The sequence below is a fragment of the Urocampus carinirostris genome, chromosome 12 (genome assembly GCF_059441175.1).
Source record: "Urocampus carinirostris isolate Australia breed hairy pipefish chromosome 12, RoL_Ucar_1.0, whole genome shotgun sequence".
Classification (NCBI taxonomy): domain Eukaryota; kingdom Metazoa; phylum Chordata; class Actinopteri; order Syngnathiformes; family Syngnathidae; genus Urocampus; species Urocampus carinirostris.
In genome coordinates, this window is record NC_142360.1 from 6,231,937 (window position 1) to 6,802,629 (window position 570,693).

General features: G+C 39.5%; 12 protein-coding genes, 2 long non-coding RNA genes, 6 other non-coding genes and 3 pseudogenes across 35 annotated transcripts in view; 5 read left to right on the forward strand and 18 right to left on the reverse strand.

Moving 5' to 3' along the window:
* Positions 1 to 28,599: 28,599 nt before the first annotated feature.
* Positions 28,600 to 34,202, reverse strand: dmrta2 (DMRT-like family A2). Its single transcript, XM_088349247.1, has 2 exons — positions 33,633 to 34,202; positions 28,600 to 32,255 (listed from the first exon to the last, which is right to left on the reverse strand). Exons 1-2 carry the CDS (start codon positions 34,099 to 34,101, stop codon positions 31,357 to 31,359), a joined length of 1,368 nt encoding a protein of 455 aa, XP_088205373.1. The 5' UTR covers positions 34,102 to 34,202; the 3' UTR covers positions 28,600 to 31,356.
* A 27,798-nt stretch (positions 34,203 to 62,000) lies between these two features.
* faf1 (Fas (TNFRSF6) associated factor 1) lies at positions 62,001 to 180,052 on the reverse strand. 2 transcript variants are annotated; one of them, XM_088348810.1, is made up of 19 exons: positions 179,876 to 180,052; positions 175,990 to 176,058; positions 173,969 to 174,015; positions 168,007 to 168,272; positions 165,734 to 165,825; positions 165,561 to 165,652; positions 141,578 to 141,683; positions 130,523 to 130,609; positions 117,568 to 117,663; positions 117,277 to 117,400; positions 116,926 to 116,989; positions 114,277 to 114,358; positions 105,049 to 105,203; positions 96,969 to 97,105; positions 96,785 to 96,873; positions 91,195 to 91,275; positions 90,410 to 90,487; positions 83,049 to 83,264; positions 62,001 to 62,471 (listed from the first exon to the last, which is right to left on the reverse strand). In XM_088348810.1, exons 4-19 carry the CDS (start codon positions 168,239 to 168,241, stop codon positions 62,388 to 62,390), a joined length of 1,818 nt encoding a protein of 605 aa, XP_088204936.1. In that variant the 5' UTR covers positions 168,242 to 168,272; positions 173,969 to 174,015; positions 175,990 to 176,058; positions 179,876 to 180,052; the 3' UTR covers positions 62,001 to 62,387. The 2 variants fall into 2 exon arrangements, with proteins under 2 accessions (XP_088204936.1, XP_088204935.1); XM_088348809.1 differs by lacking the exon at positions 179,876 to 180,052 and adding an exon at positions 178,443 to 178,717.
* LOC148354749 (uncharacterized) lies at positions 179,435 to 184,569 on the forward strand. The gene is made up of 2 exons (XR_015852168.1): positions 179,435 to 179,707; positions 182,276 to 184,569. It is a non-coding gene; the product is annotated as an uncharacterized LOC148354749 (long non-coding RNA).
* On the reverse strand, positions 182,856 to 202,495 carry rnf11b (ring finger protein 11b). The gene is made up of 3 exons (XM_088348812.1): positions 201,950 to 202,495; positions 188,962 to 189,131; positions 182,856 to 186,186 (listed from the first exon to the last, which is right to left on the reverse strand). The coding sequence occupies exons 1-3, from the start codon at positions 202,070 to 202,072 to the stop codon at positions 186,015 to 186,017; spliced, it is 465 nt and encodes a 154-aa protein (XP_088204938.1). The 5' UTR covers positions 202,073 to 202,495; the 3' UTR covers positions 182,856 to 186,014.
* Positions 202,496 to 206,332: 3,837 nt separating this feature from the next.
* Positions 206,333 to 252,656, reverse strand: ttc39a (tetratricopeptide repeat domain 39A). The gene is made up of 22 exons (XM_088350179.1): positions 252,647 to 252,656; positions 248,233 to 248,470; positions 245,540 to 245,590; positions 245,399 to 245,449; positions 241,925 to 241,978; positions 230,728 to 230,832; positions 223,126 to 223,257; positions 221,811 to 221,851; positions 221,665 to 221,732; positions 221,524 to 221,588; positions 221,348 to 221,447; positions 220,977 to 221,042; positions 219,761 to 219,869; positions 218,779 to 218,846; positions 218,639 to 218,698; positions 218,418 to 218,579; positions 215,613 to 215,704; positions 213,895 to 214,015; positions 209,667 to 209,778; positions 209,443 to 209,557; positions 208,288 to 208,404; positions 206,333 to 207,242 (listed from the first exon to the last, which is right to left on the reverse strand). The coding sequence occupies exons 1-22, from the start codon at positions 252,654 to 252,656 to the stop codon at positions 207,128 to 207,130; spliced, it is 2,052 nt and encodes a 683-aa protein (XP_088206305.1). The 3' UTR covers positions 206,333 to 207,127.
* On the reverse strand, positions 251,900 to 283,517 carry eps15 (epidermal growth factor receptor pathway substrate 15). 4 transcript variants are annotated; one of them, XM_088349776.1, is made up of 25 exons: positions 283,377 to 283,517; positions 279,164 to 279,205; positions 277,784 to 277,873; positions 277,663 to 277,710; positions 277,422 to 277,517; positions 277,281 to 277,343; positions 277,066 to 277,191; positions 276,937 to 276,996; positions 274,817 to 275,047; positions 274,507 to 274,652; positions 271,087 to 271,243; positions 267,694 to 267,776; positions 267,191 to 267,263; positions 265,911 to 266,072; positions 265,227 to 265,424; positions 263,137 to 263,517; positions 262,984 to 263,076; positions 261,790 to 261,946; positions 261,650 to 261,694; positions 259,934 to 260,322; positions 259,809 to 259,878; positions 259,671 to 259,735; positions 258,056 to 258,191; positions 257,790 to 257,995; positions 251,900 to 255,234 (listed from the first exon to the last, which is right to left on the reverse strand). In XM_088349776.1, the coding sequence occupies exons 1-25, from the start codon at positions 283,401 to 283,403 to the stop codon at positions 255,094 to 255,096; spliced, it is 3,285 nt and encodes a 1,094-aa protein (XP_088205902.1). In that variant the 5' UTR covers positions 283,404 to 283,517; the 3' UTR covers positions 251,900 to 255,093. The 4 variants fall into 4 exon arrangements, with proteins under 4 accessions (XP_088205902.1, XP_088205901.1, XP_088205903.1 ...); XM_088349775.1 differs by having other exon boundaries at positions 265,866 to 266,072; positions 283,377 to 283,514; XM_088349777.1 differs by having other exon boundaries at positions 262,984 to 263,064; positions 283,377 to 283,510.
* A 4,486-nt stretch (positions 283,518 to 288,003) lies between these two features.
* Positions 288,004 to 304,599, reverse strand: LOC148354753 (calreticulin-like). The gene is made up of 9 exons (XM_088350526.1): positions 304,350 to 304,599; positions 300,869 to 300,970; positions 299,095 to 299,298; positions 298,935 to 299,029; positions 294,921 to 295,130; positions 294,737 to 294,850; positions 292,490 to 292,633; positions 290,976 to 291,068; positions 288,004 to 288,848 (listed from the first exon to the last, which is right to left on the reverse strand). The coding sequence occupies exons 1-9, from the start codon at positions 304,441 to 304,443 to the stop codon at positions 288,627 to 288,629; spliced, it is 1,278 nt and encodes a 425-aa protein (XP_088206652.1). The 5' UTR covers positions 304,444 to 304,599; the 3' UTR covers positions 288,004 to 288,626.
* A 181-nt stretch (positions 304,600 to 304,780) lies between these two features.
* tor3a (torsin family 3, member A) lies at positions 304,781 to 312,183 on the reverse strand. Its single transcript, XM_088350527.1, has 6 exons — positions 311,880 to 312,183; positions 311,698 to 311,820; positions 309,824 to 310,089; positions 308,800 to 308,975; positions 308,599 to 308,723; positions 304,781 to 307,743 (listed from the first exon to the last, which is right to left on the reverse strand). The coding sequence occupies exons 1-6, from the start codon at positions 312,055 to 312,057 to the stop codon at positions 307,496 to 307,498; spliced, it is 1,116 nt and encodes a 371-aa protein (XP_088206653.1). The 5' UTR covers positions 312,058 to 312,183; the 3' UTR covers positions 304,781 to 307,495.
* Positions 312,184 to 313,335: 1,152 nt separating this feature from the next.
* Positions 313,336 to 337,500, reverse strand: LOC148354755 (uncharacterized). 3 transcript variants are annotated; one of them, XR_015852286.1, is made up of 11 exons: positions 337,486 to 337,500; positions 316,500 to 316,611; positions 316,049 to 316,090; positions 315,843 to 315,883; positions 314,968 to 314,999; positions 314,691 to 314,789; positions 314,250 to 314,276; positions 314,049 to 314,096; positions 313,838 to 313,888; positions 313,653 to 313,673; positions 313,336 to 313,452 (listed from the first exon to the last, which is right to left on the reverse strand). It is a non-coding gene; the product is annotated as an uncharacterized LOC148354755 (long non-coding RNA). The 3 variants fall into 3 exon arrangements; XR_015852285.1 differs by having other exon boundaries at positions 313,838 to 313,891; XR_015852284.1 differs by having other exon boundaries at positions 313,653 to 313,891.
* Positions 313,536 to 313,610, reverse strand: LOC148354756 (small nucleolar RNA SNORD47). Its single transcript, XR_015852345.1, has one exon. It is a non-coding gene; the product is annotated as a small nucleolar RNA SNORD47 (small nucleolar RNA).
* On the reverse strand, positions 314,341 to 314,413 carry LOC148354757 (small nucleolar RNA snR60/Z15/Z230/Z193/J17). Its single transcript, XR_015852366.1, has one exon. It is a non-coding gene; the product is annotated as a small nucleolar RNA snR60/Z15/Z230/Z193/J17 (small nucleolar RNA).
* LOC148354758 (small nucleolar RNA SNORD79) lies at positions 314,852 to 314,929 on the reverse strand. The gene has a single exon (XR_015852322.1). It is a non-coding gene; the product is annotated as a small nucleolar RNA SNORD79 (small nucleolar RNA).
* Positions 316,187 to 316,267, reverse strand: LOC148354759 (small nucleolar RNA SNORD74). Its single transcript, XR_015852365.1, has one exon. It is a non-coding gene; the product is annotated as a small nucleolar RNA SNORD74 (small nucleolar RNA).
* A 1,473-nt stretch (positions 337,501 to 338,973) lies between the features above and the next one.
* On the reverse strand, positions 338,974 to 339,055 carry trnas-aga (transfer RNA serine (anticodon AGA)). Its single transcript has one exon. It is a non-coding gene; the product is annotated as a tRNA-Ser (tRNA).
* Positions 339,056 to 341,836: 2,781 nt separating this feature from the next.
* On the reverse strand, positions 341,837 to 396,853 carry osbpl9 (oxysterol binding protein-like 9). Of its 8 annotated transcripts, none has more exons than XM_088349091.1 (22): positions 396,733 to 396,853; positions 392,858 to 392,908; positions 382,740 to 382,818; positions 376,171 to 376,247; positions 364,871 to 364,966; positions 360,583 to 360,630; positions 360,466 to 360,492; positions 360,332 to 360,382; positions 359,128 to 359,166; positions 356,951 to 357,044; positions 354,298 to 354,396; positions 353,065 to 353,224; positions 352,877 to 352,998; positions 352,695 to 352,813; positions 352,486 to 352,571; positions 350,490 to 350,839; positions 350,214 to 350,324; positions 345,816 to 346,020; positions 345,656 to 345,734; positions 344,788 to 344,879; positions 343,605 to 343,740; positions 341,837 to 342,894 (listed from the first exon to the last, which is right to left on the reverse strand). In XM_088349091.1, the coding sequence occupies exons 1-22, from the start codon at positions 396,841 to 396,843 to the stop codon at positions 342,820 to 342,822; spliced, it is 2,307 nt and encodes a 768-aa protein (XP_088205217.1). In that variant the 5' UTR covers positions 396,844 to 396,853; the 3' UTR covers positions 341,837 to 342,819. The 8 variants fall into 8 exon arrangements, with proteins under 8 accessions (XP_088205217.1, XP_088205220.1, XP_088205216.1 ...); XM_088349094.1 differs by having other exon boundaries at positions 353,065 to 353,155; positions 360,466 to 360,495; XM_088349090.1 differs by having other exon boundaries at positions 360,466 to 360,495.
* On the reverse strand, positions 383,706 to 387,715 carry LOC148354762 (uncharacterized). Its single transcript, XM_088349871.1, has 2 exons — positions 387,025 to 387,715; positions 383,706 to 386,225 (listed from the first exon to the last, which is right to left on the reverse strand). The coding sequence occupies exons 1-2, from the start codon at positions 387,463 to 387,465 to the stop codon at positions 384,228 to 384,230; spliced, it is 2,439 nt and encodes an 812-aa protein (XP_088205997.1). The 5' UTR covers positions 387,466 to 387,715; the 3' UTR covers positions 383,706 to 384,227.
* A 10,379-nt stretch (positions 396,854 to 407,232) lies between the features above and the next one.
* On the reverse strand, positions 407,233 to 450,862 carry abl2 (ABL proto-oncogene 2, non-receptor tyrosine kinase). Of its 2 annotated transcripts, none has more exons than XM_088348986.1 (11): positions 450,209 to 450,862; positions 431,101 to 431,265; positions 419,139 to 419,434; positions 418,198 to 418,470; positions 416,843 to 416,927; positions 416,593 to 416,770; positions 414,163 to 414,347; positions 413,936 to 414,088; positions 413,765 to 413,854; positions 413,395 to 413,571; positions 407,233 to 409,058 (listed from the first exon to the last, which is right to left on the reverse strand). In XM_088348986.1, the coding sequence occupies exons 1-11, from the start codon at positions 450,408 to 450,410 to the stop codon at positions 407,431 to 407,433; spliced, it is 3,432 nt and encodes a 1,143-aa protein (XP_088205112.1). In that variant the 5' UTR covers positions 450,411 to 450,862; the 3' UTR covers positions 407,233 to 407,430. The 2 variants fall into 2 exon arrangements, with proteins under 2 accessions (XP_088205112.1, XP_088205113.1); XM_088348987.1 differs by lacking the exon at positions 450,209 to 450,862 and adding an exon at positions 431,377 to 431,517.
* Positions 417,046 to 417,219, forward strand: LOC148354764 (U2 spliceosomal RNA; annotated as a pseudogene).
* Positions 446,073 to 446,191, forward strand: LOC148354765 (U2 spliceosomal RNA; annotated as a pseudogene).
* A 4,401-nt stretch (positions 450,863 to 455,263) lies between the features above and the next one.
* On the reverse strand, positions 455,264 to 473,967 carry soat1 (sterol O-acyltransferase 1). Of its 2 annotated transcripts, XM_088349945.1 has the most exons (17): positions 473,878 to 473,967; positions 473,766 to 473,812; positions 473,301 to 473,470; positions 473,149 to 473,207; positions 471,728 to 471,852; positions 469,796 to 469,855; positions 469,607 to 469,714; positions 468,234 to 468,519; positions 468,089 to 468,167; positions 463,827 to 463,911; positions 463,712 to 463,757; positions 463,519 to 463,648; positions 463,348 to 463,445; positions 463,181 to 463,279; positions 460,697 to 460,832; positions 460,367 to 460,512; positions 455,264 to 456,265 (listed from the first exon to the last, which is right to left on the reverse strand). In XM_088349945.1, exons 3-17 carry the CDS (start codon positions 473,467 to 473,469, stop codon positions 456,200 to 456,202), a joined length of 1,692 nt encoding a protein of 563 aa, XP_088206071.1. In that variant the 5' UTR covers position 473,470; positions 473,766 to 473,812; positions 473,878 to 473,967; the 3' UTR covers positions 455,264 to 456,199. The 2 variants fall into 2 exon arrangements, with proteins under 2 accessions (XP_088206071.1, XP_088206070.1); XM_088349944.1 differs by having other exon boundaries at positions 473,766 to 473,907.
* Positions 473,968 to 474,086: 119 nt separating this feature from the next.
* LOC148354767 (U2 spliceosomal RNA) lies at positions 474,087 to 474,234 on the forward strand (annotated as a pseudogene).
* Positions 474,235 to 476,734: 2,500 nt separating this feature from the next.
* Positions 476,735 to 476,817, forward strand: trnal-uaa (transfer RNA leucine (anticodon UAA)). Its single transcript has one exon. It is a non-coding gene; the product is annotated as a tRNA-Leu (tRNA).
* A 64,380-nt stretch (positions 476,818 to 541,197) lies between these two features.
* Positions 541,198 to 570,693, reverse strand: part of cacna1ea (calcium voltage-gated channel subunit alpha1 Ea) — a 153,081-nt gene continuing 123,585 nt past the window's right edge. The window contains exons 27-48 of the mRNA XM_088348895.1: positions 568,091 to 568,197; positions 566,615 to 566,711; positions 566,272 to 566,432; positions 564,323 to 564,460; positions 562,744 to 562,945; positions 561,279 to 561,443; positions 559,872 to 559,982; positions 559,717 to 559,797; positions 558,166 to 558,351; positions 556,931 to 557,022; positions 556,280 to 556,445; positions 556,088 to 556,215; positions 552,159 to 552,255; positions 550,352 to 550,457; positions 549,237 to 549,344; positions 549,068 to 549,168; positions 547,688 to 547,794; positions 547,461 to 547,614; positions 546,869 to 546,997; positions 546,642 to 546,789; positions 544,153 to 544,325; positions 541,198 to 541,747 (exon numbers count right to left, since the gene is read on the reverse strand). Coding sequence (XP_088205021.1) covers positions 541,280 to 541,747; positions 544,153 to 544,325; positions 546,642 to 546,789; positions 546,869 to 546,997; positions 547,461 to 547,614; positions 547,688 to 547,794; positions 549,068 to 549,168; positions 549,237 to 549,344; positions 550,352 to 550,457; positions 552,159 to 552,255; positions 556,088 to 556,215; positions 556,280 to 556,445; positions 556,931 to 557,022; positions 558,166 to 558,351; positions 559,717 to 559,797; positions 559,872 to 559,982; positions 561,279 to 561,443; positions 562,744 to 562,945; positions 564,323 to 564,460; positions 566,272 to 566,432; positions 566,615 to 566,711; positions 568,091 to 568,197 — 3,225 coding nt within the window. The 3' untranslated portion in view covers positions 541,198 to 541,279. The remainder of the gene's footprint in view (positions 541,748 to 544,152; positions 544,326 to 546,641; positions 546,790 to 546,868; positions 546,998 to 547,460; positions 547,615 to 547,687; positions 547,795 to 549,067; positions 549,169 to 549,236; positions 549,345 to 550,351; positions 550,458 to 552,158; positions 552,256 to 556,087; positions 556,216 to 556,279; positions 556,446 to 556,930; positions 557,023 to 558,165; positions 558,352 to 559,716; positions 559,798 to 559,871; positions 559,983 to 561,278; positions 561,444 to 562,743; positions 562,946 to 564,322; positions 564,461 to 566,271; positions 566,433 to 566,614; positions 566,712 to 568,090; positions 568,198 to 570,693) is intronic.

Below are 570,693 nucleotides of genomic sequence, written 5' to 3' on the forward strand. Positions count from 1 at the left end.
TAAAAGTACGGAACCTTGTCTTTAAATCTGGTGACAAGGAGGCGCTGAGATCAGCGAGGACTAACCTGAACCGTGCTATCAGACTAGCAAAGCGAACGTATAGTCAAAAAATCCAGGAACGTTTCCTCAATAAAACCAACACCAGGGATATGTGGAAAGGCATTCAGGCCATTACCAAATACAAGCCAACCACCGCCCCAGTGCAGGACACTAGCATGGACTTTCTGAATGACCTCAACAAATTCTTTGGAAGGTTCGAGGCACAAAACGGCACCACTGCAGCGAAAGCGGTTCCAAATCAGGACGAAAGGGCACTCCACCTGGACTCAACCGACGTGAGAAAGACCCTGAGAGGGGTCAACACAAGGAAGGCTCCAGGCCCGGACAACATTCCGGGGCGGGTACTTAGGGAGTGCGCCGATCAGCTGGCTTGTGTACTAACAGACATTTTCAACACCTCGCTAGACCAAGCCAAAGTACCATCATGCTTCAAAATTGCCAACATCATCCCTGTGCCAAAGAAACCCCAGATCTTATCATTCAACGATTACCGGCCCGTTGCACTGACTCCTATCATAATGAAGTGCTTTGAGAGACTGGTTAAAGTGCACATCACCTCCAGTCTCCCCTCCTCATTCGACCCCTTTCAGTTTGCCTACCGGACAAACCGCTCCACCAGGGATGCCATCTCCTCTGCGCTTCACCTGAGCCTGACACACCTAGAGGAGAAGAACACCCATGTGCGGATGCTGTTCCTGGACTTCAGTTCAGCATTCAACACCATCATCCCACAACATCTGGTAGACAAAATGAGACTCCTGGGTTTCAACACCCCCCTGCGGAACTGGCTGCTGGACTTCCTCAGTGACAGACCCCAATCAGTGCGGATAGGTCAGAACATCTCAGATGTCATCTACCTCAGCACGGGCTCCCCCCAAGGCTGTGTCCTGAGCCCCTTGCTGTTCACCTTGATGACACACGACTGCGTCCCTAGGTCCGCCACAAACCACATCGTGAAGTATGCTGACGACACAACAGTGGTGGGCCTCATCAGGGACGACAACGACCTGGCCTACAGAGAGGAGGTGGAGCAGTTGGTGGCCTGGTGCAGGGACAACAGCCTGGTCCTGAATGTTGACAAAACTAAAGAGATCATTGTCGACTTTAGGAAAAACCAGCCCAACCATGCCCCACTTTGCATCAACAACAAGGCTGTGGAGGTTGTCAGCAGTATCAAGTTCCTAGGGGTGCACATTACAAACAAACTCACCTGGTCCGTGAACACTGCATCACTGGTTAAGAGGGCACAGCAGCGCCTGTACTTCCTGCGGAGGATGAGGAGAGCCCACCTGCCCCCACCCTCCCTCATCATATTCTACAGGGGCACCATAGAGAGTATCCTGACCAGCTGTATCTCTGTGTGGTGTGGAGGCTGCAGCGCTACCGACTGGGGTAGTGTGAGGAGGGTAACGAGGACAGCAGAGAAAATAATCGGGACTACACTTCCCTCCATTCAGGACATTGGCCAGAAGCGCTGCCTATCCCATGCTTAGAACATTATCGGGGACCCCTCTCACCCCCATCATGGACTGTTCACTCTGCTAGCCTCTGGGAAGAGGTACTGCAGTGTGCGGTGCAGGACCACCAGGTTCCGCAGTAGCCTAGTCCCCCTGGCCATTAGACTGTTAAATGGTCAATCTAACATATAGTTAGCCTAAATCTTAACGGCTGCTAATCTGACTTTTTGCACTACTGGCAGTTCTTTATAGCTTGCCACTCCTTGCACATTTGCTCTCTGCACTATTGTACTTACAGCGTTACTGTTACAGTGTTAATGTTACTGTTTACCTGACTTGTTAACCTGAATGCCCATTTTGCACATCTGGTTAGCTACTCCTCTTGCACTATCGGCACTATGGTATGGTAAAATACTATACGTAGCCATAATACAATACAATCTTTTACTTATATCTGTACATTCGAGGAAACTGTGCGGGTCAGATGTATCGACATTTCGTTCTGTATACACGTGTACTAGAATGACAATAAAGTAGATCTGAATCTGAATCTGAATCTTTATTTCATTGTCCTCTCTCTCTTGCTCTCCCTTCTCTCTTCCTGCCTTCTCTCTTTCTCTTTCTCTACTTTTCTTACTTCCTACCTCCTACTTCTCATTTTCTTTCTCTCTTTTTCTTCTCTCTTTCTTTTTCTGTCTTACTCTCTGTCTTTTTTCTTTCTTTCCTCTCTCTCTCTTATCTCTTTCTCTTGTTTCACAGTCTTTCTTTTCTCTACTTTTCTTACTTTCCTACTTCCTATTTTGCTCTCATTCTCTTTCTTTATTTTTGCTCTTTCTTTCTCTCATTTCCCTTCCATCTTTTTCTTCTCTCTTTGTCTTTCTGTCTTACTTTCTGTCTTTTTTTCTTTCTTTCTTTTGATATTTTAGATATGTATATGGTTGCATCTTCTCTCTACCTCTTTGCAACAAAAGCTCCTAGAGAGCTTGCCTACCAAGAGTTATTTAACAATGCTTATTAAAAAGATTCTGAGCATTTATGCTTCTCATTAGAACATATTTGGATTTTCTATGGAAATAGTAGCACCACTTGGTTGTGTTTCCTCTCTACCTCTTCCTAATGTGCGTGAGCCATCGGAGAGTAAGACTATCAATAGTCAGCCGTCACTACTTTTTAAAAAGATTCTAAGCATTTATGTTTCTCATTACAATATATTATGATTTTCTAGATAAGTAGTACCACAACATGGTTGTGTATCTTCTCTACCTCTCCTTAAGGTGTTCAGGGCCCCGGTGAACTCGTCCCAAATCAGTTGCATGTCTCAGGATGCATACAGTATGTTGATTGTACAGCATCTGAACTTAAGCTAGTACATTGGGTTTTATTTTGTATTTAGAATCTATGTGTTGACACTCCATTAATGCCAGTTGGAGTGAGATTGGCAGCTCATTTATTAAGATTGACAGCTGAATACTAAACTAAGGAATATGATGAAATTAATCATATATAAAATTAAGATGCAGGTTTATGTTCCCAGGCAAAATTTTGTCAGAGGTCAAATTGTGTTTAATTCAGATTTATTGATTTACTGACTTATAAGCAAACCTGATGAAGCAGCAATATAGCTATCATGCTAAATAAAAAATAAAGATTTCAAGATTTTTTTAAACTGAATTAAATTTGTTTATATTTTATGTGTCATAGAACAAAACTTTAAGGGTGGTGAGTGTAACTTCCAACTATTCTACTTGCTGATACCATCTTCTGGCATCATTTGCAGCCTCTGTCAAGCTGTTTCTGTGGCGCGTGCCCGTATGTGTCTATCTTAGATGCGCTCGGAAAAAGAATTGTTTTTTCATCTATTTGGGGGATTTGGGTTAGCATTAGGACTGTATTTGAAATTATCTTTTTCTTACTTTCCCTATTTTTATCTCGTATTGTATAAAATCACTCTCCTACTCCCCTTACCCTCGCCCCCCTTCCACCAGCATAATGCGCTGTGTGGCTGGAACACCGATGATAAAAGTAAGATAAAAGCAGATAGGCCAAGTGAAAAAATATATTTAAAGGCTTTTTTACTCAGTTGGGCATTTTTAACACTAGAGAAAACATTTAACTTTTAACACCTAAAGTGATGCACCATGGTTTTAACAAAATCAAAGCGGCAAAATTTCCTTCAATTTCCGTCAACAGGCTCACCAGCTCCCTCTCGTGGTGGCACCCCTCGACCTCATCATTCAAGGCCACTTTTCCAAAACAGCCGTCCCTCGAAATCCTCTCGCTTTGCCACCTCTGCCTCCACCCACGGCCCTCTCGGGCCCCTTCCATCCGTCACTGTCCCGCTGATCGATAATCAATCTGCAAGGGGCCGAGGCCAGGGGCCCGCCGCCATCCGTCTCCATCGTCCGGCGCGGGGGCGAGGGGCGTCTAAAGCGGCACAAAGAGATGGAGACAGAGTTTAATCCCTCCCCCATCCGCGGTCGAGTCCGTTCTGCTGGTATGGATCATCATTTGGAGAGGTGTAATTGCTGGTCAAAAGGTGTGAGGGGGGAAGGTCTGCGTCAATAATATTAATACAGGCCCCCACCCATACTCCTACCTGACCTACTTTTGGCCGCTTTCTTGCTCGTCATGTATCGGCTTTTCCTCATTCCATTGAAAGATTCGCTCTGCAAAAAAAATTGATTATTCCTGTAAAGTTGAGATGCTGCTTCGCCATTATTCTTTGTCCCAGCCCCCCATAGGAAGAAGAAAAGCTTTCGCGTCCCCCTCCACCAAATGAGTGTGCCCCTGTCCCCTAGTGTAGCGGAGGTGCCTCGGACAGGTGTTCTAGGACAGTTAAATAAAAAATGAAAAGACTTACAAAGCTTAAACTCGAGCCCTTGACAGAGCCTCACAACCCCCAGAGCCCCCACCCTTATATGAAACCTACTGAGTTAAGATCAGCTAAATCTCCTGAAGATTGTCTGTTTATTTTGTAGCATACAGTATTTTCTGGAATATAAAGTGTCAAGGTTAAAAGTTGAGATTGTAGTAGAAGGAAAATAAGAACACACTCTATGTCAGAAATTTAGGTTTCTGATAGCCCCTTCCATCGGAGTTGCGTGCTTCCAGGATCAGCGAGGAACATACTCCTCCTCTTTAAGAAGGCTCATTATTTGGAAAACACAAGAAAAAAACTAAACATCTAATTGGTTTATATGAACACAGGAAATGAAGTTGATTGGTTTAGAAAGGAATCACATATTTAAATGCAGTGTGTAATGTTGATCGCTAGATGGCGTGCGAGTATAATAAATGAGCAATAATGCGTCTCTGTAATTTCAGGGAGCTATGCTCTCGAGCAGACTTGGAATGTGGGAGGCAAGCTCTCCCAAAACCGAAACTTTGTAAACACAATGCGTCTCTGTAGAAAGAAAGTAATGTGGAAAGGCGCTTGTCTCTGGACACCAAGTGGAATCGTAAAACCAATGAACAATCAGGGCATTAGGGTTAGGCGAATAACCCTGGTAGCCTAATGGTTAAGAAACTACACTTTCGCAATGATCGCAGCAAGGCTTTAGGGCTAGGACCTTAGCTTGGCCTTTTGGCTGAGAGTAAGTGTCCCGGCTCCTAGGCTTTGTAGCGTTTTATGAACTGACCGATAACGGATAATGGATAATGAATAACGAAGATAGAACAATAACCCTTAAAAACCCCCAAACCCCACTTGAAAATACTAAAAAATTAAATACATAAGAGTACAAAAGTGTAAGAGTATAAGAGTATAAAAAAATACAAGAGTATAACAGGCACATTTAAACCGTAATTTCCCTTACATAAAGCGCACTTAATGGAATTAGCCAGAAATTGAAACGTACGCCTTATAATCCAGTGCACTTTATATTGTTATATATATATTATAACTATAATTCTAAAATTAGAAATACATATTTACAATGGAATGCTAACACATATGGTAACCATTTATGATTTGATTTATTTTAGTGGTGAAATTAGATTTCATAATGGTATCTCTATGTTTTATGTCAGGGGTCTGCAAATTGCAGCCTAAGGTCCAACTGCAGATCCTGAGAAGATAGTTTTATTTTCAAATCTTTTTTTCTTAGAATTTAAAAATAAAGTTTGAGAACGGTGTAATGGTTTCACCATGGATTGCCATGGATTTGTCCCCAGTTCCCCAGCTCTGGCGGTCACCTCGTAATTCGAGTCCCCTGTTCTCTGCAATACTTTTTTGGGCGTTTTCTGATGTTTTGGGGAAAGCAATACTACCTCTTAAATGATTTTCATTTTTATGTGCCTTACAGCAAGGTATGACTTTTTAAATTATAGTAATTTTGAAAAAAAAGTAAGGTAGTCTGAGAAATATAATATTATGTGCAACAAATTTGAAAAAAAAAGAAAACTTGGATTGATATTTAGAAAGATTGCAGTAATCTTGAACTGTTCCCTACTATACTAATCTATGCTTATTTTAGATGCAACTGGGCATGGTTTTAAAGTAAAAGTAAACCCTAAGGATATTATTTTGAGTTATGCTTAAGCATGCAGCAAAAACATGATAACCATAAAAACGAAGTTTGTGATAACAAACAAACACAGAGTAAGCATAACCATCTCTCCCCTCATGAAGCTCCATGGCTATGACGGATTAACGATTGGTTATATATGCAATTAAAGCAATGTCGTCTTCCAAGTAAATGTAAATGATCTGCATTTATATAGCGCTTTTCAAGTCATTGAAGACCTCCCAAAGCGCTTTACAATGTGCTTCACACTTTTCCCTTTTACTTACTAACTAACAGATAGCAGCCTCAGCCATGCAAGCCAACTACCTGCTTTGGGGGGCATTAGGGATTCTCTTAGACATATAACACGGAGAAGCCGGGAATCGAATCTGCGACCTAATGATCCCAAGATGAGCGCTTTACTGTCTGGGCTAATGCTCAGTGGCATGACAATCTTTAAGAGTTGTGATCAATTTTCGTTTGAATGCACTGCCCCCCCTGCATCCACCTGCTACTCCACTTGACCAGTCACATCACGCCAGAGCATAGCTTTTTTTCCTTGCTTGGACTGTCACGGTTGCCTTGGCACCCAATTGACCTCCTCCGTGTGGCGCCAGATTCTGTCACAGCTGCCATGGTGCCCAATTGGCCCCGCCTATGGCGGCCAGCTGTAGCTTGTTGACAGATTGGCTGCCTGTCACTTTTTAGACCCCCGTCTTCCTGTTACCGGTTGTCAGTCTGTCTGCAAACCTCAGCTCACACTAGGCAAGCCCTTTCGACCCTGACTTTCTCCTGTCCTGATTCCTGTTTGATTCCTGTTTTCTGAACTTGACGACGTTTTTGCTCCCCCATAACGGCCATCGATCTTTTTTTCCCCGCTCTCGACACTGCCTTCGCTCGCCAAGGAAATATCACTTCCACGTCTGAGTAACCTGCTCCCCATGATCTACGGATCATGTATACTACCTTTTCCCTTCTCCCCTAACGTTACGCGAGTGGGTCCTGTTTCCTGTTCTGGTCCTGACATGGATTTATTTCCCTTTCCTTGTACATTTATTTGTAATTCTTCTGATCATATGGACGTATATTACATATAAGCAATACTTACGACATACTTTTTGCTATTTCAACATTTTCTTGTCTGTGGTGCCGAGGGCGCTTTCTAAGAACTAAGAACACACACCAATCATGTGTGACAGGTGACAAGTAATATATGTCTCCACTCAGAGGCGAGCATCACGGATGCTTTGACCTACCCGAGGGACGAATGTTGTTCCCTTGTCCCTCATCCCGCTCAATCACACTGTGCTAACTATGCTGTTAACCTATCCGCATGCAACATCGTCCGTTAAAACGGCCTTTGGAACCGTGCAGCTAATTTTAGAAGCTGACTCATTCCGCACCATGTGTGCACACGCAGTCGCTTACAGTAACTTTACATCACACGCAAAAGACCAAAAAAATAAAAAGCTAATTATTTATGTTGTATAATATTGTATTGTACAATATATATTTGCTTATTTGTGCGATTTAAATAAATTAATTTGGGGGTATTTTATCATTGTTTTTGTTTATTTGGATATTTTATTTCATCTCATTAGCTGCACCGCTTATCCTCAGTAGGGTCACGGGGGTGCTGGAGCCCATCCCAGCAATCATCGGGCAGTGGGCAGGGGACACCCTGAACTGGTTGCCAGCCAATTGCAGGGCACACAGGGACAGACAACGCACTCGCTCAGTCACACCTAGGGACAATATGGGCCGGCCAATTCACCTGAAATGCATGTCTTTGGAATGTGGGAGGAAACCGGAGTCCCCAGAGGAAACCCACGCAATCACGGGGAGAACATACAAACTCCGCACAGTAAGGCCGGGAGTTGGATTTGAACCCACGCAGGAGGTTCCCACGACCAAAGAACTGTGCCGCACATGCGCTAACCACTGCGCCGCCGTGCTGCCGATATTTTATTCATATTAGGCTATTTTACATATTTGTCTATTCTGATTTTTGGGGGGGGCATTTTATATGTTTGTCAATTTATTTGTACCTTCTGAATATGTATTTTTTTATTATATATATATATATATATATATATATATATATATATATATATATATATATATACAGCAATGTTTTTTTTTATTCAAACAGCATATATATTTTGTATCCAATATACGTATATGTACATATATGTATATATATCTACATTTTACTCCTCCTGAGAGACAACTAAAAGTTGGGAAAGAAACCAAGCTTCACAAGGGAGAGTTATTACTTCCATACGTTTCTGGGAGTATCGGGATTGTCCACGGATCTCCTCGGGGTGGGACTTTCATCACACACGAGCCGCTTATTGGAGTTTTCATCTTTACGGTCAGTGGCGTGATGGAAGCTCATGTTTTTTATGTTGCCCATCAGGCTTGTATAAATGTTTTACATTTGCTTGCAAGCGGACCAAGTCCTGGAACCACTCCACACTTGGTAATTTTTACGGACACGCCCATAACGGGTCATTGAGACACTATATTAAAAAAAAAAAGGTTTTAAATTTGTTCCAGCCTTTCTTCACAGTACGAGATGTAACCGTGTCTGCATAGCGTTGTCACATTGGGAAAAAAAATGTTTCCCCCCTTTCACCTCCTGTCTGGAGCCTTCACTCTGAAAATGCTGGTCTACTCGTGATCCAAGAGCCAAGAAGAGATCCGCAGGTTGGAGAGCGTTCTCCATTCGGGCCCAGGTGCTGTGGAATGCTCTTCCCCCTAAGATTCGATCTGCAACCTCAGTGGAACTATTTAAATATAGGCTTAAAACACACTTCTATTCTATAGCTTATGAATGACTATCTGTTTATTATTTGTTATTGCAACATCCGTTGCAGCCTGGTCATCCTGGAAGGGGGATTACCTCATGTGCGGTCCCTTCTCAAGGTTTCTTCATTTTCCTCATGTTGAAGTTTTTGAGTTTTTCCTTGCCCTCATCTAGGTTTTAGATCAGGGGATGGTGTCATAATAGTCTATAGTCTGTACAGCCCTTTGGGACTCCTTGTGATTTAGGGTTATACAAATAAACATGACTTGACTTAAAGGAACTGCAAAATTGAGATGAAAAATCCGTCATATCTGTCTGCCATTCCATTTGGTGCTCATCAGTACGTGAAATGCTGAATCACCAGACTAACTGGTCAAAACATCCCGCTTCTGTAAGTACAGTAGATCCCCAGTATATGGCGACCCCACCTTACAAAGTTTTACTTTACGGAGTGGAAGATTTTTTTGAGTGGGGCACCTGTGTGGCATTTTTTTTCACATCAACAACAAATTATTGTGCGTGCCCAAAAACTTTGCACAATTGGTGTGCATATCAAATTTTGGTCTACTATTGTTTTGCCTCATGGCATTATGAAAACGCAGATATGCTATTTGCTGAACTACCTCCCACGGTGCATTTATCTTCATTCAGTTCAAAACAGTCTCTGCTTCATAAAGAGTAAGCTAGTCGTTGACACAATTTTATTAATTTTTACTGTTTTTGATTGGTACGGGTCCCAAGACTTGCAGTGATGCTAAAGGTAGAAGCAAAAACATGATAACCATGGAAACAGAGTTTGCGATTATTATGAAATCCTTCGAGGCAATTAAAGTAAGGAAAACTTCTAAGGAATTTCAATCGTCGCAAGTTGATGTTTTAAATTCAGTTTGAATTTTTATCCACTGCCCCCACTCTGCATCCACCTGTTACTCTGCTCACTCGCTCAAGTGACAACACACAAAAGCCAAATAACTTTTAATTATCCTATACAAGTATATTTATATGAAGTGATATTTAATCAAACACACACATACGCATATTACATATAATTAGTAATAATAAGTACTCTTTTTTTTATGGAACACTTTAGCTAATCGTTACCAGAGGTTTCTATCCCCCCTCTATATGGCAATCATTTGTGTATTTGAAAATACAGATCTGTTTCGTATCCAGGGGGATCTAATACAGTCGTGAGATCATGGTCGTCTATCAGGTGAGTTACTGTGGTACTATTATTTTATTAATATTTGCAAAGTATAATAATTTTAAACAATTCAAGCCACTAGCTAAGTCATATCATTGCATACATTAATGCACATGCCAGCCATGTTGTTACTATGTAACTGCTATGTCATTAGTTGAATTTGTTTGTAAGTTACTTCAGTGCTATATTTCGTATGTTTAAGGTTTGTATAAGTAATCTGTATTGTTTTGTACTAAAAAGTAAACATTTAATAAAATAATATGCTCTATAAACATAATTAAAATTGAGTTTAACTTACTTTTGGAAGATGAGCTTCAAGAGTTAGGCAACTTCCTCTTCCGTGGTAACAAGTAGCCGAAAAAAAGCAATCTAACCATTTTATCAACTGTATCAAGCTTTCGTATTCCACTTTCATTTCAAATCAAACTACTGCCTCTTCTTTACACTTTACACCAACCATATTGAATCGATGCACGAGATATTTAACAATACAAATGTCAAAGTTCTTAGCGCGCTGGAGATACAGTATACAATGTTTACACACAAACTAGTAAGAGAAAGCTGGATTCCTTCTTCAGGGTGGATGCTGGGTGAGCTCTCACAGCACCACACACCAGTAGCAGCTGAATAAATACATGTGTTTATTACAAAAACAGATTCCCATTCTACTCTTTTAATTAACTGCTTGGAAATCATTACCAATACTTGAATAGATTTCTTTGTGATTTTATTTAAATGTCCGATTGTGTTATCACTATGTCATTACTGTGTTATTACCAGGTTAATTATTAAAAATAAGTTTAAATAGACTCAGTAACCAATGAAAAAAATTATTTCACTAGAAGATCACCTAGCACTGGTGAAATATTTTCATAAGTCCTTAGGGCGCACCACGTTGGAGATCCCTGCATTTAACAATATGCATGTCAATTATGTTATTACGATGTTTTTAAATATTCTGCACAGTATAATAATAATAATAATTTCCTTTGTATTGTCATTCTTTTGTAAGAACGAAATGTCGATACACCTGACCCGTTGTAGCGAGCCGATGCAGCCGCAGCCAACAGAGGGTGCCGCCATTTTACCAATGTTATAAGTCTTAGGTATGACTCATAGAAGGTATAAGTAAATGTGCCACTAGCTAAATCATTCAATTGTATAAAACATAATGCGCTTGTCCATCATGATTCATTTTTTGCGAACAAATATAAAAAACGCAGCACCGGGGTTACCGTATGCTAATATAATGACACCCCCCCCCATCGCAAGCACAGGCGTGATATGCAAATGCATCCGACTCTCCGCCGTTCCTCGTCAATGCATTCTGCTGAAACGTGCTATTCGCAGTAATACGCGCTTAATGAGTTGTCGAAGGCCGAGTTCGAATCCCGTTGCACGCATCACGCCTTTCCTGAGGGAGTGCACTTGCGTGAGCGCGAGCCCGGGAGTGAAAGCCTCTTTAATCTTCATTTGACGACTCTCCGAGAGAGATGAGGAAAAATGGCGGCGGCGGCGGCGGGGGGTGAGAAAGGAGGAGAAGAGGCGGCGGGAAATGAACGGAGAAAAGCAACGTGGGAGGAGAGCGTGCCGCCGAGGTCAAAGTTGGAGGTGGAGGTCTGTGGCGGCGGCCGCGGCGCCCTCTGGTGGCGCTTTTGCACATTGCACGGTTCAAATACGTTTAAAGATCTCATTTTGACATTTGACTTATATTCTGTTTATAAGGCCGAGAACGACTTTGTTTGTGTTTAGTTTGTTTAGGATGGTATCGGTTTCGATACCAGCCTGAATTTAAAGGTTCAGTGCTCTCGACAGTACCCGTACAGCAGGGGTCTCCAACCTTCTTCCAACTGAAAGCTACTTTTTGATATTAAAGAGCGGTAAAAGCACAGAGTTTGATATGCATTTCTAAAATAACAACTTATGCTATTACTATGTTATTACCAAGTTAAATGGTGGGAAAAGTTTAGCCCAAGGGCCACATGCGGCCTGCCAGGCTTTTTAATATGGCCAGCCGTGCAAGATAATAAAAATATCGTGACAATATATATCACAGTAAATATAGTACTCAAATTTTGTTTGTTTTTTGGTGCCGGTTTTGTGCCCAATGTCGCTTTGTTGTATCTACTAGAAAAATACTACATAAGAAATACTACAAAATTAAATATCAAATGTAGGGCTTTAAACAGGGATATTGGCTCGGCTTTGGCTTGGCTTGACTTCCTTAACCACTAGGGCTGTCGGGGCACCATATCCTGTGGTGTGTCTTGGGCAAGTACAGCCTGATGGAGCCCATCCCTCTCCATCCCAACATATCATATTTTATTTGGCTTTAATTCCGAAAAGAAAAAATACTACATAAATGTTAAGAGACTATTATGTTAATGTTGAGAGACAGTATAACACAAAAATACTACTGCAGAAATACTACCACAGTAATATTACACAAATACGACTGCAGAAATACTACTGCAAAAATACTACCACAGCAATACTATACAAATACTACTGCAGAAATACCACCACAGTAACACTCCACAAATATTACTGGAGAAATATACCACAGTAATAGTACACAAATACTACTGCAGAAATTCTATCACAGCAATACTACACAAATACCACTGGAGAAATACCACCACAGTAATACTAGAAAAATACTCTGAAATATTTATTACAAAATACTACACAAATACTAATGCAGAAATGCTACCACAGCAATACTACAAAAATACTACTGCAGATATACTACCACAGTAATACTACACAAATACTACTGCAGAAATACTACCACAGTAATACTACACAAATACTACTGCAGAAATACCACCACAGTAAAACTAAAAAATACTCAAAAATATTTATTACAAAATACTACACAAATACTACTGCAAAAATACTACCACAGTAATACTACACAAATACTACTGCAAAAATACTACCACAGCAATACTACACAAAAACTACTAAGAGTACCACAGTAATAATACAAAAATACTGTAGAATAAATATTACAAAATACTACACAAATGCTACAACATTAATACTAAAGAAATACCACTACATTAATACTACAAAAAAATCTACTACAGAAATAGAAAAATAATAAAGAAATGCCAGAAAAATACTCCAAAATAGAACTACAGTTATACTGGAAAACTACTCCAAAATACAACCACAGTAATACTCGAAAAATACTACAGAAATACTACTAAGGAAATGATACAAAATACAAAAGTAATACTACAAATCTAATTATCAATAGGAGCGAATGAAACAGGGAGCAAAGAAATAATTCAAAACCAATTTGATGAAATTAATGTATTATAAAAACAAATATACAAAGAATAAAACATTCATGTATTCTTATTCTTAAATGCAAATGAGAGAAATTGGATGGGTTTCAAATGGAGCCCCCATTCCAAACGTTTGCCCACCCTTGGGTAATAGAGTTCAATAGACTCAATCAACAACGAATAAAAAAAGCATTTTACTAGAAAATCACAATGACCCAGTACTGGTGAGTTCACAGGCACCTCAGGTTTCCTTAGGGAGCACCCTGGTGCCCACGTACAGCACGTTGAAGACCCTGCCGTAAAGTGAGCTCTCGCCGTATCGCAGTTTACTTAGCGCAGTTTTGATACCTAGTGGATTTTCAATCGTGCATTGTTGTATGCAGTCTGATTGGCTAGAGAGTTGCTCCGCCCCTTTTCTGCCTGTGTCTGCCTTTCCATCAATAATGTTGTGGTCAAGGTTGTGCACAGACATGAAAATGTTTGTATTTAAGCATAATATATTATTGATTATTTTTTGGGTGAAGGACGATAAAGTTCTTAATAGATCGGTATCTAGTATTGGTGAATACTCAAGAGTTGAGTGCACTCTTGGCCTCACAGTAAGTTAAATTTGAGGTATTTTTCAACATATTTTTTCTATACATGGCACAAATGTCACGGTTGCCATGGCGCCCAATTGGTCCCCGCCGTGTGGCGCCAGGTTCGGTCACGGTTGCCCAATTGGCCCCGCCCATGAACACCAGCTGAAAAGCGTTGACAGATTGCTCCCTGGGAGTACTTAAACGCTGTCTTTTGAGTCGTTTGGTGTCAGAGCGTCTGCGAAACTCCTGCTAGACTCTGTGTGATATGCCAAGTCCTGTGAATCTCGGGTTTTGCCTGTTTTGATCCTGTTTTATTTTTGGCCCGATCTGTTTGATTTTGACCACTCCTTAGTTCTGATTTCAATCTACTTCCACAACCATCGATCTCCGGATCGAGTGTACGCTCATTCCTCCTCTCCCCAATAAACTGTGAGTAACGTTACGCGATTGGGTTCTCATTCCTGTTTCCTGTCCTGGTTCATGACAACAAATATTTACAGATACAGTCGTACCTCTTTAGACGAACACTTTCTACATACGAGAACTTCGATAAAGGAGTAGTTTTATTCTTTACAAAGTAAAATCCTGTTCACGAGCAGTCCCAGAGGTTACCACTAGAGATCGCTCACCCCTATTAGGTCGGTCCGATTTGCCATAAAAGACCTCATTTTGCGCCCTTGGTTGTACCTCCAGAGTACCTGTATTCCGCAGCAAGTTTGTTTTGATCGCATCTCTTTAATCACATTTTATAGCATCTCCATTTTGTGACCTTAACTATGAGTTCCGGAAGGGGAGACAGTAAAACAAAAGAGAATGATAGCGATTGAAACGAAGCAAAAAGAAATAGAAAGTGAAGAGTGACCAAGCTAAGAATTACAATCGATAAGCAGCGAGTGCCAATCACAAAGCCACGGAAGAATTTACGCAGTACTTCGGTGCTATAATTTCCAAAGAAGGTTGTACTCCTCTTGCAAAAAAACAGCAAAAAGAAGGACAAACCAGAGAAGGCATGTACGAAGGACATTAGACAGGTGCTGGTTAAGTGGAGGAAGTTGCTGCTTTCGTAAAAATAAAACCACCCAGAAGAAAATGGCAGCTGGTCAGGCATCAGCTCGCTTTTATGACACTTGCCTTACACATTTATGTAAAATTTGGAACAGGAGGCAGGGACAAATCTCCTCGGTTGCTTTTTATTTTTTTATTTTTTTTAACCTGCAGAAGGTGATAGTGTTGCTAAAGGTACCAAAAAACGTATTGAATAAAAACTGAAACAGGCAAAATTAAATCAAAATTTGTGCTGTAAAAAATGTTTGACCTTCAAATTCATTTGAAGTTACAGTAACTTTCATTTTTTTGTGTACATATCAACAAAAGACCCCCTTACTGCCATCCTCTGCAACACAATCCCTCCTTTGCTACAGTGACTCCCTCATAATAAACTCGCATGTTATATTTTTAGTATCGCTTTTAATGATTACTAGAAATGTTTCCCGAGCCTTTTGGTTGACCTTCCTCAACTTTTCATAAATGAACACAACTCGGCAATTGATAATTGATGACAAGAAGGCCGTATTAATATATGATGGCGAGCGGGGGGGGTCAATGATAGGTGGTGGTCAAAGAGAGTGGAGGTAGAAGCGCATGTAGTGAAGGGCGCTCGGGAATGATGAAGGGAGCCTTGAAAGGAGAGATGGGAGCGAGATTGGCCAATCGATAGGGGGTTGTCATTAACGGATAAAGCCAGGATCCCCCATTTAACATCCCCATCCACACACACTCACACACACCTGACGTCCTACGAAAATAGTGATGGGCTGTTTGCAAACAGAATGGCTCTATGAGCCGGCTCTTTGAGTGAACGACGAGAGCCAGTTCCCTGCTATTGTCCCTATTGTCTTTCTTTATCCGTCTCTTCTCTTTCTATCTGTCGCTGCCTTTTCTTGTTTTCTTTGTTTCGCTCTTTCTTGTTCTTTCTTTTTCTCTCTCTCTCTTTCCCGCTGTCTTCCTTTTTCTTGCTGTCTTTCACTCTTTCTCCCTCCCTCTCTTGGTCTTTCTCTCGCTCTCTCTCCCTCTCTTGCTCTCTTGCTTTCTCAGTTTCTTTATCTCCCTCCCTCTTTTGGTCTTTCTCTTTTTCTCCCTGTTTCTCAATTTATTTGTAACTCTTTATAAATTTATTTCTCCCTGTCTCGCTAGGTCTTGCTATCTCTTTCTTGCACTCTTTTTTCTTTGTTTCTTTGTTTGTTTGTTTCTTTCTTTCTTTCCTTCACACTCTCTCCCTTTCAGTTTTTCTCTCTCTTCTATCTATCTGTCTCTCTCTTTCTCACTATTTCAGTCTCTCTCTTTTCTAATTTTATTTGTCCTTGTCTCACCAGGACTCTCTTTCGCTCTTTCTTTTTATTTTCTTTCTTTCTTTCTTTCTTTCTTTTTTCTTTCTTTCTGTCTCTCTTTCTTTCTTTCTCACACACTTTTTTTCACTCTCTTTTCTCTTTCTATCTGTCTCTTTTATTGTTTTCTTTGTCACTCTCTTTCACTTTCTTTATTCCTTTCTCTCTCTCTTTCATGCTGTCTTTCTTTTTCTTGCTGTCTTTCCCTTTTTTTTCCCTCACTCTCTTGGTCTCTCTCTTTCTCTTCTCTCTCTTGCTTTCGCGCTTTCTAAGTTTCTCCCTCTACCTGCCTCTCTTGGTCTTTCTCTTTTTATCTTTCTCAATTTCTCAGTCACTCTCTTTTGAAATGTCTTTCTCCCTGTCTCACTAGGTCTATCTATATCTTTCTCTCGCTCTCTCTTTTATTTGTTTCTTTTTTCTTTCATTCTTTCTTTCTCACTATGTCAGTCCCTCTTTCTAAATGTTTTTGTCCCTGTCTCGCTAGGTCTTGCTAGGTCTTTCTAGCTCTTTCTCTCTTCTTGCTCACCTTTTTCTTTTTTCTTTCTCTTTTTTTCTTCCTCTCTCTCTCCCTTTCTCTACCTTTCTCTACCTCTTTCTCCCTTTCTCTTCCTACTTCCTCTGTCACCCTCTTTCTCTATATCTATTTCTTTCTTTATTTCTCGCTATGATTTTGTCTTTCTCTTTGTCCCTCTCCCTCACTCTTTCTCTCTCCTTCTCTTTAACTTTCTGTAAGCCTTTCTATCTCTTTCTCTCGCTTTCTCTGTCTTTGTATTTCTTATGATGTTCTATCGGTCTTCCTCTCTATTTCCCTCTCTTTCTAAATTTCTCTCTCTCCCCATCTCTCTCTCTCTTTCTCTCTAAGCACGCTGGTGACTCGTCAGCATGATTGGCATCATCTCGTGGTGTTTACTTAGTATTAACAATTTGAGGGTTTGAATTAGGTAAATGTTCACCGAGTATCGTAACAATGAAGGTTATTACAATGATTGGCTGGATCACTTAACCAAAAGTGTGTAGGGTCACCATTTCCTCTGATGTTTCTTGGGCAAATACAGCCGGTGCATAATGTTTCATTGTCATTGGTGATATATAATTGAAAACAAAATAAATATCTAAAGAGCCGTTTGAGAGCCAAAAAGCCTGCTCTTTTCAGTGAGCCGGTTCTCTAAAAAAGAGCCGGAAACCGCGTCACTGAGTAACAAATACGTGCATTTGGGGCCTTATGACATGACCTTTGAACTTCACAATTGAGCTCTTTCTTCATTGTCAGAAGAGTGCAACAATAATTGGGCCAAATTCATGAAGCTATGTCTATAATTATTCTTACTGTGGTGCAGAATATACCTTTATTACCCTTTATTTGATGTTTTTAGTAAACAGCCACACGTCTATTTGTCTCCCCACCAGTGAGGCCTCACTTGTGGCTCAATACTGACTCTTACAGGTATGTCTTGGTACTACACATGGTATGGAGGAGCAGACTCGCGACTGTGCTCACATAAAAATATTAATGTTATGACAAATTTGACATTTAGTGGTCAGGAGTGGAATCTAGTGATCTTTTCTTGACATTAATTTGTGAAAAAAGCATATGTCAAAACATGAGGGTGAATGTGAAATATTTAGTGAACAAAACAAAAGCGCGTGAAACAGGCGAGCCTTGGCCACGCCTACTTCTTTTACCGAAATTTGGAACGGGTTCGGGGTTAAAACGTCGAGCCCGATCGTTTTTGTTTTTCCTCCTTTGTGAGGGATCTGCACAGCATGCACTTTCCTCTACTTAAATAATTATTGAGATGCCGGTTTTTTTTCTACTTTAGTAAAATTTCTCTGAAGTTACAGTACTTTGACTTTGGTGCTGCACTTCACCACCAAAATTATATTACTTAGATACATTTATCATAAAGAACATGCTAACCAAACTATCAGTTTAATTTAAAATCATGAAACCCATAGAAATGTTCATCCTCGGTGTTGGGCTTAAAAGATGCGCCGCTTCCTCTTTCTACCTCTACGTCCCTTTATGACAGACGTCATTTCCGCTTGTTGTCAATAGCCTACAAGCTTTACGAATTTTCTTCCTGCTTTTCGGCCAAATATTTCACTATTTGCGGCTTGTAATCTGCAGTATTTGATTTTTTTTCCTGTGCCATTTCGTTCAGTTTTATTTCCCTGCACTTTGCTGAAATGCGCACTTCGGCGCCAACATACTCATTTTGGCGCGGTACTTCGACCCGAAGTAAACCCGAAGCTGTGTACTTCAGCCGAAAAACATACTTCGGTGCCGAAGTACAGCTTCGGGTTTACTTCGGGCCAAGTCCCTCATGTCAAGTTAATGATTAACTGTTAATCAGTCAAGCCGGGCAGGATTTTTTTAGCCCCTATCTTACCTCTCAATACAGGATTGTACAGGCTAATGCAGGCTGTGGACCGTAAAACATAAAGTCTGTAATTGTCCAAAAAAGATGTCCATCAAGAGTTCAAACACTGACGGCCAATAGAAAATCATTTTACTAGTCTGTATTTGTAAACAGGAATTATGAGGCTCCACACACAGCTAGCAACAAACAACGTCTATTGATGCAGAGATGCTTCTTGGTGGATTTTTTTCTTTTATTTGTCGGCATTATCGCATGTTTTAGAGTAAATATACACGGTTGGATTCACTAGACTAGAATTTCACAAATGTAAGAAAACCACGGTTACGTACTATCATCGAATTTCATGGCTGCAAGACAACGTCTATAGCGGATTTCTTTTTCGGGTGTATTGTATCAGACTAATCGGGATGTTTCTGTGATGAGATCATCATTTCTCGAAGTGTTTAAGCTTTCCAATGATACCAGCTCAGTAGCCTAGATGGTAAGGCGCCCGCTTTGAGACTGGGAGGTCGGTGGTTCGCGCCCCGGCCGAGTCATTCCTAAGACTTAAAAAGTGGTCGGCGGCGCCCTCTGTTGGCTGCGGCTGCATCGGCTCGCTACAACGGGTCAGGTGCAATCGACATTTCGTTCTGTGTACATTGTTACACAGAATGACAATACAAGGAAATTTTTATTATTATTATTATATGTGGTATGACATTTTTATGTGACTGGTGACATTATAAAGACTTGTATTTGTCACTCAGAAATCCAACATTAAGGGGTTAAAGCCAAAACAGGGTCTGTTGGTGTGACACCTAGACTGTAAGCTTGAGTTCCGATTGTGTTCTATATATACTGGACCGAACCTTTTCGGTGGTCAATATGGTCTCGGCTTCTCACGTGCGACAATTGGTTCTGCATGTATCAAAATATTGAATAATTGCCCCCCAAAACATATATACTTTATATATATTTGGTTTTATATATATATATATATATATATATATACAGTATATATATATATAAACTCCAGGTAGCGTTAAGGTTTAGAGTTAGAGGTAGGGTGAAAGGTAGGGTGAAAAGTACACTTTCAGCGGTTTATGGTTAGGATTTATGGATTGACTAATGGTTTTAGGGCTCGAGTTAATCTGTAGTAGTATTTAGTAACTACATACTCATGTCAGCACCTGTGCCCGCTCCTTTGGCGCCAACTGCCTCGGCCTCTGATTGGCTCTCTGTCCCTATTTAAAGCCATTCCTATCTGTCCCCTTTTGACAGTCCATCTACGAACCTCAGTTATCACTAGGCAAGCCTTTTTCGACCCTGACTCTCACCTGTTTTTTGCTCGTGTCTGTCCCCCAGCTTCGACCCGTTTTCGATCCTGACCACGGCTACTCTCCCATCCGGCTTTTGACCTCTTTTTGTCCCCGACCACATTTACTCTTCTTTAATGGCTTATGACTCGCTTCCAGCCCCGACCACGTTTTTTATCTCCTGTCCCGGCTACTGACTCGTTTTTCCGTTCCCGACACCGGCATCGCTCGCCACGGAAGATCCACTTCCGCGTTCAGAGCGACCTGCTTCCCGCGTCTAGCAACCATCAAGTCTTGGGCGCAACCTTTTCTCTTTCTTCCAATAAAACTTGTGAGAAACGCAACGCAAGGGGGTCCTGTCTCCGTTCTGGTCCTGACAACTCAGGGTAAGAATATTTTGAGAAAATGATATTAACGCTCTTTATTCTCAAATCTACAGCTGATTCATCATCACCAAAGCATCATTAATAAAATATTAGCCTAGCTATCATTGCGGTAGCAAATCGCCTTGTCGTAGTACCAAACCCAAGCTAAGGGGGGCAGCACAACGCAACTTGTTAAATAAACAAATAACCCAGTCACTCATTTGAGCAAATCTAGAGCTTATCATGATAAATCCGTGTTATTTTTCGCTAGGATTAGCGTCCATTTATCAGCATTTTCTCACAATAAGGGAGCAAGGGCGGAATTTAGCAAGTAAATGAAACTCATTTGTTAATTAGTCCGTTGGAGGTTTTCGGGTCCCGAAGTTGTCTTGTGACGAGTTTATTTCGAAGACTCTAAATTCACTTATTGTTTTTTGGAGCCACAATCTGTTTGCTATTCTGAGCGTCGTGCAAACTGAAAATGAAAATGGCTTTTATGTATGGAGTCATAATCCAAATTGATTTTTCTGGCTCAGGCTGCTCGTGGCTATTTATCAGAGAGGATTGAGAGAGTTGCACTCTTGTTTATTCTCTGTTTGTGTAGTCTCCATTGGCCAACAGTGGGCGCTCCTTGGCTCACTTTTGCAATGAAATTACAGAATTTGGAACTTTATTGGAGGTAGTGTTTTGGGGTTGGAGATAAGATTAAGGTTTAGGTATTGAGGTATAGTTAGAAATAGTTTTAGAGTTTTAAGGTTACCGGCAGGGTAAGATTTAGGGTTGGGTTGGGATTTTAGGTTCAGAGGTGCAGCTGGAGTTTTGAGGTTTGAGGTAGCGTTAGAGTTTTAAGGTTAGGGTGGGGTTGGGTTTTATTGTAAAGATTTAGGGGTTGAAGTATGGTTAGGGGTTTACAGTTACAGGTAAGATTAGACTTGAGGGTTAAAGGTAGGGCTAAGGCTTTAGGGTTAGATGTAGGGCTAGGGTTTTAGGCTCACTTAATTCTTCACACCCCAAAACATAGATTGCTGTCATTGTTACTTAAATTAAAGTCGCAAAATGGCTCTCAAACAGGCTCTCAAAATGGCGCATCTACTTGAAAATTTTCCCCTTTTTTGCCTTTAATGTAAGTGACATCATCCTAATTTTCATAAGACTTAAATTGATAACCAGTCCATTGGTTCCCTCTTTTAATAGGACACTTGTAGCTTATATAAAATTTGTGCCACAGTTATCGCTGGTGCACTGCTCAGCTTTAATTGAATTGTATGGATTGTCATTGATATTAACGTATTGTATATTGTGTTCTGTGGCAGACAACACACAGCAAATGCTATTACGGGCGCAGGTTGAGTGGGTGGGTGTTGGATGGGCCTGACAGTCTGGGTGCGCTGACCGTGATAGGCCAGTGCATGCTGTCAGTCAAACAGTGGGGCCACGAATACAAACTAAGACGTGGCGACAGCTAGCTTTTGGTGGCACGTTACATTGAAAATAAATTAATCAATTTAATCTGTTTCAGAGGAAATAGAGAAGAGCGCAAAGAAATGGTGATCGCCAGCAGGGGCTCCTTTGATTATTATCGGGTTAGGGAAGAGACTGAGGAGCATTGGGAGATAACGCAGTAGCAGCGGCGCAGGTCCGACCTACTTTGCTTAGGCTACTTAACAACTCTCACAAGCCACTCCTGCCTAGCATGTATCCCACCAACACTAGATCCATTACCCATCAAGCAGATGTCCTGGAGCTACAACTCGTGAGAAACTCCTACATTGAATGGTTGTATTTTGATCATCACAGAGACCTGGGTCAAACCAAGGATACCCGATGCTAGTGTGCAGCTTGACAGTCACTCTCTAAATTGCTCTCTTACACTTAAAGAAGAAACCATCTAATTTAGTTGTACATTTGTATAATGACCATAAAGACAACTTATTCAACTGCAATTATGTGTTCGGTGTTTTTCATTTGTAGATCTATAGTTGTTATTTCATGACAGTCATTTACTCTCAGTCGGTAAGGACATCAGCTTGAGCTAAGTTTTACCCTTGGGGGCTTTTGTGAAATGGTGTCGCTACTTTGTAGATTTTCAGGTTTCACTGGGGGTTCTGGTCCCAATCAACTGCGATAACTTAAGGATTCCTGCATTACTTTTACTGAGCTTACATGGCCAGAGATTGAACTCTGACCACTAGAATTCTGTGGCGGGCACTCTACCACTAGGCCAACGAATTGGTGATACGAACCATACGATTGAAACTATAGACAGGAGATTAAGACATTTCGATATAAATCTGGTATGGATGTAAACTTCCAGCTTCATCTTCTTGTGCTCTAATGAACATATCTTGTTAGAAATATAGCGCTTTTAATCATTCGTCAATATTTAGATAATGATGGTTATTTTTTAAATGAAGTCAATTTATATGACCTATGCTTGGCCAGTATACTGTATTTTTAAGGCTTTTACGAGATTGTAATACTTTGAAACAGTGACCAGATGTTCGGAAACTCAGGATTCCTAAATCTGCGTGTGATACTTCTTACATGGCTATTTTATTATTATTTTTATTATTAATACTTTTTAGAAGTAAACGGCTTTAACGCGTGAAAAAACCTCATGGCGTCACAAGCGTAAAGCAAGTTTATAATGGTTGCGGCTTTTTAGGCTTGTTATTTGTTGGCCAAGAGTGCCTTCTACTGGATCTTTTGTCAAAATGTCCTTTCCTTGATAATGAGGTAAATTCGTTTTAGTTTGACTTTTAACACATTAAGTATTTCCCAGACGTAAAACCAAACTTCTGTATTTTGTTTTGTACTCTTTGAAAACAAGTAAGGTTTAAAGGGTTAGTATGTAGTGATATGTAGCTATTGAACACAATCTTGGGGATAGGAACTTTTTTTCTTGAAAATAGAAGTAGGGTTAGGGTTGCATGGTAAGGATTAACAATCAGGGTTAGGATTAGATGTAGGGTGAAGGTTTTCAGGTTCAATGTATAGGTATGATTTAACAGTTTGAGATAAGGTAAATGGTTAGAAGCAGGGTTAGCGTTTAAGGTTTAAGGCACGGTTAGGGCTTGAGGTCTGGTATGTGGTCAGGGGTAGGGTTTTAGAGATAGGGTGAGGGTTTTAGAATTATAGTTTAAGATTGGGTCTAGGGTTAGAAGTAAGCCTTTTGGGTAAGGTTTTGGAGGTAGGGTATAAGGTTTTAGGTTTAGAGGTAGAGTTTGTTGTAGGGTTTAAGGCTGGTGGTGGGATTAAGGTTTAAGGTTAAAGGAAGAGTGAAGGTTTAGGGATAGATGTATGGTTTTAGAATTACAGTTGAAGATTGGGTCTATGGTTTTATGGCTAGGGTTGAGGTAGGGCTTATAATTAGAGGTACGGTTTTAGGGTTAGATGTAACATTTAGGATCAGGTGAAGTGTTGCAGGAAGGGCGTTAAGGTTAAAGGTAGAGTTAGGGTTTAAGGTTAGGAATAGGGTTTCAGAATTATAGTTTAAGATTACGTCTAGGATTAGAAGTAGGCTTTTAAGGTTATGATTTAAGTGTGGTTTAGGGTTAGATGTAAGGTTTAAGGTTAGAGATAGGGTTTTAGAACTATGGTTTGAGATGTGGTCTAGGGTTAGAAGTAAGGTTTAAGGTTTAGGGTATAGGGTTTTAGGTTTTGTCAGGGATTGACATTATTAAGACTATTTAGTGGTTATATTTGCACAGATAAAATACATGTATATAGTTTCATTCTACATGATGGTGGAAGACAAGAACTTACGTCCAATCTGGATGGAGTCCAAACCGAGAGAGGGAGTGTTTATTTTACGTCAGAGGAATCAGTACAGACAAGAACACGACTTTAAAATAAAAGAATACAAGATTGATAAACGTACAAGAGATATAATTACACTCATTGTTGAAACGTTACTTTATGTGTGTGTGTGTGTGTGTGTGTGTATGAGAAACATTGTTTTTATATTTAGTAATAGAAAAACAAGCTAATTACCTTGAGAAAGAAATTCAAGAGATTTACATTGAAAACCTGACATTTTAGAGGTAGAGTTAGTGGTAAGGTTTAAGGCTAGTGGTGGGATTAGGGTTTAAGGGTGAATGTAGAGTTAGGGTTTAGGGTTAGAGGTATGGTTTTGGAATTACAGTTTCAGATTGGGTCTAGGGTTTTATGGCTGGGGTTGAGGTAGGGCTTATGATTAGAAATAGGGTTTTAGGGTTAGATGAAAGATTTCGGATCAGTTGCAGTGTTGGAGGTAGTTTTAAGGTTAGAGGTAGGGTTATGGTTTAAGGTTATGAGTAGGGTTTTAGAATTACAGTTTAAGATTGGTCTCGGGTTAGAAGTAGGCTTTTAGGGTTAGGGTTTATGCTAGGGTTTAGGGTTAGATGTAAGGTTTACGGTTAGAGATGAGGTTTTAGAACTATGGTTTGAGATGGGGTCTAGGGTTAGAAGGGAGGTTTTAGGTTTAGAAGTAGTTTGTGGTAGGGTTTAAGGCTGGTGGTGGGATTAGGGTTTAAGGTTAAAGGAAGAGTTAGGGTTTAGGGTAAGAGGTATGGTTTTGGAATTACAGTTTAAGATGGGGTCTAGGGTTTTATGGCTAGGGTTGAGGTAGGGCTTATTATTAGAGGTTAGGGTTAGGGTTAGTGTTTAGGGTTAGTGTTAGGGTTGGGGCTAGGGTTAGGGTTAGGGTTAGGGTTAGGGTTAGGGTTAGGTTAGGAAGCAATCTTTCTTTCTCAAGGTCCCCCAAAATTTGAGGCCCTTGAGAAAGTAAGTCTTTGCACTGGCCATTCAGGAAACTGGAGCGTTTCTTGTCTTACCTGCGTTTGTTTAGTCCATCTGGAAAGAGAGTGTTGAGTTTTATTATCCAGTGTTTTTCTGCCTTGCCTCTTTCTTCTTGCGTCCAATTGCTGTTTGTTTGTAGGCCCCATATTTCTAGTGCCTGTAGTCCACGTTGTATGAAGTGGGCTACAAGGTGTGTGTTAGTTTCCCTGCTGTTTCTGATGTTGTAAATGTGTTGTGCTAATCTACAACTGATTGAATTTCCTGTCTCTCCTCTATATTTAATGTCACAGTGTTTACACTTTATGACATATATACAGTTTTCCGTAGTAGGTGTGAGTGTTTGTTTAATTATGTAGTTTGTGTTGGTGACGGTGTTCCTAACTGTGGTGGCTTGTTTGTAGAATGTGGGGCCCTGTGTTCGTGTTATGTTGATTTCCGGTAATTTACTTTTTACTAAGTAATCTTTGAGGTTTTTGTTTCTTTTAAAGGCTGAGATGATTTTGTAATCTTGGATTATGTCTGTGTTCTGTAGTGTTTGGTTTATATTTTGTCTAATTTTTCTATTAGCAGTTTGGCTAAATGCTGAGTAGGTGCTTATTAGGGGGATAATTTTCTGTGTGTCCCGTTGCCCTGTGGTTAAAAATGTTTTACGGACTTGCCTGAGGAAAGATCTAGAGTATCCTCTTGGTCTCAGTGCCTTGAAAAGGTTAGGGTTAGGGTTAGGGTTAGGGTTAGGGTTAGGGTTTTAGAATTATAGTTTAAGATTGGTCTCGGGTTAAAAGTAAGCTTTTAGGGTTAGGGTTTAAAGTAGGGATTAGGGTTAGATGTAAGGTTTACGGTTAGAGATAAGGTTTTAGAACTATGGTTTGAGATGGGGCCTAGGATTGGAAGTAAGGTTTTAGGTTTAGAGGTAGAATTTGTGGTAGGGTTTAAGGCTGGTGGGGGGATTAGGGTTTAAGGTTAAATGTAGAGTTAGGGTTTAGGGTAAGAGGTATGGTTTTGGAATTACGGTTTGAGATTGGGTCTAGGGTATTATGGCTAAGGTTGAGGTAGGGCTTATGAGTAGAGGTAGGGTTTTAGGGTTAGATGTAAGATTTAGAGTCAGTTGCAGTGTTGGAGGTAGCGTTTTAAGGTTAGAGATAGGGTTAGGGTTTGAGGTTAGTAGTGGGGTTTTAGAATTATGGTTTGAGTTGGGGTCAAGGGTTAGCTGTGGGGTATTGGAGGTAAGGTTAATGTTTGAGGTTATAATTAGTGTTTTTAGAATCATGGTTTAAGATGAGGTCTAGGGTTGGAGGCAGGGTTTTTGGTTGGGTTTATCTATCCATCTATCTATCTACCTTGGTCATATACCTCAAGAGGGGTGACCGACAGCAAGACACACACATACTATAGCAAAGAAAATAAGAGGGAAAAAAATAACAACAAAAAAACACACGGAATTTTTTGGACCATGGCCAACCCAATTGCCCAAACACCCAAACAAGTTAGGCACCTCGGCACCCAAGTTGGTCATGCTTTCGTCCCTCCAGATGAAACGGGACACCAGAATGCGGCCATGTCACTCGGGTCAGGATGACACAACACACTCTTTTGTTCAACAGCAGCGCCCAACAGCTTTCACTGGTTTACCCCTGCCGCATCATATGGGTGCCCATCCTTAAGAACGCGTCCACAATCCCGCCATCCTTTCACAACACCTCTCCACTCCTTTCTATCACAAACAAGAGCTCTAGCTTCCATTATATTTAGACCTCTTTCCTGCAGTGCACTCATAACACCTTCCATCAACGTCAATCGCGGCCTTCCGCTTGGTCTCCTTCCATTGTCTTCTGCTCTGTAGATAAAGTTGGAGTTAAATGTAGGTTTTTATGGTTCAGGTTTTAGAGTTATGATTTGAGGTAGGGGCTAAGGTTAGATGTAGGGTTTAGGTCTAAAGACTAGGTTAGAGCTTTAGGGAGGATTAGCGTTTTTGGTTTAGGGGCAAGTTGTCATGAACATGTAGTAATCCGGCATTGTAACTGTGTTGAATGTACATCCAGTTATCTTTAAATGTTTAAATCCAAAACAGATCGGGGTGGCATTAGCTAAGGAGGTAGAGCATTCGTCTTGGGATCAAGAGATCGCAGGTTTCGATACCCGGCTTCTCCATGATAAGTCGATGTGTCCTTGGGCAAGACACTGAATCCATAATGCCCCCCTAATGCAGATAAGGCGCCTTGCATGGCTGACTCCCTATTGGTGTGTGAGTGTGTGTGTGAATGGGTAAGTGTGAAGCACTTGAAAAGCGCTATATAAATGCAGACCATTTACCATCATCTCAAGTAAAAGTTGTTTGACTTTTGACATTATATTCATTTTCGTAAAAGAGTGTGACAGTGTTTTAATAAGCACTGTATAAAAACATTTATTCATGTACCCTGTGACGTTTTAACCCCTTTATTATGTCAAATAATGCCGTTACAAAAAAAACATGAGTTTGCGCTAGGTTAATATTGTCATTCAAAGGCTTTTATAAAGGAACTCAACTGCGCTGAAACAAAACCACCGGAAGATGGCGCCATTGTCCCTTGTAAAAGTCCACCTCGATTTGTGACCATTCTGAAGCGGTTAAACGGAAACCATTTGGTTGAACAATATTATAATTAGACTAGTTGATTCACGCTAAAATCTAATGTTTTTCGATTTTTACGTTTTTAGTCAACAGTATTTTTTTTATAAATGTTAGTTGTTATTTTCGTTTTCAGTTTGGGTCGAATTACCAAAGAGATATAGCTTAATTTAATTCAGTAAATACATTGTTGTTTCTAACGTCATATATAGTGATATTTTTATAGTTTTTTTTTACAGTTACACTTGATGTGACGTATTCAAACATTCGTTAAATATGTGATTTTAATAACATGTATTGCGTAATGAACATGTTACTACTGTATTTTTTGAATTATTTCAGGTTTATGTTTGCTTGTGTGACTACTTTGCGGGGATGAATAAAGTATCTATCCATCTATCTATCTATCTATCTATCTATCTATCTATCTATCTATCTATCTATCTATCTATCTATCTATCTATCTATCTATCTATCTATCTATCTATCTATCTATCTAATCTATCTATCTATCTATCTATCTATCTATCTATCTATCTATCTATCTATCTATCTATCTATCTCTCTCTCTCTCTCTCTCTCTCTCTCTCTCTTGCTTTCTCTCTCTCTCTCTATCTATCTATCTATCTCTATCTATCTCTCTATCTATCTATCTATCTATCTATCTATTATTATATATTTCATTGATGAGGCTTTGATTCGATTGTACTTTGTTGGTTCTCCAAACAAATCCTACTGTCTTTAAGACAAAATATGAAAATAGAAACGTCAATTCATGACAAGAGCCGTTCTTTGAAATAACATTTATTACATTTATTCCTTTACAGTGGTACGTCACGTACGAACGAGATATTTTTTCTCATTTTAATTTACACTTTCATGTCACAGGAAACGAAAACAAAAGCTAATTCTAAAATATAAAACAGGCAAGAAACAAAACGAAAATTCGATATAAAAAAGACGGTAAATTATTTTTGTTGTCATATTCTATCCATCCATTATCTGCACCGCTTATCTTCAGTAGGGCCGAGGGGGTACTGGAGCCCATCCCAGCTATCTTTGGGCAGTGGGCAGGGGGACACCCTTAACTGGTTGCCAGCCAGTCACAGGGCACACAGGGACAGAAAATCCGCTCACTCATTCACACTTTGGGACAATTCAGACCGGCCAATTCACCTGATATTCATGTTTTTGGAATGTGGGAGAAAACTGGGGTGCCCGGAGGAAACCCACGCAAGCACGGGGAGAACATGCAAACTCCACCCAGGAACGTTCCATCTCATGACCTCAGAACAGTGCGCTAACCACTGCACCGCCGTGCTGCAGTTGTGATATTAAATTGTTCAATTTATACAAGAGTTTAAATTGGTCAGTTTGGTCGTACTTAGAACAAGGCATTTTCCAAAACAATTATAGTATAAATTCCAGGGTTTATTTCGTATCCAGCAAAAATGTCACCAAAATTAGGGAACTAAAAAACACATTTCAGTCCCTTTTATAGCGAGTCAAACACAAAATGATCCAAAATTTTATGTCCATCTTTTGACTACAAGTTATATTTTTATTTAAAACACGACACTTTTTTCTTTTCTGTTTTTCCCCGACATTCAAACACTTGTGGCTACAAATACAAATGGATTGTGAGGACGTTTGAGCGTTTATTCCATTTCTTTGTTTTATTTTTTTATTCTAACGAGTAAATAATTGTTGCCTGTCGTCATTTTTTTTCAGGTGAGGTAATCGAAGTTATTTTCCGCAATCCAGATTATTGTATTGAGAGAGAAAAAATGAATGGATTAAGATTCGTTTTAAATGATTATTATTATTTTCCGCGTTAAATTTATGGCGAACCAGAAAATACAACAAATATAAAATTTCAAATTTGCTGAATTTATCGACAAAATATTGAACAGGAAAATAAATAAAAATAGAATAATATTATCCAATAAATGCTGAATTTGATCAGTAGTATGGAGAAGAAAAGTGAAAAAAAATACATTTTACAAGATGAATTACTATATTTGTCAATTGATCGAACAAACAATGTAGTTTTTAATCCAGATTGATTCATGAGTCATACAATAAATTGACTTAAAATGGGGATTCAAATAGATGCCCATTATTTTTACTTATTTTTCTCATGCTGTTTAACGTAATAATTTTTTAAACCCGGATTTATTTATTTAGTATGATATAAATCTACATAGAATATGTATTAAAAATAGATCTCGATTTTAATGATTTATATATATTTTTATATAACCTCAATTTATGAATTAATTAAGTGCTTCCGAACGAAATAAATATTTTAAATTATTAAAGTATGCCTATAAATCTGCAAAAATATGGATTTGAATCCACATGATTGACCAAGTAAAACTGAGTAAATTATTTTTCTTAGAATATAGGAAAAAAGCAAGTGTAGTTACAAAATAAAAGTATATCACGAATTTTAAGATATTTTACAATGTGATCATTCCATAAAGGTAAAAAATGACAACCGATTTGTAATTGTTACTCCTTTTTTGCCCCTATCAAATGTTTATATTTTAAACTATTAAACATGTTTATGTGTAAGTATTTATTATAGTAATGAATAAATACACATATATTGTCTTTATTTTGTGATAAATCAATAAAGGAGAAAACTACATTTTTTTCACTTTTTAATTATGTTTTCCCTTTATTGAATGTTTACATTATAAATAATTATATATGTATGATCTTTAGGTGTTAAAATTGCTAATTCTTATTACACAAAGACTTCTTATTCTATATAAATATTCATGAAGGCAAATCGGTGTGTACAAGGACTAAAACAATGGGGACACTTTAGATTTGCATCAATAACGTTTTTATAGGTGGCGGCGGGTCAAAATTATAATCAAAACGTTCGCATCGAATTATTAAAACCATGTCACTTTAATAAATCTTTATGAAGGCAAATAAAGAATACAAAAATGACCGAAAAAATGGAGGGACATACCTAAGAACATCTACGGCTTGTTAACGGCTTTCAATTTCATTTTGGTGGGTTGGCGCTTCAAGTTCGTTTTGAATTATTAAAACAGGGTCATTTTCAACGTTGTTCACATCTTTAAATTTGGATCAATGACATTTAAATTATTAATGGAACAATGTTGCTTTTAACTTTTTTTTATTTCTTACACACGGATTGTTTTTCGGTGGGGGCGTCAAAAATTTGAATAAAACGTTTGTATCTAAATTTTAAAACAGTGTCGCTTTTAACTTTGTTAACTCCCTATATTTGGATCAATAACGTTTCATGGGGCGGGGGGCGTCTAAATAATTACTAAAAACGTATTGTAGTCTTAAAACAAATTCGTTGTTAACCTTGTTTGCTTTTGATCAATAAAGTTTTTACGGTGGGGTCGTCGAAATAATAATTAAAAGGTTGTTATTAAATCATAAAACTGTGTCACTTTTCACGTTGCTAAGGTCTTTAAATTTGGATCAATATTTTTTTTTCGGCGGGTGTGATTATTAAAATATTGTATTCAACTATTTTTTTTTTTATAAAAAGTTATACTTTAAATTGCGCAATTTTCAAAAAACCCCGAAAGGAAGTGGAATAAACGCTCATTTGTCTTCTGCGTCCGGGTTTGATGACATCATGGTTTGTCCGGCGTGTTATTGAGGAGGGGTCCGTAGAGGCCCCCTGCGTAGGCCTGCTCCTTATGCAACACAGTCCTGTCCCGGATCAGGTCGCTGAAGGCGTAGTCCATAGGGGGCCGGAACCCCAATGCGGGGACCAGGCCGGCGGCCGGGTAGGGCCCCATGAATGCCAGGCCGCGGCTGTGCGCCGAGTAGGCCAGCCGAAGTGGGTTGAGGCCCAGGTGGGCCCCCATGTAGGCACCCGGTTCGGTTCCGAAGTGGGCCACGTTGGGCTGCAGCGGCGAGAAGGCCGAGCGGTTGCTCAGCGTCATGGGCAGAACCGGGCGGGTCGTGGCGGCAACCGGACCCGAAGAAGAGGACGAAGCTGAAGGGGGCGGAGCTTGCGAGTTCGGTAGTACCCGCTCGGCGCTCCACGTCTCCTCGTGCTGCTGGTTTTGGTTCTGGTTCGGGTTGTTGAGGATCTGCTCGATGGCCTGGACCACGTCCTTGCCGCATCCCTGCAGAACCAGCTCCAGCACGTTGCGCTTGTGGCTGGGGAAAACCCGACTCAGGATGTCGAGCGCGTGGGCGTGCCTGGAGGGAGCTGGGGAAGGATCACGCTCGTCCTTGTCGGTCTCCGAACCGGAGTCGGAACCGAGGGAGCTGACAGAGCGGCAGGGGGTCTCGCCGCCGTCTTTCGAGTTGGTCTTGGCGGTGGGGGAGGGGAGGAAGGCCTCGCTGTCTCCGTTTTCAGAACCGGAGGCCGCGCCCCCGCCGCGACGGTTGTCCGGCGATGACAAGGACGCACCCGGGCCAGAGTCGCTCCCAGCCGGTGTCTGCTTGCCGCCGTGCTGAGGTGTGGACGGGCCGGAACCGGGACCTCTGGGGAACAAGTCGAACTTCTGGACGCTTGAATCTACGGGGGGGAGAATTTTGAAAAATAAATGGCCATTTAATGGGGACACGTTTCATTATCATCAATCTAAACCCTTCCAATTTAATATATATTCACCATATAAATTATATCACTATTATTTCCAGTAATGACATTGATTATTTTCAATTGATTGTGCTTAGAAAATATTACATTTTGGAAATCAAGTATGATAAAGTATTAGAAATAATGGAAAATATTTGTTGACGTTAACTGGTCACAATAAATGTAAATTCAAATCACTTCTTTTTGCATCATCTTCATTTTTGGTGTGATATTCCTTTTTCTTTTTTAAGTGATCTAAGTGAACAAATAAAATTAGCGGGGGGGAGTAAATATAACATTATTCTTTTATTTTATACATTAAGAGAAAATATTGTTCGTATCAGCTTTTTTTATCAGCTTTTTTTCCTCTACTGTTTAAAAAGAATGAGCAAATATTTTTCCATACATTATAAAAAAAAAACAATTACCACTTTTTGGTTGTAATTAAATGTGACAATTTTCAATATTGTATAAATATTTGATACACGCGTATAAAGTATTACATATTGTAACTATTGTTGGATGACATTCAGGGAAATAATAAACAGTTTTATTAACAGAATAATGAACTAGTTATAATTCTGTTAAATTATTAAAATGTGTGTCCACTTTTCTTTTAAACATGTCCCAAAAATTGTCAGAAGAAAAGAATAATTTTAATTACAAGGAATCGCAAGTCAACTCAAAAGCTTTATATATCATAATCAGGAATATTAAGGCTAAAAAATAAAAACATTTAACGTATAATTGACCAGTTTAGTTATTTATTTTTAAAACTCTCTTTCGTGCTGCCTTAGTGGCCTTCCAAAATATTTGAAGACGCAAAAAGAGGCCGAACACAAAAATAAACATTCTTAAAGTTTTGTTTCAGAGACTGTAAGTCATGGAAAACTCCTGTATGAATCAATTGTTTATTTTAACTTATATGATTTTCATATGGCTCAACATCTTCAGTCGCTTATCCTTGTCATGATACAGAAATCAATATATATAGATATATATATATTTTATTTATTAGACTTTTTAATCAGCAGATCCAGAATAGTTTAAATGCACAGATATGAAGATTGATCCTGCGTGTTTTCATTTTTTTTTCCATTATATTCATTCATTTCACGCAGTGATATTCTTTGTGCACATATGTTAATACAACTTAAATCAAAACATAATGTCGGAAAGGGAGTGGGACAAAAACGTATTTAATCCCAGTCCCATTTTTTATAGAAGGCAATTGAGTTATTTCTAAAAGTTGATCCCGAGTTACCAGTAGTAAATGCATTTATAAAGCGAATAAACGGCCGCCAGCAGCCTTACCGGAGTTATTCGCGTCGCCTCCGCTGCCCACGAATACCTCATAGCCTTGCCGCGGCGGTATGATGCCGTTGGCGGCGGCCAGGGCGAGCCCCTCGGCGGTGCCGTAAAGCAGCTGCAACTCTCGCGCTTCGTTCTCCTCCTGCGCCTGCTGGCGCCGTAGCGCCACCTGCGCCGCCATGACGCGCTGGCGCTCGGCGATCAGGGTGCATTTGGCGCACATGCAGTCCTTCCAGCGGCAGTAGCGCTTGTGGCCCTTGAGGGCCGAAACCACGCCGTGGTTGCGGCAGCGGGCGCACTTGGGCGTGCGCGGGAACTTGTCTGCGGCGCGCAGGAGCAGCGGAGGACCCCGGAGGAGGCTGCTCGCCATGGACACCGGGATGGAGGCAACCGCCGCGGCCACCTGTGAGGCGGAAGCCGCCGAAGAAGAAGAAGAAGACGTAGCGGGGTTCATCTCTGCTCGGAGATCCATCGATGCTTCGAGCCGGAAAAGCGACTTCCTTCCTCGGGTACTTGTCTTTCCCCCTCCCAGACGACAAAGCTCCGCGAAGACACTCTAACTTCCTCCAGAGAGCCTCAGTGGCTACAAGAGAGTTCTACCCCCCGTGCTCGCTTATTTTCATTACAGCAATTTGACAACAATGTGGCGCCTGCCATTGGCCAAAAAGAGGAGGCGGCTTCCAATTGGCTATCGAGCTTTTTCAACTGTGTCCACCTGAGTTCTTCTTCGCTTTTTTTTAATCTCCTCCTACACAGACCCCCCCCCCACCCCCCAACCCCACCCCATGCAATCTTCGTAATAATAAGTGTAAGAATGCAAAGTTTGATGTGGTAACTTTCGAAAATAAATTACACATTAATATAACTATAAATCCTTTTTATCCATTTATTACAAAACGATTACGATATTTTGGTATTTATTATGTGTTTTTAAGACGTGACACGTTACATTATCGATGTTATATCCTTAATCAAAAATCGTATGTTTAAATACTGTTTTCATCGTAAAGCAATCATTACGTCATTAACAAAATATTTTTTCTCAAAATTATGTTTTGGGGGTGTTTTTCCCCCCTATTTAAATTAATCCTCGTAAACCATGTAATTAAATTGCAACTTCATTACGTTTTTAATTAAATATAACGTTCAGACACTACTGATTTAATTGGATTTATACTTGTTTACTTATTAATCATTTTGAATATATTAACCATAAATCCTCGTAAATCTCGAATTTAATATATTTCAAATGTATTTAATCATTATATAAACTTCAAAATGTTATTTGCAATATCATTTTTACATTTTACAAATTCAATCAACGCAAAAATAATTTCATAACTAGATAATATTTTTACAACAGATAATTGATGTTTGATGTAGATATTCGTTCTGAGAAAAAAAACATTTCAAAAATTGTTTTTATATTAGGTCACTGCTATTTAAAACGAACATATCTGAATTTAGATAAATAAGTACATAGCCTATTCCTATTTTTATAATAAATAATTGGTGTTCGAATTTATTATTCGTTATAAAAATCTTCAAAAACATTAATTTTAATATAATTTCTCTGTCATGTAAATAAAAAATTTGGATGTATATTTACATAGCCCATTAAAACATTTTTACAACAAATAACTTGTGTTTTAAGTAATTATTAGTTCTAAAAAAAAGTATATTATTTTATTTTTCGGCACTGCAATCTAAAAAATACATTTTTGCAAGTTTACTTTGCAATTAATAATATAATGCAAAGAAATAAGAAAAAATATAGAAATAAGTATGTATTATATATATATATATATATATATATATATATATATATATATATATATATATATATATATATATATATATATATATATATATATATATATATATATATATATATATATATATATATATATATATATATATATATATATATATATATATATATATATATTCATAGTTGTATGTTTTGTTTTAAGAAATGAACGTATATTAATAATTATTACCGGTTTCTTTTGCCAATGTCATGTAAAAAAACTGTGTATTTTTGTTATTGTTTAAGCTTTGCATATCCGGAATGTTTGTAATGTAAAACAAAGTAAATTATCATGACTCTTATGATTATATTTGATTATTATCTATTATTATTGACTAACACAATCAAGAAGCTTGTAGTTTATATTTATTTCCTTATTTAAAAAAATCGAAACAAAAACAGCTACCATCATTAAGTGTGTATTATTTGGCCACTAGATGTCGCTGTATTGTGTTGTGCAAACAAAATCTAATGTAAAAAGCACAAGGCAGAAAAAAAATTCCTGAGACTCAACCCGTGACCGAACTGCACCATTTTTTGTCAATATTTTTTGCAAAGTTTTAGGTACCTGTAGCAGCAAAATGATAATTTAATTTAATGTTTTTTAACCACTAAGATGTCCAAAATAATACTTGTCCCAGTGCAGGCCTAAAGCATAAGCGAACTAAGCAGCTGCTTAGGTCTCCACGACCACTAGGGGGGGGCGAGGAGCTGTTCACTCATGTTGATCCTTTGCACACAAGTGACCTAACCACGTGACAACACCATGACGGACGTCAGTAACCCGTAGTAAACAGTGGGTATAACCAGTTAAGAGTAGTATAAACGTCGCCGTCCTCCGTCTTCATAAAAAGGGACAAAATTCCAAATCGGGCTTAGAACCTTGCCCAAGGCACAGCAATAAATCACCATCGTAACAGGTGGTGGTTATTTTCTTCTGTCGTGGTTATTGATATTTTTTTCAACTCAAATCCTCTTTCAAGTGCTGACCGCTCGGGTGCCTCCGCCGTCCGTCATGGCTCTCATTCTGTAAGGGAAGGCAACGTGACGTCAAATGCAAAGGGGAAATGTAATTAATTATTTATATACTTTTTTGTGTGCGTGATTATTGATATAGACTATGTACATTTACATAATTATTAAAGTATTTATTTGAACCATTTAAAATTCATTTTATTTTTAACTCTGGTTTTGTACATTTGTTTTTGCAGTTTATTGAAAACAAAAAAAAACATGTGGTTAACCCTTTTCCATGTATTGCTGTGTAAATAGATATTTATTTAAGTATTTGAGTTTAAATTCAGTTTTTTTGCATTTGTTGTTGCAGTTATTTGAAAACAAAAACAAATTATGTCACCTTCCTATTACCTAAAACACAAATAATGGAGCAGATTGTTGTTTGCAGTAAATAATTGGTTTATTTTGTTACTTTTACATGACCTGGATGACTTTCTATTGTATCACTTACAATTTAGTGTAAATCAACCCCCAGGCCAAAATGATCAAGTAATAGCTCAGCCCCCAATTCTTATTTTACTTAGGGTCCCGTCCAGGCCGGCCCTGCCACTTTTAAACAAATTCAATTTCCAACATTACCAATTCAGAATCTCATGCCCGTGTCGACCCACGCGCATGTGCACACTGCAAAAGGGTATAGCACAGCAACACCTGCTCCCTCACCTGTTCCCTCAAGCACGTAAAAGAGCAGAAACTGACCTTAAGGAGTACAAGTGAACAACAGCGAGGAGGTGGAGAGGAAAAAATGGAAAATGGGGAGGAATAAGGCCCCCCCCTCCTACCTTACCTCCCCCCTCCATCCGTCTTTGTTTACTCTGTGAATGACAGTAAGCAAATGCCATCTGTTTCCTCGTCTGCAGCGTAATTAGCAGCCAACAGGCTAATGGAGACGATATTAAAACAACATCTTTTTTGACATTCAAACTTATTATGTGTTTCAAGGGAGGGGGGGGGGGGGGGGGGCGCAAATCCTTCCCAAAAGGAGAAGAGGCGAAAGATGACCGATGACGACGTTGCGGGGTGTAATTCATTAAAACAAAAGGCCCACAAGTCAGTTATCGTCCTCATCAACATCAATTCAACTAGAAAACGATTGCTTATTTGATTTACTCATTTATTTATCGTGTTATTGATCCATTATGACTTTCGCAGCTTCAAATTTACGATTTTATTTCTTAATAAGACTTCCTTTTAAAGTCTTTATTGTGCATTTAGCCTGGAGTGCCATGTATAATCTCGTTACATACCACGTTGATATCGATGACAATAAAAACAATGATTTTCTATGGATTTATTCGACATTTGACTGGCCTAAATTGCGCTAAATTGGTCACTTTAAGGCCCTTGAAAATCCCCAAAGCCCTTTTAGTAGAAGCATTATCGTTTTTCTTTGTTCAAAAAGCTCATGCTAAAATTATAACCACACATAAGTTTCCAATATTTGCAATAAATACATATGTATTTATGAGTAGATAACGCGTATTTTAAAAATCACAGAAGACGTCGGTTTAAGCTTTGGTCGTCGAAGATTTTCCGATACAATTTTCTGTTTGTTCTTCTTCCTGGTATTCTTTTTATCTCCATGAAAATAAAACTGAAACGGTCATAAATTCATAACTATACAATAAATATAGATAATGTATAATGTCCCCCTACGACCCTTGTGGTTAAGGGATTCAACCAACCAACTATAATATCCGACGACCCTTGTGTGGATAAGCAGTTCGTATGCACAATGAAGAAATGAATATGTGATTATTGTGATTATTTAAAAAAAATGATCGCCCTGCAACCCTACTGAGCATAAACGGTGCAGATAATAAATGAATGAATACGATGATTGTAAATATTTAATACATAAACATCAATTCGAATAATAGTAACCTTATGGTAAATGGTCTGCATTTATAATAGTGCTTTTCAAGTCAATGAAGACCTCCCAAAGCGCTTTACAATGTGCTTCACACTTACCCATCCACACACACACACCAATAGGGAGTCAGCCATGCAAGGCGCCTAGCTGCTTATTGGGGGCATTAGGGATTCTACATACAATATAATATAAGGTGGAAAATGGGCAGCACGGCGGAGCAGTGGTTAGCGCGTGTGCGGCACAGTTCTGAGGTCGTGGGAACCTCCTAAGTGGGTTCAAATCCAGCTCCCGGCCTTACTGTGCGGAGTTTGTATGTTCTGCCCGTGCTTGCGTGGGTTTTTTTCCGGGCACTCCAGTTTGCTCCCACATTCCAAAAACATGCATTTCAGGTGACTTAGCCGGTCCAAATTGTCCCTAGGTGTGACTAAGCGAGTGAGTTGTCTGTCTCCGTGTGCCCTGCGATTGGCTGGCAACCAGTCCAGGGTGTCCCCTGCCCACTGCCCGATGATTGCTGGGATGGGCTCCAGCATCCCCGCGACCCTACTGAGGATAAGCGGTGGAGCTGATGAGGTGAAGGTGGAAAATTCGTCACCAAAATTAGTTTTTGTTTTGTTGATTATCTAAATCGCCATTTTATTCCTTATTTGAGACATTTTATACATATTATATATATATATATATATATATATATATATATATATATATATATATATATATATATATATATATATATATATATATATATACAAATAATTATTTTTATCTCTATTAAAAAAAAATAAATATAATTATTATGAATATATATATATTAATACTGATAGCATAAAATATCATGATAAATGTATATAATACTACTACTAATAATAATAATAGATACTACTACTACTACTACTACTACTACTACTACTACTACTACTAATAATAATAATAATAATAATAATAATAATAATAATAATAATAATAATAATAATAATAATAATAATATGTAAGGGGAAAACCTTTTGTCTTGTTCAATGAAGTAAAATACATATTTTTTAAATATCCTAAATTCATTTTCAGGGGATGAGGGTTTGTTTCCATCCCCCTGAAACGAAATACAGTATTTTTCACATGACAAAAACGATATTTTTTTTTCTAAAACAGAAAACGATCATGTTGACCCCCTCTTGTTGGTCAAGTCATGTTTATTTGTTACACCCTTAATCGCAAAGAGTCTCAAAGGGCTGCACAGACCACAGATTATTGTAAACTACAAACTATTATTACACAATCCCCTGATCGAAAACCTACGCGAGGGCAAGGAAAAACTCAAAAACCACAACATGAGGAAAACCTTGAAACCTTGAGAAAGGACAGCACAGAATGACCAGACTGTAATGGAGGTTGCAATAACAAATAATACACAGATATTGTCGAGATAAAATGTAGGATATTCATAAACCATAGTATAGAAGTGTGTTTTAAGCCTAGATTCAAACAGTTCCACTGAGGTTGCAGATTTAATCTCAGGGGGAAGAGCCCTCTCGAACCTGCAGATCTCTTCTTGGTCGTGATATAAATTGGGGTGCGCCCCAAAACTTGAAGAAAAAACTCGGATCGTTTGGATTAATGTATTGCTTTGACTTAAAAACAGCAAAAATAAAAACAAATTCATTCCATCTCTGTCTCTGCCCTCACTCCTCAAACACGAACAGGACAACATTATGACTATAACACTGTTGTGACATTTTTTCTGTAAAATAAATTCTAAATATGCGATTAAGGTGCAGGTGTACCAAAGAAGTGACTTCGGAGTAAAAGTATATCAAGCAGGTGGGGGCTTTGGATGATAAGCCCCCTTTTAAAAACAGATTAGGCCATGTATTCTTCCAGGAGTCCAATTAAAAAAAGCCCCCACGCATTAAAAGCGTCTGCGCAGCCGCAATCATCTTTGAAGGGCTTCATTAGCCGCACTCTTCCTTTCAGTGGCATTGATGGAGTCGTTTTGGAGAGGGAGGGGGCACAAAAGCCGCATGCTTGAGCCCACATATATGTAGCAGCATGTTTCCGATGCGCCCCCTCCCTCACTAATGAGCGGCCGGCGGTTTCCTGCTAACACCAACGGAGCTAATAAAGAAAATGACTTTTATTTTTCTTGCCAAAGTGAGACTTATTTTAAAACATCGAAAAGTAATTTTTTAAAAGTGTTTGTGGACTTCCTGTATTTGGTCATGTAAGATGTGTGCGTCGAGCTTTTTTTGTTAATTAAACAATTTCCTTATTTGCCCCATGTCCCTGCTTCCCTGCATTTGGGTCCACTTCTTTGCAAACATGCGACAAATAGCTTTTATAAAAAAGCATTTTTACACATTCAATCACTCGAATTTTAATTGAAATGCATGGGTGTAACCAGACTGTTTTGGGGGGTGCTGAAGCACCCCCAAAATTCAACCCGAGCACCCCCTCAAAGTTATAGAATTTATAAAAGCATTTTCCTAAACAAAGGATTAGCTTAAATATGATGAAAAACGCAAGATGAAAATGTAAAAGAAGTAGAACAAAACAAAAATGTGAACAACGCAGGGTCGGATGTACCCCACTGCCTTGAAATGACTCAGTTCATTTGATTCCTAGCACCGCTCCTTTTTTCGCTCGGCCAGCGTCACTTGCAGCATAGCGGCAGAGTCTGTGGAGGCTCCAGTATATTATTGGGAAAGGCCTAGAGTGCCAAAATTCAATTTAAAACAGTAACAATCAATTAATAAAACGGCCTTAAAACAAACATTCAGTAAAATCAAATGGCCTTAATGCCCTAGCGTGAAATATTCGACCACTAGATGGAACTATTAACGCATTTTTCTGACACTGTTGTCTAATGTGAACGGAAAAAAATGATGGGCTGCTAGGTATGGAGTCCACTATTTGACCTATGATTTTTTTTAAATATCATCGGTATTATAATTTATGTATTGCTTCCTAGTATTTAATGTTTTTTTCAGTTTTATTTTACCGAATAAAAGTTTTTATACCAGTAGGAGGCACTAAATATTACACACTGTCCCTTCAAAACAAATTTTCAATTGATCAAAGCGCCATTTTAAGATAAAAAGCATTTGGGAAAAAATGATTAAAATGTTGTCTTAATTGAATTTCACATGTCATATCGTTTTAAGTCAACTGAAAAAAAGCTCTGAACCTAAAATGTCCCTGTATATGTTGGGTCGTGTCATTTAGCAGTTCATCTGTAATTGCATTTGTTCTTCCACATCAGGTTTGTTTCTGGTTTTGTTGTCAGTTTGTTACTTTGTTCCCCGTTTTTTTTTTCCATTTCCAATTTCGGTGTTTCCAGTTTGTACTTTGCCAGGTTAGGCTTTTGTTCTCGTTTTCTTGTTCGGACATCTTGTTCAGTTGCTATTTGTTCTTCTTGTTTCGTTATTAAATACATCCTTTGTTTTAAGCACCTCTGCTTGCAGTTCCTGCCTCGCCCCCTTCTCCCCCACATGGGTCCAGTTACTCCCAAAACTTAACATTACTGTGTTTAATTTTACAGTAAAGAGGGTCAAATTGTTTTACAAAGTATCTCAAAGTTATCCCGTAGCAAATATAATATTTTGAAATATAAAATGTTTTAAAATGTTTTCTTCCTAAAGACAAAAGGTAAAGAATGGCTTTGTAACACATTATTAAACACTCGTTTTTAATTTCACTCAAAACGGTAACATTGCTTTAAGCTAGCCAGTTGTAAACAATTTGCAAAGAAAAAAGTTTTTAAAACTCTTAAGCCTAAATACGATGAGTAGTTTTATCACACATAACTCTACAATCAATTACTCGTTTTTAAAATATATTTTATATGAATGATATATATAGTATGATAATAATGGCATATAATTAATCATATCAATCCATCCATTATCTGCACCGCTTATCCTCAGTAGGGTCGCGGGGGTGCTGGAGCCCATCCCAGCTACTTCTAGGCAATGGGCAGGCGACACCTTGAACTGGTTTCCAGCCAGTCGCAGTAATTAATATGTACATACATAATAAAACAACATATCATTGGTAACTTTTTATTTTTGTCTGTTAAAGTTCTTTGACATATTTTTTTGTATTCACTTTTAATCAATTCAATATTAAATATATTAAGTTTCTAGCTGGTTGTAAATAATTTGCCGATTATTATTATTATAATACCTATTTAAGTGTACTGGAATATGCCATATTTTCCCCAGAGATCTTTTTTTTACCCCTTTTTTTAGTTTTTGTTCGTTTTATTTTTGTGAGTAATATAATTCTACAATTACGTTTTAGTTTTGTCTGCAGGAAATGACGTCACTAAAATGAGCATGTCACATGACCGGGCCACTAGTGGTTTGGGACTTTTTGCATATTTTAAACTTGAACTTAGTCCCAAATTAAGTTTAAATGAATTATGATTAGTAAGAAATAGAAATCATAAATGTATATATTGTACCTTAATCAAAGATTTGAACAACTTAATACATCTCGCAATACATGTAATGTATAGCAAATGATTATCATCTTTTGACGAGTGTTTGCATAAAAGTCAGATAAAATAGAAACATTTGAAAACAGACTTTGAGAATATAATACTGAATAAAATGCAGAGCAAATCGATTTTTGGGTGCGTGTAATTAAATGGATAAAAATATATTTAAAAGTCCGTAGTATGTGCGCACGCGCACAAACAACCAATGGTGTTTTTGTGTCCTGGAGCGAAACTGGCAGGGATTATTTTTATTTAATGAATGGGCTACAAGTATTCATCAACACGGCCAGATTATTGGCCTTGCATAACTTCAATATGTGTGTGTGTGTCACCAATTAAAAAGACCCCCCTCTCGCACCCTGCGCCACATCTGCCTCCTTTTGCGCAGTGAATAGGCGCTCATTGAGATCACAGATGGAGGACGTCTTTGCTTTTTTTTTTGCGGGAAATTTGAGCAACAGAAATGTGGGGCCCCAAGGACCCCTTCGCCCCCATCCAAACTCGACATGGCGCCGCCTTTGTACGGCCTTCGCTTCAATCGGACTTGTTTTACAAACGTCGAGAGTTGCGCACAAAAGGCACGGCGTGCTAAACTTGCAAAGCACGTGCGCATGCGCGAGGGGAGTTTCGATGAATATCAAGCTGTAAATGACTCCCCCTGGTTTGAGACCCCCCCATAACCCGGTCAGTTTATTGCTTTGTTAATAAGACTTCTTCCGTATTGCCATTTAATGAACCACTCTAAAATATATGGGGAATTAATTATACACAAACTGCGTTTAAATTAGCAGTCCTCGTTATTGTTCTTGCGGGGATGTTGACATTTAAATCTCATATATCTGCGTTTTTAGCATCCCACTTGAGAAGACAGAGCTATGCCCTTGCACAATAGTATTGCCCTTTACACATTGGTTAACTGCTGTAAAAAGTGTCGATAAAAATTGTTCAAACCTCATATTGTTAGAATATGATATACTGTAATGAAATTGTGAATGTATTTAATTGCTGTTAAAAGTGTCAATAAAAACTCATATTGTTGGCATATAATATAATGAAATTGTGGGTTTAATTGCTGTTAAAAATGTCGGAAAAAATTGTTAAATCGTCATATTGTCAGATATAACGAAATTGTGAATATGCTTTTTTTGTTAATTTAACAATTAAGATTGTCGAGAAAAAATGTTCAAACCTCACATTGTTTATAGTGTCAATAAAATTGTTCAAACCAAAAAAAAAACATTTTTGAACAGGTGTAATAAATGTGCAATATAGATTGTATTTCGATAAAAGCCCCCAAAATAATACTCGCAATTTACGTAACTCGATAATCAAACTGCAAAAATGTATTTTTTATTACATTTAAATGATTGACCCAAAATTCTAACTTATTTGTTCATCGCGGTCAATGGGGACCAGAACACACGCAATATGCATGGACATATTGGATCGCGGTCTAAACAGTCTAGTCTATTTTAGACAAGCCATAATAGCACGCTTCAGCAACCCAGAACAAAAAAATGTGCTCTGCCGGACCCAGCTTTTAGCCATAGTGGCCAACGGATAATGGAATGCGCCACAACCGAGCGCTTCAAATTTAAGATGCGAGAGTGGCACGCCCCCAACAAAAGTGCCTTCTGCTCGTCTCCGTTCACAGTAGTATGGGATTGGGGACAATGGATTGGGGGTGCTCGAGTGCAGTTCATTTTTAGGCAAAGATAAAGTCGTCAGGTCGACCCCCACTCGCAGCGATAGTCGACCGAGGATAATGTGTCGCGGCTGCACGTTTGCTGTTCATTTTAAGCGGAAGGAATTTAAAAAAGCCTGGCACAAATTCCCTCTCACAGCCCCGTTTTCACCATTAGAAGAAGGGATAATGGATCACAGCCAAATCAGTGCAGATAAATTTGTGGCAGGCTTAGGCGGCCGAGAAGAAATTTTAAAAAGTGCCTTGCCATCCTCTGCTATCAAAAATAGTTGACCGGGATTTCATTTTAGGCGCACTAGGTCACCACGCCTCATGACAAAAGGGCCTTCTGCCGGTACCCACTTGCAGTCATATGTGATTGGGGATCATGTATTGCGGCCGTCCGAGTGCAGTTCCTTTTTAGAAGGAAATACACCAATAGCAAAAAAAAAAAAAAAAAAAAAGCCGCCCAGCCTGACAAAAGTGTGTTCTGCTGATCCCGGCTCACAATAAGCGATTAGGAATAAGGGTTTACAGAATACTTTTCAAGGCATGATGCACATGATGGGATTTTAGTATTTATTTTTCCTATTTTAATAAATCAACAAAATATAATAGATTCAATGTCCAATCTTTTTTTTTTTCAAGAGTTGAGCAGCTTTCAGTTGTGTATTTAACACCAAGACACAAATACTTTTTTCTTTAGGGTCCCACGTTTATAATAGTAAAAATGAATCCAACATTGAGAGACGAAATGAAGAAATCTACGGAGAACAATCCAGAAAGACCGTCCTGGGTCGCATTGTAACTCCAGACAACTTGCAGCAATTAATGAAAGCTTGTGCCAAAGTGAACTGGACTTTTTCAGCAATTGATTTTATCTGAATATTGTATGTATCATATGTATTGTGTATCTAAAAGTATAGTTTAACTAATTTTATACAAGGGGGAAAAAACAACCCTCCCGAAAAATTTCGAGTGCAAATTTAATTTCATTTTTTTACTTAAAGGGAAAAAAAACTATTTTCCAGACTATGAATCGCAGTTTTTTTTATAGCTTGGCCGGGGGGCCCGACTTTTACTCTAGTGAGACTTATATGTGAAATGTATTACATTTTACATGATATTTTTACACTACACCACAAGAAGGCGTCTACGCCTGTGTTGATAATTTCAACATTGGTGTGTCGTGCCGAAAAACGTCCCCCTCCTTGCGTGAAATGCCCCCACCCCCTCTAGCAAACGTTACTAAAATGACTTTATATTTCGATTTTTGGGGAAATGTAATAAGCATTTACGCACAGAAAATGAGCACCTTGTATAGAAATAACTTTTCTCACCAATCAGTACACGAATGTTCACGAAACGTTTGGCGTCATTTCGCCAAAGTAAATAATTTCAACTTGCTTTAAAGGGATTTTTCAATACAAGGTGCAAATGCTCTGGGCTTTGCTGTTCTAGTACATTTCCTAATGAGCAGGTAGGTGCCTTGCATGGCCGTCGCCGCCATTAGTTTGTTAGAGTGTGTGTCAATGGGTAAGTCTGAAGCACATTGTAAAGCGCTTTCGGAGGTCTTCAGTGAATTGAAAAGTGCTATATGTAACGGGTGTAATAATAACTTTTGTTTTATTGAAATTCCTGCTGAAATATGTTACATAATTTTTGGTAAGTGTCCTGCAATGATGAGTCCAACAGTACCACCTTCTGGTATGGGGTAAAGTTTGGTTTTGGCTTTTGACTTGTGACCGGAAGGCGGGGTTTGTTGGCAGTCTAACAGCGAGCTGTCAAGACGCGATCTTTTGGTGCTCCGAAAAAAAAAGTTAATTTTAAAAATTAAAACCACAGCTGACATATCTCTCAACATGCACAGTAATATGATTGATGTTGTCAAGCTGTTTGGATTTATTTTCGTTTTGTTTCTGTCGCCTTTTATGTAAGTTTTGCTGGACGTTGCATGTTGTGCTAAAATACTAATTCCCCTTACGGATCAAAGAGATCAAAGCCAGCAGAGAAGCCTAACCACGTGTTGTGACACATTAATTTGCAGGTAAATTGTACCCGTTTTTATACTCATTTTTATTATTTCTATTTTCTCATATATATAAAAAGGATGATGTTGGTTGAAATTCAGACCAAAGAAAAATATGTTGAATTCCTTGAAAACGTTAAAAAAAACACTATACGATCTCTTGTTAAAAGTATCTTGTTAAATTGGATGTAAAAATGTATTTTATGTAAACTGAAAAGAAAGCTCTTTGATGTTTTGAGTAGTCTAACAGCGAGCTGTCAACGATCAAAGAGATCAAAGCCAGCAGAGAAGGCTAACCAAGTGTTCATCATCCAGTCCAGCGTGAATGCGGATCTTTGGTGGGACAGGTACAGCGCGGTTACATATATATAAGCACAACATTTACTCCACAAACAATGAGTTACAAAGTCTTTTTGGTGACAATTGCACTAGTGACAAACGTGCGTTCTTTCCAGGGAGGACATTTCACCTGGGGGACATGCACATACACCGGTAATTTATAAAAAACAACAGAACAAAAATGGCACCGAAAAGAAAATCACTATCTGCAGGTTACAAGCTGCAAATCGTAAAAGGCAGTAAGTGGAGGTGACAATGAGTCTGACGTAGGCGACGTAAAAGCGGAAGTTGTCGGATTGGTTACCGTAACGGTGACACATACGATGAAAATTTAACTGGATTTAGTGATTTGTAGTGGAAATGATAGATTGGTAAACATGTTATTTATGCTTGAGTTATCTGAATAACTCTAAATAGGCTACGTCGTTACTGAAATTAACAGGCATGTCAAAAAAAGTACTAACTTATTCAGCCCGTTGCTCTCTTTCATTTTAAATTGCCTTTCAAGATGACATGTAGTATGGAAAATACGGAAATTCTCTGACAAAATCAATTCACCCACAAGAACTACAAACAAAATTGTTTCTAGATGAAAGTGTAATTAGCATTTGTCATTGAAAGCCATAAAGGAACAATCTAGAAAAGCCGCCTGGGGCCACTTTGTTACTCCAGACCCTGGACGACTTATAGTTACTATAAATATTTGGTGTCAAAAAGGGATCTGGACTTATGAGGTAATTGATTTTACTCCCCCCCCAAAAAAATCATTGAGTACTTTGTATCCTGTCAACGGTTCGAGTCCAGACATCAAGTTGCCGTAATCAGATTGGTTACAGCGCTACTCGTGTGTGCGTTAGCATGCATTGTGTCTTTAACAAACAGACGCAGACTGAGAGAGGGCTGACCTTTCTTTTGTGCCTCCCTCCCCAACAGTTTAAGCCTTGCAGATTCAGTTTCTTTGGCCTGAGAAAGTAAACTGAGGGACCGGCCCTCCCGGTTAGGGCCAGTCTGGGATTCAAAGTGGCGGGCGAGCCAACCGAAGGACCCGAGTCCTCCCGATTCTCACTTCAAAAGGAAGGGTGGGAAGCTGATTGCACCAGGGAACAGTCTTAACCCTTGCGGGGGGCAAGTTAAACATCAGCTTTCTTCGGAAGGAGACCAAGGCGCTGATGAAGACGTCAAACTTATATTTGACTTCTGTCAACCAGCCTCAGTACCCCATCTTGCACTACACAGATTTGTTTGGCATATTCCTTCCATTTACAGGGCCTAATGTGACCAATTTAGATGCAAATATGGCAAAATTTAAAGTATGTGCGAGTAAAAAAATTGTAAAATTATATATATATATATATATATATATATATATATATATATATATATGTAGGGGAATAAAATCAGTCCTTTGTCACTCAACCACAGACACTAAACACAAATTTCATGATTTTTCACAGTAGTTTGCATTAATGACCAACTTACCTGCATTTGCAGCCAAATTTATCATGCCTGTAGGTATTTTCTCAAATTACCTTTGTCACTCGGCTAAAGTTAAACACAGACTTCCATAAGACCATTTTCTGTGTCAGTTCTGTTGAACGATTCTCGAGACTGCGACTCAACTACCTGAAAATGTGGTCATATATTGACCCTTTGCACGTGACGTCACGTTGCCTTCCTAAGCAGAGTTAAGAGCCATGATCTGCAAATCAAACAAAGGGACTCACTGACAGCGCCCAAGTATTCCAGGATTTTCAGCAGTTTTTACAAGGTACGTCGGATGTATTTTCTAGCAATTTTATTTTAAGTAGGTACAAATCCTGTCAAAGACACTGAATATAATCGGCCAATATCAGAACAACAACAATAATACAGGTTAGCTCGTGCTAACTGGCTACATTAGTGTCTCACCGTTGCCATTTCTTCATTCAAAGGAGCAATCTTCAAGTCAAGTCAAGTCAAGTCATTTTTATTTGTATAGCCCTAAATCACGAAGAGTCTCAAAGGGCTTCACAGATTGTTACACTATATTACACAAACTATTTTCAACCGACAAGAGGAGTAGGTTATTCGTTTGCAATGGAGTAGAAGTGAGTTTTAAGTTTAGATTTAAACATTTCCACTGAGGTTGCAGATCGAATCACAGGGGGAAGAGCATTCCACAGCACCGGTGCCCGGATGGAGAACGCTCTCGAACCAGCAGAAGACTTCTTTGCTCTCGGGATCATCAGAAGACTAGCACTCTCAGATCGTAGGCTTCGGACCGGGACATAGTGGCAGATCAGATCTGAAAGATAAGAGGGAGCAAGTCCATGTATGATTTTGTACAATACTAAGAGAACTTTGAAGTCACATCTTTGGCTAACTGGGAGCCAATGCAGGTTAGCCATAATCGGTGTTATGTGATCGTACTTTTTTGTCCTAGTTAAAAGCCTCGCTGCGGCATTTTGTACTAGCTGAAGAGACTTGATTCTGGACTTCGGGAGACCAGAGAGTAGTGCATTGCAGTAATCGAGACGGGAGGTAACAAATGCATGAATTATTGTTTCCGCATCAGACTGAGACAGTATTGAACGGATTTTAGCAATGTTGCGAAGATGGAAGAAGGCAGTTCTAGTAATTTGCTTTACATGCATCTCAAAGGATAGATCAGGGTCAAATATGACACCTAAATTTTTAACTGAGTCACTCTGTGTGATGTGACATTTGTCAATGTTCACAGCAGTTTTTGCGAATAAGTCCCGGCATTTAGAAGGACCAATGACTAACATTTCGGTCTTTTCAGAGTTAAGACGCAAGAAATTGAGTGACATCCACTCTTTTATCTCAGTGAGACAGGCCTCCAAATTTCCACAGTTTAGTGTGGAAGATTCCTCCAACGGAAGATATAGTTGAGTGTCGTCTGCGTAGCAGTGGAAGCTGATATTGTACTTGCGAATAATATCACCTAATGGAAGCATGTAAATGTTGAAAAGTAGGGGGCCGAGCACTGAACCCTGCGGAACACCGCAGGTAACATTAAAGGGCTCAGATGTCGTTTCACCATATTTAACACAGTGCGTCCTATCTGAGAGGTAAGATTTGAACCACGAGAGGACGGCTCCTGAGAGACCAATCCATTTTTCCAACCGTTCTAGTAGGATATTGTGGCGCACTGTGTCAAAAGCAGCACTAAGATCCAGCAGCAGCAAAAGTGATGAAGCGCCAGAATCCATTGACATTAGGAGATCATTTGTTACCTTGATCAGAGCTGTCTCAGTAGAGTGGTTAGCCCTGAATCCTGATTGCATGGATTCAAAAAGGTTATTCTCCGATATGAACGCATTCAGCTGCTGTGCCACTACTCTTTCGAGTACTTTAGAGAGGAAAGGTAGGTTTGACACAGGTCTGTAATTACTTAATATTTCTGGATCAAGGTTGGGTCGTTTCAGTGTGGGTTTAATAACGGCGGACTTAAAAGCTGCTGGAACTACACCTGAGGAGAGTGATGTATTTATAATATTTAGAACTGAAGGCCCAAGGACGCTAAAAAGACTTTTAATAAGTGAACCTGGGAGAGGGTCGAACTGGCAAGTTGTAACTTCACCTTTGATATCAATTATTCACTTCCAGAAGAACTGGGCTTGTCAATGAGTCCGATTTAGACACATCTGTCTCCAAATTTGTGTTGCTCACGTCGTCGCGTCTACGAGATTGTTTCACATTCCTACTTTAGCAGAATTCTGGATTGAGACTTTTTATCTTGAAAAGTTTCGGGTAAGTATCTCGGACGATTGGCGCAAGGTAAGTGCCGCGCACAATTGTTTTTACAGTCGGAAGCTGCTGCCGATCGTTGTTGAAGGATATCCCCTCCCACGGCTGCTAGGACGCTTTTGGCATCCGACGCTTACAAGTAAGTATGTGTTGCTGTAAAGGTTGCTCCCGTGTCCGTAGGCAGGTTGCCCTTCTAGAGGGACGTGTCCGTGAGCTAGAGCAGTTTAAACGGAAAATGTTAGGTGCCTCGGACACCACTGCTAGCGTGGGTTGTAGCGAACCTGCTAGTCCGGTTAGCATTAGCCCTAAACGGCATGCTAATCGCGGTGAGCCAATTCAGATGCATAACAAGTTCAGCCCCCTAGCTAGTCCCACTCCACCCCGGTCTACTGGCTCCCGCACCCTAGTTATAGGTGACTCCATCACCCGTAACATAAAGCTTAGCACCCCAGCCACGGTTATGTGTATTTCTGGGGCCAGAGCACCCGACATTGAGGCTAATTTGAGGGAGCTGACGAGCAAACCTAGACACCAGGACAGGGCTAGCTACACCGATATAGTCATTCACGTCGGCTCCAATGATACTAGAATGAGACAATCTGAGATTACAAAGAAAAATATTGCTAGGACCTGTAATCTCGCCAGAAAGATGAGTCGGCATCGAGTAATTGTCTCTGGCCCCTTGCCTGCGAGAGGCAATGATGAGAGGTTTAGCAGACTAGTCTCGCTTAACCGATGGCTGGCAAGTTTTTGCAATCAGAAGGGATTTAGGTTTGTGGATAACTGGCCTGCTTTCTGGGGCCGACCTGACCTGCTGAGGAGAGACGGCCTTCACCCTAACTGGGAAGGTGCTCTCACTCTTTCTAAAAATATAGATTACTGTTTAAGCCTTCCATGACAGGATACACTAGTGCAGGCCAGGTCACAGGTGATTAGTGAACCTGTTACCATGGGTGTGGAGTCTGTAACGCTAAAGCTAACTAGCGCTATGCTAGATTCATGCAATTCACATAGTTTTTGTAGTTTAGAGTGTTCTACTGACTGCACCATACACCCTGACTTATACTATTCTATAGCATCTTCTTCTGTGCCTCTTACCTCTGTTTCTCCCTTGTTAGGTGAGGAGGGAGAAGAAATAACATTATTTTCTACCAATAGTCATCCTGCTACTCCACCGGTCAACAATATTCCTGTGGTATGGAATTCGGGCCGCATCTGCCGTCATGCAAGGCACAAGACCCGGGACCGGCAGTCGAATCCTGTGGTGGTTACCACTAAGGTGCAAAACTCGCGAAAGGTTTCAGCTCAGTCCACAGTGCTGAAGCTTGGCCTTCTTAATATTAGATCACTAGCCTCCAAAGCTTTACTTGTTAATGACCTTATTAATGAACACAATCTTAACCTTATTGGCCTTTGTGAGACCTGGTTGAAACCAAATGAGTTTGTAGTGTTAAATGAGGCTTCTCCCCCTAACTTTGTGAGTGCGCACTTGGCACGACCATGCAAAAAAGGTGGAGGTGTTGCTCTTATATCGGAAAATAGGTTGAAATTTACTTCTAATACCCCTACTAGTTTTAAAACGTTTGAAGCACTTGTTATGAGGTCCTTAATGTCAACACCAATTTATGTAGTTGTTGTGTATCGCCCACCTGGACCATACTCAAATTTTTTGGAAGAATTTTCTGATTTGTTAACAGACTTAGTTACGTATGCGGATAATGTTGTAATTATTGGTGATTTTAATGTTCACATAAACTCCCCATCAAATTCACTTGCAATTGCATTTAAGTCACTGATGGATACATTTGGTTTCAATCAAATAGTTGATGTGCCCACTCATAAAGATGGGAACACTCTAGATCTTGTCCTGACCCGTGGCGTAGTAGCCTCAAATGTTAGTGTTATCGTATCCTAATGCCATCTCTGATCACTATTTTGTTAAATGTGAGGTGTTGTTTAATGTTTACTGTGATAAGGAAAATATAGGCTTTAGCAGTCGCAATATCCGCCCTAAAACGGTGTTAGCCTTAAAAGAATTATTACCTACGGTAACTGCAGCCTTCCCTTCGTACACTGGGTCTGTTGACTCACTTACAAACAACTTCAATACTGCTTTGGTAAATGTTCTTGATTCTGTGGCGCCCCTAAAGTATAAATTCCGACCCAAGAAGAATACACCTTGGTTTACTGAAGAAACTAGGTTACTCAAACAAATATGCAGAAAAATTGAACGAAAATGGCGCACTACTAAGCTGGAGGTTTTTCGACTGGCCTGGTGTGACAGTTTGCTGAAATATAAAGTAGCTCTTGCCTCAGCTAAAGCTTCGTATTTCTCTAAGATTATTGTTGAACATAAGAATAATCCAAAATTTTTATTTGACACAGTGGCGAAACTTACCAGACAACAACTTAACCCAAATGGTTGCACTCATTCTGCTAATGACATTATGGAATTTTTTAATAAAAAGATGCAACTAATCAGGAATGAAATTTTAAAAGAACGCTCTGTTTCCTCCTCCTATATCAAAGATGTGGAGGTGCTAGGTATGGACTGTGTCAGCGGTTGTTTAGAAACATTCTCCAGTTTCAATGAATTGTCCCTTGATAATCTAACACAGATGGTCAGTAGGGCCAAACAAACTACGTGCCTGCTTGATCCGTTTCCAGCTTCACTGGTGAAGGATCTGTTTGAGATCTTAGGACCATCAGTTTTAAATATTATTAATATATCGCTATCCTCGGGTATTGTTCCTGTAGCCTTCAAGTCTGCCGTCATTAAACCCACGCTTAAGCGACCTAACCTTGACCCAAAAAGCCTAGGTAATTATAGGCCAGTGTCAAATCTGCCATTTCTTGCGAAATTACTTGAAAAGGTCGTTGCACAGCAGCTAAATGACTTCATGTCAGAAAATAACCTTTTTGAAACTGTCCAGTCAGCATTTAGAGCAAATCATTCTACTGAGACAGCCCTTGCAAAAGTAACCAATGATCTCCTTTTAACAATAGATTCTGGTGCCTCATCAATGTTACTGCTGCTGGATCTCAGCGCTGCTTTTGATACGGTCGACCACAACATATTATTGATTCGTCTAGAACGCATTGGTATCTCAGGAACTGTACTCTCGTGGTTTAGGTCCTACCTGTCAGACAGGATGCAATGTGTTAACTATGGCAATATGACCTCTAAACAATCTAATGTCTCTTGTGGTGTTCCTCAAGGCTCTGTACTTGGCCCCCTTCTTTTTAGTATTTATATGATCCCGCTTGGTGACATTATCCGCAAGTATAATATTAGTTTCCATTGCTATGCAGATGACACTCAACTGTATGTGCCACTGGAAAAAACTGGACATTTAAGTTTTAGAAATCTGGAGGATTGCCTTACTGAGATTCAAAGATGGATGTCAAATAATCTTTTACGCCTTAACCCAGAAAAAACTGAAATGTTGATTATTGGTCCAGCTCACTGTCGTCATTTGTTTTCAAACATTACCCTGAACCTAGACAGATGTAATATCACCCATAGTGACTCGGTCAAAAATCTAGGTGTTATATTTGATCCTAATCTGTCGTTTCAGTTACATGTGAAAAATATTACTAGAATAGCTTTCTACCACCTCCGTAATATTGCGAAGATTCGTTCAATGCTGTCCCAATCAGATGCAGAGATTTTAATTCATGCGTTTATTACTTCTCGGCTTGATTACTGTAATGTATTGCTTTCTGGTCTCCCGATGTCTAGCATTAAAAGTTTGCAGCTGGTTCAGAATGCGGCAGCTAGACTTTTGACTAAGACTAAAAAGTTTGAGCATATTACACCTGTATTGGCCAACTTGCACTGGCTCCCAGTCCACTTAAGATGTGACTTTAAGGTTCTCTTATTAACATATAAATGTTTGCATGGGCTTGCACCCTCTTATCTCTCTGATTTGATTTCCCCCTATGTTCCTGCACGGAGTCTGCGCTCGGAAAATGCCGGTCTACTTGTGATTCCGAGAGCCAAGAAGTCTGCGGGCTCGAGAGCGTTCTCCATCCGGGCCCCGGTGTTGTGGAATGCCCTGCCTCTGGAGATAAGATCTGCAACCTCAACGGAAGTTTTTAAATTGAGGCTTAAGACACACTTCTATTCCAAAGCATATGATTGATGCCCACCTCGTATTCTGTTTTGTCCTGTCTTTTTCTGAGGCCTGCCTGGCTGATACGAAGGAGAAGGATGATTTGGGATGGGTCAGCGGACCGGGGTCTGACCTGCAGCATGTCAACCCCTGCATTTACCAGCTGGCGTCGTCGTTGATGTCATGCTCTTTCCGGACATTTTCAACATCTTACCTAGTGTTTACTATTCTGTGTACAGTAATGCTAATTGTAATTCACCCTGTTCAATCCTGGAAGGGGGATTACCACATGTGAGGTCCTTTCTCAAGGTTTCTCTTTTCTCCTCACACTGAGGTTTTTGAGTTTTTCCTTGCCCGCATGCTGGTTTGCTAGTTTAAGATCAGGTAATTGTGTAATTTTGTAATTGTAATCCTGTGCAGTCCTTTGAGACATTTTTGTGATTAAGGGCTATATAAATAAATTTGACTTGACTTGACTTAAATTTAGGGCTCTTTCAAACAAAAATCAACTGAGTGACCAAACTACTTGCATCAAAACAGATTTCCACTCGACCTATTTGTTTCCCATGTCCGTTTGCATTAATCAGTCTTGAGACTGCGACCAACTTACCTGCAATTGTGGTCAAATTTACAGTGTCGGATAGTATAAAATTAAAAAAAAAACATTCCTTGATCATGAGCATCAAACTTTGACTTCAAGCTAGATTGATTTGATTTACCAATTTCTTGGCCTATTACACATCTAAAAATGTGACCAATTTACCTGCGAAGTTTAACATAAGTATTGGTAAAAAAAAATAATAAAATCTTTTTAGTTGATTACTGAATAAATCTGTTTGTATGAACACGTCTTGAAACTGCAACCAATTAATCTGCAAATGCGCCAAGATGTACAGTTAAAAAAAATATCAAAAATTCAAATAAAATCATTCGTCACTTGATCACTTCTGACTTACAAGTCAAGTCATGGTTATTCGTGACGCCCTTAATCACAAGGAGTCTCAAAGGACTGTACAGACTATAGACTATTATTAGACCATCCCCTGACCTAAAACCTACACGAGGGCAAGGAAAAACTCCAAAACCTCAACATGAGGAAAAAGAAGAAACCTTGAGAAGGGACCGCACATGAGGTAATCCCCCTTCCAGGATGACCAGGTTGCAATAAACGGTGTACTAACAATTAATACACAGATATCATCAACAGGAAATATAGATCACCCATAAGCTATAGAAGTGAGTTTTAAGCCTAGATTTAAACAGTTCCACAGCGGCTGCAGATTGAATCTCAGGGGAAAGAGCATTCCACAACTGCGGTTCTCTTCTTGGCTCATGGGATTACATTCACATCAATTTGATTAACCAAATCTTTTGCATTAACACATCACTGAACGGTGACCAATTTACACTCAATTGTGAACTGTTAAAATTAAATTAAAGAGAAATTCGGTCTTAATTACTTGACCACTTGCATCAACATCCAACTTCCACGGGGCGCGATATCCTAAAATGTTTTAGTGTTAAGGTTTAAAAGGGAAATTGAATGTTTTTGAGATGAAGTGTTTGAGGAGTATGTTAGGAGTGACAAGATTGGATAGATTGAGAAATGAAATTGTGAGAGACAGAACTGAAGTAACGTAACGTGGAACTGAGCAAGCGTGTTGATAAGAGAGTACTCGGTTGGTTTGGACACATGGAGAATGGATGAGGAGTGAATGTTGAAGAGGATCTACAGAGCAGAAGTCAATGGAAGGAGATCAAGAGGAAGGCCGCTATTGACGTGGATGGATGGTGTTATGAGTGCACTGCAGGAAAGAGGTCTAAATATAATGGAAGCTAGAGTTCTTGTTGGTGATAGGAAGAGAGGTGTTGTGAAAGGATAGTGGAATTGTGGATGCGTTCTTAAGGATGGGCTGGGCACCCGTATGATGCGGCAGGGGTAAACCAGTGAAAGCTGTCAAGCCCTGCTGTTGAGAAGAGTGTGTTGTGTCACCTTGACCCGAGTGACATGGCCGCTTTCTGGTGTCCCATTTCATCTGGGGGGACGAAAGCATGACCAACTTAGGTGCCGAGGTGCCTAACTTGTTTGGGTGTTTGGGGAATTGGGTTGGCCATGGTCCAAACATTTTTGTGTGTGTTTTTTGCAATTTTTTTTCTTTCCCTTTTATTTTCTTTGTGATTGTATGTGTTTTGTATTGCTGTCTGTCACCCATCTTGAGGGATATGACCAAGGTAGATGGATAGTTACGGTTTACCAATGCTATCTCGTTAAGTGTGAGGTGCTGTCTAATGTTTACTGTGATAAGGAGAATCCAGGTTTTAGTAGCCGCAACATTAAGCCCAGCAACAGCATCAGCAGGACAAGGAACGCAACCTCCACGTGGTGTCCTGTGGACGGCCACATGGCCGACAAATGCGTCTCCCACCCGCTACACGAACGCTTCGGTACAACTACCCAAAGCTGAACGCACAGACCTCATCCGCTTTCGGAGCGGCCACCATCAGCTGCTTCGACGCTGTCAATTCTTCCTCCGCAAGTCGGCCACCGACATCTGTCGACTTTGTGGGGAGAGCGAGGAATCGGCCGAACACCTATGGGTCGATTGCCCCGCCTTCATCGCGGACCGTCAACGATGGGCAGTTGGATCCGAATTCGCGGAACTCGTAACACAACCAAAGCGTTCCATGTCGTTCCTAAAGATCATCTTTAGACGACTTGAAGCGATCTAACAACAACAATAACAACAACAGCAACAGCATCAGCTTTAATAGGTCTATTGCCTGCAGGAACTGCGACCTTCCCTTGGTATATTGGGCCTGTTGACACACTTACAAACAACTTAAATACTGCTTTGGTTAATGTTCTTCACTCTGGGGCGCCCCACGGCATGAACTTCGACCAAAGAAGCATGTACCTTGGTTTACTGAAGAAACCAGGTCACTCAAAGAAAGATTGCAGGAAACTACAAAGATTGATAATTTCCAACTGCCTGGCTGTTGGTAATATAAGGGAGAAGGACGATTCGAGATGAGTAAGCGAAACAGCGTCTGGACCTGAAGAGTGTCAACATCTGCATCGACCAGGCGGCAGAGATGGGAAGCTGCGACTGGATGTTATGGACTTTTTGGACAGTTTAAAATGCTCGAAGTTTAGTTGCTGTCAGGGACATTTTTGGACTATTTTACAGGCTTGTTGTCATGTGCTTTCTGGACAAATTTTGACATATAACCTATGTTTTTTTTTGTTGATGTTCACTATGTCTTGTGTATTGTTACCCAATGCTAAATCTATTGCACCCTGGTCATCCTGGAAGGGGGATTACCACTTGTAGGCTGCTTCTCATGGTTTGTTATTTTCCTTGTGCTGAAGTTTTTTAGTTTTTCCTTGCCCGTATGTTGGTTTCAGATCAGGGGATGGTGTAATTGTAACTTGTGCAGTCTTTTAAGACATTTTGTGATTAAGAGCTATACAAACAAACGTGACTTAACAAGACAGAATTGGCTTGCCATATTTGTTTGGACAAACTGGACTTGTCACCGCGACTTATTCATACACATCTGATGCCAGTTTTACACTAGAAAATAATGCAGAAAAAGATTGACAGAAAATATCAGGAAGTTCCCGAGGCACTTCCGAGTGTGTCAACGGATGAACATGCCCAAGCAAATGTGTGATAGCAACTGTAATCTTACACTTGACGGGAGATGCACTATGCGCACGTTTCCCCCCGAGGAAGACTGCTAGCATGAGCACTTGTCTCGAGCTAGCGTAAAAATACTACACCTTTGCCCTGAGCGCCACACGTTCCAAGTTTTTGCTCCGTGAATTAACCATTTGCCCTGAAAAAGGGAATTGCTCCAGGTGAGGAAATACATTTCAAACTTGGTTGACTCTCAATGCCTAAATCTAAAAGCGGACGATTAACCCCTTAACATTCCGATGGTGGGTTGTCAGACTGTTGAGAAAATAAGTTGTGTCTTAACTATGTCACCAGTCACTGAAATACAGTATGTCACTAAAGTGAGTACACCCCTCACACTTCTGCAGAAATTTCATAAAAATGTTCAATAGAACGTCACTGAAGAAACATTGTTTTGACACAAAAAGAAGTATATAACAAAGGCCATGGATTACGGGAAAGGTACTCTATGGTCTGATGAGATAAAGATTGATATATTTGGCTTAGATGGTGTGAAGCACGTGTGGCAGCAACCGTGTGAGGAGTACATGTTTGTGTCGTGCCTAAAGTCAAGCATGGTGTTGGGAATGTCATGGTTTGGTGCTGCATGAGTGGAACTGGAGTTAAGTAGTTGCATTTCATTGAGGAAAACATGAACTCAAGCATGTACTGTGACAGACTGGAGCAAGTAATAATCCCTCCCCCCAGACACCGGGTCACAGGGCAATGTTCCAGCCTGACATTGACCCCAAATACATCTTTAATATCCCCCAGCTCAGTCATGTTGTCATGAAGGAGTGGCAATTTGTGAGGCTCTGTTAAATTCCATGGCCAGGGGGATTAAAGTGGTTCTGCAAAATTATAGTTGCCACACAAAATATTGAACATTAGGGAATTTTACTTAAGGGTGTCCTCACTTTTGTTACTCAGGTTTTAGCAGTTAATGGCTATATTTTGATTTTTTTGAGGGGAAAAATACATTTACACTGCTCTAAAAGCTTCACACAGACTACCTGTCATTGAACTCACTTTTGTAACATACCTTACACCATGCCACATATTATTAGCAAGCTTATACTCTTGGGATTAACGATATGATAACCATTTCAAAATATATATTTCATAGCTAATGAATGACCTATATTTGATGTTGACAATATCTGTGTATTGTTTGTTTTTGCAACATCCATTGCAGCCTGGTCATCCTGGAAGGGGGATTAATCTTCTCAAGGTTTCTTAATTTTCCTCATGTAGAGGTTTTTGAGTTTTTCCTTGCCCTCATTTAGGTTTTAGATCAGGGGATGGTGTAATAATAGTCTGTAGTCTGCAATAGTCTGTGGAGCCCTTTGAGCCTCCTTGTGATTAAGGGCGTCACAAATAAACATGACTTGAATATTTACTAACATTTGTGAGAAAAAAAGAAAAAACATCAAGAGAAAAGGAAAGAGGCAAAGAAAACTATAGTTTTTCAGTTTTTATAAATGCGATTAACGGAGTCAATGTGATCAATCACAATTATTTGCATTATGTGCCAGCAGAAAGGCAGAGTTTGACTTTTTATTGTAATATTTTGTTGTATGATCGTTGAGAAAATGTAAAAAAAACAAAAAGCAGTTTTCACGATCAGTCTTTGCTAAGTCTTGCGCTAACATGCCGCAAAGTGTTATACATATCTAACAAACGCATCATTCGTCAGTCTTGTATCGCTGATTTGGTCACGCATGCTTACTAAGACATGACAAATCAATCAGGATGTGCCTGCGGGCTCTTCCTGCCGCCTGGACGAGGAAACGTTAGCGTCACTCAGCCCACGCGTGACAAACTCTTGCGTGGAATAAAAAAAAAGATTGACCTCCAAAACGTTTCGGGTGCAATGGCGGCGCTTAGCGAGATTTATCCGATAATTGTCGATATGGCGCATCAGGATTAAGCGGAAGCCGCTCGGAATCACGTTTGAGACGCGACTAATTCGAAACAGATTCCAGGGAAGTAGGGAAGTAACTACTCACAAAATAAAGAAATGATAATAATAATCTGAAATAATTGATAAATGCTCTGCATTTATATAGAGCTTTTCAAGTCACTGAAGACCTCCCAAAGCCCTTTACAATGTGCTTCACACTAACCCATTCACACACACCGATAGGGGCGTCTGCCATGTAAGGCACCTACCTGCATAGCGTATGCTTATCTTATGATACAATTGTTGGGGGTATTTTATTGTAATAACCAGTTTATAGTTTAATAAAATAATCCAATGAAATCTTAAATATTTTTCTTTTTAAATCTATTTTTCTTACCTATATATCTTTGTCCATTTAAAACAACATTTTGCATGGGAAAGGATAGTAACATAAGAATATTTTACTTTTAAATATATTGTATAGTCATTGATTATTTATTATTTTTTATTTATTATAATGATTATATATTTTTCTATGGGCAGCACGGCGGCGGAGTGGTTAGCGCTTGTGCGGCACAGTTCATGTCATGGGAACCTGTCGTGGGTTCAAATCCAGCTCCAGACTTCCTGTGTGGAGTTTGTATGTTCTCCCCGTGCTTGCGTGGGTTTCCCCCGGGCACTCTGGTCTCCTCCCACTTGTAAAACATGCATTTCAGGTGAATTGGCCGGTCCAAATTGTCCCTAGGTTTGAATGAGCGAATGAGTTGTCTGTCCCTGTGTGCCCTGCGATTGGCTGGCAACCAGTTCAGGGTGTCCCCTGCCCACTGCCCGGAGATGGCTGGGATGGGCTCCAGCCCCCCCCCGCGACCCTAATGAGGATAAGCGGTGTAGCTGATGAGATGTATTTCTATTATTATTATCATATATTTATTATTTATTTATATAATTCTATTATATATCACAGTATTCCACATTTTATTACTATTTGCTTATTATTTCTATTTCTTAACAATTGTAATTAAAATAAACTTTTTGGTTTGTATTTTATTAAAGATAGGTGTACCGATACCTGGCGGCATCAATACTCAGGGCAGCATCAAATGACCTCTACTGGCCGAACAGTGGAAAAAAAAAAATAACTAATTGAAATGTGTTGCATGGAATTTCAAGATCAAATATTTTGTTGGGATTCAAAAATTGTTTGTAGGTAAGGCAGGATTGGCATCTGTATTCGGAATCGATTTTGACTGCTAAAGTTTTTGCATGAATACTGCTTTAAAAACATTTTGGAATATGTAATTTTTTAACAAATTTTATTATAATAATTAATATGTGTGCACTGTCTATGTGTCGTACTGTCTACATGTGTGTCTTAGTGTAGTGTGTCCTACCATTGTAGGCTGAGAGAAACGCAATCTCAATTCTCTGTTAATGCTGCAGTATTGACAATAAAGCTGAATTTGATTAAATATTATTATTCTTAATACAAATGAATTGGTTAATATCTTACATGATTCGAAGAGAGTGGAAGAGCAAATGAATGGCACATTAAATGAACATTTATGATAACTGTATACCATATTTACTAGTGTATAACGCACATGTTTTTCCATTATATACAAGGGTTGACAGTAACTATGCAATGATTGATTTGTTGTCAGTGGGCAATACAAGACGAGACATCTCTTCCTGCTGGCTTTTATTGAAACTTTCAAACGCAAAAAAACAAGTGGCAACAACGGAAAAGCGGCAATGATAGCTGTAGAACAAGGAAGTCCGGGAAATTGGGGGGAGTGGTTTGGATATAAACCTGTGTTTTTCCTCTGACATAGGTCAGTCTACTCATGGTGAAAGACGCATGGTGAAGTGTGTGACTGAACAAAAGACTGATTTAGTTTAATTCATTTTTTTTAGGGGAAGGGGTATTGTTGGCTGTGTGCTTGTGGTATCGTCTTGGCTCTGTGCACCGCCGATCGGGCCGAGGGCAAAAAAAAGCTTGTGTGTGTTGTGGAGAACCAGATGGTTTCAGCCCATGCTTGTCTTCAGCCAGTTCAGTCAGTCCGATTTGTCTACTCTTTGGCCTCCAGAAAGAGCGTCTCCTGTGGGAACAGCTTGGCATCTAGTAGAGTCGATACCGGATCCAACTGTGTGATCTAAGGACCAATCAGAGGAGGCGAGATGTTGTAAGGTGTTAGCAAAACAAGCAAAAAATGTCATATTTGTCGAGAACAGGAATGGACAAACTATGGTAAAACAATTTTTTTTAAAGTGGTCCCAAAAAATGTTGCTTTGGCACAGCTCTTGTCCCCAGTTTCCCCAATAGTGGCCCTCTCCTCTACGAAAATAGAATTTTGGGGGTTTTGTGGTGTTATTTATTAAACACACTGGTTGAAGGGGGACAATTTCCTGTTGAGTGTCTTGGGCAAGTAGAGCCTGGTGGTGCCTATTCCTGTCCTTGAGTATTATTGCTTTTGTGTCCCTTTCCTCCATATAAATCAATTCTTGATAAAAACAAGTTGTGTACTGCATTATATATATATATATATATATATATATATATATATATATATATTCATATTCAAATAATAATGTTGTTTTGGTCCGGCTCTTCTCCCCAGTTTCTCTATGTTACCCCCTCTTCTATAAATAAAAATTATGTAACGCATTTTATATATTCAAACAATGTCGTTTTGGTGCTGCTCTTGTCCCTTCTATCCCTTTGTGACCATCCCACCCCCTAAAAATATTATTCTCATGAAACATTATGTACTGCATAGTATATAACGAAATCATGTTGTTTTGGTTCCGCTCTTGTCCCCAGTTTCACTTATTAGGCCCCCTTTTCTATGAATAACTGACTAAATAAATAAAACATTATTTACCTCATATATCATATCAATTAATGTTGTATTGTGTTGCTTTCATGCTGTTCTTGTCCCTTCTATCCTTTTGTGGTCTTCCTGTCCCCTAAAATATATTTTTTTTCATGAAATATTATGTACTGCATTGTGTATACTAAAAATAGGTTGTCGTTTAGTTGCCGCTCTTGGCCCCAGTTGCATTTTGTGGCCCCCTCTTCCATAAAAATAGATATTTTATTAAAGATGATGTAATGCATTGGGTATATTCAAATAATGTAGTTGTTGATTTGGCGCCACTCTTGTGCCTAGTTTCCCTTTGTGGCCCCCTTGTTTCAATTCGTATGATAAAAATGTTCCACATTACAGGTTTTATGAGCACTCACTCAAGACAAAACTCAAACCTGGCTCACCTCCTTCCTTAGTAATAGACGCGTACCAATACCATGTATTTGTATCAGTGTCATCGAAATTTTTTTTTAGGTATCAGTAGAAATTCGTTTACCGGACAAAGAGGCCTTGAGCCTATAATCTGTCACAAATGTTGTTTTCAGGGTTCATATAGCTCAAGGCAAGTTAAACTTAAGACCTTTTAAAACCTTTTTAATGTCTTTTAAAATAAAATTTAGGACCAAGTCGACAAAAACACACAATTTAATCAAACAAAACATAAAAACACAAATATTTCTGGCCCCCAATTGACCCTTTGCACATGATGTCCTCCCCAGCAGAATGACATCCATGCTGGACGGCAGAAAAGCCCTATAGCGGTCAGCACTTGAATGAGCATTTGGGTAACAAATATCAATAACCATGACAGAAGCGTATAACACTTTTTACAATGGTGATAGAACTGTATCTCTTTTAATGAAGAACAGAAGACCAAAAAGACTCGAGTTGTGCTGAGGCGCAACACTGGCAGCCCTGAAAGTTTCCAGGATTTGCAGCGAACCTTTTTTTTTACAAATTATGTTTGATGCATTTCCGAGCAAATGTATGTTAAGTAGGTACGAGTCACGTCAAAGACACTTAAAATAATAAGTTAGCTAGTGCTAACTAGCCATGTCAGCGGCTTACTGTTGCCATTACTTAATACTTTTGTGATTAGCCAGGGATTCAAAACAGTAATCTTCCGAAAATCACATCTACTGAAAACTTGTGCTCTACCATGAAAATCAGTACGCCGAAATGAACTGCCAAATTATCAATGGATAAAATGATAGACGAACGTTCGGAAGAGAAACGGCGTTTCTCCAAAATAAATGTTTTGAACATGCTCAAAAGAGATTTCTATACAAGGTGCAAATGCCCCGTGCTTTACTCTTCTATTACATTCTCAAAAATGTAGATACAAAGTCATTTAAGAAACGTTGGCGCGAAGGGAACAACAAGGATGCATTTGTTGTCAAAACAAAGTACAGTAACGCGTACCAGCTACAAAGAACTGGTAAACATCCAGACTTTTATAAGCTTTTAGATCAGCACTGGTGTATAGAGATTCTCGATTTAGAATATAGTGTGTTACAGATAATGTGGACTGAAGTCAGGCAAAGTAGACAATTTGTTTAGATGAGTGAATATGTAAGGAGGACAGCATCGCTCGCTAGCTAACATTGCTAATGTTATCTTCCGTTTCACTAAATAGCACTTAAGCAATTTTCGACAGCTGCTCAATATTTGTTTGACTTGTCAATGGTGTTGATAAGTATAGCTTGTTGCTGTTGTGTAACGTTTACTACCCTCAGCCAAGGTTTGCTTCCACCTACTGCCGTCCAGCATGGTGTTGTCATGTGGTTAGGTCACGTGAGTGCAAAGGTCAATACATGTTGCTTCATACAGATTAATTGCCGCAGCTTATAGCCATGGCGAAAAACTTTTGTTGGACAGCCACTTCTCATTAAATTTACACTTCCCAATGGTGCAAAGTTAAAGTCTCTGTCTGAAGTTGATATATATATTGCAGGTAGACATGTGTCTGCTCTTAAAAGCCTGACTGAAACCAGATCACCTCTTAGATAGTTACTTACTTTGGGCACGCGATGATGCCATGCAAATCTTATTAATGTGTTCACATTTTTAAGACTTTCAAAAAGTGGATTTCAGGCATTTTAATTCTAATTAAGGCCTTATTCTTAGAATAATGAATTCAATGCCTGTTACGACTTTTCAAAGATCCACAGGAACCCTGTCTTTTCAACAAAATATGAAGGCCAAATGTGATGCAGTTCGTATTGTACAATGCGATACTCAAAATGTGTTTTATCCGAGTCAGATCACAAAGCTTTTCCTGCTACTGGTAACCATGGAAACCAGTAGTATCTGTTTTATGGGGAGAGTAAACTCCTATCCGACAAAACGGTTGGAGAGGGATGGACGATGCCAGGCTGTAGTTGCCCAAGACACACAACAAGAAGTGATGCTTCGACGACCCTGGTGGTTAAGGGAGCCGTGGACGTTAAGTGCTTAAGACTAACGAACAAAAGATAAACAAGTTTTTCTGGGTGCCACCCACCATGGAGCTGATCGAGTTAACGGCTGCAAAGGAGGGGATTGGACCTCAACTTTTTTTTCTCCTCTTTTTTTCTCAAAACAATCCTGCCTCTTGGCTTACGTGAGCTAATCGGTGTTGGGATTGTGTTACATGGGACCAATCTAACACCTGGACGACAACAAGACGTATTTGGGGGCTTATCTGGTGACGGCTTTGCCGGCCCCTCTGGTTAGGAACCCGATTGTAAGCGCATAATTAAGCGATTCCCTGTACATGCTCCGCTGGATTGAAGGTTAAGCCCAGCGTAGTAAAGGTCGACTCGAGGACAAAAAAAAAAAAAAAAAAAAAAAAAAAAAAAACTATTGTAGGGACTGAAACGTGAAATCTGACCGTCAGCTAGTTAAAAGAGAGTCAGTCGTCGAACTCACAGGTTTGCCAGAATACTGATACAAACTAGAGGGCCTATAACTAGAGTGTTTCGATAAGTCAAGTCAAGTCCCGTTTATTTGTATAGCCCTTTATCACAAGGCGTCTCAAAGGGCTGGACGGACCAGATTATTGCAAACTACAGACTATTAAGACATCATCCCCTGATGTAAAACCTACATGAAGGCAAAGAAAAACTCAAAATCCTCAGCATGAGGAAAATGAAGAAACCTTGAGAAGGGACCACACAAAAGGTTATCCCCCTTCCAGGATGACCAGTCTACAATGGATGTTGCATTAACAAACAAAAAAATAAAAATAATTAGATTTAAAACTAAATATATGTGTCACTAATTAATCACATTACTCATGAAGATTAAAAAAAAAATTCATTCATTTCTATATTTACGTATGCAATTATTTTTCTACTTTGTTTATTATTTCGATGATTGATTAGTTAGTTACCATAAGTCATGGTCCACAAACAGATTTTAACCTAAGTTTGCACATTCTTTAAAGGAAAAACATTTAAAACCATCCAAGACTGATTATTCATATTTTGTATGTAGCACATGAAGCTACGAATGTTGTAAAGAAATCAAAACTGAGATTAAACATATTTTCCAGTAATTAATCACGGATTAAAAAAAAAATGGAAGGGAAAAAAACACTAAACGTAAGGGGTCTGATAACTGATACAATCCCGCTTCTGGAGACTAATTCCTGAGGGCTTATTTTTTAACTGCATGCAATATTTAGGGGGGGGGGGGGGTGTATCTAATAATATACAAGTGCTCTAACAATGAACATTACACATGCCTTGCCCAAAAAAAATCTATATATGTAATGCTTATCAAATGGCATTATCTGAAATGTACACATTGGTAGCTAAAATAGACAAAAATCAACTAATTGTTATTTCGTGCATTAATAACATTGCAAAATACAGAAAAAAATATTTCAATGAAATACTATACAAGCTCTTTTAAGTACATATACATAATAAACCAAGAGGTTATAAACGTACAGGTGAAGAAGTTGAGAGACTGTTTAACCTACGAGAAGGCAGAACAAAATGCACTGTGCAAATCAGTGTTTCTGGCACTGTGAGTAAAAAAAAGTGGCATATTTGGATATACTGTAATGCCTATTTGTATGTCATCTGTACCACTGGTGGCCTAGTGCTAAAATGCTAACGCATTTATCGCAGCCATCTGGGTTCGATTGGCGTTAATCTGTGATATTTTTCGACGGATTAATCATAGCAGCATAATAAACTAAGTGTATATAGAAGCTAGCTCTCAATTTCATGCGCCTTAAAGTCCAGTGCGCCTTGTGTTAGAAAATTATATATGAACAATGACTATTTTTGGGGGGTGGGGCTTATAATCCTGTGCCCCTTATAGAAAGAAAAATACGGTACGGTTGATGTGTTGCGAGTGCCTGGGGGTTATCTTACATTCTACATCTAAAGAGGCTTAGGTGGATGTGGATCCATCCTTTTTTTAGACACAGGCTACAAAAAAATGAAGTCATTAAATGAGGTGAAGTTGGGGCGGCCGTATCAGCATGGAGGCAAACCTCCCCCCTGTTCCCAAAGGTGTTTGGAAATGTCACTGCGACGCGCTAGGCGCCGGTCTTGACCTCATTTCGCGCTGCCATTTAGACACTTGACTTCTCAGCGGGAGAGGGGACGGGCTGCCATATCACCTCCTTGGCAGGGGGGGCCAAGATGCGTGCAATCAGGCGGCGTCCCGAAGGCGCTCCTTTTCACCACCTTGGTAGCAAATGGCTGACATGCTAATAAGGGCGGCAGTATGTTGTGACAACACGACATCAGGTAGAAGTAAATGAGGCTTTGGGGGTAAATGAGGCTTTGGGGTGGGGCCAGGAAGTGTGCATCTGGCTCCCAACTTCGTAGGGTAATCCCTTGCCGTTTTGCGGTTGCACTGTCGCGTCCTCTATTACTGTAATCCCTCGCTACTTTGCAGTTTTTACTTCACGACCTCGATGCATCACAGGTTGAAAAATCCAAAATCCATCTAAAATGAACTTCACTGTAAGAACATTGAGTTATGTTTCATGCATGTCAGCTCTTTTATTCAGTAATTTCCGCCCTAAATGATCAGCACACGTGTGGCTGCGCTCCATTGTCCCAGGACAATTATTGCTGAGAGTGAGGGCCAGCACACCATACGTTAAAACTCGCAGATTTTTGCAGTCCCCACTAATTGCAATAAACAAGGGATTACAGTGATATGTTCCACTGCACTTTTAATATAAAGTGCACCTACAAATCAAAAACTTGCCAGGAATTCCAAAGTGCACTTCAAAATCTGATGCGCCTTCTACACCAGGAAATACAGTAAACAACATTGGAATTGCATAAATAGAAAGGAATGCTACTATATAAGGTAACCATTAGTGAATGAATCAGTTCATTTTAATATTAGAAAAAACGTGTTTCATAAAAGATAAAGTAAAGTTATTTTGGCTATTAAAGTACAGTGGGACCTAGCTACTTCGCGGTTCGACGTTCGCGGCTTCAGAGCTTTGCGGTCTATAATGGTAAAAAAAAAAAAAAAAAAAATTTTTTTTTTTTTTGAAGGGGCGTCGCTGCTTCGCAGATTTTCACTTTGTGCGGGTTTTTTCGGCGGAACGTCAGCGGACGCGGGATAAGGCAGCCGGCTGGATGGGACGGGGAGTCGGCGGAAGTCACTCCCAGGCCGCGCGACGGAGAGAGTTCGGCGGACACGCAGTCACCCTAATAAGGATAAGCGGTGCAGATAATGAGATGAGATGAGATTTTTTTTTTTTTTTTTTTTTTTGAAGGGGCGTCGCTACTTCGCAGATTTTCACTTTTAGCAGGTGGTTTTGGTCCCCATTAACCGGGTCTAAGAAATAATAAAATTAAAAAAAAATTAAAAGAAAAACTTTTTTTCCCCCCTTTCTTTTTGAAGGGTCGTCGCTACTTTGCAGATTTTCACTTTTTGCGGGTGGTTTTGCTCCCCATTAACCAGGTCTAAAAAATAATAATTAAAAAAAAATGTATATATATATATATATATATATATATATATATATATACATTTTTTTATTTTTTTTTTGAAGGTGCGCCGCTACTTCGCTGATTTTCACTTATCGCGGGTGGTTTTGGTCCCCATTAACCGCAATAACCGAGGTCTTACTGTAGTTTTAATTTCATCCACCTTATGGTCAGATCCAAATAAGTAAACCAATTAACTTATGCTATAGTGCAGGGGTCAACAACCTTTTGAAACTAAAAGCTACTTATTGTTATTGATTGACACGAAGGGCTACTAGTTTGATATGCATTTCTAAAATGAAAACTTACCATGTTATTAATATTTGATTATCAAGTAGTAATTATTAGAAAATGAGTTAAGAAGGCTTATTATATAAAACACAATGCTAGTTAGAAATAATATTTCCTGGAAAATTAAAAAGACCTATAACTATTAAGCTAATTTCAAAACCTGTCCGCGGTCTAGAGGTAAGATCTTGGGCCTGAATCCAAACCCAACCCAAATTTCAGGGCCGGCTTTCATGCATAAAATGTCAAAGTCAGGCCGGACCGGGCTTCTCTCTCTTTTAATTAATTAATTATCAACTCGTCATGTGTTTCTATATTTCTTTTCTTATATGGAGGTACTGTACAGTCTGCACTCTACCCTGACGACTTCGGAATGGTGATTTTTGCCGTCTCCGACAGGCTGTTCGTCGTTGGCAACGGCAAATATCCTGTTTTTGAGGTATTCAAGGTAGCGTGCATGCTGCGCATCTCTGCGCCAGGCTTTTTGTTGTCGGAGACGGCCAAAATCACCTTTCCTCGCCGCTAACAAAGTGTGAAAATTCAGGTTTTTGTCACGCTCGTGCTGGTTCGGGCTTTTATACTCACTAGCCGGGGTGGGCTGGATTTTGTAGGCCCCATCTTACCTCTACCGCGGCCCGCGCATGGGAACCATGTTGGAGATCCCTGCTAACAGTGTATATAGAATACGGTTCCTACTTTTCAAAAATAAATTTTATCAGTGTTTATGGCACAGATTCACTGCAAAAAAAAACAAAGGAATACAGTATTCGAGTGTTCGCAGAAGAATTTTGTGCTGGGGTACGACAACGGCGCGCAGCATCTGATTCGGAAAAAGAAAAAGTAGGGAAACAAGATGCCACACTGACACAGGAGACGGGCGCCATCGGTGATTGTTTACATTGTTATCCAATTAACAGACCATAAGCGTGGAGGCATCTGTCAACAAACAAAGCTGTCGTTTGTTTTGGTTCTCGCCTCCTGTGCCATCGCCACCGACGAGCTCCGGCTTGATGTTCGATTCTCATCCGTGTCAATAAAGTTTCGGGAGTCACGACTGAATCCGTGACCTGAACCGAATCGAGTCAAGGGTCGGGTTTGAAAATGTAAATTTCAGGGTTTTTAACACCTTTCTCCTTGCCAACCAAATTCAAGCCCCTTTAAACCACTTTCAAAGCTGATTTTACAATTTGTCCCAGTACCAGCATCTTAGTCTTTTCACCTGTTTTCATAGACCCGATGAGGCTTCACATGCCGACGCCATACTAACTAATGCCAGCTGCTGTTAGTCACAAGGGAAGAAATTCGATTGCCAAGCAAAGCCACCAGAGGAGGCGTGTCAGTCAATTTTAAGCATCTTGATTTATTTTTCTTTATTTATACTTAGTCTATCAAGTCAGACCGCTGGGAAACATTGCAACAATGTCAAGCATTTACAAGCACTTCGCTCAAAATCAAAGTTTTTTTAAAACCTTCGAAATACACTCTTAAAATTCCAGCATTTTAAGGGATTTCAAGCACCCGTACCCTAGTGGTGTAAAATACGTAATCAGTTTTTTTTTTTTTTCGTTTGATAAATACTTCTCCACAACCATTTTTATCTGAATTTGTATATGTACAACAATTGTAACTAGAGGTGGGATTAATTGAAAACTGATCAAAATAATAAGACTTCTACTGGACGCTGCTCATCGATTCAATTCTTTTAATTTCTATTCTTACTTCTACTTTCATTTTCACTTTCAAATGTCAATTTAAACAAGCCAGTTCACTGAATCGATCTAATTTTGATGAAATAATTTTTCTTATTCTTACTTCCACCTCCAAACACCAATTTCAACAAGCTATTTTGCTGCACCAATTCACTTTTTATTCAATTCATTTTTAGATTATTTCTCCCATTTCCAAATATTAATTCAAGTAGGACTGCACACTTAATAAGATTTCGACTGAATCTGTTCTTTTAATTCATACTTTTGCTCACAAATACCAATTTACATGAGCTCGTTCACGGAGTTGAATTAATTTAGATTTATACATTTTTTTGTTATTCTTGCTTCCACTTGCAAATACTAATTTAAGTGAGATGCGTCACTGAATTGATTCAATTTAAATTTGTTTTTTTTTCATTCTTACTTACCCTTCCTAATACCAATTTAAATGAGCTAGGTCACTGATTCAATTTTGATTTAATTTATGTGTTCAATTTTTACTCCCACTTCCGACTGGAACCGTCATTTCCACTTCCAAATACCAATTTGTTCACTGAATTGATTGAATTGTTATTTTTTATTTCTTACTTTGGGGTGGGAGTAGTTTAAGAGGTAGGGTGCTCGCAGGTTCGATTCTCGGCTCCTGTGGGTTAAATGTGGAATTGGCAAGACACTGAAACCCCAATGCCCTGGATAGGCAGGTAAGCGCCTTGCATGGCTGCTTCTGGCCATCTGTGTTTGATTGTGTGTGTGTGTGTGTGTGTGTGTGTGTGTGTGTGTGTGTGTGTGTGTGTGTGTGTGAATGGGTAATTTGATCTTCCACTTCCAATTACCACTTTAAAGATTACCTCTAATATCAATTACTATGAATATAATTGCAGAAAATTCTATTTTTAAAAATTCAATGATTAAAGTAAATTACTTAAAAAACATGTGAATCGGATAAAAGTGAAATGCACGGATATTTAGTTGCACAAAAAAATAGTAGTTTTATCAAGCTATTTATTTATTATTTATCAGTTTTATTTTATCGTTGGGTGTGTATCTGTGTATTAGGCAATATGACTGATTTAGGAAAATCCATTCAATATCAGCTAAAGGGACCCTTCGCTACTTCGCCCTTCACTTATCGCTGATTGTCTCCATCGTGGGTTTTGAATTAAATTTGTTTTGTTTTTGTTGTTATTGATACCAACCTGTTGTGTTCTGCAAACAGCAGTTACTGATCAGAGGGGGCGCACTTTTTGGGTCAGAGTGACTGCATGTGTCTACTGTGTCGACTGTGATAGGCTGGTGTATTGAGTCAATCAAACAGCAGGCGGGCAGTGCCTCTGTAAACATCCTAGGAAGCATAAAGTCTGCTATATTTTAGCAGCTCATTACATTTTGAATTAAAGGAAAGTCAAAAGAGCGCAAAGAAATGCCAGCGGGTGCTATGTGGATTGTTATCGCGTAAGGGAATCGACTGAGGCGGCGTCGGAAGGGAAAATATTAGCCCGGCTGCTGGTCCGGCCTACTGCTAACGGCTAGGCCAACAACTCTGCTAAGCCACCGCTGCGGACCATGTATCTTTCCAACGCCAGGTCTATTAGCCATGAAGCGAAAGTGGGAAACCGCTACATTCGGGATGGTTTTATTTTAAACATCGTGGGGATGTGACTCAATTAGAGGACACCTGATGCTAGCGCGCAGCTGGCCAGCTGCTTTCTAAATTGCTTGAAGACAACCTCCAAATTTCGTTCTACTTTTGTATAATGACGACTGCATTTGTGTGTTGTGTGTTATTATTTTTAGATCTATAGTTTTTATGTTTTTGGCCGAAAAAGATGAATGCGTATAGCATGTGGCTGACGGCATAGAGAAAGCATTTTTTTCTATTTTGTATTTGTAAATGTTGTATTCTCCTGGATTTACTACTCTCACGGATATAAGAGGACATTGCCTGCACATTATTATGAACACAACGACTTCGACATGGCGGCGCTCTTTTCCGAGGTGGTGGAGCCCGGGGGCTTCATTGGCGCGCCCATGGGAGGAGTCGGCGCGCCGTTGTTCCGGTAGATAATGGCCAATGAGAGGAAAAGCGGGAGGACTTCAGAGAAGGCTTGCCAGAGACTCGGACGACACTAGTTCGGCTAAGTCAGCCATATTCGATGGAGTTCACTTAGTTAAATTAATAATGAAATTAAATCTGCCCCCGTGTGAAAATATCGGCTTTTTTTGTTCATCTTTTCCGTCATGGCGGCGCCCCTGTTCGGCTGCGGCTGCATCGGCTCGCAACAGTTTTTTACACGTCGGCCATAAGACCCAGTCTTCGACTCAGTTTTGACGGCGCACAAAGTCGGCTCGAACTGCAGATTAAGATACGATCGCAGCTATGTCAACAAGACCCAGCGGCCTACAAAGCAGCGAAGCAGAGTGGCAAGACAGCGGCGTGACCGCCGGACGAGGAAGCGAGGTTGTCGGGCCGGGCTAACAGCTAGGCTAAAGGCTAAACGCCTCTCCCATCCATTCTCCAACGTTCGCTCTCTGGACAATAAACTGGACCATTTACAAACTGGAAGTGGCATCGAACCACGAGATGACGAACTGCTGCGCTAAAATTCTGACGAAGACATGGTTAATCTTATCTATCCCGGCTGACGTTCAAAGTAACTGTGAGGGTCAGATGTATCGACATTTCGTTCTGTATACACTTGAATACGAATGACAATAAAGTAAATCTGAATCTGAATCTGATTGTATTGTCACCGTTGTCAGATAATAAGTTATCTCGAGGTAGGTTAAATCCTTTGGGGGCTTTTATGAATGTGCAATGCCACTTGGCAAATTTTCACAGGTGGTTTTGTTCCCCATCAACTGCGAATACCGGTGGGCCGGGTCGGACTTTTGATAAACAAATGTGTCCGTACGATGTCACCAGTCACTAAAATATGTCACGCCTCATACCATTGGAAAGCTCTTGGGATTGGCGATATGATGAATATTTCAAAATATACTCATCAGAGAAACCTCACGATCAGTCTGAAACAACATACCCGAAAACTATAAACTATAACTCACAATTACGCCCCCTAGCCATCTTCAATTTGAATGTCCGCAAAAATGGCTTTGGTAATTCCAACGGTGTAAAATATTTACTCAAAAAAAAAAAAAAAACTATATTGCAGACAGATAAATGGAAACAGTTCTACTTTGAGGATGTTGCCTCTTGTAACCTGTTCATTTTGCCTCATTATTTCAGTTTACAAATAAAGAGACTTGTAGAATTATTCCCGATATGGTAGTTAGCCTTCCCCTTTCAATTGTCACCTTTTCCATGATGACGTTTTGTCCATGCTAGTTTGATTCATGTACAAAGCACAAAGTTATATTAAACTTGCGTCTTTCTCAACACACATATTCCACCTGGTTTTGAGTTTTTCCTTGCCCTCATGTAGGTTTTAGATCAGGGGGTGGTGTCATACTTATTGAAACATAAATATTTTGTTTGTTTGTTGTACATGATTCAATTGTTTGTTTGTTTGTACATGATTCAGATTGAATCGTTTCTTGTACATGATTCAATTGTTTGTTTGTTTGTACATGATTCAAATTGAATCGTTTCTCCGGCGCCGTCACGAATGGCAGCCACTCCAGCAGCTCCCGTGTTATTTTCGATTGTTCTCAGTTATTTTCGATTGTTCTCAGCTTAGGGATGCTGCTGGAAAAGTGAATTTCCCTTCGGGGATGAATAAAGTATCTATCTATCTATCTATCTATCTACTAGTCTGTAGTTTGCAATAGTCTGTGGTATGTGCAGCCCTTTGAGACTTTTTAGTGATTAAGGGCTACTCAAATTAACATGACTTGACCCGTCTCACTCTTACCCTGTCGCCATAAATTAGCCGCATCATTGCATAAGCTGCAGAGTTCAAAAACTCTGGTTCATAGTTTGACTTTTACGGTAAAGGTTGTCGAAATATTCAGAATCTTTAATAAAAAAATAAATAAAACCCTTGTCATAAATCTAAAGTTTCTGGACAAAAAAAAAAACGATTAAATGAAGATGAAAATATGTAACTTATGCAGTCAAGTAGAATTATTTTCCAAACCAAAAAACACAGATTTTGTAATTATTGCTAAAAGTTTTGGAAGTTGATTGTATTTTTTTCCCCGAGACTTCTACAACAGAATAAAATCACCTGAACCGAAGAGTTGCTAACCACTTAGCTATTAATGTAAAACACGGAGGTGGCATTCATCAACTCCTCAGCATGACACAAAAGAAAGCCAAAATAAATACGGAGGGATCGGGACATAATAAAACGTGCAGCTGAAATAACGCTTTCCTAAGAGGCCATTACAGGCCCTTGGAACGTTAATTAAAACCAAATAGCTGTTCCGCTTTGGAAAACCGGTGTTGTGTCGTGTTTATTTGGCCAATTACAAAAGCAGCGGGAGATCATTATCGGCTGCAAGGAGCAGTGATGAGCGCCGGCCAGGGCGGCGACGCAAAACGACAGGAGAGCGTCACGCAAAACAATCAAGCACAGAGGAGAAAACTGAGCAAAAAAAAAAAAAAAACAGTTTACATTAAAAAAAATAAAAAAATAAATAAAGGATTTAAAAACCCAGTGTGTATAATATAGCGACCCCCTAGTGGTGTAAAATAATTTGTTCATTTAAATAAAACATTAACTAAATACTATTAGGCAAACTCGCATGAACTGTCTAATAAACATAGCTTTTTAAAGAAATTTGTAATTATATTAGACAACTTGAGACAGCCTTTGGAGAAGCAGACATCTTTGGCTGCCATCTTATGACTACGGAAGCCCGAAAGACCATTTTACAAATCTTACAAAACTTATCCTAGTGGTGCTTTTAGCTATTAATGCCCACTGACCGCACACAGCTGAGCCCTGAGCATGCAATGGTTGCTGGGCCAGTCACTCAGGCATCTTGGACTTTTTACCACTGTTTCCTTCTCTAGCCACTCATGTTAGCCACTCATGTTGGCTGCAGGTTATGGTTTGCTTCTAGCTGCTATTGTTATTATTGGCTGCTGCTGCTTCGTCTTTTGGTGTCGCTTGCCTTCCACAGCTGCTCATGAAAGTGAAAGTCAGTGTCCAGTGATTCAAGCTTTGTGGATTTTTCTCACTGTTTCCTTCTCTAACCACTCATGTTAGCTCCCTAGCTGCATGCTATGGCTCACCACTAGCCACAATTGTTATAGTAAGCTCCCCGTGTTAGTCCATCACTATTCTGCGTTTCACAGCTGTTATTGCAAGCAAATGTTGCAGAGTACCGTCAGTCATCTTCCACTATTTTCTTTTCTAGCCATTCATGTTAGCCACCCGCTTGCAGGCTTTGGCTTGCCTAAATTAGCTATTTCTAATACTAGCTGCCCCTGCTTAGTCCAACCGTGTCTCTCGCCCTCAAAAACTGATTGTTCCGTGATTTAGCGTCCGATAGTTGACACATTCTGGTTTGCTCTTGCAATCTTTCACTGCCCTTTTTAATACAGTAAGACCTCGGTTATCGCAGTTAATGGGGAACAAAAACACCCGCGATAAGTGAAAATCGGCGAAGTAGCGGCGCACCTTCAAAAAAAATTAAATAAAAATGATAATATATATATTTTTTTAATTATTATTATTTTTTAGACCCGGTTAAGGGGAACAAAACCACCCGCAAAAAGTGAAAATCTGCAAAGTAGCGACAACCCTTCAAAAAGAAAAAAAATCTCATCTCATCTCATCATCTGCACCGCTTCACGATAGGGTTTTTATTTGCGCCGCACCGTGGGTGCCGTTCGGTCGCTCCCGCGAGCGAGCCCCTAACCCGCGGTGCGGGTACTTTCGGGTGCGATACGCACGACACCGCGACAAGCCAAGCGGGTCGGGCGCTTGGCGCGGAGGCCGCTGTTAGCGCGCTACACGGCCCTCGATGGCCCGTCTGTCGGCCGCGGGGGAAAGGGGTAGCTGGGGGGACCTGTGGGGTTAGGGGGGGTGTTATGCCGAGAATTGCATCCCCTGTCGCAGGAGCGCGCACACATCACTCCTGCTACTACAACCACTTCTCGGCAGGGATGCATTTCTCGCCATAACACCGTGCTCGGGTCGTCGGCCGAGGGGGATTCCCCAATTACGGGGGTGCCGCGCACGTCCGCCGCCTTTCACCCGCCGCGCGCGGACGGCCGCCTGTCGTCGCGCCACGCTACTGGGGTCGTCAGACGATCATGCCCGCCGCCTTTTCTCGCGTCGCGCCGTGTGACGCCACGTCCGCCGAACTCGCTCCGTCGCGCGGCCCAGGAGTGACCCCCGCCGCATTTTGTAGAATACAATCGCGCTTTATTGTTTAAGTAAACGCGTTATATAGACTACGATTGCTTAATTGTTTTAATTAGCTCGCTTTATTGTTTCAATATGCGTTTTACATAGAATACGATCGCTTTTGTTGGAAGAGCGAATTGTGGTGAATTGTAACACACTCTCACGTTAATGCACCGCTCAGATTTTGAAAGCAGAAGAGGAAGCAACTTTGAATTCACCTACTCTTAAAATAAACATATATATATATATATATACACCATAAATTCCGGACTATAAGCCGCTACTTTTTTCCCTAACTTTCAACCCTGGGGCTTATTCAGTGATGCGGCCAATTTATGTAATTTTTCTAACGGCCGCCAGTGGCGCTCGAGTACAAAAGGTAAGATTTAGACTGCAACTTCTTAGCTTGTGCACGAATTAATTTATCGTAGAAACATCCTCATCATGCAAATTGCAATAAGAAAGGCGCATGACGCAACTTTCAAGCTAAACGCAATCGAGCGGTCCGATAAAGAAGGAAACAGAGCTGCCGCACGTGAACATTACTTTGCGGTCGTGACGCCATCGTGTTTTTGAATAAGGGAACATGGGACGACGTCTATATGTTAAAGCCTCTTTCCCATACTGGAGCAAGACGACTTGGATGAGGTCAGTTATAAGGAGGAAGATGAGGATTGTTTACCGTGCTCATTACAAGTACGGTATGTTTCTTTAACCGAGCTGTTTACTGTGTTGCGAGCGTGTTTCTAGTAGCGTTTTGCTACCCTGTCACAGGCACGGTTTGGGATGAAAGTTATAATATTATTATTAAAGCTTTGAAAACTCTGTGTACCGTCTTTCTTTGTAAATATGTGTAACCATGTATAATATGTATTTGCAACTGTATATTTTTGTAATGTATTTATTTTAGAAACTTATTCTGATATGTTTTGTATGAGCAAATGAGAAAGAAGGGGCGGGGCAAACGCGGGCTGACGGTAAGTGGAGTCAAGGTGAGACGTGTTTGTGGACGCGGCCGACAATAGTGGATATATATTTTTCCCACCCTTACCTTTGGAAATATACACTTTTTCCTTGGATTACTTTCAACGGGCAACCAGACTGTGCAGGTCTGCATTAAATCTTAAGTACCGGTATCATTTTCCGCTCAATAAACCGGCTGTGTTTTCTGGACTGTATCGGGTATAGGTTAATTTCGTGTTAGTATTGCGTTTTTTCAATGTGGGCGCATGCGGCTATATACAGGTGTGGCTTGTGTATGTACAAAATCGGTTATCCTCCCGAAATGTGGTGGGTGCGGCTTATAATCAGGTGCGCTCTATAGTCCGGAATTTACGGTATACAGGGAGTGCGGAATTATTAGGCAAATGAGTATTTTGACCACATCATCCTCTTTATGCATGTTGTCTTACTCCAAGCTGTATAGGCTCGAAAGCCTACTACCAATTAAGCATATCAGGTGATGTGCATCTCTGTAATGAGAAGGGGTGTGGTCTAATGACATCAACACCCTATATCAGGTGTGCATAATTATTAGGCAACTTCCTTTCCTTTGGCAAAATGGGTCAGAAGAGGGACTTGACAGGCTCTGAAAAGTCAAAAATAGTGAGATATCTTGCAGAGGGATGCAGCACTCTTAAAATTGCCAAGCTTCTGAAGCGTGATCATCGAACAATCAAGCGTTACATTCAAAATGGTCAACAGGGTCGCAAGAAGCGTGTAGAAAAACCAAGGCGCAAAATAACTGCCCGTGAACTGAGAAAAGTCAAGCGTACAGCTGCCAAGATGCCACTTGCCACCAGTTTTGCCATATTTCAGAGCTGCAACATCACTGGAGTGCCCAAAAGCACAAGGTGTGCAATACTCAGAGACATGGCCAAGGTAAGAAAGGCTGAAAAACGACCACCACTGAACAAGACACACAAGCTGAAACGTCAAGACTGGGCCAAGAAAAATCTCAAGACGGATTTTTCTAAGGTTTTATGGACTGATGAAATGAGAGTGAGTCTTGATGGGCCAGATGGATGGGCCCGTGGCTGGATCGGTAAAGGGCAGAGAGCTCCAGTCCGCCTCAGACGCCAGCAAGGTGGAGGTGGGGTACTGGTATGGGCTGGTATCATCAAAGATGAGCTTGTGGGGCCTTTTCGGGTTGAGGATGGACTCAAGATCAACTCCCAGTCCTACTGCCAGTTTCTGGAAGACACCTTCTTCAAGCAGTGGTACAGGAAGAAGTCCGCATCCTTCAAGAAAAACATGATTTTCATGCAGGACAACGCTCCATCACACGCATCCAAGTACTCCACAGCGTGGCTGGCAAGAAAGGGTCTAAAAGAAGAAAAACTAATGACATGGCCTCCTTGTTCACCTGATCTGAACCCCATGGAGAACCTGTGGTCCCTCATCAAATGTGAGATTTACAAGGAGGGAAAACAGTACACCTCTCTGAACAGTGTCTGGGAGGCTGTGGTTGCTGCTGCACGCAATGTTGATCGTGAACAGATCAAAGCACTGACAGAATCCATGGATGGCAGGCTTTTGAGTGTCCTTGCAAAGAAAGGTGGCTATATTGGTCACTGATTTGTTTTTGTTTTTTTTTTGAATGTCAGAAATGTATATTTGTGAATGTTGAGCTGTTATATTGGTTTCCCTGATGAAAATAAATAATTGAAATGGGTATACATTTGTTTTTTGTTAAGTTGCCTAATAATTATGCACAGTAATAGTCACCTGCACACACAGATATCCTCCTAAAATAGCTAAAACTAAAAAAGCCCCACTCCAACTTCCAAAATATTCAGCTTTGATATTAATGAGACTTTTGGGTTCATTAAGAACATGGTTGTTGTTCAATAATAAAATTAATCCTCAAAAATACAACTTGCCTAATAGTTCTGCACTCCCTGTATATATATATATATATATATATATATATATATATATATATATAAAATATACTGCCGTGCAGGTTATACTGAATGTTCCGGCAACAGATGTAAAATTGATTCATACGGCTCTTTAGTGCCGTTGTTTATTGTATTAGAATCTCAAGTTTTGTCTGAGAATCCTACTGGAAGACTAAGCAGAGTGGTGGTGGGGGGACTGTACAGTGTCAAGAAAGAGGGAAAATAATATTCTGGTGTGACAGTTTGGCCGTGTGCGGAAGTGTATGGAGGAACGGTGACCTCGCTGGCCATAAGAAAAAGTGAAGAAAATTATCTATTGGAGAGAAGTGAAACATTGAATCCCTCCTTCTCTCAAAACAATCTTTTTCGAACTTGCAGACAGTCGTGGAAAGGGTTAGTTTCCTGAGCACGGCTAAGCCCCGTACAAATGGTGCCAGTGTAAGGCCTGCTGTAGCGCTGAGGAGATAAGCCACCGGGACGCCATCCTAACAAGGAGTCCAAAAATTGGATGGGCATGAATCGGTGCCGGTTTCCAGAGCCAGCGTGGGAGAAAAAAAAATCTAAAACAGCGGAATTGTATGGCGGACTGTTGTACTATTGCTAAGCAATCCTAATAAAAGTTTAGGTATATTTTTTACCCTATTTTTTCAAGTAAAAATACTCACGTTAATATATATTTTTTTTTTACCAAAAAAACATGGCCTACTGTTATATCAGATAATCACAAATATATATACTCATTATATCAGTTTGAATTTGTTTTTACACAAGGTATATTTTTTTAAAAAAAGCACAAACCTAATTTGGGAAAAATATACTACTGAAATTGAGCAATTTTTGGAGCCAATGGGGCTTTTTTTGCCTAATACATTCCAAAAATCTCGTCTCGTCGTCTTCTTTTAGTAGTATGCTGATTTTGGAGCACTTATTGAAGAAGTTTTATAACTAAGCACTTGCATTGTTTGATTTTTTTCCTCTATGTTTTCTTCGGACAACGGAAGATGTCAACATTCCAAATGCAATGGTTATCCATCCTCTGATCCTGGCAGAAAAAGAGCGAGAGCGTCTGCACGCTCTTTCTCATTTAATTACAACTCCGAGCTGCAGGATTAAACCGGGGCCTGTTTTCCCAGCCTTGTATTTTTTTTTCTACTCTCTAAAAATTCATCTGTGACGCAGACATCTTTTTATTTATCTCGGTCTATAACACGTTAGCTGTTGATAATAAATAGAAAACTGTGAATCCTGAATGTGGCTAAGTTGCAAGAAGCGCATGTGATTGCTTGAAAATATGCATGGATGTTAAGTGTGTGAGCTGACGTATGGTGTTTAGTCTCTGTAGACCACTTTTGCACTGCTTGGGCAAGCCTACGCACCGTGCGAGACACACACACACACACCTCAGTGCACTTTTAATTAATGAAAATCTCAGCAGCAACTTCGGCTAATTAAAGCAGCAGTTAAAACAGTGCTCGTTAGCTGGGTGAGCAAGCACTGTTAATAATTTGCTTGAGAGAGACACAGGAAACACAGACTAAAACACGAGGCGCTGACAACTGTATCCTAGGTCCCCGTGTTCACAGACGTCACGCTAAATAATATGCAGAGGATGGACAAATTGGCAGTCTGCTTTTGCTTTCAATATTACTGAAAGAAAGAAGTAAAACTTAAAAAATAGGGATACAAACCTTCTATGAATAACAACAAGTTGAGATATATATATATATATATATATATATATATATATATACAGTACATTATCTATTCGAAGGATTACTCTTGGCAGAATTTGAAAGCCTACTCGCACATTTTTGTACGTGAACAAAGCTGAATTTCAGCCAGCAACAGGACATTAAGGCTGCTGTTAATAATTGTGAGAAACCACAAAAGACCGAGCAAGCTGGACACAGCCAGAGTGTCTGAAAAGAGCCAATACCTGCAGTTGGTCAAGGCTGGTGTGTCTATAGCTTGCAGCCAAGTGGAAAGAAATCAAGGAAAGAAGGACACAGTGGAAAATAGTTGAAAATGCCTTAATCATAAGACTCTGCATTGTTGGCTTGCATTACTGTGAAAGGCCAGTGAAACTGAGCAACGAAGAAATAAACTTACACAGAGGAGCTAACTTTAGCAATCTCTGCAAGCTGTGAGTAATAGCCTGCAACTAAGTGCCTGACATAAGTAGCTAGAGCAGTGGGAAAAGAGTCAAAGAGTCATGGAACAGTGAAGGACAAAGCAGGAGAAGCTAACAACAAGAGTGGTTAGCGGAGAGCTATAGCCTGCATCTAAGAGATTAACTTGAGTGGCGAGGAAACAGAAAAGTGGAAAAAAAGTAAAATGCCTGAATCAATTGACCCTGTGAAACTGAAGGAGTGAATCTTTACTTACCCGGAGGATCTTACAATAACAATCCCAGTGAGGCAGAGCATGCATGAGTGGCTGGAGAAGGAAACATTAAAAAAAAATGCGAAAGATTCCTGAATGACGACTCTACCATGACCATCACATTTGGGGCTCATCTGTGTGGCAAGTGACTGTTAAATGCTGAAAAGCACAATCGCGACAAGCTATATTCGAAAGTGGTCATCGGGCCTTTCGTAGTAGTGAGATGGCTGCGACACGTGTCAGCAAAGGGGGTTTAGAGTAACATAATCACACTTTTTTACAGTAATCAATAGTCAAATGCACTACTTACATTTCTACGAGGGAAGGTGGTGAGGAGCTTGAACTCCTCGAAGGGGTATCCTTTGGAAGCCACAAAGTCGAAGAGGACCTGGAGCTTGCAGCCGCCTAGGAAGCGTCGTTCCAGAAACTCGCCGCTAGGCGTGCGGATCCGAAGTTTGCTGACCTGCTCTGCAGATTCCTCGCCGGGCTCTGGCGGGAGGGTCTGCTCCAGGGACAAACGGATGGCCTGGTCGAAAGCAAACCAGGAGGTCAGTACAGCACATTTGAAAAATTGAGTTCTTTGATCATAATAAATGAAAAAAACTGACATTGTTTGTCTACTGCAACAGCTGCATGTAAACTTCAAACATATTTTTCAAAGTATGCATGTGTGTTCCCATATATGCTACAATTGCATGTTGACTGAAGGCAAGGGCGCTTTACATACAGGTGCTAATGAAATGCAACTGTAAAGCAGCGCAGGTTAACCTGTGGTTTGCTTAAATGAAGCATTGATATTCATTTAAAATTAATGTAATTCATGCCATCTATTATGAGCCATGTCTTTAAATACTTGTGGCTAGATTTTCTCTGTTATCTGGGGTGAATAGTAAATGTTTAAACTAGCTTTAAATCAAAAGTAAAAGGGGGTTAAAGATTTATCTCCTTATCTCTAAATCAAGAGTTAAAATCAAGTTTAAAGATATATAATTGAAGGACTAAAGCAACCGAAATGCACTTACCGGTAGTCTGTAGTTAAAGCAGCTTTAATGCTGTAACACAGGTTAAATTTGCTAGAAAGCCCTAACACAAGAACTAAAAGCAATTTTAAAGATTAAAAACACAATATTAAAGCAGCTTAAAGATGTAACTCAAGATGTAAAGCAGGTTTATATAAACCTCAGGTAATAAAGCAGACTCAAAGAATTGACTCTCTAAGATTAATAAAACTTTAAAGCCTAACTTTAAAGCTGTAACTATAAAGTAAAAACCGCTCTATTGCTTCAACTCTTGATAAAAAGCTTTACCTGACAGCATTTTCGATAGCTCTTTATTGAAGGTGATAAGGCGCTTAATTTGTGACTTTTCTAGATAGTAGTGCCTGGGCCCAGCATTGTAATAGAGTAGCCTTACACCTTGTTGGTTCATATAACAGATATGGACACAGAGCAGAAAAGGCAAGAAACAACATTTGCTTCAGATATGAAGTAATATGTAAACATTTATTTCTTTTTTTGAATAGAAGGCTTTTGTCATTACGCAAAGTGTGAATGAAATTCTAAGTTTCCCAATGCAGTGCATAGTGACGTAGAATTAAAAAAGTAACATAGAATGTAAAAGTAGTGCAATTATCAATATTACTAGAAATAATTTGTGTGTGTGTGTGTATATATATATATATATATATATATATATATATATATATATATATATATATATATGTATTTTTACACAAAAAAGACGGAACACAATATAAAAACCCACTAGACCGCAATTGAGATAGCGGCTATCAATGAACGTGACAAACTATCTGGTTCAAGGGGTCTCAAGCTGCAGTTTGGACACCTACAAATTCTACCTTGACTTTTGTGTGCAAATGTGGCGTGATTGGGACAAAATGGACCCATTCACCTGTCAAGACTTCGCAAAGGAGCTAATCACCCCTCGTGTTTGGGAGAAAGCGTTTCAGCTGCCCCGAGAGACCCCCCCACGCTTGTTGTTCCTGTTTGGCCAGCCGGGGAGCATATGCTGTGACAACACGCCCCGGCTTTATTTACACACCATAATGCAATTATATTTCATAAGAGTGTACAACAGTAGCTCATTAGCAGCTTCTGGCGCTGGGTGGGCAGAGTGGCGCTCGTGCCGCGCTCCCTCAGGTGTAGGCTGATGATGCTGACTGAGTTCAAGGAGCCCCCCGGGGACAAACGAACACACACACAAATAACAGATTGAGGCTGTGCGTGATGCTGGAGTTAGAAATGGGGAAGCATCGCAAAACACACGCGCAGGTGAGAAGCAGCGTCCCTGAAGAAACCAAAAAGTGAGCCGGGCTTGGTGCTGCACCAGACAAATAACCTAGCATCTATTTATTTATTCGGTGATTCCCAAAAATGTAAATAAACAAGCGGCGGTAAACCTGACAAGACAAGAACGCCTATAAAGTGTGTAATAATTCACCACTGGAGGTTGTTGCAGCTTAGAATGGAGCTGAATGATTTGCATTAGAAGACACACACCGGAAACGAGAAGGATACCACTGTAAAAATTCAGAAACCTACTTCCAGCATTTCTATAATAATAGCCTGCAGGTAACATGAGCGACTAGAGAAGGAATCACTAAGGATAAAGTTCGATTGCATGACCAGCTGTGTGAGTGAAACTGAAGGACAATTCAGGAGCAGTTATCAATAACATGACCGACGTGACGCCAATTCATACATCTGACAGCGAGCGCTAAGCCACACCCATCAAGTTAAAGTATCCATGTATCACAAGCAGAGCAAATATGGCAGCCAAAACAACAACAGCGAGTGACTCTTTAGTCCATGATCCTAATAGTATAGCTGTAGAATTTCTTCCCGATTATGCAAACTTCTCAAAAGTCAGTAAAAAAGGGTTTCAATCATTATATGCAGATTTACATTATTGGCATCGTGGTGTCCAAAGACAATGACCTTGTAGGGGTGGATGCAAAATGTCGGCGATCCATTATTGGGGGCATTAGGGGTTCAGTGTCTTACCCAAGGACACTTCGACATGTAACACGGAGGAGCCGGGATTCGAACTGCGATCTCTTGATCCCAAGGCGAGCGCTCTACCTCCTGAGCCCCATAATTTACTTTTTCTAATTTTAGTTACGAAACGCCACCCTCAATGTATTTGTTTTTGCCACATGCTAATGAGGGAGCAGTTAAATTTAATAAAAAGGAAAACTAACTGTAGAACAAATAACTTTGTTCAGGTTCCCATCAATTCTCTGCACGTTGAGTTGATCGTGAGGCTGCCTGCATGCCTTTAGCCATCACAAACATTTCTCCAAATTAGTTTTTGGCTAAGGAAAAGGGAAAAACCTCACCCTGACAAATCGTTCTGGATATCTTTGATCTATATTACGAGTGCCTCAGACACATCGACCAACCTCGTGTTTTGATTGGCTGAAAACAACCACTGTCGGATGTATGAATTGGCTACATAAGTGGCTAGAGAAGGATAAAGTAGGGGGGAAACTGAAAGAAAACTATACAGACGCTGCCCGTTCTGGACCTTACGTTCTGGACGATCGTTAGTAAGTTGAATTTGTTTGTAAGTTGCATCAGTGCTATATTTTGTATATTTAAGGTTTATGTAAGTATGTTTAAGGCTTGTATAAGTAACTTGTATTGTTTTGTACTAAAAAATAAACATTTCATAAAATAATATGCTCCATAAAGATAAATAAAGTTAAGTGTAACTTACTCTTGGAAGATAAGCATCAAGAGTGTCTGAAATAAAAGCAATCCAACCATGTTCTCAACCCCATCAAGCTTTCTTATTCCACTTTCGTTTCAAAAGAAACAGCTCGCCTCTTTTTTACACTTTAGACCAACCATATTGAATGGATGTACAAGATATTAAACAATAAAAATGTCAAAGTTTCAGTATGGAATGTTTACACACAAACTATGAAAATGAAGCGGGATTTCTTCCTCCGGGTGGATGCTGGGTGAGCTCTCACAGCGCCACACACCGGTAGCGCCAGAAGAAGCACTAGAGTAATGTCCTGTATTCGGAAAAAGGTGCACACCATACAAAATCTAACATATTTTTCGACATCCTGAAAAAAATGTTCGTATCTACTGTATGGTCATAAGTAGGGGAGCGTCTGTATCATGGACTTGGTGACAGTCACATTCAGGGCTCAGCTATGAAAGGGAAGGTAAGTTGCTATAAGTTTAAAGAGGATTGTTTTTGTTTTGTTTTTTTATGTCGGTGTTTGTTTACTTTACTTTTTCTTACGAACAGTCAGGTAACCGTACATCATTACACGTCCTCAGACTGCCAAAATTTCAAACAAGTATATTCCCCCCTTGAAACTGTACTGTTTCCAACACTCTACTAAGCAGTCTTCCAGCCAGATTCTTAGACAAAACTTGAGAATCTGAAACAATAAACAACGGCACAAAAGGGGCCGTGTATGGTGCTTGAATCGATTTAACGTCAGTTGTCAAACACTACTAAAATATTCAGTATAACATCCAGAGCAGTATCATTTTCTGAGAAGGGCTGAATTTAAAAAAGTGGCTTCATCTGCTACTTCTGAAATTTGAGAGAATGTTTTAGGTGAGAGTATGCAATTAAAATGGCCTCTTTCGTAATAATTACATGAAAAAAATAAAATTTTAAGTATTTTCAATAAAGGATTTTCAGAGTTTCTCTTATTGACATGATTTATTTTGCAATTTCTTAGAATGTCCTTGACACCAAAGAAGAAAGATTTTCCACGCATATAATTGTAATAATCAAAATTGGTTCAATTTGAGTTAAATCAAATTTAAAAAAAATAATCAAATTGCTGAATGAATCAAATCAATTCAGGAAATTGGTTTCGGTACTAGGGATACATGATAATAATGGTAACGATAACGGCAAAATATGACGAAACAGTTATCAGCCTGATATTAAAAGAAAAAAAAATCCCCCCCCCAAAAAAATCAGATAATTAGTCACTTGTTGCCGCATATTCAGTCTGCCATCAGAACCTGTTGGAAAGACTATGGCTTACGCATCATGATATATTTTGATTTACTATAGAAGTACTACCACAACTTGGTCATGTCACCTTTGTACATCTCAGTTATGTGCGTGAGAGCTCGGCCATAATCAGTCACATGGCTCAGGATGTATTCAGGCTGTAATTATACAGTCTTCTAAATTTTAACAAGTACATTGAGTTTCGTTTTATTCATATATTTTTTTTTTTTTGCCACAATCCTGTGGGTGAAAGCCAGTTTGAAAAAGATGGAATTACAGTCATAATTGGCCAAACATTATCTGCCCAATGTAGTTTCCACTCAATGCATCAGCATTTGTATATTTTCATTTATTATAGCTACAAATAAGTAAAGTTAAACAATGCTACTTGATGACAATGAGTGATAAAAAAATTCCGCCAAGGCACGTGTGACATTCAGTATAGCAGTACAGTAATCCCTCGGATATCGCGGTTAATGGGGACCAAAACCACACGCGAAAAGTGAAAATCCAAGTGAAGTAGCGACGCCCTTCAAAAATGCTTAAAAGAAAAAAACTAGCATCTATTTATTTATATATATATATATATATATATATATATATATATATATAATTTTTTTTTTCTTTTTAATGATTTTATTTTATTATTATTTTTTAGACCTGCGAAGCTCTGAACCCGCCGAACGTGGAACCACGAAGTAGCGACGCTCCTTCAAAAATGCTTTAAGAAATTATATATATTCATATATATATATATATATATATATATATATATATATATATATATATATATATATTTTTTTTTTTTTTTTTTTAATTTTATTTTTTTATTATTATTATTATTTTATTATTATTTTTTAGACCTGCGAAACTCTGAACCCGCGAACGTGGAACCACGAAGTAGCGACGCCCCTTAAAAAATGCTTAAAAAAAAAATATATATATATATTTTTTTATTATTATTTTATTTTATTATGATTATTTTTTAGACCTGCAAAACTCTGAACCCGCAAACGTGGATCCACGAAGTAGCGACGTCCCTTCAAAAATGCTTAAAAAAAAAAAAATATTAAAATATATTTTTTAAATTCTTTTATTATTATTATTTTTTTAGACCTGCGAAACTCTGAACCCGCGAACGTGGAACCACGAAGTAGCGAAGCCCCTTCAAAAATGCAAAAAAAAAAAAAATAACGGAATAATAAATAATTGGAAAAAAACGTTTTTTTAAAAAAGTATTTTATTTTATTATTATTTTTTAGACCCGCGAAGCTCTGAACCCGCAAACGTGGAACCACAAAGTAGCGAGGTCCCACTGTACTTGTATGTTTACAAGTGACGTATTTTCACATAGTAAACAAGCCTATACTCATATCCATTTTCTGAAATATCTATATGGCAGTACAATGTTAGAATGCTTTCATAGTTATTACTGACAAAGTATTGTCATTAAGTCAAGCTGTAATCTCTTCTACAGTACTTTTGGTTTACCAAAGCTGTATAGTGTTATTGTAATTATAAAGAAAAATATAGGCACTCATAAAAATAGATTTTGGGTGTGTATTCATATTGATACAGTATGCGGTTAAAAACAAAACAATACAATTATCAATGAACATAATTGGTCTCCAGAAGCGGGATTTTAATCCATAACCATCCATCCATTATCTGCACCGCTTATCCTCAGTAGGGTCGCGGGGGTGCTGGAGCCCATCCCAGCTATCTTCGGGCAGTGGGCAGGGGACACAGGGACAGACAATTTGCTCGCTCATTCACACCTAGGGACAATTTGGACCAGCCAATTAACCTGAAATGCATGTTTTTGGAATGTGAGAGGAAACCGGAGTGCCCAGAGAAAACCCACGCAAGCACGGGGAGAACATGCAAACTCCACACAGGAGGTTCGATCTCATGACCCCAGAACTAAACTTGGCAACAACCTCCATCTGACACAAAAAAGTATTTCTCATTTTTAAGAAATAGAATCATACACTGATAAACGTTCAAGTGCAACTCGACTTCATTAGCAGAGGACAAGAACGTGCGATCTATTGTCACATCCGTGTGTACACACTCTCGTCTACACTGATATAATCAAGGTTGCCCTGCAGCGTTTCTTTTGTTGTTTTTTGTTTAACTTAAGTGAAAAATCACCCGAGCAAGCTGGGTCACCCAATACCGCTCGCCGCCCCGAGCGGAGCTGGGCCGCTGAGCAAACAGCAATCAGTCTCCATCGCGCGATGGCGCGGCGGCATCGTACTCGCGCCACGATTGTCTTCCCCATATGCGTGACAGTGTCTGCCTGTGTTATGTGTGTCTTAGCCCCCACTTGGCATACAATTATTGTTTTCAAGTGAATATATGTGTTTGCGCGCACGCCTGCGAGCCTTTTGTTAACTTTGGCTTCAATATAGGCCTTGTGTGTCGTACACGTGCAGAGCGGCTCAAGCGAACAATAACTGTGCAAAGTTGGGCCGTGCTGTAATTAAACGATGGTGGAGCGTTTGATCACCTCTACTGACAAAGAAAGCACAATTTAATTGAGTCAATGTTTAGAAATGACAAACATAAGAAAAAAAAACAAAAATACACAAGCGTGTCTCATCTTTGAAGACAGAAAAATTGACAATGAAGTTGTGTGGGTGTGATGAAAATAACCTCTTTCTCTTCCTCCTGCTCCTTCCTCATCTGTTCCAAGCGAACCTGCTCAGCCTCTTCTCGCTCTTGAACTTCCCTCTAGAATGGCAACATATAAAAAAAAAAAAAAGGAAAACTTGGTGAAGAAAAAATGTCACTCATTTTTATCAAGTGCCATTATCTCAGTTGTACAAATTAGGAGTGAAACTAAATTTTGAATTTGACCCGACCCAGGTTTCATTCCTGTTGCATCCAATGTTTTACCATTATGGTCAATGACTGATGAATCATTGCACAAATATGGTAATATACTACTGTAAAACCTCATGTGTAACACGCAACAAAAAATGTGCGTTATACATGATAAAAAGAGTAAAACCTTAGTCCTTTTTCAGTTGGGAATTATTCAAATTGTCAGAATTTCAAAAGTAATATTTGTGACAAATTTTATTAACATTTTTCTTAATGAGCGTAAATAAACACTACACTAAATTGAACTTTACAGGTCACAATTTTGGTAAATTTGCTAGTTTAAGGGCTCTTGTTGTAACATTTTTTAATGATTGATAGTTTCTGCCTGACCCTGAACTGCTTTTATTTTGGAAAAGAAATACCAACTTCTGTCCATTTTTAACACGTTCTGAGCCTTACAAGTAATTGAATACTCATGAATTGATGTCGCTTCCAAGTAATGCTCAATTACAGCACTCATTTCACAAATTAATCCAGATTTAATGAGGTAATTTGTTGCAACCATGTTGAATATTTTTATTATGGCATTCTGAAGTGTCAATCAATTTCATTACCTTCTTGCGGTCAGCCTCCAGAGACAGACGGTAGGCCTCATCCTGTTCTCTCTTCACCATCTCTCTTGCCTCGCGCTCGTCCTATACGGAGAAAACACAAAGCATCTGAGTCCGAGAAGAGGGTGTGGAAACAGACAGAACCCGGGCAGAAGAAAAGCCCGGGATGTCATTTGTGGTTATGTACAAACAGCAGGTATGAAAGAGTAGCAATAAGAGTGATTTCATTGTGACGGTTGTCATTTATGAGACTCTGAAGTGCTTTTATGTCCCCTGGGCCAACGTCCTTTACTCTTTTATTCCCTGTGATTCTCTTCCTGTTTGTACAGAAGGGAAGGGGATGGGCGGCCTTTTTCTTTGTACCTGCTGCGGCCGCAGAGTGCTTTGGAAAGACTGGGAATCAAAACGAGAGTCTATTGTGTTTGTAGCGCACGGCCATTACTTTTTCTCATTTTGGGGGACTCACGCTGTGTTGTAGAGGCGAGGAAGTTTATTATGACAATTGCTGCTTAGCAATGGGCGAGCAAAAGGACAGTGTGCATTGTTGCTTTTGAGTCCGCGTATGCAAAAGATACATTTGTGTTCTCATAATGGCGGAACAGTGAAAAGAAACTGTAAAAGAGTGCACTGGATGTGACTCATGAAAGCAAACCACACAACCATTCATTTTATTTGAAGAGATTCATGGAAAGTACACATTAGAAACGCCAGACTAGACACGTTTTCTATTCAAACAGGTTAGTTTAAAAAGCTTCTAATTGGTCCTTACTCCAGCTTGTACCTTAAAGAAAGAGTGTGTAATAATTTACCATTATAGGCCATTGTATCTTAGAAAACAGGAGAAGACAAACTACAGAAACATGAAGGATACCACTTGGCAAAATTCCAAAGCCTACTATCATATTTATTTTTATGAAAGCTCGTTGGAATCGCTACAATGGACAACAAAAGGCCAAGTGAGCTGAATCCACCCAGAGTGGCTGAAAAGCACCAATAGCTGGAGTTGGTCAAATTTGGTGTAAGAGGTTAAATTTAGCGACGAATGAGAGAAGCTCCTAAAATGCATGTCCAGCAGTGGAATGCACGTGACGCTGAAGGACAGAGCTAACTTTATTTACAAGCAGCAGCCTAAAATAACAAAAGTGGCGAGCAGTAAGCAGTCAACATCGGTGGTTAGAGAAGGAAACAGTGGGAAAACATTGGAAAACGCCTGAATCACAGAACTTAGTGAAGTTCGCTTGCATGACTAGCTGTGCGAGTGACACTGAAGGACGGCGCAGGATAAACTGACAATAACGGGCCAAAGCCTGCAGAAGAGTGGCTGACAAGACTGGACAGAGAATCAAAAAGAGTGGGGAAAAAGTATACAATGACAGGATCATGGGACTCAGCGACATTTGCTTAAATGACGAGGAAGAAGCAGGAGTAGATAAAAATAACAATTGCGGCTAGCAGTAAACCATCGCCTGCAGGCATGTTGCCAACATAATTGGCTAGAGAATGAAACTGTGGGAAAAGAGTGGAAAACGCCTGAATCACAGAACTTAATGAAGTTTGTTTGCATGACTAGCTAGGCGAGTGACACTGAAGGACAGAGCAGGATAGGCTAACAATAACGGGCCAAACCCTGCAGACAAGAGGCTAACAAAACTGGATAGAGAATGAAACAGCGGGGAAAAAGCATACAATAACAGGATCATGGGACTCAACAACATTTGCTTAAATGATGGGGAAGAAACAGGAGTTGGTAAAAATAACTGTGGCTAGCAGCACACCATCGCCTGCAGGCATTTTGCTAACATAAGTGGCTAGAGAATGAGTGCGGAAAAAATGGAAGATGCTCAAAATCATGGACCTCAGTGACCATCTCATGCAGGATGCTAAGTTGCTGTTAAGTGGTAAAAGTACCAGTAAGACTATCTATCTATCTATCTATCTACCTACCTACCTTGGTCATATCCCTCAAGAGGGGTGACCGACAGCAACACACACACATACAATAACAAAGAAAATAAAAGGGAAATAAATAGCAAACAAACACAAAAAAATTTGGACCATGGCCAACCCGATTTTCCAAACACCAAAACAGAAGTCAATGGAAGGAGACCGAGAGGGAGGCCGCGATTAACGTGGATGGATGGTGTTTTGAGTGCACTGCAGGAAAGAGGTCTAAATATAATGGAAGCTAGAGCTCTTGTTGGTGATAGAAAGGAGTGGAGAGGTGTTGTGAAAGGATAGTGGGATTGTGGACGCGTTCTTAAGGATGGGCACCCGTATGATGCGACAGGGGTATGTTGAACAAAAGAGTGTTGTGTCACCCTGACCCGAGTGACATGGCCGCTTTCTGGTGTCCCATTTCATCTGGAGGGACGAAAGCATGACCAACTTGGGTGCCGAGGTGCCTAACTTGTTTTAGTAAGACTAACTACCTGGGCAAAATGACCATTCGGGCTTCTGTAGTAGTAAGATGGTGGCAACACTTGTCAGCTTTTTTAGAGGACATCTTAAAATTATACAACATCGCTACAATTTCTAAGCCTTTAAAATAAAAAAGGTGTATGAGAAGGTGCATGTGTTTTAAGCTCATTAATCTAATCGGTAGTCTTATTTGAAAGAATGAAATATTTATACACAAGTTATACTACACATTGGGGCTTTAAAAGTCTTAATTATGTTTAAAACCTTTAATAATTGTGGTTTTGCATTGCACAAAAGACCGCAAAAAGTACTTTTGTTTAAAAATATCCCTAAAATTGGTCGGGATATTATATTTAACATTTTTTGAACAAAAGCGCAAGGATGCAACAACAAGGTTGACTTCCCTCGTTTGGTCCTTGAGGTGGAAATATGTCCTGTCAGTACTCAATTGATCTGGTTATTGGGCTTTAGTGGAGTGCACAGCTGCTTTAGCCTTTCAAAAATGCTTCCCATCCACGCTGCTTTAATTCGACAGTTTTAAAAGGTATTTCCTTCAGGCATGCTGCACCTGGCTTATTAGCCAACGTAAATACCTCCTCGGCAAGACTTAACTGTACATTTGTGAAAGCTTCATAATTGTCCTGTGGAATTCTTTAATAGGATTGTAATACTGTAAAGGGCAAATATGATATAAGATATAATATATAAGAACTGATAGCTTGTTCATGCTAATCAGTAACAAAAAAGGTTCAGTAACAAAAAAGGTAGCTCAATGCTTCAAAAAGATTGGTTACCTTGCTTTAGGAAATAGCTGAAATTAATTTTATGTCATCGTTCTTTAAAATTATTACTTAATGAAGTGATTATTAGATATATTTCTTTAATTAAGTACTGGTGGTATTGGAATTATGTATACAGACGCTGCCCTACTTACGAACGAGATATGTTCCGGACAAAGTTGAATTTTTTCGTAAGTAGCTTTAGTGCTATATTTTGTATGTTTAAGGTTTATATAAGTATGTTTAAGGCTTTTATAAGTAACCTGTATTGTTTTGACCTAAAAAAATAAACATTTAATAAAATAATGCTCTATAAAGATGAAGAAAGTTAAGTTTAACTGACTTTTGGAAGATGAGCTTCAAGAGTTAGGTGATTTACTCCTCTGTGGTAGAAAGTGGCCAAAAAAAGCGATCCAACCATTTTCTCAACCGCATCAAGCTTTCTTATTCCACTTTCGTTTCAAAAGAAACGGCTCGCCTCTTCTTTACACTTTACACCAACCATATTGACTGGATGCACGAGATGTTAAACAAAAATAATGTTAAAGTTCTTAGCACGCTGGAGATACAGTATAGTATGTTCACACACGAATTAGGAAGAGGAAGTCGGATTTCTTCTTCGGGTGGATGCTGGGTGAGCTCTCACAGCGCCACAAGCCGGTAGCGGCGGAAGAAGCACTACGGTACTGTCCTGTACTCAGAAAATGGTGCACAAAATACAAAATCTAACCTACAGCAATGTCCCGATATTTTTTGACATCCCGAAAAAAATGTTCATATCAACCGTTTTTCGTAACTCGAGTGTTCGTAATAGGGGAGCGTCTGTACTACTCCGGAGTTTAGTCCAGATACTGTATTTAGGCTGAATGAGTAAAATCTAGGGATGCACTGAGGTTTGGGCAAGAAAATTACTTCTTCTGTTTCGGGTGAAAGAAAAACAAACTGAAAATAAGGCTTTCGAGAGAACGATCTTGTGATAACATCTCAAGTGAGGTGAGCCGTGTGAAGCTGGTCTTCACTTGGGGCCAAGTTTTTGCACGATGTGGTTGCATATACAGGGACCCATGGCTACTCCACGTTTTAATTATCGCTGTTTGACTCCTTAGCATGGGAAAAACATGACATTAAAAAGATTAGGGAGAAAAAAAGAAAAGAAAGATGGGATTAAAAAAAAAAAACTTACTTATGTTTTGGTCCAAACCTTTTACTTGCAAATGGTAAAAATGAGTAAATGATACAAATTTACCAATCATAATATTTTCCAAAATGTTATTTTTATCATCATATTTACACACCTGACTGTTTAAATATCTATTTACTCCGAAAGGGAAAAAATGTCACTAGGGGTAAATCACTGACAAAAGGGAGATAAAACCTTCAGATAGAAAAGTTTCATTTCTTAAAATACAATAAAGAAACATTTGTTTTAATGACTTCTTGTCACCTTGTGTTAGTCAACAAACGATGCCAGTGCACTGTCGCAATAAGAATGCAAAAGTATCCGTCACTCGAGTCATTCATTGTGCACCATTAAGTCTTCCCCGTAACTGACACGCAACAGCATTTAAATAAATTGTTGCTCACTGACTAATTGTTTGACTCCTAACACTGAGCGACAACTGTCCTTTATAGATACAGTAGTCACAACAGAGGCAAACTAGCAAGTGTGGGAATTTGTTCCTAAATGTTCATTTAAACAGGAATGAGCTGAAACAATGTCTGTGTGTCATCAAGTAACAATGTCGTGGGCTCTGCTCAAGTGTGTTGCTATTCAGAAGGCAGGTAGATCAACATGCTTCAATAAAAAAAAGTTTGGAAAAAAAACGCACGCATTTGACAGATTGCTGCCATAAATTTGCTTCACATGCATCGCTTTGAGAGACTTACAGATGTAATTGCCCATCATTACATTTGCATGATGTTGTTTCCCTTTTCTGTATCAGTATTTGTATGTTTATATTTTCAGCAATTGATATGGGCAGTTAAGATAATGCCACTTGATAACGTGATATACACGACTTAGATCCTTGGAGCATTTGTATTATGTTAAGTGACTTATATCCAAATCAAGAACAACTCCATTATCATATGCATTTTCTGTGCTATATTTATGTTAGTATTATGGTTTTCATAACAATATATTGTTATTTTTGACAAACAATGGAGATATTGCTGATATTGACTCATCGACAAAGTCAAGCTCTAGTCTCTCCGACACTACTTTTTGGAGACACACTTACCAACGCTCTAGTGTTATTGTATTTCTCAACAAAAATAAAGACAAACATACAAATAATTCCATTGGGTGTGAGCTATTTTTTGCCACAAAAAAGTAATCTTATACCAGGGGTTTATAAGTAGGAAAAAACAGTTCTTTCTACAGCATGGGCTTTTACCTCATCTCTTATGTCCTCTTGTTGTTGTGCTGTGAAGATTTCCATTGCTCCCATTAACCTCACCATTAGTTCGTCCACTATCGTGTTACCTAAGAAAGAAGGAAGTTGGAAAAGAAAGCAATGCATTATTTTAGCATATATTGGATTAATACAAACATAATATAAATGTCTATATTTTAATCACCTTGAATAACATTTAAAACTTCATTGGAGGTGCGTTTCCCCATGACTATTAGGAGTAAAGGGAACTGATCTGTCTTGTATGTGCGTATAGTCTGGGTTACCACACTGCCAAAATGTCTTGTGCACATGGTGAGTAGCCTGAAAGACAAAAGTGGTAATAATGAATCATTTCCTCATCTGCAATCAACAAGTCATTTAAGAGAACAACTTGCCTGTATTACAAATTTGTGAGTTGGATCACATCTTTTTTTGTTTAGGATTAAGTCTTCTTAACTTTTCATTAACATAAAATATATCTAAATAAGCATAGAACAAAATATGCAACAGATTAAATAACAAAAAAATATATTTTGTGCAGATATATGCTACTACGTAGAATTGTGGCGACAGTGCAGAACCGTAATCTATGATATAGCGTGCACTTAAAATTATTTATTTACAAGAACAATTGAATGTTTTACGACATTTATGGTCTACAATCAGACTTTGTTCATATTTGCATACTGTAATCCTTTGTTCATCGCAGTTAATGTGGATATTCCCTAAAAGTCCCTAAACTGTATGCAAAATCCAAATTTGCCACGCTCCCCTTATTTCTAACATGCAATCTGCCGCCCCTGCTCGCAACAGTAGTTGACTGGGTATCGAAGACGCACGGGTATTGATCATTTTAGTCAGACAAAAAGGAAAAGAGAGCCAGCAATGCATGACACAAAACTGCGCTGTCCACCACCGCTTTAAGCAAAATTCAACATGGATAATGGATCGCGGGCATAAGAGTGCAATTCATTTTAGACGGGCCACATGGGTACACTTCAGAGGCCTGAACTGGGAAAAAAATGCACACTGCCGGCCACTGCTCTCAGCAATAATCAACTGGGGATAATGGATCATGGCCACAACAACCATGCATTTCATTTTAGGTAGGCCAGAACGCCGCTCCCCCAACAATAATGCGTTAAACCGGTCTCCGCCTGCTTCAATATAGGATTAGGGAAAATGGATTATCGTCGCATAAATGCAGTTCATCTTTAACAAAAATACAGTGACTGCAAAAAAAGAGCTGCATAGCCCAGCAAAAGTGTACTCTTCCCACTAGCAGCAATATGTGATCGGTGATAATAGATCATGGAATATTTTTCAGCCTGCAGAGTAAGTAGCAAGACATAGCGAAGGATTACAGCACTTTTATTTGTTAAACAAATGCTTGGACATGTTCCTTGATTTTAATGATTTGTAAAATATTTCATTGTATAATAATTGCAAATAATAATAGAAATCAAGGTTACTACTTCACAGATTTCAAGGATCACAGGGTATTTTTTGGAAGGTATTCCCTGTGAAAAATGGGGGATTACTGTATTCATAAGAATAGGTATAATAAATGTGTTAAATCAATAAGCGAAAAGAACAACATATTCACAGAAATAAATGTGAATGTGAGACAGACAGATTTAGAGAGTGATAATAACTAACGTTTTAGATAATGAGACTAACAAGAAAGATTTTTGGCACCAAGTCCTTTTCACATAACGGAGCCAATATTCTTTTTTGTTCTGACCTCACCCAACAAAACCGCACACAACTGGCGGCATTAAAGACTTTAAGAGCAATTCTGCTTTTTCTCATTCCATCAGAGTGACACGCTACCTCAATTGAGCGAATTAGTATGCCTCGCCAGGCTCTCGGAATTGATAGCGTATGAGAGGATTTGGTATTCCATTACAAACAGGGAAGTTTTTAAATTAACATTTCAAGCAGAGAAAAGGGTAGCAGGCAGGCCGAGCGCAGTGAGCTCCTTCTAAATGTCATAATATTAATGAATTGCTATAGACTGAATGCAAATATAGATTACTTTTTTTTCTTCCCCGCATCTGCCTTTTAATAAGATCTACTTTAATAACTGGCTGATAAAATAGAAGGATGTAATGGAATGAAGGAGAGACAATGGGTCAGATGAGGGTGAGGAAGTTGAAGGAAGCCGTTTGGGCGGGGGCTGCAAATCTTGAAAACATCTGAGTCAAAGAAGGATTCTCAAATAGTGCTACAAACCAAGCTAACTTACGATACAACTGTGTGAATACGCTTTTAGATCACTGAAAAATGCACAAAACTGGACTCAAAGAAGCACCTCTGAAACAAATAGGTGAAAGGGATCTAATTGCTGAACTCAAAGTGACCTGCATTGGGCAATGAAGCACTTGTTCACCCCAAATCCTGCTGATCACTTTGCCCTGACACTTATCCCCGTATAGAGCGCGACCCAGGTAGGTCCCGACAATAGCCCGGTGAAGAAACTCTAACCTGTAATGAAAGACCACTAAACAATGGACACTAACATGAAGGGTAACTGGATCTCAAATCTCCCATGGAATACGCAAAGCCGCTTTAGTCAGCCACCTCGAAGTCAAGGGAGAGAAATTTCAGGAGTTAAAGGGAGGGAGTAAAAATGCAGCATAATAGTTTGTCTTCTCCTTTGCAGCTGCAATTTCTCAACGGTCTCAGGGTGATATTGTTGAGGTATTTAAGATGGAGTTGAGGTCAACAAGCTCATGTTTTTCGGGCAAAGTGCATCCAATCAAGCTGTTGCACACTCAAGATAGCTGCAGGCGGAACAGAAAAGGGATATGGCAGACCACAATAACAAATGGGTTAAAAATAAACCAATTTGAATGGAGTGTACCAAGCTGGTTGGTTGGTTGCCTTAACCACTAGGGTTGTAGGGCCACCATTTTCGGTGATGTGTCTTACAGCCTAGTGGAGCCCATCCTGTCCAGGCCAACCAGGGAATTTTGCTTGATAGGGAAATGTGCTAACGCAGTTCTTGTTTTTTTTTTTAGCAATAACAACCTTGAAAATTGTGTTTTTAACTTGAAAAACATACTTAAAAACATACTTAAAAAATGCAGTTGGGCACCATTTCATTTCATTTCAACATTCTTTAAATTGACGATGTTTATTAATTTACCACCACAGGTAGTTGTAGCTTAGACTGTGGCTGAAGTGCGTGCAATCAAATAATACGCCTGAAGAATACGGCTTGGCAAAATTTGGAAGCCGACTTAGTATAGAATAGTCTTTATTGTTATTGATAACAACGTTGTGAAGATTGTATTGAGATTAGACATGGCACGCCATGATAATCAAGATGAACATGTAATAAAGACTAAAAAAAGAAACATTAGTCAGGATATATGGGCAAATATATCTTTAAGGTAGTGCTTGGGGACTGAAGTTGTAAGTGCAATTTTTTTTTTGTACAACTGTAATAGTGCAATGAAAAATGATGCATTGCAACTTAAGAGCAATGAAAAGCAATGCAATATTTAGCAGCAAACCCATTTTTTGGCAAGATATATATTTTTTAAGTGTTGCGCCCTAGTTTTGGGTGGTGATGGCCCTAGGGAAGAAAAAGTATCTTGTTGGTCTTTTTTTAGGGGCCTGTAGCTCCTACTACCTGTACTTCCATATTTTGTTGCGTGAGCAAGAATGAATTTCAGCCAGCAACAGGATATTAAGGTTATTTTAACCATCACCAGCCACAGCAAAAGACTGAGACATCTTGAATCACCTGGAGCATCTGAAACAAGCGAATGACTGGAGTTGGGTAAGAGCCGATGTAAGCTGCTTACTTTAGCGACTAGCGTTAGAAGCTACTAAAAACGGCCAGTAAAGATTGAATTTGTCAAGTGTCCGGGTCCTGAATCACGCAACTCGGCGGCCTTTATTTGCATGAGCACCTATGAAAGCAGAGTGACACCATGCTCTTCCTCCCGCTTGACTTCTAATCTGGATGTCCCTCTACCTGAAGGCGAAACTTGTCTAGACAGAAAATAAATGGTCCTCCCAATCTAAACATGTCCGTTTGCCTTCAGAAAAATTGCGCTGTCAGCGCAACCGGTTCCATCCAAGCAGCTGTCGGAAATATCTCCCCGCAGGTCTACCTACTACCGTATTAGTCCTCAAGTGCTCAGTGAAACACAAGGCCGGTCTGCTTGAGTCCTCAAGTTGATGGGGAGAAATGCGAGGTGACGTTGCAGGGAAACATTAACTATTTTAGTTGTCTGGATGTTCAGCAAAAGGCAGAAATGTGTGACAAATTGGAAGCTGACAATCATGTTTATCAGTCAAGTAAAATGGTTTGGAATTGCATTAGTTTAGAGCAGGTGTCTCCTGCCCTCAAGCTTTTGAACAGCCGATGTAGAGTTGACGCTACATTCTTTGCATTGTCATTGAGGCTCAATTGAACATGTTATAAATGGTTGGGGTAGAAGTTATATAGGGCCTAAAAAATGTCCTGCCCGAGCTTGAGGGACCTGAGCCTGAAGCAAACCAGAAATGTAATATTTTATTTGTTAGGAGGAGGTTGGGGGGACATACTGCAACCTGATAAAGAGGATGTAGGTGTTTTTCACATATCGTCACTGCCATTTTTAAAATATGTACCATAATTATTCGAGTATAACACACACTCGTTTATAACACACACCTCTAATTTTTTATTAATAACCAGAATAAAATTTTCTTTCAATTTTTCTGAACTTAAAATAAGCATTGAAGGTGACAACGTTGTTGATGCGAGCAGTAACGATTCAAATTGTTTATTGACAACGTAAACCATGAACACAGTACCGACATCAAATTTAAAAGGTTATTATAGTATAGCACAGTAAAACCTCAAGTGTAAAGAGCACCCAAAGTTATTTTTTAGGTTAAAAAAGACCGTTGTACACAAATAATTACAGTATATAATTTTTGGCCTTTTTTGGTTTGAGGCCATGCGTCATTAGAAGTGTCCTTAGAAAAGTCGAAAGTAGAATATTTTCTCTATATAATAAGTGTTAATGTCCAGCAGAATTAAAATAGCCATTATGTTTTAATTTCCACTGCTCCTATCTGCTTTATCTTACTTTGATCATGGCTGTTCGGGGTGGAAAACATTAGGTTTAAGGAATGGGGGCTGAGGGGAGTGCTAAAGAGTGACGTCATACTGGTCCCTGCATTTATTTTTTGTTACTTTATTTGTAAGCGTAGAAAATAAAGGTGGAAGCAATAAAAGCCCTTCAAGTACAGTGCAAATGCCAATCCAAACCTCAACAAAGATGAAATTAGTTTATTCAAGCGCGTCTAAGACAAGCACATACTTGCAGGCATAATGAATGAGCTCAGTAAGGATGCAAACATTATTTTAAGCCAGGAGATAGCAGGAAAATACATCCAAATTCCATGCAGTTTCTTTAACATTCCATTTGTGCAAACAATAATAAATGACAAAAACTAGAGATACAGTGCATCCGGAAAGTATTCACAGCGCTTCACTTTGCACACATTTTGTTATGATACAGCCTCATTCCAAATTGTCTTAATTTAATCTCTTATCTCAAAATTCTACACAAAATACTCCATTATGACAATGTGAAAAAGTTTTTTTTTTAAATTTATTAAAAATAGAACACTAAGAAATCACATTTACATAAGTATTCACAGCCTTTGCCATTAGGCTCAAAATTAAGCTCAGGTGCATCTTTTTTCCACTGATCATCCTTGAGATCTTTCTACAGCTTAATTGGAGTCCACCTGCAGTAAATTCAGTTGATTGGACATGATTTGGAAAGGCACACACCTGTCTATATAAGGTCCCACAGTTGAGTGTGCATGTCAGAGCACAAACGCCAAGCATGAAGTCAAAAGAACTGTCTGTAGACCTGCGAGACAGGACTGTCTTGAGGCACAAATCTGGGGAAGGATACAGAAAAATTTCTGCTGCTTTGAAGGTCCCAATGAGCACAGTGGCCTCCATTATTCGTAAATGGAAGACATTTGGAACCACCACGACTCTTCCTAGAGCTGGGCGGCCTTCTAAACTGAGCGATCGGGGAAGAAGGGCCTTAGTCAGGGAGGTGACCAAGAACCCAATGGTCACTCTGTCAGAACTCCAGCGTTCCTCTGTGGAGCGAGGAGAGCCTTCCAGAAGGACAACCAGGCCTGTATGGTAGAGTGGCCAGACGAAAGCCACTCCTTAGTAAAAGGAACATGGAAGCCCGTCTGGAATTTGCCAAAAAGCACCTAAATGACTCTCAGACCATGAGAAACAAAATTCTCTGGTCTGATGAGACAAAGATTGAACTCTTTGGTGTTAATGCCAGGCGCCATGTTTAGAGGAAACCAGGCACCGCTCATCACCAGGCCAATACCATCCCTACAGTGAAGCATGGTAGTGGCAGCATCATGCTTTCGGGATGTTTTTCAGCAACAGGAACTGGCAGACTAGTCAGGATAGAAGGAAAAATGAATGCAGCAATACATAAAGATATCCTGGATGAAAACCTGCTCCAGAGCGCTCTTGACCTCAGGCTGGGGCGAAAGTTCATTTTTCAGCAGGACAACGACCCAAAGCACACAGCCAAGATCTCAAAAGATTGGCTTCAGAACAACTCTGTGAATGTCCTGGAGTGGCCCAGCCAGAGTCCAGACTTGAATCCGATCGAACATCTCTGGAGAGATCTGAAAATGGCTGTGCACAAACGTCTCCCATCCAACCTGATTGAGCTTGAGACTTATTGCAAAGAAGAATGGGCAAAACTGCCTAAAGATAGGTGTGCTAAACTTGTGGGATCATATTCAAAAAGACTTGAGGCTGTGTTTGCTGCCAAAGGTGGATCAACAAAGTATTAAGCAAAGGCTGTGAATACTTATGTAAATGTGATTTCTTAGTTTTCTATTTTTAATAAATTCAAAAAAGTAAAAAAAAAAAACTTTTTCACATTGTCATAATGGAGTATTTTGTGTAGAATTTTGAGATAAGAGATTAAATTAATACAATTTGGAATGAGGCTGTAACATAACAAAATGTGGAAAAAGTGAAGCGCTGTGAATACTTTCCGGATGCACTATAAGTCTTTTTATAATAGCAGCGATAAATAAACATGCAGACATCTATATTCACATTATATATATATATATATATATATATCCATAAATAGACCATTTTATCAAATTGGTTTTGAAAAACTCATAATTAAAGCAAACAATTATATTTGTGTCCCCTTTTAAGCAAAATGGCTAGTTCAAAAGTGTATTTTTTTTCATTAAAGTTGATAAATAATTTGATAGATAGAAAATATCTTTCACCGCCTGATAAAACAAAAACCAAGTGAAGAAAAAGTTAGCCAGCAATTTGATTAATACGGACAATAGGGACAACAGATTCACTATTTCAAATCATTTTCATTATTAGTACTTTTTAAACTATTTTATACATACTATATTTATATTTTAACATTTGGTGGGCCTGATTAAAAAGACAGGTCGTAGTTTGCCCACCCCTGGACTACAGTATGTTAATACACTGATAATTGTCAATATTTGTTAACACTACAGCGCAAAATATCAGATTTACTCCCTCACGGGCGACAATTTGTACTGGCACTCGATCAACCAAACTGGCATGCAGTTGGCGAAACTGCACTGGTGTATAATTAATCCTATAACCAGGTGGCCGCATTCCAGCATCAGCAGGTTTGACACACACATAACACAAATGTCGCCGGACGCGTGATTGACGGCAATCAGCAGTCACTCCAGATCAAGCCGGGAGCGTGAGAATGCCTTGACGCAACGTACATTTGTGCATGCATGCGTTAGTGGCGAAGCTGTGACTAGCTGTGCGCCATGAAAAGCTCCTGATGTTGCCTGCCTTCAATGGGCAATAAAAAAGGCTCAGCTGGGGCAAAAAGCAAAGGGAGAGAAAAGAAGAGAGGAATGAAGGAAGGAGGGCATTCCCTTGAAAGAAATAATGGAGGGATGAGGTCAGGGTGAGAGTCTTTCTTAAACGGTTCCTACCAGAGGGCAGGCTTAACTCGGAGGGGTTCTCGCGAGTGGGAAAACACTCAGGGAGTGGGATAACACTCAGGGAGTGGGATATTCAAAATGAAAATTGGCAGAGAGAAAAAGTGAGGAATAGGGAAATTAAGCTTATGAAATCAGGCTTGTTTGTCTTCTATAATATGGTGGTCCCACCAATAAAAATATTTTAACATTGTAAAACAAAGCCATTACCCCACATGATCAGATTTTGTTACCTGGCTTTGTTGGCTTCTTTAGTAACGTCCCAGGCCCATGTGATAAAGTTCTGGCTCAGGTAGGTGACGATAGAGTCGGCACACATCATTTGGGAACAAAAGACGTTGCTGAGGACGCTGTCGTCGTTGTGGAGGTAGATGGCCAACAGCTTTCTCTGTAGAGGAAAATAATATTCAAGATTTAAGACAGCGATCACCCAACTTCATGAAGTGGAGAGCTTTTTTCTTTCTTACCAAATTGCGTAAAGGGCAAACAGTTTGTTGCGAATTACTAAAATAACTTCTCAATACTATGTTTTTATGATGCAATTACCAGGTTGTAATTATGAGTTTTCCACAAAGGAGAGGCTTTCCTTCTAAAAAGCCTCTGAGTGATTTACATACATTGCAGGGTAATTTAAAAAATAATTTTGGAAGAATTGCTAATGTACAGCGATAACTTGCCACTTCAACAATTCAGTGTTTTAACAAATCGGTATTTGACCAAAAATATAGCATTATTTTGCTTCAGTTTTCAAACCCCAAAAAAATCGGACTTGAATTTTTTTTAGACCCAAACAGACACTAGTGAAATGAGATCTAGGCTACTTTTGCCCAGATTTTAAGACGCTGACCACGTCATGGATTTCTCGTGCCAGTTAGAAATCAAATTTGCTAGAAAAACACCACAATTCATCACTGGTGAGCTACTGAGGTGTTCTCAGAGAGCTTCTTGGAAATCTTTACATATGATCAGTCCTAAAATCAGAGTTGAACAACCCCAAAAAATTGTCCCGCAGGTGAAAAGACGGCAAGACTCCCGAGGGCAAAGGCAAGGCCACCACAGGCAAATACGACACGCAATCAAGTGGGGGAAGTGATGTAAATAAAATAAATATGAGAAAAACAAAACAGGCACATGACTTTATTTATTTGACAGCAAATGCCAGCCTACTCAGGTTAGTAGCGGCAGGGGCAGACAATATTGACGAAGCTCCAAATCCAAAGATATTGACACCGTGCTATAAGCTCGCCGTTCTCCCCGCTGACTATCTAATTAAAAAACAAACACACCCAACAAGTAGAAAAGGTTCCAAAGGACAATGTTAGAAATAATGCTCTCAAAATTACATGTCACTTCATTGCCTAATAGAAAAAAAATCCTCCTTCTTTTTTGTTGACAGGGAGAGTCCAAATGTCCCTTTCTCAGGAGTAGTAATCTTGGCTGCGGATAACAAAAAGAAAAAAAAAATACACAGGGTGTTAAATGTGAGGGAGCTTGAAAGACCAAGTTGAGCTATACTGTGGCCTCTCTCAAATAGGAATGGGAGAGCACTGCTGTGTTTGCTCAACGATTAGAGCTTTAGAATAATCTCCGGGGCTCCTGGAGAGAAGGGGCCGGGGACTCATTCATGGGGCCGATTCAAACGCCTGAAAAGATTAAACACTCACGCTGAGAAGACAAGCAAATTCGCTCTTGAGTGAGGAATGAGTGAGATGGGAAGGGTGGACTTTTACAACATGGAGGGGAATTAAAAAAAAAAGAAAAAAAATGACAACAACCCGATACATGTTCAAATGTCTTCCTGTAACTCTGTCGCACAAACCGGTGACGTCATCGCATTCGCATGCTCAATTAGCACGAATGCAAAGCCGAATCAAAGTGCTCGTTTGGGCTGACTGAACTCCTTCATCTTGGTTAAACTGTCCATAGGGCCTTGTGTTCTCCCGCCGCTTTTAAGTTGGCTCTTTTGTGTTGCCTGTCGTAGCGCGGGGGGAGGGGAAAATAAATTACTGGTTCCGACCGGAGTTGGACAGTGACCCCCGTAGCCTTTCTTCACACCTGCTCACCTGAACCTGAGCTTGATGTGTGTGTTTGTCAGCAAAATTTCAAGTGTGTGTGGGTGTGTGTGAAAGAGATATTCAAAAGGAGCCTCAAAATAATGATGGATGGATAGACGCAGACACACAGACACACATGGAGGGATGGAGAAGTAGAAAAACAGGTAGAGAGATAAAGAGAGAGTGATAGAGGAAAAAAGAGGGGCATAGTGATGGAGTGACCAATAGTAAGGGAGATAGAAATGTAGAGAGATGAAGAGATATTGAGAGAGAGTGAGTGAGATAGCGATAGCTAATGCAATAAATGGAGGGATAGGGGAGAGATAGACATGTCAAGAGATAGAAATAAAGAAATAGAAAAATAGAACGATGGCTAGAGCAATAAATTGAGGGATAGGGAGAGATATAGAGGGATATCATGAGGAAGCGACCAATACTAGGGGGGATAGACAATAGAGATGGAGTGATAGAGAGGGAGAAAGAGAGGGATAGCAATATCTATCAATAAATGGAGGAATGGGGGAGAGATGGAGACATAGGGATAGAGAATTGTTGAGAGAGGGAGGTAGAGAACAAGAGATAGAGAGTGGAATAGAAAGCGAGAGAGAAATAGAGTAGGATATAGAGTGATAGAGAACCATAGCTAGAGCGAAAAATAAAGCTAGAGGGATAGGAACTATAAATATGCAAAGAGATAGAGGTCAAGTAAAATACATAGAGGGAAATAGACATAGATATAGAGATAAAGAAAGAGATAGAGAGCAAGACAAAGAGTAAAATAGAGAGCAGGAAAAATAAAAAGAGTGATAGCTATTATGATAAATACATCTATAGAGAGACAGATAGGTAAGAATATCTAGAGATAGACCGGCCACTAGAGCTATAAATAAATGGATAATAAGGGAGAGAGATAGAAAGACATAGGGAAAAGGTGATATTACTAGAGATGAAAAGATAAAGAGAAGTAAAAGAGAGAAAGACATAGGGAAAAGGAGACATTAATAGAGATGAAAAGACTAAGGGAGGTAGGGATAGATGCTTGAGTAATAAATAGACGGATAGAGAGATGGTTAAGGAGCGATAGAGACAAAGTAGGGAGATGTAGATGTATGGAGGCAGTGAGGGAGAAAAAGAGTGAGAGAAAACAAAGAAAAAGAGAGCGCGAGGCAAAGAGAAAAAAAATGAAATACATGAGCAGAAACATGGATCCATATGTTCAGTCGGCCCAATGAAAAAAATTGAACTTTTAAGTATATAGCCGTCAAATGACAGTAAATTAAATGAAAAATGATGTATTGTCTCGGAGCTTCGGACCACAAAGGCAGAAATAAAGTAAATATTTCAACAGTTAGGGAAAAAATATCCTGAAAAATAATACGCGGTGCAAAGATAACAGGTGGCCCGTTATATATCTAACAGCACAGGCTGGATCGGATTATCCTGGTGATACCGCTGACAATTGCCAGGCACTGAAATATCTCGAGAAATCAATCATACTTTTAAAAATGTGGGTGGTGTATAAACAGCAACAGATAAGAATCAGGTGTTTGGAAATTTGTCTTATGTTGGTTTAATAACTTCTGAATAAAATGCAAGGACACGGTGCCATGTTGTCTAATAAATAAAACGAAAATCCACGATGGAAAGCAGCAGGAATGACTCGGAAGAGCAGATAGTGACTGTGATTGTATTACAGATCGCGGCTCAGTCTGCAAAAGCAAACACTTAAAATTGAAGAGCTCGAATGACTGATCTAATGACCTTGCGGACGCTGTGGGAAAACACATTGCGATCAATGAGTTGCCACACAGGAGGCTGCCTCAAAACATCTTGCGTCCAACAAACGGAAACATCGTCAACTTTTAATCCTGGGGACTTTACTCCGCTTATTGGTTTGGATTTCATGAGTAAAATTCAAATAGAGAATCTTTAAGCTGGGCAAAAGGTCCCCAAAAAAATCTTGATTTTTTTTTTTTTGCAATAATTCTATAAGATAATTATTTAAATTGTGTGTTAATTAAAAAACAAACTAACAAATTAAAATAAAATCATGTAATTATTAGGGATGCACAGTACTCTTAAGGTCGATAGTTATAAGACCGATAACATCTGAATACGATGTCAGAGCTATCGGCCTAACATTATCATTTTCAACAGAAGTAGGAGCACAACTTTGGTCGTGTCCCCCCTGTTCCTCTTATTAATATGCGCAAGGCACAGGGAAGGTTTGCCATAATCAGTTGCGTGGCCATGGATGTGTAAAAACACATTTTTTTAAATGTAGAATGCTATTAAAAAAAATCAAATAAAATCAAAGTTAGTGTAGTACCCAGTTTGGTTGTGTACCCTCTCTACTTCTTCATTATGTGGCCAAGGCACAGAAGAACTAGACCATAATAGGCAATACTCAGTCGAGTGGCCCATAATGTGTACAGGGTTGTTTTCTTATTTTTATGTTCCATGCCATTAAAAAATAATAAAGAAAATGTATCTAAAAGTAGTGGCACAACTTGGTCATGAATTCTCTCTACCTCTTTATAATGTGGGCAAGACATAGAAGAACTAGGCCATTGTCACAGTGCCCGGGATGTGTACAGGCCTCTTTGTAAATATAGCATGCTTCTGAAAAATAAAATTAGAATTGGTCTCCAGAAGCAAGAAGTTATAGGCTATCAATAGGAAAACAGGAAGCAAATAATATAATAAAAAAGTTAAAAAAGCAAACCACATTGGGGAAAAAAATATTTTGATTAATTTTAAAGAAAGCAATAAACATAGCCAAACAAACTTAGATATTAAAGAAAGCATTTTGGGAACAAAAAAATCCTTCAGACCAAAGATGATTTCAAATAGATAACCAAAAATTAATTTTCAGACACTTTTGTCATGAGTTTCAGACACTGTATTGTGCAAAAAAACCCCGTTGTTGCAAAATATTAAGGAATGATAATCAGAATTTATAACAGAACAACACTTTAATTATAAATTCTGATTATCAATCCATAATATTTTGCAACAATAGGGTTTTTTTTTGCGATTAGTCATCTTATTGTGTCTACCAATTGTGAAAGGCCTATAATCAAAACCAAGTCTTCCATTCCTTCCTTCCTTCCTTCCTTTCACAATATGGCAAATTTTCCCTTTTTAAAAAGGTGAATCAATTGAAATAAATATATTTATTGCGAGGTCTTAAAAAAGTAAAATGAACAAATCGTATGATACTTTCTGTATTCTCCGGGCTATAGACACATAAAAAAAGGACCCCAAATTCAAAAGTGCGCTTCATAAAGGAAATGCATAATTACAATGAAACACTAGTTCATACGGTATCCATATATCAATCAATTCAATAGTGGTGAAACCAGATTTCAATTTGTTTATATTCTATGAAAGTCTTTCTCTTCTTTTAATGCAACCGTATCTTATAATTGAATGTTTACATTAAATTTAAAAAATATTTCACAAAAGACTACTTTTGGAATGTACGCCTTATGATCTGGTGTGCCTTACAGTGCGGGAAAAATAGTACTCATTATTCAGTGCTCTGTAATACACAGCTCCTCATCTCATCTTCATCAATATCCCAGATGTCATCTCGGTTATGCTCTTTCCACTCGACTAAGAAAAGGGCCCTTGCCGGATTCTAAAAGCGGATACTTGGCAGAAATAAATCCCTGAGTTCCCCACTCCAGCCAGCTATGAATTTTGATGTGTCTTTGTGTGTGGCGAGCAGCGAAGAGAGGGGTTAGAGTGATTAACCGCTGCGTTGATGTGGATTTAGGGTGGATCGTGGTTAGTGATGGGTGGCCCTCTCCCCGTGTTCGCTCTGGCTAACCGCTGATCCCCCCGAGAGGGCTCGGCTCAGCGGCCCAAAGCATTTTCATTAAGGGCGGATAGAGTGTGTCTCAACGACACTTTTATTAGTGACGATTTAGTCAATTTAGTCAAACCGATTCTTCTACCCGGTGCTGCGGCTCATGTTTCACCTACACAGGCTTTCGAAGCTTCGTAACTTACATTCAGCGTTTGTACACCTTTTTCATGGTCAAATTCAAGCACTTTTGAGGACTTTCAAAGCCAATTTTCCAATTTCTCCACTACTATCAAAAAACAAAACCTGGTGTGACTCGTGTATTTTGCAGATCCACAAATATATTTGCAATTTAAATATGGATGTATTGCTATTACATTTTGGAACTGGGAAACGCTACCTTAAAGTTCTGCACGGATCATAGTAAATGTCCAAAATTGATACATAATCCTTGCACTAATACACACTTCATAGTGCCTAGATAAGGTGTAGCATGCACCAGTCCTTTACTGCGTGATCAGCTATGTTCCCTCTAAGCTGCGCGCGTGCGCAATTGCGCACTGCCCGCACATTCTCAGCGCACAAGAAAATCCATCCAGCGCATAAACAACATCAACATAACGTATTCATTAATATCCAATATTAGACTTAATCTAATCTAATTAATTCGCCCAATAATATTGGGTTTTTTTTTGTTTCTCACTCAGTGAGTGACAGGTGTCTAGCCAATGATACGATACAGTTCACTTACGGTACAAAGCCAATCATGGCATTGACGGTGCTTGCGTCTGGGCCCCGCCTATATGCGCTGTGCAAGTTAGCTAGCAGGTTAATAGATGCTAATATAAACCCCGCTCCATGGCGAAACGAACAGGTAGCGACACATCCACTCACCAAGCCACAGTAAAAAAGAAATGCAGTTCTTTTAAGATGGAATGGTTGACGGAGTATGTGCAAATGGAAGAAAAAGCGGTAAAATTGGGTGAAATTTTTTTCTTTTTCAAGTGAGAAAGGTCTACTCTGCAAAACATTGTATTTCGGTTTTCAAATTTCCATAGCAGTATTACTGCAGTATTTTAGCAGTATTTCCATAGTAGTATTTTCGTAGGGGAATCGATGTGGTATTTTTATAGTTGTATTTTGGTCATAATATTGTAGTTGTATTTCTGTAGTGTCACAGTAGTGATTCCATAGAAGTATTTCTGTAGTATTTTTTTAAAGTATATTAGTAATTTTTCCGTCATATTTTTTTAGTATTACTTGTGTAGTATTCTTGTAGTATTATTTCTGTAGTGTTTGTGTAATGTTTCCATTGTAGTCTTCCTGTAGTATCTTTGGTAGTATTGCTTGCACAAATTATTGTGCAAAAAGTGAATGTTTTAATGTGAGCAAAATGTTATGTCTGAACGGTGAATGTCTCATATCTTCCAAAACAGGACCCTCGGCCAGGCCAAAGCAGGACTCTTCCCATGGCCAAAGCAGGACTCTCACATACTGTATAACATCTACACATCCCATTTTTCAGATTTTTGTCTTTTTTTAAGAGGACCAAATTACTTATTTAAAAATAAAGCGTGCATATCTGATGTTGCTCACAGTAGTCCTCAGTTTGCTCAGGAAGCTTGTGTGTTTGCTCAGATACATGAAAAATTAGAGGGAACATAGGTGATCAGTAAGGGGCGAAGACGCGCCATAGGACAAAGCTATACAAAATAATGCCAGCTACAGTTAATCAAAAGAGAAGAAGCAATGCAATAGCAAAGTAAATCCACCAGAGAGCAGTTTCAGCGTCATTTTTAAGGAGACTTGTTGAGAGAAATTAGCATTAGCTCAACTGTGCTCAATTGTTGGAAAAGTGTTGATAATCCAAAAATGATTGAATGAGCAAAATGTGTTTTTTAATCTTTCTTCATACTATAATGCTACACCAACAGTATTTGATAAATGATCATTTTTTATGAATTAATATTATTCTATTGCAGTTGTGTGTATATATATATATATATATATATATATGTATATATATATAACCAGCTCAGTAGCCTAGATGGTAAGGCGCCCGCTTTGAGACTGGGAGGTCGGTGGTTCGCGCCCCGGCCGAGTCATTCCTAAGACTTAAAAAGTGGTCGGCGGCGCCCTCTGTTGGCTGCGGCTGCATCGGCTCGCTACAACGGGTCAGGTGCAATCGACATTTCGTTCTGTGTACATTGTTACACAGAATGACAATACAAGGAAATTATTATTATTATTATTATATGACTATTTTCAAAAATAAAAGATTTTTCATTGTATAAATTCTTCTTTGTTGGTTCATTAAAGAGTTATTTAAAGAGTAATAGTTTTCTTGATGTGTCAATTTTAAATATTTGTTGTTTTCATGTCAAATTTAAACATAAATAAAAAATACATCTCCAAGAGAGAGAATAATTGTGTTTTTTTTATTCCCCTTAAAAAAATTATGGTTTTGTGTTTTTTTTATGTCTATGATAAGTATGGGATAGAGGGGTGAAGGTACACAAAATTTAAAAACATACATATTTAATAATAACTAGGGTACAACTGTCCAAATCAGATATAGTTAAATAAAATTAAAGATAGTATATTAATACGGAAATAATTAATAATATTCGATATGATTTACCACCAGTTCAGGGTGTCCCCTGTACGATAATAGCAAAGATGGGCTCCAGAACCGGAGTGACGCTAGTGAGGATAAGATGTAGACGATAGATGGATGGATGAATAATGTAATATACATTCTAACGAGATGGCTGCATGCACAGGTGCAGCGGCTAACAGCTCAACATTTATTTTTTATATGTCTTACCATTTTACGCAATATGGTCTTAATGTGAAAGGTTTCTTCCACAGGACTTTTCAATAAATGGCAAATACTTTGGACGGAAAAAGAAACCGGTGGTGAAAACGTTAAAATATGTAAGTGCCCGAAATGTGATTTGTGGCCTAATTTTCTCGGATGGTTTCGACAAGAGGACAAACAAAAAGCAGCTCAAAAAGCTTCTGTTTTCTCCCCAAATTCTGATCTTCTCCAAAGTCACTCTAACCAACTCACAGTTGGCAGACTAAATCATACTTCCCCTGGACTATAACAAAACAGACAAAAAAACAATGAAAATTATTTTCCCCCCATGTGGCGACGGGTGAAGGCGAACACCGGGGAGAAGGCGGCCATATTGCAGCAGATTAGAAGAAGGGATCAATTGAAAAGCAGATGAAACTAAGTTTTTTTCCTCAATCATCCACTGTGATAACATTTATCTCTCCCAACTCCTCAATCTCCGAGTTTCCTTTCCTGTCCACCCCAGAGCTCGCTCGCTATTTACCCGGTGATCTGAACTCCCCTAACATCTTGCTGTGTCCTCACAATCTAATGAGAGTGTAATCCACACAAGCTGTCAGTTGATACGTGCCTCATCAAAAGGACAAAAAGCTTTGAAAAAATAAGACAAGGACGTGGACATCTATGAATAAACGCCGGGGTGAAATCATAATTTGACAGAGCTTCGGCGCCTTGGATTAATTTTTTTGTAAATTTGACGAACAAAGCAAAAATTCTGTAAAAGAAAGTTACTTACTTCTCTGGCTCTGCCGTAGAAAGCCTCTTGGGACGCTGCCTCCAACGAGCCGATGAAAAACATTGGGTGGTTTTCTCCATATCTGCAGAAAACACACACTCAGACACTAAAAACACACACTTACACACAGAGTGTGTTTGTGTTATACAGTAGATACCCAGATTATGGCATCCCTATTTTACGATATTTTCAAGTTACAGTGCTTCATTAACCCCTTAATGTCCTGTGCAATTCACCTAAAATCTCAATCTAAGGCGTAACCAATTTAATGCTCTTCTTGAACCATATGGAGAATATGGACGGCTTTGGTCTCTTTTGAAAAGTAAGACTCTGAAGTTTAGTCCCAAACTGAAATAATCACTGCAAGTGCTCCTAAGATTGAGTAATCAGAGTTTGAACACGGAGAAATCAAAGGTTTTTAGTGTGGCATGGGCATCTTAGCTAGAAAACAGGTTGACCAACAGCTTAAAGCCTTACCTTGTACCTTGTAAAATTTGATCGCAATTTGAAAAAAATAAACATTGTATTTTACACATTTTCCTACTTTCCAAAAGTGGCCATTTGGAGAAGACCAGTTTTTACAACACGCAAACCTTTGCAACGGTGTAGTTTACTTTGGCCAATTTTTTCGACATTGTGAATCAATGATTGTGCACGCTCGCACATAATATCCATCCATCAATCCATTATCTGCACCGCTTATCCTCAGTAGGGTCGCGGGGGTGCTGGAGCCCATCTAAGCTATCTTCAGGCAGCGGGCAGGGGAGACTCTGAACTGGTTGCCAGCCAGTCACAGGGCACACAGGGACAGACAATTCGCTCGCTCATTCACACCTAGGGACAATTTGGACCGGCCAATTAACCTGACATACATGTTTTTGGAATGTGGGAGGAAAACGGAGTGCCCAGAGGAAACCCACGCAAGCACGGGGAGAACATGCTAATTCACACAGGAGGATTGATCTCATGACCTCAGAACTGTGCCACAGACGCGCTAACCACTGCGCCGCCAAGCTGCCCTTGCACGTCATAATGGTGGGTAAAAATTAAAAAATTTGGGCTCCTATTTGAATACACTAGGTAAAATGGCATAAGATTATGTTGGGAATTTCATTGGCTAAACAACATGTCAATCATCATTTGATTTGGTTGCTACTGGCTGAAGATATTCTGGACTACGGGAAGCTATCTGTTTTATCTTGTTTCAGACTAATCATGGAGTTTTTCTAAAAAGTAAATTTGGAAACGGTCATCCTATAATGAATCCCAGGAGTTCAGGCTTTCCAATGATACGCGGCATGACATTTCAGTGACTGTTGACATCGCACGGACATGTATTAGTTTATCAAGAATTCGGCAGCCCGCCGGCTGGCCACCGGATCGCTAAGGAGTTAATGCCTTTTTTCCGACCAAACAACATCTACAACAAGTGGCCAAAGCAAGCACAAGGAAGTACTCAGTTGTCCTTGTCATTACTTAAATTGATACAGTAGACCCCCCGAAACATGCTATTTCCGCATTATGACGTTTTCCCTTTACAATGTTGAATATCATATTTTTTGGGCCTCTAGTTGCGGCATTTTCCCTACATCTAAACAAATCATTTTGCATACCCAAAAACGTACAAAATTCAAACTTTGCAGTCTTTGTGCACATATCAAGTTACATCTCTAAAAAACCTGTCTGCTAATGGTCGACGTCATATAAGAGGATGGTTTGCTATTTGTTCAGGTCACAGCATCATGAAGATGCCGACACACTATTGGTGGAACTCCCTCCCACAATGCCTTTCTCTTTCCCTCCTTCAGTTTAAAATCTTGTGTAACAAACTTCAATTTGTTTAGCTAAGGGTCAATACTTGCAGTGATGCTAAATGGAGAAGCCAAAAGTTGATATTAATGGAAAAGAAGCTTGAGATGTTAAAGTTAGACAAAGAAGGCACTGGTGTCATTACCCATGCCAAGCTGTAACCGATCGTTAACGCTTAAGAATTTAAAATCAGTCTTAAATCAAACACACCTTCTCCATCCTCCTCTGCATCCACCCACTAACGCTGTCATCACATTAAAAGTAAATAAAATCTAGTTTTTTGTTTTTAATCATTTTATAAATTATATACAGTGAAGTATTGCGGTCAACTTAACAAGATGACTGTTCTGCATTGTTATTGGCTAAACGGTCATTCAGCTACATTAATGCTTGAAATTAATTTGACAGTACAGTGATTGTCTGTAAAAATAATTATACAGTACTCCTATTTGTTTAATAAATGAGCCTGAACCTTGAGAAAAAGGTTTTATCCTTTGGTTTTAAAGTGTGATATAGTATTTCATTGTATAAGAATTGCATTCTACCTATCATGGGTACTTTTTGAAAAAATAAAAAAAAATAAAAAATAAAAAAACCCACGTCAAACAAAGGTTCACTACACGTATATTACATATAAGTAGTACTTACTGTGTGCTTATTATATTGTTAGACGTGTTTAATGTGTATATACAATTGTTATGTTTTTACCTGGAGTAGGGGTTTTGGAACTAATTACCATAAGTTTCTAACCCCCGTCATACAATTTTGACTTAGGAACCCAACCTCAGAACGGATTCATGTCATCTCCCAGGGGTCTACTGTATTTGGTGCTCAACTTACCTTGAAGAAAATTCAGCAGTAAAGTGCAGTAAGGCATCACCTTCATTCTCACAATTCTCTGTCACTGCACGAAAACAAGATGAATTGCAGTCAGACTTTGGATTTGCAGATGTTTTTCAACCTTTTTGGAGCCATAGCACATTTCTTTCATTGAAAAAATCCCAAGGGACACCACCAGTCGGTGCCGTTACATCCCCAAGTAACGTAAATAGAAATAATACACAATTTAGATAATTTTCAACGGCACAATACGACAATTAATTATTGTGCCACAGGGAACTGGTGGCAGCACAGTGGTTGAAAAACACTGGTTTATAGTACACTACCTTTATTTTCAACAAAATTACTTACTCATTGGCGTTTTTCGACATCTGGACGAGCTCGTTCCGAACATCTCTGAATCGTCCACGCCGAACTCCGAAGCATCCTCGAAATCATCCCCCTCACTGTCGCTAACCATGTGGACATCTGCGCACTGTTGATAAAGTTTTCAACAAATATATATAACAGCCCGCGTCTTTTTTTTTTTTTTTTTTTTTTTTACCATGTTTTACCAGGTTGTATGTACACAAAGCAAAAAGGAGGAAAGTAATCAAGGCACAGCAAGTCCCGTCGATACATTTTGCATGGAATTTGAAATACCTCCTCTGTGGGCTCCGTGGCATTGGCCGGAGAGGATCTCCGACAAACAGTGAGGCGATGGCATGGATAGTTGATCCCGGAGGCAGCTAGCGTTATCTAAGACAGGGAAAATAAACAAAAAAAATACATAGACGAATACATTAATAAATAAATATAACAAATAAATAAAATACCTTAATGATTACATAAAGAAAAATCAATAAATTAGAAATAAGTAAGTGAATAAATAAATAAACATTTTTTAAAAGCAAAAAGGGACTTATGCCAATTGGTTTTACAATAGTTATCTTTGCTTATTGCGTACATGAGGGCAAATTCCGATTTGAGCTGACAATTACCCAAGAAGGACCTCACTGGCAGTGCAAAAACACTGTGGACTTGTTTTTTTTGTGGCTTTGATTAAACATAAATAAAATCTTAATAATGGCTTGTTTTTGACTACTTGTCTAGTTTCAAGACATTTTGACGTGTTCTTCAAGTAAAATAAGAACATTTATAACTAAAATCGGGCAGCACGGCGGCGCAGTGGTTAGCGCTTGTGCGGCACAGTTCATGTCATGGGAACCTGTCGTGGGTTTAAATCCAGCTCCAGACTTCCTGTGCGGAGTTTGTAAGTTTCTCCCCGTGCTTGCGTGGGTTTCCTCCGGGCACTCCGGTTTCCTCCCACGTTCCAAAAACATGCATTTCAGGTGAATTGGTCGGTCCAAATTGTCCATAGGTGTGAATGAGCGAATGAGTTGTCTGTCCGTGTGTGCCCTGCCATTGGCTGGCAACCAGTTCAGGGTGTCCCCTGCCCACTGCCCGGAGATGGCTGGGATGGGCTCCAGCCCCCCGCGACCCTAATGAGGATAAGCGGTACGGCTAATGAGATGAGATAACTAAAATCTGGTAGATGGAAAATTGTTTTGCTTATTTTGAGTTGTTTCCAATATAAGCATAATTTTTTAGAATGAGCAAAATAATCTAAAATAAATTGACTCATTTTAGGGATGTTTTCTTTTTTGAGAAACGAGATAAACATGGCTTGAAATAATGAAATGTACATTATAAAATGAGCAAAACTTTATGCCAACAGAGCCGAGTAAGCTAAATAAACCCGAAGCGGCTAAAAAGAGTGTATAGCTGGAGTTGGTCGGGGATGGTGTAGTGGCTAACGCAACGACTAGCAGAAAAAGCTACCAATGTGGCCAGTAAAAGATTTGACTTTTCAAGCGTCGGGACCCTGGATCATGCATTGCCTTGGCTAGCAGTAAACCAGCCTCCAAGTGAATAGCATGAGTGGCTAGAGAAGGAAACCGTAGGAAAGTTTTGAAGAAGCATCAGCAGCCTGGTTGACAGTTGTCAGCAATGTTTGCTTGCTTAACCAGATGTGCGAGGCAAGTGAGACTGATGGACGCATTTACACGAAGCCGCAAAAAATAAAAAGAGCGGGTGGCGAGGAGCCATAGGCTGCAACCACACAAACAAGAATGACTACTGAAGGAAACTGTGGAAAGAACGGTAGAAGGTGAAAGGCGCCAGATGCCTGAAATACAGCAGAGCTCTGCTGAAGAAGAAGCTGTTAAATGCTAAAAGGACCGACTGGACAGTCTACTTTTGCAAAACATTCATTCAGGATAGAGGACAAACATGGCAGCTTCTTAAAGGGTGTCTAGAGCTTTGCTATATTAAAAATATACCTACAAGTCTTGCTTATTCTTTAAATTAACTTTGGTTTATTTAAATAAATGAAGTATTGTTACACAGCTATGGGTCTCTATATCAAAGACCCTGTGGCTTTAAACATAAGCAAATATATTTTAAGTTGAAAAAAAAAACTGCTCTCTCTCGAAAAAAAGATTTTTTTTTTTCCGAAACGGAAGACACTGACAACAAGCGCTTTAATGAGGTGCTAAATTTAAAGTCAGGACTGAAAATGTCAGAATGCAACAGGGACTCATTACAAATGGTACCCGCAAGGTTGGGCCTGAGGGACAGTGACAATATAAGCTGCTCAAAGCAGAATGAAACCAAAGACACCTGCTTTTCAAAAAACGACTGATCAGAAAATAATTGCAGTCATTTAACAAAAATTGAGTCAATATTTGACTCAACAAGATAACATCTTAATGGCCGTCATTGACTGGAAGCATTATCTTGTCATCTCTTGCGACCTGAATGCCGCATTGTCCCACGATACACACACTGACGTGTGCTAATTGTGAAATTGAATACGGAAAACGCCAGATGCAAACTCTCTTTCTGGGAGAGTGAACTACTAAAAAAGAGGACTGTGTTGGGGCATGCAGGCCGGGCTGGAGAGGGGGAGAAGAGCTTGCTCGTCCCCTGCAGAGGTGCTGTGATCTGTCCGAACCATACAAAGAGCAGCTGGATGCGGTTGAAGCGGGACACGATTACATGCGACGCCAATTGAGTCTGAATAGGTTTGCACCGTGGGTCACCAACCCTTTTTGAAGCTGAGAGCTACTGTTTTGTTACTGATTAGCGTGAAGGGCTACCAGTTTGATACGCATGACATTAACAACCTATTTGTTAGTCCTACGTAGTTAAAATGTTATTACAAGGTTAAAATTATTAGCATTACAATTCAACTCATTCGGTGCCAGGCAATTTTGACATTTTGACTAATTTTCGAAGGCCCAAAAAAATGTAGCTCTGTAGCTATACAGACGTAGGACACATCAAAAGAAAGCTTGAAAAGTCTTTCATTAGGCAAAAAAAAGTATGCTAGCTTTTACCATTGTTTAAAACAACAGTGGGATATTGCTACAAGAAAACCTTTGAGAAAGAACTTTCACTATGGTGGCTTTTGTTTTATTTATATTTGTGATACCTCCAGTATCACAACAATGCTTCCCATTAACACAAGGGCACTCTGCTGGCAAAATAACATTTCATTGCAAGAACACTGAACTTATGCATGAACGATGGATGAACTTTACGAGAATATTTCAAACAAAAATAAATATGACACGTGGTGGTGCATTTTATAAAAGTAACCTCATTTATTTGATGTGATTACAGGATAAATCAATGAAATACTTGCTGATGATTGAAAAATAAATGACGGGTATATGTTCAAATCAACCTTGTAATGTTTTATACGTAGTCTACTTCAAAGAAAATGGCCCATTTTGAAGGCTGGATTTATTTCCCCAGTAGTGGATCATCTACCAATGACCAATTAGGGATTATTTTTGTCCTAAATGTTTATACAGTGTGTATTACCAATTTGTAGTAAGTGTAAGCGTTCGACAGTCACACCCTGGGAACACCAAAGAAGAACAGGATATAAATACAGTAGAAGCCATCTTATGAAGTTCCCGGAATTTTCCCCACCATACAATTATTATGCGGGCCAAAAAGTTTGTGACCCCAAAAATTAGCAACCAAATCTACGGTTTTTGTGCATTGGACTAGTTACGTCTTTAAATTAAGATGCCTGTCTGCTATTGGTTGACATCATATAAAATGCTAGTCTGCTTTTCTTTGCCTCAAAGAAGCTTGCCTTTCTCTTTTTTCATTTAAAATATTGTTTGCTTCTCAAAGACTTTGCAAGTCAGCAATACAGTACTGTATTTGCGGTACAGTACTGTATTCTTCTTTATGTGTCCCAGAGTTTGCAGTGATGCTAAAGAGGGAAGCAAATACATGATAACCATGGAAACAAAGCTAAGGATTATCAACAAATAAGAAGGCACCCAAATCGCTATCCTCGCTAATTTCCAAGGACATAAGCAATCACCTATCGGGACTATTACTAAACCATATTCCTCTCACCATTTGTATCCACCCGCTACTCTACTCAATTAGCTCAAGTCACAACACCCCAAAAGAAAATACAATTTCATTTTTCCTTTACATTCTTATCCATAAATAATGTTTTTTTCTAATCCTATTTATAATTGTAGTACTAATTATATACGATTTTGTTATTTGAATGTCTTCATATAGGGTACCTGGTGTTCGGATGCATTACCTAATTACTATAGGGTACTATGCCTCGCTATATGGCAGTTTCACTTTGCGATCCCACCTCATAACGGATTAAAAGGGGTCTACTGGAGAAGTTGAAATCTTAGAGAAGGGAAAAATTATTGGAAAAAAAAAACGTTTTAAAAGTCATTTCTACTTATTTTGTACACTCCTGAATCATAATCGAATCATGAGTTACCTCAATATTCACAACTCTATTCATAACCAGTCTATGAATGTTTAATAAACTAAACGAATAGAGTTCATCAGGAAATCTCAAGCCACAAGTCTGATTTGAGAGGTGAACCACAAGTGGGGCCAAGAGATGTCATAGGTGTTAAGACAGACCAACACAAAGAACCTGAGTCCTAATGATGTGAGGAGAAGGACCCGATTATTCCGCCGAGTTCCCCCATCGAGTGGCAATCAAACGTGAGAATCTTAACAGCGGCTGTGGAGAGGATCTCCGTAAACCCTTTCCTCACACCCCTCACAATGAGGGGCTTTGGTCCGAGGGCCCTTAGAAGTGTATAAATAAAGTTGATCACTTCCCCCCCAGTCAAAAACAGCCTGCGGGCTTTAAGGGTCGGCGATGGAAAGGAGAAAGGGGAAAAACACAGGGAGTGGAGAGCCTCTCAATCCCTTTCCTTGCTTTGACCCCGTGGCTTTTCCCGATGTTGAGGGACACAAGTGCGACTGGATGGCTCAGTGGTAAAATGTGGAAACAAGGCTGAAGCGCCGCAGGGCATGAGAGGATGGGGGGAAGCACGAGGTTAACTCCCCCGCAACACCCTGCCACCCTACAAATTGGCCTCTCCCACATCTCCTCACAAAAGGACCAGGCTCCTCTTTTTTGGATTCTTTTAATTAACACTTGCATTGAAGGTCCGAACATTCAGTGGCTGATACAGGAAAAGAATGTCCTACCACCCCCCGCACACCCCTGCCACTGGGCCCCGTCTGTTACCTCTCCAATCTTTTCCCTCTTATCTACCTCTCTTTTTCTCCCTTCATTCTTTGCATGTTTCTTTTTTTTTCTTGTGTACACACTGTTTGGATTGGCAGTTTTGTGATATAATGACTGCTGATGGAACCCCAAAGTTCCACCTTCATTCTTCTGTTTCTTTGATGTGACAAGTGAAGGACGAGGGGGAGTGTGTGTGAAATGCAATCGTTGAAGTGGATGAAACTGATAAGATGTGTTTCACGGCGTCCCTTCTTTTCCATAGTCTTTCAAACAAAGGTAAGATTGTGCCTTAAATATCCAGCATGACCCGACCAAGCCCCGCAGGTATATATAGCCCGAGCGAGACCAATTAATTTGATTTGCAGGAACAAATCCTTAGAAAACCTAAAATTTCATATATTACAAAGCAAATCAGCTACTGATAAGGATGAACATTACATGTACTCTGCAGAGGTTTTCTGCAATTAATTATTAATTTGTTATCACAATTTATATGAAATCTACATAATTCAGTGTGCCACAGCACAGCCTACTTTAGATATCTTACTAAAATAAAAGTTCTTCTTTTCAGACACTTTTCACAAAGGAAAAACATGCAAACTGCAACAGACGGAACCAAGAGCTGTATGTCACCTGTAGCTGACGATCGAACGAGCAAAGGGTCTCCAGAGTTTACAGCGTAGCAGTGTTGTCATGGAAACCAAAGCTCCCCATAGCACCCCAAACAATAAAAGTATGATTTCATAGGCTGCTGCCAGGTAGAGGAGGATTCCATTAATGCCAGTTGGGAAATGGAGAATAGGGGGCTGGCCTACAAAGCCAGGTATCTCTCGGGCTCTGCAGCATTAATACATTAGCAAACACCATGAAACACTACATAAATGTCAGCAATTACAGCCCTGCAGGAAGGGTGTGTTGTAGAAGGGGTTGAGGGGCTTGAGAGGATGAGGAGATGTAATAAAAGCATTCTGCCAATCACTCCTACAGGTATAGATGAAGCACTGCCAATCAAAACGGTTCTTGAAACCCTCATCGAAAGTCTCCAAAAGAAAACTAGAGCAGGAAACAGAAAAACACAATAACACAGCAAATAGTGTTAACTGCTGTCCAGTGATACATGAGCATTATCCATGCGTATCTGATTTCAAGGTCTTGTGAATAACTTGTAGAACAATAAACAATGAAACACACTGAGTGGACCGTACCAAGGTGACGCAACACTAACAGAGCTTAATTCCCTACAAAAGGTAGTTTTTTTTGTAGCGAATACATGACACCATTACCCTCAGATGGTGGGAAAATGGAATACAAGATCTTAATGAACCAAACAGGACAATTAAACAAAACCACATATTTTCATTCTTTACTCTCAATGGGAGAGAATATAGGTTTCCAACAAAGAACCCTCAAAGAAAGAGAAAAAAAGGAGAAAGACAAAGGAAGAGAAACTCAGAAAGGACAAGAAAAAAATGAAAAATAATTTAAAAAAGAAAAACAATAAGGAAAAATAAAGGAAGGAATAAGAAAACAATAGAAAAAACATGAATAATGAAAACATAAAAAGAAAGAAAAACAATAGCTGGAGAAAGAAACCAGGGAAGGAAAGAGAAAAAATAAGTAAGAAAAAAAGATGGATGGAAAAAAGAAAGAATGAAAAGAAGGGAAAAACGTCACAAAGAATAATAAGGATAATATAAATACGTAATTAAGGAACTAATAAAAAAAGAAAAAGGTTTAAAAAAAACAATGAATAAGACATAAAGATAACAAAAAAGAAAAATGAAATAGGTAAGAAAAAATAATTAAAGAAAAAAGAAATACTAGAATTTAAAAACGGAAGAAAATAAAGGGGAAAAAACAAATACCGGTAAGACAGAATTTTTTTTTTTAGAAAAATAAATACATTTTAAAAATTAAGAAAAAAAGGCTAACTAATGTGCTGAAAGTGATTTCCAGGATTTATTTTCATGTCTCATTTTAAAAGAGAAGACTTGCACAACCGGTGTCTGACTAAATACCCGACTGTATCCGTGCAGACAGATTGGAATTCGATTATCAACCCGAGACAAAGTGTGTAACACAAATAATTCCAAAGACAAACACACTCAAATGTAAATTCAAGCACAATGAAAGAGTGGAAGTGGGTTTAAGCGGTAATCGATTCCGACCAAGGCGTACCGGTGCACGGAGCGAAATGTAATCTCGGGCCTCCGGGCTGCCGTGTTTATTGGCCCAAACCCCGGGAGATGAGAGTGGGCTAATGAGCTAGACACTAACACAGGCTTCCTACCCCACCTGCTTGGTCCCAGGCTTTCTCTGTTAATACCTTTAGACGTTTCAATAAAGGGGGGCTGAGGATAAAGCAGAGGCCAATATTACACTTGGGTCTCTCTATTTTTTAATATCACTTCATCCAGGTAACCAACACGCCTCAGATGCTTTCTGAGGTTGCAATGACCATCCTATCCAAAACTACCAAAGGAGGGAGAAAGCAATTAAAATGGCTAATAAAAAACGGTGCTATGTTTATACAAGATATTTTTACAACATACAGTATTTCCTCGCCATTTTGCAGTTTGACTTTAATGTCCTCGTGTATCGTAGATTTTTTTTCTATTGATAGGTTCCACGGATTGCGGCGTCACTTCACAACAGACTTTAAGGTGCAAACTAATCGGAAAACTGCCGTCTGTTCCCTAAGCATGGATTGGAGCCATTTGAATTAATTGTCTTCATGATTAGTGACAAAATGAGGATCCCATTACCCTCCTATACATGCTGGTTGAGAGCTATCAAATCAAGGGGGCAAGCACGAGCAACGTCATGACGCAAATAGATTTCATATCCACAACAAACTTTTGACATGAAATAAAGGACGGTTTCATTTATGTCACACACTAAAATGAACAAAGTACGGTACCTATTTGCTCTTGCTCAAAAGTGTGCGCTATTGCTGCATTCTGTGTGTTTAGAAGCTTGTACATGGCTTGACAGAGAATCGGCTTACACTACATATGGATGGATAAGACTGTGGCATTTTGTAGTAGGGAAAAAAAAAATCAACTGTAAACGACCAAAGCAAATCAACCGATAAACCTGAGGCTTTTTAAAAGTAGGCTGGAGTTTGTGTGGTTCATTTCCCTGAAAGTATCATGAGTGAAAATAATGGTCTGATTGGACATTAATGTTAATGATGGCTATTGGAGCGATTTTGATTCACAAAATTTCCATTTAATTCTGTTCACTTCAAAACCGATACACACAAATATGACCTAAATCTCAAGGATATGATCAAAATTAATTTAATTTTGGAAATAAATAAATTAGTCGAATGACTTGACGTTTTTATTAGAGAGCAGTACATTTCAAGAAAAACTGGAAGTACAGTAAATTTGCCCATAATTTTACATTTCTTTAGAAATGTACTGGAACATGATCGGTTCATTCTTTTTTTAATATTGGACACCAGCAAATGATATTGCATAGGCTGCCAGTTCATCAATTTAACTATTATGGCGCACTGGTGTTCACTGTTGACTATGCTACACTGTTCACATAAGTGGTCTACAACCTTTTTGAAGCTGAGAGCTACCATTTGTTACTAATTACCGCACCCAGTTTGATATGCATTTCTAATTTAACACCACATTAGTACTATGCTTTTACCCGGTTAATTATTGAAAGTAGGGTTCAATAGACTCAGTGGACTGGTAAAAAAAAAAAAATAATACTAGAGAACCACAATGACCAGCTGTCCTTAGAGGGCACCCAGGCGATTATTGTTGATAATTGAATGAAACATTGAATAATGATGAGGATTTTACATTCAAATACGTTTACGATCATCTTAAACAATCTAAGACCATCCCCCGGGAGCTAGTGATTATGGTAAGACACCATTTTTAAGAACTCGCCAGCATTATATATCTTTATTTTAAGGAATAATGTGACCGTCCGTCACAGCCTTGAGCCCTGATTTCCATTTTTTTCAAACAAACAAATTTAAACCTAAACTTGTTGATTGTAAACCCAGCTCTAGGTATTAGAAAAAGAGATACCAACACCAATTCTCAAAGGAGATCTAAAAGAAAACGTTAGCTCGGGATGAACCTAAGAAAATGTGCCAAGCATCCCTCCCGATTAGCATGGGAACACAAACGCCGTAAAAGACTAGGTGCGACAATAGGGGTCAGAGGATCGCCAAGGTTGTACTTGTGATCAGCTTGACTGCATGGAGGATGAATGGCCAGGATGAGCGACCTCGCGAGGAGCGAGGTCAGCGGGACTCAATGATGTGAGCTACAATGTCCACACAAGCAGGGCAAGAGATGGGATTTGACGTCTTAATTACCTTCTGACAGATGGCTTTGGAACGGTACCGTTAGGATATGTTTCTCAAGTATTATGATGCAGTAGAACAGATTGTGGCGGAAGAACTTCAGAATCGGAAGCAAATACTAGGGAGCAATTTGCTTAAAATTTTGAATTGGGAAAACCGTTACTTAACTATTTCCCATAGAATGACCGCGCATAAAAGCCACCTCACAAATTATAAAAAAACGGGCTTTGAGCTTTTACATGCTAAGCTAATTGCACCTTAGACTTAATAAAAACATTATATTTGACAAATGTAGTTTCCCCTCCTTGCATCAGCATTTATATATTTATATTCATTTATTTTAGCTACTAATCTGTACAGCTAATATAATAATGCCACTTGAAAATAATGAGTGATCCATTTTTCTTTGCCAAGGCATGTGTGTCATTAATTTTCGGTATTGCTTCCTGTTCCCACCAGCTCGGTGGCCTTGGGGGTATGGCGCCCGCCCAGAGACTGGGAGGTTGTGGTTCAAGCCTGGGCCGAGTCATACCTAAGACTTAAACATTGGTACCCGTTGCCTCCCTGCTTAGCGTTCAGCATTAGGGTTTGGAATTGGGGGGTTTGGTCACCTAATGACTCCCAACACATCAGTTGGGTTGAGCGAGGGGGCTGGGAATCCCCTCCTCTGAATCAATCTCCCAAAACAAGTCAGAAATGACTCTAGCCACCTTCCACTAGGGGGATATGGCTGTGGTATATATATATATATATATATATATATATATATATATATATATATATATATATATATATATATATATATATATAGCAATATATATATATATAGCAATATATATATATATATATAGCAATATATATATATATAGCAATATATATATATATATATATATAGCAATATATATTATATATTGCTTCCTGTATCCAGCGATTTGAGTGTAGGCGGCCCATATGGCAAGTAGGCATAGTGAAACACTGTGGTGAGAAAAGTAAAGACATGGATAAGTAGTATGCGCTTCAACAAAGCTTTTTTTCTTTTTTTAAAAAGATGACTTAAGTCTCTTCATCATCATCAGGGCAGAGAGGCATGCCGTTTCGTGCTCATCCGCAGGAAAGCGATCCCCATGAAATTTTGTGATCATGTTTCGGTGAACATTGGGCGCTAAACATTTTTGGAAAAGTTCATGCGTAAGTTCAGTTTTCTTGCAATAAAATGTTATTTGAAAGCAAAGTGTCTTTATGTTTATGGGAAGAATTGTTTAGATATTGGAGGCATCACAAATGCAAAACAAAAGCACCAAAGTGAAAGCTGTTTTCAATCAGAAGTTTTGTTGGAAAACAGTCTTTTCAATAAATTTAGCAATGTTTAACTGCAGTTTACTTAAAAATAGTAGAAACATGATCACAAAATTTCAGTCACCATGGGGATCGCTTTCCTGCGGATGTGCACAAAACACCATGCCTCTCTGCCCTGATGATGACGAAGAGACTTAGTCACCTTTTTAAAAAAGAAAAAAAAGCTTTGTTGAAGCGCATACTACTTATCCATATCTTTAATTTTCTCACCACAGTGTTTCACTATGCCTATGAACATACTTTTTTTTAGTGAAAGATGAGGGTTTAAGCTTTTGTTATGCTACCATTTCTTTCTAAAGTACTTGAAAAAGTAATGGCACAGCAGCTGAATGATTTCATATCCGAGAACAATCTTTTTGAATCAATGCAATCAGGATTCAGGGCTAACCACTCTACTGAGACAGCTCTGATTAAGGTAACCAATGATCAATGATCTCCTACTGGCAATGGACTCTGGCGCTTCATCACTTTTGCTGCTGCTGGACCTTAGTGCTGCTTTTGACCCAGTGGACCATAATATCTTACTAGAACGGTTGGAAAAATGGATTGGTCTCTCAGGAACCGTCCTCTCATGGTTTAGATCCTACCTCTCAGATAAGATGCACTGTGTTAAATATGGCGAAATTACATCTGAGCGTGTTAGTGTTTCCTGTGGTGTTCCGCAGGGTTCAGTGCTTGGCCCCCTTCTTTTCAGCATTTACATGCTTTCATTAGGTGATATTATTCGCAAGTATAATATCAGTTTCCATTGCTACGCAGATGACACTCAACTATATCTTCCGTTGGAGGAATCTGCCACACTAAATTCTGGGAATTTGGAGGCCTGCCTCACTGAGATAAAAGAGTGGATGTCACTCAATTTCTTGCGTCTTACCTCTGAAAAGACCGAAATGTTAGTTATTGGTCCATCTAAATGCCATAACTTATTCTCAAAAACTGCTGTGAACATTGACAAATGTCACATCACACAGAGTGACTCAGTTAAAATTTTAGGTGTCATATTTGACCCCGACCTGTCCGTTCGAACACATGTGAAGAAAATGACGAGAACCGCTTTCTTCCATCTTCGCAACATTGCTAAAATTCGTCCTATACAATCTCACTCGGATTCACGCGTTTGTTACCTCCAGTCTCGATTACTGTAATGCACTACTCTCCGGTCTCCCGAAGTCCAGAATCAAGAGTCTTCAGCTAGTACAAAATACTGCAGCGAGGCTTTTAACTAGGACAAAAAGGTCCGATCACATCACGCAAATTTTGGCTAACCTGCATTGGCTCCCTGTTAGCCTAAGATGTGATTTCAAGGTTCTGTTAGTATTATACAAAAATCATACATGGACTTGCTCCCTCATATCTTTCAAATCTGATTTCCCCCTATGTTCCGGTCCGAAGCCTTCGCTCTGAGAGCGCTGGTCTTCTGGTGATCCCAAGAGCCAAGAAGTGTTCCGCTGGTTCGAGAGCGTTCTCTATCCGGGCACCGGTGCTGTGGAATGCAATTCCCCCCGAGATCCGATCTGCAACCTCAGTGGAAATGTTTAAATCTAAGCTTAAAACACACTTCTACTCTATAGTATATGAATAACCTATGCTTTTCGTGGGCAATATCTCTGTATTATTTGTGATTGCAACATCCTTTGCTGTCTGGTCATCCTGAAAGGGGGATGCCACATGTGTGGTCCCTTGTCAAAGTTTCTTCATTTTCCTCATGTTGAGGTTTTTGAGTTTTTCCTTGCCCTCATGTTGGTTCCTGATCAGGGGATGGTGTAATAATAGTCTGAAAAAATAGTCTGTGTAATAACCTGTGAAGCCCTTTGAGACTCTTTGTGATTAAGGGCTATACAAATAAAAATGACTTGACGTGGTGGTTGGTTGGATTCCTTAACCACTAAGTTGTAAGGGCACCATTTCCTGTGGTGTGTTTTGGGCAAGTACAGCCTGGTGGCGCCCAATCCTCTCCAGGTCTTAAACATGGGACATTTTGTCACGGAACTCAATTTGTAAGCCTTCAAAAATGGGTCACAATAACAAAGATTGTAAACCTTCAAAAATGGGTCACAATAACAAAGTTTGGCTTGCACCAACTCTTACCATTTAAGAGAAATGCATTATAATGCATTATGAATTACACTTCTTCTACATTTTATACAGCAATTTGAGTTGCATTTTGTTGTCTGAAAAATGCCTAAAAGTGAACCCCATCACAAATACTCAATCAAGAGTATCCAAATATGACGATGTAGAAAATAACCTATCAGAGGGGGTCACTAATCTGTAAAAAGAGAAATACAGCCGACAAAAGAAATTAAGTGGTGACTTACAGAGTCATCAGATGCTGATGCTGGCCATCCCTCCCACTGTTGATGCCGTACCGGGATGTTGGTTAGGTCTGACACATTCCTCTTCACCTGCAACAGAAGACAAAATAATTATAACAGAGATAGAATTTAGAGCATTTTTTTGTATTCGAAAAGTAACTAGAATTAATTCCTGCATAAACCCCTTCTATAAAATGTAGTCAAACCTAAAGGAGGCAGACAATGGAGGAGAAAAAAGGGAAAGCGCATTGTTTTGAGCATTCCTCAGATGCCATAGCTAATGCCCAGTATCAACAACCCCCCATTCTAAAATGAACAGTATTTATCTCCCCCCCATTCACGCGTGGCTGCTGTATCTGCATCAATTAATAACATTCCGTGCTTTTAAACAGTTAGCACGTTGTTGCTTTAAAGGCCTAACGCCAGCTTGATGTGCGTCGGCCGAGAGGTGATCAAAGCCTGCTGGTCGGCCGTGGATTCTGCAAAGTTTGTGTAGCAGGAGCCGGCACGCCGATGCTTTGAGAGCAGCCCACGGGTCAAATATTATCTTTGTAAAAAGTACTGAGGAGAGATGGATCCCCAAGTATACCAAAGTCTATTGCTCATGCAGGTGGAAATGTAAAGCAAGTTTTCTCAACCGGTGGGGAAAATGCATTATTTTTCTTATTTTACTTGAAAACCAATTTAAAATACCAAGCAGAACAGCCCGGTGTTGCAGGCTGTGGTTTGTTGAGACGTGTAAATAAAGAATGACATCAATCAAGGTGCTGGTTCTGGTAGATTATTGGATTCAGCTACATGGAGTGGTGGGTGGTCGGGAGCTGCACTGTTTAATTTGGCCACTTGAGAGCCCACATATATTGCGGGACTTAATTATATATTTACACAAAACCTAGCAAAAGACAATGGGGGAGAACTAAAGTACAACTGTGTAAATTTTTTAGTTCAGTCGTTTTGGAGCCTATAAGTCACGTTCAAACACACACCCGCACAAACAAACACACAGACACGCACAAATTGGGATTTATAAAGTAGTTCATTTATTTAATCTTATCATATCATATTGTATTAAATATAAAGATAGATTATACATTAAGATTAGATATTGTAAAAATAATAGGTTCCACTTCGCTATTTTGAAGTATATTTTTTTTCATATATTACATAAATATATATTTTTTTTACTTTTTAACAAGTCAAAATTAGATCTGTGATTTACTTTAAAAATATACATAGTTTAAAAACACATACAAGCTGAAAATTATATTGAATATAAATTAATATCAAAATTATCTGATATGGCAAATGGCCCAAAAAAATTCTGATGTACCACATTTGCCTATTTTGTTCTTAGTCTATTATTTACAATAATTATAATTATAAAAATAGATAATATACAGTGTAATTTTATACTAGACTATATATATTTAACGCATGTAATTAAAAAAAAATCCAAAGTCCAGTCATAAAATTGAGAGCAAAAATCATACTATTTGCTGTATTGCATAATTTAACTCATTTTAGCAATTAGAAATCTTATTTCCCTAAAAAATATATATATATATATATATATATATATTGTAAAATAACAACCAAAACAACAAAAGCCTTAATTTTGCCAACAGTGTACAATTAATTTAACATGTTATTTCCAAAACTTATTTTTAATATGATAGATGTCTGGAGGTATAGAATAGCTTAAAGACTTCAAAACTCAATGTTCCCTTTAAATGGGTTACATAGTTAATAAGAAGTAATAAAATAAAAAAGGTCATCTAGGTTTAAGTGCCAGAAAAAAATAATGAGCATTAAAAAACTGTTTTTACATACTTCTGATGTCAAACTTGGTTTATTTTGCAGGAACTATAAAAAGTATTAGAAAGTAAAACAAAAAATAAATAAATGAGTGAGTGACACAAGCCAACCTTTGTCTGGGGGTTCTAAAGCCCGCTCGAGCCGACCCTCATGATGAGAAGTCATTGCCTGGGATGGAAAGGCCCGGGTCAGAGCGGGTGGCCAGTGTTATTACAGAGTGTAATATCTATGTTTGACTAGCCGCACTACAGGGATTTGCCTGACCGCCTCGCCACTCGATGAGAGGAGCCGTAAAGGGAGGAAAAGGAGCGGCATTAACACTAGTAATGAAGAGGCTGCTGTCAGAGGTTAAAGCAGCCTGAGAGAAACAACAAACTAACGCCCACCGCAGAGAGAAGGGAGGTGAGAGGTGGGGACAGAAGAGACTGGAGACAGAAATTGAAAGTAGAGGACAAGCTGCTCCCTTTGTGGACTGGAGCACCTGCAAAAGCACTGCAGAGCAGAGCTCCGAGTATTTAAAGGTGTGTTGCAGTACCTAAAGGTGGGGTGTTTAGTTTCAGGTGTCCTTTAAGTTGAACGTTAAAGTTAAAAAAAATGTTTAAGTATGCATTAACAATGCCCAACTGAGTTCACGGAGCCCTTATGCTTTATTTTCTACTGCGCCTAGCTGCTCTTATTTTACTTTAATGAGAGCTCTGCGGAGCGGAACCCAATGGGCTTGAGGAATGAGGGATGGAGGGGGGCCAGGGGTACGGGAGGTTGCTGGCGAGTGATATCATGTTCGTCCCCGCAGGTTTTTGTTTGTATTTTTATCAATCCGTCTGGCATGAAAATGGTGAAAGTAAGAAAATGCCTGATTTTTATAGAGTCAAAATGCCAACCAAAACAAAAAAGGTGAAAAAAGAAGAGTTAAATTGAGGGCGTCTAAGGATTGCACATACTTTCACGTGCATCATTAATGAGCTGACCGCGTTTGCGATCACGACTTTAAGGCATAAAGGACCTTTATGTCTTCTCGTTTAGATAATTGTAGATACCTGCTCTCTGAACTCCCTAAAGAATGTCACGAGGCTGCCAAATAGAGCTGAAAGTATTTAAAGTTTTGCTGTAGTACCTCAACATTTCAGGACTTTTATCGCCACTTGTTTAGACTATTGAACAGTAATCTCTTGCTGTCCCGTGGTATACTTTTCACGGCTTTACTTGGGATTACAGTAAATTTTTGCGCTCCTGTCGAGAATATCGCAAGCCTGGACAGTAGAGCCCGACATATTTAAAAGGTTTGTAACTGTGCTTTAGAGACTTTTATTTTTTTCTTATTAGATTATTGTAATTCCCTGCTCTTTGGGCTCCCCAAAAAGATAATCACAAGCTTACAGCTGTTGCAAAGTTACTGCATAAGTCATTGATTTTATTAGTTTTAAAATGTGTTTAGCGGTCTTTCTGACCTGCTTTTATTACACCATCTATCACTGGCCTTGAGGTCCTCTGGCAGTGATTAACTGTTCCTATGATGAAGACCAAAATCTCCCTCGGTCCCTTCATTCACGTAATTAGTTAGTGCCCTGCTATATTAAATATAGGGGTAGTTTGATGGGCAGAAACGAAGCGATCTTTTTCTTATTGTATAATGAAAGTTTTCATACAGCACTTTAAGTTTCATTTGGCTGACTGAAAAGTGCTATATGAATACATTTTGATTTTATTTAGCAATGTGTCCTGCAAGGTGTAGTAAAAACATATCTTCAATTTTGTCCAACACTGCCCCCTGTCATTCATAGCATAAATAAAACCGATTGAAATGTAAAAGACGTTAAACATTCCCTGACACATTAGAGACAAAGTAAAAAAAAATCTAAATTCCAATAACATGAGCAGATGTAAAACGGCAATATTTCTAGATTAAATAAAAAAGCTCAACTAAGTTGACATTTTGCAGGTTTATCAAACCCCGACTGGGGTCTTTGAGAGAATCATCGCGAAGCCCGGCCTGGTCTGCTTTTGATGCTACGCTTCTCACAGCAAAAATTAATGATGGGATCATTGTAAATGCCAATTGCCTGTAATCCCCTTCCTGGAAGTGAATCAAAGAGTTTCTATTAAACAGTCACAAGCTTTTTCCCTTGTACTCCCTTTTCATCTCCCCGAGGGGCCAGATGTCTTTCCTTCTTTTTTTTCACCAACCCTTCCTTTTCCCACCTCAATGTTTTGGGGTCCTATGTGACTCCCAGCTGCAAAACACGGATGGGCCCCAGGCCTAACCCAGGTGGGGCAGCAGAGGAGGGAAATCCCCAGGACAACGGGTCTGGTCACGGACACCTCGGAGGCCGGCGGCCATCTCTATTCTACCAGCTACTTCCCTGGCAAACATTTGCTCTACAGCTTAGCCCGCATGCTAGCCAGCTACTTACCCCCACACTCTTGTCTAATAATGCCAATCAGAGTGTACCCAGCGCAGAGAAGAAAGAAGTTAGAGACGGGACACTGGGAGACACACGGAGAATGGAGGCTCAGAAAAGGAGGGGCAAGGCCAGATCCATAAGAGCCACAAGGCAAAGCCAGAGCCTTGTGCAAAGACAAACAACGAGACAGGCCTGTCCCTATTGATATGCACAAGCAGGACCATCAGCTAGTTTTCAGGGCGGACAAAAGAGCGCAGCGAGAGAAGGCTGCTGTGTAGTGGAGTCCATATGTCTGTGACTAGACACAGTATGAAGAGAAACGGGTGCCAGGCTGCTTGAATATGGTGTTACTTCTTTGTTGCACTCTAGTGGCGGCACAAATACGCTCAGAGTCCCGGATAGACGAGTGGTTCGCTCGCCTAACTTGTGTCCAAGCGGAAAGGGTTCCACTCGAACTCAATGGTGATTTAGTTCAAGAGATTTGATGGGTATTAAGGGTAGGTATGCACAATTATAATTATGTGAAAATAAGTCATTTACAAACAAGAGTGCTTTGATGCTGGCTCACATGCCCTGGCAATGAAAGAAAAATTATGCCGAAAAGCAAAACTACATTGAGCAGATTTGACGTCATAGTTGCTCATGTGAGGCAAATTATGGCAGTGATGAGTACAAAACATTAAAATATGTACACCACACTATGTGTGACTGGTTAAGAATAGTAACATGTTGAGTCGGGACACAACGACTTGGTCGGGAAGCTTTCAGTTTTAATAAGCCTCTAATTGTTATTAAAACGGCGTTCACACAGATACAAACTAAGAGATGCAACAAGAAAAATAACATCCTAAAAACAAGACGCAATTTAGTCGTTGAATTGGATGAGGGGGTGAGGGACAAACAGAGTTGGTGGATACAACCGAAATGTTTGATGTTTGATCTTACATTACACATAGTCCAGTGTTTTGCTCAGTCCACATATTGAATGGATTTGGGAGTGCAGTCCATAAACATGCCCGATTAAAGTCGCCGTCGACGATAAAGCTCCATTGGGGTGTGCAAGCTGCTGTTTATTGATAGCAGCGGGCCGTAGATTCAGCGCTATGCTAACGTTGGCATCCAGTGAAACGGTTAGCGGTGGAAAGTAAACAGCAAACACAAAGACCACAGTTAACTCTCCCGGTGCATAGAAGTGTCTGCACGATACTGCTGGAAACTCCATATCGAGTGAGCAGTGTGTGTCAATGGTTCGGCTGTTATTGTAGCGCGTAGTCTCCAATCCCTGTTTTTACCGGGGTTTTCGTCTCGTTCGAGCCGGTGATGTAATGCGGCGTCGGGAAGGCCAAGACTCCGTGATGACAAAAATACTCCAATTCCGAACGTTGTTGGTGGCGATCTGCAGCTCAAATTCACTCATTGTGGACGATGGATGTGGCGTTGGTTGAAAATGCTTGGGAGCGCTGGTCTGTGTGGTCGCCTTCTTAGCTCAGACTCGACTGGCAGTCTTTTCCTTTGCTCCGTCGTTGTCTGCAGGCAGATCATCCAGGGAGATCTGGTGGTCTCTGTATATCCCTCGGGATGTAGTGGATATTATTGTATATGCGAAAGGAGTCGAAGGGAAAATATGAGGGATCAGGGGACACTGAAAAACAAAAGACGAACTGGAGCCCGAGCCGCAGCGTTTGCATGCGCCGCCATCTTCACTTATTATGCCCGAGAGAAGAGGAGACATGTGCTACTACTTCTATAGTAAATACAGTGCATCCGGAAAGTATTCACAGCGCTTCACTTTTTCCACATTTTGTTATGTTACAGCCTCATTCCAAATTGTATTAATTTAATCTCTTATCTCAAAATTCTACACAAAATACTCCATTATGACAATGTGAAAAAGTTTTTTTTTTTTTTTTTTTTTTTTACTTTTTTTGAATTTATCAAAAATAGAAAACTAAGAAATCAGGCTGTAACATAACAAAATGTGGAAAAAGTGAAGCGCTGTGAATACTTTCCGGATGCACTGTAAATAAATATTCTGATGCAGAACACAAATGCTTAGAATATTTTTAATAAGTAGTGTTGGCTCATTGCATTTTATAGTGTGGTGTCAAGTGACTCATCGGTTCATTTTTTTCATATCGGGTTAATGACGCCGACGTCATATTTGTCCGTTATCAGTTCGATAACTGTCGATTCATTATCCTGCATCCCTAATTAAAATGGGAAATTCGGAGAAGATTAGATTTTGATCATTTTGCAATGTTTTTTAATAGAAACATATAAATAAGATTCAAATATAATCTTTCAAACTTGTTTTTTGTGTTCCTAACGGAGGAATGGGCAAACTCATGTTTTAAGACATACATTTCAAGATATGACAAAGCCAAGAGTATAAAAACAGGACAGCATTATCAACTTTGTTTTAGGAACAATAAACCACTGTCTGTAAAACCAAATAAAGAATTCATTTTCGAACCTAGGTACCAATTCTACTGTTACACAAAAAACAGAGCGGTACAAAATTGGAGAGAGTAGGAGGTAGTTCAGCCAATGGCAAACCTGTATTAGAGCGGTACAAAACTATCAATCAGGGCATTATTCATTATTTACATTTTATTTTTTATCAAAAAGGAAGGATTGGATTGTTATCAGAAATTGAATGAGGTAATATATCAGATCAACCTAGACAACACTCAGAGAAGCGCAAGAGAAAAACAAGCTGCAGGTTGAAATATGTCAACTTGATGTTGCCAAAGCCAGGTGCCTCTCACAAAGTCTGTCTTTCTGTCTGTCTGTCTGTCTGTCTGTCTGACATTCCCAAAACCTTGCTTGAATTTAGGCACGACACAAACATACTTGTCTCATCAGACCAGAAGATATATTTCCAGTAAGCCATGGCCTTTGTTTACTTACTTCTTTTCGTTGTGTCAAGGCGATATTTCTTCAGTAATATTCCATTAAACATTATAATGAAATATCTGCAGGAATGTGAGGGGTGTACTCACTTTTGAATCATACTGTAAATCACCGTAATTGTGCAATAATTGATCAGTCTAAAAATATTTGTGACCTCCTTCGCAAAACATCGGATGCTGTTGGAATCAAAAACAGGTTGCGGCAGTGAAAGCGCAGAATCCAAACCACTAGACCACGAGTGATAAAGATAACATATGAAAAGGCAATACATTTTTATCTCATTATCATATTATTTTTGGTCACGATAACACAGACAAATGTTAAAGAATAGAGAAAACAAAGCTGTCCTGAAAAATACAAGTAAAAGCAAAAAAGTATGACAAAGGAAACAACTCTGGTGTACCTTGTGATAAATCAGAATCTGAAAGACAAATAAATACATTGTAAATTTTATGTTGGTATTGTGTTCATAGTTTACATACTCAGTGAATGATTTTACTTATGGCTGCACGTAATCAACAATGTCACCTAAAATAATTAGTTTGAGTTGAGAAAAAGTGAAATACATCGTTATATTGATTTTTTAAGGTAGGGGTGCGCGTGATAGAAGAGTGGGCATTACACACTAATAAATGCGGTAAATAAGCTATGTTAAACACGGGGCAACCAAGATCCAAATTTATTCAGGTTAGAGTCCTGGGCCTCATTTCTCTCCAGGGGTTTACCCGAGATGCCTAAAGACAACCATGCGTGAGGAAAAGACCACAACATGAAGGCCCGTTAAAGCCCGCATTGTCCCTACCGCCTCTTATGGTACCCCTGCCATGCCGACAGTCCTTAGACTATCTGGAACTATGCTTTCCTCCCTCCCACACGGCAGGGAACCCTCCCCAGTGTTTGTAATCCCAGTAGAAACACTTAAGGTTCACAGCGGGTGCTCATCAAAACCATCTGCCTGAGAAGAAGAGAGGAAGATGACAGAGGCGGAGGAATAGGGACAGTGCAAATAAGCCAGGAAAAAGCAAGGGAGGCAAGCCGCCTCCTCGCCTCCTCTGATGGCAATTCGACTAATCTGCTCAATTAGCACCATTACAAACCAAGCTAGCAAGCCTCATTATTATCGGTATGATCTTCACACTCATGGAGGAGCCAGACTCTTTTGTGGCAACGGAAAACGAGGAGTAACTTCCCGTTGTGGTTGAAGAGTGAATAATTGGGTTTTGGGGTGAAAAAAAGACGGAAACTTAAGACCATACCAGACAGCGTAAGTAGACATCAGCAACGTCACAATATTGAATTTAGTGGTGAATAAAATCTCAATTGACAAGTACACACCGATTTTCATTTACATCAGGTAATGTCGAGATCAGGGGTCATCAACATTTCTCAAGCGGAGAGCTTCCTTTTGTTACTGATTGGTACAAAGGGCTATTTGTTTGATATGCTTTTCTTATTACGTTGTAACTATGTTGTTACCAAGTTATTGCAAGGTTGTAATTATTAAAAGTTGAGTTGGAAATCAAATTTCCTGGAAAATCACAATGATTCACCTACAGTTAACCTGTCCACGGGATACTCATGTGTTCTGTAGGAGACCTTTGGTCTGAAGAAATGTAAGCTTCTAGGACAGGTAATCGAAAGAAAGTTCTTTAAAGCTCAATAATGTATTTAATATAACAATGTCATAGAAAACCCTCATAGTTTTCTTTTCTTTTCAATATTTGATACAATAGGAAACAAAACATTTATTATTTTATCATTGAAGTAATATTATTCAGTGTTGGTTTTCAGTTTAATTTGGAAACTTTTTATTTGAGATATTCCAATATATTTGTGAGTTAATAATTATATAATTGATTTTGATCAGTTTCGATATGAAATAATAATAATTTTGAATAAATTGCATAGTCAATTACCTGCGATGTATGCGGATGGAGATTTTTAGTTTTCCGGAGTTCCGTTTAGCGGAGTGGATGACGTCACACGCTAAGCCGGGAATCGGAGAGGAGGTTAGCTCAGGTAGCTACCGGTTGCTCCACGTTAGCGTCCGAGATGCTAGACGTGAGCCACGTTTCCGTAAAACACACCAAACCGCACTCCCTGTACGCTTTGACGTTTTTCACCAGCACAGCCAGTTCGTCTGTCTTATTTGGTATAGAGTTAACATTTACCATGATTACGGACGGTACAGAAGACTTATAACGCCGCTAGCCGCTTAGCTACGGCACTGCATCCACAATAGGGCCCCCTCATCACGCCAGCGCGAGAATTCTTCAGGGCAAGGAGTTAGTTCCTCGGATAAACGCATTTTTGTGCGTTAAAACCCATAACGATATGATAGAAAGTAATACAAAGTGTACGGACGGCACCGAAGACTTATAAAAACAAAGAACATCGTTTTTGTGACCCAACCATAACACCGTAGTGGGTTCAAGAAAACTACTCATTACGGCAAAACTGTAGTACTTGGCAGGTATGCTCTAGCTTTAACCCTAGCCAAACCCTATTTCAGTACCCTTAATTCAAGTAGCCTGAATCTTAGTTTCTAACCCTAGCCCCAATCCTAATATGGAACAATAAAATAAGTTTAAAACTTGAAGCCACCACCATAGCTCCTAACCCTAGCACAAGACCTAAACTAAAATCATGTCAACAATTGCAATCATTTGCAAGCATTTTACCTAAAATTCAAGCACTTTTCCAACCTTGGAAACACAACATTAAAATTCTAGCATTTTCAAGAATTTCTAGCACTTGTACAAACCATGGGTTCCCCTCTTATACTCGGTGCCCCTTTGTGCTCCCCTTCTCCATAATTTTCTTTACATAAAACATCGTGTTCTTCATGGTGTAAATTGCAGTAATGTTAATGTCACATTAAATGTAATTTTTTTTAACATGCATTTTTCAGTATTTGCAGTTTTAATCATATATTTTTGAATGAAGATATTAAATGTCATGTAAAAGAAAACACCTTTGCATTTTGCTTTTTAAAATGAATCTTATCAAATTTAGTCCTTTAAAAAGGGGCATAATATGTTAATTTGATTTCATTCTGAGTGTTTTAAAACAAATTATCAAATAATAGTGGCCTTGGGGGCAGAGCGCCTGCCCCGAGACTGGGAGGTTGCTGGTTCAAGCCTCAGCTGGGTCATACCTAAGACAACATTGGTAGCTATTGCCTCCCTGCTTGGCGCTCGGCATTAGGGGTTGGAATTGGGGGGTTTGGTCACCTAATAACTCCCAACAAGATGTTGCAAAACATCAGTAGGGTTGAGCAAGGGGGCTGGGAATCCCCTCCTCTGTATCAATCTCCCAGATAGAGTCAAACATGTGAATGTGTTGAGTCTAGGTAACATGACTCTGGTATATATATTAATTATTAATAAAAAATATGAAATGAAATTTAGTATATTTTTTTCATTAATAAAAATCTGAAAAATAGACATCTTTCTTCCTCATGCATTCCTAAGTTATTGGATAAAGACTAAAATAATTAAAAATCAACAGTTTTTTCCGTATTAACCATTTTTTCTAACCAATTATCCTAATGTGGCCCGCAACTAAAAATTTGCCCACCGCTGTTAAAGGACTATGATTATGACAGTTTGGATTGTCGTTTGAAAAATGTCAAGCTTTAAATAGTGTTTCATCCTCCTCAACCAAGTGTTTAAGTCACTTAACTCAAAGAGTGGGGGATTACAAGGGGGCCGGCCCACAGCTGTGGAGTAATTATGTACTCGGAAATGTGATCATTTGTGATGAATAATGAATGGCTTCTGGAGCTAGACTAGTAATGTTCAGCACCGTAATGGGAAACCGGAGAGGCCCAATATTACGTATGCAAGAGTCCCTGCGTGCAACAGTACATATTTAAAAGGACGTCCTGATCCCGTGTGCAAGTGTGCCTCATTTCCATTTTGCTTACCTCTTGTATGGTTCTGGAGCCCGGGAAGTTGAGGCTGTAGTCTCTCTGGGCCTCACGGTGACTGATGACCAGCAGGAAGTTCTGGTTTAGCGAGTCTGGGATTGAGCTTTACAGGAAGAGACCAAAAAATTCAGAATTCGGCATTCAGCAACCCCCCCCAAAAAAACCCTCTTTCCGGTGTTTTATAAGACATCAACAAAAAAACGTACAAATTCAAACGTTGCGGTGTTAATGCATATGAGGAATTACTGTCAAATATGCCACTTTTTTCCCAGACTTTCAACCCTGCGGCTAATTCATGCATTGTTTTCAAACAGCCTCCAGGGGCACCCGAGCAGTAGCGGTAAGAGTGAGACAGGTGCAATCTACGTGTTGATGAAGACGCAAATTTAATGTAACTTCGCGCTTTGTGCATGAATAAAACTAGAAGGAACAGACCCTCCCCGAGACCCTACTGAGGATAAGCGGTGCAGCTAATGAGATGAGATGAGATGGGAACAGACCTTCATCCTGGAAAAGGTGTCATTCAAATGGGGAGGGCTAACGACCATAATGGAAATAATTTAACGAGACTGTGTATAAACGAAATTAATTTCAAGAAGCAACTTCTAACGAAGCAGACATGTTTAAGGAGGATTTTTATTTATCTGTCGGCATTATCCTGTGTTTTGGAATAAATATTTTACAGGTTGGAATCTAATGAAACCTTTTTCGCAGACATTCAAAGAAGTAGAAGACGGCTAGGGGACGTAATGGTGAGTTATGCCGGCTTTAGGGTTTTCAGTTATCCTGTTTCAGACTGAGAGTGATGTTTCTCTGATGCGCAGATTTTGAAATCATATCTTGATTCCCAAGAGTTTAAGCTTTCCAATAATATGTAGTATGACGTATTTCCATGACAGGTGACATCTCAGAGACATGTATTTGTTTATCAAAAAAATAGTACCACAAGGGACATCCATGAAGATAAATAAAACCAATAGACCAAGACGAAAGACTTTCTAAAAGATAACACAATGAGGGGGGAAAAAACTCTTCGGTGTATCTGATGATGAATCAGACTTTGAAGGACATTAAATATTGAAAAAAAATTGAGGGGATCGTGTTCATAATGTACATTGTCAATAAATTATTTTTTTGCATAGCTGCACATATTCAACACGTTTTTCATTGACAGTGCTTAGTTTGAGCTGAGAAAAACCGAGACAAAATGTTATACCGTATTACAAAAAATTTAGGGGCATGCGTTAACAACACAGTAATTCCAATTTTATTTCTCCATGACATGTATATTTATTTGTTATTTAATCACATGCAAGTATACTACACTTACAATAACTAGTACTCACTATATACTATTTTGGTATTAAAGTTTTTGTAATGGGTACTGGAACTAAATTAGGTTTCCCGCAATAGCAATTCCCCTATGCGATCCCAAAGGGTTCATGTCACATCCCGGTGGTCTACTAACCATGTATAATATATATATATATATATATATATATATATATATATATAAATTGAAGACGAAGGACATTCCGATCCGATGACTCGCCGCATGTCATTTGGAGTATTCGGACTTTGAACACATATATATATATATATATATATATATATATATATATATATATATATATATACTGGACTGTCTCAGAAAATTAGAATATTGTGATAAAGTTCTTTATTTTCTGTAATGCAATTAAAAAAACAAAAATGTCATACATTCTGGATTCATTACACATCAACTGAACTATTTCAAGCCTTTTATTATTTGAATATTGCTGATTTTGGCTTACAGCTGAAAAAAACTCAAAAATCCTATCTCAAAATATTAGAATACTTCCTCAGACCAAGTAAAAAAATAATTTTATAACAGCAAAACTAAATCAAACATTTGAAAATGTCCATTGATGCACTCAGTACTTGGTTGGGAATCCTTTTGCACGGATTACTGCATCAATCCGGCGTGGCATGGAGGCAATCAGCCTGTGGCATTGCTGAGGTGTTATTGATGCCCAGGATGCTTCGATAGCGGCCTTCAGCTCATTTGCATTTGTAGGTCTGGTGTCTTTCATCTTCTTCTTAACTATACCCCACAAATTCTCAATGGGGTTCAGGTCAGGGGAAATAGCAGGCCAATCAAGGACAGTGATGCCATGGTCAGTGCACCAGTTACTGGTGGTTTTGGCACTGTGGGCAGGTGCCAGATCATGCTGGAAAATGAAATCCTCATCTCCATAGAGCTTTTCAGCAGATGGAAGCATGTAGTGCTCTAAAATCTCTTGGTACACAGTTGCATTTACTCTGGACTTGATGAAACACAGTGGACCAACACCAGCAGCTGACATGGCTCCCCAAACCATTGCTGACTGTGGGAACTTCACACTGGATTTCAAGCAACTTGGATTTTGCTCCTCTCCAGCCTTTCTCCAGACTCTGGCGCCTTGACTTCCAAATGAAATGCAAAACTTCGTCTGAAAAGAGGACTTTGGACCACTCTGCAACTGTCCAGTGCTTCTTCTCCATAGCCCAAGTCAGACGCTTCTTCCGTTGTCTTGAGTTCAGAAGTGGCTTGACCATGGGAATACAGCTATTGTAGCCCATTTCCCGGACACGTCTGTGAACTGTGGCTTTTGATACCTGGACTCCAGCTTCAGCCCACTGTCTTTGAAGCTCCCCCAAATTCTGGAAGCGGCTCTTCTTCACAATTTTGTTAAGGCTGCGGTCATCTCTCTTGTTTGTGCAGCATTTCCGGCCACATTTTTCCCTTCCAACAGACTTTTTGTGGATATGCTTTGAAACTGCACTCTGTGAACAGCCTGCTCTTTGAGAAATTTCTTTTTGTGTCTTACCCTCCTGATGGAGGGTATCAATGATGGTCCTCTGGACAGCAGTCAGATCAGCAGTCTTCCCCATACTTGTGATTTAGTTTACTGAACCAAGCTGAGTGATTTTAAGGCTCAGGAAACCCTCGCAAGGTGTTTCGAGTTAATTAGATTATTCAGGTGATTAGTTGAATAGCCTACTTGTATACTTTTTCATGATATTCTAATATTTTGAGATAGGATTTTTGAGTTTTCTTAAGCTGTAAGCCAAATTCAGCAATATTCAAATAATAAAAGGCTTGAAATAGTTCAGTTGATGTGTAATGAATCCAGAATGTATGACATTTTCGTTTTTTTAATTGCATTACAGAAAATAAAGAACTTTATCACAATATTCTAATTTTCTGAGACAGTCCAGTATATATAGATATATATAGATATATGTATATGTTTATTGACAGAATGCAATATCACTGGTCAAATGAAGTGATCAGAAATTGAAAAGACTAAGCACAAGTAAAAACGCAAGCTGAAACATGTTCACAAGCAATCCGCTGCTTGTCCCGAGGGGAGGTGCGAACTACCTCGGGGGCCTCGTCACCCATTTCACAGGTTATGTCTAAACAAGCCTGGTCACAGCTTGCTCAGCACAGTGTGCTATTGCACTTACACAGTAACAGCGTGGGGTCCTTTAATCATCTGATTTGATAACCGTCCAGTTATAATGAAATGATCAGAGCAGAGCAGAGCAATTATCACACTCTAAACAGCGGGTGGAAAAGTTAACTTATGAGAGTTGACCATTAATGAACAGGGGCAACTCTTGTATCATGACTTGAGGTCACATTTCCCCTTGAACCTGCACGTAATTTAAAATATATTTAAGCATCTTGCTGCAATGGAACATATGGAAATGCTATTTATCACATCCAGCCGTAAAAGAAAAGCATTGCAACATCAGGGATGTGATTTGACCAAAGTGAAATCATCTGAAAATTAGGCGGGGGTCTGGGGGCCGCGGGCACCCAGCTAGGTCCAGGGCAGTGCCCTGGTGGGGGGACAAGTGGGGCGAAGCCCCCCGGAGCTCATGGGTTTTACGTTTTTTTAAGTACTTTCAATGCACTCAGATGACAAAGAAATAGACAAAACAACAGCATCAATTTTCAATGTATTTTGAACTATCCCATATAAAATTACAGTTTAAGTCAACTCAAAATGAGTCACATTAAAAAACATTGGACTGCCTTTGCTTTTAAAAACTATCACTGAGAATATCATCATATCTAACTCATGTGATTACTAAGTTAACACATAAATCATGTTGAAGAGTTCAAATTTCATGAAGAAATAATTGTATCATGACCAAATGAAAAGTAACTCATATTAGAACATACCACAAATGTCTTTGTTATAGCAGAAGATGCTATCTACAAATGAAAGTACAATAAGTATAGGCCCTACAGTAAAGTGTTGGTGTAATGTACACATGAAAATCTATTTTTGTAATTGTTAAATATTTATGGCCATTTTTATTACGTTATAATATTTTCGAAAAAAAGGGGAAAACTGTCAAATAAATTTGAAAAGTTTACCACCTACCTCAAAATTCACGACTCTATCAGCAACTAGTACAGGTTTTTGGGGTGGATCACGTCTCTCTATTACCGCTTCCGTTTGTGGTGTCAATAAGGGATGGAGGCCTTAAAGTTTTGGAGTTTTCGTTTGGGCACCGAAACTACCAGCGATGGAATAATTTGTTGTTCTTGACTGGAGTTCTTTCACGTGTTTTTTGCTCTTGGCGTGACTTTCAAGAGCTTTGAAACCTCTCCCACCATAGACAATGGTATCATGGCATCAAATGCCGGCACGATCGATCTTCCGAATAAAGTCACTGAACAAATTCGTCACAGTCTTCTTTCCAACATTTGTAGATAATTCCTTCTCCAACCAGTCCGATCGAAACTTGTTTTTTACGATCTTATCAATTTCTTTACCTCGCGGAGCATCTTTATGTTCGATCTCGGACATCTTTCTTTAAACACTCGGCAAAAACGTGTGAGAAATGAACAATGGCATACTCCTACGCCTTTATAACAAGCGCGTTTATTGGTCAACACGGAGACTTCAACCAATCGCAAGTACGTTTCATTTCAGTTACGGAAACACTAAAATGGAATGCTGTAGAGACGAAATCGTTTTTTTTACCAATTAAAAAATCGCAAATCTTAAAATTTTATTTTTGGAGATAAAAAAAAGCGGAATTCCGCGAATTAGCGGAAAAATCACATCCCTGCAACATGTTTCAAATATGTGTTTTGTTGAAACAAGAGCATGTGCACCCTTGGGGGGCACTCTGGGGGTACTAATTAGTAAACAATGTCATTCTTTCAGGAATATATCTCATCTCATCTCATTAGCCGTACCGCTTATCCTCATTAGGGTCGCGGGGGGGGCTGGAGCCCATTCCAGCCATCTCCGGGCAGTGGGCAGGGGACACCCTGAACTGGTTGCCAGTAATATATTATATATAGTTATGTAAATGATGCTACTCATTTTTAAGTATAGTTAAACATACATGTATACTTTAGAACAGATATTCTCTATATCCCATCTGAGATACTGGAGAGGGATGGGCGCCGCCAGGCTGTAATTGCCCAAGACACACCACAGGAAGTGGTGCCTCCCACAGCTCACGTGGTTAAGGGATCCGTGAATATTATTAATATGTGTATACATACAGGGTAAAACATCCTTTTTATTAATTTATTTTCATCATGTATCTGTTTGTTGTTTTTTTATTGTTTTTTTGTTGTTGTTTTTTCAGAAAAAGAATATACTTTAAAAAGGGAAAAGGAAAATTGTCTGATATGGCAGAAAGCAAAAAAAATACCAAATTAAGTATTTTTCCTTATTTTCAAGTCATAAATCTTAAAATAAATCCTAAATGCTATAATCAGACAGATAATATAAAATCATTAGATATTCATTATGTATTAAAGGTTTAAGTAGTATTATTTAGAATAGCAATGCATTATAAGTATATTAAATTTTATTTCAATATTTTTCCCCTCTTTTATCCCCCGAAAAATCATAAAATAAATTCAAAATGAGAAAAAACATGATTTAAAATTGGTAACGGTAGCTTTAAAAACAAATTTTCTACATTAACAAATGTTTCAAGTAAATCGTAAAACATACAAAATTGTTTTTTATTATTACGCATGATTAATTAATTTATTTTTATTAATTGTCCATTAAAATGTACTTGACTGAATCATCTAGTAGAGCACATTATTTTTCAATTTACTTGGAGAGATTATTATCTTGCGAATTTTAGTAATTAAAAGTGAGGAGGCTACCAACAACCACACGCTCTTTTAGAAAATGGTCCACCGAGGCAGAGCAGGCTCTGAGAGACTGCTTTGGACGTACGGACTGGGATGTCCTGCTAGGGTCCAGCAGTGGGGACATTGAGGAGATGGCAAACTGCACTACTGACTACATTAACCAAAAGAAGAGGGCCTTTAAAAATGGTGATCAGCAGGAGCTAAAACGAGTACAGAAGGAGCTCAAAGTCCCGCTCCGGAAAGGGAAGGAGCAGTACAGGAGGAAGTTGGAGAAAAAGCTGCAGAACAACAACATGAAGGAGGTGTGGGAAGGGATGAAAACAATTACTGGCTGCAGCACCAAGCAGGGTGTGGCTGTGGATGTAGATGTGGGGCGAGTCAACCAGTTGAACAACTTTTTCAACAGGTTTGACCACTCCGCCTCATCCTCACCCCTGAGTACTGCAGCTGTCCTTCCCCCTCCCCCTCTGGACACTAGCATGGAAGACATCCCCCCACTAAAAATAACTGCAGCCCAGGTGTGTGGAGAGCTGAGAAGGCTGCGAACCAGCAAGGCAGCTGGTCCAGATGGAGTATCCCCCCGACTGCTGAAAGCCTGTGCGTCTGAGCTGGGAGACCCTCTACATCGCATCTTCAACCTGAGCCTTGAACAGGGGAGGGTCCCTCAGCTGTGGAAAACATCCTGCATCATCCCAGTCCCAAAGAAATCAAGACCTGAGGAACTCAACGACTTCAGGCCGGTCGCCCTGACATCACATGTGATGAAAACCATGGAGCGGTTGCTGCTGCACCACCTGAGGCTACAGGTCCGTCACGCCATCGACCCACTGCAATTTGCTTACCAGGAGAAGGCGGGAGTGGAGGATGCTATAGTATACATGTTACACCGATCCCTCTCTCACCTGGATAGGGCTAAGGGGGCTGTGAGGATTACATTTTTGGACTTCTCCAGTGCCTTCAATACCATACAGCCTCTGCTACTGAGTAGGAAACTGACAGAGATGGGAGTTGGCCCACACCTTGTAGAATGGATTACTGACTACCTGAGAAGCAGACCCCATTATGTGAAACAGGGGGGCTGTACATCGGACACTATGGTTAGCAGCACAGGATCTCCGCAGGGGACCGTGCTCTCTCCGTTCCTATTCACTCTATATACATCGGACTTTAAGTACAACTCTGGAGTCCTGCCATGTGCAAAAGTTTGCCGACGACACTGCGATCGTGGGATGTATCAGAAATGGGCAGGAGGAGGAGTACAGGAAATTGATTCATGACTTTGTCCGATGGAGCGACGCAAACCACCTGCACCTGAACACCACCAAGACCAGGGAGATGGTGGTGGACTTCAGGAGAACCAGAACTTACCCGGTTCCTGTAACCATCAAAGGAGAATGTGTAGAATTTGTCCAGACCTACAAATACCTGGGTGTGCAGCTGGACAACAAACTGGACTGGACTGCCAACACAGAGGCTCTATGTAGGAAAGGGCAAAGCCGACTTTACTTTCTCAGAAGGCTGGCATCCTTCAAAATCTGCAAAAAGCTCCTGAAAATATTCTATGAGACAGTTGTGGCAAGCGCCCTCTTCTATGCGACAGCGAGTTGGGGAGGCAGCGTCAAGAAGAAGGATGCCTCTCGTCTCAATAAACTGGCTAGGAAAGCGAGCTCTGTTGTGGGCAAAGAGCTGGACAGCCTAACAACAGTAGTTGAGAGACGGGCACTGGAAAAGCTGCGGTCAATCATGGACAATCCATCGCATCCACTACACAGCATTATCTCCAGACAGAAGAGCAGTTTCAGCGACAGACTGCTGTCACTGTCTTGTACTACGGACAGACTGAAGAGATCTTTTCTTCCTCATGCCATGAGGCTCTTTAACTCTACCCGGCAGAGTAAAAGCCCACAGTAAACCACACCACCTACATTGCATATTACCGAATCTTATTGCAATATGTATTCTGTGTAGCACTATTTAGTTATTCTATATAACACGCTACAGTGGGCATTTGCACGTCACACTGGGTATTTGTATATTGTATTCTTTTTGCTTTATTATTGTATTGTTCTCAGCTCAGGGATGCTGCTGGAAATGTGAATTTCCCTTCGAGGATGAATAAAGTATCTATCTATCCATCTATCTATCTAATTATTTCCACTTTTCCCTCCACTATTGTATAGAATAACGACATGAAAACAAAGAGAATTAACTAGATAGATAGATAGATACTTTATTCATCTCCGCAGGGAAATTCACAACTAGCCAATTGAAAAAAATTTGAAAGTAAAAATACAAAGACTCGCTCAGCATTCAAGCCAAAATCCTTTTAAAAAATTCCCGAGCGATATCCACAAATGCTCATGCAGCAGCCACGATGCAAGAGCAGACACTGCACGCCACACGTGACAGAACAGCTAAGGAATCAACTTTTGGGAAGCTTCATTTACAATAAGCTGCAAGGTTAAGTAGCGTTTTGAGTAAACGCTCGAGTCTGCGCGACTGAATATCAATGGGAGGCTTAAGGGCCTCGGCAGACACTTAATCGAGGCTCAGAACTCAAGGAGAGAGGAAGACTCGGGAGAAAGAGAAGGACGGGGAATTAATATGTAGCATACACATTAATTATGCAATCACACTCTTAATCTGGACGAGCTTATGCTAACAGAAGCTCAAATTTACTGTAATGACAGCATATTTACATTGACTAAAACTACGGAATCAATATGTAAATGTAATGTTTGTTGTAGCTAACTGAAGGAAGATTGGAAATGTGTGAAGTGGCAAGGAGGGATTGCATATGTAATTGGCTGCTTGTGTGCCTAACAGCCGGAACCGCAAGGGGTAGGGACACATAAATAAGGATCCGGCTAATATCGTGATTATGTTTGGACACAATCCTGAGATACTGCTGGCAGGCAACTCCGCTTCTAAACAGACGAGCGATGGAGGGTAAACCGACAGGGAAGTGGTTACTCTGTCCTTCCATAAAAAACATCTTAGTAGGAAAACAAGGCAGACTGAGCAATTATTTCGGTGTCTTTTGCAGTTCTGTTTGGGGGTTCTATAGCACCAATTAAGTCATTAAAAAGTAGGGATGCACATGTTTTTGGGACCCTGCTTAAAAGAACCAGAATTGCATTTTTGTCTTGGCCATAAGAAAAAATAAAAGCAAAATAAGGCTTCGGAAAGAACAATGTTGTGATAACGTCACGTCCAAGGTATTAAGAGCCATCTGAAGCTGGCTTTCACTCGGGGGGTAAGTTGGTGCACGACTCCACAGGTATTTTTATTTTGCACTCGAGAAGAAATTATATAGAGAATGTACACCTTTTTCAAGCACTTTTTAAGAACGTTCAAAGCCAATTTTCCATTTTCCCCAGTACCATGAAAAGACAAAAATGTGTATAAATCTTATTTTGCGAAGCCACAAATATATCTGTGATTTACATATGTGATTTTTAATCTTGCGTGTGCATTCATTAAGGCATACGATTTTTAGATCTCAAGTAAATCGCGAATATATTCGTTTTAGAGACTAATTTCTCACCAAATAATTGTAGGGTAAAAATAAAGCTTACATTTTTCCCGTTACAATGTAACACTGGGAAACGCTACCCTAAATTTTTGCATAGCCAATAATGTACATAATTGATGCATAATCCTCGCACTGATACACATTTTATAGTCTTTCTAGTCGTAGCATATACTTGTCCTCTTGGGCGGGACCTATAGGGGGCGATGAGGCTTCATAGTACAGTGCGGTACAGACTAATGCAAGCTGCAATTAATAACGACGAAAAGAAGAATGCAATGGCAAAGCCAACCAATGAGCAGTATGTGTCATCTTCAATCAAAAGGCAAAAATTTCAAGCGTTTACACCAATTTCAACTTAAACTCAGGTACATTACAATCCTTGAATGACAACATAAAAAATTAAGAATTTTTAAAAATTCAAACCCTAAATGTTGTCAAAACAAGAGCTCTGAGAAGTTTTTACTGGCAAAACATTTAAGAGTGTGTCCCTCGGATTCAAAGTTTTTGTAAGCCATTAGCTGTTGAATGCTAACAAAGCAGAGCTAACCAACTGTTTGTCCCTGAAGTCAATCGGCTAACGCTGAGCTATGTACGGCAATAGTTAAAGTAACTACAGTATTATTATTTTACCTTGGCCAATAAGCGAGTGTGACTTGTTTGTTGCATTACACTGCACCAAATATGGCACCATGATCATCAATTTCCTCCTACTTCCGTTCTTTGTCACTCTTCATTCCCTGTCAATTGAACGCTAAATTGGCTCAAACATTCTAGTGTTTCTGATAAATCAACCGAATTTCTTTTTCATTTAATGGAATTATAAAAACATATGTTTTGCGAAAGTTAGGCAACATTCTGAAATAAAATTCTAAGGAATCAGTAGGTTTATTGTGTTTTGTTAAAACTGGCTGATGTATTTCAGTGCCAGGAAATTTAGCTGGTGGTATGGACTATGAAAGATTGATAGCAGGGAGTAGTAATCAGAAACCTCGAATTAGGGGAAAAAATACAAATGGACCAAGTACAGACGCTCCCCTACTTTCGACCATTCGACTTACGAAAAACGGTAGATACGGAAAAAAAATTCGGGATATTGAAAAATATCTGGACAATGCTGAAAGTTAGATTTTGTATTGTGCACCTTTTTCCGAGTACAGGAAATTACTTTAGTGCTTCTTTCCGCCGCTACTGGCGTATTGCGCTGTGAGAGCTCACCCTGCATCCACTCCGAAGCAGAAATCCGGCTTCCTCTTCTTAGTTCGTGTGTAAAAATACTATCCGGTATCTAGAACTTTTGACATTTTTATTGTTTAATATCTTGTGCATCCATTCAATATGGTTAGTGAAAAGTGTAAACAAGAGGTGAGCAGTTGCCCACTTTCAACCACGGTGGAGGAAGTAGTCCAACTCTTGAAGCCAATCTTCCGCAAGTAAGTTAAACTTCACTTTATTTATCTTTATAGAGCATATTACTTTATTAAATATTTATTTTTGGGTGCAAAACAATACAGGTTACTTTTATAAACCTTAAACATGGAAAATATAGCACTGAAGCAACTTTTGAACAAATTCAACTTCTGAACGATCGTCCAACACATCTCGATTGTTAGTAGGGTAGCGTCTACGTTTAATTGGAATTTAGGGATACAGAGGTCCCGCTTTTCAAATATAAGGTTTGAAAAATTGGTATTGGTACTTGTTAATGTTCAGGTAACTTCTGGAAAGTTGACTACTCCTAATGACATCGGTTATAAAGAAACTTTGAAATGATGCACACAATTACCCGTTTCTTTCAAAAGGCAGACTTTGATCGCGCCATAGAGATTTTCATCTCCCTTCGCACTGAATCAATACGCTCCAAACCCTCCTAGCCTGAATGTACTTAACGTGGCACAAGGCTGCTGGTAGAAAAAAAACAACATTTGACTATTCAAAAAATACTGGAAATTCCGGACTATAGAGCGCACCTGATTATAAGCCGCACCCACCACATCTCGGGAGGAAAACCAATTTTGTACATACACAAGCCGCACCTGTATATTAGCCGCATGCGCCCACATTGAAAAAAACGCAATTCAAACGTAATTAACCAATACCCGATAAAGTCTAAAAAACACAGCTGGCAATTTGGACGGAAAATGATACCGGTACTTAAAATTTAATGCAGACCTGCAGAGTCCAGGTGCCCGTTGAAAGTAATCCAAGGAAAAAAGTGTATATTTCCAAAAGTAAGGGTGGGAAAAATATATATCCACTATTGTCGGCCGCGTCCACAAACATGTCTCACCTTTACTCCACTTCCTGTCAGCCCGCGTTTGCCCTGCACCGTCCTCACCTTCCTCCTTATAGCCGATGTCATTAAAGCCGTCTTCCGTCAATATGGGAAAGAGACTTTGTCATATAGACATCTTCCCACGTTCCCTTGTTCTAAAACACACGAGCATCACGCTCGCAAAGTAAAGTCTACGTGTGTTGGTTCTTTTGCCTTCTATATCGGACTGCTCAATTGCGTTCAACTTAAAAGTTGCGTCATGTGCCTTTTTTTTGCAATTTGCATGATGAGGATATGTCTACGCCAATTTAATTTGTGCACAAACTAAGAAGTTGCAGTCTAAATATTACCTTTTTATACTCTAGCGCCGCATCAAAAATTACATAAATTGGCCGCATCACTGAATAAGCCGCAGGGTTGAAAGTTTGGGAAAAAAGTGGCGGCTTATAGTCCGGAATTTACGGTAATTAAAAAGAAGCAGTTTGCCGCGGGAGAACTAAACAGATTGGTTTCATTCTGAGGTAAGCCCGTCTCTAAAAGCTGTGAGTCCCGGCGGCACAGAGCAGACTCTAGACCTTATTAAACTTGTGCTGCCAAACACATGCATGCACACAATGTGGCGTGTGCATATAAAGTATAAATACTCATCCGCACAATGTGGCAAATGCATCCTCACCTCACGTGCAAAACAAAGGAAACATGTATGAGTTTTTTGTCAAAAGCAAACCCACTTGAAATACATTAGACCTCGGGTTATGGTGTTCCTATCTTACAATGTTTTCACATTAAGATGTGGTGTTGTTTTAGTCCCTTGTTAAAGCATTTTTCCCCCTACGATATGACATAAATAACAAATAATATACACAAGAATGTACATAATTCCAACTTTGCTGTGTTTGTGCGTATGATTATCAAGTCACGTGACTCATCTGCCTCTAAAACGCCTGTCTGTGATTGGTCGACATCATATTAGATGCTGGTCTGCTTTGGTTTGTATCATGGCCTCGTGAAGCTGCAGATTCGCTATTGGCTGAACAACCTCAATGCCTTTCCCTCTCATTGTTCAGTTCAGAATTCCTTGTAAAAAACTTGAAGTTTGTTTAGATATGAGTCCAAAGACACTACAGTGACGCTATAGGGGTAAGAAAAAACATGATCATGAAATACTAAGAAGACACATGCATCGTTACCTTCGCTAAGGAACAGGGCCGTAACTGATCTGACAATGAAGACAGTTATTAAGAATGAGGAGGCGGTTAAAACAACAATGTCTTTTTATTCTTGCGCGTAGAAGTTTTTAGAAATAATTTCGATCTTAATGCATTCTCCTAACCCCCTTTCTGCATCCACCCACTAACTCCACTGTACCAGCTCAAGTCTCGTCACAAACATTAACTACAAATTGATTGTTTTAACATATATATATATATATATATATATATATATATATATATAAATAGGTCATACAATGTACTATTTATACTAATACTTAATTTGTATATAAAATTTGAATGTTTTTACCTGGGGTACAGAACGCTTGGAATGCATTTGCCATTTCCACAGGCTTTTTTTCCCTAAAAGACAACAATTTCACACCGTGATCCCAAACTGAGAACGGATTAATGTTGTATCCCAGGGTTCTACTGTATAATCACTTGATTATACCGGAAGAGGTCAGAAAGAATACACGCACGGTCTTCTTACCGGCTCCAATTTTTGCATCCACAACAAAGAATCAAGTTGCGAACCCAGTCAGGCTCTGTTGTGTTCCGCTCTGCCATCCTGTCCCAAAAACGCATGTTCGCTTTTAAATCTGTTTCTTTATGGTTTTACCCCAGCCTGCTAACCGTAAACTGCCATACCGAGAGGACTGACGCTGCAATAGAACCCGGCCTTTCCTCATTAATCACTTTTGCATCTTCAAAATCTCTTTACTAGGTCAAATGAAAATAACCATTCTTTGGCAAACAGCCTCCATGTGAGTGAGCATGAGCTCAGAATATACAGAGAGGAAAGCAAAGAGGCTTCTTTGCAATATTTATCAGGCCTTCATCATTAATGCAGGAGAGGAGCTCCTCCTCAACACCCGCTCTTATTCACCCAACGGCCTCGAAACCTCGACACCGACAGCTTTTCAAATGGCTAACTAAATAATGAGCGGGGATGGATATGTGCTCACAGATTCTCGCAAAAGCGTTTAGATTTATTTCCAGATAAACAAAGAAAACTGAGAAGTTTATTCAGCAGAGTCGTAATTGACGACGTGGCGCTGTTTAATCAGCTTGTTTCGTTTAAGACATGTGTGATGACGTCAATGAGACCTTTAAAATTTTTAGTTGGCAAAAGACCAGAACAACAAAGGTACAATTTGTCTTGTAATAGAGGTCAATACTGATCATCATCTGAACATTATTTATCTAAGAAAAATTAGGTTATAGTTATTGATCCAATGACAAAATAAAAGCGGTAATTTTTGACCCTATTGGCAGAAAATCTATCTTATTCCATGCATTATTTTTCTCATTTACTATATTTTTATTCAGGAGTAAAATAAAATAAAAAATTGTATCGAAAATTAGGGGCAGCACGGCGGAACAGTGATTAGCGCGTGTGCGGCACAGTTCTGAGGTCGTGAGATCGAACCTCATGTGTGGAGTTTGCATGTTCTACCATTTATTTTATTTTGAATGACCTCAACAAATTCTTTGGAAGGTTCGAGGCACAAAACGGCACCACTGCAGCGAAAGCGGTTCCAAATCAGGACGAAAGGGCACTCCACCTGGACTCAACCGACGTGAGAAAGACCCTGAGAGGGGTCAACACAAGGAAGGCTCCAGGCCCGGACAACATTCCGGGGCGGGTACTTAGGGAGTGCGCCGATCAGCTGGCTTGTGTACTAACAGACATTTTCAACACCTCGCTAGACCAAGCCAAAGTACCATCATGCTTCAAAATTGCCAACATCATCCCTGTGCCAAAGAAACCCCAGATCTTATCATTCAACGATTACCGGCTTTGAGAGACTGGTTAAAGAGCACATCACCTCCAGTCTCCCCTCCTCATTCGACCCCTTTCAGTTTGCCTACCGGACAAACCGCTCCACCAGGGATGCCATCTCCTCTGCGCTTCACCTGAGCCTGACACACCTAGAGGAGAAGAACACCCATGTGCGGATGCTGTTCCTGGACTTCAGTTCAGCATTCAACACCATCATCCCACAACATCTGGTAGACAAAATGAGACTCCTGGGTTTCAACACCCCCCTGCGGAACTGGCTGCTGGACTTCCTCAGTGACAGACCCCAATCAGTGCGGATAGGTCAGAACATCTCAGATGTCATCTACCTCAGCACGGGCTCCCCCCAAGGCTGTGTCCTGAGCCCCTTGCTGTTCACCTTGATGACACACGACTGCGTCCCTAGGTCCGCCACAAACCACATCGTGAAGTATGCTGACGACACAACAGTGGTGGGCCTCATCAGGGACGACAACGACCTGGCCTACAGAGAGGAGGTGGAGCAGTTGGTGGCCTGGTGCAGGGACAACAGCCTGGTCCTGAATGTTGACAAAACTAAAGAGATAATTGTCGACTTTAGGAAAAACCAGCCCAACCATGCCCCACTTTGCATCAACAACAAGGCTGTGGAGGTTGTCAGCAGTATCAAGTTCCTAGGGGTGCACATTACAAACAAACTCACCTGGTCCGTGAACACTGCATCACTGGTTAAGAGGGCACAGCAGCGCCTGTATTTCCTGCGGAGGATAAGGAGAGCCCACCTGCCCCCACCCTCCCTCATCACATTCTACAGGGGCACCATAGAGAGTATCCTGACCAGCTGTATCTCTGTGTGGTGTGGAGGCTGCAGCGCTACCGACTGGGGTAGTGTGAGGAGGGTAACGAGGACAGCAGAGAAAATAATCGGGACTACACTTCCCTCCATTCAGGACATTGGCCAGAAGCGCTGCCTATCCCATGCTAAGAACATTATCGGGGACCCCTCTCACCCCCATCATGGACTGTTCACTCTGCTAGCCTCTGGGAAGAGGTACTGCAGTGTGCGGTGCAGGACCACCAGGTTCCGCAGTAGTCTAGTCCCCCTGGCCATTAGACTGTTAAATGGTCAATCTAACATATAGTTAACCTAAATCTTAACGGCTGCTAATCTGACTTTTTGCACTACTGGCAGTTCTTTATAGCTTGCCACTCCTTGCACATTTGCTCTCTGCACTATTGTACTTACAGCGTTACTGTTACAGTGTTAATGTTACTGTTTACCTGACTTGTTAACCTGAATGCCCATTTTGCACATCTGGTTAGCTACTCCTCTTGCACTATCGGCACTATGGTATGGTAAAATACTATACGTAGCCATAATACAATACAACTTTTACTTATATCTGTACATTCGAGGAAACTGTGCGGGTCAGATGTATCGACATTTCGTTCTGTATACACGTGTACTAGAATGACAATAAAGTAGATCTGAATCTGAATCTGAATTTTAGTTAAACTGGTGGTCTGTGCAGTTTGGGACAGTTTTTGGGTGATTAAAGGTTATACAAATAAATATCACTAGAATTGACTTGGACATATATTTTACAAATATAGTTACCGGCGAATGAGCAAAATAGTCTACCAATGCAAAAATCTCATCTTTCTCAAACTTTCTTTTCAACCAGGAAAAACTGGTCAAAAGATATTTTATTTTACATATATAAGTAAAAACATATAATTCAGTAAAACTACCTACTGTCTCAAACATTTTAGCCTAGTCTAACTTAGTTTTTTTTTGTTTTGTTTTTTACCAGAAAAAAACGAATGAAAGATTTTTTTTACACTATCTTATTCCACAAAAATGTTTTCAAAGATAATAAAACGTATAAAGTGGGACCTCGCTACTTCGCGGCTTCAGAGCTTCGCAGTCTGTAATGGTTAAAAAAAAAAAAAAAAAATTGCGGAGCAGATAATGAGATGAGATTATTATTATTATTTTTTTTTTGTAGGTGCGCCGCTACTTCGCGGATTTTCACTTATCGCGGGTGGTTTTGGTCACCATTAACCACGACAACCGAGGTCTTACTGTACATTCCTTAGAATGAAAACCCAGATTATCTACATACACATTTCAGCAAATTCCGACATTTTTTGACAGAAAAGACCAGAAAAAAAAATATATATTTTTTTTCATTACAAATATTAGTTTAAATTTAATTACATGAGCAAATGAGCTACCATCCATGTACTACGTGAGACAATTTTGCATTGGGAATTTCGTAACTTGAAAAAGTTGTTTAAAAGATGTATTTTTTTTATTATTTCACAACTGTTCTGTTTTTTTAACAGTTAAATGAGCAAAATAATCTACCATCTATGTACCATGTGAGATATTACTATCCTTTTAACTCGAAAAAGTAGTTAAAACTGTATATTTTTAAACTTTTGCATTACAAGTTTTGAAAATATAGTTAAAAAAGAAAAATGCTTACTTGTGTAATATTAGATCACTAGATGGCTGTCTGGTATGAGCAAGGGCCAGTGATGGACAAACATGGCTTTGATTTAAGTGGGGATTCCACGGTGAAGAAGAAATACAAATTTCTCCACCTAGAATTTTTTATAAAAAAAATTATATTTGGTATGGTAGTTCATGTATTTACACACTGTCCTTTTAATTTTATATTGAATTTAAATGGCGCCTTTCAGGCCACTCAACAGATCAAAGAAAACACACTACTGTACAGTAAAAACTGTAAAAACAACTTGTTTAGTCTAATTGTGTATTTTGAATCATCTGGTGTGATGAATTATATTTCTATATTTATTATTTAATTTGTTCATGATTATTTTTATTCTATCGAGTGATGACATTCATTACCTTGTTATAATAATTTGGTTACATGATTTGATTAAGGTGAAAAGTGTCAAGGGGATGGCTTTATTCCCTGTCGGTTTTGTCAATTGTTTATCAAAGTTGTTGATTTTGAATTCATTGTAACCCGTTAGTTGATGAACAGTTGAAACAAATAAAAATGTCAATGAATTTATACTAATAACAATAATAATTAAAATAATAATTACATGTATTTGGTCCCCTGAGGGAAATTCATTTTCACGGATTGTACCAGGTGGGTACACTAAGTGCTGTCGCATCAGAGCGTGCGCCAAATGACCATTACAGCTCCTGGTATTCCCAGGCAGTCTCCCATTTAAGTAGTAACCCTGCTTATCTTCCCGAGATTGGGCGTTCTCAGGGCGGTATGACTGTAAAACAATGTTTACATTCAAAAGATTAGGGCAACAATTATTTGCATCTGTATTTATTTGAAAAAGTTTACCCTCCTTCTTGAAATTGTGAAATGGAGCTATACCAAACTGCCAACTTTTGATAAAATTAGGATTCTTTCTCGCAAACTTGTGTGACTCGATTATTTTTATTGTTAGCAAACAGCTGGTCTAGTCCCACAGCAGGGTACGACCCCGCCTATCCACCCTCTATACGACAGAAGGGTCATTATCAGAGTACAAATTTATACACAAACGCGTGCGCTCGGGAGGGTGCCCCAACTGTCCTGCACCAAAATAGCTGGTGTCGGATAATGAGCTCCTGACACCTAAAATGATATCGATGACACGTGGAGAAAAAGGCATCGGTGCTGCTAAAAAGACTGTGTGGTTAGTGAAGGGGTGAGATGGCGACGAGAAGTAAAAGCGGGCGCTGATGGCCACTTAGCATGAAGTAGCAGTTGAGGGACAAACTGAGAAATAAGGCTCCAACTTTCTTTTGGTTCTTTAACAAAGATTTATGGTTGTTTTCAAAATTCTAAAAATGTAGGTTACAATTTTAATACAATAACATGGTAGTACAAAGTAACATTTTTTTTCAGTAAGAGCATTTGATGAAATACTTTTTAATAGGGCTGCAACTTAAGACTATTTTAATAGTGGACTAGTTACTGACTATTGGAAATAGTTGGATAATCGGATAATTGTTCTTTTTTTGTTTTTTTCCTAAACTAAAACTTGAAAAATTGAATCATGCTAATTAAAAAGCGGATTAAGTCAAAGTTACAGTGCATGAAGGTAAAAATACACTGGTTCCCCTGAGGCTGTGTCCTAAATGCGGTATTTTGAAGTCAGTGTCGAAGTAGAACGAAGTTGACTAAAGCCAGTAGAGTTTTTCGAGAACCAGCTTCTTCGGCTCGGCTCACTAAAAAAGAACCGGCTCTTTCGAGTTCCAAACGGCTCTTCGGGTTGTTTTTGCTTCTTTAATCCCTACACGACCAAATATTATGTAAAATTGTTCACAAAATGACTTAAAGGAAGGGGGAAATGGAACAACAAAGAAAAAAAAAATCTTCATGATTAACTAATTTGAAGATAGAGCCATTTGAATAACAGCCATACATCCACCTTTTCTGATAAAAAACCTGAGAAAATCATGTTTATAGTTTTCTCTGCTTTTTTTGTGTGATGTCATTCTAATGTTTCTACAGTTAAAGGGACAGGTTTAATTTTAACAAAGGCATTTGTACACATAAAAAAAGAATTAGACCATAATCAAAGACAGTTTTAGTACCCATTTATTTAAACACACATTAAAAGAGCTATAATCTCTCTAAATTGTAATCACTGTTTTGGTTAGTTTCCCTATTTGTGTCGATAATGAAATTGTATTCAAATGTCATAACTTTCAAAATAGCGAAAAATGCAAAAAAGATCATCATGATTTCCTGTTTTTTTTCTCCATTTTTGGCCTGTAGCTAAAAATAGAACGTTGTTACTTGCGACTCATTTCGGCAGAGCGGGTCACATATGATGTCCATTTTCTGAAGTACATCAGTGGTCAACCGTAAAGTCTGTAACATAAGTACTAAACGATTCTCAACAGTTTGAAATCAAACGGTTGTAACAACTGTCGTTTGTTGTTTTTGTACTAGATACAGTGAGGAAAATAAGTATTTGAACACCCTGCCATTTTGCTATTTTTTCCCATTTAGAAATAATGGATGGGTCTGAATTTTTCATCGTAGGTGTATGTTAACTGTGAGAAAGATAAACTAAAAAGAAAAATCCAGAGATCATAATGCATAATTTTTTTAATGATTTATTTGAAAAAAATAAATGTTAATATTTGGTACAGTTGCCTTTGTTACAGAGGTCGAACGTTTCCTCTAGTCTTTCACCAAGTTTGCACACACTGCAGGAGGAATCTTGACACACTCCTCCACACAGATCTTCTCTAGATCAGTCAGGTTTCTAAGCTGTCCCTGAGAAACACGGAGTTTGAACTCCCTCCAAAGATTTTTAATTGGGTTCAGGTCTGGATACTCGTCTGGATACTCGCTGGGCCATGATAGAACCTTGATATGCTTCTTACGGAGCCACTCCTTGGTTTTCCTGGCTGTGTGCTTCAGGTCGTTGGGGGGTTGGAAGACCCAGCCACGACCCATCTTCAATGCCCTGACTGAGGGAAGTAGGTTGTTCCCCAAAATCTCACAATACACGGCCCCAGTCATCCTTTCTTTAATGCAATGTACTCATCCTTTCCCAGGTGCAGAAAAACACCCTCAAAGCATGATACTACCACCCCCATGTTTCACAGTAGGGATGGTGTTCTTTGTATTGTACTTTTCATTCTTTTCCCTCCAAACACGCTTAGTGGAATTACGACCTAAAAGTTCTATTCTGGTCTCATCTGACCACAAAACTTTACTTTACTCGCTGGGCCATGATAGAACCTTGATATGCTTCTTACGGAGCCACTCCTTGGTTTTCCTGGCTGTATGCTTCGGGTCGTTGTGGTGTTGGAAGACCCAGCCACGACTCATCTTCCAATGCTCTGACTGAGGGAAGGAGGTTGTTCCCCAAAATCTCAAAATTCATGGCCCCAGTCATTCCCTCTTTAATGCAGCGCACTCGTCCTGTCCCATGTGCGGAATTACACCCCAAAGCACCCCTATGCTTCAGAGTAGGGATGGTGTTCTTCGGATTGTACTTTTCATTCTTCTTCGTCCAAACACGTTTTGTGGAATTATGACCAAAAGGTTCTATTTTGGTCTCATCTGACGACAAAACTTTCTCCCATGACTCCTATGCATCATCCAAATGGTAATATGCAAACTTAAGACCTTGACATGAGCTGGTTTAAGCAGGGGAACCTTTCGTGCCATGCATTATTTCAAATCATGACGTCTTAGTGTATCACCTACAGTAACCGTGGAAACTGTTGTCCCAGCTCTTTTCAGGTCATTGACCAACTCATCGTGTAGTTCCAGGCTTATTCCTCACCTTTCTTAGAATAAATTAGATCCCACAAGGTGATATTTTGCATTCCGATTGAGATTGACCGTCATGTTTGGCTTGTTCCAGTTTCTATTGATTGCTCCAACAGTGGACCTTTTTTCACCAAGATGCTTGGCAATTGCTCCGTAACCCTTTCCAGCCTTGTGGAGGTGTACAATTTTTGGTGTCTTTGGGCAGCTCTTTGGTCTTCGCCATGTTGCAAGTTAAAGTCTTATTGATTGTACGGAGTGGACAGGAGTCTTTATGCAGCTTACGACCTCAAACAAGTGCATCTGATTTAATAATAATAATAATAATTTCCTTTGTATTGTCATTCTTTGTAACAATGTACACAGAACGAAATGTCGATACACCTGACCCGTTGTAGCGAGCCGATTTAGGATGATATATGGAGTGCAGGTGGACTTCTAATGGGCGGACTAACAGGTCTTTCAGGGTCAGAATTCTAGATGATACACAGGTGTTCAAATACTTATCTGCAGCTGTATCACACAAATAAATGGTTAAAAAATCGTCCATTGTGATTTCTGGATATTTTTAGTTTATCTTTCTCACAGAGAACATGCACCTACGATGAAAGTTTCCGACCCCTCCATGATTTCTAAGTGGAAGAAATAGCAAAATAGCAGGTGTTCAAATACCCATTTTCTTCACTGTATACACTAAGTGTTGTGAAAATATTTGAATGCTTTGTACTCCTTTAGCAAATCATCGCTGCCCCCAATAAGCAGGAATGCGCCTTGCATGGCTGACTCCCTATTGGTGTGTGAGTGTGTGTGTGAATGGGTAAGTGTGAAGCACATTGTAAAGCGCTTTGGGAGGTCATTGACTTGAAAAGCGCTATATAAATGCAGACCATTTACCATAATCACGGTTACCAAGGCTGTATTACTATGATTGTCAACTAGGACAAAGAAATGCATACAAATAATTTTAATTTCTGAGTGTGTTATGCATTTTATGTATTGTGGCATGCAGTTAAAAAATGTTATCGGTCACTGGCAATGTTCCCTCTAATTTTCCACGGGTCTGAGCGTTCACACTAAGTCGGTGAGCAACGCTTGAAAACAACAGTAAGCAACCATAATCCCAAGTGTGGCAAGATAATTAATTATTATACATGTCCAAAACGTGACATTTTGCTGAATTTCCGGCAATGCAAAATTATTTTTCTCTTTTGAATGAATTGACTCATGTACTATTGCAAAGGTTGTACGGCCTACAAACGTCATTTGTTCTTACAATTCTTCCACAAGATATCCATTTCTTTTTTTTTCCTGATATATTTTGTCGCATAATATTAACATTTTTGGGGGCTTATTGAGTGGGTTGCAAGATACAGAACCGTACTTAATCAAATTTTTTAGTGGAAGTACAATGTTGGCAACAAGATTCACTTGATACAATTGGAAATTATTTGACTGCGACACAAACTTTTTCTTTCTTTTTTTTTTCCTACTTTTTTTCAATTCTTTTTTAAAAAGTCTCATTGTGTTTCATTTTTCCGAGCTGTTACTTTTTTCTTTTTGTTCTCTATTTACTTTTTTTCCTGCGTTTCTTTTCTTTTTTTCTGGCTTTTTTTCTAAATTTTTCCTTCTTTTTTTCTCTTCCTTTTGTTTCTTTTTTTCTCAGCTTTTCACTACTTTTTCATTTCGGTATTTTTTTTCTTTTTTCTTCTATTCCCCCCTTCTTTTAAGTCATTTTGTGCATAGTTTTACATAATATTTGGTCATGTTGGGATTAAAGAAGCGAAAACAACCTGAAGAGCCGTTTAGGACCCGAAAGTGAGCTGAGCCGAAGAAGCCGGTTCTCGACAAACTCTACTAACTTTACTCAACTTCGTTCTACTTCGACTCGACTTCAAAATACCGCATTCAGGACACAACGTCAGGGGAACCAGTGTATTTTTACCTTCATGCACTGTAACTTTGACTTAAGTCACTTCGTAATTAGTAATTTTGAGCCCTCATTTTTGTGCGCGGGCTAGATTTTTTTGTGCGCTGAGAATGTGCGAGCAGTGCGCAATAGCGCACGCGCGCAGCTTAAAGGGAACACTGGTCACTGGTATCAAAAACAGTTATCATGCAACCCTAATAACAATTATCAGCTTCACATAGTGAACTTAAAAAAACATTCAGCCTCTACCTAATTCTCCAATTAGTATGAAAAAAGGGTGATATTCCCCACTGCATGATGTTTACGTGACACTAGCGAAAGGACACTTCTGCATTCAGCTGCCGCGTGTGATTGTATTACTGCTTTGGCTTTACAGCAAGGTGTGTGACATTTCCGAAGGAAAGCTCGTCATTGCTGCCGTCCATTCAATGAAATAAACAATCCGATGGTGGATTAATAGAGCAACTAAAGAAAAATAAATATTCAACCTCCGACACACATCCACAGAAAACAGCCAGCAACAATGTCATGTGGGAGTATACAAAGGAAATTAAAATATTATTTACACAAGATATTGCAAATGTCTTCTGAAAATGTCACGAGCAACGAGCGAAAATGAAAGAACTGCTGGTCAAATGTCTTAAATAGGCTAGTTTTGTTTAGATTGGGTTGTTGAAGCCGTCTATGGGTAGTGCTAGACTGCCACCTGGTGGACATCGTCAACAACTACTTTTTAATATGTCATTCAAAATGAGCGCTACGGGGATAATTTAAGGATTTATGAGAAAACAATCAAATCAAATACCTGCTTTTACTGGTGCCAGCGACAGGGGCAATGTCGGGGGTCAAGACATACAGGCTGACGTTTCTTGGGAGGTGTAAACTCCGTAACACCGTCTGAAGCAAAGCATGTGATTCACCTTTTGTCTGATTTTGTTGTATTTTAATTTGAGGCAGGAAAACATGAGATAAACTTACACTGTCGGACACATCTCCACTCTTCCACCCTTTCAGTTGCATTTTGGACACAGGGACTCCAAGCTCGGTCTCAAGAATTTGTTTGATTTCACCTCGTGTTTCAGACCAAAAGAGAAGTATGATTATAAGCATGATTTCAACAAACTCAGGATGCAAGATAACTGCTATTTGCTGATAACCGACAAAATCTTGCTTCTGTAGAATACTAATCACAGTTACCTTTATATTTTTTTACAATTCCAACCACATTATGAGCTTGACTTTATCAATTGATAGATCAATGCATACTTTGTCAGCATTACAATAAGGCCTAAATATTGACATGACATAGATGTATTGCACAAAGTGCATAACAGGATGAGTGTGTTCATGATAAGAAAATATGTCACCTTAAACATACTGATGTTCCAATAATGAATGTCACACGTCTTATATAGATACTTGTTCTTAAAATTAAGGAAACATGATAACTGTTTTTTCCTAACGATGCATATAACCCAGGGATTGGGAAACTTTTTGACCCAAAGAGCCATAAAAGAAAAATATTTAGTATTTTTAGAGAGCTATACCATATATTTTAAGAAAAATGTCAGCAAAACCGCCAAACCTGCTCTCCACCCAAGATCTTATTTCACTTAGAGACAAAAGAAGATTTGATCAAATTTATGGAATAAGAATAATGCCAGACCCCATATCAACAAATACACCACTTTAAACGCATCTTCCTTTCGCAATTACTTAAAATCTTTGAGGCTCATTTTGACCTTCATTTTTTGTTAAATAATGGTTTCAAGACAAGATGCAAGCGGAGTTTTTTTTGCTAAAATGTAACAAAATATTGCAAACGAGGATACTGACGTATATACCTTGCAGACTGCGCTGGTCAGAGAGAAGTGCATTGAAGCTCCGCCCACCCGATCAAATTGCTTTGTGTGCTTTGCTGCCGTTTCTGGCTGCTTAGTTTTTCTGTGGGTTTTCATAATAAAGTGTCTCAACAGTGAACCTAAAATGAGCTTCCATATTAATGATTCCTTAGCGACGTACAGCCAAATTCAGATTTAATTTCCCCCTATGTACCGGTCCGGAGCTTTCGCTCTGAAAATGCTGGTCTACTAGTGATTCCAAGAGGCAGAAAGAGATCCGCAGGTTCGAGAGCGTTCTTCATTCAGGCCCAGGAGCTGTGGAATGCTCTTCCCCCTGAGATTCAATCTGCAACCTCAGTGGTACTATTTAAATCTAGGCTTAAAACACACTTCTATTCTATAGCATATGAATAACCAACAAATTATGTTGACAATATCTGTGTATTATTTAATATTGCAACATCCATTGCAGCCTAGTCATCCTGGAAGGGGGATTACATCATGTGCGGTCCCTTCTCAATGTTTCTTCATTTTCCTCATGTTAAGGTTTTTGAGTTTTTTCTTGCCCTCGTGTAGGTTTTAGATCAGGGGATGGTGTAATAATTGTCTGTGGTTTGCAATAATCTGTGGTCTGTGCAGCCCTTTGAGACTCCTTGTGAATAAGGGCTATACGAATACAAATAAACATGATTTGACGTTTAATATGTATACGTTCGAAAAATAAGTTGTACAGTATTTTTTTTTCCAGTTTCTGTCTTTCACTTTATTGACGCACAGGTGAGGAAGTGGAGACACTGGTTAACCTATCCGAATGCACTCCGTACATCCGTGTTTCTAGCACCGTGAGTAAATATTGTGTGATAATGCAATAAGCTCTAATGCCTATTCATCTGTCATTTGTGATATGTAAAACTAGAGGTCTAGTGTATAAGTGTTGGTGCCCTCACCATCACGACCCAGGTTCTAATACCGTTGCATACAATATATTCTGATTTTGGCCGGCGATGATTATTGATTGATCAATCAGGGAAGTATACGGAAGTATACCGTAAAATTTCATGTAGTACCAATACCAATACTACACACACCTATAATTGCTGTATGTTTTCCAATCTTATCCACCGTAATATGCAGTACGTAAGGCACACTGAGGTATAAGTTGCACATTCAAATTTCTGGCCAATTTGGGTTTTTTGGGTAATCATGAAAATACGGTAAATGCTTAGAGTATATCTAAGGAGTAGTGTCAGAAAATAGAATACACTATTATATTGTGGCATCAAAAACAAATTATCAGAATTCTTTTTCATATCGAGCCAACAAATGTGACTTCATATTTGTCCGTTATGGCTTTGAAACCCATCGGCCCAATAATTATCGTGCATCCCTACGACAAACTGTCTTGCTTACCGACTGTGCTGCCTTCCTCCAGCACCAGCTCAACAGTGCGTTGTCGGTATTCCACCGTAAAGTTGAGCATTCGAGGCAGGCGCTCAATGATTTGTCGGGAGGAAGGCGCGCTGGGGCAAAACGTGGAGGCCAAGGAAGACAACCGGGAAGGGGACGAAGACGAAGAGGACTGCGAAGGAAGCGCGCTGTCGGCTACCGCGTCAGCCGCTTCTGATTGGTTGTGAGGGCCGTACATGCTGGCCTGGTTGGCTTCGCTGGAAAAGTTACTGTAGTGAGAGTTAGAACAGTTAGTGAGCATTATAAGACAGTTATAACTAGATATTGTCCAGTACCGATACTGGTGCTGAGACTATTCTTTAAAACAGTGGTTCTCAACTGCTTTGACTTCAAGACCCACCATTCTGTTTGACACGCTGCAACCAATGTTCCCTCTAATTTTCCACGGGTCTGAGCGTTCACACAAAGTCGGCGAGCAACGCTTGAAACAACAGTGAGCAACAGCAATCCCAATTGTGGCAACTAAGTCATTATCAAACATGTCCAAAACATGACATCAAGTTACATTTTGTTGAGTTTCCGGCAATGCAAAATTATTTTTCACTTTTGAATGAATTGACTAATGTATTACTGCAAAGGTTGTACGGCCTACAAACGTCATTTGTTTTTACAACAATTCTTTCACAAGATTTCCATTTCTTTTTTTTTCCTGGTATCTTTTGTCGCTTAATACGAACATATTTGGGGGCTTATTTAGTCGGTAGCATGATACTGAACTGTATTTAATCACAATTTTTAGTGGAAGTACAATGTTGGCAACAAGATAGACTTGGTATAATTGGAAATTATTTGAAAGCAACACAAACGTTTTCTTCTTTTTCCCTGTTTTTTTCTTCTTTTTTTTTAAATTCCTTTAAAAACATATCATTGTGTTTATTTTTCCCAGCTGTTATTTTTTTCTTGCTTTCTTGTTCCCCATTTCCTTTTTCCTTTTATCTGTTTCTTTTTCTTTTTTTTCTGGCTTTTTTCAGATTTTTTTTTTTCTTTGTTGTTCCATTTCCCCCTTCCTTTAAGTCATTTTGTGAACAATTTTACATAATATTTGGTCGTGTAGGGATTAAAGAAGCAAAAACAACCCGAAGAGCCGTTTGGAACTCGAAAGAGCCGGTTCTTTTTTAGTGAGCCGAGCCGAAGAAGCTGGTTCTCGAAAAACTCTACTGGCTTTAGTCAACTTCGTTCTACTTCGACACTGACTTCAAAATACCGCATTTAGGACACAGCCTCAGGGGAACCAGTGTATTTTTACCTTCATGCACTGTAACTTTGACTTAATCCGCTTTTTAATTAGCAATTTCAAGCCCTGATTTTTGTGAGCTGGCTAGATTTTCTTGTGCACGGAAAAGCTCTGGGTAATGTGCACTTGCGCACACAGGAATTGTGCGCTGAGAATGTGCGAACAGTGGCTGCGACCATAATCAAAAAGAGAGAAATTTACCTATATTGTGCAGTTTAAAGCAGAGATAGTAAAATATATTCATCTTTTTTTCAAAAAACAAAATGACCAACAAAAGCATAACAACTTCAAGTCCCTTATATACTCCCCTATGAGCCTGCATCACATATAAACTGCTTTAAAATAGCCACATACTAAAGTAAGTTCATACCCAAAATATTAAAAAAACAGCGTACCCAAACAACCACAAGTAGATGATAACCATAATCATACTGGTGAAGAAGCCAGAAATATAACAGTCTGACACCATCTATTGTACCTTAAAGAAGTGCTTTAATGACAGACGCTTGTACAATATTTTCGTATTTTGCAATAATTTCCTTCTACTAGTTGATCGTTCTTGTCACTCTTTTCCACTTTTCCTTCCCTTAAGACCAACTTTCTTGGGACACGTTATTATGGGCATAAAAGGGAATAAAACAAAATCAAATGAGATGTGGTCCATTTCAAACACAATTGGAATGACATCGACTGACTGAACAGGAAGAAGAGATCAAGCAGGGCATTATCTCCATCTCATGTTTGATTTATTCTCGTTTTTTTCCTTCTTAGCATTATTTTGCGAGGGCAAAGGCCCCAGGCCACTGAAAACGGGCACGTGACCTACTTTTGGGTCCCGACCCAAAGGTTTCTTTAAATCAGGCATGTCCAAAGGTTTCTTTAAAGCAGGCATGTCCAAAGTCTGGCCCGGGGGGTCAGTCATGGCCAATGATCAGATTTTTACTGGCCCGCAGCTTCTTGTCATCCATCCATTTTCTGAACCGCTTATTCTCAGTAGGGTTGTGGGGGTGCCGGAGCCCATCCCAGCTATCTTCGGGCTGTGGGCAGGGGACAGCCTGAACTAGTTGCCAGCCAGAGACTGAGAACTCACTTGCTTATTCACACCTAGGGACAATTTGGACCAGCCCATTATCCTGACATGCATGTTTTTGGAATGTGGGAGGAAACCGGAGTGCCCGGAGGAAACCCACGCAAGCACGGGGAGAACATGCAAACTCCACATAGGATCCCATGACCCTCAGAACTGTGTCGCATACGCGCTAAGCGCTGCCGCGCTGCCCGGTTCTGTCATAAAATAATAATATGTGGCCCGCCAGTAATGTTAGTTTAATATAAATTTGTACCAAAAAAAATCACCATTTTAAGAGATTATGGCAGTAGCCCTTTTGCCATCGGCTTGCTGTAAGAATTTTAGCCTAGCCCATTTCCTAAATGGTGACTGTAAATGGAAAAAAAAGAAAGGTGAATGTGAGGGCCACCACTTCCAGGAGAAGTGAAAACTGGAGTATTTTTTCACCAAAATCCGAAACAATAGTGTCTGCCTAATTTGCCAATGGATTGAAGCTGTTTTGAAGGTATATAATACAAAGAGGCACTCCCAGACGAAACATGCTGACTAAAAAAATCTTACTGAAAATAAATGATGTGAAAAGGCAAAGCAACTGAAAGCTGTTTTAAAGGGACAGCAGCGCTTTTTCACAAGACCTTGCAAGTCAAATGAAAATGCTACAAAGGCAAGCTACAAAATTACGACGCATATCGCCAAGCACTACAAACCTTTCACGGAGGATGGATTCGTCAAAGATTGATCAGAGAAATCCAGGCTGAATAGACGGCCCTCACACATTTTCAGCTTACCTAATTTGCCCTGCGTTTAAGTATTAATACTTTACTCGTAAATCATAATCTTGACTAATATTTGTATCATCTGCCCTCTGATGACCATTTAACAAATAGGAATGGCCCTTAAAAGGAAAAATAGTTTTCCATTAATGTAATGCTAGATCAAGGAAAAAAATATGTTAGGGTTAAAAGGAATATCTTGAAAAAATATTTTTTTTTTGTCAGGAAAGGGAATTTGATAAACTAGTAGTATCTATAACCTGGTATACGTACTGACAACAGCAGGGTTGGTACACCTTTTCATAGGTTAGAGTTACTGGAATGCTGAATCCCAAGAATGTCAAAGAAATGGAATACCAAAGTAAAAGCGTGGTCTATGATGTCAGAAAGTTGGGAAACATGGTAACAGGGTTCCTAAAGCTTAAGGCAAGTAAAAATCAAGACTTTTTAAGACCTTTGAAATCAAATTTAAGACCAAGTAGACAAAAAAAAACAATTGACAAAAAACACACAAATATTTCTTGCACACAATATATTGTGCCTCGTACATATTACCTGGCACAGCTCATAGCCATGGCAAAAAAACAGATAGCTACTCCTCATTGAATTTAAATTTTCCAATGGTCCAAAATAAACGTCTCTGTCTGAAGTAGATATGTGTAAAATACAATATCAAAATTCAAGAATTTAAGGATTTCAAGCACCCGTACGACAACTGAAAATACGAAGAACTATTAGGATGCTTTTTATACCCTATTAACAGAAGCTACACAGGAAAAGAAGGGGAAAAATCTAGCGTGTGTAGCGTCCAACTGGCCTGACTTCAAGTTATTTCGGAGTTTGTGAACTGGCCAAACGGTTGCTAGCCGCTTAAAAGCAAATGTGCCCACTCTGCCAGTCGTCGTCCATTCACGGCAGTGAGTCCTTTACAAAGTCCGCCAATAATCTGATGGCCTGAGGGCCTGCAGCACATGAGTACACAGTAGAGCTGTGAACGCAACACAATGCGTCAAGGCTGAGTGGGTTCAGTTGAGCTTTGTGCATTCACGAGTGTCAGCTAACCGTACATGGCGTGTTAAAGGGGGACAAAAGGAGCTCTGTTCTGACACTGTGTACAACGCTGTTATAATTGACTCCCTCACGAGAGTGGGATTTATCTACCGTTACAAAATTTGATTATCGTACACAACGATGACAGGACAGTAGAACCCCGGGTTATGGCATACCTTGCTTACAATACTTTCACGTCACAATGTGGCATGTATTTTGGGCCTCTGGCTATGCCAATTTCCCAACCGTATGATATTCTCACCCAAATAGTTCAACATTACGGAGTTCGTATGAATGATTGTGCAAGTTACATCGCTAGAATGCCTGAATGCTATTGGTTAAAGACATACAAGATGCTAGTCTGATATTGGTTTGTGTCACGGCATCATGAAGATGCAAATATGCTATTGGCTGAACTCCTTCCCACAATGCCTTCATCTCTTTGTTTGGTTCAGAATCTTGTGTAACAAGCTTGAAATTGTTTAGCCTTTGGTCCAAGACATGCGGTTATGCTGAAAGGAGAAGCAAAAACAAGATCACGATGGAAATGAAGCTTCAAATAATAAAGAAATACGAAAAAGACACATTCATCGTTACACTCGCTGAGGAAAATGGCCGTAACCAATGGACGATTGCGCCAATTATTTATCAAGAGGTCAAAGGTTCGATTTCAGGCTCCTCCGTGTTACCTGTCGAAGTGCCCTTGGGCAAGACACTGAATCCCTAATGCCCCCCAATGAGCCTTGGATGGATGACTCCCTGTTGGTCTGTGAATGTGTGTGTGTGTGTGTGTGTGTGTGTGTGTGTGTGTGTGTGAATGGCTAAGTGTAAAGCACATTGTGCTTTGGGAGGTCTTCATTGACTTGTAAAGCGCTATATAAATGCAGACCATTTACATAGACAATAAAAAGTAAATAAAGCAAAAAAATATAAATAAATAACTGATAGCTAAGATAAGAGTATTCTACTAAAAAGCTAGAAAATACAGTGAAGATAAAAAAGTGCACTTCATTTCTTAGAGAAAACATTTTCAAAATTACAATTAAAAAAAGTTTTAAACTTCAATCCACTGTCTCAACCCCCCCCCACCTCTGCATCCACTGTGCTAACTCAAATCGCCTTACACCCGAGGTTAAAAAAAATGTCATTTTCATTCAAAATTATTTATAAACTAATGTAATCATATAGCCCTACATTACATACAAGTAGTACTAACAATAATCTTTTACTGATGTTTATCATGTACACACAATTTTAGTGTCTTTATCTGGGGTACTGGGTGTCTGGAACACAGTAGCCAAAAACCATATGTTTCTGATAACTTGATTCAATTTTTAATATTGAACAAATTCAAAGGAGATTTCATCGAATGCCAGTTATTCATTTTGACTTAAGTGTTGTAGGTTTTTTGGACTATTACATCATTTTTACTATTGGCCAACTATTTTGCAGTTTTTTGACTTTCACAACCTTTAGGGCTGATCTGTTTTTTGTAACCCTTAAGAGGGGGCTCCGATGAAGGCTTTAGGACGGGATGAAATTGTGTTATTTGAAAGCCCCTCTCTCCTGGTCCTCCTTGCAAGTTCGAAATGATGTCTTCTCGCCTTATTATGAGTGTCTACTAAAGTTTGAAACCAACAGTTTTTATCCCCCGCCAGACGTCAACGTGACCTCACGATCACCAACCAAATAGCTGATTAACGTTGCACCCCGGGGGCGATCTGTACAATTTATCCTTGATTATGATTATTTTGAAAGAAAAAAAAAACGACTTCTTACCTTTGCAAGATGCCATTCTCCTGCGGTATCACTCCGTTGATGGCTGCCTGGAATGAACATTAACAAGTTGTGAATTGAGCCACAGTTAAAGTTTGTTATCACAAACAGAACTGAATCATGTGCTACTTTCTATAATGTCTTGCTTAACTTACCATGCACGACTAATTCACATTTCATATTTAATAAAATCCGATTAAATTTACAAAGCTTTACAAACTCATGGTTCATCTCTAAACTCCATTGAGCCTGCAAGCCTCCCATTGTGAAGTGAGCCAGAACAGGTGTTTGGCAATGGCCTTCTAATAGACATGAAGGCACGTTTGTTTTGCGTATTTACGAAAAGTGCAAGTCATCACTTTCACAGGTGACACACTAGACTCAGTGTCACAATTTGAACCACCTTCGACTCTTGACAAAATTGGGATGAATATACAATAGTGCTATCAATAATTTTTTCCCAAATGATTCTCTTTATGGGCAGCGCGGCGGAGCAGTGGTTAGCGCGTGTGCGGCACAGTTCTAAGGTCTTGGGAACCTCTTGTGTGGGTTCAAATCCAGCTACCGGACTTCCTGTGCGGAGTTTGTATGTTCTCCCCGTGCTTGCGTGGGTTTCCCCCAGGCACTCCGGTTTCCTCCCACATTCCAAAGACATGCATTTCAGGTGGATTGGCCGGTCCAAATTATCCCTAGGTGTGAATGAGCGAGCGGGTTGTCTGTCCCTGTGTGCCCTGCGATTGGCTGGCAACCAGTTCAGGGTGTCCCCTGCCCACTGCCCGATGATTGCTGGGATGGGCTCCAGCACCCCCGCGACCCTACTGAGGATAAGCGGTGCAGCTAATGATGAGATTCCCTTTATGACCTCAACTAAGGAAACCCTGATTTGTGGCGATCTCACTTTCAGATACGCAACTTAAAATAGATTACCGTATTTTCACCTAAAAGCTGACCATGTGCCTTATATATGGATCAATATTGAGTTGCAAGGTCTCGCAACTAAGGCAAGTAGCCGCCGACTAGATTTTTTTCCCGTAGGCAAAGTCGTCCGCGGTGTATGCTGGGACATATATACCGGCATTTCATTTCCAAACCAATGTGTCAATCATCATTTGAATCGGTCACTTTTGGCTAAAGTTATTCGGAGGTAAAGGAGGCGATACCTTTTTAGCATTTTCAGGCTTGCATAAGCTAAAGCGGTGCAAAGCAAAGCCTGCAATTGGCCAAAAAAGATGAATGGGAATCAAAGTTAGGTTGCTCTGCAGCATGGAGAAAACATTTTTGACTCGTCTGTATTTGTAAACAAGAATTATGGGGCTCAACAAACAGCTAGCAACTAGCAACGTCCATCGATGCAGATGCTTCTCGGCAGATTTTTTTCTTTTATTTGTCGGGATTATTGCATGTTTTGGAGTGTGTAGATATTTTACACAGTTGGATTTACTACACTCACGGACCATGGTTGCGTATTATTATTGAAAGTGATGGCTGCAAGACGACTTCGGTGAGTTACCCCGGCTTTATATTTTCCCAGTATCTTGTTTCAGACTGATCTTCAGGTTTCTGTGATGAGTCTCTTTTTAAATTCAATTCAATGTGTTTGTCATATGCACAGTAAAGAACCACGTTTCCCTGCACAAAGAAATTCTTCCTTTGCTGTTCACACAGTTGCCAGTGAAAATGAAGATAGAAACATCGTGAGGAAACCGTATGTGTCTGAGACACGTATTTGCTTCTTTGTGAGCCGTCGGAATGTTAATGGGTTCATAAGTTAGACTGAACTATCTGACTGTTTTGTTGACGTTCCCACTGGAGCGCCTTATAGTCCGGTGCACCTTATGGATGAAAATATAGGACAAAAAAACTATTTTGGGGTGGTGCTGCTTATAACCCGGTGCGCCTTATAGTCGTAAAAATACGGTTAGAGTGAATCGCGGGGTCTTCTGTATGATAAAGTCACATAAAACTTTTTTGCAAATGTCTTTCACTGTGAAATGATTCAAAGAACCAAATGATAATGAACTTACCACTAAATCCCAGTTATTAAGCTCTAACAGGGTGATTGCCTCTGCTATGTTGTCGATTCCGGTGCAAGCCTAGAAGGGAAACAGGACATTAGTAAAACTTGGATTTGCCGAGGTGGTCATTGATAACAGCGTGGTGAACCTTTCCAGGTTAAGCATGTAATAAAGATTTTAAAGTAAAATAATATGGACAAAATTTAAAATTCAGTGTGTGTAGACTGGACTAATATCGTCGAATGCCATGTTCGGTTTGACCGTACCTCTGACAGTTAATGACAAGCAAAAAACAATGGAACTTCTGTTCAATTTTTTTTTCTCTATGTGCAGCCTGTTACCGTATGACCCAGGAAGTTAGAGACCCCTGATTTTGAGACAGTTGTGCTAAGGAAAAGACAGGATTGGAAACTAGAAAATTCAGCGATGAAAATGCTGAAGTTCTCCGGAGTCTGTAATAGTCTGGTTAAAACAGCCTTTTGAGATTTCTTATGATTAAGGGCTCTACAAATAAATATGACTTGAGATTTCTTATGATTAAGGGCTCTACAAATAAATATGACTTGACCTCGGATTGATCAGGTTCATGGGCTTAGATTTGGCTTGACCGGAGGAGGGTCTTATGTAAGCCACTATTATCAAGCAACCATTGTTTTGTCTCAAACAACATTATTTGATCAATTAAAAAAAAAGATTTCTTGATCAATGTCTTGTTCACCTCAACCCAATTTATAACCCTTAATGTTTATTATTGACCACAAGATGTCCGTACATGCCAACTTTTTGACATTAAAAAATGTTAGATGTTATTGCAGACTATGATTAGGCACAAAACACAATCAGTCTCCAGAATATTAAGAAAACATGTTCTTGTTTAAAACTGGAACTCAAATCCAATGTTGAAGCAGTATAATCACGCTCAAAGACAAAGTCTCGCTTTAAATTGAAGCAGCCGTAAAAGAAAATAAAAATACTCATCTCGAAACTAAAACAATTTGTTTAAATTTGAAAAAGCGTTTTTTTGTTTTTATCGGATGGCATTTTAAAGGATGAGATAAGCTGTACCGTAACGCATGAAACAGAAGTGTTGGTGAATATGGATGTGTGTTGTGCTACCAAAAACGAGTGCCTAAAACCACAAGGAATAAAACAAACTATAAGGGACTCAAAGTGACCACAACACCGTATTTTTCTTCCTGTTTTTGCCCAGTTTTTCGCAAGGTTTTTGGTTACCCAAAGCAGCAAGATGGAGTACAAATATGTCAGCTCGAGCTTGAGCTTTGTGTTATGTAAAAAAAATCCAAATTTATCGACCTATGAGTATTTTAAAAAGTATGTTTATATGACTTCATGCATTTTACATCCTTATGAGAGTTTTTCTTTCAACCGTTTTGTGTGTCTTGTTTATATAATGTTTCGAGAAGTTGTGTGGGAAAAAGGGGGGTATTTTATTATGTTATTGACTGCTGAATGGAAATTCATTGGCTGAAAAGTGTTTTACAAAACAGTTATGATTGGAGTTTTTTTATATAATCTATTTATGTGGCTTTTGTTTGAATCAAAACGTTTTAACCACTCACAGTTCACCACCTAGGTCGTAGGGGCCGAACGTCCTGTGGCATGTCTTGGGCAAGTACAAGCCTGGCGGCGCCCATCCTTCTCCAGTCCGTTTTTCGGTAAGAGTTTGCTCCCCCACACGAAACCGATAGTACTGGTTTAAAAAATCAACAGCAAAATGTCTGACTCAGATACAGCAACTTTATTATCTGGTTTCGGTCGTGTTTCGGTGTAAAGAGTCATTCCGTTCTCCAGAGATGAGCCGGAAGGTGATTCTAAATCACTGGTGAAAAACGCTTTTATTCTGAAAATTAGAGTAGACCTATTCTGTTCATATTTGCAACCAACAAGAGGTGCTGAATACTACACACTGTCCCTTTAAAAAAATCCTTGACTGTATTAAGTTCTACCACAGTTAATATATTATGGTTTGGTGCTCACCAATACCAAGCCCCAAACTACACCCTTGATCATATTGGAAAGGATTAGAAATTAAACAATCAAAAGGACAGTGCCACGTCTAATTTCGTTGTAAACAATGTACATTACGTTGTCATCAGTGGCAATAAAGACGACTTTATTCTACACTAAACATGTCATCAACTGAAGAGCAGCGGAGCTCCATTCTCCACCAAAGAAATTGAAAGCAAATCCACCAAATAAACATTCGAATGACACAATCCGAATTTTCAAGCGAGTACGTTTGCCTCGATTGTTGACAAAAAGCAGCGAGAGCTCCATGCTAACATCAACAAGCTAGCAAGCTGTCAGTTGGTTAGCTCTACGTGTTAGCCTCAGAAAGCAAACCCAACTGGTTCCAATAGAACCCTTCGCGAGCCCGAGTGGGCCACACCAAGGACTGACACCAGAACCCTCGAACGGACGTCGTTTTTGGACCTACAAACCTGAAAGTCTGCAAGAATCATCTCCCTATCCAGGTTGCCGTCGCCGCTGTCTGAGGCCATGGCGATGACTGGCTAAAAGCGACGCTTTTTCCACGGGTTCTCGTCGTTTCCCCCGCAGCGCAGGAGGATATTGAATGTGGGTGAATAACTCGGGGTGGGTGTGGGATACACCGTGGAAGCTTTCAGGGGGGAATTGTGACTTTAAACAGGACGGGGCAGCGTCAGGCAATCATTCTTCAAAGTACGGTTGTAATTCTACGATTTACGGTAGGTGACGTAAATCTGTAGCTAGTGTCGCAAACACAACAACGGACGTGAAGCTGTTTTTAGTAAAGACGATAAAATTGTATTTTAAACAGCAGTCTGAAGTTTACTATAAATTGTATCCCGATTTAAAAGAAGAATATAATGATGTTTGTGTCCCTGTTTACGTTAAAAAAAAATGTGCAGTAATTTTGTCATATTCTTGAAAATTGAGTTCATCTCCAAAACATAGGTGAATTGATACATGGATTAAATTATTATTAAATAGTAGAAATAATAAATATTTAAGTCTAGCACAACTAAACCTTAACGAAAGTACTGTACTACGTTTTTTAAAAGCCACTGCAAATTATGATATTTAATTTGTAAACCACTAGAAGGTGCTCATGTATCTCATTCTAATGACGTAAAAAAAGAAACTGTTAGAGCGCTTTTTTAGTATACTTAAATATATATTAAATAATTACTATTATAATAATTTAATTATTGTATCTGAAAGTACTGACAAATAGAGGTGATAATAAATGTAGTTATTATCATAATCATCAGTAATCATCGTTGTCTATAAAATGTCACTAATTTTATATGGAATAAATGTTATCCTTTTGTTTTTAAAGAGTTTTAGAAATGAACATTTTCTCTATAATGTATGTGTTAACAATGCTCAACTGAGTTTAAAGAGGCTTTTTTCCCACCTCGCCTATCTGTTTTACGTTTATCATCGGCTGTGAGGTCACCGAGCGCATTCGGCTTAAAGAAAAGGTGGCGGGGTTGGCAGGTGTCGAGTAGAGTGATTCGTCGATGTTTTGTTTATTCTAGGATGAAAATGGTGAAAGTAGGAAAAAGACTGTTTCAATTACAGTCCAAATGCCAACCCAAACCCCCCCAAAAGAAGAAAAGAAGTTTATTCGAGTGTCTAAAAGAGACACATAAGTGGACGCACCACAGAAGCAGGTTGACAGGCTGCAATGATCATTTCAGCCAGAGGATGGTGTCAGCAGGTAGAATACGTATGTATGTATTTTAAACTTACGGACACGACGTTTACGGACTCACAGGGCTAGAAATGTGTGATTATATTGAAGAAGCTGACATCTTTGGGTACTATATTACTATAACGGAAGCCTAAATAACCATTTTGCAAAGCTAGCTCTCCCCGGTCCACTTACATTTAACAGCTGAGCCCTGCAAGTCACAGAGTCATCCTTCACTTTTTCCTTCTCGAGACAGTCAACTTAGGCACCTTTTTGCAGGCTACACAATGTTGTTTTTGTCAGCTGCTCCTGCTTCATCCTTCAATATCAGTCGTCTTACACAGCTTAACTTTGCTGAGTTCCGTGATTTAGGGTCCCCACGTTTGCTATTGCAAGCTTTCACTGGCCTCTTAAGTAGGGTCTTCTGGTGGCTGCTAAAGTTAGCCATTTTCTACAAATCTGACAAATTCCAGCTATTAGCTCTTTTTTCAGACGCTTAAATTTATCTCTGAAATAATTTGAAATTAAGCTTCAGAAGTGGTACCTTTTGGGTTTCTGTAGTGTCATCTTTGAATGCACACGCGGCTAGCTCATTTCGAATATACGACCTCTAGGTGGACATGTTACTGAAAAAAAAAGTCATTAGTTACTCAAGGCTTCTTTCGAAAAGTCACTGAGTAAGTAACTGAAATACTCTATAGTAAAAGTAACTAGATACCTGGTAAAGTAACTGTTTCTGTTACTTTAAAAATAAGTTGTTGTCTGTTAAAGAATTTGAAATATTTGGAGCAATATACAAAACACGGATTTACTTGAAGGGATGGGAATTCAGACAATTTTTAGAGAACCGGCTTTTTGGCCTACTAAAAAGAACCCTGTTTTTTGGTTACTTAACGGCTCTTAAGGTTATTTTTGTTCATTTAATCCCATTCATCCATCCATCCATTATCTGTACCGCGTATCCTCAGTAGGGTCGCGGGGGTGCTGGAGCCCATCCCAGCTATGGGCAGGGGACACCCTGAACTGGTTGCCAGCTAATCGCAGGGCACACAGTGACAGACAACTCACTTGCTCATTCACACCTAGGGACAATCTGGACCAGCCAATTCACCTGAAATGCATGTTTTTGGAATGTGGGAGGAAACCGGAGTGCCCAGAGGAAACCCACGCAAGCACAGGGAGAACATACAAACTCCGCACAGGAAGTCCGGTAGCTGGATTTAAACCCATGACCTCAGAACTGTGCCGCATACGCGCCAACCACTGCGCCAACCACTGCGCCAACCACTGCGCCACCGTGCTGTCATTTAATCCCTACATTACCAAATACCGGTATTATGCACGGAACTACTTAAAACCGGGGAAATCAGAAAAAAAAAAATATCATGATTACTCATTACACTCACCTGTGCCCGCGTTTGGCACCAGCTGCTGCTGGTTACCTGAATGGTTCCCCCGCCTATGTAAGCTCAGTGCTTTAACTTGCCCTTGGTCAGTCTGTCAGCGAACCTGTTTTCACAAGGCAAGCATTTTTAACGCGGACTCCCGTCGGTCCCGGTTTGTCACCCGTTTTCCACTCTTCCGTTCCTGATTTTTCCGTTTGTCTCCTGCTATGACCTGTTTTTTGTCCACGACCTCGTTTTGATCTTCCTTCCTGGCTAACGACCCATTTTTTGACCCCGACCACGTTCTGATCTCCCGTTTCGGCTAACGACGTATTTTTCCGTCTAACTACGCTACTATCTCCCGCTCCGGAAGATCCACTTCCGTATTGAGAACGCTCTCATTCCGTAAGCGGCTTGCTTCCCGCGTCCAGCAAGCACCGGCTCGCTGCAGCCAAAGTAACACACCCCTTTTGACTCTCAGTAACGGTAGCAGCGTTGTAACAACAGAAAAAAATAATGAGTTGGATTAATCCGTTACTGAAAAAAATAACGCTGTGACGTAACAGCATTATTTATAACGGCGTTATTCCCAACACTGATCATTACACACTGTCACTTTAAATACTATCGCAAACTAGTGGTCAATTATTACAGTCACAGATTTTTTTGCATTGTCTATTTATTCACCTGCTGCAGCTCTCTGCATATTCACATATATGCTCACATACGAGGGAATATCTAACAAAGATCCTTGCACATACATTGAACACTCACAACCCAAACAGTTTTTTTTGTTTTTGTTCAAACAAAAATCCACTCACAACTGTGCCTTCTCAAATAAATATTCAGTGACAAAGGGACAAAAACAATTTGAGGCTTTTTTTTCTGTTTTTTTTCCCGGACCAGAAAAGTATCGAGCCATCTCATAATCCATAATATGTATGATAGTTCATAGATTAATTTGTCTTCTATTGATGAAGACAATAAAAAAGGGGTGGATATTTAATACCGTGATTCCACGAGCCAAGAAGAAACCTGCAGGCTCGAGACCTTTCTCTATCCGGGCTGTAGAATGCTCTGCCTCCGGAGATAAGATCTGCAACCTCAGTGGAAGTTTTACAAATGTAGACTTAAGAACCACTTCTATTCTATAGTTAATGATTGATGCCGACCTTATACTTTTCTTTTCCTGTTCTTTCCGTCTGCCAAGTTGGTGGGGAAATGAGCGAGATGGATGTATCAGGAATCAGGATGAGGTAGCGGACCAGCATCTGGACCTGAAGCATGTCATCATCTGGATCAGCCGGATTAGATGGGAAGTTGCGTCATTGCTGGACTTTTTCAACAATGTTATATGTTTTTTATTGATGTTGACTACGTTTTGTGTATTGTTACCCAATGCAGCATTTGGGAGGTTCGGGTTCGCGCCCCGGCCGAGTCATTCCTAAGACTTAAAAAGTGGTCGGCGGCGCCCTCTGTTGGCTGCGGCTGCATCGGCTCGCTACAACGGGTCAGGTGCAATCGACATTTCGTTCTGTGTACATTGTTACACAGAATGACAATACAAGGAAATTATTATTATTATTATTATTATTATTATTTATTGCAGCCTGGTCATCCTGGAATGGAGATTACCACTTGTTTGGCCCCTTCTCAAAGTTTTTTATTTTTCTCAGGTTTTGAGGTTTTCCTTGCCCGCATGTTGGTTTAAGATCAAGGGATGGTGTCATTGTAACTCTAAATGTGACTTGACTTGCCTGGAAGCTGAAATTCCAAGAATTTTAAGTATCTCAAAAGCAAAAAGTTTTATTGTTGTAATTGATTAGCTGTTGCACTTGAATTATAGCAAGTAATAAAAGCTTGTACAGTAGACCCGCGGGATATGGTGTCCGTGCGTAACAACATTTTCACTTAATGTTATGGAAAAAGATGCTTTAAGGCATTTTCCCCGCTATAAAACATCAACAAAAAATAATTCAATGTGCCCGAAAACTTTGTTGAGTTCCTGCGTAAGACTGTACAAGTCGTAAGCCTCATACATCTCTAAGATGTCTGTCTGCTACTGGTCAATGTTTGACTAATGGCTTCATGTAGATGCCAAAATGATATTAGTTGTTTTTGCTCCCACAATGTGACTTCCTTATTAAAAATAAGAAGGCAATTAAAGCATGACAATTCTTGCAAACATAAGTTAAAATCAGTTTTACTTTTTATCCACTGTCTCCTACCCCCTTTGCATCCACCTGCTACTCCAATATACCAACTGAAGTCACGTCACACCAAATGTATTTTTTCCTTTGCGTGTACAATTACATACACTGTCAATCAATGCTATTTTTCCAATCGCTCAAAAAGAGTGTGTAGCCTTTAACAAGGAAAAGATGTAATCATGTGGTGTCCAACTGTCACTGGGCGTTTTGACCCTGAACCACAGCACCCTCGAGTTGGCAGGCCAGCACTGATTGTCTATCTTCTCCTGGTCCCCAGCTAAGCTCCTCCCTCCTATTTTAGAGGCAGCAAGAGGCTCTCTCTGCGGCTTCCCCTACCCTACAAATAGCTGCCTTCCACTCCCTTTCACTTATTCCCAGAGCTGTCAATGTGTCCCATACAGACTGCGCTGGGAAGCCCCTGCACCAGACCTCAACTGGGAATAGCCTGGCCTGCCATCCCAGTCTCTCCACTGTTGAACCAGTTCATTATACCTGGTGGCTTTCCTTTCATGGGCTTTGCTGCATCCATCTTCTCGCGGTACAGTTCATCAGCAGGGTCTTTTGAGCCTCTTCTGACCAAATAACCATGTCTGGAGAAGAGTTCGGACTACCTGGGGAAAAGGTAATTTTCTTCTCAGGTCTACCCTCATTTGCCATGCTGGTGCTGTCTACAAGAGGCTCTTCTTAGAAAATGATGGTTTCTCCTGTCCCTGAAGAACTGGTTGGAATGCGTTGAACTAGGTTGAGGTTGGTGCTTCTTTCCAGTGCACTATTTATCATGTTATTTTATCATATACAAGAACATTACAAATAAAATGTACCGTATTTTCCCCACTATAAGGCGCACCTAAAAGTCTTAATTTTTTTCAAAAGCTGACCATGCGCCTTATAATACAGTGCGCCTTATATATGGATCAATATTAAGTCGCAAAGTCTTGCAAATAATGCAAGCAGCCACTGACTAGATTTCCCCCCGAACGCGAAGTAGTCCGCGGTGTATGCTGGGATTTATATACCGGCGTTTCATTGGCTAACCAATGTGTCAATCATCATTTGAATCGATCACTATTGGCTAAAGTTATTCGGAGGTAAAGGGGCGGATCCTTTTTATCATTTACAGACTCGCATAGGCTAAAGGGGCAAAACAAACCCTGCAATTGGCCAAAAAAGATGTGTCAATCATCAGTTAAATCGATCACTATTGGCTAAAGTTATTCGGAGGTAAAGGGGGCGGATCCTTTTTATCATTTACAGGCTCCCATAGGCTAAAGGGGCAAAACAAAGCCTGCAATTGGCCGAAAAAGATGTGTCAATCATCAGTTCAATCGATCACTATTGGCTTAAGTTATTCGGAGGTAAAGGGGGCGAATCCTTTTCATCATTTACAGGCTTGCATAGGCTAAAGGGACAAAACAAAGCCTGCAATTGGCCGAAAAAGATGAATGTGAATAGCATGTTGGGTAGAACTACGGCATAGAGGAAACATGTTTTAACATTCTGTATTTGTAAATATTTTACTCTCCTGGATTTACTACACTCACGGATATAAGAGGACCATGGTTGCACATAATTATTATATTTTCCCAGTATCTTGTTTCAGAGTGATATCGATGTCTCTGTGATGGGTCTTTTTTTTAAAAAAAAACTAAATTCCAAGTGTTTATTGTCATAAGCACAGTAAAGTTGCGAGCGAAAAAGAAAATAGAAACTAAGGAATAGTTGGCATTTCTTGAATCCCAAGACTTTAACCTCCCGAATGATATTTGGAACGATGCATTTGAGTGACATCGTACGGACACCGCATCCGCACGTGTCTACGACACGTATTTGCTTCTTTGCAAGCTTTCGGAATGTTAAGGGGGTAATAAGTTGGACTGAACTATCTGACTGTTTTGTCCACGTTCCCATTGTAGCGCCTTATAATCCGGTGCGCCTTACGTATGGAAGATATAGGACCAAAAGCTATTTTTTGGGGGTGCGCCCTATAACCCGGTGCGCCCTACTGTGCGGAAAATACGGTACCTGCTATATACTAAAGGGTTATTTTCACGTTTTTATCTGGGGTAGCGTATTAGCTAATTACCATACGTTTTTGTCCCACACTATACAGCAATTTCTCTTTGTGACCCCGGTTCATTCCTGGGGGTCTACTGTGTAACTTAATTTGAAGAGGTCAGAAGAGAAATTGCTGATCCTCCTCAGAATTGTCTCAACAGAGAGGAAAACGCACCTACGTTAATTCCTTTGACGTATTAACCTTGACTGACACGTAACATTTTCCTTTTTCCCTGTGGGAGAAACAAACAAAGCCAGTGACAAAACACCCATTGAGGTGACATTTCTCACCAGATCTGTCGTAAATTCTAATCCCCAATTTGGCGTCTGGCAGCTCAGACCCGGTGGCTTTAAGGGAGTTTTCAGTGATCGCTTTCCAACGTCCTTTTCGCAATCTAAGGAAAAACAGCTTGGTAGACAAATAAACACTACTCCCAAAAATTTTGGGATGGCAAACTAAAAATGCAATTCAGGTGAACCTTATTTGAGCTTCCCCTTTTTTTGTGAGTAGTGTAATAACACAAGCTTCTTAGTGACATTACTCTTTGCTTTCTCTGCTTCCTGGTTTACTCATTCAATATCCTGACCAGCAGGCCCACTCGGGAATTCTTCATCTTTATTAATCCTGGATGTGTCCTCCAGCTTGTGTTTGTGTGCAGGAAGGAATGTGAGAGCCAGTTTGTGTCAGTTGGTCTCGTAAGAGGAAAGCAAAGCGGCGTCCACCGGCTCCATGCAAGACGGGCAGGTGAAGGACCTCATGAGCCAGTCATCGATACAGTCCATGTGATAGATGTGCATGCAGGGCAGGAACCGGATAGGGTCCCCGTACACAAAGTCCATCATGCAGATGACGCACCTGAGGACACAAATGCAAACATTTCACAGTTGATTTGAATTGGGCAACAATTAAAAATAGCCTATAACATGCTTCAATCAGTTAAAGAAATATTTAAGTGACAGTGTAAAATAATTTGCCACTAGGTCTTTGTAGGTTACAGCAAAGCTGAAGCATTTGAAAAAGACACCCTACGGATAGCCCTTTGCAATACTGGGAAGACTACTTCCATATTTTTTGGGCATTAGCAAGGAGGAATTAAATCCAGCAGCAGGACATGTGAAACTGTACTAATCCCAGCAAGCTAAAATAAAAGACAGAACGAGCTCAATACACTCGGAACAGTGGAATTGAAAGAAAATCTGGAGTTGGTAAGAGACTGTATACGGCTCAATTTAGCAACTATCAGCAGATACTACTAAAAATATCAGGAATAGATTGAATTCGTCAAGCATCGGGACCGTAAATCACAGAACTCAGTGACGTTATCTTCCATGACCAGCTGTGGAAAGCAATTAACACTGAAGGACGAAGCAGGAGCAGCTAACAATAAAAATTGCAGCCACAACGAGCCACAGCCTGCAGGCAAGTGGCTAACCTATGTGGCTAGAGAAGGAAACTCTGGTTAAAAAAAGTAGAATATGCCTGAATCAAGGGACTTCGCGCCCATCACATACAAGGTATATTTACATAGACCAACTAAAAATAGCAATAGCAGGGAGCCATAGCCTGTGACTAAAGGCTAAAATGACTAGCAAGAGAACAAAACAGTGGGGAAAGTGCTGTTGGCTTGCATTGCGAGCTGTAAGAAGTGAGACTGAAAGAAAAATAAGGACCATCTAACAAGAACAATTGCCACTAGCTGTGAGCCAGACCCACGAGCCAAGCAGCTACCAGGAGAGGCTAGAGAAAGATACGGTGGGGAAAATAGTTAACGGTGGATAGGGCCGGATGTCTGACGAAGCAAGCTTTATTTACTGTATTTTCCGCACTATAAGGCGCACCGTGTTATAAGGCGCACCTTCAATGAATGATATATTTTAAAACTTTTTCCATACATAAGGCGCACCGCATTATAAGGCACTATAAGTGCATGCTGGTTTAAGATCAGGTAATTGTGCAATTTTGTAATTGTAATCCTGTGCAGTCCTTCGAGACATTTTCGTGATTAAGGGCCATATAAATAAATGTGACTTGGCTACAGTAGAGGATGTAGTTACGTTATGCAACCGTTAGATGGTGCCGCGCTAAAGGGAATGTCAACAAAACAGTCAGATAGGTCAGTCAAACTTTATTAATAGATAACAAACAAGCTTTCCACAACTCCATTCACTCCCAAAATGAATAAACAGCGGTTTTATTATTTTCTCTGAGGTAAAGCATTTTTGTGACACATCTTTAACCTCTTTGAACAACAGCAAGGCATGACATTTTACTTTTCCTCCATTTAGTCAACACGCAAAAAAACGTCTGATACTGTTATGGTAAATTAAACGTAAGTGCAATCGCAATATAGTGACACTCGTAATGTGCAAAAACAATAACAAGTGCAAAACAATAACAATAAAGCAATAACATAATAAATGTAAAATGTAAAATGTAAGCAGCTCATACTCATGCTTCTTCCACTTCCGCAACATTGATTCATTAATGTTAAACTCTCTTGCTGCTGCTCTATTTCCGTGTTCTACTGCGTGACTGATCGCCTTGAGTTTAAACTCTGCGTTGTAAGCGAGTCTCTTAATAGGAGCCATTTCAGGGTCTTTATACAAACACACAAATAAAAGAGAATCATTGTTTAATATTTCCCAGTATTCACAGCGCACTTTTTCTTCTACGCGAAAAATGGAGTCGGTGGCTGCTTCTCTTAGTTGCGAGACCTTGCAATTCAATATTGATTCATATATAAGGCGCACCGGATTATAGGGCGCATAGTCAGCTTTTTAAAAAAAAAATCAGATTTTATGTGCGCCTTATAGTGCGGAAAATACGGTAGACGGAGCAGCTAACAATAAGAACATTGGCTAAAGGACAGCCAAAGCCCCCAGCCAAGTATAGAAACAGTGAAAACAAGTGGAAGATGCCTGAAACAAGGGACTCCCCCAACCATCACATGCAAGCTTTATTTTCACAGAACATCTATTAATGGCGACGAGCCATAAACTGCAACTAAGTGGCTAACACGAGTGGCTAATGAAAGAAACTGTGTAAAAAAAAATTAACAGAAGAATCCTGAATTAGGGCTCTTAGTGACGCGTGCTATCACGACCAGTAGTGAAAGTTGAGTGACATTGAAGGACAAAGTAGGAGCAGCTAACAATGACAACAGCAGCGAGCCATAGCCGGCCGCCAAGTTGCTAACCTGAGTGGCTAGAGAGGGAAACAGTGGTAAAAAGTAAAAGCTGCCTTAATCGATTGTCAGGGCTCAGGTGTGTGCGACAAGTGGCCGTTGAGTGCTAAAAGCCCTATTGGGACAAGTTACTTTTCAAAATGGTCATTTGGGCTAACGTAGTAAAAAGATGGCGGCCAAACATGTCAGCTTCTTTTAGGTTGTGTAATATTATTAATAATTTCTTTAACCTTACCAAAAATATGTGAATGAGAATACGGGTGTTTTTGATTTTTTATTTGAATCAGTAGTGTTTTGTTTAAGTCTTTTTTACAAATAAAATAAAATACAGACTGAGGCTTGAAAAGGGCATGATAAAATATAATGGCTGGTTTAAAAAAAAAAAAATTCATTGCCAGTCTGGACCAGAAGTCGGAGACGCAAAATTTGCCTGTTTCACAACTTACTCTCGAATCTTCTTCTCTGAGCCGTCTTGGCCGGGGTCAAAAACGCCCCTTGGTAGGTGCTGGATGAGTCCGATACGCTGAGCGATGCGCACTTGCTCCTCTTCAGTCAACTGGGTGGCCAGTCGGGCCTGGCTGGGAGTCGGGTGATAGATGGGAATGTGGATCTGCTCCTGCAGGAAGAGAATGAGAAAATAATATTGCAGGGATGTGATTGAGGTGAGGAGAAAAAGTCTGAAACCTAGCCGGGGTTTCGGGGGCCCAGGGCAGAGCCCAGTGGGAGGGCACTGGGGGGCGATGCCCCCCCAAAGCTCCTGGGTTTTAAGCAATTTACTTGTCCAAAACCATGCTTGAATTAATAATTTAACATCTTTAGAAGATTTAAATAACAAAATAATTTGCCCACATACCTGATTTTTTTTGTAAATACTGCAAGGTCAGTTCAATGGGAGTTCAGACCCTGCAGCTTGTGCAACGATGTGGCCAATTTATGCAATTTTTCTAACGGCCACCAGGGTGCGCCAGAGCAATAAAGGAAAGAGTGAGACAGTCGGATTTGTTTGCTACGCAAGTGAAAAAGTCGGAATTCCGACTATAGTCGGAAAAATCACATCCCTGATATTGACATATTCCAGAAAAAGTATGTGATTTTAAGTGTGGGATAAGGACTGCTGTTCTTTTGCTTTTAGTTTTACTTATTTCAATTTAATTTGTCTGCATGTTTTTCAATCATATTGTTTAACATAGAATTGTAAATAGTTATTTTTTTGCAATTTTTTATGTATTCATAGCTCTGAAGAGTTAATATTTTTATTTTATTGTTTCCAGAGCCTTAATGAATTCCGGGCGGATCTCATCCACGCCCGGGGGCTTGCCACAGAGGAACTTTTGAACCACCTCATTGACTTTAACCCCAGAGATATGAGAGCCAACCTCAGGGTCACCAGGCTCTTCTTCAGTGTGAAAAGTGTTAGTGGGATTGAGGAGGTCATCGAAGTATTCTGCCCACCGCTTCACAATGTCCCAGGTTAAAGTCAGCGGCACCCTATCTACACTCTACACAGTGTTGATGGCACACCGCTTCCCCTCTGTAAGACTACGGATGGTGGACGAGAATGTCTTCGAAACCGTTCTGAAGTCGCCTTCCATGGCCTCGCCAAACTCCTCCTGTTCCCTCTCATGAGTTCTTGCCTCGGCGACTGCCAAAGCCGCATACTGATTGGCCAGCCGATAGCTGCCAGCTGCTTCCAGAGTCCCATAGGCCAGGAGGGCTTGACAAAACTCCTTCTTCACCTTGACGGCGCACCTTTCCGCCAGTGACCACCAACGGGTCTGAGGGTTGCCGCTACATGGTCCACTCAGACTCAATGTCCCGTGCTTACCTTGCGACTTGGGCAAAAATTTGTCGTAGGTTTAAATTGGAACTCTTTCTCCCAAGAGATTCTGCTAGAAGATTCGCAACAGACCCTTAAAACATGCTTAGGGCAACCAGGTGGGACTGGCATCTTCCCCTACCATCGGAACAAACATACCACCAGGTGGTGATCAGTTGACAGCTTTGCCCCTCTCTTCACCGAGTTCAAAAACATGCGGCCGAAGGTCTGGCAAAACGACTACAAAGTTGATCATCGGACTGCGGCCTATGAAATTACCAATTACTACATAATTTGGTGCATAATATTGTACTATTATTGATAATATAATTGCCCTGCAACTGGCTGGCAACCGGTTCAGGGTGTCCCCTGGCCACTGCCCGAAGATAGCTGGGATGGGCTCCGGCACCCCCGCGACCCTACTGAGGATCAGCGGTGATATTAAGCCCAATTTCGTTGTCACAGTATGTTAACCCATTTTGTAACAATGACAATAAATGTATATTCTATTCTATTCTATTCTAATATATTATTAAAACAACACAAAATCCGAGGAGCCGTTTGAGAACCGAAAGAGCCTGCTCTTTTCAGTGAGCTGAGCCAAAAGAGTCGGTATTCTAAATAAAGCTGTCCTCTCTGGTGCAAACAGTTGGGGGCGGTGATATTTCACATGACGACATAATGACAAGTCACCAGAGCTGGCGTGTGGGCGGATTTCAAGCACTTGTATGATGCTGCCAAAATGTGAATACATTTTCAGACACCTTATGTCTCTTCTAAGCATTCAGTGATATTACCCATCTTATCTTATCAAGTGGCAATCTACCATGTGCATTGCAGTAGTGAGTAAGCATAGCTGGCTGGCAGACCCAAAAAGAGACATTAAAAAAACCCTGGGAGGCAAATTGCTGTAATAGTTTGGAGCGTGCATGTGGTCAGCAGTCTCATTGTTATCCGAGGCCTCTCTCCCTTTCCTCAAATATGGTGCGTCAGCTTGGTCGTTACATAACTCAGGCTTGACAGGGAGCACAGATTGATCCCGTTTAGAAAATTGGAAGGAACGAAAGTGGTCGGCCGAATAAATGAATGACAATTTATTTTTGATCAATTAGTCACAAAATGGACAGACAGACACATATTTCTTTATAATCAATTCCAGGCTTCGTTTCCATGGTTTTCAAGTCTTCTCCCATTAGCAAGCCTGGGGACCCATATCAGATAAATGCAGTCCGAAAAAAAATTGTATTGCCGACTTGCTAATTCTTTACGAAGCACGAATATTGTAGAAGATAGTTTAACCAATAGCATATCAGCATTTTCAGGATGCTGTAGAGTGAAATGCAATGGCAGACAAGCATGTAATATGACGTTGACCATAAGCAGAACATACATTATAGAGATGTAATTCTACATATGCACAAAAAGCACAAAGTCTGAATTTGATACTTTTCCAGGCACGAAAAATAATTAGTTGATGATGTCATATAGTGGGGAAAATGTTGTAAAGAAGAGCCAAAAAAAAGCATCTTATTACACATCGTAAAGTGAAAAGGTAGCCATGTTTTTTGTAAAGGCTCTAAGCACAAGAAATCTCAAAGGCCCATAGAGTTTTGCAAACTACAGGCTATTATTACACTATCCCCTGATCTAAAACCTACATGAGGGCAAGGAAAAACTCAAAAACCTCGACATGAGGAATATGAAGAAACCTTGAGAAGGGACCGCAAATAAGGTAATCCCCCTTTCAGCATGACCAAGCTGCAACGGATGTTGCTATAACATATAATACACAGATATTGTCACCATAGAATTTAGGCTATTCACATGCTATAGAATAGAAGTGTGGTTTAAGCCTAGATTTAAACGGTTCCACTGAGGTTACAGATACAATCTCAGAGGGCAGACCATTCCATAGCACCAGGACCCGAATGGAGAACGTAGTAAGGCGGGGTTTCCACATCCCAGGTTTCTACTGTACTTACGAAATCCCCCCAAGCCCCACAAAAAAATCACAATCTAATTAAAGAGAGAGTTTGACTTTTTTCAAGCAGGAAGTTTGATACTAGGTAGAGATAACAGGACTCGCGATCGTTGCTCAATCCAGTTTGAGTTGCCTTCTAAGGACAATTAAAAATAAGGATCTGAAATTCAAGGAATGTTAAATTGCCAATTAATAAGGACCACATATTGTCAAACACACTGATACCATTACTACCTATAAATGATTTCGCATAGTAAGGATTGACCAATATGGGTTTTTCAGGGCCGATTTGTATTAATAGTGTTATGAGCAGGCCAATAACTAATGTTTGGAACGAATATTCATTTGCTGAAAAGCTTAAAAATTGGGGTATGACATTTTTGTAAAATACCAAAAGAAACTAAGAATATTTGTTATTAATTCAAATACAACTTTGATCGTACTCTTTAACCTTTTCCAGTAAATAAATTAGAATTTCAACACAACTTACATTACTTAACATTTACTTTCGCATGACTAATAAGTGTGATATTCCTCTGTAGTCTCCCAAAGCCACACATCACAATAGTCAAGTCATGTTTATTTGTGACGCCCTTAATCACAGGGAGTCTCAAAGGGCTGCACAGACCACACATTATGTTTTTGTTTTTTTGCACGGTCGATGGTCGCAAGGGACCCTTATCACTTGAGGTAACCGCTAAAGCCCGAGCCAAAAACAAAATTCGGGTCGGGCCCAGAATGTCAATCATTACGTTTGGGCTGGTTCTCTCTCACTGAGTATCAACTCGTGATTGTTCATTACATTGTTTGTTTGGTGGATTCAGTCCCACTCTCTCACAGCCCAGAGCTTTAGAGCCTGACAAAAAGAAAATGACAGATGGATAATTTTCAAAAAAAAGTCAGTGAGAGAGAAGCCCGTCCCTCACAAATAAAAATGAATATGTTTGTTTTCTTTGGGTTAAGTCCCTTAAATCAAGTTAATTTTGTCGGTCTCGGACTGGGTCGGGGTTTAATACGCGCAGGTTGGGTCAGGCTTGATTTTATTAGTCCCGATCTTACCTAAATTTCTAAGTGTGTCTTACTGTGCAAACAGTAGATAGTCAGATTTTAAATTCGATTCAAATATTTGTTTACGCGTGAAAATCCCATAAAACCACTGACTCATTCACAAAAGTGTTCTGGTTACAGCGATAAGTTAACAACTACGTACAATAAACACACATTACAATAAGGCTACTATAGTACGCTCCATAAAGCCTACCTGTGTACAACTAGTCGTGGTCAAGAATATTAAAGCGTTTAGCTACTGTGGGTTGCCTCTAGAGCTGGTGACGTTCGCATGAATGTCTGAATAAACTCGGTATTTAAACAACGATCGCTTTTTTGTTTTAATCACACAAATTCATATTTCTTAATAAACACATTTTACAGACTACGATCGTGACACTCGTTCTATCGGAAGTGCAGTGCTGAGACGCATAGGAGTTTGCGTTCACTTGAAGGGGAGTGAGACACGGGTGTTGTCTATTTTTGTGTGTGCGTTGCTGCATGTTGACAAAATTTCCTTGACAATTCAGTCAAGGGTGGTCACAAAAGGGGTGGAGAGAAATAAAGAGTAATTGCGAAAAATATTTGCGAATATCAAATATATTCGCGACAGCCTCAACTTTGCGGACAATGCGAAGTAGGGCCACTTGTGAGGCCCCTTTCCCATGGTTTCTATTTTCCTCATGCTGAGGTTTTGAGTTTTTCCTTTCCTGCATGTTGGTTTAAGATCAGGGTATGGCGTCATTGTAACCTGCAGTCCTTTGAGACATTTTGTGATTAAGGGCGTGTCATGATTCCTGATGCGACTCAGCTGTGCCCGCTCCTTTGGCACCAACTGCCGCGGGCTCTGATTGGCTCCCGATCAGTACTTGTACCCAGTCCTGTCTGTCCCCTTTTGTCAGTCCTTCTGCGAACTTCAGTTAATACTCGGCAAGTCTTTTACGACCCCGACTCCCACTTGTCCCAGGCTTCGACCAGTTTTTGATCCCTACCACGTCTACTCTCCCGTCCCGGCTTTCAACCTTTTTTGTCCCCTACCGCGTCTTCTGTCTGATTCTGGCTTACGACCCGCTTACGACCCCGACCAAGTTTTTGCTCTTCTGTCCCGGCCACTGACCCGTTTTTCCATCCCCGACACTGCCATCACTCGCCACGGAAATTCCATTTCCGCGTTTGGAATACGAGTGTCAGAGCGACCTGCTTCCCGCGTCCAGCAATCACCGGATTGTGGGCGCAACCCTTTCTCTTTCTCATCTCATCTCATTAGCCGTACCGCTTATCCTCATTAGGGTCGCAGGGGGGGCTGGAGCCCATCCCAGCCATCTCCGGGCAGTGGGCAGGGGACACCCTGAACTGGTTGCCAGCCAATCGCAGGGCACACGGGGACAGACTTCTCACTCGCTCGTTCACACCTAGGGACAATTTGGACCGGCCAATTCACCTGAAATGCATGTTTTTGGAATGTGGGAGGAAACCGGAGTGCCCGGAGGAATCCCACGCAAGCACGGGGAGAACATACAAACTCCGCACAGGAAGTCTGGAGCTGGATTTGAACCCACGCAGGAGGTTCCCATGACATGAACTGTGCCGCACAAGCGCTAACCACTGCGCCGCCGTGCTGCCCCCCTTTCTCTTTCTTCCAATAAAACTTGTGAGAAGCGCAACGCAAGTGGGTCCTGTCTCCGTTCTGGTCCTGACAGGGCGTCACAAATAAATGTGACTTCACTTGACTTGACAGTTTCCTGCTTCAGTGGCTCCGCCCCTGGTTGCTTATCCAATCAAAAGGTGCAGGGTGGGTAGTGAGACAGAAGGCAGAGGAGGAAGAGAAACACTCGACAGGTGCTCTGTGTTGTGCTTAGTATTCAGCGCGCCAAATAATTGAAAATGCCGATACCGTTATAACAGGAAATTCCGAAATATTGGTCCCAAAAACTTACCCCGTCTGATAATCGGTTAACCTCTAGTAAAAAGAGACTAAAAAACTTTGCATTCCACAGTGTAAAGTAAAAACCTCAAAAGGTGGGGTCGCCATATCCAAGGGGTGTACATTTTCAAATGATTATGTCAATTATCACATAAGTATCTGATTTGTTTTATTATTCCCAGCATTTCTGTGTAAACATCAAGTATTATCAAAACCAAGTATCCTTCTGATGATTTATAGATTAATTCTAGAAGCAACATTTCCAAAGAGGTTTGAGGATGAAGATGCATTCAATGTGAACCAACATTTGTTCTATTTTAAAAAAAAGTATGTTATGCTGAACTGAGCAAGAACGCCAAAAATGTGCAGCCTGTTCCCAGCTTGGGAAAGGCTGTTCTTACTGTGGTCTACTGAGGGGCATTGGGGGGAGTTGGATCAGGCTGCTATGAAAGAGTCCTTTATGAATGTAGCTTTCAACTAGTTAGTTAAGCTTCTTGAGAACAGGGTTCGTACAACCTTTTTGTGGCCAAATTCAAACATGTTTCAAGCACTTTCAAGGCCAATCATTCCCGTACCTTCAAAAGGAAGAATTCCAGTGCCGATCAAAAGAAAGTTTTATTGTTGTTGACTTTGATGATAAAGATAAAGTCGCTATCTTGCTGCTAGAACATACTTTGTGATATTTTGAGCTGTTCCTATCTATGATTTACAATCTATTCGTGTCAATGGGCTGCTATAAACTGACATGAATTCTGACATTTTGCTTCAACAATGCTCGTGCAGCTTGGCTACGTCACACTTGTTTACAAACACGGAAGGGGCTCTATACGTGTTGGGTAACAATTGAGTTCAGTACAGAAGCCAAAACAGAAAAGTAATGAATGAATAAAATCAGAAGAATGAGCCAAATATGGTCTCATTTTGATTATATTGATCGCTCTGAAGCAGAGTGCATTCAATGTTTTATTCATCGAGACTGATGATCGTTCGCTTTTGTTTTACTTATTTTAAATGTATACCTTATGCATGTTTTTCAGAGGATCCGTGCCGAAATTGATCAAAAAAATATAGTTAATTATTTTGCATTTCAACATTTATTTATAGCACTGAAGATGTAATACTTTATTCTTTTGCATTTTCAGGGATTTTGTGTTGTTGTTCAATGAGTAAAAAGCTAAAATTGTTTTCTATTTTACAAATTATTTTTGTAGATCTGTGAAAATTTGAATTATAGTCTATGTGTTTTGCAGGGATCCCCTGAAAAACATAAAAAAAAAAAAAATAATAATAATAATTACTAATTACTAACTAATTTGATGCATAATGTTTGATTATTATTGATAATATATCATTAAAAAGATTAAAAAATGAGTAGCTGTTTGGGACCGGAAACAGCCGGCTCTTTTCAGTAAGCCGAACCAAAAAAAAAATCGGTTTTCTAAAAAGAGCTATCCTCTTAGATGTGACCAGTAGGGGGCGGTGATGCTTCATATGACAACGCCATAATGACAAGCCCCAAAAATTTTTTTCATTTACTACTACTGTTCGTTATAACATTTCCCCCACTTTACGACTTGTTCGTAAACCCAATAACGTAAAAAATTCAAACATCGGTGTCTGTGCGTATGACTGTAGTAGTTACATGTAGGGCTACACAGTTAACCGAAAAGTAATCGATATTGTGAGGAGACGTAGTGCGATAGGATTGTTAGTTCCAGTTTGTTATTAGAGGTATGGAGTGTTAGGCCAACAAGAATTGTCATGTTTTGTGATTTAACAACGCCGGCCAATCAGAAGCAGGTTTCAATGGCACTAACCAATAAAGGCGAGGCAAAGTCTACACGACGTCTGTGCATGACTTTGATAGGCTGGTGTAAGCTGCCCATCGGCTAAATACAGCTTACACAAATGGCCACCGAAACAAACTCCACAGCTCGTAGCTTTAGAGGCTCATTACATTGAAACTAAATTCATTAATTAAATCGGACTCCCAGGAAAGTAGGAAAAGCGCAAGGAAAAGCTGATCACGAGCTGGTGCTCCCTGGATTTTTATCGAGTCCGGGAATTGACTGAGGCGGCGACGGAAGGGAAAACTAACAGCTAGGCTAACAACTCTTAAGCCACCACTGCCGAACGTCGCTAGTCACAAACGCCAGATCCATTACCAATTAAGTGGACGACTTGGAGCAACTACTCATGGAAAACCGCTACATGTTTGATTCTTGTATTTTCTATCCATCTATCTATCTACCTTGGTCAGGGGTGGCCAACCATTCAGCGACTTATTGCCAATTTTTCGTCTGTGTTACTACAAAGAGCCACATCATAGTTGTTGACGGGGGCGAGTTGATTATTTTTTTTCTTTGTTACTAAAAAGCCACATTATACACATAAACATCTTTTAATCATGTACGCACGCATACACAAATCTCTACTCGACTAGATCTGATGAAAATAACCACACCAACATGATAATATCAATAATTTTCAACAGTTAACATTGTGAGCACTGTTCCAGATCCATTATCAACTTGAGGTCTGAGAGCTTGGGATAGTCCTTGTCCTTCTCTTCCATGAACAGTTTCACTGGATCCAAAAGCTCAAAGAAGCGAGAGAGTACCTGGCTTTTTGACAGCCACCTCACAGTGCAGTGCAGCGGCAGGTCACCTAGAAGCCCTTGGTCCAGTTCAGCGATGATATTCCTGAATATCCTTCGGTTAAGCGCATGTGTGCAGATGAAGTTGACAATTTCCATCACAGGTTTCATGACGTTGTCAAATTTGAGTGATTTAGACACGAGTTGCTCCCTGTGGATGATGCAGTGGAAATCCCAAAAGTCTGGAAATGTTTGATCAGCTTTGTACAGCCCCACAAGCCCGTTCATTGATCCGATGATGGCTGGCGCTCCATCCGTAGCTCTTGCAGTTAGTTTGTTTGCAGGTCAGTGTGCAACTGTTATTCAACAGCTGCATTAATATCGGATATTCTTCGTTCCATACTGTGGCGATACAGTTGAACATCTGATTTGCTCTGTTTTAGTTTGTTGTCTACAGGAGCCAAGATTTCAAAGGCGTCAATGACGCATTTTTAATGAATTCCCTATCGTTGTATAGCTTTTTAGCCCGTGCTATGTTCCAAGCGTTACGGTCTCAGAGTGTTTCATAATTTTTTTGAAAGAAATGCAACTGTTTTTCTGCCTTGCTTTTCGTAGTCAACAACTTTTTCTTACTTAGTTCAGTCCCTTTTGGAAATTCCTGTTCGATGTTAGGGTGGAGTGAGCTGAATTGACGCTGAAGATTTGAAGCTTTGAAATGTGCTAATGCCGCGTTACGTATAAGGCAGATAAGCTTGCCATTACGTTCAATAAAATAATATAAACTCTCCCATTCTGGCAAAAACGTCCTGTGTTCTTCTTCATATTTTAGTTTGGCTGTGCCTTTTTACCTGCCATTTCAAGAGGTAATTTCACATAAATTGACTACAATACATTTTGTCAAACAAATATTTTCTCGTCGCTCGTTTTACGTCACTCAAACAGACATTCATTGTCGGAGTGCCATCTAGCTTATTATATTATTATTATTATTATTAGCTGTAGGGAAGGCAAATTACAGTGCCGGCTAAACATTCTTGATGCATGTCATGTTACAGCTTCGAAAGAGCCGCATTAAACCAGTTTATAACAGCTCCTAAAGAGCCGCATGAACCTAGTTCAAGAGCCGCATGCGGCTCGAGAGCCGCGGGTTGGCCATCCCGGACCTTGGTCATATCCCTCGAGAGTTACCTGAAGCTAGCGTGTAGGTAGCCAGCCTCTCTCTAAATTGTTTTGTTACACTAAAAAGAATAGCCCTCTAATTTTGTTGTACTGTTGTATAATGACAATAAAGACTATTTATTCAACTCCAGTTCTGTTGAATTTGTATAGTTATTTTGTTACAGTTGTATACTCTCCGTTTGTAAGGACATCATCACTATGTTATACCAGCTCAGTAGCCTAGATGGTAAGGCGCCCGCTTTGAGACTGGGAGGTCGGTGGTTCGCGCCCCGGCCGAGTCATTCCTAAGACTTAAAAAGTGGTCGGCGGCGCCCTCTGTTGGCTGCGGCTGCATCGGCTCGCTACAACGGGTCAGGTGCAATCGACATTTCGTTCTGTGTACATTGTTACACAGAATGACAATACAAGGAAATTATTATTATTATTATTAAGTTCTCCCCAAAAACAAAACAAACACAGAAATGCATTTTTCTTTTAAGATCGAAAACCACATCGAAATTGCAATTTAGGTCTGATAAATTCGCAATTAGGTATTTTTCCCAAATCGTGCAGCCCGATTCCTTTTTGCTATTGGTCGACATCATGAAAGATGCTGTTCTGCTATTGGTCCATCCCTCACCATTTCTCTTTGTTCAGTTCAAAATCTTGTGCGCTTCGTAAAGACTTGCAGAGCGGACTTGTGATGGGCCTAGCGTCTCTTTATGTGCTGTTAAAATGAATTGCTTTTGTCCAGCTGTGTTCCATTTTCCCTCATTATGTATTGCTGCAAGCGAGGATCCGAAGAAGACACTTTTCTCAGGAGGCGTACAAAATGAATCAGTCCTGTGGAGGGTTTTGCAAAGTGGCTGCGATCCATTATCCCTTGTTGACTCTTGTTGAAAGCAAGGGCTGGCAGAGCAAATTTGTGTCATGCTTGGTGGCTCTTTTTCACCATTCTTTCCGCCTAAAATGAACAGCACCTGTGCGAACGCAATCCAATACCCAATACATTGTATTGCTCCAATCAGCAGAATGGGCACTTTTTTCGGGAGGTGTGCAGTTATACCATGCTAGAATTAAACTGCACCGTTATGGCCGTGTTCCTTTATCCCGCATTCCTTTTTTCAGTTCAGGCTGCTGAAACGTGCCATTGTGGGGCACTGAAATTGAAATGCATGACTGTGGCCGCGATGCATTATCACCTGTCAGCGCCTGTACTTCCTGCGGAGGATGAGGAGAGCCCACCTGCCCCCACCCTCCCTCATCACATTCTACAGGGGCACCATAGAGAGTATCCTGACCAGCTGTATCTCTGTGTGGTGTGGAGGCTGCAGCGCTTCCGACTGGGGTAGTGTGAGGAGGGTGACGAGGACAGCAGAGAAAATCATCGGGACTTCTCTCCCCTCCATTCAGGACATTGGCCAGAAGCGCTGCCTATCCCAAGCTAAAAACATTATCAGGGACCCCTCTCATCCCCATCATGGACTGTTCATTCTGCTAGCCTCTGGGAAGAGGTACTGCAGTGTGCGGTGCAGGACCACCAGGTTCCACAATAGTCTTGTCCCCCTGGCCATTAGACTGTTAAATGGTCAATGAAACACATAGTAAATCTAAACTGCTGCTAATCTGTACATCTGTTGGTTTTGTTAGACTTTTTGCACTACTGGCAGTTCTTTATAGCTAGCCACTCCTTGCACATCTGTTTCTCTGCACTATTGTACTTACAGTGTTATTGTTACAGTGTTGTTGTTACTGTTTACCTGACTGCCCATTTTGCACATCTGGTTAGCTGCTCCTCTTGCACTATTTGCGCTACTGTAAAATACTATACATAGCCATAATTATTTAGTATATTATTAGTACTCAATACTCCAACTCAATACAACATTTTATTTATATCTGTACATTCAAGGAAACTGTGCAGGTCAGATGTATCGACATTTCGTTCTGTATACACGTGTACTAGAATGACAATAAAGTAGATCTGAATCTGAGTACTGGGCCGAGACAGCCAATTCGTCTTATGTGTGGCTCTATTATTCTACTTATATCGTCTAAAATGAACATAAAGCCGCGGTCCCTTATCCCCAATTCCATATTGCTGCAAGAGGGGACCGGTAGAAGGCCTTTTCGTCAAGAGGCGTGCTGTTCAGGCCTGCCAAAAAAGAGACTGCACTGTATTGGCATTGATCGCTTATCCCCGGTTGACTGTAGCTGAGAGCAGGGGTCAGCAGTGCACCTTTTTTTTCAGTTACAGTTGCAGCATGTCATTGTGGCCCACATAGATAAAAATTCATTATTCAATTCATTATCCCCAGTCGACTATTGCTGACAGCAGGGGACAGGACAGCAATTTTATGTCATGTGTGGTGGCTCTCTATTTCAATTCTTTCAGCTTAAAATGAACAGCGCCAAAGCAGCTGCAATCCATTATACTGGTTCGACTATTGCTGTAGCGGAACTGGGAGAGCATATGGTATGGTGCCCCACTTAGACATATCTACTTTCAAAATACTAGATAATAGACTGGAAGCTCCCAGGTAGCCCAGCAATAAATGTTTGGAAAATACCGATAATGTATATTGCGAGTGACAAAATGATGGGGTGATTTAACGGGTTGATTGTGACTAATGAGTGATGAGATGACTTTATTTGTTTGATTGGTACTGGATTGCTTTATTTTTGTGTGGAAATGTGTTGAAAACTCATATGAGTTTTTAAAAAAATGACGTGAAGGGGCTACCTCACGGACTTTAGCACATCGCAGGGGATTCTAGTCCTCATTAATCGCAAAAAAACGAGTGATTATATTAGTCATGAATGGCAGAGGATTGTCTATAACAGAGGATTAGAAACAAAGGGATGGGGGATATCGACGGAGTCTCCCTTTTTTGTTCTCTTTTGAAATTTACCTGATATGGAGGCGGCGGCTCCAGGTCCGGATCGGGTCCGTCACCGTAGCTGGCCCGGTCCGACTGGGATTCGTGGAGCAGCGACATATCGTCTGAAGTTGGCGACTTGAGGCAGTTGCCCATCTTTAGCCAACTCCTGCCCGATGTCGTTGGACGTCAAATCGCTTACGTAACTGGGGGAATATTTGAGCACTTGTGTTGTCTTTTCTTCGTTTTCTTCTCTTCTTTATTCCTGTTTTATTATGTTTTTTAAGCGATTAGCACACACGGATGACGTCTTTCCTCCTCTCCCAGACGACGGGAGGGCTTCCTCGGCTTAACAACACAACATCCCTCAAGCTAGCTGCTAGCTACAGAAAGAGCTAGCTTACGTCGACTCAATTTGCTTGTACATTCGCTTTTGAATCAAAAATGAAACGTTAAAAAAGATTTAATAATCCATGGAGAAGGGCGGTCAGACGAAATTAGGCCCAAAGTCGCCCCCGGAAATCCTGGTTCGACTGACGGGGACTTTCCAGTTAGCAGCCCCCGACAAAAGATTATTGCTTTAGCAACACTAAGCCCCGCCTTCTGTCATATTAGCCAATCGCCAAGAGAGAATGAACACGCAGCGTTTGTTCACAACCAATCAGATCGAGGGCTTTGTAAACAAAAACAAGAGATGGAATCGTTGGTTTATTTTTGCATAAGAATTGGAATTTAATTAGATTAACTCTAATTGTCATTCGATTACTACATAGTCTACATTGTTCACAAGGCAATTAGACGTGGTACCCCGGGATAACTACCCACAAACAGTTAGTTTATATTACTGCTTCTCACTTATCCTTGCAGAGAGACATCAATACAGGCCAGAAAATCATCCCTTGTTCTCTGCCCAACCTGGATAACATAGCCAGAACACACTACTGCAAAGTTTAAGAGCCTAAAAGAAGTAAAAGAAAAGACAGCAGGCTGGATTTTTTTTTCAAAACAAGATTCTTCTCCTATTTCTATTTTTAAGTTACGATAAAAAGATACAGTATGTACAGGAATTCCATTACGCCCAGTGGTAGTCTTGCCCGTTATCACAATGCCACAAAATTTGAAGATGTTCTGGGGGGAGCTCAAGAAAGAAATACAACATAATTCCATATGCATATTACAAAACAGAACACAAATTGTTCATGGAAGGTTAAGACAAGTGAGAGAAAAAAACATTTTTGTTTTTCACTTTTTAACCATTTGTTGCTGTAGCCCAGCCCATCAAATCATTCATATTTAAATGGTTTCTCTCCTTTTGTTTCACTTTGAAATGTAAAGTCGACCTTCAAGATACAAAATGAATCTGCTCTGGGGTGGGGATCGCAAAATGAAATTGCCTCATTATTGGGTATGGAAACCTATGGTAATGTGTAGCAAACACATTCCGAATCCCTGGTACTCCAAAATAACATATATAGTTAGTATTACTGATGTATAACATGCATACACACGAGTAAATGCCAAAAAAATTACCTTTAGTGTGATGTGACTTGAGCTGGTAGAGTGGAGTAGAGGGTGGATGCAGATGTGTGGAGGAAACAGGGGATTAAACTTAAAAGTGATTTTAAAGTTCCCCTTGCAAGGATTGTCATGCACTTAGAAGATTTCCTAGCTTTAAATTGTTTTTAATAATCATCCGGATTGTTGATTGGTTAAAGCCATCCAACTTAGCGAGTGTAGCGAGTATGTGCCTTTTTCATATTTCTTGACAATAGCAAGTTTCATTCCCATGGTTATCATATTATTGCTTCTCCTTTTAGCATCACTGTAGGCCTTGAGACCCGTAGCAAATAAATACTGTACCGTTTCAGTTTCTCACTTTTCAACTATCTGTTGGTGGAGCTTGGCCTATCAAACCATTGATATCGAAACGGTTTATCCACTTTTGATTCACCAAAATATGCTGTATTTTTCTCTAATACATATTGATTTAATATGCTTAGTACAACTATTTAAGCTCTAAAGCAGGGGTGTCAAACTCATTTGGCCTTGGGGCCACATGGTAAAAAAAAAACCTTACGAGGGCCGGACTAATAGTTAAAGAGAGAAAGAAAGAGAGAGTGAGTGGAAGAAAGATAAAGAGAGAAAAAAGTGAGAGAGAAAAGAGAAAGAGGGAAAGTGAGAGAATTGAGAGAGTAAGAAAGAGAGAAAACAGAGAATGAAAGAAAGACAGGGATAAAAGAGAAACAATAGAGAGTGAGTGAGTAGAGATATGTAGAAAGAGATACAGTGACATAAGGAAAAAGAAAAAAGTCAGAGAGAAAAGAGGTGGCCAGAGAATACAAAAAGAGAGTGAGGATGAAAAAAAAAGAGACACAGAAAGAAGATAAAAGAGGCAAAAAAAGAGAAGAGAGAGGGACAGAGAAAGCAAAAGAGAAAACAGAGAAAGGGTGAAAATGAAAGAAAGAAGGAGAGAGAGAGATATAGAGAAAGAGACAAAATGAGTGAGACAGCAAAAGAGAGAGAAAAAAAAGAATGAGTGAGAAAGTAATGTAGCTCCACCTGACTTTGTCAACATCAAGTGGACATATTTCAAACTGCAGCTCATTTTCTCTTGTGCTTCTCTGGGTGTTGTCTCACAGGCTGGGTTAAAACCTATAGCGGGCCTGAGTCAGCCCGCGGGATGCATTTTTGACACCGGTGCTCTAAAGGAAGAAGGCAGCAGGGTGCGACCCACACAGTACAGCTTGTCGTTTCTTGGCTAAAGATGCAACAGGCGGACCAACACGTGGCGCCTTCACTGCTCCTAGTAAATGGAGCGTTTGTTCGAGCTGGAGTGCTGCTAGAGTCTGTCCCACCGAGATGTAAAAGGAGGACAGACACACAGGGCTGTCCTTTTAAAACACAACAATTTGGGGAGAGACGGGTACAACATATGTTACTGATGTAAAATGTGCTATGGGCTTTAGAGCCAAGCAGGATAATCCAAAACAGAGGCCTCGCTATGTCATTTTTAAGGTCTCGCCATTTCTGTGATTTTCTGGGCATTGTGTTCTGCATTCTGATTGGCTAAATAGTCTTGCATTGATTACTAAAATTCAAATGTGACCTTACAATCGTTATTAGTTCAAAAATAAAATAAAAATACAGTACTTTTATTACTGTGTAAAAAGGTTTGTTCTTTGGTTTTAAGGTATGGGTATTTAATGAGACCCCAGGGATACTGTGACCCCACCTTACAGCATTTTAACTTTACTGTGTGGAAAAATATATTTTTTCAGTGCCTCTTAACAGTATTTCCCCCACCATACTTGTCAACAAGTTATTATTTTGCGTGCACAAAAACTGCAGTGTTGGTGCGTATGTAGACTTATGCCTCTAACATGCCTTTCTGCTAGTGGTCGACATCATATAAAATGCTGATCTGCCATTGGTTGCATCATGGCATCTTGAAAATGCAGCTAGGTCATTGGCTGAACGTCTTCCCACCATGCCTTTCTTTTCATTCAATTAAGAATCTTGAGTGAGTGCGATACAATACCGTATTTTTTCACTGTATTTCCTCGCTATGAGTCCCAACACTTGCAGTGATGCTTAAAGGAGAAGCAAATACATGAGGAACTTGAAAACAACGCCTGTGATTATCAAAAATTCTGAAGAAGGCAAACGCATCGCTACCTTTGCTACGTTGCATGGCAAAAACAAGCGACGATCGGGGTATCGAGGTTTGAAACGCATTACCATAGGTTTTCCTCCTATACTATATAGCAGGGGCTGGAAAACCTTTTGACCCCAAGAGCCATAAAAGCAAAAATATTTTGATTTTTTTTTTTAAGATAGAGCCACATCATATATTTCTAAGACAAGTTTTGATAAGACCGCCAAACCCGCTCACCCGAAAAACTGAAATTCTTCAGCACATTTTATTTTACTGTGTGATGTTTGCTGATTAGATAACATCTACCGAATAATAATAATAATGTCAGAGCTTGTGTCCCATATTACTATAAATATATAGTACCACTTTTTATTTGTTTCCCTCCCTTCAATAACTACTAAAGGGTTTTTAGGCTCATTTGACGTGTTTTTTTCCCCGTAAATAATAGTGTCAAAACAAGGTGCTAGCAAAGTTCTTTTCTAAAAATGGCACAAAATATTACAAATGAGGATACCAATATACTTACCTTCAGTGCAGCTGGGCGAGGAGGAGTGTGCGCGTCCTCCCTGTGTATAGCCCTGCCCATTCCTACCGCTCACCAAATCAAACTTTTTTTGTGTCTTTTCATTAAAAAGTGTCTCACTGATAAACATAAATTGCTTAGTGAGCTTCCATATACAGGATTCTTTTGCAATTTACATCATAAACAAGGTATGTTGGTGAGACACTTGACTATAAACTGTAGTTGAAATTGTGTCATGTGTATATATATATATATATATATATATATATATATACACCCATCAGTACTGTCTCAGCTTTGCATGTGCGACAATTGGCTCTGCATGTAGTAATAAAATATTAATAACACATTTTATCTTAGCAATTTCACTCTGCAATCCCCACTTCAGATCTGATTAATGTTGTATCCTGGGGTCTACTGTAATTGTAAAAAGAATAAAGGTTTCTTCTCAATGGATTTTACTTATTGCAGATTCTTTCGGGAATGTAACCATCACAATAAACAAGGGTTCACTGTATTTATGTATGTACGTTGGCTGAATACTAACTAAGCTGTCAATACATGACGCATTGTCTTAATAATAAAATTCAAAAGTAGGAGTAAAAAAAATGAAGGGCCAAGAAGACAATGTGGTGAGCGAACACCACACACTCAACCCTGCTAATTTAAAATTTTGTTTTATGGTAGCAGCAGCCAATCCTACAGTCACAATAAGAAGCTTTGCTACTTCAGTGCATCGTCATTTGAGATACACGCGTGCACCTGCTGTGGCTTCCCGTTGATAGAGGAACTAAAACATGAGCGCGTGCACGCTTCACATGCTTGATGATCGCCGTCAGTGCCGCATGGGCACGCCATTAGCGGAGGATAGAAAATAAACTAACACGGAAAGAAAAAGAAAATACCCATCGTTTGCCCCCAAACCTTCCTGAGGAAGAGACTGTTCCAGCCACCGCTATGGGGCTGAAGCCAAGTGGTGCATTGTGGGAGAATGCAGACGCTGGATCTGAGTTCTTGTGTGTCGTCCTCGCTCTCACGGGCTCAAAGGCAAGTGGACTCCATTTTCTCTGGCGCCCTTGGCTTTGTGCAAGGCAGCTTGAATACGGAATTGAGTCCGAGATTCCATGGAGTAGTTTTTGTAGTTGTTTCTGGAATACATAAAAAGTTAATGAAAAAGCCACAAGGGGGCAGCTGAGACCAGTACAACTTGAAATATAACGGTACTAAACCTTACCTATAAAAAACTTTATTTCAGTTTAATAATGTGTATTCTGTGTTTTTTTTCCTACATCGCGTGATCAAATTAAGTATCCAAACATGAATCAAATGAAGCTCCTCCTTTCTCATCTACATAGTTCCTTGCGGAGCCGAGTGACCACACATTATTAGTCTAGCTCAGTGGTCGGGAAGTTATGACTCGGAGATAAATTAGAACTTGCACAATTGCTTATTGTATTATTACTCACAGACGATTGTTGCATTGCCAAAACATTACTGATTTGGGGTTCGGTCCAGTATATATCGGACACAATTATATCAACAGTTTACAATAAAGGTGTCACACCACACACCCCGTTTTGGTTGTAAATCGCTAAATCATCCTTTATATGGAATCTATGATCACACCCAGAAGCTCTAGCAAAGTATTTAGAGCCCTTTCATTGGGTGAGCGGTAGGAACGGGCAGAGCTTTACACAGGGCGCCCGCACTCTTTCTCCTCGCCCAGCACCATCTGCGTGGAAGGTAAATACGTTGGCATACTCGTTTGCAAAATTTTGCGACATTTTTAGAAAAGAACTTTGCTCGCACCTTGTTTTGAAACCATTATTTAGGACAAAATGAAGCGCAACTCTTCAGTAACTGTGGGTGGGAGACAAGTTTTAAATGGTATATTTATATTCATATGGGAAACGGGCTATGGCATTTTTATCTCATAGATTTTTATCAAACCATCAAACATCACTAAGTGAAATAAAATGTAATGAAGAATTAGCTTTTGTCTAGAGAGCGGGTTTGGCGGTTTTGTCATAAAACAAATGGTGTGTCTCTCTTTAAAAAAAAAAATGTAAAATTAATATGTTTTGCTTTAATGGCTCTTTGGATCAAAAAGGTTCCCAACCCCTGCTCTAGCTCATTGGGGCCATACATAGCCTGTAGTCAAGAACTGAAATATATGAATCAATTGTGACTTACTTTGCTGCTTCAAGTAGTTTCACAGCTTCTTCATTCCGGCCTTGTTCCAGACATAACAAACTGTGCTCTAGCAAAGCGTTGGGAACAAGGTAGTGGTCATACTTGATCTGGGTTTCACTGTAGAAGGAATGGGTTGGTATAATTAATAACAGGGGAGAGAGGGAGAGGGAGAGAGGGAGAGGGAGAGGGAGAGGGAGAGGGAGAGGGAGAGGGAGAGAGAAAAACAACAATTGTGTAAGATGAGGAAAAAGTGGGTGAGAAAGGAAGAGAAGGGGGTAGAGAGAGAAAGAAAGAGGGAGAGGGAGTGGTATAAATAGCAGGAGAGGGAGACACAAAGAGAGAGAGATAAAGAGGGGGAGATAAATAGCAGAGGACAGAAAGAGAAGAGTAAGACAAAAAGTGGATGAGAAAAAAAAAATATCGTGGGGTTAGGAATTAGAGAGAAATAGTGAGAGAAAGAAAGTGAGAATGAGAAAGAGAGTGAGTGATAAGAATAGATAAAAGAGAATGGTAGAAAGTTGGAGAGAGAGGAAGGGAAAAGAGAAAAAACAAGTGATTGAGAGGGATAAACATTGGTAGAAAGAGTGAGTGAAAGACAGAGTGGGAGAGAGAAAGAAAAAGAGTGGGGGAACAAAAGAAAAAGAGGGGACGAGAGAGAGTTATACAGAAAGAGGGGGAGAGATAAAATGTGTGAGAGAGAAAGAGAGAAAAAAGTTAGAACGAGTGAGAGAGAAGGAGCGGGGGTGATAAAAATGGGGGGCATAGGGAGAGAGAAACAGGGGGAAATAAAGAGAGAGAAAGAGAGAGAGAGAGAGAGATAAACTGGAAAAGGGAGGAGACAGCAAAAGTCATTGAGAGAGAATGAGAGAGTCAAAGAAAGAAAAAGGGGGAAGACAGAAAGGGATAGAGTGAGAAAGAGGACCGAGAAGAGAGATAGAAAGAGCAAGAAGGTAAGAGTGAGACAGAGGGAGACAGAAAAGGGGACAAGGGAAACGAGAAGAAGAGATGAGAGAGAATGAGAGAGAAGGTTAAAGACAGGGAGAATGTCTGAGATAGAGAGCGGGAAAATGCGAGGGAGCGAGAGTGCAAGAGAGAGGGAAAAAAGAGAGAGAGAGAGAGAGAGAACTAGAGAGCAGTCCTATATCATCCACTTACTTGCAGAGAACAAGCGTGAAGTAGTGTTCAGCCTCAACGTGATGTCCGAGGTGCTTGAGACAAAGTCCCTTGAGCAAGCTTAGCAGACACTGGTCGTCGAAGGAGGACTCGAACCCTAGCAGAAAAGTAAATGATCACAAAACTGAGAAGGAACCTAGAAATACATCGTAAAGGAAACCCATGAGTACAACTGTTAAGTCTTATCGGTGGATTATTTTTCCTACTTTCCATGCTTTCCAGTTTCTCCTGAGCCTCCTCCAGCGTCTTCAGCATGTTTTCCGTCAGCTGCTTGTGTTTGCCGATGATGGTGTAGCCGTTCCAGATGTACATCATCTCCTGGATGGAATGAGGAGCACCTTTCAGTTGTTATTTCACTCCATGATTGCGTAACAACGTTCCAGAATTCATTGACATTTCTTGGTTTTGCTTCACAAACAGTGTTTTTGATATCAACCCACAAGTTCTCGATTGGATTGAGATCTGGGTATGGAGCCGGCCACACCAAAACATTAATTTTATTGGTTTGGAACCAAGACTTTGTTCGTCTACTGGTGTGTTTGGGGTCATTGTCTTGTTAAAACACCAATTTCAAGGGCACGTCCTCTTCAGCTTAAGGACACATAACATCTTCAAGTATTTTGACAAATAAGGACTGATCCACGATCCCTGGGATGCGATAAATGGACCAAACACCAGAGTAGGACCGACCATGATACTTGCACCACCATGCTTCACAGTCTTTGATGAGTACTGAGGGGTTTGAATTCAGAGTTTGGGGGGGTCGTCTCACACACGGTCTGTGGCCCCTGGACCCAAAAAGGACAATTCTACTTCCTCCATTTTTCTTTAGGCCAGTCGATGTGTTCTTGGGCAAATTGTAACCTCAGAGGGACTTTGCGTGGATTTCTTGAAAATAGATTTGCTTCACACAGAATATTTCTAACTGCACTTACAGGTAACTGCAGACTGTGTTTGATCGCCCTGGATCGAATCCTTGACTGAGTTTTTGCCATTCTGGTCCTTCTCTGATCCATTTTTATAGTTGTGTTCTGTTTTCTTCTATGTGTCTCTGTTTTTTTCTACACTTTTCAAAGCATTGGAGATCATTTTAGCTGAACATCAAACACTCTTTTGCACCTCTTTAAAGGTTCTTTCCTCTCCAATCAACTTTTTAATTACAGAACGCTATTTTTTTCCTCAAATGCATGTTCAACCTGTGCTGGCTTTATCATCCTTAACACTTCTGATTCACACATGTTTTTTGATTTTTTTTTCTTGCCCAAAATTGATGAACTCAGAGATTGGTTGCCACACTGCTATTATTTTGAACACAGCCCTTTTAACTACAGGACTGTCTCAGAAAATTAGAATATTGTGATAAAGTTCTTTATTTTCTGTAATGCAATTAAAAAAAACAAAAATGTCATACATTCTGGATTCATTACACATCGACTGAACTATTTCAAGCCTTTTATTATTTTAATATTGCTGAATTTGGCTTACAGCTTAAGAAAACTCAAAAATCCTATCTCAAAATATTAGAATATCATGAAAAAGTATACAAGTAGGCTATTCAACTAATCACCTGAATCATCTAATTAACTCGAAACACCTTGCGAGGGTTTCCTGAGCCTTAAAAACACTCAGCTTGGTTCAGTAAACTAAATCACAAGTATGGGGAAGACTGCTGTCCAGAGGACCATCATTGATACCCTCCATCAGGAGGGTAAGACACAAGAGGAAAATTCTCAAAGAGCAGGCTGTTCACAGAGTGCAGTTTCAAAGCATATCCACAAAAAGTCTGTTGGAAGGGAAAAATGTGGCCGGAAACGCTGCACAACCAAGAGAGATGACCGCAGACTTAACAAAATTGTGACGAAGAGCCGCTTCCAGAATTTGGGGGAGCTTCAAAGACAGTGGGCTGAAGCTGGAGTCCAGGTATCAAAAGCCACAGTTCACAGACGTGTCCGGGAAATGGGCTACAATAGCCGTATTCCCATGGTCAAGCCACTTCTGAACTCAAGACAATGGAAGAAGCGTCTGACTTGGGCTATGGAGAAGAAGCACTGGACAGTTGCAGAGTGGTCCAAAGTCCTCTTTTCAGACGAAAGCAAGTTTTGCATTTCATTTAGAAGTCAAGGCGCCAGAGTCTGGAGAAAGGCTGGAGAGGAGCAAAATCCAAGTTGCTTGAAATCCAGTGTGAAGTTCCCACAGTCAGCAATGGTTTGGGTAGCCATGTCAGCTGCTGGTGTTGGTCCACTGTGTTTCATCAAGTCCAGAGTAAATGCAACTGTGTACCAAGAGATTTTAGAGCACTACATGCTTCCATCTGCTGAAAAGCTCTATGGAGATGAGGATTTCATTTTCCAGCATGATCTGGCACCTGCCCACAGTGCCAAAACCACCAGTAACTGGTGCACTGACCATGGCATCACTGTCCTTGATTGGCCTGCTAATTCCCCTGACCTGAACCCAATCGAGAATTTGTGGGGTATAGTTAAGAAGAAGATGAAAGACACCAGACCTACAAATGCAAATGAGCTGAAGGCCGCTATCGAAGCATCCTGGGCATCAATAACACCTCAGCAATTCCACAGGCTGATTGCCTCCATGCCACGCCGGATTGATGCAGTAATCCGTGCAAAAGGATTCCCAACCAAGTACTGAGTGCATCAATGGACATTTTCAAATGTTTGATTTAGTTTTGCTGTTATAAAATTATTTTTTTACTTGGTCTGAGGAAGTATTCTAATATTTTGAGATAGGATTTTTGAGTTTTTTTCAGCTGTAAGCCAAAATCAGCAATATTCAAATAATAAAAGGCTTGAAATAGTTCAGTTGATGTGTAATGAATCCAGAATGTATGACATTTTTGTTTTTTTAATTGCATTACAGAAAATAAAGAACTTCATCACAATATTCTAATTTTCTGAGACAGTCCTGTATTTTCCCAATTTCACAGTCTTTGGAGGGTGCCTTTCATGATTCTTGGGTTTTTTTCTGAGAATCTACAGCACCTACTGGTAACTTGTTTGGCATGTAACAATAAAAAATACACTGGCATATTTTTAATAGAGATCAATTAGTGGACGGGACGATTATTGGCACCAATATTTGGGAACTTGACGGATTATTATGTTTCATGCAGCGAGACTCCCTTTCTTGCTCCTACACCTCCCCTCCCTTCCTCCTTCTCTCCTGCTACCCACCCCACACCTTCTGATTGGATAAGCGACAGGAGGTGGAACCATCGAAGCAGGCTGCCGCTCTAGCTGACTTCCCCCAAAATGCCTGTGTCCATGATAGAAAAATATGTTTGCGACCAAGAGATAACATAAAATTAAAGTTAACTTGTTTTAGAGAGATACGTTCAGGATGAGACTGATAAATTAGTTCTTATAATACCATTAGTTCGTCAATCAAGTAAGTTTGTTTGTGACTGAGAAAGAGCATAAAAAGCAAAGAAAAGTGGAAGTGATGAGCTCTCATCATAACATTAGTTTGTCAAACAGACTTTAACCAAAGTAGTGTCCACACTTTTCATTTTGTGAGCTCTGTTGAATTTTGCACCTTTTTTTTACCATAAACTGTCTCAATAATGAACATTGATCCTTTAATGAGCTTCCATATAAACCATTCCTTAGCAATGTAGATGCTTGTCTGGTATTGATTAACAACATATAAAATTCTGATCTGCTTTTGGTTGTATCTTGGCAACATAAAAATAGAAATACGCTTTTGGCTGAACTAGCTCTCACATTGCCTTTGCGACTTTTCATTCAGTTCAGAATCTTGTGCGTTTCATAAAGACTTTGCAAGCTGCACAATACTGATTTTTTGTTGTTCTGACTGGTAGTGATGCCAAAAGGTGAAGCAAGAATACAATAACCCTGGACATTAAGCTTGCAATTATAAATAAATTCGAAGAAGGAACATGCACCATTAACCTTGCTAAGGAATATGGCCATAACAAATCGACAATCAGGACAATTAATAAGAATAAGAAGGCGATTGAAGCAACCAAAATATCTTAAACGGGCACAAAAAGCGAGTGGAAGTTTTCATTTTTATTTATCAGTCTCCTACCTCTCTGCATCCACCTGCTACTCCACTGCACCAGCTGAAGTCATGTAACACCATATGTAGATACAATTTCATTTTTAGTTTACATGTACATGTATTCATAATATTTAATCTTATACACGTATATTACAAACAAGTAGTAATTACTATAAACTGTTCGCTTATTCTAATGTATTTTTTGGGGGGCACAGAGGATTCGGAAAGCTTAGCTAAATACCATCGGTTTTAATCCCCGCAACAGAGCACCATGCGATTACAACATAGATTCAAGTCGTATCCCAGGGGTCTACTGTATTTCAAATTAAAGTGAAAAGAACTCATTGATGTGCTGAAATGTTTTATGTTCACATGCATAGAAGCAGCACTGACCAGTGGGGGGACGGGAAGAGGAATGGGGTTTTCTGTGAGGTAGCGACGAGCTTTCCTGATGGCAAACTTTTCGGTGGGTAAAGACTTGCCGGCGATTTTCTGCTTCAGCCCCTGTACCTGTCTGGAATAGACAAGTCACATTCATATAAAACACAATTTTGAATCGTCTGAATGTATACTAAAGCATGGACATCAAGAGAACAATAATTGGATCTTTTTTAACTGTGATGTCCGATATCCAATATGTATCGACACGATAATTATCGTGCATCACTAGTCAGGTTTTGTACACCCTTTTCAAGGCCAAATTCAAGCACTTTCAAGGCCAATTTTTCAATCAGGCGCCAATCAAAAGAAGGTTTTTTTGTCGACTTTGATGAGTAATTTGACTAAAAAGTTGCTATCTTGCAGCTAACACATACTTCAAACTATTTTGAGCTGTTGCTATCTATGATCTTTTTGTGCAAATGGGATGCTATAACATGACATGAATTCTGTTATTCTGCTTCAACAATGCACGCGCAGCTTGGCTACATCACACTTGTTAACAAACACAGAAAAGGCTTTGTAGGTGTTGGGTAATAATGGAGTTCAATACGGAGGACAAAAAAGAAAGAAAGTACTATTGTATAAAAACAGAAACATGAGCAAAATTATACTCATTTTGATGATATTGATTAGTCCGAAGCAAAGTACATTAAATCTTTCAATATTAAATACTACTGATCTTTTGCTTTTTGTTTGACTTATTTCAAATGTATATTTTTTGTGTGTTTTTCAAAGGATCTGTGTCTAAATTGGTGAAAATAAAATTATTAATATTGTTTTTGCATGCATTTATAGCATTGAAGGGTTAATATTGTTAATTTTTATTTGGTTGTTTTGAATTTTCAGGGATTCTGTGTTGTGTTGTTCGAATTTAAATCTGTTTAAAGTGTAAAAAGCTAAAATTGTTTTGTATTTTACCATATTTTTTGTAGATCTGTGAATATTCTAAGATATATTTCATGTGTTTTTCTGGGAACCCTGTTTATCGATAATATATTATTTTAAAAAACAGAGGAGCCGTTTGGGAGCCAAAAGAGCCGGTTTTCTAAATAGAGCTGTTGACGCTTCACATTACAATGCCATCATGACAAACCGCTAGAGCAGGCATGTCGGCGTCATTTTCAAAAGTCAAGTCACATTTATTCATATAGCCCTTAATCACAAAAATGTCTCAAAGGACTGCACAGGATTACAATTACACAATTACCTGATCTTAAACCAACGTGCGGGCAAGGAACAACTCAAAACCTCAGCATGGGGAAAAAGAGAAACCTTGAGAAGGGGCCTCACAAGTGGTAATCCCCCTTCCAGGATGACCAGGGTGAAATAGATTTAGCATTACAGTACACAAACATAGTAAACACACACTTTTTAATTCATTTATTGCCTGGTCTATAGTCAGACTGTCAAGATAGATGGCAATGGAAACAATTTCAAGAATTTTCAAGCACTTCACCCCAAATTCAAGCATTTTCCCAACTTCGAAAACACAAATTTAAAATTCAAGAGTTCTCAAGGATTTAAAACGCCCGTACGAACCCTGCCTAGTCCAAGGTACAGGAATTGTTTCCTTAAAAAAAAAACATAATGATAGCTTAGTTTTTTAACAACCACGGTAAATGATCCTCATTCCCGTCATAAGAGATGAACGTGAAAAACACTTTGATAACCTGAAGAGAGTCAGCGCCGTCTCCCCGAAGGTAAGACAATCATCTTCTGTCAGCATGCTGAGGTAGGCGGCTTTCATATACGCGTAAGTCGCCTGAAGGAGGGAAAGAACGGTTACTGCTGCAATCTCAAATCAACAAAATGAAAGGGTAAAAAGAATGTACTCACTTCCTCGGCAAAGGTACGATTGTTTTTTAGTCATGCACAATAACGTTTTTCCTCAGGGTTCGTAAACCTTTTTTCACGGGCAAATTCAAGCACTGCCATTTTTCAAGTACTATTAAAAGAAGAAATCCAGTGCCAATCAAAAGGAACGGGGGCTTAAACCTTAGTGTCAAACCCTAACCCTAACCTAAGTTTGAAACCCTAAAATCAGTTTTGAAACCCTAACTTACAGCCCAAACCCGAGCCCTACTAGAGCTAACCCTTGCTGTAACCCTAACACTAGTTCAAAGTGTAACCCTTGCTCTCAATAAATTTTGGAACCCCATATTTAGTTTAGAACTGTAATTGTTAAAATTAACAACCAAATTAAACCCAAATCTGATAATTGCCTCAGTGTGACTCATTTAGGTAGATCAGGTCACATATATTGTGACGTGGTGGCTCTCTGGCTTGAGCTCTTACCCGGAGAAATCAGCTGCAATGCTAAACTACGGGTCTGCTCTCCTTGGCTTGTTTTTCTCTCTTTATTGCCCCGTGTTCGAAGAGCTGCGTGGCCCAAGCACCGCCCCTTTTAAAGGGGCTGCATCAGAAGCTGCTATTTTATTTTATTTTTATATAAATGCATGCTGCGTTTTATCTTTTTGATACCCACGTTATGCAAGTTCCATTTTCTTGTTGTTTTTCAAATCCTCAAAATAAAAATGACATTCAAAATTTGATTTCTTTATTGCATTACTTTATTTTTATCAAAGCAATAAAACACACTGTAATTCATTAATATGTTAATGAAGATAAACTCGAGGCAGTACACTACAACAGAGTAGTCGCATAGTACATAATTCTCCACAGCGCTGCACACAACTTATTAATTTAATTAGCAAATATATTGTAGATAATATAGATACATACAGGATGTATTGCATTCAATATAAAGCTTTTTTAAGGATTATATAAGATTTGTAATTTTTTTGCGGCTCCAGAACAACATTTTGAGTTGCCGACCTGTGGTTTAGGTGAGCATGTGTACAAAAAGTAGCGTTGGAGACAAGACCTTTACTTTAACTAGGAATCAGTTGGCCAATACTTGTTTTGTTTGTCAATATAACTAGAACGAGCGAGCTCTATATTGCCTCGCGCACATTACGGGGAGACAAAGAGGAGACACAAACACGATGTGCTACTACTTCCTTAGAAGATCAAAATATTTTCGAAAAAAAAAACCATAAATGCTTCAAATCTTTCTAAAAAGTAGTGTTGGGTCATTGACTATTATAGCATGGCGTCAAGTGACTACATTTTTTTTATATCGTGTCAATAACTGGGACTCATATTTGGCATTGATATTTCCTCTGAAAGACTAGAACTTGACTTTACCGATCATCGGCCAATACTTACTTTGTCAATAATAAATACAGGTATAATGAGCAAGCATTTTACAGGGAGGTAAAGAGGAGACACAACCAAATTGTGCTATTACTATATTTTCACGACCATAGAGCGCACCGTGTTAAAAGGCGCAGTCTCCATAGCTGGTTCCAATAACTGTATTTAACACATAAACAGGCGAGGGTGCCCTTTGCTTCTTATGTCTTACAACAACACAGACAAGCATACAAGTGTGTGTATTGAAAACTGCAGTGGGAGCAAAACTGAGTTTGGTTGTAGCTGGTTTAAGTATTAATAAACACGTAAAACAAGAGGGTAAAATCAACACACCAAGGGAGAAGAAAAAACATAAAGAGTTCAATGGTGGGAAATTGAGAGTTTGGATTTAATTTATATTTTGGGGGACAAATCTGTTCAGCTTCCGGGAGCTAGATAAGCTACTGCATTAGCATCCATGAGTACTTCCGCAAAAAATGGACACATTGCCTGTAAGGTCACGTTTCCTATACTGCTTAAGCGGGACACTTGACGCATTCACACAGGAGATGAATAGAAGTCATAGGATCACATACAAGTCACCTTTAGTGCGAAATGTGAACGATCTCAGAAAATATCACCAAAAGATAGGAGTCGAGCATTGCTCTGCAGTGTGAATCTAGCCTTATATGCACGCCCACACCCCACCCTTTAGCGGTGATGCCCACACGGCCTCATGTGGTTCTCAGCTACGTCTGCCACTTTATTACATCACACAGAGGGCGCACAATTTGAAGAAAATCCGAGACTTTTTTGTGCGCCATATGGTTGTGAAAATATGGTACTTTAATAGAAACTCAAAATATATTCTAATGACGAACAATAATGCTTAGAACACATCCTATACATCCCTGAGCCATTCGACTGATGACGGCCGAGCTCTCTGGTGCCTTGCGAACATCATGAAGAGGTAGAAAGGAGACACAACCAAATTGTGTTACTAACGCTATAAAATATCTTCTAATGAGGGACATAAATGCTTAGATGCTTACAATTTTTCTAACAAGTAGTGTCAACTGACTGTAGGTGGTCGAGCTCTCCGGTGTCCCACACACATCAAGAAGAGGTACAGAGGAGATACGAACAAGTAATGCTAACCCATTGCGTCAATTAACCAATTATCAGGTCGTTTTTTTCAATCAGTCCGATAATTATGCCACATCCTTAATTTTGTGGTGTGTTTTATATTTGATTTAATTCCCTGCACGCAGACCACCCACCTTGGACCACGAGTTCTCTTTGCTGAGAAGGTCGGCATAGAAGTAGGCCATCTTCCAGTGGCGCTGATACGTGAAGCACCACATGAGCTCCCAGTAGCACATATGATGGAACTGCTTCCACTGTTGCTGAGCCTCACAACACTCCTCAAAGCGCTTGATAGCCTGAAAGAGAGCAAGGTGCTGAAAAAACAGCAAGTTTGATGACAGATTGCAGTTCTTACAGCATCCAGGTTGCCTTTGATCTCCTCGATTCGGCCAGCGAAGAACAAGAAGATCGATCCCTGTGAGGTAAAAAAAAAAAAAAAACGTGAGACGTAACATAACACAACCGAAATCAAAACGGCACACACGGCAAAGGCACCTTAGGGTATTTTTTCAGATATGGCTGCAGCAGTTTTTCTGCATCTTCTACATCTCCTTCTCCAGTACCTGCAGGTCACAGGAGAGTGCAATGGCAAAAATATGGGAAAAAAAATATTTTCTGCTTCGTGTATTAGCATGCTTGTAAAGTAGACTCCCGGAATACGGTGTCCCTACCTTATGTGGGGTTTATTTCGGCCCTTATTTAAGGCATTTTCCCAACTACACGACATTAACAACAACTTATTATGCATGCCCCCAAAAAAATATTCTTGAGTATGACAAGTTACATATAATGGCCCGCTATTTGTTTGCGTGAGGGATCATGAAAATGCCAATGTGCTGTCGGCTGAAGTACTTCCCACAATGCCTTGCTCTGTCCTCATTCAGTTCAGAATCACGTGTGCTTGGTAAAGTGTTAGTGGGTGATAAAATACTGTGGTTATTTTGTATAATATTTGTTCGCTATGGGTCCCAAGGCTTCGGTGATGCTAAAGGAAGAAGCAAAAACATGAAGAAAATGGAAGCAAACCTTTAGATAATTAAGAAATACAAATCGCTACGATTGGCACTATAAACAAGGATGCGATTAAAACAAGGAATATTCTAAGGACAAGAAAATCCTTGGTAAAGTTTTAAAATGAATTTAATTCCAATTTTGCACTCTCCTCCTCCTTTAGCATCCACCAGCAACTCTAATCGATCAGCTCAAATCAAGTCACACTAAAAGTAAATTAAAATTTCATTTTCCTTATCAATTTATATTCATGTATAATATTTAATCATATGTACATATATTAAACACAAGTAGTACTATATACTATAATGTTTTAATCTGTCATACCCGGGGTTCAGAACACGAAGGCTTATTACCAGAGGTTTTATCCCTCGCTATACGCCAATATCACTTTGTGATCCCCACCACATATTCAATTGACGTCGTATTCCGGTGGTCTACTGTACTTTTGCGTGTGTTTACTTGCCTAGTATAAAGCTCATAAAGGTGTGATAACACAGCAGCAGCATGTTACATAAAAATGACCTGAATGTGCTTTCTGCACAGCCCTCTTGAAGCTGCTGGAGACCAAACTCCTGCATACAAATGACACACAATTACTCAGAACTATAATTATTTAAATACACGACATATTTCATTTAACCAGCAAACGAGTTCAGACTAACTCAACATGACCTCTGACGATTTCAGGCAAAATACTGTTGTCCCATTCATTTCATCCAATTCTCAGTGTGTTGTCTTTAAGGAAAAATATATCAAACACAACATACTGGGAGAAACTGTATGATATATGTCTTATTTAATAATATATATATATATTAAGTCATTCAGTGCCGAAACTTAAAAATGTTTTTTCTTTCATTTTGTTTTTTTTAAAAACTATTCTCAAGGCTTTGGTACTGCTTAACAGTAAGTATCAAGTCTCTGGGAATGATTCCAGTATGATAAATCACCACTAGATGTCAGGAATAGCTTTGATCAGATATTTCTCCACACATTGAGGAGCCCCCACTTCTTCGTGTTGCTCTTCTTCCTCTATCTCGCATTTTGAGTGTGTGGGCAGCCCCGAAGTGATCACATCACCGGAAACATCAAGTGCTGAAAAGTTCTTGTAAAGTTCATGGATCGTTCGTGCACAAATTCAGTGTTCTTGCAATAACATTTTATTTGTCCTTGTGTTCACGGAAAGCATTGTTTAGCTCTTCGAGGCAACACAAAAGCAAAGAAAACGCATCGTAATGAAACTTCTGCTTGAAATGCAAAGCCATTTTTCTCAAAAGCTTTCTTGTAAATGAGTATTTTCAAGAAACAGCAATGTTCTAATGTACTAAACAATGGTAAAAGCTAGAATTTTTTTTCCAATTTAAAATGAGGGTTTAAGCTTTCTTTTGATATGTCCTATACCTATATAGCTACAAAACAACATTTTCTGTAGGCCTTCAGAAATAAGTCAAGATGGTTAAAATCTTGTTTAAGAAAAACCTCTGGCAAAGAATGAGTTCAAAATTTAAATATACTTGTGGGTGAGTGAAAATATTTCTTTAAAAATTGTCCTTTTAGTTTGAAAAGTTGTTTTTATGGTATTCAAAAATATATTGGCCTTGGAAATTATATTCTCAGCCATTTACGATTTCATAAGTCAGACCCTAGTCCTTATCTTGACACGTGTGTATCGAACCCACCTTATCACCCGAGAAGCCAACAAACTCCAGCAGCTTGATCATCCGTGTGGGCAACATGGAAATCATCTGCAGCGGAAAGATAAGTCAAGTGGTCCAATGAAAAAAAAGAGGATGAAATGAAATTATCTGCATTTATATAGCGCTTTTCAAGTCGAGACTTCCCGAAGCGCTTTACAGTGTGCTTCACATTTCTCAATAGCGGCCGTGCAGCCATGTAAGGCGCTAACCTGCTTATTGGGGGCAATAGGGGTTCAGTGTCTTACTCAAGGACACTTTGACATGTAACACGGAGGAGCCAGGATTCGAACTGCAATCCCTTGATCCCAAGACGAGCGCTCTACCTCCTGAGCCACAAAATATAACCCTCTTACCAAGTTAAAGGCTCCGACTCCCAATTTGACTCCTCCTTCAAAATGACAATAATTGTTGCCATGACTACACGCCGTTGACTCGAGCACACCGTGAAGTTCTCTGTGGTGAATAAAAAATAGGGAAATAAAATGATAAAAATGACCTTTTAATTGAAAAGAATAGTTCTGATACTCACTTGTATGTCTGGTAGCTGTTCTTCACTTTGATACCACCTTTAATGAAACTAATCACATTTTCATCCTGAGATAGGTGAAAAATGACACAATAAATTTGCCATCAGTGAAGAGAGACAGTCAGAGGAGGCCTCTTAACTGACCTGAAGAAAGGTGAGCGCTGCCCTCTGCAGGAGGCATTCAGCATAGCAGACTTCAGCATGAATCTCGTCTGTAATGCAAATATCATTTTTGCGATAGTGAGTGGCCGCTTTCTCTGACTCACACATTCACTCACTCTCACATTCACCTTCTGTATATCCCTTAGAGAAGCTTGATTTCTTGCGGTGCCTGAAAAGTTGAGAAAAAAGTGCACAGTCAAGCAGTTACATGCTAAGCTACAGTAAGAAATATCTTACATTACTATATGTTTGACCCTATGCTAGCTACTCCACACTGCAAAAAGTTTAGTTAAAAATTAAGATAAGAATATGAAAAAATAACAATATTAAATACAGTAGCCCCCAGAGTCACAGTGCCCTTATCATACGATATTTTCACATAACAATGTGGAATACAATATTTTTCTGCCTCTCAGAACAGCATTTTGATAGGGACAAATATAAGTAATAAGGGGGGGGTAAATAAAGCAACACAGTCTTTTACGGCCATGATAATTCTTACAATTAAAAGTTGTGAAATCAGTTTTTATTTTAACCTGTCATGTCCTCCCTCTGCATCGACTCGCTACTCCACTGTACCAGCCCAAGTCACGTCACACCAAAAGAGATCAAAATATATGACCTTACACTATTTTGTTAATAATTTTTCACAATGTTGATGTCAATAGGAATAAAGATAACTAAATTCAATTCAATTCAATTTAAAGGAGCCGTACGGAATTGGGAACTTCTTTGCTAGCTGCTGCCATCTACGGGCTTATTTCCCCAATGCAGCCTCAGTCAGCTCGTTCATGATATGCCTGAGAGTACATGAATTTCTAAGACATGCTCAAATAACCTTTTTTTCACTTTCTTGGGGGTTAGGTTGACGTTTGGACTCTACTAGTAGCAGGAATTTTCTTACTTTTACCATTTCCATGATGCACCAAAAAATAAAAACAAACAAACATGACGTCACCCTCTCTCCCCATTCCTCCTATTTCATGTGTTACGCCCTGAACAGCTTAGCCAAAAGTAAGATTAAAATAAAATAAAGCATAAAGGCTCTTTGAACTCAGTTGGGCATTGTTAACACATTCTCAAAATAGAAAATATTTTATGGACACACGTACCCTGCCATTAATATGTCCATTGTATGCAATTGTTATTTTTTTCTCTGGTGTGCCAAGTTTGGAAGCCATTAGCAGCACTAATTACTACCATAGGATTCTATGCCCCACCAAGCGTCAATTTCACCTTACGATCACCCTCTCAGGACAGAATAATGCCGTATCCTGGGGTTTACTGAACTAAAAAATGAGGTTAAGAATAATAAATAAACCAAGCAACCACATCATTTTAAAGTTTCGCAAAACTGTGTAGGTAGAACTAATTCACAATAGCTCATTGGTGTCCTTAAACGCCCAAATTGGGCAACCTTTTCGTTCGAAGGCGACGCCTCACCGCTGGCAAATGGCCTGGGCCTGTTTCATGGTGTTCCCCGCCTCCAAAATGTGTTGAGGGTCAAAAGTCATCATAGCTTGCATTTCTAAGAAGGTGGCGTACGTCAGGGCATGATACATGCTATCCTTGATTCTGTGGGAATAGAATGAGGAAGAGATAAAGTTAGGGATGGAAGCTCGAGATTACTGCAAGGAAATATTAATGTCAATATCCTCGCGTGCGGTTAACACCAAAAGCACAGGAGGAAAAAAAAAAACCTTGCTGATCTATTTATATCTGGTACGTCAGAACTGGGAACTACCAAAATTGGCTGCTTGACATCTCCCTAGGTCTACCTGTTATTCCAGTTGTAAACCATTAGAGTGACTACAGTGAAAAGAATGTATGCAAACAAAAAAAGGCATTAAAGCAACCCAAGGACCATTTCCACAAAAATAATCTAAAGCCAAACACATTTAGTCATTAGCGGACATTTCTGCAGTTGATTACCCCAAATAACAATGTTTAGTTTGACATTTTGATAATCACTATATCAGGCATCCTTGATTCGAGAGAATGCTCCTCTACATTATCATGCAATACAGAGTTCATTTCACAAAGACTTGAAAATTGAACATAACATTTCTGAAAGTGACAGTGTGTGATAATTCACCACTAGGAGTCTTAGTAGTTTAGACTGGAGCTGAAGCTGAAGACACTACGAAAGCCCAAAGGACGCTACTTTGAAAAATTCGGGGCTACTTCCCTATATTCTTGTTTAAAGGGATTGAATTTTAGGTAACAATAGGACATGAATCCTAATTTTTTATTCTCCTACGGGAAAACAAAAGACTGAGTATGGCTGAGTCAATCATGGACAATTCATTACATCCACTTCACAGTCTTGTTCCACGGACAGACTGAGGAAATAATTTCTTCCTCATGCCATGAGGCTCTTTAACTCCCCCCGGGGGAGTAAAAGCCCACATTAAACACCCACCCCCACATTTGCATATTACCCTATTTTCATTACACTGTGTATTTTCCGTACCACTATTTAAATACTCTATATCAACACGTTATAGAACAGAACTCACCCGGTTCCTGTAACCATCAAGGGAGAATGTGTAGAATTTGTCCAGACCTACAAATACCTGGGTGTGCAGCTGGACAACAAACTGGACTGGACTGCCAACACAGAAGCTCAATGTAGGAAAGGGCAAAGCCGACTTTACTTCCTCAGAAGGCTGGCCTCCTTCAACATCTGCAAAAAGCTCCTGAAAATATTCTATGAGACAGTAGTGGCAAGCACCCTCTTCTATGCGGCAGCGTGTTGGGGAGGCAGCGTCAAGAAGAAGGATGCCTCTCGTCTCAATAAACTGGCTAGGAAAGCGAGCTCTGTTGTGGGCAAAGAGCTGGACAGCCTAACAACAGTAGCTGAGAGACGAGCACTGAAAAAGCTGAGGTCAATCATGGACAATCCATCGCATCCACTACACAGCATTATCTCCAGACAGAAGAGCAGTTTCAGCAACAGACTGCTGTCACTGTCTTGTACTACGGACAGACTGAAGAGATCTTTTCTTCCTCATGCCATGAGGCTCTTTAACTCCACCCGGCAGAGTAAAGGCCCACATTAAACCACACCACCTACATTGGATATTACCGAATCTTACTGCAATATGTATTCTGTGTAGCACTATTTAGTTACTCTATATAACACGCTACAGTGGGCATTTGCACGTCACACTGGGTATTTGTATATTGTATTCTTTTGGCTTTATTATTGTACTGTTCTCAGCTCAGGGATGCTGCTGGAAATGTGAATTTCCCTTCGGGGATGAATAAAGTATCTATCTATCTATCTATCTTGGGTATTTTTGTATTCTATATCTTTTATTTTATTATTTTATTTTTCAACACAAGGATACTGCTGGAAGTGTGAATTTCCCTGCGGGGATGAATAAAGTATCTATTTATCTAGCTATCTATCTATCAATATAAGTAAGCTGGACACACCAGGAGCATGTGAAAATAGCAAATAACTGGAGTTGGTTGGCGCTGATGTAAGCAGCTAACTTTAGCAGCTAGCTGGAGAAGACACCAAAAAGGTTCGCAAGGACAAATCAGAATTTGTCAAGTGTTACGACCCTGAATCATGGAACCCATGTAACATTCACTTGCTGTGGAAGGCGAGTGACACTGAAGAATGAAAAAGGAGCAGCTCACAATAACACAAGTGGCTAGCCGCGAGCCATAGCCTTCACCCAAGTGGCTAACATAAGTGGCTGGAGAAGGAGAGAGTGAACAAAAAGTCAAAGCAGCCTGAAACATGGGACCTACGCAAGGCCCGAGTTGCTTAAGATATCTGATCAGTAGAAACAAAAAACGGCAGACGGGAATACATGGAAATAAAAACCTCAGGTGCAATACAAAACAATAGAGTGAACGCGTGAGAAATGACAAACGCCAACTAAATATAAATCTTGAGTAGAATAGATAACAAATCATGACACACACATTTCTGAAATTGAAAGTATTTTTTTAGGAAGGGTAAGTGATAAAGCTTTTCAAACGGGGCTGTGAAACTAGTCGCACTTCTGCTGAGAAAGGGAGGAATTCTAAATATTTCACGGCCGGGCTAACTAACTTTTTTAAGGCTGCGTGACGCTTTACACTAGACGCTGCGATTGTGTCTGCCTCGTTATAATAACCACATCTCTGATATGTTGGACGACAAACCAGCTATACCTGAATAAAACATGAAAATCAGACAATGCAGAGTACTAATTCTGACCAAACAAAGCACTAAAGCAAGAGGATCCAGGTCACATACTCACATATGGAAAATAAAACGGCATACTATTCCAATAGCAACAAGCTCTAACAGAACAAAAACATGAAATAAAGAGGACGCATAAAACATTCCCGCACGTGAAGAGCAACTACGAGGGCCGATTAAACCGTTAAAAAAATGCAGGCACACTAACTAGCTGTAACTCGACAAAAACATTAAAGTAAGAGATGGAATACTAATAAGTTATAGCTGAACAAAACTGTAAATAAAGAAAACATGGGAAAATTAAGTCTAAACAGATGGAAAAACAACAATATTCTAACAGAACAAACACGAAAGACAGACAACACAAGAAACATTTGCTTACAAAAACATAAATATTAAGATGAGGGTCACAATAGTGACGACAAGGCCATTGCTTGTGATGCAGGCACATTAACTAGATTTAACTAAACAAAACACATGAAAGAATGAAGGGCAGGGTACGTTGGAACGCTAAGTAGCTCTAAGTGAACAAAACATGAAAGGATTATTACAATGCAAGACATATACTCACACGTTAACAGAGCAATAAGTACCATGGTAGCCCTTTACACAAAACTACAAAATCTTCCAAAACCAGCCAGTTCTAACCAAACAAAACATAAAAGACAGAAAACACTGGAAACATTTGCATACAAGAACATAAATAATCAGATGAGGGACATGATAGTGACAACAAGGCCAGTGCATGTGATGCAGGCTCATTAACTAGATTTAACTAAACAAAAGACATAAAACAATGAAGTGCAGGGTACGTTGGCGCACTATGTAGCTATAAGTGAACAAAACATGAATGTATTACAATGCAAGACATATACTCACATGTTAATAGAGCAATAAGTACCATGGTAGCCCTTTACACAAAACTACATAATGCTCCAAAACCAGCCAGTTCTAACTGAACAAAACATGAAATACCTCTAATTTGAGACATAAATGAGACATGATCCAAAATGATGACGAAATAGCAAGTTGATTGGAGGGAAAGAGTGAAAAAAAGGGGGAAAAAATGAATTACCAAAATAAAATAAAGCTGTGTCCAGTCCTTTCCAATGTTGGTTACCAGATCATAATTCATTAAATGGGATAAGTGGATATGCAGGGTAATCTGGACTGGGAAAAAAACCCAGAATCTAATACAAGAACTCTGCAGCTTCTGCCAAACCTAGAGGAATACTTTTACGTGGCACAATGATTTATTGGTGTAAAGATGGCTATGTTGCAAAATGGAAAAGTATAGAATTAGGGATGGCAAATGAAATTTAATAGCATATAATAAAATGTTCCAAAATGTAGGTAACCAGCTGGGAGAAATAACTAATAATACAATAGAAATATGGAATAAGATAGTTAGGAAGTACAATTTGGAAAGGGAGGCGAGATATCTAAGCTGGTTTGCCTTCGACGACAGGTTATTCCCGGACAGAATGATAAAGGGTTCCAACATTGGGCATGAAATGCAATATGTATTATGGTTGAAAATGGCAAGCTGCAGAGTTTTGCGGAAGTGAAAAAAGAATTTGGATTACGGGGAACTGCCTATTTCAGTTACCTTCAATGAAAAGACTACTATCACAAAGAGATAAAACTGGTCATAGCATCCTAAACATTTTTGAAAGAATCCAAAAAGGTAAAGCCTTTAAAGCGATTTCCAATATTTATTAATGTTTGATGGCATGTAGTGGGCATTTATCACTCTATATCAAAAGAAAATGGGAAAAGGAGATAGATTTACAAATAACAGTGGATGAGTGGTGGAAGACTTGTAAAAAAGTGCACATGCACTATCACGGGGAATCAGAGGGAATTCAACTTAAGGAATGTGGTCAGATTTTTTATTACGCCCCTCAAAATTAGGAGAGGTTTTTCCCAGGTTCAACCACCATGCTGGAGAACATGTGGAGAAGTAGGCGTTGACCACATGCATATATTTTGGCTTTGCCCAAGATTACTTGGAAAAATTATGGTTGGTTATAAGGAAAATATTGGGATATGGAATACATAAAACATTCAAGGTGCCAGCTAACAGAAGAAATATTACAGAAAAAGGATGACTACCTGGTTAAAAATTTACTGACAGCTAGTGAAAAATGAGTAACTATGGAACAAAGCAAGATCTCCCCACCATGGAGCAGTGGGTGTGCACTGTGGACGAAATATTTGTAATGGAGAGGACCAAATTTCAAATAAAAATATAGGAAACCCAATTTATGGACAAATGGGGAAAATGGATAGACTAAAGGGAATATAAGGACATCACTTATGAACAATGTAGACAGGACTTTAAAGAATGACTTGAACATGCAAAATATTCCCCATCACTGCAATGTTTTTTGTTTTTTTTCCTCCCCACCCGCCTTGGTTTGTGTGTTCAAAAAAAAGAGAAAAAACACGTTAAAAAAAAAAGAAAAAACATACATATACAATGAAGAAAATAAGTATTTGAACACCCTGCTATTTTGCTATTTCTCCCACTTAGAAATCATGGAGGGGTATAAAATTTTCATCGTAGGTCCGCTGTGAGAGAGATAAACTAAAAAAAAAAATCCAGAAATCACAATGCATGATTTTTATACGATTTATTTGTGTGATAAAGCTGCAAATAAGTATTTGAACACCTGTGTATCATTCTGACTCTGAAAGACCCGTTGGTCCACCCATTAGAAGTCCACCTGCACTCCATGTATCAACCTGACTAAGATGCACCTGTTTGAGGACGTTATCTGCATAAAGACACCTGTCCATTCCATATGATCAGTAAGACTTTAACTTGTAATATGGCAAACGCCAAAGAGCTGTCCAAAGACATCAGAGACAAAATTGTACAGCTCCACAAGGCTGCAAAGGGCTACAAAGCAATTGCAAAGCAGGTTGGCGAAAAAGGTCCACTGTTGGCGAAATTATTAGAAAATGGAAGAAGCTAAACATGATGGTCAATCTCAATAGGAGTGGGAGCCCCAGGCAATACATCACCTCGTGAGGTCTCAATAAATCTAAGAAGGGTGAGGAATCAGCCCGGAACCACTCAACAGAAGTTGGTCAATGACCTGAAAAGAGCTGGGACCACAGTTTCCAAGGTTACTGTAGGTAATACACTAAGACATCATGATTTGAAATAATGCATGGCACCAAAGCTTCCCCTGCTTAAACCAGCACATGTCAAGGCCCGTCTTAAGTTTGCATTTGACCATTTGGATGATATAGAGGAGTCATGGGAGAAGGTTTTGTGGTCAGATAAGACCAAAATAGAACTTTTAGGTCGTAATTCCACTAAGCGTGTTTGGAGGGAAAAGAATGAAAAGTACAATACGAAGAACACCATCCCTACTGTGAAACATGGGGGTGGTAGTATCATGCTTTGAGGGTGTTTTTCTGCACCTGGGAAAGGATGAGTACATTGCATTAAAGAAAGGATGACTGGGGCCGTGTATTGTGAGATTTTGGGGAACAACCTACTTCCCTCAGTCAGGGCATTGAAGATGGGTCGTGGCTGGGTCTTCCAACCCCCCAACGACCCGAAGCACACAGTCAGCAAAACCAAGGAGTGGCTCCGTAAGAAGCATATTAAGGTTCTAGCATGGCCCAGCCAGTCTCCAGACGTGAACCCAATCGAAAATCTTTGGAGGGAGCTCAAACTCTGCGTTTCTTAGGGACAGCATAGAAACCTGACTGATCTAGAGAAGATCTGTGTGGAGGAGTGAGCCAAGAACCCTCCTGCAGTGTGTGCAAACCTGGTGAAAAGACGACAGGCTACTGTACAAAATATTAACATTCATTTTCTCAGGTGTTAAAATACTTATTTGTATCAGCTGTACCACACAAATAAATTGTTAAACAATCATGCATTGTGATTTCTGGATTTTTCTTTTTAGTTCATCTCTCTTACAGTGGACATGCACCTACGATGAAAATTTCAGACCCTTCCATGATTTCTAAGTGGGAGAAATAGCAAAATAGCAGGGAGTTCAAATACTTATTTTCTTCACTGTCAATATGTGTTATGTTTTTGTGTTCATTATATTTTCCTTTGAATTATGATAAGATGTGATTCATTTTACATACAACACCTTAAGGGATTAGATAATTTGATTAATGTGAAAAGTGTTTGGACTGTCAAGGGGACGGGACTAAGATAAGCTCTGGCTTTTTCCTATCAGCCCTTTTCTTAATTATTCATTAAAGTTGTAGATTTGGAATTCATTGTAACACTGTATATTTGATTACCAAGGAAAAAATAAAAATGTAAATCAATCAGTTGAAGCAAGAAACAGTCCCACAGAAAAAAACAAGAGTGCCACAAGAGTGATGTGGAGACGCAGGTGAGCTGAATTCTGATTGCATAAAAACTCTGACCTAAAACTACTGGAAGGAATGAACCTAAATGGATAAAATATATCGTAAAAAGTACAAAATATAGAGAATACTAATAACCACTTTAGAAAAATATATTTAAAATACATTTACAATAATGAGAATGATGTCTGGTTAATGTTAGGCCAGCAGAGAAAGCCTTGCTCACCCCGAGGACCCTCCACTGCTTCCTACGCCAACCAGCTCCGACAAAACAAAACCTGACCATCACAAAGGACATTTTCATGTGTCTGAATGCAACATGGTACTGGTTGTGTATTTATTTCTGCAAGTGTGTAGCATGGACAATTAATTGAATTTCCCCAGGGAAAGATAAAGGATGCCTTCTTCCCCTCCGAGAAGAACACGTGTTCTGGACCTCGCGGCTGCTCACGGGTTCCGAAAGCTTCTGTTGCTGCATTGCGTGTTCCTACCTGGGTCTCAGGCGGGCCTGTGCCTCCTCAAAGTCATTTTGGAGGAACAAATCCAAGGCGGCCATGCAGTCCTCCAGAGCCAGCGACAGGTCCGAGGTGGAGCACCTGGAATGAAGAAAGAAACCACAAAAAGTCTTAGTTCAATCAGCTATCCTTGCCAACCCTCGGGATACAGCATCCCCTTATGATGCTTCCACTTTACAGTATGGAATATACTGTTTTTTGACCCCTTTTTACAGAATTTTCCCCACTATGCAACATCAACAACAAATTATTTTGCATACCCCAGAATTGATAAAAATCCAACATTGCAGTGCGTATGATAAGCTATGTTTGCTGGCTATTGGTCGAGGTCACAAAACAGTGGTCCCCAAACTAAGGCCCGCGAACCAGAAAGTGTTTTCCCATACCATATAAAGCAGGAGTCTCTAACATGGTGACAGTAGAGGAGCCGGCGGACACGTTCTGGAAATAGCTCACCAGTGCTGGGTCATTGCGATTTTCTAGTCTAAGGGGTTTTTGTGGTTGACTGAGTCAATTTAACCCCACTTTCTACTTCTCTCTTATTTTCTCTTTTTTTCCCCTTTCTTTTTCTCTTTCTTTCAATCTCATCATTACTCATTCACCCTCCCACTCTCATTCTCTCTCTCCCCCATTTCCCTCTGTCTCTCTCTCCTTCTCTCTCCCCGATTCTCCCTCTCTCCCCCATTTCGCTCTCTCAATCTTTCATTCATTCTCCCTCTTTCTCTCTCTCTCCTCTACTTTCATTCTCTCACATTCTCGCTTATTCTCGCTCATTCTCTCGCATTCTCAGGGAGTGTAACTGACCCTCTTTTTTTTTGTAAGGGCCGGGTTCGGGCTGGAGCGGCATTGGCTCAGGAGGTAGAGCGCTCGTCTCTGGGATCAAGAGGTCGCAGGTTCAATTCCCGGCTCCTCCGAGTCATATGTCGAAGTGTCCTTGGGCAAGACACCAAATCCCTAATGTCCCCGGTAGCAGGTAGTCGCCTTGCAAAGCCGACTCCCAATTGGTGTGTAAGTGTGTGTGTAAATGGGTAAGTGTGAAGAACATTGTAAAGCGCTTTGGGAGGTCTTCATTGACTTGAAAAACCCTATATAAATGCAGACCATAAAATGCAGACCACTTTGTTTTATTTACTTTTTCTGTCCATAATAATGGGTCCCAAGAAGATTAGCTCACACACACACACACACACACACACACACACACACACACACACTTACTTTTACAAAAAGTAATTATTTGGATGACTACTCTTGATTTCTACTAGGGTGATATTATTCTGAAGTAACTGAACTTTTACTTGAGTAACACACTTCGGCAGTGCAACTCAGCACCACGTGTACTTCGGCGCTGCATTTTAGAGCTGCGTTTACTTCATCTTTGGAAGTGCACACATCTAAACAAGAGTGCCCACAGCGCTTAAATTCAGCTTCGGGTTTACTTTGGGCCTGGTTAATCGTTCGGGTATGGGCAGTTATATCCGCCGGCAGAGTCGGTTTGGGCAGGATTTTTTTAGGCCACATCGTACCTCTAGGCCCCCTGTAAGACCCTTTTTCGACCATGTAGCCCCAGAGCTCAAATAAGTTTAACACCCCTGCCCTACAATATGGCAATTTTGCTTTGGAATCTCCAGTTGAGAACAATATATATCTTAGGGGCAACTATAACTGTTTTTTCTTTGCATTTCAAAGAAAATGGTTATTTATCATCTATGTTTGTTGGCATGTAATTACAATGCTGTGCTCCAGAGCCACAACACCCAGCCTTGTGTGCTTATTTTTCCCCCCACTGTACCAATCACATGTGTTGAATCAAACTCAAAAACAGTCCGGGTCAACTAATTTCAGTCGACATATCGGACTAATGGTGAAGAATAGGGAAGGCCGGACACTAATCTGTGGAATAGCGATGACTAATATACAGCATTCATTTTACATTCTTGCTTATTAACACACAGAGAAAGCCTCACACATGCTTAAGCACGCCCAGGAGAGCACACCACCAGCTAATGACATTCGGGTGACTGCTGTGCTCACCATATGACCGGCAGACTGTTGGACAGGCTCAAGGAAAAGAAAAGAAGATACAATAAAGGAGTCCTTTCTGAGAGATGACAATAGTGTGAAGGGTTTCCCGTAACCATTGCGACCCAGGTTTAAATTGATTCAATAAACGTTTTCGTGATAATAAGTAACTTTTGATTTATTTAGGTCAAAGAAAACGCGCGTTGCACAGGAAAAAAAAACGGTACTCTTTTGTTACTTATTAGTGCCAAGGGCCAGTAATTTGTCTTAAAAAAAAAAACGTCTTATCATGTTGTAACTATGTTATTAGTATGCTATTACCAGGTTGTAAATATGAAAAGTATTGTTGAAACAGGCTCACTAATCAATAAAATATCATGCAGGTTAGAAATATAATTTCCTATAAAATTACAACAGAACAAGCCGGTGGGCTACTCAGGTACTATTACGGGGCTACATAGTGCCCACAGTCACCACATTGGTAACCATGGCTGTAAAAAATAAATAAAAATAAAGCCATAAATTCAGAAGGAAATAATAGATGCCATCATAACATGAGTAGAACACAATCATATTTTAAAGAAACACACAATATTTTAAAAAAAGATCACCTTGGGTTTAAACAACTCAAATTTAGATTTAAAAAAATGGAATAACCCAATAATTGGGTGTATTTAACCTAAGGCCCTATGTTTTTTTACTGCCAAAATTGGTTAATTTTAAACTAAACACCCTCTCAAACAGGTTAAAATAGGCCCAATTTGAGTCAAAAATGAACAAGCCCAATATTTGAGTTAAATGCATCACTGCTGTAAAAAAAAAAGTTATAATTTTAGAATTATTACATTGTTTCATAATATTAGATAGATGTAGATAGATGTAGATAGATTCAATTCAATATACAAATGAATATATCACTCTAATACACAACGGTTAAAAAAAGCCAAAGTTTGAGTCAAACGGGAAATTCTTCGGTTGATTTGACCCAACGCCCTGTGCTGTTTTGCACTCCAAAATAGGTTAATTCTATACTAAAAAACACGGTTTGGGTTAAAAATAGACAAACCCAACTACCGTTTATTCCGGACTAATGCTGCAGTTTCTTTTTTCATAGTTCAGCCAGTGGTGCAACTTATGCTCCCTTGCAACTTATATATATTTTTTCTTCTTAATTATTCATTTTTCGGCTGATGTGACTCGTGATCCGGAGCGATTTACAGTCCAAAATATACAGTATTCTTGGGTTGTTTTATGTAAAACAACGCAGACAAGAGGTTGGATTAAACCAAGTATTGGCATGGTCTTATTTTGGACCCAGGTATTTGCAGAGAGCAATATCAAACAATGCTGTTTTCATTACATCAAACTTATCAAATGTTTATTTTCTTTTTGTGATTGAGCCCAAAATGAGGAAGCCAATATCTCGCTGCAAAAAATGTCCCCTTGTAATTTGTCACACATTCTACTGTCCGACCAAGCATATTTGCTTTGAGATCTGAACGCAAACACTCAATAAAAGAGTTCTGACAAGAAGTTTTAAATGCATCCTGTCAAGGCGGATGCGAAAAACACTGATAGAGACTTGATTCATCTTGGATAGAAAAATCAATATTTGCTGTTGCACCACAAACATGATGCTTTGATTACTCTCCAACTAAACAAAAACACAAATTATGCAGACGTTGGCTGCATTCCCCAAATCTAGGGAAATAAAATTCCACATAAATTTATGTTCTTATCTTCATTCTTCTACGATCAAACCAAAACATTATTCCCTTGATTTTGCAGTTATTCTGTTACAGAAACAAATGTAATTTCCCTAGTCACAGATATTTTGATGCCACAAAGCACTACGGGATTTGTAGTAGAGACAAATGACACACGCTAACTGATTTCTCAAGGGCATTTCCACTGCAAAAATGTTAACAGTTTTATCCATACATGTATAGTGGATGTCACAGTTGTATCAATCGCTATAGAATTTAAGTCCACACTCCAATAACACTTAACTAAAAAATGGGACTAATACAAAGTCTTCAAATTCGTAACAAGTATTAGGGCCACTCACTTGAAGGAGTTATGCTGCATCAGAAATCATGTTTTATTTGATAACAATAACATTTATTGAATATTTTCACATCATATAAGTATTTTACGCTAACACTGACGTTTACCACATTATACTTGTTAAATTTTATGACTAGGTAATGATGAGACTTGGGTAACTACTAGTAACATATCTAGAAAGGCTGGCACTGAATTAGATAAAGATGGAATAATAAGTCCATCCATCCACCCGATACCTGCACCGCTTATCCTCAGTAGGGTCGCGGGGGTGCTGGAGCCCATCCCAGCTATCTTCGGGCAGTGGGCAGGGGACACCTTGAATTGGTTGCATGCCAGTGGGAAGGCACACAGAGACAGACAACTCACTCGCTCATTCACACCTAGGGACAATTTTAGACAAGCCAATTAACCTAACATGCATGTTTTTGGAATGTGGGAGGAAACCGTAGCGCCCGGAGGGAACCCATGCAAGCACGGGGAATACATGCAAACTCTGCACAGGAAGGCTGGAAGCTGTATTTGAACCCGTAACCTCAGAACTGTGCCGCAGATGCACTAACCACTCACCTGCTGTGCTGCCTGGAAAATTAATTCATTTCTCATCAAAGAAAAAACATGAGAAATTTAAAATATTCAACGCCATCCTCCTACTATCCTGAGATAACAAGGACAATGCACTTACTTTCATTTCAACCCATCTCGTTAGATAGTACGGCAGTAAATCCTGATCTTTACTCATAACAACAAACAGTCATCATATCAGCCCAGAAAATCATGGGCTGCACTCAGCCCTGTCTGGATGAAATTGATGGCTCACTTTACTGCAGCAGAGCTGACAAAACTATTAAGGAGTCATCTCACACCAGATACCCCAACAATGTCTCAGACAGTATTTTTTTCCACAGGGGCATCACCACCCAAAACAAGAACACTACCTTGCAAATATTATCTATGAATCTCATCTTTTTTTAATCAATTTATTTACTTAGTCTTTTATTACATTTTAATTCTGAAGTGTCACGTCTAATCTTCTGGGTTCGTAACCCTTTTCCCAGCCAAATTCAAGCACTATTTAAAGACTGTCAAACACAATGTTCTTAATTATTCAGTACAATTAAAAGAGGAAATCTAGCGTAAAATGTATTTTGCAGAGCCGCAAATATATCTGCAACTTACATATGCCATATTAGATCTTGAATACATTGCAAATATATTTCTGAACAATACTTGTGTAAATATTTTTGTGTTTGTCTTGTGTTTAGTAAAATGCCGGTAATATGTAGCTTACATTTTCAGTTGCAGGAAGTTCTTCCCATTACAATTTACCACAGAAAACACTACTTTATATATTTGCATTACCCATAGTAAATGTGTAGCATGCACCTGTCCTATTGGGTGTGACTCGTAGGGGACGTGCCGCCTCATAGGACAATGCCATACAAACTAATGCCAGCAGCAATTGATCACGAGGGAAGAAAAAATGCAATGGCAAAGCGAAGCCACGAGAAAGCAGTGTCTGCGTTATTTTAAAGCAGGTTTGCTGAGAAACATGGTAACAAATTCAAGCACTTTTCAATATTTGAAAATAAAACATTAAAATTCAAGCTTTTTTAATGATTTCAAGCACCACTAAAAACCCTGTACCTAATTTACAACTTCTCTCATGACGGCCACCTCGATAAAAACTAAAAGGTTTCTGCCATGGGATTATCACCACCCTAAACAAGAACACTACCTTGTAAATATTTTTCCTTTTATTATTTTTTTTTTGTCATTGATTTTCATTAAAGTCTTTGATTCTGAAGTGCCACGTCTAGTCTAATTGTTCTAATGTTGACTGTAATGAATGACAATACAATTTTAATTCTAATTCTAAAAGTTTTAAAATCGATTCGCACATTAACAATGACATTCGATTATCTAGCCTACCCGGCCTCCGTCACAGCTGAGTTGACAAAGCGTTCCGTGCTACGCCACGAGTTGGCTTCGGAAAAAAAACAATCCCGGCAAGTTTTTCCGCATGCTTCAGTAAAACCAGAAAGCCGTCTGACGGACCCGCTATCTCGTCCCACCGCACAAAAGACATCTCTTACCCGTTTGTTATTGGCCGTTCTCCGGACATTTTTATGTGAAACTAGCGCCGGTAAGCTCCGGTATGAGAAGGGACACTGTCAGTTGGTGAGAGAGAAAGCAGTAGGAGGAGGAGGAAAAGGAGGAGCGATGGGAGAAGGAGGAAGCAATCGGTAGCTCCGGCAAGCCAATAAGATTGGGATGACTATCACACATCACAAGGGACACGAAAGCTATCTGAACAATCTCCAGCCAAACGCACACAAGTCGATTTGTACCAGAAGTCGAGAAAGAAGGCTCAAATGATAAAGAGTCAAACCAGAAATCTTTCTAACGTGTTCTTTTGATTTGGCTTATAATAAACCACGCAGTCTTGCTGATTGGTTAAATTAAAATTAATGATTGGGCTTGAATTATAAAAATTTTGAGGTTTAGAACCCCAACACTGTAACTCTAAACCCCTTTGCCTTCCCCTATAACCTCCTAACCATAATTCTCTACCTTAAAACACAAACCACAAACACTAGCCCAAAACCTTCCAAACCCTAACCCCCCCTAGCAAACCATTACTCCCAACTCCCCAATTATAAACCCTAACTAACCCTTAGCCCTACAATCCAAATACAAGATCCTAAACCTCCTGACCCTAACCCTTCAAATCCTAACTATATTAATAATTAAATCTATTAGGTCCCCATAGGGAAATTAAATTTTACCGTTTATACCAGGGGGGTAGTTGGTGCTGTCGCAGCAGAGCATGCGCCAAATGACTTATTTACAGCCCCTGGTATTCCCAGGTGACCTCCCATCAGAGTACTAACCACAATATTGTGCTAAAAGGTTGGGAAAAAAATGGTTTTGTCTCTCAGGAACCGTCCTCTTATGGTTCAGATCCTATTTCTCAGATAGGACACACTGTGTTAAATATGGTGAAATGTCATCTGAGCCCTTTTGTGTTAACTGTGGCGTTCTGCAGGGTTCAGTACTTGGCCCCCTTCTTTTCAGCATTTACATGCTTCCATTAGGTGATATTATTCGCAAGTATAATATCAGTTTCCATTACTAAGCAGATGACACTCTATATATATGACACTATATCTTCCGATGGAGGAATCTATCACACTAAGCTGTGGAAATTTGGAGGCCTGCCACACTGAGATAAAAGAATGGATGCCACTAAACTTCTTGCACCTTAACCTTAACTCTGAAATGTAAGTTATAGGTCCATCTAAATGCCGTGACTTGTTCTCAAAAACTGTTCTGAACACTGACAAATGTAATATCACCCGGAGTGACTCAGTCAAAAATGTAGGTGTCATATTTGACCCCGATCCGTCCCTTCAAACAAACGTGAAGAATATTACCAGAACAGCTTTCATTCCATCTTCGCAACATTGCTAAAATTCGTCCTATGCTGTCTCAGTCAGATGCGGAGATTATAATTCCAGGTATGTTACTTCCCGTCTCGATTACTGTAATGCACTACTCTCCGGTCTCCCGACGTCCAAAATCAAGAGCCTTTAGCTGGTACAAAATGCTGCAGCGAGGCTTTTAACTAAGACAAGAAAGTTTGATCACATTACCCTGATTTTAACTAAACCGCATTGGCTCCCTGTTAGCTTAAGATGTGATTTTAAGGTTCTGTTGGTATGATACAAAATCATGCATGGATTTGCTCCCTCATATCTTTCGGATTTAATTTCCCCCTATGTTCCGGTCCGGGGCCTTCGCTCTGAAAACGCTGGTCTACTTGTGATCCCAAGAGCAAAGAGGAGATCCGCAGGTTCGAGAGCGTTTTCCATACGGGCCCCATTGCTGTGGAATGCTCTTCCCCCTCAGATTTGATCCGCAACCTCAGTGGAACTGTTTAAATCTAGGCTTAAAACACACTTCTATTCTATAGCATATAAATAACCTATATTTCATGTTGACAATGTCTGTATTGAAACATCCATTGCAGCCTGGTCATCCTGGGAGGGGGATTACCTCATGTGCGGTCTCTTTTCAAGATTTCTTGATTTTCCTCATGTTAACGTTTTTGAGTTTTTCCTTGCCCTCATGTAGGGTTTAGATTAGGGGATGGTGTCATAATAGTCTGAGGTTTGCAATAATCTGTGATTTGTGCAGCCCTTTGAGACTCTTTGTGATTAAGGACTATACAAATAAACATGACTTGACTTGACTTGCCTTACCCTGCTTAGCTTCACAAGGTCGGGCGTTCTCAGGGCCACAAACAGGTCAACTAACTAACTCCCTAACCCTTAACCTTAGAGTCCTGAGTCCTTTTAATACACCTTCAGAGCGCATGAACAGGTGATACTATCTTACAGATTCAGGAGCATTGACTGCTATAGACATCAAGGTTTTTTTTAGAGATATTCAATACCACATCTTTATACAATACCTAAATTGTGATTTGATACCAACACTGATATCAAATGCCTATTACAATAGTCAAGTACATAAAATTTCCTCGCTCTGAAAAAAAACACTTTTGAGGAAATGCCTTTAAATTTCAACAAAATACTTTTCTTTACCATTGCCTTTCACGATGGGCGAGAAGTTATACCAAGTATCGGTATCGTTAGAATACCGGTCTTTTCTCACGGTATTTGTGCGTGCGGTGGTAGCTGATAAAATCTGCCTTCTAAGGGGCCATTCACCATTTAGGAACCTAAATTTAAAGGAATAGTGAAGTGCTTTTAAATTCTCATCTCGACACTCTTCTCATTAGCTGCACCGCTTATCCTCAGTAGGGTAGCGGAGGTGCTGGAGCCCATCCCAGCAAATGGGCAGGGGACACCCTGAACTGGTTTCCAGCCAATCGCAGGGCACACAGGGACAGACAACTCGCTCGCTCATTCACACCTAGGGACAATTTTGGACCGGCCAATCCACCTGAAATGCATGTCTTTGGAATGTGGGAGGAAAACCGAAGTGCCCAGAGGAAACCCACGCAAGCACGGGGAGAACATACAAACTCCGCACAGTAAGTCCGGCAGCTGGATTTGAACCCACACAGGAGGTTCCCAAGACCTTAGAACTGTGCTGCACACGCGCTAACCACTGCGCCGCCGTGCTGCCCCTGCTTTTAAATTATTTATGCAAAATTAAGAGAAAATATTTTGTTGGAATTTAAAGAAATTAAAAAACAACATATATCAGGATTTTTTTAGCATAGTGAAGGACATTCATTATAGGTGCTAATGGTATAGTTTTGGTATCAGTTTGACAAAATGTGGTACCTAACACCCTTATTTGTTTTTAATTATTGTTTTGATTCACAGGTCTTAATTATTAAATGGCCCCTAGAAGGCAAACAAAACTGGTATGAGCAATTATCTCAAGCACTGATACCAATAATAATCAAATTTCCTGCGAGAAAAACCCAAATTACACAACCCCAAAAACCATTCAAAAATCATTTGTTGTATTAGTTGGTGATTGGGTGACTGTTTTATATGTTACAAGTAAATGGGGTGTTAGCTAGCTTCAGTAACATGTTAGCTTTGTGAGCGTAGCATCGAGTCATTGCCTTGCATGGGCGGAACTAGCCCGTTTTTCAACCCAAGCACTCCCCAAAAATTATGGCATATTTTCCCTAAAAAGAATAGAATAGGCTTAAGTTATGATAAAAAATAAAAAAGTCAAACAAAACAAAACAAAAATGAGAAATACTCCGCTGCAATTCTTTTCTGTCAAAAATAAAACCCACCATGTTTAGGTGAGTCTTTTGCACACACACTCATGGAGAGGAAAAACATGAACAGTGGCCGAAGTTAAAAACATCCCGTCCAGAATAAAATTTTAACATGTATTCTGAGGTCACAGGATTCAGCTACCAGCCTTCCAACCCGGAGTTTGCATGTTCTCCCCGTCCTTGCGTAGGTTTCCTCCGGCCACTTCGGTTTCCTCCAACATTCCAAAAACATAAATTTTAGGTTAATTATCCGGTCTAAATTGTCCCTAGGTGTGAATGAGCGAGCGACTTGTCCGTCTCTGTGTGCCCTGCGACTGGCCCGCAACAAGTTCAGGGTGTCCCCTGCCCGAAAACAGCTGGGATGGGCTCCCGCACCCCCGCAACCCTACTGAGGATAAGCGGTGCAGAATGAATGTATTTTGATAACTATGTATTTTCTCATCGTTAGTTGACCACATTATCATTATATTTTAATGGATTATCAATAAACAATCGAAGTAAGAATTGATACTATTATTCCATCCATCCATTATCTGCACCACTTATCCTCAGTAGGGTCGCGGGGATGCTGGAGCCCATCTGAGCCGTCTTCGGGCAGTGGGCAGGGGACATCCTGAAATGGTTGCCAGCTAATTGCAGGGCACACAGGGACAGACAATTCGCTCGCTCATTCACACCTAGGGACAATTTGGACCGGTAAATTAACCTAGCATGCATGTTTTGGGAATGTGGGACAATACCGGAGTGCCCGGAGGAAACCCACGTAAGCACGGGGAGAACATGCAAACTCCAAACAGGAGGTTCGATCTCATGACCTCAGGACTGTGCCACACACGCGCTAACCACTGCGCCACCGTGCTGCCTGATACTATTATTATTATAATTAAGGTTTGATCCCATGACCTCAGAACTGTGCCGCGGACGCGCTAATGACTCAATCGCCGTGCCGCCCTTGACCGATTCATCGATTATTAAATTCATTGTTAGTTGCAGCCCTACTCTGAACCTAAAAACGCCCCTGTTGCCATGCAAAGCCTATGTACATGTCATAGATAAGAAAGAAGCGTGTTGTCATAGCGACCAAAACAATATTTGAGGGTGACTGGCTGAAACATAAAGGGACATTTAAGCTAACTAAATTCAAATAACCTGCAGTTTTTCTCTGCATGATGCCCTACTTTATTGACGCGACAATACCGATGACCTTCCCCATACATCAGTGCGTCACAAGTCACTTTAACTTAGCTCCCTGCCACATTGTTATTGAAAGCGTCGCCATGGTAACACGCTAAAAAGTCCATTGTGCGGCCTTACCCGTTGGAGGGATTTGCTTGTTCCGGGACATCTTTGTTGTCGTGTAACTGCAGCCTACAAAAACGAACAACAGCATAGAAGATCATCTCGAGGGGTGAAATCCATCCGAGCGACCGACAAGTGCACGAGGAATACGATCGCGGTTACTACGTTAAGGGTTGGATTTTGAACAGCTTTGTTTGTGTGCTTTTGAAAACAGTTTGTGAATTTTTTTTTCACTAAAGAGGATGATTAGAACATATGCCAGGAAAACAATTAAAGTGGCAGCAACAGTTTGTTTTTGAAGTAGTCTAACATCTGTTGAAAAACAATTTCTTTCAAGAAAGTGGGAGTTGCTTGTCATGCTAGGTACAAGCCCCTATAGCAAGAAAAAAAACAATCCAGTGAGTGACAGAAAGAGAATAGAATGTGTTGTTAGCAAAGATGCTGACAAAACCGAAGCAGGAACCGACCTGGCTGTTCCACTCATCTTAGAAAATAGAATTATCATCAATCAGCTGTGGTCCGTCCGTACTGAAGATTAAATTGGGTGATACACTGTTTCTATAGCAACGCCGAATGTTTTAGACCGGTTAACTCATTCAATGCCATAATGTATAAACACGTTTCAGAAGCATTGTCCCGCAGTACCATAATGTATTTTTTTTTGTTTGTTTCATTTTAAAAAACTAATGTAAAGGGTTTAGCGCAACGCATCAATAAGTATCAAGTTTCTGGGGATGCTTTTAGTATGGTAAATTATCATTTGGAGTGGCTTTGAGCAGGTCTTTGTCCACACATTAAGGAAGCCCCCACCTCTGAGTGTTGCTTCCTGTATCCAGCGTTTGAGAGTGTGTAGGCAGGTCAATATGGCGAGTAGGCGTGGTGAAGCAGTGTGGTGAGAAAAGGGAAGATATGGATACATAGCTAATACTTCACCAGAGTTTGTTTTCTTTCTAAAAATGATGAAGTCCCTTTGTCATCGTCGGGGCAAAGAGGGACGGCATTTCGTGCACCTTCGCAGGAAAGTGATCACCATGGTGACCGAAATTGTGTAATCACATCATCGGATACATTGAGCGCTGAAAACCTCTTCCTAAGTTTGTGCATCGTTCATAAGTTCAGTGTTCTTGCATTAAAATGTTAATTTTAAAACGGAGTCTCCTTTTTATGGAAAGTATTGTTTAGATATTGGAGGTAATGCAAAAAATAAAAAATAAAGTGCCAAAGTTATGTTGTGCTTGCAATGCACCCCTTCATAAAAAGTAGTTTTTCCGTTTTCTAAAGAAAGATGAGGGTTGAGGCTTTTCTTTTGATATTTCCTATGCCTATACAGTAACAAAACTATTTTTTTTAATTTTCAAAATGGCAAAAATTTGCTGGCACCGGCTCTTCCCATTTGAGGAACAATTATGGTGAAAACTAAACAAAAATAGATGGCGTTACAATCACATAGAGATAACCTTTAATGAGAACACAAAACCGACATGTACTGCACAACTCATAGTTAGGGAAAACAAGTGGGAGCTTTGAAGCTGGAGGCATCTGGCTCAAGCTATAATGTTTTTTTTATTTTAATGCACAGATCAGGACACTTAACACTGGGTGATCCTGCTACCTGTTTACTTTTGTGTCAATCGCAAACAAAAACATACAACTGTAAACATTAGGAGACAAACTGCGCATGCTCTGTAACAGGGGTCAGGAACCTTTTTGACTCAAAGAGCCATGAAAGCAAAATATATTAATTTTATTTTGGGAAAGAGCCACACCGTATATTATGAGACAAATTTACTATATTGCTAAACCCGCACCCCAGACAAAAGCTTAGTCTTCAGCACATTTATTTTTGATGATTTGATAAAAATTATGAAAAGAGAATAATGCCAGAGCCCGTGTCCCAAAATCAACAAACATACCACTTTAAACTTGTCTCTTTCTTGCAATAACTCAAGATCGGTTAAACTCATGTTGACCCTTTTTTTGCATACATATTGGTTTCAAAACGAGATGCAAGCAGTTATTTTGTAAAAACGTCACAACATTCTGCAAACAGGAAGCCTGATGTGCTTACCTTTGGCGCAGACGGCGTAGGGCGAGAGAGCTTGCACTTTTTGCATAGCTCCACCCATCCCTCCCACTCACCCAATCAAATAACTTTAAATTATCTTCCGGTGTTTTGGCGTATTTACAGTTTGTTCTGTGGATTTCATCATAAAGTATCTGAACACTGAACACAGATAAGTGAGCTTTTATATAAAGGATTCTTTAGCGTTGTACAGCCAAAACGAGTATTTTTGTTTTTTGGTGTGACACCTTGACTGTAAATTGTAGTGAAAAACGTGCCCTATATATTCTGCGAAGTACTGCATTATAATTCAGCTTTGGTCTGGCTTTGAGTGTATGTGAACAGGATTAATGGCTCAGATTTTGAACGAGATGGAGAAAATTTGCATGCAATCAAATTTGTCTCTGAGCCACAGGTACTCATAGAAAGAGCCATATATGGCTCGCGAGCCATAGGTTCCCAACCCCTGCTCTGTAACAATGTGGTATTATCTGTAACGTAGTTCTTAGATTATCAAGCACATAACATCACAGAGCAGGGGTGGCCAACTTGGTCCCCGAGAGCTGCATGTCCTGCATGTTTTGGGAGTTATTCTGCTCTGACCCAGGTGATTCCAATCACCCCCATCATCATCAAGCTCCCACACGGCCTGCTAACAAGCTGAAAATTTGCATCAGCGGAAGTTGGAGAGGAGAAACCTCCAAAACATGTGGGACATGCGGCTCTGGAGGACTAAGTTGGCCACCAGACATAGAGAGAGGGAGTGAATAGTCACTTTAGATTGATTTACTGTTTACTTTTGTCATGAACAAAATATTTAAAGTGCATATGCCTGTTTCTACTTGACCAGAGTCCCAGGTTGTGAGCGTTTGATTTATTTATTTTACACAGGAGTGTTAAACACACTTTATATTGTTGAACTGTTTAATTATTTTGTGTGAAAATTCTTGAAGTACAGTAGCATATGTCTACGTGACCAAATATCCTACTAGAGATTTGTTTCTAAATAGTGAAACTCATTGCATATTGTTTTACAGTTGACTTTTGTTGTGAACAAAGTACTTGAAGTACAGTTGGCTATGTCTACTTGAGCGGTTGTCTCAGGTTGTGAGAGTTAGATTTAATTTTCTAAACTAGCTTTATAAACAGCTGATTGTTGTTTTTTATATCGGAGTCTGTTTATTTCGTCGCACTTCAAGTGTAGGATAAATCTGTTGCTGGTGAGGTGCAATAAATATTACAATGTATGTCTGTTCTTCTCTGTTTAACAGACTCGAATGCTGCTGAGAACATTTCAAATTTTTGTTTTAAAGTAACTTTGCCTGGTAACGAGTTACTCTTACCGTAGAGTAATTCAGTTACTAATTGAGTTACTTTTTTGAAGAAACGAGTCGAACACTGGTGTCACCTAGCTTAAATTGACTCACTGGAAGTCAGCGATGATAGGATCCAACGCTGCAGTGTTTATGACTGATAATCTATTGGGAACAAAAAAAATTAATGTTATTAAAAGAGTCCATCTTTGTGTTTGAGTTGAAGCGTGCCCAGAGGGGTGAAAGGGCCGCTACCTGCTCGGGGAGTCCAGTTCATCAGGAAGGTGTTGCGCCTCCGTGACATTCCTACAAAGGGTTAAAGTTCGACTTTAAGCCAAGTCAAGTCATTTTTATTTGTGACGCCCTTATTCACAAAGAGTCTCAAAGGGCTGCACAGATCAGAGACTATTGAAAACTACAGACTATTATGACACCATCCCCTCATCTAAAACCTACATGAGGGCAAATAATACACATGTTATCAACATAAAATATAGATTATTCATATGCTATAGAGTAGAAGTGTGTTTTAACTTTACCCGACGGATCTTGTGACTTTCGGGAGAAGACGACAAAGGACCCAACTCGAGGATGAAACACGTTTTAAGCCATCGAAACAAATTGATTCGCAGATGGTGTTCATGCCAAGTGAGTTGACAGGAAGCGGCTGGGTATGACGTGCTTCCCGACGAATGGCCGTTTGAAGGCCGAATTTTTAATGCTTTGGAGCAGGGGTGTCAGTCATTTGGGCTCGGGGGCCACTTGCTAGGAAAAGAAACCCTCACTGGGGCCGGACTAGCAGATATGAGAGAGAAAAAGAACGTAAAAGACAGACAGAAAAAAGAAGAAAGAAAGAAAATAAAGTGAAAAGAGAGAAAGATAGAGAGGCAGTGACATACAAAAAGAGAAAAAGGACAGTGAGAAACCAAGAAAGAAAAAAAAGGAGTAAGAACGAGAGAAATGCAAGAGAGAGATAAAAAGAGAGAATATGAGAGAAAAAGAAAGAGAGAAAGAAACAGAGATAAGAGATAGGAGACATTTACATTTCATATCGCTAAACCGTAGCCAACGGTTCCCCTTATAAATGACTGCAATTCTCCTTATCAAGTGATAATGAACCTTACAAACAACAACACGGCACCTATTTACTCACAGCAAGACAGACTGCGTGGAATACCACAACAATTTTGGCAAACTACGATGACGTTGTTGTATGCTACCGATGATTAGAAAATGTGAAAAATGAGATTTCTCTTACAGAATTTTTTTTTTTAAATACAACAAAAAATCCAGTACGAAGTTAGTCATTTGCCATTTGCCCCTGTATGCATCCACCTAGTTACTCCGCTTTACCAACTAAAGTCAGTCACATCCCACAAAGGTTTCATACCTCTCAACCTTAGATAGATAGATAGATAAATACTTTATTCATCCCCGCAGGGAAATTCACATTTCCAGCAGCATCCCTGAGCTGAGAACAATACAATAATAAAGCAAAAAGAATACAATATACAAATACCCAGTGTGACGTGCAAATGCCCACTGTAGCGTGTTGTATAGAATATCTAAATAGTGCTACACAGAATACATATTGCAATAAAATTCGGTAATATGCGATGTAGGGGGTGTGGTTTAATGTGGGCTTTTACTCTGCCGGGTAGAGTTAAAGAGCCTCTCTTCCCCCTGAGATTCGATCTGCAACCTCAGTGGAAATGTTTAAATCTAAGCCTAAAACACACTTATATTCTATAGCATATGAATAACCTATATTTTATATTTATAATATGTGCATTATTTGCCCTCGTGTAGGTTTTAGATGATGGGATGGTGTCATAATAGTCTGTGGTTTGCAATAGTCTTTGATCTGTGCAGCTCTTTGAGACTCTTTGCGGAAGGGCCATGCAAATAAACATGACTTGACTTAGGCAACTTCTACCTTATAAATGATTGCAACTCCCCTTATCAAGCGATAATAAAACTTACAAATATAGTGTGGTGCCTATTTACTCACAGCAAGACAGACTATGTCAAATACCACCACATTAGAGCTGAAATGGGCAAAATAAAATCGGTCTAACAAAAAAAAAATAGATTTATGTGAAAAAGAAAAAAAATCCAGTAGAAAAATTGGTATTTTGGTACTCTGCCCCCATCTGCATCTACTTAGTAACTCCACTTTACCAACTCAAGTCAGTCACATCAGGAATATCATTTTTAATATATTGAGATTGGTCTGACAAAAAAATGTTTTTTTTTTAAGTTAAAAAAAAATCTAGTAAATAAAATGTTAATCGAAGTCTTTGCTTTGATCTGTGCAGCCCTTTGAGACTCTTTGTGATTAAGGGTTATACAAATAAACATGAATTGACACTATCTGAAATGATCAAAAACGTATAAAATACGAGGAAACCCAATTTGTTGACAGGTATATTAATAATATGAATCATTCATAAAGACACATTTTACAAACCAAAAAATATTATATATACATACACACACATATATATATATATATATATATATATAATTACTTTATTTTAATGTTTTTATCTGGTTAAGTGGGAGTTTGGAACGCATTAGCCAATTACCATAGGCTTATATGCCCTGTCATACGACAATTTCACCTTACGACCCCCACCTTAGAACAGATTCATGTCGCATCATTATCATTTTCTAACAATAACGAAAAAAACGAAAAATACTCAATAAATGGAGACAATAATATACGAGGTACGACAAAAAAAATTGCTAACAATCCTGCTTGACCACATCAGTCTGTAAAATGTCGTCAGACAGGCTGTCGACACACAAAACGAGTTCCCGGCGTCCTCAAACACGCCGCCATATCACGAAATAGACGTGTTAATTAGAATGACAAATCAAAAAATGAATTAAATAGAGAAAACTAACACGGGGACCTTGCGACAAGGCGACACGAGCGAACTCACTTGCTGCCGTCTTTTTTTTTGACACTCCGGCTCCACTTGAGGAAACTCATTTCTCCACGGCGGGGCAAGGAAGCTTCTTGACGGAGGGTCGACACTCGGGAAGCTCCCGCAGACCCGAGAAAGGACCAGCGAAAGCGGCTGAGTGGGAGGGGGAAAGTGGGGAAAAGAGGAGGGCCCACCCGGTTAACTATCTTCTCCCACGCCTCCGTAATGCCGGAAGGAAAATAAGGTGCGTTTGCTGGCGGCGAAGATAACCGTCGTCGATAGTTTCGATTTTGACATCGATATCGCTCGTCATGAGCGCTTTTTACTCTTTGTTACAAATATTCCTAGGAGGTGAATCAATAACAGAATAGAATAATAAAAATTGGTATGTTTATTAGACTAAGTTGAAATAAAACTAAAGGGAACAACATTTTCCTACTACTTATCTTTTTTTGGTATACTGTATTTGGCTATTAAGCATTAATGTTGAATCACAATTTTATTGAATAGCATACTTAACGGGGAAAGTAAGAAAAGGCCCTCTTCACCTCGACTTCTCTCTCCCTGTATCAGTCTGTCCATCCACCTGTCTTATCTCTCTCTCTCTCTCTCTGTGTATGTCTCTCTGCATCCATCCGTCTCTCTCTGTATCCGTCTTTCTGTATCTGTCCATCTCTGTCTCTGTCTGTCTCTCTCTGCATCTGTCCGTCTCTCTCTGTATATGTCCGTTTCTCTATGTAACCGTATCTCTGTATCTGTCTGTCTCGGTTTGTCTTTGTCCGTTTCTCTCTGTATCTGTCTCTTTGTATCCGTCTGTCTCCCTGGGTAACTGTTTCTCTGTATCCGTCTGTCTCTGTTTGTCTCTGTCCGTCTCTCTGTATCTGTCTCTCTGCATCTGTCCGTGCATCTCTGTATCTGTCTGTCTCTGTTTGTCTTTGTCTGTATCTCTGTATCTGTCTCTTTGTATCTGTCTGTCTGTCTCTCTTTCACTCTCTCTCTGTCTTTCTGTATCTGTTCGCCTCTCTCTTTCTGTATCTGTCTGTCTGTCCGGGAACAAATATTTCATACTAGTAAGCCTTTTTTTTTTGGTATACTGTATTTAGCTATTAAGCGTTTATACTAAATCGCAATTCTATTGTATAGCATACTACAAGTTAAGGTTAAGAAAAGGCTCTCCTCACCTTAACGTCTCTCTCTCTCCATCTCTCTGTATCTGTCTATCTGTCCGCATCTGTCTGCCTCTGTAACTGTATCTCTGTATCTGTCCTTCTGTTTTTCTTTGTCTATCTCTCTGAATCTGTCTCTCTCGGTCCATCTGTCTCTCTCTTTATCTGTCCTTGTCTATTTTTGTCTTTCTGTATTTGTTCATCTCTGTATCTGTCTGTCTCTCTGTCACTATCAATCTGTCTCTTTGTCTCCATCTGTCTGTCCCTGTATCTGTCTAGTGTCTCTCTATCTGCCTGTAAGTCAGTCTTTTTTTTTTGTCTCCCTGCCTTGCAAAAATAATAGTCAAAGGGAATTTTTCATGACCGGCACAAATTCTAAGTGCTACAAGCCCCTGGTGACCCGACAAAAAAACTTAGTTGAATTTTCTAAGTCCTGCAAGCCATTGGTGGCCCAACGAGTCCCCAAACACAAGCCCGATTTCCATTACTAGGGTAACCATGTGAGGAAAAACACACAAACTGACACAAACCGAAATGAGAAAATCAAACAACGATTAAGTATCAACATTTGGAGTATGACTTGCTATCACCAACCACAATAATATGTTTATTTTATTGTGCATTGATGTTGACTATTTTTTTTGGTATTGTTACCCAATTCAATTTCTATTGCAGCCTGGAAGGGGGTTTACTACTTGTGTGGCTCTTTCTCAAGGTTTCTTATTGTCCTCATGCTGGCAATGGACTCCGGCGCTTCATCACTCTTGCTTCTGCTGGACCTTAGTGCTGCCTTTGACACTGTGCACCATAATATCTTACTAGAACCGTTGGAAAAATGAATTGGTCTCTCAGGAACCGTCCTCTTATGGTTAAAATCCTACCTCTCAGATAGGACGCACTGTGTTAAATATGGTGCAATGACATCTGAGCCCTTTAGTGTTGCCTGTGGTGTTCTGCACAGTTCAGTACTTGCCCCCCTTCTTTTCAGAATTTACATGCAGAATTGATCAGTTTCTATTGCTATGCATCCATCCATCCATGGATGCATCCATCCATGGATGCATCCATCCATGGATCCATCCATCCATTCATGATCCATCCATCCATTCATCCATGGATGCATCCAGCAGTGGAGCCATCCATCATCATGTAGGTTTAAGATCAGGTAATTGTGTAATTGTAATTTTGTGCAGTCCTTTGAGACATTTTTGTGATTAAGGTCTATATAAATAAATGTGACTTGACTTGACAATAGCGATGGATCCATCCATCCATGGATCCATCCATCCATGGATCCATCCATCCATGGATCCATCCATCCATGGATCCATTCATCCATCCATTCAGTGATAGATCCATCCATCATCCATTCATCAATGGATCAATCAATCCATCCATCCATTTATCCATGGATCAATCCATCCATCCATCCATGCATCCATCCATTCAGTGATGGATCCATCCATCATCCATTCTTCAATCTATCTATCCATTAATCCATGGATACATTCGTCCATGGATCTATCCATCCATGGATCCATACATCCATCCATCTATTCAGCGATGGATCCATCCATCGCCAGCTCGGTAGCCTAGATGGTAGGGCGCCCGCTCCGAGACTGGGAGGTCTTTTGTTCAAGCCTCGGCCCAGTCATACCTAAGACTTACAACATTGGTACTCATTGCCTCCCTGCTTGGAGCTCGGCATTAAGGGTTGGAATTGGGGAGTTTGGTCACCTAATGACTCCCAACAGAGCAGTTGGGTCTAAAATGGCGGCGCCCTGTTTGGCTGCGGCTGCATCGGCTCGCTACAGTTTAACTGTACGGGTCAGGTGTATCGACATTTCGTTCTGTGTGCATGGTTACAAAGAACGACAATAAAAGTAAATTCTTCTTCCATCATCCATTCGTCAATGGATACATTCATCCATGGATCCATGGATCAATCAATCCATCCATGGATCCATTCATCCATCAATCCATTCAGCGATGGATCCATGCATCCATTAATCCATGGATACATTCATCCATCATCCATTCATCAATGGAACCATCTATCCATCCATCCAACCGATAGATGGATAGATGAAAAAATTCCCATCCATAATTTTTTTCCCCACTTCTGGCGTTCTGCAAAATATTTTAACCCAATGCGGACCACGACTCTAAAATGTTGCCTTAGCCCTGGTTCATATGTTCTCAGATTGAAAAGGATCCCCGATAATGTGCGAATAAATACTCTTTTATAGTACGTCCAAATTGATATACTCAAAGGCATATATTCGTTATCCTCTGCAAAGAACTCGTAAAAAGATTCAATTTGAAGTTGATCGTCTTGTTTAAACTGCCCACAATGAGAAGTACAATGTCTAATGAATTTAGGTAACTTTTTACACTACTGTATTTTTGTTGTATTTAAAAATATATATATTTTAATGTTTTTTTTTTTAAATTGAACAACATATATTTGGGGCTAAATTTTGGTTACTTCTTTAAATTAATAAAAAGCAAATGGATAATGTGGATTTGTTTGATGATGTATCAATTTATTTGTTCTTTTTAGCTGTACAAAGATAGGAATACAAGTTTCAAGTGGAGAGACGGGCTTCAGCCCAAAAACCTTTAAACCGCTGTCTTTAAAACAACAAAAAGATACATTTCAAGTTATTACAATATTTAAAAATATGCCAAAAAAGGATCATCTCTTAAACGTTACATTTATTGACATCGTGATTTTAATGCTTCTTATTGGATTTGGATGCAGTTTATTTCATGCTCTTCTCGGATAAAACATGCTTGGCTACGGAAGCCCAAGAGTGCCAAAATGTAATGAATTTAAGGGAAAATTTGGAAGATTTTTTTTGCTAAATAACAGGGGGCGTGGTAAATCATTTAAAAAAAATCACCCCCAGGATACAGCATCCCCGCCTTATGATGTTTTCACTTTACGGTGCAGAAAAAGATGCTTTTTCGGTCCTTTTTTACAACATACAATGTAAATCGTCTGCATTTATATAGCACTTTCAAGTCAATGAGACCTCCCGAAGAGCTTTACAATTTGCTTCACACTTTTCCCTTTTACGCACAAATTTTTTCTGGTTCCCAAAAACTTGCAAATGCAAACTTAGTTACATCCCTCGGATCCCTGTCTGCTATTGGTCGATGATGAATATATAAAATGCCGGTCTGCGACTGCCATCAAGGCGGTCTGCGATTGCCGTCAAGGCATCATAAAACTACAGATAAGCTGTTGACTAAACTACCTCCTATCATGCCCTTCTCTTCGATCAGCACAGAATCTCCTTTGCAAGTCAGGAATACAATACTGTATTTTCATTACTGTATTGGTGCAAGGCTTGCAGAGATGCTAAAGGAAAAAGCAAAATCGATTAACGACTGGGACTATTAAAAGTTAGAGAATAGATGAAGATATCCTTTAAGGTCATGAAAATCCTCGTAAGTTGAAGACTGAAAATCTGTTTTTATTTTAACCTGCCGGCTAAGCCCCTCCTCCCTGCATCCACCTGCTACTCCACCTGAACATCTTAAATCATGTCACAACAAAGGTACAGTAAATGTCATTTTTTTCCTTTACATGTACATTTATGTTATTTAATCACGTACAACCATATTACTCATTAGGACTATTTTAATGTTTGTATCCAAGGTTAGGCATGAATTAGCTACGCACAAACTTAGGTTTCTATCACATTATAGAGCCATTTCACATTGCAATCTCCACCTTAGAATGGATTAATGTTGTATCCCGAGGTCTACTGTAGGTTATTATCATAAAATATGTACACACTTATTTCAAAGTGCCATTTCACAGAATAACTTCTGCTGTCAATCAAAACAAAGAGGGTGGGGCTAAAGGAACGAAAAGGCTCACACATCTCATCTACGTTGATTTACAGGAATAAAAATTAAAGACATTAAGAAAAGTATGTACATATATTTAACTCATTCAGTTTCCCAAAGACGTATTTTCACGTCAGTCACATGTTCCTCACGCATTTTAAATTGATCAAATATACAAGAGTAAAATGTGCCTCTTTTAAGGTATGATTTAGATTAAATGAATCCATTAATTACAATTAACTGAAATTTAAATAAAAAAACTAAGTGTAATCGATTTTTTTTCACGCCATTTACCTTTTTTTGCATTGCATTGCCAATTAAAATATTACCCAGGGAAACTTTTTTTTTGTGTGTAATTATACAATATATTAACCTACGCAACATTTTTTGCTTATTATTTAAATCGAGTTTGATTATTTTTTTTTTAACCACTAAGAGGTGCCAAATAATACACACTGTGCCTTTAATAGGAGCAAAATGATGTACTATCGATTTAACAATTCATCACATCCACTACACAGCATCATCTCCAAACAGAAGAGCAGCTTCAGCGATAGACTGCTGTCACAGTCTTGTTCCACGGACAGACTGAGGAAATAATTTCTTCCTCATGCTATGAGGCTCTTTAACTCCACCTGGGGGAGTAAAAGCCCACATTAAACCCCCACATTTGCATATTACCCTATTTAAATACTCTATAGCAACACGTTATATTGGGTATTTTTGTATTCTATATCTTTTATTTTATTATTTTATTTTTCAACACAAGGATACTGCTGGAAGTGTGAATTTCCCTTTGGGGATGAATAAAGTATCTATCTATCTAGCAGAATACTGATGCTTGTTTTAAAGGTAATTTTTCTAATTTAGGGATATTTTGACTTTAATGTATACCTAAATTATACTTAAAAAAAGTAACTGTCTTTTGTAACCTATTGTAGATTTTTAATGCAATCTTTAGTATTCTTTTCCTTATTTTGGTCAAAATATTTCTCAAAATGAATGTATTTATAAACTTTTTTCAAGATAAAATCATGTTGCCTGTTTAAGTGTGATTCATTTTCTCAATTTACAATATTTGTATTTAATTTTAAACTAGATAATACTCTTGTCTCTTCTGGGGGAAATCAGAAATCATTTCCTAAGATAAGCAATTTAACATAATCTGATTAAAATTTTGATAACAGTATAAGATTAAATATTTAATAAGATTAAAATTATGAAATATTAGAAAAATATTTTCAATCCATTTTCAAGAAAATGAAGTACCGATTTAATCATAATGACAGCCCAAAAATGAATAGCATTACATCATTTCCCATTAATTAGCAAAACGTTTTTATTTTAAAAGTTCATTTTTATTTATTGCATTTTGTCACGCTTGGGCTTCTGTAGCAGGCCAGACGAGTCAGATCATTCTTTAGTGGCATGCTTTTCACATCTGCTGGTTTCTGTCTGGACCGTGCCGGCTGGGGAGTGGGAATAAAACCACATTCAGTCATGGTGGCTGCTACATTCCAGTTCACTTTGAAATTATTTTGTGACTCAAAGTATCCCTCACAAAGAACCAAGCAGACCTGGTCTAAAATGGACTGTAGTGGGTTAGTGGATAAAGCTCTAGACTCAAGTGTGAGTGCAGGTTTAGAATAAGTTACATTACAGATTACGTCCAAAAAAGAATCTTGAAATCACTGTTTTGTGTCCCTGTTCATCCTCACAAGGGGATGGAAGAGACAGTCCTGCAGGGTTCCCCCACCCCAAGTTTTGCAGCTTGAAGAGGCCACGGTGGGCTGAGGGTTTTATGTGTTTTGGGGGGAGATGATGGATACAAAAAGAAGACCCCCTCCCCTCAGGAGACTTCAGACTTGCTGAGAGCGATGGCCAACTCGAGGTCTTCTTGCTCCTGCTGGTTGAGGCGGGCCAGGCGTTCTTTCTCTTCGCGCTCGCTCTCGCGCTTTGCCCACTCGATCATGTCTTCTTCTGTTGGATACTTGTACAACAAAAAGACAGAAGAATTTAAAAAAAATTGGAGTGAAATATTGTAAAAAGTCAAGTCATGTGTTAAAAACATAACTACAAAAGCAGTAAAGTTGATGACAAATTTATACAGGTATTGATATACACGATCTAGCCATTGGGGGCAGTCTAATATAGCTAGGAAGACGATCGAACACTAATCACTACTGGCTGTGACTTGAATCACATCATAAAGATGCCGATATGGGTTTGGCTGAATTACTTCCAACAATGTCTTTCTATTTAATCAATTTAGAATATGACGGTAAATGGTTTGCATATGTATAGCGCTTTTCAAGTCACTGTAGACCTCCCAAAGCGTTTTACGTTTTCCCACTCAGACCTTCTCACTCACACAGATAGCCTGTGACACTTTTGAACCTGCAACCTCTCAGTCCTAAGACGAGCGCTCTACATCCTGCCTAATGTGCTTTGTAAAGATTTAGTGAAATGATCATACTTTTTCTTTTTTACTGTATTTATTCACCAGGTGTCTCAAGACAGTGATGCTAAAGTTTTAATTTGAATCTGGAGTCTACCCCCTGCATCCACCTGCTTCACCACTCAACCAGCTCATGTCACATCACACATAGATAAATACAATTTCATTTTTCGTATATATATATATATAAATATAAATATCTCATCTCATTAGCCCTACCGCTTATCCTCAGTAGGGTCGTGGGGGGCTGGAGCCCATCCCAGCCATCTCCAGGCAGTGTGCAGGGGACACCCTGAACTGGTTGCCAGCCAATCGCAGGGCACACGGGGACAGACAACTCACTCGCTCAGTCACACCTAGGGACAATTTGGACCGTCCAATTCACCTGTAATGCATGTCTTTGGAATGTGGTAGGAAACCGGAGTGCCCGGAGGAAACCCACGCAAGCACGGGGAGAACATACAAACTCCGCACAGGAAGTCTGGAGCTGGATTTGAACCCACGACAGGTTCCACAAGCGCTAACCACTGCGCTGCCGTGCTGCCCTATATATAATATACAATATACAGAAGTAGTACTCATTTCAAAGTTTTTATTTGGTGTACGAGGGTCTGGAACGCATTAGTTACGCAGTGGTTCCCAAAGTGGGGTCCACGGACTCTCAGGGGCTGAAAACGTCTTTTGAGGGGTTCTGCGACATGTTGTCTGAGACAGTAATAATTGAATATTTTCGGAAGAACAAAAAAATGTTTCCTTCTGTTTCACGACATCTCACATCCTATATATCCTATTTTGAGTCCAGCCCAGTTAAGTGATTCGGGCAGTGCCATGCCCCAGCCCGACAGTGTTGGTAGCTTAACACACACACAGAGACAGACAGAGAGAGAGAAACAGAGAGAGAGACAGAGACACACAGACTGAGAGAGGACGCATGGCACGAGAGGCAGGAGTGGACTTGACTCGGATTGTGGTTTGCGCTGCACGTATATAGTTTTGATGTGACAACTCAAACTTGATTGAAGAGGTCGCGCCAGAGGATTGCTAATCTCGCTGACGTGTTCGAATGATCAAATCAGCTCAATCTTTCTCGGTGAGGCCCAAGGGTCAACACTATCTGGGTGAAGGAGAAAGTTCCAGCTTTTCTGGAGAAGTTGGCTTTACACTCGTCTTGGGAGCATGGCCGCTATTGGTGTGTGTCTGTGTGTATGGATAAGTTTGAAGCACAATGTAAAGCACTTTGGGAGGTCTTCATTGAGTGGAAAAGCGCTATATAAATGCAGACCATTTACCATTTATGGAAGAAGCGAATCTGAGATAACTTTTAGCTATTAAGTGCTGGGAAATTGGCAAAGAAGAAAATCCAGCGGTCTTTGCAAACTTTGCGGCGAGGTTTGACCTCTATTTTAATTCTAATGAATTGTCTAGAAAAGAAGAATCATGGGTTCAAGATCCTTTTGGTTTCAATCTTGACATGATGCACGACGGCAAAGAACTCATATAACTCAATCATTCAGAAGCTATCTGTCAACCATTGGAGAACAAGTCAAACAGCACCTTTTGGTGTGAGGGGTTGGAACTGTTCCCAAAATTCGCCAAATCGGCCGTGGAATACTATGTTCCCTTCGTTACTACGTACAAGTGTGAGGCGCAGGTTTCAACTCTAGAAGATTCGAAGACCAAAAAAAGGAAATCGTCTGGAAGCTAATTATGATATGGGAGTCGCCCTTTCCAAATTTAGGATTTATTTGTACCGGATGGGCATAGCGGTGTCCAGCATTACATTATTGACGAAAGTTGAGGGTCCGAGAACTTTTTGGACAACTCACTGGGTGGAGTTCAAGCCCTGGGTGAGAGTTTGGGAACCACTGGTTTATATCCTCCTGCTATAAAAACGATTTCACGTTGTGATCCCACCACCATAAAGTCGTACCCCGGGGGTGAAGTGTATACAGACACTGCTTTTCTGTTTTATGGTCTATAGAATGCTCGTCTTGCGGGCCGAGAATAAAAAAACTGGCTTTGTTGTTCCTTCTTCAGTGGACGGAAGGATTGTGGTGAGGGAAAGGACAGGAAAGGGCGCATCTCACTTTTTCAAAGCTGGCAAATCGGTCTGATTCCGGCACGTGCTGGCGAGGAGGGGAAGAGGGTGCGAAGGGATCGGATGCTGGATCCTTGGCGGGAAGGGAGGAGGAAGAGGATGAGGAGGAGAACTCTCCGGAGGTCTGCGTGGGGAAGTGGCCGCGTCGGTGGAAGGAATCCGAGGATTCAGTTCTGGAGAGGGAGGATCTCTTACCTGTGGCGGCGTCAAAGCAGGTCATTGGCCGCTTTCAAAACGCATGGGCTCGGTACTGACCTGGAGGCGGGGGTGGCGGTCTCGTGGGGGTCCCCGTTTTGGGAGGGAGGGCCGGGGGGATGTCGGCATTGGCGGGCTGGCTGTCATCTTGGAACAAATTTTTATTGTTGACGGCGAATTGATCGGTGCCGTTTGACTGCAAGATGCAGAAAACGTATACATAAGGCAAAGTTAGATGCCCAGCATCAGACTGCCCCCTAGAGGCCAAGTCATGCACAGCGGAAAGGTTTTTTTTAAGCTATTATGTATACCAACAAAGTTTATCATCAAAATCAATCAACAAGTACAAGTCTTCAATAGCAATTAATGTAATATTTATACTGTGTTACTACAGTATTCATTTATTAAAAACAACGAATAACAATTGTGATTGCAATCTAAGAAAATAGTATTAATCATGTTTTAATCCCATTCTGGGGTCTGGGGATAAATTCAACAAATTAATAATATGTTATTTAAAAAAAAAAACTAAGAAATAAAGGGGTTGGTAGTTAGGTGCTCTTGATGAAACAATCATTATTATATACTTAATTGTGGCACCAATTAGCTGCAGACTATGGCTCGCCACTAGCCACTATTGTTATAGGTAACGTCTCCCTTGTGTGTCACTCGCCTTCCAGAGCTGAGTCCTCTGATTCCAGCATCTTACACTTCCCCTTTCCTTCTCTAGCCACTCATATTAGCCACATAGCTGCAGGCTATGGTTTGCAGGTAGCCACTAGTGTTATTGCTAGCAGCTTTGTGTAAATAAAGCTTGCTTTGTCCTTCTTTGTCACATGCCTTCACCAGCTGAATCCTGTAATTCAGGCATTTTCCAATTTCCTTGCACAATTTCCCCTCATGTTAGCCCCTTCGCTGAAGGCTATAGCTCGTTGCTTGCTACTATTGTCATTAAAAGCAGCTTCTGCTTTAACTAACCTTCAGTGTCACCCGCCTTTACACAGCTGGGTCCTCTGATTAAACGTAAACTTTTTTTCACTGCTTCCTACTCCAGCCTCCCAGGTTAACCAGTTTGCTGCTGACTATGCCTCACAGGAAGCTAGTGTTGTTATCGTTAGCTGCTCTGTGTAAATAGTTTGCTTCGTCTTTCATTGTCATCATCCACAGCAGAGTGATGTGATTAAGGCATATTTTACTCCCCTCTCCCACACTGTTTCCTTTTTCAGCCACTCATTTTAACCGCTTGGCTGCATAAATCTTTTTAACCTTTTCGTTAATACTGATTCAAAGTAATTCTTCATGTGATTAAGGGCCGTAGAAATAAACATGACTTGAATTAATTAATTCTTTTGAAAATTAAGTATTCCCAGCAGTCAAGTCATATTTATTTGTATAGTCCTTAATCACAAAATGTTTCAAAGGGCTGCACACACCACCATTTGAACATTATCATCATCTTATTTAGGCTAATCAGGTTCTTGCATATTACATATAAGTAGTACTTACTATATATTATTTTGTCATTTTATCAATCAATTATTCAGTAAATAAAATATGTTTACGAAAGTAGTAAACATTGTTTGAGCCTTCAGGCCTGTTCGAATTGGACGGTGGACAGAAAAGTGCCCTCAGGCTACAGTTGGAACAACTTAAGTTTCCTAAAAACTGTATTTACCTTTGTCAGGGCGCTGAAGTCAGCAAATCCGAATGATTCGTTCCCAAACACAGCAGCAAACGGATCTATGATCAAGCATCGTAGAAACATTTGAAATGTGTTAAGCGCCCCATAGAGCATCACAACAGAAAGTACTACCTGGGTCTGAGCTGGCGCTGACTATAGTGCCCCCGGGGGCGAAAGGGTCATTGGCTGCTGCGCTGTCCTTCTACGAATATAAAACGTTATGTAATGTTACCCTTCTGCCCTCGCAGAAGACTCACCAATGTCAGAGCGGCGCTGGGAGGCGAGGTGCTAAACGGATCCGCTCCTTTGTACCGAGAACCGAACGGGTCTTCCTCACCGGCCGCGTTCACCGAGGGAGGGAACGCTTCCGATTCGGCTGGGTTTTTCTGTGTCGAACTGAAGGGATCCGCCACCGGAGGTGCGGTCGGCCGGGTAGCAAAAGGATCGGATTCCGTCGGCGCCAACGGTGCGGGGTCCTTGCGCTTGGCGACAAACAAGTCCGGCTCGGTTGCGTCGGTGTTGCCGAACGGGTCGGCAGCCTCGGAAAAAGGGTCGCCTGAGGAGAAATGGCTGCTGGCGCTTTGCCCGAAGAAGTTTTCTGTGGCAAACGGGTCAGACCCTTTGAAAGGATCGCCGCCGAATGGATCTGATGGGACCAAAAAAGTGGACTGGGTAGCAGTTGGTCATGTGGTTACAATGGAACACGCAGAGACAATTCAATTATGTGTAGGTGTCCAAACGTTTCCCGTGAGGGCCAAATACAGAGAAATTGAAGCCACTATTGTTGTTTTACAATAAAGACATAAGCCTGGAGAGGGATGGGCGCCACCAGGCTCTTCTTCCCCAAGACACACAACAGGAAATTATGCCCCTATGACCCTAGTGGTTAAGGGATTCAAGTAACAGTTGCAAAAAAACTGGTACAAGGGTCAGCTGTGGAAAGTAAGTGGCTGCTAAGTGCTTAAATCACCACAGGGACAACTTGGCAAATGGCCATTTAGGCTTCTGTAGTAGTAAGACGGTGGTTTAAACATATCAGCTTGCTTATTTGTCTAATATAATTACACATGAGTAAAGCAAGAGTCATATTTACAAGAAAATACATGTGTGTTTGCTTATTTGAATCAATAGTGTTTTATTCTAATAAATGAAGTAATTTAACACCACTAGGGGTTGCAATACAATACAAAATGGGGCTTCAGGAAGCAAGCAAGCTTTAGAGCAGGGGTCTCCAACGTGGTGCTATATAGATGCACAACATTTACATTTAACATTAACATCACCAACATATTTATTAAACTCATTGGTTTGTTAATAAGTAGAGATCTAGATTGGATTGAATTTGTATAATTTAATGGTGACAGCACTATAATAACAATGACAATAAGAATAGTCATTGTTGATGACAATAATAACAGTAACAACAACAAAAATAATAGTCTCGATAATAGTTATTATTCTAACAAGATTAATTATTAGCTTGCCTCATCTATTGACTGTATAAGGCTGCTCACTAACATTATTTGGATACCAAAAATACTACTACCAATAATAATATTCACAATAATAGTCACATAAGTTATAATAATGATAATCACCACAATAGGTATAATAACAGATTAATTATTAGTTTAACCTATCTATTAACTTTTTAATGCATCTTATCCCTATTTAAGATTCAGACACCAGTAATAATGACAATAATAACAGTAGTGGTAAGAACAGTTAGCTAACTATCAAGCAACTTTTTTTGCTATTTAACAAACCATTTAGTTAAGTTGCCATTTTAGAAGTGCATTGCAAACCGGGTGGCCGTTGGGCAAACTAGAAACAAAAAGTAGATCAGCGTTGGAGACCCGTTTTAGAGAATACCGCAGATTGTTAAAAAAAATGGTACTTTGGACTTCACTAATATCAAAGAACCAGGTATATGGTTCATTTGAAGGTTTTGTTGTTTGCTTTCCTAAACTTACCAGCAGTGTCCACTTTTCCAAAAAGGTCGTCTTTAAAAGGATCGTCTAAAAAAAAAAAAGGAATGAAAAAAACATTTTACTTTTCTCAAATTTATGCGGCAACAAAAGATCACGGATGATGTCGATCGGATAGTGCTCACGTTCAACAAACGGGTCCGTGTGAAAGAAGTCGATCTCTGGTTGGCCAGAAGGGGCTGGCGGGCTGCGGGGAGGGGTTGCCTCTGCCGGTACTGAGAACAGGGTGCCTTCTGAGGGAGGGCCAGCTTCCAGTTTTACTTCAGGTTCTGGTGATGACTCCTGTTGGAAAATGGGAAAATTCACATTTACAAATTCACACAAACGTCTTATTTGAATGCTACCAAGGATGGAAAAATTAGGTCTTTCCAGTTCAGTGTAAATTAGATAATTTGAATTGAAATGTCTTGTCATTGTTGTTCTTAGCAAACGGCACAAAGCAAATGCTATCACAGGGGCAAAGTAGGGGAGGGGCATTAAGTGTAAGGTGGGCGTGACTGTCTGCGCAACTGTGATAGGCTGGTGTATGCTGTGAGTCAAACAGCAGGGCGGGCGGGCGCACTAGTCAATGTGTCCACCAAAACAAATTAAGAAGCATGACACGAGCTAGCTTTTTGTATGTACACGGAATAGGACTGCGGCGAAAACCACTACGAACCATTCAGTATGCAGCAATCGCAGCTTATTTCACTTGTTAACACTACCGGTTACATATTGAAAATAAAAACGGTGAAAATGTGATATTTGATGAGTGTTTGTGAAGCATTTTGGGAAACAACAGTTAAAAAAATGGTCTGTGTTCATTTTAATGAAAGTGAAAGAGCTACCTTCTGACAATAACAACATACTTTAGCTAGCGGCATTGAACGGCTTTTACAACAAATACACGAAAACACACACAATTAGCAGTGTTTAGGTAGTACAAACAACCGCTCGCTTTTGGTATAATAAAGTCAAACTTGAGATGAAATGTGACAAAAGAGAATATACTTACATCGGGTCGCCGAGTTCCCTCCTTGATAAACTGAGCGCCACATAAGAAGGGGGTGAGGTGGGAGGAGTTGAAGGAGGGGGGGGGGGGGGGGGAGCGAAACGGCAATGACTAAGCATTGTGTCAGGGCCTCCCCCTCCCCTTCACAATAAGAGTGTCCACACCGTGTCCTCAGTTGACATAAGCTCGCGCTCAATGTTGTCAAGTCAATAAATGCTTTTATTGAGAAGGTAAGCTATATTTTTTACACCCGCGAAGCTCTGAACCCGCAAAAGTGGAACCGCGAACTAGCGAGGTTCCACTGTGTTAACATTTGGTATGTCTTTACCTTGGGTGGGCATGTTTTGGGCGACCCGGCTGCATCGTCTTGTGCTTCCGCAGATATTTTGGGTGAAGTGTTATTTCGCACCTGGAGAAGACACTAAAAAATGTAGATTTGACTTTCAAATGAGAATGAAATTAAATTATCCAAGACATTTACAGTTTTCTCCTGAGGCTTGGCAAGCGTGGGGAGATTTGTGTACATCTCAGAAGAGGCCAAGCTGGTATAAAGGTCATCCAAAGGATCAGGTTTCACCTTCTCCTCTTCTGGAGTCTTGGGGCGCTCATCTGATTCCTCTTCTTCTTTCTCTTCCTTCGCTGCATTCTCTGTTTGTTCTGAGAGTTCTTTTTGAGTGGGAGATGCAGCTGCTGGTTCTTGCGGTTGCTCCTCTTGGAAAGGGTCCTCCACATGGAGCTCTGTTGCCGTCCCCGCTGATCCATTAACCATGACCGGAGAGTTGTCTTCCAAAGCTCTTTTCCAGCTCAACTGGGCTATCATCGACCTCTCTTCCACTTGAAGGTCGTTCAGTTTGTGCTGGACCTAAATGACAGATAGTGTTTTTTTTCTAAACATTCAATCCTGATGAACTTTTTATTTTTTTATCATTTGCCCGAGAAAATACTTGAAAATTAATTTCTGTGAAAAAACAATAAAGTGCTAAGAAATGGAGGAAAGTTGTTTTACTGTGTTTTAACTTGCTTTTCTAATATTTAAAAAAAAACAATAACAACATAAAATGAGCATTTTACTGAGAAACGGTTGAAAACACCAATGTTTTTTTCCATCCTTTATTTTTAATTTTGTTTAATATTTTTTCATCTGCCTAGAAAAATAATCCTTAAATTTATGGGGTTTTTAATATAAGATAATACATATTCCAAAATACAAAAAAAATAAAACTGATTGAAGACACCTAATACCAGAAAAAAAAATACAACTGGTCAAAAAGACATAATAATTTGCAATTTTTTAATTAAATGCCTAGCAAAATAAGAATAAGAAACAAGAAAAAATATATTTGAAACTATATTTTTGACTGAAAACTAAGCTTGAAAAATATACCTTAAAATAGCACAATTACTAGGTAAGCTTTTTAGATTTAAAAAAGAAAATGTTTTTTAGTTGATTTTATCTAGTGAAATAATTTCCTTATTTTCAACTTGTTTTTAAAATGAAATACATTATACAATATATTTTCACCTAAAATTTAAAAGTGTATTGCAGGATGTTTTAAGTGATGAATAACAAGAGTATGAAGTTTGGATGTTAAGACAGGACTGTATGAGAGTGTGATTGTGCCGACTGTGTTGTATAGTGCAGAGACTTGGAGCCTGAATGCAGATTTGAGAAGCAAGTTAAATGTTTTTGAGATAAAGCGTTTGAGGAGTATGTTAGGAGTGACAAGATTGGATAGATTGAGAAATTGTGAGAGACAGACCTGGAGCAGTCTTTGCTGTCATGCACTTTCCGGACAAATTTTTAACATGTTACCTAGTGTTTACTCGTACTATGTTTGTGTACTGTAATACTAAATCTATTTCACCTTGGTCATCCTGGAGGGGGGATTACCACTTGTGAGGCCCCTTCTCAAGGTTTCATTTTCTTCACATTGAGGTTTCGAGTTTTTCCTTGCCCGCATGTTGGTTTAAGATCAGGTAATTGTGTAATTGTAACACAATTACCTGTCCTTTGAGACATTTTTGTGATTAAGGGCTATATAAATAAATGTGACTTGACTTGACTTGGAACTAAGCAAGCGTGTGGTACTCAGTTGGTTTGGACACATGGAGAGGGTGGATGAGGAGCGAACGTTGAAGAGGATCTAAAGAGCAGAAGTAAATGGAAGGAGACCAAGAGGAAGGCCGCGATTGACGTGGATGGATAGTGTTATGAGTGCACTGCAGGAAAGGGGTCTAAATGTAGTGGAAGCTAGAGCCCTTGTTGGTGATAGCAATTAGTAGAGAGGTGTTGTGAAAGGAGGCGTTCTAAGGGATGGTCAGGGCACCTGTATAATACAGCAGGGGTAAATCAGTGAAAGCTGTCGGGCCCTGCTGTTGAACAGAAGACAGCAGACCAATTTGGGTGCCGAGATGCTTAACTTTTTCCTTTTCTTTGTTTTTGTGTATGTGTTGTCTTGCTGGTGGTCAACCCTCTCGAGGGATATGACCAGGGTAGATAGATAGATAGAAAGTTTTAGAGAAGTACCAACCTTAATTTTTGGTGCCAAAATTGAATATTTAATCCCTAACCTGTGCAACTTGCGTGAAGGAGTCCCGCACAGACTCCTGTAGAGGCGTGAGCTGCTCCTGTGCAGCCTGGACCTTCTCCTGCAGTTTCCTGCTCTCCTCCTGCAAAGCCAGAAGCTCCTCCCGAGCCTGGACCAGCTCCTCTTCATACTGACATATCCTCTGCTCCTGCTCCTTGTGCTCAGACTGCAGCGACGTGATCTGACAGCAAATATATCAACCAAATTTCAAATCGTTTCGGTCACTCACACAATCACCTCGGATCACATTTATTCAAATACAGTAGACACCCAGGGATACGGCATACGACTTTCCGCTTTACGGAGTGAAATAAGATGGTTTTTTTGGCGTCTGTTTATGGGATTTTCATGCGTAATACGAGTCACGTCTCCAAGATGCCTGCATGCTGTTTAATCATATACACATATATGACACAAATATATGCTAATTTTATGTTTTAATTCTTTTATCTGAGGTGCAAGGGTTTTAAGAAGGCATAAGCCATTTACCATAGGTTTCTATCCCCCGCCATTCGGCAATTTCAGTTTGCGATCCCCACCTCAGAACGGATTAAAGTCGTATCCTGAGGTCTACTGTACATGTATGCCTTTGATTGTTTGGCTGGGAATAATATTTTGTAACCTGCTGGTTTTGAGGGGGGTGACATAAGCCTTCTGCCAAACCCACCAGTTGGCTCTCTTGGCTGGTCTGCTGCCGTATGTGTGCAAGCTGCTCCTCCAGCGAGCTCTTCTGCTGGTCCAGCTCCTCCAAAGTATCCTGGACCTTCTGACGCTGAGACTGAAGCTGCTGCAGTGCTTCGCTCTCTCTTGCCACCTCCCCCTGCAGGTCCTGTCCACAATATGTTACTTTCAGACAACTTATGCCTAAGTGGGTACTCGAACATGGCCCGTCTATGTTCACTGGCATTACCAATATATATAGAATTGACCGACTTCCCAAAAAATAGAAAGGAATACTCGTGCAAATGTAACGTAATTGATTGTGAATACAAGAAATGCAATACAATAAACTAAAATTGACAAATAATTACACACGATGAAGTCAAGTTGGAAAATAGTGCGAAAACCTAAGGTTATAAATAAAATATACTTTTTCCACTTCAGATTTTTTTCGCTGAATATATTTTTATTTCACTAAATAAATTCCGACACTCATTTTGTTAAAAAAATGTCTGGCTCCCTAAATTAGGCACACTTTAAAAATGTTATTTTACTAAAAAAAAAGTATTTTTAATCAATCTTAAAATTGGGATTTTTCTTTAAAATAAGAACAATTTCAGAAAATCAACAATATTTTAAAGAAATTAGTAAAAATAAATAAACGAATATTATAATTTTCTTATTTTACCCAAAATATTTTTTGAATATTTAAAAAAAATAATAATTGTTACCTTAAATGAGCAACAACAAAAGATATTTGCCATCTACCTCATTTTGGTCATTATTCATATCATCGCATGGTGTTTTGGGGGAAAATAAATCTTAAAATAAGAAACAAAACATTTATCAAGACAATTATTTGTATACGTAATAGACGCACTTGAACTGAAGTAAATTTTTATTGAGGAAAAATAGCCATTTTAATAAACAAAACAATAATTTTTACATGCTTTAAATCCTTCTGTTAATGAACACTGGGGAAAAAGAACTCATGAATCTAACCGGGACTTCAACTTTTACAGTATATACAGCCAAACATCGTCTTATATTAGGGGATTTTTTTTTTATAAACACTTAACAAAGAAAATGTGGGTGAGGAGTTCAGCTCACCGCACTATTTTCCCTCGCCGAATGTAGCACCACTATAAAAGATATAATAATGACATAACAGTGATGTGGGTGTACGTGGAGGTATCAGGTCTGCAATAAAAAGTGCAGTGTAAAGGCGTTCAAGCCTTATTCTGCCGAGAAGACAATCCGACAATATTCAAAATATATTGGTCTCACTTGGACTTCGTTGCTGCGTTCGCTGATGGCCGCCTCCTTCTCCTTGATCTCTTCTTCCACTGAGCTTTTCTCCCTGGAGTTCCAACACAAAAGATAGGAACATTTAGCCACTGAGGACAAGGGAGGCAGAATTCTAAACCTGCAAGGCCATTGCCAGCCCTCTGCAAAAGTAGCCTCAGCTTTAACCCCCTGGACAAACATGATCCTCAATGTAATTGCGTGAAGCGGAGAAAGCGAGCTTTTTCTTGATCTGTCAAGTATGTGGGAGATGAGAGGTGAGAAGCAGATGGCTGAGGCGAGGGAGGAGGAGAGGAAAGGAAGGACCAACCTCAGTTCTCTCTTGCCGCCTCTAGCAGTGCTTCAATAATTAGACACCAAATATCCTCCAACAAATCCACACTATTGAATTCATTTATAAAGTACATTTGATATTATGATTTTAGATCGTTTATGTAGGATGGTCGCCTGATAAAATATCAAAAACATGACCGTTCATATCATACCTTTGTAGTTCGACAATTTCGTTACTAAGGGAGTCCAGCTCTTTGATGGCAGAGAAATCAGCTGCCAGGTTGGCCATGTTGTTCTGGAGCAAAAACAGAGGATGAAGAAAGATGACATAGATGGACATTAAAAAGTCATCAAAATATTATATACAGTGAAGAAAATAATTATTTGAATCTCCCTGCTGTTTTGCTATTTCTCCCACTTAGAAATCATGGAGGGGTCTGAAATTTTCATTGTAGGTGTATATCCACTGTGAGAGAGATAAAGTAAAAAGAAAATTCCAGAAATCACAATGCATGATTTATTTATTTATTTGTGTGATACAGATGCAAATAAGTATTTGAACACCTATGTGTCATCTAGAATTCTAACCCTGAAAGACCTGTTAGTCAGCCCACTAGAAGTCCACCTGCACTCCATGTATCATCCTGAATCAGATGCACCTGTTTGAGGTCGTTATCTGCATAAAGACAGCTGTCCATTCCATATGATCAGTAAGACTTTAACTTGTAATATGGCAAAGACCAAAGAGCTGTCCAAAGACATCAGAGACAAAATTGTACAGCTCCACAAGGCTACAAAGCAATTGCCAAGCAGCTTGGTGAAAAAGGGTCCACTGTTGGAGCAATCGTTAGAAAATGGAAGAAGCTAACCATGACGGTCAATCTCAATCGGAATGCAAGATATCACCTCGTTGGATCTCAATTATTCTAAGAAAGGTAATGAATCAGCCCCTAACTACACGACAGGAGTTGGTAAATGACCTGAAAAGAGTTGGGACCACAGTTTCCAAGGTTACTGTAGGTAATACACCAAGACAACATGATTTGAAATAATGCATGGCACGAAAGGTTCCCCTGCTTAAACCAGCACATGTCAAGGGCCGTCTTAAGTTTGCACATGACCATTTGGATGATATAGAGGAGTCATGGGAGAAGGTTTTGTGGTCAGATAAGACCAAAATAGAACTTTTAGGTCGTAATTCCTTTAAGCGTGTTTGGGGGGAAAAAGAATGAAAAGTACAATCCGAAGAACACCATCCCTACTGTGAAGCATTGGGGCGGTAGCATCACGCTTTAGGGGTGTTTTTCTACACATGGGGCACCAGGAGTGCACTGCATTAAATAGAGGATGACTGGGGCCGTGTATTGTGAGATTTTGGGGAACAACCTCCTTCCCTCAGTCAGAGCATTGAATTTGGCTCAGGGCTGGGTCTTCCAACACCACAATGACCCGAAGCACACAGCCAGGAAAACCAAGGAGTGGCTCCGTAAGAAGCATATCAAGATTCTAGCATGGCTCAGCCAGTCTCCAGACCTGAACCCAAATAAAAATAATTGAAGGGAGCTCAAACTGCATGTTTCTCAGCCACAACACAGTCACCTGACTGATCTAGAGAAGATCTGTGTGGGGGAGTGGGCCAAGATCCCCCTTGCAGTGAGTGCAAACCTGGTGAAAGACTACAGGAAACGTTTGACCTCTGTAATAGCAAACAAAGGCTACTGTACCAGATATTAACATTCATTTTCTCAGGTGTTCAAATACTTATTTGCAGCTGCATCACAAAAATAAATTGTTAAACAATCATGCAATGTGATTTCTTGATTTCTTTTTAGTTTATCTCTCTCTGCACCTAAAATGAAAATTTTAGACCCCTCCATAATTTCTAAGTGGGAGAAAAAGCAAAATAGCAGGGTGTTCAAATTAATTAAGGTGAGGGTGTATTATTTGGTAAACCATTATTGTGAAGGTTTTCACTCTTAAAAAATGAGGGGCGTGTAAGCTTAAATACGCCTGAATCAAAGAAGTCTTAATTAAATTAAAATAGTCTTATTACACCACAAGAAATACCTATGTAATACAATGAGACTAATGAGAGACAGGATGAGAAAAAAAATAGATAATCACATTGTCAAGTTTTCAATGTTTCCACTTTAAGTGCACAGAAAAATGAACAACAGCTACATGTTACTGATGAGCTCATTGACGCAAAAAGGGTACACAAGTACAAAACACAAAAGCAGTACTATCGGACAAACCTCCACACTTGAAGTAAATTTATTGACAGCCCAAACTCACTCAGGGGGGGGGGCGTTTCCATCCGTATCAGAAGGGGGCAGAATAAAAATGTGGAATGCCAGAAGAGAAGGGTAAAAAAAGATATATATTGCAATGACAGCAAATCAAAAAAGAGCAAATAGTGCAAGCAGAGCAAGATTCAGTATATCTATCCCCAAAACAGTGACCTGCCTTACTATGTTTTCACATTTTTCTGTGGAATATGTTTTTGTGGCCCATTGTTATGGCATCTTCTCCACCATAAAACAAATTCTTTTGCATGGTCAAAAACACACATAATTCAAACTTTGCAGAATCTGTGCATTTACGTAGCCAGTCTGCTATTGGTCGACATCATATAAAATGCAGGTCTGCTATTTGTGTCACAGCATTTTGAAAATAATATGCTATTGGCTAAATTACCTCCAACAATGCCTTTATCATCATTACAACCAGAATTTCGTGGTCTTTGTAAGGCGAGCTAGTGTGATAAAATACTATATTTTTTGCAGTCTACAGACGCTGCCCTACTTACAAACGAGATACGTTCCGGACGATCGTTCGCAAGTTGAATTTGTTTGCAAGTTGCTTCAGTGCTATATTTTGTATATTTAAGGTTTATATAAGTATGTGTAAGGCTTGTATAAGTAACCTATATTGTTTTGACCTAAAAAATTAACATTTAATAAAATAATGTGCTCTATAAAGATAAATGAAGTTAACTTCAACTTACTTTTGGAATACGAGATTCAAGAGTTAGGCAACTTCCTCCTCCGTGGTAGAAAGTGGACGAAAAAAAGCGATCGAACCATTTTCTCGACCGCATCAAGCTTTCTTATTTCACTTTCATTTAAAAAGAAACGGCTCACCTCTTCTTTACACTTTACAGCAACCATATTGAATGGATGCAAGAGATATTAAACAATAAAAATGTCAAAGTTCTTGGCGCGCTGGAGATACAGTGGAACTGTATACAGTATAGAACGTTTACACACAAACTAGGAAGAGGAAGCTGTGTTTCTTCTTCGAGGTGGATGCTGGGTGAGCTCTCACAGCGCCACATGCCGGTGGCTGCGGAAAGAAGCACTACAGTAATGTCCTGCACTCGGAAAAAGGTGCACACAATACAAAATCTAACTTACAGTAATGTCCGGATATTTTTCGAGATCTCGAAATAAAATGTTCGTATCTACCGTTTTTCGTAACTTGAATGTTCGTAGTAGGGGGTAGTCTGTATTATCTATGGTTCCCAAGACTAGCAGTGGTGCCAAAAGGAGAAGCAAAAACATTACGGCAATCCAATCGGAGAAAATACTTGATATAAATCTCACCTGTTTGATGTTGAGTCTGTCAGAGGGTGGGATCATTTCCGGGGAAAGACTCTGCGGAGGCTCCAGACCTCTAGTCAACTTTTGATTGATAAGATGGAGTGCCAGGGCAAACTGCTCACGGGTAAGTTTTCCAATGTCGCCAATGTCACAAAGCTCCCTGGAGGGGATGGCACGCCAGTTACACAACTGACTAACGATCAGCACCTCAGGGTACGGACAATGGCAATTATGTTTGCCGATTTTGACGGGAGGAAACAGAGCAGACTGACGCAGCAGACGTAAGCTAATTAGGGAAAATCGATAGTGTTATCTGCGAATTTCCGGCTCTCCACACACAATAGTGTCATGTTTCCATTTAGAGGTCCCTGTACACTGCCCAGTACTTTTTCTTCTTATGCATTCGGTCAGTTAATTCACTTGTTAATCCTATGAAAATTTTAATAACATAGAAAGGATTTATTTGACAGTAATCAGGGGTCATAAGGGCCAAAATATAATAATAATGATAAAATAATTTGTGCCTGAATGGATGCAGGGAAAAAAATGACCTTTACATGCAGAACTCAGCTGTGGAAAGTGATCTCCTATTTAATATTAAAAGCAACACCAAAACAAGCTATTATTAAACTGAATTCTTATTATTTTATTTTAATCTTTTTTCGTTATTATTTTTCTAGTTTTATTGAATGTTTTTATTATTGTTATTAAAATCACTCAAACATCTCAAAATAAATAGACAATAACAGCTAATGTCAAGAAAAAACAAGTGGCTAAAATGAGTGGCTAAAGAAGTAACCAGTGGAGAAAAAAGCGGAAGATGCCTGATTCACACGGAACTCTGTAACCATCAAATGAAAGACGGGTTGCCATTAAATGCTAAAAGACCACCAATATTCAGTTTTATGAGATAAGCAACACATGAATTTTTATTTGACCCAGTAGTGTTTTATTCAAAAAAGTATTTTCACACCACTAGGGGTCGCTAAATAAAACACCCACTAAAAATATATTGTTTAAAAAATGTATACGATTTTTAAAGAAAATAAAATGCAAGTACTTACTTTAGTTCTCCATGTTACACTCTTTTTTTTGGGATTGCGACTCTGCAATTGCTAATCACAACAAAATGGTAACAGATACATATCGTTAACTTCATGTTAATAGGCACTACAGAATTTTGAGATTTGTTTTTGTTCTATGCATGTGAGATAGGGAGACTGTTTCAGTTATTCATATTTAATCTTTGATATTGGAATTATTAAAGGTAGGGTATGTAGGTTAAAGATTTGCTGTCAAGCTGCTTCTGTTGCGCGTGCACGTACGTGTCTCTTTTCGATGCACTCGAAAAAACGTTCATTTTTTAGGGGGTTTGCGTGGGCATTTGGAGAGTGTTTGAAATAGTCCATTTCTTCTTTTCATCCTGCATAGAAGAAAACCTCAAGGACGTGCGAAGATTTACTCTACACCCCCCACCTCCTTTCCAATTGGTGCATGAGAACGCAGGTTTAATAACACCCAAAATATTATCTTCTATAACAATTGCTTTTATATATATTGTAAGATTTATTTTCATTGCACTATTGTAATTTGTTTTTGAATATCAGTAATTTTTGGGGGGACAAAAATCAGTAAATAGTTTTTTTTTGCCCATTTATCCTGCTAGTCTTTTTTTTCCTCTCCTCAAAGTTGTTATTACATGTTTACCCTGGAGTGCATACAATGTTTCACTATGTTGATATCAATGACAATAAAGACAATTCTGTGGAGCCCTTGTGATAAAGGGCTATTCAAATAAAATGGATGACTAAGGCCTAATGTACCCAGTGGCTGGAACACCAGTGGAAGGTAGAAGTAAGGGAGAGGACCCATCTGAGCATACCGGGTGAAGACTGAAGGATGCTGCTTGGGAGGGTGGGATGGAATCCCACTTGAGAAGACAGAGCTATGCCCTTGCACAATAGTATTGCCCTTTTACTTTACTTTACACTTTTAACTGAAAATTAACTAAAATTAACTAAAAATTGTTCAAGCCTCATAGCTTTCAACACAAATAAAGAAACGGGGATGGGCAGGGCATCTGAGAAAGTGGAAGGAGAAGAGGACGACGAGGTGAGCGGAGAAGATGAGGTAAAATTTTGGACTATTTGATAAAGTTTCAGGAGCGAGCAGCAGCAAGTCAACTCCAGGAGAGAGAGTGGGAAAGGTGAGATGGCACAACATTCATTTGGACAGGTAACTTAAAATTAGTTTTACCTGGTTATATCAGTATCAGAAATTATTTTCCCCCCATTTTATTAACACTCCACTTATTGAAACATAAATATTTTGTTCGTTTGTTTGTACATGATTCAATTGTTTGTTTGTTTGTACATGATTCAAATTGAATCGTTTCTTGTACATGATTCAATTGTTTGTTTGTTTGTACATGATTCAAATTGAATCGTTTCTCCGGCGCCGTCACGAATGGCAGCCACTCCAGCAGCTCCCGTGTTATTTTCGATTGTTCTCAGCTCAGGGATGCTGCTGGAAAAGTGAATTTCCCTTCGGGGATGAATAAAGTATCTATCTATCTATCTATCTATCTATTGTTAGCAACACATGGAACATAGCAACACATAGCAACATGGAATATGATATAATTAAATTGTGAATGTATTTAATTGCTGTTAAAAGTGTCGATAAAAACTCATATTGTTGGGATATGATATAATGAAATTGTGTGTTTAATTGCTGTTAAAAATGTCGGAAAAAATCGTTAAAACGTCATATTGTCAGATATAACGAAATTGTGAATATGCTTAATTGCTGTTAAAATTGTCAATAAAATTGTTCAAACCAATGATAAAAGTAGGATAAAAGAAAAAAGGCTTGGCGAAAAAAATAAATGAAGGCTCTTTGAACTCAGACTGACATTGTTAACACATACTTAAAAGAGAAAATATTTACTTTTAAACTTTTTTAAGGACACCTCAAACTACACACCCCACCTTTAATAATCAAATTGTCATAATTCAACTGTTGGCACGTGATAATGGCCGTAACCAATTACATACTGTACTAAGTTTGCGAGAATGGACGTACTGGCATACTGTAAGACCATTATCGCATACAATATCGTTTTGAAATCGAGTTTTTGTGTTAATGTTCCCTAGAAATTTATCAGATGTTGGTAAGGCCATCATTGCACGAGAAATCTGTAAACAGTAAGGCCACTATTTCACTGAAAAATGTGGAAATAATTATTCACTAATTAGTAATTGTTTGGACAAACTCGTGTGGTATCAATATTAATTAATTGGTGTCGATTTAAAAGAAATAAGACTAATTAGGTGCAACTACTGATTTCAAAAGTTTTGGCCATTTTTTCGAAAACTTATTATTTTCAGAGGTTAACGATACGCAAATTCAAAATTCTCTCACCAGATGCGCGCAAGCGTGGCAGAAGGCAGCCCCGTGGTGAGGAAGATATCTCGGACTTCGGGTCCCGATACCAAACCATCCATATCGGCGTCCGTCTTGGTGAAGAGCTCGTCATATTTGGCTTTGTCGGCCGGTAACACCGCCCACTGGTAGAGCAGATAAGAGTTAGATGACAGATATCAAACGCATCCTCAAACAACCCAATTTACCTCAACGCTCGTTTTGTTCTTTCGCTTTTGAAAAAGGCGTTGCGCTAACCAGTTTGAGATCATTGTTTTAAGTGCTTAAAACAAATCGGTAGTGTACTCACAGGGGCGGCTGCCAGAGTGGGGGCGGGAGCCGGGGCGGGTTTTGGGGGTAGGGGCATGGTCTTGGAGCCGGCGTGGGAGGCGCGATTGTCTTTGGCGGAGGGGGGCGAGGGTAACAGGGGCATCGCAGGAGGCACAGAGACTTTTTTTCTCTTGGAGGGTGGGACCAGGGGAGGAGGGAGGGACATGGGAACCGTTTCTCCTTCCAGGGCTCTGTAGACTAGATACATGGCCTGGTAGGGAAGTCGGAAAAAATATATTGTAGAAGTCATGACACCTCTCGTCAAACTGAATCAAAATAATAATACAAAAAACAAAAAAAAGGTGGAAGTCAACCTAGAGATGAATACAACTTTAACATTTTGTTTTATGATGATAAAAAAAATAATCAAAATTACGTGTTTGGAAAGCTTATTTTTAGAAAATCCCTCGGCTTGACATCCGCATAAAGTTCAAATAAGGCACCACCGCACTACATAGTCTAGTGTTATAAAAAACAACAACGTAATAATAATAAACAAAGAGACAATAATTTGGATATCCAGTCAATGAATGTACCGTATTTTCCGCACTATAAGGCGCACCTAAAAGCCTTTATTTTTTTCAAAAGCTGACCATGCGCCTTATAATACAGTGCGCCTTATTTATGGATCAATTTTAAAGTTGCAAAGTTTTCCAACTAACTTGCAGCCGCCGACTAGATTTTCCCCCGAACGCGGTGGATGCTGGGATTTATTTACCGGCGTTTCATTGGCTAACCAATGTGTCAATCATCATTTGAATCGATCACTATTGGCTAAAGTTATTCGGAGGTCAAGGGGCGGATCCTTTTTATCATTTACAGGCTGCCATTGGCTTAAACGGCAAACAAAGCCTGCAATTGGCCGAAAAAGATGAATGCGTATAGCATGTGGCTGACGGCATAGAGAAAGCATTTTTTCTATTCTGTATTTGTAAATATTGTATTCTCCTGGATTTACTACCCTCACGGATATAAGAGGACATTGCCTGCACATTATTATGAACACAACGACTTCGGTGAGCTATTCCGGGTTTTATATTGTCCCTGTATCTTGTTTCAGACTGAACTCGATGTTCTTGTGACAAGTGGTGCAGATAATGGATGGAATGGAGTGTCTATTTTTAAATTAAACTAAATTCCAAGTGTTTATTGTCATATGCACAGTAAAGTTGCGAGCGAAAAAGAAAATAGATACTAAGGAATGGTTATCATTTCTTGAATCCCAAGACTTTAACCTTCCGAATGATGGAACGATGCATTTGAGTGACATCTTACGGACACCGCATCCCCACGTGTTCTCGACACGTATTTGCGTCTTTGCAAGCTTTCGGAATGTTAAGGGGGTAATAAGTTGGACTGAACTATCTGACTGTTTTGTCCACGTTCCCATTGTAGCGCCTTATAATCCGGTGCGTCTTATGTATGTCAAAAATAGGACCAAAAACTATTTTTTCGGGGTGCGCCCTATAACCCGGTGCGCCTTATAGTGCGGAAAATACGGTATTGATATTTTTCCACAAAAGAGTGGTCTATAGATAAGAGAGAGAGAGAGCAAAAGAGGTGGGAGAGAGAAATAAAGAGGGGAAAATGAGAAACAGATCGAAAGAGTGGGGAGAGAGAAACAAAGAGGGTAGAGAGGGAGAGAGAGAGTGAGGGAGAGACACACGGAGAAAGTGAAAAGAAAAAAGAGGGAGAGTGACAGATAGGAAGAGAGAGAGACGAAGAGAAAGGAAGAGGGGCGAAACAATAGTGAGATAGTGAGAAAGAGGAGGGAGAGGGGAAAGAGGAGAGAGAGGGGAAAGACAGGAGAGGGGGGAGAGGGGGGAGAAGGGGAGGGGAGAGGGAGAAAGAGAGAGAAGAGAGAGGGCAGAGAAGAGAGGGAATAATACACAGACATAAAATGGAAAGAGAAGGAGCAGAGAGACAGAGGAAAGAGAGACAGAGAAAGCCAAAGAGAGAGAAGCAAAGAGAGATGGGACACACGGAGAGAAAGTGGAAGGGAAGGGCCGACAGAGAAAGACAGACAGACGAAAAGATATATAACGTAGTTTTTGCCACAGGGGGTCACAAATCTAAAGTTGACCGAGTCTAACTTCTTACCACAGAGAACTCCTCTTTGTCCAGCATGCCGTCTCGGTCAATGTCACTCAGCTCCCACACCTTTAACAAGAACAAACGACACCTCATTAGAAACTGAAACGAATGCAATTCTTACAACACATTTATTACCCGGCCCAAAATGTCCACAGGCAGTTTGGAGTTGAGCAGGACGGGCTTGACTTTGTCTCCTGTAAGCATCCCACCCGCTGGGCCCAGGCTGTCGAAGATGGAGTCAAACTTCAGCTTTTCTTCGGGCTGAGGAAAAAAATGGGATATCAAGGGTGAGCAAACTATGGCCCGCAGGCCACTGGCTTTGAATCTGAGTAAGCCCACAAATGAGTCACCTTTACAACCCAAGGAAGGTCAGTGGTAAATCCCCCTGCCAAAAGTGGGCTGCCTGTATCCCGCTAAAAATAAATACATCAAAACAGCTTCAACATTTTATGAGAGAAAAATCACTGTATACATTTGTGAACAATTCTTACAAATTTAGGGGGCGGAACAGTCACATAAAGGCTCTTGAGCGCCACCTCCACGCCATTCTGAGCACAGGCCACTAAGTGTAGTGCGATGAAAAATTGCTGTGGAGGCCCATCAATATACAATCAATTTAGAAGGAAAAAAAGTATTACATTTTATACCCATTTGTTGAGAGAAAAGCGAGAGACAGACAAAGCAAGAAAGAGAGGTAGACAGATTTTATTTATATCAATTTTTATTTCATACCTGTTTGTTGAGCAAACCTTTCCTTTCTGAGTCAGACAGATCCCATATCTGTGGAAGACATTTATCATTGAGCGTCATTACATTGTAGCTTTGTGTCATGTTTCTTTTTCACTCAACTAACTTTGCCTAGAATCACGTCACCCAGGCCCGACCGCTTCAGAAAGAGAGCTGCATCCGCTGCTGCTACCCTCCCGCTGCCTCTCGGATCCACCTGTCGAGAAAAAAAACAACAAATATCAATTAATCGATCGATTTTTACTTTGTTTGTCATAACTATAATGACGAGATATTGTTATAAGCATCAAAAGTTTATCCTAGCTTAAAAAAAACATAAGTGACGACTGCAATTCAATCACAACAGCCTTTAAATATCTCGCACCATGTGACTGCTCTCCGGTGCCTCGCGCACATTATGAAGAGGTACAGAGGAGACACCACATAGCTTTGCTACTACTTCTATATAAAATCAAAATGCATTCTAATAAGGAACATAAAGGCTTAGAATTCTCTAACAAATAGTGTTGGCTAGGCCGGCACAGCGCCTGGGTGGTAAGCGCGCAGCCCCACGATGCAGGGATTCGGGGTTCAAGTCTAGCTACCGTAACCGCCCCATGTGGAGTTTGCATGTTCTCCCCATGCCTGCGTGAGTTTTCTCTGGGCACTCCGGTTTCCTCCCACATTCGAAAAACATGCATGTTAGGCTAATTGACCGGTCCAAATTGTCCCTAGGTGTGAATGAGCCAGTGTGTTGTCCGTCTTTGTGTGCCCTGCGACTGACTGGCAACCAGTTCAGGGTGTCCCCTGGGCACTGCCCGGAGATAGGATGCGCTCTAGCACCCCGGCGACCCTACTAAGGATAAGCGGTGCAGATAATGGATGGATGGATAGTGTTGGCTAATTGAACATTATAGCATGGCATCAAGTGACTAATTATTGGGTCTTTTTTTTTTTTATCTGACCGTAGTTTTGGCTGTTACCATTCCAAAAGCATCAGCCCTATAATGATCATGAATCTCGGTTACAAATGGTATCAGTAATAAGACAGAAATCCTTATTTTCAATGGGAGAGTAGCAGCTAGTTCCCACATATTTGGCAGAGCACTGCATTAATAATTCATATCGGTCTTCCTGTACGAGAAACAGTAATGGGAGAGGTCACTGCAACATGATCATCCTCAACCCAGCTACTGTCTTCAGGGTAGATTAGCAACATGCTAACTGCAGTCACAACATTAGACACATTTGCAGAATTTCTACTACTACTACTGATTACATTAATGAGGTTAGACAGGTCAGTGTTTTGACCAGTACTTTATAAGCCTGGTGTCCCCTGCTCCCAAATTTTATTGGTTAAGAAATATATAATTATTGGAAATGTTTGGAAATTAATTGTAATTTAATTTAATCTCCATTCATTGAGATAACATCAAAAATCCCAATCCAGTTTGATTTGTCTTTTGGTATTATTCATAAAAGTGTTTTTTTCCCCCCCAAAGCATACCTGTCTGTAATATTTGTCGTAAATGTGATTTCCACCGGAGAGCTGTTGAGAAAGAACAAGACAATATTTATTATTAGGGCCACATTATGCAAATGTTCAAACACCTCGACTTAAAAATACTTCCAAAATGAGCAAATGTTCGCAATAACCGTTCTATGTGCTTGGGTTGCTTTTTAATCAAACAACCGTGCAACAGATCGATCATTGGCAGATATTCAAAACGAAATATAGCATGAGATGCTGTATTTTGCGACATTTTTCACCCCAGATGCACCTAAACGTTCCTTTTTCTGTATAACTGAGTGTTCACAGTGAGGCCAAAGAGGAGCACTTCCTTCTTTGTCAGCAGAGAACATCAACTATGTTCTCTTAAAACGAGCAGGTGCAGAAATGACCGACATAACAGCTTGCACAATGAACCCCTTGCACAACTTCACTCGGTTAAGGCAAAAATCTGCTAGATCCTCAGGAACGCTTAAAGTGACAGTGTGCAATAATGCACCGACAGAGGTCGTTGTAGCTGAGAATGGAACCTAAGCCTGTAGATTCAAAAAGTACACTACGGAAGCTTAAAGGATACAAATTCAAAAGCCTTTTATTTTCTCAAAGAAGCAAGGATGATTTGTAGCGACAATAATAGATATTTGTGTTAATCCTTGCCAGCGACAACAAAAGAACAAACAAGCTGGATACACCCGGAGTGGTTGAAAAGAGCTAGTAGCTGGAGTTGGTCTGAGCTGGTGTGAGAGGCTCACGTTAACGACTAGCGGGAGAAGCTCCTACAGGCAGTTAAAAGGTTGCAAGAGCAAATGTTGAGACGCTGAATCAGGGAACACAGTGACGTTCAGCTCTGGAAGGCGATTGACACTGGAGAACAAACATGGAGAAGCTAACCGTAATAGCAACAAGACATAACCTGCCACACGAGTGGCTAGAGAAGTAAACAGTAGAAAAAAAGCACCAGAAGCCCGAATCATGTGACATGAGCTTGCATGACCGCGAGGGGAGGGCGAGTGACACTGAAGGAAGAAGCAGGAAGTGCTCACAATAAGAATTGCAGCCAAGAGGCTAACATAAGTGGCTAGAGAAGGATACAAAACAACTAAATAGCAGGACTGTGTGACATTCGCTTGCATGACGACCACCAGTGGCAGGCGAGAGAAATTTGAGGACAAAGCTGGAGTAGCTAACACAATAGTGGCAATCCATTTCCTGCAGCCAAGTGGCGAAGGTATGTGCCTAGAGAAGAAAACAGTAGCAACAAAAGCACCAGATGCCTGAGTCACAGGACTCTGCGACCATCACATGCTAAGCCCAGCTGTGAGCAGTAAGTGGCCGTGAAGTGCCAAGATCACCACAAGGAAAAGCCACCTTCACAAAATGGTAATTCATTCTTCCGTGGTAGTAAGATGGCAGCCAAGCATGCCAGAGTCTTCAGAGTATCAAATTATGTCTTATCATTACAAATTCCTAATGAAAATCATGTTTTTGTAAATGCATTTTTTCTTTTCTAATCAGTAAGGTTTGGTTTAAATTAATTAATATTTTTACACCACTAGGCGTCCCTGTGTAATATATACTGGGCCTTTAAGATTTACTTTTGGCTGTCAATTGACAGTTGGATGAGAGTGCACACACACTTATCTCCTTTTTTCACACAATAGTGCCTGGAACTAATTGTGGCGGCAAACACAGTAAACATTGTGCTTGTGCGTCCACTTGATCTCAACTTGAGCCATCAATGATGTCCACATCTTCAAAATACTTCACAGTAAATAGGTCTCTTATGCTGGACCATTTTTAAAATGTACAATTTTTAACTTGATATTTTCTTATTTTTGAAAGACCTATTTTGTATGTTTTGTTTAAAGAACACATAAAACATATAACACAAAGAATAATGAAAGAATAATGAACCATGAATTAGTGACTTAAAGTTGGAACCAAAGAAAATGTATCAATACACACAAGTTGAATATAATCGAAACAACAATGCAGAAAAAATACAAAAAAAAATATCTGTAGTGTTGCATGTCGGCAATACTGTATTTTTTGTACTGTATTTGCTATGGGTCCCTAAACTTTCATTTACATTAGCAAAAACATGTTAACCATGAAAACAAAGCTTGTGATTATTAGAAGAGTACAAAGAAGGCACACAAATCACGGCACTCGCTAAGCAGGACGATTATTCAATATAACAAGTTCATCAAAGCAAGGACGTTTTCTAAGATTAGACAATCCTTACAAGTGGAAGTTTTATAATCAATTTCAATCCCACACCTTCTTACCTCGTGCATACACCAACTAATCCACTATACCACCTCAAGTCATATCACACCAAAGGTAAATACAATTTTACAAAAAATATATACTGTATGTAGATACACAATGTTATTAAATCATATGCATATAAATATATTCCTGATAAGTAGTACTTGCTATATATCACTTTCCTTTTATTATTAAAAGTATCTGCATTACTGGGGGTTCAAAATCCTCGCCATAAGGCAATTTCACCTTGTGAACCTAAAAAAAAATGAATGTCATATTCTGGGATTTAATACATACCTGTCACTTATTTGTTTCCCTTGTATTTTTATCATTGCGGATTGTGTATGTCATATAACAATTTGTGTACAATCACTTTAATTTCTAATATATTACTACTAATAGTAGGAAACACTAAATTCACTGCAAGTGTATAAAGAACTAAGAAAGATGCTGAAAAAATGTTTATGTCTATTTGGTAAATAAAAGAAACATGAATTACACCAATTAACTTTTTTATATTTAACAAGTCAAGTCATGTTTATTTGCAAAGCCCTTTGTCACAAGAAGGTTCAAAAAGCTTCACAGACCACAGTCTATTACAGACTGTTAAACTATCCCCTGATCTAAAACCATCATGAGGGAAAGGAAAAACTCAAAACCTCTGCATTAGTAAAATGAAGAAACCTAGAGAAGGGACTGCAAATGAGGTAATCCCCCATTCTAGGATGACCAGGCTGCAATAGATGTTGCAACACAGACATTGACAACATGAAATATAGGTTATTTTCAAGCTTAAAAATAAGTGTATTTTAAGCTTAGATTTAAACATTTCCACTGAGGTTGCAGATCGAATCTCAGGGGGAAGAAAATTCCACAGCACCGGGCCTGAATAGAGAACGCTCTCGAACCTGCGGATTTCTTTTTGGCTCTTGGGATTACTAGCAGACCATTTTCCGAGCAGGAACATACAGGGTCCGTCTTTCTCGAGTAAATAGGTGCCGCGTTGTGTTTGTACCATTATAATCGCTTTACAATGGGAATAGCAATCATTAAAAAGGGGAGCAATAGGCTGAGGTTGACAGTTGAGTTGATCAATAAAGTGCAAACTTAGATCAGTTGAAACTAGAATATACAGACAGCTGGATTCGTTTTCTTGAAGTCAATATCTTGATAAGAGCGCCCCTATTTAAGTGAATTTATTAATTCCACAGTCCATTTTACATATGTCTATGAGGGTGACTCCAAAGATTGTTTGTCCAACAAGATTGCAAAGATTCTACTCAGGTAGTCGTAGTGTTGTTAGGGGCAACGGACGCTCAAGTGACACCTAAAAGTGACACCTGGGACAAGACGTTTTGACAGATCACGCGCTCCAAGCTCACTTGAACATCAAAAAAACGCCAAGGAGGCGATGTTTAGGTTTTCATGCCAGTAAACGCAACATTTATCATCGAACAGCAACTACCAATCTCCATTGTGGTTTTTCGTCTTTGAATTTCGGTATCGTCGACAGAGACGTTTACGGTCCCAAATAAATGTCCGGACAGGGCAAATCCACTACAGCCACAGTTCACACTACTAAACGAGAGAAAGAAACACAAACCCAGGCAATAGTGCGTCACATTGGCACGTTTTTTTTAACACAACTACAAGTAAAAGTTATTAAAGCTTTTCTTTATACAGTAAATGTGACAAAACGAGCCCGCAAACTAGCTTGTTAGCAAGCATGCTAGCTAGCTACTACGCCCTTACGCAGTCCCCAAAGAGATTAAGCGCAAACTTTTCCCACTCTAAAGTAAACTCCCTTTCTACCGGGACACAAAAACACACAAAAATAACCAAAACGAGGCCGTGGTTTCATCTGCCGAAACCTTTGGCGACCCAGCGTACACGAAGCGCTTGTCTCCGGACAGAAGGAGAGTTGGGACGAGAGTGTTACCTGAGTCAGAGTCGGAGAAGCGGCCATGGTCTTTCCGCTGATTCCCACGCGCACGCACACTCAACACACGCGTTCGCGTGCGCGCGCGCGAACACTCTCGATTGCCCTTCTGAAAATATGGACATGGACTTTTACTAGACTGGATCGGAGTGCGACACGCAGTCAAACCTAATACAGAAGAACCCCGGAATACGAAATGAATCCGTTCCAGAGCTGCACCAAGGCCTAAGCGAGCTAACTGGCTGCTAAGGGCCCTGCAACCACTAGGGGGCCTCATTGTCACTTTCTGTGTCCACTCCAAAATATCATACCCGTCAACCTGTACGGTTTTGCCGTACACAGTACGTTTTTTATGCATTTTAAGACGAGTACGATGTACAAGGAAATCTGTACGGAAAAACGCAAATTTGTCAATGATGGGTACCATCTGGTATACACCGACTATCACGAAACGGCAAATCAATCAGGTCAAAGGATTTCGCCGCGGAAGCCTGGATCTCGGTATCGTTTTTTTTTCGTTACCGAGATCGACTACTTTGATGCTACTGTGCGTATGCGTCTGCCGCCTGGGGATTTCCCATCATGCATTATTCCGAAAAAAGAAATATGGTGTACGATTATTTTGTATTTTGTACGGGAAAATACGGCAGTTTGTACGGGCATGGAGCCGTGGAGGTTGACAGGTATGAAATACTTCTACAAAAATACTACACAATAACTACAAAACTAAATATCAAATATAGTGCTTAAAAACAGGGATCTCATATATTATTTGACTTTCTTTCTGAAAATAAAAAAATAGTATAGAATTACTATAAAAATACTACCACAGTAATACTTTATTACAAAATACAATACAGAATGATTTACTCCAAAAATACTACCAAAAGACAATTACAAAAATACGAAAGAAATATGACAAAAATACTACAATGGAAATACTACTACAAATCTACAAAACTGAAATACAAAAAAACCCACATGATACTATCATATAAAAAAAGTACTAGAGAAATATTACTACAAAAATACTATACTACTACAAGAGGTTTACAACAGACATACTGCAAATTACACCTACAATGATGCTACAAAAAAATCTCCTATGGAAATATCACAAAAATACTAGCAAAATAAAACGATAGTAACACTGTACTACAAACAATAATACAGATATACAACAGTCATTCTTATATGGAAATACTACAAAATACAACAGAGATGATACAAAAATACCAAAAAAGTAATACTACAGTAATACTACAAAAATACTACAATCATAAAACTACTGTAATAATACAAAAAAATACAGAAATACTACAGATACTTAACAAAACAATCTTTTGAAATATAAAAAACTACTTCAGAAACGCTAAAATAAATACTACTATGGAAATACTACAAAACAATACGTCAGAAATACTACAAGAATAGTAGAAACATGCAACTACAGTAACACTACAAAAAACTATGGAACTTCAATAAAAATCCGACTTCAGAAATACAAAAAAAAATCTATTTTTGCTTAGGGCCCCATGAAGGCTTGGCTCTGATCCCTTCAGAGGTGGGGATCGTTACATGAAATTGTCATGTAGTAGCGAGGTAAACCGATGGTAATTATTTAATGCATTTCGAAAAAATACACGTTTTAACATTACTAACAAAAAAGTATAGAGTAAGCTCAACTTATGTGTAATGTATGTGTATTTGATTACACAATAACATGAGAATATATTGGGAAATAAAAGATAAAAATGAAATAATGGTGTGATGTGACTTAAGTTGGTAGACTTAAGTATTGGGTGGATGCAAAGGTGGGATGAGTTTGCTGTAATTGCCTCCTTATTCTTAACAATTGTCCTGATTGTTGATTGGTCACAGCCATATTCCTTCGCGGGGTTAACGATGCATGTGTGTTCTTTGTATCTGTTTTCATGATTATCATGGTTTTGCTTCTTCCTTTAGCATCACTCAAAGTCCAACTATAGATATTAGATACTGTACAACCATCTTTAGAAAGCACACGACATTGCGAACTGAACTGAGAAGGGCATTGTAGGAAGGAGTTCAGCCAATATCATGGTATAATCATATCGTGACACAGAGCAACAGCAGACCAACATCTTGTTTGATGTAGCCCAATAGCTAGGCTTCTTCGAGACGTATGTGCACATAATTTTCACAGTGGCTGCAAAGTTTGACAAGTTTTGGGCAGGGGAAACAATTTTGCTGTTGCCATATGGTGAGGAAAATGCTGTAACGTAAAAATCTATGCTCACCTTGGCTAAATAATAGTCAATTAAACTCTCCCTGCATATAGGTTAGCTCATTATAGGACAGACAGACTTACTGTCACATATAAAGTACATCTTTACGAATTAATACAGCTTAACTGTTGTAAGTTAGCTTTGAGTAAACATTAAACAAAATCTGGCTAACAGCTAACAAAAATTTAGAATCGGGGACACACACATTTGAGAAAAAGCCTTGTTGCTAAAGACCTGGCTGATCTCCTTCCTTCTTCTTTGCAAAATATGCAGTTATATCATGCACAAACTCACCCCCAAGTAAAAGCCAGCATCATATGGCTCGCCTCACCTTCAATGTGTGATAAGTTTGTCTTTTAAAATTTGGATACTTGCAAAGGAGATTGCACTCGATACCAGTTCCATTGTTTTGACCATTATTGCGCACTATTGTTCTTTGACTATTATGAACTGTTTTACATCATTGCCACATTTGGCTAATAATGTTTAAGTCTTTTAATTTCCACTCCCGTTAGGGAGGATATGCTTTTGTAACCTAAGAGTTTTAATTGAAAAGTGCTTAGGGGAAGAACAGGTTGGGATTTCTTATCGGAGGTCCAGGCTCCTGAGTTTTCCATTTGTATACAACATCCATTGGTGTCTTCTCCCCTTGAGTGTCTACTAAATGTCATGATTACCAATTTGGATCACCTGTGCCCGCTCATTTGGCGCCAGCCGCTGCAGACTATCTGATTGGCTCCCTGTCCCTTATTAAACCCAGTCCTGTCACTCTCCTTTTGTCAGATCGTCTGCGAACCTCTGTTGATACAAGGCAAGCCTTTTTGACCCTGTCTCCCGCCTGTCCCGTTTTTGTACCCGCTTTCCCACCTGTCCATTCCTGATCTCCCTATTGGTCTCCGGCTACGACCCGTTTTGATCGCAACCACATTTGCTCTCCCGTCCCGGCTTATGACCCATTTTTGATCCCAACCACGTCTGCTCACCCATCCAGGCTTGCGATCCGTTTCTGACCCCGACCACATATTTTGCTTTCCTGTCCTGGCTATCAACCTGTTTTTCCGTCCCTGACACCGCCATCGCCCCCTATGGAAGATCCACTTCCTTATTCGGATCACAATCCGATTGCGAGAGCGACTTGCTTCCCGCGTCCAGCGAGGACCGGATCGTGGGCACAGCCCTTCCTCTTTCAATAAAACTGGTGGTTAACGTTACGCAATTGGGTCTTGATTCCGTTCTGGTCGTGACACTAAACTTTAAACTTATTAACATAACATTACAACTCCGTACTTTCAGAATACCTTTTTTCGGTGTCATTTCTTCTTTTGGCCGAAACAAAAACAAGCACTTTGTCAGTTTCGCCAGAAAAAAATGAATACACAACAAAATCATTGTTTTTCCGGTCCGGAGCCTTCGCTGTGAAAATGCTGGTGTACTAGTGATCCCAAGAGCCAAGAAGAAATCCGCAGGTTTGAGAGCGTTCTCCATTCGGGCCCCGGTGTCGTGGAATACTCTGCTCCCTGAGATTCGATCTGCAACCTTAGTGGAATTGTTTCAATCTAGGCTTAAAACACACATCTATAGCATATGAATAACCTATATTTCCTGTTGACGATATCTGTGTATTAATGGTTATTGCAATGTCACGTCCAGAACAAAGGGTAGACCCAATCGCATTACGTTTCTCACAAGTTTATTGAGATAGAGAGAGGAAGGGCAGCGCCTGCGATCCAGTGCTCACTAGACGCAGGAAACAAGTTGCTCTCGCAATCGGATCGTGATCCGTATACGGAAGTAGATCTTCCGTAGCGGGAGATGGCGGTGTCAGGGACGGGAAAAAACGGTCGATGGCCAGGACAAGAAAGCAAAAACGTAGTCAGGATCAAAAACTGGTCGTAGCCGGAGACAAAAGGGGAGATCAGGAACGGACAGGTGATGAAAACAGGAGCAAAAACGGGACAGACGAGAGTCAGGGTCAAAAAGGCTTGACTTGTATCAACAGAGGTTCGCAGACGGTCTGACAACAGGAGAGTGACAGGACAGGGTTTAAATACGGACAGGGAGCCAATCAGATAGATCGCAGCGGCTGGCGCCAAATGAGCGGGCACAGGTGAAATTAATGAGTAATCATGACATGCAACATCCGTTGCAGCCTGGTTATCTCTGAAGGGGGATTACCTCATATGCGGTCTCCTCTCAAGGTTTCTTCATTTTCCTCATGTTGAGGTTTTTGAGTTTTGCCTCGCCCTCCTGTAGGTTTTAGATCCGGGGATTGTGTAATAATAATCAGTGGTTTGCAATAGTCTGTGCAGCCCTTTGAGACTCCTTGTGATTAAGGCCTATGCAAATAAACATGACTGGACTTTTCCCGTGGTGGCTTTTATTGGACAGAACACATTTGTTGTCTTTTGCACTCAAAACGACAAATCCCTTATTTCAATTACCAGCAGTGTCAGTACAAAATATTGTCTTATTTTTACAAAAAGGATCAGCGCAAAGTAGACACTCGTAAGGTGGCGGTTGACTGTAAACATAAAAAAAAAAGTAATGAAAACAATACTAGAGTGCTTCGGACAACTATTCAGAAACTAGACACGTAGGTGGAACTTATTTGTACAGTGCAAACGTACGCAAGGGATTTTTATTTTTAAACACACTACTTGCGACCAGCCGAAAGGCTCTTGACGTAGGCCCTTGAAATTCAGGATTGACAAATCGAAAAGACAGCGTGACGAGACGAACAAACAAAAACACGAGGTAACACAAACCGTTTTTACAAAATGTTCAGACCTTTCCTACCAATTGCAAATGAAATATGTATAGTATAAAACAAAAATGTGGTTTCCTAGTAGACATTCACTCTTCGCTTCTGATCACATCATCACAGTTATCGTGGTTGGATGGCGAGAATTTAAACCCTCCGGTTTTTGTAAACAAACAAAACTCCTCCCACTGGCGAGTCTTCTGTGGTTTGGCAGTCTGACTTTTATAATTCATCCTTCGTGGGGGACTCTGTGTCCTCCTCCTCCTCCTCTTCTTCTTCTTCCTCCTCCTCCTCATCCTCTCCTTCCTCCTCCTCTCCTTCCTCCTCATCCTTTTCTTCCTCTTCGTCGTTCTCCTTCGCGTCGTCTTTCCTCTGCTTGTCTTCTTCCTCGCGAATTTTACGCTCCTCCTCGTCTTGGCTTTCCTTCATCTTCTTCTCAGCGTCCTGTTTGGGAAAATAAAAACAGAGGTTTAATATTGGAGAAGAAGACAATGGCTATCTTTACATGCAGGTCATGCTTATTATGATGCAAGGAGTCTCAAAGGGCTGCACAGACTACAGCTTATTGCAAACCACTGACTATTATTACACCATCCCCTGATCTAAAACCTACATGAGGGGAAGGAAAAACAAAAACCTCAGCATGAGGAAAATGAAGAAACCTTGAGAAGGGACCACACATGAGGTAATACCAACAGAACCATAAAATCACATCGAACAGGGAGCCAATGCAGGTTAGCTTAAATCGGGGAAATGTGACCCAACTTTCTAGTCTTAGTTAAAAGACTCGCTGCAGCATTTTGTACCAGCTGCTGGCAATAATCAGATAGGGGGCGATACTGGCAATATTCCGTTTCCAATCGGATTATTGCCTGCATGTAAATGTACCGAATGATTGGAGATAGATGTAGCGGACATTTTGGAAAGTACATTTAACAGTATTCTAAAATATAAACATGTTGTATTCCTTAAAACCACTTATTAAGAGCAGACATGAAATATCCTTTTATTTTGATGGCTATGCTTTGATTTTGAAGGCCTCTCGCTAAAAGCATCATCAAGTCTATTGACCATTTGCATATGACGTCACGTAGCCTTCTCTGGCAGAATGAGAGCCATAACGGACGTCAAGAAGCACAAGAGCGAGTGCATGGCAGGTGAGTTAAACAAATACCAATAACCACGAGAGACTAATATAACCACCACTTTTTACAATGGTGATTTATTACTGTGCGGTGGGCAGGCTTCTCCCCCCAATTAGGAAAATAATCCCTTTTGATGAAGACAGCAGTGTCTTTTGCAGTCAAACGGAGGGACTGGTGTTGTGCTGAGGCAGGATTTTCAGCGAACATTTTTTGCATTGTGCGTTTGATGTAATATTAAGTAGGTGGGAGTCACGTCAAAGACACTCAAAATAATTAGTTAGCTAGTGCCAGCTAGCTACGTTAGTAACTTAATGTTGCCATCTCTTACTATGTAAACGAGCTGTTTTTATTCCAATTACCCAGGGATTCAAAACAATAATTTTCTGAATATCACATGTATTGACTCTACTTATGTGCTCTACCATTATGCCGAAATGAACCATTATCAACAGATAAAATGGGAAACAAACGTTCAGAAGATAAAGCGTCATTTTGCCAAAGTAAATAATTTCAACATGCTCAAAAGTGATTTCCATACAAGATGCAAATGCCTCGTGTTTTACTGTTCTATCACATTCCCCAAATATTCACATCCAAAGTCGCTTTACTAACGTTTAGGCGAGGAGAACATTTCACTCAGTGGATTTGTCGTCAAAACCACGCACAGCGTACCGGCTACCAAGAACTGGTAAGCATTCAGACTTTTATAAGCTTTTAGATCAGCACAGATGTATGGGGATACTCCATTTACAGAATAGTGGAGCAGATGGTGTGGACTGAAGTCAGGGAGACTGGAGGGTTCAGTTAGATGGGTGAATATGTCCGGAGGAAGACTGTTTAGGTTGCTAATGCTATGCTCAGTTTCTCTAAAAAGCGCCCTTTGTGCTTTCCAACAAGGTGAGCCACCTCATCAGATAGTGGCACAATATTCGTTTGAGTAGTCATTGCCAGTGGGGTTAAATAGTATAGCTGCTTTTGTTGTTGTTGTTGTCGTCTACCGTTTACTGGCCTCGTCCACTGTTTACTAGGGTTTACTGCCACCCGTCATGGTGTGCAAAGGGTCAATAACAGCAGTTAGAAGGGTCCGTCAACCAGACAAACAAGGTTTAGCATACTTCACGTCGGGAAAAAGTAGCTCCGCTAATAAGGGACAAAAGAGTGTCATGAGATGAGAACCTGGCTGATAAGGGCACAAACTTTTACTGTAGGGTCCCTGGCTGAATGATGGTCCGGCCCTTTTATTGATGCCTCACAGTGTTTCATCCACACAAATGCTGACTGTGCAACACGCTACTGCTTTTACGTTGCTACATAGGGAATGTGACGGTAACACTTGTTTAAATAAAACACTGCGAGGTATTAGTTAAAAGGCTTGACCATCATTCAGCCGGGGACGCTACAAAAGACTTTATCCTCTCAAACGTACCTTGGTTTTGCCCCACATTTCATCGCCGACTTCCTCTGCGAGTTTCGGGTCATCGGTGATGAGGAAGTTGTCAAAAATGGTGCCTGATTTCACCTACGACACACAAACACAATGAGGATTACTATTTTTTGGTACAAAAAAAAGCTACCAGTTTGATATGTGTACGGATTTTTCTAACTTTAATTTGGAAAATAGTTAGAATTAGAAATATTCTTTCCTGCAATCAGTAAACGAATTTGCCTCTAGGTGTTGCTGGTGCGCTACCATAAATCTTTTTTTTTTGAAGGGTGCTAGAATTTCCTACACTGATACAATTAAATTATGTGATTACTGGAATTCTTTGATTTCTGAAATAAAAATGGACCAGGCCGATGGAAATAATACACACAATTTATCAACACAGAGAATTAAAGATAGGTAACAAAAGGAAGTGGGGGCTGGCGGGGAGAGATTATTGGAGTTTTCAACTGCTGAAAGTTACTAGTACAAAAATAAAGTTTCCCGCTATAATGCTCGTCAATTTGGGGAGATTCCCTTGTACAGAGAAAACGCTCATTCCCAAGAACCAGCAAACATGGTGTTAAATTTGAAACCGTCCTTTGGTCTCGTGTTCCTGTTAGTCACAACGTATGGCAGTAGTGCAGGACTGCACGGCCAAATCAAGCACCCGCCATTCGGGGCAGTGGACAAGAGAGCGAACTCTTGATCAGTTCCTCTATTTATATGGACCGGGGACGCTCGACCAGATCATGCCTCTATGGGCGTGGTCTTAGATATCTGATACATTGTTGGGTCATTGAAGTTTCTAAACTTGTGAGAAAGCCAAAGATGTGAGAAATTTGCGTAATGTTCTGTACTTGAGAATTTCCTTCCAATCGACATTATTACGTACGCTGGATTATTTTATCAATACATGGCCTTGGATATTTTATTTACATTCAAAACTTCATGTTATCAGATTTCATCATGGTAGGAGGTGAATTGGTATACCGGACAGGACAGGACAGACGGGATTGATACCGAAAACTGGGTACACAAGCAAGATACCGAACAGGATGGGACAATATATCGGATACTGGAGCAAGATACCGGACAGGACAGGACAGACGGGATCGATACCGGATACCAGAGCAAGATACCGGACAGGACGGGACAGATGGGATCAATACCAGATACACGCGCAACATACTGGACAGGACGGGATTGATACCGGATACTGGAGCAAGATACCGGCCAGGACGGGACAGACGGGATCAATACTGGATACTGGATACCGGACGGAGTCAAAATACAAGTCTTGCAAGTGCAGAGGTTCGTTGACGGACTGACAAGGAGTGAATGAGAGCACTGAGTTTAAATAGGAGGGAAACCTATCAGCCAACGGGCAGCAGCTGGCGCCAATTGAGCAGGCCCAAGTGAGGGCAATGGTCAACCGTGACATATTTATGGACGAATGGCTTGGCGCCATAGTCAGTTTTTCTTACTGGGTGAAATGTTTTATTTTACAACTTTACCTGCCACAAATCCAGGCCGATCACACCAATGCTGTCGTATTTGTAGATCTCGGAATCGGCGGCGTACTCCGGGTTGTCGATCTCAGGGTGGACCCATTTTCCTTTGTAGGCGGGGTTGCTGATCTCTTTGGGTTTCCACTCGCCCTGACGGACACAGGACACGAGGATCAATCTACCACTTCAAAATGCATTTATCTTTTTTGTTGACACCAGAGCATTTGAATTGATTACATGTTTGTTCTAGGGCTGCAACTGTTTTCATAATAGATGAATCGGATTTCTTAAAGACAAATTTCCTAATTTTTGTATTGAAGTTTGACGGATGGGGAAAAAAGGGCACAAAACAACATAACATTCTATACTATAAGACTATATAAAATCCAAGTATTTGTCCATTAACTTGACAAAAAAACACAAAATATATGCTATAAACCTGCAAATATGGAAGACTCTTCCTTCCACGTAGTGTAAAGATCATACTATATTAGACATATCATATAAACGGCAATACATTTAATTGTTGGTGTAATATGTAATATGGAAAATGTAAACCCACTTTTTCAACAATTTCTGGGGGTTTAAATGTTGAATATGATAGAAATTCCCAACATGAAAATTATATGAATCATGCTTAAGACTCTGGCCCTTTGTTTAGAGTTGAACATATCATCATTATTTCTCTTTTATTTACCCATGTTCTGATTGTTTTCTTGTACTCCGGCAGCACTTTCTGTTCCCTTGAAATTTGTAACTTTGTTTCATGATGAAAAATTTTAACACTACAAAGTTGAAACTTTCGTGACAATTTTGTTTGTAATGATACAAAAACAAAAAAGAAAAAGTACAAGCTAACCTTTTTTATAAATACGGTCTTGGCGTCCTCTGCCGGGACTAAAGTGTTACTACAACTATCTGCGTCACAACTGAATTGTGTGTACTTATTTGCATTGATTTAATGTACTGAGTGGCTCGTAAATCACGTGATATGGCGAATCAATAATCTATTTGATATCATAATTTGCGAATGATTGTATGTAATTTAATGTCATATAATTTTATTAAATCTAAAACTACTAGGATCGCAGGATACGTTTTTTCCTACTTTTAGCGATAAAATCCTGCTTCTGGAGGGAGATATTGATAACTCATTTTTAACTGTATCCTATATTTAGAAAAATAAACTAAACAGGCAAAATCATATTACTGGTATCCCTCATTTATCACTGTTAACGAGGACCAGAATACCTTGCGAAATGCGAAAATCTGCAAAGTAGCAGCTACCCATTTGCTCTACCTGCCCCCACTCGTAGCAATGAACGACAGTGGATAATAGATCACGGTTGCACAGGTGTTGTTTAGTTTAGGCGGAAAGAATGGGGAGAAAATAGCCGCCATCCATTAAACAAAATCCTGCTCTGACCTTGCTTTCAGCAATAGTCGACTAAGGATGATGGCTCACAGCTAAAACAGTGCAGTTTATTTTGAGCGGACCAAAATGAAACACATAAACGGCCTGAAATAACCCCAAGAAATTGTGCTTTTTCAGCCTCTTCTCTCAACAATAGTTGACCGTGATAATTAATTGCAGTCTCTCAGGTTCTGCTCAATTTAAGCTGAATGAATGAAAAAAAAAAAGAGTCGCCAAACATGAGAAGAATAAGCTTGCTAGGCCCCCCGATCTCAACAATAGTTGACTTTGAATAATAGTTCATGGGCGCACATGTGCTATTCAATTCAGACGGAAACAATGGGAATAGGCTGCAAACGTATGACACAAATTTGCACTTTTAGCAATAGTCGATTGGGTATAATGAATTGCAGCCAAAACAGTTCATTGTAGGCCAGCCCCCGCTCACAGTAATATGGGATAAGGGATAATGGATTGTGGCCATATGAATGTTGTTACATTTTTGGTGGACAGAACCGCCTAACGAAAATTTGCTCCATTGGCCCCCACTTGCAGCAATATGTGATTGGGGCTAATGGATCGCAGCTGCACGAGTGCAGTTCAGTTAACGTGGAACAAACGAAAAAGGCAATATTTGATTGGGAATAATAGATCGCAGCCAAAACAGTTCATTTTAAGCAGGGCGGACCTGCACGCCTCCCAATAAAAGTGCCTCGGAGATAACGTGTCGCAGCCGCACGAGTGCAGTTCATTTTAGGTGGAAATAATTCCAATCTAAGAGCTTTTGGTATAATAGTATTACCCATGATCCATTGTTTCCACCTTAATTCCCCTCCTACCTTGTATTCTGGGTTGGCGATCATAGGAGGCTCCCACTCCCCATCCATCTCATCGTCCCAGTCTTCTGGTTTCTTGGCATCGGGGTCGGGAATGTTCTCTGCCTTGTCCCAGTCCTGTCAAACAAACCATCCCGTTGACTAAAATTCTTCCCGGTGCTTGCTCGAGTACCAGTTCTTCGCTCACCTCCGGTTTGGTATCATCCGGGTCGGGAATCTTTTCCCGGTCGTCCCAGTCTTCCGGTTTCTTGGCTTCGGGGTCCTTGATCTTCTTGGGAGGCAGAAAATCCCAGTCGTCTTCCAGGTTGCCGGACTCCACCTTCTTGTTGTCAATTTTTACCTCGTACGTGTTGTCGGGGTTGACGATCAACGTGTACAAATGGGTAAATTCATCATCCTGTAAACAGAAACATGTCGTGATTAATGTAGTTTCATAAGTACGGATTTACTTTTCTCTTTTTTCATTTGCAACCACTAGGGGGCTTTCGAGTAGTGTACAGAAGACCCTTTAATAGCGCGGGTTAAGATTTTTTTTTTGCTCCCTCTTTAAGGTTTTTTCCTATTATTTGACATTGACGAAAGATGGAAACTTGTGCGGCAACATTGACATAGTCACCATGGTCAGAAAAGTCATGTAGCTAAGTACTTTGCATGAGAAAGTAAACCAAGATTGTCTCTGTATATTTTAACGTCTTAGTGATAAATAAAATATTTATTCTAAAAGTTATTTTTTAAGTATTATATCTATTAGTTTCATTTATTTAGTTAGTTAGTTATGAGCTGACCATAAGATTATCTAAGCATTTTGAAAGATTTTAGGGTGGTCAAAGAACCTTGTAAAACAGGGGTCTAAAATTCGGACAGTCTGAGGCCACTGCCTTAATTTGAAAGTTAAAGGGACATTGTATATTATTTTCCCAGTAGATATCGCTGTATTGTCGTACCACCAAAAACGAGTTCAACAAGCACAACAGAAGAAGACAAATTACAGAGACAAGTGACCAAAAGGAAGCAAGAGACCAAAAGAAGATAAATAGAAGACGAAAAAAGGACTAAAAAGAGAAAAATGGAAAAAAAGGAAAACCCAAGAAAAAAAAAGGAAAATAAAAATGAAAATAAGAAAAAAGATAAAATAAAAAAAAAGGCAGAAAGTTTTTCCAAAAAGTTTCTGTCTTTTTTCTCTTTGATTCCTCTTTGTTTTTCCTTTTTTTCCTTTCTCATTTTTCCTTGTTTTCTTTTCCCCTACTTTTCTTTTTATTCCATTTTCCTTTTTTGCCTCCTCAATTTCTTCTTCCTCATTTTTTTTATCCTCAAAAAAATCCCTTCTGTTTGTCTTTGTGATAGGCTGGGTAAAATATGAAATAAAAAGGGTGCTTTTTGCTCACTTTCCGTAGTTTGTAGTCTTCCTTTGACTCATTTTTGGTTGCACTACACATGGACGGATATAAAATACTGTCCCTTTAAAAAAAGAGTAATGTTCTTATCTGCGCTGTTTTGCTCATTTCTAACCTTTTGATTTGTTTTATTTGCACTAAAAAGATAATCCCTACAATTGTGTTATACTTGTATGATGCCAATAAAGGTCATTCATTCATTCATTCAATTTAAACATTGACAGAGTGCAGAAAGTTGACTAGATAGATACTTTATTCATCCCAGTAGGGAAATTCACACTTCCAGCAGTCTACCCCGTTGTGTATTAACAGATTAACATGATGCCCTAGGGGTGCTTGTAGCGGAGTGGATGACGTCACGCCAGTCCAAAATTTCGACATCCCTGCGGCAGATGGAAATCTTTTCTTTGTGAAAATCCAGGGATACACCACCTCGTGTTAGCAAGTCCGCCTCCTCTCCGATTCCCCCCGGCTTTCTTGTCTCTGTATAGCGGCGTTGAAGCCGGATAGCTCCGGGTGGCTACACGTTAGCGCCCGGAATGCAAAACGTGAGCCACGTTTCCGCAAAACACAGCAACTGCGCTCCCTGTGCTCTTCGATGTTTTCCACCAGCACTCGATGATCTTATTTGGTCGAGAGTTCGCATTAACCATGATTACGGATGGTACCGAAGACTTATAACGCTGCTAGCCGCTTCGCTAGGTCCGGCTCTTCTTCCACGATAGGCCCCTTCATCACGCCGGCACGAGAAATTCTTCAGGGCAAGGAGTTGAAATTCCTTGAATACACGCATTTTTGTGCGCTAAAACCCATGTCCCATAGGATAGAAGTAAGTTCCTTGTTATAAGCATGAACGAAATAGAGAGATATAGTATACATTTATAAATATGTTTACATTTTCTGTGTTTGAAAAAAGGCAATAAAAAGTCCATTAAACACTTGTTCAGCCTTCTGTGGGACGCTGAAAAGGGGTTTAATGGCCATAACAGGCTACTAAGCCATGGTTTGGACACCAGAGCACACAACATGTCAGGGGTCTCCAAACTTTTTCGATTATTTCTATTACTGATTAGTGCAAAGGGCACTCATTTTTGTAGGAATTTTTAAAATAGCCAATATGAGGTACATGGTATTTAAAAGCAATTAATTTACTATAACATTGTGTTTATTTTTTATGGGTATGTAAAAAAAAGTATTTTTCAATCAGTTAAGTGTATTATATAGTGACCTCTAGTGGTGTTTAAATACTTCACAGTAACTTAAAACTCATGTACCATCTTATAAACTTGATTTTTGGTTAGACCTTTTTGATTACATGCCACAATGTGAATTATCCGCTAATTTTTGGCAGGTTTGTGAAATAGCTAAAAGGGTAGCTTGATAGTTAGCTAAAGAGGTAAGCATAAAGGAGAGCTAGATAGCTATCTAAAAAGGTAAAAACTAAAATACAGCAAGATAGCTAGATAGAAAACCAAAACTTGATACGAAAAAAAAGATAAAATGTTAGCTAGACAGCGCTAAAACCTGCTAAATAGCTTAAGGAGTAGCCAAATACCTAGCTACAAAAGTAAACAGGTAAAAATGTCATGGTTGCCATGGCGCCCAATTGGCCGCGCCCGTGTGTGTCACGGTTGCCATGGTGCCCCATTGGCCCCGCCCGTGTGGAGCCAGCTGCGGCCTGTTGAGAGATTGGCTTTCTGTCTATATTAAGCTCAGCGCGCTCTTGCTTCCTTTGTCAGCCCGTCAAATGAACTTCTGCCCCACAAGATGTGAGTTCTGACTCGGTCTTGTTTTCCTGTTGATATTACCAGTCCGGTATTGTTCCCGGTTATTTTTGTCCTGTTTAATTTCGGGTTCCAGTTTTGTTTCCATCTGTTTTTGTCCTGTTGTTATTTTCTCCAGTTTTTTGTTCCCGTCTAGTTTTTCCTGTTTATATGCGATATCCTGATTCGTTATCTATCTCGTCTGTCTCGTCCTGTGCGGTATCAACCCCATCTGTCCGGTATCTACTCGGGCAATTGGAATCGATCTCGTCAGTCTCTGGCTTCCTGTCTTTCCACGCCAGACCGGCTGCCTAACGTGCATGACTCCCCATTTCCCGTAAAATAAAGGCTTGTGTGAGAACGTCACGCGATTGGGTCCTGATCCTGTTCTGGTTCTTGACAAAAAAAATTAAAAAGGGGCGAGATCGCTATCTAAAAAAGTAAAACGCCAAGTAAATAGCCATATCGAAAGCTAAACAAAAGCTAGCTAGCTTGAAATCCACAATATAGCTTGACAGCTAGCAAAAGGCTAAACTGTTAGCTATATAGCATGCAAAATAATTGAAAAGCTTGCTAGATAACTTGCTTCATAGTTAAAAAGGTAGCCAGATAGCTGGCTAGAATAAAACCTCATCTTTTTTGCACATTTACTTTATAAAACCCATAAATTAGAATTTAGTTGGTTGTGTTTCCTGTCAAATAAATCAATAAGAAGAGGAATAAATACATTTGTTTAATACATGAATAGATTCTCTTTCTCCTAATTGCTTAAATACAATCAATACTTGGATTGTTTTTGTCCATAAAGCACATGATCTGGAATTTATTTGGATTTCTAAAATAACAAGTTATTACTATGCTGTTACTATGTTATAACCACGTGAATTGGTAAACATATAGTTAAATAGACTCAGTTAACCAATAAAGTAAAATGATGCAGCACTGGCGAGCTGGTTTAGTCCGCAAGCACCTAAGTTGTCCGTAGGGGGCACCATGTTGGAGACCCCTGCAATAGGAAGTGTTTTCACTTGCTCAATGACTCACTTTGCACCTGATATCTTTGTTGACCAAATGGTTCTTGCCCTTGTAGTTGAAGATCACGTGCACTTTCTTGGTGCCAGGCCCGCAAATATCGGGTCCTGCGTGCAAAAACGGCAACTCTAAAGACTTCAATCGGGCTTGAAAGACCACCACGCCGCCTCACCAAACATGATGTTGTAGACCGAGTCCCCGTGCATGTCCTCCTGCTTGAGGTCGGAGGGGAACACTTTGACGTATCCGCCTCCGCAGTCGATGCTCTGCTCGTGCTTGACGGTGAACTGGACCACCAAACTTTTGCCTTTGTTGCTGAAGTCATCGAACCGAGAAGAAAGCGCGTAGAAGCGAGCGTCCTGGCTCGTCTGCAGACCTGTTTGTTGCCGAATTGTATACAAAGTGTCACAATTTCAGGTTTTTGTCAACGTGAATTTGATTCAATATTTTGGGGATGAATGTGAAAACATTTTATATTCTATATTTGTTTTATTTTACTTCTAATTACAATTATTTTATTCTATAACTGTTCATTTAGTGTTGTTTTACTTTTCCTGTATTGCAGTACAGTATTACAATACAGTTTTTTTATTTTATTTATTAGATATAAGATTTTTTACTTTATTAGTTTTAATGTTTTCAGTTATATTTTGTTATTTGCTAATATTCATTACTTTTATTCATAGATTATTTTTCCCATTATTCTTAATTTAATTTATTACATTATTACATCGTTTATACTTTATTATTTGATTATTTGTCTTTTTACTTTACTTCCATTTTTGTTATTTTATCAATGTACCTATTGTTCTATTTTCCATTATTTTTATAATTTCTGTTTTTATTTTTCTATTTTTGCGGTTTTCCCCTTTATTTTATGGTTTTATTATTATTGATTTCATCTTTTTCTTTTTTACTTTATTTTATCCCATTTTATTATTTGATCATTTATTATTTTACTGTTTGTCCCATTTGTTATTTTAATTGTAGTTATTTCATAATTTCTCTTATCTTCTCATTTATATTATTTTATCTTATTTATATTACCATTTGATTTTCAATTTTTAAATCCTTTACTTCCATTTTTGTCATTTCATTTATTTTTCTATTTGTTATTCGATTATGTTTTTATTTTATGACTTATTTGTAATTGTATTAACTTGTTTTTTCATTTTATTTACTTCATCCATTTTATTATTTGATTATTTCTAATTTAAATCAATTACTTTCATTTTTGGGGCAGTTCTGAGGTCGTGGGAACCTCCTGCGTGGGTTCAAATCCAGCTCCCGACCTTACTGTGCGGGGTTTGTATGTTCTCCCCGTGCTTGCGTGGGTTTCCTCCGGGCACTCCGGTTTCCTCCCACATTCCAAAGACATGCATTTTAGGTGAATTGGCCGGTCCAAATTGTCCCTAGGTGTGACTGAGCGAGTGAGTTGTCTGTCCCCGTGTGCCCTGCGATTGGCTGGCAACCAATTCAGGGTGTCCCCTTCCCGCTGCCCGATGATTGCTGGGCTCCAGCACCCCCGCGACCCTACTGAGGATAAGCGGTGCAGCTGATGAGATGAGACTTTCATTTTTGTCATTTTATCCATTTCCCTATCAATTTATTATTTTATATATTCATTTTAGAATTTCATTTTCTAGGGGTGAACTTGATTCATGTTACTTTTACTATTTTACTTTATTTTTAATTCAAGTTTTAGCATTATTGTTATTCATCATATTTATACCAGTTTGCAGTTGTTGTTTTTTCATTTTTATTATTACTAAATAAATTACCCCAAAATATATAGAAATTATGCTATTGTGGAGATGATAAAAAGTGAGCCTATTTTTCCTTTAAAACAAGCTTTACAGTAACTGCACCCTTGTTTTATTAAATCAATAAATAAATAAATTGTACATATTGTACTTAAAATAATAGAAAATATGCATTCCACTCACCTTTGTCTTTCTCTGCATCACCGTAAAACTTCCCTGCAGTCAGGACAAAATTGCCATAGTCGCTCTTATGCTTGGACTCCTCCCAACGATTTTTCCAGGCATCTACAAAAAATAATCTACATTTTAATACTCTATCCTGTAAGATCATTAAAATGTGTCGCTGAGTATGTTGTCAATACCACATGTGTTTTAAAGCTATATCGGTTTTATGATTTAATCATAACACATAATCACATTATTGATTTAGTTGCTATAAATGCACCTTATCCTTAACCACATGTGTGAATTAAGTATATACTTTCTGTATTCATTCGATGTTTCATGGTACTTTTTCCCAGTTATGGTCTTATCTTATCCAACCTTCAAAATCCATCTGTGTGCAGTTTTAAAAAAAGTCAAGTCATGTTGATTTGTATAGCCCTTAATCATTAAGGGTCTCAAAGGACTGCACAGACCACAGATTATTGCAAACCACAGATTATTATTACACCATCCCCTGATCTAAAACCTACATGAGGGCAAGGGAAAACTCAAAAACCTCAACATGAGGAAAATGAAGAAACCTTAAGAAGGGACCGCACATCTCTTGTTTATAGAGTTCCGTTCTTTGGCCTTGTCATCTATGTTCCCCTTAAGGCTAAGCACCGGTGCAACCAAATCCTTATCAATCGTGTCCAAAACCAGAGATCAAATCAAGTAGCGTTTTGCTGAGTTAATGCTAGTCAATTATTTGTTTTCACATATTAATGAATGTGCCATTGAAAAAGGTGCACGGCTCAGAAACATGTTGTTTTTACAACGATTTTTACACAAGGTTCTTTTTTTTAAAAGTATCTTTTGCTACATAATACGAACTAGTGCTGCAATAACGCATCGACAAAATCGATTTAAATCGATGATTAAATGCGTTGGCAACTCATGAGATCAGCGATTCGTTGTACCACGTGATTTAAATCAATTCAAATTAGAGTGCAGACGATTTTGCGATGCTGGGAATTGTAAATGGTCTGCATTTAAATAGCGCTTTTTAAGACCTCCCAAAGCGCTTTACAATGTGCTTCACACTTACCCATTCACACACCGATAGCAGCGCGGCCATGCAAGGCGAACACCTGCCTATCGGGGGCTTAGGGATTTAGTGCCTTGCCCAAGGACACTTCGAAATATAACATGAGAAGTTGGGAATCGAACCTGCCACCTCTTGATCCCAAGAGGACCAATTTACCTCCTGAGCTACTGCCGCCCCAATGTAGTACCGCTTTGGTCCGGGAGAGGGTGCTATGTTCATTTTTTTTTATATACAGACGCTCCCTGACTTAGGAACATTCGAGTTACGAAGAACGGTAGATGCGAACATTTTTTCAGGATGTCGAAAAATATCCCGATATTGCTTTAAATCAGAATTTGTATTGTGTGCAGGACAGTACTGTAGTGCGTCTTTCCGCCGCTACTGGCGTGTGGCACTGTGAGAGCTCACCCAGCATCCACCCCGAAGAAGAAATCCGGCTTCCTCTTCCTAGTTAGCGTGTAAACATTCTATACTGTATCTCCAGCGCGCCAAAAACTTTGACATTTTTATCGTTTAATATGTCGTGCATATATTCAGGATGGTTGGTGTAAAGTGTAAAAAGGAGGCGAGCCGATTCTTTTGAAATAAAAGTGGAATAAGAAAGATGATACGGTTGAATAATTCGTTGGATCGCTTTTTTTCAGCCACTTTCTACCACGGAGGAGGAAGTTGCCTAAATCTTGAAGCTCATCTTCCAAAAGTTAAACTTAACTTCATTTATCTTTTTGGAGCACATTATTTTATGAAATGTTTATTTTTTAGTACAAAACAATACAGGTTACTTAAACAAGCCTCAAACATACTTATATAAACCTTAAACAAACAATATGTAGAAAAAGAGTACATGTTTCATGTAAATGTTGTCAGAGTCCTGTGCCGTTTGACAATAAAACAAGGGAAACATTTTTCAGTTGTTGTACAACCAGGCAAAAAGAAACATGTTTAACACACTGCTCAAAGGCAGAAACTTACTAAAAGTTACGTACAAGGTGCATCCTCCATTACCTCCCGCCTCCAAACCCTGCCCTCCTCTCTCCTGCTCACGGCCCACTTTTGTTTACTCAGTCTCATGTTGCTATTGACTTCAAAATAGCGCGTTTCAAAAACACAACGGGAACCTGCATTGTTTTTACCTGCATGCACTCTAATTTTGGCTGAATATATTAGGGGATTCATTTAGCAATTTCGACGCCTGGTTTTTATGCCCTGGATAGATTTTCTTTTGCAATGAGAAGGTTGGGCAATACACAATAACGCACATGCGCAGCCTAGAGGGTGCGAGGCTTGTAATGGGAGTTCCCAGAAGTGCTTGTTAGAGTTTCATGTTCCATTTTGCAAATCCACGTCTTTTTTCCTATAAGGGTGGAACATTTTTTGATGCCTTTTGGAAGAACGCGCTCCTGAACAATTGGTCCGGAGAGCACTCTTTTTTTTGTAACTAATAAAAGACCTCAACTGAACTGCTCTCTCCAGCTATATTTTTTCTAGTCCCAGATGTTGAACATGCGACGTGACACGGAATGTCTACGCCAACATTTGGTGAGCATTGACAATCCTCATTTTGAATGTGGAAGTCACCTAGAACAATTTTATGATGTATTTCATTTATTTTTTTCTACTTTTAAGATTGAAAACAAATAACAACCAAAATTGAGTTTTTAGACTGGTACAATATTTGATAGTTCTGAAATCCCTTAAGTTGATTTTAACTCAAGTGATGTAACATTTAATTTATTCCTTTTTTTAGTAAGCATATTAAAATACATTTTATTACAACAATAATAACAAGCAGTGTAATTATGTTAACACGATAGTTTGATGATAAAAGAAATTTAAATTGCACAACAAAATCCACTTGTTTTACCCCATCTACGGGGGCAGCCATTTTGACTCGACTTAAATGACGTCACCATGTTTTGAAGTGGCAAAATGGCCGCCCACTACGAAATGTTAAAAAAAAACCCGGTGTGATTCCCCTTTTTAGTCATACTCCTTAAAAGCAATTTAATGCAATTTAAAATTAATGTAAAACTTTTTTTAACCACAAAAACAAGGAATTACCCTTACAAACTGCGGAAGCGCGGTTAAAACTGTACTGCGCATGCGCTACTTGAAACGAATTGGGTTTTACCGTACATGGGGGAGGGGGCTGTCAAATTTAGTGTACATAATATCTCAGTACAAAAAATGTAACGTGTTAAAAATAGTTTAAGAGGAATATAAATAAATACATGCATATTAATTTGGTCATAAGTTATTGGCCTTCACATTTCAATGAACCGATACAATACAACCAACAAGATGTGGTTAGCATGGAAAGAAGACTAAAAAAATATATTTATATGCATAGTAAATATTATAATCAGGAAAATTATAAATATGGTGGAAAATATTAGGGGAAAAAAAGCTCACCTCCGTCTTCAAATTGCTCTCGGAAATAGACAGTAGACTCGGCCCAGACACAAACGGCCGACACAACCAAAAACAGAAGCGACAATGCTGTCATTTTGAAGACAAAAACTTAGTCAAAACTATCCCTAAAAATAACAATATTAATTCTTTTAAATTTCTAATATTTCTAGACGCTGTGGAGCAGCCACCAAACGCCCCTCAGTCCCGAATCGTGGAGCCTTCGCCTTTCGGTTGGAAACAGATGTCTCGATGTGATTGGCTGTCAGTACCGGAAGTCGAGTAGGAAATCGGACTTCAATCGGCCAATCAAAAGAGGATATTTGTCGAGGAGCTGCAGTTTAGCCAATTATTGAGGACCACGCGTTAGCTAGATGCACGCCCAGAATGAGAGTGATGCGTTTGGGGCATTTGATGAAGCACCGTTAGTCAAGTCAGGAAGGAAACATTTATTTTATTTTTTAATTTCCCATTTTCTTAAAGACTTTATTTTGTTCTTCTATGCAAGAAAATCTCTTTGTCGTTGTACACCAATACAAGAGGCCAACACATAATATATTTAGTTGTGAGTTTATGACACATAATAAAAATACCACGTTTTCCATTCATTTGTAATTGAATGAATGAATAAATGAAACTTCTATTTCGAACATTACAAAAACAAAAAAATTGAGAAAAAAAAAACCACACACAATGTTAACGTACATGTCCGAAATAGAGTAGGAAGAAGCATATGCTTTGGGTTTTATCTGTGATTGTAAAATTTACTAAACAAAATCTTAAGAGTGACAGTGGAATAATTCCCAACTTTAGGTCGTTTTAGTTGGTGCACCCTGAGCAGCTGAAAAGAGCAAATTGCTGGGTTTAGTGGCAGCTAGCAGAAGGTACGAAAAGACCAGTCACAGATTAAATCAGAAGCCTGAATCATTGAACTCGGCTATGTTCAGCTGTGGAAGGCAAGTAGCAGAGGAAGATAACCATAACAATAGCAACAAGATAAAGCCCGAACCAAAGTGTCTATTCTGACTGGCTAGAGAAGGAAACTGTGGGGGGAAAAAGTGGAAGATGCCACAGGACCCAATGTCATTTGTTTGCATGACCAAGAGTGGAAGGTGAGTGACACTGAAGGGTAAAGGAGGAGCTAACAATAAAAGCGGGGAGCCATCGCCTGCACCCAAGTGTATCAAATGAGTGGCTAGAGAAGGAAACAGGGGGTGAAGACGAAAAAGTGTCAAAGATCACTAGACTCGGTGATTATCACATCTCAGGCTCAGCTGAGTGCAGTAAGTGGCCATAGCACCACAGCAACGAGCTACATTGGGGAAAAAGCTCATTTGGGCTTCCATAGTAGCAAGACAGTGGCCAAACATATCAGGTAATTCACGTTGTGGCATATAATTAAAAAGGTCTAACCAAAACTCAAGTTTATAAGATAGTACATGTGTTTTAACTTACTTTGATGTAGTTATACACCACTAGTGGTCACTATATAATACACACTGGTGCTTTAACTGATTGAAGAATATTTTTTACATACCCATAAAAAAATAAACACAATGTTACAGTAAATTAATTGCTCTTATATACCATGTACCTCATATAGACAATTAATTTCCCTTTACATTTAATAAAAACCCAAAAACCCAAAGTAAATGCAGTCAGGTCATGCGAGTTGAACACAATTTCACATTCCAAGATTAAAAAAGTGCAACATAAATATTGATGATGAATAACAATGCAACAGTGAGGAAATATATACATATAATAAAGTCTCGAATGGAGACATTTTGAACTATATTCAAAATGTCACAATGTGAAAAAGACCAATCAGAATACAGTGATTAAAATCATTAGAGTCCCTGCTGAATTTTGTAGGTTTGCGCTTTCACTTTTTAATTTAAATAGTAATTATTTTTATTCTTTATTAAATTGACTACTTTCAACTTTGTCATTACCTTTTATTATTTTTATTTCAACAATTATTTTCTATTATTTGTCTGTATTAGTTTTATTTATCGGTTTAATTTTTTCCTGCAAGTAGAGTAATAGGGGAACGAAATTGATTTACGATTTAAGTTCGACAGCTACCGTACTAACACACAATCACCAGTTGGTGTAACTGGGGAAGTAGATTTTATTATAATACATATTTATTCCATGAAAAAAACACGATTAAGAATGGATCTATTCATATAATTAATAAGGTATTTATATTTCTTATTAAAAATACACATTAAAAAGTGTACAGTAAAATTATACATTTAATATGTGAAAAAAAACATAAAATATGATTAAAGGCGTTTTGAAATAAAGAATATTAATATTACGATTATTATGACATCTATATAATAATGGTACTCTATATCCATTATTTAGTGAATACATCTGAATTTTTATATTATATTCATGATGCATTATTTTTAATACAAAAAATAAACTAACATAGAAAATGTTTAAAAAATCATCTAAAAAAGGTAAAGAAATTATTGAAACAAAAAATTAAATATCCAGAAATTGCCTGTTTTTGGTATTCATGAAATAATAACAAATAAAAAGTAATCAATTCTTATTTTGCCTGATTACATTTTCCAATTAATTTTAAATCACTTCAGTTTATATTAGGTTTCTATTTTTTAATACATGTAGGTCATACTAAACAAATAAATAAATAAAGAAAGATAAATAAGAGAATTAAAAATTGAAACATGTACAAAAAAAATAATAAAAAAACAACAATTGTATAATAATGGAACAAATGTGTGGAATATTTTTCTTCTTGAAAATATAAAAGCAGACAAAAATGAAAATATTAACAAACTACAATTATTTAAAAAAATGCTGAAAAATATATACAAACAGAGCAAAACACTTGAACTCATTGAATACAAAACCACAAGGAATGAAAAACAAACAGTTTTTGGGCTTTTTGGACTTAATTCTCGATTGAACCGTATTTATCTTGCACGGGCAAACCTCCATTGAATCCGTTTTCCAGTAACCTTCTGGTGTGGTTCCGGCTCACTCATTGCAACCGTTCTCGAATCTTTGTTGGCCTGGTGAGGGATGGGTGCCACCAGGCTGTACTTGCCCCAAGACACACCACAGGGAATGGTGCCCCTAGTGGTTAATGGATGCACCTGCTCACCCATCTAAGGGAGAAAGAAGTTAATCCTCTGCGGGATGGATTTGCAACCCTGTGCAGAGAAGAGTCTCTCCTCCTTGGGGATGTACAGCATGGCCTTGGCCACTTCTTCCAGGGTGGCCTGGTCCGTTTCCAGGCCTCGGGCGGCCAAAGCGTCCTGGGCGCAAAGCTTGACGTGACGATACTCGAGGGGGAGGAAAGGGACGAAGAAGTCAATCAGGTGGCCCGACATCAGCTCGCTCTTGGAGAAACCGCCTGGGGACAGAGAGGCAAGAATTGGAAAAAGTCAAGTCATGTTTATTTGTATAGCCCGGGGGTCTCAGACCCTTTTATAAGCTAACTTTTGCTACCACTTAGCGCAAAAGAAACCCACTTTAATATGCGTCTAAACTATGTAACTTAGCTCGATGGCTTGCTATATAGCTGAAAAGGAAGGTAGCTAGCTAAAAGAGCAAAAAGCCACCTAAATGGCAACATAGAAAGCTATAAAACTAGCTAACTAAAAAGAGGCCAACATGTAGCTTGATAACTACCAAAAAAGGTAAAGCTAGCTAGACACCTTGCTCAATAGCCAAAAAGCTAGGAAGATAGCTAACTACAAAGCTTAAAAGGCAAAAATGATATTAAAAGAAAGCTAACTAGCTCGCTAAAAGAGCAAAAAGCCGTCTAAATAGCAAGGTAGAAAGCTAAAAATCAGCTTGCTGGAAAAAAGGCCAAGGCTGTGACAAAGGAAACATTACAAAATTTAGACTTTTTATTGTAAAAGTTCCAGATATGGAAATAAAATATATATTTTTTTTAATCAGTTTTTGTTCAAAATGTAAGATTTTTTAAATCTAAACAATAGAAAAAAAGTTTGAATTGTAAAAACATTGTATTATATCATATTTGAGTGAAAATGATTATAAAATAGAGATTTATTTGCAAAATAAATTTAAATAGTTCCATTTTGCATCGTTTACTTCAGAAGACAGTGAGGATAAGTCTCATAAGACTAGGAATACTTTGGAAGAAAAAGCCTACTAGAACATCTCACATATCAAGGATAATTTAGTTTTCTGGCACCTCGAGGAGCCTAAAATGAGAACTCATGATCAGAAAAATCCATACCTTGAGCTTCCATCATTTCAGCCCGTAGTCTGTGTTCTAGATCCTCCATTCCGATGTCCTCTCGGTTCTGGCCCGAGTGCCAGAAGTCCAGGGCCACGTCGTTGATTGTCGTTCCTCCGATATTACTGCACGACAAGAGAAAACATGAACCCCGGGAGACAAATATTAACCGGATCCTGGTGAAAAGTGCAATCCCGGAACCTGAGGAAGAGGAAGATGGCCTTGCGGTAGCTGACCCCGTCCACGTTGTCGTAGTGGGCCATGAAGGGTTTGATGGCGTCGATGAGGCCCGGGTGGAGCTTCTCGGCTTCGTCGAAGATGAAAAGTGTTTGGGAGCATCGCAGGACTGTGTCGCGAATTCCTTCTCTCAGCTGAGCCTGGAGAGTTAAAACGGCATTTGTGTTTATCTTATTGACCCTTTGAATGTTGCCCTCCCTGGCGGAATGAGATCCATGACGGACGGTGAGAAGCCCCCTAGGAGACTGCACTTGAGTGAGCATTTGAGTTGAAACAAATACCAATAACCACTATAGAAGAATAGAACCACTACTCTTTACGATGATGATTTAATGCTGTGCCAACTTGCATGGTTCCTGGCTTGATTTGGAATTTTATTGTATCCGTTTTTATGAAAACAGAAGACGCCGATGTGTATCTGCAAATCACACCGTGCGACTCACAGCCCTCAAATTATTGCTGGATTTGCAAGAAGCATTTTTACAAGGTTTTAAACAAAACAAAAATGTGAACAACCCAGAGTTGGAAATACTCCACTGGCTTGGAATGGTTCAGTCAATTTGATTCCTAGCACCGCTCTTGCCGCCCTCCCAGCTACCTTTTTGCTAATGTCACTTGCAGCATAGCAGCAGAGTCTGTGGATGCTCCGGTGTATTACAGTGAGAGTATGTTATTATAGAAGCCCAACAGTGCTGATTCAATTGAAAAAAATGAGCATTCATAAGTTCTTGAATATAAGTGTGTTCTAAGCCTAGAATCAATCACTTCCATTGAGGTTCCAGTTCGAATCTCAGACGGCTAAGCATTCCACATCACGAATGGAGAACGCTCTAGAACCTGCTGATTTCTTCTTAGCTCTTGGGACCTATATTTCATGTTGATGATGTATGTGTATATCTTAAAAAGCCCTTTGAGGCTTCTGGTGATTAAGGGCAATACAAACAAACATGACTTAACTGGCGGGAAGCCTTTACCTCTGGCACCTCACCTTATACGTGTCGACCATCCTGGCGTGGTGAAAGTGGAAGGGGGCGATGAAGAGGCGGACGCACTCGCTTTTCACCCCGTCGCGATATAGATTGTCAGCCACCATCCGGGCTACAAAGTTCTTGCCAGTGCCCGACCAGCCGTGGAAGGAGAGCGTCAGCGGTTTGTTGGACTCAGAGTTTTCCACGAAACCCTGGATGGCTTTCAGGACCACCGACTGGGCCAGGTGCTGGCCGTGCAGCTTGTTTTGAAGATCGTGAGCCAAACCTACAAAACGTGTTAAAAACAGGTTATAGGAACTAGGAGTGTCCAGAATCCCCTTGAATAAAGTGTTCTAAATTGATTTAGCTTTAAAGGCTCGCTGCAATCTAAAAAGCGACCCCTATTGGTGTAAAAAAATATCATTCCATCTAGTTAACACCAAATACTCAAATAATAACAAAACACATTCACTAACTCATATTCATATTTTTTTGGTTTGGAAATGGGCTAATATGCAACTTGAAGAAGCTACCATGTTTGCCCACCATCTTACTACCACGTAAGACAGTATAACCGTTTGGCAAAGTTAGCCTCTCTAGCCTATAGCACTGAATGGCCACTTATCTTCCAGGGCTGAGCATTGTACGTGATGGTCTAAAATGAAATTATATGATCTGCATTTATATAGCGCTTTTCAAGTCAATGATGATTTCCCAAAGCACTTTACAATGTGCTTCACATTTACCCACTCACACACCAATAGCGGCCGTGCAGCTGAAGTCCTGTTATTGAGACATGCTTTAATTTTTTCCCCAATGTTTCCTTCTCTAGCAACTCATGTTGCCAATTGGCTTCAAGCTATGGTTTGCAGCTAGCTATTGTATGTTAGCCTCTCCCGCTTTGTTTTTCATTCAGTTTCAGACATTTTTTTCTACACAATTTATTTTTCTAGCCACTCATGATAGCCACTTGCTGCAAGCGATAGTTTACAGCTGTCATAATTAGAATCCCCGGCTTCATCCTTCGTTTGCTGAATTACAATATTTAGGCATATGGCGCTTGTCACAGATCACCTTTTTCCCACTGTTTCCATCTCTTGCCATTTTTGTTTGCCACTTGCCTGCAAGCTGTGGTTTGCAGATACTGTTTGTGAACAAAGACTAAGCAGGAAAAGTCAACACTGTGTTCCTTGATTCTGGCGGATGTCATATTGCACTGTTGGCTGCTACATGTAACTAAAGCTTGAGTTCTGTGATTCAAGTTCCTGCCGCTTAGCAATTTTGATCTTTTGCTGGCTAGATTTCCCAGCTAGCTTATTATGTTAGCCACTTATACCAACTCCTGATATTGGCTTTTTTCAGCTAACAAGGGAATATCCAACTCGCTCAGTCTTTTATGTCACTACTAGGGATTAAAACAAGGTTCCATATGTTTCCGCGCTGAAATTCTTTCTTGATAATGAAAGAATAAGAGAGTAGGCCTCAAAACAAATATTAAGGGGTCTGTATCTCATTGAGAGGCTTTCATAGTATGGATGCTCAGACTTCAGTGGCATTCTGAGCTACAACTAAGTGGTGAATTATAGCGTCACTTAAAGATGTTTACTAGTTGGTTTCATGTGATTTTTTTTGCCCTTTTAAATAGTAAATTTGACGATAGAATAGGAATGAGAAATATGGTATGGTTTTAGTAGCAGAATTATGAAAAAAAATTGAAATTGTGTACTGTCAGGGAGTAGTATAACTCTAAATATGGATTATAAAAAAGTAAATATTTGCGTCATGATCGAAAATTAAAAACCTACGGACGTATAAATGCATAGAAAAATTGCATTACATTTACTTAGCAAAGACATCATTTGAACATAAAAATGTAATATCATATTTCTCTAACCAGTGATGTTGTTAGTCACCCGGCAGTCTCCGGAATCGCAGCATTGACCCAAATTGCAGTACCAACCATACAGCAGGTTCGTTGAGTCTTGCAGGAAAGTGGCCCAAAGGTCCCGGGTCGGAACTGTTCGTGTAATTTGTCAATTATAAAAAAATTGATTCATTTATACTTTATGACTTTACCTTGCTGTGTGGCATCTTCGTGATGAGGCTGACACTCGCCCTCCCAAATGTGGCAGTAAACGTAATTGAAATAGTAAGAAGACGCGTTGGAGAGCGCGTCCAATTGGTAGTAGTGGGAGTAGACAGGGATGGCTAGCAGCGAAAGCGGCAAAAGCGTCAACAACAAACGGACAAACATGAGGGAGGCGGACGATCAAGCTACCGGTGCCCTCTGGTGGGATTGTATGAAGTTAGTTTCGAGCTAAGCTAACGTTAGTCGAACGGGGTGTGTGCCATGAAGAGAACGGAAGTTGACTGTCATGGAGCACCGCCCCGTTTATTCTTACGTCACTGCGACGTTCGCTTTAGATCAGTGCTTTTACGGCGGTCAACCGCTTTTAGGAATGGACTTGAACATAAACATGTCGTCCGTCAGGCACGTTTTCAGTTTATTAACTGATGTCCCAGGCAGTTAACGAAATTCTGAAATTGATGTTGAAAATGTCAGGGAAAAAAATGTTAAAACGTCATATTGTCAGATATAACAAAATTGTGAATATGCTTGATGGCTGTTGAGATTGTCGTGTTTGTTTTGCTGCTGTTGGTGTCGGTGGATTTGTTCTGACCAAAAACAATCGATTTTGGCTAGGACGAATCTATTGACACAAATATGTTATATAACGAAATTGTGAATATGCTTGCTATTTAAGATTTGAGAAGGGTTGTTCAAACCTCACATTGTTTGCTGTTAAACGCCATATTGGAATATCTCATCTCTCATCTCATTAGCTGCACCGCTTATCCTCAGTAGGGTCGCGGGGGTGCTGGAGCCCATCCCAGCAATCATCGGGCAGTGGGCATGGGACACCCTGAACTGGTTGCCGGCCAATCGCAGGGCATATTTGATCAAACCTGAGATCCCTTAATCAGAATTCAATTATGAGCCTCTGAAAAGACCCCAGCGCTCCGGATAAAACTTGTTTTTTGTGCCATTAGTTTACTTGTCTGGCCCCTGTGATAACAGTTTTGCTGGTGTTTGGCCCCAAAACTAAAATGAGGGCTTTAACCTCCGTCGATACATTGAGGTCTTTTGGTTTTTCCTTTCCCTCATGTGGGTTTTCGATCAGGGAATGGTGTATAATATTGTGAATATGCTTGTTTGCGGTTAAGACTGTTTGCCGTTTAGTGTCAATAAATTTGTTCAATCCCAAAAATTGAATTCATGATAGCAAAGGCGTATGATTCAAGGTAACATGTAATTTGACTCATTTATGGTTCCATCAAAAAGGGGTAAGTTAGTAGTCGCAATACATTTCTACCCTTGCTTTGAGGAAATGAGCCTGCTAGTGATCCAAATAACCAAAAAAATCCAGTTCCATAACATTTAGGCTTAAGCAAATGACCAAAGTCGGTATGACTGACCAGTCATGACTTATTTTTTTAAATGCAAAGACTTTTCATCAATACACTCAGAAAGGTATTTTCACAATTTTATTTAAGGTGCAGCTCAAGAATAACAAGTGTATAAACAGGTTGGAAAACGCATATTTAGATCATGGTATTGCCAACATCTCGAATCTGCGTCTTCCTTCACCTAAGGTGAAAAGAAAAGGAAAACAAGGACAAATTAGCATTGAATGCTAAACAGTAGTAGTCATCACGTCAGTTTGCTACCAGAAGATCAGAATATAAATGGAACGGTATATGGGTTATAATCAGAATTCATTTGGCAGAATATTTTCATCATGTGTGGTAGGCTCTTCTATTTAGTGACAAAACTATGAAGATACTTACCAAACTCAAGTGCCCACATGCCTGTGACAAGGAGGGAACAACAATTACCATTTGAATTACAACCAATTCTCAGTTTTAGTAATAGCAGAGTTGCTCAGCAACAAAGTCTCCACATTAGATTCAGGTCAGACATTTAAGACATCACTGAACTTTTAAGTTATGAAATTTACATGTTGTGTACCTACCTTCAGAAAAACTGAATCTAGTAGAATCAACACAGCAAATATTTAGCCAACCTGCTGGAAAACAAGCACTCAGTCAAAACACACTTTAGAATTCCCCCAATGACAAAAACAGGATGATTTCTCAGCCAGAGCTAATGACTCTCCAAGTTAAAGTCAGTCATGTTTTTATCATCACTGGTCAGGAAAAAGCTCAATTCCACCCAGTACTCACCTCATTACTCGAAGTAACTTCGTGTCTATTGGTCACTTCATTGGCAACCTGCGTGAAAACAATTAGTCTGTTACCATATTTTCTGTTTTTTTCCCTATTTTCAGCCATTGATGCAGGTCAGAAATGTGTTCAGTCTCCTCAACAATATCAGCGACCTGATTCACACTCATCACACCCAAGTGATGGACTCATTTAACGTACCGTTAGAAAGTGTTCTTTTCTTCCAGCCTGGATAAAGAAAACACAAACTAAAAATCCAATAGGTATACATCTCCATCACAAATACAAATGGATTTCGCATCAGATAGGAGCGAAAGATTCATCACTGATTATCTGCTGAACTATGAACTCATCACTTGTGAAATGCAGTAAGTACCATAAATTCGGGACTACAGAATAGTTGCAAAATCGTGTCTCCTCACAATCAAATCAGTAGCATGGCTCAGCTTGGATTTGGCAGTTATCAGACCCCCACCCCAAGCTAGACACCTGTGGCAATGTTTGAGCCCCACATAGTGTAATACCAATTTAATATTGAAGCCCTTAAAATAAGCCAAATTGCATCGCAAGAAAACTTAAAATAGGAACAACTTGTAGTCTGGAATTTATGGTAGAGCAATAAGGACAGGGGAAGGGACATACCATTTTGCCAGTTCTGCTTTAGAATGAGACCAAAACAACCATTAATAAAAGTGGCACTTTTCTGCCCCGCAGGCATCATTTGATGTGTCAGGATAATGCCTGCAATCAAATAAGATTTTAATGCACAACAAGACAATCCGGGAGAATGTAGCAAAGTAAAACACCATATCAGATACAAGTTTATCTTTCACTCTTTTTCAGAGAGATTCCCAATGTATTTTTTTTTTAATCATCATGTACTCATTTTTTAAAATCAAAATCACTTGACAGATTTTACCTGGTGGGTCAGGTAGGGGATTCAGGTGTCACCTGAAATTTATATATATAAACACAGTAAAATTAGTATTTAAAGTCTCAAAATTATCACTCCAAAGCAACTTTGCATTGCCTCAGATGTCAACTTGGTGGGTTGTTTTTCCTCGTCATTCAACTTGTCAAGAGTAGCAAATAAATGTCATCACGGCAAAGATGCAAGGCTTCTCTGTGGTGCATTGGAAGCTGGAGTGGACATGGTCTGACTAGGGGGACATTACAGTAGACAAGGATACATCGTCCCGCCTTCAGTTTAGTGTAGAATGACTTTATATGGGTCAAGGAAATTTGACTCGAGAAAACGCAAGATCATGGTTAAAAAATATCTTTATTCATCCAATTGTTGGGCCATTTACAAACTAATGTTCGATCTATTCATATTATAAACAGGCGGAAGAGAACAAAAGCAAGATGTCCATTTACACATTTTAATTTATTCTGGCTTACAGCATGTTGTTCTAGTTACATTGTGAAGCTTTGCTCAGAATTTACTAATGTATCCCTGGGATTTCCAGAATCAAGTTATAAAATGACCGATCTAGGCATTGCAGTGCCAATAGAACTGCAAGCAACCATATAATGTACTGCAAAAACCTTATATTTCAGTGCCCACAAAATTTGTTTTACCACCTTTAGATATAAATGACACGTTTGCAATGGAGGGGGCAGAACTTTAGGAATAAACATCTCTACTAAGTGTTAATGCTTATTGGTAGGGGCCCAAAGCAAGTTGGGACAGGTACGGAACAATAATTCTTCATAAATTACTCTTTACTAATGAGATTTACTCACAGAGTCCACACCTTAGAGAAGTTTAAACCCAGGGAAAAAAATACTAACCGGCTCACGTGGCACCAATATCAGACGCGGCAACAAAATACCTGCAAAGCAAACAGTAATTTAGAGGTGCAAGAAAATAAATTGTCACTCTCAGCTTTGATTAAGTCTCAGAGTTTTTAGTTAGTCAGAAATCACTTCTGTCCACTACTCTTACACTCAGATCGTCACTGACAGATCAAAAATGTGTGAAGATATAGTTAACTTACGGGTTGATTCTATGTAGGTCTGCATCGTCAGAGGTGTGCAAACTAAAAGAAATGAACGTAAATCTAATTCATTAGAAAGAATTGACCGACTGAAGAATTAGCTTTAGCATAGAAGCTAACTGCAGCACGTGCTTGCGCACATGCATATCAGAATAGTTGGCGTTTCATCACAGTCATTCAGATGTCCCTACCAACACTTTATATCATCATAATACAAATTATAACGAAAAAACACTTAAGTTAAATGGATAATTTATATATGTATTAACATATTTAATGAAAGACCATGGTGGGGCCTTACTAAGTGCGTCACATTTTACATTAATGTAAATATTCTAAACAGTTCAAAATCTTCAATTACGATTTATATAAAGAATGAGTGCACAGACTAAGACTAATTAAGTTAAGATTATTAAAAATATACTCGGATATATCATGAGTGGAAACTCACCGCAAAGAAGCGAGGAATGAGACTGACGAAACGGGCGAGGGGACCATTTATAGTCATATATTTTCCCAGGAACCCTTGCGGGAACGTGAAGGTTTCTGGGTAAAGTAGGAAACTACATACACAAATGCAAATTTAAGAGTAGAAAAATGTTCTTCCTTGCTTTACAATGAGAAGCGAAACATGATATGATATCCATAAAGCTTTCCCAGGACCAGAAGGTCATATGACAAATACTATTTGCAAAAAATGCCATTTTTATGTCACTTTCTGTTTCCCACGTGGCATGCTTCATTTTACTTTAAAAAAAAAAACAATAGTATTTTAAAATGTTTTCTTTATCGGATTTCAGTTCGTGTTTTTTTGTTTTTTTTTTTTGTTTTGAACAAATTTATTGACACTAAAAACAGAAAACAATCATGACAATCTCAACAGCAATTAAGCACATTCACAATATTATATTCCAATATTGCGTTTTTAACAGCAAACACAAAGTGAGGTTTGAACAAACCTTCTCGAAAATCAAACATATTCACAATTTCATTATATAACATCTTTGTTGGTGTCAATAGATCCGTCCAGGCCAAAGTCGATTGTTCTCGGCCTGAACAAATCCACTGACACCAACAGCAGCAAAACACAGCCATCAAGCATATTCACAATTTTTTTATATTTGACAATATGACGTGACGATATGACGTTTTAACATTTTTTCCTGACATTTTCAACATCAATTAAACAATTTCAGAGTTATTTTCTTTTAACAGTAGTTAACCAGCGTGTAAAAGGCAATACTATTGTGCAAGGGCATAGCTCTGCCATCCCACCCTCCCAAGCAGCATTCTTCCAGTCCTCTGTGTGGGTCCTTTCCATTCTGCGTGGGTCCTCTCCCTTCTGGGTTCCACAACCCAGGCCGTTGCTGCCGGGACTCCCACAGTGTAGCTCCGGCTCCCCCCTCCGGGTGGGTGCAGACGAGTCTTCTTTATGGCTGCGTCCTAGGCCCGCCGCTCGCAGATTGTATGGTATCTGCAGCCATTTGGAGCACAGCCACGGGGGGGATCTGCCTGCACCTCCATACCAGCAGGTTTCTGGAGGTCCAGATGGCGTCCTTGATGGCGGCGAGAGTGAGCCAGCCCCTGGCAAAGTCGTTCCGAGGCCTCCTCGACCGACTCACCCCGTAAAGCACGTACTGTGCATCAAGGACCTCTCCTGCTGGCAAGTCCGGGAACTTTCCTAGTTGTTCGGCCATTGTCCACAAGACCTGGGCAGCGCTGCACTCACAAAAAAGGTGCCTCACCGACTCCTGGGCGCCACAGCCAGGTCGAGGGCACGTCGAAGTCGCTGACATTCCTCGGTGGTGCATTACAGCTCTGACTGGGAGAACTTCATGAGCCACCATCCATGACAAGTCTCGTAGTCTGTTTGGGAGGGCAGGATGATTGACGTTGCTCCAAACCGTTGTGGATTTGCCAAACGCAAGCCCCCGCACAGGGCTTACTGTAGCTCGCTCTTGCACAATAGCAATAAGGGCCCTGTGGTTTTGTAAAGTGTGACATTCTTATGTTTCCAAATCAAACTTCTTCAAAAAATCCCGAATAAAGAGATGTGTTGGTGGCAAGTTAAACGAAACTGGAATCAAACGATTGTCTGGTACAAGCTTTAGCTTCCGCAAATATGAGCCCATCCAAAAACGGGTCATTGCTTGACTTTTCGGGTTGTTGGGTGGGCCCACAGCGTTTTGGAAGTGGAGAGAGACATATTTGCTTCCCAGGAAAAGCTGGAGGTCAGGCACTCCTTTCCCCCCTTTTTCCTTTTTCTTTTTCATTGTATCTCTTTTTATCCTTTCCCACTTTGAGCCCCAGACAAAGCGAAAGATGGCTCGGTCCAGTTGTAACAGCACGTTTCTTTTAGGCATAAAAATTAAACTGATTGACAAAAGCATTGGGAGGATGATCGCTTTGATGATTAGGACCTTCCCCTCTATTGTCAGTTTTCTTAGTGACCAAAAAACAAGTTTTTGCTTAACTTTCCTTGTCACGTCATCCCAGTTGGTCTCGCCTCCTCCGTCCGCATTGAATTTTATCCCTAGGATTTTCTGGTCTGTCTTTAACACCGTCAGCGGGAGTCCTGCCTTTTCTGTCTCTTTCCACATTCCATAAAACTTCACTTGTGATTTTTCTCTATTTAGCCTTGACCCAGACGCCCTCCCAAACAGGTCAGTCAAGTCAAGGGCTCTTTCAACAGATGCGCGGTCAGTACACAAAAGATTAAAATCATCCATGTACAAAACACACTTGGTAATTTGTCCCCCACTTCCTGGGATATTGATGCCTTCGACAAATCTATCTTTTCTTAACATTTGTGCCAAAGGTTCAATGCAAAGAACATAGAGAAGGGGAGACATAGGGCAACCTTGACGTACACCGCAGTTGATCTCGATTGCTTCCGATAAATTCCCGTTAATCATGAATTTGCTGTAGATGTCTCGGTATAGCAGTCCTACCCAATTGATGTATTTTTGGGGAAAACCACATTTTTGCAATACCCTGAAGAGGTATTGGTGCGAGACTCGATCAAAGGCTTTTTCAAATTCTAGGTTTAGGACCGCTAGTCGCATGTTTCTGTCTCTTGCATAACAAATGGTGTCACGGATCAGCATGAGACTGTCGCTGATCTTCCTTCCCACAATGGCACAGGTTTGGTCTGGATCAACCAAGTCTCCCAAGACAACAGACATTCGTGTTGCTAGAAGCTTGCTGAAAATTTTACAGTCCACGTTTAAAAGCGTTATGGGTCGCCAGTTTTTTAAGTCAATTTTGTCTCCTTTTTTGTGCAATAGAGTAACTATCCCGATTCTGAAACTGTCTGGCATATGGTCTCGACTGGAAAATTCGTTAAAAACAGTTAACAGATCTGGTGCTAAAATATCCCAAAAAGTCCGGTAAAATTCGAGGTTGAGTCCGTCCTCCCCGGGTGATTTGCCTTTTTTCATAGTCTTTATGCAATCATTCAGTTGGTCTTGGGTAAAGTCCGATGTTAAAAAGGGGTCTTGACGCACTGATCTTGAAATATGATCCAATGAAAATGGCGGCGCCCTCTATGGCGGCGGCTGGATCTGCTCCCGACAGTTTCTCACATTCTAGTCAAAAACCCCAATCTTCGACTCAGTTTATGAGGGCGAACAAAGACAACTCTAACTGTAGATTAATATACGATCGCAGTTTTTTGCTGGATATGCGAACATCCAGAAATCCAGCGCAAATTTCGACGATCACTCTGGAGTGTTTACTTAGCCTCGGAGTGCTACGTCAACAGAACGCAGCGGCCGACAAAGCAGCGAGTAAAAGTGGCAAGCGGAAGCGCTGTGACCGGGGAAGGAAACGAGGTTGTCGGGCCGGGCTAATGTTAGGTTCATGTCCCCAACATTTTTAATAAAACGCTCTGCAATATAGGACAAAGAGAATCGGTTCTTTATAATTAGTTACTTTATTAATCATCATATTGAGAGCCGCCGACATTCCGTTGTTAGACATCTTTTCGCTCGCTCTGCCCTGCTTGCTGCGCTCTGGCTCGGCTCGGCTCTGGCTCTGAGGATCTCCTCGAAAAACCTCCCTTCTAATATTCAGTTTTTGCCTTTGCTACGTAGAGTTGATTAGTCTTCTTTGGAAAGCTTGTCATCCGGCTGAAGATGGACGGTTTCCTGTTGTTTTGGGAGAGCCTCCTTTTCCTTCTTCTCACGCTTTTTGGTGAAAAACAATCTTGAGTTATGGCATGAAGAGGTCATTCCAGGTCAACATACATCCGTTGGTATGTGAGAACAAAACACAGTCTGTACATAACACAACTCATGGCCCTGGAGTTTAGTTTACGGGCTGAGAACTCTTCAAAAATGGCTGAGAACACATATAACATATTAAATGTCAACTGTAGGATAAATATAATTATACAATCCTAACATTTCCCTCCTCTTTATCCTACAGTTGATATAATACTTCATTCAACTGTCATTTCGCAATACGATTTTCAACAGAGAAATCATGAATACAACACAGTTGTTACACTTAGAGGTTGTCGTCATAATGACCAGGATCTGAGTAAATATAAGGAAAATGCAGAGACAGGAAATCATCATCAACATTTGTGTCATTACAATTTTCACCATCGTCATTTTTATGGTAATTGCCAGAGTCATCGTCAGCATCGGTGTCCGAGGGCAACAGAGCATACAAAGGTACCATCTTTGCCTGCATTGGGGCAAGAGCTGTTGTAATTAGTCTCATTAGCAATGTTATTATGCACGGAATACAACAACATCCACACAATGTGAGAATTGCCGCAAAAACGGCTATAGCCATATATTAATATTTTTTATATTTCCCAAACGTATCTCCAAAACCATCCCACATTGATGTGTCAACTCCTGAGTGGTCTTTCATCTTGTTGTTAAGTGACCTGAGGCCTTCCAGGGCCTTTGTCAGACTTCCGTCTGCTGCCGTGTTGTTCGGTATGAACGTGCAACATTGGTCACCAAAGATAGAACAGACCCCTCCCTTTTCAGCCAGTAGCATATCAACAGCAATCCGGTTCTGGAAAGCCATGAGGGAGGTAGCAGAGAGTTGCTCGTGTATGGCGGAGAAACCTTGTTCTGTTTTGTTTCCTAACTTCTGCACATTGAAATGGATATAGTTTATTCTGTCAACATTTTTATTAATTGTACACCAATAACAAATCAAAGATTCAAAACCCGCTGCTACTTGATCTGCTAATTTGTATTAATCTGGTACGCCTCTTGGAACACCGATACTGTCGATGTATGTAGGATCATTGTCACTCCAGGCATAGGTAGACCTTTACTTTTCCATGCATGTGATAACAAGCTCTTCACAGATGTTAGCAATTCAGGGATTGTGGTGGCGGTTATAGACACAGGTAAAATAAGAGACACAGATGCACACAATCCTGTGGTATTGTACGGTAGTCTATCATACAACTTGTCTTCTCCACACCACCACCAGATGTCACTCCGGGAGAGTGGTTTAAATGTTATATTGACTGTCAACATTCGGTGACATTGTATATCATTCAGACTACACACAACACAATCATTCATGACAGCATGTGCCGCCTGCTCAGCCATTAGCAACCAGTTGTTATCTATCCTTGAAATTCCTGTGGTAACTTTGAACCACCCATTAATGTCTTCGACTGACATGCTTACTGATGTGATATTTGTCGTTACAGAGTAGTTACTTAATTTTGGCTGATCAGTCGATTTCATACTGTCATTTACACACACTACGACCGGGAAAAAAGGGGTCCATGCCCGAGGACCAGGCCCATAACGTGAAACCCCAGCACGTGCTGTTAAAAAAAATCTGATCCCGGAGGTCGAATTGTCTGGTTTGTAACGGTTATAGTCAGTTGTAAATTGCTTCCTTGATGCTGCAATTTAACCCGATTTTTTGAAATACTGGGCCTCAGAGCTGTCCCCTGGGGTCCAGTACTCCCCTGCTTCCGTTATAACCAAATACTCCCACCCTTGGAACGCTCCGTGTCCAAACACGTACCACCAGTACTCCTCCCACCCTTGCCCAGTAATGTGTGTTGGCTGTCTCCCTAGACTGCCTCACTGGAACCCTTTTAAAGAGGTTATCGGTATGGACATCACAATGGTGGCATTTGGTGGCACAGTCACTGTCACAGAGTTGTTATAGGTCCACGATATTAACCAAGAGTGCATGTTGTGGCGTGTTTACTGGGAAGTCGGCACATTCCACTAACACCCCTGCTTTTATTAAATTTTCAATCACTGGTTGTATCCCAGCCATAGCATCTGGCTTGAGTGGATATTGTTTTATTCTGGGGCGATGCTCTGTTTTTGGTCTGACTACTACAGGGGATGCCCCTTTTACAAGGCCCACGTCAGTAGGCCCCTGAGACCATAATTTCTCGGGAATTCCTCGTCCTCTCCGGTTAAAAAGATTTGTCATTCTTGTTCTTCTATTAAGTGTACTTCTGACTGCACTGTCACCGACCAGAAAAGAGCCTTTCTCCTTTGTACACTAATTTTTCCAAGTCTTGCCATTTGATGCTCTTCTTTTTGCACAACGAGATATGCGGTACGCATCTATCCATAAGCCAGTTATGCTGTTTAAACAGTGACTTGAGTGGGTCAGGTAAGAATACTGCTGCTATGGCATACATTATTTTGTACACACAGTTACCATAAACACAAATCATTATTCAAGTAAGCACAATCAGTTTCATACTTATGAACAATTATTTTCCAAAGCAAAAACGCAACAGGATTTGCAATGAGCGTTCAAAAATTGGCATCTGAGCGTCCATTGAAGTTCCATGATTTTCATTTGTTTCCAAGAGGGCACTCGAAAACCACTCTATATTTTGCTCGAAAAAAGAACTGCTACCATATGCAATAATATTTTGTTTGTTTGTTTGTACATGATTCAAATTGAATCGTTTCTTCCGGCGCCGTCACGAATGGCAGCCACTCCAGCAGCTCCCGTGTTATTTTCGATTGTTCTCGATTGTTTGTTCTCAGCTCAGGGATGCTGCTGGAAATGTGAATTTCCCTTCGGGGATGAACAAAGTATCTATCTATCTATCTATCTATCTATCTATTTGACTTTGTCTGAATACTATCTTGGCCTAGTCACGCTGTTTGGTGTTGCTCAGCAGAGCTTTCTTCTTCACATTCAAAGGACATGTGACCTTTCGACCGCAGGCCCAACACTTTACGTCTCGCCGTGTGTGTTACCCCCACACTCCCGTGAGCTCGTTGTTTATGAGCGTAGCTGGGATGTGCTCCATATCACTCCCTTGGCCTCGCTGTTGATAAGCGGCGCAGACAATGGATGACTGATGTCTTTGGCTCTTTCAGCAAATTAGTCCATGGCCTCTTTTTGACAGATTTATATGTCCTTTGGAGACTTAGAAAGAGTCTTTTTGCGGAATTCACTGGCACTTGAGAGTCTCGTTAATTCCACTGTGCTTACGTAGTGGGATTTTTTTAGTAAATTGGCCGGATTACTCTATGTCTTAAATTTTTCTCTAAATTTAAGTACTACTAGACATTATCTTAGTTTAATCAATTTCTACCCATTTATTTCCCATGCAATTATTTTTAAATTAGCCCGATATGTCTCGAAATCAACTAATCCGTTACTTTTATTTCCTATGACTCTTCAAGATTGATCAGTTTCTTATTGTCTTCTACTGTAAAAATGCTCTTCCATAGAAACCGTTTCCTTTTAACTTAACCAAACCATAAGTCAGTATTTGTTACACATTTGTTTATCACTTGTCAATCGTAACACTCATTCTAAAAAAAAATTCAGTGTGTAATCAATTGTCCTCCCAATTGTCCTTTGGGCTAAACTTGTCAAAATTCCAAACCCACACACTATCTAAACATCAAAAATCTCAAAAGATCTAAAAAATCTCTAAAAATGCCAAATCGAACTTAATGTCATAACTTTTCTAATTGTATTTTCTTCTCTCTGTAATCATAATCAATCTTTTGTTATTGATTCAATATAGAGCAATACATACCCGTCACTCATGAACCATCTTGTTGAGTGTATTTATTTTGTTTATTCATATCTTTTATTCTGCGCAACAATCTTTGCTTCTACGCATTAGTCTATGTTCTATGCAGCCCTTCGAGATCCCTTGTGATCAAGGCTATACAGATCAACATGATCTGGTCCGACTATTAATACGTTTCTTTTTTCCTTTGTTTAAAGGAAACATTTTATTCATTGACTGAAATAGCTTCAGCTACGTTATTAATTATTTCTAGTCTCGAATTTTCTTTTCTGTAATACGAGAACAACTAAGGAAATAATCTTTTTACGTCTTACGCCTCTTTTGAATTTGTCCATTTACGAACAAGAAGATTGACACTAAAATTATGGACCATTTTTAGTCAGCTTCATTGCTTTAATCGTCCTTTCTTTATTAAGAGCAAAACTACACGTCTTAAAGTTATTACCCTTTGCTATTCGCATTTTCAACGAAAAATGATTAGTTGTTCACTCAAATATTCTTTCTTTTTATACTATTCTGTATAATTATCTTGTATTATACACTCAGTGTTTTCATTTTCCCGCTTACCTGTCCAAGACGCATCATTTATGCTGGGTACGCAACTTTTTTTTTTTTTTTTTTTTCCTTTAAATTTTCATTATCATTTAGTTTACTCTTTAACAAAGATTTAACGCATTTTTGAATTTGCTGTACGAGTTTTTATTTTCCTGCACGCCGATCTTAGCTAATGAGATCTCGTCGCTTCGAGATTACGTCATTGTTGTTGGTAATTCTTGTCGAGCGAAGGTCAGTCTTTTTATTAGACAAACGGCTTTTTTCCTTGTTCAATTCATCAAAGAGAGCTTGCTTTCAAACGGCTCATTTGCTTTGATGATTGATATCACGAATTATGTTGTACTAAGAAAAGTACAGTAAGTAGAAAAATGGAAAAAGACAAGCCTGTTATTCGCAATTACCATCAACAAATGCAGAAAATAAATTAATAATTCGATGATCAAAACTGAATGAATACGCAGATATTTACTATATTTGTCACCGATTTATAAGTTCGATCTTTGTATCACTAAATTTCAGGGGTTCTGCCAAGATCTATAAATCTTTTAGCAAGCTAGTACACGGAATTCAAAATTCCTATCATATTATCATTATTGATAGTTCAGTTAAAAAAAAAAATCATATATATCAGGGTGTCTCTTGCCCACTGCCTGATGATTGCTGGGATGGGCTCCAGCACCCCCGCGACCCTACTGAGGATAAGCGGTGCAGCTGCTGAGATGAGATGAGATATATATTATATATGTGTGTGCAGCACGGTGGCGCAGTGGCCAACACGTGTGCGGCATTACTAAGGACCTGGGAACAGGTGTGTGTGTTCCAAGCCAGCCTGCATGCTCTCATTGTTACGGTTTACTTTCCTCTTTCAAAAAACATGCATTTCAAGTGGACTGACTGGTCCAAATTGTCCCTATGTGTGAATGAGCTAGTGAATTGTCTATCTTTGTGTGCCCTGCAATTGGCTTGCAACCAGTTCAGGGTGTCCTCCAATCGCTGCTCGATGATCGCTGTGATGGATTCCAACAAGATGAGATCTACTTATCATAGTTATGGTTCATACCGGCCGAATATGAACACAAAACTTTTCTGGTTCTCACCTGTAACGCCTTTATTGTTGACATATTCCTTTAATATCATAAAAATCGGTGTTTCACTTACCATCGTTCATCCCATTCAAATATCTTCATCATCGTTAGTAATGCTACTTTTTTTCCTCACCGTTCCTCCATTTTCTCCTCAGCGGATTGTTGAGTCCAAATGAGACAAGAACCAAAATTCTGAAACTTAAAAACATCGTTAGAGCAACACTTTTGCTGTAAAATCAAACGTTTCCTTCCTTTGCAGTGTTTTCACGATAGTTCACTAATATATATATATATATTTTTTTAGTCTATAATATTTCTCATTATGGCAACAAAATAGTGTAGTTTTTGTATCACTACAGTATTTTTGTAGTCGAATTTATTATTGTAATACTTTGCAATTCTCTCATTTCTTGTTCTAAAGCAAAACAATATGTTATGTCTATGTTCATTTGCCTTCAAATAGATTTTCATCCTTTATATAATTTTCTTTTATTTTTATAGCTTATCTATAAAATTACTGTCACATGTTTTGACTATTTTTCACCAAATGCATATTACACAAATCTCAACTGTATGTAACATCTTACATGCAAATATTTCTGTGTAAATATTGTTTCACTATAACTATCTTCTCCTCAATTTAGTGTCCACTTAATTCCTGCGTCCTCATATTCACCTCTTTTTTTTTTTTTTTTTTTTTTTTTTTTTTTTTTTTTTTTTTTTTTTTATTCACAGCTTGCTCGGTGTCACGTGTGAATCCCCCTTCTAGATTTAAAACCATTATTCAACCCAGAAAAATAACTCCCTTTTTAATTAATCACTGCCAAGGCCGTGCTATGACCCATGATCTGACCTACTCAGGATTAGTCAGTTTCTCGTTATCTATATCTATGTTTTACTCTGTCAATAAGGGGGTCCACTTGGCCTTTTAGCCATTGAGAATCGGGCGGTAAAACCCTACCCTCTTCACGGCTTCTCCTCGGAAGTGGGTAAATGGCCTGGGGGGTGTTAGCGCATGTGAATGATTTGGCATATTGTGGGGGCGGCGTGGAGCGAGGCGTATTACTGTGTGCCTGCTCTTTTTCCCTCAGTAAAGAGGCAGCAGCCATTAATCGACGCGGTTCGCTATATGGCCCTGTATATTCGTTATCCTCCTTTTTAGGATACATTACGGTAGTTCCACAAAGGTAATGCCATAGATCGCAAATGGTTTGCATCTAAACAACGCATTTCAAGTCAATGAAGATCTTCAAAAGCACTCTATAATGTGCTCCACTCTACCCATTTACTTACTCTAGATTTAAAACAGTTCAATGTTGAAAAAGTAAGTTTTTTTTTTTTTTTTCCAATCTATTGTATTAAGGTTAGTCTCACTTAATTTTCACCAAATTATCTCTCTTAATATTTAATTAACTTTCCCCTTTATGTTTCTCTCTCCCTTTTTTTTTTTTTTTTTTTTTCTTTAAACCAATTAAACCTACTATTTTAGCTTCACCTATTTAATGTGAAAATGGCATCTATTTATTTATGAGTTATCTTACTCATTTGAATTTCACTCAATCCATTTTTTCCATTTTAATTGGAAGAGAAAAAAAAGTATTTATAAACAATTTTTTCAATATTTTTTGGTATAAAAATGCCCTTATCTCAAATTAGTGTATTTCAATTCACTCAATTAGATTTTTCCTATTCTTCCCAGTCCTTTTTTTACCAATTTTTTGAACTGAAAACAGGAATATTTTATCTTTTTCGGTATTATTCTGGCATTATTTTGATTTAACGCATCTAAATAGCTCATTTATATTTTGTCTCTCCTTACTCTGTCCTTTCCCCATTTTAAGTCTGCAATTTAGTCTTGGTGGGTGTTAATACATAGGGTATTCTAACACCGGGTTATTTTCAACAAGACAACGATTAATTACTCATGTGGTAAGGCTCGCTCCTACCTTTTCAAGTGGAGCTTTCTTGCCTACAAGCATCCACAGAAGCTCACTGTTGTTTTTGTCGGTGTTTTTTTTTTTTTTTTTATTAAATACAATTGCCTAGTGGCAACTTTATTTTCATTCGCTCTCTCTCAATCACACAGACGTCTTGTTTTTTATCGTGATCACGCTCTTACATCGCTTGTTCTTTTTCCACTTATTTTCAGTTGACAGAGGACTCCGCACATCCTTGTGAAATTTAACTAACTTTAAAGCGCTGGGTTAGGGGAGTCCACGCCTCCCGCGGAATTTTAACTGTCTGAAAACTATTTACCTGATAGAGTCTAGAATTGTCAGGGTTTTTCTGTTAAGAATCTGCCCCCCGTAATTTCTTTTTTCAACGGAGGATTCTTAAACTTTGTCTCTGTTAAGATTTTCCTTTTCTACAGAGAATTCTTAATCTTTTCGACGGGGGATCCTTAAACCTTAAGAATCTACCCCCCGCGCTCGCTCGCGAGTCAATTTCTTTTACCGGTTATCTACATGCACACAATGTTACGAATAAATTTTACTCACGATTCTCTAAGTCCTTGGCTTTCCGTCAACCGTCAGATCCCAGCCCGCGAGGGAAGGTCCAGTCCCGGAAAAAGGGTCTTTATGCTGTGGCCACAGTCTTTGCTGGATTTTCCTCTCGCGTCCTGGAATCATCTGGTATCTTGGAATCCGGTTTCGAAGGACCAATTAAATGTTAGGTTCATGTCCCCAACATTTTTAATAAAACGCTCTGCAATATAGGACAAAGAGAATCGGTTCTTTATAATTAGTTACTTTATTAATCATCATATTGAGAGCCGCCGACATTCCGTTGTTAGACATCTTTTCGCTCGCTCTGCCCTGCTTGCTGCGCTCTGGCTCGGCTCGGCTCTGGCTCTGAGGATCTCCTCGAAAAACCTCCCTTCTAATATTCAGTTTTTGCCTTTGCTACGTAGAGTTGATTAGTCTTCTTTGGAAAGCTTGTCATCCGGCTGAAGATGGACGGTTTCCTGTTGTTTTGGGAGAGCCTCCTTTTCCTTCTTCTCACGCTTTTTGGTGAAAAACAATCTTGAGTTATGGCATGAAGAGGTCATTCCAGGTCAACATACATCCGTTGGTATGTGAGAACAAAACACAGTCTGTACATAACACAACTCATGGCCCTGGAGTTTAGTTTACGGGCTGAGAACTCTTCAAAAATGGCTGAGAACACATATAACATATTAAATGTCAACTGTAGGATAAATATAATTATACAATCCTAACAGCTAACGGCTCGGATGAAGGCTAAACCCTTCAAAACGCCTCTACCATCCATTTTCCTATCCAACGTCCGCTCCCTGGACAACAAACTGGACCATTTACAAGTGGAATTTACATCGAACCGCGAATTGACGAACTGTTGTGCTTTAATTCTGACGGAGACATGGCTAAACTCATCTATCCCGAATGACGCTGTTAGCATTGTGGGGCTAACTGCTTTCCGCGCTGATAGAAGCGGCGAGCTCACCGGCAAAAGCGAGGGGGGCGGTCTATGCATTTATACCAACAACAACTGGTGTAAAAATGCGAAGATAATATCGAAACACTGCTCACGAGACATTGAACTTTTGACGGTGATCTGCAGACCCTTCTACCTACCGAGGGAGTTTAGCGCGACCATCATTACTGCCGTGTACGTGCCCCCCAGCGCTAATACGAAGGAGGCAATGGACGTTCTCTACCGAACTGTGAGTGAACTGCAGCATGCTTACTCCGAGTGCATTTTTATTGCGGCGGGGGACTTTAACCAGGCCAATATGAAAACAGTTCTCCCGCATTTCCATCAGCATGTAAACTTTGCTACAAGAGGGAGGAACACATTAGACCTGGCCTACACAAACATCAAAGGTGCATATAAAGCAGCCCCCCGCCCCCATCTTGGCTCATCAGATCACCTTTCTATTATGCTAATTCCAGCATACAAGCCCCTGCTGACCAGAGAAAAACCTACAGTGAAGCAGGTGAGGGTGTGGTCTGAGGGGGCAATGGAGGCACTACAGGACTGCTTTGATTGCACTGATTGGGACATGTTTAAATCGGCTGCCACTTACAACAACAAAATAAATATAGATGAGTACGCCATTTCTGTGTCAGCCTACATCAGTAAATGCGCAGAAGACGTCAGCAATAACAAAACTATATGCACCCGTGCCAATCAGAAGCCCTGGATGACTGCTGAAATACGAAAACAACTAAAAGTACGGAACCTTGCCTTTAGATCTGGTGACAAGGAGGCGCTGTTATCAGCGAGGGCTAACCTGAACCGGGCTATCAGACTAGCAAAGCGAACGCACAGTCAAAAAATCCAGGAACGTTTCCTCAGCACAACCAACACCAGGGATATGTGGAAAGGCATTCAGGCCATCACCAGTTACAAGCCAACCACCGCCCCAGTGCAGAACACTAGCATGGACTTTCTGAATGACCTCAACAAATTCTTTGGAAGGTTCGAGGCACAAAACGGCACCCCTGCAGCGAAAGCGGTTTCAAATCAGGACGAAAGAGCACTCCACCTGGACTCATCTGACGTGAGGAAGACCCTGAGAAGGGTCAACACAAGGAAGGCTCCAGGCCCGGACAACATTCCGGGGCGGGTACTTAGGGAGTGCGCCGATCAGCTGGCTTGTGTACTAACAGACATTTTCAACACCTCGCTAGACCAAGCCAAAGTACCATCATGCTTCAAATTTGCCAACATCATCCCAGTGCCAAAGAAACCCCAGATCTTATCACTCAACGATTACCGGCCCGTTGCACTGACTCCTATCATAATGAAGTGCTTTGAGAGACTGGTTAAAGAGCACATCACCTCCAGTCTCCCCTCCTCATTCGACCCCTTTCAGTTTGCCTACAGGACAAACCGCTCCACCAGGGATGCCATCTCCTCTGCGCTTCACCTGAGCCTGACACATCTAGAGGAGAAGAACACCCATGTGCGGATGCTGTTCCTGGACTTCAGTTCAGCATTCAACACCATCATCCCACAACATCTGGTGGACAAAATGAGACTCCTGGGTTTCAACACCCCCCTGCAGAACTGGCTGCTGGACTTCCTCTGTGACAGACCCCAATCAGTGCGGATAGGTCAGAACAGTTCAGATGTCATCTACCTCAGCACGGGCTCCCCCCAAGGCTGCGTCCTAAGCCCCTTGCTGTTCACCTTGATGACACACGACTGCGTCCCTAGGTCCGCCACAAACCACATCGTGAAGTATGCTGACGACACAACAGTGGTGGGCCTCATCAGGGATGACAACGACCTGGCCTACAGAGAGGAGGTGGAGCAGTTGGTGGGCTGGTGCAGGGACAACAGCCTGGTCCTGAATGTCGACAAAACTAAAGAGATCATTGTCGACTTTAGGAAAAACCAGCCCAACCATGCCCCACTTTGCATCAACAACAAGGCTGTGGAGGTTGTCAGCAGTATCAAGTTCCTAGGGGTGCACATTACAAACAAACTCACCTGGTCCGTAAACACTGCATCACTGGTTAAGAGGGCACAGCAGCGCCTGTACTTCCTGCGGAGGACGAGGAGAGCCCACCTGCCCCCACCCTCCCTCATTACATTCTACAGGGGCACCATAGAGAGTATCCTGACCAGCTGTATCTCTGTGTGGTGTGGAGGCTGCAGCGCTACCGACTGGGGTAGTGTGAGGAGGGTAACGAGGACAGCAGAGAAAATAATCGGGACTACACCTTCCTCCATTCAGGACATTGGCCAGAAGCACTGCCTATCCCATGCTAAAAACATTACCGGGGACCCCTCTCACCCCCATCATGGACTGTTCACTCTGCTAGCCTCTGGGAAGAGGTACTGCAGTGTGCGGTGCAGGACCACCAGGCTCCGCAATAGTCTAGTCCCCCTGGCCATTAGACTGTTAAATGGTCAATCTAACATATAGTTAACTTAAATCTAAACGGCTGCTAATCTGACTTTTGCACTACTGGCAGTTTTTTTTTATAGCTTGCCACTCCTTGCACATTGCTCTCTGCACTATTGTAATTACAGCGTTATTGTTACAGTGTTAATGTTACTGTGTACCTGACTTGTTAACCTGACTGCCCATTTTGCACATCTGGTTAGCTACTCTTCTTGCACTATCGGCACTATGGTAAAATACTATACGTAGCCAAAATACAATACAACATTATTTATATCTGTACATTCAAGGAAACTGTGGGGGTCAGATGCATCGACATTTCGTTCTGTATACACGTGTACTAGAATGACAATAAAGTAGATCTGAATCTGAATCTGAATCTGAATAATACATGCCCCATTTCATTCTCATATGTTTCTTTCTTTTCAAATAATTTTTTGTAGTAGTTTTCGACCAATCTGGTTATTTCACTACTTTCCTTTGTTATTTGCCCGTTTTCGTTTTGAAGTTTAAAAATCCTCTCATTTTTGCCCATAATTTTTTTTAAAAAGTAGCGTGTACATTTTTCCCCTTCTTCTATTTCTCTTTCTCTGCTTCTTATTATGATGCCTTTGCTCTTTATTTCCGCCAAAGCGTTTAGTTCTTGTTTGGTCTCTTTGATTTCATCATTAAAGTCCATCGAATTTTTTGTGGAAAGTGCAGAACAATTGGACATTCCTTTGAGGAATGTAGCAATAGCAGAAAATGCAATCTCTGTGGAGAAACGAATCACCTCTTTAGAAACTGCCCGAATTCGTTTGCTAACAAATTGAAAGCTAGGAAGGCAGTTAACAAAGACAACAAAGACAATGAAATGATGTCAGACAACATAGATAATGAAATGAATAAATGTCACAAAGACAATGAAGTGAATAAAGATAACAAAGACAATGAAATTAATAAAGTCATGGCAATACAAAATGAAAATGAACAAGAAATTAATGAAGTTATAGAAATACCCAATGAAGATGAACAGGAAATGAATAAAGTTATGGAAATACCCAATGAAATTGATCAAGAAATGCACAAAGAAATTGGACAAGACAAACAAATTGAAAAAACAGATGTACCTACCAAAACCCCTGGAGCAGAGACCAGAGAATCAAAATTGAAACAGGAAGAACCTGGAAATTCTAATTCGATTTCTCATAAAATACCTGAATTTGGACATGACAAACGAATAGAAAAAGCAACTGCCACTCCGAAAACACATATTAATCAGGAAGGGCCTGGAAGAGAGTTCAAATTAGCAAATTTGTTTGCTACTCCATTGCCGGGATTTGGAGAAGACAAACAAATCGAAAAGGCGAATGACTCTCCAAAAACCCATACGGGCACTGGAAAGAGGAGTAAAAGTAAGACAAAATTGGGAGTGGTGAAAAAAACAGAAACAAAGATAAGAGATTTAGAAGAAAGCCGATCGCCGGTGAATAAACCCACAAGGGAACTGTATGAAGTTGAGACGGAGGAAGTCGGGGAGGGAAAAAATCTGACCCTTAGTGGGCAAGGAAGTAAGAGACCCCTTGATAGGTCCTCTGGCTCACCCCCTAACCCAGAAAAAAGGGGAAGACCAGGAACCACAGACAGAGAGTCAGAGGGTCCCAGAGTTTTCCCCGGTGAGTCTCAAAATGAGGTACTACTCTTAAGTGATGTGTCTGACACAGGTGACACTCTCGATGATCTCGATGATCACCAAAGAATGGACTCAGATCCCCCGGTTTTGTCTAGCTAGTTTAAATACTTTAACAACAATTATGAACATTACATTCTCTACTATCAATGTGAGAAGTGTGAGATCAAAGGTTAAGGCTCACAGTGTTTTATTGTTCTTAAAAACTATCAGAACAGATGTGTTTTTACTACAGGAATGCTGCATCCCCTTTCTAAAAAATTATAAACAGTGGGAAGAGATTTGGCCATATCCGTCATTATGGAGTGGCTCGAATGAAAACCGTAACGATGGGGTAGCCATTTTAATAAACAACCCTCAACTCATCATAAAGGGGAGTACTGTGATGAGAGACGGACGCGCAATCTTAGCAAGACTTTCTTATATAGGGAATGATTTTAACCTCAATAACATATACGGCCATGCCGACAGACAACTCAGGTACGAACTTTTAGAGGACATCCAGTCGCATATGCTAGGCCATCAACCACTAATCGTGGGAGGAGATTTTAATTGCATCCTAAGTAGGAAGGATAGAAAGAGGAACGATGAGGAGTTTAAAGTAGATAAAACATCAACTTTATTACAAGACATGTGCCGGACATTTAAACTGGTGGACTGTTTCAAATCCATACATCCAGGAGAGGAGGGCTTCACCTGGTTCAGTAGTGACAATGCCAGAGCCTCTCGAATAGACTACATATTTACGAGGGGTTTAGCACAGAGTGATGCAAGATTAATTCCAGTTTTTTTTTCGGATCACTTGCTACTGTCCTGCTCTTTCTCATTTCCTTCAGGTATGACTGTTGGGAAGGGTTTGTGGAAGTTAAACTGCTCCCTGCTGGAGGATGAGGCTCTAGCCGCACAATACAGGGAGCTGTACAAAGACTGGCAGACCCTTCAAGACTCGTATGATTCACGAGCACAATGGTGGGAAATGACAAAGAAACGAACACAGACCTTTTTTAAAAATGCAGGGAAAAACAAGAAACTCAAAGAGATGAAACGCATGTCGGGACTACAAAGAAGACTCCAACGCTATTTTATCCTAACAGAAAAGGGGATGGACTTTAATGATGAAATCAAAGAGACCAAACAAGAACTAAACGCTTTGGCGGAAATAAAGAGCAAAGGCATCATAATAAGAAGCAGAGAAAGAGAAATAGAAGAAGGGGAAAAATGTACACGCTACTTTTTAAAAAAAATTATGGGCAAAAATGAGGGGATTTTTAAACTTCAAAACGAAAACGGGCAAATAACAAAGGAAAGTAGTGAAATAACCAGATTGGTCGAAAACTACTACAAAAAATTATTTGAAAAGAAAGAAACATATGAGAATGAAATGGGGCATGTATTAGATCATATTTCGAGATCAGTGCGTCAAGACCCCTTTTTAACATCGGACTTTACCCAAGACCAACTGAATGATTGCATAAAGACTATGAAAAAAGGCAAATCACCCGGGGAGGACGGACTCAACCTCGAATTTTACCGGACTTTTTGGGATATTTTAGCACCAGATCTGTTAACTGTTTTTAACGAATTTTCCAGTCGAGACCATATGCCAGACAGTTTCAGAATCGGGATAGTTACTCTATTGCACAAAAAAGGAGACAAAATTGACTTAAAAAACTGGCGACCCATAACGCTTTTAAACGTGGACTGTAAAATTTTCAGCAAGCTTCTAGCAACACGAATGTCTGTTGTCTTGGGAGACTTGGTTGATCCAGACCAAACCTGTGCCATTGTGGGAAGGAAGATCAGCGACAGTCTCATGCTGATCCGTGACACCATTTGTTATGCAAGAGACAGAAACATGCGACTAGCGGTCCTAAACCTAGACTTTGAAAAAGCCTTTGATCGAGTCTCGCACCAATACCTTTTCAGGGTATTGCAAAAATGTGGTTTTCCCCAAAAATACATTAATTGGGTAGGACTGCTATACCGAGACATCTACAGCAAATTCATGATTAACGGGAATTTATCGGAAGCAATCGAGATCAACTGCGGTGTACGTCAAGGTTGCCCTATGTCTCCCCTTCTCTATGTTCTTTGCATTGAACCTTTGGCACAAATGTTAAGAAAAGATAGATTTGTCGAAGGCATCAATATCCCAGGAAGTGGGGGACAAATTACCAAGTGTGTTTTGTACATGGATGATTTTAATATTTTGTGTACTGACCGCGCATCTGTTGAAAGAGCCCTTGACTTGACTGACCTGTTTGGGAGGGCGTCTGGGTCAAGGCTAAATAGAGAAAAATCACAAGTGAAGTTTTATGGAATGTGGAAAGAGACAGAAAAGGCAGGACTCCCGCTGACGGTGTTAAAGACAGACCAGAAAATCCTAGGGATAAAATTCAATGCGGATGGAGGAGGCGAGACCAACTGGGATGACGTGACAAGGAAAGTTAAGCAAAAACTTGTTTTTTGGTCACTAAGAAAACTGACAATAGAGGGGAAGGTCCTAATCATCAAAGCGATCATCCTCCCAATGCTTTTGTCAATCAGTTTAATTTTTATGCCTAAAAGAAACGTGCTGTTACAACTGGACCGAGCCATCTTTCGCTTTGTCTGGGGCTCAAAGTGGGAAAGGATAAAAAGAGATACAATGAAAAAGAAAAAGGAAAAAGGGGGGAAAGGAGTGCCTGACCTCCAGCTTTTCCTGGGAAGCAAATATGTCTCTCTCCACTTCCAAAACGCTGTGGGCCCACCCAACAACCCGAAAAGTCAAGCAATGACCCGTTTTTGGATGGGCTCATATTTGCGGAAGCTAAAGCTTGTACCAGACAATCGTTTGATTCCAGTTTCGTTTAACTTGCCACCAACACATCTCTTTATTCGGGATTTTTTGAAGAAGTTTGATTTGGAAACACAAGAATGTCACACTTTACAAAACCACAGGGCCCTTATTGCTATTGTGCAAGAGCGAGCTACAGTAAGCCCTGTGCGGGGGCTTGCGTTTGGCGAATCCACAACGGTTTGGAGCAACGTCAATCATCCTGCCCTCCCAAACAGACTACGAGACTTGTCATGGATGGTGGCTCATGAAGTTCTCCCAGTCAGAGCTGTAATGCACCACCGAGGAATGTCAGCGACTTCGACGTGCCCTCGACCTGGCTGTGGCGCCCAGGAGTCGGTGAGGCACCTTTTTTGTGAGTGCAGCGCTGCCAAGGTCTTGTGGACAATGGCCGAACAACTAGGAAAGTTCCCGGACTTGCCAGCAGGAGAGGTCCCTGATGCACAGTACGTGCTTTACGGGGTGAGTCGGTCGAGGAGGCCTCGGAACGACTTTGCCAGGGACTGGCTCACTCTCGCCGCCATCAAGGACGCCATCTGGACCTCCAGAAACCTGCTGGTATGGAGGTGCAGGCAGATCCCCCCCGTGGCTGTGCTCCAAATGGCTGCAGATACCATACAATCTGCGAGCGGCGGGCCTAGGACGCAGCCATAAAGAAGACTCGTCTGCACCCACCCGGAGGGGGGAGCCGGAGCTACACTGTGGGAGTCCCGGCAGCAACGGCCTGGGTTGTGGAACCCAGAAGGGAGAGGACCCACGCAGAAGGGAAAGGACCCACACAGAGGACTGGAAGAATGCTGCTTGGGAGGGTGGGATGGCAGAGCTATGCCCTTGCACAATAGTATTGCCTTTTACACGCTGGTTAACTACTGTTAAAAGAAAATAACTCTGAAATTGTTTAATTGATGTTGAAAATGTCAGGAAAAAATGTTAAAACGTCATATCGTCACGTCATATTGTCAAATATAAAAAAATTGTGAATATGCTTGATGGCTGTGTTTTGCTGCTGTTGGTGTCGGTGGATTTGTTCAGACCGAGGACAATCGACTTTGGCCTGGACGGATCTATTGACACTAACAAAGATGTTATATAATGAAATTGTGAATATGTTTGATTTTCGAGAAGGTTTGTTCAAACCTCACTTTGTGTTTGCTGTTAAAAACGTAATATTGGAATATAATATTGTGAATGTGCTTAATTGCTGTTGAGATTGTCATGATTGTTTTCTGTTTTTAGTGTCAATAAATTTGTTCAAACCAAAAAAACACTTTGAATGTACCGTTTACGCAACACTGTAGTATATGTTTGTATGGTCATGTTTCTGCGTTTGTTCAATAAAACATTAATGAAAAACAATAATAAATGAATAGAAAAAAATAAAATAAAAAGCAACAAACCTGAAATCAAGCTAATGGTTAAATTTTGTTTAGACAAAACAACAAAAAGAGGAATTCAACTAAGAGTTGGAAAAGGGTAGTGGAAAATGTATGTAAATAAAATGTCCCCGTGGAAAAAAATGTTTCGGGAAAAAAAGGTTCCACTCTTGAAGTTTGGGGTTATTACTGCCCTCATCTGGGGAAAAGAAGTCATTAAAATATCATCCGGAATGACTCAGTCAAAAATGTAGGTGTCATATTTGACCCCAATCTTTCCTTTCAAACACTGCTTTTTTTCCCATCTTCGCAACATTAAAATTCGCTCTATGCTCTCTCAGTTGGATGCGGGGTTTATAATTCATTCCTTCGTTACCTCCCATCTCGATTACTGTAATGCACTACTCTCCGGTCTCCCGAAGTCCAGAATCAAGAGCAAAATTCTGCAGCAAGGCTTTTAACTAAGACAAGAAAGTTTTATCACATGAACCTGATTTTAGCTAACCTGCATTGGCTCCCTGTTGGCTTAAAATGTGATTTTTAAGGTTAAGGTTCTGTTGATATTATACAAAATCATGCATGGGCTTGCTCCTTCATATCTTTCAGATCTAATTTCCCCCTATGTTCTAGTCCGGAGCCTTTGCTCTGAAAATTCTGGTCTACTACTGATCCCAAGAGCCAAGAAGAGATCTGCAGATTCTCCATTCGGGCCCCGGTGCTGTGGAATGCTCTTCCTCCTGAGATTGGATCTTTAACCCCAGTGGAACTGTTGAAATCTAGGCCTAAAACACAGTTATATTTTATAGCTTATGAATGACCTATATTTCACGTTGACAATATCTGTGTATTATTTGTTATTGCAAAATCCATTGCAGCCTGGTCATCCTGGAAACCTTATGTGCGGTCCCTTCTCAAGGTTTCTTCATGGTTCGCGCCCCGGCCGAGTCATTCCTAAGACTTAAAAAGTGGTCGGCGGCGCCCTCTGTTGGCTGCGGCTGCATCGGCTCGCTACAACGGGTCAGGTGCAATCGACATTTCGTTCTGTGTACATTGTTACACAGAATGACAATACAAGGAAATTATTATTATTATTATTATTATTTTCCTCATGTTGAGGTTTTTGAGTTTTTCCTTGCCCTCATGTAGGTTTTAGAACAGGGGATGGTGTAATAATAGTGTTGTTTGCAATAATCTGTGGTCTGTGCAGCCATTTGAGACTCTTTGTGATTAAGGGCTATACAAATAAACATGACTTGACTTAAAAAAAAAAGACTTGTACTGATTAAAATAATATCAAGGAGTGCAGCATGTATGTGTATTTTCGTCATTTGACATTTTAAAGGAACATATCTTGTTGGGGCTCCTGAGCTTTCGTAGTGAAAAACGAGACGTATACACTCTTATTGACATTTAATAATTCAAACCGTTAATTTTATGTAAAATGTAAAGAAAACGATGAACTGTTAAATATATGTTTGCTATTATCTTGAGACTTGACTCACCAAAAGGTATCGTTGTCGGCAGGATTCGAACCTGCGCGGGGAGACCCCAATGGATTTCTAGTCCATCGCCTTAACCACTCGGCCACGACAACCACATGTTAACCGCCATGAAAGCTAGGAAAAGACCCCAATTCAGGATGCATCAAATGAGCAAGTGCTGATATCGATAATGGAAACCTAGCACTTAAACTTAATCATCTTAAAATTCGAGAGGCACCTGGTTCCAGGCTGCACTGTCCCGGACCAAGCAGTAAACCGTAATTTTTATTAACAATACATGTAAATGCATCGGTTGATACGTTCTGCATCAATATAGCGTTACTAAACTCGTATAGAAGTCATAATTGATCCAAATGACCGAATGATGCAGTCAATTTGTGTATCTTTAGAACACAATAAGGATAAAGCTTATTTAGGTAAAGTTAACGTTCACGATGGTGGTTTGTAAGAATACCTTGCATTTCAGAGGAGGATTCACTGAATATTCTGTTGGTTGGTGCACTAGTTCTCTATATGTCGAAACTTCAAAATTTGAGTAAAGAGGAGGAACTTAAAAATGTCTTTAAGAAATACAATTCCTTAAGAAAATTATAATATTTGCGACTAGAATGGACTTAAGCAGAATTGAAGTGCACCTTGGTTGCAGGCTATGGCTCTGGAGTATAACTGCCTTAAATAATGAGTAAAGCTCCACTTAAAAAACATTCTGGAAGGGGGATTACCCCATGTGCAGTCCCTTCTCAAGGTAGGCTACGTCTACTTGACCAACTATGGAATAAGAGCTTGCTCTGTCCACTCCACGCATCGGCCCGGTATTGCAGTACCTCCGGGAACGGTGCATTTGCAATGATCGCAGCAAGGCTTTAGGGCTAGGACCTTAGCTTGGCCTTTTGGCTGAGAGTAAGTGTCCCGGCTCCTAGGCTTTGTAGCGTATTATGAACTGACCGATAACGGATAATGGATAATGAATAACGAAGATAGAACAATAACCCTTAAAAATCCCCCCCCCCCCCTTCTTCATGCTAAAGTTTTTGAGCTTCTCTCTTTAGCATCACTGCAAGGCTTGGGACACATGGTGAATGCAGTACAAAAACTCCAGTATGCATCGCCGACATGCAATCTTTACGAAGCACACAAGATTCTGAACTTCAAGGAGAGAAAAGCATTGTGGGAGGCAGTTCAGTCAATAACATATTGACATTTACATGATGATGTGATGCAAAAAAAAAAAGAAGACCAGCATCTCAGATGACGTCAACCAGTAGTATACAGGCATCTTGAGACGAAATTCGTTACACGCAAATACACCACACATTCCTAATTTTATACGCTTTTGACATGCAATGCCATTTTTCGTGCATGTCATATTGTAGGGAATATGCTGTAAAGAGGAGGCAAAAAAAAAACATTTTATTCCACAGTCAATTGAAAACATCTTAAAGCGGTGTCACCATCTACCACGGTATGCTGTATTGTTGAAATCTCAACTCATTAAAGACACAAACCTCATGTAATGTTGTATTGTGGGTAAATGCCTTAAATAGGGGCAGGAAAATATCTTACTCCTCACTGTGAAGGGAAAAGGTCTTAAGCGGGGTTGCCATATCCCAGGGGTGTACTGTATTATAAAAAATTCACATTGGTAAAGACACAATACTCAGATAATGGTGTAGTCTACATCCTATTATGGGTAAAGTACTGTAAGGAGGGGCCAGAAAATATCTTATTCTCCTCTTGAAGTGAAAACATCTTAAAGCGGGGTTGCCATATCCCAGGGGTGTACTCTATTATAAAAAATCACATTGGTAAAGACACAAATCTCGGATAATGGTGTAGTCTGTCGTATTGTAGGTAAAATACTCAAATGGGTGGGAGAAAAAACATCTCACAGTGTTAAGTGAAATCGTCTTAAAGCGGGGTGGCCGTAGTCGACAGTAGTGTTATAAACTTTCACATTGGTAAAGACGCAAACCTTGGATAATGGAGTCGTATATGTAGTATTGTGTGTAAAATACTCAAATGGGTTGGTGAAAAAACATCTTAGTGTTAAGTGAAATCGTCTTAAAGCGGGGTCTACGTATCCCAGGATCTCCTGTAGTATTATAAAAAATTAATGTTGGTGAAGACACAAACCTTGGATAATGGTGTCGCATAGTGGGTAAAATACTCAAATGTGTTGGTGAAAAAACATCTTAGAGTTAAGTGAAAACGTCTTAAAGCGGGGTTGCCGTATCCCGGGGTCTACTATACAGGGATCAGAATGGAGATTTTCATTTTCAGCTGAAATAGCCAGCGTCCAGGAATAAACCAGGGCGGAAAAAAACCTGGGTTTTAGGCAATTTACTTGTCCAAAACCATGCTTATATTTATCGTTTAAGTAACATTTTTAGAAGATTAAAATAATTTGCCCACATAACTGATTTTTTTGTAAATACTGCAAGATAAGTTCAAATGCAGTTCAGTCCCTGCAGCTTGTGCGACAATGCGGCCAATTTTTATAACGGCCGCCAGGGTGCGCCAGAGCAATAAAGGAAAGAGTGAGACAGTCGGATTTTGAATTTGTTTGCTACGCAAGAGAAAAAGTGAAAAAGTCGGAATGCCTTTGGGGTTCAAAAACAGCGGAAATCCGCGGATCCGCGGAAAATTCTGATCCCTGACTATAGTATTATAAAAATGTCACATTGGGAAAGACGCAAACCTTGGATAATGGTGTAGTATATGTCAAACTGTGGATAAAATCCTCAAATGGGTTGGTGAAAAAACATCTTAGTGTTAAGGGAAAACGTCTTAAAGCGGGGTTGACGTATCCCGGGGTCTCCTGTAGTATTATGAAACCTTGACATTAGTCTAGACACAAACCTCAGACGCTCACATGAGATGTTCTGCAGTTTTGGGTGGAATTTTTTTATTGTCGCTTCTCATCCATCGCATCCATTGCCACTTTGATGAAAGGAAAGTAAATACTGAGTTTTAAAGTTTTAAGTTGACAAATTGGGATTGAAATAATAAGACAAACCAATCATAGCAGCAAAATATTACCACTAGAAAAAAGGAAATAAACACAAGTATTTTTCACATAATCGCCCGGCAATGCAGTCAGAACAGATAGCCATTGTGTGTAGAAATCCAGAAAAACAAAAAAAAAAACTTTCATAATAAATGCTTTCATAGAAACAAACTTTGTACGCTTGTCCTCTATTCTTTCCACCGGGACAAGCATTTTTTCTTTACCTTGCATAAATGGATCGTTATCCGTGTCCTTGAGTTCTATGGCTTCCGTTAGTCCCAACCGTCCTAAAATGAATTTGAATAGCAGAACATCAAAGGTGATCACTGGATGCTTTCTTAAAAGTTTCATAATGCTCAGATAGTTTACACTATTGCCAGAAAGGAAATAAAAAAACAGACTATATGCATCATATGTAGATCTATATAGTATATATAGTATATATATAAACAGTTATGACTCATTGCAGGCAAGCAGAGAGTACGTCCTCTCCGCCAAGTTAAGGTTCGTCCGTTCCACCATCGTCGTCATAATAAGGCTGCCAGACTCTTGAAGGGGAGCTTTTCTTTCCTAGGTGGCCAGATTCCCTGAGATGTCGGGCTCCGCTCGCTGAAAAGTGATGATTTGTTGTGGCCCAGCTGAGAAACTGCTCTTCGTTTCGCCGATTTTCCTTCCTTTTCTATCGCTTCACGACGGGCCACTGGCGCTCGCCCGGTCGTTCGCTGCAAGGCTCGGACGAGTGTTTTAATTTTCTTCAACTAAAGAGTTCTTATGAAGACTCTGCAGTGTGCGTTCCATCTTAATGCATGTAGTGTGTGTTTGGGGGGAGGGGAGGACTTTCAAGGGGTCTCAGGGTCGAGAGGAGGCCAGTCTCTTTAGAAGCGGCTCGTCGTACACCCAGCACTCCCCGTCTTCGTGGAACAGCTGCGGGGACATGGAGAACCACAATGAGCATTTTTTTAAAAGCTTAAAAAAAATGCAATCTATTACTCAAGAAAAACAAAACAGTTATCAAGTCAGACTACTAGGAAACATGGCAACAATTTCAAACATTTACAACAGGGTCCCTACAGCTTAAGGCAAGTTAAATTCAAGACTTTGCATTTTGAAATCCAATTTAAGACCAAATCAACAAAACCAAACAAAGAATTGAAACTAAGCAAAAAACATCTCTGTCCGAAGTGGCTATGTGTATTGTGGGCCGACCCAAGACATGCACTTGCTCTTAAAGGTCCGACTGAAACCACATCACCGTTTTGATAGCTCTGTTATCTTGGTGACATAATGTTGCCACGAAAGTAAATAGGTAAATTATTAAAAGCAAAATTAAAAACAAAAATTCATTATTTTTAGTTCAAACAAAAAATTTAAATCCTATTATAGGGTTCATATTTTTAAGACTTCTGAAAATAGATTGAAACCATTTTATTGCCAATTAATGCCTTGTTTTTAGAATAATAAATTAAATGCCTTTTAAGACTTTAGGAATCTGCGGAAACCCTGCACAAGCCCTTTTCAAACCTTGAAAACACAACATTAACATTTCAAGCACACGTACGAACCCTGAAAAATAGTGACCTCTATAGCCCCCTGAGGTCTGTAGTCGTCAATGGTCGTGAATGAGTAAAACTCACCCTGGTCTCCCACTGCTGCTCATTCTCCTTCCTCTCCCTTGCTTCCAGTCTCTGCTTCTCCTCCAGACGGTGTTTGGCTTCCGTGGCGGCATCAATGTCCTTCAGCTTCAGGTTGAGGGTCACGTCTCTCCAAAGTCTTTCGAGGGCGAAGGGAGGAAGCGTATTTTTTCTTGCATCGACAGTCAAAAGCAGGGATCTTCAACCTTTTCTGAGCTAAGAACTACTTTTTGCTACTTATTAGCACAAATTGGGCCCAATTCTAAAATAACTTATCCTGTACTACTTACTATGTTATTACTGGGTAAATTATTTGAAGTAGAAAGAAGAAAAAGGGAAAATAGTCAGAAAGAAAGGAGAAAAAAGGAAAGGGAAAGCAAAATAAAAATAAAAAAAGATTAAAGGAGTAAGAAAGAAAAAGCAAAATAAAGAAAGAGAAAGAAATGGAAATAAAGACAAGGAAAGAAGATGAAGAAAGAAAAACAGAAAGAAAACGAGAAAGTAAGAAAAAATAAATAAAGAAAGAGGGAGGATGAGAACAAAAAAAGAGCAAGAAATAAAACAGGGGAAAATAGAAAGAAAAAGAGAAAGGAAGAATGAGAAGGATTGAAGAGAAAGTAGAAAAAGAACAAGAAAATAAGAAAAAAAGAAATAAAGAAATTGAAAATGAGAATAGAAAGAGAAAGAAAAAGAGAAAGGAAGAAAGAAAGAAAAAGAAAGAAATAGAAGGAAAGAAGATGAAGAAAGAGAAACAGAAAAAGAAAGTAAGAAAAGGGCAAGAAAAAGAAAGGGAGAATGAAAAAGAAAGAAAGAAAATATAAAGAGAAATAGAGAAGAAAGAAAAATAGGTAGAAAAAAAGAGCGAAAGATAAGAATAAAGAAAGAGATACACTAAAAGTTAAAGAGAAAGAGAAAGAGAAAGAGAGAGATAAAGAGAAAATGAGAACGAGAGAAAGGGAGAAGGAAAGAGAATGAGAGAGAATGAGAACCAAAGAGAGGGGAAAAAAGGGGAAGAAGAGAGATAAGTAGGGTTAATTTAACTTAGCCCCCAAAAAATCATTTTACTAGAAAATCACTATGACCCAGCCCTGGTGGGTATTTTCAGAACAGGTCCGCGGGCACCTCAGCTGCCCTCGGGGGCACCTGGTTGGAGACCCCTGGTCAAAAGCAATGGAAGATATCTCACCTTCGAGACTCGTACGTTATCTGGTCTTCCAGTTTCCTTACTTTTTTCTTAATGATGCCCATCCTTTTAGTGTCGATGAAGGAAGTGTTCTCCTTGAAAAACAATAAAGAACACTGCTATTTTTCAGGGTGTCATGATCTCAAGTTGTCTTTAATGTCAATTAAATAAAGAGAAAATGTATGTTCTTTTTATGCAATTCTGTCAATATATCCAATATTGGGACGTTTAAGTCGTTCATTTTGGTTGGTCGGATCCTTTAAAGCCCTAGAGTGTAATCATAGCGACCCCTAGTGGTGTAAAATACTTCATTCATTTAAATGAAACACTGTTGTTTAAATTACCAAGCCAACACACACGTGGTATCTCAAGGACATGATTTAATGTTTGGAAATTTTAAATTATGCCACAACTTGACACACCCCTTAAAATAAGCTGACATGTTTGGCGGCCAACTTAATATAATGGAAACCCAAATGATCATTTTTGCAACTTTAATTTGCCCCGGTGGCGCTTTAACCCCTTAACACTATACACAGCTGAGTCCCATGATTAAGGCATCTTCCAACTGTTTCCTTCTCTAGCCACACATGTCAGGCTCTAGGCGCTACTGTTGTATGTTAATTTTAGATACTATTTGAAGTGTTTTTAATACAATAAAATCTATTTTAAATGTATTTACTATTTTGGGGGGGAATAAATGGAATTTCTACAATGCAAAAAGTAATGGATATATTTAAACGAAAAAAGGGGGTGACAAAAAAGATGTGACAGTGCAAATTTCCTCCTGCATTGCTTTGGTTTAGTATTTGCATGGCCTCAAGCACACTTTGAATAATTTACAAACATAAGTGTGACATTTTTGACTCACTCCCGTGGCCCACTTCGCAAACATCACCCCGTTCCATTCCCCTTCAATGGAGCAGAAAGACTTTTTATCATTTGGTGCGCTGCAAAAGAATAAACAACAGACACAATCTCATCAAAATGTCTTGTAGGTCCTAAAAGAGAGTTTGGATGTTTCTCCTTACAAAATCTCAGCAGTGATCCTGTGCTTTTTGCCACCGTAGAAAGGTTTAGTGTGGAAGACGATGTTGGCACTGTAGCCCGTTTTAGAGCAAGAGATGTTGCACTCCCCGCCCAGCTCTACCCAAGGCACAGTCAAAATGGACCTGCCGTAGCCGTTGGGGAAGTTGAGGATGTAATGTTCGTCATGTTCCAGGCAGGACACGCAGCCTGCAAGGACAAAAGGGTGACAACACAGACATCAGCGTTGGATTCCGTGTTGGAATCGATTTAGTGCATACTGGACTGTCTCAGAAAATTAGAATATTGTGATAAAGTTCTTTATTTTCTGTAATGCAATTAAAAAAACAAAAATGTCATACATTCTGGATTCATTACACATCAACTGAACTATTTCAAGCCTTTTATTATTTTAATATTGCTGAATTTGGCTTACAGCTTAAGAAAACTCAAAAATCCTATCTCAAAATATTAGAATATCATGAAAAAGTATACAAGTAGGCTATTCAACTAATCACCTGAATCATCTAATTAACTCGAAACACCTTGCGAGGGTTTCCTGAGCCTTAAAAACACTCAGCTTGGTTCAGTAAACTAAATCACAATCTGATCTGACTGCTGTCCAGAGGACCATCATTGATACCCTCCATGAGGAGGGTAAGACACCAAAAGAAATTTCTCAAAGAGCAGGCTGTTCACAGAGTGCAGTTTCAAAGCATATCCACAAAAAGTCTGTTGGAAGGGAAAAATGTGGCCGGAAACGCTGCACAACCAAGAGAGATGACCGCAGCCTTAACAAAATTGTGAATAATGGCGGCGCCCTCTGTTGGCTGCGGCTGCATCGACTCGCTACAACGGGTCAGGTGTATCGACATTTCGTTCTGTGTACATTGTTACAAAGAATGACAATACAAAGGAAATTATTATTATTATTATTATTAAGAAGAGCCGCTTCCAGAATTTGAGGGAGCTTCAAAGACAGTGGGCTGAAGCTGGAGTCCAGGTATCAAAAGCCACAGTTCACAGACGTGTCCGGGAAATGGGCTACAATAGCCGTATTCCCATGGTCAGGCCACTTCTGAACTCAAGACAACGGAAGAAGCGTCTGACTTGGGCTATGGAGAAGAAGCACTGGACAGTTGCAGAGTGGTCCAAAGTCCTCTTTTCAGACGAAAGCAAGTTTTGCATTTCATTTGGAAGTCAAGGCGCCAGAGTCTGGAGAAAGGCTGGAGAAGAGCAAAATCCAAGTTGCTTGAAATCCAGTGTGAAGTTCCCACAGTCAGCAATGGTTTGGGGAGCCATGTCAGCTGCTGGTGTTGGTCCACTGTGTTTCATCAAGTCCAGAGTAAATGCAACTGTGTACCAAGAGATTTTAGAGCACTACATGCTTCCATCTGCTGAAAAGCTCTATGGAGATGAGGATTTCATTTTCCAGCATGATCTGGCACCTGCCCACAGTGCCAAAACCACCAGTAACTGGTGCACTGACCATGGCATCACTGTCCTTGATTGGCCTGCTAATTCCCCTGACCTGAACCCCATCGAGAATTTGTGGGGTATAGTTAAGAAGAAGATGAAAGACACCAGACCTACAAATGCAAATGAGCTGAAGGCCGCTATCGAAGCATCCTGGGCATCAATAACACCTCAGCAATGCCACAGGCTGATTGCCTCCATGCCACGCCGGATTGATGCAGTAATCCGTGCAAAAGGATTCCCAACCAAGTACTGAGTGCATCAATGGACATTTTCAAATGTTTGATTTAGTTTTGCTGTTATAAAATTATTTTTTTACTTGCTCTGAGGAAGTATTCTAATATTTTGAGATAGGATTTTTGAGTTTTTTTCAGCTGTAAGCCAAAATCAGCAATATTCAAATAATAAAAGGCTTGAAATAGTTCAGTTGATGTGTAATGAATCCAGAATGTATGACATTTTTGTTTTTTTAATTGCATTACAGAAAATAAAGAACTTTATCACAATATTCTAATTTTCTGAGACAGTCCAGTATTTTCGCTAACGTTGCCGCAAGCTACGATAGCGAATAACATCGCTTTGGTGGTTAGCTCTGCTTTAGCTGCTACCGTTACTTCGGCAGGTTATGCTAAAGAATTTAGCAGCTAGGTCCAGTTTCACAGAGCTGCACTACAAATGCTACAATCGTAGCTATTGTCTTTGCAATAGTGCGAAATGTTTCTGATTTTAAACTTTGAGGAAAAAAATGCAATACACAATTAAAACCCTATAGAGTGTAAAGTAAAGACATTTCCTGAAATGGTGAGGAGCTACGATTTAGCTGCTAGCACCATTTTGGCAATTAAAAGTGGGGTGCGTCGTTTGATGTGACTTTAAAAAGTTTAAAATTAAATAGAATCTCTCTTAAGTATGTGTTAACAATGACCAACTGAGTTCAAAGAGCCTAATGTCTTTACATTAATACTTAATGTTAAACCATGCAAAGTTTGATAAATAAATTCACGTACCGTAAAATTCGAACTATAAGCTGCCACTTTTTTCCCAAGCTTTCAACTCTGGCCTATGTAATGATGCGGCTAATCTATGCAATTTTTTCCAACGGCCGCCAGGGGGCGCACAAGCAGTAAAGGTAAGAGTAAGGCACGTGGAATGTGTGTGTAGAGAAAGACGCAAGTTTAATGTAACTTTGCACTTTGTGCATGAAAAAAACTAGTATGAACCAAACCTTATCATGGGAAATGGGAGGGCTAATTACCTTATTGGGAATAATTTTACGATTCTGTTTATTTGGAAACAGAAGGTGGTGAAATGAACGGATTACAAGGAGCAACATCTGACGAAACAGAAATGTTTAAGGCAGATTCCTATTGATCGGCATATTGGTGTGTTATGGAATAAATATTTTACACGTTGGATTCTATGGATTGTCCTTAATGGAACAAAATCATAGTCGCAGACATTCAAAGAGATGAGGACGGCTAGGGGACGTAATGGTGAGTTAGGTTGGCTTTATAGTTTTTGGGTATCTTTTTTCAGACTGATCCTGATGTTTTCATCGGATGAGTATATTTTTAAATCATACCTTGAATCCTAAGAGTTTAAGCTTTCCAAATATATGTGGCATGACATATTATACATTAAGGGGTTAAGATCTATCTATCTACCTTGGTCATATCTCTCTCGAGAGGTGACCGTCAGCAAGACAAACACATACACAAAAACAAAGAAAAGAAAAAAAAGGAAAAAGTAGCAAAAAACACAAAAAAATGTCCATGGCCAACCCAAATACGCAAACAAGTTAGGCACCTTGGCATCCAAGTTGGTCATGCTTTCGTCCCTCCAGATGAAACGGGACACAAGAAAGCGGCTATGTCACTCGAGTCAGGGTGACACAACACACTCTTTTGTTCAACAGCAGGGCCCAACAGCTTTCGCTGGTTTACCCCTGCCGAATCATACAGGTGCCCTACCCATCGCTTAGAGCGCGTACAAACATACCACTATCCTTTTACAACACCTCTCCACTTATTTCTATCACAAACAAGAGCTCTAGCTTCCACTACATTTAGACCTATTTTCCTCCAGTGCACTCATAAGACCATCCATTCACATCAATCGCGGCCTTCCTCTTGGTCTCCTTCCATTTACTTCTACTTAACCCCTTATAGGGTTAAGATAACGTATATTATAAAAACTCTTTCTGAGTACCGTCTTTCTTTGTAAATATCTCATGTTTCAAAGTAGGCACAAGAGGCTTGTAGTCAGGTGCGGCTTATGTATGTACAAAATGGCTTTAAAAAGTACTGGGTGCAGTTCATAATCAGGTGCATTTTATAGTCCAAATTTTAGGGTATGTAAATACAAACCTGTCTTAAAAGTAAAGACGTTACCTAAAGTCATGGCTAGCTTTACATTAGCCACTAGCATCAATTTAACAGTAAATGCTAAATAATTTAGCAGCTAATGCCTGTTAAACAGATATTAACTTCTAATGCTAATGCTAGAAAAGTAGCTAATGTCTTTTGCATCAATGTTAAATGTTCAACCATGTAGAGTTTGGATAGATAGTACTTGAATTTAAACCCTGTCCAGAAAATAAAGACATTTCCTAAAATTGTGGCAAGCTTTATTTATGTAGCATCACTTTAGCAGTTTATGCTAATGCCAATTTCAATGATCTTGACTACTAATACTCATGATAGCAATGTAACTTATGTTTTTGCATTAATTCCTAATGTTACACCACGCACAAAAATTCTGGTATTTACTGTAAATTAAAACCAGTCTAGAAAAACATTTATAAAAAAAAAAGATCAAAGTATGCTATTCATAAGCAAAAAAGGTTCTCAAAGATTTAAAATTCATGATTTTGTTTCAAAATCTTTTTTTGCCATACCACAAACACCTAATCAAAAATGGTTGCTTACCTTGCCCAATATTATAAACACCTATTGACATTCCAAGGAACTTGGACTTGGTCCAGATGTGAGCATTGAATTGGATCTTTTTGTTTAGACATTCCGCGTAGAATGCAGAAACTGCAGAAGAGGAGACACAGATGGTGAATTACTTGCCAACAAGACATCCCTCATAAAGCTTTAAAATAGTAATAAAATTCAACTTATTTAGAAAATTAATGACACTATTCCACTAATTTTCCCAAAGTCTTAAATCGAGATATTTTACTCGAGACGATGACTCACTAGGCGGGTGATGAGAAACCTGCTCCGCCACAAAAGACACACTGTTGGCTGAAGACCAGGGAACCGGACCGTCCGATAACGTGTCCTGGGCGGGTACAGAGGACTGAAAAAACAGAATATCGTACATGATATCGGACGGAGACTGGACTCGATGTGGAGGGAGGACTGAGCTCACCACTGAGGGCTCCTCGGCCTTACTGGGCAGATCCCAGTGACAGAGAAAGACCTCCCCCAGGATAGGGTTGTAAGGCTTCTTGGCCACGGAGCCTTTTCTGCCCGCGTGGAAGGCGGAGAGGTACCATTTGACCACCTGGACCATGCGTTCCCGTGGGTCAGACTGCTCTGCGATACTGGAAAGAAACCATTCATTGTTCCTTAGGAAGGTTGTTTTTGCTGATATAGTGGATACCTGGGATATTGAAAGCCCACCTTCACTTAGGTGCCCCCTCTATAGTGCATTTTCGCCACTACACGACATAGACAAATTATTTTGCATTGCCCAAAAACATATATACGATTCAAACTTTGTGGATGTATATTTACATCTCTAAGATGCCTATCAGTTATTGGTCGACGTCATACGAGATGCTGGTCTGCAATTGGTTTGTATCATTGCATCATGAAAACGCCGATATACTATTGGCTTAAGTCCTTTCTGTTATGCTCCTTTCTTTCTCTTAGTCCTATTCAGAATCGAGTGTTACAAACTTTAACTTGTTTAGCTACGGTTCCATAGACTTGCAGTTATGCTAAAGGGAGAAGCAAGAAGATGATAACTATGGAAACAAAGGTTGAGATTATCAATAAATATAAAGAAGGCATAGTTACCTTCACGAATGAAGTCATATTTCTTTGTAATGCACTAGGGAATATGGCCATAACCAATTGACAATCCGGAGAGTATTTATAATTAGGGAGGTCATAAAAGAAACAGTCTTCTAAAGGCAGGAGAATCCTCGGAAAGTAAATAAAACTTCCGCTTAAATGTATCATCGATTGTGTTATGAAATCATATGCACATATATTACGCATAAATAGTACCTATTATATACTGTTTTTATAATTTAAACCATCTAATATGGGGTACCGGGGGTTCTGAGCTAATTGCCTTTAGGGCTGCAACTAACAATTATTTTAATAATTGATGAATCGGCCGAGTATTTTTTTTAAATAATCAATAAATCATATTATTTAAAACACATTTTAAATTTCTCTTAAACTCTTTATTCAAATATTGAAGTTTTGGACGGATTGTAAAATAGCACATAAAAACAACAGAATATTATATAATATAAAACAGTGAACAATCCTATTGTTGTCAAATAGCTTAAATATACACAAAAAAAACATACAAATGTATGGTATACACACCTGCAAATATGTAAGATAATTTAGTTTTGAAGTGCAATAAAAAAGGGCAAGTACACCGGGAGAATGGACGTACTTTGTCGAATGTCATCTTATTGTACTTTGAACGTTTATATACAGCACTTCGAGTTTCCTTTCAATATCTGAAAAGTGCAATATAAATTTGGATTTGGCTCAAAATGACCTCGTGCATTGAATATGGTCTCAAGGCGCCTTCTGTAGGACCAATAGGGTACTACAAGCTTGCAATCTTATTTGCATTGAATTTATGTGCCGCAAGCCGCATAGATCATGTGACGCAGCAAATTGCTGATGCAATTTGTTGCAAACGCTTTTAATGATCAATTTTATTGATTCGTTGTTGCAGCCTCAATTGCCATAGGTGTCTATCCCCTGCCATATAGCAATTTAACTTTACGCCCCCCTTTTCAAGACGGATTAATGTTGGGGGTCAGCTGTACCCCTTTAAACTGTTACAATTATGAAAAAATAGTTTATTTCCAAAATTGGGTTTAATGGCTTCGGACACACCACACGATGGACACTGATTCCAAACAGTGCACAGAACTCAACTTGACTGCATTGCAATGTTTAGAAGAATCAGTACTTGTTAATACAAGGTAGTTACCTTACAAATAAGTCTGGATGTGCAAAGAAGTCAGCATACATTTCTAACAAAGATCTCCTTTCTAGGATGAAGGTAGGCAGCACCACCTGAGGATTAGGATGAAAACAAACAGTGACTCACAGGCAAACCTGGACGGCCCACTCATGTTAGTGACGAGTTAAATGAAGCTCAGGGCAACGGGTAGCACTGAAAGAACCTGGCGCTGTTACCTTGGTGAGATCCATTCCCAGGCGGACCTGCGAGAGCAGGTGCATGATGACGCTTTTGTGCTCCTCCACCGATTCGCCCTCACCGTCGTCGTCCCGGTCGTCGTGGCTGTCGAAGGGATCTGCCCGGGGGGAATTGATGTAAATGGAACTGTTGAATAGCAAAATGGAATGTTTGTTTTTACCCGGTTCCGTGGTTCCGTTTGACATGGTGGAGTTGATCGATTCTGTCGTGTCTGGTCTCTTCAACGCCGTTTCTTCATTATTGATAGGTGAGGAGGGTTGCGGTCCTGATGGACTGAGAGCGCTGGGACGGTAACATAGGATGAGTTCACCATTCGCTCGAGTACCTGGGTTGGGATCGGCCACCTACTTCAAGCAATGTTTGGGGGAGGTGGTGCTCTGGTAGAACTCGTCGGCGTCAAAGAACTCGTCCTCGCTGGAGGAATAGGAAAAGTCCGGCACTGCGTGTAAAGGGAGGGGAATGAGTGATGGGGAGGTGACGCCACTGTTGGGGCCTGACAGGCCGCTCCCTGTCACAATGGGGAGCTAAGTGTTAGCATTCAGGTTGCAAAGATTAATTTAATTCACAGGGTTTCATGGCCAAATTCAAGCACTTCTTATGGACTTTTCCAAATTTTTCACCACCATTAAAAGAAAAGATCTGGTGTGAATCATGTAATATGCAGAGCCACAAATATATCTGTGATTTACAGATGCAAATTTTAATCCTGCATGTGCGATCATCAAGACAAGTGATTCAAATCTTGAGTAAATCACAAATATATTTGTTTTGGGACAAATCTCTTCCCATTTAGGTGTTAAATTACCACAATTGATGGGTTATCCTTGCAATAATACAAATTTCATAGTGCCCTGTTTAGGTGCAACATTAATCTGTTCTCTTGGGCATGTTGAATGTAAATGGTCTGCATTTATATAGTGCTTTTCAAGTCAATGAAGACCTCCCAAAGCGCTTTACAATGTGCTTCACACATTCCTTTTACACACACTAACCAACCAACAACTTGCTTATCGGGGCATTAGGGATTCAGTGTCTTGCCCGAAGGGGCCGGGAATCGAATCTGCAACCTCTTGATCCCAAGGCGAGCGCTTTCCCTCCTGAGCTACATGGCAACAATTTCAAGCATTTACAAGCATTTCACCCAAAATTCAATAACTTTTAAATCCTTGAAAACACAACACTAAATTCAAGTATTTTCAACAATTTCAAGAATCCGTACATACTCTGAATACAATAATGACACGGGTGAGATTTACTGCAGAGAACTTTGACAACTGCTCCGTGCAGTACTAGTGTTGTACAGTCGACCTCGGGATACGGTGTTTTCACTCTACGATGTGTATTAAGATTTGTTCGCCACCTCTTTACAGCCTTTTTCTCAACAAAAAATAATTTTGTGTCCTTAAAAGCAATGAGGAGTTCATGCTTGTGACTGCGCAAGTTACTTCTCTAAGATGCCCGTCTGCTGTTGGTTGACGTCGTATAAAATGCTGGTCTGCGTCACAGCATCATGAAAATGATATGCAATTGGCTGAACTAACTCCCACAATGCCCTTTTTTGCAAGGTAATCGTTGTTTCACCTGTGCTATTGGGAGTCGGCGTCTGCAGACTGCCCATCACGACAGGACCGACAGGTAAGGTCGAAGGTCTGTGGTCTGATTTACACACCTGAGAAGTATCTTTAGAACAAAAAGTAGAAGTCAAGTCAGATTTATTTGTATGGCGTTAAAGAAACAAAAACATTTGATGACACTTTATATACGACAAAGGCATGGCAGTTCATTATGAAAATTAAATAAAAACAGAATCACAACATTTTAACAGCTAGCAATTAAAATGTATATTTAGCTGCAGGTTATGCAAGCTGATCACTAGAGGGCGTTTGTGTCACATCTGAAAAATGTTACTACAGTGGAACCTCTGTTTTCGGACGCCTCTTAGTTCGAACAAATCGGAGTCCGACCCAAAATTTTGAGAAATTCCTGCTTTGCTGTTCGGTCAAAAAATCGGAGTTCGAACGCCGGTAATGCGTGAGTGCATACGCTAGGGTGCGATGCTGAGGGGCGTACAGGTGTAGATCGCTCTTTTTGTGACCAACTGTTATCGCGTGCGGACGTGCTTCCTTTTGCTTTCGCTTTTAATATATGCCTCCGAAGAAAGTCAGCACAAGCAGCAAAGTTGCTACAGGTGAAAAAGAAAAAGTAGTGTGTACAACTATTGCATTTTAGAAAGAAATAATAGCAAAATATGAAGGAGGTGTGCGAGTGTCGGATCTTGCTAGAGAATACAGCATGGCTATATCTACGATCAGTATGACACTAAAGAATAAGGAGGCTGTGAAATCTAGTGATGTGGCTAAGGGAGTGAGTGCTATAAGCAAGCAACGGCCGCAAGTTTCAGTAGATCGGTATTTTAAGAAAAAAAGAACATCCTTCCAAACAATAATTTTCCTTCCTCCTCCATTCCTCTCCCCACCGTCCACCTGCGCCTTCTGCTGACCACCACAAAGGTAAGAAATCCTATTCATAATTATTTTCTTTATCCTTTTTTTTATTTTTACACGTTCATGTTAGCGTAATCTTTCGTACGGAAGATTACGATAACGCGAACGTACGATTAGCCTGGGTTAGTTTTATGTTTACGCTAAACATTCAAGGTAAACATTCGTGTGTTGGAACGGAGCCCAACATTCAGGGTGTTGGAACGAAGCCCCCTTTCCAATGAACCGCTCACCACTTGTTGTGGAAACCCGGGTGCTAAATGACTTGTAAACGACCTGATTTTTTTATTTTTACACGTTCATGTTAGCGTAATCTTTCGTACGGAAGATTACGATAACGCAAACGTACAATTAGCCTGGGTTAAGCTTTATGTTTACGTTAAACATTCAAGGTAAAAATTCAGGGTGTTGGAACGGATTAAAACGATTTACATTATTTTCAATGGGAAAAATGATTTTGGTGATCGAACAAATCGGTTTTCGAACATGGTTCTGGAACGGATTATGGTCGAGAACCGAGGTTCCACTGCACACTGAATTCAGAACTACTGTATAAAAAAATCTTTATGTGTTATTATATTTCTCTTGAAGGGTGTTACACTAGCCAATTGATGCTAGTATCACAAAAGAAATCTCAACAAAAATGACACAGCAATTGACGATAGGCAACAAAAAAGCCAACACGAAAACACAAAAAGCAGAAATGTATACTGGCCTATTACAGTCCCAAATGATTTTATACACATTCATTTTGTTTTTTATACTAAAGCATACCCTTGGATTTTTGTGGTTAATCCGGTCAATTACGTCCTGTATAAAGTTAGTTTCTCCAAGTAGAAACAATGTATTATACAAATATTACGGCTTAACAATTCCTCATTCAGGATATTTTGATGTTGCCAAGTACCATGGGACTTGTAGTAAAGAAACAAATGATCCATGCAAACTACAGAAATGAGTGATTTCCTTTGGACATTTCCATTATATTTTGCGCCCCCATGGTGAAATGCTTTTGTAACCATCCATATACAGTGGATGCCACTGTTGTATCCATCTACATGTAGTATAACTTCATGTTTTTGGCTAGCCACGTATAAGCACACATTGTTAATTGACTCGCTTAAAAATCCATATGTGTTTTGGTTGCTTTCTCCAGGTTATTTGTTTTTAACGGTCACGGCAAAAATGTTGTATCCATCCATATATAGTGTAAGGCTATGTTACTGGCAAGCCAGGTACGAGCATGTAAACAGATGAGATGCAACCATAGAGCCCACTTTTGAAGCGAGCATAAGTAGGCATGCTACTTAGTTGATTTTGATGAGTGAAATGAATTAATCCTTTATTTATGTCAAAAGTTAAATGCGAAAAAAATAAATAGTTTCAAAATGTTGTTTGTGCTTGACCCTTTCATCAGCTTGCTTGAAAATGTGTTGTCGGTGTATCACTAGTCATGTAAACAACTAATTTGTATTGCTCCAATCAGTGTCCAGAAAACAGTAAGCAGTTCTCTGATTGGTTTAATAGTACCGGTGCACTTAAAGTGCAGCCGGGATTCTGCGATGTACGCAAAGATCCGCAGAACTAGAAAAACAGATGTGCGATGCACAGAGGATGTGAAGGTCAAACCATGACCTGGCGAGGAAAAACAGTATCATATTTAAACATCTACTTTTATTGGCATGTTTGTTTTTTGCGTCATCTTTAAAAAATGAGGTCAGCATTTGAGATACCTGTGGGGAGAGTGGTCTGTGTTGGCATCGTGGTGTTGGTTACAGGAGTATCCAGAGGTGGCTGGTAGATCCCATCCACAGGGTTGATGGTGCTCTAAGGGAGACAACAGACATACCATCAATATCGTCAAGTATGGACATGTGCCTGAGCTCAACATTCACTAATGCTTCCCCTGTAACTCAAATGTTATTGAACACGGAGATACACATACAGGGTCGATACAACACATCTTTGTGTGCTCGTGACTGGTCAACAATATCTATAAGCAAATGTGCTCAGTGAAATGCTTACATTACCGACATCTGTTTCATTGCTAAACCAGAGTAGAGACAAAAAGCATGAAATTAAGGACTACTCAATTCCCAAGGTTGTAACTGTGACCATGTCAGACAGATAAAGGTAAATGCAACTGTACTCTTCTGGTTTGCAGTATTAAGTGACATTTTTACAAAAGGACTCTCCTCGCACCTTGTTTTGTAACCAATATTCACACGCATGAATTTAATTGCCTGTGTATTTTCTGTACAGCGCTTCAGGACTTCTAGTGATTGAGGGCTATACGAATAAACATGACTGGACTGAAACAATATAATACCCCTCGCCCCGCAGGGCGGATCGATTTCCTTTCGCTCCACTTCCCTAAATGATGAACATGAACAGATTTCATGAATGGGATCAATATGTTAAGAGCAGCCCAGACAAAAATTGATGGGACCTTTTGAACTCTGGACAACCTCCCTAACAAATACATTGAGTTGACTATTGAAAAAAAATAAAAAATAAAAAGTGCAGGACAAAAACATGGATCCAAGTGGAGGTGGGCAATATTACAATATTAGATCATGAATGACTTAAACGATGCTCTTAACTTAAAAAGATCATTTATATATAAAAAAAAAAAAAAAAAAAAGAGCCCGGCCCGAAACCTAAACTAATGATGGACATTACAGGCCTGACCTGACATTTGGGTTGGGATTCAGAGTTAAGATCTTACCTCTAATTTACAATAACCCCCACTGTAAAAGCATACAAATTTAGATCAGAAAATTGCTCTATTCAAATTCAATCCAGGCTAGAAAGTTGTTACAGCTACTAGCTTTGCTCTAGCCGTTCGCACCACCTTAGAAAGTAATGCTTTTGCTCATTTTTTTTAGAAATCATCTATAATGCTAACACTAGCATTATGGACAAAGCCGCTAGACGCTAATGCTAGTCCATCTGCATTAATGTTAAACCATGCAAATTTGTATAAAAATGTTCCATTTAAATTAAAGCCAGACCAGACAGTAGATATATTTTAAAGATCATGAATTTTTATTTTAAAAATAAAATCACAATATAGTTTTTACCGTATTGCCCACCACTAAAATAAATATAGCCATGTCAGAGGTATTTTTTACAGGTTTTGCTGGAAGTGAGGAATTTAAACAAACGACCCATTGTCCAACAATTTTTTTTTTATATTATTTAAAAAAAATAAAGCTTCATGCGGGCAGGTTAAAAATGGTAAATATATACTGTGTATATTTTATAACACCTTTCAGTAACACCCCACCATTTCTTTTGCACCATAGTCTGGTATAACATAAATCCCACCGACTTGAATGCAGGAGAGGAGGCCGTGTTCCAGGAATATCGCACACCAATAAAATATTTTTGACAGGGATAAAGGGAGTATTTTAAATCACACACATATCAGTTTTACTTCTCTCATAGAAAATTATAATTACATAATTCACCAAGTGTGGATGACACTAAGTGCACGAAGGACAGCCGCCTAGCTATTAACGCCAGTAGGGTGCATAAGCAGGCAGCGTGTGCCAGATAAATCGATAGTACATTTGTTTACTCTGTTGCAGGGCAGCATTTTCATCCTGGCTTGCCCAGACAACACATTATATGAACACAATGCACAGATTCAACACAAAATAGAGAATAGTTCCTGACCAGCAGATTAAATCTGAGTTGAAATGAGGAAACTACGTTCAAAAGACCATAAGACCAAAAGCAAATAGTGGCAGATGTGAAGTAGAAACAAATCTCCATAATTACTGCATGCACTTAAAGATTCCATTGCATCCCCTTTTCTACACCAGAGTGTTTGAAGTGGAAACAGGACAGTTAGCAGTTGATTTGCTTTTAACCCTTGCCGTGGACAGAAAACGTCAAAACTTACTATAAGTCCGTTTGCGTGTTGCTGTTCGTTACTTTGGTCCTTAAAATTTTAAGAAGACAATGTTAGACTATTGATGTAGTTGTCATGTCATTTACATATAGAAATACTTTCATCACATCGCATAACAATGAAAAGATAGAATAACTTAAAGTGACAGTGTGTAATAATTCACCACTGGAGGTAGTTTAGAATGGATCTGAAGCACGTCTTTTGGAAGAAAACGCACAATGAAATCAAAGGTTCCCACTTCGCAAAAACCAGAAGAGTACTTACATTTTTTTCTTGTGTAAGCAAAGATGAATTTCAGCCAATTACAGGATAAACAAATCAAAATACTTAGCGGGCTGGAAAAACCCAGAACGTCTGAAAAAATCCAATTGCTGGAGTTGGTCAGAGCTGATGTAAAATACTAACCTTAGCGGCTAGTGGGAGAAGCAACTAAAAAGCATGGCCGTCTGTGGAAAACGACCGACAACAAAGCTTTATTTACACCGAGCAGCTATCAATAGTGGCGAACCATAGCCTGCAATCCAGTAGCTGGAGAAGTGGTGCTCAAGAAGAAGGAGCAACTCAGTGACTTACGCTAGCATGACCAGCTGTGAAAGTCAAGTGACACTGAGTGACAAAGTAGAAGCAGCTAAAAATAAAAATCTAGCGTCAAACCATAGCCAGGTGTTTAATTTGAGCGGCTCGAGACGGAAACAATAGGAAATTGTCGAGGATGCCTGAATCACGAAACTCTGCGACCATCACATGTAGGGCTCTGCTCTGGAAGACATGTGGCCATTAAGTGCTATAGATGAAACAAGCTAAAATCACAAAATCGTCATTTGGGCTTCCGTAGTTGTGAGATGGTGGCCAAACATGTCAGCTTCTTTAAGTGGTGTAATCCCATTAGACATTTTTAAACCTTGCAGTCTTTGTGTATTTTATTTAGATCAATATTATTTTTTTACTTAAATGAATGAACCTTTTTTACACAACTAGCAGTCGATAGATAATACACACTGTGGCTTTAAGTTAGTTTGTCTTTTAGTATAAACAAGCAGATGTGATGAAATGATTCCTGGGTTACATCCTTACTGACTGTTGACTCGAGTAGCACCTTAAAAGGTGAGAACTACCCCAGAAACACACATAGACCGGGTCACATGATGATGACAAACCCTACACAAAACTCGACAAGAAGCAATCGCACACTTACCTTGGCAATTTGCAGCAGAACAATACAGTGCTTGATGGATTCTACCATACTCTGAAAGGCAGTAGGGCAGGGCGACGAAATGAGCGAGCAGGAAGTGAAACGCAGGAAGGAAAGTGTGTTAAATTCAAACTTACACAAGTAGTCTCCTTCAAATGTTCGATCTTCTGAAAGACAACAAGTGGAATGGTTGAAAAGGGAGGACTGCTTTCATTGATCTCCAGCAAAGCTTTGATCGTGCTGCTGGTACTCACCCTGCGAGATTCATCCTCTTTGCAGTCCTTGATCTTCTCATCAAAGAGCTGTCCCGATGATGGTAATCAGAATGAGATAAGGAAAAATAGTAACTGGTCTTATAGATTGTGTTAAAACTGCCTATTTATTAGAAAAACTAATGTGAAAAATAACGGCACTAAGAATGAGTAATGTCCCAAGGCATGTGTAAAATTTTGTATTGCATAATGTTTAGAAGTAACATATGTTCACATTATGAACACACCAGAACCCGGTTCTGACCCAAACCACTTCAATAATTTCCGTCCGATCTCAGATATACTGTTCATATCCAAAATCCTCGAAAAAGTAGTCTCCTCCTAACTTCATTCACATCTTACTACCAACAGTTTATTTGAACCCTTTCAGTCCAGTTTCCGTCCGCGTCACATCACAGAAACTGCATTTATCAAAATCACAAATGCCCGTGCTTGCGTGGGTTTCCTCCGGGCACTCCGGTTTCCTCCCACGTTCCAAAAACATGCATTTCAGGTGAATTGGCCGGTCCAAATTGTCCCTAGGTGTGAATGAGAGAATGAGTGGTCTGTCCCTGTGTGCCCTGCGATTGGCTGGCAACCAGTTCAGGGTGTCCCCTGCCCACTGCCCGGAGATGGCTGGGATTTTCTCTCCAAAGCTTCGCGAATGACACCCAACTCTACCTTTTCTGCAAACCAAACTCCACACTCCCACCACTCTACCTCTCCTCCTGCTTATCTGAAATAAAATGGTTCACTGTCAACTTTTTAAAACTAAACAGCAATAAAACTGAATTACTTCTTATTGGCACTAAATCCACCCTCTCAAAAGTTGACACCTTCTCTCTTTCCATTGAAAATTCCTCAGTTTTTACTTGCCTTCAAGTGTCATCCTCGACAGTACGCTCCTTCAACTCTCATATAAATAAAATCTCACCCGGTCTGCCTACTTTCACCTGCGCTCCATCAACTGGCTTCCCCCTCAATCACTCCAGACACCACCGCCATACTTGTCCATAGGCTTGTCACCTCACGCCTTGACCTCTGCAATTCTCTCCTCTATGGTCCACCTCAAAAGTCCCTCCATAAACTTCAACTGGTCCATTACTCTACAGCCTTTATTATCACTAAAACCCTCCGCCATAATATCACCCCTGTCCTTCAGCAACTCCACTGGCTCCCAATCAACCAAAGAATCATCTACAAAACCCTTCTGTACAGGCCATCCATAACCTTGCCCTTCCCTACCTCAAGTGAAAGGCCAATAGAAAACCCGATAACTAGTCACTTGACGTTACGTTATAATACTCAATCATATGGCATGACTTACATAAGGATTCTAAGCATTTATGTTTCCCGTGAGAATATATTTAGATTTTTTTTATAGAGGTAGAGTAGCAGCACTACTTGGTTGTGTATCCTCCTTACCTAACCATAATGCACGCGAGAAACCGGGGGGCTCGGCCATTATATCTATTTTTGACAAAGGGTTGGCCAATCGAGAAAGTCTAACTTTAGTCGCTCTAAGTCAAGTCAAGTCATTTTTATTTGTATAGCCCTTAATCACAAAGAGTCTCAAAGGGCTTCACAGGTTATTACACAGACTATTTTTTTCAGACTATTATTACACCATCCCCTGATCTGGAACCAACATGAGGGCAAGGAAAAACTTAAAAACCTCAACATGAGGAAAATGAAGAAACCTTGAGAAGGGACCGCACATGTGGCATCCCCCTTTCAGGATTACCAGACAGCAAAGGATGTTGCAATCACAAATAATACAGAGATATTGTCCACGAAAAGTATAGGTTATTCATATGCTATAGAGTAGAAGTGTGTTTTAAGCTTAGATTTAAACATTTCCACTGAGGTTGCAGATCGGATCTCAGGGGGAAGAGCATTCCACAGCACTAAGGCTCCTTTTTGGAGAACATTTTTTTAGAATAAAACAAATTGGATTTCAAGTGAGTTTTTATGTTATCTTCCAAATATAGCATGCAGTAAATAAGAAAAAAGTTTCCAGGAGCAGGATTTTATCGGCATCGGTAGGACAAACCAGTTACAGTGCATCCCTACTTATCATTTTAGACTTTGAAACCTGTAAAACATAAACAACCTTATCTCAATCAAGATTGTCTTGCAAAACCATGTCATCTACAACAGCAAGTGAGAACAAAATCATTACACCGTGTGAAACGGTGGACCTCAACAATCGGGAGTTTGACTGTATCATTTAAATTGGTGTTCAAACCAGACCATTTCTGGCTTGCTGCAGGAACTTGCCAATTTTTCTCATATTAGACGACAAATTAACATTTAACATCCGTAAAAAGCTCTTTGTTCACATTTCTCTATTTCAAAGACCTTTGCCTTTAACAGACATCACTACTTGCCCAAAAGACCCTATTGTTGAGCTCCATTATGCTAAATTAGCAACACGAGAGAGATGGCATCACTCAGACTCTTCGTATGACCTTTTTTCCTGTGCCTAATTGAATCTTTTTATTTTTTTTGTGTGACATATTTTTGTTGAGGGTAACCCTATGCGAAGACTCAATTTATGACTCTTACTGCTCAATTTAGTGATGTCATTGTATTGAAAGTGATGGTTTGTTTTGAGCTTCCTGGTGTACATTTAATTCAAAACATTATATATATATACAGGGAGTGCAGAATTATTAGGTAAGTTGTATTTTTGAGGATTAATTTTATTATTGAACAACAACCATGTTCTTAATGAACCCAAAAGTCTCATTAATATCAAAGCTGAATATTTTGGAAGTTGGAGTGGGGCTTTTTTAGTTTTAGCTATTTTAGGAGGATATCTGTGTGTGCAGGTGACTATTACTGTGCATAATTATTAGGCAACTTAACAAAAAACAAATGTATACCCATTTCAATTATTTATTTTCATCAGGGAAACCAATATAACAGCTCAACATTCACAAATATACATTTCTGACATTCAAAAACAAAACAAAAACAAATCAGTGACCAATATAGCCACCTTTCTTTGCAAGGACACTCAAAAGCCTGCCATCCATGGATTCTGTCAGTGCTTTGATCTGTTCACGATCAACATTGCGTGCAGCAGCAACCACAGCCTCCCAGACACTGTTCAGAGAGGTGTACTGTTTTCCCTCCTTGTAAATCTCACATTTGATGAGGGACCACAGGTTCTCTATCGGGTTCAGATCAGGTGAACAAGGAGGCCATGTCATTAGTTTTTCTTCTTTTAGACCCTTTCTTGCCAGCCACGCTGTGGAGTACTTGGATGCGTGTGATGGAGCGTTGTCCTGCATGAAAATCATGTTTTTCTTGAAGGATGCGGACTTCTTCCTGTACCACTGCTTGAAGAAGGTGTCTTCCAGAAACTGGCAGTAGGACTGGGAGTTGAGCTTGAGTCATCCTCAACCCGAAAAGGCCCCACAAGCCTTCTTTGATGATACCAGCCCATACCAGTACCCCACCTCCACCTTGCTGGCGTCTGAGGCGGACTGGAGCTCTCTGCCCTTTACCGATCCAGCCACGGGCCCATCCATCTGGCCCATCAAGACTCACTCTCATTTCATCAGTCCATAAAACCTTAGAAAAATCCGTCTTGAGATTTTTCTTGGCCCAGTCTTGACGTTTCAGCTTGTGAGTCTTGTTCAGTGGTGGTCGTTTTTCAGCCTTTCTTACCTTGGCCATGTCTCTGAGTATTGCACACCTTGTGCTTTTGGGCACTCCAGTGATGTTGCAGCTCTGAAATATGGCAAAACTGGTGGCAAGTGGCATCTTGGGAGCTGTACGCTTGACTTTTCTCAGTTCACGGGCAGTTATTTTGCGCTTTGTTTTTTCTACACGCTTCTTGCGACCCTGTTGACTATTTTGAATGTAACGCTTGATTGTTCGATGATCACGCTTCAGAAGCTTGGCAATTTTAAGAGTGCTGCATCCCTCTGCAAGATATCTCACTATTTTTGACTTTTCAGAGCCTGTCAAGTCCCTCTTCTGACCCATTTTGCCAAAGGAAAGGAAGTTGCCTAATAATTATGCACACCTGATAAAGGGTGTTGATGTCATTAGACCACACCCCTTCTCATTACAGAGATGCACATCACCTGATATGCTTAATTGGTAGTAGGCTTTCGAGCCTATACAGCTTGGAGTAAGACAACATGCATAAAGAGGATGATGTGGTCAAAATACTCATTTGCCTAATAATTCTGCACTCCCTATATATATATATATATATATATATATATATATATATATTTTATATATATATATATAAACAACTTTAATAATTTACCTTCAACTGGTCAATAAGGATCTGCAAATAGGCATCAGCTTCGGCGAGTTTTCTGTCAAACTCTTGGACACTCGGTACAAATCCTGCCTCTGCCTCCTGTTATTTGAAAAAGGAAACACAAATAGACCGTGACTATTTGCACTTGGTATATATTTGCTCAGGAAAATTAACATATTGTGTGTGAACTATGCATACAATGAATTTCATAACTGGCCATGTAGTCTTTCTGGATTCCCATCATGGGATAGAGAAACAATGTCTAAGAATTATCCACAAACACACCAAATTAGTCTTTAAATTAGCAATGCACGATAATTATCAGGTTAGTAGTCATCAAACCTATAACGGCCAAACATGATGTTACAGTTAAGCCCGGATAAAAAACAAACAAGAGACCTGATAATTGGTGCCTACAGCTTTATTTATATCTGTACACTGAAGGACACTGAGGGAAACTGTGGGAGTCAGATCCATCGACATTTCGTTCTGTATACACGTGTACTAGAATGACAATAAAGTAGATCTGAATCTGAATCTGAATCTGAATCTGAATCTTCAAGCGACGCTATAATGTTCAATCAGCAGACACTCCCTGTTAGAAAGATTCTAAACCTTAATGTTCTTCATTAGAAAATATTTGATTATCAATAGAAACAGTAGCACAAATTGTTTGTATCCTCTACCTCTTCATGATGTAAAACAGTTATCGTGCATCCTTACTTTAAACGAGAACTAACATTTACAGCCATCTACATACAAGCGAACAGGTCCATCTGTAATCGGTGCATGCAGGCTTCCATCAAAGCAACCAAGACAGGAGAGCTGCACATAATTGTCAAGTGATTAAAAACAGACTTAATCCAGGCAGAGAGCAATCCAGTTATACGGACGATTTAATTAAACAATGGACATTATAAGGTCATTACTGAGCTGGTGTCAGAGAGGATCTATTAGGGAATCTGTCTGGCCTTCCTCAAATTATTGTAGAGCATCTTAAATCCATCGAAAAATATGTTTTGAAAAAAAAAACAAAAAAAAACAAAACAAAAAAACGAAAATATTTTTGGGGATAAATATTACTCCAAATTATAAACTGCACTAGATTGTAAATAGTAGAGAATCGCAGAAACTACTTTGACCATTAAAGAACTTAAGGCAGAACAATTAACACCTTTTTTTTTAATTTCAAAATGGGAATAGTTGCAAAATTGTTGGAGGAAACATAAGCTACATTTTAGTTTCAGCTGAAAATGTCTTACAGAATCTATAATCCTGTGTTGCATTGTGGATATAATCCAATTCAGTCATGTTTTTGGGCTTGGTTTATCAGATTGACATAGCGGTGGACCCAACATGCTGACAGATATCCACACAATAGTTGCCATGACTACAACTGTTGTTCTACTTTCTTTTGGAAGTAGCCAAGTAGTTTTGGTGCATTACTGCCACCTTTAGGGTGATGCAAATACAGGTGACAACTGGAGGTAATCAAATTAAAAGGTACAGTATCTGTAAAGTACGTTTCACATAAAGAAATACAACACAAACTAATGTATATAAAATATCCATATACAAAAACAAAATGTTAGCAGCAGTGCTGCTGATTTTTCCAACAGCTGTGGGGTTTGCGATGTTTTTTGTGGGAGTCAAGAGAGCAGGCAATTACGATAAACGAAACGGGACTGTATACAGGGATCAGAATTTTCCGCGGATCCACGGATTTCCGCTGTTTTTGAACCCCAAAGGTCATTCCCGTAAATCGTCTAAATTCGATGAGAAAATATTTTGGGGGGTGAGGTATGATACGTGACTGTTTCATCACCCCAAGTTAGCAGTTAGAGATCGCGAGAAAAATCGGCAAAAAGAAGCGCAGCGCATTAGATCTATAACACACAACGTGGTTTAGCTAACAAATAGATCGACTCCTACCATTGGTCGATAGGTTCGCTGATAATCAATCAGCGGAGCTTTTGTTCAGAGCATTGGCTTTCTCAAACATGGCGCTCCTTCCGGTCTTTTCAAACGGTGAAATGAGTGTTTGAAAAAGTAAATATGAAAATACTAAGAAAAGAAGACGAGGCTTTTGTCTCCGAGGTTGATAAAGGAATCAAGAATAAATTTAAGTGGTCATGGCTGGAGAAGACTGTCACAGTAAAGGTTAAAATCGGCGCAAAGATCGAGGAAGTTACAGAAACTTTGAGCCAGTTCATCGCAAAGTGTGATGTTCCAGGGAAAGCAAAGTGTCTATACTGTGTCAATCTGATCAATTATGGTACGCGAGGTTGTGTGGCACTGATCGATCATGCTAAAATGAACAAGCACAAAGCAAAAATAGCTTGCCGGCGATCAAATTATGCACTCGGATCCGCATTTAAAATCGGCAGTGAAACTAACAGTAACACCACCGGTTCAACATTATTGGCCGTTCCAAATCCTTCCACTTCAAATACTAGCAGCAGTCAACCACTGGTTCCCCTGTGTGACAGAAAATCCCAATCTGAGGTATTTAAAAATCTATTTATTTATGAAATGATTTTATCTTTTGTGTTTATACAATATTTAGAACAGGATAAACAAAATTTATGACATGTATTTTCTTTAAGCATGTTCAGTTTGTGCATTCTATTTTCAAATTAATGATGAATGGTTATTAATGTATATATTTTCATATATATTGTTGATTAGTAGCTAAATACAAGGTCCATCTTCATCATCAAAACACAACAACAATGGTGATGGTTGTAACATTGTAATCCCCCAATTGTTTTAAACATCTTAAAACTGAAAAAAATACATGGTTTCTGTTTTGTTGGATTTAATTCATTCTAGTGCAATTTTCACATAGCAAATAAGATAAATGCTCGCCCTGGACCTGGCCGGGGCCTGCGGCCCCTGGACCCTGGCTATTTCAGCTAAAAAAGAAAATCTCCATTCTGATCCCTGTGTATAAAAGTATACATCAGCACCTTTAACTTGATTAACCAAAAAAATGACATAATGAACAAAGCATCCACGTGATTAGGCAATCGGGATTTTAAATGTCAGATAGATTTAATTGAATTATAGTCATGCTCATGTAAAAAAAAAAGTATATTTTTGTCTTTTTTCCACTTCTTTGAATGTTTACATCCCTCTTCTGGGGCTCGTACAAAAAATGCCCATTTTTTTGGCTAGTTTTAAATAAAGTAAACTGTTTTTTTTCCAACAAACAAAATTTACATTGCAAAAAAATCAAGTCTTCATATTCTAAATCTGCCATTCTTTTTTATCTAAGCTTTTCTGTATAATTTTTTAAATTATGTTAATACTGGCATGCCACATAAAATGTTTACATTACGTCGTAATGACAAAAAAAGAAATTTCTACAAAATCCAAATTCATCCGGGCAAAACATGAAACTTTACAAAAACATGGAGTTTTTTCACATCACAGCGACGTTATGCGAGTCATTACTGAATTACTTGTAAAACTACAAGCAATTATCATTAAAAAAATATAAAAAAAACGTTATATACACTGAAAAAAATGTCTCAATGAAAAATAAAAGGAAGGTAAATGTGATGACAATCATTAAGCTGGAGAAATTTAAAAAGTGCTTGTCTGCTCAGTATTAAACACCAAATACATGCACATTTCAAAAAGCTTATGCGCTTTTAATGCAATGTAGCTGAAAGAATAACTACTCACGTGAAAATAAGAAGCGTGCTAACAAAACGTTTCCCGCTCCATTATAGGAAGATTTTACAGACGAGTAGTTTTAAAATGACACTGAATATCTAAATAAAACGGGAGTGTGAATCTTCTATTTGGCGTGGTTAGTTATACTATACTGCAATTGATGAATATTATTAATAATGGCAGGTGAATAAGTCGTTCAAATACATGTTAGAGCGTGGAGGAAGGAGACAAACTACGGCCTGCGGGCCGCATGAGCCCCCCTCGGATTTTTAATCTGGCAAGCTAAACAAAAATCTTAAAAAGGATAATACATTTTAATAAAAAGGTACCAGTAGCTTAAAAAAATGTTTTGAGCAACTATTGTCCCCAGTGTCCCTTTGTGACCTGATTTCTCCGACCCCCCAATAATAATAAAAAAAGTTATATATTTTCCATTAAGCATTTAATGTGTCCTGCGATAAAAGCCACCGTTCAAATAACTGCCTACATTTTTCTGTGCTTGTTAAATAAAATAAATGTATGATAGACATAATAGCAGGATATCAGTCAACTTTCATGCAAGAAAAAAACATTGTGAACTACCCATATTGCATTTGTAGTTTTTCAATGGATATTATCAAATTTAGTGGTTAAAATAAGGGACCTTGTGCTTAGTTTTGCATTAATTAATAGTGTTTGAGTTAATTTAATGAAAATAATGAATAAAAGGATACTTTATGAAATACAGGACTGTCCATTTTTTTTGTTATTTTCAGAAAGTTACTTGTCTCTTATAATGCAATTAAAAAAAATGTCAGACATTCTGGATTATTAACAAATAAAATACAATTTTGCAAGCTGTTCATTATTTCCGTGTTATATGTCGGAGTGTCCTTGGGCAAGACACTGAATCCCTAATGCCCCCAATAAGCAGGTAGGCGCCTTGCATGGCCGCTATCGGTGTGTGAGTGTGTGTGTGAATGGGTAAGTGTGAAGCACATTGTAAAGTGCTTTGGGAGGTCTTCATCGACTTGAAAAGTGCTCTATAAATGCGGACCATTTACCATAATGGCTTGTATACTTTTTCACTGTACTCAAAATATTTAAAAATTGGATATTTGAATTATCACTATAAGTAAAATAAAATTAAACATTACAAGACTTGTGATATTTCAGTTGAACTGTAATGAACTCAGGGTGTATTTTTTTTTTAAATTGCATCACAGAAAATAAAAAACATTTTAATTTCAGGGACTGTTCTGTAAAACCTATATCTTATTATTGTACATTATTCATAAATACAAAAGAGAAATATTGAAAAAGTTTTACATTATTTTTTGTCCTTTTTATTCAATACCCATTTTTCTTTAACCCAACGCGACCCGCGAATCAAAATGTCTGCACACCCTTATGCAGCACCTCAGAAGTTCTATGAAGCCACAACAACTTAGCAAACACAAAACAGGAAACAAAATTGCACAGAAAGACCTCCCTAAAAACAATGCAAGACAGATACAACAAATTCATTGCCAGGCTAACCGTTGGGCAGGAAGAATAACACAGCAGCCCAGATGTAATTTGCATGGAATCCAATCATGTAATCAAACCTTGGCAGCCTGTGCTCCAATTTTGGTCCGTCGGGGATCTGCCGTGATTTGTCCTCTGACTAAAATGCAGCTCATGGGGACGTGAAGGAAAGCCATTAGCAGACAAAGGCCGCCCTGGAATCTATTTGTGTCAAATGTGCACACTTTATGGGGAACAAAGTCTGAGGTTGGCTAAGCTTTCTGTGGCTAACTGTCTAAACTTCCTCAAAGGGGCAAAGGTGCTTTCGCTGTCATGGCGGGAGAATGTAGGTGGCTGAGTAAGAGCCTGAGCAGAAATGAAAATAAATCGACAATGCTGGGAGTCAATTTAGATGACTTAATAAAATAGTTATATTTGTTCATTGCAAGGTCATTTTAACCAGCTATTAAAATATGCAAAGTGGTTCTATGAATGACACCAAAAGATTCATACGAAAATTTATATTACTGTAAATAACAAAGAAATACAAGCCACACCTTTTTGTGTTTTCAGGTTGCCTATATTGATTATTTACACACAGAAAAAAACTTCCTCTGCTGAAAACTGATATTTCACAATTCTACTCTAAAAATTTATATTGGGAAATTAATCAAATGAATGTGAATAATTCTGGTGATGTTTTATAGAGTTAGTGAAATATTTTGTTAATAGTTAATTGTGGCATTTAAGCAACTTTATCAAGGCCTAAAGGATTTCTTATATTTTTTTCTGCATTAGCCAATACCTAATTTAAAAGGAGTTCATGTCTTAATTTGGCGAAAAATTTGAACAGGGTGTTTATGTTTATCAATGTTAATGATGATTGAATTTGTTATATTTGAAAATCAAATTAATATCATCCATCATCCAAGTTGACAAAAAAAATATTATTATTATTTTTTTTTTAAAGCAAAATTTTATTTTTGGGCCAAATTGTCCATAACTAACGCTGTTCCATTTTGCAAGCTAACATCTTCCTCTATGAAGAAAAATATATATTTTTTTCTCCTGCAGGAAAAAGTAGTGTAGTGGTTTTTTCCATTAATGGGTTCCATCGATAAATATGTACACACCAAAAATCAATGAATTACTAAGTTTGTTTGTTCCATTGCTGTACCGTTTATTTACAAGTTGTACTCTTACGTAACTTCCCAGGAGCATGGACTTACACTACATATGGATGGATAAAACAGTGACATCCAACGTATATGGATGGATACAACTGTTGCATTTTTGTCATTTTTTAAATAAAACAAAATGTCCTATAGAAATAGACAAATACACTTAAAGCTTTTTAAGCAAGTAAGTCAATGTTTTTGTGGCTCATTCATCTCTGTACTACAATTGTTTTATGCTATAAAACGTAAAAATATTGTTTTTGCTTCGCATAGATGTACTTCATATGGTGGTTATGAAAGATTATAGGCAAAAATTGAGAGAATACAGTGATTCAGATGCCTTGTTTACAAAAACCAAAACAAAAACGATTAAGTTTAGATTTTTTTGCCCGCAACACTCCAGGGCGAATCAGTCCTGAAAATTACCGTAAATTCCAGACTATAAGCCGCTACTTTTTCCCCAAATGTTCAGCCCTGCGGCTTATTCAGAGAAGCGGACAATTTATGTAATTTTTCTAACGGCCACCAGCGGCGCTAGAGTATAAAAGGTAAGATTAAGACGAGTAGAATATGAGCGCCAAGAGAGACTGCATCCTTAGTTTACTTTCAAATTGTCTGAATGACAGAAGTTCTTTCCGATAACGAGGAAGACGCCTTTGATGGCGATAGTTATGTGGAGGAAGTTGAGGACGATCTACCGTTAATTTCACAAACAGGCACGCTCGATGCATTGCGAGCGTGATCCTACTAGCGCGTTGGTACCTTTCACAGACACGGTTTGAGATGAAAGTTATATTATTATTATTAAAGCTTTGAAAACTCTCTCAGTGTACCGTTTGTCTTAGTAAATATGTGTAACCATGTATAATATGTATTTGCAACTGTATATTTTTGTAATGTATTTATTTTAGAGACTTGTTCTGTTATGTGTTTTACGGGCCAATATTTTAGAGACTTGTTCTGTTATGTGTTTTACGGGCCAATCAAAAAGAAGGGGCGGAGCAAACGCGGGCTGATGGGAGGTGGGGTAAAGCCGAGTTACCGGTAGATCTGTTTGTTGTCGCAGCGGACAATAGTGGATATATATTTTTCCCACCCTTAACTTTGGAAATATACATTTTTTTTCCTTGGATTACTTTCAACGGGACCCGGACTTTACATGTCTGCATCATTGTTAATTACGGGTATCATTCACCATTCATGATGTCGACTGTGGTTTTAGGATTGTGTACAATCTACTTAGTTGCAATCGCAGAACCTACAGTCTGGTCTGCATTAAAACTGTGATTATGTCACATGTTTTGATGCGGGCACACGCGGCTTATATATGAGTGCGGCTTGTGTAAGTACAAAAGTGGCAATTCACCTAAAAAGTGGCAATTCACCTAAAAAGTGGCGGGTGCGGCTTATAATCAGGTGCGCTCTATAGTCCGGAATTTACGGTAGTTATTTTAGTTTGACCGTAAACTCAAACTGGGGAAGGTCTGTCGACTATGTTTCACAATTCAGCCTTAGGAATGTTCTTTTTTGCTGACTGCTGAACACAATTACAAAGCAATGGTAAACAATGTTTCCCGGACACATCACATGCACGCATCTTCATGGTTTTTTAAAATACCAGCTCCTACACTCCGACAGAAATACGTCACATCTCTAAGTGCCGGTTCCACTTAAACAGCAAGAACGTTTTCAAACAAGCTTAAGAAGCACACACACAGTCAAACCCTCCTGAAACTATATTTGAAAAACACCACCGAGGTCACCCTCTCCTTCTTTGGTGTTTGCTTTTCAGCCGTTTTTAGTTGTTGCCGTAATGCAATGGTGGGTTTGCGTGATTTACTTACAGGCCGCCACTCTCCTAAGGACATCCTGGACTAAACCATCTTGTCCATCAGGTGGTTTCAACTTGGATTAGGTTCTGTCAGGATGGTCATTTCCCCCTTCCGAAAGCAAACTGTGCCCCCGCTTGGCTGTGGTCGACATTGGTGTTCTTCCTCACTCTATCTTCCCCTTTCTTAAAGGAATACTACAGTTGCTATTCGCCAGCAATAATCACCACAGCAACCTTCAAAAGGACTAAAAAGGGCAGCCACTGCTGATCCTGTCTCGTCTTCTATCAGCAAAGCGTTTAGTGGGAGCCAGACAGGAGAGTTAATCCAAGACCCTCCCCTGGCAGGAAAGCCACACTTCCTCTCACGTAGGCGTCAGAGGAAACACACGGAGCAGTTGCAAACACGGGCATCATGAAGCCTCTGATCTCATTGGCAAAGGCAGCCTGGCCAGATGTTTGGTTGAGCCGGCAAGCGTCTCTCCGATTGGAAAAAAAGCAGGTCACGTGATTTGATGAGAGCGGCGTGCTAAAAATGTATACTGAGCAATGCACTTAGATCATTGGAAGGATTTGCCTTGAAGGGTGGATATGGGAGTCAGCAAATAAAGTTATATACAGGAAATGTCAATATTGTCAAAATATTTTGTTTGTGAAAGGAGAAAAAAAGCAGTTTTCTAACTGAATTTAAAACAAAGTCAAGAATATTTGAGACCCATGCCTTGTGTATTCCTTAATTTTGTTGTCCTCACTACCAACGGGAACATTTCCAGCCATTTTGAGCCCAAGTTTGAAATATTTTAAGATTCAGATGAGACACAAATGGCAACAAAATAATGGAAGAGGAGGTGGGTATTTCTTTTCTAAAGACAGTGGAATTTTTAACAGTCTTTTTTTTTCTTGCTGGCTAGAGAAAAAACTCAGTGAAAGGAGTGGTGCAAAATACAATATTAAACTGTGAAGAACCGAAAAAAGATTGTTATCCAACAAAATTGAAAGATCGTTTGATCGTCTCTGGGACCAATTATCTTGCGGCCGTCCTTGGGCTAGATTCAGCTCATACATTTCCTGAAAATCCAACCTGCGGATGTCCTACAGTGCCAAAGTGGAAAAATACTGCTAAACAGCATCTTTGGCAGGGTTCCTAGAGCTTAAGGCAGGTTAAATTCAAGACTTTTATCGACGTTTTAATGCCTTTTCAGATCAAATTTACCACCCAAAAAATACAAATCAAACAAAAACCACCAACAACAACAACAACAAATATTTCTTGCACACAACACATCACGCCTTGTAAATATTACCTGGCACAATTTTTAGCCATGGCGAAAAACGTTTGTCAGACAGCCCCTTCTCATTAAATTAACACTTAAACATGGTCCAAAGTGAACATTTTTGTCCAAAGTTGCTACGTGTGGATAGACCTAAGACATGTGTCTGCTCTGAAACACCGACTGTTTTGATATTGTCGTAACGCGATGTTGCCAAAAGAGTAAATTGGTAAATTATTAAAAAAGACAATAAATAAAAGTTACTTAATATTTTTAGTACACACAAATATAAATCTTATTAATGTATTCACATTTAAGACTTTTGAAAATTGTATTCAAGAAATTTCAATACCGATTAATGCCTAATTTTTATAATGAATTTAATGCCTTTTTAAGACTTTTCAAAGATCCCTGGGAACCCAGTGCGAGTCAAATGCTGAGGACATGGCTGCAGACAGGAGAACCTTACAGAGTGTCCTCAACACAGCGCTGTAAATCATTAGCTGCTCTCTGCCTAGTTGTGAAGATATTGTTGGCTTTTCACAACATTAAAAAGGACACCCAGGCCACCACCTCTGGCAGACACAACAGTTCCAATAAAAAAATAGTTAACCAGTTTCTTTCCCAGTGCTATCACCAAGTCAAGTTGAGTCATGTTTATTTGTACAGCCATTAATCACCAAGAGTCTCAAAGGACTGCACAGACCACAGATTATTGCAAACCACAGACCATTATTACACCATCCCCTGATCTAAAACCTACACGAGGGCAAGGAAAAACTCAAAAACCTCAACATGACGAAATGAAGAAAACTTGAGAAGGGACCACCCATGAGGTAATCCCCCTTCCAGGATGACCAGGACATATATTTTGCCTATGTATTTTAAAAAAGTATACTTGTATTTTATTTCTTACTTATATTTTTTGCAAAATGTTATGCCATTCCACTATTCTCATTGGACTATTGTTGAATGAATAAAAACTTTTATTTCAAACATTAAAATAAAAACAGTACAAAAACAATGAGTCAACAACAAAATAATGTCACATAACATGTTCGAAAAGGGGTAGTCAGAAGGAGATGCTTATTTTCCCTACCCCTTTATCTTCCCTATTAAATACATTTTACAAATCCTCCTTTCCTCCTATGTCTAATATAACAAAATCTCATGGATATACTTATTACATAGGTCAGATATCAATAATTATAATAATTACAAGCACACAACACAAGCAAAAGCTCTGGTCCAACATTTACAAAATAACTAGTGAAATTCTCCACAACTTGATTTAAATTATTATTGTTCTAATACAGTTACAACCTAGACATACGATAGGCACAAACTTGTAAATATTGCATAACCCATTATTCTTCATATCATTTTTATTTTAAGTTTTTTAAATCTATTACATATTTATCCTAGAGTGCCACATTTAAATCAGTACATTGTTATCAGTGACAATAAAGATAATTCTAATTCTAATAATGCGTTGTTTGTGTAATTTTTCTAAACTGATTTTTTACATTTTTTTTAATTTCCATGTATCGAATGAGTTAACAATTTTCTGCAGCTATGAAAACGGTTCATCATTTGATTCATGAGCTGTCAGAACAGAAATATTTCCTCATTTGTTAAATGGACGAGAAAAAAAACCTAAAAACATCAATCCTACTAATGATATCACGCCCATCCAGATTAGCCCAAGAACCCTATGGAACCTCTTAAACTGTCAAATGTCATGACAGTTTGCAAAGACGTTTTTGGCTGTGGATTAAAACAAAAACAAGCCCAGGAGCTAAAGTCGAAATGTTAAACACACATCCACGTTTACACAAAAATTCACGCACGGCTTCCTACCCGGAGTTGAAGGGTGTGCCGCAGGATGGTTCCCTCTAAGGCGTGGATCCACTTCTCTCGCTCGTCTGCATCTCTGGCTGAGAACGCAAGCACATAGACACGCCCTGTCAGCCATATTTCTTACACGGACGTACTGTATCAGCAGCCTCTACGCACTTAAAAAACGCAAGTGATGAGAAGACAATTTTTTTGAAAGTGTTTATATATCCTGCACGGAGACAATGATGTCATATGCTTGAAATGTTTACATAGGAGGAAAAAAAGAACAGGGCAAAGCACAGTGCGTGCACAAACGGTCAAACAGACATTGCACAGCGCAACATGCCAGTAACATGTTATCAGGGTTTTCTTCAGTGCTTTATAAGCCTGGCAGGTCACCAGACTTTTGTTGTGACTTCCCCAGATCTTCACGTTGACCAATCATTTTATGTTAAATTAGTTTAAAATGCTGTCCCATTGCTGACCCCCAGGCTTACCACATTTTCTGGGGGAAACCCAGTAAACAGTAGACACCCAGGTAACAGGGTCTCTACCTTGCGATGATTTCACAATATGGAGATGTTTTTGAATAAGGGGATAATGAAAGCAACAAAGTATTTTCAAAAGGGATGAAAATCCTCGCAGGTGGTTTAAAATCTGTTTTCATATTAATCCACCGTCTCCTCCCCTCTTCTGCATCCACCCACTAACTCCACTGTGCCAGCTCATCAAGCCACACCAAAGGTAAATGCAGTTTAACTTTTCCTTTACGAATATATTATATATATATATATATATATATATATATATATTTACAATGTTACGAAATCAAATATAATCTATTACATATAAGTAATTATATTTTGTTGTTTTATTTTTTTAAACCTGGAGTACCAGGAGGGTTGGAACGCATTGGCTAATTACCATTGATTTATACACCCCCACCATACAGCAATTTCACTTGCAAACCCCACTTCAGAATGGATTAATGTTGTATCCCGGGGGTGTACTGCATTACATACAATAGATGACGGATTTTAAGAAGACTTTAAAGAATGTCAAGCACTTTAACGTGGACTCTTTCAAATTAGTCCATTTGCAGTTACATTTTAGAACAGCAATGAGGAATTTCACACCTTTTAAACAAAGGTTTCTGCTGTCGCCGACTGGACCTCTGAGAATTAAAGGAGTACCGGACAACAAGGACATACTAAATGATATGTTTTCAACTAGAATTGGAAATTCATGGCAATTGTTTTGCATTTAAATCAAGAATGAAAGATGCTTTATTCTATTCATTACGATTTTGAGTCAAATGCAGTTGAGAATGAAAAGAGCAGAGAAGCAGAGGGATGGGTGGATGAATTTAGACAAGCAGAGGAAAGCTTTGGAACAAACGAAGCAGACAGCCCAGGCTCAAGCCGATCCACTCAGACGGCCCTTCGCTTTGCCCTCGGCCTAATAGACTCTCTGGAGAAGGTTACGGAGGGTAATGTTATTTCGCTCCATTCTTGATGGAGCCAGTCCTGCGGCCTTGACATGGATTTTGTCACAGGACAATACAAGCTTTGACTAACACTTTCATGGATTTATTTCTGCTACAAGGAAGAGCAGGTACTTTATAGGGCGGGAATAGTGTAGTCCTTGATAAATGTGCTCAGAAATGTTAAGTATTAAAAAACATACTGGTGTGAAAATGATTGACTTAAAAGGGACACTGTATAATAATTTAACCACTAGATGTCGCTGTATAGTAAAGTGCAACTAAAAACTAGTCCTAAGGAGCACAAGAAATACTACAAACTATGGTGACTCAAAGGGACCAAACTGGAACATTTTTCTCAGGTTTTTTTGCCCAGCCTCTCACAAGCTTTTTGGTTTAAGGCGGTACCTTTAGCAGTGAGCTGACGGACAATCATGTCAGCTCCCACTAGGTGAGCCTCATGTTATGTAAAATAAACGCAAATTTTAAAAATTAAACAAAACCACAAAGAGAAATCTAACTAAATGCAATCAATAAATACAAATTAAGCAGTGTGGTAAGATTAATTATATATATAAAATATTGTGTGTAATGTGTGTAAGAAATATTACTGCTACATTTAAAAAAAAAAAACCTTTTCTTTCCTATTTTTTCTTTACCATAAAGATACTATATTTGAATTTTAACTAATAATAGATTACAGTATAACTGTATTACAAACTTGTTTTTATTGATTAAAATAAAATTCTGAATAAAAGGCAACATTGTCCAACACTGCAGAATTAAAAACAATTATAATTTATAATAATAATTATTTTCCTAGTCGAGAAAATAAAACCTAAACATAATATAAACAGGGCAGCACGACGGGGCAGTGGTTAGCGCGTGTGTGGCACAGTTCTAAGGTCATGAGATCGAACCTCCTGTGTGGAGCTTGCATATTCTCCTCGTGCTTGCGTGGGTTTCCTCCGGGCACTCCGGTTTCCTCCCACATTCCAAAAACATGCATGATAGGTTGATTGGCTGGTCCGAATTGTCCCGAGGTGTGAATGAGCGAGCAATTTATCTGTCCCTTTGTGCCCTGCGACTGGCTGGCAAACAGTTCAGGGTGTCCCCTGCCCACTGCCCGAAGATAGCTGGGATGGGCTCCAGCACCCCGGCGACCCTACTGAGGATAAGAATGAATAATACAAAAAAAATTGAGTGGTATACATTTTGTCATTTTCAACTTCTCTTTATTGTAAATAAGATGAGAGCTAATTATTCTGGTTTTACATCATTATTTTTCTTAAGAAAGCACATGAATGGCTACACTCTCATACATTTCTATCCCACTCTATACAGCAATATCATTTTCCGACCCCCACCTCACTGCAGATTAACGTTGTACCCTAGGGGTCTACTGTATATGTGTATTATAAATTATTGAACCAAAACCCGGGTGAATCATATCAAGGCAAAAGCAACCCATCAGTCGGGATGAGGTGCTGAATGGTTTGAACAGGGAAGAAAGGAAGTATGGCGGCGATAGATAGGAGGTGAATGAGAGTGGAGGAAAAAGGGATGCTAAAAGGCTCTCAGGTAACTGAGACACCGCCAGTAGAGAGAGGCTGATTAATAATTGATGCTCTCCTAAATAAAAGCACAGTAGAGACGCAGACTCAATCGAAACTGGCACGGCTGCTAAATACCAACTGGATCGTCTAATAATCCCAGAAAAATCTAGCTTGCGCAACACACTTACATGACGAATTGCAAAAAAAGGATCAATGCAGTCACATTTTCTCACTAATCGGAGACTGACGATTCAGTATCCTCTGATCAGTTTACTGCAACAGAGGAATCCCCTTCACCACAAGATCCCATCTCTGAGCTAAAAGCCAATAATGTTGTGCACACATTTTGGGCTATTATTCTACTTACTACCCCGCCAGAACAGAAATGGTCTGTTTGGAAAGAAGTTTGTCATTCTTCAAACAAGAGGTACATACATTCTAGAAAAAAAGAATCACCATTACATCCTGCCTTTCACACTCAAATTAGCATTAGTTTTGCTTATCTGCCGAAAAAGTGATCAATTATAATGAGGCAACAATAAAATATATCTTAAAATAAATATCTTGTGATTTATTTGGTATTTTTTTCTGCTATACAGTCTTCATTTTACCTCTGAAAAGTGATGGGTCCCGGGGACTCGCATGCTCAAAAATCTATGGGTCCCAACGGAGATCTATAGGTCCCCAAAGTTTAGTGTGCTCCATGCCCTTACAAACTGTCGTATTTTCCCTTACAAAATACAAAAACATCTTTTTTTTTTTTTTCCAAACATGTTTATTTATGTAGTTAACATGTTATATTGTTAACTACATTATATCATATATATTGATAATGAACATTTTGTTGTGAGACACTGAGTTGCTCGACATGAATGAGGTTTATTATAAAAAAAGTTCAAAAATTAAGTAGCATGGACGTTCACTGTAGAAGGAAAAAAATACATGCAAATATAATTAAGTAGAATAATACATTTTCTTATTCAAATTATTAATTCATTTTCTGCATTAAATTATTGTTGGTAATATACTGATTAAAAGGGATCACCAAAAACCTGTCTTTTTTCATTTTCTCCTTTTATACTTCCTTTTTTTCTTAACTTCTTTATAAAACATAATCATTCGTAATATAATGCATCAAAGCAAGTGAGCCGTTTGAGAGCCGGCTCTTTAATGAGTTGAGCCGAAAAAGCCGGTTCTCTAAAAAGAGACGGACTACACAACTCGAACTCGAGATGGGCGTGCAGACTCGAACCGCGAGACCAAAACAACAATGGCGGATCTACCTGACGAAAAGTTTGGAGTGCGGTAAATCTTTGTTAAAAAATGATAATAATTTCGTGTCAAAAAAGTTGCGTCCCTGGGACGCACGATGATTTGACACAATGCATCCCCAGCAAAAATAATGCGTCTAGGATGCAGGGAGCGGGCAAACGAGAACACTGGCTATATGTTATTGCACTACTGTTACGATGCACTATTTTTCATTGCATTATTATTTTAACTTAGGCCAGTATCTAAGCACTACTTTGGAAATATTTTTTCCTATTTTTTAACATTATTTGGGATCCGCCATTCAAGACTGTTTTTTTTAAATAGAAAAAAGTCATTTTTACTGGTCAAACCACAGCCGCACTTGCCAGACTTAAACCCATCAGGAGGGACAAAAACCTAGCAGTTAAATCAAAGATAAGACTGATGCAAGCGCTGGTTACTTCCATCTTCCTATGCGCTTGCGAAACATGGACTCTCATAGCAAAACTGGAAAAGAAAATCCAGGCCATGGAGATGCAATGCTACAGCAAACTTCTAGGCATCAGCAACTTAGCCGATGTGACGAACAAAACGGTGCACAATACCATCAGAGGGCACCTACCAAGAACTGTTGTAACTGTCCGCGGACAGAAACTTCAGTGTTATGGTCACATCACAACATATCATCAGGAATGACCACGATAATTCTCCAGGGCACAGTCCAAGGGGGGCAAGAAGAGAAGAAGACCGAAAAAGAACTGGGCCGACAAGATTAAGGAATGGACTGGTGCCAACTATTTCTCAACCCAAGAACAGGCCAGGGACCGTCAACAGTGGATAAATCTGTCCAGAGTTGCGTCCTTATTGGTGCCTCGACGACCCATGCCGTTAAGGGATCTGTGAACCGTGAACTTTTTTACTAGACAAAACAACATTGATTAAGGGCTATACAAATAAATGTGACTTGACTTGTAATCCGCTTTCAGGTAATTTATTTTTGGATAAAATCTAGTACAAATGGGGTGAGGGTATATAAAAAAAATAAAAAAAAATAAAAAAAATAAAAATAATTCACTTTTGGATAGGTTAACACCTTCAAAATTTAGTTACCATTTGGCTCTATGTGTATTCTAATACGCCAAAATATTCAAATTGTGGGGCTCTATAGTATATGGAGCGGGGGTCTGCAATTTGATGCACCTTAAGACCACCTGAGTAGCCCGCGGACTGTTTCTGAAAACATAGCATGGGTCATTGTGATATTCTAGGAAATTTGATTCCCAACTGCCATGGTGTTTTGTGATTAAACTTTAATATCGACAACCTAGTAATAACATAGAAATAGTGTAGCAACAACATAGTTATTTTGGAATACAAATCAAACCAGTAGCCATTCCTGCTAATGACTAAAAAATGTTTTTGCTTTTTTTGGCTCTTTGGGTCAAAAAGGTTCCCGACCCCTAGCATAGAGACACAACGGTTGCCTTTTTCTCCATCCACCTGACTAAACAAATATACCTTGCATAAAAGAAGTAAAAACAGCCTTGAACTGCGACGACAAAACCATGACACGGCGTTTCCCCACCCCCGCAAACTGTTTTTTAAGTCATCACTCGGTCTTTGGCCTGGGACAGACATGCGCTTTTCTTCTTACCCTTTCGCTTGTAAAACCACAGCATACAGCTTCGGAACACAGACATGGAAGTGGGCATGGAGGAGGTGAGGGGGGCGGGAAGCCCATGGACGGTCGGAAATGAAAGGTGAGGGCGGAAAAAAGAACAGACACCGGTGGAGGGATGGAATGGATGCTAGTTTAAAACCTGGTGACGTGAGCTAAAGCGGCGAGGTTGAGAGTGAGGAAAGAGGGGAAGTGTTCCCGTTGCCGGGAGGCGATTTCGTCCCTACGGTCGGACCGGCTGGTTGTCAGGGTGCCGGCGGAGTCTAGGAAAAGGAGAGACTGAAGCCAACAGGGACCTGAGCTCAGCAGTATTCCATTATTTTATTTCCCACGGGTGCAGCTGCGACACAGAGGCGGCAGTCTTTGCCGAGAAAAAACAAATTCCTTTCGAAATGCAATAGTCGGCCAACTTGGTGAGGTTGCTAGAAAAGCCACAAACGGCTCACGGCGCACTTGGGCTGTGTATTTACTGGCAATAGACAAGACGCACCCCAGACTTTAATAAAGCTGGGTGGGAGGAGCGAAAGAGATGGGTCAAGAGAGTGAACGATGGGAGAAAGACAGCTAAGGATGGAAAAAAAAAAAAACCTCGTGAGCAAGATGAGTGAGTGAAAGGGCTCACCTTGGAAATGGAAAGTCTTCTGGTCCACTGTGATGGTGAATGTGCTGTCGTCCTCGTCGTCGATGCCGATTACAGCGCCCTGGCCGGGAGGAGAAAAAAAAAAAGGCTGAGCAAGAGAGCGACGTCACACTCCACTTTCCTTCCCTCTCCGTTCAGAAATCACCTTGACTCTAATCCCGGCGCGTTCGGAAAAAGCGTCATCTTCTCACGCACGCACACAGAGCTTAAGTATGAAGGGGAGGGGGCGTGATTTGGGAGGAGAAAGGCGGGGAGGGGAGGAGAGTGACGGACACACAAGGGACAGGCAGCCAAACGGATTAAAAAGGACTGCAGAGGAGCAAGGCTGCTGGTGAGCCGACTGGGCGTGACTCAAACTCGCAGCTGCTTGCTGCGCGAACCCGCAAAATTGATCGTAAATTTGAATTAAGGAGTTAAGTCAGGGGTCACTGGCCTTTTTGAAGCTGAGAGATACTTTTTTGTTACTGATTAGCTCAAAAGGCTACAAGTTTGATGAGCATTTCCAAAATAACTCACCATGTTATTACTATAATAATACTTGTGTGTAAATACCAGGTTGTAATAATTAGAAGTAGGGTTAAAAAGGCTCATGCAACCTCCAATACATCTATATATGCACAAAGGTACTGTAATGAAAATCTTATAATAATATTTAAAATGATTACAATTATTGTTAACAGTGAAAGATTTTGCCTAATGCCCAACCAAGACATTATTTTCAAACTCAAGTAGATCAAAATTTATTTATTTTTCTAAACAGTACCTTAATACGAAAACATTAAATAAAAAATAGATTCAAATTATATATCTATATTTGTCTATAATATCATATATTTACAGGGATGTGATTTGACCAAAGTGAAATTATCTGAAAATTAGCGGGGGGGGGGGGGGGGGGGGGGGGTGATTGCTAGCTGGGGGGGGGGGGGGGGGGGAAACCAGGTAGGACCAGGGCAGTGCCCTGGTGGGGGGAAAAGTGGGGCGAAGCCCCCCCCCGGAGCTCATGGGTTTTTTTAAGTACTTTCAATGCACTCAGATGACAAAGAAATAGACAAGACAACAGCATAAATTTTCAATGTATATTGAACTATCCCATATAAAATTACAGTTTAAGTCAACTCAAAATCAGTCACATTAAAAAACATTTCCCCAACGCCACTATCTTAATTGTAAAGAAGATGGTTCCAGTGGCAAGGGAGACCCTAGACGACCGGCATCTTTCTACAACTGCAGGCGGCTAACGGGATCCAGGTCTGTAGGAAACCGCCTCAAAGCGTGCCGCCACCAGCTTTTGGGATCACTCTTAGTCTGGACTCTACCCTTCGACCTGTTCGGCTTGGGTAACCCTACCAGGAGTACGAGACTCCCGCCGACATAGCTCTGGGGGTCATGGAGACGCGCAAAGTGCCCCACCACGATAAGGTGGTGATCCGTCGGGACACAGCTAAATCCATTCACATGACCCAAACACTACTTCCTCCTAGACTTCATTGCTTTGGAATGGGTCTTTCTAGCCTGCTTCTGTGCAGCTTTGATGGTTCTTCTTGAGGCAGCCTTGCTCATTTGGGTGTCCTGTTTCACAGCAAGTTCTGTTCGTTTTGCAGACAACATAGCTGCTTCTGCATCCTTCTCCTCCCTGTACCTTTTGGAGGATGTCCTCAGATTTAGGCACAGTATGGACTGCACAGGATCCATCAGAATGTCTTTCCTTCCAAAATGGCTGACAGAGGTGGTATTTCTTGCTCTTAGGGCATATTTTACAGTCTGGATAGAACTGTATGTGGCTATGTCCATTCTGCATGCTTTGGGGTTCAGGACATCACCCATGACACTAAAAGCCCCCTCTACTTGCGGCCCATGGAAGCAACTCATGAGAGCCTTCACCATCTTGGCCAGGGTTGGGTATCTTCCAACAGCAAAGACTTGGGCCCACCAACGATCCAGTGCAATTGCCTTCCCCTCTGAGTCCAAAGGTGTTGGCAACTCACTGTCCAACTGGTATTCTCTCACCTCGAGATCATAGTTCCCCAGCTCTGACTCATCAAGGACATTGGTGACCAACGACGACAGCTTCTTCAGTTGGTTTAAAGTTGAGCTGTGTCCTCTGGCAAGTGGGTCAATGGCAGAGGCTGCTCTCAGAAGCTTGCTGTTCATGGGCAACTTTTTCTGAAGGTACAGACCACATGCCAGATATGCTGCCTTGGCTTTGGCTTTGAACTTGAACACAACTGACGACTTGTTAGAAGAATCCATCAGTTTGCTGGTGACACCACCATAGAAAATATCATTTTCTCGGAGTTGGTTGGCTTTGTTGTTCAGTTCAATTTCTGTCAGTTTACAGCCTTGAAGGGACTCTGGCTTTAGGAAACAGGACAAGAACTTCTTGAAGAAGGACACTTGCTTGTCGTTCAGCTTGTGGATCATTGGCGTTTTCGTCTCAAAGGTGATCACATAGTTCTTCAGCAAGGGCAGAACTGCTGTGTACAGGTTGAGGGTGAGAAGCGTATCCAATCTTGTGAAGAATATCTTCTCATAGATCCTCTGCTTCCTCTTCCTTCCTTCCTCAGTCATGTTCTTTTGGCCTAAAGCTGATTGTATGTCTTTGAGTTTGGCTTTGACTTCTCTTGAAAGATCCTTCTTGTGGTAGATGGCCATGATGGTGGGAAGATAGAGTTCTTTATCTCCTCTGCCAAGAAATGCATAGTAGAAGATGGTAAAGACATCCATGAGGCGTAAGGTGGACATTGAAACATTATAGTTTGAAAGCCATCGATGGCTGACAAATCTCTCTGGCATGGTGAAGGTGATGCCTGTCAGAAAGCAAATTTCTTGAAGAGCTTCCTTCAGATCGGTTGACCACTTGAAATCGTTGAAGAGATCATTATGGAGTCCTTCAATCTTGTACTCAAATGGCTTGCAAAAATGCTTAGAGGCGTTGTGGATGTGGTGGCAGGTATCCCCATCTATGTCAAGGAGATGTGGTGCTGGTCCCTCTCGCAAACGCGTCTCAACTCCAGATTTGGAACCCCGCATCACTGCACATGAGTCCATCAACACAGACACCAAATTGCTCCAGGGAATATTGTTCTTGGTCATGAGGGCTGAGAGTTCATCAAAGAGAGATTTGCCGTCAACTTTAACAACACTCAAAGATGCTAAATGTTCCACCACAACAGACTTTGTCGACGGGGAGAAATAGCTGACGAGAACACACAGGACACGGTGTAGATTGTTGCTGGTGGACTCATCAATGTTCATTGAAAAGTGGGAGGATCTTAAGTTTGTTAAAGTCTCATCAAGCATAGTATGGGCAAGGCCATACTTTGTTTTGTAGGATGCACTGGTTCTATCCATGGACAGTCCATTCAGAGCTTTTGGATCCCTTGCCAGTTCCTTTGACAGTGTGATGAGCTTTGGGGCCATGGTGAACGGAAGAGAATTTTCGGCCAGCACTCCCAACAGCATTGCCTGAAGAATAAAAGAAATTTAACAATAATCAGTAAACAATTAAATAATTTAAATAATTATTTGAATTATAATCCAAAATGTCATGCGACCAAAGTAAATAAAAAAGGATTTAGTCTAAACTTTCATGCACATTCACATGTCAGAGTATTTATTATGGTGACAAAAAAATGTTGAAAATTAGCTACAAACCATTGGAAATAATATTTACCATGCAATAAATCATTTAATCAATCATTCTTAATACATAATGGATAACAAAAACATAAAATACCTCATGCAGCAAGCTCTGATAAAAACACAATCATGCATTCGACTAAGATCATCTCTGTAACTGCATACATCAAGACACTCAACATCTTGAAACCTAAAAAGTGCAAACATGCAGCATTCATTTGAGTTTGTGTCAATGATTAACCATGTTATTAATATTAAGTAAATTATGTACCATAATAATATCGTGGCCATTAAGAAAATCAATGGTAGAATATCATACAAGTACTTAATTTAAAAAATATAAATACTGACAATAGTTTTGATTACTATTAGGCTTAATAATATTTTTAAATTTCCTAAATCATATTTTAAATGTAATAATTTATTTCTTTAATAGCAGCGTATCCAAGTATTTGATAAATGAAAGTACAATAAGTATAGGCCCTACAGTAAAGTGTTGGTGTAATGTACACATGAAAATCTATTATTGTAATTGTTAAATATTTATGGCCATTTTTATTACGTTATAATATTTTCGAAAAAAATGGGAAAACTGTCAAATAAATTTGAAAAGTTTACCACCTACCTCAAAATTCACGACTCTATCAGCAACTGGTACAGGTTGTTGGGGTGGATCACGTCTCTTTATTACCGCTTCCGATTGTGATGTCAATAAGGGATGGAGGCCGTAAAGTTTTGGAGTTTTCGTTTGGGCACCGAAACTTCCAGCGATGGAATAATTTGTCGTTCTTGACTGGAGTTCTTTCACGTGTTTTTTGCTCTTTGCGTGACTTTCAAGAGCTTTGAAACCTCTCCCACCATAGTCGATGGTATCATGACACCAAATGCAAAGTGCTTTCCCGGCACGATCGATCTTCCGAATAAAGTCATTGAACAAATTCGTCACAGTCTTCTTTCCAACATTCGTAGATAATTCCTTCTCCAACCAGTCCCATCGAAACTTGTTTTTTACAATCTTATCAATTTCTTTAGCTCGCGGAGCATCTTTGCGTTCGATCACGGACATCTTTCTTTAAACACCCGGCAAAAACGTGTGAGAAATGAACAATGGCACACTCCTATAACAAGCGCGTTTATTGGTCAACACGAGACTTCAACCAATCGCAAGTACGTTTCATTTCAGTTACGGAAACACTCAAATGGCATGCTGTCGAGACGAAATCGTTTTTTTTTACCAATTAAAACACCGGAAATTTTAAAATTTTATTTTTGGAGATAAAAAAAGCGGAATTCCGCGAATTAGCGGAAAAATCACATCCCTGTATTTACTACCAACACTTTGCTTTTCTAACCCAACCAATGAACAAAATATTTTTGGTCAAATAATAAATGTAAAAAATAATAATAATTTTAAAAATTCTAAATATACCTACCCAACAAACACATGTTTTTCTAACCAGCATAAATCAACATATTATTATCATTATCTTATTAAAGGTGCTGTACAGAAATTAGAACTTTCCTACTACCCGATGACATTTTCTGGCTTGTGTCATCATTGCAGCCTCCTTATGTTGCAAGCTCCTTTTGTTGCGCGAGCAAGTATGCTCGAATAAACTTATCAGGGGTTGGCAAATGAGTTGTACTTGAAAACAGGCCTTTTTTTATTTTTACCATTTTCATTATACACCAACAAAAAAACTGCGGTGACTAGCATAAAGTCACTCTCAACTTCCCCATTTCACAATCAAACCCCAAATTTGCATATTACCTTATTTTTATTACAGTGTGTATTTTTCGTAACACTATTTAAATGCTCTTTATTAACACACTATATTGGGTATTTTGTATTCTATATTTTTTATTTTATTTTTTAACAAAAGGATACTGCTGGAAGTGTGAATTTCGCTACGGTGATGAATAAAGTATCTATCTATCTATTTATCATTCTGCAGCTCGAACAGCTTTGCTAGAAGTAAGATAAAAGCAGATAAGCACGAAGGAAAAAAATAAAAATCACAGGGGCGCTTTGATATCAGTTAGGCTTTGTTCACACAAACTTAAGTAAATATTCTACTTTCAAGTTTATAAGGATACGTCAAACGATACACCCCATCTTTTATATATGTATATATTTTTTATTTATTTAAAAAAATATATGTATAGCCAGTATGGGCCTGGATAGCATATTTTTTCATAACCCACATAAAATAACATTTAATATTTTGTTATTAAATACATTGGGAAAAAAAATTTATATATATATATATATATATATATATTATATACACCAAAAATTCCGGACTATAGAGCGCACCTGATTATAAGCAGCACCCACCACATTTTCAGAGGAAAACCGATTTTGTAATTACACTAGCCGCACCTGTATATAAGCCGCATGCGCCCACATTAAAAGAATATATCACAAACACAAAATTAACCCAGACCGGACTGTAAGTCCCGCGATTGAAACTAAATGTCCTTCATTCAAGTACATAGTCCAAAAATCACAGCCGGCAAAATGAACGGAAAATGATACCGGTACTTAAGGTTTGATGCTGAACTGCAGAGTCCGGGTCCCATTGAAAGTAATCCAAGGAAAAAAGTGTATATTCCAAAGGTAAGGGTGGGAAAAATATATATATCCACTATTGTCCGCCGTGTCCACAAACATTCACCTTAACCGGTCCCCACTTCCCGTCACCCCGCCCCTTCTTTTTAATTGGCCCGTGCGAGACATATCAGAATAAGTGTCCAAAATAAATACATTACAAAAATATACAGTTGCAAATACATATTATACATGGTTACACATATTTACAAAGAAAGACGATACACGGAGAGAGTTTTCAAAGCTTTAATAATAATAATATAACTTTCATCCCAAACGGTGCCTGACAGGGCAGTTAATGGTAGCAACACGCTCGCAACACAGTAAACGGGTCTGTTAAAAAAAACATACCGTACTTGTAAAAATCACATTAAACCGTCCTCATCTTCCTCCTTAGAACTGAAGCCATCAAAGTCGTCTTCCTCAGTGTCGGAAAGAAAGTGTAATATAGACGTCGTCCCACGCTCCCGCAGCCGGACTCGCACTCTCATTTTCGGTGGAACTTTCATCCACTCCTATTCTGTGCCCTCCTCTCCGGCACGCAGCAGACCGGCTTTTCGGAACCCGTTGGTTATGGTGGATTTTTTTATGCTGCCCAACACTGTCAGGATCCACTGGCAGACTTGCGAAAAAGTTGCCTTTGGCATGCGGCCATTTTTAGTGAAGTTGCAGTCTTCCTCGGCGCATATATTCCACCGGTCTAAATCTTACCTTTTGTACTCGAGCGCCGCTGGCGGCCGTTAGAAAAATTACATAAATTGGCCGCATCACTGAATAAGCCGCAGGGTTGAAAGTTTGGGGAAAAAGTAGCGGCTTATAGTCCGGAATTTACGGTATATATAAAATACTAAATATACACACTACAGGCCTGACAAACACATTTTTCTGATCCACGTAAAATATTATTAATCTATTTTTTCCCCTTTTTAAAGATTTGCATTCATAAAAAAAAAAAAAAAAAAAAGAACAAAAAAAAAAAAAGAACCATACCAAACCAAAAATATCTGAGCAAATAATAACGTTTTTTTGGACAAGGAACCATTTACCAATTGTACCAATTTAAAAAAAAACAAAAACAAATATTATCGATGAAATATAAGAATTTTATAGTCCTTCCGGTTACTCATGCAACAGAATGGAATAATATTTACTTACTGCATTGCACTTAACTGAGCACAAACAGTGGAGTGAAGACAGTCAACACATAAGGAATGTTCTTCACCTTTCAGAACAGTATCATAAAATCTGCTCAATCAATGACTGTGGGGAGGGGGACAGAGTGTTTGACTTGGTTAATAATTTATTAGAACGCGACAATGTAGTACTCTGACCTCTTTCACATTGGCTTGTTTATGTTGAAGTGTGTGAGAGGGAGACAACCATAAATAGCAGAGCTGTTGGATGACTGTCTTCTCTGTTCAATGTAAAATTGTTAAAAAAAAAAAAAAGAAAAAAGAAAATTACAAATGTTTTTACATTTTCTTCAACAAGGATCTTACTCTATTATTTCCACATGCTGGAACGCAAGATGAATCATCTATGAGCAAGGCTCACTGATCCCATCTTAATATTGCACAATGATGGTTTGAAAGTTGTAACTTACTGCCATCTAGAGGACCAAGTATCAACACACACAACGTTGTGTTATTACCCAAGCATTAATTTAAATCCAGGGGTCATTAACCTCTTTGAACCTGAGAGCTACTTTTTATGTTACCGATTATTGACCTGTTTTTGTACAATTCTCATATAACCTTATCGTGTTATTAAAATGTTACTATTATGATCTTATTGACACATTGTATTTATTAGATGAGAGATTAAAATAGGCTCTGGCAACCACTAAAATATTTGCCTTGAAATAGGGCACAAAGTGGTTTAGCGATCTAAATTATACGCTCATTTTAAAAATGAATTTGGCAAAATGTATTTTAAGACACTGATCATCTTGAGGATTTCTCATGCCTGTCGGAAATAATATTTCCTAGAAAATCTCAAAGTCCTATCTCTGGTGAGCTATTTTCAGAAACAGTCTACAGACTACTGAGGTGTCCTTAGGGGGCTACCTCATGAGGGTCAGTATTTTTTATTATTTTATTTTGTCCTTTTGTGTTATTCGTTAATCCTGTCAATAAAAGCCATTGTGCCGCGTGAATGACCTTAAAAATGTTCCCAATTTATATCAATTTTAAAAATAACATACTACTCCTCTTAGCTACTCCTCTTGCACTATGGTAAAATACTATATGTAGCCATAATACAATACAACTTTTACTTATATCTGTACATTCAAGGAAACTGTGCGGGTCAGATGTATCGACATTTCGTTCTGTATACACGTGTACTAGAATGACAATAAAGTAGATCTGAATCTGAATCTACAAGTAATATTGATAAAATGCAAAATAAAATGATTATAGAGTTTCTTTAAGTATTACAGTTAATAGGAGGAGCTGCTGGACCACTTGCAGGACTAATATATATATATATATATATTTTTTTCCCCTTCTTCCTTTTTTGATTTGATTTTGAGTATGCCTTTCCTGCAAGAAAAATATCCAACAGGGCTAAACACTTAAAGGATTCGGCCTACTTCTTTATGATTACCCAAAATATTGTTGTATTTTACAGCTTTTTGTGTGCAAATATATATATTTTTTATTGTTAATGTTGTTGTTGTGCTGTGTTCAAATAAAAAGCCACTAGTGATCTATACGTGTGCTGCTTTCAGAGACCTTCACGGGCCTAATTGGCCAAACATTAGATTTTTTTCTCTGTAATTACCCCTTTATGCAGAATTTGCATATTTCATTGTATTTATTAAAGCTGCTAATGAGTACAGCTTAGATAATGCAACTTGAGAATGAGTGATATAGTTTCTGAGCCAAGGTATGTCTGCGTTAGTTGGTTGGATGCCTTAACCACTAGGGTCTGAGGCAGTGTTTTTCAACCAGTGTGCCAAGGCACACTAGCGTGCTGTTAGACCTTGTCTAGTGTGCGGTTGGAATTTTCCCGATTTTATCTTTCCAAAAAAATCAGGCCATTGTTCAGTATTTTTCCTTTCTTCAGACAAGGAATTGTAATAGTCATCCATATCAGTAGGTGGCAGTAGATTTTTACATACTTTTTATATATTATCTGCTCATGAGGTAGCACAGTACATTTAATAACTTCATTTGTTTAACAAAGCAGTTTAAGATGATTGCACTGTAAAAAAAAGAAAACATAAATAAAGCATATCATTCTTTTTTATTTTAGGTATCATTTTCTTCTTTTAATATAAATTACCTGGTAGTACAGTGAAATATTTGACATGACTTCATTTTCAAGCATTTTCGACGGACAATGCATCTCTGAACTTTTTTTTTATAAATAAAAGTGTACCTTGGTTCAAAAAGGGTTGAAAACACTGGTCTAAGGGGCACCCTTTCCTGTGGTGTATCTTGGGCAAGTGTGTGGGCAAAATGTTTAGAAGTGACAAGTTTATTTTCACATCATGAAAACACCCATAATCATGAGCACTTCATTCACTTTTTTTAGTTGCTTCAAACTGCAGAGTTGACATGTCATTTCTTTACACCTCACGTGGGTGTAAATTTATAAAGCTTTTAGTCGACCAACCACATGCTTCTGGTATCTTGTTTGCCCCATCTGGAACTCATGACTCGCATTGCTGCTGCCGTCACATGTTAGACTAACTCAAACATCTGTGCGGATCCAAAAGTATAAAGGCAAACTACTTGCGTTTATGTTAGACTACTGCAATAAAATGATGATATTATAACCGTTAAAATAAGTATTTTCAGATAATAATTCGATAAGATGTCCTTTAATGGAAGAAACTTACCCGAAGCCGCACACAGCCTCTTCTGGACCCCCGCATCATCTTGTCCTTTGACTGAAAGGAATCAGAGCGTCACTTTATTTAATAAGAAAATTCCATGTGTTTGCTGAAGTTGAATCCCAAGAAAAACTGGATCGAACTGTTAAAATTCACAAAGGTCTCAGTGGTTTACTTACAATTCTTGAGATCAAAAAGCTAGTAAAACTTGCTGCTATTATTGTTACACAGTTTTTTTCTCTGTTCATCCAGATGCAAGGTTAGCTAGTTTCAACTTAAAAGTCACAACTTCAAGTTTATTTGTATATCCCTTAATCACAAGGAGTATCAAAGGGCTTCACAGACCACAGACCATTACAGACAAAATACGTATAAGTTGACTAAATCACAAACACAAATGAGCTTTAATAGCATGCATGCATCTCTATCTATTATATATATATATATATATATATATATGTATATATATATATAATATTATAAACATATTTACATTCAACAGAATTTATATTACGATTGTGTTATAGATTAATAAATTGAACGTAACCACTTACTCTTAAGGGGAGACTTGAACAAAAATAATATTACTAGTAGCCTAACTTAATACGATGGTGACTTCACAAACTGATATTAAAAAAAGGGCTGACTTAAAGAGGCAGATATTTTCTCGTCTTGACAATTTTGTACATCAGTATGTTCCATAAACAGAATGATAACAACAGGGTATTAGAAAAAAATAAAACATTGCATTGTTTACAATAAACCGAAAAGCGCTTTATGAATGCAGACCATTTACCGTCTATCCCAATAAATCAATCATGAACGATATTTATAAAATAGTCAAAATATAATTGAAAATAAAATAAATGTATAAATGAAAATTTGTCGTCAATCTATCCGATTCAAAACAATAGATATCTATTTGGATGAGGGGTGTCAAACAGGCGGCCGGTGCAAGAGAAAAACGAGCTGCAGGTTGAAATATATGCACTTGATGTTGCTAAAACTCTGTGTCTCTCACAAACTCTGTACTTGTATTTCTTTCTCTTTCTCCCCTTTTCTCTCACTATCTCTCTCTGTTTCGCTCTCTTTCTCTCTGTGTCTTTTTACATTCGAGCGCTCGTCTTGGGATCAAGAGGTCGCAGATTCGATTCCCGGCTCCTCCGTGTTATGTGTCGAAGGGTCCTTGGGCAAGACACTAAATCCCTAATGCCCCCAATAAGCAGGTAGGCGCCTTGCATGGCTGACTCCCTATTGGTGTGTGAGTGTGTGTGTGTGTGTGAATGGGTAAGTGTGAAGCACATTGTAAAGCGCTTTGGAAGGTCTTCATTGACTTGAAAAGCGCTATAGAAATGCAGACCATTTACCATTTTGCTCCCTCTTCCTTTTTTCCTTTTCTCTCTCTCTTGCTTTCTCCTCTCTTTCTATTTCTCTTTGAATTATTTTATCTCTCTCTCTTTTCCCCTCTCTCACTATTTCTCTCATCTCTTTTGTTTCTCACCCTCTCTCTCTTTCCCTTGCTCTATTTCTTTGTCCCACCCTCTCTACTTTTCTCTCCCTCTTTCTCTTATTTATTTCTCTCTCTTTTTCTTTCTCTCTAATCAACTAGTCTGGCCCCGAGGGAATGTCTGTTCTATCGTGTGGCCCCCAAGTTAAAATGAGTTTGACACCCCTAATTTAGATAAATAGAGGTAACTCATCTTCTTTTTATTTCCATCCATCTATTATCTGTACTGCTTATCCTCAGCATCTCAGCCATCTTCGACCAGTGGGCAGGGGACACCCTGAACTGGTTGCCAGCCAGTCGCAGACCACACAGAGACAGAACTCACTCGCTCATTCACACCTAGGGAAAATCTGGACCGGCCAATCAACCTGAAATGCATGTCTTTGGGAATTTGGGAGGAAACCTTAGTGCCCAGAAGAAACCCACGTAGGGATGTGGAGAACATGGAAACTCCACATAGGGAGGCTGTGGTAGCTGGACATGAACCCTGAACCCCCGTGCCGCCCTTCATTTTATTTATCACTAGTTATTCTTCTCCAGGGCCATATAAATATATACATATACAGTATACACATATATGCGAGAACAAGATTAAATAATAAAGTGATGATAAAAAATCAAATATTTACAAGGGAGTGCTTGTAGACAAGCCCATGTTGAAAGTGCACCAGAACAACAGTGTGCTGAAAAATAGTGCAATGACAACAGCAACATATTTCCAGCAGAAAAATATAATAAGACATACATTTTTCTCTATATAGGCAAGGTATTTTAGTTTTTCACGGTCGTGTGCCTGTTTGGAGTGGTGATGGCCCTAGGGAAAACTGTGCCTATAAGTCAGGGGTCGGGAACCTATGGCTCGCGAGCCATATATGGCTATTTCTATGCGTATCTGTGGCTCAGAGACCAATTTGATTGCATGCAAAATTTCTCCATCTTGTTCAAAACCGGGATTGTCTATCCTATTCAGGTACACGTAAAGCCAAACCAAAGCTACATGCGAAGGCAACACTTCGCAGTATATATAGGGCACGTTTTTCACTACAATTTACAGTCAAGGTGTCACACAAAAAAAGGGGAAAAAAAAACTCGTTTTGGCCGTACGACGCTAAAGAATCCTTTATTTAAAAGTTCACTATATAATCTGTGTTCAGTGTTCAGATACTTTATGATGAATCCACAGAACTGTAAATACGCCAAAACACCGGAAGAGAACTTAGTCATTTGATTGGGTGAGTGGGAGGGATGGGTGGAGCTATGCAAAAAGTGCAAGCGCCAAAAGTAAGCACATCAGGCTCCCTGTTCTCAGAATGTTGTGACGTTTTTACAAAATAAATGCTTGCATCTGGTTTTGAAACCAATATGTATGAAAAAAAGGGTCAAAAGGAGTTTAACCGATCCTGAGTAATTGCAAGAAAGAGACAAGTTTAAAGTGGTCTGTTTGTTGAATTTGGGACAGGGGCTCTGGCATTATTCTCTTTTCATAATTTTTATCAAATCATCAAAAATAAATGTGCTGAAGACTAAGCTTTTGTCTGGGGCGCGGGTTTAGCAATTTAGTAAATTTGTCTCATAATATATGGTGTGGCTCTTTCCCAAAATAAAATTAATATTTTTTGCTTTTATGGCTCTTTGAGTCAAAAAGGTTCCCGACCCCTGCTATAAGTCCTTTGTTACAAGGGATTTGAAGCGTCTGCCAGATGGCAGCAAGTCATAATATTGCCATCTATCGTATTCTAATATTTTTTATTTTTATTTAAATCTTTTAAGCCTTTCCCTACAACTTTATCCTGGAGTGCCACATGCAATCTCGTTATAAACAATGCACACCCCGTTGTAATCAATGACAAGACAATTTCATTTGTTTCTCATTATCATTCCCTACTGCATACACACATGCAAAATTTTAAAAAAACAAACTTAAGAGTGACTATTGCCAATAACAACATAAGCACTGACAAAACCTGTCAAGACTGTATAAGTCCTTCTATTTATCCTAAACAAACTAATTTAATTAGCTACCGCCCAGTTTCATTTAGGTAACGTAGCTAATACAATTATTATTGTTTTACACAAAACATGTGTATTATTATAATGAAAATGATAAAATAAATATTTAAACATTTGATGGTATGTTAATGTTAATTAAAAAATTGTCGATTTGAGCTGATGCTAACCGTGTAGCTAAGCGGAAGTAAGAAGCAATCACTGTACAAGGATTGGTCAAACGTACCTCACCGAGCTTCCTGATTGGCTAATATGCGGACCCGTCACCGAGTAAACTAGCCTGTTGGTTCCCTAACTCCCGACAAACAGCAAAAGGCCCTCAACGGAACAAACGATTGAAATACCGAACCGGAGAAAGCCGACATACCGTATAATAAGAAAGAAGTCCAGCGTTGTAGTCCAAAACGAACCAGCGGTACTGCCAACCTTTCATGACGTTAGTCCACTTGCTCAGTGGCCCTTCCATGATAGACGCCATTTTTACAATAGCAAGGACTGGGAGGAGTCGGATATGCTTTGGTGTGACGTCACCAAATTATACAGCCAACCCTCGTTCACCGCGGGGGTTACGTTCCCAAAAAAATAGGCAAAATCTGTAAAGTGGAAACATTCATTTTGATTCAAATTATTATGGAGTTGACCCCTACTCAGTGACGTTTTCACTATGGCAGGGGTGGGCAAACATTTGGAGTTGCGGGCCTCATTGAGTAAACAAAAATGGTAAAAAGGGTAATACAATGTTGTTTGTTGTATCTACTGATATTTACACATAAATGTTATATTTCTTTTTTGTATATAAATAAAAGAATAATGAAATTGCATTAACAATACAGAGTGTTTCAAAACCAAAGTAATTTATTGTGTCCTTTTTACATTATTTGATAGTATGCATAGAAAGTCTCATATGCAATACACCTACCTCAGAATTTCACTCATTAAATCTGATAAGTATCTTGATAAATAAAATAAATACATGATAAAAAAATAGCAAGGAAAGAAAAATGAGGCCAGCTTGGAATGTACACTGCGGACAAGAGTGGCACCACAACAACATATTATTATTATAATAAGTATTTTTTTTCTCCCCCATTTTATGCACCTTATTACATTTTTAACATTTTCGTTAGGTGTGTCGGAAAGGCTATGTGTGGCCGGAGGGCCGTAGTTTGTCCAACGTCTGCTTTACGGTGTGAATAGATTTAGACCTCTTCCCTGCAGTGCACTCATAACACCATTCATCCACATCAATCGCGGCCTTCCCCTTGGTCTCCTTCAACTTACTTCTCCTCTGTAGATCCTCTTCAACATTCACTCCTCATCCATCCTCTCCATGTGTCCAAACCAACCGAGTACTCTCTCATTCACACGCTTGCTCAGTTCCACTACTACTCCAGTTCTGTCTCTCACAATTTCATTTCTCAATCTATCCAATCTTGTCACTCCTAACATACTCCTCTAACACTTCATCTCAAAAACATTTAATTTCCTTCTCAAATTTGCATTCAGGCTCCAAGTCTCGGCACCATACAACACAGTGGGCACAATCACACTCTCATACTCGTATTACTCAAACAAATACCAAATTCAAATAAAAAACAATTAGAAATGACGAGTGAATGTCAAGGCAAACATGAAATCGACATACTATGCCAAACATGATTATGCTGATCTAGATTTCTCATATATGATTATTTCTCTTGTGTGATGAAGACATGTGATTTAGGTTACTCAAAATGCCTTGTTATAAAAAAAATCTAATTAGATGACTATAGCAATGTGGTCTTTTGTTTGTCTAGAATACAGGACCAAGATAAGCACTGGCTTTTTCCTGTCTACCTATTTATCCTTCTGTCATGTGAATTGTCTATCAAAGCTGTTGATTTTGAATTCATTGTCTGTTTTTAATGACCAATGGAATAAATCAAATCTGGCACGCTGTTTTATATAGGTTACTGACATACAGGTAGGGAATTTGCAGAGGGACCGCTTTGCAAATAGGAAAGAAGAAAACTGCATGATCCACATCAGCGAGACCGCGAAAAGCAATTTTGTCCTAGCGAGCAGAGCCGGACCAAGGCATAAGTGAACTAAGCGGCCGCTAGGCGGCACTAAAGAGCGGTAAACTTTTTTGGAGCCAACTTTTTCCCCAAAGTGACTTTCGAGTGTCTACAACAAAAAAAACTTCTACAGAAATACTACAGAAGCACAACACAACTAAATATCAAATATAGTGCTTACAAACAAGGACCTCATTTATTATTTTGCTTTCATTCGAAAAAAAAAATTCTATAAAAATACTACAAAAATACGATGATACAAAATACTGCAGAAATATCAGCCCAGAATTACTATAAAAACATAAGTACAGTAGTACTACAAAAATACTAAAGAAATATGACAAAAATAATACTATGGGAATACTACCCCAAAAATTACACACACACACACACACACACACACACACACACACACACACACACACACACACACACACACACACACACACAGGTATATATTACTAAAATACTGCTTTGGAAATACATCCAAAATATGTCTACAAAAATACTACAAAAACACCACTTCATAAGAATATAATACAAAACACTACCAGAAAAATACTACTACAGAAACACTACTACAAAAGTACCACAACCAAAATGCTGCAAAAATACAGCAATACTCCGAAAAAATCTATTATGGAAATACGACAAAATACTGCAACAATAAAACTACAATAATACTTTACTACAGAAATACTACAGATGTACATAAACAATTCTACTTTGGAAACACTGCGAAATACAACAGAAATAGTACAAAAATACAAAAAAAATAATAATAGAGTATTGCTACAAAAACACCAAAAGTACTGTATTACTACAAAAATACTACAGATGTACATAAACAATTCTACTATGGAAACACTGCGAAATACAACAGAAATAGTACAAAAATACAAAAAAAAATAATAATAGAGTATTGCTACAAAAACACCAAAAGTACTGTATTACTACAAAAATACTACAGACATACAATTAAAAATCTACGATCGTAATACAACAAATACAGAAATAATAAGAATTTACTATTATGGAAAAACTAGTCAAGTCAAGTCATTTTTATTTGTATAGCCCTTAATCACAATTAGTCTCTAAGGGCTTCACAAGGTATTACATATAAGAAGTTTAGGTTATTCGTATGCTATAGAGTAGAAGTGAGTTTTAAGCCTAGATTTAAACATTTCCACCGAGGTTGCAGATCGGATCTCAGGGGGAAGAGCATTCCACAACACCGGTGCCCGGATGGAGAACGCTCTCGAACCAGCGGAACACTTCTTGGCTCTTGGGATCACCAGGAGACCGGCGCTCTCGGAACGAAGGCTTCGGGCTGGGACATAGGGGGGGATCAGATCTGAAAGATATGAAAAAAAACCTACAACAGAAATAGTACAAAAATAAGACTAGAGTAATACTACAAAAAAAACTACGGAACTTCACCAAAGATTAAAATACAGAAATACTAAAAACATATTTTTAAAAAGTACAACTACGGTAACGCTTGAAAACTAAATATCAAATGAGGTGCTTAAAACAGGGACCTTATATATTATTTTGCTTAATTGGGATCGTTTTAAAACTAATTTAACGAGACGGATCTAGTTCAGAAGAACTATACCATGTAAATGTCTGTATGTATATTTATTCCCAGATGAAAAAAATGAATCTTTTTCCAAGATCAGCCCCTCGACCCAAAATTTCGGGCCCAATGCAGCCCCTGACTCTAAATAGTGGCCACCCCTGGATTAGAACATGGAATGAGTTCTCCTAGGTATGCAAATGTCATGATTACAGATATGATGCTTCTTTGGCGCCAACTGCCTCGGACTCTGATTGGCTCTCTGTCCCTATTTAAAAACACTCTTATCTGTCCCCTTTTGTCAGTCCGTCTGCAAACCTAAGTTTACTCCAGGCAAGCCTTTTTCGACCCTGACTCCCACCTGTTTTTGCTCCCGTCTGTTCCCCGGCTTCGACCCATTTTTTTGATCCTGACCGCGTCTACTCCCTTCTCCTAGCTTTCGACTCGTTTCCGAGCCCGACCACGTTTTTGCTCTCCTGTTCTGGCTACTGACCAGTTTTTCGTTCCAGACACCGCCATCACTTGCCACGGAAGTCCCACTTCCGCGTTCAGAGCAACCTGCTTCCCAATAGTGGATGCAAGCCTTTGCTTTTTTCCAATAAAACTGAAAAAAACGTAACACAAGTGGGTCCTGCCTCCGTTCTGGTCTTGACAGCAAATGATCAAGTAAAAAGGGGCCCCAAATCAAATTTTGCTTTGGGCCCAATGAAGGCTCTAGCCAGCGAGGGTGTAATGTATTCCGATAAAGGTAACACAAAATGGCGGAATACATTAACATGCTTCATATGAAAAGAAACAAACGTACACTGCAGCGACTAAGTCATTTCAAAAAGAATGAACCGCTTTGCAATATTCATCAATATCTTTATTATTTACAATAGACTTAACACTGATATGCAAAACTTCACAGTAATATATGTGAGCTTTAAATAAAAACAAAATATAGATTTTGTACAAAAAAAACTATCAACATTTATCTTTTCAATCCATGTGTCGATTCACATATTAAATTATGTTGCGTCTGTAGGCTTTCATTGCACTTTTACACTTTGGTATTATGATTGGCGGCAGAACTCGAGATCAATCAAGGCAGATTCTAACTTACCCGAGTCCGATATATGAAGAAAAACTGGAGCTTGTTTTATTCATAGACCCTGTTGGCGGCATTTTTATTCATATCTGTTGAAACGTTGTCACACTAACAAATAAAAAGAAAAAAATCAATGACTGTGTTTCCATGCAGGCAATAATCCATTTAGAAACGGAATATTGGATTTATGGGGTAATACAGATGAATTTTATACATGCCTGGAGTTTAACAAGCAACCCCCGATGGAGTTTGCGAGTAATCCGATTACAAGGATATGAAGTAGATGTCGTTTTCTGCATGTCGCGTTGTACGTTATATAAAGGATGATTTTGTTCATGTTACTCACCAAATTAAACCGAGTACCGCTCTCCAAAAGTGAGCTTTGTCCTCTGTTGACAATTTGTGCTCGTATGTGGCTAGCCAGAGGCATAGACTTACACAATACATCGATGGATACAACTGTGGAACCAACATTACAGGACAAAGATGATAAATATATCATAACGTTCTTGATTTTTGTGTGATGCAATTAAAACTACGTGGATGTTCATCTAATCAGCAATATCAAAGGGAAAGTGTGTATTATCTGTGCAGTTCTGCACTGCCTAAAATTAAATACAGTTATGGCCACAATCCATTATTCCTGGTCAACTATTGAAGAAAGCAGGGGAGTTTTTTTCTTCCGTACGGATCGCTGAAGCGTGCAAGTTTGGCCTGCCCAAATTGGCCGCAATTCATTATCCCTTGTCGACTGTTGCTGAGAGCATGGCCCGGAAGAGCGCATATTTCTCCTTGTTCTCTCCGCCACAACAATATGCGATCGGGGGACGGCAGAATGCATTTTTGTCCGGCCTGGTGGCTTGTTCCCATTCTGTGCAAAAAAAAGTGAACCTCAGTCGTGCTGCTGTAATTCATTATCCCTGATCGCATATTTCTGTGAGCGTAGCCTGCCAGAGCACAACTGTATCGGACCTGGTGGCTATTTATTGTCATTGCTGTAATCAGCCTTAAATCTACCTCTATTGTGCTGCTGCAATTCTTTATCCCCAATTCCCAAGTCCGAGCAGTGACCAGCAGAAGTCACTTGTCAGTAGGCGTGTTGTTCTGGCCTGGCTAAAATTAAATAAATGGTTATGGCAGCGATCTGTTATCCAAACTTGATTCTTGCCAAGAGCAGGGGCCGTCAGAAAGCACTATTGTTTTTTGGTTGAGGCCCCCCCCTAAAATGATGTGGAGTCTTTTTACCGTGATCCATTATCCACAGTTGACTATTGCTGAGAGCAGGGACCGTCTAAAAGCACTTGTTTTTTGTTAAGGCCACTGAGACGTGTCGTTGAGGCCTGCTAAAATGAACTGCACTGTATTGGCTGTGGTCCATTATACCCAGGCGAGAGCATCGGTAAAAAGAGCAAATTTGTGTCATGGGTGGCGTCCTTTTTTCCAGTTGTTTCAGCATAAAATAAACAACACCCGTTTTGGTTGCAATCCATTATCCCCAGTTGACTCTTGGTAAGAGTGGGGCCTGAGTGGGCAAATTTGCGTCATACGCGGTGGCTCTTTTTCCTCTCAGTCTACCTAAAATGAACAGCACTGTTGCGGCAACGATCCATTAGTGCTGGTTGACTATTGTTGAAGGCGGGGTCCGGCAGAGCGCATGCTAAAAATGGAGGGACGGTTCCTACCATAATTTTCACATATCATATGGAGGTTCCCAGTAATCCTTTTCCATTTGGATCATTGCCTGCATGTAAACGTACTCATAAATACATTTTTGATGGGACAAATAAAGCAGCTCAAGATACATTTAGAGCAACACAAATCTGGCACATGAATGTTTTTGATAAAGGCTCACATAAAAGGCACCAAGAACCACAAAAAAACATTTTGGCTGGCGCTATCTGAGACTCACGGTAACCGCAAACGTATGTGTTCTGAACCTGCAGTGCTTTTTCAAGGGTTATTAAACTCGTACACGTGCCGACCGTCTAGTGTCCGAGGCCCTTATCCAGTGTACATCAAGCTGTGAGCACAAATAAACGGCGTGATCTCACATGTGCATAAATGTACAATTCTTGCAGTTTGTGTTCTATAAAACAGAGCAGTAATTCATTGTGGTGGGAACAGAGATAATGGCACGTATGGATTGAAGAATACATTCAGAAGCGACAGGGGTGCAGATATTATTTATTAAAAATAATAAAAATTTAAAAAAAATTTCTAAAGGGGACTTTGTTATTAGAGTATTTTTATGTTCTGTTCATCAATTCATTTTTTCCATTTTTGGGAATATCTTTTCAGTATTTAACCATTTTCTTTCATAAATTTTTACCTTTTTCGGACTAATTTTTCATTGCTTTATTTTTAAAAAAAAATCTGTGCTTACAACAGACGGATAAAATGAAAAAAAAAGGAAAATAATCTGGGAAACCGAAAAATATTAAAAAAAAAAAACAACTGTAAAATGTTTTTTATATCAAACAGAATGTTAATAAAAATATTTTTTTAATGTATTCAGGGGAAAGATTTAAATCTGAAAATGTTCAGAGAACAGAATTTTTATATATATATAAAAAAAGAAGAAATCCCAAATTAAAAAAGAATTAAATATATTGTTTATAATCCGAAAATGAGAAAAAAAGAAAAGAAACAAAAGCCTTTAAAACTAGTCAGAAATAACGATTTGGAAAAACTGAAAAAAATACAATGAAAAAAATAAATGAAAACCAAATAATTAGAAAAGAATTTATATATATATATATATATATATATATATATATATATGTGTATATATATATATTATATAATAATAATGAAAAACAAATAAATATTCAATTAAACACAAACTTAACAAAATTTAAAATAAAAACAAAACATAAAAAAAATCAGAAAGATTCAGAATATTTAGGGAAACAGAAAAAAAAACAGGACTGCATTTTATTTCCCCCCGCTTCTGTATTTACCTCACAACACTGATAAATTATCTTGAAAACTCCAGGATTAAAAACTCTCACTTGTTCCCCATCATTGAGAGAAAACTCCTCATTCTGTGACGACACATAAATTGTTTTGAAGATTCAAAATAAAACACATAATTACTCACCCCCCCCCCCCAAAACATCTGCTTATACGCAAAAACAAACAACAATAATTTAAAATTCAAAGTTCATAGACATTTTTAAAATCATTCTTTCAATCAAATCATGTACAAATCGCCCGTGTGCTGCCAATTCACTTGTCCTGTGTGATAATTGTGTGTGATTTTGTTTCCAAAATGCACCAAAACCGCAAAGGCTTGTCTGCTCCCGCGTTGTCCAAAAGACGCAAGGAAACTTTAAAAGAAAACTGTCCCCAAAGACATTGACCCTGTGCTCCTCTCGAGGACAAAATGTGGTTACAGAAGCACATCCCAGATGAAAAAAATGAATTTATCCTGCAAATTGACGTGGCAGAAATGATATTCGTTCAAAAAAAAAACATTCATTTTTTAATGTCATTATTGTGGAGAAAAAAAAGAGTACTTTTTGAATCCGAGCCACTATTGTTATTCTGTGCTTCAATATCTAAAAACTAAACCCAACTACAATAGAACCCCCAGGATACGGCATCTTCACCTTACTACGTTTCACATTACATTGTGGAATAAGATACTTTCTGCCCCCTCTTTTCAGCCCTTCTATACTAAATTAACAACTAATTATTTTGCATGCCCAAAAATATATAAAATTTAGTATTCCTGTTTACGACAAATTATGTCCAAGATGACTATCTGCTATTGTTCGATGTCAAATAAGATGCTATTAGTTTGCGTCACGGAATCCCTCCCATGACGCCTTTCTGTCTCTTCATTCAGTTCAGAATCTTGTGTACTTTGTGAGGAATTTGTGAGTTAGTGCGATAAAATTCAGTATAATTTTGTCCTGTTTTCATTAGCTATGAAAGCAGTGGCAGTTTTAGGCACAGGTGAGGCGGGTAGCCACCCGGGGAGGCATTTTCACCATGACACATGGGGGAGTGGCACAAGAATTGCAGAGACGGACAAGGAAAAGCGTAGGGGAAGGACAGTGTTGCAATGGGACAATTCCCCTCTGACTAGCTCTCTTAAAATGAAAGACCGCTGGAGAATTCCCTGTGTTACTATCCATAAAAAAAATTGTTGGAGGCTCCTCTCTTATGTGTGTGATTGCTGTATAGGAATACACGTATATTTTATTATTTTGTATTATTACGGTTTTCGCCTTTTTTGATAAATATTTGCCATTTTATGTAAATATTGTATTTGCATTTTTTGCTAAATGTTAACCGTTGTTATGTATACAGTGTATTTGTATTTATTATGGAAGCATTTGTACAATTGACAAATATATCTACCACTTTCATTCGTGTTTAATGTGTCTCACCCAGGAAGAAATGTAGTGTAGAACCGTCACTGTACGGTAGTCTTTTTCAACCTTAGGCACAGTTGAAAATTTCCCTTGTTACAGTACGACAATTAATTACTGTGCCGCGGCTCAGTGTTCGAAATACAGTTAGTTATGCGTCCCAAGGCTTGCAGTGATGCTAAAGGATAAAAAAATAAATAAAAAAAACATAACCACGGTAACAAAGCTGGAGGTTTTAGAGGAACTTGAAATTGCAAGAGAATTTGCATGCACGTCACAAATGTATCAAGTTGTTTTATGTACGTCTACATATTAAACGGTCATGTCTTAACATTTAAAATTTGTTGTGTTTGTGCAGACGATTCTGTGGGTTATGAGTCTCATACGTCTGCTATTGGTCAACATCAAGTAAGATACTGGCCTGCTATTGGCTGAAGTACCTCCCACTTGTGTGTTTTGTAAAGACTTTGCGAGTTTTTGCAATCCAATACTGTATTTTTTGTACAGTATTTATTTGCTATGGGTCCAAAATGACGAAGGAGAAACAACGACATAATAAGCATACGGAAAAGGCACACAAATTGCTACGCCTGCTCAGTTGTTGATCTGAAGTAAAAATAAGGAGGCAATTTAAGCAAGGAAGTCTTCTAAGCACACGGAAATCTTCATAGTTTTCAAGTTCCATTTTTGTTTCTATGCCCCGCCATATGGCAATTTCACTTTCCGATCCCGACCTTAGAACGGATTAATGTCAAATCCCGGGGGTCTACTGTAATGCAGTTAGTGCAGTGTATTTCACCGCAATGAATTGCACAGAAAAAAACGACCTAGTGGTGTATTTGAGATATAAATGGCACATGCTGAAATCCAAAGTATTTTCTTGTTCAAAAATGGGGAGAGGCACAGTCGATTAAGAGTCTGGTTTGCGATCTAGCAAATATGGAAGAATATATGAAAGCCCAAAAGTGCCAAAATACAAAAAGTAAAAACAAACTTTTGGAATTAATATAAAAATTAAGAAATATTTGATTACATTTTTAATTACATAATATTGACACCCTTTTTTCAAAATAGTCTAATTTTTTAGCAAAACCTTTATTATTTCAAAAGGTTGTTTCTATTTATTATATTTTGGCAATCTTGGGCATCCATTTTCTCCAAATTGACTCTTCCTCAAAGCTTTGGAAGCCCAAGTGCGCCAAACACATCCAAATAACATTTTTAGGTTAAAGTGAAAATGTATCCTTTTTTAAATATTGTTTTTTAAAAGCTTGTATTTCCAAGCTGCCGCAATAACCTTGAAATTATGTTTTTGTTTTTTTTATTATTTGTATTTTAGCACACTTGAGCTTCCATTTTCTCCATTCGATTTTGATGCGAAAGCAAAGCTATGGAAGCCCAACTGTGCCAAAACTACAATAAATGCAAACAACCTCTTCCCCCCAAAAATGGAGAGGATTTTATTTTCTTACTGTACACTGTTTGTATTTACACACTACTTTGAGTGGCAATTCATTGGCAGAAAAGTGCTTTACAATTAACAATTTGATTTTTGGATTTGTCTATTTTGGAAACCGTTTTTACATAAAAATAGGGAAATTAGATTTAAAAAAAACATATTTGGTTAAACGCTTTTTATTTCAAAAGCTCGCTTTGATTTATCTTATGTTGGCACTCTTGGGCTTCCTTTCACACATTCATGAAACGACCGTCTGCCAGTCAGAAAGGCGGAAAAACAATCAACACACAATCACAGTCAACATCGGCGACACACTCTTTACATTCACAAATTATGGCAGCCCGGAGCACGTTTGGTTCCGGTTCTCAAAGTATTTACAGATCAAAGTGAAGCGTCCTCACTGGCATTTTATGAAACAGTTTGTAAACAATACAAATTTCGTAGTGATTTCTCTGAGGTACTTTACATATCGACGTGAATTTCTGCAGCGGATAGCGGCAGCTACCTCTGCACGACGTCGCTAATCTCTTTAACGCAGCTGTGCAGGTTGTCCAGGACGCTGTTGGAGCCCAAGCAGCCTCCGGAGCCCGAAGACGATGCCCGCAGCTCCTGGAGGCCGAGCTCCAGCTTGCCTACCGCCTCCCGGAAGGCGAACTTGTTCCTCATCTGGGGGATGGCATCCACATAACCTGAGCAGCAATCCAGCAGCTGGTGCCCTGCGTCCAGGACTTGACTGCTGGACGAAATTTCAGCACCGCCGTGGAGGACGTTGCTCAGGCACTCGGCGCACTCTAGCAACGCTTGCCGGCTTACCCGCTCTGGCGGGACCCGATCTGAAGTTTGTCTGGTTCTCCGAAGTGCCACTTTGGAGGTGGAATTCGGTGCCCCATTAGATATTCTAGCATGATTTGAAGAAGGGGGGACTTGTGGTGGCGGTACAGTCGGTCTGGTGGTGGCCACCCCTCCCGATAAGCGCCCAGATTTGTGTCCTTTTAAAGTGTCCCCGTTTATTTCTGTCTGCAAAGTGGGCGGAGGTGGCGGGGCGCATTTGGGTTTGACCAACCGTGGCCTGTCCCGCTCGGCTTGGTGTTCAGACAGCAGCTTGAAGCGGTTTCCCTGAGAGTCCAGTCCGACCAAATGGGCATCGCCTGGGTTGTTCTTGGATGTGGGGGAGATGAGAACCGGGACTTTGTGGTTGTGGCTTTGTGGAGACGATGACATCTTGGAAGGGGACGACCAGCTTTGCTGTCTTTCCAGACCTGCCCTGCCCTCTGCAGGTTCTCCTACCTCCCCAGCGGCCGCCTTACCAGCAGTTGTGTTCCGAGGTAGCATCTTAGCTTTGGGCCTGTCCCTGATCTGTGCCGTCCCCTCGTCCATCCTCCTTACCAGAGATTCAGGGGGGTGCGATGATCCGTTTTCAGGCTGCGAGGTGGTCGACGCAGTTCTTTCCAAAGGGGTTTTTGCACTACGGTTTCTTGGTAACGTCAAAGCGATCCGCTCCAAATCTGGCAAACCGGATGACATCGAGGAGGTGGAGTTGGACCTAGGGAGTGCTTTAGGGCCCCCACCGTCCCCTGAGCTAACTGCCTTCCCCGTCCGTAACCCAAGGGTCTTTTTGATGAGCCTGGGAGTAAAAAACCCGGCAAGTCCACCCCAGGTTGCACCACTCGTCACCTGTGAAACAATCCCCCCGCCAGGCTTCTGTCCGAAAGTGGCCCCGCAGCAGCGCGATTGAGTCTGGGCGGTCTCTCCATGAGACGGGGATGCTGAGAACGCCCCCAAAGTGTCCGACTGCGGGAGTGGCGGCGGAGGGGTGAAATCGGCGGTGGGCTCGTATTTCTTGTGCGGCTGCGTTTCCATCTCTCGGAAGGAGCTGCTCCGTTTAGGGGGCGTCGGGAGGTTCTGTTGATGCTGGGAGGACGGCGAGGAGGACGAGGAAGACGACGAGGACGATTGCTTCTTTTTGATGAAGGAGCTAAAGAAGCTCGTCTTGCGGTCTCGTGTGAAGGTCCCAGTGTCCAGCGAGTCTTCTAAAAGACTCCCAGGAGATTTATCGCGGGGTTGCTGTTTTCTGGGTAGTGCCGGTGAAGAGCCTGCGCGTCCATCGCCTCCCAGTAAGGAAGTCCAGCCTAAAGAGAATAAAACAGAGATTAAAAACAGCTATTTCTTTTCTAAAGCACAAACAAAGTACAGGCTGTTTCAAACAAATCTATACCCTTTGCGAGGTAAATATCAGAGAAAGTACAAAATTTGGGAAAATGTAAGTGAAAAGTATTTACATTGAAGATCATAAGATTTATCTCAAATCTGAATGAGAAATTTAAAAGCATGTGGATTATGTGAACGATTTCATAAATGTTGAATATGCGCACCGCTTGAGGCACGGCATACGCCAAGTTGGTAATCTAGCTCCCGCCCAACACGCTGATGCATTCTTTGGGAAGTGGCCTCCACCAGATGACTATTTATTTTTCTATTTATTTACAAAATTATCTGCTTGTGAGTTAGTACAGGGAAGTCCCTATATTTATTGTAAGACAATATTATTATTCAAAGGATATCAAATGTTTTGAAACACCCTGTATTATTATGCTGGAAAATAACTAAGCTCTTTTAAGTTTTTTTAACTAAAGATCAATTTTTTAAAATTTTGATATATTCAAGTATTAGTTTTCCTTTTAGTAATGTATATTTTAACATATTTAATAAAAAAAATATTAAGTTATTTATTTAAACATAATTATTCAAATATGTATTTCAGCATGCTTTTGTTAAATATTAAAAAAATGTATTTTATTTTTATATTATTACCTGTAACTTATTATTTTGCACTGTGGTATTCAATTTTATCTTAAAATTATTTTGCACCACTATAGCACTTTTTAATTTAATGTGCATTTGACGGGTTTCAATGACAATACACTATTCTAATTGAAGTAAAAATATGAAAGTATTATTTATTTGGCACAAAATAAATCTTGAGAAAAAAACTTATATATTTTTTCTGTACTTGTTGCAGGGATGTAGACTCCCCCAAAAACATTTATTTACAAAATATTTTATGAGCCCCTGCTTGTGTAAAATCTGGCAGGTAACCTAACTCATTTCAAGTATACTTTTCGTTATTTTTATTATCATTAAAACAATTATCAAACATAGGTTATCTGACAAATTAATAAATAAAATCAAAGTAAAATACGAAAATAAAATAAAAAATGTGCTAGTAAAAAAGAAAGAAAAAAGATTACCAATTTATTATTTTTGTTCCCATTAATTTCCTCAGGAAACGCGTTACAGAAAGGTTAACCCCCCCAAAAAATATATATATTTTCGATAAACGTTTGTCAGTGTAAAAACTGGTAGATATGTTATCTCACTATTAAGTATTATTTTATTAATATATTATCTGTTTAAATTTGAATGTATTATTGCATTTATGTTATTGCTTTATATATTATCATTATTATTAAATTTTAGTTTTTTTTTAAATAAAAAAAATCTACTTTTTTTATAATAAAATGTAAGACAAGATTTGATTAATGATTTGTGATTTTTTTTTTAAATTTTACAAGTTTAGTTCCCATCAATTTTCTATTAAACTGCTTATTCCTTATAGGCAAAAAAAAAGTTAAAGAAACAGCATGGAAAAACGTTTCTAAAAATATGACATTATAAAATTAAATACTGTACAAGTAATATATATATATATATATAAAATATATATTTTTTTACAAATGTATAGCTTTGATTTATGACTGGAACACTGCATAAATTCAAGAGCAGCTTTCCCCAAAAAATTGTGTCAGTTAAAATGCTTTGATGAACTCGGGAGAGTGTCAAAAACGTACTTGTGTTTGTGTGCTGGGAGGGGGGAAACAAAAGACAACCACATAGTTGTTTGTGTCACAGACAAGCAAACAGGACAAACATTTTATTATCAACAGGAAGGGAAAAAAATTGCTTTAAAATGTTAGATTCCATAAGAATCAACCCCCAATTTGATTTAGGGAGAGCATAAAAGTACTGCAAAAAATAAGATGTCAGCGTCATCATTAATCACAATGCCACACAGTAAGCCCACCCAGCAAAAAACGGTTGGAAAAGACGACATATATTCCCAAAAAGATTTTATTTACCTGAAAAGACATCCTTTCGGGGTTAAATTCGGGCCACAGTAGACAGATATATAGATAGATACTTTATTCATCCCCGCAGGGAAATTCACATTTCCAGCAGCATCCCTTCGCTGAGAACAATACAATAATAAAGCAAAAGGAATACAATATACAAATACCCAATGTGACGTGCTAATACCCACTGTAGCGTGTTGTATAGAGTATTTAAATAGTGCTACATATAATACACACTGCAATAAAAGTACGGTAATATGCAATGTAGGGGGTGTGGTTTAATGTGGGCCTTTACTCCGCCGGGTGGAGTTAAAGAGCCTCATGGCATGAGGAAGAAAAGATCTCTTCAGTCTGTCCGTGGTACAAGACAGTGACAGCAGTCCGTCGCTGAAGCTGCTCTTCTGTCTGGATGTAATGCTGTGTAGTGGATGTGATGAATTGTCCATGATTGACCGCAGCTTTTTCAGTGCCCGTCTCTCAGCTACTGTTGTCAGGCTGTTGAGCTCTGTGCCCACAACAGAGCTCGCTTTCCTCGCAAGTTTATTGAGACGAGAGGCATCCTTCTTCTTGTCGCTGCCACCCCAACACGCTACCGTATAGAAGAGGGCGCTTGCCACAACTGTCTCGTAGAATATTTTCAGGAGCTTTTTGCAGATGTTGAAGGACGCCAGCCTTCTGAGGAGGTAAAGTCGGCTTTGACCTTTCCTACATAGAGCTTCTGTGTTGGCAGTCCAGTCCAGTTTGTTGTTCAGCTGCACACCCAGGTATTTGTAGGTCTGGACAAATTCTACACCTTCTCCTGGTGACTAATTTTAGAATAAATTTGGTCCATGTTGGAAAGGCTCAACACAACCCAATTTTAGACGTCAGTTTTTGGGCGAAATTGAGTCTAAAAAACCCCAGGCATGGTTCAAATGACACCTTAAATGCTTTGTGTTTATTTCAGAGGAGTGTGGGTTAGCAAAATTCCGTTCGGACAGTGTTAGTTAGCAATATGAATACTATAACAATACATGATCCCAGTTTTATTCGGACTATAAGGCGGACCCCAGAACAGCCTGAAATTTAATGGTGCAATTCATAACACAGCTTGGCTTATACGCAGAGAAAATTGGAAATGCATTACCATATTTGTGCAATAATTGATCAGTCGATACATTTTATCACTGACCACAATTGTATAACAATGGTGATTGAACTGGACAGCAATGTAGGTTTCAGACCAGAGGATGGAGTAATTGTGGCCTGTGCAGTCCTTTAAGATGTTTTGTGAATAAGTGCTATACAAATAAATGTGACTTGACGTGAGCACCAATTTCCTATCTACATGGCCACTAGGGACATGCTTTTTCAAAATTGCACACCATTGAATGCAATACGAACCGGACCGGGATCGCAGCCAGGCGAGCGAAAGATCCTATTCACTAGACCACTAGGGATATAGACGACACATGAAAGGGCATCAGGTCTCATCTTATTATCACAGTATTTTTAATCACAGTACCACCAAATATGTTAGAGAATATTGTTTTCACTCTTTCTCAGCTCAATCTAAGAATTGCGTGTGACAAACGTTTTGAATACATGCAGCCATAAGGTTATATCTTCAGGACGAACAAATTACTTTCAAGTTCCCACAATACCGCTCTCTTCATTCTCTTTGTTCAGTTCAGAATCTAGTGCACTTCGTTAAGACTTTGTGAGTCGGCCGTACCACGGACTGGTTTCATGTCCGACAATACTTCGCGGCCCGGCCCAGAAATAACATCAACAATTTGCTACGCTGACTAGTGTGTGGATGAGATAAGAACTAATGCCTTTTCATTTGTTGTTTGCATTTCTAGTGGGCTAATGTATAGGAACTGGAGTACTCCACATCACGATCAGGTTTTGATTCCCATTGCATTTAATGTTATGCAGTTGTAGGCAATTAATGTCAGTAATATATTCCGACTGATTAATTAATACATAAACACAGCACTTTTATATTCTTTGTGGAACCCTAGCTCTTACAATATTATTAATTCTTGGTGCCCTTTAGTCCGGCTTGCCTTATGGCGGTATTTGCTTGACTAGCTCCTGAGGGTGCGCCTTATAATCCGGTGTTTTATAGTGCGGAATATTATTAATTATTGGCACTACGCAATAGGCCTTCTTAAAGTGTACAAACAGGATTGTGCTCAATCGTTTAAAAAAATAACCGCCCTCCTCTTCAGGCGACGTGCTTGGCGGCGTTGCAGTTGGCCCTTGTCATGCGGGGGGTCCTGAACATCTGTGGGCTCATAAAGGGATGCCCCCGATTGCCCGGCGGCGAGGCGGGTGTGTGGAGCCGTACCTGAGGGGCCGTGCGTGCTGTGGTCTGGCCGCCCGTCGAGCCCGCCCTCGATGTTTTCCTTGTTTTCCGTGTGCTTGAAGGTTGTGCGGGATTTCGAGGGCAGCAGCGGCGTATCGAAAGAGTGTGGAGAGATGCCGTGAGCAGAGGATGCCGTTTTACAGAGCTCCTCTGCTACCTCTGCATTAAATGAATATAAAATCAAAAAATAAAGACAAATTCAAGGCTGAGATTGATACTATAAAACATGTCAAATGCAACAATTTTATCAGCCCTATTAGCTTGACGACATTCGACGACATTTTAGACAGAATTCAGAAAAATATAAACTAAAAAAAAACAATTTTTCGACATTTATGTACTATCATGTTACCTTCTGAGATGCTGGAATCATGAAACATTGTTTCAAAAGCTTGGTGGATCTCTGCAAAGGATGGGCGGTCAAACGGACTCCATTGCCAGCCTAGAAGAAAACCAAATTCAAAAAAGTTTGTTGATTTTTAAGAAGTGATCACAACTACTTTCTTGAAAGAAATCTACTCACATGCTCTCATGAGTTCATAAACCTTAGGCGGGCATCCCTCAGGCTGTTCCATGCGGTAGCCCTTCTCCAGAAGATCATAAACCTGAGACAGATCAATTCCTGGGTATGGAGACATCCCATAGGTGGCGATTTCCCATAGCAGGACCCCAAAGGCTGGAAGAAAAAATTTGAATTGTCAGCTTTGTTAGCAGGAGTAAAGAAGGACTGAATGATCGCTGGTGACTCACCCCATACATCTGACTTAATGGAGAAGGTGTTATAAGCGAGGCTTTCTGGTGCGGTCCACTTAATGGGGAACTTGGCCCCGGCGTGGGCGGTGTAGGTGTCACCAGTCATCAATCTGCTCAGGCCAAAGTCAGCAACCTTCACCACGTGATTCTCCCCGACTAGGCAATTTCTTGCAGCCAGATCCCTAATAAAGGAACAGAGTGGACAAATTGATCACCTTTATTCAAAAAACAACCTGGAACAGAAGCTGTTGGTGTCCTTCTACGGAGCTACATTGAAGAACATTCGGCATAACAGTGTGGTATGCAGGGTGCATGACAGCAGACATGAACAATCAATTTTAATTCTACAGAGTCATCAACACAGTTCAGAAATCATCATCGGCTCTCTTCCCAGTCTAGTTGGCAATGACAGCTTGCACTACCAAAACAGACAAAAATATTACAGTGGATCCCTGGAATACGGTGACCACACCTTACATTTTTACCTTACTGTGTGGAAAAAAGCGATTATTTCAAGCCTTCATCATGGCATTTTCCCCACAGTACATCATCAAAACTTTATTTGGCGTGCTAAAATTCTAAATTGGCATTGATCGTGTGTAGGATGAATTATGTCTCTAAGATCCCTGTTTTCTATTTGTCGATGGCAAATAAAATGCTTGTTTTCTATTGGTCTGCATCCAGGCATGATGAAAATGCCGATTTACTAATGGCTGAACCCCACTCCTACACTCCCTTTCTCTCGTTCCATTCATTTCATCATCTCAAGATTTACCGCACTTCAAACTTTTCATCAGGCAGATCCGCCTTTGTTGTTTTGGTTTCGCGGTTCGAGTTTTTGTCTGCACGTCGATCTCGGCAAACGAGATCTTGTTGCTTTGAGATTACCTCATTGTTGTGATGCTTGTCGTTGAGTGAAGGTTAAGTATGCATACCTGTCAACCTGTTGCCGTACAAAGTACATTTATTATGCATTTTAAGACGTGCACGACGTACAACAAAATCTGTACGGAAAAACGCAAATTTGTCAATTATGGGTGCCATCCGGTATACACCGACTATCACGAAACGGCAAATCAATCAAGTCAAACGAGTTCGAGTTGTGTAGTGAAAGTCTGTCGCTTTTTAGAGAACCGGCTTTTTCAGCTCAACTCATTAAAGAAGTTAAGAAAAAAAGGAAGTATAAAAGGAGAAAATTAAAAAAGACAGGTTTGTGGTTATCCCTTTAATCAGTATATTACCAACAATAATTTAATGCAACAAGAAATTAATTAATAATTTGAATAAGAAAATGTAGTTTTCTACATAATTATATTTGCATGTATTATTTCCTTCTACAGTGAACGTCCAAGCTACTTAATTTTTGAACTTTTTTATAATAAACCTCATTCACGTCGAGCAACTCAGTGTCTCACAACAAAATGTTAATTTACAATATATATGATATAAGGAAACACATGTACAATACAACATGTTAAACTACATAAACAGGTTTGAAACAGGTCTGCCAAAATGGACGAAATTATATTCCTGGTGACGCTATGAGGATGATAATAGATTGGACATTGAGAAGGCATTACAACTGTGGCGGGACAGCAAACCACGAAGAATATATGAACTGAAAAATCTGAAGTGATAACTGCTTTGTATTACCAATTAACTGTGATGATTAAAACTGAATGAATATATAAACTAATATTTCAGCAATATTATTTTGTAAAATGTACAATATTTTTGTGAACTGAAAAATCTGAAGTGACAACTGCTTTGTATTACCAATTAACTGTGATGATTAAAACTGAATGAATGTATAGATTTATATTATATACTTGTCGCCGATTTACAATTTCAACCTCAATAACACTAAATTTTGGGGACCCATAGATCTTTGTTGGGACCCATAGATTTTTGAGCATGCGAGTCCCCGGGACCCATCACTTTTCAGAGGTAAAATGAACAATGATAAGGGCTATTATTCAAAAATAAGCACGTGATTAAAGCAAGGAAATCATATAAGTGTGTGAAAGTCTACGTAAATGTAAGTTTTAAAATCAGTTTTAATTTTAGTCCGTTGTCTCCTCTGCATCCACCCACTAAATCCACTGTACCAGCTCAGGTCACACCAAAAACGTACATACATTTTATTTGTCCTTTACATGTATTATTCATAATGTATTTAAAATATGTACACATTAGAATGTCATTGCATTATCTTTTGATACACATACAATAAAGGCCAGTCTATAAGCGTTACCTTAAAGTTTTTATCAATTGATACTAATAATTACATTCTTTTTATTTAAGTATTTTACTACATGGTTATCCTGTGAGCAATGCGTTGTAAGCAATGTACACTACACTGTGTTAAACAACAATAAAGACAATTCGGGTCTATTTTGAAATGACACCTGGGGCTTTTTTTCACACCTATGAATGAAATTCTTCTTTTCCAAGTATTCCATCGCCGAAGAGATCTGGGTGGCCATGTAGAGAAGAACCACAGCGTTGACTTCCTCCTTGTCGCAGTCCCTCAAGTAATCCAGAAGGTTGCCGTGGGGCATGTACTCTGTCACGATGTAAAACGGAGGCTCCAGCGTACACACACCTGTGGGAGAGAAAACTTTTAAAACTATGTCTTAGGGGTAGAAATTAAAATAATTAAAAAAAAGTAACTGACCGAGAAGTTGAACTAGGTTTGGATGTTTCACCTCCTTCATGACAGCGGCCTCTTTCAAAAATTCCTCCACTTCCATGGTGTCCTCCTGTCAACAAAAAGCAGGGCAGTGTTAATCTAATCTTAAGAGGTGTGGATACATCAGAAATATCATAGGTTAGTAACTATCATATGTTTTTATTTTAATGTTCGAATAGTTTTCATTCATTCATTCTGTGTTTGTTTAACCGAGTACTTTGTGCTTAGATTAATGCGCCTTGTAAAAATACAGCAATGCTGTAAATTTGATTTTTGCAATTCGGAGATGGATTAAGAGCTTGCTCTGTCCACTCCACGCATCGGCCCGGTATTGCAGTACCTCCGGGAACGGTGCATTCGCACTGATTGCTGCATGGCTCTGTGGCAAGGACCTTGACTTGGCCTCTTGGCTGAGAGCAAGTGTCTCGGCCCCTTGGCTTTATAGCGTATTAGGATTTGAACGATAACGGATAATGGATAATTGCTAAAGAATATAGAACAATAAACCATACAAAAACCCCGTGAGATTCAAGGATTATCAGCATGTGTTGGTCAGGTTAGGACTGGATTTGTGTACTGATTCCAACTGTTTGAATTTTGCAATTGGGAGATGGAATAAGAGCTTGCTCTGTCCACTCCACGCATCGGCCCGGTATTGCAGTACCTCCGGGAACGCAAATTGGCTCTGTGGCTAGGACCTTGACTCAGCCTCTTGGCTGAGAGCAAGTGTCTCGGCCCCTTGGATTTGTAGCGTAGTATGATTTGGCCGATGACAGATAATGGATAATTGATAAAGAATATAGAACAATAAACAATTACTGCGATCTACCTGCAGGTGGCCAACTAACAATAATGCAGCCGATGCCCTTTACTTTTTAGTCTTTTGTGAAATGTTTCATACATGAGGCGCACCGGACTAAAAAGCACACAATATAAAACTACAGCAAGGGCTAGGATTACACTAAAAATAGATGAGAACTGAAACGTATTTGTGAATTGATTGATCTGGCCAAATATATCTCTGATCACGATTGTAAAACTTGTAATTCAACAGGTATCAAACCCAGAATGCAGCGGGGCAGGAACCTGACTCTCCCACTCAAGTCATACGAAAAGGCAGTAGGTTTTAAGTTTTAGCTACGGTATCATCGGCCGAGAGAATATTGTCAGACATTTAACCTGTGGTCCAGAAAAGATTGGGGAACAGTAAAGTACAGCATTGGGGTTTAGGGAGCGCCCTTTAGACTGGTGGTTTGTATCTCAAGGTATGATTTTATTGGTGTCACTTTTGGGCTTCCACATTTCTTAGCACCTAAAAAGATGATGAAACAACATCCTACCTTGAGAGTTTTCACAGCAACTGTGAGGTTATACTTCTTCCACATGCCCACATAGACTTCGCCGTACTGGCCGCCTCCCAGCTTGTGCTTCATGGTGATGTCAGTACGCTCCATTTCCCACTTGTCGTGGATGGGTGACACCCCGTAGACGGTAGGCTTGTTGCACTTGGGCGCCGGGTAGTGCAGTGTGGTGACCAGCCCATCTGCTACGGTGGAGTGGTGGTGGACCAGCTCGGCCAAGGTTGCAAAGCGGCTCTCTGAGGTCACATATACCTTGGAGGAAGAGTTAAATAAATATATTTAGATACATTTCCATGCTTCCCTCTTAAAGTGACAGTGTATTAATTCACTATGAAATGTCATTGTAGCTTAAAATAGAACTGTAGCATAAATAGCTAAAGAAGACTACGGTACACTACGGAAGCCCGAAAGGTATCAAATGGCAAGATTCCATATTTTCTTGCGTAAGTAAAGATGAATTTCAACCAGCTATCAAGCAATAAAATTTTCTAGAAAATCGAAATGACCCATCACTGGTAAACTATTTTCAGAACCTGCTCGCGAGCCACTCAGGTTTCCTTGGGAGGCTACCTGGTGCCCACTCGCTTTAGCTGCTAGTGGGAGAAGCTACTGAAAAGGGAAGTAACCAGATTTTTAAGCTTCGGGACCCTGAACCACGGAACCGAGCAACATTCGCTTGCATGACCAGCTTTAGAAGATGAGTGACACTGAAGGACTAACACAGCTCAGCAAACAATAACGGCTAAGGGCAAGCCAAACCTTTCATCCAAGTGGCTAATATGAGTTGCTAGAAAAGGAAACAGTGGACAAATAAGTTGAAATTGCACTATCAGGAAAAGCTACCTTTGCAAACCCAGCATTTTGCCTTTCATAGTAATAAGATGTAAGCCATACATATCACGGTCTTCAAATTCCAGTACCTTTCCATCCGAGGATGTGTTGATCCGGTAGTGGTAGACTCTCCCTTCATAGCGAAGCGAAATGGACAGCTGTCCTGGACTACTCTCGCTCTCTCGGACGAGGAAGCTGCCGTTGATGAGGGATGAGAGCAAGTACTCGGCGGCGCTTCGTGATACCGGCCCGTGGTACCAACTGTGCTTTTCCAGGCTGTTGACCGGCGTAATGTAGTTGGAAGGGACCCAACCCTGGCCGTTCTTGGAACGGACCTCGCTCCATTCTCCGTTTTGATTGTAGCCTAGCACGCGTAGCTTTTCGCCTAGATTAAAAAAGAGGAAATGCTCATCAAACATCAGCTCTCAAACGTTTAACAAAAAAAAAAAGAATACATATATTAAAAACAAAGTGGTTCAATGTATTGAGTTTGTTTTCAACTTTTGTACCTTGAGTAGAAAAAAAAGCTTTAGTTATTTTTAGTGTACTCTTTTAAAATTTATTTATAGGTATGTACCCTCAAAGGCATTTGTTGTAGATCCAAACCAACATAAGGACTTTAAAATCCCCAAATTTAATATTTGAAATACAATATATAAAATGTATATTATTATATATTATAAAATTGGAATTTACTACATATAAAATAATGTGATTAAAGACAGCAAGCTGTGCTTATTTACGAATTGTTATTTTCTAGGAGCCTAGTGTTTCTGATCAGTTATTTCTTATCTCATCATTGTCCTAACACACCTACATTTAATTTATTACTCATCGTATCCATGCAAGTGTTTTAGGAGGGCGGGGGAAGAAACACAGAAAAATACATTTTAAAAAAACCTGAGAAGTAAAATCACATGGTTAAAATAAAATAAATATAAGATAATGTGATTTAAAATAACCAACTGTGCTGCTTCCTGATCAATCATTGAAGTTTGTCACTTTATTTGTAGGGTGGTCTTTGAAACTATTTAATATAAAAATTACTTTGATTTAAGAAGCACTTTTTTTGCAGTCAAAAATGCTTCTTCAATTAAGACTTGATTAAAAAAAATATATAAACAGCCACAAAAATATTTGCAACAATATTAATTACAAAGCCCCGCGACCCAAATGAGGATAAGCGGTACGGCTGATGAGATGAGATGAGATTAATTACAAAGATAATAAGGCCTCCTCCATTGAAAAACAAAAAATATTCAATCAATTTCAGGTGACTATGGTTTGGTATTACAGTAAGACCTCGGTTATCGCGGTTAATGGGGACCAAAACCACCCGCGATAAGTGAAAATCCGCGAAGTAGCTGCGCACCTTAAAAAAAAAAAAAAAGTATTTTCTTTAAATTATTTTTTTTAGACTCGGTTAATAAGGAACAAAACCACCCGCAAAAAGTGAAAATCTGTGAAGTAGCGACGACCCTTCAAAAAAAAAAAAAAAAAAAAAAAAAAAACAAGTTTTTTTTTTTTTTAAATTATTAATCTCATTATCTGCACCGCTTACCCTTATGAGGGTGACGCCGCGTCCGCCGAACTCGCTCCTTCGCGCGGCCCGGGAGTGACCTCCGTCGACTCCCCCCGACCTCCCCCGTCCCATACAGCTGGCTGCCTTATCCCGCGTCTGCTGACGTTCCGCCGAAAAACCCCGCAAAAAGTGAAAATCTGCGAAGCAGCGACGCCCCTTCAAAAAAAAAAAAATTTTTTTTTTAACCATTACAGACCGCGAAGCTCTGAAGCCGCGAACGTCGAAGCGTGAAGTAGCGAGGTCCCACTGTATACAAAATCATACATGGACTTGCTCCATCATATCTTTCAGATTTGATTTCCCCCTATGTTCCGGTCCGAAGCCTTCGTTCTGAAAGCGCTGGCCTACTGGTGATCCCAAAAGCCAAGAAGTGCTCCGCAGGTTCGAGAGCGTTCTCCATCCGGGCACCAGTGCTGTGGAATGCTCTTCCCCCAGAGATCCGATTTGCAACCTCAGTCGAAATGTTTAAATCTAAGCTTAAAACAAACTTCTACTCTATAGTATATTAATAACCTATATTTTTTGTTGACAATATCCCTGTACTATTTGTACTTGCAACATCCATTGCAGCCTAGTCATCCTGAAAGGGGGATTACCCCACATGTGCGGTCCCTTCTCAAGGTTTCTTCATTTTCCTCATGTTGAGGTTTTTGAGTTTTTCCTTGCCATCGTGTTGTTTTCAGATCAGGGGATGGTGTAATAATAGTCTGAAATAATAGTCTGTGCAATAACCTGTGCAGCTCTTTGAGACTCTTTGTGATTAAGGGCTATACAAAAATGTCTTGACTTAAATATGAGCTTAGCTTTTAACACTTATTTCTCTGAAACATTTACATGATTTAAAGGGACAGTGTGTAATATTCAGTGCCCCCTAGTGGGTCAAAAAACCTTCATTCAGTAAAAAACAAACAAACATTGATTTGAATATTAGGCAAAAATACAGGAACTATCATACCAATGTTAAGTACTATAAAAGGTCATAGGTCGAGGAAAGTGTATTTCTTTTACACGGAGGAATCCATACCCAAGAGTCACCCCTATGTTTGTCTGGCATCTCGCTGCTACACAGTGCTCATTTGGCACTCGTTTTCATTCGCATTGGACAGTATGGTGCCACCTAGTGGTCAATTATTAAACAATGTAGCCTAAGTATTTATTACATTTCATGTTATAGCTGTTGCCAGGAAAATATTCCCTTATTTTTGCCTTGTTTTAAAATTGGTCAGGTAGGAAAAAAATTCCTTTTATTTCCTTTGCCAAATTAACACATGCGCACACACACACACACACACACACACACACACACACACACACACACACACACACACACACACACACACACACACACACACACACACACACACACACACACACACACACACACACACACGAATGAATAATGTAAACAGAACCTGACGAAATAAAAATGGTGGGGAAAAAATGACTTTAAAATCAAATCTGTCTAATCCTCTATCTCCCCTGAAGATACCCAAGATGAGAAACCGGGATTAGAATTCCATTAAACGAAATCTAATTCCCGCAGAAAGAAAAAGAGCCTTTTCATCAGGTAAGAATGTAGTGAGGACGTCTTGGCGACAACACAAACAAAACACGAGGCAAGAACCGACCGCGAGATGTTCTCGACTGAATCAAAAGCTGCGTAAGAATAATAAGAGCCGAGATGCCGATGCGAGCGCCGGGCAAATGCAGACGTGTAGCCACTCGCGGACGCCTGTTTCTTGACGTCAGAGCTCCAGGAACTGGTGAGAATTTCTCCAAACTAGAGGAGCGAGTGATTTAATAATGCAACATAACCAGAATGAGTTCTTCACTTGCGATCAAATTAGGTCTGGTTGACTTTAGCTGGTTTCCAGAAAATAAACAAGAATGTGAAGAGTGTCTGACTGTTTTTTAGGGGGCGGGATAAGAACGTTTCATCAGCCGATTATTTAAATAAAATCGTAGTCCCCCGGAATCCGACAGAAAACTGTTTTGAAGTGGGGCTCGTGAAGTGAAATTGCCATATAGTGGGGTAAAGAAACCTATGGCAATTGGCTACAGCCTTCGTCTCGTTTCTTGATAATTGCAAGCTTCGTTTTAGCTTCTTCTGTTAAGATCAAGATAAGTCTTGGGACCCGTAGTGAATCAATACAGTACAAAGAATACAGTAATGTATCACTGATACAGTCTTTTCGAAGCTAATGCGATTCCAAACTGAATGAGTCATAGTGAGGGAAAATTCAGTCAATAGAGTATCCACGTCTTCATGATGCCGTTACGTAAACCAATAGCAGACGGGCATCTCATATGACATCAACCAATTGCAGACGGGCATGTTATAGACGCAACTCTACATAGGCGAGAACACTGAGAAGTTTGAATTTGGTACGTTTTTGGCCAGGTGAAAGACTTTGTTGTTGATGTTGCTAGGCAGGGAAAACATCGTTTCCCACATCATATGTGAAAACATCCTTAAGTAGGGATAATTCTTTGTGTCTGTTATTATCATCTATAAACTCAAAGAGGTTGTCAATAGGTTTAAAAGATGCGAGCGATAATACAATCACTGGTCTTAGCTACTTGCCAAAACAGTTAATTTAGAGTAGAGGGGAAATCTTAAGCCGAACCCAGCCCAAAATTTAGGCCTAAAATGCCAATCATGACGTTCAAGTTTGGCCCGGACCTCTCTCTTGCTGACTTTTTAAAAAATTGTCCACCTGTCATAGTTCTTTGTTTCTTCTTTGTCCCATGGTGGATGATGGAATTAAGTCCCCCTCTTGCGCAACACAGAAAAGCCCACGGTGCCGTGCTCGGCTGCAGGCTCATCGAGGTCACCAAGCCTCACATATAAAATATGAAAATGTGGGTTCTCATTGGGCTTGGTCCTTCAAATCAAGTTAATTGGTTGGGCTCGGGCTGTGTCGGGCTTTAACACCCGCGTGCCCTGGTCAGGCTGGATTTTTTTAAGGCTTGATATTACCTCTAATTCAGGGTACTTTCACAAAGTTGGTAATATCAGTTTTGTTTGTTTTTAAATGCTTTTAGCGGAAAAGGGTACTTTAGTTTGATTGCCTTTAGCTCAGTCATAATTGTCCAAATATTATCACAGGAGAATTAAGGGGCCGGGATCTAGTCATACAGTGGTACCTCTGCTTACGAATGTCTTTACATGCGAAAGTCCAGGTTACGAAGTACCTCAACGGGAATATACTACCTCTAATTACAAAGGTGTTACAGGATAGGAAGTCAAAAATACTTTAAAGAACTGCTGCTATTTGCCGCTCCCAGAGTTTTCCGAACGTAGACAAAATGGCTATTGCTTAAAGTCTGCCTGGCAACCCATTGCACATGTGTTTTACCAGCATGCTCTTCGTGTCACTGTCACAGTTCACAGAAAAGGAAGAAGAGGGGTTTCAGCAAGATGGCGGGGAGGGCGCAGCCCGAAAAAAAAAAAAAAAAAAGACATTTTGGCAAAATTCAATGAAGTCCTGGAATTTGTGGAAAGGACTAACCAGGAAAACCCTCTTTAGGATGACATCTGCCGACGAGAGCAGACATCATTGGATCAGTTTTTCAAAAAATAATGTTTTTATTATTTCCTTTATTCTTAGGTTTTTTTTTTACATTAGGTTCCTTTCGTTTTATGTTTATAGTGCGGTAATCTAATTTTAACATGTATTTGTTCCATGTTCTGATGCTGTTTTATGATTTATTGAAAAAATATCACACTATACTTTGTGGGGCTTGGAACGCATCAGCGCATTTACATTTAAAATGCGTCTCTACTCACAGAATTTTAAGGTTACGAAACTACTCCAAAAACCAATGAAATTCATAGGTAGAGGTACACATGTAATGAGTTACCGTATATCTAAAGAATACATAAGTACATAAGAATAAGGTCCTTGAATTAAGTAGCACCACATTGTTTTTTTCTGGTAAGTTATTAAACATACGCGAGAAACACTGCAACAAAAACGTCAAGTTCAGTCCTGTAGTTATTAAAATAGTTCCATCCCCTGTGAGAGTTCCTCCAATTATTAAACAGAAGCTCAACGTCCGGGCCATGCTCACCCCGCTATCCACTGTGAAAATGACGCATCCTTTAGACACAGTTAAGCTAGGCGTCCAGGAAATGGGGGTTGCAGCAAACAATTAGGATTGTGATGACCGGTGAGCAAAAGCAGTTCTGGTTCTCAATAGAAATATTTTGGAAAACAATTTTTGTCTCTATGCACACCAAACTATTTGCCATCGTTAATTTTCCCTTGCAAGACTGGAAATACTGACCGTCTTCTTGCCTTTGCACTCGCTAAGAGGAGATAATGACTCCAATTCTTATTTGTGGTCGACTAATGCCTGCTCAAAGTAACCCACCTGTTGATGTAAGATTCCATCTTGTCACGGCTTTAAAACGCATGAGGCGGTGGCTACCACTGGAAAAAATTGAAGCTTGAATTCAAATGAAAACACCCAAATTAGAATGTTTTACCACAAGTGGAACTTTGATATTTGACGTCCCTAGTTCACATTATTCAGTGTTCATACACCTTTTACATGGCTAAATCTAAGCACTTTTTAAGGACTTCCCAAGCCAATTTTCCGAATTCTCCAGGACAGTATGAATCATGTATTTTGCAGAGCCACAAATACAGGTATATCTGCGATTTACAAATGCAAAATGTTTTCATCTTGCGTGTGCATTTTTCAAGACATACGACTTTATTAATAAACTGCAAATATATTTGTCTTTGAGGCAAATCTCTAAATATATAGGTGTTGGGAAAAAAAAATAACATGTAGCTTAAATTTTCAGTTGCAGGAATTACATTAAGATCAAAATTCACACCTGGGATATGCTACTTTTAATTCTTTGCTTGCTCCGTAACACTTGCAGGGAGAATAAAAAATTGTGGTGCGAATATAAAAAAAAAAAAAATACAAAATTGGCACACTAAATTATCAAGGATAACAACGTGATTAAAACTAATACATCTTCTAGGGCCATGTCAATCCTCACAAGTGAAAGTTTTGAAATCAATTTAATAAATAATCTGCTGTCTTCTCCTTCTGCATCCACCTCATACCTTCATTGTACCAGTTTAAGACAAGTCACACCAAAGGTGAACAACATTTTATTTGTATTTTACACATATATTTACTAATGTTCTTTACTTTCATACAAATATTACAGAAGTAGTTATTACTATATTCTATTTAGTTACTAATTTTTAAAATCTATATACAATTACCTGAGGTACCAGGGATTCGGAACACTTTGGCTGATTACCATAAGTTTCTATCCCCCTCCATAAGACAATTGTATTTGGTAATTCCCACCCCAGAACGCATACAATGTCAAATCTCAGTTGGCTGCTCTCTGCCCAGTCTAAGTCTGCGGCGGCAGTAGCTCAGGAGGTAGAGCGCTCGTCTTGGGATCAAGGGATCCCAGTTCGAATCCCGGCTCGTCCGTGTTACATGTCGAAGTGTCCTTGGGTAAGACACTGAACCCCCTAATATCCCCAATAAGCAGGTTATCGCCTTACATGGCTGCAAGGCCGCTATTGGGAAATGTGGAGCACATTGTAAAGCGCTTTGGGAAGTTGACTTGAAAAGCGCTATATAAATGCAGATCATTTCATTTCATTGCCATCTTGCGATACTGTAGCAGAGCCATTAACATTATAAAAGCCAATTCCCAACCTGTGACCCATTGCTCTCTGGTAGGTGCAACAGGTCCCTCAAAGCTAGGCTCATAATACCTTGAGAAATAGATATTTTTTAATTGCAGCTGCTAAATGTTATTGCACTTGTTATTATTGCGATATTGTTACAATGCATTATTTTTCATTGCATTATTATTATTATAACTTAGGACATTTTTTCCAAGAACTATGTTGTATTTATCTTTTTGGCCTATTCACCCTGATCATCTTTTATGTCTTTTCTCTTCAAAGTCTCTATATTAAATGTTTTACCCTGAAGTACCACGTCTAATCCTGTTGCATACAATGCTTAACAATGTTGATATCAATGACAATAAAGAGAAATTCTAATAATAATTATAATTTCGAGCGTCTATTGTACTATCCTGCATTTTTTTTTCTCCCTGTGTGTGTCGTGGCCAGGTGTCTCAACATTTCTCGTCTCCTCATGGTTTATTGACACACAAAATTCCAATGGTATAACTGTAAAGCTGTGCATGAAAGTATTTGTTCCGCCCCAGGGTTTGATGATTCACTACTCATCGGCATGGCCTGAGGACTTTTTCCCCCCAGCATTACGCACTTTTGTTGCAACACAAGATGGGATGTGTACAAGGCATGTGTACCATAGCAACAAACAAGGGTAACTCAACCTGTGCCAATTTGTCGGCAAAATTGCAGATCTTTGGTGCTAAATGAGGTTGCGAGAAACCACAAGGTAATTAGTCTGTTTTTGTTTAATACAACAAACATTCGGCATTAGGAACTGGCCTAAATTACTTGAGTTTGATGATATGTCCCAAAGATAAAATCTCCTTGATCAATTCAAATGATTACGTTTTGAATCCATTTTAAAGAATGAAATTGAATACAGTTTTATTTATTTTAAGAAAACATACTATAAGCAAAATGTGGAGACTAAAAATTACTTTAAATCAGCTTAAATGGAAAGTGAATGTATGTTCAAAAAGCCTAACTTGCTTAACTGCCACAATTAAACAGTTATTAACTATTATTCTATAATCAACACGAGCTTTGATGAATTCAAATAAAACTCTTGAATATTGCATCATTTCCCTTATTTTTAAAGAACATTTTCAAATTAACGAATTTCAAAAAAAAACAAATCACACTACTTTCTGGACTATGAGATGCGCCTAAAAACCTCAAATTGGCAACAAATTTGAGCATGTGCCTTAGAACCCGGGTGCACTTTATGTACCGGAGAATACAGTGAATAAGATTGGAAATACATGGAGTATTTATAGGAGTGGGTTATTACAAGAAGTTTTAAAGTATACTTCCGTATTTGAGCTATGATGTATCAATCAATAATCATCTCTAGCCATTTGCGTGCAACGGGATACGAACCAGGGCTGTGACTATGAGGGCAACGACAATTTAACGCTGGGCCACCTGAAGTACGGAGGAACTAGGAAAGCATTGCAAAAGACAGAAAAAGAAAACAGAAAGTCTTTCAACAAAATACTATACAAACTCTTTTACATAAGTATACATTCGGGCTGCAGCATTAACAAAAATCAAATAGATATCGCGATGTGACGTTAGTTCTTTAGTGTAACCGCAAACCTCTGTGTTTTTTTCAAGGATGCATAGTTCCACTTTGTTAATTGATTGACTGAGTGTTTAGTCAAAAAGAAATGTCATATATGGGGGTTCAACACTGCTGGACAATCAGAAGCAGGTTTTAATGGCGCCAACCAATAAAGGCGAGGCAAAGTTTGCAAGATATGTGTGCACAACTTTGATAGACTGGTGTAAGCTGCCAGTCAGTGATACAGCGCATGCACAAATGACCACCAAAACAAATGCCACAGCTTTAGAGGCTCATTACATTGAAAATAAATAAATTAATGAAATCGGACTCCAAATAAAGTAGGAAAAGAACAAGGAAAAGCTAATCACTAGCTGGTGCTCCCTGGATTTTTATCGTGTCCGGGAATTAAAGGAGGCAAGGGTAAAGCTAACAACCAGGCGAACAACTCTTAAGCCACCACTGCCGAACTTGGCTCGTCACAACCGCCAGATCCATTACCAATAAAGCGGACTACTTGGTGCTACTACTCGTGGAAAACCTCTACATTTGTGACTCTTGTATTTTAACTATCACAAACACATTGCAGAAGTCGCTGTAACCAGACTCTAGAGTGTAGCTTGCCAGCGCTCTCTTAATCGTTTTCTTACACTGAAAGAAATAGCCCTCGAACTTCGCTGTGTTTTTTTATAATGACCATTTATTCAACTGCAACTCTGTTTTTGTTTGTACATCTATAGTTGATATTTTGTTACAGTCGTTTACTCGGGTGACTGCTGTCACTGTCTTGTTCCACGGACAGACTGAGGAGATCATGCCATGAGGCTCTTTAACTCTACCCGAGGGAGTAAAAGCCCACATTAAACCCCAACCTCACATTTGCATATTTTGCTTTATTTTTATTACATTGTCTAATTTTTTGAACATTATTTAAATGCTCTTTATTCTACATGTTATATTGGGTATTTTCTATATCTCTTATTTTAGTGTTTGATTTTAACATGGGGATACTGCTGGAAATGTGTATTTCCCTATGGGGATGAATAATGTATCTATCTATCCGTCTGTCTATCTATCTATCTCTCTGGCTCCAAGTACGTCATCTCAAGTTATGTGTTGATGCTCCCCCTAAAAAAAGTGTACTTTTCTTTTAAAATCGAAAATCGCATAAAAATTGCAATTTTGCAGCCCTAGTATACATACTGGACTGTCTCAGAAAATTAGAATATTGTGATAAAGTTCTTTATTTTCTGTAATGCAATTAAAAAAACAAAAATGTCATACATTCTGGATTCATTACACATCAACTGAACTATTTCAAGCCTTTTATTATTTTAATATTGCTGAATTTGGCTTACAGCTTAAGAAAACTCAAAAATCCTATCTCAAAATATTAGAATACTTCCTCAGACCAAGTAAAAAAATAATTTTATAACAGCAAAACTAAATCAAACATTTGAAAATGTCCATTGATGCACTCAGTACTTGGTTGGGAATCCTTTTGCACGGATTACTGCATCAATCCGGCGTGGCATGGAGGCAATCAGCCTGTGGCATTGCTGAGGTGTTATTGATGCCCAGGATGCTTCGATAGCGGCCTTCAGCTCATTTGCATTTGTAGGTCTGGTGTCTTTCATCTTCTTCTTAACTATACCCCACAAAGTCTCGATGGGGTTCAGGTCAGGGGAATTAGCAGGCCAATCAAGGACAGTGATGCCATGGTCAGTGCACCAGTTACTGGTGGTTTTGGCACTGTGGGCAGGTGCCAGATCATGCTGGAAAATGAAATCCTCATCTCCATAGAGCTTTTCAGCAGATGGAAGCATGTAGTGCTCTAAAATCTCTTGGTAAACAGTTGCATTTACTCTGGACTTGATGAAACACAGTGGACCAACACCAGCAGCTGGCATGGCTCCCCAAACCATTGCTGACTGTGGGAACTTCACACTGGATTTCAAGCAACTTGGATTTTGCTCCTCTCCAGCCTTTCTCCAGACTCTGGCGCCTTGACTTCCAAATGAAATGCAAAACTTGCTTTCGTCTGAAAAGAGGACTTTGGACCACTCTGCAACTGTCCAGTGCTTCTTCTCCATAGCCCAAGTCAGACGCTTCTTCCGTTGTCTTGAGTTCAGAAGTGGCTTGACCATGGGAATACGGCTATTGTAGCCCATTTCCCGGACACGTCTGTGAACTGTGGCTTTTGATACCTGGACTCCAGCTTCAGCCCACTGTCTTTGAAGCTTCCCCAAATTCTGGAAGCGGCTCTTCTTCACAATTTTGTTAAGGCTGCGGTCATCTCTCTTGGTTGTGCAGCGTTTCCGGCCACATTTTTCCCTTCCAACAGACTTTTTGTGGATATGCTTTGAAACTGCACTCTGTGAACAGCCTGCTCTTTGAGAAATTTCTTTTTGTGTCTTACCCTCCTGATGGAGGGTATCAATGATGGTCCTCTGGACAGCAGACAGATCAGCAGTCTTCCCCATACTTGTGATTTAGTTTACTGAACCAAGCTGAGTGTTTTTAAGGCTCAGGAAACCCTCGCAAGGTGTTTCGAGTTAATTAGATGATTCAGGTGATTAGTTGAATAGCCTACTTGTATACTTTTTCATGATATTCTAATATTTTGAGATAGGATTTTTGAGTTTTCTTAAGCTGTAAGCCAAATTCAGCAATATTCAAATAATAAAAGGCTTGAAATAGTTCAGTTGATGTGTAATGAATCCAGAATGTATGACATTTTTGTTTTTTTAATTGCATTACAGAAAATAAAGAACTTTATCACAATATTCTAATTTTCTGAGACAGTCCAGTATTATACGCACAGGGGAAGAAGTGGAGAACCAGAATGCACTATGCAAATAAGTGTTTCTGGCACCATTCGTAATATTAGTGTGATAATGAGATAAGCCCTAATGCCTTTTTGTATGCCATCTGTACCACTGGTGGTCTAGTGATAGAGTGTTGGTGCGCTTGAAAACCAATGCCTTTGAGTATGTCATCTAAATCACTGGTGGACAAGTGGTTAGAGTTCCACACTCTCACCACAGCGGCCAAGGATTAGTTTACGATAATACGCTAAAAGCTCGTTTTTAATGTGCACCCAAACTTTGATTTCATTTTAAGTAAAGAAAAGTGTGTTATACACGAATAAATATAGTTAATCAATTAATTCAACATGAAGAAATCATCATTTGAAATGGTGTGCATACCTTTAGTAATACTTAGCGTGTTGTCTCCGCTGGCCACAAAGTCATAAAGTGCAACAAACAGGTTGGGGTCACTCTCAGCCCCCCCCAAAAGGTTCTCCTTGGAGCTCCAGCGTACTGCTTCCGTAAGAGCTGCAGAATCCAGCCCGAATGGCCTGTGGAGAGCTTCTGGAAACAAATAAGGACCAAAGAAAGAGGAAGACAACAAAAGTCAGAATAAATGTCAGTCAAAACTGCTAAATGCAAACATTCCTTAACATGCTAGATTTTGTGCTCTACCTGCTACCCTCGGCTCAGGAATTTGCCTAAAACCAGTTTGGAGTGTCTGGCCACGAAGGGCCAACCATTCTTTATCAAAACTGTTTGCCTGCAGACACTTCAAAATCATTCCTTTAGCAAAACGACTCTTGGTAGTGCTGACCTGTGAGGTCGGGTATGATCTGAGGTATCGCCATGCTCGTATTTAAAGAGCAGAGGGGGTGTGGCTCTGAGAGGAAGGTGACGCTACAAAAAAAAAACAGAAAAAAAAAACAGAACGCAGCGGTAACTAAAACACACACAAAAAAATGAATCACACCCGCAGAGACTGCCTTGCGACTGATGAAGCGGAACCTGAGTAGCTGGGATGAAAAACGCTCAGCAGCTGTTTCCAAAGTCACTGCGTGTCTGGACAGCTGCTATGGGAGTGGAAAGAAAGGTGATGAAATTTGGGTGACGGAGCACCTTTAGACTCAAGCCCAAGAAACGGGGGCAAGCCTTTTGATTTAAAAAAAAAAATTGGCAGAGTGAAAAGGATAACTGGGTGATTCACCCAAGGATAAACCATTACATTGTTGTACATTGCTTTTAATGTTCAAACCAGCAGTCACCAACAAGGTGCCTGCGGGCACCAGGTGACCTCTCTAAGCACACCTGAGTTGCCGAGAGGGGTTCTCAAAATAGCTCTGAAGTGATAGGTCTTAGTGGCTTTCTAGGACGTGTGATTTCTAACTGGGACGAGAAATCATTGACATGATCGGTGTCTTTCAATACATGATCAATGCAATTGAACAATAATTTATATAGGTTAATCATGCAGCTCTTGTACAAGGCATACCTTTTGGTGCATATTTTAACCCTACGTCTAATAATTACAACCTGATAATAACCTAATAGTAACATAGTTATAACAGAATAAGTTATTTTAGAAATGCATTCAGACCTTTAGCCTGGAGCGCAACAAAAAAGTAGCTCTTTGCTTGAAAAAAATTAGCGACCCTTGCCCTAAAACAGGGGCCTCAAACTCATAGCCTTGGGATGATAGTCTGAGGCACTCGCCTGGATGTACAAGTTTAAAGGGACAGTGTTTATTATTAAGCACCTCCCTTCACTTTGAGTCTTTCTAATCCGTGTTCTTCATTGTACTCTGTAGCACTCGTTTTCGGTTGTACTTCACTATACAGGGACAGCTTGTCATCAAATAACACACACTGTCCCTTAAATGTAGGTGCAGCCCACGCAAATTATGGATTCATTTACTGTATTACAGTGTGATTGATTTGTTTTCATATCAGTTCTTGCACGGCGCAGTGGTTAGCCCGTGTGCCGCACATTTCTGAGGTCATGAGATCGAACCTTCCAGCGTGGAGTTTGCATGTTCTCTTTTCTTCCGGGCACTCCGGTTTTCTCCCACATTCCAAAAACATGCATGTCAGGTTAATTGGCCGGTCCAAATTGTCCCTAGGTGTGAACCAGCGAGTTAGTTGTCTGTCTCTGTGTGCCCTGCGACTAGCTGGCAACCAGTTCAGGGTGTTCCCTGCCCACTGCCCGGAGATAGATGAGATGGGCTCCAGCACCCCCGCGACCCTGCTGAGGATAAGCGGTGCAGATAATGGATGGATGTTTTTATTGCGTGCAGTATTTAAAAACATATTTGAGAATGATTAAATTGAGTTTGAGAACCCTGCTATAAAACAATCGTTCAACTTAAAAATGTATGTGCACTTTTGCAACAACCTAAAAACAGACATATCAACAAAGCAAACAACAAACCAGTTATCCAGAATAATGAACATTAGAATCAATTTCTTTATTGCACAGTGAGTTCACATGCAGTAGCTGGTCAAAGGACCTAAATTGAACCAAACATTTCTCTTGCCCGCGCGCGCGCGCTAGAACGCACGCACGCACGCACGCACGCACGCACACACACACACACACTATACCGACCTTTGTTCTGCACCATTTTGCATTATGGCACTGGCTGTGCACTGGCCCACAGTGTTGAGTACATACTTCTTCCCAGTAAGGTTCTCTTCCTGTCCTACAGACTTGGAGCTTCCAAGCATAGACAGAGAAAGACCGACAACGGATCGTTTACCATTGCAAAGACATGCAGCGGGGACTATGGCACACTAGAGACCCCTTACTACTTGGCGCTTTGGTTATCGCTGGTTCATTTCTTCAAAATTTTCGAATTGAATCTCTTTATTGTCATTGATATCAATGTAGAGCGCATTCTGTTCTGATAGCCAGCACACGGCAATGCAATCACGAGGTGCAGGTTGTATGTGTGAGTGTTGGGTGGGCGTGACCGTTAGCGTGCGCAATTGTGATAGACTCGTGTATGCTGTCAGTTTTACTCTAAAAGGAGAAACCCTCGGCTCCAAGATGTCATCTCGATGTAATGTTGACCCCTGGGGGCTTTTATGAAGGTGCGATACAACTTTGCAGATTTTCACTTTTCGCGGGGTATTTTGGTCCCCATTAACCGGTAGAGCCGAGGGATGACCGTAAATTGTTAAGTAGGGAACGCTGAGACCTGGGTTGTATTTGGATGTGTGTGAAGACTGGACTGATGCTGCAGTCAACAGCAGATGGCTGGTCTTCTGGGAATGACTGAAGCAGAGCGTGTGTGTGAGAAACTTCAAGCAACGCTGTAAGCCAACTGTCAGAACTGCTCCTCTTCCACAACCGAATTCTCGCTGTGAAATAGGACTTTATTTCCATTTTTTGATGATTTATAATTTTAGGGGGTATATTTAAGGACGTTTTTCAACATTCAAAAGGCACTAAGTAATACACACTGTACCTTTAAAAAATGATGTGCTTCATGTAGAAAAAGAAATGCTCCAAACCCAATTATTTTATGCATGTCATTATTATGAATTATGAAATAATTAGACAACTTTAGTAAACGTGTTGACGAGTCTAAAGCTTTACTTAATCAATCAATACTTTGTCAGTATTAAATACAATGACACGATATTGTTATGAGGACCACAACACTAACATATAGAATAGAATAGACCTTTATTGTCATTGTTACAAAATGGGTTAACATATTGTGACACTCCAGTTTTACACATTCACAGTGAGGTATGAGCCAGAAGATAAAGGAACAGAGAAGATAAGGTTACAAAACAAGGGGGATAAGGCTATAGTTGTAATTTACATGGTATTTATAGCTGAAAGTGCATAGGATTATGGGTGTTTTGATTATGTGAAAATACTGCAATTCTAAACATTAGAGAAGTTCTCCAATACTGAATGTCACACTTGCCTTGGCTAAAAACGCACAAACACGAGCAGGAGTGAAACAACAACAAAAATTGAGATTATAAAACATCAATGTACAGTTCGAGCCATTCAACTGATAATGGCCGAGCTCTGCAATGCCTTGAGCACATTACGAAGAGGTCGAGATGAGACACAACCATGTTGTGCTGCTACTACTTCTATGAAAAATCAAATTATATTCCAATGAGGAACATAAATGCTTCGAATATTTTCAAGATGTCATGTTGGCCGAATGAATAATATAGCGAGGTGTCAAGTGACTGATCATCGGGTCTTTCTTTTCTATCGGGCCAATTGCGAAAATGCCTCTTGTGTGCAAGTAAAGTCAATTTAGTTCACCAGCAGAAATTTGTCCACAGCTTTGATATACAGGTAAGTGCCCATGTATGCACTTGCCTTCTGTCCACAATTGAGTCATGCCTATAGAGTTGTTCACTTCCCTTTAACCAGACTTCGACCTTTTACGCATTACAGTGTTGAAACAGATTCAAGCAGGTCTGGGTTGGGAATGATGTCATTGGGGAGTGGACACTTGATAAGGTACAATCATTGACTGATCCAATTTAGAAAAAAAAAAAAAAGGGGGGGGGGAGAAGAAAAAAAAAAGATAAAAAAAACAACAACAATATTTTTTTTCTAAAACTAAATATGACAGAATTTAGAATAGGGATGCACAATATTTTTGGCACAGAAAATGTTTTTGCCAAAAATGACCAAAAGTGAATTTTTAGTTTCGGATGAAAAGGAAGTTTTTTTAACAAAAAATTAAAAAGGCTTCTGAAAGAACAATGTTGCGATGTCACATATGAAGTGAGGCGAGCTGTGAAAAGCAAGCTTTCACGTGTGGGTTGTGCACTACTCGGGTGCTTCTTTTCGTCACACAAGAAGGAAGGAGATTGAGATCAAATTGAGAGCACTGCAAATATATTTCCAATAAGACTTCTTCTATATGACTTTGTTGCCTAACTGATCTTAAATTACTTTTTGGGTCGTTTTATGAGAATTTAATAAATGAAACACTTAACATTAGCATCTAGTAATATAGGTGTCAGTTATTTATCAATTTATATTGTACAGTTTTGGCACGTCTGTGGAACATAAGTATTCTATTCATACAGTTTCATAACTGAATTTTGATGGTGTTTAAATTTATTTTTTCGGCCAAGTGTTTCCCACATTTACATTTCAGTGCATCCCTACTTTCAAATATGACTTTTCTACCTTACATCATCCAGTGAAAAACAATTACAGGCATAATATCATGCTCAATTTTCCATACTAACTGAATTTAAGACAGCACATGACATAGCAAAGAGTGTGTCTGTATAAATATGGATATGGATGAGCACACATGTTTGGCATAAGTGAGCATTTAAATTCCCAGCCAACTCTCCGTCCTGCAACCCAGAAGATAAGCGGCAAGGATCATGCCAGAAACAGAATAATGATCCTGGAAGCAAATCAATGTTTCACAGGCTTGGCATCAGGACTTGACACTATCTATCCCCCCCTAAGCCTTATAGTGAAACTGCTACTTAACCACAAGCCACTACAAATATTCGGCAAAACATTTTGTGTTCTTAGAATGACAGATGCATGGAATGCTTTCATCATCTGGACAGCCAGCCACGCGCTCTTCTAATTAAGCTCTTCTCTTTAATGATTTAAGTCTCGAGAAAGTCCAGCCAAAGACTAAGAGACTGTGGTTGGAGGGGGTTTAAAGAAGCTTGGCTTGTAGCCGACACACAAGCACAACTGAAATGCAATAAAGCAGTATGTTGTGACAAAAATGTTCCATTATAAAATACTGCAAGACTAATTACTTTTTGGGAAATTGCAAAGTAAATCATTGCATTTTTTCCCATGGAAATATGGTACATCCTAAAATGTTTTTCAAACAGTAAAACCCCTGATTACAGTGTCCCTTCCTTACAAGGTTTTCCGGTTACAATGTGGAACAGATTCTTTCTTGTGACCAAAGTCGTGCAAAAGTCAAAGTCTGCAGTGTTTACAGGAGTCACATTTTAACATCCCTGTCTGTCATTGGTCAACGTCATATAAAATGTCTGCCTGATATTTGTTTGTATCTCGGCATCAATAAAATGTCGATATGCTATTGGCTAAACTCCCTCCCATAATGCCTCTACTTGTTTAGCTTAGAATCTCGTGTGTTTCTTAAACGCTTTGAAGATATTTGCAATACAATACGGTATTTTTTTCTATTACAGGGGTGGAGAACTTTTTTGACCCAAAGAGCCATTATAACAAAATACTTTAATACTGATTTCTTTTTTTTTTTTTGCGAGAGCCATAATTAAAACAAAACTCAGAAAAATTGCTAAACCTGCTCTTCAGACAAAACCTAACTTTCAGCGCTTTTTATTTCACTGTCAGACATAAGATAATTTGATTAAATTTATGAAATAAGAAAAATGCCAGAGCCTGAGTCCTATATCAACAAATGAACCACTTTAAACTAGTCTCCCCCCCCGCAATTACTTAAGATCATTGAGGCTCAATTTGAACTTCATTCTTGGACGGTTTTGGTCTTCTTTGAAAGGTAACTCTGAGGTTTTGTCCCAAACTGAAATAATTACTACAAGTGCTACAAACATTGAGAAATCTGAGTTGGAATACACAGGAATAGAAGGATTTTTATTCTCGCCTTAATTTTGTTTGCAATGAAATGCCTGCAAAAAAGTGTAGCATTGTCATCTTAGCTGGAAAACAGGTGAGACAATAGCTTGAAGCATTAACTAGTCCCTTGTCAAATTTGATCACAAAATTAAAAACTAAACATTGTATTTTACACAATTTTATAATGGTAGGACATTGTGAAAGGGTTTTATATCTTTGACTTCTATTTCTAAATGTGAATCCATGATTGTGCACGCTTGCGCGTAATAATGGTGCGTAATAATGAATCACGTTCGGCTTTGTGCATGTTTACGTTCAGCTCTGATTAGAACACACACCGTATAATGTGTACATATTTACATTAGGAATTCATTGGCTAACCGATGTGTTTATCCACATTTGTCAGTCACTATTGGCAAAAGATTTTTGAAGCTGAATTGGTCATGACAATGTTTTTAATACAGGCCCTCACAGGGCACAGGCTAAGGAACGTGAAAAAAAGAAGCTTACAATTTGCCAAGAGTGGTTTTAATCACAGGGTCAGGGGCTAATGGAAGTTTTAAAAATAATCTGACGAGTCTTGTTTTTTTTAAAGGGGATTAATAAAGCCAAACAGACGAATACAGCGAAGCTCCTCAAACATTACATGAATACATTTAGGTGGATTTTTAACTGTCGGCATTATTGTGTGATTTGGAGTACATATTTTACACGGATGGATTCCCTAGACTAGTGAATGTAACCACACCATATTTACAGGGAATTGTATCATGAACAGAGGGCCGTCAGATCATTAAGGGGTTAATATTGTATCCTAGGGGATTTACTGTATCTGCTAAAGGCGGCTTATGATAGGAATAACACAAAAGGCCCCTAGGCCACAGTTTGGATAGTTTTAGTTATAACCAAACACTCAAAACAAGATTTTTTTTTTTCTTTTAAGTCTTACCATGTTTATCCCGGAGTGCCAAGTGAAATCTCGTTGTAAACAATGTAAGACTACATTGTAATCAATGACAAAAAAAGACCATTCTATTTTTTTTTTCACCTACCAAGAGTATTGACTGATTAATACCATTGACTAACTGACCAAACACTTTTGGATAAATCTGCTTCATAAACACCTTATCATGTTGCAGCGGCTAAATATAGGCTATCTCGTACATTGTGTTGTGGCTGCTGTGTGACTCACTCGAGTTGTTCAGGCTTAAGAACACAGTCAAAGGAAAAGTGGATTTTTCTTTAATCCAATTTCACCCACGAGGCAAATCAGCTAAAGTCCATGGATCCTAGATCCAGCCATTCTTGTCTGGACACGGCAGAAAGACATTCTATAAACATCGACCTTGAGTTTCTATGCTTGAGTTATGCAAAACAATGGGCAGTAAATTATTGACACTCTTTGAGAAAAAAATATTTATTTAATATATTTTAAAGAATGGTAAGGGCACATTTCATAATAACGACAACCTCTTTTAAAATCAAAAGCCATGTTACATAATTTCATCTTATTTAGCAAAATGTTTTGGAATTATGAATTACAGCCTACTACAACCACTAGCGAAAAGTATGGAATCACCAGTCTTGGGCAAGACCTCACTAAGACATTTTATTCTGTAGTTAAAACTCAGATCACAAACATGAAACAATCGTAAGGTCATTCCAGAGTGCAACATATTGGCATTTAGAGACACTAAAATAAACGAAGAAACAGCATTGCAATAGTCAGTAAATGTTATTTTTATAGAGTGAGTGCAGGAAAAAAATATGGAATCATGAAAAACAAACAAGAAATAACAATCAAAACATATCACTAGTATTTAGTTGCACCACCTTTGACTTTTATGACAGCTTGTGGTCTCTCAGGCATGGATTTGATGAGTGATAAACAGTATTCTTTATCAATCTAGTGCCAACTCTCTTTGATTGCAGTTGTCAGACCATCTTTGCAGGTCGGAGCCTTTTTTTTCAATTTCCACCAAAGGTTTTCAATTGGGTTGAGATCTGGGCTGTTTGCAGGCCATGACATTGACTGGATGCGTCGTTCTCCAAGGAATGCTTTTACAGTTTTTGCTCTGTGGCATGATGCATTGTGATCTTGGAAAATGAGTTCACCATCCCCACATATTTTATCGATTGAAAGGTATAAAAAAGCTGCCCAAAATGTCAAATGCCATATGCCCAGTGCCTTTGCCTGACATGCAGCCCCATATCATTAAGGACTGTGGGAATTTTGATGTTTTCTTTCGGCAGACCTCTTTGTAAATCTTACCGGAACAGTACCAAACAAAAGTTCCAGCATCATCACTTCGTTCAATGCAAATTCGTGACTTATCACTGAAGATAACCTTCATACAGTCATCCAAAGTCCATGATTGCCTCTCCTTAACCCATTGCAGTCTTGTTCATTTTTGTTTAAGGGTGAACGATGGTTTCCTTTTAGCTTTCCTATAAGAAAATCCCATTTCCTTTAGGCGATTTTTCAGTTTGGTCACATACATTGACTCCAACTTCCTCCCATTTCCTCTTCATTTGTCTTGTTGTGCATTTTCTTCGATCCAGCTGACTGAACAGCCCATATCTTTGGCAACCATAAGAGTAGAGCTACCTTCTTCAAGAACTTTGACGATCCTGTCTTTGGACTCAAGAGACATCTTTCTTGTTGGAGCCATGATTCTTGCCAATCCACTTAGTCCAGGAGTCTTTCAAGGTGGGATAACTGCACCGTTTTTAACTGCTGACTAACGAGCAGACTTAATCTAAGCCAGGTGACAAATTAAAGAAAGGAAATTGACTGGATGTGTCCTTTTTTCTACTCAAAATTCCCTGATTCCAAATATTTTTCCTCAGAATTGAGTGATTCCGTATTTATTTCACTTCATTTTTTTCTATAAAAGTAACATTTACTGACCATTGCAATGTTTTTTTTTTAATTTCTGTTAGTGTTTCTGAATGCCAATATGTTGCACTTTGGAATGACCTTACGATTGTTTCCTGTTTGTGATCTGAGTTTTTTCCACTGAATAAAATGTTTGAGGGCTTGCCCAATTCTGGGGATTTCATACTTTTTTGCTAGGGTTGTAGTATGGTTATTCATGATATTTTAATATTTTGAGATTTTTTTTTGTTTTAGCCATAATCTGCAATATATTGTATGTATAATATTTGAGTTACATTTTAATGATTTAAAAAAACATATATAATTTGCTCAAATTAAATTTAAGAAAATGATGAACTCATCAAAATATTCTCATTTTTTGAGACAGTCCTGTATATATTTGACTGTTATTTAGCAAAATGTTACACTAATTTCTATTAGACTTCCTTGCATCTGTTGCATTTTGGCACTCTTGAGATTCCATAGTGAACTACTATGAAAAATGAATAAAATCCCCCAATGTAAATCTTCATAAGCAGTGACTGACACTTTAAACAAACAACCCCCACAAATACGTCAACAATTCATCATTGTTGTCGAAAAGAGAAAAAGAGCGAGCCAGTGACAGACTTAAGTCCTCAACTCTCTTACGACACATTGTTCTATTATTGTGAGCTTTGAAGACAAAAATCCTCTCTGCAGACAATAAAAAAGAAACTCGTGTTTTCTCATAGTATGAGAGAGCGGGACTTTTCACTGACTCCTGCTCTTAAAAGTCTTAGTTTGAACACAGCCAAGGACGGGAAATCCTACCCATTCCCCAAAGCCCCCCATTGTCTGCATGTCCTTGTCCACTAATGTCCAATAATTGCATGCCTAGCTTGTATTGTTATAGTCACAACATAAGCAAAAAGCTACGACCGAATCAACAATACAAAGCGAGCATCCTGTCATCTCTTATGTAAACCTCAGCTACTGCTGTAGAAGCATCAACATTCCTATTAGGGATGCACAATAATTATCAGCTGGATAACAGCAAAATATAGCATCAGTTTTTGGCCCAAAAGGAACAAGAGCCAATAGTTCGAGACTTGATGCCACGCTCTAATATTTCTCATTGTTATTATTAATATTCACGCATTTATAAGCCTTATTTGAATCAATTTTGATTGAGTAAACTAAGTACTGTAATTCCTTGTTTTTGATTTGTGAAATGTTTTTTTCTGTGATACCTGTCTGAATGTTAATAACAAAACATATGTTTTTAGAACATTTTTTTCTTTAAAGAAGGTTAAGACAAAGTTGATGGTGGTGGGAAAACTATAGTCTATAGTCCGTGGGCCAGGCTCATTAATTTGGCACCCAAACAAAAATATAAATACAGTGCATCCGGAAAGTATTCACAGCGCTTCACCTTTTCCACATTTTGTTATGTTACATCCTCATTCCAAATTGTATTAATTTAATCTCTTATCTCAAAATTCTACACAAAATACTCCATTATGACAATGTGAAAAAAAATTTTTTCTTTTTTTTTTTTTTTTTAACTTTTTTGAATTGATTAAAAATAGAAAACTAAGAAATCACATTTACGTAAGTATTCACAGCCTTTGCCATGAAGCTCAAAATTGAGCTCAGGTGCATCTTTTTTCCACTGATCATCCTTGAGATCTTTCTACAGCTTAATTGGAGTCCACCTGCAGTAAATTCAGTTGATTGGACATGATTTGGAAAGGCACACACCTGTCTATATCAGGTCCCACAGTTGAGTGTGCATGTCAGAGCACAAACACCAAGCCTGAAGTCAAAAGAACTGTTTGTAGACCTGCAAGACAGGATTGTCTTGAGGCACAAATCTGGGGAAGAATACAGAAAAAAATCTGCTGCTTTGAAGGTCCCAATGAGCACAGTGGCCTCCATTATTCGTAAATGGAAGACATTTGGAACCACCAGGACTCTTCCTAGAGCTGGCCGGCCTTCTAAACTGAGCGATCGGGGAAGAAGGGCCTTAGTCAGGGAGGTGACCAAGGACCCGATGGTCACTCTGTCAGAGCTCCAGCGTTTCTCTGTGGAGAGAGGAGAGCCTTCCAGAAGGACAACCATCTCTGCAGCAATCCACCAATCAGGCCTGTATGGTAGAGTGGCCAGACGAAGGCAACTCCTTAGTAAAAGGAACATGGAAGCCCGTCTGGAATTTGCCAAAAAGCACCTGAATGACTCTCAGACCATGACAAACAAAATTCTCTGGTCTGATGAGACAAAGATTGAACTCTTTGGTGTGAATGCCAGGCGCCATGTTTGGAGGAAACCAGGCACCGCTCATCACCAGGCCAATACCATCCCTACAGTGAAGCATGGTGGTGGCAGCATCATGCTGTGGGGATGTTTTTCAGCAGCAGAAACTGGCAGACTAGTCAGGATAGAAGGAAAAATGAATGCAGCAATATATAGAGATATCCTGAATGAAAACCTGCTCCAGAGCGCTCTTGACCTCAGGCTGGGGCGAAGGTTCATTTTTCAGCAGGACAACGACCCAAAGCACACAGCCAAGTTCTTAAAAGATTGGCTTCAGAACCACTCCGTGAATGTCCTGGAGTGGCCCAGCCAGAGTCCAGACTTGAATCCGATCGAACATCTCTGGAGAGATCTGAAAATGACGTCTCCCATCTAACCTGATTGAGCTTAAGACTTATTGCAAAGAAGAATGGGCAAAACTGCCTAAAGATAGGTGTGCTAAACTTGTGGAATCATATTCAAAAAGACTTGAGGCTGTATTTGCTGCCAAAGGGGGATCAACAAAGTATTAAGCAAAGCCGGTGAATACTTATGTAAATGTGATTTCTTAGTTTTCTATTTTTAATCAATTAAAAAAAAGAAAAAAAAAATTCACATTGTCATAATGGAGTATTTTGTGTAGAGTTTTGAGATAAGAGATTAAATTAATACAATTTGGAATGAGGCAGTAACATAACAAAATGTGCAAAAAGTGAAGCGCTGTGAATACTTTCCGGATGCACTGTATATTTGTATTAGGGCTGCACAATTAACCTAAATGTTATCTATATTACGATGTGACATATTGTAATAGTGTGAACGCAAAAAAATGTTTTTTCCCCCAAGGGTTCATAGTTCCAGTTAATTTTTTGAGTGATGGAGTGTTTGGCCAACAAGAAATGACACAGTTCGTGGTTTAACAGCGCCAGCAGATGAGAAGCAGGTTTTAATTGCGAGGCAAAGTTTGCAAGAAGTGTGTGCACAACTTTGATAGGCTAGTGTAAGCTGCGAATCAGTCAAACAGCCCTTGCACAAATGGCCACCAGCGTTATGGTGTTCATAAGAATTTCTCTCCATTGAAGTTATTACTGACAAAGTAAGTATTTATAGCTTCATTGATAAAGTCAATCTTATAGTTATAGTCTCTCCAACACTTATTTTTAGACACGTTTACCCAAGCTGTATGTGATGGTATTCGTAAAATGATTTAATTTGTTGTTTTTATTTTTTTGCTAAACCTAGCATGAACTACCACCCACAATGCCTTTCTCTTCATTTCTAAAAAACAACGTATAACATATCAAGTATCCTACTCCAGAGGCAGGATTTTATCGGTATGAAAAAACTGTTATCAGGCATCCCTAATTATGATCAAAGTGTAGCTCTCTACGCCAAGTCCCACTGTCTACTCAACACATTCCAAGTCAATCAAAGACGAAAGAGCGTGTCCTCGTTCAAGGATGAGATAACATAATTCGGTATTCAGGCCCAAATGTTCCTGCAAAAAAATGCCTCCAATTTCACAAAGAATGCATGCCACACAAAACCTATTTCGGAAATGAAATGATGTGCATTTATATAGCGCTTTTCAAGTCAATGATTTCCCAAAGCGCTTTACAATGTGCTCCACATTTCCCAATAGCGGCCTTGCAGCCATATAAGGCGCTAACCTGCTTATTGGGGATATTAGGGGGTTCAGTGTCTTACCCAAGGACACTTCGACATGTAACACGGACGAGCCAGGATTCGAACTGGGATCTCTTGATCCCAAGACGAGCTCTACCTCCTGAGCTACTGCCGCCCCTGCTGTCAGCTACTGTTAATGAAACGTTCAGAATTTAGTTTGTTTTAAACACTTATCTGCTAATCTCCCTCAAAAGCAGGCCAGACGTGAAAATAAAGAAGAAGATAAAAAACAATTACTGGCGAGTAATCTTGAGTGCGTAATCTGGTGACGACAGAAGGTGACCTAAATTATTTAGCGCCGGATGAAAGGATGCGTTGGGTTTTGCTGAGAGTGTTGTAACAGTAGACGCAGAGAGGCAGGATGCAAGTGAGCATGACAAAACCATCGTTACTTAAGCGTCATCCTTGCGGCATTTTCTATAAGAAGGTAATGGGGTGGAATCACAGCCCGAAACCTCTGGAGGGCAAGATCACTCTTTACCGTAGCTAACAGTCGATGGCATCAAAAGGGAAATGGCAAAACCCAGCACAAGGCGTCTTTTGGACGTATACGTTTGGATCATTTTGTTTTAAACCACAAACAGGGGAAGTATTGTACAAAATATCAACATAACAACTGGGTCAATTTGTTTAAAACCACCCCAAAATTGGATGTTTTTGTTTCAAAATCCCCCCCAAATAGTGTTGTCTCTGAAAAAAGGAATACAGTAGACAGGGCATATCAATCATTCGGCCAGTTGGATGATTCAATCTTGCCCACCATAAATTTCTGAATACATCAAAAAAAGAAGCGAGTCTCTAGTTAATTTCTATAAAAAGTTATAGTTTTTTTTAATAAATGCAAACCAAACACCGTATTTACTGCACTATAAGGTGCACCTAAAACGCTTACATTTTTTTCAAAAGCTGACCATGAGCCTGATATATAGATCAATGTTGAGTCGCAACAGATCTCGCAACTACGGTAAGCAGCCGCGACTCGATAGAGGCAATGCATGCTGGGATATATATATATATATATATATATATATATACATACATATACTGTAAATTCCGGACTATAGAGCGCACCTGATTATAGGCCGCACCCACCACATTTTAAGAGGAAAACCGATTTTGTACATACACAAGCCGCACCTGTATATAAGCCACATGCGCCCACATTTAAACACGTGGGGTTTGGGGTTATCGGTCAGTTCATAATACGCTACAAAGCCTAGGAGCCGGGACATGAGATCAGTTCACCCGGAGGGGGGAGCCGGAGCTACACTGTGGGAGTCCCGGCAGCAACGGCCTGGGTTGTGGAACCCAGAAGGGAGAGGACCCACGTAGAATGGAAAGGACCCACACAGAGGACTGGAAGAATGCTGCTTGGGAGGGTGGGATGGCAGAGCTATGCCCTTGCACAATAGTATTGCCTTTTACACGCTGGTTAACTACTGTTAAAAGAAAATAACTCTGAAATTGTTTAATTGATGTTGAAAATGTCAGGAAAAAATGTTAAAACGTCATATCGTCACGTCATATTGTCAAATATAAAAAAAAATGTGAATATGCTTGATGGCTGTGTTTTGCTGCTGTTGGTGTCAGTGGATTTGTTCAGACCGAGGACAATCGACTTTGGCCTGGACGGATCTATTGACACTAACAAAGATGTTATATAATGAAATTGTGAATATGTTTGATTTTCGAGAAGGTTTGTTCAAACCTCACTTTGTGTTTGCTGTTAAAAACGTAATATTGGAATATAATATTGTGAATGTGCTTAATTGCTGTTGAGATTGTCATGATTGTTTTCTGTTTTTAGTGTCAATAAATTTGTTCAAACCAAAAAAAAAAAAAAATGAGATCAGTTCTCGGTGAGGGGCAGACGCTCCCCTACCTATGACCATTGGCTTAATGCTAGGTCCTTAGCTTGGCCTTAAGTACTTAGTTGTGCCGCTTAGCTTGGTCTTGATACTAGCTTTGATTTTTGCATTCCGGAGATGGAATAGGAGTTTGCTCTGTCCACTCCACGCATCGGCCCGGTATTGCAGTACCTCCGGGAACGGTGCATTCGCAATGATCGCAACAAGGCTTTTGGGCTAGGAACTTAGCTTGGCCTTTTAGCTGAGAGTAAGTGTCCCGACTCCTAGGCTTTGTAGCGTATTATGAACTGACCGATAACGGATAATGAATAATGAATAACGAAGATAGATAAATAACCCTTAAAAACCCCAAAACCCCACTTACTCTCAGCCAAAAGGCTAAGCTAAGGTCCTAGCCCTAAAGCCTTGCTGCGATCATTGCGAATGCACCGTTCCCGGAGGTACTGCAATACATTTAAACATGTAACAGTTAAAGTTCACAGTCCAAAAATCACAGCCGGCAAAATGAACGGAAAATGATACCGGTACTTAAGGTTTGATGCAGACCCTCAGAGTCCAGGTCTCAGTCCAAGGAAAATAGTGTATATTTCCAAAGATAAGGGTGGGAAAAATATATCAGATGAACACATTTACTCATGCAACTCCTTTTTCTTTTACCAACTTTTTACCCCCTCTTCTTTCTTCTTGTCTGTCCCTCACCTTTAGCGGTCCCCACTTGAACTCGGCACCGCGCGTTTGTTCCGCCCTTCATTTTTTGTTCATCCGTGCTAAACATCAGAATAAGTGTCTAAAATAAATGCAGGGTTGAACGTTTGGGAAAAAAGTAGCGGCTTATAGTCCAAAATTTACGGTATATATTATTGGAGTTTATTTTACTAACCAATGAGTCATTGATCATTTGAATCGGTCGCTTTTGGCTAAAATTATTCACAGGTAAAGGAGGCGGGTCCTTTTTACCATTTACAGACTCGTATAGGGTAAAACGGCGTAAAACAAAGCCTGCAATTGGTTGAAAAGCATGTGGATCACAATTTAGGTTGGTGTAAGGCCTAGAAAATATAATTTTACTGCTATAGTCTGTTTATTTGTAGACGGGAATTAACAGGCTAAACAGACAGTTAGCAACAAGCAACGTCCATCAATTCTGGGATCCTTTTTGGCAATTTTTTTTTGGTGGCATTATCGTTTTGGGGTGTATAACTATCTCAGATGTAGGGAAACCATGATTGTGTACTATCATTGACTGTGATGGCTGCAAGATGAGCTACCCCGGCATAATATTTTTCAGGTATCTTGTTTCAGACTGATCGTAATGTTTCTGTGATACGTACATCTTTAAATGGTCAGCATATCTTGAATCCCAAGAGTTTAAGCTTTCCAATGATAAGTGGCATGACGTATAATAGCGACTGGTGACATATGTGTCTGAGACACGTATTTGCTTCTCAACAGTCAACGTTAAGGGGTTAATAAAGTTTGACTGACCTATCTGACTGTTTTGTTCATGTTCTACTTCAGGTGAGCCTTATGTATGGAAAATATATGACAAAAGAGTATTTTTTGGTGGTCCGCCTTTTAATTTGGTGCGCCGAATAGTGCAGAAAATACGGTAATCTCTCCGGCGACAACAGTATTGAGTTTGTATAGCGTGGTTTGTTGGTTGAGGTGTAAAACTGCATTCACTCAACTGTTAAAGTAAACCAGTTAACACATTCAATGCTATTGTTAGTAAACAAATTTATTGTGTTTAGAAAATATCCCTTGTCCTTCGTGGTTATAATATGTAGGGTAGGTTACTAATTTAGACTGAATGATAAAGCATAATACTGAAAAACAAAGCTAAAAATTTGGAGTCGACACTTTTTTCTGATTTGCTCCCACCTCAGAACAGAAAATCTGGATCTGGCCCCAGAGCAAACAGAGTTCGACATCCTTGCGGTAGACCCTGGGATACGACAACCCCACCGTAGGTTTTTCACTTTACAGTCTTTAATAAGATGTTTTTGACCCCATTTTACAAAATTTCCCCACTATACAACAGCAACAACAAATTATTTTGTGTGCTAAAACTGGAAAAGCCTGTCTGCTATTGTTTGTGTCACAGCATCATGAAAATGCTAATATGCAAAAGCTGAACTACCACCCACAATGCCTTACTCTTCATTTGTAAATACTTTGCAAGTCGGTAATACAATACTTATTTTTTTGTAGTGTATTTATTTGCTATGGGTCTCATTGCTTTCAGTGTTGCTCAATGGAGAAGCAAAAACCTTATAACCATGGAAACAAAGCTTCAAGTAATACAACAAAGACACAGAAATCACTACCCCCTCCAAGATTTTTAATCCACGGTTTCGTATGCCCAATGTATCTACCCACAACTTGACCAGCTCACAACAAAGCTAAATGAAAGTCAATCATATAAATATGTATAATCACTTAAATAGTACTTATCCTCAGTAGGGTGACGGGGGCGCTGGAGCCCATCCCAGCTATCTTCGGGCAGTGGGCAGGGGACAACCCTGAATTGGTTGCCAGCCCCACTGGCTGGGCACAAAGAGACATTCAACCATTCGCTCATTCACACCTAGGGACAACTTGGAACAGACAATCAACCTGACATGCATGTTTTTGGAATGTGGGAGGAAACCAGAGTGCTCTGAGGAAACCAACACAAGCACGGTGAGAACATGCAAACTCCACACAGGAAGGTTCGATCTCATGACCTCAGAACTGTGTCGCGCTAACCACTGTGCTGCCTTACTATATACAAATGTTTTAATGTTATTGTTCTTAACAAGGATATCGGGGTTTCTGAGCTAATTGCAATAAGTTTCCATCCTCTGCTATACCACAATTTCACTTTGAAAATTCAACCTCAGAACAGATTAACGTCCTACCCGAGGTGTCTACTGTGCAACATTTTGACAAAACTTGGTGGTATTTATAGCCCCAAAAAGTCATCTTTTAACTCTTTTGGTGCCATTACTTATAAATAAGCATTGTCCCTGAGGCTTTGGAGCTGCTGATCAGTATCAAGCCTCTTGGAATGGTTTCAGTATGATAAATCACCACTGGATGGCAGGAATGGCTAAGATCAAATCTTTGTCCAGACATCCAGGAGACCTCACTTCCTTGTGTTGCTCTACTGTATCCAGCGATTGAGAGTGTGTGAGCATTCCCTGAGTTACCAATATAATTTCATCACATGACCGGTTCATGGCCAAGCAAATTGCCCTTGTATGTATGAAAAGCATTGTGTAAAAGGCAAAGAAGTGAAAGTTCTGTTTGAAATGCATCCTTTCACAAAAGGTCATCTTTCTCTTCTTTCTTAGACACCAGTGTTTTCAAGACATTTAACAATGTTCAGCTGTTGTTTGCTAAACAATCGTAAAAGCTAGAAACGTTCTTTTTTCTAATCCAGTCCTAAAATGATTCTGTCGTGCATTGGTTAGCACGTTTGACTAACACGCAAATGCTCCCCGGTTCGAGACCGTGTGGAATCATACATTGGCTTGGAGAGGGATAGGGGACACCAAGTTGTGCTTGCCCAGGACACACCACAGAAAATGGTGCCCCTACGAACCTAGAAACGTTCACCGTTTTCTAAACCGGTCCTAAAATGATTCCGTAGTGTAGTGGTTAGCACGATTGACTAACACGATAACGGTCTACGGTTTGAGACCGTATGGAAACATATATTGGCCTGGAGAGGGATGGGCGACACCAGGTTGTGCTTGCCCAGGACACACCACAGAAAATTGTGCTCCTACGAACCTAGTCGTCAAGGGTTCCAACAAACCTCATACAGAACCACAGAAACTAGTAAAATGTACAGTATTATGTCTTTTGAAGGGCTCTAAAATGACGTTTTTTCAACTTTCACTCACTTTTCAAATATGACAACCTTTAGACTTAACCTTGGCGTCTTTTTAAGCATTTTCAACCAGTGTTTTCAGGGTGGGACAGCCCCGATGAACAATCGAAGCCGGAGGCTATGGAAAACGCACTTCCTCAACACTGTCCCTCCTTTCTCGGGTCACATGCGGCGTCGGCATGAGACTCAAAAATCTCAACGAAGGAAAATAAAATTGTAAAAAAAATGGAAGGATGACGAGGGAGATTATCTGTTAACGACTAACTAGCACGATCTTGTTGCATCAAATCCAACTCACCACGTTTTCTGCAAACAACGCTTAGTCTATTTTACCTGAATGCTTGGTGAAAATATTAATCGAGGGATCCGGAGCGTTAATCACAGCGGTCCTCCCCGGCGGTGTCCCGGTGTTGTTACAGCCGCCTTCCCGGGGTCTCCGCCCGCCGACGCTCCCCCGGTGCCCCTTATGGGACGCGTGGGGCTGTGGCGGTTGAAGTCCAGGCGGTGCGCCCTCGCGGCCTACCTGCTGTCCCATCCCGGGTAGTTTCTCCAACGGGACCGAGCGGTACCGGTTCACATTCCCCCTGGTCGGATAGCGTTCCTCAATCCGCCGCTAACTATCCCGCTATTAGCTCGCTTGGCTAGCGAGATAGCTGTTAGCGGTAATCACAGATATCCACAAGTTCATGAAAAAAGAAGCCACCACCCCACGCGTGACAGCGACACGCTATTCCACGGGGGGTTGGACGTCGTCCAGGTGGGATAAAATCAAGCGAAATGTGTTTTTTTTCTTTTTCTTTCAATAGACTTTCGCCGTAGTCCAGTCGCTGCGCGCCCCCTCTGACGCCGCCATCTTTACCGCAGAAGAGAAGATGTGTTGCACAAGGCGGCAGGGGGTTGCTCGGTTCTGTTAGCTTGGCTCTTCTCCCGGAGGTCGGAGTCCGAAACATCTCCGAGCCTTGGAGTTTGGACCGGAACCGAAGCCCCGAAAGCCCCCCATGTCCCGAAGAAAACGGTTCTGTAAAACCTCCTCCACACCCGAAAACTTTTCCTATTGTTGTACTATATGTTCAATTAAAGGGACAGTGTGTGGAGTTTGGCACCGCATAGTGGTAAAAAAAAAAATCATTCATTGAAAAAAATGTGGCTTTTAAAAAATTACATCCATTATACAAACATGCATCTTTTTTATACTTGTAGGTTGAGAAGTTTGTATTTATTTTACATAAAATGCGGCTCACGTAGGGGCTGACATCCTTGCCGACCATCTTGTTTCGACAGGTGCCCTGAAAAATATTTTTTCTTATCTTTTTTTTATTGTTTCCCCCATTTTTCCTGTTCTTTGATGTTTATTTTTCCTTTTCCTGTTTATGTTCTTGTTACTCTTTCTCTTCCTGTATTCTTTTCTTTGTTTTCCCTAAATTCTGTAGCTATGTTTTTTTCTTTATACTCATCTCTCATCTCATCTCATTAGCTGCACCGCTTATCCTCAGTAGGGTCGCGGGGGTGCTGGAGCCCATCCCAGCAATCATCGGGCAGTGGGCAGGGGACACCCTGAACTGGTTGCCAGCCAATCGCAGGGCACATGGGGACAGACAACTCACTCGCTCATTCACACCTAGGGACAATTTGGACCGGCCAATTCACCTGAAATGCATGTTTTTGGAATGTGGGAGGAAACCCACGCAAGCACGGGGAGAACATACAAACTCTGCACAGGAAGTCTGGAGCTGGATTTGAACCCACGCAGGAGGTTCCCAAGACATGAACTGTGCTGCACATGCGCTAACCACTGCGCCGCCGTGCTGCCCCTTCTTTATACTTTTTTTGTTAATTTTTCTTTTTCTTCTCTTCCTTTTTACTTTATTTTCTCTGTTTTTTCTTTTACTACTTTTTCACCTTCTTTCTTTCTCTTTTCATTTTGTTCTTTACTCTCCATTTTCTGCTTTTACTTTTCATTTTTTTAACTTTATTTCGATTCTTTTTTCCCCTTTTCATTTCGCTTTGATTTTTTTATTCATTTTTTTCTTGTTTTACTTCTATCATTTTTCTCTTTTTGTTTCTTTGTGAAATGCTCGTCAAAAAACTGAAAACTGCTCTTTGGTCACTTTGATTCTCTGTAGTTTGTAATCTTCCTTGTGATTCTTTAGCATTCCTTTATAGAGTGGTATATTTAATGGTAAAATAGCACGCACTGTCTCTTTAAATTTGATACTTCCACGAGTTAAAATATTTAAAAATGTTCGGCCCAGTAAAAAGTGATTGAAAAGAGGTCAAGGTTTAGCCCCAAAAACATTTCTCTATTTTTTTAAAACAAAAAACACGATAGAACAAATATTCTCATTAGAAAGGAAAAAAAAAAAGAAAATAAGCGAATGAGAGGAAGAGAAAAAGAGAGTGGGACACAGACAGAAAGAGGGAGAATATGTGAGAAACAAAAGAGAAATAGTGAGATGGGGGAAGAATAAGCGAAAGAAAGAAATCCAAAGAGAAAAAGAAAGGTAAGAAAAGGGGAGAAAGAGAATGGGGAAAGCAAGAGAGAGAGAGAAAAATAAAATGAAAAAAGGAAGAGAGCAAAAGAAGTTGAGACAGAAAGAAACAAAGAAGAACAAAGAAAGAGAAAAAGAGACACAGATAGTGAAAGAGAGATAGAGAGTGGGGGATAAAGAGAGAGGGAAAGAGACAAAGTGAGACAATACAAGTACAGCGTTTGTGAGAGGCACCTGGCTTTGACAACATCAAGTGGACATATTTCAACCTGCAGCTCGTTTTTTCTCTTGCGCTTCCCTCAGCGTTGTCTCATGGGCCAGATTCAATCCCTTAGTAGGCCTGATCCGGCCCGTGGGGCGCCTGTTTTACACCCCTGCTTCAGGGGAAGCTATTATGGAAAATAAATACTCAATTCTAAATCTATGTGTCTTTCAGGAGGAAAAACGCATGTTTATACAATAGTTCACGTATTTTACTTATTGTTAAAAATCAATATTTTTTTAAGGGTGACGTTTTTTCCCAAACTAGGATGCGCTAAATACACTGTCCCTTTAACAATATGACTTTTGGGGGATACATTTGGACCACCGTAGATGAGCTAAACACATCAATAAATATTTCAGGACTACATTACCCATTGTAGGAAAATATGTTTCGTTGGTCACCTTAACGGTGCTGTCCTCAGTTTTGAAATTGTGTACTCGTTGACACCGTTTTATGGCTTAACTCATCATTGGAGCCTCTTTCATGCTGCTTGTGTGGCGCAAGCAAAGACATTTAGAGGCACTTGGATACTTTTATCAAAAAGTTTTTATCTCTTAAATATTTTCTGGGGTTGGCGTTTGGACTGTATTTGAAACGGGCCTATTCTTACTTTCACCACTTTCATGCTCCTTTCCCCCCTGGCCTTTCCTGTTTTGTAATGGGTTTAGTGTCCTGAAACCTTGCTCTTTGAACTCAGTTGGGCCAGGTAAACACATACATAGAAGAAAGTATTCTACTTTCAACTTTTTGAAGACCTCATAACGACTCTACCCACCTGTAAATATATACAGGCATGAAAATGGCTCAGGGTTAAACAAGTTGAGAAGCGTGTGGGGGAAATACCCTATCTTTTCGTGTAAAACGCACACCCCTATTTTTCTATCAAAATTTGGTATAAAGATTTGTTTCATTTGCTTCAGCTCAAACTCTGCATTGAAAGTGAAAACGTTGAATATATTCAGCCATGATTTCAATAATTCATTTTCCAACTATGAACCCAAAACCAGCATCAAATTTACAATGTATTTATTGAATGTCCTTCAAAGTCAGATTCATCAACAGACACACCGAAACAGGGGTCTCACACTCGATTGAGTTGTGGGATGCTGAAGCTGCGCCAAATGGGGTTTTCCACAAAACAGTGCTGATAAAAACATTGCGCTTTTCTTAAAGGGACAGTGTTTTACATTTATCCACTAGATGTCACTAATGTGTAGTGCAACCAAAAGAGTCCAAGAAAGACTACATACTACAGAGACTGAAAGTGAGCAAAATGCACCCTTTTTCATCCAATTTTTACTCAGCCTTTCTCAAAGACAAAACAGGAAAAATACTTTATAAAGAATTCAAAATGGGGAAGAAGAAATACAGCCAAAAAAGAAAAACACTATTAAAAAAGAAAATTGGGAAAATAAAGAAATTGGAAAAGAAAAAATACATTTTCTCCCTTTATCCTTTTATTTTTTTGTGTTTCTCTTGGGTTTTCATTTTTATTTTACTTTATTTGCTTTAGTCCTACTTTTTGTCCTATTTCCTCTTTTCATTTTATTTCCTTTTTATTTTTTTTGTAAATATTATTCGTCGCCTTTTCAAAACTGTTAAGGGGTATTTTTGTCACTTTGGGTCTCCTTACTCTATTTTCTTCTGTTGGGCTTTTAGCTTTTGTTTTCGGTGGCACAGCAGAATACAGCAACATATAGTGGCAAAATAATACTCTTTCTCCTTTTAAAACCATCATCCAGGGCCGAGTTTTTGCACTGAAGAGTAGTTTTCCTCGTATTTGTTTCCATCTTTCAGGATACCCTTCTTTTTCCTCTATTGTCTAACATTAGTCTCTGGGACAGTGAATACAAATAGTTTGATCATGAAATAAAATCGAATGCGCTTTACACACAACTACAAACATCACTGATATGAATTCAAACGCACTCCTAAAGCGCCCGATTCATTTGGTTTTGGACTTCATAATGGAGAATTTCGTGAGATATTTTTATTTTCACCAGAAAATAGTGGTTAAAAAGACACCAATGTTTTACCCCAAAAACGTCTTTTTGGAGGACATTAAAAATACCTCTTTGTGGGATGTATTTGGATTATTTTAGACAAGGTGAGCAGCTATAAACAGCTATTTGGGGAGTAAATTTGGTCCACATCTGATGAACTCTACAAAGAATATTCAAACACTGTTGACCAAGCAAAAGCTGGTTGATAAGACGTAGAGGTTTCACCGAAAAGATGTCTTTTATTTGGACGTTAAAAATACTTTTTGTGGTATAAATGTGGACCATTAAACGAGGTAAACAGCTATCTTTGGACCAAATACATTTTCGTCCACGTCGGATGGACTCTCAGTACTTAAAATATTTAAATGCTTCTGACCCAGCAAAATCCGGTTGAAAATAATTCTTTATAAAGATATCTACGAGACGATTTTTGGGGGATACATGTAAACCATATTAGATTGAACTAACGGCAGCTAATTCAGGACAAAGGTTGGTCATTTCAACTCCCTACATGTACGTGGATCGTAAGAATGTGACCGTATCAAGATGTCATGATAAATATCACAATACAGTATGCAATTTTTTTCCTTACACATGAAAAAGCTTACAATAATATATGGAAGGCAAAACAATAAGTGCAAATATTTATTTGACAATCAAATAACACATTTGCCAAAGTGGGGATGTGCAAAAAAACTAACATGGCACGATTATCCGATATAGACCAGGAGTAAATTTTGATAACTATAAACCATATAAAGAAAATCAATAATAATGGCATTGTCTGGTACTGAGACAATAAGACGGGTTTGGTTGAAACTAGGTCGTTGTAAAGACTTTGGTAGAGAACATTTAGTAACAATACAATCTTTAGTAGTAAACATTCATCTTTTCATGTGCATATCATTTCTATAAATATATCGACAGTGCCACTTTCTGGTGAAAATGTGCTCTGCAAGGCTTACATCACGATCCAACTTGGCTTTCTAAGCTAGTCATTAATTGGTTAGATTCGTTTCAATTCTTCACTATAGGCAAAAATATACGCAATAGATTGTATAGTTGACTCACTATTACATGATGACAAATCTTCAAGTAAAGGCGCTGTCATTCTATACTAGGAACCATCATTAAGTGTTGACATATTGACGCACTGAAGATTTGTGCATTAATACAAAAATAAGAATAAAATCCCCTTTTGGTATCAAGGAAAACCCTGACATGTCTGGTCAAGTCAGTTCAAGTTCCAATTTTTCTAGTTTTTAATATACTGTTGGTTTGAATGATTCAAAAGTACATTGGAATGTGAACTGCTAGTCAAACAGTTATGAAATCATTGGCTTTGTTGAATGTAAAAAATGCTGCATGTGTGAATTATTTGTGCAAGTTCAAGTGGAAAATGCATCATTTTTTTTCTTTGGAATATAGACAACACAGGTAAGGCATCCTCTTAAGTTGTAGACAAGACATTTTGGCTTACTTCCATACATTCAAATGACAATTCAGTAGTGCAATAAACTAAAAAAATAAAACAAACAACCATAGGCAGACAATAAGTGAGAGAATACTAACTAGTCACCATACTTCTCTTACAGGTCCACGAGCGAGGTGTCAGTAACTCTAGAAAGGAGGGCTGCAACAAATAGAATATAAACAATTAGAATTCTTAGCACCGAAGTGACACGGATCAATAATTCACCACTACAGGTCATTGTGGTTTGGAATGGAGCTGAACTGTGGGCATAATGGAAGCACGAACGATACAGTTTTGCGAAATTCGGAAGCAGAATTCCATTTGTTTCCTTGCATGAAGAAAATGTAATTCTAGCATGCAACAGGAAATCCTCGCCAGTGACAGCAAAAGTCTCTGGTGGTCTGCCAGGGCCTCATACTTCTATAAATTAATACACACACACATATACATATATATATACATACATATATATATACATATATATACATACATATATATACATATATACATATATATACATACATATATATACATATATACATATATATACATATATACATATATATACATATATATATATACATACATATATATATATACATACATATATATACATATATACATACATATATATACATACATATATATACATATATACATACATATATATACATATATATATATACATATATATACATATATATATATACATATATACATATACATATATACATATATATATATACATATATATATATATACATATATATATATACATATATACATATATACATATATATATATACATATATATATATACATATATATATATACATATATATATATACATATATACATATATACATATATATATATATACATATATATATATATATATATATATATATATATATATATATATATACACACACACATATACATTATATATATACACATATACATTTTATATATATATATATATATATATATATATATATATATATATTACAGTGAAGAAAATAAGTATTGTAAGACCCTGCTATTTTGCCATTTCTCCCACTTAGAAATTATGGAGGGGTCGAAAACTTTCATCGTAGGTGCATGTCCACTGTGAGAGAGAAACTGAAAAAATCCAGAAATCACAATGCATGCTTTTTTAACGATTTATTTGTGTGATACAGCTGCAAATAAGTACTTGAACACCTACAGTGCATCCGGAAAGTATTCACAGCGCTTCACTTTTTCCACATTTTGTTATGTTACAGCCTCATTCCAAATTGTATTAATTTAATCTCTTATCTCAAAATTCTACACAAAATACTCCATTTTGACAATGTGAAAAAGTTTATTTTTTTTAACTTTTTTTGAATTTATTAAAAATAACTAAGAAATCATGCATAAGTATTCACAGCCTTTGCTTAATACTTTGTTGATCCACCTTTGGCAGCAAATACAGCCTCAAGTCTTTTTGAATATGATCCCACAAGTTTAGCAGACCTATCTTTAGGCAGTTTTGCCCATTCTTCTTTGCAATAAGTCTCAAGCTCAATCAGGTTGGATGGGAGACGTTTGTGCACAGCCATTTTCAGATCTCTCCAGAGATGTTCGATCGGATTCAAGCCTGGACTCTGGCTCGGCCACTCCAGGACATTCACGGAGTAGTTCTGAAGCCAATCTTTTGAGATCCTGGCTGTGTGCTTTGGGTCGTTGTCCTGCTGAAAAATGAACCTTCGCCCCAGCCTGAGGTCAAGAGCGCTCTGGAGCAGGTTTTCATCCAGGATATCTCTATATATTGCTGCATTCATTTTTCCTTCTATCCTGACTAGTCTGCCAGTTCCTGCTGCTGAAAATCATCCCCACAGCATGATGCTGCCACCACCATGCTTCACTGTAGGGATGGTATTGGCCTGGTGATGAGCGGTGCCTGGTTTCCTCCAAACATGGCGCCTGGCATTCACACCAAAGAGTTCAATCTTTGTCTCATCAGGCCAGAGAATTTTGTTTCTCATGGTCTGAGAGTCATTCAGGTGCTTTTTGGCAAATTCCAGACGGGCTTCCATGTTCCTTTTACTAAGGAGTGGCTTTCGTCTGGCCACTCTACCATACAGGCCTGATTGGTGGATTGCTGCAGAGATGGTTGTCCTTCTGGAAGGCTATCCTCTCTCCACAGAGGAACGCTGGAGCTCTGACAGAGTGACCATCGGGTTCTTGGTCTGACTAAGGCCCTTCTTCCCCGATCGCTCAGTTTAGAAGGCCGGCCAGCTCTAGGAAGAGTCCTGGTGGTTCCAAACGTCTTCCATTTACGAATAATGGAGGCCAATGTGCTCATTGGGACCTTCAAAGCAGCAGAAATTTTTCTGTATCCTTCCCCAGATTTGTGCCTCAAGACAATCCTGTCTCGCAGGTCTACATACAGTTCTTTTGACTTCATTCTTGGTGTTTGTGCTCTGACATGCACACTCAACTGTGGGACCTTATATAGACAGGTGTGTGCCTTTCCAAATCATGTCCAATAAACTGAATTTACTTGAGGTAGACTCCAATTAAGCTGTAGAAAGATCTCAAGGATGATCAGTGGCAAAAATATGCACCTGAGCTCAATTTTGAGCTTCATGGCAAAGGCTGTGAATACTTATGTAAATGTGATTTCTTAGTTTTCTATTTTTAATAAATTCAAAAAAAGTAAAAACAATTTTTTTTCACATTGTCATAATGGAGTATTTTGTGTAGAATTTTGAGATAAGAGATTAAATTAATACATTTTGGAATGAGGCTGTAACATAATAAAATGTGGAAAAAGTGAAGCGCTGTGACTACTTTCCGGATGCACTGTATGTAGCGTCTAGAATTCTGACCCTGAAAGACCTGTCAGTCCGCCCATTATAAGTCCACCTACACTCCTGAATCAGATGCACCTGTTTGAGGTTATTAGCCCACTCCTACACACAGATTTTATCTAGATCAGTCAGGTTTATTCACTGTATATATGTATATTTATCCTCTCACTTTTGTTTAATTGGTTAATATAACTGTTTTTGTTCGCTGAGCAGAGGGGAGATGTGGGAGCACATTGAGCAATTGAATGGTTCAAGACAAATTGCTATACAGAGGAGAAAAAGGGGAGGGAATCCTTATTTGGACTCATTTTTATCATATTAATGGCTCCAAAACCTTAAGCATATTTTCTCACTGACAGAAGAATCTGAATCAGTCCCTCAAAGCTTTGAACTTTGTGTTCCTAAATGCCAATATTCAGTAGAGATTAATGATATCTTTGTTTTTGTTATACACATTTTAATTCATATTTTTGCATGTTTCACATAGGTTCTTTGATGTTTCAGTCGACATTGCTTATAAGTTGAATAGTTAAATTTTTGTATATTTAAACACTTTTTATAGCACTGACGAGTTTATATTTCCTTTTTTTCAATTGTTGTGTAGATTCTGTGTTGCTTGGCTTTAAGGTTGCCTAGTATAAAAAAAGCCTAATTTAGTTAAGCGTTCACTGTAGAGTGAAAAAATAAAGGGTGGTATAAATAGTAGTATAATACATTGTTTATTCATTCATTTCATGCATAATGTTACATTATTATTGGTACTATATAAGTTAATAGAACAAAATATTCTGATAAGCCGTTTTAGAGCTGAGCTGAACAATAAGTTGGAAAACATACCTGTCAACTTATACAACTTCCCCATATTTTACACGATATTTGATCATTTCATCTTGTGTACGCTGTATAAAAATATTTGCATGTAGAACCCCCCCAATATAACTCGTTATTTTGTACACATAGTCTGTTTTGCAGTAAATAAATAAGTGCCAGGGTGTGTTTGTAAGGTTGATTATCACTTAAGAGAATTGCAATCATCAATAAAGGGAGAAATTGGCTGAGGTTGACAGCTATAAAATGACCTCCTGTATTTTATCACGGAGGAACCAGCATATTGTCATAACAATCACACAGTACTGATATTTAATACTACAACACACTAAATTTGAATAATTTAAAATTCAGATAGGTTATTTGGTCTGTTTGGTTGCCGTGTCAGGGCAGAGGACACGTTCGCAGACCCTCTGGACTGTCCACCGACCCGTTTTTCACAAATTTCTATGGGAAACACTGACGTGGTATTCTTCATAATTCATATATTGTATCTGTGTCAATAGTTATTTATTCTAACAAATGAAGTATTCTACACTACTAAAAAGGTTTGTTATTCAATACACCCGAACTAAAAAAATAAATAGGACCATACCTCTTTCAGGGGGCAGTAGCGCTGTGCATACCACTCCTGAGAGTACAAGCAGATGATGACGCCATGACCCAAGAAGAGGGAAGTCCACATGATTATATTCCAAATGGGACCTTTCCGTCGGTCGTGGAGGATGAAGTTAAACATCACTAAGACAAAAAAGAAAGTACGTTAATCACTCTCAATACAATTGAAGCTATAATTGTCACTAATTCCCTTTAACAACCATTAAAGGGTATAGACAACACTCATTCACTTTAACAATGCTGCAATTGACCAGTACGTAAGTGAAAAACTTTTTTTTAAGGGTTAAAACGTGTGCCGGTGTCTTACTTCCAAAGCACATAAACAGGCAAAAGAGGACCGGGTAGAAGAATCCGAAGCAGATGGCGAGGATGTACTCGTGGACCACAGCAGACAATGTGAAAACAAACAACATGGCCGCCGTTCGGAAGCGCTTCTTGGAGATCTGGAAAAACAGCAGCAGAGTATGAAACAGACTTTTGAGGTGAAATACATTGAATGAAAATAATTACATTAACAGTGGAGGAAATATTCCTAATTTAAATTGAACTGAATTGATGATTAAGATCCACTGATGAGTTGCAGTGATTGGCCACCAGAGGGTACCAGATTTGCATAGACGCTCCCCTACTTACGAACATTCGAACATTTTTTTCGGGATGTTGAAAAATATCCGGATATTGCTGTAAGTTAGATTTGGTATTGTGTGCACCTTTATCAGAGTAAAAAACAATGTTTTTGTGCTCCTTTCTGCTGTGTGGCGCTGTGAGAGGTCACCAAAATCCAGCCCAAAGAAGAAATCCAGCTTCTACTTCCTGGTTTGTGTGTATACACACTGCACTGTATCTCTAGCACGCTAAGAACTTTGACATTTTTATTGTTTAATATCTCGTGCATCCATTCGATATGGTTGGTGTGAAAGCTTAAAGATAAGGTGAGTCATTTCTTCTGAAATTAAAGTGGAATAAGAAAGCTTGATACGGTTGAGAAAGTGGTTGGATCGCTTTTTTTGTCCACTTTTTACCACGGAGGAGGAAGTCGCCCAACTCTTGAAGCCCATCTTCCAAAAGTTAAACTTCACTTTTTATCTTTATAGTCAAGTCATGTTTATTTGTTGACGCCCTCAATCACAAGGACAATCAAAGAGCTTCACAGACTACAGAATGTCAAGTGTAGCTTTGTTTTTAGGACTATGCTTTATCATTCAGCCTGCTTTGTAACATTATAAAGCGAATTATTTTATAAACATTTATTTTTCGGTTTCAAAACAATACAGGTTACTTATACAAGCCTTAAACATACTTAGAGTATATAAATCTCCAATATACATTCCATACAAAATATAGCACAGAAGCAACTTACGAACAAATTCAACTTACAAACGTCCAGAACCTCGTTCATAAGTAGGGCAGCGTCTGTAATTTGATTACTTATATACAAACTTTCCTTTTTAACAACGATTCTTTTAACCAACCCCATGATACATTAAAATTAATACAATCTGAGGTGAGGTTCTTAAGTTTAAATTGTTGTACGGCAGCGGATAGAAACCTATGCTAATTAGCTAATACGTTCAGATTCCCTGGAACCCAATATAAAAACATTAAAATCACAAAATGGTAAAACGTAGGTACAACTTGGGTGTTATATGCATTATTATGGTTAAATAACACAAATATAAATTTTTATTAACCTTTGTTGTGACATGACAAACTGGTCAAGTGGAGTAGTGGTGGATGCAAAGTGGCGGAGGAGCGGGCGGATTAAAATTATAACGCATTTTAAAACTTCCACCTGCGAGAAATGTCATGCCCTTAAAATATTTCCTTGCTTTAATCTTTTTTTTTTAATAATAGTCACAATCGTAGATTGTTAATGGCCATTCCACTTAGCAAGGGTAGCAGTTTATATGCATTCTTCGTATTACGTGTAAATGTACTTTATACAGCTCTTTACAACCATATCTTTCGGTGTACCAAAAAGCTTTACAGTAATAAGACAGAAGCAAAGAGTTAAAACCAAACAAAAAAATTACAAATAAATCAAAAAACCAAAAGACAAAAACAAAAAATACAACAGTATCAAATGATATAAAATTTTAAGCATTAAAAAAAATGCATTGAAAAAGTTTTTTTCAGACTGGATTTAAAGAGGTCTACGTCAGAAGTAAGACTCATTTCGACTGGGAAATGATTCCAGAGTCTGGGGGCAGCAACCGAAAATGCTAAGTCACGCCAGCGTTTATATTTTCACCAGGGCACTTCCTGCACAAGTTGGTCCTTGGACCTCAAAACTCATAGTTAGCATGTTTTTACTTCTCACGACTTGGAGCCCATAGCTAAATAATAAAATACTGTATTGTATGTATCCCAACATCCCGCAATTACAAAGCACACAAGATTCTAAACTGAACGAAGATTGAGAAAGACATTGTGGGAAGAAGTTCACCTGTGGCAGAAACCAATAGCAGGCGAGCATATTATATGATGTCGACCAAGAGCAAACAGGCATCTTGGAGACAAAACTTAATACACATGATCACCGCAAAGTTTGTATTTTCTACGTTTGTGGATACACACTATTTGTCAATGATGTTTTATAGTCGGGAAATATCGTAGGAAGAGGCCCAAAAAAACATTTATACCAATCTATAAAGTGAAAACATTATATGGCGGGGACACGGAATCATGGGGTCTTCTGTATCAAATAAAATATTATGTATAATTCTGTCATATTACATTTTTAAACAGGGTAAAAACAATATAAACAGGAAGTTAAAATGAACCCCCTTACCCAAAGGAAGTCCATATAAACGTAATGAAACAGCCAATCATGAACGACGACATTCCAAGTGCGATAATAGTTGGCAAAAGAGGTCGAGTTCCACCAATCCTACAAAGAACAAAAATCAAAACATTTATTTCGACCACACAAACTTCTCATTTTTGACTGTGCATCACCCTATAGAACATCCGATCACCAAAACGAAGCATTTCGGCAAACGCGTTCAACCAACAGTGGAGGAAGGCGAAGAATCCCAGAAAAAGAACTAAAACGCCTGAAAAGTAACAAGAGCATTTTAAATTAAAAGCAGACAAGTAGGAAACACAATAAAACATGTTTTATTTTACCAGGCAAAATGGAGTTAAAAACGCCTAGGACCATGGCCCTTAGATCGAAAAACTGAAGACTGATGCAACGGAACTGGGGGATGCAAAGGCGCACGAAAACGTAGTATGTATAAAACAGGCATCCGAGAACCTGAAAGAAAAGAAAATTAGGACTGCAAGAAGAAAACAACTGCAATACAGTGACTGCAGTCACCTGCAGTAACTTGGTGGCCACGTAGCCCCATCTTATCGTCGGGTTCCTGTTTAAACACAAGACAGGTCATTTTGAGAATTATATCACCAGGCCCAGGAAAAACAACCGTTTTCACCTTGGATATTTATCTCTGTAGATGAGTGTAGGTGCAAATAGAAAATAGAGATACTGAGAAACCTGAGGGGTGACTGGACCTGGGCCTAAGGATGACAGGAGAAAATCAGAAAAAAAAACATTTCTAATTTCTTGTATTTCGTTAAAAACAAAAATCAAATGTAAGTGTGACTGAAAGCAATAGCCAAATTTGAAAAAATAAAATGTGAGAAAATAGGACATGTTTTTTTGCATAATTATTTATTATATCATCGGTATATTCCAATTATTTTCTGAGATAATGCATTTTTAAGATGGCCTTTCTCGTCTTGGACTTCCTGAGCTGTGACATCATCGGGGTATCACAGAACCCCTCTCAGCATATTGGTTCACGTGTTAATTAGTCGAATAGGTTTCAAGTGTTTGTGGAGAATGCCTAGGCGACGTGTTGTAGGTAAGTGCAGCAATTATACAAAGAACGGCGAGCAACCAAAATGGGGCAAACTGGCTAAAATAACACACAGGGAACCAACAGGGGCTAACCCACTCGGGACACGGCAGGCTGGCTGGCTGCTAAAGAGCGCTAACCAGGACCGATTGGAGGAGAAACGGGAGGCTGGATGACCAAAAGTATGCAGTACGCAGCCAGGATAACAGAGCAGACAACAAAAAACCGCCATGGCAACAAACGCGAACCCGGCCGTAAATATCACAAATGACCACGGAAGGCTGGCTGGCTGCTAAAGAGGGGTAACCCGGACTGATCAGCAAAAAATAAGGGAGGTTGACCGACCGAAAACATGCAGTAAGCAGCCAGGAGAACCGGGAACCCACAACGAAAAACAATTAGGCAACAAAGACATACATACGTTTCTTTCTAAAGTACTTGAAAAAGTAGTGGCACAGCAGCTGAATGAGTTCATATCCGAGAACAATCTTTTTGATTCAATGCAATCAGGATTCAGGGCTAACCACTCTACTGAGACAGCTCTGATTAAGGTAACCAATGATCTACTGGCAATGGACTCTGGCGCTTCATCACTTTTGCTGCTGCTGGACCCTAGTGCTGCTTTTGACACAGTGGACCATAATATCTTACTAGAACGGTTGGAAAAATGGATTGGTCTCTCAGGAACCGTCCTCTCATGGTTCAGATCCTACCTCTCAGATAGGATGCACTGTGTTAAATATGGCGAAATGACATCTGAGCTCTTTCGTGTTACCTGTGGTGTTCCGCAGGGTTCAGTGCTTGGCCATCTTCTTTTCAGCATTTACATATTATTCGCAAGTACAATATCAGTTTCCACTGCTACGCAGATGACACTCAACTATATCTTCCGTTGGAGGAATCAGCCACACTAAATTGTGGAAATTTGGAGGCCTGCCTCACTGAGATAAAAGAGTGGATGTCACTCAATTTATTGCGTCTTAACTCTGAAAAGACCGAAATGTTAGTTATTGGTCCATCTAAATGCCGCGTCTTATTCTCAAAAACTGCTGTGAACATTGACAAATGTCATATCACACAGAGTGACTCAGTTAAAAATGTAGGTGTCATATTTGACGCCGATCTGTCCTTTCAAACACATGTGAAGAAAATGACCAAAACCGCTTTCTTCCATCTTCGTAACTTTGCTAAAATTCGTCCTATACTGTCTCAGTCGGATGCGGAGATTATAATTCACGCGTTTGTTACCTCCAGTCTCGATTACTGTAATGCACTACTCTCCGGTCTCCCGAAGTCCAGAATCAAAAGCCTTCTGCTGGTACAAAATGCCGCAGCGAGGCTTTTAACTAGGACAAAAAAGTCCGATCACATCACGCCGATTTTGGCTAACCTGCATTGGCTAACGGGGAGTTAGCCTAAGATGTGATTTCAAGGTTCTCTTAGTTTATACAAAATCATACACGGACTTGTTCCCTCATATCTTTCAGATCTGATTTCCCCCTATGTTCCGGTCCGAAGCCTTCGTTCTGAGAGCGCCGGTCTTCTGGTGATCCCGAGAGCCAAGAAGTGTTCCGCTGGTTCGAGAGCGCTCTCCATCCTGGCACCGGTGCTGTGGAATGCTCTTCCTCCTGAGATCCGATCTGCAACCTCAGTGGAAATGTTTAAATCTAAGCTTAAGACTCACTTCTACGCAATAGCATATGAATAACCTATACTTTTCGTGGACAATATCTCTGTATTATTTGTGATTACAACATCCTTTGCTGTCTGGTAATCCTGGAAGGGGGATACCACATGTGCGGTCCCTTCTCAAGGTTTCTTCATTTTCCTCATGTTGAGGTTTTTTGAGTTTTTCCTTGCCCTCATGTTGGTTCCAGATCAGGGGATGGTGTAATAATAGTTTGTGTTATAACCTGTGAAGCCCATACAAATAAAAATGACTTGACTACCCAGTCCAGGGAAAAAAAACAAAAAACTGGAAGCCTTTGCTAGCACGGATGCAAACGGGGGAGCTGTCTGGACAATATTATAGCAATTGCAAGACATGCGGCGAAAAACACTAAGGAAAAGCTACAATTGGTTACCTAAAGGGAGGCAAAGGCAAAAAAAGGAACGCGCACTGTACAAGACGGCAGGTAAACTTAACGAACGAAGCTTGAGAGGATCAAACCACGCAAATCTGACCAAACAGTCAGAAGTCCCCCAACATCACAGTAAGCAAAGTTCCAATTTTTCCAAGCAGAAATGGACTAAATGCAATAGTTCTGCCGTCTGTTTTTCATCAGGACCCAGTATCGCTACAAGTCTTTGGTTTCATCCGGTGACGTCACACCTCTACAGGGTATGACCCAAATCGGTCAATTTTAAGACTAAATTTCTTAAGTCCCGTGGCACGTGGAATATTTTGAAATATCTCTGCATGATTGTGGAAAGGAACACTACACTTTCTGTGAAAAACAAAAATGTTCTTTTAAAATCCCTATTAAGATACATTGTATAATATTTGACAACTAGATGGCAATGGATTGTCTAATGCGAACAAAAACCAGTGCCAATTGAGCACAGCGTAGCAACAAGATCAAACACATGGCAGCGACGACTAGTTATGGATTCTGCTATGTAAAAGAAATACATTTTCCAAACAATGAGTATTTCTTAAAATTGACATTTGGTATGATAGTTCTTGTATATAAGCCCATAATTCAAATGATTGTTCTTTTTCACAGAATTTTACAAATATTACTAAATATTATTCACTACCCCTTTAAAATGACAATGTGTAATGATTCAAAAATACATGTCTTGGTAGTTGAGGATATGAAATGTGTGCATCTGAGAAGACAGTATGGAAGCCTGACCGATTCAAGTGACATGGATACATCTGGAGCAGCTAAAGAGTCAATATATAGGGTTGGTCAGAGCAAAAAGTGGGAGAAACTACTAAAAAGCCATTCAAAGATTGCATGAGCAAAGCAGAATTTGTCAAGTGCATGGACCCAGAATGATAAATCACAAGATTTACTTACACTAAGTAGCTTAACAGTAACTGCAACCCATAGCCTGCAGCTAAGTGACCAGTATGTGTGGCAAGAGAAGGAAAAACGGAGAAAAAAAAGTGTACGATGCCTGAATCACGAAGCTCAAGGATGTACGCTTGCATGGCCAGGGACTGAAGAAGAGTCACACGAAAGACAAAGCAAGCTTTATTTACACAAACTCACTTACAATAGTGGCTGGCGGTGAGCCATAACTTGCAGTCAATTAGCCAACATGACTGCTTTGAGAAACCTTGGAAGAAAAGGTTTCCAAAAACCCAAATCACAGAACTCAGTGATATTTTCTTGCATGACCAGCTGTGGTAGGTGAGTGAAACTGGAGGACAAAGAAGGAGCAGCTAACAAAAGCAACCATCAGCCAGCACTTACCTGCAGCCAAGTGGCTAATATGACTGGCTAGAAAAGGAAACAATGGACAAAAAGTCAAATAAGCCTAAATGATGAGACTAGGCAAGCATTTCATGCGGGGTTCAGCTGTGTGCAGCTAGTGGCCATTAAGTGCTAAAAGCACAACTGAACAAGTTAACTTCGCAAAATGTTAATTCAGGCTTTCGTAATCGGAAGATGGCAGGCAAATTTGTCAGCACCATTGAATGTGCAATAAATTTATACATTTCTAAACCTAAAATCATGTTTATGAATACACGTGCATACGTTTTTTATTATGATTTGAATCAATAGTGTTTCATTAAATGACTGAAGTATTTGTACACCACTCTGGGCTGCTATATAATATACATTGAGGCTTTAATTTTTGAATGCAGTGAGGAAGGAACTTACCTGACTTGTCTTTGCTCCAGGCCAAAACTTTCGGTACATTCTCCCTTATAAAAGAGTGAGTCTTCATTACGAGTCTCACCTGAAACGCAAAAGAACATGACAATTTCAGTCTGAAAAAACGTGCAATTTCAAAGTAAAAGTATACCTGTTCCAAGATTACAATGAAGCAAGAGGCAGGGGGCAAACTGTTGACCACCGCCACATACGTGGGCAAAAAACCCAGGCCCAAAAATTGGTAGAGTAGGAAGACGGAACCTAAGAAAAGACTGTAAACGTTCCGCTGACTGCGGGAATCCATCTGGGTCTGCGTCCACATCTTAAACAGGGGGAAGGGAACCAACAAAACTGAAAGGAACATCAATGTCCACGTGCACACCACTAAAGGGAACTGTCCAAACGCGTAGACGAGGAGGTCGAAATCGAGGACCAATCTGAAGAGATAAAGACAGGACGTTTGAACTCAGGACAATTGGAAATAGGGCTATTAATACACAAACATTTTTACCTAAGCTCTAATGATAAGAGCATTAGCAACGCCACCAAAACCAGCCCTGTTGGCGGCGCTTTATTTCCTTAGAGCCAAAGATCGATTTTTAAGTCATTTGAATTTTGTTTTATTTCATTTTATTCAAAGTGAAATCGCCTGTTTTTGGGATTTTTTTTCCTACTCAGGCACTTGGTCTTTTAAAAAAGGCTGCATCTGATGGCGAAAGGAGCTTATGTTTAAGTGATTGTGTGTAAATTTACCACTAGAGGGAGCTTATAATGGAGCTCGAGCATGCGCATTAGATGAAGAAAAACTACAGAAGCTTGAAGAATACCACATTGCAAAATTCAGAAGCCTACTTCCGTATTTTCTCGCATAAGCAAAGGATGAATTTCAGTTAGCAACAGGACAATTCCCGCAAGCGGTAACAAAAGACTGAGTGAGCTGGAAACAACTGGGGCGGCTGAAAAGAGACAATGGCTGGAGTTTAGTCAGAGCTAGGGTTAGTGGCTAACTTTACTAGCTAGCAGGAGAAAGTGCTAAAAAGGCCAGTAAAAGATTGAATTTGTCAAGTGTCGGGACCAGCAGTGAAAGGCAAGTAATATTGTAGGACAAAGCAAGAGCAGCTAACAATAATGGTTAGCGTAAAACTATAACCTTCTGACAAGTGGCTTTAGAAAGAAAAAGTGGAAAATAAGTGCATGACTAATTACAAAATGGTTGTTCGGGCTTCCGTAGAATTAAGATGGCTGCCAACATTGTCAGCTTCTAACAGGCGTCTCTAGTTGAATAATATAATAATATTTCTAAAATCATATTTAGGAGATAGTATATGTGTTTGTGCTTATATGAGTCAAGAATATTTAGTATACAATACACACGGTCCCTTTAATAATACTAAAATCTGGTACTAATTTCTCTAAAGTCCCACTTGATCCCATCTACAGTCTCCACTGTAATTACCATAATACCTTAAAGTTGATAATAGGTTGATGCGGTACATCAAATTAAATTCCATTCTCATTTATTACCTGCCTTCATCTAAGAAATCGACCACCAAAGTACTCAGGATCAACAGAACAAGCAGGGCAATGAACATGTGGTAGATAGTCCGGATATGGTTCACCTCGAAGAGCTCGCTGTGGAAAGGGAAGGAAAAAGAAAAACCTTCTCGTGAAGTGAATTCTTGACTGCCAGGCACAAAATTTCCCTCCACTTACTCGAGGAGCGACCTGCAGCTCACAAATTGTTTGCCATGGCCATTAGGAGGTCGGAAATGTCTGCAAGAAAACACAGCCAAGTTGGTGCCTTTTTTATGGTGACAAACTATGTACGTTAGCATGTCCGGCCTACCAGACTCTAGGGCTGCAACAATGAATTGATGAAATTGATCATGTTAAGTTGTGTCGGGTGATATATGAGCCACTAAGCATGTTAAATCAATGCAAATAAGAACTTTAAATATTGTGTGAAGTTAAGGGTTCCAGTACAACTTATGTCCGGCAGAGGGCGCCTCGTTACCGTTTGTATAACAAAAGAAAAAAAATCCTGTATTGAAGATTGCATTATTGCAAACAAAATGGGCATGAAACATTCAAATTAGATAAATAATTTTCAAGAGACCAGAAAGTACTGCACAAATACAGAGAACAATCTGAAATTAATAACGTAAACAAATAAAGAAAAATAATGATGATGACATGTTTGTCTCAACACAAGGGGCATATTTTTAAGCATATTGTATAGCATCTGTAGAGCAAATTAGCCCAGCCCAAACTGACCTTCACTTTTTTTTGTTTTTGGGTGACTCGCTTTGGAATGGATGGAACGACGGCGTCCCCTTTTGGACAGATTCCGAACGTACCATAATAAAATCTGATAACATTAAGTTTTGAATGAACTCAAAATATTCAAGGCTATGTATTGATAAAATAGTGTTCTCACCAAATGTAATTATGTCGATTGGAGGGGCATTCTGAACTACAGAACATTACGCAAATTTCTCACTTCTTTGGCTTTCTAACAAGTTTACCAACTTCATACACCATCACCCAATCCTGGGGGTCTTAGATATCTAAAACCACGCCCAAAGAGGCATGATCTGGTCAAGCATCCCTGGTCCAGATAAAAAGAGAAGCTGATCGATAGCTCGACTTCTTATCTATTGCCTCGCATGACGGCCGCGTCAAGTAGCCGTGCAGGCCTGTACTGGGGCCTTGAGTTCAGCACGCGGGCCACACATTGAGACCGTACGGAGTACAAGACCAAATCTCTCCGCAACAACAAGTAACAGGACTTAACACAATGTTTGCTGGTTCTTGGGAATGAGCGTTTTTTTCTATACAAAGGAATCTCCCCAAATCGACTAGCATTATGGCGGAAAACTTTCATTTTGTGCTAGTAATTTTCAGTGGTCAAAAACTCCTATTATCTCCGGCGCCTCCCCCGCCCTCCTTTATTTTCCATTATTAATTCTCTGTGTTAATAAATTGTGTGGGTGCTATTTCAATCGGCCTGAATCAATTTTCTTGGGATTAATAATTCATATCAGAACTCAAAAGAACTCAAAGTAATAACAGAATTAAACTTTTTTTTTATCAGTGTAGGAAGCTCTAGCATCCTTCAGAGAAAAAATATTTATGGTGGAGCACAAGCAACACCTAGACGTAAATTTGTTTACTGATTGCAATAAATAATTAGTTTCAATCCTCACAATTTTCAAAATTAAAGCTAGAAAAATCCCGAAGATTTAACTGCCCCCCAAAAAAATTTGTTGACAAAATTTTGAAACGTGGGTTATATCTTTTATCATTTTTTTGTGGATAAAATTTAATGTATTGCTCTTTCTTCATAGTTCTTTTGTGTGATAAGTCCAAATTTAATATGATCCTTAAATAAAGCAGTAGGAACAGAGTTCTTACATAGTTGCAGGTGTATAGCATAAATCTGTATGTATTTTGTTAATCAAGTTTTTTGACACTTTTTTTATTGTCTTATATATAGAATATTCTGTTGTTTTTTGCACATTCTTTTCTGTCTATACAAAGCTGCAATATTTGAAAAAGGAGAACATTTAAATGTGTTCGTCCATTAATCAAAATAAATAAGCGACCGTTTCATCAATTATTGAAATGATCTGGTTGTAGCCTTACCCGAGTCTGCTTTTCTCCTTGTCCCACAGCGGCGATGAGAAGACATCAGGCAAGGGCGGAGCTTCCAGGCACGCCAACTCCTCGATAAGACTGTCCATGAAATCGTTGACCTGGTCCTTCAAGTACTGAGGAAAAACATGATCAATTTGAAATGAAATTAACTGGTTCAGTGCCATAACATATAAATAAGTTCTCAGAAGCGTTGTCCATAAGTGGCGAAACGTAAATATAAGTTTTATATTTTGTTTTTATTTGAAAAAAAAAAAAAAAAATAATAATAATAATAATAATAATAATATATATATATATATATAGTATAATATACAATATTATATTATATTATATATATTTTCTAAAGGCTTTGACGCTGCTGATCAGTAAGTTGAATTTGTTCGTTAGTTGCTTCAGTGCTATATTTTGTATGAAACGTATGTTTAAGGTTTATATGAGTATGTTTAAGGCTTGTACAAGTAACCTGCATTGTTTTGTACAAAAAATAAACATTTCATAAAATAATTTGCTCTATAAATATAAATAAAGTTAAATTTAATTTACTTTTGGAAGATGAGCTTCAAGAGTTAGGCGACTTCCTCCTCCGTGGTAGGAAGTGGCCGAAAAAAAAGCGATCCAACCATTTTCTCAACCGCATAAAGCTTTCTTATTCCACTTTCGTTTCAAAAGAAATGGCTCCCCTCTTCTTTACACCTTACACCAACCATATTGAATGGATGCACGAGATATTAAATAATAAAAATGTCAAAGTTCTTGTGTGTGCTGGAGATACAGTACAGTACGTTTTCATACAAACTAGAAAGAGGAAGCCAGATTTCGCCGTTGTGAATTCCGGTAGCGGCGCTAGCAAGCACTACAGTAATGTCTTGTACTCAGAAAAAGGCGCGCACACACAATACAAAATCCAACTCACAGCAATGTGCAGGTATTTTTTGACATCCCGAAAAAAAGAATGTTCCTATGGCAGGAATGGCTTTGATCGGATCTTTGTCCCCACATCAAAAATCTCCCACTTCCTAGTTTTGCTTTCTCTATCCAGCGATTGAGAGTGTGTGGGTGGCCCCCAGGTGAATGAATATGCACGAGTTTGGCATTTTTGCAAGAAAATATTATTCAAGCTAAGTGCCCTTGTGTTCATGAAAAGCATTGTTATATATTGGAGGTATGACAGCTGAAAAAAGCACAGAGGGGAAAGTTCTGCTTGAAATGAATCCTTTCGCAAAAAGCCCCTTATCTCAGAAGTTTTCTAGTCTAAGAAATGCACGCAAATCATGTTTTACTCTACCGCCATCTCCTAGTTTAAAGTCATGATTACAGCCTTGAGTTTTCAAATGCCGCATCCCCATTTTTGCTCCCTTGCCCATTCAAATGAGGATCCTAGCACAAAAATAAATGATCAAACTGCTAACCTCAGCTTTCCCTTTCAGCTGAATCTTCTTGTTAATCACATGCTCCACTTCCCTTTTCCCTGAAATGACAAAAGACAGGTTGTGTGAATAAATACATCATAGACCAAACAAACTTTGTCAATTTCTCTCCATGTGATCAAACACAGAATAACCTCCACTATTCTTCCTAGCGCCGATTTGGGCATCCCCTTCTCCAGGTGACTTATTGTCTTCACTTCTGCTGTACTCGCCATTCGCTGTGTGGTCCGTATCGGAAGAGGTTGACGTTAAGGTAGGGTTTCGTTGCCGCAACCGCAGATTGCCGTCATCCCTGTTCTCCATGCTGGAAATTAATGCAATAAACACGGCGTCGTTTTATTCTTTAAACTGAGTAAGAATCTGAACGTCATACAAAAAGAGCACAGTGGGACAAGTGAATTAGGTTCACATGACTGTGAAGCACCAGCTACTCATTCCTTGTAACCACAAGTTCAGCACTATCCAACAAATAATACTTTAAATTAATTTCCCCATTTTTAAAACTCAAACTAAACGCATCACGTGCGTGAGAGCTAATTAACTTAACCATTTTATCAGGTTAGTACTTGATATTAATGCTTAAAAATCGAATATCTCACTTGAAATCACTCGGGAGACTCCAAAAACACTCTGCCGAGCATCCAGACTGTAGGGCAAAAGGAAAATTGTTTATGAAGGAGAACAAAGTCGACAGTGAGCGACGTTGTGCACCTTCTTCCTCGCGTCAACGATGAGAATCAGCCAGCCTGACGCCTATTGGCCGAAAAGCTCTCCTCTTGTTACGTCACACGGAACCGCCTCAGCCCCACCCCATTCACAAGTATGGCTTTCATCAGCGTAGTTTACCAAAATAAAGAAATAGAAATAAAAGAAATAAACCACTTTACATGACAAAAGTCACATGGTTAAGGCGTGCACTGATATAAGCTGGCCTTGATGCTAGGTCCTTAGTTTGGCCATTTGCCATGATCTTTGATTTTTGCAATCCGGAGATGGAATAAGAGCTTGCTCTGTCCACTCCACGCATCGGCCCGGTATTGCAATACCTCCGGGAACGGTGCAATCGCAATGATCGCAGCAAGGCTTTAGGGCTAGGACCTTAGCTTTGCCTTTTGGCTGAGAGTAAGTGTCCCGGCTCCTAGGCTTTGTAGCGTATTATGAACTGACCGATAACGGATAATGGATAATGAATAACGAAGATAGAACAATAACCCTTAAAAACCCCCGTTAAGGAAATAGGCGAGGGTGGCCTCGCAGCAATATTTTGACCACTTTATTTGGAATACTAATAGAATCAAAGATGGGTGTAACCAGTCCGTTTTCAACCCAAATCACCCAGGTACCGCCAAGAATACTATTTTTAAATAATATTTTTAAAACTCATTTCCTTAATTAAGGACAGTATTAGTTTAATCATGTTTAATAAAGCTAGATAAGAAAGTAAAATAAAAAATATGAACAACACAGCGTCTGAAATACATTACTGCTTTGAAATGGTTCAGTCATCCATCCATCCATCCATCCATTATCTGCACCGCTTATCCTCAGTAGGGTCGCAGGGGTGCTGGAGCCCATCTCAGCTGTCTTCGGGCAGTGGGCAGGGGACACCCTGAACTGGTTGCCAGCCAATCGCAGGGCCAACAGGGACAGACAACTCATTCGCTCATTCACACCTAGGGACAATTTGGACCGGCCAATTCAACCTGAAATATAGGTCATAAGCTATAAAATAGAAGTGTGTTTTAAGTCTAGATTTTAAAAACTTCCACTGAGGTTGCAGATCGAATCTCAGAGGGCAGAGCATTCCACAGCACAGGGGCCCGAATAGAGAATGCTCTCGAACCTGCGGATCTCTTCTTGGCTCTTGGGATCACTGGCATTTTCCGAGCAAAGGCTCTGAACAGAAACATAGGAGGGAATTAAATCTGCAAGATTTTCACATTTATTTCTTTTGCCTTACAGGCATACACATGAAATGTATTTGCACAAACATTACATGTGATTGCAATGGGGGATTTCAATTATTTATTTATTCTTTGTGCCAAATTGGATCATTTCAGCTTCACGGCATGGTTGGTTTGTGCGCGGCCCTACCGTGCGGAGCTCCTGAGTTCAATTCCAGCTACCGCAGCCACACCGTGCAGAGTTTGCATGTTCTCCTCGTGCTTGCGTGGATTCTTCCGGGCACTCCAGCCTCCCTTCCACATTCCAAAGACATGCATGTCATGTTCATTGGCCGGTCCAGATTGTCCCTAGGTGTGAGTGAGTTGTCTGTCTCTGTGTGTAAGCTAGCAACCAGTTCTCAGGGTGTCCCCTGCCTACCGCCCGAAGATAGCTGGGATGGTCTCCACGACCCTTTCGACCCTGGAGTGGTAAGCAGTTAAGAAATTTGATGAAAGTAGTTGGAGCACTCCAAACCTACATTCCCATCATCTCTGCATTTAATCCTGCAGTTAAATGATTCTTTTGAGAGAATTTCTTTTTCTTCCTGTCATGAGGTTTATTGCAGGTAATTAGAAATTTCTGTTCGTGACATTTAAAAAGAGCCATTGCATTCTTATGAGTGGAGCACTTTTAACATGATTTGCCACGGACACAAGAGCTCATTAAGGATAACAGTGGAACATTTTGTTGTTTGAGTCGAAAATTAACCCTCCAGCATTTTTGTGGTCTGTTATCCTCAAGGATGATGTTGTGTATCAAATTATTTAAAGAGTATATTGATCCATGTGTATTTGCCTCAAAGTGGTCAATTATTAATTTGAGTGCAAACGCTTGGGACCCCACGTAAACAAAACGTAATCATCTTTTCAAAAATATTTCTATAATGATATCAATGAATACCAAATAATATAACACTTTCTGAATTGATTTTATTACAGTTTCAAATAACCATTTCATTGAAATATTTCATATATTATCTGACATTTTGTAAGCAGTGCAATGTATTCACCTCTGTCAATGTTAATCCGATATAATATTGTAATTGTCACGGTTGCCATGGCGCCCAATTGGCCCCGCCCGTGTGGCGCCAGCTGCGGCTGGTTGACAGATTGGCTTTCTGTCTATTTTAGGCTCAGCGTCCTCACGCTTCCTTTGTCAGCCCATCAATGAACTTCTGCCCCGCAAGACGTGGGTTTCAACTCGGTCCTGTTCCTGTTGGTATTTCCTGTTCGGTATTGTTCCCGTTTATTTAGTCCTGTTTAATTTCTGGTTCCAGTTTTGTTTCCGTCTATTTTTGTCCTGTTTATTATTTTCTCCAGTTTTCGTTCCCGACTAGTTTGTCCTGTTTATTTTCGATATCCTGATTCATTATCTATCCTGTCTGTCCCGTCCTCCGGTATCGACCCCATCTGTCCGATATCAACTCGGGCAATTCGAATCGCTTTCCCTTTAATGTGATCAATGATGCACTCAGTCGCTGATTAGTTGCATAATGTAGACAAAAATAATATTTTAGAAAATGATTTATTCACAGAAAATGAATCTGTATCAGATAGTGTTCAGAAGCAGAACAAGGACATTTTCCATGGTCTTCAGAATTCAAATATGACGGAGGTATTTGCGTACCAGGATGGCCGAGTGGTTAAGGCGTTGGACTTAAGCTCCAATGGACATATGTCTGCGTGGGTTTGAACCCCACTCCTGGTATAGTCCTTTTAGGGCGGCATTAGCTCAGGAGGTAGAGCACTCGTCTTGGGATCAAGAGATCGCAGGTTTGATTCCCGGCTCCTCCGTGTTATATGGGCAAGACACTGAATCCCTAAAGCCCCCAATAAGCAGGTCGGCGCCTTGCATGGCTGCGCGGCCGCTATTGGTGTGTGAATGGGTAAGTGTGAAGCACATTGTAAAGCGCTTTGGGAAGTCTTCATTGACTTGAATAGCGCTATATAAATGCAGACCATTTACCATTTAGCTATTCCAGCACAGGCTTGATAATAGAACTCTACTTATGTTGAAACCCTTACTAGATCCAAATAAACAAAAACATGAAAGTAAGAAGACTCAGTATATGGTGGAAAACCAACTGGTTCTACCTGACCCGAACACGTAAGTCGGAAAACACAGTATATGGTGAAATACCAACTGGTTCTGACTGAACATAACATGAAAAAGGAAAGACATAGGATATGGTGGAATACCATTTGGTTTGAACTCAACATAACATGAAAAAAGGAAGATGTAAAATATGGTGGCATATCTGACGGTTCTAACTTGACTTAACATGAATAAAGTTTTGAAGACAAAGGATATGGTAAATTGCCAACTGATTCTAATCCTTAATTAAATTAAAATAAGCGAAAAAACAAGCCACATCATGTTCCAACTAACTGTAGCAGAAAAAATACATGAAGGAAAGAAAATGCAGTATATATTGGACCCATAATTCGAACGGAAATAAACATGCAAGAGAGACAACACAGGTTATGTTCTAACACTAAATAGCTCTAACTGAAAAATAACAAAAGGAACACAATGCAAAGGAATTTGGAATACTAACTCTAACTGAGCAAAACATAAAAGTAAGGCAACATAGGACATATACTCACACATTGATAGAACAATAACAGCAGTGTCATGACAACAAGAAAGCAAGAAAGCCAACGGAGGATAAGTTTCTTTAGCTTTTGGACATTTTGTCAGTAGTTTAGTTCCCACTTGTTTGTTACATTGTTCCTTCGTTTCCATTTTCCAGTTTTTGTTGTTTTTGGTTTGGATATTGACAGGTTTGATTTTGTTTGCACATGTTATTTCTTTTGTAACTCCTGTCTCGTTACCTTGTTCTGGGTTTTGATATTCAATACCCCCGTTATTTTGAGCACAAAAAAGAATACTATATGTCAATGGAAAAAACATGAAAGGAAGACGATCCAGGATATGTTTTGAGACACTAGCTCTAACTGAACATAAACATAAAAGAAAAATGCAAAAAATGTCTGAATTTTAATACAAAATGTACAGAACATGAAGGTAAAGCGACATAGGACATATACCCACACATGGATAGAACAATTACAGGAGTGTCATGACAACATGAAAGCAAGGAACCCAACGGAGGATCAGTTGGAACACCATTCCTTTATCTTTTGCTCATTTTATTGGTAGTTTAGTTCCCACTTGTTTGTTACATTGTTCCATTGTTTCCCTTGTTTCCATTTCTGTTTTTGTTGTTGTTTCTGGTTTGGATATTGACGGGTTTTGATTTGGTTTGCACATGTTATTTTTTTTGTGACCCTTTGTTTGTTACCTTGTTATGGGTTTTGGAAAAAAATGTTCGAACTTTAATACAAAATGTACAGAACATGAAAGTAAACGGACGTTAAAAAAAACTTCAATTTGAAATGCAAAAATTCACAATTATTTACAACAAAGTCATTCATCACAAGAAGCAGATAGGCCCCAAGTCAACCACGATCTCAGGGATTTTTCCCCAAAACGATGCCATCTCGATGCCTAAATCTCTGATAGGAAGAAACTCCATATCACCTCGATGTAGTTCTGTGCTGCTCCGAACATTCACCTCCACCTCCAACTATGAGCCGACAAAAAAGAGCAGGACACGTTTGTGTTTTTGAGAAAAGCTGCCTGAAGTGTAGTAGACCCCGAGTTACAACGTCCCCACCTTACAATGTTGAATACAATGGGGTTTTTCCGGCCCCTCGTTAAGGCATAATACCCACCATACAACATTAAAAACAAGCGATTTAGTTTTCAAAAAAATAAATCTTCTTTTATGCATATGGCTGCAAATTATGTGCTTCAGTCATCTCTAAGAAGCCTGTCTGCTATTGGTCGACGTCACATAAGATACTGGTCTGCTATTGGTTTTCTTCAGGAAGATGCCAATCTGCAATTGGCTTAACTTCTCCCCACAAGGTTTCATTTTTGTCTTTTTATTTAGTTCAGAATTGTGCGTATGGGTCTCAAAACTTGCAGTGATGCTAAAGGGAGAAGCAAATACACACCTGTCAACGTATACGATTTTCCCTTAATTAATAATATATTTTTATACATGGTAATTCAAAATTGTGTACGGCCTAAAATAGTTTCTATTTTTTTTAAACTTGTTTTTGTTAGACCAATATCGTCTTGCAAGGATTCGGATTGTCACAGCCACTGGTAGATGACAATGTCATCGTAGAATGCCAATATTATCGTGGTATTTTACATAGTCCGTCTTGCTGTGAGTAAATAGGGGCTGCGTTGTTTTTGTAAGGTTTAGTAAGGATTAATAAGAGTTATTGCAATCATTGATAAGGGCACAAATTGCCTGAGGTAGACAGGTAAGGGATAACCATGGAAATAAAGCTTCCCACAATGCTATTATCTTGGTTTAGTTCAGAATCTCGATTTAGTGACAGAAAATACTGTATTTTTTGTAGTGTAATGATTAGCTGTACGTCCCAAGACTTGCAGTAATGCTGAAGGGAGAATCAAAAACATAACCACGTATACGAAGCTTGTTAAGAAATAACCAATTGACGATTGGGACAGTCATTAAGAATAAGGAGGCAATCACAAATCCTCGAAAGTAGAAGTATGATCTTAAGTTTTGCAATTTATCAGCACCCCCTGCTCCCTCTGCATCCACCCACTAATCCATTGTACCAGCTTAAGTCACGTTACACCTAAGGTAAATTGATTTCAAATTTTCCTTTACATATTTATTTATGTATTATGATATTCAACTATATAGTGTACATGCATATACTTATCGCATAGTATTTTTTCACGTATGTTTAATATGTATATCCAATTTGAATGTTTTCATCTGAGGTACAGGATGCTTGAAACACATTAGCTAATTACCTTCAGTTTCTATCCCCCTCAATACAACAATTTCCCCTACAATCGTCATGTTGTATCCCGGGTCTTTATTGTACTCGATACCTCACGTCCTTGTGCAGATACTGTCGTGTGTTTCCGATGTATATCCTTTCTAGAGTCCCCAAGAAAATGGAGAGCGTTGCCAGAGTCGACCAGCGCCGTGTCGTTGCTCGTCCATTTCAGCCTCAAACGCTGGAACGATACCTGGCTGAGTAACCGTAGAAACCGCAACTGAACCACATCGGCGCCCAGGAAAGCAAACTGAAAAAAAAATTGAAATTTTAATAACTGTTTTGAGTGATGCTCTTCTTTTTTGCCAGCAGTACCTTGTCGCCGCCATGTTGCTGGCTAAACCACTGGGTTGTATTTGAGTCCTTATTTTTTGCATGCCATTTGATTGTTATCTACAGAGCGGAATTGATAAAACATTGGAGTTAATCAAGTAATAATGTGATAATATAAAAAAAAAGACCTGTGACTTTTGTGGGTGGATGCAGGTGCTTCCACCCGCAGTGAAGTTGCAAAACACTCTCAGAGCGTCGTAGGGACAACCTTGGTTGGGGTCCATGTAATAGTAACCTGGAAAATTAGATAGATAGATAGATAGATACTTTATTCATCCCCGCAGGGAAATTCACATTTGCAGCGGCATCCCTTCGCTGAGAACAATACAATAATAAAGCAAAAGGAAGACAATATACAAATACCCAATGTGACGTGCAATTACCAGTGTTGGGCACGTTACTTTTTTTAAAAGTAATGAGTTATAGTTACCCAATACTTCTCCCCAAAGGTAACTGAAATACTCTATGGTAACTCATTACCAAGAAAAGTAACTATTTACGTTATCTTAAAAATAATTTGCAATTTTCTAAGCAGTATTTGAATCAGTTGAATCGAGAAGAAAAGTTAGGTAGTTGAGTTAATATTTATTGCACTTCACCATCAACGTTTAATCTACACCAACTAATATTAACGGTAAACAATATCGAACAAACACAACCTGAGACAACTGGCCAAGTAAAGTTAAGCAACTGCACTTGAAATATTTTGTTCACAGCAAAAGTCAATAGTAAAACAATATAAAATGTCTTTTTCTCTACCTCCCCTCTCCCTCTATCATTCTTTGTCTAAAAATCAAAGATCATGGCAAAGGCCAAGCTAAGGACTGACATAGCATCAAAGCCACAGTCCAAAAACAACAAGGTCAAGCCAAGGACCTAGCATTAAAGTCTTGCTGCCAAAAGGCCAAGCTAAGGACCTAGCTTCACAGCCTTGCAGGCCAAGTTAAAGTCCTAGCAACAAGTGTTTTCAAAACGCAGGAAGCACTGCGATAGAATTACACAATAATTTCCCGAAATATGTAAAATCAATAGCGCTCTTACTCATGGTATCACGGTAGGACCTTTTCCATTGTGTGACGTCATCATGCACTGCGTGTTCTTGTAAACGGCTGCCGTGTTAGGTTGAATGACCGTCAGTAACGATAAAGACATTGTAACGGTGGGAAAAATAATGACTTAGATTACCCAGTTACTGGGAAAAATGACGGCAGTAGGTAACGGCATTTAAAACGATTTTATTCCTATCACTGAAAGTGACCGAACTGAAAATTTGCCGAGCAGGCATATAATTAGATCCTGGTCCTACTCACCATCTTTGAAACGCGGATGGATGAGACTAAGCTCATAGCAAGAGCTGCCGGGGTTTTTGCGTGTGCCTCGAGGCCAGCTGAAGGATTTGTCTTCGGGGTGCAGTTTTTCAGCAGGATTGGATTCCTGTACGAGATTCCGTTATTTCATCGAGTCAGATGATGATGATGGTCTTACCTTCTTACAGATAATACAGTATTCCCTCTGCAATTTTGCGCTTCGGATTTCACGTTCTCTGTGCATCATACGGCTCAGATGAAATTACTTCCTCTACCCCACGTGCAAACATTAAATGAAAAAGTCGCAATATACAAATAGCAGCCAAAACAAATCGCAGCAAGTTCTTTTGTCAAAAAAGAAGAAATAGAAATACACACACACACACACACACACACACACACACACACACACACACACACACACACACACACACACACACACACACACACACACACACACACACACACACACACACACACACACACACACACACATGTTCTCATGAAATTTTGTTTCCGTTCATATATATTTTAAGTCCAAAATTGTATCCACCCTTATATTGTGGATACTTTGGACTTATACTATACATGGATTGATACAACTTGGGCATTCACCATATATAGATGGATACAACTGTGGGCTTACATTACATGTGAATGGATGCAACTACAAAATACATTATATATGGATTGATAAAACTGTGTCATCCGCTATGTATTTATAGGTATAATTGTAGACTTGTATTACATATGGATTAATACAACAGTGACTTCAACTACATATGGATAGATGCAACTATGGACTTACACTATAAATATGTATTGATACAACTGTCGAACGACAGTGTGTATGGATTAATATATTCCTGGGGGAAAACCGTGGCTTTATCCACTATCAAGGGCAACCGAAACTCTGTCGCAAATGTGGTGAGCATGGGCATCTGGCTGAGGTATGTGATCGAATTTTTTGTGGAAAGTGCAGAACAATTGGACATTCCTTTGAGGAATGTATCAATAGCAGAAAATGCAATCTCTGTGGAGAAACGAATCACCTCTTTAGAAACTGCCCGAATTCGTTTGCTAACAAATTGAAAGCTAGGAAGGCAGTTAACAAAGACAACAAAGACAATGAAATGATGTCAGACAACATAGATAATGAAATGAATAAATGTCACAAAGACAATGAAGTGAATAAAGATAACAAAGACAATGAAATTAATAAAGTCATGGAAATACAAAATAGATAGATAGATAGATAGATAGATAGATACTTTATTCATCCCCGAAGGGAAATTCACTTTTCCAGCAGCATCCCTAAGCTGAGAACAATCAAAAATAACTGAGAACAATCGAAAATAACACGGGAGCTGCTGGAGTGGCTGCCATTCGTGACGGCGCCGGAGAAACGATTCAATTTGAATCATGAAGATGAACAAGAAATTAATGAAGTTATAGAAATACCCAATGAAGATGAACAGGAAATGAATAAAGTTATGGAAATACCCAATGAAATTGATCAAGAAATGCACAAAGAAATTGGACAAGACAAACAAATTGAAAAAACAGATGTACCTACCAAAACCCCTGGAGCAGAGACCAGAGAATCAAAATTGAAACAGGAAGAACCTGGAAATTCTAATTCGATTTCTCATAAAATACCTGAATTTGGACATGACAAACGAATAGAAAAAGCAACTGCCACTCCGAAAACACATATTAATCAGGAAGGGCCTGGAAGAGAGTTCAAATTAGCAAATTTGTTTGCTACGCCATTGCCGGGATTTGGAGAAGACAAACAAATCGAAAAGGCGAATGACTCTCCAAAAACCCATACGGGCACTGGAAAGAGGAGTAAAAGTAAGACAAAATTGGGAGTGGTGAAAAAACCAGAAACAAAGATAAGAGATTTAGAAGAAAGCCGATTGCCGGTGAATAAGCCCAAGTTGAGACGGAGGAAGTCGGGGAGGGAAAAAATCTGACCCTTTGTGGGCAGGGAAGTAAGAGACCCCTTGATAGGTCCTCTGGCTCACCCCCTAACCCAGAAAAAAGGGGAAGACCTGGAACCACAGACAGAGAGTCAGAGGGTCCCAGAGTTTTCCCCGGTGAGTCTCAAAATGAGGTACTACTCTTAAGTGATGTGTCTGACACAGGTGACACTCTCGATGATCTCGATGATCACCAAAGAATGGACTCAGATCCCCCGGTTTTGTCTAGCTAGTTTAAATACTTTAACAACAATTATGAACATTACATTCTCTACTATCAATGTGAGAAGTGTGAGATCAAAGGTTAAGGCTCACAGTGTTTTATTGTTTTTAAAAACTATCAGAACAGATGTGTTTTTACTACAGGAATGCTGCATCCCCTTTCTAAAAAATTATAAACAGTGGGAAGAGATTTGGCCATATCCGTCATTATGGAGTGGCTCGAATGAAAACCGTAACGATGGGGTAGCCATTTTAATAAACAACCCTCAACTCATCATAAAGGGGAGTACTGTGATGAGAGACGGACGCGCAATCTTAGCAAGACTTTCTTATATAGGGAATGATTTTAACCTCATTAACATATACGGCCATGCCGACAGACAACTCAGGTACGAACTTTTAGAGGACATCCAGTCGCATATGCTAGGCCATCAACCACTAATCGTGGGAGGAGATTTTAATTGCATCCTAAGTAGGAAGGATAGAAAGAGGAACGATGAGGAGTTTAAAGTAGATAAAACATCAACTTTATTACAAGACATGTGCCGGACATTTAAACTGGTGGACTGTTTCAAATCCATACATCCAGGAGAGGAGGGCTTCACCTGGTTCAGTAGTGACAATGCCAGAGCCTCTCGAATAGACTACATATTTACGACGGGTTTAGCACAGAGTGATGCAAGATTAATTCCAGTTTTTTTTCGGATCACTTGCTACTGTCCTGCTCTTTCTCATTTCCTTCAGGTATGACTGTTGGGAAGGGTTTGTGGAAGTTAAACTGCTCCCTGCTGGAGGATGAGGCTCTAGCCGCACAATACAGGGAGCTGTACAAAGACTGGCAGACCCTTCAAGACTCGTATGATTCACGAGCACAATGGTGGGAAATGACAAAGACACGAACACAGACCTTTTTTAAAAACGCAGGGAAAAACAAGAAACTTAAAGAGATGAAACGCATGTCGGGACTACAAAGAAGACTCCAACGCTATTTCATCCTAACAGAAAAGGGGATGGACTTTAATGATGAAATCAAAGAGACCAAACAAGAACTAAACGCTTTGGCGGAAATAAAGAGTAAAGGCATCATAATAAGAAGCAGAGAAAGAGAAATAGAAGAAGGGGAAAAATGTACACGCTACTTTTTAAAAAAAATTATGGGCAAAAATGAGGGGATTTTTAAACTTCAAAACGAAAACGGGCAAATAACAAAGGAAAGTAGTGAAATAACCAGATTGGTCGAAGACTACTACAAAAAATTATTTGAAAAGAAAGAAACATATGAGAATGAAATGGGGCATGTATTAGATCATATTTCAAGATCAGTGCGTCAAGACCCCTTTTTAACATCGGACTTTACCCAAGACCAACTGAATGATTGCATAAAGACTATGAAAAAAGGCAAATCACCCGGGGAGGACGGACTCAACCTCGAATTTTACCGGACTTTTTGGGATATTTTAGCACCAGATCTGTTAACTGTTTTTAACGAATTTTCCAGTCGAGACCATATGCCAGACAGTTTCAGAATAGGGATAGTTACTCTATTGCACAAAAAAGGAGACAAAATTGACTTAAAAAACTGGCGACCCATAACGCTTTTAAACGTGGACTGTAAAATTTTCAGCAAGCTTCTAGCAACACGAATGTCTGTTGTCTTGGGAGACTTGGTTGATCCAGACTAAACCTGTGCCATTGTGGGAAGGAAGATCAGCGACAGTCTCATGCTGATCCGTGACACCATTTGTTATGCAAGAGACAGAAACATGCGACTAGCGGTCCTAAACCTAGACTTTGAAAAAGCCTTTGATCGAGTCTCGCACCAATACCTCTTCAGGGTATTGCAAAAATGTGGTTTTCCCCAAAAATACATCAAGTGGGTAGGACTGCTATACCGAGACATCTACAGCAAATTCATGATTAACGGGAATTTATCGGAAGCAATCGAGATCAACTGCGGTGTACGTCAAGGTTGCCCTATGTCTCCCCTTCTCTATGTTCTTTGCATTGAACCTTTGGCACAAATGTTAAGAAAAGATAGATTTGTCGAAGGCATCAATATCCCAGGAAGTGGGGGACAAATTACCAAGTGTGTTTTGTACATGGATGATTTTAATATTTTGTGTACTGACCGCGCATCTGTTGAAAGAGCCCTTGACTTGACTGACCTGTTTGGGAGGGCGTCTGGGTCAAGGCTAAATAGAGAAAAATCACAAGTGAAGTTTTATGGAATGTGGAAAGAGACAGAAAAGGCAGGACTCCCGCTGACGGTGTTAAAGACAGACCAGAAAATCCTAGGGATAAAATTCAATGCGGATGGAGGAGGCGAGACCAACTGGGATGACGTGACAAGGAAAGTTAAGCAAAAACTTGTTTTTTGGTCACTAAGAAAACTGACAATAGAGGGGAAGGTCCTAATCATCAAAGCGATCATCCTCCCAATGCTTTTGTCAATCAGTTTAATTTTTATGCCTAAAAGAAACGTGCTGTTACAACTGGACCGAGCCATCTTTCGGTTTGTCTGGGGCTCAATGTGGGAAAGGATAAAAAGAGATACAATGAAAAAGAAAAAGGAAAAAGGGGGGAAAGGAGTGCCTGACCTCCAGCTTTTCCTGGGAAGCAAATATGTCTCTCTCCACTTCCAAAACGCTGTGGGCCCACCCAACAACCCGAAAAGTCAAGCAATGACCCGGTTTTGGATGGGCTCATATTTGCGGAAGCTAAAGCTTGTACCAGACAATCGTTTGATTCCAGTTTCGTTTAACTTGCCACCAACACATCTCTTTATTCGGGATTTTTTGAAGAAGTTTGATTTGGAAACACAAGAATGTCACACTTTACAAAACCACAGGGCCCTTATTGCTATTGTGCAAGAGCGAGCTACAGTAAGCCCTGTGCGGGGGCTTGCGTTTGGCGAATCCACAACGGTTTGGAGCAACGTCAATCATCCTGCCCTCCCAAACAGACTACGAGACTTGTCATGGATGGTGGCTCATGAAGTTCTCCCAGTCAGAGCTGTAATGCACCACCGAGGAATGTCAGCGACCTCGACGTGCCCTCGACCTGGCTGTGGCGCCCAGGAGTCGGTGAGGCACCTTTTTTGTGAGTGCAGCGCTGCCCAGGTCTTGTGGACAATGGCCGAACAACTAGGAAAGTTCCCGGACTTGCCAGCAGGAGAGGTCCCTGATGCACAGTACGTGCTTTACGGGGTGAGTCGGTCGAGGAGGCCTCGGAACGACTTTGCCAGGGACTGGCTCACTCTCGCCGCCATCAAGGACGCCATCTGGACCTCCAGAAACCTGCTGGTATGGAGGTGCAGGCAGATCCCCCCCGTGGCTGTGCTCCAAATGGCTGCAGATACCATACAATCTGCGAGCGGCGGGCCTAGGACGCAGCCATAAAGAAGACTCGTCGGCACCCACCCGGAGGGGGGAGCCGGAGCTACACTGTGGGAGTCCCGGCAGCAACGGCCTGGGTTGTGGAACCCAGAAGGGAGAGGACCCACGCAGAAGGGAGAGGACCCACACAGAGGACTGGAAGAATGCTGCTTGGGAGGGTGGGATGGCAGAGCTATGCCCTTGCACAATAGTATTGCCTTTTACACGCTGGTTAACTACTGTTAAAAGAAAATAACTCTGAAATTGTTTAATTGATGTTGAAAATGTCAGGAAAAAATGTTAAAACGTCATATCGTCACGTCATATTGTCAGATATAAAAAAAATTGTAAATATGCTTGATGGCTGTGTTTTGCTGCTGTTGGTGTCAGTGGATTTGTTCAGACCGAGGACAATCGACTTTGGCCTGGACGGATCTATTGACACTAACAAAGATGTTATATAATGAAATTGTGAATATGTTTGATTTTCGAGAAGGTTTGTTCAAACCTCACTTTGTGTTTGCTGTTAAAAACGTAATATTGGAATATAATATTGTGAATGTGCTTAATTGCTGTTGAGATTGTCATGATTGTTTTCTGTTTTTAGTGTCAATAAATTTGTTCAAACCAAAAAAAAAAAAATACAAAGGTGGCATCCACAATATATGGATGGATACACTTTTGCACTTACATTATATGTGGATGCAAACAAAATTCCATGAGAACTATGAGTAAGCCGGAGTTAACAGCAAATAATTGAGGGAACACTGTACATTGCTAATCCCAATCTTTTACCTACTTTATGTTTTCCTTGTATCTTCAGTGGTTTTGACTCGTGCTTCCCTTCAGATTTATATTCTTTGCTAGCGTTCGAGATTTCCACTCCTCCAGCTAACTTACCCCAGGGTTTTAAAGGAAGTCTGATTTCACCTGGGGAACCTATTTTGCCCTGAGGAAGAAATCAGGTAGAAACTCAACAGTTGAAAAGCTCTCCAATTGTGACTCATTTGGTTTTTAGCTCTTACCGGGGGTCCTTGCTTGCCCTTAACTCCTTTCATTCCACTGTTGCCTTGGATACCTTTTAATCCCTGCGAAGGAGAACAGACATAATAATCATCAAAATGAAAATGCAGATCCCACAACAAGAGTTTGAAAAAGCTGGATTTCCAGAAAAGGGATCTGTATCGGATAGTGTACCGAAACAGGACGATGACGTCTACTAAGACCTTTGGAATTCAAAGACACCAAGGCCACTCTAACATGGGCATCACTAAATATCCCTGTTCATAATAGCACCAACTAAATGTAAATTAACAAAACAAGAAAGAAAGAAGATGCAGGATATGTTGGAATGCCAACTGGTTCTAACCGAACCAAATATGAAAATACTACATGTATACCATGTTAATACGACAAAAAATATTACAAAAATACTAGAATACTAGATATACTACAAAAATACTACGGCAAAAATACAACAAAAATATTACAAAATTACTAAAAAACTATCAACTAAATATCAAATTTTAAAATACTATATAAATGCTACAAAAGTACTACTACAGTAATACTATATCAAAATACTAGTGCCCTAGAAATGCAACAACACTACAACTACAGTAATACTACAAAAGTCTTCAGAAATACTACTAACATACTACTATGGAAATACTACAAAAATGCCACAACAGTAATACTAGGATACAGGATTAAGTCAAGTCAAGTCATGTTTATTTGTATAGCCCTTAATCACAAGGAACCTCAAAGGGCTGCACGAACCACAGATTATTACAAACCACAGACTATTATTACACCATCCTTGATCTAAAACCTACATGAGGGCAAATAATACACAGATATTGTCAACATAAAATATAGTTTTTTTATATGCTATAGAATAGAAGTGTGTTTTAAGCTTAGATTTAAACATTTCCACTGAGGTTGCAACTACAGAAATACAAAACATACTAGTACAGAAATATTATGACAGAAATACTACAAAATTACAGCAACAGTAATACTGCAAAAATACTACAGATGTACTAAAAACGTTCTACCATGTTTATACTACAAAAATACTTAAGCATCTGCTTCTGACTACCCCTTTTCGAACATGTTATGTGACATTATTCTGTTGTTGACACATTGTTTTTCTCCTGTTTTTATTCTTATGTTCGAAATAAAAGTTTTAATTCATTCATTTTCATTCATTCATTCATTCATTCATTCATTCATTCATTCATTCAAAATACTAGAATACTAGAGATATTACAAAAATACTACCATGCAAATACTATGGCAAAAATACAACAAAAATACTACAAAATACTAAAAAACTAAACATCAAATTAAGTGCTTAAAATCTTAAAATACTATATATATATATATATATATATATATATACATATATATATATATATATATATATATATATATATATATATATATATATATATATATATATATATATATATATATATATATATATATATATATATATATATACAACAAACGTACTACTACAGTAATACTATTATATCAAAATACTAGTGCCCTTGAAATGCAACAACAATACCACTACAGTAATACTACAAAAAAATTACAGAAATACTACAAACACACTACTGTGGAAATAATACAAGAATACCACTACAGTAATACAATGATACAAAAATACTAATATTGCGATAGATATTCAAAAAGTACTACTACAAAATATTATGGCAGAAATACTACAAAAATACAAGAATAGTAATACTACAGATGTACTACAAACATTCTACCATGTTAATACTGCAGCACACATGAAGAAAATACTAAAAATACTACAAAAATACTACAATGGAAATATTAAAACAATACTACTGCAGAAATACTGTAAACACACTACAAAGTTAGTACAAAACTAAATATAAAATATCGTGCTTAAAATACTACATAAATACTACAAAGATTCTACTACAGTAATACCGTAATATCAAAAAACTACTACATAAATACTATCTTTGAAATGCAACAACAATACAACTACATTAATGTTACAGAAATACTAAAGAAATACGACACAAATACTACAGTGGAAATACTGCAAAAATCTACAGAAATACTACAAACATTCTACCACGTTAATACTACAAAAACATTGCAAAAAATACTATGAAAACATGACAAAAATCCCCATACAGTAACACCGTGATACAAAAATACTACTGCATAAATATTGCGACATAAATACAAAAAAATATTACTCCAAAAAAATTACGGCGGACATACTACAAAAATAGAACAACACTAATATTGCAAAAATACTATGGATATACTACACACATTCTACCATGTTAATATAACAAAAAACATTGCAAATGTACAAGAAATACTATAAAAATACTCCCATAAAAATACAAAAAAAATTGTATTGTATAGTACTACAACAAAAATAAAACTACAGTAATTCTACAAATATACGACTGCAGAATTACTACAATGGTAGTAATCCACAGACATTTAAGGATGGAAATACTACAAAAATATTACAGAAATACTAGTTATACTACAAAAACGCAATATACGTTGGAAAACTGAATTAACAATTACAATGAAACTCAATCTCACCTTTTGTCCAAGCTGGCCCTGTAGAGAAGAAACACTTAGATCGATTAAGAGACACAAAAAATACAGAAACAGGTCAAAAACCCACAGAACCATACAGATTGTCCAGACGGTCCCTTGTTGCCGGGTGGTCCTTGAGGACCAGAATCGCCCTGTGTAATTGAAACTGCTCATAAGCCACTCTAGACAAGATTTTCTCCTGTTAATTACTAAAAATGTACCTGCGCTCCTTTTTGCCCTGTAACGCCTTTCACCCCTTGAGGGCCCAAATTTCCCTAACATGATGACAGATATGGTCAAAATAATCCATTTTAAAGTTATTTTCATGCTTCAAATCACTGTATAAACCTTTATCCCCGCTGGACCAACTGGACCCGGTAATCCTGGTTCACCCTGGAGACCCTGAAAGTTTGTACAATAACTTTGAAATAACAATTAAAATATCCATTGAAGTTGTTATTTAAATGTACCTCATGACCTCTTGTTCCATTGTCACCCTTCATTCCTGTCAATCCTCGGAGGCCCTGCATCCAAAAATGACAAGATAGGATACAATCTACAGTTGTGGTCAAAGGTTTACATACACTTGTGAAGAATATGATGTCATGGCTCTCTTGAGTTTCCAGTTATTTCTACAACTCGGACTTTTCTCTAATAGTGTCACGGTTGCCCATTGCCCTCACCTGGGCACGCCCATTTGGCGCCAGCTGCTGCCCCTTGCCCGATTGGCTTCCCTCCTACTTAAACTCAGTGCTCTCATTCACTCGTTAGTCCGTCAACGAACCTCTGCACTTGCAAGACTAGTATTTTGACTCCGTCAGGTATCCTGCTCGTGTATCCAGTATCCGGTATCGATCCTGCCTTTCTCGTCCTGTCCAGTATCTTGCCCCGGTCTCCAGTATCCGGTATCGATCCCGCCTGTCTCGTCCTGTCCGGTATCTTGCTCCAGTCTCCAGTATCCAGTATCGATCCCACCTGTCTCGTCCTGTCCGGTATCTTGCTCCAGTATCCGGTATTAATCCTGTCTGTCCCGTTCTGTCCGGTATCTTGCTGTTGTATCCAGTATCTTGTATCGATCCCGTCTATCCTGTCCTGTCCAGTATCTGCTCGTGTATCCTATATTTGGTACCGATCCCGTAAAATAAAGCTTGTGTGAAAACGTTACATGTCCGTGTCAGACGTCTGTTCGGGTTCTGACAGAATTACATTCATTACCACTAAATTAGTGAAGTAGTTCTTGCTTGTCTGGTATCTTGCTCGTGTATCCAGTATCGATACCGTCTGGTTTCAATCTCTTCTGCCCAGCGAATTATGGGTTAACAGAAAAGGTGATCAAATCTGCTGGGTCAAAACTGTACATACGGCAGCGCTAATATTTGGTAACATGTCCCTTGGCCATTTTCACTTCAATTAGACGCTTTTGGTAGCCATCCACAAGCTACTGGTTGAATCTTTGACCACTCCTCTTGAAAGAATTGATGCAGTTCAGTTAAATTTGATGTCTTACTGACGTGGACTTCTTTCAGCATTGTCCACAAGTTCTCAATGGGGTTTAAGTCAGTACTTTGGTAAGGCCATTCTGAAACCCTAATTCTAGTCTGTGTGTTTGGGGTCATTGTCCTGTTGGAACACCCAACTGTGCCCAAGACCCAATCTTCGGGCTGATGACTTCAGGTTATCTTGAAGAATTTGAAGTAAATCCTCCTTCTTCATTATCCCATTTACCTTTTGTTAAGCACCAGTTCCATTGGCAGCAAAATAGCCCCAAAGCATAATACTACCACCGTGCTTGATGGTAGGCATGGTGTACTTGGGGTTAAAAGCCTCACCTTTTCTCCTACAAACATAGTGCTGGCCGTTGTGGCCAAATAGCTCGATTTTTGTATCGTCTGACCACAGAACTTTCCTCTAGAAGGTCTTATTTTTGTCCATGAAATGAAATGAAATGATCTGCATTTATATAGCGCTTTTCAAGTCAACGACTTCCAGAAGCGCTTTACAATGTGCTCCACATTTCCCAATAGCGGCCTTGCAGCCATGTAAGGCGCTAACCTGCTTATTGGGGGTATTAGGGATTCAGTGTCTTACCCAAGGACACTTCGACATGTAACATGGACGGGCTGGGATTCGAACTGGGATTCCTTGATCCCAAGACGAGCGCTCTACCTCCTGAGCTACTGCCGCCCCCATGTGATCAGAAGCAAACTTGAGTCGAGCCTGAGGTGCTGCTTTTGGAGCAAAGGCTTCCTTCTTGCACGGCAGCCTCTCAGTCCATGGATACGCAAAACACGCTTGACTCTGGACACTGACACCTGTGTTCCGGCAGCTTCTAATTCTTGGCAGATCTGCTTTTGGTGATTCTCGGTTGAATCTCAACCCTCCTGACCAATTTTCTCTCAGCAGCAGGTGATAGCGTGTGTTTTCTTCCTGATCGTGGCAGTGACAAAACACTTAATACTTACAGTTGTTTGCACTGTTGCTCTTGGGACCTGCATCTGTGTTGAAATGGTTCCAAGTGATTTTCCTGACTTGTTCAAGTCAATGATTCGCTTTTTCTGATCCATGCTGAGCTCCTTTGACTTTCCCATTGTAGCATTTGTTAATTTAAGTTAATTTCACTGACACAAGTTTCTAAGTCACCAAAATTGCTAATTCGTGTTGCTGTATGTACAATTTTGACACAGGAGATGCGATCAGTTTTTCTGTTAAGCCATAATAAAATCATAAAAGAACCAAACCTCAGGATTGTCTTTTGTGACAAAAAAACTATCTGTTCCAATTTCTCCATCAGAGAAAAATCAGAGTTGTAGAAATAACTGGAAACTCAAGAGAGCCATCACATTATGTTATTCACAAGTGTATGTCAACTTTTGACCACAACCGTTTATATACATAACCGGTTTTAAATAATCCTAATGAAACTCCTGTACCTTGGGCCCTATTGGTCCAGGAGGCCCTGTTTCCCCCGCTGGTCCAGTTTCACCCTAAAACAGTGGAATAAACATATAATATGTTTAGTAAATAATCAGTCGTGGTGGATTGGTAGGGTTTTTTTCTGGTATCATTGTTCCCGTGTGTCTCTTTTATTTTCAAAGTGACCGTGTGTAATAATTCCTCATTAGATGTCATTGTAGTTTAGAAAGAAACGGCGAGTTGATTATGGTTAAATCTTCGCGAGAGACAACAAAAGACCGAGGGAGCTGGAAACACCCAGAGCAGGTGAATAAATCCAATGGCTGGTCAGATCTGATGGCTTGTCACGGAACGGACCAGGCAGCAGGAAGTGTGAACTCAAATGCGTAGACGATCTGTCACTTTAATTGGAAAATAAAAGTTGTCCAACACACAGGGACCAAAGACAAAACAAAACAGGCTTAAAGGCAATCAAAATTACAAACAAGGCATTTACTCAGAACAAACAGGCATGAACAGGTTTTCCTCTTAGTGAAGCAAAACAATGGTATGGCAATGGGCAGTCCCAAAACGAGCCCTTAAGAATCCCACACGCAATTAAGTCAATCTGTGTCAGCCGGTGTCAAGGGGCGGGACCAGCTGGGTGTCATGGCGACCATGCAGGACATGACATGGCTAACTTTAGCAGCAAGCAGGAGAAGCTACCAAAAGATTCTTAAATCACAGAACTCAGTGACGTTCACTTGCATGACCGGCTGTGGAAGGTATGTGACACTAAAGGACAAAGCAGGAGCACCTAACAATAATGATAGTAGCTAGCTGTGAGCCATAGCCTGCAGCGGAGTGGCTAACAAAAATGGATATAGAAGGAAACCGTAGAAAAAAGCACCACATGCCTCAATCCTGAAACTAAACAACGTTCACTTGCACAACCAGCTGTGACCAGTAAGTGTCACTGATGACGAAGCAGGAGCAGCTAACAATAAAATAACAGCTAGCTGTGAGCCATAGCCTGCAGCCGAGTGGGTAACAAAAATGGATAGAAAAGGCAATAAATACATAATGCCTGAATCCCGGAACTAAGCAACGTTCACTTGCATGACTGGCTGTGGAAGGCGTGTGACACTAAAGGACGAAGCAGGAGCTATTTTTTTCTTTCTCTCTCTCTCTTTCTTTCCTTATTATTTTCTTTCTCTCTCTCTTTAGCTCTAGGAAACCCTCCTTCCTTCCTTCCTTCCTTCCTTCCTTCCTTCCTTCCTTCCTTCCTTCCTTCCTCTCTTACTTTTGTTCTTTCTTTCTTTTTATATGCCTCTCTCTTTATTTTCTCTTTCCCCCTTTCTTTTTATCTTTCTCTTTCCCCCTCTCATTATTTCTTTCTCACTTTCTTTTTATCTTTCTCTTTTCCCCCTCTTTCGTTCTTTTTTTCTCCCTTTCTTTTTATCTTTCTCTTACCCCTCTCTTTCTTTCTTTCTTTCTTTCTTTCTTTCTTTCTTTCTCCCTTTCTTTTCATCTTTCTCCCCCCGCTCTCTCTTTCTTTCTTTCTTTCTTTCTTTCTTTCTTTCTTTCTTTCTTTCTTTCTTTCTTTCTTTCTTTCTTTCTTTCTTTCTTTCTTTCTTTCTATTTTAAACTAAATAATACATATAACAATAACAATAATTAAACTGGTAAATAAGAAGGAAAAAAGAAGCTTGACGTTTGAAGAAGGTTGGAGACCCCTTGTTTCTGATTTGAATCAACGTTGTTTTATCTAAATAAATGAAGTCTTTTCTACACCACTAAGGTTTACTATATAATACACATTACGGCTTTAACAGTTCTAAAAGCCGGTACAAATTTCCCATCTGTCCTGTTTGGTCCCATTTAGAGTCTCAACTGCTATTGCATACCTTAATACCTTGTTTCCCAGTATTTCCACTACGACCAGTTGATCCAGGTTTTCCCTAAGACGTTAAAACAACATGTTTATTAATAAAAGAAATAAAAAAAGCCAAAACAATTGCTCACCTGTTTACCAGGCATGCCTGGAGAGCCCGGTGATCCTCTGTGACCAATATTTCCCTATAGCGATGGCATTTTAGGGAAAATTCTTGCACCCTAGATGATATAGATGGCAATATTTCTCTCACCAGATTGCCTTCTTTACCTTGAAGCCCGTGCAATCCATCCAAACCATCCAAACCCTAAAAATTAAGAGCAGCATTGCTGTTAATTATCTTTCATGCGGCTGTATGGATTGGAACATTTCAGTTGGGATACTTGCAGGTGTTCCGGGTCTCCCGACAGGTCCTCGGTTTCCTTGTGGGCCTTCAGCTCCCTAGTAGTCATTTAAAGAAACAGGCATTTAAAGAAACAGTAAAAACTGCAAAAATGGCTTTGACTGTCCTTTATCTTTTACTGGAGTGGTGATTAGTTTTTGACTCACAGTTTTTCCTGGTGCTCCTTTGTTCCCTTTATTGCCAAAACGACCACGGATTCCCTTTATGACAAAAACATCCGGATTGATTTATCGATTGATTGACATCTCATTTTTCCCCACTGATGATCAGACACAAGGTTACAATAAATGTATAACCGACAGCTTTGATAAACAATTGACAAAACAGAAGCCAGATCTCATCCCCTTACAACTTACTATATGAAACTTTAATCATATGTCATCATCACACAAGATAAATAATAGTACAGTTACTGTCGCAATAGTCAAGAAATCAGAAGAAGGCACACAAATTAAGTTGCAACAATTGGAACTATAATTAGAAATAAGGAGGGCGATTGAAGAAAGCAGATATTTTAAGGGTATGGCAATCCTTTTACAGTAAGTTGCATCCGCCCGCTACTCCACTCGACCAGCTCGTGTCATTTTTCATGTATATGTGTTCATGTTATTTAGATGCATGCATGCATACTCCAAATGTGTCATACTACTGTATTCTATTTTTGTCAGGACTAGAACGGAAACAGGACCCAATTACGAATGTTTCTCTCAAGGAAGAGAAAGGGTTGCCCCCAGGATCCAGTGATCGCTGGGCGCGGGAAGCAGGTCGCTCTGAACGCGGAAATGGGACTTCCGTGGCGAGCGATGGCGGTGTCGGGAACAGTAAGCAGGTCAGTAGGACAGGAGAGCAAAAACCAGGTTGGTGTCATAAGCGAGTCGTAAGCCAGGAAACGAGAGTAGACGTGGTCGAGGACAAAAAAGGTCAAAAGCCAGGACGGGAGAGTAGACGTGATCAGGATCAAAAACGGGTGAAAGCAACAAACAGGTTGGAGTCAGGGTCGAAAAAAGGCTTGCCTAGTGTAAACTGAGGTTCGCAGACGGACTGACAACAGGTGACAGAAAGGAGTGGGTTTAAATAGGGACAGGGAGCCAATCAGAGTCCGAGGCAGTTGGCGCCAAAGGAGCAACCACAGGTGCGTCACATCGGTAATCATGACAATTTTGTTATTTCAATGTTTTTATTTTGAGTACCTGGGGTTAGGAAGCCATTAGCTAATCCCCCTAGTTTTTAATCCCTGCTATACAGCAAATTCACCTTGTGATCCCCACCTCAGAACAGTCAAATGTAGTAACCCAAGGGTTTATTATATACTCATTCTCTTACAGTTGCTCCGTGAATGCCTTTATGTCCGGGAGGACCAGGAAAACCCGAGGGTCCAGGTTGACCTTTAGAACCAGAAGGACCGATAAAACCTTTCCTTCCCAAATTGCCCTGAAAAAAATGAACAAGAGTTGTATGGTTTTTACGTGAATCGCAAATTCGAACTTCTCACCGTCGCGCCACGAGTTCCAGGCTCTCCTTTTGCTCCTCTTTTTCCTTTTACTCCCTGCGTAATTCCCAATATCATTCACAGGAAAATGCGTCAATGAGGTCAATAAATAGTTGAAAACAAGGCACTTCAATTAAGGAAATCTCACCATGTGTCCTCTGACGCCCGGAGGACCGAGCTCACCCTTCTCTCCTTCGGTACCCTGATTAAAAAAATAAAATAAAAAGAAGTAAAACAAATACAGTCTCATTATCAGTTGATTACACAATATTTTACAAGATACTTTGTATTTCACCTTTGGTCCAGTTTTCCCATGTTTGCCACCAGTTCCCCTCGTGCCTGAAAGGCCCTAAAAATATACATACATAAAAAAAATGCATATATTAAAAAAAGAAATACTCATACCCTAATAAAGATACAATCAGAGTTCCAGCCAGGGTCAGCACGCTTCTTGAAGTCGATAGCTACTTTTTTTATTTGTTACTTTCACATAATTCTTAAATAACAATCATGTTATTACTATGTTATTACTATGTTATTACTCTGTTATTAATATGTTAATACCATTTTGTAATTTTTGGAAATAGGTTTAAATCATCACACCAGTTAATGCTCTTAAAAATCACAATGAACCATCAAAGGTGAACTATTTCCAGAACCAGTTACCGGGCTTCTCAAGGGATCCTAGGGGGCTATCTGGGCACCCCGGGCACCAGGTTCATGACCCCTGGTCTACAGGAATGCCAACGACATTTATTATAAAGTACTTTGGGTTGAACTCCTCCCCAGTGGGGCTCAATTAAACCCAAAACAAAATCAAGGAATTGTGTATAATTTTCAATCCAATAACCTTGTTTATGATATATTAGAATGAATGCTTTAAGAGGTGCACCTCTCCCCAATCTGAATGGATACGATGGCCTCGGTCTTTCTCTGACCCCTATATACCCAGCTCCGGAGGAAAACCAACTTTGTGACAAAAACAATTCAAACATGGCCTAAAATTAAAATCAATGAATAAAACATAAGGCATAAAACATCCTCAAATAAATATGTCTTAATACAACAAAATGTACTTTGTAATTTAATAACAGGCACCAGACGGATTAGAAAACCCTACACTCTGTATTTAAGGGCCCGGTCACACAGCCGTTTGCGTCTGTATCGCGGGTAAAATTTTGCGATTTTTTTTTTTGCCCGTGGTTGCCCGCGATGGAAAATGCGCAAAATTGGCCAACCCGCTGTTCATCGGTGGTATGCCCGCAAAACAGACGCCGGCGACTGTTCCGCTTCCTCATCGCGTCATTTCCGCGTCATTTTCTCGTGTGGACCACGGGTATAAAAGCTGCCGAGCCGGCGTTATGCCGAGAAATGCTTCCTTGCCGAGATTTGCATCCCCTCGCTACTACAACCACTTTTACTTCGTTTTATCTCACTTTTATATCACTTTTAGGGAATTTAATGGCGAACATATAACCAAAACCACTTCGTCTTGCATTTGTTGGGAATGTAATACAACTTCAACCATTCCGTCTTTGTATTTGTTGTGAATGTAATCGAACGGTAATGCACGCCGTATACAAATCACTTTTGAGCAGGTAACATGTTTATTTTGCCTTTTTCTATTCAAATCGCTCGTATTGAAACTGTTATGCACTCTACCATAAAGCTTATTTCTGCATAATAAGCTTTACGGTAGAGTGCATAACAGTTCTCAAAAGTGATTTATATACGGTGTGCATTACCGTTCGATTACGTTCACAACAAAAACAAAGACGGAATGGTTTATGTTGTATTACATTCCCAACAAATGCAAGACGAAGTGGATTTGGTTATATGTTCGCCATTACATTCCCTAAAAGTGAGATAAAACGAGGTAAAAGTGGTTGTAGTAGCGAGGGGATGCAAATCTCGGCAGGGATGCATTTCTCGGCATAACACCGGGCTGTAGAAATCATAACCGCTCAAGACACAGTCCCGTGAAGATCAAGATTTCAAGCTATGGCACCGAAGAAGTCCCGTGAAGATCAAGATTTCAAGCTATGGCACCGAAGAAGCCAATATGTTATTATTGTAATAATTGTAATAATTTTTCATTTTTATTTTATCTTGTTATGAAATGAAAAGAAATGTCAAGAAATAAAAATGGATTAAGAGGAGGTCACTACGGTGACGGGGATCCATGTCCACCCCTTGACGTCTCGAGCACAACTGACGTGTGCTCAGCAAATCGCGCTGTATATACGCGGAGAAAGGCGTTTGACCGTCACACGCGTAACACGCTAATTTCATGTAATAACACCGCGATACAGGCGCAGAACATGCTATGACCGTGCTCCACCCACGATTACCCGCTGAAATTTCGCGTCCTACCCATGTGTAACCACGCCCTGGCCGCGGCCAGAGCATGTCGTTCCGCGTCATTTTCGCGTCATTACCTTGTGTGCCCCCCGCGGTTAACACGTGGTCTAAAGTTTTGAGCAGCGCAAAACTTTTTCGCGCGGCCAACCGCGTGTGAATTTCCGACCGCGTGTAAAGCACTGCTGTATCTCGTCTGTATGGCGATCTAAAAGCGTCCAACAGCGTCCGCTTCACAGGCAGAAATTTCTGGCCGTCTGACGCAAACAGCTGTGTGCCCGGGCCCTAAGGAATGTACTAATGTGTGTGATTCTCGGCCGCTTGATTGGGCCTGGACTTCCTGGACTTTGCCAGTAGTGAGTTTTTCAGGACTGTGTTTTTTGTTTATTGTTTTCTCTCCTCCTCTCATGTGCAAAGCACTTTTTGTTAAATATTTTTGTCCCTAATAAACTCAATTATCTTGTGTGTCTGCACTTGGGTCTACCTCTCACATTACTCAGTCAATGAATGCAATTTCACCAGACTAAAACCATTTAACCATCTAAAAAAGCTTGATTGAATATCGATTACATGCAGTCAGGCATAGTGAAACATGAAAACTTGACTAATTATTACTGGTGTTGATGGGCCAATAGGGCCTTGGGGCCCAATGAGACCAGGAAAGCCCTGAAATGAGAAAAACACTTCATGTCATTTCTTTTCAGATTTAGGATACATTTAAAAAAAAGATCTGAGATACAAAATGTCAGTTAAAAAAAACAAAAAAAAACAATACTAACTGTGAGTCCCTGAAGACCCTTCTGCCCTTTGCTTCCGTGTTTTCCGGTGTCTCCCCCAGGTCCGAACTGTCCAAGCATACCTTGGGGCCCCTTTTGCCCTGGAGGACCCTGAAAAAGCACTCAACTTAGAAACACTGGAATCACAAAAGAAGATTCGACTAACCTTGAGTCCTCTAAGTCCTTGTTTTCCTCGTTCCCCTTGTACTCCTGTGTGCCCCTGAGATAAGAGACCAAAAATATTTACCGGACCAATAATTATCCATGCGATAATAACAAGATATGATGTTACAGTTATCAGCCCGAAAGTTTTTGGAAAGATTTTAAACATTTATGCTCCTCAATAGAATGCATTTGAATTTTTTTTACAGAAGTAGAAGCACAACTTGGTCGTGTCTGATCCTTACTTCTTTATAATGTGCGTGAGATACCGGAGATGTCGCCTATTAAGAGTCAGCCGACACTACTTGTTAGAAAGATTCTAAACATTTATGTTCCTCGAAAGAATGTATTTGGATTTTTATTCTAGAGAAGTAGGAGCACAACTTGGTCGTATCTCCTCCTTACTTCCTTATAATATGCATGAGGCACCAGAGAGGTCGTCCATTAAGAGTCAGCCGACACTTCTTGTTAGAAAGATTCTAAGCATTTGTGTTCGTCATTAAAATATATTTGGATTTGGTTTATAAAAGAACTGTAATAATACTTGGTCATGTCTCCTCCATACTTCTTCATAATGTGCGCGAGATACCGGAGAGGTCGTCCATTAAGAGTCAGCCTTCACTACTTAGAAAGATTCTAAACATATGTATATGTTCCTCATTAAAACATATTTGGATTTTTTTTAATAGAAGCACTTTAGAAGTAAAACTTGGTCATGTCTCCTCCATACATCTTCATAATGTGCGTGAGGCCCTGGAGAGCGTGGCCATCAACAGTCATGTGACACTACTTGTTAAAAAAAAGTTCAACAGATTTAAGTTTGTCATTCGAGTATGTTTTGATTTATTTTATAGAATTAGAGGCACAAACTTGGTTGTGTCTCCTCTCAACCTTTCATACTTTTCCTGAGTAACTGGCGAGGTTTTTTTTGACAAGACAATATTATGTTCAAAGACTACAACTTGATATTAGAATGTTTTCACGTCATTTATTTTAATTTTCACAAGCAAAATTGAACACTCATGCTTTCGTTTTGGCGGTAAAATTTTGACTTTTAAGTTAAAATGTAAAATGAAGCTACATTAGATGAACCCCTCATTTTTGGTGATTATTTTTCAGTAATTTTACTAGATGGATAACAATTTTTAATGGGAAAAATAATTCTTATTTTTTTCCCAGAAAGATATTCCACTCTCCCAGGCCAGGACAACAATTGATATCAACAACATCTTTTACAGGCAGTCGGGTAAGTTACCATAGATGTGAAAAATGCCCAAAAAACCTGACTCATCATTTTGGATTTTGTTGACTCAGATTTTTTTCCCAGAAAGATATTCTACTCTCCCAGACCAGAACAACAATGAATATCAACACCATCCTTCGCAGGCAGTCAGGTAGGTTACCTCAGTTGTGAAAACTGCCCCTGAAAGCTAACTCGGCGTTTTTGGGTTTTTCTAACTCAGCAGCTTTGATCAAAAGGGAAAGGCCACCCAAAGATGTTATATAATACATGTATATACTGGCGAGCTGATGTGGGACCTTTTTCATTTGTCTCACTATTATTTAAAGGGGGTGTCCAAAACCTCAAAATAATCTGCTTGCTGACGCCATCTTCTGCCTAATATCATTATTGCGCCCTCTGTCAGGCTGCCTGTTTAGCGCGTGTACATGACTCTCATAGACAAATGCACTCTTCTTTTTTCATCTTTTAGGGGCTTTGGGACGGCATCTTGGCTGTGATACATGTCAAAGTGTCCTTGGGTAAGACACTGACCCATAATGCCCCCAATAAGCATGTTAGCACCTTACATGGCTGCACGGCCGCTATTAGGAAATGTGAAGCAGACTGTAAAGCGCTTTGGAAAGTCTTGACTTGAAAAGCGCTATATAAATGCAGATCATTTCATTCAATTTCAAAATACAGATTATTTAATTTCATTTCATTTGAAACAGTACTTTTCTTACTTTCACCATTTTCATCCTATAATAAAGATAAAAAAGCATGCACACTTGCGTAAAATCACTCAGTAGCCCATTCTCTCCCCCTGCCTCTTTTCCTCCAGCTTAATGCACCCCATGACCGGAACACCGATCATAAAAGTAAGTTAAAAGCAAGATATAAGCATTTAGGCAAGGTGGAAAAAAATATATAAAGTCTCTTTGAACTCAGTTGGGCATTGTGAACACATACTTAATAGAGATTTTTTTTTAACTTTAAACTTTTTAAAGACACCCCAAACGACGCACCCCAACTTTAAGAGCCAAAGGACAAAATTAATCTTGAAGTGTTTATATGATATAATAACCTTTTTTCCAGGACGGCCCTTTACTCCTGGGGGACCTGGGGCTCCAGGGCCGCCCGCAACTCCCTTTGGGCCTTGTTGTCCTGGGGGGCCTTTGCTTCCTTTATCACCCTGAAATAAATGGAATCAACAACCTTTCAGACATAGTGACTTGTATTAAACATAATCTCACCAAGGTGCCATTTTGTCCAAATGGTCCGCCAGCTCCTCTATGTCCATGTAAACCCTGAGAAGACCAATCAGATGGAAGACATCTAGAGGACTTTGACTGCTATTTAAAGCTTATGGAGTAAAAAGGCATAAACAGTAGGAAGCGGGCTTGTGGTTTGAGTAAATTATTGTTTTGATTATCAATATAATCAATGAGAGACAGGAATACTGCCTATTGAAAACAACTATCTACCTCCTCACCATCGAGACCTGCAGGTCCCTCTTCACCGGCTGGCCCTTTAGTTCCCTGAAATTAGAAAAAAATATAGGACTTTTGTTTACCCATATTTTATATTGACAAAATGGGTTAAAAAAACAAACAAAAAGTAGAAGAAATCACCTTGCCACCTTTGACTCCAGGTGGGCCGGGTGATCCTAGAGGTCCATCTTTCCCCTTCAAATGAAAGAATAGAGTAGTATTCCTAAGGTATATTTAATATCGTTTTATTTTATACTCTGTTTACGTATTTTATTTTATTGTAAAAAGCATTACATTTAAAAACCATTAAAAAAATTATACAATGTGGCAGTTGTCTGAATCTTGCGCTCCATTACCACTGTGGAGGGAACCAACCTGGGGGAAGTGGCTGGAGAGAGCCCACCTGCACCTCATGATCCCAGCTCCTTATATTGAATGGTTTCGACCAGAAAGGTGGTCGGGTTTATTAACATGTTTTTCTCATTAGGACATTTTGGTATTAACCATACCGCGATAACCCTGTATTTGAATGACTCGATATCCCAATAAGATTTAGTTCCACCCCAAAACTCTGATAAATTTTTGCTTCGGTGTTTGAACAAAAAAAAATCTAAAATCAAACAAGCCGGGACACAGCTGAGTGAGGTGAGCGTCCATCTTGGCTACTCGGTCGGGTAGCATCATTTTAGCTAGTGCGCTAGCGAGCTACTTACAGGTAGCGAGCAAAAGTCTAAAACTTAGTTTTCCTTTTTTGCCCACCAAACTTGCCAATCTAGGGGGGAGTGGCTGGAGAGAGCCCACGAGCCCACTACTGATATTGATCGACTAGAAGCCTAGAGATGGTCGGGTTACTAGCACATCAGGTTTGTTTTGGGTTGGGACATTTTTGTGACTCCATATTCAAATACATTTTAGTTGGCCCCAGAAAATTGGATTAATTTTTGCTTCGGTGTTTGAACAAAAAATTCCCAATTCGAACAAGCAAAACACAGCTTGGTAAGATGAACGGCCATGTTGCTCGGTCGGGTAGCATCATTTGAGCTAGCAGGCTCGTGAGAGAACTGCAGCTAGTTAGCGAGTAACTAAACCTTAGGTTTCCTTTTTTGCCCAACAAGCTTGGCAACATAGGGGGGAGTGGCTGTAGACAGACCACCCGCACTTCATTATTCCAGCTCCTTATACTGATTGGCTCTTATTACCATGTCAGGTTTGTTTCGGGTTTAGACATTTTGTTAGTTTTTTTGGGACCACTGGTTTGTTTTTGTTCCTGGGTTTTGTAGCACACCTGCTTTTGTTCCTACTTCACTGCATTTGGGTCCACCCGTAAATCGTGACAACAGTTCATGATTGTTTTTACTTGAAGAAAAAAAAACAGTGTCTGTCACAGGCTACCATCCCACCCTGCTTCAAAACCTCCACCATCATTTCCATCCCCAAGAAGTCAGCAGTGGAAAGCCTCAACGACTACAGGCCTGTCGCACTTACGCCTGTGGTCATGAAGTACTTTGAGAGGTTGGTGTCCCAGCACATCAAGGACTCCCTGCCAGTCACACTGGACCCCCACCAGTTCGCCTACAAGGCAAACCGCTCCACTGACGATGCCATAAACACTGCACTTCACACCGCGCTGAGACACCTGGACCCCCGGGGGAGCTACGTCAGAATGCTCTTTCTGGACTTCAGCTCAGCCTTCAATACCATTATCCCGGAGATCCTGGTGGAGAAACTCTCTTACCTAGGACTCTCTTCCTCCATCTGCCACTGGATAATTGACTTCCTTTCAAACCGCCCACAGTCCGCGAAACTCTGGAACCACGTCTCCCCCACCCTAACACTGAGCACTGGCTTCTCCCAAGGATGTGTACTGAGCCCCCTGCTTTTCACCCTCTACACCTCCTACTGCTCACCAACCCACCTCACAAATACAATTGTACGGCTATGATACTACCTTGGTCGGCCTCATCTCTGAAGGGGACGAGGCGGAGTACAGGGATGAGGTGGAGTCACTGACAACGTGGTGTTCGAAAAACCACCTCATACTGAACACCACAAAAACAAAAGAACTCATACTGGACTTCAGGAGGAAAGGCAGGAACCCAGCACCACTCATTATAAAAGGAGACTGTGCAGAGAGAGTCCACTCTTTCAAAATCCTGGGTGTGCACATCTCCGATGACCTCTCCTGGTCTGCAAACACCAGAGCGGTGGTAGGGATGGCCCAGCAGCGACTCCATTTCCTGAGAGTGCTCAGGAAAAATAATCAGAGTATTCTGACATACTGCATTACAGTTTGGCATGCTGGGTGCACGGAGGCAGACAGGAATACAATTCAGCGTGTCATCAACACAACCCAGAGAATCGTTGGTTGCTCTCTACCCAGTCTGGAGGGCATTGCCTGCTCTCGCTACCTCAGCAGAGCAGAAAACATCATCAAGGACTTTTCTCACCCCGGCCACCACCTCTTTGACCTGCTGCCTTCCGGCAGACGCTACAGGTCACACAAAGCTAAAACAAACAGACTCAGAGACAGTTTCTTCCCCGGAGCCATCACCACCCTTAACACACACCGCACAAAAAACTGAAACTCTTGCAAACACACAACCTCATACAGATGTAAAATTGCATTCATGCCTATGCTCACTTTGCACAATGTTGCCTATTTTTGCACTACTGCATATTGCACTAATACAATCCCAAAACTGTATGAAACATCCTACATGCCCACATTTCTTGTGTATTTATTGTGTAAATTATAACCTTTATCTTCTTTGTTCCTTTATATTGTGTAAATTATAACCTTATCTTCTTTGTTCCTTTATCTTCTTTGTTTTCTTTTATCCTCACTGTTAAATGTGAACTGGTGTGCCACGTCCAATCTCGTTGTCACAATATGCTCAACCCATTTTAGATAGATAGAAAGATAGATAGATACTTTATTCATCCCCGGAGGGAAATTCACATTTCCAGCAGCATCCCTGAGCTGAGAACAGTACAATAATAAAGCCAAAAGAATACAATGACAATATAGGTATATTCTATTCTATTCTATTCTATTCTATTCTATTCTATTCTAAAATATTGCAAACCAAATTAAAAAAGCATCCTAAATTTTAAGAATTCTTAAGTAACATTTAGGAAAATAAACTTACAGGATAACCTATAATTCCAATGGTGCCAACAGGTCCTCGTGACCCCTGTTCACCAAGATGTCCTCGTGGACCAACTTCACCCCATAGTCCAATGTTTCCCTGTAATCCCTAAAAACGGAGGAAAAAAGTAAGGTATTTAATTGTACTCACACTAAAAATTATGTGATTGATTACAATAGATAATAAAGTACAGTAAGACCCCGAGATACGCCATTAATCTGAGGTGGTGATCGTGAAGGAAATTGCCGTATAGCGGGGAATAGAAAAAAAAGCGGAGTAGCTAATGAGTTCCGAACTCCCGGCACCCCAGAGATAAAAGATAAAATGACAAAATAATGTATAGTAAGAACTTCTTTATCATTTTTCATCATCTCAAGCTTGGTTTCATTGGTATCATCTTCTTGCTTCTACCTTTGGGATCACTACAGGTCTTGGGAACCATACCAGATAAACATAGTACAAAAATAGAGTTTTGTATCGCCAACTCGCTTCTTAACAAAGCACACGAGATTATTAACTGAAGGAAGAAGAAAAGGAGTTCAGCCAATAGCGTATCGGTATTTTCATGATAGCGTGATGCAAACCAATGGCAAGCGAGTATTCTATGTGACGTCGACAAATAGTAAATAGGTATCTTAAGTGATGGGCATGGTAATTTAAAAAAGTAATTATATCTACTCACTACTTCTTACAAAAAGTAACTGAGTTAGTAACTGAATTAGTCTACAGCAACAGTTACTAGTTAGCAGTGAAAGTAACCATTTCCGTTACTTTAAAAAGTTGTTGTACGTCATCGAATTTGAAATTTTCTGAGAAACATTCTCGTCAGTTGAATAGAGAAGAACAAAAAGGTTTTAGAACCTTGTAATATTTATCGCACGGATTTATCCTACATTTGAAGTGCAACAAAAATAAGCAATTAACTATATCGTAAAATAACAATCAGCAGTAAACGATATAAAGTGAGTTTAATCAATTAAATCCAACTACACAACCCGAGACAACCGGTCAAGTAGGCATAGCCTACTTTACTCCAAGTATTTTGTTCACAACAAAAGTCAACTGTAAAACAATATAAAGTGAGTTTCACTGTCAAGACCAGAACGGAAGTAGGATCCAGATGCGTAACATTAATCACAAGTTTGTTGAGATATAGAGGAAAGGCAGCGCCCGCGATCCGGTGCTTGCTGGACGCAGGAAGCAAGCCGCTCATAGAATCGTAACGTGTTCCGAATGCAGAAGTGGATCTTCTGGAGCGGGAGATCGTAGATTGTGGTCAAAAAACGAGTAGTTAGCCGGGATGGGAGATCAAAACGTGGTCGAGGTAAAAAAAGGGTCATACTCTGAGACAAACGGGGAAATCAGGAACGGACGGGTGGAAAACAGGTGTCAGAGTCAAAAATGCTTGCCTTGTGAAAACAGAGATTCTCTGACGGACTGACAACAGGCGAAAGGACTATTCTTAAGTAGGACGGGGAACCAATCAGGAAGCCACCAGCGGCTGGCGCCAAACGAGCGGACACAGGTGAAATTAATCAGTCATCATGACATCACTCTATAGAATAAATCATAATCTCTATTCAGACAACCGCTCAAGTAGACCTATGCTATTGTACTTGAACTGTCTTCACTCAATAAAACAGCTCAACAATATAAAGTGACTATCCAATCCCTCTCTCTCTATGTGATATTATGTGCGTAATAAAATAAGAACTATATTACCCAAAATGCCACATTGTTACTGAGCATTCGCCATGTGTCCCCTAATGTTTACAGTTGTATGTAGTAGTTTACTTGCGAGTGACAATAAAGTAAACGCCTATCCAGGCCAACACGCCTTGGTTCAATTTTTTCAAAGTAAAACACTACTTTTGAACAGCGTAACGAAAGGAAAAAAATACTTAGTCAGCTTACCGCGGTCAGAATTTTGTCGGTTTGTTAATTGTGTTTGTAATTTGTTGATGACGTGGATATGACTTAAGGGGGAGTGCAAAAACGTCGCTGTAAAGTAAAAAAATCACAAGGTGGGATTGCTGTATCCTGGGGGTCTACTGTACAAGAAATGAATGAAATATTGTAACTATCGTACTGGACTTCCTGTGTTTCCTGGCGGTCCACCCATGCCCGTTTTCCCCTGAAAATGCATAGAATGCATTGTCTTCTTTAAAAATATTTTCCGAAAAAAAATCCAAAATTTTTCAAGTTAAAAGTATAAATATTCTTACCGGGGGACCTGGTTTGCCTCTCGGCCCCTTTTCACCTCTCTTGCCCTTCGCAACACAGAAAAACATTCAAACCAACAATGATATATAAAAACAAATTTAAAACAAACTTTAAATTACCCTGTTTCCTTCCAAGCCGACTCTTCCCGTAGGTCCTTGTTTCCCTTTTGTTCCCTGGAACGATATTTTCATTAGAATCGATTTTCGTGTAACGTTGGGAGTTCTGATCCACATTAACCGTGATACACGAGGGATTACAGTGCAGCATTCTATGAGGTGTCATTTCCTACTTTTGTTCCCATTTTTCCAGGTGTTCCACTCATTCCCGTACTTCCAGGTTCTCCCTGGAAATAAGCAGTTACGTAGTAGGGGATAATGTCGAGGTTATACTTTTAGTGTACAAATAGGAGACTCACATTTGTCCCGACGGGTCCTTGCAGGCCCATGGCTCCCATCTTCCCTGAAAATCCCTGTTAGCACAAAGTGTTCTTGTGATCACTTTTGTATGAAAACCCCCCCCTTACTTTCATGTTCTGTACCTTCTGACCTGTCAAGTTCATGCCTTTCGTCTGGTGGAATTGCTATTTAATTGTCTTGCTGTCATGACACTCCAGTTATCGTTTAATCAACCTTTGAGTGTATGTCCCGAGTCATCCCCTTTAATGTTTTGTTTACTTAGTTAGTGTCCTCAAATATATTGCATTGTCATACTTTCATGATTTTGGTTTTGGAAGATGTTGGTTTTCTAGTATGTGCCCTGTGTCTTCTCCAATTCATGTTTTGTTCATTTAGAACCCATTGGTATTCACTATAATTTTTTAAAGTCCTGAGTACATCTTTAAATTCCTAAGCCAATGATATTGATCTTGTCATCTTGGCATTATCGTTATCGTGCTATGCACGTGTGATTTCATATCCTGCGTTGTCTTACATTCGTGTTTCGTTTAGTTAGAGCTATTAGGTGTCCCCACATATGCGGTGTATCCGGTGCTGTCTTCCTCTCATGTTTTTGTTCTCTTAGAGCTGATCGGCCTTCTAACTTTCATGTTTTTGTTCTCTTAGAGCTGATCGGCCTTCTAACTTTCATGTTTTGTTCATTAGGAACCCGTTGGTATTAACTACAACATTTTAAAGTCTTGAGTACACCTTTAAATTCCTTAGCCAAATGATATTGATCTTGTCGTCTTGGCATTATCGTTATCGCGCTATGCACATGTGATTACATATCGCGCATCGTCTTACTTTCGTGTTTCGTTTAGTTAATATGTGTCCCCTTGCATCCGGTGTTGTCTTTCTTTCGTGATTTGCTCTCTTAGAGCTGATTGGCCTTGTCACTTTCATGTTTTGTTCATTTAGAACCCGTTGATATTAACTATAACATTTTAAAGTCCTAAGTACACCTTTAAATTCCTTAGCCAAATAATATTGATCTTTTCTCTTGGCATTATCCTTATCATGCTTTTGTTTAGTTAGAGCTGATTGGCGTCCCCACACATCCTGTGTTGTCTTCCTTTCATGCTTTGTTTTCTTAGAGCTGATCGGTGTTGAAATTGTGAGAAAATTATAGTTTGATTATAGTTTGAATGTGCCTTTGTGTAACGGGTGTAATAATAACTTTTGTTTTATTGAAATTCCTGCTGAAATATGTGTATAGTTTTTGGTAAATGTCCTGCAATGCTGAGTCCAACAGTGCCATCTGCTGGTATGGGCTGGGGTTTGGTTTTGGCTTCTAACATGTGACCAGGAGGCGGGGTTTGTTGTTAGTCTTATCAGAGAGAACTACAAAGGTAAGACCTATCTTTTGGTGCTCCACAAAAGAAGTTAATTTTAAACATTATAACCCCAGCTGACAAATCTCTCACCATGCATAGTAATGTGATTGATATTGTCAAGCTGTTTACGTTTATTTTCGTTTTGTTTCTGTTTTACTAAAGATTAATTCCCCTTGTAGAGATCAAAGAGATCAGACCCAGCAGAAAAAGCTAATGTTGTGACTCATCCATTTGCAGGTAAATTGTACCCATTTTTATACTCATTATTGTTTTTATTCCTATTTTCTCATATACATTAAAAAAGGATGATGTTGGTTAAAATTCAGACTAAAGAAAAACATGTTGAATTCATTGTAAACGTTAAAAATCCACTATACGATCTCTTGTTAAAAGTATCTTGTTAAAATGTAAAGATGTAAAAATGTATTGTGATATTCTAAAATGTATTTTCTGTCAAGTGAAAAGAAAGCTCTTTGATATGCTTTGTTGTTAGTCTTATCAGAGAGAACTACAAAGAGATCAAAGAGATCAGACCCAGCAGAAAAAGCTAATGTTGTGACTCATCCATTTGCAGAAACTGTAATAATAAAAACCTCATCATCCAGTCCAGCGTGAATGTGGATCTTTGGTGGGACATGTACACCGCGGTTACATTTGTATGATTTTATCCTCAAAAGTACCTTAGCGAAGCCAAAGATTATATCCAGGTGTTGTTTGCCTTTTGTTACAGTTGCATCGGTTTAGGTAGTTAATTTTCCCCTTGTGACACAGAGATGACGCAGAAGTCTTTCAGCGATAGCGCCTGGCTGTCTCACCTTCCTAAAATGTGCCTCTCCTCCCTATCTATGCTTCCTTAGAAATACACTCCATTATTTGTTTGAGCTTACCGAAAATAATTAGCTCCTCTCTCTTGAGGAGGGCTAATCTTTATCTTCAAAGGTCAGTTGGGCAGCTGGCCGTATATGTTAACTTTCGTTTCTCATTTATTATGCTTGTGTGACACATAGCGACCAGCATTATGTCGTACCATGTAATCATGTGATCTTGGTTAAGTGTTGTTTTACCCCTGTGTTTTGAATAAATCGGACAGTAGTTATTGGATGTGTGTGATTCCTCTATGAGACGATCTTGGAGGCAGATCTGAGGGACAGCTCAGGTGGGATGTGCCTCCGATGAAAGGGCTGCCCAACTCAATCTCCGACTCAGAGTGTGTTTGTTTCTTTTTAATACAATTCACGTTTTAACCTACACAGAAAACTTATATAGTTGTTTTGTCCACGCGTGAGTATGTTCCCTGCGTCCTCCTACTTGCATGTTTTGTTCAGGTAGAACCAGTTTCACTGTATCCTTCTTCCTTTTGTGTTGTGTTTTGATTGGTGTTTCAACAATACTTAGCAAAGATGCAAATTGAGCCTGTGATAGAGTAGCATTACTGTCTTTGATTTCTGTACATGATCTGACATCGATTCATTTTCTGGAAATAAATAATTTTCCAAAATCTTGGGTTTATATTCATGGAATCCGCATTGCGATACTCACTTTTGGACCTGGAGGTCCACTGTCTCCACCAACTCCGTTGACACCAACTGGTCCCTAAAGGAAGCAAATATTTCTGTTATTCTGATCTTATAATTTAATATTATACAAACAACACTAATTAAATCTGGGACTGGTCTTACCATAACGCCGTCGATTCCATCCTGTCCGGTTGTTCCCGAGTACCCTCGTAAACCCTAAAATAAAGAAGCCATCATTTTTGAAGTTTTTGCCAATAGCTAATAATATTACCTTGATCCCTTTTAGCCCACTCGACGCTGGGACTCCTGGCGGCCCCTGTGCGAAAGTTTACATATGCAAAAACAATAAAGATAGGAATAACTAGACAATTCCCGAGGCAATTGTGAGAGTTGGTGCTGGACCTGGAAGATGTTAGGATGAAGTTGTTAACATGTGACCATAATAGTCATTAGCGATAAGAATATATCTTCATGGACGGTATTAAAAAAATCATATCTATTGTAATAACAGAGAATTAACACTGTTGTTACAAAGTGAAATAGAATTTTGAATGCACCTGTTGAAAATGAATGGCTTATTCAATTTGAATGGACCTATCCAGAATGCATGTGGTCCATTCATTTCAATGAGTCACCATGGTACCTAGAGAAGTTTCCAGGGGTGGCCCAAGTGGGTCACTGTCCCACATGAAATTTAACCATGGGCAAATGGTATATAATACAAGTGGACAACTCGTCATGCTGCTGTTAGCATGCCTTGTCAGCCTGACTCGTTAGCACGTAGCTGTTAGCATGTAGCTGTTAGCATAACTCGTTAGCGTGTAGCTGTCAGCACAATTTGTTAGCAAAAAGCTGTCAGCATTTAGCTGTTAGAATAACTCGTCAGCACATAGCTGCTATCATGTAGCTGTCAAGTCATGTCATGTTTATTTGTGACGCCCTTAATCACAAAGAGTCTCAAAGGGCTGCACAGACCACAGATTATTGCAAACCACAGACTATTATTACACCATCCCCTGATAGCATAATTTGTTAGTATGTAGCTGTTAGCATATAGCTTTAGCATAACTCGTTAGCGTGTAGCCGTTAGCATGATTTGTTAGCATAAAGCTGTTAGCATTTAGCGGTTAGAATAACTAGTTAAGGTGTAGCCGTTAGCATGACTGATTAGCATGCAACCATTAGCATGTGGACGTTAGCGTAACTTGTTAGTATGTAGCCGTTTGCATGTAGCGGTTAGCACAACTCGTTAGCGTGTAGCCATTAGCATAACTCGTTTGCATGTAGCCGTTGGCATGTAGCCGTTAAAATATTTTGTTAGGATAAACCCGTTAGCATTTAGGTGTTGGAATAACTCGTTAGCACGTAGCTGTTTGCATGGATGATTAGTCAAGTCAAGTCAAGTCATGTTTATTTGCATAGCATCACAAAGAGTCTCAAAGGGCATGTAACGGTTATCATGTAGCTGTTAGAACAACTAATTAGCGTGTAGTTGTTAGCATGACTTGTTAGCAATACTGGTTAGCATTTAGACGTTAACATGTAGCCGTTAGCATGCAGCTGTAAGCACAATTTGTTAGCGTGTAGCCGTGAGCATATATCCATTAGCATGTAGCCATTAGCAGGTAGCTGTTAGCGTGACTTGTTAGCACATATCCTTCAGCATGACTGGTCAGCATGTACCCGTTAGCATGTATCTGTTAGCATAACGCGTTAGCATGTAGCTGTTGGCATGTAGCTGTTATCGTAAGTTGTTAACATGTAGCTTTTAGCCAATGTGCTTACAGCACTGACGGCACAGAGTTAGCCAGGAATCAGCCAGCTCCCCATATTAGTTGGGCTGGTTGACAGTATTTACAACTAGCCCAAACAAATATTTGGGAAGCCAGTCCAACACTTTTCCACTGTGCTAACATTGTTGGCAATGATTTAGCATGGTATCAGCTAATAAAATCCGATTTATATGATGATTCTCCGCTCATTAAAGGGAGCTTTGCTATCCGGTGGCAGTAAACTACAAATGTAGCCACATAAAGTGAAATAATCTTATCTTTAACAATGTTGCAGTGTCACAAATGATGTTTTGAGTTTTTTGACTATCAGAATACAAAAAATAGACACATAAGAACCTTAATACCAGGTTCTCCTTCAGTCCCTGGCCCTCCAGATTGTCCCACCTGTCCCTGGGAGAAGAAAACAGAACCAGAGCAACTGATAACAACAACAATTGCATTACTTTAAATATTTCTGTACTCACAAACGGGCCATGCATTCCTGAGAATCCTAAGCGACCCTCTCTACCCTTTGTAAAACATAAACTTGGTTGATTACGCTTTTTGTGGTTTGGCTGGAAGTCGTTAAAATACAGTAGACCCTCAGGATACAACATGAATTACTTATGAGCTGGTGATCACAAAGTAAGATTTCACTACAGTATGGGATAGAAATCTAAGGTACCATAATTACCTGGTACAGCAGAGTAGCAGGTTGATGGCAACAGCATTCAAAATTAAACTGATTTTAAAACTTGCGAAGATTGTCATGACCTTAGAAGATGTAATTGCTTTAATCACCTCTTTATTTTAATAATAGTCCAGATTGCTGCCCTCTTGATTTTTCTCGATAATCGCAAGCTTCGTTTCCATTGTTATCAAGATTGTGCTTCTCCCTTTTGCATAGCTGCAAGTCTCGGGACGCTTAGCTAGATAAATTGAAGAATGTTACACAATATTCAGAACCAAAAGAAGATAGAGGAAGGCGTTGTGGGAGTTCAGAGGGGCAGAAAAAAACATTTTATTTCACACCGTTAAGAGAAAACGTCGCAAGGACGCTGTATCCTGGGGCTCTAGTGTATTGAAATTATTGATGTCACTTCAGCCTCTCATTTGTGGCCCAACCTTGTCTCCTCTTGGTCCAGGACTTCCCTGAATGCCTGTAGGTCCTCTGTCCCCCTATTAAAAAACATGCAATTAGCATGATTAAGTCCATGCATAACATTTCCATCCGATCAGAAGTTCCCTCAACAGACCTTCAACCCTTCGTTGCCTTGCTTTCCTTGCTCACCCATGCTACCCTCCGTCCCCTGAGGGCAAAACTGGCTCGTTTTTATGAACTTAATCTTGCACTTTTGTCCCCCGTCAAATAATACCTACGCTGGGTCCGACAAGTCCTTCTGGTCCCAGTGGCCCCCCGAGTCCTTCGAGCCCCATCGGGCCCCGACGTCCTTTATATCCTGGTTTACCACGAGGTCCTGGGGGCCCCTGCGTACAAGCATAACAAGGTGTTGAACAGCTGAAGCTGTAACAGATCCAGTTTTTCTGAAAAAGAACTGACCAGGTCTCCCTGAAATCCAGGATCACCTCTTTGGCCTCGAGTTGCTTTAGCCCCCTATGGGATTTCCAAAATAAAACACGGAAGGGACAGAAAAGTTGTCCTCTTAAGATGAACAAATTTCCACAATACATGACAATGATATGACTTTATTAAGGGAAATTGCTTTAAATAAGCTTACGGGATCACCTGAGGGTCCAGGCAATCCTGGTTTCCCATTGGCTCCCTGAAATAATGGACAAAATGAGTTTGACCTGCATCAAAAATAAATATTTATGGTTCTTTCTCGTCCACATACATAAAGACCATCAGGTCCTGGTTCTCCTATGTCTCCTTCGTCTCCCTGACCACCCTAATGAAGGCACAGTGGTATATATTCAGTTTTTCGATTATACTCACCTTTTGGGTAACCATACTCACAGGCTCCCCCTTTAGGCCTGGAGGTCCAACAGGTCCTGGGTTTCCCTGAAGAGAAATAAAAATATTACTTATTTTCTTGTTCTTAATAAAATTAATTCAAGAAATTTATTGCACATTTTTGACATTTCAATACATAATTTAATTTATCGTGAATTCAATGATTAATTTTTAACCGTACCAAATTATTTAATGAAAAAATAATATTGTGTTCTACCGCTTACATGGGTGTTATTTCAATACAGGAATAAAAATCCAACAGTCTTGTTTTTCCAATACCTAATTCATATTAATGACTGGACCAGCAAAGGTGTGCATGTGCCTACTGACAGGAAAAAAAGAATTGTAAGGAGAACCTTACAGAAAGTCATCATCACAGCCCAAAAATTATTGGCTGCTCTCTGCCCAGTACACTACGCTGTAATCAATGACAATAAGGATAATTCTATTCTATTCTAGTCTATTCTATTCCATTGTTTTTGGAACTAGTGTCAAAGCTATTACTGCAAGAACAGATGTTTTTTATTGCGCAGAAAACGGTGGAAAAATGCCAGGGAAGATATGGTCTAAATGTGCCATTTATATTATATTCTATATTCTTATACTCAATATACTCGTACTTTTATACTCTTATATCTGTATACGATTATATTTCTCTAGTGCTCAATAAGTGTCTGGTTTTACGATTTCGCAAACACCTCCAAGTTCAGGAGAATAAGTTCTCAGGCACTAAGGGACGAGCCTCTTATTAAAAAGCTACAACTTGAAAGCCACTATGAAACCTGCTAGCTGGCTAATCAAGATGACCTTGACACTCCCAAATTCCAAGCCGAGAGCTTTCTTTTCCTCTTACAGAGATGCATTGTGTTTACAAAGTTTCACTATCCCTATTGCTCATTTATTATACTTCCACGCCATCTAGCGACCACCATTATACACTGCATTTAAATATGTGATTTCTGTCTAAACCAATCAGATTTATTTCCTGTGTTCATATAAACCAATCAGAATACTCTTGCGTGCACGTGGTTGATTTTATCCTCCAATCAGAATCCATGAAACGGTATAAGAAGGGCGCTCACGCTTCAGTCTGTGGAATACATTGCCTGCCAATCTAGGCGTGCTTAACCTTGTCTATATTTGTGCTTGCTTTTCTTTAATAAATACGTTTCTTTGTAACTCAAAAGTCTCTGAGAAAAAATCCCTTCTCGAAATTAAACAACCATTTCTGAACTACCTAAAAACTACAAATTGCCATAAAAAGTGCACCCTATAAACTGGTATAGACCAGAAAATACAGTAAAAAAATAAGTGGAAATTCATCATCACAATGAAATGTTATTACATACGGAAGCTATTTATGAATAAATCACTTTATTCTTTACAGTAGTTTTAACTTCGTGTCTTATAGTGTACTGTGCTTTAAACATGAAATTATTTCACAAAAGTGTATTTTTCAAGGTGCGCCATATAATCTGATGCATTTAATATTCTGGAAAATATGGTAATGTCTTTCGAGACTGTCTGTGAATAAGGGCTGTACAAATAAATGTGACTTGACTTGCCTCTAGCCTCTAGGTCAGGGGTGTCATAACCTTTGAGAAAGCGGGCCAGATTTGGTAAGCTGAAATTCTGTGAGGGCCAACCGACGTCGCTACCTCTTAGCTCGCCTGTGTAGCATTTTCATTTGACTCTGAGGGTCTCATGAAAAAACTCTGCTGTACCGTTAAAACAGCTTCCAGTTGCTTCACCTTTTCACAGCGTTTGTTTCCAGTTGGCATGTCCTAGTCAGCATGTTTTATCTGGCAGTGCCTCTTGATATTGAATTCTTTGAAAACAGCCACAGTCTCTTAGCAAATTAGGCAGACGCAGTTCTTTCAGATTTTTGAAGAAAAAACACTCCGATATCACTTGTCCTGGCAGCGGCAGCCCTCAGAGTCAATGTTCCCTTTTTTATTTACAGTCGCCTTGTCGGAAATGGGGTGGGCTAGAATTCTCAGAGAAAGCCAAGGGCAAGGTGGCTAAGGGGCTACTGCCATCATCTGGTGAAATGGTGATCTTTTTTATTTTGGGTACAAATTTATCTTTTATCGGCAAGCTGCATATTATTCATTATATGACAGAGGCCGATGGGCCAGTAAAAATTTGATCACGGGTCAAAACTGCCCCCCGGGCCGGACTTTGAACATGCCTGCTCTAGGTCTAGGTCAGGGATGGGCAAACTTTTTGTTTGGAGGGCCACATCGGGTTCCAAAAATTGTCAGAAGTGCCATGCAGGGAGGGAAAAATAAATTGATTTGATTTTTTTGTGTATGTTAATACCATCCGATACCTCGGCAATACATGAGGAAAAAGGATAATGCAGGCCTATCCAATTTTTCCATGTTGTTGTTGTTATTTCGAAAAGCGGATCACAATTTTTTCATCTTTTGCACTTTCTTCCCATTCTTGTAGAGCAAATAAGCCAAGCTCAAAATTGACTTCCAAGTAACTCAGAACTTTGGGATAGATGGAACGACGGCGTTCCCTATTGGACGGTTCCCGAACCTACCAATTCACCATGTACCATAATGAAATCTGATAACATGGAGTTTTAAATGTGATTAAGGATAATCAGATATCTAAGACCACGCCCGTAGAGTCATGATCTGGCCAAGCGTCTCTTAGTCCATATAAAAAGAGTAACTGATCGATAGTTAGTTCTCTTATCTACTACCTTGCATGCAGCCGCATGGTACGGCCGTGCGGACCTGCTCTGCAGCCATAAGGTCAGCACGTTGGCTACACGTTAGGACCATACGGAGCACGAGACCAAATCTCAGTTTCAAATTTAACACCGTGTTTGCTGGTTCTTGGGAAAGAGAGTTTTTTTCTGTACAAGGGAATCTCCCCAAATCGACTAGCATTATAGTGGAAAACCTTCGTTTTGTGCTGCGTTCAGCGGTCAAAAACTCCCATATTCTCCGGCGCCTTCCTCTCCCTTTTTTGCCCCCTATCATTAATTCTCTGTGTTAGTAAATTATTTCGGCCTGGTTCATTGAGAACATTTTCTTGGGATTAGCAATTCATATCAGAACTCAAAAGAACTCAAGTAATAACAAATTAATTTGTGTCAAATTGTGTAGGAAATTCTAGCATCCTTCAGAGAAAATCAAGTTTTATGGTAGATCACAAGCAACACCTAGAGGCAAATTCGTTTACTGATTGCAGTTAAGAATAATTTGTTTCAATTCGGATGATTTGCAAAATGAAAGCAAGAAAAATCCCTACACAATCCATTCATGCAAAAAGGCTAAAAAAAAACTCAAAGGTGTTTTTTTTTCAAGATATTTGATAACTCACTTGATAGATAAAATAAATAAATGAAACTGGGGACATGAGTGAACCCCCGAAAAAATTGAACTATAAGTACCTTATTTTCTCATTATTTTAGACATATAATTATTTTTAACATTTCCTTTGGGTGGGCCGCATTAAAAAGTCCGGAGAGTCGTGCAAGGGTCTTGGGCCGTAGTTTGCCCATACATGGTCTAGGCACTCTGTATCTTATAGGGGCAGGTTGGACTCGCTTTTAATATTTTCAAAGACACGAAGAGCTGTTTAATGTTAATGACAGGCCAAACCAGTTTTCTGGAATATTTTTCCAACATAGGCCACCAAAATATGTTTTAACTTTCTCTCAAAATCACTGAAAACTGTTAAAGACTGTTCATTTGTGTTTCCAATTCCAAAACAGAACACTAAAAAAGGTTCTGCAGCTGAGTTTTACCTGAGGACCTCGCACTCCTTGAAATCCCAGTGTTCCATTGGGACCAGGTTCTCCCTGGTGACAAGACATTGTGTTTGAAATCAGTTCCACTCTAAAGATTATCTGTTCTTCATTATGTATTAGGAATAAACAGTTGACCCTGGGATACCCGCATTACAAGGTTTTTCAGCCCGCCACAAAAACTTCAATTTTTTTTTTGCATGGCAAAAAATTCCCAAAATACAAAATTTGCGATGTCCGTGTGTATTTACGCCCCCCCCCCGACTGCATTAGCTTTCTATCCGCCGCTATACGTCAAATTCACTTTGCAATTCCTACCTCAATACAGTTTATGTTGTATCCCGGGGTCTACGGTATCTGAAAATGTTGATTACCTGTGATCCAATGTTTCCTCGACGACCAATTTCACCTTGTTGACCCTAGCAAAATACAATACACTCATGACTTTCTTGGCACTAATTTCTGATTCATAAAGAAAAATTGGGGGCCAACTCACAGGAGGCCCTCTAATTCCTGGGACTCCTTTTGCTCCTCCAAGGCCAATCCTGCCCTGAAAAGTGCATGAGGTCATGAATAATACAAACACATAAATGTAAAACAACCAAAACATGTATAGGTTCTGTCTCTAAAAGGGGATTACATGGAAAATAATTAGAAAAGGGGGAGGAATAAGTAACTGAATCTTCTACCGAGGGAGACACAAGGAGCAATTGAAACCAACCAAAAATATGGATACCTATAAATGTTTGGGTGTTTTTACATTCACAAGTTCCCATACTTAAATGAGGATTGCATGCAAACAATGACAGAAGAGGGAGGAATAAGTAACGGAACCTTCTATCTAGGGAGACACATGACCAATTGAAACCAACCAAAAATATGGATATCTATAAATGTTTGGGTGCTTTTACATTCACAAGTTTCCATATTTAAATTAGGATAGCATGCAAACAATGACAAAGGGGGTGGAATAAGTAACTGAACCTTCTACCTAGGGAGACACAAGGAGCAATTGGAACCAACAAAAAATATGGATATCTATAAATGTTTGGGTGCTTTAATATTCACAAATTTCCATATTTAAATGAGAATAACATGCAAACAATGACAGAAGGGGGAGGCATACGTTATGGGACCTACCTAGGGCGACACATGAGCAAAATTAAACCAACCAAAAATATGGATACCTATAAATGTTTGGGTGCTTTAACATTCACAAGTTTCCATATTTAAATGATAGCATGCAAACAATGACAGAAGTGGGAGGAATAAGTAACTGAACCTTCTACCTAGGGCGACACATGAGCAATTGAAACCAACCAAAAATATGGATACCTATAACTGTTTGAGTGATTATACATTCACAAGTTTCCATATTTAAATGAGGATAGCATGCAAACAATGAAAGAAGTGGGAGGAATAAGTGACTGAACCTTCTACCTAGAGAGACACAAGGAGCAATTAAAACCAACCAATAATATGGATACATATTAATATTTGGGAGTTTTTACATCCACAAGTTTTCATATTTAAATTGAATTCAATGGGGATAGCATGCAAACAATGACAATAGGGGGAGGAATAAGTAACTAAACTTCTGATTAGGGATACTCAAAGCGCAATTAAAACCAAGCAGAAATATCTTTGACATATTTTAAGTCTTGAAGAAGAACCTGACTATTACAAATACGCACATACATGTGAACCTGGTGGTCCGCCAAAACCAATTGCACCCGATGGTCCCTGAGAACAATCAAAAAAAAAAAAGGTTATCTATTGTCTGCCTTTGACCTATAACAGCACTGACCATTGGTCCTGATGTCCCGGGGAGTCCTGGAGGACCCCGAGCTCCGGCTATCCCCTTAAGGAAACGACAGTTCAGGTTATGAATCAGATTTTATGAACATTCAAACATGTGCAAAAAAAATATCAACAAAAGCTCTAATTTAGTTTAGTAGGTATAGTGGATTGCTGTGCCGGCTGGCTGCCAAAACTGTCATTCGCCCTGCCCGGGCTGCTATGTGTTGCGGTGCCAGACATTGGATAAAAAAGGATCGGTATCTGCAGCACAAAAATGAGCCCCTGTTGGCTGTGGTTGTAAGTCAGGGTAGGCATAGGGCTAGCAGGACCTAATATTCAGAGATCCACTGTCCCCAATTGCATATTCGTTGAGTGAGGACCGGCAAAGCACTTTTTTTGTGGGGGGGAGGCCAGGGGCATGCTTTTTGCCTTTACTGTATTTCTGACCAAAAAAGGAATTGCACTTGTACTGCCATCCATTATCCCCAATCTCATATTACTGCGAGAAGGAAACCGGCAGAGGGCACTTTTGTTTGGAAATGCGCCGTAATGGCACAGCAATCTTTTTGTGTGGGTTCTCAGTTTTGCCATTGAACGAACTACACTGTTTTGGCCGCGATCCATTATCCTCTGTCAACTTTTGCTGCGAGCAGGGGGCTGGGAGAGCAAAATTGTGTCATAAGTGGCGGCTTTTTTTTAAACATTCTTTTCATCCTAAAATGAACAGCACCATTTTGGCCGCCATCCATTATCCTTGGTCGACTGAATCTGAATCTGCGAGCGGGGCCAGCAAAGTGCATGTTAAAAGAAATTTTTTCTCACCAAGTAACCAGGAGCCCCATCATTGCCTCGAATACCTTTATTCCCCTGGTCCCAGAAAGAAATGACATTTTTCAAATCGTTGAAAAACATGTGTCTTTGATGGACAGTGTTTTCTACCTTATCTCCTTTTCTGCCTCTGTGGCCTTGGGGTCCAGGTTCCCCCTCATAACCCTGCAAGAAATAAAGAAAACGATTAATCAACAAAATAAAGTTCAAGTGAATTAGGAAATCCATCACAACTGTAAAACCTTGCTGAACATTGGGAAGCTCGAGACATTCTTACCCACTCACCCAGCTCCCCTTTGTTGCCTTTATCTCCAGTGTATCCATGGGGTCCCTGAAGAGTCAAGTAGGCCGAACAATAATCTCATTTTCAACTTCACAATTAAAATAATAAATAATTTCCTGTTTTGCGCACAGTAAACGTATAGTTCCTGTAAGTTACCTGTTCTCCAGGTAGGCCTCTGGGTCCTGGTTCGGCATCGTGCCCGGAAGTTCCTTCGTTGCCTGGTGGGCCCTGCGGTCCTGGCATCCCTTGGGGTCCTGGGAGACCCTAAGCACAATGAAACACAATATTGAATTTAATATTCAATTTGGAAATATGGATTAAGCTACCTACCATTTTCCCTTGAATTCCTTTCCGGCCTTGCTTCCCTGTAGTTCCAGGGACCCCCTTGAAGACCAAGAAGACACATTTTCATATTGCTGTGATTGGTTAAACATACGAGTTAATAGTAAAATTAATTCTTAATAATGATAATAATAATAAAAATACAGATGAAACAATGTACAAAGACCCCAGAGATATGGGGACCCCACCTTAATATGTTCTCACCCCACGGAGTGGTGTAAGATATTTTTCGGGCCTTCTTTATGGCATTTTTCCCCAATTTGAGACATCAACAACAAATCATTCAGTTAGTCTTAAAACTTATAAGAGTCATACTTTATAGTTGCTCTAAAATGCCCGTCTGCTATTCGTTTCGGCACGGCATCGTGAAAATAATGATACGCTATTGGCTGAACTACCTCCCACTATGTCTTTCTTTCTTTTTGTTCATTTCAGAATATCACATTTCTTAAGCTAAGTGTCGCAAGACTTACAGTTAGTCTAAAGGAGAAAAAAACCTTATCCATGTAGACAAAGCTTGCTATTAATAAGAAATATGAATAAACATGGCGAATGTCTATCCTCGCCAAGGTGCATGGCTGAAACTAATCAACAATCTATATTATCATTAAACTAATGAGACGATTACAACAAGGATAGTGACAATCATCACAAGTAAAAGTTTGAGAATCAGTTTTAATTCAATGCACCGTCTCCTGCATCCTCCTGCATCCACCTACTACTCCATTTGACCAGCTCAATTCACGTCCCACATAAGGTGAAAAATATATATAATTTTTCCTTTACATGTTTAATACTTATAAATAGTACTTACTATGTACTACATTGTTATCGGGATTTTTCTATCGGTGCTTATTATTATAAGTTTCTGTCCCCTACTATATGGCATATGGCAGTTTTCACTCTGCGGTCCCCACCTCAGCCCATACTGTATTCATTTTTAAAAAGCTATATATATATCTTTCAAACCCTTCTCATATAGCTACTTACGATTGGTCCCACATTTCCTCGAAGTCCAGGAGGACCTGCTTTCCCCTTCCGCTTCTGAAATAAAAAACAAGAAAATATCACATCATCGGGACAAATTGATCCTTTTTAACATGTAACACATACCGGCCATGAAGAAGTCAGCTTGATGTAGAATTTTGTTATCTACGAGGTCATAAAACAAAACAATTTTCATTTTTATTCACGTTAATATCGCAAAAAGCTCAACAGGTTCAGTGTCCACCTTGAATGCTTCCCACTCCTCCTCCGATGTCTGAAACACAAGAATTGTTGGCATCCCGGGAGGACCCATTGGGCCCATATATCCAGTCTCCCCGGTTCTTCCCATCACGCCTTGATAACCCTGACACGGGAACACATTTCTTAGTGTGGTCGATTCTAGAATATATCATTTAATGTTTAATTTATGACCTACTTTGTCTCCTTTTTCTCCAGGGAGTCCTTGTAGACCTGGGGGCCCCTGCAGGCCCTAGTGGAGAAAATATAACACAATTAATTTTAGAATTAATCCTAACCAATAGAAAACATATCTTATAGTTTATTTATCAATTTTATAAGTACTGTGTTTATATTTGACAGTGTACTTCATGGTTTAGTAATTACAGATTTGTATTGGGCCAAAACAGGAGAAAATGAAACGCTTGGGTTGAGTACATGCATTTGCCGTATGAGGGCGCCATTTACCATGTCTCTCCATCTACTTCTCTCTCCTTAACTCTGTCACTCACTCTCTCGCTCTCTTCTCTTTCTCACTTTGTCCCACCGGTTCTTTCTCTCTCTCTCCGTCTTTCATTCTGGCTTTGATCTATCTGGCATTTTAACTCTCTCTCTCTCTCTCTCTCTCTCTCTCTCTCTCTCTCTCTCTCTCTCTCTCTCTCTCTCTCTCTCTCTCTCTCTCTCTCACTCTCTCTCTCTCTCTCTCTCTCTCTTTTTACCTCTCCCTTTCTCTCTGTTGTTTTTTTCTTTGTCGCTCTCTCCTTTTTGTTGTCTCATGATGTCACTGTCTCTCTCTCTCTCTCTCTCCTTCTCTCTCTCTCTGTATTTCTATTTTTTTCTCTCTCTTTCTTGTTTTCTCTGTGTCTTTGTATTTTCTCTATTTATTGGCCTCCCTCTGTTTGTCTCTCTATCCTTTTCTCTGTCTCTTTTTTAGCCTCTCTTCTTCTTCGGTCTCTCTCTCTCTCTCTCTCTCTCTTTCTCTCTCTCTCTCTTTCTCTCTCTCTCTCTTCCTCTTTCTGTGTGTTTTCATCTTTGTCTCTCCTCTTTCACTGAATCTCTCTGTCTTCTCTCTTATTCCATCACTTTCCTTTACTCTCTTTCTTTGTCACTTTTACTCCTAGTCTGTCTCTTCTCTATTTTTCTCTCTAATTCCCCATCCCTTTCATTTATTCTCTCTCTTACTTTGCCTCTTTAGTTCTCTCCCTCTTTATACCTCTCTTTGTCTCTCTCTTTCCTCATGCCTCTCTCTTTGGATATTTCTCTCTCTCTTTGTTCTCGCACTTTCTCTCTCTCCCCTTGTCTCTCCTCTTTGTCCCTTTCTCTTTGTCTCTTTCTCTCTCTTGCTCTCTCTTGGTCTCTGTCGCTCTCTCCGTCTCTTGTTCTCTCTTTCTGTTTCAGTCGCCTTCTCTCCCTGTCTCTGTCTTTGTTTCACATTATTTTTCTGTCTCTCTTCATCTCTCTCTCACACATGCAACCCCTTTTCACTCAAATAACCAGCGTTTAACCTTAAAATACAGATTTACCATTTGACCTTGAGGCCCAGGTCTCAGTCGTTGTTCTTGAGATGTTGTAGGAGCCTTTAGTGGAAATCCATTCTCCGGTTGGATGGATTCTCTGAGGCTCAAGGTGAAAATATTGTCAGTTGGTTGGGGTTGAGGTTCCTCAAGGACTTCCTCCTTTTCCTCGTTTCCTAATTCTTCCTCATCTTCACTGCTGTCTGTTTCAAAAGACGAAGGTGGAAATAAAAGGCTGCTGGTATCCACATGCTCAAGACTTGAAACAGTAGTTTTGATATTTTCCAAGTTAGTTGGAGCTGTCTTCTCAAAATGATCTTGGGTTAAATCCTGATTGGCTGAAAGCGTCAATCCTTCTCTTTTCATTGAAAAAGTATCCGGTTCGTTATCATCGTCTTGCTTTAGGTCCAGAGTCAAACGTGTTGGTTGGATTTTTCCCGGATGCGCTGTTGTCATGTCTGCTGGTCTCGCATGTGTATTCACAGCTTCATCTTTTTGCGATCTGGATGATGATGATGAAGTTGCTTGATTGAGCATGTCGAGCTCCTGGAAAACCATGGTTAGAATTAAGATCACATTGTAGTACTTGTAGACTGGCCTAAGTTGTAAGTGCATCAGAAAAGCAATGAAAACCAACCATTTATCTTAATTTATTTTTCACAATTAAATAAAATCCTTACTATATCTTTATATAATCTGAATAGTTTTAGATATTAGATTGTTGACATTTGCAAGGAAAATGCAAAAAATAAGCTGAACATATTTTTAAGACTCATGTAAACTAAGGCAATATTATCACCACGGTTTAATTTCAGGAAAAGTGAAGTATTGCATCACTAAATAATGATTAAAAAAACAAAATAATCCAGTTCAGGTTTGTAGAGAAAGAATGACTTCTCAAACATTTTCAAATCGGGTAAAAAAAACAACCCCAAAACGAATAAATTAAAAGAAATCAACATTAATCTGCAAACCACTATCATCATCATAAGGATATCAATAGCAAACAGCATTTTTAGGTCTTAACATTTAGAAAGTAACATAGATTTCTGCATGATCAACACATACAAAAAACAAGACTGTAAAAACAATTAAAAATAAATACCTCTTGACTATGTAAAAGGAAAATTTACATTCACAATCTATTCATTTATTCTGATTTTCGCACAATGTTGCTGCAAATGTCATTGCACTGTTCTCTGATGCACAGACTATTTTGGCGATATTCTTTTTTATCTTTTAGAAGTTTGATTATCCCGGAGTGCCACTTCAAATCTCGTTGTAAACATAGTAAACTACAGTGTATTCGATAACAAAAAGGACTATTCTATCTAAATGTCAAATACATAAATCAAGATATTTGAACCTTGAATTCATTCTCCTTTAGTTAACTGTTACTATGCTTCCTATGCATGTCTAACACAGGTAAGTTGACAATAACAAGTAAGTCAGTTCATTACTTTTTCTATTAAATTCGATAAAAAGTTGACGGACATACCAAGGTGAGCAACAGCAGCATAATCACCTGCATGGCTTTTGATGGAGGCTCCTTTGCGGGCTACTGGGACTTATAGCTTGGGAAACCCTGACTACGACACACAAACACACACATTCGCACACCGAGATCACCGAAGACAGAACTCAAGGTTATGTAATCCATATTTGCATAGCAGGACACGCCGCTGCTTCCATTTACAGTAGACCCCCGGGATACAGTACCTCCTTCTTACGACATTTCCCCTTCACGGCGTGAAATAGAGTTTTTTTCTGCCCCTGTTTAAGCCATTTTCCTACTAACAAATTAACAACGAATTCTTTAACGTGCACAAAAACGTTTAAAATTCAAACTTTGTGGCGTTTAAGAGTTATGTCTCTGACACGCCTATCTGCTATTGGTCAAGTGTCATGAACCGGAGCAGGATCAGGACCCAAATGCGTGACGTTTCTCACACAAGCCTTTCATTTTACGGGAAATGGGGAGTCATGCACGTTAGGCAGCAGTCTGGCGTGGAACGATAGGAAGCCAGAGGCCAAGCAGATATCGGACAGATGGGGTCGATAGCGGACAGGACAGGACAGACAGGATTGATATCAAAACAGGATATCGAAAATAAACAGGACGAACTAGACGGGAACAAAACTGGAAACCGATATTAAACAGGACAAAATGAACGGGAACAATACCAGACAGGAAATATCAACACAAAACAGGGCCGAGTCAAAACCCAAGTCTTGTGGGGCAGAGGTTCCTTGACGGACTGACAAAGAAAGAGTGAGAGCACTGAGCTTAAATAGACGGAAAGCCAATCAGTCAACGAGCCGCAGTTGGCGCCACACGGGCGGGCCCAATAGGGCGCCATAGCAAACGTGACACAAGTTCATATTAAATGCTGTTCTGTTTGTCATGAGCTCTCTCTCTACCGGCAACCAGCACCAACCACCTCCCTGCTCTGTCACTGCACCCCAATCTGTTCCACCTGTCTGTTCTTGTTTACCACCAGCTGTTCTGAATTCCCTGCCAATCAAACTCTGTATTTAAAGCCCTGCCTTACAGCTTACCTTTGTCAGAACGTCTGCAAACCCTACACCCGAAACTTGTTTGTCTGTGCTTCTGACTCTGAACCTGGACCTGTTTGAACCTTCTGCCTTCTCTTCTGCCCCGGTCTTCCAGACTCGTGTTTTACCTACTCCAAGATCTGTCACACCAACTTTGTTGCTCGGTTTCCTCTTCGTTCCATCTTTCAAGCCATCTTCCTCAAAGGTAGTTCCAAATCTCCACTTCAAGATTTCTCTTCACTCGAAGACCCTCTCTCCGGTTTCCCCCATCCTAAATAAACTTTCTTAACGTGACGCAATTGTGGTCCGCGTCTGTCTGATCCGTGACACTGCTATTGGTTTGCATAACAGCATTATGAAAATACAGATATGCTATTGGCCGTACGATCTCATAATGGATACTGTAGTTTAAACTTAACACTACATCAGTAAACGTATGATCTGAGTGTTAAATTAACAGTGTTCATTTTACTACTTGGTATGTTGAATGCCCTCAACCGATTGGAATTTGGGATTTTATCCAAAAAAAGGAGGCATTTAAAACAACAACATCGTCTTAAGGCATGAATTATTTTCAATTGGGTGTTTAAAAATCTGTTTTAATTTGAATCCACTGACTTCCTCGCCCCTCTGCATCTGCCCCTAACTCTACTGTAACAGTTTAAGAATGTCACACCAAAGGTAAATACAATTTGATTTTTCCTGTACATACATTTAATTTATATTGTTATTTAATCATATACATGTATATGACACATAAGTAGCACTAATTAAATACTATTTTGTCAATGTTTTTATCTGGAGTACCATGGCTTTGGAACATATTAGCCAATTTTATCCCCCACCATACGGCAATTTCACCATATGATCCCCACTACAAAATTGATTATCATTGTATCCCCGGGGTCTACTGCATTTATTATCCATGTAAAATTAGATGTTCACAGTTTATGAATCGCCATCCCATCTGAGATGTAGTGGAACCTCTTCCTGTGGTGTGTCTTGGGCAAGTACAGCCTGGTGCCCATCCCTCTCCAAGCTGTTTTTTTGGGGGTAGAGGTTTGCTCCCCCACATAGAAACAGATAGTACTGGTTTTCATGGTTATCTGTGGCAAAAGAAAGACTCCTGGTCTCACTCGGTTATTTATTATAAATTAGACGTACCAACCATCCGTCCATTGGCCCAAGTTCAAAAGATGACAGCATCCTTCTTTTTGTGGCCTGATATTCAATTTCAGTTTGACTTTGTGGTGTGAAATCGTGATATTTTTCCAATATCAACATCTTCTTTTGGCGCCTGACGTCTCTCCTAGGTAAAAGTCACACAAAACAGAAGAAAGTAGACGTTGGACCAGATACGTTCCGATGCCAACTTTTATTACGTTGCCATCAAAAACGTATTTTACAGTACTGGAGCTTTTATTTATGGAGGTCAGGACGATGACGCCTCCGCTCTTTATCACGTTCGTGTTTCCTGCCTCGCTGGGCGTCCAACTTTACCTTGAACTTTCTCGTATTTGTCTTTAAGCTTGACGGGAAGGTCGGAGGGCGAGGACTGAGACTCAGGTGAGGAATGTGGCAAGGGGATCAAGAGAGTGCGCGACTGCTGCCATGCTGTCGGCTCCAGATGGATTCAACTTACCGTAATAGGATGTGGAAGGAGGGGGTAGAGGGTCTTGCTCATCTTTGAGTCGTGACACCAGGGGGCTTTGTATGAAGCTTCCCAGGTGTGGTAGTGAAAGGTAAATATTGGATATTACACAGACAACAACCCTCGTTGCTAGGTCGTTCAGTATGGGAGCCCAAGTGTGCCAGAATGGGGCAAATAAAAACAACCTTTTGATTACATGATATAATGTCAAGTAATGTTTATTTGTGATGCCCTTAATCACAAGGAGTCTCAAAGGGCTGCACAGACCACAGAAAATTGCAAACCGCAGACTATTATGACACCATCCCCTGATTTAAATCCTACATGAGGGCAAGGAAAAACTCAAAAACCTAAACATGAGGAAAATAAAAAAAAACTTGAAGGGACCGCACATGAGGTAATGCCCTTTCCAGGATGACCATGCTGCAATGTATGTTGCATTAACAAACAGTACATACTGTGGATGTTGTCAACATTAAATATAGGTTATTCATATGCTATAAAGTAGAAGTATGTTTTAAGTTTAGATTTAAACATTTTCACTGAAGTTGCAGATCGGATCTCAGGGGGAAGAGCAGTCCACAGCACCGGGGATCGATTGGAGAATGCTCTCGAACCTGTAGATCTCTTCCTGGCTCTTGGAACACGAGTAGACCAGCATTTTCAGACCGAAGGCTTCGGACCGGAACATGGTGTCATGATTACCGATGTGAATCACCTGTGCCCGCTCATTTGGCGCCAGCCGCTGCGGGCTTTGATTGGCTCCCTGTCCCTTTTTAAACCCATTCCTGTCACTCTTCGGTTGTCAGTCCGTCTGCAAACCTCTGTTGATACAAGGCAAGCCTTTTTTGACCCTGACTCCCGCCTGTCCCGTTTTTGCATCCGTTTTTCCACCTGCCCGTTCCTGATCTCCCCGTTTGTCTCCGGCTACGACTTGTTTTGACCAAGTCTGCTCTCCTGTCCCGGCTTACGACCCGTTTTTTGACCCCGTCTACCTCTGCTCTCCCGTCCCGGCTTATGACCCGTTTTTGATCCCGACCAGGTTTTTGCTCTCCTGTCCCTGCTACCGACCTGTTTTTCCGTCCCTGACACCGCCATCGCCCGCTACGGAAGATCCACTTCCGTATTCGGATCACAATCTGAGTGCAAGAGCGACTTGCTTCCCGCGTCCAGCGAACACCGGATTGTGGGCGCAGCTCTTCCTCTTTTTTTCACTAAAACTTGTGGTAAACGTTACGCAATTGGGTCCTGATTCCGTTCTGGTTGTGACACATAGGGGGAAATTCAATCTGAAAGATTAATTTTTTTTCACACACTACAATTTCCTAAGGCTACATTGTTTCTCCAAATTTGTGTGTAAAACTTTCCAAACACACCACTGAACACGGACTGAGAGTCTCGAGGAACTCACCCTGACATAACGAATGCATGCTCTTTGACTGGCATTCCATCTGTACCATTCAGGCAGTCCAATTCAATACAGCGACAACCCATCCTTAAACAGCGAGCATAGGCCTCCAGAGACAACTCCCTGGAAAACAAGTCTCCTGTCAGATGTGATGTGTGAAGGCGAGATCCAGTAATGGGATAGAGGATTGTTCGTATTTTCCGGATATACTTGGTCCAAAACAAAATGAATGTCCTGGAGATGTTGTGGTGTGAACCTAAACGGGCACTCCATGTTCGAAACCCCTCCAATATGGCAGATTTGGAACAATTTTGCAAAGAAGAGTGGGCCATAACACCTCCACAATGTGAAAGACACAATACCAATTATCCTAAATGTTTGATTAATGTTATCACTGCCAATGGTGGCCCAACTCTGGGTTCAGGGGCAATTACTTATAGGCTTTGATTTGTGTGGTGCCTTCATAAACAGAATCAACATTTCAAAACTGCAATTTACATTTTCTTGAGTTGTCTTTGTGAGATTCTAAAATTGGTTTTGATGATGTGAAACCTTTGCGAGTTATAGATATCCCCAAAAACACAGAAATCAAGAAAGGGGCTGATACTTTTTCACAGCACTGTACAGGGAGTGCAGAATTATTAGGCAAATGAGTATTTTGACCACATCATCCTCTTTATGCATGTTGTCTTACTCCAAGCTGTATAGGCTCGAAAGCCTACTACCAATTAAGCATATCAGGTGATGTGCATCTCTGTAATGAGAAGTGGTGTGGTCTAATGACATCAACACCCTATATCAGGTGTGCATAATTATTAGGCAACTTCTTTTCCTTTGGCAAAATGGGTCAGAAGAGGGACTTGACAGGCTCTGAAAAGTCAAAAATAGTGAGATATCTTGCAGAGGGATGCAGCACTCTTAAAATTGCCAAGCTTCTGAAGCGTGATCATCGAACAATCAAGCGTTACATTCAAAATAGTCAACAGGGTCGCAAGAAGCGTGTAGAAAAACCAAGGCGCAAAATAACTGCCCGTGAACTGAGAAAAGTCAAGCGTACAGCTGCCAAGATGCCACTTGCCACCAGTTTTGCCATATTTCAGAGCTGCAACATCACTGGAGTGCCCAAAAGCACAAGGTGTGCAATACTCAGAGACATGGCCAAGGTAAGAAAGGCTGAAAAACGACCACCACTGAACAAGACACACAAGCTGAAACGTCAAGACTGGGCCAAGAAAAATCTCAAGACGGATTTTTCTAAGGTTTTATGGACTGATGAAATGAGAGTGAGTCTTGATGGGCCAGATGGATGGGCCCGTGGCTGGATCGGTAAAGGGCAGAGAGCTCCAGTCCGCCTCAGACGCCAGCAAGGTGGAGGTGGGGTACTGGTATGGGCTGGTATCATCAAAGATGAGCTTGTGGGGCCTTTTCGGGTTGAGGATGGACTCAAGCTCAACTCCCAGTCCTACTGCCAGTTTCTGGAAGACACCTTCTTCAAGCAGTGGTACAGGAAGAAGTCCGCATCCTTCAAGAAAAACATGATTTTCATGCAGGACAACGCTCCATCACACGCATCCAAGTACTCCACAGCGTGGCTGGCAAGAAAGGGTCTAAAAGAAGAAAAACTAATGATAAGAAAGAAAATTAGAAAAATGTCGCTTTTCGTTCACTTTTGGTCCAAGTAGTTTGTCTTCTTCCTTGTACATCGTGGCGAAGAATCAACCTAACATATAGTTTTACATTGTACGGTACAGAGAGAATGACACAGAATGTGTGGTGCACCACAACCCTCTTACTTAATGTGATACCTCTTTTTATGAATAATTGGCTTTGGGAGTAGCTTGGTAACCTGAAATATTTGTAAGTAGAGACACCTTTTGAAAGTAAATGCGCTAACCTTTTCCAAGTCCAGAAAAAGTAGGATATATTTTTTGATAAATCATAAAAGAGCATCAGAATATGAAACAAATACATATTGAAATTAGATTACTGCACAATAAACATGAAACGACAGCCACATAATATATAAAAACAAAGAAAAAATGTTGAAAAACTGATCCAATGATGTCTGCTTTAGCCGACTTTCGACAATCCGTCAAAAATATGCAAAGCAGACGTCACCATAATGAGCGATAGACCGGCCAGTCAACACTTTTTGGTGTAATTCCTTTCCGCAGGGATTTAATGGTATTTTGATCATTATTTTGTAATAATGTCTTTAATTTTGGCTAATGGAATGATGGCTGCCTTCTCCTTCTTATTGTCTCTGAACTTCTTCTGCTAGGCGATGTGTGTTTTCATACCTTTCTATTATTTCTGTTTCGATGACCAGGAAAAGTCTCTTCATCTTCTTTTCCCCTTGTCCACTTTTCTGAATGTCTTTTGTGGGGTCCATTGTAAATTATAGTTCTTTATAGCGGTACCATACAGTAGACTGTTTACAGAGTGGGAAGGGGACACGAACAGCATGCCGTGTTTCAAGCATACACACTGGGTTGCCAGGTGTTTACAGAGCGGAAAGGGCACACGAAGAGCAAGCCAGGATTCATGCTCACGCATTGGGTTGCCAGGTAGAAGTCTGGGAGTGGGGAGTGACAGCGCTTACTGTACCGTATTTTTGACATTGTATCCTGAAACACCTTTGTAACTAGAAGCAATATTTTCTCGTTCAGGTACTTTAATACCTGAAACTTTTGTATGTAGAAACATTTGTAGGTAGAGGTACCACCGTAGGTTCCTTCCAGTGCAAAAGAAGGTGGGGGCAGCAAGCGTTGAGCCCGATTTGTTTGCAAGACATTCTGTGACTGATCTTGACATGCAGAGGATAAAATCATGGAGGAGATTGAGGGATGTGAGGCGGGTGCTCCTAGAGATCCAGTGGACCAACAAGGAGGGAAATACGAGCATGGTGGAGCTGGACAAAAGTACTGTTTTTTTTTCTTCACAAATGTACTCAAGTTAAAGTAAAATGATTTAAAAAGAAGAACATTTCCCAAAACTTACTCAAATAAATGTAACAGAGTAAATGTACTCCATTACTACCCACCTCTGGTCTTGGGCAGGACTCAGTAATTTTTCACACCTTGAAACGCAATAAAACGACTTATCACAAAAAAAAGTTGTTGCAAAGTATTAAGGATTGATAAGAATATCAGAATATATAACAGAACAACACTTTAAAATTAAGTTTATTATAAATCTACTTATAACATTCAATGCATGCATATGACATCGCTGTTTTCCATCAGCCATCAGTATGAACCTGTATAAACTCATCTTCATCCATGCAATGTTTGCGTTGCGTCGTCTGCTACAAGCCATGTAAACTCCTCTTTCTACTATGCTTTTAATGTAGGTTTACGTTTTGTAGCGCCATCAATTTTGTTTGCTTCTTTTGAATATGTCTTCTGGGGCTTAGGCTTTGGCTTGATTCCTAACCACTTATCCATTTTTCTTGTGTTCTCTGTGCGTCTACTTTGGAAAATGATATGCAAATGCACGACATTATAACGCTCGGGAGAGTCCGGAAGCACAAAGTTATTCGATGCAGGTTTCTGATCGGCTGCCGAGTATGCAAAATGCCAAACGGACCATAATCCCAAAATTTCCAAACCGAACAAAGGTTTTGAAATCGGAATAAAGCAAACGTTTGATTTGAAAAAAAATCTTAGTTTTTTGTTTGTTTTTCTTAAAAAAGTTGTCGCCCACCCGGGCGAAGACGTTTTGTAAGTTGTACGCCCGACGTAAAAGATGCACGCCCAGGGCATCCGGGCAGGCGTTATTTCAGACACTGATATTATGCTGAGTAAAATGTTTGGCGTCTCTACCCACTTCTGCCCAGGACACACCACAGGAACTGGCGGCCCTATGACACGAGAGGTGAAGGGATCCAACCAACTGATATGTGATTTATTGTATTAATTTATGCTGTTGATGCGTTTTTTGGTGTAAGTTTGGAACGTCAGGCATTTTGTTTTTGTTGACTTGTTATGAATCAGAGGCTGTACTTTGGTTTGGTCAAAAATGTAAGAAGTGTTTTATTTTTTATTTCATAAGGAATTAAAAGTGAAGATCTCAACCGCATTTCGACCTATGTGCTGGTTCCCTTCACACCAACGTCAACAACCAAAAACTTGACACTGTCACGGTTGCCATGGCGCCCTATTGGCCCCGCTTGTGTGGCGCCAGCTGCGGCTCGTTGACAGATTGGCTTCCCTTCTATTTAAGCTCGGTGCTCTCACTCACCCTTTGTCAGTCCATCAACGAACCTCTGCCCCGCAAGACGTGGGTTTTGACTCGGTCCTGTTTCCTGTTTTAGTATTCCCTGTCCGGTATTGTTCCCGTTTATTTTATCCTGTTTAATATCGGTTTCCAGTTTTGTTCCCGTCTAGTTCGTCCTGTTTGATTTCGATATCCTGTTTTGATATCAATCCTGTCTGTCCCGTCCTGTCCGGTATCGACCCCGTCGGTCCGATATCTGCTCGGGCAATTGGTATCTATCTCGTCGGCCTCTGGCTTCCTGTCATTCTACGCCAGACCGCTGGCTAACGTGCACGACTGCCCCATTTCCCGTAGAATGAAAGGCTTGTGTGACAAACGTCACACATTTGGGTTCTTCTCCTGTTCCGGTTCATGACATACACAGTGAATCAGGGCTACATTTCTATATTTCTATGTGTGATCCTGGAGTTTTATGTCCAATCTCGTTGCATACAATGACGATAAAGACAATTCTCATTTGAATTCAAATAAAATGAGCGACCAAACTCAAATATGAACAAATTTTTATTTTTTGGTCCACTTCATACAACAAGACAAAACATCTCTCGTCAAGGAAATTCTGGCTTGGGAGGCAACTGTTTCGGGCGAATATTCCCAGGCACAGATGAGGCTGTTATGTATCTGCTGACATCATAGGCGGATATGTTTTCATCCAGTTTTAAAACTGTATGAGAAAAAAAAAACCCAGATGAGCACATTTTAAGCTGTGGAATGATGGAGACCAAGTAGTTGGAATGCAAATCATACTAGAAGGCAATTTGGGGGGGATTAGGATATATCCAAACCACCCCAGTAAAGGCAGATTAAAAAGCAATGAATAAAACGTCCATTTAAAAAGTAATACATTGTCAGAGTGTCATTACCATGCCAAAGCAATAGGTAACGTCACAACTCTTCTCAAAGAGTAACTATAGTAGACCCCCGGGTTACAGCAACCCCAACTTTTCAAATTACAAAGCGAAATACAATGGTTATTTTTCAGACCCTCGTTACAGCATTTTTCCCACTAGGCAACATCAACAACAAATGATTTCCAAGACCGAAAAATATCAAAATTCAACTTTTCCCTATTCGTAAGTTACATCCCTGAAAAGCCTTTCTCCTATTGGTGGCCGCCATAAAAAACCTGGTCTGCTATTGGGTTGTGCCAATATGCAATCAAACTATGCCTTTCTCCCTTTTCAATAAAAAATAGTTGGATCAAAAATGGACCAATCCAGTACGTTCTCTGGTTGGTATGACCCAATTTCTTGTGTTTTGCAGAAACAATGTCCACATATGTAAGATAATGGTTGAGGTTTTTGTACAAGTGAAGTTTTTGCAAGTTTTTGTTTAGAATACAAATAGAATAATCAGGTTATTCTATACTTATCAATCCATGTAATTTTATTTACAACAGGAAGCGAAGAAAAATGGATCAAATCAAGTATTGGGCCAGTCCCTTTTTTGGCGCAAGAGTGTTCATTCTATTCATAATCTTGTCTGCCTCATATAGCCTTATGTTGGTACAATACTGTATTTATTATACTGCATCTACCCGCTACTCCACTGTACCAGCTCAACTCACGTCACGATATAGCTAGTTTTTCCCTTTACATTTATAATGTTATTTAATAAGATACATATAATATATATATATATATATATATATATATATATATATATATATATATATATATATATATATATATATATATATATATAGGTAATACTTACTGTATACTTATTTCTTACTATTTTTCAATATGTATATACAATAAAAATGTTTTTACCTAGGTTACTGTGGATTTGGAACACAATAACTAATTACCATAGGTCTTTATCATCCACCATATGACAATTTACTGTACAATCCTAATTATTGTCATATCCCGGGGGTCTACTGTACAATGATCAAATAGGCTGGAAAAAAAGTTTTGCACATACAGTAATCATAGTATGAATGTGAACAGAAGGGTAAAGCAAATGCTCCAAAAAATTAATAAACAAATCTCCGCCATTGGTGTGAAGATCGCCTGAGATTAAGCGGTCAATCTGCTGGTTTCAAAATGTCCCCCAACACGTATGCAGCACGATATATGTTTTCAGTTGAAGACGTTACATTTAGGCACTCTAGCCGGATTTCCGTGTTCACATTTCAGATACAAATTCAAGTTATAGTGACCACTACACAACGTGATTATAATTACACAGCTTTAAATCAGGGTGGGAGCGTGGTGGGAAATATATACAATCACAAAATGGCTCCAATCAGTGTCCTTGTTATTTTTGATGGAAAATTGCATCTTCTTACTGATGAGGAAGCTACACTGATATTGATTTTAGCTTGCTCTTGTCCAGTGTTTCTCAACCAGAAAATTTCAGATTTAATTTCATTATGATTAATTTGTAAAGCCCAAAAAGGTGCTTTGGTCGATGAACCTGTGTGAGGTTGCAATAAACCTAACCCTTACGCATTACCCTAATTGATAACTCCCTAACACTCTAACCTTAAACTTTACCCTCAACCTAAGCCCTCAAACCCAAACTTTCTAACCCTAACCCACTAACCTTCTTACTCGTAACCCTTAATACAAAACTCAAAACCCTAACCATAAATGTAACCCCATAACAATAACTTTTAATCCTAACCCCTAACTCAAACCCTCTAAGCTTTTAACCCTTGTAAAGCAAATAAGCCCAGCACAAAAATGACTGCCATATTCCTCTTTTTCCTCATGTTATTTTGTTTTCTTTCTTTTCCACAAACAAAAACTGAACAGTTACAGTTGCCCAGTCCAAATAAATCAGAGCTTTGGAATGGATGGAATGATTGCGTACCAATTCACCAAGTACCATAATGAAATCTGATAAAATGATGTTTTGAATGTAATTAAAACATCCAGGGCTATGTATTAATAAAATAATGTTCTCACCGTACGATTGAAGGGACAATCTCAAGTACAGAACATTACATACATTTTTTACTTATTTGCCTTTCTAACAAGCTTAAACAATTTCAAACACCGTCATCCAATACTGGTGGTATCAGATATGTGAGACCACGCCAAAGAGGCATGATCTGGTCGAGTGTCACTGATCTATATAAAAAGAATTGGCTGAGCGATAGATGTTCACATTCTTTGGCCTGGCGCATGCGTGCAAGCCTGCACTGCAGCCTTGAGATCAGCACGCGGGCCATAAGTTGCGACTATCCGGATCACGAGACCAAATCTCTTCGCAACAAGTAAGAGGATGGTTTCAGATTTAATACCATGTTTGCTGGTTCTTGGGAATGAGCGTTTTTTTTTCTGTACAAGGGAATCCCCCCAAATCGATTAGCATTATAGCGGGAAACTTCCTTTTGTGCTAGTGACTTCAAGACTTTCAGCAGTCAAAAACTCCCCATAATCTCCGGCGTCACCCCCCTCCCTCTTTTTTATCATTGATTCTCTGTGTTAATAAATTATGTGTCCTATTTCAGTTGGCCTGGTTTATAGATTCCATCTTTTTGGGATTAGTAATTTATATCAGAACTCCAAGAACTTAAAGTAATAACGTATATTTTTTTTATATCATTGTAGGAATTTCTAGCATCCTTCAGATAAATAAAATGTTTATGGTGGAGCACAAGCAACACCTAGAGGCAAATTTGATAACTGATTGCAGTAAACAGTAATTTATTCAAATCCTAACAATTTTTCGAAATTAAAGCTAGAAAAATAACCACATCCTAAGCCCTGACACAAACCCTAAACCTCTAACTCAAAGCCTCTTAAACCTAACCTGCTAACCTTAACCTTCTTAGCCCAAACCCTTTAACCCTTTAGCCCTAAACCCTAACCCAAACCCTCCAATACCAAACCTCCAACGCCAAACCACTAACCCTAGCACTGAACCCAAACTAATAAGACCAAACCGTAACACTCAATCTCAACACCTAACCCTATACCTTTTACTCTAGTCTAACCCTTAAACCCCTAACTGTAATATTTCTCCAAGTCTGTAAGTGGCAGTAGATCACTATTTTAATAATGATCTGCTCAGGATTTTAAAAATTTGGTAACAAATATTTTTGTTTTGAAGATGACTTACAAATTTACACTTCCGCCCCCAAAAATATATTCCAGTGGCAAATCGTTTAGTTTATTTTAACATTTTTTTTTCATTCTGATCGAAAAAAAAAAGCTCATTTTAACACTATTTTTTCGAAGTTTAACAAACAAATTGTGGAAATATACATATACTAAAAAAATCGAAAGTTGAATGTTGTACAAAACCAAATTATGAACCGATTTCTTTTTACCTCCTGAGCTATGGTCGCTTTAAATATAAAATGGCAAAAAAAAAAGAGACTAATTCTTATTCTATATACTTTGACAAAAACAAAGATCTATTATCAACTAGGGCTACATACTAATTGCAATTAAAACTTAGTCATAATTAAACTCGAGCCGAAAATGATTATTTTTAATGGACAGATACTTTTTTTCCGAAAATGGTTGAGAAACACTACTAAAGAAACAAAAACCCCTGACTGTTTTTTGTTGATCATCTACTGGCATGGTTAAAAATTGCAACCGAATCTGGATCAAATTTAAAAAGGTATTATCCAAATGTAAGTTTGGGTAAATTGGCCATTATTCCCAGTCTTCTAAATCAGGGATCTGCTTGTTCTAGGTCCAAGAGACTAAGGTTTCACACTAGACAGGAAACCCCGTCTTTGGGTTATGAAACCAGCCCTGGGATTTGAGTATGTCTTGGTGCTACATCATTGTTGTCAAACATGCTGCCCGTGGGCCGGATCAGGCCCGCCAAGGGTTTTAATCCGGCCCGTGAGAATACGCTGAGAGAAGCAAAAGAGAAAAATGACTTGGAGTTTCAAATATGTCCACTGGAGGCTGCCAAAGCCAGGCACCAATTACAAAGCAACCGTAGCTGTCATTCTTTCTCCCTCTTTTGTTCCTTCCCTCATTCTCACACTCTCTCTCTTATTATTTTCTCTCTTTATAACTCTCGTTCTCTCTCTCACCCTTTCTTTTTTTACCTTCAATCTTTCTTTCTTTCTCTATCTTTCTATTTCTTCTCTTTTCCTCTCCCTCCCTTCCTACGTCTCTAGTTCTTCACTCTCCCTTTTCAATATTCTTTCTTTCTCAAATTTTCTCTCTCTTTTAGTCTTCCTTTCTCTCTCTTTGTCCTCCTCTCTCTCTCACTCTTAGTTTCTCCCTGTCTCGCTATCTTTTCTCTCTTTTTCTTGCTCACTGTATTTCTTCTCTCTTTCTCTTTCTCTATTTCTTCTCTCTTTCCCGTTCTCTATCTTTTTCTCCTATTTCTCTGTCTTTTTATCATTTTCTTTTCTCTCTCTCTACATCCCTCCCTCAAATTTTCTCTCTCTTACTCTCTATTTCCCCTCCCTTTCTCTGGCTCTATATTTCTCCTCTTTCCCTTTCTCTGTCTTTTTCTCCTATTTCTTGGTCTTGCACTCTGCCTTTCTCTATTTCTCTTTCTTTTTCTTTCTTTCCTTTTTCACTCTCTTTCTTTCTCTTTCTATCCTTTTTCTCTCTCTTTCTTACTTTCTTGCCCCCCCCTCCCTCTTCTCTTTAATCTACTAGTCCAGCCCCTGTGCGAGTTGTTTTCTTCCATGTGTCCCCCAAGCTTAAATAAATTTGATACCCCTGTGCTACATGTTCTGCTCCTGACGTAATATTTTTTGTCTTTTTCAACAACGATCGTCTTCGTCCGTATCACTCGGCATCTCGTTGTCCGGACTCCCATCAAAATTCCTTTGGAAATGTCCGTTCGAGACCTGCCAGGAGTGTCTGAGCTGAGGAGCGGAGCTAATAGCATTAGCACGGCCCAAGCTAGTTGCAACTGCGCTCTCGAAAGTGAGGTGTTCTCGCCTCTCACCTTCCGGGGCCTCCCTGACGTCCTCGTGGTACGGGAGGTACGGTTCCGAGATGTAGCGGTGGGGGGACGGATGGTTTGGGACAGACACCGTCGCTTTAAAGGGGGCGGAGCTTTCCAAAAGAGGGACACGCCCTGAGGAGGAGGAGAGCGGGGCCTTGCACCCGAGGGGCGAGTAGGAAATGTGAGGGCGGGGCCGAGAGGGCGTCTGCGGTAGTTGTCGGCGGTTACGTGGGGCGCCGGATTCAGAAGTCGAGTGGGCAGGGCTTGTTGTAGTGATGACCTGGACATAGGAAGACATTTCCTTTTGGAAACCCAAACTTATTTGAAAACCGTACCCCTGACTCTTTAGTTTGCAGTATAACAATGGTTTGAAATGAGATTTTATTCATTAAAAATCGGAAGTTCGAACTGTTTGATTGGAAAGCCTTATGAGCTGACCAGAGGCGTGTTCAGGAGAGTGAGTGATTGCTATCGCGAGCTATCGCTAGCTTCTGAACGGCCAGTGATTATTGAGCGCTCGCGTGCCCGAGTAATCACGGGAGAAAGACCGCTTACTTTGATTTCCAACATGGCGTCGACAGTGCAGAAGATGGAGGATCTCACCCTGACGAGTGCTGTTGGCGATGTAATATATCGTCTTACATTGCCTGGTAATGTTTGTGAACAATGCAAGAGAGGTATGACCCTTCCACTGCGTTTAGGATAACCTTAACTGTGTCAATATGCGAACTGTCGCTCATATCAGCCAACTCGCTCAAAGCAAGCTGTAGAACGAAATCCATTGTACTGTCGTCGGCCATTTTGGATCAGTAAGGCAATCACAGTGAGCGATTACAAAACGTTCAGCAGTGCGCGGCAAGCGATTGTCAAGAGACTACATGTCTGATCACTCTCCTGATCACGCCTCTGTCAATTATTGAATGGGGTTAGGTTCCCCCAGTAGTAGTTTTAGGTATCACTTCCGGTTGTAACCAGCACTATTGGAAGCAGTCTGTATGTTCTTCATATGGATTTCAGTTATATTAACCTTGGAGTGCAACCAACTGTAAGTTCTTGCTGTAAACTGTTGTTAAGGTTGTTTTATTTCTTTGTTGTGTTGAATGTGGTGATAAAAACGCTATGTTTAAATTAAAAAAGAAAGATCGTTTTTGGTGTTAACAATGCCAATTATGATGCTTTAACAATGCTAGTTAGCTAAACTGTTGAGGCATTTAGCCTTTGTTTAAGCTTAATTTGCATGATACTTAGTGTATGTAGTTTTGTGTGAAACATAGGTAATCAATGCATTTTGTCACTATGTAAAAATACTCTACTTCAAAAAGATGCTAGAGGTTTGATTTGGTTTAATTACCTGATTACCCTACCTGATTTAGAACGTATGTTTGAGTGAATATTAGAATATTCTGTGAATATTAGAATATTAGTTAGTGAATATTAGGAAATTTAGATTGTAACTAGTGTGTTGTAAGTCTCGTGTTTCATTTGACATTTTATATGTTGTATCTTTTGTGCTTCAGTTTCACGACTCATTAAGACCGGAAGATTTCAGTTAAGCTTTCAACCTGGAATCAAGCCTCGGTCTTTGTTGTTGTTCACTATTTGTCGTCAATACCCCAGACCTATTATCCAGGAGAGAATACCTTACTTTGCCTCTTGAAGCCTTAACCCTGTCTAAAATCTCAGTTCTGAGTTTAAATCCTAAACACTGTCGCAAAATCCATCCAATTGCTTTTGAAACTTATTTTGTTAACCCTTTGAGACTCTTCGTGATTTAGGGCTATACAAATAAAAATGACTTGACTTAAAGGGTTGAAACTTCTCACTTCAAACTTTAACCCTATCTTGAAGTCAAATCTTAACAAGTCTCAATCTATAAACTCTTCAATAACTAGTAACCTTAATTTAAAATCCCATTTCTGCTTTAAACCCACATTTGAAATATTCAGATTTTCTGAAAGGCTACCCCAGCTTGAAATTGAACCCCCAATTTGGCTTCCAAAAACTAATGGAAAACCTATAACCAGGCTTGAAACTCTAATCCTGGTTTTAAATCCTGGTTTTCCTTCCCAAGCTGAACTAAAAAACTTACTTCTTTATCTTAAACTTCCTGAGCTTCTAAACTTTATCTTAAAATACTCGCTTGAACAAAATTTTACACTTGGAACCCTAACTGTAAACCATTACTTGAATGTTGAACTTTCTTGAAACCCTGCTCTAAAACCTTTAGAAAATGGTAACAACTACAAAAAAAACTTTTGGCTCCTAGGCTGTGTAGCGTATTATGAACTGACCGATAACGGATAATGGATAGTGAATAAAGAAGATAGAACAATAACCCTTAGAAAATCCCCCCCACTCATAATGCTTATCAACCTTAAGTTAGAAAGTTAATTCAGACTTAAAACACTAACTGGAAAACCTAAACTCAACGTCGTAAGTGAGGAAGCTGCTGGTCTCCGGGTAAATCTCTGCCACGTTCAGGCCTATCTTAAAACCCTAACTGAATACCTCAAACTAAAGCTAAAAACCTTTACTTGAATCCTTAACTTTTTTTGAAACGGAGCTCTAAAATTATTACAGTATTAAAACAAAACAAAAACTTACTTCCAAAGCCTGGCTAGATCAAACCTGAACTCAAAGTGGAAAATGAACCCTGAATTAAAACCTTAGCTCTTGGCGCCTTACCTCTCTTTGCAAAGAATAAGGGCGTCCGTCTTTAGGCGAGAGTGAGCGCGTCCTCTCGCCCGACGGTTCCCGACTTCGCTCCTCCGAGTTACAGCGGGAAAGTTCTGGAGATAGTAGGTGGCGCCGTTCTTTGGACCGCCCCCTCTCGTGGCTACTTTGATTGGTTCTGGGATCTGTGGGAGGAATCAAATTGTGGCTAAGTACCGTATTTTCCGCACTATAAAGCGCACCTAAAAGCCTTTAATTTTTTCAAAAGCTGACCATGCGCCTTATACTACGGTGTGCCTTATGTATAGATCAGTATTGCGTCGCAACAGGTCTCAACTACGGTAAGTAGCCGTTGACTCCTTTATCCCCCGTAGAAAGTAGTGCACTGTGTATGCTGGAATATATACCGGTAAACCAGCATTTCATTTCCATTTGTATGTTTTTGTAAAGAACATAAAATGGCTCCTGTTTAGAGACATAAAGACATTTAAACTCAAGGCGATCAATCACACACGAGAACATGGAAATAGGGGCAGCAGTGAGAGAGTTCAACACCAAACAACAAATCAATAGTGCGAAAGTGGAGGAAGTATGAGGATGAGCGGCGCCAAGTAAAGAAGACTAAACAGAGTTTTTGCAGGAACAAACTTGAACAGTGGGTTGTTGAACAGAGCAGCATGTAGAAGTGTCAGTACAATCACTATTCGAATGAAGGCAACAGCGCTGGCACGCCAACTTAACATCTATGAATTAAGAGGCTGTCCTTCTTGCTGCTTTCCATTTATGAAAAGTCGTCATCACTCCATCCGCACACGAACTACTGTTTCACAACAACTGCCAGCTGATTAACAAGAAAAGATGGCCACTTTTCTGACATACTTCAGAAACAAGATTACTAAAAAAAGATCCGGGCAGAGCATATCATCAATATGGACGAGGTTCCTCTCCCATTGCCTGTGAGCCGCACTGTGGATAAAACAGGAGCACGTTCGGTGTATGTTCGCACAGGGAATGAGAAATCATCCTTCAATGTAGTTCTTGCCCGCCAGGCTAATGGCCAGAAACTTCCACCCATGGTTCAGCTCTCGCCATTATTCCAGGTGGACTGACTAAAGAACTCCAGCCGCGAGATGTTGGCGTCAATAGAGTATTCAAAGATTGACTGCCAACTGTGTGGGAGCAGTGGATGACCCAAGGCGAACATACGTTCACCAAGACAGGTAGACAGTGCCGGACGACATATCCCACTTTCTGCCAGTGGATTGTAAATGTCTGGGCTGATATATCAGTGTCAACTCTAGTATGAGCTTTCAGGAAGGCAGAAATTGTCACAGAACCAACAGCAGTGACACTGAATCAGTCAATGACGACTTTGATGAGACTGAGCTGGGCGTTTTGGATGCCACGTTCGCCTAGCTGTTCAATTCGGACACGGAAGAAGAATATTTCGAGGGATTCTAGATGAGGAACTGAGAAAGTGAGCTTTACGTGTTTCTTTCGTGTGTTTACAGCTTACTGTTAGAAGAATCTGAAACGTACAGAGTTATTATTCTCCACATCCTCTGCGTCAAAACCAGGCGACACTGGATGGCTCATTTACCGCAAATAAGAACAAGCCAACTACAAGAAGTAGTAGGTTTGCATTGCTTTATGTAAATGTTAATGTCATTCCTTCCAATTTCCAGGATTGTTCACAGTAAGGCAAGGTTTACTACACTATAGTTGAGTTCTAGTTAACAAAACGTGCACTTTGTAACTTTATTTTGCATCATCCTGTTTTGACCCCTTAAAAAGGTTTGTTGACGTTTTTTATTGTAACCAAGTATTTATTTTTTAGTCATTTGATTACTGACGGTGTTAAATTGTGTGAAGTGTTCGTTCAAATGTGAATGACTGTTCAGAGTCAGAATATCCATCCATCCATCTATCCATTATCTGCACCGCTTATCCTCAGTCGGGTCGCAGGGGTGCTGGAGCCATCCCAGCTGTTTTCGGGCAGTGGGCAGGGGACATCCTGAACTGGTTGCCAGCCAGTCGCAGGGCACACAGAGACCGCCAACTCACTCGCTCATTCACACATAGGGACAATTTGGACTTGCCAGTTAACCTGACATGAATGTTTTTGGAACATGCAAACTCCACAAGGAGAGGCAGCATTGCTTGACTTGAACTCTAAACCGTGCCGGCAGAGACAGAATAGTTAACGTGAAACATAACACTACGCAACGTTTTTAATAAAGAAAAATTGCACACTGCAAGCCTATTCACTTTTTCATGTTGATAAGAGTATTAAAACAATAATAAAAGGGACATTTATAATAGATTTAAATAGGTGATTAATGTAGGATTAATCATAAGTTAACTATGATATTCATAAGATTAATCACAATTGAATATTTTTATTGAGTGACAGCACTAATATATACATATATATAAATGTACTCTGATTTATTAGTCCAAAATACAGTAAAAAAGTAAAAGTAGTAAATCATTTTTTTTACCTCTGTAGTTTTTCTGCCGGAGTTTAATCGTGTTTTCCGGACTGACTCTCTCAAGGGAATGTTGTTCTTGCCACAGACGATTCACGCACTGGTCTCCGATGGTGGAAAATGAGCGCTTCATTAATTTTCTCTCCGATGACATTCCAGACTAAAGCCAATAACAAAAAAGAAGCATACGACGTTAAATCTGCATTTGAGATGATTGAATAGTATTATGGTATCGCTACCTGTGGCTCCATCGCCAGTCTAGGCATGGAGGACGCTCGGATGGACGGTGTCCGCTGTGGTGATCTTACGATCGCCGATTCTTGTCTCGATTGTTGCATCACTTGGTTGTACTCCACCACATCAGGCACCTAGACATCATAATTTTTAGGTATGCTTTTATTTTTGGTTACAGTAACAATAACATCATATGATCACAAACCCACCTAATGGTCGGTTAATGCTAATGATTCACAAACGAGAAGAAAATGAGAACATTGGTCATTTTGTGAAATTGGGGATATGTGTTATCTGTATTTAAATTTTGTAGTGTACTGTGATACATGGCAAAGTCGGTTGGCCTCCAGAAGGAAATTTGACAAACTGGCCGAGAAAATGTTTGTTCTGTCATGTGGCCCCCCGAGTCAAAATGAGTTTGACACCCCTGCTCTAAATGATGGTTGTGCTAAAGACAGATTTTCACATTTGTGACTTATCTTTAAAATTGACTAACAATACTGATCCCAGATACAAAAATACTCTTATTTTCCTAGTAAAAATAGCACATACATTTGTATTTGGCATATATATAACAACAAGAGAAAGATTGTTTACCAATGTGTGTAAATGATGGTGGTGATGAGAAAAGTGGTAAGGATGGTAGGCTGGGTAGTAGTCCTCATTTTCTTCTTCCTCCCTGGAGCCAGGCGGGGGCTGCAGGAGCAAGTCTTGGGGGGAGATGGGACTGAGGGCCACAAAACTGCCTTTGCTGCCGGATAAAGGTACGGAACATTTAAGGTTACTGCTAGTTAGAATTCGGAGAAGGAACGGCGAGTTTTTACAGAGCTGATCCAGCGCCGTGGCTGAGGAAAGACAAAGATTTGGCGTTGCAGATGATCTCCTGGGGCAAGGAGGACGCGTCCATACGCTGGAACATGGGGGCGTGTTTCTGGGGACAAAAAAATGGAAGGGAAATTGAAACATCGTACTCCAAGTGAACTCTTAACTGTGCAGCACAAATCTTGTTGAATGGGTTTATGGTTTCGCGCATTGAAAACAAGTGAACAATGGATTCCATTCATCCAATATCGTCCGCTTATCCGGGGTCGGGTCGTGGGCGCAGCAGCCTTAACAGGGAATCCCAGACCTTCCTATCCCCAGCCACATCTTCCAGCTCGTCTAACCCTGAGGCGTTCCCAGGCCAGCCTAGAGACATAGTCTCTCCAGCATTTCCTGGGTCATCCCTGGGGCCTCCTGCCGGTGGGACATGCGCAGAACAGCTCCTGAAAAAAAGGTTTACCAGGAGGCATCTTTATCAGATGCCAGAGCCACTTCAACTGGCTCCTCTAAATGTGGAGGAGCAGTAGCTCTACATACAGTCGCTCCCAGATGACTGAGCTTCTCACCTTATCTCTAAGGGAGAGCCCAGCCACCCTGCAGAGGAAACTCGTTTCAGCCACTTGTATGCAGGATCGTGTTCTTTCGGTCATAACCCACAGCTCATGACCATAGGTGAGGGTAAGAACGTAGATCGACCGGTAGATCGAGAGCTTTGCCTTTCGGCTCAAGTCCCTCTTCACCAAGAAAGACCGGTACAGGGTCCGAATGACTGCAGACGCTGCACTTACCCGCCTGTCGATCTCACGTTCCATCCTACCCTCACCCGTGAACAATACCCAACGGTACTTAAACTCTTCCACTTGGGGCAAGATCTCATCCCCAACCCGGAAGAAGCATGCCACCCTTTTCCAACTGAGTACCATGGTCTCGAAATGCGAATTGCTCCAGTAAGAGCTGACGATCACGGCCTGAGTAAGCCAACAGCACCACATCATCTGCAAAAAGCAGAGATCCAATGCTGAGGCCCCCAAACCCGGCCCCTTCCCCATCCAAGGCTGCGCCTAGAAATTCTGTCCATTAAAGTTATTAACAAAATCGGTGACAAAGGGCAACCCTGGCAGAGTCCAACTCCCACTGGAAACGACTCCGACTTACTGCCGGCAATGCGGACCAGACTCTGGCAACGGGCATACAGGGACCGCACAGCCTGAATAAGACTGTGCGGTACCCCATACTTCCGAAGCACCCACAGGGCATCCCGAGGAAAACGGTCGAATGCCCAAATCCACAAAACCCATGTAACATGCAACCTTAAGGACCCTGCAGAGTGTGTAGAGCTGGTCCACAATGGACTATAAAACATAAATAAAAATCATACGTACTTGTTCTTCTAGCTGCTGTCGGAGCTTCTTGGCCTTGTTCTGCTTGTAGTAGTCCATAATCATCATGGCGGCGTAGATCTTCCCAATGGTCATGTCGCTTGCTGAGCAGATAAGACATGATATAAATCATCAGCTGACAAATCCTGAAAGTCAAATATTCCATAGTCACCTTTGTTAATAGGAACCAGATGGTCCAACATTTTCTGAGGGAGGTGAGGCCAGATGACACTGATTTCCTTCTGGAGATCCAAATCCATCTGATTTCGATCCTCTCCTCCTGTGCATACATACGAACATTAGCAATGGGCCTCAAGATAGCGCACTTTCTTTGATTGGATGTACAGTAGACCCCAAGGTTAAGGCGTCCCTAGTTTTGGAATGTTTTTACACTAAGATGTGGAATTCAGTGTTTTTTCTGATCCTCCTCGCGTCATTTTCCTCACCAATCGACATCAACAACAAGATCTTGCTTCATACGTCTCTAATATGCATCTCTGCTGCTGGTCGACGTCATATATGATACTGATCTGCTATTGGTTCGCTTTCATGGATGAACTTCTTCACACAATGCCTATCGCTCTTCTGTTTAGAACCTCAAGTGTTTTGTAAATATTTTGTGTGTCATTGTGATTCAATACTGTATCTTTCGTACTGTATTTATTAGACATGGGTCCCAAGACTTGCAGAGATGCTAGAGGGAGAAGCAAACAAAAACATGATAACCATGGATAACCATGGAACTGAAGCTTGTAACTATCAAGAAATCGGAAGAAGGCGTATGCAACTACGCATCATAACCCTCACTAAGGAATGTGGTCTTAACCATTCGCCATCGGAACAATTTTTAAGAGGGCGATTAAAGCATCTACATCTGCCAAAGGCATGGCAATCCTCACATGTGGATGCTATATAAAAGAGTGTTACTCATGTTAATAAGCTATTTCCTCCCCCTTCTGCATCCAAACACAAACTCCACTGTACCAGCTCAAGTCACGTTACTCCAAAGGGGAGCGGAATTTTGTTTTCCTTGATATGTATTCCTACATAGAATCATATACATGTAAATAACATACAGTATAAGCAGTACTTACTATTAACAATTTTTGTTACTAATGTTTAATATGTACTGTATGTTTTTAACCTGGGGGGGCGAGGGATCGGGACTTTACATAAGCTGATGACTATGAGTTTCAATCCTTTGTCCCCTTGTGATCTCCACCTCAGAACATCTTATTTTAATGAATACTTTTCGGAAATTTCAACCCAATTTTTTTTTCTCCTGACCTCCAGCGAGCTTGACCTCCAGGGCAGTTCGGATGAGGGCCATGAGGGTGGACGTGAAGTGGACGGACATGTCCTCGTCCACCGGCATGTTCATCAGGACCAGCCTCTGGGGGTTGTCCGGACATAGAAAAAAGGATCATGATAAGAAAATATAATTCAGAAAACAAATATATATATATATATATATATATATATATATATATATATATATATATATATATATATATATATATATATATATATATATATATATATATATATATATATATATATATATATATATATTTATTTAAATTTCTTTTTATTTGAAAAAATGCCTGTTCACAGGATAAGCTTTTTTAAGTGAATGACATTCAACAAACCAAGTCCAAAACAAGCAAAAATAAATATACATAAAACATAAAAGAAATAAACACATAGAATAAATCCACAAAACAAAAATAAAACAAACCAAAGAGAAAAACAAAAGAATATATCAAACAAAACTCAACTAAAATATACAAATAATAATCAAATTCAAAAACAAAAAAACAACAACTGCCAACCCCACCCCCCACCCCCAAAGAAACTAGAAAACAAAATATTGCGATTTAAATAAATAAATTTAAGGAAAAAAAAACCCTTGAAACAAAATCCCAAAACTGAATAAAAAGAATATGAAAAATGCAAAAAGTGCCAGATAAAACAGAAATACCACCACCCAAAAAAAATCATAAAAAGATAGAACCAAAACACACAGGAAACCAAGATAAGACAGATAATAACCAACCTAAACAAACCCGACCAACAACATAACAACAAAACAACGCACACGTCAAAGAAAATAAAATATAATTTAAGAGAATAAAACAAAAATAAAAAATGGAATGAAAAAACCAACCCACCTAAAGCAAAACCATAACAATAAGGTAGATAGAAAGATAGGTGGCTAGAGTGAGAGAAAAAGTGAGAGAGAGTGAGATAGATATTGTAGATAGACAAATAGATAGAGTGAGAGAGAGATACTGGAGATAGATACTGAGAGATAGATGAATTATAGATGGATGGATAGATAGCGTGAGATAGTCAGAGTGAGATAGATACTGTAGATGGATACTTTAGATGGATAGGTACTGTAGATAGATAGACGGAGAGATAGATAGATTAATCGAAAGAAAGATAGATGATAGATGATAGATGGATGGTTTGAAAGATAGATAAAGTGAGAGAGCGTGAGATAGATACTGTTGATTGATAGACAGAGATGGATAGATAGATAGATGGTTTGATGAATAGAGTGAGAGAGAAAGTGAGAGAAAGAGAGTGAGATATAAACTGTAAATAGACAGACAGTAAGAGAGAGTGAGAGATAGAGCGAGAGAGATAGATGGATAGATGTGAATGAATGGATAGAGAGAGATACTGTTGCTAGATGGTGAGATAGTGAGAAAGATGCTGTAGATAGAGTGAGATGGATACTGTAGATAGATAGATAGAGTGAGATACTGTAGAGAGATTAAAAAATTAATGAAAAGTATAGTTTTAAATCGTTAAATTATTCTTCTGTAAACAAAATAAATACAATATACAGTATTTGTTTAAAAGTATCCAAAATTTAAAAAAGCAATAATGACAAAAAAGTCCACAAGTCTCACAACCAATCTACATGCACAACAGACGTAATGCAAAATGACAAAGAAAGAAGTAAGATAATGATGAAGTATTTTAACCACACAAACTGCTTCAAATGTGCACAAAACCCATCACACAGTACACAAAATGTTAATATTTTGTAAATGGATGTGCGAACATCTTCTTTGCGATCTACCTTATAAGCCACCTTGGACGGGCATTTCTTGCCAAGGCCAAGAGGAGGCGACATGTTGGTCAACATCTCATACATGTCAGTGTAATGAATGCGACCACTGGGGGCGCCGGAAAGAACACAAAATGGTGGAGACACAAGAAAGAAAGATTAATTGAAGACAATATGAAGTGGTGTTCTTTCTATGCTGATGGAGAGCATAGAAATTTTGGAAGGACAGAAGAATATTTGAGGAAAAAAAAGATGGCAGGCTAGATCTGGTTTAGAAACCGGATCTAAAAAGGCAGAAAGAGGCAGGACACCCAGAATTGGCCAAGTAACTGTAATATTCATCCTTATGAGTAGGTGGCAGCAGATCACTATTTATTTTTTCTGTTATATAACAATCTAATTTTGAATTACAGCCAAACCCCAGGATATGTAGGGTGTGGAATTTTTTTTTTTAACTCCCTTTCTACGCCATTCCCCCACGACATCTACGACAAACTGTTTTTCATGCCCAAGAACTTTGTACGTACGACTGTGTGGCTAACGTCTCTAAGGTGCCTGTCTGCTATCGGTTGACGTCATATAAAATTCTGTTCTTTTATTGGTTTATATCATTGCAACATGTAGATACCAATATGCTATCTGCTGAACTCCTTCCCACTATGCCTTTCTCTCTTCCTTCAGTGTTTTCATAAAGAATTTGCGAGTTAAAGTTATATAATACTGTATTTTATTTTGTACTATATTCCGTAGCTATGCATCCCAAGACTTGTAGTGAAGCAACACCATGATAAGCATGGAAACAAAGCTTGCGATTGTCAAGAAAAACGAAGAAGGCACATACCCTTGCGAAGTTTCATGGCCATGGCCAATTAAAAATCAGGACCGTTATTGAGAGCAAGGAGGTGATTAAAGCGATGATAGCAATCCTTGAAAGTGGAAGTCTTAAAATCAGTTTTATTTTAATCCCTCTTACCCTGCCTCCTTTTGCATCCACCCACTAACTCCACCGCAACAGGTCAGTTTTGATTTACAAGTATAATGTAATTTAATCATATACATGTATTTTTACATATAACTATAACTATTTTGCTACTAATATTTACTAAGTACATGTTGTATCCCAGAGGTCTAATATGCTGCTTAAAATATATGAATGTCATCTTTAATACACATTACATTTTCGGATAAATCTGTTTGAGTCCCGCCCCTTAGTACCCTGAAACTAGACTGTCATCATTTTTTTTTCTACCACCAGTGGAAGAAAAAACACCCAAAAGAGTCAAGCAAGGAGAAGTCAGCAATGCTCCCACGTGACGAATTTTGTTTTTTGAGAGCAAACCTTGCATGCCACCCTGTTGGGGCAGTTCTTGCCAAATCCCAGGGGGGGTGAGAGAGAGTGGACAACTTTGTACATGTCCTTATAGTGGATCCGACCACTGGAAAAAACATAGGAGTTTTTAGTCTGTGTTTGTTTTGTTTACATTTTGGAACTATTTGGAAATACAGCTGAAGAGCATATACTCCAGCACCATCTAGTGTATGACTGTGCACTCCACTGCTCACTGAAAACTTGATTAGGTAGACAGCAGTTGATCATAATAATGGCTGAGGACTACAAGCAGAAGGGCCCCAACAGGGGTTTGAACTGGGCAGTGGTGTGTCCAATTATTATACACCTGTGCCCAATTATGCAGAACTCTTTAAAAAGGTTGTGTTAAGTTTTGGAGGGGAATGGACCCATGTGGGGGAGGCAGGAAATTGGAGGCAGGGGTGCGTTCCTCTCCAAAACTTAACACATCCTTTTAGAGCAGGGTTCTGAAACTCATGGCCCGGGTGTCAATTGCAACCCTTAGGATGATAGTTTGAGGCTCCTGCCTAAATATGAATTTTAAAATGACAGTGGGTATTTTTTCCCACTAGATGTCACTGTATTCTGTCGTGCCACCAAAAGCGAGTGCTAAAAGCACAACGGAAGAAGACTAAATACGGGGACTCAAAGTGAGCAAAATGCATCTTATTACTTTTGAAAGGAAGGGAAAGGAAAAGAAAAATGGGGAAAAAAAGAAAGCAGAAAAAATAAAAAGGGGAAAAAAAACGATAAGATTTTTTATTCAGGTTTTTGTCATTTTTCCCTATAATTCCTTTTTTTCTTTCTTTCCTTTTTCTTTGTTTTTCTTTAATCAAATTCTTTTTTTGCTTTCTGTTCCCCTACTTTTCTTTATATTCACGTTTTCCTTTTTGCCTCTCTTTCTTATTTATTCTTCCCTATTTTTTGTATCCCTTTTAAAAAATATCACTTTCCCTTCTTTTTGTCTGGCTGGGTAAAAATTAAAAGAAAAAGGGGGCTTTTTGCTCACTTTCAGCCTCCATAGGTTTCCTTGGACTCTTGGACTACACATTGCAAGATCTGTAACATCTGGTGGACAAATAAACACTGTCCCTTTAAGAACAGCCAAATATTTTTATCAGCGCTGTTTTGTGGAAACCCCATTTGGCCTAACATCACCTGGATCCTAACTTCAGCGGCTCACAACTCAATTGAGTTTCAGATCCCTGATTTAAAGGGTCCTGGATAATTGGGCACAAGTGTGTGGTAAATGAGCACACCTGTGTCCAGTTCAAACCCCAGTTGGGGCCTTCAGGAGGTAAGAGGTCTGTCAGACCCTAATAACTCGGAGCTTTTCAATATGCTGAAAATCCTGGGAAATTTTGGCCGCTCGGTGGGGGTTTCTTTCACAATTTTTTCGTCTTTAAGGTTTTTGACATTTTGGTATTTTGGGGGGGAAACGGGTCCACAGCGCATATGCTCCAGCACCACGTAGTGTCTTGCTGTGCACACCACTGTCCAATAGGCACTTGGTTAAGTACGCACCAGTCGATCGAATCAAGCATGTTAGTCAGATTATGGAATATTCTGGGACATTTTTCCTGAGTGGTGTTTTTTTTTTCAGAAGGAATTTCTTTAAGGAACACAAACAATATTTTACAGTTTTTGGGGACATTTTTCATGTATTTGGAAAGAGAGTTGACGAACATAAGCTGCAGCACCACATAGTGTCAAACTGACACCAACCTTCACTGGACTCTTGACTAAGTATACAGCAGTCCAGCATGGGGCCATTTTGAAGATGTTGTATTTTTTTTCACCCAATTTTTTGGATGTACACCAAAAATTACCCCAAATTTTAACATTTTGGAAATTTGGGGGAAAGGTGCGCTTCAGTACCACCTAGTGTCTCCCTGTGAACATCACTGACCACAGGACACCTGATTAAGTACGGTCAATCATAACAAAGGCTGACTCAAACAGAGGATATAGTTTCAAAATAAAGCGATTTAATGCAAAACGTTTTTCTAGGTTCCTTACCAAGTGATCAATTTATGGAGAATCTTAGGAAGTTTTTGCTGCATCGTGGTTTTTTTTTTTCTGTGTGCACATTTTTTTATTTTTACCAAAAAAATGACATTGCAGAAAGGTTTGGCTGAAAAGCAGAAGCCCAGGCACCACTTAGTGCCTATCTGTGCACAACACCGCTCACTGGAAACGTGAAGATTCGAAGCAGTCGATTGTGATAATGACGGAAATTTTCAAAATAAAATGGTTTGATTCAAATTATTTCTCATCGGGTGACTTGTTTATGGACAAACCTGGGATGTTTTAGCTGCATAGCGTTTTCTCTACGAATGCATTTTAGAAATTTTCGGAAAGACCTAGCACCACTTAGAGGCCTATCTGGTCACATCACCACTCAATGGACACTTAATTAGGTACGCAGCAGATTATAATAATGACTGAGCTAAATAGAGAATACCATTTCGAGTAAACGTTTCCTAGTAAAGTGATCTTGAAGGGATTATCAATCCCAAAATATTTCTTCATATTATCACATAACGTTTTCATATTCTTTAAATGTAAATGTAGACGATGAAATAAAACTGACCAGGCAGCCCGATCATACTCCCCCCATATCCGGACAAACTCATCCAAGTGATGTGGACCCAGGATGGACGAGTCCCTGGTCAGGTACTCAAAGTTATCCATGATCACAGCGACAAACAAGTTCAGCATCTGAAAAAAATAACATAGAATTGGTGTGGTACCCCTGACGATGTATCTGTGTTTGTATTCTTACCAGGAAGGAGCTAAAGAAGATAAAGGACACAAAATAGAAGTAAGCGAATTCCGAGCCACAGCCTCCGTCCTGGAGTACAGGTAAAGAATTGGAGGGGTCTGCCTCACACTTTTGCCCCCCCAGACAGGATAACATGATCTCCTGCCACGACTCCCCCGTGGCACTCCTACGAACACAATTTGTTTTAAAGAAAAATAAGAAAAACAATCACTAAGCTCAAATCATGCTCGAGCCGGATTTGAGTCAGAAACTCCGGCTCCAAGGACAGGGTTCACTAAACTTTTTGAAGCTGGGAACTACTTTTTGGTTATTGATTAGCACAAATGGCTACAAATTTAATATGCATTCCTGATACAACAACATATTGTGTTATTACTATGTCATTACTATGTTATTATAATTTAATTAACAGGTTTTCTGTATTAAAAGTAGGGTTAAAACCAATCAACCAATCATAAATCTGCTTTGAATAATGGCATCGAGTTATACTCATATATAAGCTAATTAAAAAAATATTTTGAAAGAAAAGATCACATATTTAATGACAAATTTCCTAGAAAATCATGACGATCAATCACTGGGGAGCTTTTTTCAAAAAGGATATTTTTTATTCATATTGCTACATTTAAAGAAAGACTTCATGCCGTTTACCTGAAGAGCAGCATCAAAGCACCAGAGAAGCTCTTAAAGTTATTATGCTGGTTTATGTGCGTCTCCTCATTCAGCTTGATGTTCCCGAAAACCTGATGAGAAGGGTTAAAAAATGATGATTAGATAAATGTAGTGCTCACACGGAACCTGGAATGATGTCAAAAGGATATTAAAAGAAAAAAAAGGGAAAACAGCATTACACAAATCAAAATATAAGCCAAACTCAAATACACTCAAAGACCCAGTATGATATGCAATTCTAAGATATCAACTTAGCTTGTTTTTAATATGTTGGTTTTTATGTTATTACCAGGTTACTTTTGGAAGTAGGGTTATAAGACTCAGTCAACCACTGAAATAATGAATTCACTAGAAAATCACAATGCCCTAGCACTGTGAGCGATTTTCAGAACCGGCTCCTGTGCATCTCAGTTGCCCGCGGCCACCAATTTGGAGACACCTGCACTAAACTAAGGTAAGCTAATATAAAATAAGGAAAACTAAATTAAAACTACAATTTTAGACAAAAACTAAAATTTAACTAAATAAATATTTAAAAAGAAAAACGATCCAAAATTAAAACAGAAAACAAAATCCTGAACAAAAACGAATCCAAGCCAGATCGCGCGAAAACAAGCTCAATTAAGATAAGCCAAACTGAATTAAAAAACAAAAAATTGACAACTAAAAACAAAAATACAAACAAAACAAAACATAGTCGACAAATAAATAAATACAATTTAAAAAACAAACAAACACTATAAACCCATTATCTCATTTACAAAAATTTATCAAAAATATGATATTTTATAAAAGGTAACTTGTTTTGTTGTCTACTACAGCAGATTGTTTTGGGAACAAGAGATCACAGTTCGAATCCTGGCTCCTCCGTGTTACATGTCGAAGTGTCCTTGGGTAAGACACTCAACCCTTAATGCCCCCAATAAGCAGGTTTGCGCCTTAATTGGCTGCACGGCCGCTATTGGGAAAAGTGAAGCACATTGTAAAGCGCTTTGGGAAGACTTCATTGACTTGAAAAGCGCTATATAAATGCAAATCATTTCATTTCATTTCATTCTGAAATTTTGATACAAATATTTCTTAAAATGACACAAATTATCTACCATCTTCCAAACCGGATATTTTTCATGTCCCAATGATTCTCTAAAAGTCAGTCAAAAGTAAAAAAAAAATTCTGTTGATGGGGTAAGGATGAATTTTTTTGCAATTCTGACCTGCATGCCGATGATGGCGTAGATGAAGAAAAGCATGGCGATGAGCAGACAAACGTAAGGTAAGGCTTTGAAGGACTGCACGAATGTCCATAGAAGGATCCGAATGGTGTAGCCTTGTCTCAGAAGCTTGATGAGACGTGCCGCTCGGAACAGCTTCAGGAAACTCATGTTGAACGTATCCACGAACTGGAGAAAACAGCCAAAACACATTTTTTTACACATTTAAAACATTTTTGCCGCAAAAGAAGAATACAGAGATTCCTCCGTTTTTTTCTGTTAATTGGGACCAGAACCACCCCAGAAGAGTAAGAATCTGCAAAGTGTCATCTGCATAATGAACAAGCTAGACACAAAGCCTAGCAAGATGCAGAGGAATGCAGAGCAGGTGTTCGGTCACAGTGCAGTAGAAAAAATGCGACGAAATGAATTGGCCAATCGGGATCATTGATCTCAAGTCTAGAGGTACTGGTGCCTCAGCCCCCCACTCTTGCAGTCTTTACTGAAACGAGCACGAACGAGTTATTGGTTGGTGTAGGAAGTATTATTTTTATCTTTTTTTTTCTTCAAATTGAATGTCCAGTTGGCTTGAATCTTGTTTGCCCGAAATGTTCTTCAACGTGCAGGAAGCATCTTTTGTTGTTTTTTTTATTCGATATATATTTTCTTTTGATTAAAAAATAGTTTTTTTTTCCCACAAAGGAGTGAACAAGCGTTACCTAAGTGTAAATAAAGAAGCGAGAGGTCTCTGTGCACGACGCTCCGAGCAGTGGCAGGCAGAGTATTTTTGTAGGGCGGCTCTTTTTTTGTAGTTCTGTCCACCTAAAACGGAATTGCCTTCGTGCAGCAGCGATCCATTATCCTCAATTGTATAATTATGCTGTACTATTTTTTGCCTAAAATGAACTGCAGTAATGCGGCCGCGATCCACTATCCCCAATCCCATATTGCTGCAAGCGGAACCGGCAGAAAGCATTTTTGTCAGGAACTGCAATGTTTTGACCACAATCCGTTATCCCTGTTCGATTAAGTCACCAGACTACAATATTTTTTTTGTTTCAGGCCACTGTAGCCTGCCATTGTGGCCAGCCTGAAATAATCTGCACTGTTTTTGCGGTGATCCATTATCTCTAGTTGACTATTGCTGAGAGCACGGACCGAGAGAGAATTTCTGTTGTGCGTCTGCAGCTTCCTTTTTTTTTTCATTTTTCCTGCCGTGATCCATTATTCCCAAGTATTGTTGCGAGCAGGGGGCCACAGAGCATGTTTAAAATGGGGTGGATCTACTTTATGGATTTTTGTAAATCGAGGGGGTTCCTAGTCCCCAATACCAGCAATAAATGGGTGAATAAAGGAGAGAGAGAGAGAAAGGGAGAGAGAGACAGACAGACAGAAAGAAGAGGGAGAGAGAGACAGACAGAGAGAGCGAGAGACAAACAGACAGGCAGAGAGAGAGAGAGCGAGACAGAAAGAGACAGAGGGACAAACAGAGACAAACAGATACAGACAGAAAGAGACAGACAGACAGACGGACAGATTATTTTTGTCATTCACCTGCAAGTCCACCACAATCTCCGTGATGCTCCCAAGTACGGTGATGAGGTCAAAAATGTTCCAAGTGTCTCGAAAATAGTTCTGTCGAGGCACAAGACCCCGTTGGAATAATTTCCCGACCGTCACGTCTAACGTCTAGTTTCGTTTCTTCTTACCAGAAATCCAAAGGCCATAATCTTGAGGACGCACTCGATGGAGAAGAGAACGGTAAAGGCCGTGTTCAGGTGCTTAAGGACGGCTTCGTAAGTGGGCGGGGCCGAGTAATACTGTACAAAACAGAAGGCCGGAAGATTATAAAACTAATCCACAGGTTGATGGAAGATTCTTCCAGAGCTGGAAATAGCATTCGGGTATCGTCAACGCTCGTTCGTCGCGCTATAAAAAGCAGTCGATCCTCCCGGTGGCTGCAGTCGCTTTTAATGAGGTCATGCTAAATAGCAACTACCCCACAGACGTTATGGATCAATATTTTATACAGGCTGAGTCACCGGGCGTCTGTCTGTCGGACAATTGGAAGAAATAAATAGCGGTACGAAAGCTCTAGATTCTAGAGAAAATAATGGAGAAAATATAGAACCAATGGAATAGTCAAAACTAAGTAATGTAGACCCCTGGCTTAAGGTGTCCTAACCTTACCTTCTCATGTAACGATATTGGCAGAATTCCCTCCAACAATCCCTTTCTCTATCTTAGTTCAGTTCTGAATCTACTGAATGTACTCTGTCAAGATTTTGCATTCTGGTGATATAATAATCTTTTGTCCTGTATTTATTCACACTGGGTCCCAAGGATTGCAGTCATGCTAAAGGGAGAAGCAAAACGATGATAACCATGGAAACGAAGCTTGCTGTTCTGAACAAATTCAAATAAGCCACATTTTATTTCTCTAATATGAGTTTGAAAATATGTTGCTGCAAATGTCATGGCACTATTTTGTACCACAATCTTTTAGCACTAATTTTGCAATCGACCTTTATAAATATTTGTAAATTTATCCTATACTTTTTTAAAAATACTTTTATTACATGCTTATCCTGGAGTTCAGTATCTTATCTCATTAACAATCTTAAATATGTTAATAATGGCAATGAAGACAATTCCAATTCAATTCATAGGAAGAAGACCGTAACTGATCAATGACAATGGACAATTATAAGAATAAGGTGATTGAAGCAACAACATCTTCTAAGGACATGACAATCTTCGCAAGTGGAAGTTTTAAAATCAGTTTTATTTAAGTCCCCTAACTCCTCCACCTTCTGCATCCACCAGCTTCTCTACTTGACCAGCTCAAGTCACGCAACACCAAAGGCAAATAAGTATTATTTTTTCCTTATATGTATATTTATGTTATCAAATTCACATACATTACACATGCCTTAACATATACTATTTTGATATTTAAATGATTATATCTGGAGTACAGGAGGTTCGGAACGCTTTAGCCAATCCCAATGCCTTTCTATCCACCGCTACATATCAATTGCGATCCCTCCGAACTAATCTCTGGGGTTCCTGTACATTCAAACAAGCTCAAAACCACAATATCCAAGATCCCTCACCTTCATCATGAGTACGATGGTGTTGAGAGCGATCATAGCCAGCACGGTGTACTCGAAAGAAGGCGAGACTACAAAGTGCCACAGCCGATACTGGAAGGTGTGTCGGTTCTGGGGCATATAACGGGTCAACGGCTTGGCACTGATGGCAAAATCAATGCACGCCCTCTAAAGTGCAAAGAAGAGGTAGAATATAAAAAAGGGCTGCTGTTGAAATGACATGATATGCGAGGGGAAAAGCAGGATTTATTGATGTTTTAACTTAATTGGAATACAGTCTAATAAATGTCCCTTTTTTAAGAACTACCTGAAGCAAAATGTATAGGCAAAACTCCAAATGTAGTAGGGCAGCCTTAGAAGTATTTTAGGGGACAGAACATTTGATTTTTTTGATAAGTAAAATGGAAACAATATGAATATGGTTGAAAATGTATCCATTTCATTTATCCAAACGGATCACAGTCTAGTAACGAGGTACCACTGTACTGCTCCAAATCACCGTCACGATCTTTCTGTCAACTCTAAAATCTTTTCCATGCTCTGTTGATTTTTATTATCATTGGTCCACTCATTTTTACTAAAGGGCTTGAATGGCAAATTAAAATCGAGTAAAAAAGAATGTAAAATCAGTTTTGCTGGTAAGTTACACATTTGGGTTCTATGCATGCGCTCAAGTGCTGGTTCAGTTTACTCCCAAAACCTTTCAATGTGGTTTAAGTCCACCATCTATCAAGGAAACGGCAAAATAAGAAAAAAAATGTTTAAGTACTTTATATTACACATTTGTCAAGCACAGTATTACACTTGTTGCTGTGATTCTTGAACGTATGCTCGAAGAAGTGCTTTGCATTCCCGGTGGGCACAAGGTTGTTCTACTTTGATGATTAAATTCTTGCAATGAAGGATACTTGAAAATCAAGGGTTGTTTTATTTTGATCATTTACTATTTGCATTGAAGAATGCTTGTAATGCCTGGGTTGTTCTATTTGTGGTCATTGTATAATGTGATGGTCTCCAACCATGATTGCGGAAGTAGTACAACCATGTTTATGGCTTTGATATTCACACTCTTTATGGTTGGTCTACTCCACTTTATCTAAGAGATCCTGAGTAAAGGGTAAGGCCTCAGAGAGGGTTTGTACGGCCCCCTGTCTTAGAGTTAAACATTCATTCCAGGTGTCTTATCGCCTAAGTATAAGTGTTTGTTAAACTAAAAACAAAACAGTGATTTTTAAAATTGTATTTTTCCTATTTTCGTTTGGATGGTCAGATTAAAAATCCTAGCTGTGGTTTGCCCATGGTGGGTATAAGATATAAAGCCTAAAACTTTTGTTAAAAAACAAAAACAAAACTACTATGCCCCAAAAAGTCTGAGGAAATTTAATCCTGTAGAGTCAGAATGACCTTCTGCTGTGTCCAATTCCTTTTTTGATTTCTTACCCCATGACAGATAAATATAAGAGCTCACCTCGTTCTTCTCCAGGCTGCACTCCTCCATCATTTTATCTCCCTGCTCCTGGAAAGTTATGATGATGAGGGCCACGAAGATGTTAACGAAGAAAAAAGGAAAGACCACAAAGTAAATGACGTAAAAGATGGACATCTCCATCCTGTTGCCGTGGCTCGGGCCCCGGTCCTCCTCCGTCACGTCCACCGAATGCTGAAGGACCCTATCGATAATGAAGACTTGTTAATTGATTTCAAAATCCTTAAAAACACAATTCTTAAATTTGAAACAAGATTCGGCATCCTTCACAGAGAATAAGGAATATGATTGTATGTTTATTTTGGTTCATTATAGTTATAGTTATAGTTACTTATGTATACAGCTAAGATATTGCCACCTGAGAAGAATGAGTGATACGTTTTTCTTAGCCATTGTGCCATTCAGTATTGGAGCTCTTGGATATTCCATCCATCCATTGATTGGATGCACCGCTTATCCGCAGTAGGGACGTGGGGGTGCTGGAGCCCATACCAGCTATCTTCAGGCAGTGGGTAGGGGACACCCTCAACTGGTTGCCAGCCAGTCGCAGGGCACACAGAGAACAACAATTCACTCATTCACTGGCTCATTCACACCTAGGGACAATTTGAACCATCCAATTAACCTGGCATACCTGTTTTTAGGAATGTGGGAGGAAAGCGGAGTGCCCAGGGGAAACCTACGCAGGCACGGGGAGAACCTGCAAACTTTACACAGGGAGGCTTCGATAGCTGAACTTGAACTCTGAACCTCCGCACCGTGGGGCTGCGTGCTAACCACCCAGCCGCCATGCCGCCCTCTTGTATAATGTTTAAAAAAATGTTTGAATTTTTTTTTTAAATCAGACAAGACTAATTATATTTCTTATTAGTTTTAACAGTTAACAATTAATAATCGTGCAAAAAAAATAGCTATAGCTTGTCAGTAACTGCTACTAGTAAATAATTTTTGGAGTAATCAAAATTAATCTCCTGAATTAAAATCCTGGATTTGATAATTCAGCAAATTTTCAAAATGACTTTCTATATAATGTATCAAATTAATTTGATCTAATTGCCCAGCCTTATTATTAACTGAATGGTGCGAAAAAAAAATGAAAAAACTGAATGAATCTCTTTTTGCCACAATGTCTTTTTTTCAGTAGGAAGATAAAACTTCCAAAATGAATTTGAAACATTAATTAGTACAATAAAGCAGATTTTTAAAAAGATTACTTTTTAAATAAGTGTTTATTAAACCATTCACAGACCATTTAGATAACAAACCAACAGACACATTTCGGAGTTAAGTTTTCATCACGAGCAACAATTTGAAAGAAGGTCGCTGCTGATTTCCTGTTAGCATTTAAAAAGGTTTCCCAAAGGACTCTTTAGCATTAATGCTAAGCTAGTGTATGTTTCCGATTTCTTAAACAATTATTCTTTAAATCAGTCTTTATTAAACCTGTGAATGATAACTGTGAACGAACCGATAAGAGTTTCAGAGATGGGCATTTTTCCCACGACAATGACAAAAGTCATGTTTTCTACATCGGAAACTGTGTAACGGATGTGATACTCACTGCGGCCATCCCTCCCCGGTGGAGACGGTGAAAAGAGTCAAGAGAGCCCAGACGATGTTGTCGTAATGAAAGTCGTGTCGTTTCCACTCTCGTTTCTTGACCTCTTTCTTATCTTTCCCGTAGTCGATGTAGTATCCTCTGCACAGAGAAAGGTATTCCTTGTTTGAAATTACAAACCACAAGCAATCTTAGATTTAAAGCGAACTCACTAAAATGTTTATTGGAGCGATGATGGATCAATATGATGTCACTGTTATCAGCTCGACACAAGAAAAAGGCAGGTAAATAGTCACCTGATGGTGCACTATAATACTCAATCAGCCGACATGACCTCTTAGAAAGATTTCGAATGTTATGTTCCTCATATGCCACCCACTCTGGACCTTTACCAGTTTGCCTACAACACAAATAGATCAATGGAAGAGGCCATCACCACAGCACTCCACTCACAGAGGAATTTTCTTCTTGGACTTTAGCTCAGCCTTCAACAACCTCAAACTAGGGATCCTGGAGCAAAAACTACTGCATCTGGGCCTCTCCTTATTTATCTGTCAGTGGATAAAGGACTTTCTAAAAGCTTGTCCACAAGATCAGCAGCTCCTCCACCATCATGCTCAGCACGGTTCTCAACAAGGGTGTGTATTGAGTCTCTTCGTCTTCTCAAACTCTATACACATCCGACATCACCCTGACCCATCTCTCAAATAACATCATCAAGTTTGCTGATGACACCAGAGATAACCTCCCACCAAAGACCACATAAATGAAGGAGATATTTCTGGACTTCAAGGTGGGCAGAGTAGAACCAGCCCCACTTCACATCATCGTGGACAGCGTGTAAAGGGTCCACTCCATTCGATCTCAGAGGACTTCCTCTCCTGGTCGACCAACTGCATGGCTGTGATAAAGACAGCCCAGCGGCGACTCTATTTCCTGAGAGTGCTCAGGCGGACCAACCTGCAGGAGAAGCTGCTGGTGAAATTCTACAGCACCTCTATAGAGAGCATCCTAATGAACTGCATCTCGGCATGGTACTGCAATGGACAGGAAAGCCCTACAGACGATTACAAACACTGCCCAGAAGATCACTGTCTGCCCCCTGCCCAGCCTGGAAGACATTGCCAGCTCTTGTTACCTCCGCAGCTGAACACATCTTGAAAAACTCATTACACCCCAGCGACTGCCTTTCAAACAGTTACCATCAGGCTGACCAATCAGAACCCACAAAGCCCGAAAGAACACACTTAGGGATAGCTTTCTCCCTAAAGCGATCAACACAATAAACCACAGTTTTGGAACCCAGATTTAAGTACAATATACTGGTTATAAGTGCAACATCCAGGTTAAAGCGTGCAATACATGGTTGTGTATAATTATTATTTTCGATATGAATACTTTATATTTTTTTATTTCCTCCTCCTCCTCCTTAGCCGTACCGCTTATCCTCATTAGGGTCATTGGGGGCTGGAGCCCATCCCAGCCATCTACAAGCAGTGGGCAGGGGATTTTTTAATTTATTATTATTCATACTGTTTACTTTGTCATCTTTAGTGAAACCCTAATTTCGTTGAAGCAAGATAAGGGTAATAAACGTGATTCTGATTCTGATCTATACGACATAACAATAAAAATATAGTTATTATAGTTTTTACTGACAAATGATTGATTAATTGATAAAGCCAAGCTGTAGTCTCTCCAACACTACTTTCAAGAAATGTGTTTATAAAGTTGTATAATTTGAAAGTGCTTGTAAACAAAAATAAATATACAAATAGAAATAATTAGATTTGGGAGTTTTTTTCTCTAACTTTTGCATTTAGTTACAAACAGTCATTTTTTCTCTGTATCTGCACCCGTTTCCAGAAGTAGGATTTTATCGTTATCGGTAGGAAGATATGCCTACTCAAAATGCAAAAGAGCAAAAGAGCGAAGCGGGCAAGAGTTATTACTGGCAGTCCTTCTCGGTGTCCTTGGAGCTGTCGTTGCAGTAGAAGAACTTGCCCTTGAAGAGCTGAACGGCGATGACGGCGAAGATGAACATGAACAGCTTGTACACGATCAGGATGTTGAAGACGTTTTTCAGCGACGTCACCACGCAGTCGAACACGGCCTGTCGGCGGGACAAAAGCAGTGTATTATACTTCAAGTAATACTGATGACTCTTTTGGAGCCATGGTGCACTTTATTCATTAACATTTTTAAATTGAATAATTATGTAATTGTACCACTGCACATTAACATCAACAAGACAAGCTATGTAAATAAGCCCATGAAAAAAGATGGAGCTGTCACCTTGAGTTTTGGAAGTCTCTTGATGGTCTTCAAGGGACGGAGGACGCGTAAAACTCTCAAGGATTTGATTGTTTTAATGTCTCTTCCTTTGTTATTTCTGAGCAAGGAAATTACATTGAACGGTGAAAGTCAAGTATTTCTACGGACAAAAAATAAAATAAAATAAAGATTTGGGATGCATGTTTGGGATGCATGATAATCATCAGACCGATAATGGCAAAATGTGACGTGACAGTTTTCAGCCCGATACAACAACAAACTGATAACTACATGCTATAATATTCAATCAACTGACACTACTTGTTAAAAATATTACAGGCATTTATGGTCCTCAATTTAATATGTTTAAATTTAGTAGCACAACTTGGCCTTATCCCCTCTCTACCTCTTTGTCATGTCAATGAGACACTGGAACGCTCGCTTACCATCACTCAGCCAACATTCCTGGATAGAAAGACTCTAAGAATTTATGTTCCTCAATAGAATATATCTGGATTTTCAGTAGAAGTAGTTGCTCAACTTGCTTGTGTCTCCTCTCTACCTTTCCGTTATATGTGTGAGGCACCAGAGCGCTCGCCCATCAACAGTCAACCGACATTACTTGTGAGAAAGAGTCCATGCATTTATATTTCTCATTAGTGTATAATGTTTTTGGATTTTCTATAAAAGTAGGAGCACAACTTGGTCGTGTCTTCTCTCTACCTCCTTATAATGTGCGTGAGGCACTGGAGGGCTCTCCCATTAAAGTTATTAATGACAGTGTATGTATATATCGATTAGGATCCAGCACATCACTGTCCTCCAGATGTGCCAACAGGCAGACTGCCTGGAGGAGCCTACACCTGCTGATCATTACCTGCACCTGAATCTAAGCAGGGGATGGATGTTTAAGGACTGTGCCGACAGCAGAAGCTGTTGAATCGTCGCTTGCTTTTTCGATATTCCTCCTTGCGTTTGTTATGTGACCCCTTGATACCTGATCGACCCTGGAGTTCCTGTACTTTGCCAGCCAAGACTTTTTCCTGACTTTTTTTTTTGTTTTCTTCCTTTCTCCCATGTCAAGTCAAGTCATGTTTATTTATCTAGCCCTTAATGCGCTTGAAACTACTTATCCAAAACACACCAACAGTTCTCATAACAATATCTTGTCATTATAGTTATAACGGAAGAATAAAGTACATATTGATCGATTGTCTCTCTAACACTATTTTTTGCAGACACAATTGCCGAAGCTGGAGTGGAAAACCCCGACAAGTTATCAGTTATTGATATCGGTCTCTAGAAGCAGGATTTAAATGGTTATCGGAAAGAAAATAATCTGTCATCCTCCATCCCTAGAAAGGTTTATTACCCCATCACATTGCTGTAGGCAGTCCCACAAGGTCAGCATGAGGAGAAGAGACAAAGAAGAGTTTCAATGGTCTAAACTGATTAGAAGATGAAAATAATAATAATAATAATAATTAATCGACTAACGTGAGGGCGAAGGCCACCAGTGCTCCTAGCACAACGATAAAGTCCAGGATGTTCCACAGGTCTCTGAAGTAGGAGCCGTCATGGAGGATCAGACCCTGGTCGATCATCTAAGGATCAATAGGAAGCAATGGAATAATTGCTTTGAATTGTCTTTAGTGTTATTGATATGAACAATATTGGACATGGCACTCCATGGTTAACATTTAAATGAAGACTTTAAGGAAAAACAAAGATATAAGACTACCAAAGTAAAAGACAGAAAAACATATTTAGAAAGCAATGCTTAGAGATAAGATTGATTATAATTGATCAATTTTCAATTTAAATTTTATCATTTCATGTACATTACCCCCCCAAAAATAAAAAATAAATAAATAAATATATATATATATATATATATATATATATATATATATATATATATATATATATATATATATATATATATATATATATATATATATATATATATATATATATCATCTTATTAGCTGTACCGCTTATCCTTATTAGGGTCGCAGGGGGGCTGGAGCCCATCGCAGCCATCTCCTGCCTGTGGGCAGGGGACATCCTGAATTGGGTGCCAGCCAATCGCAGGGCACACGTGGACAGACAACTCACTCGCTCAGTCACACCTAGGGACAATTTGGACCGGCCAATTCACCTGAAATGCATGTTTTTGGAATGTGGGAGGAAACCGGAGTGCCCGGAGGAAACCAACGCAAGCACGGGGAGAACATACAAACTCCGCACAGTAAGGCCGGTAGCTGGATTTGAACCCACGCAGGAGGTTTACAGTGTGCTTCACGACCTCAGAACTGTGCTGCACACACACATATACACACATATACATACATACATACATACATACATACATACATACATACATACATACATACATACGTACATACATAGACACACATGTATATATATATATATATATATATATATATATATATATATACACAAATACATATATACATACACACACACATATATATATATATATATATATATATATATATATATATATATATATATATATACATATACATACATACATACACACACACATATATATATACAGGACTGTCTCAGAAAATTAGAATATTGTGATAAAGTTCTTTATTTTCTGTAATGCAATTAAAAAAACAAAAATGTCATACATTCTGGATTCATTACACATCAACTGAACTATTTCAAGCCTTTTATTATTTGAATATTGCTGAATTTGGCTTACAGCTTAAGAAAACTCAAAAATCCTATCTCAAAATATTAGAACATCATGAAAAAGTATACAAGTAGGCTATTCAACTAATCACCTGAATCATCTAATTAACTCGAAACACCTTGCGAGGGTTTCCTGAGCCTTAAAAACACTCAGCTTGGTTCAGTAAACTAAATCACAAGTATGGGGAAGACTGCTGATCTGACTGCTGTCCAGAGGACCATCATTGATACCCTCCATCAGGAGGGTAAGACACAAAAAGAAATTTCTCAAAGAGCAGGCTGTTCACAGAGTGCAGTTTCAAAGCATATCCACAAAAAGTCTGTTGGAAGGGAAAAATGTGGCCGGAAACGCTGCACAACCAAAAGAGATGACCGCAGCCTTAACAAAATTGTGAAGAAGAGCCGCTTCCAGAATTTGGGGGAGTTTCAAAGACAGTGGGCTGAAGCTGGAGTCCAGGTATCAAAAGCCACAGTTCACAGATGTGTCCGGGAAATGGGCTACAATAGCCGTATTCCCATGGTCAAGCCACTTCTGAACTCAAGACAACGGAAGAAGCGTCTGACTTGGGCTATGGAGAAGAAGCACTGGACAGTTGCAGAGTGGTCCAAAGTCCTCTTTTCAGACAAAAGCAAGTTTTGCATTTCATTTGGAAGTCAAGGCGCCAGAGTCTGGAGAAAGGCTGGAGAGGAGCAAAATCCAAGTTGCTTGAAATCCAGTGTGAAGTTCCCACAGTCAGCAATGGTTTGGGGAGCCATGTCAGCTGCTGGTGTTGGTCCACTGTGTTTCATCAAGTCCAGAGTAAATGCAACTGTGTACCAAGAGATTTTAGAGCACTACATGCTTCCATCTGCTGAAAAGCTCTATGGAGATGAGGATTTCATTTTCCAGCATGATCTGGCACCTGCCCACAGTGCCAAAACCACCAGTAACTGGTGCACTGACCATGGCATCACTGTCCTTGATTGGCCTGCTAATTCCCCTGACCTGAACCCCATCGAGAATTTGTGGGGTATAGTTAAGAAGATGAAAGACACCAGACCTACAAATGCAAATGAGCTGAAGGCCGCTATCGAAGCATCCTGGGCATCAATAACACCTCAGCAATGCCACAGGTTGATTGCCTCCATGCCACGCCGGATTGATGCAGTAATCCGTGCAAAAGGATTCCCAACCAAGTACTGAGTGCATCAATGGACATTTTCAAATGTTTGATTTAGTTTTGCTGTTATAAAATTATTTTTTTACTTGGTCTGAGGAAGTATTCTAATATTTTGAGATAGGATTTTTGAGTTTTTTTCAGCTGTAAGCCAAAATCAGCAATATTCAAATAATAAAAGGCTTGAAATAGTTCAGTTGATGTGTAATGAATCCA

What these genes read in the sequence shown, in the direction of transcription:
- osbpl9 (XM_088349090.1), bottom strand. Translation starts at nt 396,843, where the DNA reads ATGGCGTCTATCATGGAAGGGCCACTGAGCAAGTGGACTAACGTCATG. An exon ending in ATTTGAAGGAGACTACTTGT is followed by an intron (nt 360,383 to 360,465) that starts GTAAGTTTGAAT and finishes ACTGCCTTTCAG; the next exon opens with AGTATGGTAGAATCCATCAA. An exon ending in TTGCGAAGTGGGCCACGGGA is followed by an intron (nt 344,880 to 345,655) that starts GTGAGTCAAAAA and finishes TTGTTTTTCAAG; the next exon opens with GAGAACACTTCCTTCATCGA.
- dmrta2 (XM_088349247.1), bottom strand. Translation starts at nt 34,101, where the DNA reads ATGGATCTCCGAGCAGAGATGAACCCCGCTACGTCTTCTTCTTCTTCT. An exon ending in AGGCGACGCGAATAACTCCG is followed by an intron (nt 32,256 to 33,632) that starts GTAAGGCTGCTG and finishes TCCCCCCCGTAG; the next exon opens with ATTCAAGCGTCCAGAAGTTC.
- abl2 (XM_088348986.1), bottom strand. Translation starts at nt 450,410, where the DNA reads ATGGGACAGCAGGTAGGCCGCGAGGGCGCACCGCCTGGACTTCAACCG. An exon ending in TATTTTCACCAAGCATTCAG is followed by an intron (nt 431,266 to 450,208) that starts GTAAAATAGACT and finishes ATTTGTTTCCAG; the next exon opens with AAGCTCTCCACAGGCCATTC. An exon ending in TGATTCCAGCATCTCAGAAG is followed by an intron (nt 413,572 to 413,764) that starts GTAACATGATAG and finishes CATTTAATGCAG; the next exon opens with AGGTAGCAGAGGAGCTCTGT.
- rnf11b (XM_088348812.1), bottom strand. Translation starts at nt 202,072, where the DNA reads ATGGGCAACTGCCTCAAGTCGCCAACTTCAGACGATATGTCGCTGCTC. An exon ending in AGCCGCCGCCTCCATATCAG is followed by an intron (nt 189,132 to 201,949) that starts GTAAATTTCAAA and finishes CTCTTCCTGCAG; the next exon opens with GAGCAGATCCACATTCCCAT. An exon ending in TCAGAGAAGAAGATTCGAGA is followed by an intron (nt 186,187 to 188,961) that starts GTAAGTTGTGAA and finishes TTGTGTCCTCAG; the next exon opens with GTGCGTCATCTGCATGATGG.
- LOC148354753 (XM_088350526.1), bottom strand. Translation starts at nt 304,443, where the DNA reads ATGACAGCATTGTCGCTTCTGTTTTTGGTTGTGTCGGCCGTTTGTGTC. An exon ending in AGAGCAATTTGAAGACGGAG is followed by an intron (nt 300,971 to 304,349) that starts GTGAGCTTTTTT and finishes TATTTTTTGTAG; the next exon opens with ATGCCTGGAAAAATCGTTGG. An exon ending in TGATGCAGAGAAAGACAAAG is followed by an intron (nt 299,299 to 300,868) that starts GTGAGTGGAATG and finishes GGCAACAAACAG; the next exon opens with GTCTGCAGACGAGCCAGGAC.
- eps15 (XM_088349775.1), bottom strand. Translation starts at nt 283,403, where the DNA reads ATGGCCGCTTCTCCGACTCTGACTCAG. An exon ending in ACGACAAATATTACAGACAG is followed by an intron (nt 277,874 to 279,163) that starts GTATGCTTTGGG and finishes TTTTCTCGACAG; the next exon opens with GTGGATCCGAGAGGCAGCGG. An exon ending in CAGCGCCAGCTCAGACCCAG is followed by an intron (nt 259,736 to 259,808) that starts GTAGTACTTTCT and finishes GCTTGATCATAG; the next exon opens with ATCCGTTTGCTGCTGTGTTT.
- tor3a (XM_088350527.1), bottom strand. Translation starts at nt 312,057, where the DNA reads ATGTTTGTCCGTTTGTTGTTGACGCTTTTGCCGCTTTCGCTGCTAGCC. An exon ending in GGATGGTCGACACGTATAAG is followed by an intron (nt 308,976 to 309,823) that starts GTGAGGTGCCAG and finishes TTAACTCTCCAG; the next exon opens with GCTCAGCTGAGAGAAGGAAT. An exon ending in TGAAATGATGGAAGCTCAAG is followed by an intron (nt 307,744 to 308,598) that starts GTATGGATTTTT and finishes CTCTGTCCCCAG; the next exon opens with GCGGTTTCTCCAAGAGCGAG.
- ttc39a (XM_088350179.1), bottom strand. An exon ending in CAAGCAAATCCCTCCAACGG is followed by an intron (nt 230,833 to 241,924) that starts GTAAGGCCGCAC and finishes TCTTCATTCCAG; the next exon opens with GTGCTCCACCTCGGACCTGT. An exon ending in CTTTATGAGCTTTATACTAG is followed by an intron (nt 218,847 to 219,760) that starts GCAAGTAAACAC and finishes TGTGACCTGCAG; the next exon opens with GTACTGGAGAAGGAGATGTA.
- faf1 (XM_088348809.1), bottom strand. Translation starts at nt 178,502, where the DNA reads ATGGCCTCAGACAGCGGCGACGGCAACCTGGATAGGGAGATGATTCTT. An exon ending in TCTACGGCAGAGCCAGAGAA is followed by an intron (nt 105,204 to 114,276) that starts GTAAGTAACTTT and finishes TTTCCTCTACAG; the next exon opens with AGAAAGCTGTTGGCCATCTA. An exon ending in AGCAGGAGGAAGAGAAAGAG is followed by an intron (nt 83,265 to 90,409) that starts GTTATTTTCATC and finishes GCTTTCGACCAG; the next exon opens with GCCATCCGTTTGTCCCTGGA.
- soat1 (XM_088349945.1), bottom strand. Translation starts at nt 473,469, where the DNA reads ATGGAGAACAGGGATGACGGCAATCTGCGGTTGCGGCAACGAAACCCT. An exon ending in AGCTGCAGGTCGCTCCTCGA is followed by an intron (nt 469,715 to 469,795) that starts GTAAGTGGAGGG and finishes CCCTTTCCACAG; the next exon opens with CGAGCTCTTCGAGGTGAACC. An exon ending in TCATTGTAATCTTGGAACAG is followed by an intron (nt 468,168 to 468,233) that starts GTATACTTTTAC and finishes TTTGCGTTTCAG; the next exon opens with GTGAGACTCGTAATGAAGAC.
- LOC148354762 (XM_088349871.1), bottom strand. Translation starts at nt 387,465, where the DNA reads ATGTCCGTGATCGAACGCAAAGATGCTCCGCGAGCTAAAGAAATTGAT. An exon ending in ATAGAGTCGTGAATTTTGAG is followed by an intron (nt 386,226 to 387,024) that starts GTAGGTGGTAAA and finishes TTTATTCTTCAG; the next exon opens with GCAATGCTGTTGGGAGTGCT.